General features: G+C 42.9%; 6 protein-coding genes and 2 long non-coding RNA genes across 11 annotated transcripts in view; 6 read left to right on the top strand and 2 right to left on the bottom strand.

Moving 5' to 3' along the window:
- NUP133 (nucleoporin 133) overlaps nucleotides 1-52072 on the top strand; it is a 279562-nt gene extending 227490 nt beyond the window's left edge. The window contains exons 19-26 of the mRNA XM_030196480.1: nucleotides 4564-4697; nucleotides 15919-16077; nucleotides 25939-26074; nucleotides 29133-29251; nucleotides 36552-36632; nucleotides 38521-38591; nucleotides 46227-46315; nucleotides 51836-52072. Coding sequence (XP_030052340.1) covers nucleotides 4564-4697; nucleotides 15919-16077; nucleotides 25939-26074; nucleotides 29133-29251; nucleotides 36552-36632; nucleotides 38521-38591; nucleotides 46227-46315; nucleotides 51836-51972 — 926 coding nt within the window. The 3' untranslated portion in view covers nucleotides 51973-52072. The remainder of the gene's footprint in view (nucleotides 1-4563; nucleotides 4698-15918; nucleotides 16078-25938; nucleotides 26075-29132; nucleotides 29252-36551; nucleotides 36633-38520; nucleotides 38592-46226; nucleotides 46316-51835) is intronic.
- LOC115465767 lies at nucleotides 48388-52670 on the bottom strand. Its single transcript, XR_003941456.1, has 3 exons — nucleotides 52560-52670; nucleotides 52301-52453; nucleotides 48388-48783 (listed from the first exon to the last, which is right to left on the bottom strand). It is a non-coding gene; the product is annotated as an uncharacterized LOC115465767 (long non-coding RNA).
- A 19017-nt stretch (nucleotides 52671-71687) lies between these two features.
- Nucleotides 71688-78293, top strand: ACTA1 (actin alpha 1, skeletal muscle). 2 transcript variants are annotated; one of them, XM_030196481.1, is made up of 7 exons: nucleotides 71688-71793; nucleotides 73396-73536; nucleotides 74906-75230; nucleotides 75794-75955; nucleotides 76869-77060; nucleotides 77188-77369; nucleotides 77819-78293. In XM_030196481.1, the coding sequence occupies exons 2-7, from the start codon at nucleotides 73408-73410 to the stop codon at nucleotides 77960-77962; spliced, it is 1134 nt and encodes a 377-aa protein (XP_030052341.1). In that variant the 5' UTR covers nucleotides 71688-71793; nucleotides 73396-73407; the 3' UTR covers nucleotides 77963-78293. The 2 variants fall into 2 exon arrangements, with proteins under 2 accessions (XP_030052341.1, XP_030052343.1); XM_030196483.1 differs by having other exon boundaries at nucleotides 71703-71793; nucleotides 73400-73536.
- A 52121-nt stretch (nucleotides 78294-130414) lies between these two features.
- CCSAP (centriole, cilia and spindle associated protein) lies at nucleotides 130415-148245 on the top strand. The gene is made up of 3 exons (XM_030196484.1): nucleotides 130415-130892; nucleotides 133391-133626; nucleotides 147652-148245. Exons 1-3 carry the CDS (start codon nucleotides 130559-130561, stop codon nucleotides 147826-147828), a joined length of 747 nt encoding a protein of 248 aa, XP_030052344.1. The 5' UTR covers nucleotides 130415-130558; the 3' UTR covers nucleotides 147829-148245.
- A 31841-nt stretch (nucleotides 148246-180086) lies between these two features.
- Nucleotides 180087-322925, bottom strand: RAB4A (RAB4A, member RAS oncogene family). 3 transcript variants are annotated; one of them, XR_003941457.1, is made up of 9 exons: nucleotides 322656-322925; nucleotides 298295-298375; nucleotides 276585-276699; nucleotides 245411-245473; nucleotides 243489-243643; nucleotides 234810-234905; nucleotides 212249-212381; nucleotides 210779-210985; nucleotides 180087-180676 (listed from the first exon to the last, which is right to left on the bottom strand). XR_003941457.1 is itself a non-coding variant. In XM_030196485.1 (8 exons), exons 1-7 carry the CDS (start codon nucleotides 322789-322791, stop codon nucleotides 212266-212268), a joined length of 762 nt encoding a protein of 253 aa, XP_030052345.1. In that variant the 5' UTR covers nucleotides 322792-322925; the 3' UTR covers nucleotides 180087-180676; nucleotides 212249-212265. The 3 variants fall into 3 exon arrangements, 2 of the variants coding, with proteins under 2 accessions (XP_030052345.1, XP_030052346.1); XM_030196485.1 differs by lacking the exon at nucleotides 210779-210985; XM_030196486.1 differs by lacking the exons at nucleotides 210779-210985; nucleotides 276585-276699.
- Nucleotides 322926-323069: 144 nt separating this feature from the next.
- Nucleotides 323070-415779, top strand: LOC115464853 (clusterin-like). Its single transcript, XM_030195212.1, has 5 exons — nucleotides 323070-323814; nucleotides 342361-342474; nucleotides 370283-370488; nucleotides 395051-395223; nucleotides 415523-415779. Exons 1-5 carry the CDS (start codon nucleotides 323496-323498, stop codon nucleotides 415563-415565), a joined length of 855 nt encoding a protein of 284 aa, XP_030051072.1. The 5' UTR covers nucleotides 323070-323495; the 3' UTR covers nucleotides 415566-415779.
- Nucleotides 415780-422260: 6481 nt separating this feature from the next.
- Nucleotides 422261-438145, top strand: LOC115464854. The gene is made up of 4 exons (XR_003941278.1): nucleotides 422261-422350; nucleotides 423046-423055; nucleotides 436103-436106; nucleotides 438135-438145. It is a non-coding gene; the product is annotated as an uncharacterized LOC115464854 (long non-coding RNA).
- Nucleotides 438146-474763: 36618 nt separating this feature from the next.
- On the top strand, nucleotides 474764-491422 carry RHOU (ras homolog family member U). The gene is made up of 3 exons (XM_030196487.1): nucleotides 474764-475202; nucleotides 484932-484990; nucleotides 488757-491422. The coding sequence occupies exons 1-3, from the start codon at nucleotides 474956-474958 to the stop codon at nucleotides 489210-489212; spliced, it is 762 nt and encodes a 253-aa protein (XP_030052347.1). The 5' UTR covers nucleotides 474764-474955; the 3' UTR covers nucleotides 489213-491422.
- Nucleotides 491423-576716: the final 85294 nt, after the last annotated feature.

Consider the following 576716-nt stretch of genomic DNA (forward strand, 5'->3'; position numbering starts at 1 on the left):
CCATTCCGCATCTAAACTCACTACCAGATAATTAGCCCCTGACATCCTGTCTTGCAACATCGCCAGTAGGAGCATACGGACGTTTACCACCGACTGTTGCCCCCGCACAAATCCCACCTGATCCTCAGGTACCAGCCGAAGAAGAAGAGGCACCAAACTATCTGCCAAAATCCGCGGCAACAGTTTTATATCTACATTGATCAATGAGATGGGTCTGTACGATTCTGGGTGTATGGGCTCCCTACCAGGTTTAGGTATTAGGCTAATGAGAGCGATGTTAGCATGAAGAGGAAATTTCCCTTCCTCCACCACTGTAGTGTAAAAATCTAAAAGGGGGCCCGTGATCTGGTCCCGTAGCATCTTGTAAAACTCTCCTGTAAACCCATCCAATCCAGGTGCAGAAAAAGTTTTAACGCCTTAATGGCCAGTTGCAATTCCTTTGCCTTTAAGGGCTGATTAAGAGTCTCTATCACCTCTTCTGGGAGCCTAGCCACACCCGAAGATACTTTGTGATATCCACTTCTATGTTCTTTTCCATCATACCCTCTGCGTATAATGCTGCAAAGTGCTGCCTAAAAATTTCCGCTTAAAAATTTCTGCTATCTCCAGTTTAGTAGACGTTTCCCTTCCCAGTACGCAATGCAGATATAAAGTGCGACTTTCGACTCTTTTGAACTATGCACGCCAACAGTCCCCCTGCTTTATCCCCATGTTTATAGAGGCAAAATTTATGATAAACAAGGACTTCATTGTTCTTTCATGCAGCAAACTATTCAAGGCCACCTTTGTCGCTGTAAGGGTATCATATAAGGAGGGTGTTGGATTCCTGACATAACGTCTATTAAGCACCCTGTGTAATGTGGCGATTTTGCCTACTAACATATGCAATTAAATCTCCCCGCAATACCACCTTAGCAGTGGACCAAAAACGTGTTGGGTCATCTGCATGTTGGCTGTTTGAAGCGGCAAACTCTTGCCATTTAACCTGCAAATATTCTACAAATTCCGGGAACGAATATAAATAAGTTGGAGTCTGTTGAAAATAAGGTACTGGCTCAAGATCTACCCAGACGGGCATGATCGGAGATTTCCTCCGGCTCTATGTTGGCCGCCAGAACCCCCGGAACCATACCCTGAGACAGAAATATGTAATTGAGACGAGATTGTGTCTGGTGCACTCTAGAAGTGTGTGTGAAATCCTTGACACCGGGTGCAACAATCACCATATATCTACCAGACCTAGTGCCAAGCTAAAAGATTCTAACACCGAGGGTCCTGCTGACCACCGGGTCCTCGTGGGGCCATATCGGGCCACACTACGTTCAAATACCAAATTCATGTCCCCTTCCAGGATCATCTGCAGATTTGAATGTTGTTGACAGCAAGAAACGAGTAAAACTGGGGAATACACTGCTACCAACAAAAGCTCTTTACCTTGTAAGTTGATTTGTAGGCCCACATATCTTCCCTCGCTGTCTTTAAACAGCAATTTAGTGTGGCATACCAAAGACTTGTGCAATAAGATTGCAACCCCTCCTCTGCGTCCTGATTCCTCTGAGCCATAAACCTCTTCCACCCACTGACATTTTAATTTCATGTGCTCCTCTGTGGATAACCTAGTTTCTTGAAGACAAGCTATATCAGCCTTATGCCTTCTCAAGGCCGACAAGATTTTCGTTGTTTTAATAGGAGAAGTAATCCCACAAACGTTCCAAGAGATTACATGAATAACAATGTTCTCTTTTGCTTGCCCCAGGGTGCCCAGCCTCCCCCCAGGGAAATCATCTCTCCCAGCGCATACCAGAAACCATTTGTGAACCTGAAAGCCATATATGTTATTACAGATGCAATCAACCTTATACATATAAAATATCTCCTTGCAGTGAATTTTACAATATCTCTTTTCCCCACCCCTCCCTCCCGTTCCCTTATACAGTTCCATCTCATTCCTGAAATGGAGATTCAAACCACGTTTAATGCTTGAGGCCCCGCGCCACGGAACATCACAACTCTAATACTAAACCAAACATATTGGAACATTACCAAAGCATATCTCACTCTTCACAGTGTTTGCAACGATCTTGGGATCTTGCCGGGTATTTGTGACCTGGATTGGCCACTGTTGGAAACAGGATGCTGAGCTCGATGGACCTTTGATCTTTCCCAGTATGGCAATACTTATGTACTTATTACTTGAACACATTCTGCTTATCTCAGTCACCTGCAGGACTACTCCGCAGCTCCTTGGCAAGTCTAGAGACAAAGTCCTGTGCCTTTTCCATGGTGTTGAAAATTTGCCAGCAGCCATTGTGTTGCACCTTGAGAACCGCAGGGTAAAGAAGTAGAAATTTGATATTTTTTCCATGTAGTTATCTGCATAATGGAGTAAATAGTTTGCTTCGTTCTTGCAAAGACACCGAGTAGTCTTGGAAAACTTTTATATGATTTCCCTCAAACTGTATTGTTCTCTTTTCAGTCGATATCCCCTCAAGATCTCTTCCTTATGCATGTAATTGTGGATCTTCACATGCGGGGTCTGGCGGCCATCTTGTACTCAGCCCATGCGATGTGCTCGTTCTAAACACATGGGACCCACTCAGTCCGACAGCGCAAACTCTTCAGCCAGCCAGCCCTCCAATCTGGACAGCAGATTTCTCTCTCCCAACGAATCTGGTAGGCCAACTATCTGAAAATTAGCCCATCATGAGCGGTTCTCCAGGTCATCCACTTTCGCGGACAGTTCCCTCACCGTGGTGTTCAATTTTTCCAGGGCCCCTGAAGTCAAGGGAGACGAATCCTCTAACACCGAAACTCACTGCTCTAATTCTCCCATTTGTCTAGTCATGTCCGCCTGAATGGTCTCAAAGTGCGAGATCTGGTCTGTTAAATGTGTGAATTTAGGTTCCAGTGCTTTCTCAATCGCTATCATCAGCTGAGATACTTGTTCGATTGAGAAGAATGGCCCTCCCGGCGCCATCTTCTCTTCTGTCCCGCTCTCGGCTGTGCACATTATTTTCTTTCTCTTTGTTCCTTTGCCTACCATTGTGCCAGGCTTAACTTCTATATATTTGTCCGTCTAGCAGGCACCTTTTTAGGAACATTCTGTTGATTTTGGTTTGTTATGCCTATTGGAGTGCCGGAGCCTCGGGGAGCATGAAACCTACGTCTCATCCTCTCACTGCATCATGTGATCCTCGCTTTTGTGCTTTTATTGGGAGTGACTTCCTGAATTCCTTTGTTTCCTTTTTTCACTCCCACCCTCTAGTTTAAATACTTAGAAACGCACTGTCTGAATTTCTCACCAAAGATCTTTTTCCCTGCCACAGAAAGATGTCACTCATCATTACAGTACAGCCGTTTGTTCTTCCTTATATTCCATCATCCTCCCATGCATCTGAACCTTCTGTTCTACACCAGGATTTGAGCCACTTACTGAACTTCTCTGTTTTTCCTAGTCTTTCCTTTCACTTTCCATAAGTAGGTGTTCAAGGAGAGCTGTTTCACCAGGATTGCATCCCTCTCAGCCAGCCAGGTTTCAGTAATCAAAACCAACCCAATCTTGTCTTCTGTAATTAGGTCATGCAAAAGTTCATCTGTGTGCTCAACGGATCAAAAATTCACTAAAGCAAACATTTTTCTCTAAATGACTACATAGTGTTCTGGAGTAAGTTTGAAACACGGTGAGTCAATGCAGTTCTTGACAAACATTTCCCACCCTTCTCACATCCGTACCATTATGAGATAAAGTACCAGGAGCACCAGAATAAAATGATCTTTCTTGTTCCCAAGCCCAAACATCATCTTTTTATTTGGAGCCCCCCCCCCCCCCCCCCCCAAATTCTTAATGTACTGCCACCTTCTTATTATGAACTGTATATAGGAGATTACCTCTTTAATCTCCTTAGACTAACCAGCGGAGATGGGTGGGTGCATATTAGATTCCATCAGGGACAAGTTAAATTTCTCTCCCCGTGCAACTCTCTAGTTCACTGTCCATAAAATCAGTAAGTGTTCAGAATTGGAGGAAGCAACAACAGCCATGAATATCTGAACAGTACCCAGAACCTAGAAGGAGCCCTTAAAAATGTGCCCTTTTGAAGGCCCTTTTTTAGGTGTACCATTGCAGGCATGGTGGATTGGATGTTGGGGGGGGGGGGGCGGAATATATTTTGCCTACTTTCGGTAAACCAGACTGGAAAAACACTGTTGGGAGTTGAAGACATGGTTCCAGCAGTACCGAAGATTATTCATTTGTAAAATAAAAGTTCTCCAGAAAACACATTTGATTAAAAAACAAACAAAACAACTTTTCTATTTGCAGATGTCTCTGTTGCTAGAAGGAGACAACTAACATGACATGGCATTATTTGCCTTAATATTTAAGTCATAAGGAATGTAGGCGATAAAACGTAGTGATGATCAAAGGTGCAGATGGGATGAAAACCTAGAGTGTAAGAATAGTGTATGTAACAGTTCTAGGATAGTTATCTTTCACATTCTATTCAAGTGTAATAATTTGACATGTATTTTGTAACTAACAAATTTCTCTTTTGATCTCTCTAGTTTCCCTTGGACAGTACCAGTGGGCTGCTGCTCTTGCTGAAAAATACTGTGATTTTGATATATTGGTACAGATGTGTGAACAGACAGATAACCAAGCTAAACTACAGCGCTATATGACACAATTTTCAGACCAGGTAATATTTTGTTTTTAATCCTGATGATCAGTCATAACGTTAAATTGTAATCTAAAATGTTATTTTCCAGCCTTCTCAATAGTTGTAACATATATTAATTCAGTTTTCCCATACAATCTGAAATATAGACCAGACCATTTGTGACCATGAAAAGAGAATATAGCTCTACAACAATGATTTCACAGTGTCCTGTTTAAACTACCAGAACTTATCACCATGTATGCTGTACTTGGCCTCCACCCAGGAATTTCGTGGAGTAGTAGCTGATTTTTCTCAGATACCCTCAAATCATCCAATCCAAATCTCCAAACAGTAACCCCCCCCCCCCCCCCGCCCCAGCAGAATTGTCTACAAAAAGAGGTAGAAAATACTGTACAGCATGTTACAGAATGGAGCAGCAGCCATATCAAATTAAACAGTTGCAATTGCTGCTGAACACAGCTGCTAGACTCCAGTGTAGGGCAAACAAATTTGATCACATCTCTGCTATATTTAAAGTGTTACATTGGTTACTTGTATGCTACTGATTTTAATTTTAAGATTTTGATACAAGCACATTGTGCCTTATATGAAGGCAATTCCTCATGCTTGTCTGCTTTATCACCTCACGTGCCAGGTTATTCTCTTTGATCACTTCATGAACAACACCTGATTATGCCTCCTCTTTTCTGAGCTCATCTTGAGTCCACTTGCCACTCTGCATTCTTCTTCCTTGCTCCTATGTTGTGGAATGCCCTCCCTGTTCCGCTTCACAAGAGCTATCTCTGAAGAAATCCACGCTTAAAAGTAATTTGTTCACTTTGGTTTTTCACACCTAAATCAGCTACAAACTGGTTTGGGCAGCATAAGCACTGGCAAGTCAGATACAAAGCATTAATAAAGAAGGCTAAAAGAGAATATGAAGAGAAACTTGCCGCAGAGGCTAAAACTCACAGTAACAACTTTTTCAGGTACATCAGAAGCAGAAAGCCTGCAAGGGAATCCGTGGGACTGTTGGATCACAAATGAGCAAAAGGGGCGCTCAGGGAGGACAAGACCATAGTGGAGAAACTGAATGAATTCTTTGCTTCTGTCTTTACAAAAGAAGGTGTAAGAGATCTGCCTGTACCAGAAATGGTTTTCAAGGGTGATGATGCGGAGGAACTGAAAGACATTTCTGTGAACTTGGAAGATGTACTGAGCCAAATTGACAAATTGAAAGAGTAGTAAATCACCTGGACTGGATGGCATATATCCAAGATTACTCAAAGAACTCAAGCATGAAACTGCTGATCTACTGTTAGCAATATGTAACTTATCATTAAAATCGTCTGTAGTATGATTTTTAAAAAGGGTTGTAGGCATGATCTGGGAAATTATAGACCATTAAGCCTGACGTTGGTGCGGGGCAAAACAGTGGAAACTATTATAAAGAATAAAATTACAGAACACGTAGACAAACATGGTTTAATGGGGTACAGTCAGGATGGGTTTAGCCGCGTAAAGTCTTGATTCACCAATTTGCTTCATTTCTTTGAAGGCGTGAATAAACATGTGGATAAAGGTGAGCCGGTTGATGTAGTGTATCTAGATTTTCACAAAGCTTTTGATAAAGTTCCTCATGAGAGACTCCTGAGAAAATTAAAGAGTCATGGGATAGGAGACAAGGTTCTGGTGTGGATTAGGAATTGGACAGAAAACAGAGGGTAGGGTTAAATGGTCATTTCTCTCAATGGAGGAGGGTGGAGTGCCACTGGGACCGGTACTGTTTAACATATTTATAAATGATATGGAAATCGGAACGAGTGAGGTGATCAAATTTGCAGATGATACAAAATTATTCAAGGTTGTTAGAACACGTACGGACTGTGAAATTTTGCAGGAAGACATTAGGGCATCCAAATGGCAGATGAAATTTAATGTGGACAAATGCAAGGTGATGCGTATTGGAAAGAATAATCCGAATCATGGTTACCAGATGCTAGAGTCCACCTTGGGGGTCTCAGCGCTCAAGAAAAAGATCTGGGTGTCATTGTAGATAGTACTCTGAAATCTTCTGCTCAGTGTGGGGCGGCAGCCAAAAAAGCAAACAGGATGCTAGGAATTATTAGGAAAGGGATGGTGAATAAGACTGAAAATACTATAATGCCCTTGTATCGCACCCATAGTGCGTCCACACCTTGAGTATTGCGTTCAATTCTGGTCGCCACATCTCAAAAAAGATATAGCGGAATTAGAAAAGGTTCAAAGAAGAGCGACGAAAATGATAAAGGGGCTGGAACTTCTCTCGTATGAGGAAACGCTAAAGAGGTTAGGGCTCTTGAGCTTGGAAAAGAGACGGATGAGGGGGAGATATGATTGAGGTCTACAAAATTCTGAGTAGTGTAGAACAAGTAGAAGTAAATTGATTTTTTACTAGTTCCAAAAGTACAAAGACTAGGGGACACTTGAAGTTACATGGAAATACTTTTAAAACAAATGGAAGGAAATATCTTTTTACTCAACGAATAGTTAAGCTTTGGTATGTTTTGCCGGAGTATGTGATAACTGCGGTTAGCGTATCTGGGTTTAAAAAATGTTTGGACAAATTCCTGGAGGAAGAGTCCATAGTCTGCTGTTGAGACAGACATGGAAAGCAACTGCTTGCCCTGGGATTTGTAGTATGAAATGTTGCCACGATTTGGGTTTCTGCCAGATACTTGTGACCTAGTTTGGCCACTGTTTGGAAAACAGAATACTAGGCTAGATGAATCATTGGTCTGACCCAGTATGGCTGCTCTTAGTTCTTATCCTGTGTGTGTCTAGGTTGTATGTTTTCTCTGTTTGTATGAATCTGTCCTATTTTTTTTTATGGATTATAGTCTTTCATTGTGACCTGTTTGTCAGAAAAGACGGTATAGTAAATTTTTCAAATAAATGTGAACATAGGGACCTGGTTCAGGTGAATTTCCAAATGAACTTACATATTATTCTTTGACAAATTGGTTATTCTCCCTTGATCTCAAAGGCTTATACACGTTTTCATCCACCCACTTCATAAAAATTTCTTCATTTTAACAGTAAATGGATTCCATTGTTTCGTTTGCGTTCACTAAAACCGAAACACATACTAGGAAATGTAGATGGAAAGCGATGACCACAAATGCTCGCAGTCTAAGCAATAAAGTTCATGACCTTCATGCCCTGATGTTGGAGGCAGACTTGGACATAGTTGCAATCACGGAGACATGGCTCAATGGTTCCCATGAATGGGATGCAAACGTACCAGGCTATAATCTTTTTAGGAAGGATAGAGAGGGGCGTAGAGGTGGAGGAGTAGCTCTGTATGTGAGAAATGATATCACAGCAACTGAAATGACAGGGAACTGGGGAAAGGAAGAAGCGATATGGATCACCTTAAAAAGAGAGGATAGAACCTCCGTCCACGTGGGTGTTGTCTACAGACCCCTGACACAATTGGAGGAACTAGATAAAGATCTGATCGCTGATATTCAAAAGTTGGGGAAGAAAAGAGAGGTGCTGTTGTTGGGAGATTTCAATCTGCCGGATGTAGATTGGAAGGTTCCGTCTGCGGAATCGGAAAGAAGTAGAGAGAGCGTGGATGCTTTTCAAAGTGCTTTGCTCAGACAAATGGTGACGGAACCCACGAGGGAGGGAGCGACACTAGATCTGGTACTCACAAATGGGGATAATGTGTTAAATGTCCGAGTGGGTGCTCACCTGGGCAGCAGTGACCATCAAACAGTTTGGTTTGATATGACGGCTGACGAGGGGGGTGGCCACTCAAAACTCAAAGTCCTGGATTTCAAGCATGCTGGCTTTAGTAAAATGGGGGAATACCTGAGGAAGGAGCTGATGGGAGGAAATACATGAAGTGGAAGGACAGTGGTCTAGGCTGAAAGAAGCTATAAATAGGGCCACAAACCTTTATGTAAGTAAAGTAAATAAAAGCAAGAGAAAAAGGAAACCGATATGGTTCTCCAAGCAAGTGGCTGAGAAAATAAAGGCTAAAGAGTTGGCATTCCAGAAATACAAAAAAACTCAAGAAAAGGAACACGAGGAGGAATACCGGATGAAACTGAAAGAAGCCAAGAGAGAGATACGTCTGGCGAAAGCGCAAACGGAAGAACAAATGGCTAGAAATGTAAGGAGGGGTGGCAAAATTTTCTTCAGGTATATTAGTGAAAGGAGAATGACTAAAAAGGGAATTGTGAGACTAAAAGATACTGCGAACCGCTATGTGGATAATGATGAAGAAAAAGCAAATTTGCTAAATAGATACTTCTGTTCTGTTTTCACAGAAGAAAATCCTGGAGAAGGACCGCGATGGACTGGGGAAAAAAAAAGTACAAATGAGATTGAAGTGGATAGAGCACCGTTCACGGAAGAGAGTGTATATGAACAACTTGAAAAGCTAAAGGTGGACAAAGCCATGGGACCGGATGGGATCCACCCTAGGATATTGAGGGAGCTCAGAGAGGTTTTGGCGGGTCCTCTTAAAGATTTGTTTAATATATCCTTGCAGACGGGAGAGGTTCTGAGGGATTGGAGAATGGCGGATGTGGTCCCTCTTCACAAAAGTGGTGATAGGGAAGAAGCTGGAAACCACAGGCCGGTAAGCCTCACTTCAGTAATTGGAAAAGTAATGGAGGCGATGCTGAAGGAAGGATAGTGAATTTCCTGGAAGCCAATAAGTTGCAAGATCCGAGACAACATGGTTTTACCAAAGGGAAATCGTGCCAAACGAATCTCATTGAATTCTTTGATTGGGTGACAGGAGAATTGAATCAGGGACGAGCTATGGACATAATCTACTTAGATTTCAGCAAAGCTTTTGACACGGTTCCCCACAGGAGGCTCTTAAATAAACTGGATGGGCTGAAGATAGGACCGGAAGTGGTGAACTGGTTGACGGACAGACGCCAGAGGGTGGTGGTGAATGGAATTCGCTCGGAGGAGCAAAAGGTGAGTAGTGGAGTGCCTCAAGGATTGGTGCTGGGGCCGATTCTGTTCAATATATTTGTGAGTGACATTGCCGAAGAGTTAGAAGGTAAAGTTTGTCTATTTGCGGATGATACTAAGATCTGTAACAGAGTGGACACCCCGGAGGGAGTGGAAAACATGAAAAAGGACCTACGGAAGCTAGAAGAATGGTCTAAGGTTTGGCAATTAAAATTCAATGCGAAGAAATGCAAAGTGATGCAGTTAGGGAGTAGAAATCCACGGGAGACGTATGTGTTAGGCGGGGAGAGTCTGATAGGTACGGATGGGGAGAGGGATCTTGGGGTGATAGTATCTGAGGATTTGAAGGCGAAGAAACAGTGTGACAAGGCGGTGGCCCTAGCTAGAAGGTTGTTAGGCTGTATAGAGAGAGGTGTGACCAGCAGAAGAAAAGGGGTGTTGATGCCCCTGTATAAGTCGTTGGTGAGGCCCCACCTGGAGTATTGTGTTCAGTTTTGGAGGTCGTATTTTGTTAAGGATGCAAAAAGAATTGAAGCGGTGCAAAGAAAAGCTACGAGAATGGTATGGGATTTGCGTTACAAGACATAGGAGAGACTTGCGGACCTGAACATGTATACTCTGGAGGAAAGGAGAAACAGGGGTGATATGATACAGACGTTCAACTATTTAAAAGGTATTAATCTGCAAACTAACCTTTTCCGGAGATGCGAAGGCAGAACGAGAGGACATGAAATGAGATTGAAGGGGGGCAGACTCAAGAAAAATGTCAGGAAGTATTTTTTCACGGAGAGAGTAGTGGATACTTGGAATGCCCTCTCGCGGGACGTGGTGGAAACGAAAACGGTAACGGAATTCAAACATGTGTGGGATAAACATAAAGGAATCCTGCTCAGAAAGAATGGATCCTAAAGAGCGTAGACGAGATTGGGTGGCAAAGCCGGTGGCGGGAGACGGAGATGGTGCTGGGCAGACTTATACGGTCTGTGCCAGAGCCGGTGGTTGGGAGGTGGGGATAGTGCTGGGCAGACTTATACGGTCTGTGCCCTGAAAAGGACAGGTACAAATCAAGGTAAGGTATACACAAACTCACATGTGCTACTTTTTATCTTGTTGGGCAGACTGGATGGACCGTGCAGGTCTTTTTCTGCCGTCATCTACTATGTTACTATGTTATGTTATGTTTGTTTTGAAATTTTAGTGGTATCGAGAGTCTTTAAAGAGTACCTAGCAGTTGTAACTTCCCACCTTTGAGGATTGTGAATCCTTAGTAACTAATCATTCTGGTAAGAAAAGACAAAAGGCTGTTTCCCCAAAAAAGGTCAAATAGTTTCTTCAAACAGGTTAGAATTGCTAGGCTTCCTCATAAACTACCAGAAACTAGCCCTACAAACTTCACAATTACAGTTTATCAAGACTGTAATAGAAAGGAAAAGCTTTTCTCCCAGTTCAAAGAACAGAGAGACTGATAAAAATCACAAGGGGGTTCATAAACAAGGAAGATTCCCTCATCCATTTTCTCATGGCATTATTACAGGGCAAGCAAAAAAACAGCACAAAGGGCCTTTAAAAACAAAAGGGAACACAGTTCTTTCATTAAAAAATCCTTTAATAGTGAACTTTGATTGAAGAAAGACCCGACATGGGCCGTATTTCGGTGCTACCACACCTGCGTCAGGGGTCACACCAATGACAAAGGTGGCTTCAACAGACTAATTTCAAAAGGCTGATGCTTTCCCAAATTTTGTGTGATATGTTCCTCTGAATGAAATGCAGTGCTAAGCTCGCACACAGCAGCAGCGTAATTTGTACTGCAGACCCAAACAGCCTAATAACTTACAGAGGGGGAGGATAAAATTGTTAAATAACAGACAAGGAAGAACCCTGAATAACTCCATGAAAAACATCAAAAGCTCTGATTGCTAGACACTACATGAAAACTCTTACCCGTAAGGTAGGAGCTGAACCATTTCAGAATCACACCACCAATGCCTATGGATTCAAGCAACAGTCTCATCAGTTTTAATCATCTCTACATGAAGATTGAAGTGTAACAATAAAATTGTATTGGAAGATTCCAAATCAAGAGAAACTAAACACGCAAAAAAGAGATGAAAAATATTTATATAATACTCCTGGAACATAACACAAAATAATATTTAAAAAAATAAAATTTCCTTTCCTTTGAGATTTGGGATTTTTTATTTTTTACAAAATTCAAATGTTCTTTACATAAAAATAATACTCCTCTACCCCCCTACCAATTCAGCTAGAAAACCTGGAGGGCAAAGTTGGTTTACAGGAATTAACCAGGTTTCAGTGATGTATATGGGACTCATTTTCAAAGCACTTAGACTTACAAAGTTCCATAGGTTATTATGTAACTTTATAAGTCTAAATGCTTTGAAAATATGCCTCGTATCATCATACCTACAATCCATGATTAAATCTAAGTGCTAGTTTTTTTTTTTTTTTTACTGATCTAGCATTCAATAATAGTAGGGATAAAGAGGTAAAATTCCTAACAGACTAATAATGCTCAAATTGAAGTTCTTTCAGATCCCTAACCTCTCTAAATGGGCAAAAAGTCAAAGATAAAGCGCCAGCAGTGACTGGAATAGAATATACAGCTATTCACAAACAACTAAAAACTTGCTGTAATCTATCTAAGGTCAGTCTAGGAACCACTTAAAATTTACCCAGTCTGCCTGAAGGCACGTACAAAGGAGCGCTCGTTTGTCATGCTCCTTCATCGGCGCAATGAGAAGGCACTCATCTCTGTGGTGTTGACCCCGGCTTAAATACTCTTAGCATACACCAGTAATGTCACTGGTAGAAGGAGCTTAAGCTGATCTGGGACCGGGACCAGACTGCAGTAATGTTGTTTGGGATAGTGCAGCTGCTATTGACAGGTTGCATGCAGTGATGTCGAAATTCCAGATAGGCATAAGATGGAAGAATAGGACATCTGAGGGAAAATCTCCTGCCTGGCTGGGGGAGTGCAGGGGTGGGATTCGTGGGCGAATGGGCGCCTCTTGTGGTTTGGCTAGGGATTGATACTTGTTGCATTTTCCCAGGACACTAACAGATTTCTCCAGGCTTCTTTTCACAAAGCAGAAGAAATACCTAAGCAACAGGAGGAAGAGACTGCAGATTTAAAAGCTCAGCTTTGTTCTCTGAAAGAAACGGTTGCATTCTTTAGGGAAGCATTGACACTTTGGAGCAGATTCAGCAATGGAGAAATTAGTTCTTACCTGCTAATTTTCTTTCCTTTAGTCTTAACAGATTAGTCCAAGACATGTGGTCATGTCCATCCACTAGCAGGAGGAGACAGAGGACTCAAACATGTCATGTCCTGCCCCAACAGGCAGTACACAGCCGAGGCAATCCAGCATCCTGATAACAAAGCAATAAGAAGATTTAAATAAAATAACATCAGAAAGGTCTTCCTCTCTGAACAGCAACTAGTAATGAAGTAACAGCAACTAACAAAACTTGAATAGCCATTCAAACAGAAAAGACTTTGCCACTACAACAGAACCTGTAAAACTGAACAGCATAATGACAGGGCAGATTTCTGGATTGATGTTTAGACTAAAGGAAAGAAACTTGCAGGTAAGAACGCATTTCTTCCTTGTCATGATCAACAGATCAGTCTAGGACTTGTGGGATGTACCAAAGCGATCCACAACTAAGGTGGGAACTGGAAGCTCCCACAAAGCGCTGAAGCTCCAAACTTTCTAGCAGCAACATTGAACCTATGGTGCTTGGAGAAGGTATGCAGAGAGGACCATGTTGTGGGCCTACAAATCTCATACAGAGGAACCACCCGAGATTCAGCCCAAGAGATCATAACTGTTCTAGTTGAGTGAGCCTGAAAGAGAGCAGACAGCTGCTTCCCTGATTAAATGTATGCAGGAGAAATGGCTTCCTTCATCCAGTGAGCTACAATAGGCTTGCCTGCAGTGAGACCTTGTATTCAAATATATTTCACACACATTTATTTTGGATAGCATGGAAACAAGAGTGGCTGGACAATCCTTGGTTTGTGTATAAGAATAACAACTTACTGAGATGCAGAGGCATACTTACTATATTTGACACCTGAGGTGGATTATTATTCAACTCCCCTGCTCTATTCGATAAAATTGAATGAAGAATAATAATGGCCAGAAAAGAAACAACAAACAGCTAGACCAACAGAAGATTTTTTTTTTCCAGGGAAGAGTATTTTATCACGGTCATTGTTTAGAATTGCTGGTGCATGGCATGCAGTGACGTTTACAATAGGAGATTCAATAAATAAGGCCAAATAGTTCCAACACCATAGAGCATCAATGCATCTATTGAGAAAACTGAACAAGTCAAATTACTTCAGATCATTAAATAGAAAATTCATGCTAACCGAATACCTAGTCCCATCACACAAAAAAAGCACAGATACCAAATGCAGAAAAGCTGACCATAAACTAGAAATAAAAATATGTAGATAGAAATTGAACTGAAACTTCAAGAAGGCAGCCTTGCATGTAGCACACCAGAGAAATAGAAAGAGTTGCGTTTACCCCATTGTTGTACAAAATATAAATAGTAAATATTGGGGATGGTGTTTTGTGGGGGGCAGTACAATCGGGGAAATGCCCTTGACCCTCTGGCCAAAGAGAGCCCCAAGCTTACCTGAACCTGAAGAACACACAGCTTGGTAGTGGGCTTTGGGTGTGATCTAACATCAGCTCTGACAGATGTACATTACAAAAACTGATATAGTCTAACCACTAAATAGAAAATAAAATTATTTTTCTACCTTTTGTTTGGTCATTGTATTTTAATTGTATTGATGTCAGGTTCTTGTTTCTCCTTTCCTCTGTCTTCTCTAAAATCTTGCCAGTATCTCCTGTTCATTGACATTTCTTCTTTCTCCATGTGCATCATCCATCTTTCCTCTATGCCCCTATCCTCCCCCATAGTCAGCATCTCTCTTCTGATTCATTTTCTCATCCCCATCTTCCCCTGTCCAGGATCATCATCTTTGTGTCCATATCCCTCCTCCTACGTGTAGTATTGGCTTCTGTATCCCTATCCCCTCATATCAAGTATCATTTCTCTATGGCTCTTTTTTTTTTTTTTTGTTACATTTGTACCCTGCGGTTTCCCACTCAAGGCAGGCTCAATGCGGCGGGCAATGGAGGGTTAAGTGACTGACTTGCCCAGAGTCACAAGGAGCTGCCTGTGCCGGGAATCGAACTCAGTTCCTCAGTTCCCCAGGACCAAAGTCCACCACCCTAACCACTAGGCCACTCCTCCACTTGTTCAGTAGTATCATCCTTGCTTCCCTAATCTGTCTCTTCCCACCCTCCCCCCATCCACCATATTTCTCTCCCTCTGTGGGTCCGGTATCTTTCCTCCTCCCCCCTCCATTCCCTACCCACCAATACCTCTCTGTCTCCCTTCCCTCTCCCTCCTGTCTAGGTCTAGCATCTCTCTTCTATTCCCTGCAGTCCAGAATGTCTGTCTCTTATTCTCCCCCATGGTCTGACATATCCCGCCTCTGGCATCTCTTCTATCCCTGTCCCCCACCCCACTACAGGTCCAGCATTTCTTCTGCCTTTTTGCCCGGATCCAGCACCTCTCTCACCTTCTCTCCTCCTACCTCCCTATCTCCTCCACAGGTGCAGTGCCTCTTCCTTCTGTCCCTTTCTGTGACTCCAATATCTCTCCTTCCCTTTCTTCCTTCCACAGCTCCGCTCCCTCTTCTGCTCCCACCCCCGGGTGCAGCGCCTTTCCCTTCTACTTACCTCTTGCGAGTCCATTCCTCTCTCTCTCTCTTCCTCCTCAGCCCCCCCCCCCCCCTCGGGTTATTCAATGCCCAGCTCTTCGCAGCAACTGTAGTGATGCTGCCTGAGTCGGTGGTGGAAATCTTCACTCTGCTGCATCCTGCCCCCCTCTGATGTAACTTCCTGTTTACACAGGGGTGGAATGTGGCCTAGGCGGCGTGTTATTGCTACTACTACCACAAAGGTTTGAATGACCTGGGAGAGAGGGGCTGAGGGAGGAAGAGAGAAAAGAGGTATGGACTCACAGGTGGCAGAATAGAGGCTGCACATCTGTGGGAGGTGGGCACGTAGATAATGTACCCCCTTATTGCCTGCACCCAGGGTGGACCACCCCACCCTTGGTATGCCAATATGACTATTATAATGCCATACTACAGAAACCAAGTAAAACCTTGAGAAAGTTGTTGCACTGTAATTACTTAATGTGTGTGTTATTGTGTGATTAATAGAACTTCTCAGACTTTCTGTTCCGATGGTACCTGGAGAAAGGGAAGCGAGGAAAGCTCTTATCCCAACCTGTCACACAGCATGGACAGCTGGCTAGTTTTCTGCAGGCTCACGAACAACTCAGCTGGCTACATGAAATCAATAGCCAAGATTTCGAAAAGGTAAGGTACTGAAGCTTATATTATCCAACTGAGTTCTGCATTTTTTTGTCTTAAGGTGTTCAGCTCCTGAGTGGCCAGAATCAGCACAGTTCCTTTGTATGGTGTACTTATTTAGCAGTTTCTATCTGCTAGTGGAGTTCCTTTTCTTTTCCTTTTTGAATTTTTTATACTGTTTGTAAACCTCTATGACCTGAAAATGATCTCATATCTAAAAGGATTTTGTTCACTACAATAGATCCAGATTCCCTCTTTTTCTTTCTTGTTAAAAGCTTGCTAACTCTATGCAGCCATAGTGACTATAGCTGCATAGAGAATTAGCAAGCTTTTAAATGCCCTTTTAAAAAAATTGTTTTCTGTTGTAGTGAATAACATCCTTTTAAATATTTTTAGATTTTTAAACCACTTATGACCTGCCTTAGCTCAGTAAAGATCTGCTCCTTTGCTTTTACCACACTGGATCTTGCAGATGTCTGCCCTATTGTTTTTTTAAACCACTATGATCTGCCTTAGCTCAGTAAACCATTTACTAAACATAATGGATGCTGCTGAGAGTAATAATGGTGACACTATAGATGTGTAAGGGATTTTGATCGCTGTGTAATGTGTAGTTAGGGAAATAAAATGAAGAAAGTCTTACTACCCAACTCTGCCTGTTAGTGCTTACAGTTTAAATCCACCCTGGACATTCCATTGTGGTTAAAGAAGGGATTGGGCATAATTAAAGCTTCAAACGTTTTCTTTTATTCAAGTGTTTGTTTCTGTCATCCCATCAAAACCATGTAATTGTGTCTGGGCAGTAGTTAACACCTCAGTTGCAGCTAATTAAAGCTAGAGCTTAGATCTCATAAAATTTAAAATAGACCTGTCTATGAAGCAATCTTTTCAGCTCAGATAAACCTTTTTCCTGCTCTTGTTTTCAATTACAAGTTGCTGCTCTTCAATTTCCCAGAGATCTTGTGGCCTAAAATAATGTGATAATTCTCCCCTTCCAAATTTCAGACTTGATTGTGCGCTAGGTCAGTTTCAGTGCATAACTTTCATATTTTGTTCTGTGCATAATTCTCCAGGGTATACCGTATTTTTCGGACTATAAGACGCACCGGACCATAAGACGCACCTAGGTTTTAGAGGAGGGAAATAGGAAAAAAAAAAATTTTGCTTTTTCCCTCCTCTAAAACCTAGGTGCTCCGGTGCGTCTTGTCCGAATCCCTCCCTCCGAGTTCGGGATCGCCCTCCCCCCGGCCCTGTCACCACTTCTCCCTACTCACGCGATCATCCCTGGTGGTCTAGTGACGTCGGGGTAGGAAAGAGCCCCGTCTTTCCTGCCCAGCGCGCTGCTCTCTATCCTCCTGTATGCATTGCTGCCTGACGGTCTCGGCGAGATTCAAAATGGCTGCCGAGAATTGAAGTCTCAGCGGCCATTTTGAATCTCGCCGAGACCGTCAGGCTGCATACAGGAGGATGGAGAGCCGGGGGGGAGGGCGATCCCGAACTCGGAGGGAGGGAGCGCGATCCCGAACTCGGAGGGAGGGAGGGAAATCTCTACCTTTGGACTATAAGACGCACCCCCCATTTTCCTCCCAAATTTGGGGGAAAAAAGTGCATCTTATAGTCCGAAAAATATGGTAATTTGTTAAACAGACATCAGTCAATGAAGTAGTAAAAACTTAGAATCCCAAAAATGCACACTAGAAGGAGCTGTTGCACCAAATATAATGCTTGCTTCATTTACCTGCTAGATTAACTTTTTCTGTCTGAATTGGAACTCTGAGCGTTCTGACTCAGGGGCACAGGCAGTGTGTAAGAATCGCTGCCACTTCTGGGGACCCATTCATGCGAGAATAAGAGTTGTGGATTAGTTTGGGGTAGGAAAAGAGAGATGCTGCATAGGGGGTGGCAAGAGATGGGGAATTGCTGGATGTGAAGAGGAGGGAGAATTGTTGGACAGGGTGGAGGGGGTGGGATGAGAGGGAGAATTGTTGGACATGGGGTAGGGGAGGAAAGAGGGAGAATTGTTATGGGGTGGAGGGGGAGGAAGGGAGAGATACAGCAATGGGGTGGAGGGGTGAGAATGGGGAAAAATCTTTCATATGGCGGTGGAGAGAGGGGCAATTGTTGGACATGTGGAGAGGGAAGAAGGGAGAGAATGCTGCATGGGGGAGGGGGAAGAGAGATTTTGGACCCAGGGTACAAGGGAGGGAGATAGAGAAATAGTGGACGTAGGAGAGAGGGAGAGATGTTGGATATGGAAGTAGAGAGGTAGGGGGAAGATACACAGGAGGTGGAGAGAGGGAGGTGTTGGATTCAGGAGCAGAAGGAAGTGATGGAGAGATGCCAGACAATGGGAGTGAGGGAAGAGAGGGAGAAATGCTAAACCATGGGGAAGAGAGCAGGAGGGAAGGGACAGGGAGATGTCAGGCTATGAGAGTGCGGAGGGGAGAAGGAGGGAGCTGCTGATGGGCCAGAAAAGTGGATGAAATTGTGCAACCATGTGGGAGAGGCCAGGAAGGGGATGAGGGGGTGGGAAGAAAATGAATGAGAGGATAGTGATTACAGATGGTAGAAATATGGTAATGGAGAGTAGATTAAAGATGGAAGGGAATGGAAGGCTGGGAAAGGTTTGAGATGGATAATGGGAGAGCTAATGGGTGACAGAAGATGGAAATTTGGTAGATGGCTGAAAAGTAAAAAGGAGGAGAATGGTGAGAGAGGGTGAAATTTGAGTTGACAGAGAGCAAAAAGAGGAAAGAGCTAAAAAGGAACGATCAATATGTCAAAGGCAGGTGTAGTGAGGAAATAGGAGAGAGGAGAAAAGACAAGTGGACAGCAGCCGCTTGAAGGAGAATTAGCAGACAGACAGGAAAGGAGATAAGAGAAACTGGAACCAACACGATGGAAAAATAAAATGTCCAGACCACAAAAGTAGAAATTTTTCTTTTTTTAATGCTTTAAATGGAACATGTTAGTTTTGGAAAATGTAAGAAGAAATCCGCCGGACGATGGAGAACTCAAAACACCCCACGGTAGATACAACAGTACAACAAAAAAAGTGGGAGAGTGACCAAGGAAGCCAAAGACAGGAAGATGTACATTAATAAGAAGGTTTATTTGAAGTATGAAGACTCGACACAACGTCATGTTTCGGCCGTTAGGCCTGCATCAGGAATCTATAAAAGTATATATAAATGATAAAAACAAGTCAAATGTAAAATAATAAACGTATACAGTACACACATATATGCATAATTACAAAGATATAATAAAGTATTTGTAAATATAAAAGTAAATAATTCCATATAAATGAATTAAAATACATATAAAACAAAATTTATATTTAGGGCATTGTGTCTATATCAGAGGATAGTAAATATATGTACAATAAAAATTAAGCACAGGTAAAATTCAAAGAACAATATATATATATATATATATATATATATACATATATAACACATACATATCTAAGAGTATGAGAACGATGATAAAATGTGTGTGAATGTATGTAGTGATGACATAACTATATTTAAATTTATTTATACTGAATATACTGGAAATAAACATCAATATAAAATACAATTTATTATAAACAGGACATATGGTTAAGGTCTACTAAAGTAAAAACAAATGATAAAAAACATGTATTAAAAACACTATTTCTAATTGAAATAATCAAAAATAAGTAGAAAAATATAGTCAAGGTGTGAGATAAATAAATTGAGTTTAAAAGAGTAATAAATGGCAAATTTAATGATATGGTGATGTGTGAGGCATTAGATGAATTAAAAACCAGTCTTAAAGATGAACCATGAATAAATGTGAAATGGAAGGACACTTAATGAAAACTGATGGTAGCTGATGTATTAAGTATTGAAGGGAACACTAACCTCTTGCACAGGGTGTTTCTGAAAAATTGTGAAGAGAAATCCTCAAAAGTAGCACAATAGTCTATTGGAGAGTGTTAAACATAAAATGAAAAAAATACATATTTAAAAACATATTTAAAAACATAAAATATAATTCAATATGAAATACAATACCAAAAGAAATGATTAAAAATGTATCAACCAAGTGACAGCGGAACAGCTGGAAACTTGTGTACAAAGGACCTATAAATTGACTGAAAATGCATGTTGGCAAGAAACGCAATATAGGTTTATACTACACCTTTACGTGTCACCACGCAGGGCCTATAAAGCGACACTAAGAGACAATGATGACTGTGCAAAGTGTGGTTTAGCAAATGCTCACCTAGGCCACATGTTTTGGTCATGCCAAAAGGTACATAAATTCTGGAAAGCCTTGGCAGAACAGGTGTCAGACATGTGGAAAGTAAAATGGCACCACTCCCCGAGACAATTTATTTCATAGATTTACAATACAAAGTCACAAACCGGCTGGCATGGAAACCTTTTTACAGAGGACAGTCTTAATGGGGAAAAAGGTGATCTTGCAAGTTTGGCTGTCTCCAGAAAGCCCAACGATAGCGCAGTGGAGAGCACTCATGATTCACATGTGTTCCCTAGAACGGAGAAGAATTGCGAACTTAGCTTCCAAAAAAGGAGATGATTACTGTCAGATATGGGCCCCATTTTGGGAGACTTTGACTGCAACGACAAAAAGTAGAATATTAAACTCTTGAAAGGGAAGGGAGGGATAGGGGAGGGGGGCAATAGGTCACGGGAAGGGAGGGGAAGGCGGGGTAGAGGGAGGGGAAAAGCGGGGGGAAGGGAAAAAAAGGAACTGTTTTGGTTGTGAGGAATGTTATTTAGACTGTATTCTACATGTTTGTTTTAAGTTTCCTTGTGTACCGATGTGAATAAACAAGATTTATAAGAAGAAAAAAAATGTATCAACCAAAAAAACAAAGACAACCCAAAAAAGGCGGGATGTGTAAAATGATTGTAAAAAGAAAAAAACATCAAAGTAGTAACAGAACTGATTACTTATAAAATCAAAGTCCATGTATGAATACAAATACATGTATAAAAAAATATATAGGAAAATACATGTAAAAAAGTATATATAGGTCTGTGGTAATACCTTCACAGAACCCTGATGAAATACCTTCTCAGAACACTGATGAAATTCCTACACTGAATCATGATAAAACGCTAAGATACTGTGCCAATAAAAATATATGCTTATCAGTCTGAATAGATTCACCTCTTGCCCAATAAAGTAACAGGAACATGGTATTGAAAGCTGCTGAAGTACTTTTTCAAGACCCTTCTTTAACATTTTTTGCATTGAAAAAAGATGATACATTGGAGATTTTGTCATCTATTTCTCATCAACAGACTCCTGAGGCAAGCCATAGGCCGAAACACGGTGGAAGTCTTTTTTATCAATAAATCTTTTTAGAAATATCAAGTATGTGTCTCTCATTTCTGGAGTCCATGGTCAATTTCCCACTTGTTTTCTGCTGCTGTTGTATCCTGTGGGATTTCATTTTGGTGGCTTTCTACTGAATGGGTGTGAAACATAGTACATAGTAACATAGCAAATGACGGCAGATAAAGATTTGTATGGTCCATCCAGTCTGCCCATCAAGGTAAACTCATTTTACATGGTATGTGATACTTTATATGTATACCCGAGTTTGATTTGTCCTTGCCATTCTCAGGGCACAGACCATAGAAGTCTGCCCAGCATTCTTCTTGTACTAAAAGTTCTGAAGCTAACATTGAAGTCCCTTAAAATTTACACTCAAGCCCATCCATTTCTATTCAGTCACGATTAGGGCATAGATCTTAGAAGTCTGCCCAGCACCAGTTTTGCTTCCCAATTACCGGCATTGCCACCCAATCTCCGCTAAGATTCTGTAGATCCATTCCTTCGAAACAGGATTCCTTTGTGTTTATCCCACACGTTTGAATTCCATTACCGTTTTCATCAATGCCTCCCGCGGGAGGGCATTCTATGTATCCACCACCCGGTGTGAAAAAATACTTCCTGACATTAGTCTGTCCCCCTTCAACCTCAATTCATGTCCTCTAGTTCTACCACCTTCCTGTCTCCGGAAAAGGTTTGTTTGCGATTAATACCTTTCAAATATTTGAACGTCTGTATGATGTCACCCCTGTTTCGCCTTTCCTCAAAGGTATACATGTTCAGGTCGGCAAGTCTGTCGTAACGGTTTGCAACGCAAATCCTATACCATTTTTGTAGCTTTTCTTTGCACCGCTTCCAGTCTTTTTACATCTTTAGCAAGATACGGCCTCCAAAACTGAACACAATACTTCAAGTGGGGCCTCCCCAACGACTTGTGGAGGGGCATCAACAGCTCCTTTCTTCTGCTGGTTATAACCCTCTCTATGTAACCTAGCATCCTTCTGGCCACAGCTGTCTCCTTGTTACATTGTTTCTTCACCTTCATATCCTCTGACACCAGCACCCCAAGGTCTCTCTCCTGAGTCGAGTTTACTAATCTATCCCCTCCTATTCGGTATCTCTCTTTTGGATTTCTGCACCCCCAAGTGCATCACTCTACACTTCTTGGCATTAAATTTAACTTCCAGACCCTCAACCATTCTTCTAATGTTTGGAGATTCCTTCTCATTATTTCTACTCCCTCCAGGGTATCCACTCTATTGGCTTTCTTTGTGTCATCCACAAAAAGGCAAATCTTTCCTTCCAACTCTTCAGCAATATCTCCCACAAATAAACAGTATAGGCCCCAGCACCGATCCCTGAGTAACTCCACTGCTTACCTTCCTTTCCTTCGAGCGGATTCCATTTACCACCACCCTCTGCCACCTGTCGTTAACCAGTTTCCTATCCAGTTCACCACTTTTGGTTCTAAGTTCAACCCTTTCAGCTTATTCATGAGTCTTCTGAAATCCAAGTAGATTACATCTAGCACACATCCTTCATCCAGTTCTTTGGTCACCCAGTCAAAGAAGTCAATAAGATTCGTTTGGCAGGATTTTCCTTTGGTAAAGCCATGTTGCCTCGGGTCCTGTAACCCGTTGGCTTCTAGAAAGTTAACTATCCTTTCTTCCAGCAGCGACTCCATTATTTTTCCTACCACCAACATGAGATTTACCTGTCTGTAGTTTCCCATTTCTTTCCTGTCTCCACTTTTGTGAAGAGGAACCACATCCGCTCATCTCCAATCCCGCAGAACCTCTCCTGTCTCTAAAGATCTATTAAATAAATCTTTAAGAGGTCCCACCAGGACCTCTCTGAGCTCCTTCTGTATCCTGGGATGTATCCCATCCAGCCCCTTAGTTTTGTCCACCTTCTGATTCTCAAGCCGTTTATAAACTCTTTTTTCCGTAGACGGCGCAGTATCCATGCCATTCTCAGATGTTCCCTCGGCAGCCGACCACTGTCCTTCTCCAGGATTTTCCTCCGTGAACACCGAAGAGAAGTAATTGTTTAGCATGATTGCTTTATCTTCATCACTCTCCACGTAGCCATTCTCATTATCTTTCAGTCTCGCAATTCTATTCCTATCTTTTCTCCTTTCTCCAATATATCTAAAAAAAGGTCTTGTCACATCTCTTTACATCTTCAGCCATTTTTTCTTCTGCTTGCACTTTCACTAGCCATATTTCCCTCTTCACTTCTTTGAGTTTAATCCAATAATCTTTTCCGTGATCCTCTCGTGTTCTTTTGTATTTCTTGAACAAAGCCTCTTTTGCTCTTATTTTTTTCAGCTACTTGTTTGGAGAACCATATAGGCTTCATGCTTCTCTTGTTTTTGTTTACTTTCCTTGCATAAAGATCAGTTGCCATATTTCTAGCAGCCTTTAAATAAGAATTGTGTAAGGAACACCATTTCTCTGAAGCGACAGCTCCATTCTTGTCACTGAGAAATAACCCAGCTTTCACACCAGGTATAGACGTCAAAGCTTTTTCCACTTTGCAGCGTAAGGGTATCAGTTACTTATTTCAAGTGTTAAGGGATGAAGGGAAAATAAAGACTTTCCAGCTGTTAGGGAGGAGTTCTCGGTTGATACTGATGCTTTTACTTATTTGCAACTTAAACACTACCTGGCTAGACTGAACATTGAGAAGAAGTACAAATAACGCTCACTACAGCGTTCACACTGTACTTTCAACTTCAAGTGCCACTATCCTATCACCATAAATACTTGCAGGAGATAACACCAATGATAGATTATGACAGATTAGATCGGGTCTGAAATGATAAGCTTCAAATTGATCTGCATGACGGACAGCTAAAATCTTGTTTAAAATGAGTTTGTGCATTCACGGAGAATATAACCCTATGGGAAATGCAATGTAAATTTGTCATGAGACTCTACATCTCTCCCAGGCGAGCTCGCAGGGCAATGCTGCAGACCATAGACAATTGTCCAGAATGTTAATAGAATAATGGAATGAGGGTGAGGCTAATGTGTTGCTTTCATTATACTCCATCTTGAATGATTTTTCAGAAAGGCAGGATATAAGCAAATATAAAGAGAGTGATCTAGGCTGTTCTTCCATGGTCCCAGCAGTCCAGACTGGTGGAGAGAATGGCATACAGGGTGCAAAGTAATAACTGGTTGCTATAAAATTGGTGCCATATTTGTGCACTGGATAGTCCAAAAGAAGCTCAGCGTCTAAAACTTTAATTCCAAAATGTTATATAGAGATGAATTTTTGACATAAACAGTTATTGACCTCAGCGGCGACTCATTTCATAAGAGCCAGAACATCTCTTTGCTCGCCTTGCCTACTTCACATGTCTAAAATGACTTTTAAATCAAATTCATTATTTTCATTTTTTGAATATTTTTATATACTTTTTAGGAAAATCCCATCTTAAATTCTTATCCCATATATCAAAAATATATATGATATATGAGGTAAGAATTTAAGATGGGATGTGAGCTCGTTTTAAAGTTTCTAAAAAGTATATAAAAATATTTACAAATGATAATAATGAATTTGATTTAAAAGTCATTTTGGACCTGAAGAGGCAAGGAGAGCTAAGAGATGTTCTGGCTCTTATGAAATGAGTCGCTGCTGAGGTCCATGACTGTTTGTCAAAAATTCATCTCTATATAACATCTTGGAATTAACGTTTTAGACGCTGGGCTTCTTTGGGACTATCTATTGCATAATTAGCCCCCGTCTGTTTGATGATATAAACATTTAAGTGTATCCTGTGAAGTTGATTTATCGTATATTTGTACACTGAGCATCATTCTTTAAAAACATGTGCAGAAACATGGGTATATTTAGGCACATCTACTTACACCAAGTATGTGACAAGTATAAATGGGCACACCGAAGTAACTTATAGTATTCTGTATATTGTATGCTTAAGTGAGAGACACTTCCATGGATATGCCTCATTACATTTGCACACAAGTTATTGTGTGTGTATATTATATATTATCTACCAATAACGATTCATTGTAAGCCACATTGAGCCTGCAAATATGTGGGATACAAATGCAATAAATAAATAAATATAATACTGCTGAACTTTCATCATAAACACGCATGTGCTAGTATTCTTTAACATATACGTACAAATGGCATCTAACTTTAGGTGCCTTGTTATAGAATGAGGGGGATAATGGCTTTAATTCTTGTTATGTTGGTTTTCTCCACCAGTCTGAACACTTTTTCCCCATTTTTCCCCTCAACTGAGATATTTATTTCAGTGTTTTAGAATTATTCTATGCAATGTGGCATGTTGCTCTTTGTTCAGTGTTTCAGTATTCACAGGTATGAAAGTTGTTCAACTGGGGAGGGCAGCTTTGCTGCCTGATGCTAGAGAGAAGCAGACAGGTCATGGGAGAAGTTCGAGCTTGGTATGTTGATCTTGACCTGAAATGGGGACTTGTGTGTAGAACTAATGTAGTAACAGTTGACAGAGACGAGCCTTTGTAATTTTAGGCCCACAGGACACTGCAGACTTTGGCAAGCATGGAGTCACGATACTTTGCCAAAAAGAAAACACTTCTTGGCCTGAGTAAATTAGCTGCATTAGCATCTGATATCCCAGAAGAATTATTGCAAGAACAAGTAAATGGTAAGAAAAAGAAAGTGAAAATACAATAGAGTGTATTTAGAGTAAGAAAGTATTTTATTGTCCATGATAGACACATTGGAGTACTTAAAAGGTATCAAAAGTTATAAGAAAATGAAACAAAAAGTACTGTTGGGGGATAAAAACTAATTTTAAATCAAATTATTAAATAGAATGGTAGTAAAGCTTTTCTTGTACTTCATAGAATTTGCAGGACCCTATTATGCAGATATCAAATCAGTAAGATTCTGCATAACAGAGAATATATCCATTCCTTGGCATCAGCTGCAGGCCAGTCCAGAAATTTGTGGGTTAATGTGTCCATCGACCAGCAGGTGGAGTTAGAGTTGTACTGTGCCATACGTGGAACGTGTGTAGCTTGAACAGTTTCATATTCAGTCTCCAGCAGCTCCTACACAGAATATTCTGAAGTGCCTAAACTGGTCAGTGACTGGTGTCAGTAGAGCAATGGGGAAGGATTTCTATTTCTTCAGTGCTGTTTTTCCTGGTTTAATACCTACTGGTGTCAGGACCCTTTCCTCCCACTACCACCTCCTCCTCTGAGTTTATCCTTTTCTGCCATTGTCTGTTCAACCAGGCCTTTAATGGAAGAAGTAACTAGCTTGCTAGTCTCACTCACATACACAAGGAGTGACACAGGCTGCACATACTGCAGCAGGACATGTTTATCCAGTCTTATCCTAGCTGAGATAACATTTAATCATCTGTCTGACCTCATGTGCAACTTTCTTAAATTAATCACCTTATTTTCTAACTCCTCTTACTCTCTTACTTACCTGTATGTTCCATCTTTGTTTATACCCTACGCTGTCTATTAAAATGTGGAGTGGAGGCGTGGCCTAGTGGTTAGAGCACCAGCCTTGCAATCCAGAGGTGGCCAGTTTAAATCCCGCTGCTGCTCCTTGTGATCTTGGGCAAGTCACTTAACCCTGCCTTTCACCACTGACCTCCAATTCTCAGAAGCAGGGCCTGTGCTAGCTCACTGCTGTGCAGCTGGGGTGGTTCTCAGGAGCAGCTGGGAGTCCTTGAGCAGAAGGTCAATGTGGGCTGCGCCAGGTAGTGCCTATGAGGAAGGATAGTTCTTCAGGAACCCTGTTCTGCCCTCCCTCACAGGCACCACCTGGCGCAGCGTCGTTGACCTTCCGCTCAAGGACTCCAGCTGCTTCCAAGAACCACCCCAGCTGCACAGCAGTGAGCAGGCATGGGTCCTGCTCCCTAGAATCGGAGGTCAGTGGAGAGGGGAAGAGGAGCCAGCTGGGGCAGTCCTCCTGCCACACAGTGTCCTAAGAGAACACAAATCAGGAGCAGATAAGAGGTGTGGGGGGAGATAAACACCCCTCCCCCTGCTCAGAAGATAGTTGTGCTGCAGTAGCAGGTAAGAGGTGTGGGAGCACAGCTACACATGCATTGGGGTGGGAGTAAATCCCCATCCGCTGAAGATGGTAGCTGTTTCGGCACTGGCAGAAGTATTGGGACATGTTCTGTGAGAGGAGTAATAATTTTGGCAGCATTCAGAATTCCAGTATGGTCAAAATTATTGTGGCCAATAGTTCCCAGTGCAGAAGTGCTGGTGCCAAAGCAGCAATGGCCAAAAGTCCTGCTTCGTGTCTAAACAAGCTGAAGCAGCTTCAAAGGCCACTATTACAAGGTGACAGATGGAGATTCTGTTCTACCTATCTATTGTCAGGAAAACCACTCCCAGAAGTCTTGAGGGCTTCTCTGTAAGAGAAGTAACTTCCTCCTGGGCAGAGCATGGTGCAGTTTTGCCTTTAGTTATTTACTGTATAAAGTAGCGACATTATTGTTACGTTTAGTATTTTTCCTCATCATTCAGTTCTGTGTTTGATGGCTGATATCTTTTCACTGTTCTTGTTGGCAGAAAAGGTTGTCTGTTGGTCTTTGTTACAGTTTATAGTTATTTTCACTGCTTTGACATTAAATACTGAATTTTCTGATATTAAATACTGAATTGTTGGAGCTGCACACATTCCATATATGACACAGTACAATTCTGTACTCCCTATCTCCACTTTCTGGTTGATGGACACGTTAACCTGCAAGTCCCTGAACAGGTCAGCTGCTACTAAAGGAAAGAAAATTAGCAGGTAAGACCTAATTTTTCCTTAAAATAACTACTGAGTGATTAGCCACCTACAGTATGACACAAGGTTTATGTAAAAACAACTTCAATTTTCACTGCTCTTCAGAGATATAAATGTGAAGAAAAACCCGTCATATTATGTAAATATTGCAAATTTCTGAAACAGTGCACGTTTAAGTTCTAAGGCATAAATATTATGCTCAACAAAAAAAAAACTTTTCACCTGTTTAAAGATGCATATTTCTAGTAGTGGTAGTACATGGCTTGATCTGATATGCACTTGGTATGCAGAGCTCACAGCAGCACATTTGTCTCTTCAGGTTGCTACTGTAATGTAATATGTATTGCAATTAATTTACACACCCTGATACTTTGTGTTAGATCAGTAAAAATTAAACTAACTCTATCAAGCCGTACCACTTCTACTGGAAATAACCAACATAACCCAGACCCAACACATTAATTATTGGAATATTGATATCGTAGGCCCCTATACTTCTGTTTACTTTTTTTAAAGATGAACATTTTCTCTTCTTATTTTTCTTACATTTTGCTGCTACTTTTTTTTTTTTGTTTTGTTTAGTTAATTTTTTGCGTAGATATATGTATATGTTTTTGAAAGATAACATGTGAATACTCTCTTTTATATATACACTTTACTAGGATGACTTTGTTAATCTGTGTTCTGGATCCTGGTATTTGTTTTCTTTCAAAGCAGTTATAAAATATTTTAAAGCAGCTTTGTTTTAGCTGAGTTTGCGCTTGTTATGCTTTTTGGGTTTTTTAAAATTATTATTCCTAAATATTTGGTTTTATTTTAAGTATGGAACGTATAACATAAAACTCACATCAGGTTTACTTCAGTGGTGATTTCTCCCCATTATCTTTGGGTATAGTCGGAGAAGTATTTCGGATGAATTTATTTAATTTCCATTCAAGATATAGCACTGCAGGAACGTTTTCTGATGCACCAAGAATACTTACCCAAGCCACTCCTGGAGGAGAAAGAACTGAACCTCAGTGTAATGCCTGTGTTAACTGCTTCCCAGCTCATCCAAGTATGTGTATGATTTTTTTTTTAAGCAGTGTATTCTTGAAGAGCATGTGTGAGATAAAATATTTGCATATGGCTAGGGAAAATGCAAATGTTATAATTGGTAATACATTGTTTAAATACAGATATAGAAAAGTAGCTTTTACATATTATCAGTTTATATATTAAAAAAATGTTTTTCAATCAGTTTAAGGCATTATAATCAACTTTTCTCAGATCATGTATATATATATATATATATATATATATATATATGTGTGTGTGTATGTATGTGTATACATATATATATATATATATACACACACATACACATATATACACATCTAGTCGATATTCATCCAATGGCAGTCGGCATTGTTTTAAAAATGCTCACTGTCGTGAGCAGAATTAGCCCTGGATGTTCAGTTCCGGGCCATGTTGGGCACTAGCACTAAATATCCAGGGCTAATTAAGACTGCAGTGGCTACCAGAGCTTATGCGGGTCCCAGCCAATATATAGCCAGGGCTTTCATAAGATAGGAGGGCCCCAGATGAATATCATCTGGGACCCACATAACATAAGAGGTGCCTCAGCCTGCCCAGACACACACCCCCCTTTACCTCAAGGCAGGATAGCCTAAACTCCATCATTGTCTGGCAAACCCCACTCCTGACCCTAGCGGCTACTTCTACAAAATGATTGCCACAACCTCTAACGGCAGCCTTGTGGTACTTTGAGGCCGGAAGGGAAAGGAGGTAACTGGAAACGTGCTGGCCTGTACCAGAAGCCGGCCAATACTCACTGCTGGTACTTGCATAGCTAATCGGGCAAATTTAGAACTGGTTTTTATGCAGGTGCTGGCACTGATAATGCCAGCACCTACAAAAACTCCCAGCCCGTAATACCTCTGTGTGGCCCAGCTTTAAAATGACTGTTTCTTGCCACTATTCACTGGGCCTACCCAGTTATGTTTAAAACTGTTTATTGATGACTCATAAGCCACAAATATACAAAAGAAAGAACATGTCGTAATATGCTACACATTACATTATCTAATCATTCATATAACTGTACAATAACATATCGTCATCCAGTTTTTGAACGTTAACCCCCCTCCCTCCTCCCTCTTCCCCCTTCCCCCCCTTCTCCCTCTCCGCCCCCCCCCCCCCCCCTGTTCTGTTCATACTTACTAGAACCCCAACAGGTTAACGCAAACCATAGACTTCATTTGCCAACATAGCAAAAATCTTCAGTCTCACTTAACAAACTGGCAATGCCATCTAAATGTTCTTCTCTCCTCTTTAACTAAAATTAGTTCCTTCCCTTGTTAGAAATTTCATTTCAACGAACCTCCCTCTAAATTCCTCCTTCCTCCCCCCTTCCCACCCACCCCCCCCCCCCCCCCCCCCATGTGAAAACAATAAAGAACTGCGTGTGTAGGTAAAACAAAACAAAATCATTCAATGGTCAAAAATTGAGTGGATAAGCTTCGCAAAGGTGAAGATATTACAAAGAATTCACCACCAGGCTTCTCCCCCGTGGGTGCGAAGATTGTATATAGGGTCCCCAAATGTTAAGGAACTCTTTCCTCCTCTTAGATGAATATCGTGCCCCACGCCTCTCGAATAGCATAAGCCCGTGAAATTTATTCCGCCAGTGCCAGTATTCTGGTGAAGAATCACTAACCCAAAGACTTAAGATAATGCGCTTGCCTACCAGACAGGCTTTACGGACCAATTGCCTAGCAGGACAAGTCTAATACAAAAAGATCGTATTTATCCAAAAGAACCCCGAGAGCGGTAAGCGGTATTCTGGAACCCAAAATAAGCATCAAATATTGTAAAATTGAGGTCCAAAATCTTTGCACCCAAGTACAGTCCCAAAGGGAATGAAAAAAAAGTGCTAGGCATGCGCTGGCATTTTGCACACAAGGGAGTCTCCACACCTCCCATTTTAAAAATTTGGTTAGATATGCCCTGTGCAAAATACGATACTGGCACTCCCTAAGGTCTGCATTAACTGTCAGTGTGGGTATCCGAGATGTCAATATAGTGAAGTCTAAAGAAAGATTAGGCCTAACCAAATCTCTGGCCCAGCGCAACCTAATAAATTCTTTATCTCGCTGAGCCTGAAGAGTAGCAAGTGCTTTGTGAAGGCCAGAGACAGACAACCTATCTCCCCTCACCAGCTTAAAAAATTGTCGCAGGCGATAACTATGTCGTGATTCCAGGGCCTCTGCATTCAGTGAGCGGACATAATGAGTCAGTTGATTATAAACAAAAATATTATTGATTTCTATACCAATCCCTAAAGCTCCCAAGCTCAGCAGCGCACCCCTATTAGTCAGAACGTGCTCCAACCGGGTAATACCCATTTGTGTCCAGCCACGGAAAGTACTATTTTTATTCCCAGGTGAAAACAACGGATTCTCTCCAATGGGGAGCAAATCGGATGTATGAGAGTCCAAACCCCAGAATCTTACCACATCCCTGCAGAGCATTCTCAATGGGTGCAACAATAAGCTAGCTCTAAAAGGAGGGGGAATAGCCAAGTGTAGTGCTTGTAATAGAAAACAGAAGTGGCAAGGAGCAAAGTAACTAATTTCCAACTTTCTCAGCGTATAATCTTGCCTATCAAAAAACCAATCCCCCAGATAGCGGAGTAGGCAGGCCCGATTATACCGTCTAAAATCCGGCAAGCCTAACCCACCCTCTCTCCATGAACCCATCATAAGTGGCAATGAGAGCTTGGACTTTTAACCACCCAACAGAAGCGTCCCAACAGTTTATATAGCAGATTCAAATCCTTCCTTAAAATATAAAACGGCATTAGCTGCATCACATAAAGCCATCGCGGGAATTCCACCATGTGAAAAACTGAATTCTTTTATTTTTTCAAGAAGTTACACTTGATTGGAAAGTGTTCATTTAGGAAATATTAATACAATAGAAGAAGAAAAAGAAAAATATATATACAAAGTATTTCAAAACACTCAAGTCTACATTATACTGGAGAGATATCCATTAAACAAGAGAATTTAGAAGAAATATATTCTTTTAAGGATATTTAACATCTAGGAGATATTTAGCAAGGTTAATATTATTTCATTCCTTCAACTTTCTTAGAAGCCACAAATGCTGTTAAGTGGGATGGATCCATGAAAACATATTTACAATCTTTATAAGATACTATACATTTGCAAGGAAACGGAAGATAAAATGTTCCGCCTAGTTGCAATACTTCAGGTTTCAAAATCAAAAATTGTTTGTGTTTCTTTTGTGTTTCTTTTGAGACATCTGGGAACAGAAGTATCTTTAAACCCAGAAATGGTTTGTCCTCGTGTTTGAAAAACATTTTGAACAACCATTGCTTGTCTGGCAATAAAGCCACCGTTGCTACTAACGTTGCGGCGGTTGCTTGTTCAGTTTCTGATGTCTCCTTTGGACATTACAAATCTCTTGATATTTGATGTTGCAATACTGGTTCTTGTACTTTTTGGGGTACATAATAAACCTGAGATAAAGGTGGTAAATTTACTTCAGGAATCTCTAAGATTTCTTTGAAATATCTTTTTAACATCTCCAACGGACTTACCAATTTGACTCTAGGAAAGTTTATAAATCTCAAGTTATATCTTCTCATATAATTATCATAAATTTCCATGTTGTTCCTCAAATTAGAAATACCCTTCATCATAACTGTTTGAACATTTCCCATATTCAAAACTTTTTCTTCTATCGTGTCAATCTTTTTGGAGCAAATTTTATTTCAGTTTCATTTTTATCAAGAGTTTTTTCAATCTTACTAACTGTTTGAGATAATAAATTAGTTTGCTGTATTTGATACTGAACCAGCTGAGCTACTAGGTCCCACAAAGAATCCAGAGTTATCTCTGGTGGTTTCTGCAATATCATGGAAATATTCAGTTGTTCTGTTTTCATTTCTTTACCTGTGGCTTCTTGACCCACGCCTTCTATCAACAGGCTGCTTTCTTCCGGGAATAGAAAACTTCTCCTTAACTCCCTCTCGGTCTGTTCTCCCTGGGCTTCTCTCGAGCTCACTCCAGATACGCCTCCTGGCGCCTGATCACTCGCTCCCTCAGTGGGAGAGCTCGTCCGCATGGGCTGTGGGGGAGGAACTCCCCCCCCCCCCCCCCACACTGTAACAACAACAAAAAAATGTTCTCAGAGAAACGTCCGTCTCATTATACTGAGGCTGAAGCCTTCATAGTAGGCCCTTAATGTCAAAGTTCTGTCCAGTGAGGAGAAACTCAATGCGGCTCCAAAGAACCGGTCACTCTGTTGGCAAACTGCAGTGCCTCATCAGCTGAAGTAAACACATGTAGCTTTCCTTCGTGCCAAATTTTCAGTCTCGCTGGGTAAAGTAAAGCAGACTGGTTCTTTTTGGTATACAAAAGATTACAGGCTCCCCTAAACTCCCTGCAGCATGCCGACACAGCCACAGAGAAATCCTGGAAGCAATAAATCTGATTAGTCTCGTATTGTAGGGGGCTCTCTCGACGTAAGGCCCTAAAGATCTCCTGCATATGGGCAAAATTCAGCAATTTAAAGATCACCAGCCGAAGACGCGAGTCCTGAGGCTTTACGGGGCCCAAACGATATGCGCGCTAAATGCGCAGCGCTCCTGCCGGGAGCTGCAATTTTAAAGCCTTAGGGAGCCCACTTTCCAAAAAGGCCAGCAGCTCCGACTCCTTAATTGTTTCTGAGAGCCCCATCATACGAATATTGCTCCAACGTGCCCGATTCTCTAAGTCCTCCAGCTTAGCTTCAATGTGATCTATTTTCTGTTGCATGGCTTGTTGCTTTGTAATTTGTTGTTGGACCTTATCCTCTGCATCAGAGAGGTGTTGTTGGTATGCCAAAAGGTCTGAACAGATTGTCCCCCATTTACCATAAATTCCTTCCAATTTATCAGTTATCTTTTGCAGCTTTCTATCTATTGAGGCTTCCAGCATGTGAGACACTTCCGCCGCGATTTCCGCGGCCCACGCAGAGCCTACCGATTGCAAGGATGAGGAATCTCCGTCGCCATTTTAGCTTCTCCTGCACGTACCTGAGTGCCATCTTTCTTTGGCTGTTTAGTCGACATTTCAGCCCGATCTGTACGCTAAAGCCTCAAACTGCACACTAACTCTGTCAGGGTCAAACACTGCAGACTGGGTAAAGAAAAACAAACAAAACTAACGCGGGAGTAGATGTTAGATTGGGGGAGCTCAGCTCAGCGACATCCACTCTCTAGCTCAGCATCACATGACCATCTGGCTCTACCCAGTTAAATGCCGCTGAATATTAGCAGTTAGCCAGTGCCAAGCAGTTTAATTTGCAGAAGCCTCTCCTGCCTGTTTAAATTACTTTAGGGCTCATTTTCAAAAGAGAAAAACATCCAAAAAGTGGCATAAATCTGCATTTGGATGTTTTTCTCATTAAAAAGTCCAAACTGGTATTTTCAAAATCAATTTATAGACTGTTTTCTATGAAGTCCATCAGAAGTGTGTTCAAATCACAAGGGGATGTGTCAGTGGCGTACCAAGGGGGGGGGGGGGGGGCGGTCCGCCCCGGGTGCACGCCGCTGGGGGGGTGCCGCACGCCTGTCGGCTCTTCGTTTTCATGCTCCCTTTGCCCTGGAACAGGTTACTTCCTGTTCTGGGGCAGAGGGAGCATGAAAACGAAGAGCCGGCAGGCGTGCGGCCCCCCCCCCCCCCCCCAGCGGCGTGCACCCGGGGGTGCGTCGCTCTGTTCCGGGGGGCGGGGGGCGCATCGGCGATCCGCCCCAGGTGTCAGCCCCCCTAGGAACGCCACTGGGGTGTGTTAAGGGCGGGATTTGGGTGTTCCTAACACTTGGATGTTTTTCATCTGTAATGGAAGAAAACAAAACCATCCACGACTAAAAAGAAGACATTCTGAGCTAGACCTTGTTTTATAACAGATAAGGTGCAAAAAGGTGCTCTAAATAAACAGATATGATCATTGGAGAGAATCAGGGATGACCTCTTCTTATTCCCCCAGTGGTCACTGACCCCCTCCCACCCCCCAAAAAAAAACGTACAAGCTAAATCTAAAATCCCTACATGTCCCTAAACCAATTTGACATTTTTATTCAGTTGTTTCAGTATACAGTAAGTGATAAAAATAGTACATTAAGCTGAGGAATTGCTATTTAGAAAATACAATATAAATAGACTTTTGTGGAAAGCCACCTTGCATTGAATCTTTATCAACAGCATGGCATTATGGCTTTAAACCTAGACACATTTTTTGTTATTAAAATATCTAATTTTTCACTATTGATAATGTTTTCAGTTAGTTACTCAGAGTGTGAGTTTTCCCTATTTTGAGTATTATAACGGTCTATTAATAGGATTACCTAAGCATTATCTTAAAGTTTTACAAACTGCCCAGAATACTACTGCTAGGGTTTTACCTTATATTGAAATCCCTCCATTGGTTGCTAGTTGATCAAAGAATTAACTTTAAACAATGAAATGTCTCCAATTACTGCTGAGAATTTAAGGATTTATCAACCAGCTTATTAGAGCCTTAGGCTCAGCCGATGGTAGTTTGTTGGAAGTTCCTTTTTTCTTCTCTATTACTGTAGATTGGAAGTGTACAGAGCATCATTCCTAAGTTGTGGAACACTTTACCAGTAAACATCCATAAAATGACAAGTCTGAATTCATTTAAGAAAGAACTTAAAAACCATCTTGTTTAAATAATCATATGGTATGGTGGAATGATTCTCAGCTCGATGGAGTAACTGTTGGTTGTGAAAGGAGAACAGTTTAATATGTCTATTTTTTAATGTGTTAACTGATTTTATTATGTGTCTTTTTTATGAGATTTTATTAGTTTCAAAGATATTAGAGACAACAATAGAGAAAGAATTGCAAAATAACACCTAATAATAGAACAAAGAAAAAGTGCCTGGAAGTTTTAAACAAAATACCAAATGCAAACAGTATTGCAATGAGAGTCCATATAAACAGTGATTGGAGACCATATTAGTTTTCTTAAGAACTGAGCCTTGGAGACTAGCCAATTGTAGTTCATATTTGTGATATAACAAAAACGATTACCACCAAAAATGGATCATTTTAAATTTTATTTTGTTTGTGAATTTATCTATTGTTTATTATAATTTTGTTTTATTGCAACCCACCAAGGATTTTAGATAGAGTGGGATATAAATTTAGAAAATAAATAAAAGAGTCACATCAGCAGCTGAGTGTATGATGGGCAGTCTTAAACCATTTTTCACTATATCAGTTGCAGTTCAGAAATAATTGTTGTTTCTTTTAATACTGTAGCTGTACATATGTGAGGAGAACAGAGGGGCTAATGAGCTGGATTTCAAGAAAGCTCTGGACTTACTGGACTATATTCACAAGGTAGGAAAAAATAACTTTTCAGCAGATAAAAATGCCAGTGGGATCATCTCAGGCTTGCAGCAACTCTTTTGGGACTTGTATGGAAGTGAAAGAAGGGGGAACTCTGTTCTCACATCCCAAAAATGTTTTATGAGCCTTCTGGTTCTGAACTCCTAAGGGAACTTTCTTAAACTTGTCATCCAGAATTGGTATTTCATATCACTTCCAAAATATACTGTTAAAAGTATTGTGCTGTACCAATACTAAGAAGAAATGGAATAAAAATGTATGTTACAAAATAAGTAGAAACTCATGTATGTTTTACTCAAAATATGATCAAAACTGAGAAAACTGGGAGGGTACTTTAAGGCTTATTTGGGTTTCTTTTTTAATTTTATGGACAAAGTCTCTTTATAACATTAGTACAAGTGTACTACTATTAGTTGTGCAAGTGTGTCATTGAGAAACACCCTCAGTACTACCTGCTGGCCAGCAGGGGCCTCCATAGTAATGGGGAATGGGTCTTATATTCCGCCTTTCTGTGGTTTTTCCAACTACATTCAAAACGGTTTACATATTTTATACAGGTACTTATTTGTACCTGGGACAATGGAGGGTTAAGTGGCTTGGCCAGAGTCACAAGGAGCTGCAGTGGGAATTCTATCTTGTCTCAGCTTTAGCACATCATCATAGCACCGTAAGGCCTGACTTGTATAGTTGAGATCTCCTGTCTTTTGGGGGAATCACACAGCACTGTATATCGAGCCATGGAGTTGTGTGCATAAACATGCATAAATGCCAGTATTCTGGCAATGCCGTATTCTGTAAAATGTCACCTAATACAATGGGCGTCTAATTTGAAGAGGGTGTAGCTTGCAGTTAGGGCTAGATTCTATATATGGCGCCGAAAAAACTCCCACTTAAGTGGTATTCTATAAACTGCACCTAAAGTTCAGCATGATTTATAGAACAAATGCTTAAGTGGACAGGTCGTGCATAAATGTAGGCACCACCATTTGCACCAACAAAAACATGGTGCAAAGGCCTGTGCCTAAATTTTATGCGCAGACCACCATTATTCTATAATTATAGGGTCCTTTTACTAAGCTGCGGTAAAAGCGGGCCTGTGCTAGCGTCATCACGTGTTTTTGACGAACGCTGATGCCCCCTTTTACCGCAGCGGGTAAAAGGCGGTCTTTTGTTCTCAAAAAGAAATGGCTGTGCTGTAAGTGAACCACTTGCTGCGTGGCCATTTTGGGGATGGGGGAGCACTTACCGCCACCCATTGAGGTGGCAGTAAGAGCTCCCATGCTAACCTGGCTATTTTGTAGCACCAGAAATGGTGCGTACTGGGGGTGGGAACTACCGCCGGGTTCCAGCAGTAGTTCCGTTTTGGTACACAGCAGGCCTGTTGCCGCACTCAAACTCTTTAGTAAAAGGGCCCCTATATGCGTAGCTCAAAACCACACCCCTGAAATGCCCATGATTGTCCCATTTCCATGCCCTCTTTTTCAGGCCGTGCGTAAATTTGGGGCACATATTCCATGCCTAACTTGATGCATATAATCTCCAATTAAATCTAATTAGTGCCAATTATTGACACTAATTGACTCTATTAAATTGAGTGAGCATATCAAGAGCACGCCTAAATTTGCACGTTCAGTTTTTGGCAACCTTTATAGAATCAGGGAGTTGGTGTGCAAATTACAGAATACTACAATTTACTTGCATTTTTTAACAATCTAGACGTGACCAATTTGTTCTACAGTCGTACCTAAAATAAACATGTGTATTTGCCCTGCTGTGCTAGTCTTTTATGAAAGAAAGTAGGTGCCTACTTTCCTTTATAGAATAGGCTCTACATAAGTTCCCCTTTAAAAAATTACCTTCATATTTTTTCCAACTGAAGGAGGAAGAAGAAGATGATTATGTAAATAAATTGAAGCTTGAAATCCTGTGCAAGGCACTGCAGAAAGACAGGTAAGTCCTATACATACAAACGGGAGAAGGGAATAATTTTCAAAACAGCATATGTGCTTTTTTTTTTTTACCTGTGGGAAGGGGTAGGGATGGACTGGGGAAGGGATAGTACTTACAGGGATTTAATTTTTAATGTTTATCCATTCCTACTCTAGCTGAGATAACATTTAATCACCTCTCTGACTTCATGTGCAACTCTCTTTAAGTTAGTGCCCTTATTTTGTAACTCCTCTTACTCTCTTACCTATCTATGAGTCCTGTTTACATGCTAAAACGTTTGGACGCCTACAGCACGTCTTATTAAACAGGGCCCTAAATGTTCCATCTTTGCTTATACCCCACGCTGTCTATTAAAATGTTTTATGTATTATGTTGACATAATTGTAAATAGTACACTGTGCCATACTTTGTCTTGTTATTTGAATATTTTACTTCTGTAATTTTCTATTGCTTATGTTTGATTTATTTCTACTGTACACCGCCTTGAGTGAATTCCTTCAAAAAAGTGGCAAGTGAATCCAAATAAATAAAAGTGCCCACATTTCTCTCACCAGCCAAAGAGAAACTTAGTGGAGTCTTTGCCTTTGAAAATATACTTGCAAGCCTTCAGGTATGGTGTAGCTGTGGGCATTTTTAAAAAATCATCCTTATGTGAGTGTGTGGAAGTAGTCGGTGTACTGGCAAGAGGCTAGCTGGAGCTCGTTTGTGACTCCTAGGAGCATCACCTGACTGAGACCTTGGGGACTACCTTGGTGATATCATCAGTTGTGGCCAGAGGTCTTTAAATTGGCTACCTCTCAATTCTTCTAAAAGGGCTTCAGAGCACCAACAGGGCTTTGAAGAATTAAGAGAGGATACTTTTTCATTGGTAGAGATTAAATCCAAAAATATTACAAAGTTAGTGTTAGCAATTATGGTTCCTGTGTATATAACACATTGTAGCAGGTCAGAAGTCAATAAGCAATTTACAACCCTCTCCCTCTCAAGAAGCTTCAGTAAGCTCAGCTGAGAAGTTCCCTCCTCCTCCTGTGGTCTCACCATCTCCTCTTCACCAACTGAGAATCTTGCCTCAGGGACTTTCACCACCCCGTCAGCCATGTCTGTTACCATGCCAAAAGTGGTTTCTTTTCCTAGTGTGGCTGTAGAAGTACAGGGGGTAGTGGCTGGGGCCAAGATTATTTCTTTGAAGGATATTTGGCAGGCCATAACTTGGATGGAGGGGATGTTCCAGGGAACAGTGATTCAACTTTATAATTTTACTCAGACACTCTGTTTGAATTTTAGATATGGACACTAAGTTTGCTTTGATTAAAAGACATGTGAGGCTTAGAACTGCAGGTTTCTTGCATACAGTCTGTATATACCTGAAATTGGTCTTTCTCTCTACATTTCAGGTTAGAAACTATGGAGACTATAGTTAAAATGTGTAAATTTTTTATATTTTCCATCTACTATTAGGAGAAATATTGCTCAGAAATTATTTTAGTAAAGTACTTAATATTTCTCCTTATGATACTTTACTTGTGGCTTACTGCTACTATATTCCTCCTGATCAGGTTTGATAGGAGGGTGGTGGCAAAGAGTGGAGTGGAGGAGAGGCCTAGTGGTTAGAGCACCGGTCTTGCAATCCAGAGGTGGCCGGTTCAAATCCCACTGCTGCTTCTTGTGATCTTGGGCAAGTCACTTAACCCTCCATTGCCTCAGTTACAAACTTAGATTGTGAGCCCTCCTGGGACAGAGAAGTACCCAGTGTACCTGAATGTAACTCACCTTGAGCTACTACTGAAAAAGGTGTGAGCAAAATCTAAATAAATAAATAAAGAGGGGCTTGATGTTTTGATTTCCAAGAAGAGTTTTGATCTGGCAGGGTTTTTGGAAAAACTCCAGAATAATATTCCAACCACAGCTACCCTCTTCATCTTCTCCTCTGAAAAGATAAAATATTAACAATTAAACTTATACCATTTTTTGGTAATAGAGTACACTGGTTTCCTGATATTGAACATCCAACATGAATACAAAGAAAAGCCTGAAACACTTGTTTTAGGGGCTACTTTCTTGAAATTCTCTTGAAAGTATTAGGTTATTTCCCTAATAATTGTTTTCAAGGTTCCTATAAAATTAGAGAACTTTATTGCTAAACCAAAACAAAAGGAGTAGCTGTCATTTGTGCTAAGTTTGCACTCTGTGGGGCAGTTTGAATAGGGCTGTTTAAGTGGGAGCTATAATCCTCCCTCCTTTTTTCTTTTGTTCCTTTTCCTTTCATTATATTTTTCACTCTCTCCCTTAGACATGTTTTTTGTTTTGTTTTTTTTATTATTTGTTTTCTTAAGATTATAATATGGAATGTGTTGTCCATTTTCCTTTTAATGTTATGAAATGTAAAATTTCATAAACACAGTTTATAGTGGAGTCTGTTCTTACATGGCCCCCTCTAACAACCTGGTATCAGTGAGGGCTGTAATTATGTGGGAATTATTTCTCTGATATATCTACTTACCATAATAAATATACAATTTGGAAATATGGGGCAAATAGGGTTTCTACCTCCTTACACCCCCACCCCAAGATACAGTGATAGAAAAGACAGAAAGGACAGAAACTATTTTCCTTTTAGAGGGATAGTCTTTATTCCAATATAGATGATAACAAAGCAATCAGGCGATAGAGCAATTAGACAAAAAAGCAATTGGGCAAAGTAATCAGGCAGGGTAATCAGACAAAGAAATTAGGTAAAGTAACAAATGGCAAAGAAATCAGGCCATAGCAATTTGTTACGAGAAGGAGAGAGAGACCACTGTGATAAAGAGTCATTCAGTTGATCATCTCACCCCTCTAACTATATAGAATACAACAGCCACTTATATACTCTTTTGCACAATGCATTGGTCAGCAATTCCTTCCCAAATCATACAACCTTGCAACTTCAGCTAATTTCTTTGTTACATCAGCCAATTCCTGTCTCACTTTATTGTTTACATAAAATGGAAAAACACTATCTGAATGTTATGGAATACAGAAGTCCAAGGTTTCTTTCACAGGAGATTATGGTGCTATTTCGTCACAGGAATTTCTCCAGGACCCAGGTCTTATCATAGTGTTATCTAAGTCCTCAACACTTCTTCATCCTCAAACCTTGTGAAGTAGTCTCAGTGGCACCGACTCTGTCAGAGAGGGTGGCATAGTGCTCTTAAGAGTCAGCAAATCAATTCAGTAGATTAAATGAAATATATACATTGCACATATAAAAGAGCCAATGCTGCTGCTAAAGTGTCTTGTTTGGTAATCTGAAATAAATGCACTCCACTTTCTTTAGTTTCACAGTGATGGTAGAAAACACCATACATTAATTTTAATATAGATTATAAAAAACATAGGTAAGAAGGTACAGATCATGATCTTGTTAACAGCATGTAGAGTGCAGCCCCTGTGCTGGAGGAGCATTATAGGCATTCCTCTTTATTCTGTACCCTAATGCCTAAATGTATATGTCGTTACACACTCAGGTTACGTATTTGCACAAAGTACTAAGTGGGGGGCTAAGCAGTATTCTATAATCTTAACGTGTAACTTGCACAGCGAGCAATTTCAAGGGGGCATTCGCATGGGTGAGGCATGGACATATCCCACAATTACGCACACATGCTATAGAATTGTCATTTACAAGCCAACGTGTAGTGTTATGCCTGACATAGCATAAGTGAGCATGCCTAAATATTGGCACATAAATGCCAAGTTATGTTATGACCCACCAACTCCCTCTAAGAAACTGATTACAAAACATCAAGAAATTACACAAAAATCCAATAAAATAACAAAAGCAAAAAAAAAAAAAAAAAAATTACATCCCTTATAAACTAAAATTACTCAAATATATAAGTTTTCAAAACTTTATGAAAAGAAGAATAACATTTCATAAGATGTAATTCAAAAGGAAGATTATTCCAGAGGCGGACTGCTAAAAACAAAAAGGAATGAGAAGAAGCCTTGAATCTAACAGACCTAATAGTAATGCTACTATTTTATAACCGAATATAGGTACTCGGACCCTGTTACAGAATTTACGCTTGTCGCACTGCATTTTACACTATATAAAATTATCCCCGTTGTGTATTTCAACCTTATAGATTTACACCCTTGGGCTGTCTTATATCTCTGTTGCCCCTATTCACACCTCTGTTGATTACTGTTGGTTGGAAGTCTACTTCTTTCCTCCATATCTCTAAACAGTACATTAAGTATGGGACATCCTGACAGTAGAAAAGTTGATTAGTCTGTGAACAATTTCCACAGGATTTGAGATTTGTTCTTACCCACAGCATCATCCTGGGACAGCAAAGCCCACTTCCTCTGTCGCTATTTTTTTCTGTATCTTGTCATGTCTTGCTTGCCTTTTTTTCTTGTTAAGCAGTTTGTCCTTTTTATGTTTTTTTAATGTTACTGCTTTTATGGTTTGTGTTATGCTTTTGAAATTTGGATGTATATATGTTTTATTATAGACAGTATGTATGCTGTGTATCTTACCATTTGTTGTACTCTATGGGACCTATTTACTAAACCAGTTTGTACTTAATGCAGGTTATAATGCATGTTAATTGTTTTCTGAACTCCATATTAACTTACAGATTAACTACTGTGTTAAACACCTAACACGAGAATTCATATTAAGGGGCGGAGAGTGTCATTAACACACATTAACTGCTAGCATAGCAAATAACACAAAATAGTTAACTAAACCACCAGAGGGAAATTAACTGCATTCTACAGTAGCAGGTAGTTAACTTGCAGTAGAGAATCTTTTCTTGGTGCTAGTACCATGGCTGCCTTCACCAAAGCACCAGAAATGTGCCTAGCGTTTACTCCATTGGTTTCTGCAGCTGTTAACATATGTTAACTGTAAAGTCTTAATGTGGTGTAGTAAATAGGCCCCCTGTGCACCGTATGTAGGCTCCTATGCTTGGCCTAATAAACAATAAATGTTTTCAGAAGCTATTATAGAAAGATGAAGTAGTAAGGAGAGGAGCATGATAGGACAAATAATTACTGAATACGATATCGATTAGTTTTTTTGCTCAGAATGAGACCGCTGTTCAAAGGGTTTAGGATCATAAACTTTAAGAGGTAGGCTTCTAAAATTGGCCTCTTTGAAAATGTATTAAGGCCTAGGGGTGTAGTTATCAGCACGGACTACCATTATTTTACTACTAACCCCAGTTATTAGTAACTAGGTTTCATTGCATAAAATGGGACCTGTCCAAAACAGCATGAGTTAATAGTAAAATAACACATCTTAAGAGTAGCCCATGTTAATAACGATGCCCCTTAGTGCTCCAAAACTTACGGTCCTGTTTCGCTAGTGTTTTTGGTGCACGCTAACCGTGTAGATGCCCATAATATTCCTATGGGCGTCTACACGGTTAGCGCACATTTGTAAACAGAGCCCTTAGGTTCCTAAACTGTGGATGACAGCAGGGATATATTTAGGATGAGGGAAAAAAGTTAGGAACTTAGCACTGATTTTCAGTGGTAGGACAAGATACAGGAAAAAAATAGCAACAGAGGACGAGAGCTTTGCTACCCCAGGATAATGCTGTAGGTAGAGAACAACACAGGGACAAAGTTTGTCCCCATCTCACCCTGTACCCCCAAGCTCTGACCCCATACGTGCTAACCTCGAACCTGACCCAACCCCACCCCTGCACATTTTTCAGTTTTATATATTATGTAAGACATTTTGTAGCCCTATAACCAATATAACCAAAGAAAAGCATTACATATATATTTTTAAATTTTAATCAAAATACTGTTGTGATTTGGCTCTTTAAAAATCTAGGCAAGTGAACGATAAGCCTAAATTTAGGAACATTACTTTTAACCTCCTAAATTTAGGTGATTTTCATCTGAAACTTTTAGATTCCTCAGTTTGGTTGAAAATAGGGGACAATTTTAGACACCTACCTTTAGCTTCCTAATTTAAAAGCTCAGCATTTTGGGGGATATCAGGCCCCAATTGTTTTTGTTTTTTAATTGCAGCTAATGCAAGTAATGCACACAAAAACAAAATCACATAACACCATCTCCATTTCAAATTAAACCAGTCTTTCCTGAGGTACAATCCAAAAGATTTGGTGGGGGGGGGGGGGGGGTTCTTAATATATTTTTAACAGTTCCCAAGCCCTCTGTATAGGTAAGCTCATACTTAATGTGTCATGTTTGTATACACCAAAAGCCTTATTCCTCCTTGCACCTTTCCAGTTAGACAAGAAAAACTTACTTGGTTTAGCTAGTAACAGATCTATTACCTGCTTTTTCAGTGCTGGAATTTCTTCATTAAGGGCCTCTTTTACCAAGCTGGGGTAAAAGGGGCCTTGCAGTAGCATCGGTGCATGGATTTGCTTCTCGTCGAGGCCCCTTTTACTGCTGCGGGTAAAAGATTTTTCAAAAAAGGAAACTGCTGTGTGGTAAGTGCACACTTACTGCACGGCCGTTTCTGGAGTGGGGGGAGAGCCCTCACCCTCTCCTGTGTAGGAGGCGGTAAGGGCTCCCACACTAATCCAACTTAAAATTAAAAATTATTTCCTATCGCACCAGAAATGGTGTACACTGGGGGCGGCACTACTGCCAGTTCATACGGTAGGTCGACAGTAGTGCCAGATTGGTGTGCAGCAATGCCATGGTAGCTCTACTGCTGCATTGTAAAAGGGCCCCTAAGGAAGGTAGGCCTCAAGGTCACAGCAAAGTGGGACAAACTGTTAATAGTTTTCTTCAGAGTCACATCTAAAGCCATATGCCTTCTGTCTGTCTTTTATGTTTTCTTTAAAGCAACATTAAAAAAAAAAAAAAACTACTAGCAGTAAACAGCCCTTTTTAATTCAGTCATATGGAGGATGAATAAATTGTGCTCTGTTCATATTTGGTGTGACTGGATAAGTCAACCTTTCTGGCAAATAATACTAATTAGGTTACAGTCCTAGTAAATTGGAAATATTTGTCTTGTTCCTCGCATGTGTAATCTAGGGTGTGTATTGTAGAATTGCCACTAGGATGCAGGAACAACTACCAGTTCTAGAAAAAACATTTGCAGAGACATGTATATATAGATAAATTGATAGAGATGTTAATAAAAGGAGTTTAGCATTTTTTACTAGTGAGATTTTTGTGATGTAAGGTGGCATCATGTAGAGAGGTTGACTGCCGTCAGGGAAGGGATATACCATGATGGGGTATGAGTAGGGGCATGGGGAAGCTAACTAGCAAATTCAGATATGTCAGGGGAGACTGGAGCTACAGCAGAGACATGCCTGGTCAGTGCCAGTGACTTCTTCCACTACATCTGCCGCGTCTCTGCAGGAGGGGGCTCTGGACAAATTGCAGTTCTGAGGGAGGAAAAGAGTCCATGAAGAGGGTTAGGGGATTTCAGGCCTAGGCTGGAATTTGTGAAAGAGCAGAAGATGCGAGGTCATGCCATCATTTATTGAATAGATTTTCTACTGTGTATGTGTGTGCAACATACACACACGGACAGTAGAATCTTTTTAATCTTCAAATTGGCAGTGACCTTCAGCCTTTTGTCTAAACTTTATTTTGGTTACTCTTACCACTAGATAAATTACATGCATTATATTTCCATTACAGCTGGGCCTCCTCAGATGGTGGAGATGATCCCATTGAAGCATCAGAAGATTCTGTATTTGTAAAAGTAATACAAAAGTTATTGAAGGAAGGCAAGTACCTGTGTATTTTGTCATTTATGTGTGTGTGTGACACAGATGCCTTTAGTGAGTGAAAATAAGGTGCCGATTGTCTACTGAATACAAATGAATTGCCAACTTTTTTAATTAAAACAAAAAAATAGGATTTTTCCTTAAGCGTATGTAGCTGATAGCAACCCTGAACCAATATTGTCTGTAGCGCCTCACATCTGTGTATGTGGGTCTTTATTCCTTTAAGAAATTTTAGACTTAACTCACTTGGAATTAGTAGGGGGAGGGGGAAATTCGTGTGCTATGTTCTGGTATACATGATGGTGTTTGAAATTCAAGATTGGTACCACAAATAAGCTAAGAACGGAACAGGAAGAGGCCTTGTTGCTGGCATCTAGCTGCATAAAAGGTACTTCAGTATACTATATTGTCGTGTTCCAGAAAAACACAATAGCATCTTGTTTGGTCTTATGGTTTTACTCTTGACCACCTACTTCTTCACTGTCGTCTGTCCCCTACCTCTTTCCCCTCTCTCCTGTCTACTCATGCTGCTGCTTCCATCTTTGTGGCAAATCCACAGCATCTTATCCCAGCCTTCTTCACTCCCTCAGTGGTACTACCTATGATCGCTTTACTCTGTCTTTTTCAGTTACTCTGTCTTCAGTCTCTTCCTTGCAGCACAGTGTACATAGTGCCTCTTCAGCATTGGTGGTACATAGCAAACAGCTACAGGACCAGACTGCACTTCTGTGTCTTCCACTGTTTGCTTTTTCACAGTCCAGCCCTGTGCAGTAAGGATAATAAGCAATTTGTTGTTCCTGGAGGCACCCCTACCTGCTCCCATAAATGTTTGCACTGTTTTATTGACACCACAGCAGTGTTACTTTCGTACTACTAGAGGGAAAGAGTGATGCCAGCTGTACACTGTGAGAGACCAGAGCCCTATAGATGCTGAGGTATCTCCAGAGACCCAAGGCAGGACTGCTGAGCAGTTCAAAGATTTATTAATTTTAAGTAGCAAATAGTTCCTGTCAGTCTTAGAAGAAAACCAGTATTTGCAGTGTTTTGAAATTGATGAAACAAATATTGTGGCAGTGAAGCCCTTCCTGCAGTTCTTTCTTGGTAAGGTAAGGATAAGTAGGGATACTGAACTAATACAAGGCTGCAAGGGAGGGCCTGAGTGATGATGTAAACAGCATTTCAGTTGAAAATGGGGGAAAAAAAAGCTTGTAGATAGTTGACTTTCATAATTATTGACAGTCTGCTTTAGTTAAGCTATTAGAAGACAAAGGTAGACACTAGGTTAGCTGGATTTGTCACCCTTTTTAAGGGAATGAATCAGTTAAAATAGCTTTTTTTTTGTCAGTGGTAATATTAGAACCAATGGGGAGAACTGAATGGTGGCCAACAGGATTGCTGTTTTCTCAGAACCTGCCAGTGATGACCAACAGCTAGTTAATCAACAAAAGAACTAAGAAATCAGTGAATTGAAAAACATTTCTCTGAGGAAGAGCTGATAAGAAGTGTTCATTCATTGTATTATGGCCATGTTAGCTGTTAATATGGCAATTAACGTGCTAACAGTTAATACAGTGCCTTATCAGTTAATGCAAGTAATCTCCATGTTAACCAGCTAACATGGAAGGGGAGGTGTTAAATGGACATGGACTGTGGCTTAGTTAATACAGAGGTGGTTGCCCTATGTTAAACTGTTAGTGTGGTAGATCATGCCAGACCAGTGAACACCATCTCAAAGAGATGTAACGTATTACATCACATTATCTGCCATTCAGTTAATGCACATTCAATAAAACTTTCTGTATTAACTGAATAGAAAACAGCTGGGAACACCCCAACAGTTAACACAGAGTGTTTGTAATCATGGTTTATTAATTTTGGTAATTTCTGTATGATATTTGCAAAAATCTTAGCACAGGTTAGTAAACGGGACCCTGTATGTTTTTACTGTTTTGTAAATCACTTTGGTTAACCCCATTGGAAAAGTGATGCACAAATGTAAGTAAATGAATAAGATCCATTTAAATCTTTCTTTGTTTGGAAGGAATGCGAATCTTTTCAGTGTACTCCCCAAGACCTTTTAAACAGGTACACCATTTAATTGACTGCTCAGCTAACTTAACAGAAAATGTTATAATACTGCACAGTACTTCCCCTCCACCCCCAAGTTGACACAGATTTCTGGGATGAACACTCTGCTTCCTTTGCACTGCGTTAATGTGACACTTTAGGGGTTAAACTGTGTATTGCATATATATAGAATCTGACAGGGCAAGAGAGCCTGCAGGAGCAGTGTTCCAAGAGGCAGGCTGAGAGAGCAGCTGGCCGTGACCTGACATACAACACCCGGCAATGGTTCTGTGTGTGCAGCAGAAATGCTCATTACTGAGCTGCTTTGTGTAGTGCCTTTTTATGAGATGCAGAACATTTCTTCTGATTTCACCAGCCTCTCTTGTGTGAAGTGTGACAACCTGAGAGTAAAAAATATAAGCAAAGGAATTCATTATTATGCACAGGAAGGATAAAAACAACTGCATGAAGGACCGCAGTCAACCAATTTCAATTATCCAGGAGTGGATTGATAAAAAATGTGATGACTCTTCTGTCCAGTTAGTCATTTCATATCATCTGGACACAACTGGCCCATCCAGTATAGGATTATCATCTGTCCCTTATGATATATGATATATAATAAATACTGTAGCAGTTAATGTGTACATGCAAGCATATGGCACAGTCACTAAGGCTACACAATCGTTCTTTTTTTTTTTTTTTTGAAAGGCAGATTGCTGTATTTTGATAAATGTGTGTTTCTGATCTGTACTAAATATTTAAAAAAAATATAAAAAGTCCAAAAAATTAATGAACATGGGTGAGAAAGTATGAAGTATAAATATAAAAGCTGAAGCATTTTAAATGTTGAAAGGTTCAGCATGGGTTCATGTGGGACCTGTGTCTGTAAGACCTTTGCCCCAAATCCTTACACTAAAATCAAAATTCATTAATAAATCAGTGCTTTTTAAATAGACAGATGAAAATTAAATTATTAATATTTAGTCATATTGATCTTGGTGAAAAGTTTGTGAAACCTTTTAAAAGACCAGCAAAAAATGCAGTACATTTCAGATTACAAAAATTCTCTCTACATATAAGTCAGGGAAATGGTATATATCTGAAGAAGATACCCATATCCCTGTAATTTGGAAAGCTCATTTATTACAACATAATTTTTGTCCATTCTATAATATTGCAGTAATGGTAATTATCGTTTTGGAAACTGTTCTATATGTTTCTTGCTGTTTTAATATTTGCTTTATCCCTACTGTACATGTCTAAGAGAAACCTAGGATTGAACAGTATGGGGGGGGGGGGGGGTCCGATATTAGCTCATAGCGTTATGCCCAGAAATTCAATGCCAGGTTGTATCCTCGCTTGGCATTGAATTTCTGGGTTTCTGGAGCTGGCTATACCATAGCCAGATAAGGGAAGTCTTTTACTAAGCCACGGTAGCATTTTTAGCTCATGGTAGAAATCAAGTGGTGGTAAACGCTGAGACACCCATAGGAATATAATGCTAGCTGATTTCTACCATGAGCTAAAAGTTCTACTACAGCTTAGTAAAAGACCCCCTAAGAGAAATATTCAGCATTTAACCAGCTGTGGGGGCACTGCATATAAAAATAAGGCTGACTTTTATGTGGTCCTATTTGTGCGATTACTTTGACCAGCGAGAAGTGCCCACTCCACCCCCAGAACTCTCCCAAAATAGCCGGTTTTGCTTTGCGCTAACTGGATATTTTCAATGGCACTAACCGGTTAAGTGCTGCGGAAAATGACCAATTAGCCCTGAACAAGCAATTTACCCATCCAACCAGAAAGGACTCCTCTGTCTTTTCTGAATTTAGCTAATTGTCTATGTAAGATTTTAATTTCACAAAAATATAAAAAAAAATAAATGTAGACCCTAGTTTCTATAAATATCTAACATATTAAAATCCTTACATTTTTTATCAGTCTCCTTCCTCATTGTCCTTGAGTTTCCAGCTTAATTAGAAATTGCTCCTACCCTGTACACTGCAGCACTTAAAAGAAAAGTCGTGAAGCTGAGGAATCGATGGTCTTAAGTCCCTCACCCCCATGTTTCACTCAGCCACTGTGGAAACATTCTTCTGGGGGTAGTTCACAAACAAGTCCCAAAGGTATTGAGTGGATCAAGAAACATGGCTGCTGAGCCTTACAACTCAAAGAACTAACAGCATACCGTAAATGCAACGTTATTCAGGTCTCTCAAGTGTAACTCCGAGTGTGTTCCACATACATATCTCCTCCATTCAAGACACTGGATTTATTAGGAGCATGATGCATTTTTACCTATTGAAATGGAGCAGTTCCATTTACATGTCTTACTACAAAAAGTAATCATTTGAATTGACTTCCACATTGTGGCAGATTTTTTTTTTTTTTTTTTTAGTAAAACAAAACCAATTAAAACTTTACAAGCCACATTAAGTCTTAAGGGGGCAATTTTCAAACTTGATGCAATCCCTGCAACATTTCAGAGAGAAGGGTGTGCAGGTTCTTTCTCTCTCTCAAAATTGCTTTTTGTGTACGTAGAATTTTAAAAGAGAATAACTTATATGCTATTCTCTTTTAAAATTCTATGCACACAAAAGATTGGAAAACGTACAAAGATTGGAAAATAAATCTCTGCACATTTTCTGATCTTGCCCAACATATGTCTATGGAAATACCTTCTACATTGTAGAATCCCACACATACTGTTAGGTGGATTGAGTAACAGCAATTTTAGGACAACCAGTTTTACCTAGTAACTGTTTACCCATGTAAGTGGCTTTGAAAATACTCCTGTGAATATGATCTGGGAGCCATAGGCACAGGTAATTCTGTAGACTGTTGCGTGAAGTGTCTTTCACTATTGACAGCAATCAACGTGAGCAAAAATGTTACAAATGGCCTTGTGCTATCAATTTTCAAAATATGTAAAAAGGTATAAAAATTAATAAGAGTTGCTTTACTTTTACTGGCCCATTGTCATGTAAAGTGTGAGTGATCAAAGTTTGATACATCACTCTACTTAGTGGTGGCAGGCAGGTTATGGAAGCATGGCTTGCAGTTCCTCAAGGGGGGTAGAAGGCATTTCTTTATAGCAGCACCTATTGTCTTTTATAATGTAATTGAGTTCAGGACACCAAAGACATTTTAAGGCAGTAGCAGGTTGCTGCGAATAAAGACCTATGTCTGTCAGCAAGGCAAAGCACAGTCTAGAGTAGGTCTTAACTGAGCTTGGAAACCCAGGAAAAGCTGGGAAATTTTTTTTTTTTTGGGGGGGGGGGGGGTATTTATCATCTCTGCTTTACAGCATTCCTGTTGTGACTGGTAGTTGTGAAAATGTTAAATAATGTGGAAACAAGTAGTTTTTCTTTTAATTATTTTGATGTCTCTTGCAAAACGTTAGAAAGTAAAGGCAAGCAATTCAGTAATGAAATTGTGCTTGTATTCTAGGAGTTCAGATGAGAGAATATTTGCCAGACGTGAAGCATCTGTTAGAAGCTGATGAACTTGGAAACCTGAAACACAATTCTTACTTTGAATTTGTGCTAAAAGCAATCTATGAACATTATGTTCAGGGACAAAATTAAACATTTTAAATACTGCACTGTAACAAGAGAGCATTGCTTGCCAAAAACTGAATCACTGCATGGATATTTCGTTTTGATTTTTTGTTTAGATTTTATAATAAAATTTATTACCATTTTTGTGGCTTTAGCATTCTTTTTTTTTTTAATATTACAGCTATTTCTTAACTGAATTGAAATTTGTGCTTAATTTAAAAAAATATATATATAGCATGCCACAGAGAAAACAAATCCTAAAAATTAATCTGACATCAGTTTTATAATTGATTATATTTTTAGAACACAAGTAGGCGTGAATGACAGAAAATAGTTAAGCTGCAAAATCTCTTACCTGTAGCTTCTTCTTTCTTGAGAGATGCCGTACATTAGCGTCAACATTCAATAACTCATTGATCCAATTGTGGTAGCAATAACATAATTTTTCAGAGACTAATGTATTGACTTCCGATTCTTTAGAAGCTTTAACTACATATCTAAAACAGAACTGAAAAAAAAAAGGCATTAATCAGCCTAAAGTCAAAGGGACAGTGCTTCTATTTTGCTGTAGATAGTTTAATGTGCACAGATGGGGTGAGGAGTTGCCTGCATACCCTTTATGCTTTTGTCTGGCTATATGCCTGCTAAATAACTTGATCCAACAGCTGAGAAGGTCAGAAGTTAAATTAGTTGAAGGGAATCCAGTTTCTAGATTAAAAGTACCACATCAGCCCCCCCGCCTCCACCCCCATCCCCCGCCCCTTTCCAGGGGAGCAGCTCTACTCTGAAAAGCTGAACATGTTTGGAAGAATAGACTTTATCTAGTGCTGTTCAAACTTATTATGGGAAGGAAGCTAGCAACCTTGAAAAGCTCACCAATGAATTAAACTTCATACTGCCCTGCCTAAATGAGAGAGGGCTGCTATAAATGAGAACACTGGTATTACTGAAAATCATCTTAAGAACTTGATCTTTACTTGCCAAATTAGGATTAAATTGAATGCACATTTGAAATTATAGTTAACTGTATTCTCTTCAATGAACATTTACAGCTGTACTTAAGTGACTGACAGTATATATAATAACCTTATGACTACTTTGATCTTTTTGGCTAACGTACTTTAAGCCAAGCACCAGCAATATGAATTGTTGCCATGTCAGGTCAAGATTGAATGGACCTAGATGAAGATGGATGTTAATTTTTCAAGCACTATTCATTTCTTAGAATATATCAACTGTGCTTGCCTTGTCTTTTATGTATCCAATGCCAGACATTATTTTAAGTTCTGGGATTTTAGGATTGATATGCTTAAGACTGGAATTAAAGAAACCTGATTTTTAGACTGCAGTGGGCATTCTTTCTATGGAACTGATGAAATAAATAGAATGCATAGCATAAAAGAGTTAACAATATTGCAGTACACTGAAAGAGTAAGGAAGTGCATTAAAATAACTTTGACATTAGAGGTAGAAGTAGTCTAGGTTAATCATTGAACTTAACTCATTCTCCAATCATACAGTGGGTAGGGAATTAGGGGGCCATTTTACTAAAGGTTTGTTACTGCGGGAGCCCTTACCGTCACCTCAATGGGTGGCAGTAAATGCTCCCGACCGAATGGCCACTCAGAATAATCTTACCACATAGTCATGTCTTTTTTTTTTTTAAGGAGCTTTTTACCCACTGCGGTAATAAGGGCCCTGATGCACAGCAAAAACGGCCCCCGCCGCTACCGTAGGCCCCTTTTTACCACAGCTTGGTAAAAGGACCCCTAGGTGATTGGATGGATGTTGAGCAAATGCACAGAATAGTAACTTGGATAGAGACGCTTAGCGGTAGTAGAGCATATTGCAGTTGAGTGTCGGTATGTCAACTTGGGGGTCCTGAATGTGGAGCTCTCAAACTCAGACTTCCTGAATGCAAAGGTCCTTATGTCTAGGGCTTACCAAGTTGAGGATCCTTGGTCTGTCAAAGGCTGTTTTTTTTTTTTTTTTACTTCCCTATACGTCCAGAGAAGTAAATAGAAGCTAAAGTTTACTTCACCTAAGGGATTAAGTAAAGTTTCAGCACTGAAATGGAAATATGTACTAATTTTTAATACACTTTGCTGCATTGGAAGTAATTTCCATACACAGCTTACTTTCATGCATTTATCATAGAAAATTATCTAAACGTTCCTGCTTAATGTAGATTTTTTTTTTTAGTACTAAATTCTGTCCTGCATAGGAAGTAATATTGGTGGACAGAAAATCTGTTCTATTGCTGAAGTGAACCACTGCACTAAGCATTATGTAGTTTATTACCTCGACTTATAACACTCGGATTGTGCAGGTTCGACAAAACATCCATTACCTGTATTGAAGACATTTGGCAGGCCCTAAACTCCTGTGAGCTTCTTGCTTTTGTGACAGTAGTAATGAGGAGTGGCAGTGAGGCTTCGCTGTTGGATTTCTCTAGTAAAATCCAACAGCGAAGCCTCACTGCCACCCCTCATTATAGGGAGGGGTAGAAAGCATTTCCTTCCATGGATGTGGGGAAGGTGAAGCTGGGTCGCTACTTTTCTATTCTTTCGCCTTTATCAGTACCTCCGCAGCCCAAGTTGCTTGGACAAGCAAGATAGTGGTAACGTTGAATGATTTCAGAAGATACCAAGTATTTTATCAGAAAAAATGTGTTAAAATCAAAGACAAAGTCTGTTGCATCTGAAGGGCAATAGTCAGAAACCAACACAAGTTAGAAGTAGCAGGTGGCCACTTCTGAGGATGACTGTCACCTCTGACTCAAACCATGAAAGAATAGCTTACTCCAGCTATGCAGAAAAACATGAGCGGTGCAGATATAAGTACGATGGTACCAGAGGAACCAAGTTCAGTGAACGGCATCAAAACTGAAATGTCCCTCTTTGAAAGCAGTGGGAAGCAGAGGATGAAAAGCCATGAATCCAACATTTTGGGCTACAGGTATTTTTCACACAAAGAGGGCAATTTCAAAAGCCATTTGTGATTGACTCTGGGGAAAAGTAGCAGATCCAAAACGTTGAGAATGGTCCATTTTTCATGTCATGGGTCCGTAAGCAGTCTGAAAAAGTTACATGTTTGAACTGTACTTTTTAATTTTTTCACATAAAAGGATGGGTTTGGAATGCTGTATTACAAATCGTTCTAACAGAATTCATTAAAACCTCATTTTTTGTTTCTGGTGACTTTATTTATTTATTTATTTGTTTGTTTGTTTGTTACATTTGTATCCCACATGTTCCCATATCTTTTCCCAGAGATGGTCACATTTCTGCCTGTGAAGCAGCAATTTGGGGTCCTTTTACTAAGCTGCGGGGGAAAGGGCCCTGCTGTAGCAACAGGGGCTGTTTTTCCTGCATGCCAAGGTCCTTTTTAACTCTGGGTAAAAAGCCCTTAAAAACAATGGCCATGCGGTAGAATTACTCTTACTGCGTGGCCATGCGGGAGGGAGCACTTAGCGCCACCCAAAGGGCTCCCGTGGTAACCCAGCAGTAACTGGGAAGTGTGTGATGATGCCTAATTACTGCCGGGTTAGCGCCATGCTATAAAATATTTAAAATATTTTCTGGCGCACACCACAGCTGGCTGCATTGGGCCGGTGGTAGTTCTGGGTTAGAGTGTGGTAAGTCCGCATTGGGCTTAGCGACATTCTAAAAGGGCCCCTTTATGTGCAAATATGCACTTATAAAATTGTAATCTTATGTTTCAACGTTTTTATTGAAGACAGCACAAACACAGCCATTTCTCCATTGAATATATAACAAACACAGGCTGTCCAATGAAGCTCATGAATGAGAAACCGTCATCAAACTTTTATATTTTATCCCCACCCCTTCCAGTTTACCTTTTAACATTTTTATTGAGAAACCAACAACTTGCAAAGTGTTCAACAATCTCTGCATGAATCAACTAAGAAAGAACAATGTAGGAATACATAGCATATAACACAGAGCCGAATAGCCATAGGCGGTCGGTGGCCCAACTGTTTGGGGAGGCTAAGGGGGCAGGGTTAGGGGTGGAGCAAGGGGTGGAGCTTAAATCCATAATTGTCTGATAACACAGAAAAATAAATAAAAATAAAAGTCACAATACCTTTTATTAAATTTAGATATTAGCTATGTATCATATGTCAAATAATAAAGTGGTTGCTCAAAGCATATACTAACCACAATCGCTCAACTGCAAAACACTATGCACAACTTTGTGCAAAAACACACTCTGAACCTTACTGTACCATAAATATTACACTGGGCAGAACCTAATCCACCAATATACCACCCATACGGAAAATGCAGACCGTCAACAATATTTATTTATTTATTTGTTTGTTACTTATATCCCACATTTTCCCACTCATGCAGGTGCAATGTGGCTTACAGAGAATTAAATAAGAGTACAAAGTTAAAAGCTTAGGCAAGCATAAAAGAAGCAAATAGGAGGGGAGAAACTAACAGTGTGAACTAGGCAGGGTAAGGGACAAGGGATGCATCAATCAACATGGTAAGTTGGGGGGTAAGTCTTAGCAAAGAGGAATGTCTTTAACAACTTAAAAAGGGCATGGTCCACTTGAGCTTTAAGGTGACGAGGTAACGTGTTCCAGTGTTTGGGACTCCAATAACGGAAGGACGAGGCGAAGATTTTCTTGTACTTGACACCCTTACAATTCGGAAAATGGAGGTGGAGATAGGACCGAGCAGCAGGGTTGGCATTTCTAGGCGGAAGGTCGATCAAGGGGAGCATGTAATCCGGGGCAGCCCCATAGATGATTTTATGTGTTAGGGAGCAGATCTTAAAAGCAGTGCGCTCCTGTACAGGCAGCCAATGAAGTTTAAAGCGCAGGGGTTCGGCGTGTGCAAAACGCCTTTCTCTAAGGATGAGCCTCGCCGCAGTGTTCTGAGCTGTTTGGAACGTTTTCAATAAGGAGGCCTGGCAACCCACATAAATACCACTACAAGGGATCATAATATGATACATGTAGAGCCACAAAACACCCTAATTCATGTTTAATGTGGGATAAAATGCCATAAATAAGTAAATATATATAAACTTTTAATGTTGAGCACCTAATTCTCAAAGTGGACATATTCCAAACACTATAATGAAAATAAAATGATCTTTTCTACCTTTGTTGTCTGGTGACTTTGTTTTTCTGATCATGTTGGCCCAGGGTCCGATTCTGCTGCTATCTGTCCTCTTAACTCAGTTTCCAGGGCTTCCTTTCCATTTATTTCTTTACTTTACGCCTTTCTTCTTCACTTCTTGCCCTACATCTAAGTAAAAGCTGGGTCCTCCACAGACTTGACTGTCCAGTGGATCCAGCTTCTGCCTATTTTCTTTCTCCATGTGCAGTTTTTCTCGCTTCCTTTTCTCTCATCTCATCTCCTTCCTCACTCTTCCCTCCCCTCCATCCATGTCCAGCAACCCTCCTCTCCCCTCCCCTCCATCCACCATGTCCAGCAACCCTCCTCTCCCCTCCTTCCATCCACCCGTGCCCAGCAACCCTCCTGTCCCCTCCATTCACCCATGTCCAGGTCGTCCATCATCTCTCCCGTCTGCCCTCAGCTCCCCTATAGCCCTCGTTTCCTTCCTGCCCTCGCCCTACCTTTAAATATTGTATTTTTCCTCGAGTTGTGGGCGGCGCTGGCATTGAAAGCAGCAACAGGCTCATCTCGGCTGCAGCCTTCCCTCGCATGTTTCCGGCCTCGTGGAAACAGGAAATATGTCAGAAGAGGGCGGAGGCATGTGAGGGAAGGCTGCAGCCGAGATGAGCCTGTTGCTGCTTTCAATGCCAGCGCCGCCCGCAACTTGAGGAAAAATACAATATTTAAAGGTAGGGCAGGAAAGAAACGAGGGCTATCGGGGAGCTAAGGGCAGACAGGAGAGATGATGGATGACCTGGCTGGGGGGCGGGGAAAAATAAAATATCAGACGGAACTCAGCCTTTTATTATCTCTGAACATTTTTTCCTTTTTCCTCAACAAAACACTTTAATAAAGAAATCAATTACAGTCTGATTTTTCCTTTGCTGACTTCCTAGGCAGAAAACAGTCAAGCTGCAAACAAATAAACACATCTTTTACTTTCATAATCAATTAAACATTTACAAGGAAATCTTAAGGAAAATTATGCTCCTATTGCTACTACTTTAGATTTCAACTAAAGAAAGGCCTTCCTATATATCTGGGTAGGTCTGGAAACATCAGGAAATAAAGAAACCACCTTGTCACAAATAAGGAGCTCTTCAGATTGAAAAGTAACCAGCAGTGTAGCTCGTTTGTTAATAACATCCTGAAAAGATTCAAGAAAATGAGAAACGTCTAAACTGTCTGGATAATTAAGTACATCCACCTTCCTTTCTTATTTCCTTCACTCCTTTAGGCAAATAATACAAATCGGTAATTATATAGAAATCAATATTAGAAAGTTGCAACACTTCTTTAAAGTACATCTTTAGCAGAGGCCCAAGGCAGGTGTACACCCAGATGTCTCATGAAGACCACTTTGCTGAGTTTCATATAGACTGCTCCTAGGCGTCTGAGGTGGAGTCTGAGGAGGGATCCCATGGCATGCCTTCTGACCCCTCTCTGCCCCAGGAAAAGAGAGAGTCTCCTCCATAGAAGCTCTCTTGTTAATTTTCTGAGGGAAATGGCTGAGGCTATCTCATTTAATTTGGAAATAAGAGGATGAGCCCAGGGCCAAGATGTTGAACAGCCTTGATTATGACTCGCCTCCTAAGGAGGCCATGACAGTGCCCATGCACAGCATCCTTAAGACTGCACAGAGACCCCTCTCACTATACAGCCTGTACCACAGAAGGCAAACTTTGTATGTAGAATCTCAAAGGCTCCTGGCTTCAATAAGTAGCAGCTTCTGCACCATTCTATGTTGGTCAAATGCATCCTCAAAAGAGCCAGAGGTTTGAGGACCCATTCCTCGGTGCCCTCAGGTTTAGGGATGCTCGTACTCTGGAGTCTTTTGGGAGGAAAGTGTTATCTCCTGCATCCAGTCTTACCAGCTCTACATGAGCCTCTACTTGAAGAACTTAGTGATGGAGTTTGCAGACACATTACCTCCAGAGTAGGCTGCAAAATTCCATCAGCTAGTATCCAAACAGAAGGAGTGTCTAAAGCACATATCCTGGGCAACTTAAGCTTTCAGTGTGGTATCCAGACTTTTAGATATTGGCATGTGGAGACTCGCATGGCTCTGTGTTTCAGACCTAGAACCAGCAGTTCAAGAAAAGTTGGCAGACATCCCTTGCCAAGGAGACAACTTTTTTGGTGACAATGCTTGACAGGGAACAAAAGAACTCTCCAAACATAATAAAACTGGATCAAAGTTAATGTGGAGAAGAAAAAAAAGGCAAATTGCATTTGAAAATGGGCCATGTCAAGAAAAATAAAGTCCCTTAAAACTGCCCTGATGCATTTCTTTGGGAGCGGCAGTTCCAGCAGCTGCAGTATAGAAACATATTTATTTATTGGAATTTATTAACTTCCTTTATGAAGAGATTCACCCATGGTGGTGTACAGTTTAGCATAAAATATAACATATTAAACTAGCACCTACTTCAGGCACTTAAAATTGCAGACTGATAAATAGCCCAACATTGCTGCCTCTAAAAAGTGGGGAAAGCACTCAGAGCATGTCTCATGGAATTATTTCCAAACCCTCTGCATCTTAATGTATCAGTGCTTTGTGTGTGTTGGCTATGTGCATCTGTGACCAGGACAGGTGAGAGGGAGGGATCATTTGAAAGGAGCAATTCCTTATTGGCTATGTTCCAGCGTAACAGTGTTTCTCATCTGAAGGGGAGCTGATAGAGGTATAGGGTGCCTGATCTTGGTCTCTTGTGCTGTGCAGTCTGGTATGCCACATAGGGGCCCTTTACTAAGATGTGGTAGGGCTGTGTTGGTAGTGTGCACCAGATTGGCACTACCGCCGGGTAGCACGGGCGCCCAACGATAATTCTGAAGTTGGTTCCCACGGTAGAAAATAATGTTCTATTGCGGGGGCCTTAGTGCTAGGTCAATGGATGGTGTTAAGGGCTCAGGCAATAAATAGCCACGCTCTACTTTTAATTTTAGAACAGAGCCATTTACTTCTCCATTGAAAAATGCCTTTTTTCCCCAGCCATGGTAAAAAAAAAAAAAACAATGGCCCAGCATGCACCAAAAACACATGCCCACACTACCGCAGGCCACTTTTTACTGCAGCTTAGTAAAAACATTTCATATTTGGGTAGGTTGGTCTTGAAGAGCTGGTAGGATTCCTCATAAATCTTTATAATGGCAGAACAATATTTGTATTCTGGGAAGCACCTTTTGTGGTCATTGAAGGAAGGGCAAAAATGGGTATTTTTACATTAATTTCAGCATTTGACGTTCCATATCTCAGTGCAGAACTATACACTACTCCAAAAGAGAGATTGGATTACTTTTTGAAGATTTGAGTGCTGCCATGAGCCTAGAGTGTCGCTTACCACTATCGGTGCACAATAAGAGTTGGAGACAACTCTAAAGTCTAAAATGATTTTATTAGCTGAACACAGAAGAGGGTGTCATATTGTATATACATAAAGTACTACATTTTCACAAATCACAGTAACTCCTACTAGTCTGCTCGATGTGCACTTGCTAGGTTGTTTGAGGCTAGCTATCCTCTGGGCTCCTCAGCCAAAGGACATCTGTCATGACATCTGAGCTATACCTAGAGAGCTCTGTATCAGTTGGCCTCATGATTTGATAGGTCCCCCTTAAAGATAAAGAGAAACTGTGCTCATTCTACAAGTGTAAAGTCTCCAGAACCGGACATTTCTTGAGAATTAGCACCTTGTACTCCAGCCTGATAGAGCAATTGGACTAAAACTGTACGGTTAGCTGAAATGTTAGGGAGCACCCACCTCTCTCTGTTGTAAAGAAAACAGAAAAAAAATGTAACAACATAGGCTCCTGTTCTTAAAAGCCTTTATCCTAGTCCAAGCTTTAGGAATTTAGGGCTAGGTTTACTAAGCAGCACTATGGGTGTGTTAGCATTTTTAATGCACACAAATGGTTTATGCGCATTAAACGCTAATGCACCCATAGAAATGTAATGGCGTTTAATGCACCTTAAATTTACGGGCACATTAAAAGCACTAACGCACCTTAGTAAGCATACTCCTTATTCTTTAATCAAGTCTATGTTGTCTAAATATGGTCTATAATTCTAAAACTACCCAGCATACATTTTGCAGTTTATTTATATCAGCAGAACACTGGGCATTAAAACAGATCTAGTGTGATGAATTTATCACACTACTTAATTTATGGTTGATTATTAGGGCACAGTCCTCAATCTGCATTACCCCAATTGCAAAGGAATCAAATACAAAACCTATTATGGATCTAACTTCTCCTTCCTAGGCAGCCAACTCTGGAATGCCCTCCCCAGATGTATCCATGACTACCTACCCTTTCAGAAAGCACTAAAAACCCATTTATTCAAGCAAGCCTATCCACATGACCCTGATTAATCTTATGAACCCATCTACCTATCACACACCCATATGATAACGACATTGATCCAGACTATATCTCCCACTTTGCTCTCCTCCATTACATATCCCTACCTACTCATCTCTTCTATTATTCTGGTATACTTAACATTTACCCTCTCTAACAATATTCTGTATTCCTATTACTATGTAAGCCGCATTGAACCTGCTTTGAGTGGGAAAGCGCGGTATACAAATGTAATAAATAACAGGATTCACTTGTTTGCAGTTTTGTTGAGAAATGTGTGATTTTCCTGAGAAATTAATCAATCAATATGTCACACTGTGGAGTCATCAGTTCAGTAAGGGGATCATATACTAATAGCACATGCTAACATATAATGCAATTATATGTGCTGTTAAATGTGTATATTTTTGGTACTGTTTCATGGTAGTCCAAATATTAGGTTTTAATTTGCTGTTCTCAGGTTTCTCATGTATTTGGTCATTTTTACTATTCTTATGCTGTTAAAATTGTAAGTTTTATGTTAAACTACTACTGTACAATGCCTTGGGTGAATCTTCATAAAAGTAGTTAATAAATCCCAATAAATAAATACATTAGCATACTCAAATAACATAGATATGATGCTAATACTTTTTTTTACAATACAGCTTACCATGTAACTGAGGGGCCAAGTACAGATACTGGGGACAAGTTGGGTGGTACAGAGTCAGTCAGGATAAATAAATGGGTGGCTAAACTCAAGGCAAGTTCCTTGTACAGTTAAGCTATAAGGAACTGGTCTAAGTTATAGTATGCGTAGCAAGCTAGAATGATTACCCTTTAAGGTTCTCAATAACTGCTTTACAAAGCCTGATTCTCTGCAGGCACAATTTTAAAAAAATTACCTTAAAATAGTAACATAGTAGATGACGGCAGAAAAAGACCTGCACGGTCCATCCAGTCTGCCCAACAAGATAACTCATATTTGCTACTTTTTGTGTATACCCTACTTTGATTTGTACCTGTGCTCTTCAGGGCACAGACCATATAAGTCTGCCCAGCACTATCCCCACCTCCCAACCACCGGCTCTGGCACAGACCGTATAAGTCTGCCCAGCACTACCCCCGCCTCCCAACCACCAGTCCCGCTTCCCACCACCGGCTCTGGCACAGACCATATAAGTCTAAGGAGATTGTTTTTTGACTTGGTGGTTTCCTTCTTTGTTTGAGCTTCCAGTTGAATGGGAATTGGACTGGGATTTATCACCTTGAACTATCATTCACAACTAGTCAGGAATTTCACTTCATTCTATATTTCCTATCAACTTAATTTAGTTCAGCCATTGCAGCAATGGCCCTTGGCTGAGGGGAGCAGGCAATCATAGATCCCAAATGTGGCCACTAGGTGTCACCATTTCTCATGATAACGGGGATTCCCTCCCCAAAGAGCTGTGAACACTGTCTCCATAGCATCCCCACCTGACTCAGGGAGAAGACTTGAGCTGTGGCATAGTGATACAATGCTACCTTTTATGTGGAGAAATTGAATGGCTTGAAGTTGGCTCCAGTAAGAAAAACCAAGGTTTACCCCTCTTGTTGGCCTACTGAACTTACAATGGAGCCTATACTGAGGTGGAAGCTCATAGTGGAGGGGAGGCGTGACCCAATGATCAGTGCAGCAGGCCTTGACCTGGCATCCTGGGTTCCATTCCCATTGCAGTTCCCCATGACCCTTGACAAGTCACCCAACCCTCTGTGCCCCAGACACAAAAACCAAGATTGTGAGCCTTCTAGGGACAGAAATAATACCTGCTTATAACGTGAGATTGTTCTCCACTTTGAACTTGATGGTTAAACAGAGTATAAATACCAGAATTAAATTAAAATAATGGAATATACAGTTTCACAATAAAATTTGGTATTAATGTTCTTGTCATGTAAAGAGAGTACTATGATGACTTGCATTCTTTAGAATAGAGGTTCCCAAACTGCTTTTAAACTCACAAAGGAGTCCCAGAAGACTAGCAGTGGAATCATAATATGCACCACAACACTGTTAACTTTACCAGAACTATGAAAAGCAGACACCCAGCAAAATACCAAAAAAGGGACTTGTCCGTAAGGTCTGTATATTTTTTGTGATGTCCATTAATCCTCTGCCATGGATCCCTGAAATTGTGAATGGAAGGTCAACCAAAGGAGCATGACCATGGAGTAAGGATATTCCAAGATATCATCTTACCATGTTACTCATAGTCAGCAGAATTTCTACTGCCTCACTTCTAACTTTAAGACTTCTATCCTGATTCTCCTACCCCTATTGTTACCAAAAATAATGAGATGCTGTGGAAGAGAACCAAAATGTGGCCCAGAGCAGGATCTGAAGCATCCTGACCCAATCTGTCCTCACCGAGCAGGAACCTGTATCTACTGCAGGAGCCACCAGGACCTCTAAAAGACCTACAGAACAATTTATCAAAAAGTAAATAACAATTGTTGCCTTTAGAAAAAAAAGGTACTGCTTTATTTTCTTTGTTGTTGTGGTGGGGGTGGGGGGAGGAAGGGTTCCTGTGACTCCAAAGCGGGGTTCGTGACCTGAGTCTTGGGACATATGCAGCCAGTTAGGGTTTTCAAGATACCCACAATCAATATGCACGAGAGATATTTACATGCACTGCCTCCACGCTATGCAAATCTCTCATATTGTGAACATCCTGAAAAGCTGACTGGCTGGGTCTGTCCTGAGGACTGAATTGAGAACCACTGCTCTAATGATGTTAATCCAGGGCTTCTCAACCCACTCCTCGAACCTCAAGCCAGTCTGGTTTTCAAGGTATCCACAATGAATGCATGAGAGATATTTGCATGCATTGTATCCATTGTATGGAAATATATCTCATGCATATACATTGTGGATATCTTGAAAACCAGATTGGGTTGGGGTTCCCCGAGGACTGGGTTGAGAAACCCTGTGTTAATCTATGAAACAACACATTATTTATGCACATTAAAACTCAGGGGTTTTTTTTGGGGGGGGAGGGGGGTTTGATATGCTGTGCCTTTATGGAGACATTTTACAATAGCACAATGGTTCTCAATCCTGTCCTTGGGGCACACCCAGCTGTAAAGGTTTAAAATATAAATTAACGCATGCGTCAACCTTTTCATACCTGATCACACAATTCTGGAATGCGCTGCCGCGCAACTTGAAAGCGATTTATGAACTAACTTCCGCAAACTACTAAAGACCCATCTCTTTAACAAGGTATACCACAAAGATCAACAAATGTGAACTCCTCCACATACATCCAGAATTGTCTTATAATATCTGCTTGTTATACTACTATCATGCTTTATCATTATAATGTTACCCAAGATCCTTCTGTAATACTAAATGTCTAGTTTCTTATATAATTCCACCATTCATGATGTATTGTAAGCCACATTGAGCCTGCAAAGAGGTGGGAAAATGTGGGATACAAATGCAATAAATAAATAAATACATTTGAGTTTTCAGTATATCCACACTGAATATGCATCAGTGGCGTAGCCACAGGTGGGTCTGGGTGGGCCAGGGCCCACCCACTTAGGGCTCAAGCCCACCCAACAGAAATACACATTTAGCAGTAGCTGGTGGGGAGTCCAAGCTCCACTAGCTGAAGTCTTTCCCCTGATGGTAACAAAAATGCTACTCTCCACGATACCAACACCTGTGCATTCTCTGTTTTTAGCACATGCCTGCTGCAGAGTGCTAAGGTAGAAAGAAGCAATTTCCCGCCAGCTCAGATATTTTGGTGGTGGTGTTGAGGGGAGAACACTTGGTGACCACCCACTTCTTGACTAGGCCCACCCAAAATCTGTTGTCTGGCTACGCCCCTGATATGCATGAGATTTGCATGCACTGTGTCCTCTGTATGCAGGTCTATCTCATGCATATTCATTGTGGGTAACCTGACAGGGCTAGGTACACCCCAAGGACAAGGCTGAGAAACCACTGTTCTAGGCAGCTATCAAGGAACTTGGGAAAAATCACCATGTGTACATTTAAAAACTTTAAAATCTACTTGTGTTGTTTAATATTTTATTATTTTATTTATTTATTTGCTGCATTTACATCCCATATTTTCCCACCTATTTGCAGGCTCAGTGTGGCTTACAATGTTCCTTCATGGCATTTGCCATTCCAGAGTAAAAGGGTACAGTTGATATTAAATAGAGTACATGGATTACATAATAGATTATGTGATTAATATAAGGATCATCATTACGGAGTAAAAGAGACAATTGGTATAACCTAAAGAATATTGATGACCTGGAAGATTAAATAGATAGATTAATAGTACGTCATTTCAGAGCATAGATGAGTATAGATGTATACTACAGAGAATATAGATGATCTACAAGAACTAAGCAATGAGCATAAGGAGAAAACATTTTGGATCGCAGTAAGAGGTGATGTATTACAGTTCCTGTTATGGGTCATTTGTTGAAGAGGTAGGTCTTCAGTGATTTGCGAAAATTGATTAGATTGTAAATTATTTTCAGGTCCATTGGTAATGTATTCCACAGCTGCGTGCTCATATATGAGAAGCTAGATGCATCTCTGAGGATATCTCTTTATAATACCGCTGACAGTATGCATGTTTTAAAAATACATTTACTTTTATCCACCCAGGACAATTTAGCTAGGTAACTGCTTAGACCAGGGGTTTTCAACCCAGTCCTCAGGACACACCTCGTCAGTCAGGTTTTCAGGATATCCCCAATGAATGCCACACAAGGTGGAGGAACACACTGTCCCTACGTGCGTTAGCAAGAAAGAGTCCAGGGAGTAGAGTAGGTAGGCTCTTCCAAAAGACCCAGGGAGATGTGGGTTAAAAGCTTTTCTTATGTTGTTTTGCCAACAGAAGCTACTAATGTCTTTACAGACTTTGGATCTGCTTTGTCCAAGTTGCATGTTACAGTCATCTACTTTGTACCACCAACATTACGAGACTCCTGAAAACTTAGCAGCTGTGTCAAGTCCATTGTGTTGTTCCAATAAAGATCATTCTTTTAACCCATGTCTCCTTGGGTCTTTTGGAAGAGCCTATCTACTCTACTCCCTGGACTCTTTCTTACCCCCAATGAATATACATGAGATAAATTTGCATGTGCTACCTCCAATCTATCTTTTGCATATTCAATATGGGTATCCTAGAAACCTGACTGACGAGGTGTGTCCTGAGGGTTGAGAGAGAACTCTTGGCTTAGACATATGATAAAATAATTTTGAAAATTGTATTCACCGTAAAAAAAAAGTAAGAAAAAAAATTAGCCTGTCAGTAAAAGCAGGTAAAAAATGATTGTCTAGTGTTGACAACCCTGCAAAATACAACAAAAGTAAAAGGGGTCGATAATCAAAGGGACATATCCGCATAGGAGCGGCTTCTACCCAGATAAGTGTTGGTGAGAGGAATATTCAGCAACACAAACTGGATAGGATAGTGTTGCTAAATATTTCTTCTGACCGCCTCGGCAATATCTGAATAATGCCAGGGTGGTCTTTAGGTGGAGCTTGGGAGGATCTGGTTGGTGCCAATATTCAGCACTTTTACCTGAGTAATTATCTGGATATATGAAGACAGATAAAAGCCTAAGGACCATCTTTCCAGATAGTGGCTGAATATCACCGCTATCTGGATACTGCCACCAGCTCACCAGTGTATCCGCATATTCAGCGATAACTGCTATCCAGATACTGTCACTGAATATTGATTTATTCATGACATTTATACCCCACATTAGCTTGCAATAGACTCAAGTTCAATGTGGCTTACAAACAAACAATAAAGTGAATAAAACATGATAATGTACAGAACATAATACAAATTACAATAAATTCAAGAAGCAGAGTCATCTGTATCAGCCAATGCTTAACCCCCCACCAAAAAACAAAACTGACTGCCATGAGCTCAGCATCGTGAGGAAAATAAATAAAAGTCCTAGTCACTCCTGATGTAATCAAAAGAATGCATTGTAGGTGGATATTCCTGGTGAATTTTCTCTCTGTTACCACCCATACGAATCAAGAGTCTTCTGAAATGCCATGCTGTGGAGTTACAAATCATTTGTGGGGAGGGAGGGTGAAATGTTTTTAAATTCTAGCCTCTCAGTCAGTTCCCTGCTTGGAAAGAGGTAACACTGTAAAAATGGTGATATTCCTTTTTTATTCATGGGCAAACATAGGATGTGCACAGCCCTTAGTCTTTACACATTTGCAAGCTTCCTGACTCTTTGATGACACAAAGTAAAAAAAAAAAAAAAGCTGAAATGGGTGCAGAAAGATCATTGGGGGTGGGGAGTAAACTGCACAGAATGCGAGTTATAACCCTAAATGATGGCATAGGCAAGGGGGAGGAAGAAACCTTGGTGTACTGGATAGTCTACGCTGGTCTTTATCTGCTGTCATTCACAATATTAGTATGTTAGATGGGATTAATTTTATATAAAGGCTGTACTAATGTCACTCTGAATTATTTTGGGGGGAGAGGGAGGAAGAAGAGCAGACTCTCACATTCACCCAAAGGCAATACAAAAGGCTGATTCTGTGGCACATCTCAGTACTGCCCATTGTATCCAGACTTGGCCCCAGGATTACTGCAGCCACAGGAGCCGGCTGTGTGGGTGCTTGAGCACCCCCAATATTGAGAAAATTCCTTGTATGTGTTCAGGAAGGAATTATTTCCATTGGGCTTAGCACCCCCAATAATTTTGAAAAGTTGGCTCCTATGACTGCAGCCACTGCACTTTTGATCCCTGGTGGCCAGTGGCACTTCCACCTCTCACATTCTACCCATCCCCCACACTAAGAAACCTTTCCCTCGCTATAAGTAGATTCATATCCCATTAGAAAAAAAATATCTCAGTATACCCAAGATATAAATAAACTACAGCAGTCCACAGTACATGGTAACTATCCAATTTATTCTGGAAACCCACTCCACTATGATATTAATCATAATCATCTCTCTCTCTCTCTCTTATATATATTTATATATATAAACAGATTTTGCACAGCTTTTTAGATATAAAGCTTAATCATCACAATGTTTGTTTTTTTCTTTAACCAGAGGAGGTATTTGACAAAGTGTTAAAATATGTGGCTTTTGCCCATTTTTCCTCAAGAGAAATGTTAACTGCAACTCATCTTTTGTGCACTTTCCAACTGGCATAATCGACCTTGACCTTATTTCTTTCCTTATAAATCACATGGATATGTTTAATTTTAATATCTAATATTGAGGCTCATTTTCAAAGCACTTAGACTCACAAAGTTCTATAGGTTACTGTTACTATGCAACTTTGTAAGTCTATGGGGGTCTTTTTACTAAGCTGCGGTAAAAAGTGGCCTGTGGTAGTGTGGGCAAATGTTTTTTTGGCACATGCTGGGCCATTTTTTACCGCAGCTGGGAAAAAAAGTCTTTTTAAATGGAGGCAGAAAATGGCCATGAACTAACATTAAAAGCACCCAGCTATATAGGAGTGGGAAGGGTAATGTTCAATGCATAATAGAGGGACATGTGTATTATTAGATAGGAGAACAATCCTTTGAAGGAGCACATTAAGAGGACCCACCAGTATTGTTGGGATAATACACTGAGTAAAACAAGAGTTATAAATATTGGAGTTTCATATAAAAGTTTATTGTTAATAGTTATGCATTGTACAGTAATTATACATGTACACATTATAGATATAGGAGTAGACAAGAAGGAAGGGATAGGGGAGAAAAGTTTGGAAAACATTGATGCTGACCTGAACATGTATATCCTGGAGGAAAGGAGGTTCCGGGGTGATATGATACAGATACAGGGGGGAACATGATTGAGGTCTACAAAATCCTGAGTGGAGTGGAACAGGTGGAGGTGAATTGTTTTTTCTCTCAAACAGTACAAAGACCAGGGGACACTCAACGAAATTGCATGGGAATACTTTTAAAACAAATAGGAGGAAATATTTTTTCTCTCAAATAAATAGTTAAGCTCTGGAACTTATTGCCAGAGGATGTGGTGATGGTGGGCGGTTAGTGGATTTCAAAAAAGATTTGGACAAGTTCCTGGAGGAAAAGTCCATAGCCTGTTATTGAGATAGACATGGGGATGCCATTGCTTGCCGTTGGATTGGTAGCGAGGAATGATGCTGCTGGTTGTGTTTCTGCCAGGTACTTGTGACCTGGATTGGCCACTGCTGGAGGCAGAATACTGGGCTGGATGGACCACTGGTCTGACCCAGTATGGCTGTTCTTATGCTCTTATTTACTAACAGCTTTTCTAGCATTTCTAGAGTTCTTGTTAGACTTCTCAAAATGCTGTATCATACAGAATCTAATTATTATTATTTTATATTTACTGTTTGTCTTCAATAGAGTAAGCTCTATGAAGCAGGGAGAATCTCTTATATGCATGTGTACAGCACTGCATACCTCTAGTAGCATTACACAAATGATTACAGTAGTCTCGATTATCCAACCTTCGTTGATCTGACCATACAGCATATCTGCCAAACCCCCGGTGACATCATCACATTTATTTCTATTAAAAATCTAAGTTTTAGAACCATTTCTGAAAATTGAGAACTCAATGGCTTTACTTATGTATTGTTTGAGGGAGTTTATGCAATGTTTTCCATATTATCTGATTTTTCAGTTATCCAACAAAGGGTCGGTCCTGTTTAAGTTGGATAATCAAGACTGTACTGTATTAAGAGTGGTAGTAGTAAATTGCTAATTTTTTTTAGCAAAAGGGGCTTCAGATATTTAATAGCTTTAAATTCCTTTTGGTAAAAACAAAAAAAAAAATCACAAAAAAGGGCCAGCGGTGTAGTAATTTCCACATATAGTCCACTAGATATGAAAGTTTATATAAATCCAACATGCAAAACAGTTCACTAAGGTTCTGTGAAAACAAGCAAGTGAAAAGGTTCCAAGGGCTCATCTTTGGGGAAAAAAATGATATCCCAATGAAAGAGAGGTAGTTATTTTTTGTGCAGCTCAGAGCCTCTCTCTGCTCAGCAGCAGGCATTTATAGGGGCCACCAGCTACCAGAATTCTCTGATGGACCAATAGAAGCCAAATCCAATAGAAATTAGCCTTCCCTGAACACACTCAAGGAGTTTGCTCAATACTGGGCAGGCCTCTGGTCCACCAGCACATAGGTGCCTGCTCTGTGGGTGCTTGAGCATTCCCAATATTGACAAGAAAAGGTAATTTGCAATGGGTTTAGCACTCCTCAATCATTCTGAAAAGTTGGCTCCTATGCACCAGTGAACTGAAGCGCTTGAAGGGTGTTAGGGTGGGGGAAAGCTGGCCTCATATTGCGGTAAGCCACAAACTAAAGAAATTCTAGTAAATATTAAAAGTAACTGAGCAATTATGGTCAGGAAGAGGGGATAAGGGGCAATTATATTTATTTTCAGAAAGTCCAAAGAGAGGAATGCGCGAGGCGGTTGACTCCCCTCACTTGCCCTTGGCACCTCCCCCTCTGGTTTCCTTTATTTATTAGGATTTATTAACCGCCTTTTTGAAGGAATTCACACAAGGTGCTGTACAGTAAGAATAGTTCAAACATGAGCAATAGGCAATTACAGCAGTAAAAATATTCAAATAACAATACAGAGTATGGCATGTAAGCTCTTTTGAGCAGGGACTGTCTTTATGTGCATGGTGTACAGCGCTGCCTATACAAGTGTGAAGTAACATTTCTAGAGCTACTAGGGTTACGCAGCGCTGTACAATTTAACAAAGAGAGACAGTCCCTGCTCAAAGAGCTTACAATCTAATAGTAGTAGTAGTATACTGCTTACAATGTCAACAACACAATACCTAATTGAACATTTTAATTGATAGTGGAGGGTAAAGCACGAGTTTAAAGAACGTTGCACTTGAGGTCAGAAAGAGGGGGAAGGGCCGGGGGATTGTTAGGGCGCTGCCGCTCCCCTCGCGCCACGACGCGTGCGCTGGCTATTTTGGCACGAGCTGCTGCCGGAGGCTTTCGGCTCGGCCGGTGCACGGCCCGGCCGGAGTGAGGGGGCTGTTATGCCCGGCAGACGCTCCTTATACGGCCCGGCCTCATTCACCCGGGCCCGGGGCCAGGCTGGCCATGTAAGGGCAGTCCGCGGCTACCGAACAGAGGCCGGGGGGCTCCTGCCCAACACCCAAATATGGCGCGAGCCGGGGAGACATTCCAGGAGGCCTGAGGGGCAGGGCGCGAGGCGGCATTAAAAGGGCGCGCGGGGCAGCAGTGCGGTCACGCTGGAGAGCGAGAGAAAGCATCTCTGCACTGCCTGAGCCGGAGCTGAAAGACCGACCAAGGTAAGGAGACGAGCCCCACGAATTAATGAATCGATCAGCTTAAGGATTTAATTCAAGCCTCTGAATTGGCAGCTCCAGTGTAATACAAATGGACTAATAGCCAAATAAAAAAAAGTTTATAATCAGTTTCTATTTCGATCTAAAAGTTTGCATTTGAATTTAAGATTGGCTGGCGGTGCAAAACTTTTCAATTAATATTTTACCCTCCCGAATTAATTGAAAAATTCAAGTGCAGATCGGGAATTTATGCATGATGGAGCAGTCACCTGTTTTTAGGAACAAGAAAATGAGAGAACATTCTACAGAAAGAAAATGTGAACAAAGCAAACCAAAAAGCTTAAATGGAAGTTTTAAAATGCAATGATGTCATAAGTTTTTTTTTCATCTTCAGCAGTATAAATAACTTTTGATAAGCTTATTGCTTCTTCGGGCTTTACAGATCTAGCAACACAAATGTAAAGGAAGTTGGTAGTGGAGTAGATGTCTGGATCTGATGGATATCAGCACAACTTTAGGGGCACTATGAGGGTCAAGAAGTCCCTTTTAACTTAAGATTTTAAGTTTAAGATTTCCTGAATCTTATTGGGTAATAATATAGGTAAAGAGTGCAGCCAGTGACAATAGGGAATCCTCCTACTATTTTATAATGCAAACACTTAGAAATAAGTTTCCCACTTATTGCAACAACTAAATATTGATAATTTTACAAGGGGTGTGCAGCACTGTACACACACATAGAAGAGAGTTCCTGTTCCATAGAGCTTACAGTCTAGACAACAGATATTGATAACATGGCTTCCTTAGTGGATCAGGAACCTTTGTTTTCTAAAGTCTAAGGGGAAAGAACTACCAAAGGGATGGAATGGGATTTGGAGTAAGATAGTTTGCTTCTGCTGGTTAAGTTTGGATTGTGGTCTACACCAGTGGTTTTAACTTCTTGGTCATTGAAGGCCATAAGCAGTTCAGGGGTCCTTGAGCTAGATTTGTATACAAACTATCTCATGTATATTAGTGAAATCCAAATAAATAAATAAATATGCAGCAGCTTTTGAAGACCATCAATAGATACCACTAATGTATGATTTAACCCAGAATGTGATCTACATTTGACTAATATGGAGAACTGGCATACAGGGTGAAAGGAGCATTTTCCCTAGGATATAGCCATTAATTCCTTACAAACCAAAAATTATGATCAATATATTAAGAATAAGGTCCATTATGACAGTTAAAAATAGGGGAGTCAAAAATAATATATTTTGTAATGTTTTATCCTTTATGTACCACCTAATGGATTAAAAAAATTATAGGGACATGACACCTTGGCAGAAAAATAGAACTTCCCTCTACTAATTTATGTGTGTTTTGCGGGTAGAATTTTCAGTAATTAGGACTGCTTTACAGTGGGGAAAGCACAGTAAGCAATATAAAAATAGATAAAAAAAATCCTGAGTGTAACATATGGACGATGTTAATTGTAAAATATGAGATCAGTTACACAAGCAGCTGTTCTTAACTGGATTTATGTGTGTTCATAAGGACAGTGCTACTCTAGCACTCTGGTAATGTGTGGCTGTTTCTTGTGTTCCCTTCATTTTTAAGAAAGCTACCATCATGTGTGATGATGAAGAAACCACCGCACTTGTGTGCGACAATGGCTCCGGGCTTGTGAAAGCTGGGTTCGCTGGTGATGATGCCCCAAGAGCAGTGTTCCCATCCATTGTTGGTCGCCCTCGCCACCAGGTACGTTGTGCCATACTCAAAAACACAGTGACATCAATGCAGTCACTGTTTGAGCTGGAGAATAGAAGTTATGTTTTGTATATGAAAATCCTCCCTTCAACCCCTGTATTTACATAGTTAACAGGTCAAATTGCTGGCCTGTTGATTTTCTAATAACTACCTCTGCTTGGTAATGTAGAGGAAGTTGAAAAAAAACATCCCTTCCTTAGCCCAAATAATATCTCATGTTGTGCACTTTTCACTGCACCAAACCCACTAATGCTGAGCCACAGTGGACTATGTCCATATTATATAGTCAATAGCTGAGATCTCCACAGTCAGGCCAGGCTATCTTGTCTTCTCATCTTATCCTTGTCTACCCATTGAATATCAAGGGCAAGAAGAAGGAATGCCTGTTAATCTAAACATTTCACATCTAAATTTTCATGATGTATTCTTTACATAATTGAATATATACTAATTGTTAAATAGACACAGTGGTGTGCTGGAGCGGGCTCTCACGGGCTCGCGAGAGCCATTTAAGTTTTTAAGAATTTTGGGAGCCGGTTGTTAAAGTAGGCCTCCCCATGGCTACTTTAACAACTGACTCCCAAAATGTGGGCTTGGGCCCCATCCTGAATTCTCTTTTACTTTGCTGGCAGTGATGCTGGCCCCACCAGCCAAGTAAATAGACTGCTGCTGCTCCCTGCTCCTTGTTTCTGACTCTGAGCATCAGGCTGGAACTTTTCATGCAAGCGCAAGAAGGTTCCATCATGCTGCTCAGAGCCAAAAACAAGCAGCAGAGAATGGTGGCAGTCCATTTATTAGCTGGTGGGGCTCGGCAAAGGTATGCCTAGCGTGCCTGCACAGGGGAGGGGAGAGAGAGGCATGTATTCCCCCCCCCCCCCCACCCCCAAATTTCAGGGCCAGCTATGCCCGGAGAGAGAGCCTGTTGTTAAAAATTTACCAGCACACCCCTGAATAGACAGATCGTGAAAAATTCTTTTGCCAGATTATGTATACATGATTTAAATTTAGTTCCTTATGCTACTCTATCGGATAGCTTCTATTATCCTAACTGTATGGCCAATATCACTGGTGTATTGCTTTGTTCCTAGGTGGTTCACAGCAATATATATGTAATATCCTTTACATTGCAACAAACATTATGGGGCTCATTTTCAAAGCACTTAGACTTACAAGTTTAAGTGCGTTGAAAATATGCCTCCACAACAGTATTTAAAACAATACATTTCTTATATTTGCTGTAAAACGATTCGGAATTCAGAATGTCCAGCCATTCCAGGTTTAGTCAGTGTCACCAATTTGTTAAAATGCTTTGGCGTTAACATCTGAAATCAAATTCTGATTTTCTGCCTTCATTCTACAGGGTGTCATGGTAGGTATGGGTCAAAAAGATTCCTATGTAGGTGATGAAGCTCAGAGCAAGAGAGGTATCCTGACCCTGAAATACCCCATTGAACATGGTATCATCACCAACTGGGATGATATGGAGAAGATCTGGCATCACACCTTCTACAATGAGCTCCGTGTGGCTCCTGAGGAGCACCCTACCCTGCTCACAGAGGCTCCTCTGAACCCTAAGGCTAACCGTGAGAAGATGACCCAGATCATGTTTGAGACCTTCAACGTCCCTGCCATGTATGTGGCCATTCAAGCTGTGCTGTCTCTGTATGCCTCTGGCCGTACCACCGGTAAGTGATAAGAACAGCTTGTCTGTACATAAGGCAAATACTATTATTGCTTTAATTTGAAAATAATCTGAAACCAAATCTGCACAACTATCTGAAAATGGAATTAAAACAAACCTATCATTTTACAATGTTTTCCATTTCTGGGAGTACCAGTTCTTAAACTACCTTTCTGGTTAAAACATAGAGGCGTATTTTCAAAGCACTAACTTACATGGAGGTGCATTTTCAAGCACTTAGACTTACAAAGGATAGGAACCAACGGAACTTTGTAAGTCTAAGTGCTTTGAAAATGAGCCCCATTGTGGCCTACATTCCGCAAAATTCTTGTGTTGTGTAAAATGTACATTTATGGGTTTTTTTTGGGGGGGGGAGGGGGTTCTCATTCTGCAGAAGTATTCTGCCTAGTTTGGGGGAATCGTTTATCCCTGCCTTGCAGATCTACTTCTGTGAATTATGTTTTGCTTGCCTCTGTTTTTCAGAGTAAGGGCCTGTGGAGTTATATCATTTGTGTATTCCTTCAAGATATTTATAATGAGGTCTCAGTTTGATGTTTCTGCCTGCAGGTATTGTTCTGGACTCTGGTGATGGTGTCACACACAATGTACCAATCTATGAAGGTTATGCTCTGCCACACGCCATCATGCGTTTGGACTTGGCTGGCCGTGACCTCACTGACTACCTGATGAAGATCCTGACAGAGCGTGGCTACTCTTTTGTAACCACTGGTGAGCTGCGACTTTGTGTCATAATATGGAGAAAAGGCCCCTAAAACTTAACTGAATACCAGTGTTAACTGGTGATCACTGACTTAGATTTTGAGTTGTCTTTTTAAAGAGGGCTTTTCTTAAACTGCATGTGCACTAGCAAAGGAGCTGACAGGAAACTCTGGAAAATTATTGCAAGAATCTTTTTATATTCATTCCTTGAAATTTCTTTGACAAAGCTAGAATTTCTCTGTCTTCTCAGAGCAAGTGTCCTTAGTTTCTGAAGGACAGGATGGACGGAGCCTGTTCCTTATACAATAGAAAGCTTTTCCCCAGTTCCACTCTAGCCCTGTTTTTCCTATCTAGAAATTTAGGTGGTTTACAGTATAAATAAAATCATAACAAGCATGGTATTAGAGAAAAATAAAAGAGGGTAAAATAACAGCTCACATATTGGAAAGGAAAGAGAATAGAACAGTGATCACTCTGCCACTGTGTCTGCCAGAGTAAACATTGCATTAAGAACAAAAAAAAAAAAAAAAACCCAAAAACATTCCAGATAAATTGTGGAAAAGTGCAGAAAACCCTAAGATTTGCACAGTTCTAAATTTTATTTTGTCATTCTTTCAGTAATACTTTGACAGTGAATCCAAATGGAAAAGGTTTTTAGTCTTTTTATTAAAACCCCCTGTACTGTCAGATTTTTTCAAGCAGCGCATAATGCAGTGAAAAGCACTTCTGCCTTTATTACCAGAGCACATTCTTAAGAGAACTGCTTGTGGCAGTCTAAAGGCCCTGCTCACCTTTCCTCCCATTCTGTGTCTGTGGTTGAAGTGTCTAAACAAGTGTGTTAATTTGTGTAGCTGTGGGCTTTGTCTTTAGTCCCAGTGTTCCCTTCTATAGCGCCTCAGAAACATTAATTCTCTCCTTACAGCTGAACGTGAGATTGTCCGTGACATCAAGGAGAAGCTATGCTATGTAGCTTTGGACTTTGAGAATGAAATGGCAACTGCTGCTTCCTCTTCTTCCCTGGAGAAGAGCTACGAGTTGCCTGATGGGCAAGTCATCACCATTGGCAATGAACGTTTCCGTTGTCCAGAGACCCTTTTCCAGCCTTCCTTCATTGGTGAGTGATCCTTCCCTTAAGAAGAAACTTTTTTTTTTATTTTTTTTATTTATTCTTGACAACCTCTGTTGGTGTTTTTACCAACGCTTGCCCATTTTCTTCATCTTCTTCTGTGTTTTGTTACCAGGTATGGAATCTGCTGGCATTCATGAAACAACTTACAACAGCATCATGAAATGTGATATTGACATCAGAAAGGACTTATATGCCAACAATGTCATGTCTGGAGGTACCACCATGTACCCCGGTATTGCTGACCGTATGCAGAAGGAGATCACTGCTCTTGCTCCCAGCACAATGAAGATCAAGGTATGTTTAAAGAGAATAATCCCTGCTTTCTAATTTGACACAGATATAGCAGTGGAATGTTTATTCCTGGCCGCTTTCAACAGGCATCAACTGAAACTTGTTTACTAAGGTGTTCTAGCGTTTTTAGCGCACGCTAACCGTATAGACACCCATAGGAATATTTTGGCATCTACACGATTAGCGCGTGCTAAAAACACTAGCACACTTCTAGTGCAGCTTAGTAAACAGGGTCCTTAGTCAGTCTTGCCACCAATGTATTGGTTACCAAAAAAAAAATTTTGATAAGAATGATGATTAATATATTGGTAGAAAAAATGATTTTGTTTTCTCAAAATATTTTCCGTACTTGTAAACTTAATAAAATACATAGTGCCTTTTGTTTTATTTCTGTTAAAATGTATAAATGTTAACTGTGAATTGTTCTAAATCCTCCTTTTCTCTCTTTTCAGATCATTGCCCCACCTGAGCGTAAGTACTCTGTCTGGATTGGTGGTTCTATCCTGGCCTCCTTGTCTACCTTCCAGCAGATGTGGATTACAAAACAAGAATATGATGAAGCTGGCCCATCTATTGTCCACCGTAAATGCTTCTAAACTTGTTTACATGAATACTGTGCTAAGAACCACTCTCAGGATGACAATGCTCTCAGCTGCATGCTGTTTGCCAGGTGTAGCAGCTGTGCAGCTGTCAATTTTGTAACGATTTCTGTTACCAAATGCTGCAACTTCCATGTGACTCAAGGTGTATGTAACATGTACATAAACTGTAATTTATTTAAACCCTGTTTTGTTATTTCTAAAAGACTGCCCACAGCAACCTTGTAATTTAAAAAAATGAATCAATGAAACCTGTCATTCTGTTCTACCCTACAAATATCAAATCCTGTCATGACTGAAAATACACTGAGTAAACATGTGAAAAAAACCCTCATTGTTTATCCATATTATTTGCTTTTTTTGTCTCTTTATCTTGTTTTATATTAAATGGAAAGAATCTGTGGACTGGTCTGGTGTCTCGGCAGCAGTGCCATGTGCACTGCCATGCAGAAAATCCAGTTTCAGTTCCCACTTTCTGCTGCCTAGGCTGGCTGGGGGTGAAGTGCTGCTGAAGCTATTCTTAATCCCCCCCCCCCCCCCCTGAAGTGGGCAAGGTAGAGGGACTGAGAGTCATCAATCAGTGATGAAACCTATTGGCTGGGATAGGTGTGTGTGTGTGGTGGGGGAGGGGGATCCCAGGGAGTTGTGAATGAAGACTTGTGATACAGTACTACTACTTAACATTTCTAGAGCGCTACTAGGGTTACGCAGCGCTGTACAATTTAACATTTCTAGAGCGCTACTAGGGTTACGCAGCGCTGTACAATTTAACAAAGAGAGACAGTCCCTGCTCAAAGAGCTTACAATCTAATAGACAAGTGAACGGTCGGTCCGATAGGGGCAGTCAAATTACCCAAATAAGCTCCAGCTCTGATTGAATTGGAAGTCCTACGGAGGATATGGATTTCTTACTTTATAGCCATCACATATCGATGTGCATTTTTATTCTTACTATTCTGGTTATTCTAAATACGCAGGTTTCTTAATTTCCCAGCAGAAGCTAACACATCGCATTCTGTCAAATCTAATGGTGCAAAAATGCCTAAACAGATTACCTGGGTGAAACCTTCACTCTCGGGTGCCGAGTCTGTGCACTTTTTCCCCTTAAGAAGTGAGATTTATTAAAACTCTTGCACAAACGAGTGGAGTGCCTCGCCAATTTTAAATCACCTCCACAGCTGAAATTGGTTACCTTCCCATTTCTTTTTTTGGTTCTGTTCATGAAGGATAGCAGAAAAACAGAAATAGCTATCCCCAATCCCCTCCAAAACTAAAACCATTAATAACTTTGCTGATTTGCCTGCAAAACCAAATAATGTCTAAAAGTTATTTAGAAGTTTATGAAACTGAGAAAACAATCCTTCTCACCTGTAGAACTGGATACCCTCAAGCCATGCCTGGCATCTTCAGATGTGAAGGGATCTGTGTGGTCTCAAAAGTTTGCTAATCTCTTTTGTTGGCTTTTTGAAAGAAGGAACATGTACAAAACACACACAAAATCATAGTCTGAGGTATGGAATATATTTTGTTCTGCGAGTCCTGAACAAGGTAACAGAAACTGAAAGTAGAATCAAATAACATAACTTTGTAGGAAGTGAGAGGACCATGGGGACGTGCTGATAGCACCACTCAATCGTTCTATTCAGTCACTTGCTGGAGAAATATGTGGTTCCAGAGGACTCTGGGTAGATGTAGTCCTTCAGCCACATGGTAGCAGAAAGGAGAAGGACAGTCACATTATGCAAAGGATAGATTCATAACAATCCGTTATTCCTGTAAGGGCCAAAGGTGGTGGGTCCCATTACTAGCATCCTAAACAAGTTGATAGCTTACTCAAGGTAGAGCAAAGACACAGGAGTCTGCACATAGCCACAGCATTTAAAAAGATTATCCAAAGGGAGAGATTGATTGAAGAGCAGTACTACTATAAATCACTTCTATAGCAGTACATAGATTCAAGGCTCTAACACAGATGACCCTAGTGGTTGTCCGCTGTCATTGTGGGTAACATTTTGTACATTGTTCTTAGCCAAATTGAAAAGAGGTGTTCCTGGGGCATCTTTAGATCTGGAAAGAAGAATGTGCATTTTTCAGATCTTCAGACATACTTTTCCAACAAAAGTATCCCTAGGTACAATTTTATTGTTTTGTAGTGACTTACTATATCGCCTTTAATGTTGCCATGTCAAAGAGGTGTACAGACTAAAATTTAGGTAGAAAGAATGTTATTATCTAATAGAAAAGTCGAAGATAGTGACAAGGCTAGAATAACATATACTCACTCATCAAAGGACAAACAAAGTAACAAAACAACAACGAGGGCTGTGATGACCAGACATACTTTACAGGGCTACCGAGAGACAGAGCCGGGCACAGGCCAGGACCGCCATGGCCACTTCCCCTGCCCCCTTCCCGCATCTGCTCCTCTCATGGTCTGTCACTCTCCTGCTCCTGTGTGTCAGGACCTGGGTGACTGCATTGACCCCGGCACAAAGGAGCAGGAGACAGACCGAGGGAGCAAAATCTTATAGTGCTGGGCCCCCCTTGGAGGCCGGACCTGGGGAATCTTGCCCCCCCCCTCTCAGCAGCCCTGATACTTTGTATTTGTGACATGTTTTAAAGGAAAAGTACATATGTGCATTTGCTTTGAGAACTGGTGCAAAAGGTAAGCATGAATGTTTGACTCAGTGTAGGGTCTGCTGACAGTTTGAAAACTGCATCCTCCGTTCATACAGGAGAATTACCTGGACTGATAAAACCTACAAGTGTTTCACTTATGTTCTTATCTTGTAGCTTAATAAAGATATTTGTCTACCCAGCTAATTTCATTGCTGACAGACTAACATGGTACTTCTTTTTTGCTTTTTGAAACATTTAGGGGGGGGAGTTCTATACACCGTTTAGTGCTGATTCCCTGGGCGCCATATTTACGCTTGCTGAAACCTGCTGTAAATCCTGGTGCCCAAGTTTGCCACACTGATCCATTATTCTATAACACTGCGCACAATTGAGATGCCCCTCCCATGGCCACATCCCCTTTTTGCTTTGCACACTACAAGATTTAAATGCTCAGCATTGTAGAATAGCGTGCAGACAGATGTGTATGCAAATCCTAACTGGTGACGTGTAACGTCATTAATTAGTTGTTAGCACCCAATTATTGCTGGTTAACAGCTCGTTAGCCAATTAAGTTGTGTGTGCATCTCAGGGGTGCACCCAAATTTAGGCACCATATATAGAATCCAGGTTAATGTTTAATACACTCAATTAAGCACCTTTCACTTAAGATTAAGGCAGCGAACAATAAAATAAATGTGGGAGATTAGGTGTGAGCTCCAGGAAGTCTTGTATATCTTCATACCATGACTTCTGGCTCTTGTGCAGTAGATTCTTGGAAGCTAAGTAATGGCATGTACAGAACTCCAAAGTCCTTAAATAAACTTGAGAAGCCTGATTCACAGACTGTTTTAGCCATATGATGCACTCTCTCAAAACTGACAGCACTTTACTGGTTAGCAGTAAATGTAAGTTCTCACACATCCCTGGCACATTGGGTCCTATTTAATCCAAAAGAAGAACAACAACAACAAAATCCATTGTTATCTACAGTGAATCACAACTCAAATCATTGGGGTTAAATAAAATAAATAAATGGAACATTCTGTAGAACAGGAGTGGGCAACCACAGTCCTCAAGGGACATAACATGTGGATTTTCAAGATTTCCACAATGAACATACATAACATTGATTTCCATTGTATGCAAATTGATCTTGTGTATATTTAAAGGGTCAGGCTAAAGGGTCACGGATTTGATATACCACCTTTCTATAGGTACAACCAAAGCAGTTTTTTTAAACATATATTATATGCAGGTACTTTTTATTTATTATGGAAATCTTGAAAACCTGACTGGATTGTGGCCACCCACCCCTGCTGTAGAATCTGAAGGACCTATTTACTCAACTGTGTAATGCAATAACAAATATACAAAATGAGACAAGACTGTAGTGATGACAATTATAAGCTCCTTTGAGCAGGGACTATCCTTCTTTGTTAAATTGTACAGCGCTGTGTAACCCTAGCAGCGCTTTAGAAATGTTAAATGGTAGTAGTAGTAGTAGTTAACTAATGTATAATCCTAAATGGAGGACAAAAGACCTCAGATGCCGACAGGACACGTTATATTTTAGTGTCTTGAAAATGACTCCAAATGTCTTTCAAAAACCTCCTAATACTTTTTAATTATTTTAAAATCTGTACGCTTTAGGATGAGCAAATTTATATCATATTGTTCAAGAGACAAAAACACTTATCTGAACCCGATGGTGGCCCTCCGTTTCATTTTGGCTGTTTTTTCAGGGGCTGTATCCTTAATATAATCATTGTTAATGCAGTCAAACAGAAAAAAAGCCACTGCTTTCAGGTGCAATGTTTAACTCCACTACATACCATCAATTCTATAAGTAGTGCTTTCCGATCACCGCAAGCATCTTCTTGCTCTAATGCGATAATAGATTGTCTCTTAAAGAATATGATATAAATTTGCTCAAGTTAAAGCACAGAGAATTTAAATGCATTCAAATGTAAAATAAGTTTTAAAAACTGATTGGAAGTTTTGACCTATGAAAGAAATTTGGAGCTAGTTTTAAGACACTAAAAGATATTTGTTGTAGCGATTAATTTTTGAGTTACAAGCATTTTCCTTGCTATTTTTGTGGATTTCCTATTACTAATGCAGATATTATTATTTTTATTACTACTATTGTAATAATATTTATGTCTTGCATATTGTTAGTCATCTAGGCGAGTTCCAATAAAAAGATAAAATACATGAGGTACATCACATACAATAGATAGCATGATAAACAGTATTAATGTGTGTTAAAGCATTAAACACTTTAGCAAATATATGGTGTCCAGAAAAAAACAGGACCCCCAACATTTTTCCAAATAACCCCCAAAACAAATGTACCATTATTAAAAGAATTATTACTATTATTGACAAGTGTTACTGCAAGATGCTGTAAAGATACTGTAAAGCGGCAGATGAAGTTCAATGTTGACAAGTGCAAAGTGATGCATGTGGGTAAGAGGAACCCGAATTACAGCTATGTCATGCAAGGTTCCGCGTTAGGCATTACGGACCTAGAAAGGGATCTGGGAGTCATCGTGGATAAGACATTAAAAACGTCTGCCCAGTGTGCTGCGGCGGCTATGAAAGCGCACAGAATGTTGAGTATTATTAGGAAAGGGATGGAAAACAAACACGAGGATGTTATAATGCTGTTGTATCGCTCCATGGTGCGACCGCACCTCGAGTATTGTGTCCAATTCTGGTCGCCACATCTCAAAAAAGATAAAAAGGAATTAGAAAAGGTGCAGAGAAGGGCGACGAAAATGATAAAGTGAATGGAACGACTTCCCTATGAGGAAAGGCTGAGAAGGTTAGGGCTCTTCAGCTTGGAGAAAAGGCAGCTGAGGGGTGATATGATAGAAGTCTACAAGATAATGAGCAGAGTAGAGTGGACAGATGTGAAGCATTTGTTTACACTTTCAAACAACAACAAAACCAGGGGACACAAGATGAAGCTAGAATATGGTAGATTTAAAACAAATAGGAGAAAGTTTTTCTTTACTCAGCGTGTAGTTAGACTCTGGAACTCGTTGCCAGAGAATGTAGTGACAGCGGCTGGCCTTACGGAATTTAAAGGGGGTTTGGACAGATTCCTGAGGGAAACGTCCATTGAACATTATTCATTTGGGGGGGGGGGGGGTTGCCGGGTTCTTTAAGCCTGGATTGGCCGCTGTCAGAGACAGGATGCTGGGCTTGATGGACCCTTGGTCTTTTCCCAGTGTGGCGGTGCTTATGCTTATGTATTTATGTACTTAAGACTGGATGATCCCTGTTTTCAAAATGACGTCATTCTGGAAGTGACCATTAAGATCCACCATAGCAAAATGATGTTTAGCAAAGAAGATAAAGTTGCAATTAAATTTTTGCCAGCAAAAACATTGGAGACCACAACAAATCCTGGCATACAAAAAAAAGTCTCCAGTTAAAATGCAAAGAAAATGCCAGAATTTTATTCATCAAAGTGAAAAAAACCCTCATCCACAGAAATTCAGATGGAAAATGGGATAATATTCAACACTTCCACAATGCAAAATGCAGCATCGGTTTTTAAAGTGCCTGTGATGTTTAAGATTCAAAACACAAGCAGGATATTCCCAGCTTTAAAAACGGATGCTGCATTTTGCATTGTGGAAGTGTTGACTATTATCCCATTTTCCCTGTGAATTTCTGTGGATGATTTTTTTTCCCATTTTGATGGATAAAATTCTGACATTTTCTTTGCATTTTATCTGGTGACTTTTTTGTATGCCTAGAAAACGTTTTTTGCAACAAACGAGACATGCAATGGAAAGTGTTTGCTAAGGGAGTTTCCTAATAAAGGTTGGACTAACACACTTTCAAGGGTCATACTAAGGAGCCCTTTTACTAATTGGAACTACCGCCCAGCTACCGCATGCCCCAGGTGGTAATTCCATTTTTGATGTGCATCCAAAACACAAGGTAGAAAATATTTTCTTCTTTCTACAGTGTGGTGCTTACCCGGCGGTAATTGGCAGTTTACACACGCTGACACTGCCCGGTTAGCATGCGAGACCTTACCGTTAAGTCAATGGGTGGTGGTAAGGTCTCAGGCCAAAAATGGACGCGTGCTGGTTTTAATTTTGCCGCACATCTATTTTTGGACACAAAAAAAGGCCTTTTTTCCAGGCGTGCTAAAAAATGGACCTGATGCGTTCAAAACACATGCCTACACCAGCACAGGCCACTTTTCAGAGTGCCTTAGTAAAAGGGCCCCTAAATGTTTAAACAATTGTAAAGTATTTTTGAAACTATGTAAAGGATCCTGTTTTTTTCCGGGCACCATGTAGTATTAGAGAATTACATTGTAGAAAAGTTACAGAATAAACAACAATAACTCAAGTATATGGTCACAGAAGATAAGACTTTATTATATTGACCAAAATAATAGCTACATGCTGCTAAGCATTGGAATCACACTGTTAGCTTCATTCTGATTGCATCGCAATATATATACAGTCCAGTCTCGATTATCTGACATAAACAGGACTGGCCTTTTGTTGGATGAGTGAAAAGTCGGATAATACAGAAAATAATGGTAACCCCTCGAACGATGCACAAAAAACATACTTTATGCACTAATAACAGGCGTATGGTACCTTTAATTAAAATATTGTTTATTAACACTAATCAGCAATGAAACAAAAAGAAAAAATTGTACAGCAGCAAATTTGAGCACAAATTGTGAGCAGGAAGTGTGGACAGAATGCTGTACAGGTACAGAATCAGACAAGAGAAACCATATTTATCGACTGCATATGTTTTGCCGCACTGATGTCAGGCTTACCGGTCTATAATTTCCCGGATCACCCCTAGAACCCTTTTTAAAAATCGGCATCACATTGGCCACCCTCCAATCTTCAGGTACTATGGATGATTTTAATGACAGATTACATATTAGTAACATCAGATCAGCAATTTCATGCTTGAGTTCTTTGAGTACCCTTGGATGTATGCCATCCGGTCCAGGTGATTTACTACTATTTAATTTGTCAATTTGGCTCAGTACATCTTCCAGGTTCACCAAGATTTCTTTCAGTTCCTCCGCATCATCACCCTTGAAAACCATTTTCGGTACAGGCATTTCTCTTACATCTTCTTCCATAAAGACAGAAGCAAAGAATTAATTGTTTCTCCGCTATGGACTTGTCCTCCCTGAGCGTCCCTTTTGCTCCTTTGTGATCTATCGGTCCCACAAATTTCCTCGTAGGTTTTCTGCTTCTGGTGTACCTTAAAAAAATTTTTACTGTAAGTTTTAGCTTCTGCACCAAGTTTCTCTTCATATTCTCTTTTAGCCTTCTTTATTAATGCATTGCATCTGACTTGCCAGTGCTTATGTTGCTTCTTATTTTCTTCATTTGGGTCCTTTTTCCATTCTTCAAAGAACAATCTTTTGGCTGTAATGGCCTCTTTTACTTCACCTTTTAACCACACTGGCTGATGTTTTCTCTTCTTTCCACCTTTGCAAATATGTGGAATGCATCTGGACTGGGCTTCCAAGATGGTATTTTTGAATAACGTCCATGCCTGATTTAGTGTCCTAACCTTTGCAGCCGATCCTTTTAGTTTATTTTTAACCATTTTCCTCATTTTATTATAGTTACCCTTTTGAAAATTAAATGCAGCTACAGTAGATTTCCTTTGCAGGTTCATCCCAGATAGTAGCTCAAATATGATCATGTTATGATCACTGTTTCCCAGGGGACCCAACACCACCATCTCTCACACTATGCCCTGCACGCCACCAAGGACCAGATCCAAAATGGCTCCCCCTCTTGTCGGTTCCTGGACCAGCTGCTCTAAGAAGCAGTTGTTTATTACATTTATTACATTGTCTGTTTAAATTACCATTGCTAATATTTAAAATCAGATATGGATTGGGTGCAAAGTACCTTCAAAACAGAATATTCTCCAATGTTCCTGCTCACCTCCTTAGATCATCACAAACATATTTGTTTGCTATCCTGTCAGCATCACAGGCACACCCAACCAGAACTAGAGATAGGGCATTATCGGTGACTGGGTCAATGCTCTCCTAGTGGATCTTAGATAGACTCATACTGTAGGTGAGGCAGTTTCGTCATGACTCAAAGATTTGTCATTTTAGGTAGAATTTGAATATTTATAGACTAGAGATTTATGCTACTGTATTTTATGATTATTTTGTATAATAATGCATTGATTTTATGTATATATTTATTTATTTTTGTTATAGACTGCTTTGTGTTGTTTGGAAAGCAGTTTATACATTATATAAAATAGAACTTCCTAGAGGCTGTGAGATAGGATAATGACCTTCCCTGCAATTTTGCTTTGGCACCACTCTTTAAAAACTTCTTATTCTGTAAGTACTTTATGCAGCTTTGTCCTGGATCATTATTAGTGAGAATTCTTAACAGAGAATAAGTCCACTATCCGTCTTTATGCTTTATATGGAAGTTGGGAACCTTACATCTTAATAGGAACTAAAGCTAATACACTCATCTTAGGTTCATTTTGGCCCAAACCTGTTTGCCCTCGGGGCCAACTGTGGTCCATCTGTTCTCCACCTCTCATCTCTGGTTTAGTTACTTCTTCATCTATTTGAAAGTACTCCTAGTGACATTTCTACATTCTCTGTGTACTAGTGGTGTGACTAAAAGATTTTTTTTTTAAATAAAAATACATTGTAATGGTAGTGATAGTAGCTGGAGATATGTGAGCCTGAGAAGCATTGGAGAAGAGTAGAAACCAAGAAAGGAGAAGAGCATGGCAGAAGATGTGGAGGGAAAGAAAAATGAAAATCAGAAAGCTAGGCTATTAAACAACTTTAGCTTCCATGAGTCTGAATATCAAGCACTGTTAGTTAATGATACAGCCAATCACCTTTGTAGCTAAAGGTCAGCCTTCAAACCATCTATTTCAAAGAGGATAAAAATGAGAAGCTTGTCAAGGAAATCCTGGAGTAGTGATAAATGAAAGGGGGAAGGAGAATGGATGGGACATTCACCCAAGGCCCAAGCCTAAAGAAGGCCCATTCAGCTCACTCATGTCTTATTACTGCAAGATGGGAATGGGAGTGAGAGGGGGAGGAGCCCATGGCCAGAGTACTACTTGAGGCCCAAGACACCCTTAATGCATTCTTTCAACAGCAACTGCTGCTTTAATAGCCCAGTAGAATCTGATATAGGCCTATATTAGCCAGGCTACCTCAAGCCTTAGCCTAGTGTACTGGACCACTGCAAATGGTACAAAAGCTTTTCATTGCCAAGAAGCACATACTGAAGACCAAAGTCAATACAGTTGGAAACTCAAGTCAGAGCACATTATGAAATCACTGAGCTGCCTTGTTCTTGGTTAGCACCTATACATCTCTGATCCCATAATTTAAAAATATAGGAACATGCCATGCCTCCTCTCTCTAAAAAAGGAAAGGAGACATTAAAATATCAGGTCTGGAAGGGTTGGGGGCCAGAGTATACTGTGATGACATGGAACAGTAGCGTAGCCAGAGTTTAATTTTTAGATGGGCCTGGAGGTGGACTGGGTGGGCACAGGCCTCACATTTCCACTCCACCCGCTACCGCCCACCGCCTGCCGCCGCCACCGCATTTCCTCTCCACCCGCTACCCCCCTCCCCCCGTGACAGCCCCCTGCACATGGTCAGTTCTGGTCATTTTTACTGACCTGAAGCGCGCCGTTCTCCCTCCAGCACTGGCGATTCCCATAGCCAGCCTTCTGCCAGTGCGCGTCCGTCATCGGAGCCTCTTCTCAGGCGCGTCCCGCCTACTCTGCACCTTCCTGTTTTCCGCAAAGGGTGGATGCAGGAAGTTGCAGAGTAGGCGGGACGTGCCTGGGAAGAGGCCCCAATGACGCGCTCTGGCAGAAGGCTGGCTATGGGAATCGCCGGTGTTGGAGGGAGAACGGCGTTCCAGGGCAGTAAAAGTGAGCAGACCACGCGGATGGGGAGAGAGGGCAGAAGAGGCTGGCCGGGCTTGGAGCAAAACTGACTTGGCCTGGGCCCGTCCAGGCCCACCCGTGGCTACGCCCCTGACATGGAAGATGCTTAAAGCTGCCCTACCATTGGTTGGCATTGAGCATTTTGAAAACTGCTATGCCATTGGTCATTAGCAATACTGCTGAGTAAATATTTGTACAAGAGAGAAGCACCATGAAATATTCATACAACTGCTTGTATTATTTTCTCTTATTAAACACTAGTTTGCATGCACTGGCTGTTGGGTGTTTTCTTAAGCTTTTGTTGGCAAACATAGTAATAAATTTATTTAGGGTCATGAATTTGATATACTGCCTTTCTGTGGTACAACCAAACATATACTATATGCAGGTACTTTTTCTGTCCTTAGTGGGCTCACCACCTAAGTTTTGTGCCTATGGCAATGGAGGGTTAAGTGATTTCCCAGGGTCACAGGTTGCTGCATCAGTGGGAATTAAACCCAGCCCTGCAGGTTCTCAGCCCACTGCACTAACCATTAGGCTCCTCCTCCACTCATATATTGCAACCTTGTACAAATATTCAGTGCAGTTCACAAATAAAAACGTATACAGTAAAAACAATCCAGTACAATAAAAGAGCTCAGCAACAACAGCCTTAAATTCCATTGCATTCAATTGTGGCCCAAGGTCCCATAACATAGCTTAAAAGTGCCAAAGTATATCCAGATATAGCAGTATAATCATACTTGTGGAAATAAATAACATTTCAAATTTTTCCAAAGAGTAAAAAGGCTGCTTTTAGATATCAATGCCAAAGGCAACTCATTCCATAAGCGTGGTGCTGCCATTCAGGGCTTCAAGATTCCCCCAGGCTCAGCCTCCAAGGGGGGGCCTGGTGCTGACGGTGACAGGCAGGTACATAGACAGAAGGTTGGAGTTTGACTATCATTTACTGAGCCAGCTCTTTCCCTTGGTCTGTCTCTCTCCTCCTCCTGTGTGCCAGGACCCAGGTTATTGTGTGAACGCAGTTCTGCCACCACAGACTTCTTCCTGCCGTGTCCTGCCTGCTCCTGTGTGAAGTACTTCCTGTTTCCACATAGTCGGGAGGGGACATAGCAAGAAAAAGGACCTGTGGTGGCAAAGCTGCGTTAAACGTGAATACCCGGGTTCGGCATACAGGAACATGAGAGAGACCAAGGGAGAGAGCAGACGCAGTATTTGACGGACAAACTGCAATTCTAATTTGTATTTGTCAATTGTAGACTTTGGGGGGGGGGGGTCATGAGGGGGGTGTCCCTGCTCCTGGCCCAGCTTTGTCTCTCGGTGGCCCTGCCGCCACGGTAAAGGTGCGCTGTGGCCAATTCTACAAACCTATCACAGATTTTGTAGGGACGTCCAGCAATTTTCCCTGACTTGATCTTAAAGGTCTCTTTTATAAATACCATCTGGTCCTCTCTCTCAAATAACAGGGGGGCAGTACTTTGATTTAAATGATAACACACTCTTCTAGGCAGGCATGCCATTGACGGGACCACAACAATTGTTCTGATACATACCAAGATTAGATATAATACAAAACAAATGCTGGTCTTTGAACTGACACTTGTGCTCACTATATTGAAGAGGCCCTTTGGCTACGATTCAACAGATCTAAAAAGAATCCAAAGCAAATATACTAATCTAATTAAAACTGTTATACATTTTTCAAAGCACTGACACAATGAACCCACAGTGAGTATTTTTTTTAGCTGCTGCCAGCGTTATCCCCACTGGCATTGAATATCAGGGTTTATGTGGCTGGCTCTCTCTTATGCGGTCGAGTGTGAAATTCAGCACTTAACTGCCTAAGCTACACCATGTAAAGATTGCACTGACTTTTACCAACTCCAATTTGGTCACTTAACTTAGGAGCTCCTTTACTAAACTGTGGTAAAAAGTGGCCTGTGGTAGTGTGGGTGTGTGTTTTGGGCGCGCCCTGGGCCATTTTTTACCACAGCTGAGAAAAGGCTTTTTTTTGTGGGGCGGAAAACAGTCATGCGCTAAAAATAAAAGTAACACGCAGCTATTTATTGCCTAAGCCCTTACTGCCACCCAATGACCTAGCGGTAAAGGCTCAAACGTTACTTGTGTGGTAATCGGTTCGCATGTGCTAACGTAGCTGTGCCTGCCAATTACCGTCGGGAATGCATTCTGCAGTAAAAATCAGAAAAATATCTTTTACCGCATGAAACAGCGCACGCCAAATTCAAAATTACCATATGCTACCTGTGCAGTAGTGTCGATTTGGCATACACTACCCACACAGTAGCCCTACTGCAGCTTAGTAAAATGGCTCCTTAGGTGGTTAAATGCTGATTATTGGCATTAAACCGCACAAAAGATAGTTGGCCACATAACCACAGACTCCACCCCCACCCCCACCCCCGGACCATCCACAAAATAGCATTTTAGCAGTCTGTGGTGATATTCAGAAGCACTAACCAGTTAAGTGAATCTTAGCAGATAGTCCCGCATTGGCCTCCTTTTACTAAGATGTGCTCACGTTTTTAGCGAGCGCTTAAAATGGGTGCATGCTAAATGTTAGAGAGCCCCTTGCATTCCTATGGGTGTCTCTAACATTTATTTAGATTTTGCTCACACCTTTTTCAGTAGTAGCTTAAGGTGAGTTACATTCAGGTACACTGGGTATTTCTCTGTCCCAGGAGGGCTCACAATCTAAGTTTGTACCTGAGGCAATGGAGGGTTAAGTGACTTGCCCAAGATCACAAGGAGCAGCAGTGGGATTTGAACTGGCCACCTCTGGATTGCAAGGCCACTCCTCCACTCCACATTTTAATAGACAGCGTAGGGTATAAACAAAGATGGAACATACAAGTAAGTAAGAGAGTAAGAGGAGTTAGAAAATAAGGGGATTAATTTAAGGAAGTTGCACATGAAGTCAGACAGATGATTAAATGTTATCTCAGCTAGGATAGGAGTGGATAAACATGTCCTGCTGCAATATGTGCAGCCTGTGTCACTTCTTGTGTGTGTGAGTGAGACTAGCAAGTTAGTTACTTCTTCCATTAAAGGCCTGGTTGAATAGCCAAGCTTTCACCTGCTTCCTGAAGTAGAGATCATCTTGTGTTAAGCGAAGCCTTTCAGAGAGTGCATTCTAGAGCATGGGGTCTACTCTGGAGAAGGCTTGCTTGTGGGTATCACGTCATGTAATGTCTTTTGGAGAGGGTGTGGTTAGGCATAACCCTTGGGCAGACCTTCGTGTCCTTGGAGGTGTGTAGAGGGTCACCCTGTTCTTCAAGTACTCGGGGCCATTTCCTTTAAGGGCCTTGAAGATCAGACAGAGTTTTAAATTTAGCCCTGTAACCATTTGGCAAACTAAGCAGTTGATTCAGGTGGCAAACTTCTTGAGGGTAGCAAGGAACAGCTATGGTCAAAGCAAAACAATTGATGCAGCCAGTCATACAGACACACAAAATTACAGCACATGCTTTTACATGCAGGAAACATATGCACTTTTTGAAAGAGTGAAATTAATCGATTTTTCACTCTTTCAAAAAGTACAAAGGCCAGGGGACACTCAATGAAATTTACATGGAAATACTTTTAAAACAAATAGGAGGAAATATTTTTTCACTCAAGCTCTGGAACTCGCTGCCAGGGGATGTGGTAACAGTGCTTAGCGTATCTGAGTTTTAAAAAAGTTCCTGGAGGAAAAGTCCATCATCTGTTATTGAGATAAACATAGGGGAAGCAACTGCTTGCCCTGGAATTAGTAGCATGGAATGTTGCTGTTAATTGGGTTTCTGCCAGGTACTTGTGACTGGATTGGCCACTGTTGGAAGCAAGATACAAAGATAGATGGACTATTGGTCTGACCCAGTATGGCTATTCTTATGTTCTTATATAAACTTATGATGTCCAATTATCTATTATTATTATAGAAGCATTCTGGAAGGAGTGAAGTATCAACATTTTGGTAGCGGGGGGGGGGGGGGGGGGGCAGACATTTAATTGGGGGGGGGGGGAGGGAGACATAAGGCTGAAAGCTTATTTGATTCAGCTAATAGTGGTGCTTGCCTAATCTTATTAATTCTGGGGTAATACTCAAAAGCAATTACCTGGCTAGATACTGATTTAAACAAATCAAAGGGTTGCTCATGTTCAATCAGGCTAAAAGTACAGATGTGAGGTTTCATAATGCTCATACATTTCACCGTATTAGGAGGACGAGTTTTTGACAGCATGCTTGAGCTGAGGAAAATAATATGTGCAGATTATATTTTCAAATCCACTCATGTTATTTTCCATTCAAAAAGCACTATGGAAAAGCAGGTTCAATTGCCAGTGAGAACTGTGTCTCAGTGGCAGTTTAAGTAAAGGTATGTGTATATTTTCATTTTCAGAGTACTTGCAGACTATGCATGTGGACTGGCTGTTTCGAAAAGTACCCCTTCTATGTCCTGCACTGAAAAACAAATACGTTTTTTTGGTATTCATGATATTTGTGGGGAAGGGGGGGGGGGATGTGTGCACTGTGTCTTTTGTATTTCTCCTCCACTCTTCTGTCCCTTTGAAGTCCAGTGTCCAAACTTGGGCAGTCTGCACCATGTTTCTGTTTCAGAAACATCATCCAAGCCTGCTTTTGCCATCAGGCCTCCAGTTCTGGCATTTTGTTACTTAGATTACGAGCAATGGTATATATAGCTTTCCAGATATTGCTCTTTCTCTTCTTACCTTCTGCTTGTTTATCTTCACAGCTACCCTTTTGATTGTCCCTGTCCTTTACAGATGTGGTTTTCCATTTTCCACCTTTGTGTGTTTCTCCGTGTACTACTTTTCACCTAGAGTTACTAACATGCCTAACACTGTTAATGCAAATTATTTCACCACAGGTCCCACTGTATGCAATGGGATCTAGTTACGAATAATACACATTAACGGTATGCGTTAACTGCATTAGTGCATGATAGAAACTCCAGCTGTTTGGGCTTAGCTTGTGCTTGGAGAACAGTGGAAACTTTTACAAAAAATCTTCCTTTGTAGAGGAGCCATTAGAGAACACCTGAATAGAGTGTTGACTTTGTTTCGGACAACAGGAAGTTAACCTGCTTTCAACAAGTTTATGAGGAAAATTTGGCATAAATAAAATGTATTTAATACAGTGCATGTGGCATTGACGTTGTACATGTAACTTCAACTAGTATTTGGAATTACTGGTTGAATGTTAGATCAAATGTTTTATACACTTCTCACTGACAGTTTAGCTGCTGACTGACATTGCTCTGTCCTTAAAGGATGCCTCCCTCTATTTTTACCACAGTGCCGTGCTATATCTGTCTTGGTAGATAAGCATTCCAAAGAGCTGAAGAGAGTCTAATGTCACTGTACAAGACAGAGAGAATAATGTAACAAGGGCACAATTCTTCAGTATAAAACACAATAAATCACAGCACTTTGGGCAAATGATTGAGCCTCAGTTCAGCATAGAAGAGGGGTGGGCAACGTTGGTTCTCAAGGGCCGCAGCCCAGTTGGGTTTTCAGGATTTCCCCAATGAATATGCATGAGATCTATTTGCATGGACTGCCTCCATTGTATGCAAACAGATCTCATGCATATTCATTGGGAAAATCCTGAAAACTGCGGCCCTTGAGGACCAAGGTTGCCCAACCCTGGTATAGAAGAAAATAAAATGAAGCAGTTCACTGTTTAAGTGAAGGTTTTCATGACAAATTTAAGCAGTGCATTTTTTTGTGCCGGTACGCACCAGTACGGCGTCCTGGCACCTTTTTTCCATTCTGCCTCCTGCAGAACGATCTCGGGGGCAGGTGGAGGCTGGGGCAAGTCACTGGACATGGAAGGGAGGGGGAGGGTAGGGGGCAAAGGAGAATCAGTGGACATGGAGGGGAGGGCAGAGGAGAATCGGTGAACATGGATGGGAGGCAATGATAGGGGCAAAGGGCAATCACTGGACATGGAGGGGAGAGAAGAGAGGAGAATCATTGGACATGGATGGGAGGAAAGGATAGGGGCAAAGGAGAAATGCTGAACATTGATGGGAGGGAAGGGCAGAGGGAATATCGCTGGACATGGATGGGATGGGAGGGCAGGGGAGAGAGGAGAGTTGCTGGACATGAATGGATGGAGGGGAGGGCAGGGGAAATGCTGGACATGGATGGAGGAGAGGATAGACAGGAAGGAGATGCACATGGATGGAGGGGCGGGGAGAGAGGATAAATGCTGGACATGGATGAGATGGGATGGGAGGGCAGGGGAGAGAGGAGAATCACTGGACATGGATGGGAGGGAAGAATAGGGGCAAAGGAGAATCGCTAGACATGGATGGGAGGGGAGGGCAGAGGAGAATTGCTGGACATGGATGGGAGGGCAGGGCAGGGGAGAGAGGAGAATCGCTGGACATGGATGGGAGGGAAGGATAGAGGCAAAGGAGAATCGCTGGACATGGATGGGAGGAGAGGCCAGAGGAGAATTGCTGGACATGGATGGGAGGAGAGGGCAGGGCAGGGGAGAGGAGAATCGCTGGACATGGATGGGAGGGAAGGATAGAGGCAAAGGAGAATCGCTGGACATGGATGGGAGGAGAGGCCAGAGGAGAATTGCTGGACATGGATGGGAGGGGAGGGCAGGGGAGAGAGGAGAATCGCTGGACATGGATGGGAGGGAAGGATAGAGGCAAAGGAGAATAGTTGGACATGGATGGGAGGAGAGGCCAGAGGAGAATTGCTAGACATGGATGGGAGAGGAGGGCAGGGGAGAGAGGAGAGTTCCTGGACATGGATAGATGGAGGGGAGGCAGGAAGAATGCTGGACATGGATGGAGGAGAGGGAAGATAGGAAGGAGATGCACATGGATGGAGGGGAGGGGAGAGAGGAGAAATGCTAGACATGGATGGAGTGAAGGGCAGGGAAGAGAAATGTTGGAGGGAAGGAAAGACAGAAGAAGGAGATGCACATGGATGGAGGGGAAGGGAGAGAGGAGAAACGCTGGACTTGGATGGAGGAGAGGGAAGACAGAGGAAGAGATGCACATGTACATAAGTACATAAGTACATAAGTACATAAGTAGTGCCATACTGGGAAAGACCAAAGGTCCATCTAGCCCAGCATCCTGTCACCGACAGTGGCCAATCCAGGTCAAGGGCACCTGGCACGCTCCCCAAACGTAAAAACATTCCAGACAAGTTATACCTAAAAATGCGGAATTTTTCCAAGTCCATTTAATAGCGGTCTATGGACTTGTCCTTTAGGAATCTATCTAACCCCTTTTTAAACTCCGTCAAGCTAACCGCCCGTACCACGTTCTCCGGCAATGAATTCCAGAGTCTAATTACACGTTGGGTGAAGAAAAATTTTCTCCGATTCGTTTTAAATTTACCACACTGTAGCTTCAACTCATGCCCTCTAGTCCTAGTATTTTTGGATAGCGTGAACAGTCGCTTCACATCCACCCGATCCATTCCACTCATTATTTTATACACTTCTATCATATCTCCCCTCAGCCGTCTCTTCTCCAAGCTGAAAAGCCCTAGCCTTCTCAGCCTCTCTTCATAGGAAAGTCGTCCCATCCCCACTATCATTTTCGTCGCCCTTCGCTGTACCTTTTCCAATTCTACTATATCTTTTTTGAGATACGGAGACCAGTACTGAACACAATACTCCAGGTGCGGTCGCACCATGGAGCGATACAACGGCATTATAACATCCGCACACCTGGACTCCATACCCTTCCTAATAACACCCAACATTCTATTCGCTTTCCTAGCCGCAGCAGCACACTGAGCAGAAGGTTTCAGCGTATCATCGACGACGACACCCAGATCCCTTTCTTGATCCGTAACTCCTAACGTGGAACCTTGCAAGACGTAGCTATAATTCGGGTTCCTCTTACCCACATGCATCACTTTGCACTTGTCAACATGGATTTAGGGGAGATGAGAAATTCTGGACATGGATGGAGGGGAGGGAAGAGAGAGGAAGTGAGATGAACATGGATAGAGGGGAGGAGAGAGGAGAAATGCTGGACATGGATAGATGAGAGGGAAGAGAGAGGAAGGACAGGAGATGCATATGGATGGAGGGGAGGGACGAATAGGAAGGAGATGCATACTGACGGAGATGAGGGAAAGGGAAAAGAGGAGAAAAACTGCACATGGATGGAGAAAATAGGCAAAAACTGGATCCACTCTATACCTCTTCCAGTCAAGTCTGCGGAGGATCCAGCTTTTACCTATGGATGTAAAACAAGAAATGAAGAAGAAAGGAGGAAATTAAAGAAATAAATGGAAAGGAATCCCTGGAAATGGAGTTAAGGGAACAGATAGAGAACAGCAGAATCAGAGACTGGGACCGACATGATCAGAAAAACAAAGTCATCAGACAACAAAGGTAGAAAAAATTCATTTTATTTTCATTTTAGTGTTTGGAATATGTCCAATTTGAGAATTTACATCTGCTGTCTTATTTTGCACTGGGTATACTGGAGCTGTAACGTGATCGTACAGAAAGTTATTTTTTTCTCCTATACTGGTATAATATTTTCAGTGATGCCTGTTTATATGCACCATGGTTGGTATAAGGGGTGTGGCTAACATGGGTGTGGTTATCATGGGGCAGAGCCATAGGTGGTGGCCCCGCCCATAATAAGTACTGGTACCTTTTTTCCTAAAAAAAAAAGCACTGCCTTTGCCTAACATCAGCAGGTTGCCATGGAAATGATTGATGTCACAAATACAGGATTAGGGCTTCAAGAAAATGAAGTATATAAAATGTAATGCTAAGGGCACTTATGAGCCAGAAAAGGCAAACAGAGAGCACAATGTGGATGGCTAGATATAGTTCTGAAATTAACAAATGCTTTAGATTTTGCTTTATTACTTTTTGTTCAGAACTGATCCAGGTATAGGTAGCAGTAGTGCAGAAATAAGTGATAGCAGGAATATATTTGTCACTGCTTGAGAAATCTTAGTAAAGCTGGGGAAGAAATAATGAGATTTCAGTTTGTAGAGGAAATGGTTTTCATCAGCTTTGTTTAGGTCTATGCTGTTTTAACCGTTTATACATTTATTTTGCACATATGAATGCATGATGCTTCACTAAAATGGATTGATTTACACAGAAAAAAAAAGGAAGGTCTTTATTTGTTCCTGAAAGTTATGTTAATGGACCTTTTTGTGCACTTTTTTCATCCATTCATTTTATAGCACTTTAGTGTTTTTAAATACTATCTATAGCAGAATTATGGACTTCTACATTTTTAGGTTCTTAATAAGGCAGGTCAGATTGTTAGTATTATACCCAGGCACTAAGATCAGCATTACTTATTGTGACTCCATCAAGATCTTCTGATATGTAGTTCTGTGTGGAACATCCTGTTTGTTATGTTTTATCAGTAAGAGATGTACTGGTATTCTAGGGACTGGTGTAATATTCTCAAAGATGCTTTTTACATGCTCTACAAGCTGTTTAGCCCATTAAAATGGGCAGCATTTTTTATTTGTGAAATGTAATTCCCTTATTGTTGTAATATTTTGTCTGTGTGTGTGTGTGTGTGTGTGAGAGAGAGAGAGAGAGAGAGAGAGAGAGAGACAGTGAGAGTGAGTTGAGAGAGAGAGTGTGAGTGTGTATCACCATCTCCTCCTGGTTCTCTTCTCTCCAGGTCCCTTCCCCTCCATGGGCACCATTTCTCCCCTTCCCGATCACAGTCTCCTCCTGTTTTCTCCTCTTTTCCCTTTACTTCCCCTCCATTGGGACCCCTGCCCTCCATGATCACAATTTCTCCCTTCCACTCCATGACCACAGTCTCCCTTGTTTTTTTCATCCCCTATTCTCAGCATCTGTCCCTTTCAAACATCTCTCTCTGCTCTCCTTCTACCAGTAATTTTTCCTGCTATCCTGAATCCCTTACCCCCTCCCTGTGGTCCCCTTTCTCTCTCTCTAAGTCCTGAACACTCACTCCTCCCCCCCCCCAGTCCACGTTCTCTCTCTCTCTTCTTATACCTGCTCCTCTCAGCCCTCCGACTTCATCTTTAGTGCTGCAGGCAGAAATCAGAGTGCTGACAGGAGCAAGTATAAGGAGAGAGAACCACTGCTGCTGCCTACAGCCTCTCCGGGCAGTCTGCAGTCTGCGCACACCTTGTTACTCCTCCGCTTCCGCTTTGACATGGGTTTCCCCTCTGCAGCCTCCCGCCTCCAGATGAGGGGAGGGGAAACAGGAGCCGGGTTAAGAAGTGCTCTCGCATGACAGACGGTGCGGGAGTGATCTGTGACGTGCCGCACATGCGCAGAACAGCTGCGCAGTTCTGCGCATGCGCGGCACATCGGTCACTCTTCATTTATATAGTAAGACTAGCCGTTAAGCCCGTAACAACGGGCGAGTTTTTTGTTTTCCTATGGCCTCCCCCCGTCCACCAACCCTGCTCTCTCCCCATGTCCAGCAACGCTCCTCTCCCCCTCACATCCGCTCCATCCACCCGTGTCCATCAACTGTTCTCTCCCCTATCCTCCATCCTCGGGCTCCCATCCATGTCCACCCATCTCCTAAGTGTACCGTGATTGTGACCTCCTCTGCCCTGCCGTCCCCTCCGCTGCCATTTCATCCCCCCCCCCACTGTGTCACCCCCCCTCTTTCCGCCGTCATCGTGTCCTCCTTCAGCTGCTTTCATTACCTCTCGTGATTCCTCCTGTCGTGTCGTCAGTTCTCCTCCATCGCTGCGTGTTTCCCTCTGTTCCGCTCCCTCCTTCCCTCCCTGCTCCCTCCTCCTCCGATTTCCATGCAAATGTCCAAGCCCTCCTCCCTATTGGACTGTACTGCTGGTGGAGGTGGAGCTTGGACTTCTGCATTCTCAACGTTCGGTCTCTACTGCGCATTTGCGGGTGAGTCGGTCACTTGTCATTTATATGTTTGATGGCTGGTAAAGGGGTGTGGCTGCCAAGGGGTGTGGCTACTGTGGGGGGGGGGCGGGGCTATACATGGGGTGGAGCATTTATAGTAGCCCCACCCCCCAAGTTGCCCTGTATGAGTTCCGGCACCTTTTTTCTTACAAAAAAAGCACTGCTATTTTTATTCACATTTTTTAGGGGTGGGAGGGGGTCATTGATCACTGGAGGAGTAAGTGTGTGTGTGTGTGTGGGGGGGGGGGGGGGGGGGGGATCATCCCTGAAACCTTCCAATGGTCATTTAGGTCACCTTTTTGTGTCTTATTCATTAGAAAACCAGGTTTAGACCGAAACAGTGAAATTTTCTCTCTAGACATTTCGGTTTTGTTCCATTATGGCTGTAAAATGTCCAAGTGTTAGGCACACCCTAATCCCATTTTCAAAACGCCCCCTCATGATTTGGATGCACTGCAGATACAATGCATAGAAACATCTCCAAAAAGGTTTCGCAAATAACAATTTGGACGTTTTGAGAAGAAATCCACACAAATGTTGCTTTATGACACTTTTTGGACATTTTTCTCTTTCGAAAATGAGCCCCATAGTATATCTAAACTCTCCAGTATATGACCCAGACTTACACAATCTTGGGAAGAAGAAATGAAGCACACATTTTAAAAAATGTATTTATTTATAAAAATTTATATCACACATTCCAAATATTCTCAGCAGTTTACAAGATATACATACATAAAATCTAAATACAATTCTTCACAACAACATAACATTACTGACCTAACTAAAATAAAATAACAAAAAACAAACAATCAAAATAAAATTCTCAGATAAACAGTAGCAATGGTTCTGGTCCAAACTGGTCACCCTTTTTCGTCCGCAAGTATCATTCAGTCACTATACTTCTTTCATCACTGAGCCATGTGGACACCTCAGTGAATGTCAGTGGCAGGTCTAGCCTCCAACAACGTTTGCTAGTCATGCAAAATTCAGCAAGGTACTTTCTTATTTTGATTGTTTGTTTTTTGTTATTTTATTTTAGTTAGGTCAATAATGTTATGTTGGTATGAAGAATTGTCTTATACAAGACTTTTGGGTACAAATATGGAAAATAATAACTTCAATTTTTCATATCTAATATCCAATGTCATTGAAGGTTATCTTCTTTGGCTCTTTGTTGCTGAACTCTGAATTGAATCAGACAGACTTGAAATTATTAAATATCCTCATAGCAATTGCTATAAAATCTGTTTTAATTAACTGAAAAGACAAATCACTTTTGAATGTTCACTTCTGGTGGCAATCAGTTTTACAAATTCACAATAAGCTTGGGACTTCTCAATTTGCATCTAAAGTGTGGTCTAGTCTAGATGAATACATGTCAAGAACTTAAGTTTATGTTATGCTCCATCTATAAAACCAATCTTATGTCATTTGTGGACAGTAGCTGTATTATGTGGTACCAATCTGTACTGACTTAGGGCCCTGTTTACTAAGCCATACTGTAGGCGTGCTAACGCTTTTAGTGTGCGCTAATGCTACAGACACCCATATGGGTGTCTCTAGCGTTAGTGCGCACTAAAAATGCTAGCACACCTTAGTAAACAGGGCCCTTAGAATTATGCCTATATGTGGTGGTTGTTGTTGTTATTATTATAATGTTAAGTACTATCCATTTTGCTGTATGTTTTATAGTTATATAGAAAATTGTGCAATAAAAAAAATACATGAAAAAAAGACATACCCTCACCAAATACAGAACAAGGGATCACAAATTAGAAATAAAAATATGTAGACAAAAGTTGAACTGGGAACTCCAAGAAGTTAAACAGCGTGTACTGCAACACTGGGGAAATAAAAAGGGAAATGCATTTCCTTTTCTAGTGAACCCAATACAAAGACTGCTATGTACATTTCCCAAAGCTATCATATTTCAGTGAATACATTCAAAATAAAATGCTTTTTTCTACCTTTGTTGTCTGGACATTTTATTTTTCCATCATGTTGGTTCCAGTTTTTCTTTTCTGCTTTCATGTCTGTCTTTGCTAATTCTTCTTCAAGAGACTGCTGTCCATTTGTCTTTTCTCCTCTCTCCTGTCTTGTTCCATTCCATTACTATACCTGCCTCTGATGTATTGGTCTTTCATTTTTAGCTCTTCTCTTTTTTCTTTACTGCCTCTCTGTTCACTCGAATTTCACCCTCTTTCTCACCCTTTTCCTTTTTTATACTTTTTACTACCCATCAAATTCTATCTCCTACTCTCACCCATTAGCTCTGCCATTCCCCAGCCTTCCATTCTCTTTCATCTTTAATCTGCTTCACATTTCCACATTTCTACCCCCTGTAATCAGTATCCTCCTCTCATTCATTCCGCTCCTCCCGGCCTCTCCCACATTCCTAGCATCTTACTCCTTTCACTCTTCTAGCTCAGCATCTGTTCCCTCTTTCTCCTCTCTCCATCCTCATAGCCTGATATCTCCCTGTCCCTTCCACGCCACCTCCCAGCATCTTCCTGTCCCTTTTCTCTTCCCTCCTGCCCCCTTCCCTTGTGGCCCAGCATTTCTCCCTCTCTCTTCCCTCCCTCCCATTGTCCAGGATCTCTACTTAAATCCCTTCTACCCCTGGCTCCATTTTCCTCTTTTCTCCCCTCCCCTCATACATCCTTCCATTGTCCAACATCTCTCTGTCCCCTCCACTGTCATGTACAACATTTCTCCCTCTCCATCCCCCCATGCAGCATCTCTCCCTCTGTCCACTCCACTGCTATATCCAACACTTCTTCCCTCCTCCCTCTCTCCCATTTTCCACCATTTCTCTCTTGAACCCTAGGTTCAACATCTCTCCCCCATGCAGCATCTCTCCCTCTATTCCTTCCACTGCTATGTCCAACATTTCTCCCTCTCTTTCCTCTCTCCCCCCTTGCAACATCTCTCCCTCTCTTGCCCCTCCATTCAGCATCTCTTCTCTCTTGCCCCTCTCCCCCCCTGCAGCATCTCTCCCTCTCTTGTCTCTCTCCCCCTCTGTGCAGCATTTTTCCCTCCCTCCCTGTGGAAAAATTCTCCCCTTCATCCCTCCTGTTGTCCAGCCTTTCCCTAGCATCTCCCCCGTCTACCTTAACAAACTTCACTCTTCAAAGGGAGAGCAGCAGCAGCAGTGATTCCTACATGCTGCTTGTGGCTGACCCCAAAGCCTTCTTTCTGCCACGTTCCACCCAGGCAGAAATAGGAGGTTGCGTCAGATGGGGGCTGGACAGGGAAGAGAGAAGGCTTCCAGGTCAGCCACAGGCAGCATGCAGGAATTGCTGCCTCTGCCATTGCCCTTTCGAAGAGAAAAGGTCATTAAGAGAGGGAGAGAGGGAGATGCAGGACCGCAGGAGCCAAGCTTGCTTCCCCCATGCTGGTTGTCAGGAGTTCACCACTGCTGGGTGGGCTTGAGCCCAATCTGGGTGGGCCCAGGCTCACCAGTGGCTATGCTCCTGCCTTGGCATCCCAAAATGCATGCACATGAGTCATGGGGTGACATGCTGGCACTGGCAGTTGTGAGGACCCCACATAATTTCCATGATTGTATCACAGCAGGATCCACCTAAAGATATGTCTCCCACCTCCTAGGCAGTATAGTGGCTGTATCATGGAGGGTCCTGCAGAGGTGGCTGGAAGACACGGATGGCAAAACAGGGTCTCTTGTTACCTCCTAGTCAGCTGTAGACCTCATAGCCATAGGGAACCAACCACACTCAGATCCCTGACAGCACCTGTAACTGTGTCACCATCTCTGGAAATAGATATTGGCATTCAACATCACAGCTAGTGACTGATCACCCCAGAACATCCAGCAACCTTGAGCCTTATCCTGCATGCTTGTGTGGATGCCAACCTCTCATGGGATAAATATGCATCACATATGTGGCTGCTGGCCTCCTTGCATGTCATCTCATAGGCCATACAAACCAATGATGTCCTCCAGCTACATACAAAACTCTACCTGCTTAGCGCTGCCCAAATGAACTACTATGCATGCCATGTAGGATGTGTCTGACTCATATGTGTAATTTGTTAACACACAGGTCACCCTCCAGCAGCAGCCCACCAGCAGGAGGAAGAGAATGATGATGAGGCTGTCCAGCCTCCAGTTGCCTAGACACCCCCACACCAGCCAGCCACTGCCTAGGCTACAGCTGACCACCCAGTCACTACCCAGCCACCCAGGAGGACATGCAGCAGGAGCTGGTGTTGGAGAATCCTGGCCTGTGGGAGGTTCTCCACACCTCACCCCAGGGGCCTAGGTCGCAGGAGGTAGAAAAGGAGGACGCAGACATTTAAGGCAACATGGCCCTGCTGGAGGGAGATGAAGGGGCAGAGGAAACACCAGGCAGCACCCCTTCTGCCCTTAGCAGCTGCGTCCTCTGCTGACACTGCAGCCATGCCTGAGGATGAGCACCCCCTGGCAGAAGTGCTAGCTCAGATCCTCCTTCATGTTACTGGCCAGTGCCATGACATGCAGCAGGGGTTTGCCACACTCCAGGCCAGTGGCGTACCTGGGGTATTTGACACCCGGGGTGGATGATTTTTTAACACTCCCTCCAAAATCCAGTATTATACATACTGAGAATACAAAACACAACAAATGCCATTCAGAACCTACAGAGCAATTCTACCATATCTTAAGCAGTAACTTCTACGAGTCACACAAGAGTGTACCTAGGAAAAGGCAGCATCTTAAACTTTGCAATGAGCAGTAGAACATCAAACATCTATTGTAAAACTAAACCAGCCAGAATAGTACAGATCATCGATCCTGCACAGTCAATGCCAACAGAAAACCATGTCTTTTTCACAGACACAGATACACCCTAATCCATTGAATAAGTAACTACAAACTGGTTTTAATCATTGTGAACGCTGAGACCTGCTAGTGAGCATTACCAGTATATCAAATTTAAAATAAAATATAAACTAACAATAGAAATATTTAGACAAAAATTAAACTGAACCCCAAGAAGGCAGAGTCTGCATACAATGCAACACCACAGAAACAGAAACAGTGATAGTGATGTATGTCCCCTAGTACTGTGCAAAATATAAAGATAGCAGATGTAAATTTGAAAAAAACTAGCAAATACCAATCCCCACTTTACAAATTAACAAATAGAAATAAAACAAATAAGGAAAACAAGACAATATAATTTTATTGGACTAATATATGTAGCATTCAGAGGCCAAAACCTCCTTCCTCAGGTCAATACAGTATACTGCTATTACTGACCTGAGGAAGGGGGTTTTGGTCTCTGAATGTTAGTCAAAATGTATTAAAATTAGTCCATAAAAAATGACCTTATTTCCATTTTCTATTTATAAACATGTATTAACACAGCTACAATAGTACTTTAACCTAAAGCAGAAAAAATAAAAAAATCTTTTATCTACATTTGCAGTCATTGGTTTCTGCTTTCTTCATCTTCTCCTCCCTTTCTCTGCCCCATCTTCCATCCACCGTCTGCCCTCTCCCGTCTTCCATGTCTGCCTTCTCTATCCTTTATACTGGATCCATTCGCCTCCCCCCCCAAATGCTGCTGCTTCTCCTCCCGCTTCAAACTATCATCAGAAAAAAAATAATAAACCAAGATCGCAGGGCCTTACCTACTCATGGCTGCTGACTGTGCTCCAGACCTGGAAGTGACGTCAAAGGGGCGGGATCGGCAGCCACGGGTAGCTTAGCAGTGGCGTAGCCAAGGGTGGGCTTGGGTGGGCCCACTTTGGGCTCAGGCCCACCCAGTAGCAGTACACCTATGATGTGGCTGGCAGGGATTCCCAAGCCCCACCAGCCAAAAACTCCCAACAACTGTCCCTCCTGCATACCTTGTAAATAGCAGATCTTCGCCTGCAGCGAGCAGCAGCTGATACATACTACTCACACCAGCCCCACAGCCTTCCCTCTGACGTATTCCTGCCTATGCGGAAACAGGAAGTTGTGTCAGTGGAAGGCTGTGGGGCCAACATGAGTGTATTAGTTACTGCTCACTGCCGGTGAAAATCTGCTATTTAAAAGATATGCGGGAGAGGGGGGATGTTTGAGAGACCATATAGCATGCAGGTGAGAGAAGGAGAGACCAAATCACCTATGGGATGGGGCGGGATTCTTCTGCCCATCCATCTTGGGCCCAGGCCCACCCAAAATTGGGTGTCTGGCTACGCCCTTGTTAGACCCTGCAATCTTCCTGCTTTTTCTTACCGCTACCGCTGCTAGTCTGCTGGATGAGAAGCAGCAGCAGCAGTGGCGGTGGTGACAGCTTGACAGGGCTGGAGGCTGCTGAAGGAAGGCACAGGACTGTCCATCCAGAAGAGTAAATAGCGGTGGCAGTCTGGCAGGGGTAGAGCAGAAGTAAGGTGCGGAACCAACCAGAAGAGAGGCAGGGACGACGGCCCAAACGGAAGGACTGGAGCAGCGGGAGCGGAGCACCCCCTGTTGATTTGCACCCGGGGCGGACCGCCCCACCCTTGGTATGCCACTGCTCCAGGCCACCCTCAACATCCTCATAGAGGAAATCAGGAGGCTGCAGGACTGAAGGAGGATCCCGCATCTCTGTATAAATAGTGTAAATGTTTTTATTGTTCTACCAAAATACAGTTTTGTTTCATACAAAGCTCTGCAGCTCCATTATTCTGAAATATGTGGTTATGCAATGGCATGCGATGCTGACAACAGCTGTGGTTAACACAGTAATAGCACATGCCTGGGAAAAGGAGACTACAGATGATGGGTGGAAGACAGAAGAACAATTTGTTCAACTGGGTCTCTGTGGTCACAATCACAGCAGCTACTCATCACCGACAGGTGCCCCTTCAGAAGCCTGGCAAATGGAGAATGCAATTAAACCAGAAGTGAGTATCATGGAGTCCTGGGCTGCAGCTTTTAAGCTGAAATTGAATAGGGAAAAAAACTAAGGTCTTAGTTATAACTAGTCCTTACTGTTGTAGATCTTTTAGTAGTGTTGCTATAATTCATGTTATGTATTCCCTGGAAGATAATTTGAGAATACTGGGAATAATAATTGATCGAAAGCTATCTTTTGAACAACAAGTATCAAACGTTGCAATTAAGATTTCTATGATTCTATGGAAGTTCAGGAGAATTGGAGGGTTTTCTATAGGAAGACATTTTGTATGCTGGTACAGACTGGTACTTGTGCAGGTTGATTATTGTAATTTATTTATTTATAACATTTGTATCCCACATTTTCCCACCTATTTGCAGGCTCAATGTGGCTTACATAGTTCTGTAAGTGGTGATTACCAGTTCCGGATAGGAGAAATACATAGTTGAGGTGCAGGGACAGATGAGGTGTATGCTGGATGCAAGCATTTAGTTTTGAAGAAGTTACAGACTGCACAGAATACTGCAGCTTGTTAAAGTTATAGGGTATTACATTATTATAAAGCAGCCCCTTTATTGCAGGCATTACATTGGCTTCCAATCAAAGCACATATAGCTTTTAAGCTATGTATTTTTATTTGAAAATGGCAGCTACAAATCAAGGTAAGGTATACACAAGAAGTAGCACATATGAGTTTATCTTGTTGGGCAGACTATGTACGTATGTTATCAAATATTTTATAGCTTAGCTCTGGGATATATACAGGGGCTAGTAACTCTTCCATTACAAAACGCTGTAATAGGCTCAAGAAATTATCTTATCCTTCACTATCCTAGGTGCAAGAATCTAGTTTATAAATCAGTTTACTCAGCTGGTTTTGCCTACCAAAGTACTTAGTGGGGGAATTATTTGCCTAAGGAATTAAGAAATATGGAAAATTATTTAACTTTTTAAAAAATTATTGAAAACATTTCTTTTTAGAAATTCTTTCTCTGAAGGATAGTAATTATGCTGTAAATGTTTCTTTTCTAGATACTTGATGTTTAAAGTTGGATCTTTTATATATATAGTTTTCTATTAATACTGTATGCTGTTCTTCATATGAAGTTAAATGTAAGTCATATTGAATATTGAAATGAAGTAAATTTTGGATAATATAGGATACAAATATCATTAAAATGAAAACAATAAAAAGAGAAATGAGCGTGCTACCCCCAGGTTCCCAGGCCAGTGTCCAACCCATTAGCTTAGGCCTCTTGTACAAAACTAAGGTGACAGGGAATGGCTGCTGTAGTACCGCAGCCAGCATTAGCATTAGGACTATGTGTCACCACCGCAGCATCTGACAAAGGTGTGAGGTAAATGGGAGCTACTATCAGGCATCCACTGTGGGTGGGTCTACAGTACATCACTACAGTCTCCCCTCCCAGTCTCCCTCTCCCAGGCCTCAGGGTTGGGTCCGACGATGGATGGTCCAGTGGGCATGCACAGCAGGAGGCCTCGAGACAAATGGAGACCCACTCGATGCCTCACTGCTCCCAGTGTCCTGAGGTCTCAAGGCAGCCATGCTTATTGATACTCCCGATGCCGGTGTGACACTCGACGTCAATGCCGATGCCTCCGACCTTGATGCAGATGCCGATGTTGAGGAACCAGACCTGGCTCTAAAAATCTTTTCATGTTGAGCTTCTCGGAAAACCTGGGTTCTCTTCTTCATATGAAGGCAGAGAACACAGTTAGCAGGTCTATGGTTGGGCCCAAGACACTGCAGACACCAAGAATGGTTGTCTTTTCCCGAGATGGTCTGGTTGCACAGGGTACAACGTTTGAAATCACTGGGAGTCTTTGTGGACATGGATGGAAAGACCGCGCTGGCCAAATCAAACAGGTTGATGATGCCGAAAAAAGTGGGCTGAATAGTCCTGTGAGGGTTCCAGCTGCCCCTCTTATGCCCATGCCCATTGTCAACACCCCATTCGAAAGAGTGGCGATGGGCTTCATGGGACTCTTAGAACATACCTCCCATGGCAACAAGTATATCCTGGTTATTTTGGATTACACCACTCGCTACCCAGAGGCCATTGCCCTGCATAATATAAAAAATTACTACAGTGGTCAATGCTCTGTGGGAAGTCATTCCCTTGGGGATTCATACTGAAATACTGACTGATCAAGGCACTGCCTTTTTGTCCAGAGACATGAAGCAAATGTTGAAGAAGTTTGTGGCCAAAGATGGGAAAAACTGGGATTCTCTACTCCCAGAGTACAACAGGATTTTCTCCATTTGAACTGTTATATAGATGGAGACCTAGAGGAATCCTGGATGTGATTCGGGAAGCTTGGGAGAGGCCCAGCACATCTCCATCTCCCTCCAATGACCCCCCTTCTGGTCCAGCACATCTCCATCTCCCTCTACTATTACTACTACTCATTTCTATAGTGCTACTAGACGTACGCAGCACTGTAGAAATATATAGAGGTACTTTCTCTGTCCCTAGGGGGCTCACAATCTAAGTTTTTCTACCTGGGGCAATGGAGGGTTAAGTGACTTGCCCAAGGTCAGAAGGAGGTGCAGTGGGAATTCAACCCAGGTAGCCAGGATCAGAGCCCGCTGCACTAACCATTAGGCCATCTCCCTCCTGGCCCAGCACATCTCCATCTTCCCGCAATGCCCCCCTTCCTCCTGGTCCAGCACATGTCTATCTCCCCACAATGCCCCCTCCTCCTGGTCCAGCACATGTCCATCTCCTCCAGCCCCCTCTCCAGCCCAGCACAAGTCCATCTCCCTCCAGACCCCTCCCCAGCCCTGCATACGTCCATCTCCCTCTAGCCCCCTCCTCAGCCCTGCACACATCCATCTCCTTCTAGTAGTCCCCCCCCTCAATGGGTACAACATATTTCTCCCTTCTCTTCCCCCCCAACGAGTCCTTGCTTCTCCTCACCTAAAATCCAGTGTCTCTCCCCCCTCCCTCCCAGATCCACTAAACTTGCTTCATTCCCTTCTCCAACGCTGGCTGTGATTAAAGATACACAGCTGTGGCTGGTGGAGCCTTCCCTCTGCCGGTCCCGCCTTGGCGCCTTCCGGTTGAGGTAACTTCCTGTTTCCATATGAGCAGGACCAAGGCAGCAAAGGTCAAAAGGAAAGGCTTTATTCTGTACCACAGGGAAAATAAACATGCCTGTTTCCTCACAGGCTCTTTTCTCTTAGTAAAGTCTGTCAAGCTCAGTCCAGTAGAAATACAGTCTTTCTGTTTCTCTCTGTACCCTTTCATAACATGCATAGTACTCTCTTCCAGGGCTAGCTTCCAGCCTAGCCCAACCCAGGGCCCATTAACACATTCCCCTGGGTTCTCTCTAAACATACAACCCAACAAGTATTTCCTGGCTGTAATTCAGGTGTCTCCTACCTTGGACATGCTTTGATTCTCTTGACAGACTCTTTCCTCCTTTACCTCTTCTCTGCCCCCCCCCCTCTATGAATTGACTTGAGGGCTTTTAGCTCCCTCCTGGCCTGAGCCCCTCCACTCTGGCTCAGCCTCTGCAGCCTTGCGCCACCTGTTGTCATGTGGCTGAACTGAGCCAACCTCAGCCTCCGCCTCGGCAGACTAGTGCCATCTGCCTAAAGAAGGCTGAACTTCATCAGTGAGGGAGTGTTTCTTGCCCCTACACTACTCACTCTCTCACACAGCTAAAAGGATGTTCAACAACTGCACTGACAGGAAATGGAATGGATTGTTCACTCTGATAAAAAGTTCCTTCAAATCAGGCCAGGTTGCAATATTACTGATGTCTTCTGACTGGATCTGCAGGTTTGATCAAGGGAATCTCTGAAACTCTTGACTTCTACACAGCAAAGAGTACTTTATCATCATCATGAGTGGAGGAGTAGCCTAGTGGTTAGTGCAGCGGACTTTGATCCTGGGGAACTGGATTCGACTCCCACTGCAGCTCCTTGTGACTATGGGCAAGTCACTTAACCCTCCATTGCCCCAGGTACAAAATAAGTACCTGTATATATGTAAACCACTTTGAATGTAGTTGCAAAATACCACAGAAAGGCAGTATATCAAGTCCCATTTCCCATTATTGTCATTATCATCTGCATTAGAAGTAGTGCTGTCAAATCCATCACTTGCATCTTCTGCTTTATCTTCATTATCTGACCAATTACAAAGAAGGCTCTCACAAAGTTGGAATCGTTGTCCGTTGTTGTTCTAACAATTTTTCATCTGATGGCAAACTCTGTTTGAATATCTTTGAGAATTGATGCAAAAACGTCAAATGTGTGAGAACCCTTCAGTCTTAAGGCCAGACAAGCAAACTTCCTCCCTAAAACTCTTATCAATCAAGTAGACAGTTACCCAGTGTAAAATTTCCCATGGCTGATGTGCAGTTTGTTGTGGTAGTTGTGTCTATTCACCAGGAACTGCTACCAGCTTCAGCTTCATCTCCACTTTAAAGTGATCCAACTCATCACTGTTCTGTTTGGCTGGAGACCAGAAACCAGTTCAACAAACACAAGCAACTCCACTGTTCCTATAGGCTAAACTCACTGAAACAGCAAACTTTAAGATGAGATGATCCACTGTTTTGCATGACAAGGTTTGCAATATCAAAATCCTATTCCCAGTTTTGCTGTTTCATTTGATTTACTGAGGAATCATCATTTACATCTGGCTTCCACTTTTGCTGTTTACTTTTAACTGCAAGTATCAGATGTAACGGAGTAAAAGCAGTAAAAATTGGTGAAACTATTTACTTCAGTAGAAGTAAAAGTAACAAATGTAATAATGTACTTCTTTACAAGTAAAAGTGACAAAGCTTTTACTTAAGTAGAGTAACTAGTTACATTTACCTAGTTACTATACAACATTGTTACCGATACAGAGGCACTATAATATTCTTGGTCTTATTTACTATCCCTATCCTAATAATTCCCAGCATTCTCTTTGCTTTTTTGGCCACCGCCGTACACTGGGAAAAAGATTTCAGCATATTGTTTCAATATTTTTTCTTGGGTGCTGACTCTTAAGGTGGACCCCAGCATCAAGTAACTATGATTTGGATTATTCTTCCCAATGTGCATCACTTTGCATTTGTCCACATTAAATTTCATCTGCCATTTGGATGCCCAGCCTTCCAATTTCCTAAGGTCTTCCTGCAATTTTTCACAGACCATATCCTGTGTTAGTTTTGCTGTCTGAGTGCACTGTGTGTGGTATTTAATTTTTAAGAATGTTTTTGGGAGGGGCGGGGCATGGGTGGGGAATGGGCAGAGAGTGGGGGTGGGAGTAGTAACGTCTACATGCCGTGTAACCCTTCTTCAATGATCTCCACAATGTAGTTAGTTGGTTGCCAAACAAACCAACAAATGCTTGTTTTTGTTTCATTTTTTTAATTTTCATAATTATCCTTATGATGCATTATGTAGTAGGACGAGCTGTCCTTCTACATACTTATTTTAGGAAACTGGTATTGCTGATGCTGTTCTGCAGTCTGATTGCAGCCTCAGAAGATATGTTGACAATCTGGCTGCACATGGAACAGCTGTTTTCATCCCTTAGCACTCATGGCTGCAAATAGGCATCCGGGGAAAAAAAAAACAGCCTAAAAAGAGAAAAAAATCCCCCCTTCCTCCTCCCACCATAGATACACAGGCCCTGAAAAGACATGCTAGAAATTACATAGAGTTTCTTAGTAAGATGATAGCATGACAGCACATCAAACAGAGCCATCTGCAGCATTGCTGGACTACTCCAGGGCTGGTGTTAGACAAGAAACTAGGAAAGCAGTTGAAGCTGGCCAAAATCGGCTTTCGATTATACCGATTTGGCCGGCTATCTCCCGATTTGTGTCGGAAGATGGCCAGCCTTCTCGTTCAAAAATAAGCAGGTTACTGACACACCTCGATCTTCTCACATTACACCGATTCTTAAATATTTTCACTGGTTGCCCGTTCAATGAAGAATTAATTTAAGTTTCTGATGTTGATTTTTAAAGCATTGAATAACAAGGTCCCTATCATTGTTGCCAGCTCTTTGAGAATCTATCGTCCCTCTCAAACCTTACATTCTACTGATAAATTACTGCTTGATATTCCTTCCTTTTATCACATCAGATTAATTGAATACCACTCTTCTATATTTTATGTTGAGGGGGTGAAACAATGAAATTACTTACAGTTTAATTTACGTAATATTACCTTGCTTTTTCAGTTTCACAAACAATTGAAAGCATATCTTTTTACTCAAGCTTTTGCTGCTATTTAGAGAGATGTTCAATGAGATGCTGATGTGAGCTGTTTTATTGCTACTTTTTGAGCTGATTGGAGTCCATTTGTTTGTTTTTCATGTATTGATTATATATTTATTCAATCATTTCTATACCACACAATCTGAAATTTCTCAGTGATATACAAAATTAACATGTATAACATTCAGATTACATACATAAAACTGTACTAAAAACTTAAAAACATTATAATACGAGAGTCACGTGTCGCTATGCCACGGAGCAGACGCTGAAAGACTAAGCTCCGTGCTCACCCCCCCTGAAAATCTGCAAACAGGGATCGAAAGAAAAATTTAAAAACAAGAATATAATTAAGAAGAATAAGAGAGTGTAGCCGCGGCGAATTGAATAGACAGCGATAAAGAAACAAGCCGGAATGGCGACAAAAACGGTCCGTAAGGAACGAGAGAAGCAGAAGTCGGTGTCAAACAAAATGGCCGACCCCGAAAGCCCTGGAGACCCGACGGCCGGATCAGCGTGGGTAGCTGAAATAGCGGCAGAGATTAAGGCGGCAGTGGAAGCGGCCTTGGACAGCAAGTTGCAGCAACTCTATGACCGCACGGAGGAAGCGCATGAAAGGCTAGATTCCATGAATTTAGAGCTGGATGCCGGCCTGCAACGCACCTCTGATTTGGAAGACCAGGTGGAAAACATGCGGTCGGAGCACAGCGCCATGGAGAAGAAAATAAAAGAGATGGAAGCTCACATCGACGATCTTGAAAACAGAAGTCGGCGAAATAATCTAAGACTAGTGGGACTTCCGGAGGGAATCTTGGACAAAGATTTAACGTTATTTCTGGAAGACTGGATACCCAATGAGCTACAATTAGAGAACAGCCTGACAAACTTTTGTGTAGAGAGAGCACATCGGATTGGGCCTCAGAGAAGCAGCATGACACGGCCAAGAGTAGTCATATTTAAAAGCATGAACTTTCGACATAAACACCGAATATTAACAGAGATTAGAAAAGGGCGGCAGCTGCAATACCAAGGACAAAAGATATTATGCTTCCAGGATTACTCACACCACGTGCAGCAGTCAAGGAAAATATTTTCGCCACTCTGCACAGAACTCTATAATAAAAAAATCAAGTTTGCACTGCTGTACCCAGCTAAACTCAAAGTTACAGAGAACGGCATAACAAAAATTTTTGATCGGGTGGCTGAAGCAAGAGAGTATCTGCAATCCCTGAATGTGTTACAGACAGAGGAGAACAGAACTGAAACTTGAACACTGGGACAGACGGACATGGACTAAAGACTGTATGAAAGAAGGGGTATGTTACAGTGGGATAGAGGTTAATCAGAGTGATGGGGGAGGGAAAAGGAGAATAAACACTTAAAATAAGACCGCTTCAAGGGGAAAGATAATGCTAAAAGAAAGCTACAGAAGCTTATTAATGAGGGGGGGTGGTGGTGATAAAAGGTGACTAGCCAAAAGGGAGGATGGCTTGGTGGGACAGTGAAGGGGGGAGGGAGGGGAGGGGGGGGTTGGTGGGAGATATCTGTGATACAAAGGGAAAGAATGGAAAAAGATATTATAAAACAGTATGCAGGCAGGATGTATGATAAGATAATAAGAGGAGCGGGACTACTGCGGCTGGGACAGTGGCCCGCACTTAAGAGAAGATATATCTTGTTAATACACAACACAGTAAGAGGGATTACATGAAGGGAATGATGATATACTCCTGGAATGTGGGAGGCATTGGATCGCCTATTAAGAGAAAGAAGATTCTGGGGGCTTTGAAAAAAAAAGGGGCATCTATAGCAATGCTACAAGAAACCCATTTAACATCACGGGAACATGAGAAACTTAGAAGTTGGTGGGTAGGCACATTGATAGAGGCCCCAGCAGTAGGGAAAAAAGCGGGAGTGGCGATATTGTTTCATAAAGGCTTGCAGGTTGACCAAGAATATATGTTTAGAGACCCTGAAGGAAGATATGTAATAACCAAAGTGAAAGTGGATGGAGAAAGGATGCTCTTGGTCAATATATATGCCCCCAATGTTTATAGCAAGAAATTTTATAGTACACTAATCACAAAAATACAACATATTAAAGCTCAAGAACCACATATCAGAATGGTAATAGGGGGAGATTTTAACACGGTGGCAGACCCGAAACTGGACAAAACACATACTTCGGGAAGTAAAATAGATAAGTCAATGAAAGGAATTCCCCTATTATGTAATACTTTAGAAGTAGTGGATATATGGCGCATATTACACCCAGATATTAGAGATTACACCCACCTGTCTAGGGCACATCAAACGCAGGCTAGGATAGACTATATATTAGTGAGTGAAGGGGAAGTCACAGGGATACAAGAGGCAGGAATAGATCCCACAATAATATCAGATCATGCACCAATCTTTATTACGATTCACACACAGAGGACTCGAAACCAACATTATAAATGGATATTTCCTATAGAGCTGTACTATGATAAGAACTTTCTAGAATACATCAGAGGGAAGTGGATGGACTATAAAATGTATAATGAAGCACACAGACAGGATCCAATATTATACTGGGAAGCAGCTAAAGCTGTACTTAGAGGAGACATAATAGCTTATAGTAGCCATAAGAGAAAAAGCAGAGATAAGGAAATACTAAGACTAGGGAAACAATTGATTCGATTAAGAAGGGAATATGGAAACACAAATCAAAGGGCAATAAGGGAACAGTTAATGGCCACGCAAATGCACCTAAATACGTTAATACATCAAAAAGCGCAAAAATCAGCGATATATTACCAATACCAATTATACAAATATGGAAATAAGCAAGGTAAAATGCTAGTAGGAATGATTAAGCGAAAGAAAGGCCCTCAGAAAATATTATCTTTGCAAAGTGCTACAGGGGGACTGATGCATAACGATGATAACATAAGACAAATATTTTCATCATATTATGACAAATTATATAATCCAGTTACAGAGGATCAGCTAGACCCGGGGCTATATCTATGTAACGTAGAACTGCCCCAGATAACAGAAGCCCAAAAGGCAATGATTAATAAACCCATAGAGCTAGACGAACTCACCAGTGTAATTAAAAGTAGTAGTTTACATAAAGCGCCGGGACCGGATGGGTATAGGGCAGAGTTTTATAAGCTGTTAGAGCCTGATATAGTCCAGCCCATTCAGAAATCATTACAACAGATGGTGGGAATGGAGGCATTAGCGACAACATTACAGATGGCGGATATAGTGGTATTCCCAAAACCAGGGAAAGATCCGGTAAAACCGGAATCATACCGGCCAATTTCGCTCATTAATTATGAGGCCAAGTTACTGGCTGGAATATATGCTAGAAGAATGGCAAGAATATTGCCGGATCTGATTGCATCGCCCCAGGTGGGATTCATAACAGGTAGACAAGTAGTGAAGAATATGAGGCAGATACTAGCTTCATTAGAATGGGTAAAATTGAAACAGCTGGATTCGCTACTGATCAGTTTCGACGCTGAAAAGGCGTTTGATAGAGTGGATTGGGGGTTTATGTTTAGTGTGTTAGGAGCGTATGGATTTGAAGGAACATTTGTGCAGGCTATTGCAGCATTGTATAAAGCACCACAAGCCAAAATATACGTTAATGGCAGTTACACTGCAGCGTTTGACATTGGCAGAGGGACGCGACAAGGCTGTCCATTGTCGCCCCTGCTGTTCGCTTTAACACTAGATCCGTTAATACGGACAATAATAGAAGATCCAGAAATCACGGGAGTATGTATGGGGAAACATGAATTTAAAATCTCGGCATTTGCCGACGATCTCTTAGTCCACTTAACTAACCCAGAAATAGCCTTACCGGTGCTACTAGACAGATTTAAAGAATATGGGTCTTTTTCAGGATTTAAATTAAACATGCAAAAATCAGAAAGCATGCCCACCAATGAAAATATTCCGAGTCGATGGAAAGGAGACTTTCCACTTCGTTGGACAGTGGGAGAATTTAAATACTTGGGAATTGTGCTAACGGCAGATCCGCAAAAATTATATAGGAAAAATATAGATAAATTGCTGCAACAAACAGAGCAAACTATGGAACGCTGGCAGGGATTACCTCTGACACTAAGTGGAAGGATTGGGCTATATGGCATGGTTGCTTTTCCGAGATGGCTGTATGTACTTCGACAACTCCCACTTATTATACTAAATACCGACATGAGAAGATTACGAAAATTGATTTCAAAATTTTGTTGGGGAGGGAAAAAACCTAAAGTACAATTGGAACACCTATATAGAGGGCTGAAATATGGTGGATTGGGGTTGCCAAATCTGAAAGAGTATAACTGGGCCTGTTTGATGAGACATATGGCTGATTGGACTCTGGGAACTGAAGACTATACTCCGTGGGAGCTAGAGAAAGAATTATTCAAACCATATCATCCGTATTATTTATTACACACAAATACAACAGGGATACCAAAACAGTGGAGGCGGCATATATTATTAGGTCCCATGAGGAGAGTGTGGCAGTACCTAGTACGGCTACTGGGGAAAAATCCGAGATACACGGATTTACTACCTTTAAGAGGAAATGCGGAATTTGGGCCCGGCCTAAGTTCAGACAGGTATGATACATGGGCCAAAAAAGGGTTGGTGGTTGTGGCAGATCTATTTCATGGAACAGGACAGCTAAGAACACAGGAGGAGATACAGGGGATAGTGGGGGTTAACAACATAGATTGGTACTCATATCTACAAGTGAAAGTCTATGTGACCAGGTTACTGAGGTTAGGATGTTCTAGGGGATTGATCCCACTATTGGAAAATTTACTGACACCTAGAGAACAACAAAGGGTGACAGTATCAGGACTCTATGAGATAATAGCAACAAAGACACGGCCAAAGAAGCTTGATATGATAGCGCAGAGATGGACGATTGATTTGGGAATACTGGTTACAGAAGAGAATCTCTTAGTACATATCAAAGAGATTAAAGATAATATACACAGTGCCAGACATAGGGAAACTCAATATAGAGTGATCATGAGAGCTTATTTTACACCGAAGCAGGCGTATTATGCGGGGCGGATACCAACGAGTGCTTGCCCTAAATGTGAGGTGGGGGAGGCGTCGTTCATACATATGTTATGGGAGTGTCATCTGGTGAAGCAGTTCTGGAATGTGATACAAAGATTTTGTGAACAAGTCTTACAGACACAGATTAGATTGACAGCTCGCCACTGTCTGTTAGGGTACAAAGGAAGCAGACATAATTTAAGAAATGCTGAACGCCAGTTTGTCTATAAAGCTAGTGTTATAGGGAAACAATGTATAATGCAATTATGGATACAGGAAGAAGCACCCTCATTCTGGCAATGGCGGAACAGCATGCACGCCCTAGCTACATGGGAAGCTAAAGATGCCAGAAACACGATAAAGCGTAAGAAAGAATATTGGGCAATATGGGAACCATATATACAATCCCTAGGGCATAAGGCTCGAAGTTTAATATTGAATACCATACAAATACAAAGTTAGATATTCTTAATGAAGGGAGGCAAGACGAAAGCTTATGGGTTAAGATAGAATCCAATGCTAACAGAATGTTATGGTTTAATAGTGATCTACTAGACATGAGTAGTTAATCACTCATCATACTGCATATGACATAAATGATACATATAGATGAGGAGATGGGGGGAGGGAGGGATGAATGGTATGTTATAATTGGATGGCGGTATAAAAAGTTGAATATTGGAAGTGTTAGTTAACTGAACTTTGTAGGATTGTTTAGAGATTACTATGGTAAGGTGGAATTGTATTAATGGAAAAGTCATCAATTAAAAAACTGTAGGAATAATAAGGGGGGGGATGGGGGGGGGAGAAAGGGGGGGGGGGGGGAAGGGGAAACTAGGAGACAGTTGGGGGGGGAAAAGTTGTTATAATATAGCAAAGATATGTTAATGGAGGTTGTTAAACTGAGGAACAATGTATTGAAGTATGTTATCTCTTGTAATGTTTCCAATAAAAAACGGTGAAATATAAATCTATGGGGGGGTTGAGGGAGGTGGGATGGGGGGAAAGGGGGGGGGGAAAAAAGAAAAAACTTTTGGAGACAATATCAACAAGTTGTGGTAAAAAAACATTTTATTTGACAAATTGGTTACAATGATTGTAAGAAAGTTTCGGTTGTGTCTTCAATAAAAACGTTGAAATATAAAAAAAACATTATAATACTTTCCTACATTTTGATCTTTAACCATTCTCGACTCCATATGCTTGTCCAAAGAGGTAGGTCTTCAACTCTTGTGATGTTGTGATCCACCTAGAGTTGCATTCACTCACAAATCAGCTTTAAACTATTTGATGCCTACACTTTGGAATTCTATTCCTCGTGGAGGGGCATTTTCGATATGACGTCTAAATCCGACTTTGGATGTTTTGCTGAAAAAGTCCAAAAATTAAGTAGTGAAGACCATTTTCAAACCAGAAAAATGTCTATCTTTTTTCTTTGAAAATGACCATTTCCTAGATGTTGTTATACTTAGTACATCCTTTTGGACCATTTTCCAAAAAAAAAAAAAAAAAAGCCTTCCAAATAAAAAATGCACAAAATCAAGCCATTGAGATGTAGGAGGAACCAACTTTCCTAGTAGACTGGCCACACAGGCATCCCAGCAGAGCAGTGGGGCACTCTAGAGGACTCTGCAATGGACTTCACATAAAAGATCCTAGGTATACATCTCACCATTACCCCTTATATTGTATGGTGAGTCCTTCAAAACCTATGAAAAACCTACTGTACCCAACTTTACACCACTACAATAGCCCTTATGTCTGCAAGTGCCACCTATATGTGGATACAGTAGGTTTTTGGTGGGTTTTGGGGTGCTGACACATTCCACCACCACAAGTGTAATAGTTAGAGTGAATTATGGGCCTGGGTCACCTTCTTTACAGTGCACTGCACCAACCATTAGGCTATTCTACGAACCTGCTTGCTGCTCTAATAGGACTGGCCATAACATCTTTGTGGGGAGGGAGGGGATCAGTGAAGGAGTAAAAGGGTGTCATTCTTTATCCCTGCAGTGGTCATCAGGTCATTTAGGGCACTTTTTTGTGGTTTATTCATTAATAAAACAGGTCTAGACCAAAACATCCAACTTATAGCCCTGGATGTTTTTGTTTTGTTCCATTATGGTAGAAAAACATCCAAATGTTAGGAATGCCCATATCCCACCCTGACATGCCCCCCTTGTTATCTGAATGCACTTCTGACAGACTTCATAGAAGAATGTCTAAAAATTGTTTTTGAAAATACTAATTTGGACATTTTTATGAGAAAAACATTCACATGCACATTTATACCATTTTGGGGTGTTTTTCTCATTTGAAAATGAGCCTTATGGTTTCTGGGTTAAGTGTATTTGTACCATACTTAATACTGGGGCTTCTGATTCTAGTGGGTCAATGTTCAGCAGGCGGGCAGTCAGTGTTTTTTTAAGAGCTGATCATTGCCAGCTAAATTAAACCTGGGGACCAGCACTGAATATTGTAACCACCAAAGCGCAGCTCTGGCGTACACTCACTTGTGAGGTTTAAACTCTTCATGCCATCTCTGCAATGAGGTGAAGCTTACCCAATGATTTTCACGTAACCGGTTGTCAATTCAGCAACTTCTCTTTATTTTTCTTTACTTCAAATGACAGACAAGATCATAGCAGAAGCAGTGCACAAACAGCTTATTAAAACATTAGTAAAAGAGGTCCGTTTCTGAGCAAATGAAACGGGCGCTAGCAAGGTTTTCGTCGGCAACACCCCCCGCCAACCCCTTCATTATTGTGGCATTGCTCCGCCCTCAATGTCATGACGTTTGACGCGAGGGCGGGGCCCGTAGCGATTTCCCACCTCCCCGCCTCCCTGCCTCCCTTCCTGCCAACCCCTTGGTTGTTCTGCCATTGCTCCGCCCTCGAGGGCGGGGCCCGTAGCAATTTCCCACCCCCACCCCCGCCACCCTGCCTCCCTCCCTGCCAACCCCTTGGTTGTTCTGCCATTGCTCCGCCCTCGAGGGCGGGGCCCATAGCAATTTCCCACCCCCACCCCCGCCACCCTGCCTCCCTCCCTGCCAACCCCTTCGTTGTTCTGCCATTGCTCCGCCCTCGAGGGCGAGGCCTGGAGCGATTTTCACCACCACGAACCTTCGAACCTTTTTGAAGGAAGTCAGGGCTTGGCTTCACTGACGTCACTGTCTTCAGAACGTTGAGGGTGAGTTTTATATATATAGATAAGAAAGAGAAAAGATTAGAAGTGGGAAGAGCTAGCAGTCACCTGGCTTCCCAAGTGCCTACCAGACTCTCCCCCAGGGGCTAAGGCGTTCTCTCATTTCGCCCATCTCTTCCCTTTTATCTGCCTATCTATTCTTTCCACTTATCATCTCCCACCATAGGAGCCAACTTTTCAAAATGATTGGGGGTGCTGAATGAATGCAACCCAATATTCTCCCTCTACTTGCCACCACCAAAAATAGTCTTAGACTACATTCACCTTTCTTTTGTTTTGGTTTTTTGGAGTTATTTTGTGAAATAGCTGCTTATCAACATTTTAGAAGCCGTTTAGCCATTTCCAGAACTTTAGCTTGCAAACCATTCCTTATTCCTGAGACATTACTGCACCATCAAAGCATTGCCCCCTGCATGTTTAAAATCCAAACCACACCTTGTTAAGACATCTTTAACAGTGTACACCAAACTCAGAACATTACCATACTATAATAGCACTAAGTGCCAGAGATCAGTTATGAAGGCAAAAAAACTGAACTAGAAACTTCATGAAGATAACTAAAATGAAAAACATCAGAGATGTGCATTTCCAAAAACTGACATATTCCAATTAATTAATTCAGAATAAACACAGTTTATATCTAATTGTTCAACCACCCTTAGAATTCACCTTTGGGTTTAAAAAGCAAAACCACGTGCATGCAAGGACTGGATAAATGAATTAAAACAAAGTTTAAAGTAAATGCCCTTAATATGTAACACTTGGTAACAATAATAATGGAATATTCACATAGCAGGCAGCCTGAGCCGACAGATTTATTTTCGAGTGAACATAATTCACTTTGTATGAACTTGGTGGCTAACAGTGTGCTGAACTGGACAATGTTGGCACATTTAGACTGCCTCTGGACAGAACTTCTGCAGGAAGGAAGCCCCTACTTCATTATTCAATATCTCTCTGTTAAATAGCAGTAATAAAAAAGGCAGGTGCATTTTTATAATAACTACTGCATTCCATAAAACAAAAAGGAGCAAGTTCCCAGTGCCATCTTTTAATTTTGATGTAGGCACAGGAAAAAAGGCGTTAAATGTTCCCAAGTCTCAACCTAATTAATGTTTTGTATTTTTTTTTTTAATTGTAGTTATAAACAGTAAGTCTGATTTGTAAGCACCTGATTCTCATAACATATCTGTTTTGGTGGCCCTTTACTAGGTGAAAACATCTCCCCTGCCCTGTGCACATCCGTATGCTGCAAAGTCGGCATGTTTGAAAAAATGAGTGAGATCAAATAAAAATGTTACCAACAATAAAGAACAACAATGTGGTTGGATATAGTGGCGGCTCATAGATTTGCTTGCTTTGACCGACAGATGCACGGAGAGAGAAAAGTAGAGTTACCTAATTGGCTTCAGCTTTTTAATGTTGTCTGTTCTGGCTCCCGTCCCTGTACCTCTGGTTCTGCCCTTCTTCAATTTTCCGGGCCACCGGCAGCGTCAGTGAGGTAAGCACACTACCTTCGGCAGTCCTGGAAGCTCTTCCTCTGTTACAGTGTCCCGCATATGCGGGACAGGAAATTGTAGCAGAGGGAAAGCTTCCAGGCTGTTGAAGGCAGTGTGTTTACCTCATTGACACTGCCGGTGGCCCGGAAAATCAAAGGACAGCAGTGCAGGGCAGGGAGTGGGACAGCGGTGCAGGGACCGGGAGGGCAGCCAGGCACTTTACGCCACTGCCCCAAATTATTGGGGGTGCTTGAGCACTCACAGAGTCGGCGCCTATGTCTCACATCCAGTCTTCATCCCTCCCATGTTCAGAATAATCTTTCCCTCTTTTTATCTTGTTTCTTTGTCCTGTCCAGCTACAGTTTTTTCTCTAAACATTCCAGTCATTTAGCTCCTGGTACCTTCCTTTATCTCCTTAAAATACAAGCTGAGGATGCTGTAGCAATATAGAGCTGATGTTAAAGAACATATCTCCATGCAGGCTTCTTTTAAGGCAACTCACATGTTTAAGTCCCTTGCCTGAAGAGCTTATAATGTCACCATTTTGCCATGCTCAAGTGCACTGAACTCCCATACATTCTCATCAGCACTGCTATACAGCTCACAAACTCTTATCCAAGATTCTTATCCTGAATCATGTATTTAATGTTTAAACTATGTGACAGACCTGCATAATCCCTCTGTTCGATTCTTAATTGTCTATCCAGGTCATTGGCCTGCACTGGCCTACCTTCCCGACAGTAACAATATCCAGGTTAGGGGTGGCAATTAGAAGTTATGTGGGCATGGCCAATATTCAGTTTTGTATCTGTATAGCTAACTGGCAAAATTAGGTCTGCCTTTTCTTTAGTCCAACTTGCCCTGTTAGTTATATGGACACTGGCAGTGAATATTGCTGGTGCCTATAGAACTCTGAACTCCACTTCCAGACTGCTCTGGCACTAATCTAAAAATTCTTTTAAATCAGTTGGTGTTGGTGTTGTGGCCAGCGGCCATTGTTGAGGTGGGAAGCATTTTCTATGAAGACTAGTAAAAAAGGCCCGTTTCTGTAGGCAAGGAAACGGGCCTTAGGCAGGCAATTCCCCCCCCCCCCGTGCTACGGCCCCCTCGAACCCCCCCTTCCGCGAACCTGTCGTTCCCCCCCCCGTGCCAGCGAAAACTGCCGCCACCGCCGCCGCCGTTGTTGTGCTACCTTCCCTTCCCGTAGGTTCCTCAATCATCTTCTTAGAAAGTTTAACTCCGTGCATCTGACGTCAGACGCACGGAGTTAAACTTTCTAAGAAGATGATTGAGGAACCCACCCGAAGGTAGTGCACAACAGCGGCGGGAGGGGGGTGGGTTTTCGGCGTTCCAGGGGGGGGATCGACAGGTTCGCGGGAGGGGGTGGGTTTCGAGGGGGCCATAGCGCGGGGGGGGGGGGTGACAGCTGATTCCGAGGCAGTAGGAGGAGTACTCCTCCCCTTGCCTTGGAATCAGCTGTGTTGATATCAGTGACGTCCGTGCGTGCCTGCCTCACAGACCACTTGCAGCCAGGGAGCCACGGTCCCAAGCATAGAACGTTGGAGGTGAGAATTATTATATAGGAAGCCAGGAACTGAGAAATTTGGTTCCAAATAAGGGAATATTGGGAGAAATCTTGACACCGTATCTATCTAAATGAGTGGCAAACATCATGATGAAGCAGTTGGAGAGATCTTAACAATGGGAAGAGTGAGTGTTGAAAGAGATATTGATTGAAGATTTCAAGATAGGTTTTTTTGTTGTTCTCTCTTTTTTTAAATTTGACTGTACCACTCAGGACGATAAGCTGATCTGTGTTGATTTTGGTCACTTGGGTTTTCTGAGCACAAACTATTTATATAAATAATTTTAAAAAATGTTTTGATATCTGAATTTCATATATATTGGTATGTTAACCTAAAAACCCAAATTCCCCATCAAAGCTTCTAATTTAACTATCTGCGCTTCAGATAAAAACTAAAAGGCATGGTTGTTTGCTGCAGGTTGGAGGTGAATTAGCTTTCTTCTCTCATATTTTAGCCACAGGATATTTTAAGTGTATGACTGCATTACTTGGCTAATTTTAGGATATTGTGTGCATGGTTTGCTAACAGGTGGGGAATTTGGGTGGGTGGATTGGCATGCTTTGAAGTACTGATGGATCTGTATCTGTTAATGTATTATTTACTATGGTCTATGATTTGCAATTTAAAGTATGGCTGATGAGATCTATGTCATCGATATTTGGATTTGCTCAGGTAACATCAGGAATTTCAAGTTCAATTTTATTTTGGTATACTATAAAATCATAGTAAGGATATCTAAGTGGTTTACAAGAGCAATAAAAAAGGGGTATATCAAGACAGAAAAACAACAAGAACTAGGGAAAGGACAGATAAACAAGCGGCCAGTACAAAAGGAGAAGATAATTACAATTTCATGAGGGGCAGCTGGGTAGATAAGGGACACTTTGAACTGAAACTTGTTTATGGATAACAGTGGGATACAAGAATGCATAAATAAAAAAATAAAAAAAAATAATAAGGGAGTACACTTCACGACTGACGTGCGAGGTAGGCCAAAACTGAAGTCAAGTAGATGGGAAGGCTTGGGTGAAAAAATGTGCCTTAAGAATGTCTTTAAAATTTTTGGATGAAGCTTCCATTCTGATGGAAAGAGGAAGGACCTTCTAAAGGGAAGGGGCAATGATGCTGAAACCAGGGGCGTAGCCAGACAACAGATTTTGGGTGGGCCTAGGCAAGAATTGAGTGGGCACAAAGTGTTCTTCCCCCCCCCCCCCCAAAAAAAAAAAAATTATCTCAGCTGGTGAGAAAATGCTTCTTTCCAACTTGGCAGCAGGCATGCACTGAAAACTGAGCATGCGCAGGTGCCGGTGTCATGGAGAGTAGCGTTTTCGTTACAATCAGGGGAAAATCTTCAGCTGGCGGAGCTTGGGATTCCCATCAGTTACCACTAAACATGTGCTACTGTTGGGTGGGCCTGAGCCATAAATCACCCAAGCCCACCCGTGGCTACGCCACTGGCTGAAACAGGTGTTTTGGAGGGAATGAAGTCAGGCAATGCTAAAAGAGGGAACAGTGAGTAAATGCTGTTGAGATTATTGAAGAGTTCAGGATGGTGTGTATGGGATAAGGAGATTTAAGAGGTGGGTCTGGTGGACAATGGTCAAGTTTTATAAAGGATCTGAAAGGGAGCCAATGGTCAGGTGAATCTTTGCATTTCAAATTTCCCTCCTTCTGTCCATATATATTTTGTCGAACCATTAAAAGAGAAAATCCATGCCAGCAGTTTTGTTAACCTCTACCTGGATATTGCTGATATTTGTATAAATGGCTTCCCTAAAGTTAATTGGTGTTATCCATTTATCTGTAGATAAATATATTCAACACAACTGGATAAATCAGATGAATATCGGCTCCTATTTTATGTAATTTTTAGGGCTGCATTTCTGAAGTAGGCTGTGAAAACTGTAAGGCTGTTTATAGCTCTTCTGCATGCTGTTTTTGACTCTTTAATTTGTAATTTTTCAGTTTATATTTTGTATTTCTTATCTTTGCATTACTTTTTGTTCTTTAATTTTTTTAGAGCTGCAATTTGATTAAAATTTGTAATCGCAATTGATTGTGTGATTAATTGCACAATTAACGGTATGCTATTTATTTAGGTTTGTTCCCACTACAGCGCCTTGTGATTCTGGGCAATGGAGAATTAAGGGCCCCTTTTACAAAGTGGCAGTACCTAAACCGCCGCTTTGCTGTGCGTCATTTCGGTACTTCTTCCGGTCCATCGCAGGAGTCAGTGGTAGTGCTGTCCCCAGCACATGCCATTTCCAGAGTGACCAGAAATATTCTTAATTTTTACCACAAGGGCTTACCCAGCGGTAATCAGGTAGAGCCGTGTGTTGCCTGGTTATCGCAGGAACCCTTACCACCCCCTAAATAAGAGACGGTAAGGGCTCCCCCAGCCGTGTCCTTTTAAAAAAAACCCCACTGTGGTAAAATGGGCCTTGACAAGGGGCAATTCCCACGCCAATGCTACCGCAGGGCCCCTTTTATCACAGCTTTGTAAAAGGGGCACTAACAGCGGCATAATCGAAAGAGACGGACGCCCATCTTCTGACACAAATCGGGAGATGGGCGTCCTTCTCTCATGGTTGCCCAAATCGGCATAATCGAAAGCCGATTTTGGGCGTCCTCAACTGTTTTCTATTGCGGGGACGACCAAAGTTCACGGGGCGTGTCGGCAGTGTACTAAAGGCGTGACGGGGGCATGGTTGAGAGATGGGCATCCTCGGCCGATAATGGAAAAAAGAAGGGTGTCCCTGATGAGCATTTGGCCGACTTTACTTGGTCCAATTTTTTTCACGACCAAGCCTTGAAAAGGTGCCCAAACTGACCAGATGACCACCAGAGGGAATGGGGATGACCCCTCCCCTTACTTACCCAGTGGTCACCAACCCCCTCCCACCCAAAAATTTTTGTAAAAAACATTTTTTTCCAGCCTCTATGCCAGCCTCAAATGTCATACCCAGCTCCATAACAGCAGTATCATGTCCCTGGAGCAGTTTTTAGTGGGTGCAGTGCACTTCAGGCAGGCGGACCCAGGCCCATCCCCCCTACCTGTTACACTTGTGGTGGTAAATGTGAGCCCTCCAAAACCTACCCGAAACCCACTGTACCCACATGTAGGTGCCCCACTTCACCCCTTAGGGCTATGGTAGTGGTGTACAGTTGTGGGGAGTGGGTTTTGAGGGGGGGGGTTGGGGGGCTCAGCACCAAAGGTAAGGGAGCTATGCACCTGGGAGCAATTTGTGAAGTCCACTGCAGTGCCCCCTAGGGTGCCCGGTTGGTGTCCTGGCATGTGAGGGGGACCAGTGCACTATGAATGCTGGCTCCTCCCACGACCAAAGGGCTTGCATTTGGTTGTTTTTGAGATGGGCGTCCTCGGTTTCCATTATCGGCGAAAACCGAGGTCGTCCATCTCTAAGGTCAACCATCTCAACATTTAGGTTGATCATCTCTTAGGTTGACCTAAATGTTGAGATTTGGGCGTCCCTGACTGTATTATCGAAATGAAAGATGGACGCCCATCTTGTTTCGATAATACGGGATGCCCCGCCCCTTTGCGGGGACGTCCTCAGAGATGGGCGCCCTTAGAGATGGCCGTCCCCGTTTGAGAATGCCCCTCTAAGTGACTTGCCCAGAGTCACAAGGAGCTGTAAAGGGAACAAAACTAAATAAATAACATATGTTTGATCGTGATTAAAATTTGAATTGAAATGCAGCCCTAGTAATTTTTATTGTCCTTTTATTATTATGCTTGTGTCCAGAATCTTATGTTGTAAACCACTTTGCTGGGGAGATAGTATAAAAATGTTTTAAAGAAATAATCAGGCTGATATTAAAAGGGATTTATTTGTTGGTCACTAGAGGGACAATTCGATCAAGGGCGTTAAAAATTAGATGTCAGAAATCTATGATATTCTATAATGGCATCTGGACACCCAGAATCAGTTATAGAATAGAGCGCAAATCAGCATTTAAGTACCAAAATTTAGGCACTGTAAAAGGTAGGTATAAATGTTAGCGTGTAAATGTTAACACTTATATGCACAACTTACAGTGTTCTATAGGTTTCACACTTGTGTGTGACCTGTCCATGCCCCACCCATGTACATGCCCCTAGCAGTTATGTGCTAAATCAAGGGCGGGACCAGAGTCTGAGAGACAGAAGGGAAGGCCAAAGGCGCGCCGAGCAAACAACACACTTTTCGCAGCCGCTGCCGATGCCGCCTTAACCCTGACCAGGTATGCCTTTTAAATTTCGGAGGAGGGGGTAGCCTTGATGCTCGGAGGGACAGCGGACGGGCGGCCTGGTGCTTGGTGGGAGGGAGGGCGGGTGGACCAGCGACAGCGCGTGCCCTCTCTGGCACGCCTGCCATAGGTTCGCCATCACTGTCATAGAGCATCAGCAAACTGTCAATGCTGCTTTCCCTTAGCCATCATTATTCACAGGATGCATCTCTATACATTATTTGATATCTCTCTTATAAACAATATTAAGTATATTATTATAATATATCACTGCAATCCACAAAACAAAATGAGCAAGTTCCCACAAACCATCTTTCTCTTTTGATCTAGGCAAAGGGGAAAAAAAGATTTTAAATGTAACATAGTAACATAGTACGTGACGGCAGAAAAAGACCTGTACGGTCCATCTAGTCTGCCCAACAAGATAAACTCATATGCGCTACTTTATATGTATACCTGACCTTGATTTGTATCTATCATTTTCAGTGCACAGACCGTAGAAGTCTGCCCAGTACTAGCCCCGCCTCCCAACCACTAGTGCTGTCACCCAATCTCCACTAAGCTTCTGAGATTAGTGGGTTTTACACTACTGTCCATTTTCTATAATGCTGTACGAGTACTCCACTCAGAACTGTACTGTTTAAACAGCTTATTCTCTATCCTTGGTCTTTTGGTAAAACACAATTGTTTTCTTTTTTTTTTAGAATACTTAATGCCATCTTTGCTGTTATTGCCATACATATGGAATTCTCTTCATTATTAGAGCAGAGAGGAACTATTTAAAGTTTTGCAAACTATTGAAAACATTTTTTGAACGCTATTATTAACTATTGTGGTATGTTGAACCCTTGTTTTAGGGGAAACAGCAATCAATAAGTATAACATTGACATGGCTGGGAGTGGAGTAAATTCAAGAAAGGGTGCCTAAAGTTCGGCACCCCAATACGATGCGCCAACACTGCAATTATGCACATAACTGATGTTCTAGAACACTATTTAGATGTGTAACTTTAGCTGGGATAAGTATGTGTGTTTAATTGATGTTATGCGCAGACGTGATTCTATAACCTGTGTGCACTAAGCCTGGGCACACTCCTGACCTGTCCACACCCCCTAGAAGTCATGCATGATACATTCTGCACACGCAACTTTGAGAAGGCTAAGGACAGTTGTGCGCAAAACTGCTAATTGTGACAAATTAGTGCCAATTAAAGCCATTTATGGGCTATTGCTCCTAGGTTTCAACCTAATTCATGTTTAATGCAAGGATCAAAAAACATGAAGTCCACACACACTAAGAGAAATGTATCAGTACACTCTCTTCTGAGTTCTCTTCCCCCGTATTCTCACCACACCTAAATCTCTACCCTCGTTATTGTTTTATCGCCCTATCAATTCCCCATTGTTACATTACATTGTTCTACTCCTCATACTATATTTCGACGTTGACTTTGTCTTCCCATAACTCTTCACTATGTAACCTATAATCGTAATGCAACAAATTGTACTTCCACCATTCACAATATATTGTAAGCCATACTGAGCCCGCAAAAAGGTGGGAAAATGTGGGACACAAATGCAATAAATAAATAAAAATAAATAAATCTAAATATCATTAATAAGTAAATAAATTAAATAGATAAAAACTCTAAATGTTGAACACGTGATTCTCATAACATGATGTCTGTTTTAGTGGCTCTTTAACAGGAGAAAAAAAAAAAGGCCCTATAGGCAGCCCCGCCAAATGACACACTGGTTACGATTTATAAGAAATTACTACTCTACTTATGAAAAGTTATTCCGTTATTATAATTCCTCTGTGTACATCCGTATGCTGCACAAGCCGGTATGTTTGAAAATATAAATGAGATTCAATAAAAATGCTACCGACAATAAAGAACGGCAACTGGGAATGCAGCTGCTCATAGTAGATTTGTTTGTTTTGGGTGTACTAGATGAACTTGGGCGGCCGGCGGGGAACGGAATACAGAGGTTAACCAAATTGGCTTCAACGTTTTGACGTCATCCCGGCTCCTGCGTTCTTCTACCTCTTCGGATGAAACCTCCTTTTTCGAAGCTTTGATGTCATACGTCATAAATGGGGGCGTGGTGGACGTCAAAGAGCGGAGTGGCCGACACGGCTGTGAGTGATTGGGTTACAGGTTTGGATTGTTCGTTGTAGTTTGAATGTACGCCCCCCCCCCCCCCCGGCCGAGTGCTGTGTCTTCATTTATCTGGCTTTTTACCTGGCGTTGCTCAGCCAACGGCGTGTCAACTAAGGAAAATAACGAATGAGCGTGGGACGGGGAGTCTATTGTCTTTTTCCGCTTTAGTTTGCCGTGGGCGAGCGAAGGATCATGCATTGCAAGACGTTCCGCAGTGAGTACATGAAGCGCTTCAAGGACCCACATTGGGATGCCCATTGGCAACGCTACCAGGAGCTGTTGTGTTACCGGCGCAGTCGGAGGCTTTGGGAACAGACGCATTGTCCCTGGGTCTGGGAGGGCTGGGAGGAACAGTCGGACTCCAGCAGCACTAACTCCATGCCCTGCAGCTACGGCTCTGAAGGGCTGCCAGAGCCCAACCATCTTTCAAGCGGCCCCCAGGCAGACACCGAGCAGCAGTACAACAAAGCCGCCATCATCGAAAATCCAAGAGAACCCGACCTTCCAGGGATCCCTCAGCCACTAGGTAATAAGCAGCTTAGTTGGAAAGTGCATGTAATTTGTGACCTGGCCTCATTGGAGGTAAGGCCGGTGATAAATAATGCACCTATATGATTAGGGAATGCCTCAAATGTTGAATTCAGTTTCTCTATGCCAGTGTTTTCTAACTGATGTGCTGTGGCAGTTCTGCCCAGGTGTGCGCAGACTTGAGCTGTTGCACAGGAACGGGGTGTGTGGGATTTCCTTGCAGGTCCATGGATGTGTATGTATGTTTTTATTGGTGTTGTTTATATGTTATATATTTTGATTTGTAGTGTATTTATTGACCCCTGATGCAGATGCTTTTTAGTGTCGAAACACGGCCTGTGTCGGGTCGTTATCATTGATATAATAAAGACTGTTGGACTCACGTCTCCAGTGGTGAATCGTCTTTGTTTAGTGTCTACTTTTGCCTTCTGTGTGTCTACGAGCCTCTCGGGCTCAGATGCTCAAAAGTCACCGTTAAATATCATCTGTATCTGTGATTGAACTTACCAATTTTGAAACAGCGATTGACACTCAAAGGAAATTGTAAGATGTGTGGGAAATTCTGCAGGCTGCTTAGTAGGGAAAGCGCCTTCTACACGCGTAGAACATTCTCGCGGTAAGTGTCGATGTTATGCACATGCCCGGGGGGAGAAAAGGCAACAACCGTGTGATAGGCATGTATCATATACGTCGATTTTAACAATGCTGTTACGTGCGAGACACATGCGTTTTTAATACTTCTGTTATGTGCAGAACACGCACATGGCACATTTAACATACATGTGCAGATATTATTAAAAGATGCAAACAGACTGCTCCACTGAGGTGTTGCCCTCTTGCAACGACAGCTCCAGACCTGCCAGAACACTTTGAACTTTAAAGGTAGCAGGCGTTCCTTTCTGTGCATTGCATGGAATACATAAGTACATAATGCCACACTAGGAAAAGACCAAGGGTCCATCGAGCCCAGCATCCTGTCCACGACAGCGACCAATCCAGGCCAAGGGCACCTGGCAAGCTTCCCAAACTCATTTTAATATTAATGAACTCATAATACACGTGCATAGGGTTTTCGATAGCTGCTTTTGCGAACGGTAAAAGTGACACAGAGCCCTTTGTGCATTAGAGGTTGAATAATGTGCGCACTAGACAGGCTACCATCAGTCTAAATGAAATATTGCAAGCATGGTAAGCTTTGAGAATTCACCCCTCGGTGACCATCTACCTATCCGGAGTTCTCCAAGATGTTCAAGTAACGCTGCCTCCGCCGATAATTCACAGCCGCACTTGCTTTCTGCATGGGATGAGGTTACCAAGGCTCAGGTCACTGACACACACGTGGGCTAGCATGTGTGGTGACCTCCAAGTGCAGACACCAGTATATACGGCTGGATTCAGCTACCTTGGCTCCAAATGCCACAAGAAGAATTACTAATTACCTTCAGTTCAGGAAAGATATAAAAACATCATTTCAAAACATTCCACAGACAAACACACAGGCAAGAAGAATTTATAACATCTACTTCCAGAACTGAAACTGTAAAACATAAATCTGTAAAACACTCATTTCCTTGTAAATATTTGCAAACCACATGAATTGTAGTCACCTAATCAGCAACTGTAATTGACACTGTGAACCAGTTATAAAACTGCTCCTAATTTTGTAAGCCACATTGAACCAAAACTCGTTTTGGATAATTGTGGGATATAAGAATGAGTGAATGAATCAATCAGGTGATGACCTCTGATGCTGCTAGCCTATTTGTTTCAGTGTGAGCCTTGCTAACCTCAGCCCGGGCAGACAGCACGTGTGGCTGCACTGAATTATTGAAGTGGGGACTTGGAGGACTTGCTTCTCAGTGCCAGTTAACCGTGGGAAGTCATGGTTTGTTTGTTTTTTTTAAAATTCATGCTGGTTCTACAAATTTACAGAGAAAAGAGCTTTTCTACCCAAATTAAGTAACTAAAATGTCAGGCCACAGTTTAGACCTGTGGGGAAACACCAGCATCAATTTCATATCAATTTGATTTTCTCGTAATACGAGTATTGTGTTGAAAATTGCTGGCTTATGAAATGATGGACTCAGATGGTATGAGCCTCTCGGGCTGAGATGCTCAAAAGTCACCGTTAAATATTGTCTGTATCTCTGATTGAACTTACCAATTTTGAAACAGCGATTGATACTCAAAGGAAATTGTAAGATGTGTGGAAATTCTGCAGGCTGCTTAGTAGGGAAAGCGCCTTCTACACGCGTAGAACATTCTCGCGGTGTGTCGATGTTATGCACATGCCCGGGGGGAAAAAAAGGCAACAACCGTGTCATAGGAATGTATCATCTATTGGATTCCCTTATATGTATTTGAACAGGTTATGTGTTGCCCAATAATTAAATTTCTGGTAACTATAGAAGCTGTAGACATGTTTGCAAACGTTTGATTATTTTAATTAGTTGATTATGAAACAGAAAAGTTAAACTATTTTAATATTTCCTTCAGAAAATGTAGTGAAAAGATATGATGAAGAAAAAGCTGAAGAACAAGCTAAAGTAAAGGAGAAAACTCGGAATGCCTTTCCAAGTGCAATTGGTCGAAAATCAATTAAAAACGTTCAAAAGAAGGGATTATCAAAAGAAATCAGATATCCATTTGCTTTGTATGCCTGTGGGGAGAAAATGAGGGACACAGCTAGCCAGAAAACTCACAATGTCTGTGCTCCTGCTTCAGCATGTGAAGTAAGTTTACTTGTTGACATTATACTATAGTGTTGATGCTATGGGCTTGATTAGATAAGACATTTTCTACAAAGAAAAAAGCTGCAGCGAAACAATAGAATAAGGGCTAAAGAGGCTGTGGTGTTGAGGAGGGTGTGGATTTTTATATTTTGCTTTTCAAACAAGACTGCTCAAAGATGATTAGAGCATAAAGGCAGTGGCGTTCCTAGGGGGGCTGACACCCGGGACGGATCGCCGATGCGCCCCGCCCCCCGGGTGCAGCGCCCCCCCCCCCCGGAACAGCGCGATGTCCCCCCCCCCGGCGAAAGAACCCCCCGGGTGCACACCACTGGGGGGGGGGGGGGTGCCGCGCGCCTGCCAGCTCTTCGCTTTCATGCTCCCTCTGCCCCGGAACAGGAAGTAACCTGTTCCGGGGCAAAGGGAGCATGAAAATGAAGAGCCGACGTGCACGGCACCCCCCCCAGCAGCGTGCACCCGGGGCGGACCGCCCCCACCCCCCTTGGTACGCCACTGCATAAAGGTTAGATTAAGGAGTAACAGACTTTTAAGAGGATGTAGGATAAGATTTCTCTGCATCCTCCCATTCGCCACTCCTCCCCCAGCACCTTCCAGCTCAAAATATACAGTCCATTCTCGTTATCCATGTGTTCGGTATTCATGGATTCACTTATTTATGCAAAATAAAGTGTAACCCATTTTCGCTATTCATGGGCATTTTTGCTTATTTGTGGCCATGCATAGTGTAATGCAAACGAAAATGTGTTCCCATGAGGAAGAAGATATTTATAGAGCTGTGTATGAGTACTGTTACACCAAAAGACTGTATAGACTGTACTTTTACAAACAAGTGTATAAAATGCACAGTATAAGTAAGCTGTTCTTTACAAAATGATGCGTTTATGGTATTAGGTAGCAAAAATGTACAGTGAACAGGGTCATAGAGGAACCTGACCCCCTTTTCCCATGGGATCAATGGTTCCATATTTGTGTTTTTGGTGTTCACACAATTTTCTTGGAACCTGATCCCAGCGAATAGCAAGAATGGACTATAATTGCTTTAGCTGATAAGGACCCCCAATGTCTATAAGCTGAAGAGTTTCCCCAAAGGAGTCTAGAACCCCCTTTTACCAAGTTTGGCAGGCAGCAGCAACGTCCCTGAGCCACTGATGTCGGCACCCCATGCATGCTTAATTGTTGGCTCAAGAATGCAGAGTTTGGTAGAAGGAAGTTATGGCCGCCTTTGGAGGAAGTCCTCAGCTGGCAATGCTTGGGGATCCTCACCAGCTAGAGCAAGGGTTAGGGCTGGTGTTATAAATGCTATGGCCCAGGTTAGGAACTAAAGGAGAGGGTCCCCTGGATCACCTCCCCTCCAATCACCCCATCTGGCAGTAGAATCACACCCTCACCAAATATAGAACAAGGGATCACAAATTTGAAATAAAAATACGTAGACAAAAATTGAACTGGGAACTCCAAGACTCAGCATGAACCGCAACACTTAAGAAAGAAAGAGGGGAAATGCATTTCCTTTTCTAGTGAACACAATACAAAGAGCATCTGCTGTGTACATCTCCCAAAAATAACATATTTCATTTAATAAATTAATAATAAAATGCACTTTTTCTACCTTTTATTTTTCCATCATGTAGGTTACAGCTTCTGCTTTCCTGTCTGTCCTCTGCTAAATTCTTTTTCAAGCGACTTCTGTCCAATTGTCTTTTCCTCTCTCCTGTCTTATTCAGTTCTCTCACTACACCTGTCCGACATATTGATCTTTCCTTTTTGGCTCTTCTCTTTTTTTTTTTTCTGCCTCTGCCCACACACATCAATGGCAGATGATGTTTAATGTGAGCAAGTGCAAGGTGATGCATGTGGGAAAAAAGAACCCAAATTATAGCTACGTCATGCAAGGTTCCACGTTAGGAGTTACAGACCAAGAAAGGGATCTGGGTGTCATCGTCGATAACACACTGAAACCTTCTGCTCAGTGTGCTGCTGCGGCTAAGAAAGCGAATAGAATGTTGGGTATTATCAGGAAAGGTATGGAAAACAGGTGTGAGGATGTTATAATGCCGTTGTATCGCTCCATGGTGCGACCGCATCTTGAGTATTGTGTTCAATTCTGGTCGCCGCATCTCAAGAAAGATATAGTAGAATTGGAAAAGGTGCAGCGAAGGGCGACTAAAATGATAGCGGGGATGGAACGACTTCCCTATGAAGAAAGACTAAGGAGGCTAGGGCTATACAGCTTGGAGAAGAGACGGCTGAGGGGAGACATGATAGAGGTATATAAAATAATGAGTGGAGTGGAACAGGTGGATGTGAAGCGTCTGTTCACGCTTTCCAAAAATACTAGGACTAGGGGGCATGCGATGAAACTACAGTGTAGTAAATTTAAAACAAATCGGAGAAAATTTTTCTTCACCCAACGTGTAATTAAACTCTGGAATTCGTTGCCGGAGAAAGTGGTGAAGGCGGTTAGCTTAGCAGAGTTTAAAAAGGGGTTGGACGGTTTCCTAAAGGACAAGTCCATAAACCGCTACTAAACGGACTTGGAAAACTCCAAAATTCCAGGAATAACATGTATAGAATGTTGTACGTTTGGGAAGCTTGCCAGGTGCCCTTGGCCTGGATTGGCCGCTGTCGTGGACAGGATGCTGGGCTCGATGGACCCTTGGTCTTTTCCCAGTATGGCATTACTTATGTACCCTCTTTCTCACCCTTCTCTTTACTTTCAGTTAAGTGTCAAATTTCCTTCTCCTTCTCTCACCCACTAGCTTTCCTACCAAAATATGAAGAGCCCAAGTCAACATCAGCCCAAGGGACTCTAGCTGAAAGAGCACGACTACTGGGGATTCACTTGTCCTCAGGCAAAAAGTTCCCCTGCTCAAGAGAATCCACCACTTGCTGGAGCCTCACTGTACCCTCAGTGAAACTCCAGAAGGATTCAAACAGAGGTTGCAGGCAAGAGGGAGCCCCAGTCTGTATCAGTTGACATTTGGTTGCCGCTGTTTCATGTCAAGTTGGGAAAGTTCTTGTCAATTGGGAAAGATGATCACAAATACCATGATTCCCCTCCCCCCCCCCCCAAAACACCCCTGAAGCTATTGGGCTGATACAGGGGCAGCCCTGTCACAATTTTCACAAAAAGCGTCTCTGGCAGTGCTGAGCCACTGTCTCTAGGAAACAGCATAGTAGTGTCTGCTGGGCATAGAATCCCCTGTGGGCCGGCTTGTCTTCCCCAGCCCTGGGCCTGGTCCCTATTCATTGGGACCTCCAGGCTTGCCTGTTGTCTCCTGACGCTTCTATCTGCCAAGAAAATGGGCTTTAGTTTCATTTTCTCTTGCTCTCCTTTGTTTACATAGTAATATAGCAAATGACCTGAACGGTCTATCAAGTCTGCCCAACAGTCATACTCATTATTGTCACTAGTAAAAAAGGCCCGTTTCTGACACAAGTGAAACGGGCACTAGCAAGTTTTTCCTCGGAGTGTGTATGTTTGAGAGAGAGAGAGAGAGAGTGTGTGTGTGAGAGATGGAGTGTGTGTGTCAGAGAGAGACAGAGTGTCTGTGTGTGTGAGACTGCGTGTGTGTGACAGAGAGATAGTGTGTCAGAAAGAGTGTATGTGAGAGACAGTGAGTGAGTGTGTGCCCCCACCCCCACCTCTTTGGTCTCAGGACCACCTCCCTCTCCCCTGCCCCCCCTCCAGCCACCCATGTCCAGCTGCCCTGAACAATTGTTGTACCATTGTCTCCAGTCCATATTAATTTTGCTTTTTAAAAACGGAGTGACTTGAAAAAAAATAGTCTTAAGTGTTCAATGTCTGAATCAGCAAAGATGTATAAGTAGAAAATGGGAACAGAAGGATTGGCAAAAATGAGAAAGCAAGCATTTTAGATACCGCTTTGCAAGCAGTACAATGTATGAAATAGGGAGAGGGCTTCACTGGAGCCACTTCTGGAAGCTCACTGCTTTTTTTCTTTGTTTTGTTTTGTTTACCGTTTATGAAGAGCAATTTGCAATTGTCTTGGCTTCATTGATTCAGGGACACCTGTGGATCAAGGGCAAATCAGGATGAGTAACACCACCGAACCTGTTTGAAATGAAAGCTGATAGAGAAGCAGACATTTCATTTTGTATTAAATTAGGTAGCTACAAAAAAAAAAAAAAAACATAAATGCGTTTTAACCTGAAACGCGGCACCGTAGACAGCCATCAGGCATTGGCTGTCGTCGCTGCAGCCGCTCCTCCTCAATACCATTTCAAACTGAACCCGTTGGTACGAGGCTATGGTGCTATTTCATTTTACTCAGAGACAAGATTTTATGAGCTCCATTGTCTGTCAGTATATTCTGTGCAACTACTGATCGACCCCTGATGAAGGCTTTTTTAAAAGCCGAAACACGGACCGTGTAGGGTCCCTAATAATGTTTTCCTGGAGCATCTCACCCCCTGTCTCGGATTGATCTCTTGAAGTTGTGTGTTTCCACTACTTTCTTCTTTTTTGTTGTACTTTTTGTGGAAACTTCGAACCCCTTTTGTGTCTGAGACCGTAGAGGTCCACCCAGCCCTATCCTTAGGTTCCAGCTACTGAAGTTCATGTTGGCCCACTCCAGCCTATCCAAATCTGTCTTGTCTTTTCCAGGACACAGATCATAAAAGTCTGCCCAGCACTGTCCTCATTTCCCAGATTACTGGCGTTTCCATCAAAGCCCTCTCCAGCCCATCCTAAACTGGACTGCCATATATAGGACTCAGACAGTACAAGCTTGCCCAGCACTGACCTTAGTTCTTCACAGCTGAAGTCACCATCTAAGCGCCACTCGACTTGCAAACACATTTTTTATACCATTCATTTTCTAATTAGAGATTCTTTGTGTTCATCTCATGCCTTTTTGAATTTGTCACTTTTATTTTTCCCTCCACCACCTCTCTTGGGAGGGCATTCCAGGCATCAACCACCCTTTGAAAGAATTTCCTGACATTACTCTAAGTCTACCAGCCCGCAACCTCAATTCATGTCCTCTAGTTTTACTGTTTTCCTTTCTCTGGAAAATATTTGTTTCTGTATTAATACCTTTTTCCTTAGCCTCCCTCCGGACCGGCCCAGAATGTGACTGATGGGTTGTGCACGCCTTCCAGCAGGTGGAGACTGAGAAAAAAGTGTGACTCCAGAGAGCCAATAAGAGCCCTTGCCAGACAGGGAAAGATCCAGTAATCTCAGTCTCCAGCAGGTGGAAGGTGGTGAGTCCTTCAGTCTCATTCCTTTTTTCTGGTCTATTTGTTCTATTTGTTCTTAGTGAGTCTTAGTATTTTCTATTTTCTGCTGAAAGGTTCAGATTATTACTGTGCATTTGAATTACAAAAAACCCCCCCCAAAAAACCCTGCTTGTTAGGGGCTGAGGTCCGTGGGGGTCTCTGCTTACCCCGGGGGTGCCACACTCGAGTATCCGAGTCCCTCCCCCCTAATCCTCCCTGAAGAATCAGCAGTTGGTGCCTATTTCTGCTGTTGTGATATAGCAGACTGTTGACAGGAGCAGTCTGACTGAGGTGAATTCCCTCCAGCTCTTAATATTAAGAACTGTGGAGGTAGGGAGAGGCAGCCGCTTGTAAAAGAGCAATAAAAAACGGAGCTTCAGCAACCCAGGCTTTGATCCTGTGATTTCTGACAGCCTGCTGTTTTTCTCCTTGAGCTTAAGCAAGCAGAGCAGCTCCGGTGTTTGTTTTAGCGAAGTAGCGGTTTTTACTTTCGTTTTTGCGCCGGAGTTTTATTTACCTGATCAGCTGTTCGCGATGTCGGAAAAGTTGCGGCGGTGTTCAGTTTGTCAGCGCCGGGGCCTCGCATCCAGTGTTGTCTAAATTTTGCATGGCGGTGGACATTTTGCAGGATCAGGGTGCAGGACCGTCTGTTTCGTCGGCGCCAGTAGCTCCGCCGTCGGGGGGGGGGGGTCCGATTCGAGTAGCGGTAAGGCAGTTGCGTCCCCTGCTCCCTCGTTGCCGGTTTTGGCGGGAACGTCCGCCATTTTGGATGTAGCCCGCTCTGATCTGTCTCGGGATCCCCTGGTCTCCCTGCCAGCTGCTCCAGCTACAGTACTGTCTCAGGGGACAGCTGGTTTCCCTCTTGCCTTTGTAGTTCAAATGTATCAGGCTTTTTTACTGCAGCAGTCTGCTCCTGCTGTACCTACAGTAAGGAGTTCTGTGGAGGCTCCTTCTGTACCTGTAAAACGTTTCAAGCCTTCTGGGCAGGCAGAGCAGAATGATTTCTTTGAGCCTGCCCTGGCAGAGGATTCTTGGTTGCCTGAGGAGGATTGGTCTGAGGAGTTTTCTAATACAGGTGATACAGAGGAATCCCTTCCTGTGGGGGAGGATCCCTCGGTGGTTAGAATCTTTCATAGGGATGACCTTCAGGAGCTTATTTCCCAGGTTTCTTCTACTCTCCGTTTTGAGGATGATGATAGTGCGGTGGCGGAGCCTAGGAAGGTGGACTTGTTGATCAAAGGAGTCCGCAGGTCTGGTAAATCGTTTCCCATGCATCAAGACATTAGGGATGTTGTCCAGGCTCCGTGGGAGCGTCCGGACTCTGGTTTTCGGCTTGCAAGGGCCATGAGCAGGCTTTACCCGGTTCCGGATTCCGATAAAGAGCTTTTGAGTTCCCCTGTAGTGGACGCAGTTGTCTCCGCGGTGACTAAGCGGAACACAGTGCCAGTAGATGGTGGCACAGCTCTGCGGGACCCTCAGGAGCGCCGGATTGAGACCCTCCTGAAGAAGGCTTTTGATGTTTCAGCTCTGGCGGTTCAGGCCGCTATTTGTGGTTCTCTGGTCGCAAGGGCGAGTTTTCGGTGGTCCGAGAGGATTTTAGACCGTTCTTCGGATGATCTTGCTGCTATTGATCATGATGTGGCTAAGCAGGAGATGGCTTCAGCTTTCTTGGCGGATGCTATGTATGATTTGCTGAGGGCCTCTTCAAAGTCTATGGCTTTCTCGGTGGCTGCTCGCCTTGTTCTGTGGCTGCGTGGTTGGTCAGCGGATGCGGCCTCAAAGTCTAAACTTAGTAAGTTTCCCTTTAAGGGTTCCTTTTTGTTTGGTCCGGAGTTAGATAAATTGGTAAGTAGTCTAGGAGAAGCTAAAGTTCCGCGGTTGCCGGAGGATCGCCCCAGAGGTTCGGGGCGCGGGCAGTTCTCAGCTCGTAGCAGAGGTCGTGATTTTTGTCGTTTTCGTTCTGTCAGAGGTTTTCAAGCTCCTCGGTCTAGATTCTTACAAAGAACTCAGTCCTTTCGGGGAGGTCGTCGAGGAGGTCGGGAGGCCGGGGGTTCTTTCTCCTCCGCCTCCAAGCCTCAGCAATGAAGGTGTGTGGGCCCAGCCTTTCCTTCAGATCGGCGCTTGGTTAGCGCAATTTCAAGAGAGGTGGGCCCAAATTACTTCGGACCAGTGAGTCTTAGAGGTGATTCGCGACGGGTACGCATTAGAGTTTGCTCGTCCCTTGTCAGATGCTTTCCTGCAATCCCCTTGTCGGTCTCGCGTCAAGGCCGCCATGGTCCGGCTTACTCTTCACAGGCTGCTGGATCTTCGAGCGATTTCTGTGGTACCAGCGGCGGAGAGGGGCCAGGGCCGGTATTCCATTTATTTTCTGGTGCCCAAAAAGGACGACTCCTTTCGTCCGATTTTAGATCTCAAGGCGGTCAATCGAGCTCTCAGAGTGCCCTCGTTTCAGATGGAGACTCTTCGGTTTGCTATTCTGGGGCATCATTTTCAATTTCGGGCTCTTCCCTTCGGGCTAGCGACCGCTCCCTGCACGTTTACCAAGGTCATGGTTGTTGTGGCGGCAGCTCTCAGAGCAGAAGGTATCTTGGTCCACCTTATTTAGACGACTGGTTTCGGGCAAAATCGGCCCAAGAGAGCGTTCAGGCGACGGCTCAGGTAGTCGAATTGTTGCAGCATCTAGGTTGGGTAGTCAATATGCAAAAAGAGTTGTCTTCAGCCTTCTCAGTCCTTAGAGTATCTGGGAGTCCTCTTCGATACGCAGCGGGGCCGTGTGTTTCTTCTGTCGGCCCGCGTACTGAAATTGCAGTCTCAGATTCGGCTTTTCTTGCAGAGGTCCAGCCCAGTGGCAAGGGATTACCTTCAGGTGCTGGGTCTGATGGCGGTGATGATAGAGACGGTTCCCTGGGCCAGGGCTCACATGAGGCCCCTGCAGAGGTCCCTCCTATCCAGGTGGTCATCCCAGACCGGGTTGCTTCTTCACAGGTTGCCACTGTCGTTGTCGGTGAGAGCCACTTTACGTTGGTGGCTTCGGGAGGCCAACTTGTCCAAAGGCATGCCTCTGGATCAGCCCGACTGGGTAGTGGTAACGACGGATGCCAGCCTTCACGGCTGGGGGGCTCATTGTCAGGGACAAGTGGCTCAAGGTCTTTGGTCCCTTCCGGAGTCCAAGTGTTCGATCAACTTGTTGGAGACCCGGGCTTATCCGTCTGGCGCTTCGGAGTTTTCTTCCACTACTCACCGGACGGGCGGTGAGAGTCATGTCGGACAATGCCACAGCGGTGTCATACATCAATCGCCAAGGAGGGACGTGGAGTCTCCCGTTGGAGCGGGAGGCGTCACTGCTCTTTCATTGGGCAGAGGTCAATCTGGTGGCTCTCTCCGCGGCTCATGTAGCAGGGGTGCTAAACGTTCAGGCGGATTTTCTCAGTCGTCACTTGCTCGATCCCGGAGAGTGGGCGCTCAGCGACGTGGCGTTTCGGCTGTTGGTAGATCGCTGGGGAGTCCCCAAAATGGATCTGTTGGCGTCCGCGACCAATGCAAAGTTGCCGCTGTTCTACAGTCGTCGCAGAGATCCCAAAGCGCTTGCAGTGGACGCTGTTCTTCAAGCCTGGCCGGACGGCCTGATGTATGCGTTTCCGCCTTGGCCTTTGATCGGGCGTCTGCTTCAGAAGGTAGAGAGTCACAAGGGTCGCCTAATTCTGGTGGCGCCGGATTGGCCCCGCAGGCCGTGGTATGCCGACCTTCAACGTCTTCTGGTCGATCTTCCCTTCAAGCTTCCGGTCACGCAAGATCTCTTGTCGCAGGGTCCGGTCGTTCATCCGGGTCGATTCTGTCTTACGGCATGGCTCTTGAGAGGGCTAGGTTGACTAAAAGAGGTCTTTCTGCTCCGGTCATTGCTACAATGCTGCGGTCTCGGCGGCGTTCCACTTCTCTGAGTTATGTGCGTACTTGGAGGGTTTTTGAGAGCTGGTGTACGGAGCATAGTCTGTCGCCTTTTCGGGCTTCGGTGCCGCAGTTGTTGGATTTTTTGCAGCAAGGATTTGACAAGGGGTTGGCCTTGTCTTCTCTTAAGGTACAGATTGCGGCTTTGACGTGTTTTCGTGGTCGTATCAAAGGGAAGTCGTTGGCCAGTCATCCGGATGTCGTGCGTTTTCTCAAGGGAGTTAATCTTCTTCGTCCTCCCACTTGGTGTTCGTTTCCTCCGTGGGATCTGAATGTGGTGCTTTCAGTTCTTATCAAGCCCCCTTTTGAGCCTTTGGCGTCCTGTACCTTAAAAGATTTGACTCTGAAGACCGTGTTTTTGGTGGCCGTTGCTTCAGCTAGGCGAGTTTCTGAGCTGCAGGCATTGTTGTGTAGGTCTCCGTTTTGGAGTTCTGTCCCGATCGCGTAGTTTTGAGACCGGTTCCATCTTTTCTTCCCAAGGTGGTATCTCGGTTTCATGTTTCTCAGCCGGTTGTCTTGCCTGTCTTGGGTTCCTTCTCCAGTGCGGAGGAACAGCGGAGATTGAAGTGTTTGGATGTCAAGCGAATCTTGAAGCACTATATTAAGTCTACAGAGGAATTTCGCAGATCGGATCGTTTGTTTCTTCTGATTGGAGGTGCGCGTAAGGGGCTGATGGCATCTAAGCCTACTATTTCTCGCTGGCTCAAGGAAATGATTGCTTCAGCCTATCTGCTTTCTGGGAAATCCGTTCCAGAGCACGTCAAGGCTCATTCGACGAGAGGTCAGGCAGCTTCGTGGGCGGAGCGTTGTCTGGTGCCTCCGGAGGACATTTGTAGAGCGGCAACCTGGTCGTCCTTGCATTCCTTTTCTAAGCACTACCGGTTGGACATTCTCAGTCGTCGATGGGTGGCTTTTGGAGAGCGCGTGTTGTCGGCGGGGCTGCTGGGGTCCCTCCCATAAGTGTACTGCTTTGTTACTTCCCATCAGTCACATTCTGGGCCGGTCCGGAGGGAGGCTAAGGAAGGATAAATTAGGCCTTACCTGCTAATTTGCTTTCCTTTACTCCCTCCGGACCGGCCCAGATCCCTCCCTTCAGATATTGGATTTGTTTTGTTCAAGGGTTCATTGGTTCGATGTTTGGTTGTTTGGAGCTGTGTTGCTAGTTGTAGCTCTCTAATATGAATAAATGAATGCTAAATAAGAAGGCACATAAAGTTGTGGAAACAATACTGTCCAAACTTTGGCTGTTTGTTTCAGGCACTCACCCTTGGTTGGCAAGGTGCCGGCGGCTGCTCAGGTTTTTTGGATGCACAGATTTTAGGTTTTTTTCTTTCTTCTGCTTACTCTATTACTGGATCTTTCCCTGTCTGGCAAGGGCTCTTATTGGCTCTCTGGAGTCACACTTTTTTCTCAGTCTCCACCTGCTGGAAGGCGTGCACAACCCATCAGTCACATTCTGGGCCGGTCCGGAGGGAGTAAAGGAAAGCAAATTAGCAGGTAAGGCCTAATTTATCCTTAAGTATTGAAACGTATTTAAACATCTGTATCCTATCTACCCTATCCCTCCTCTCCTCTTCCAGTTGCTTCTCATACATATTTTGGCGCAAGCCTCATACTATTTTTGTTGCCTTCCTCAGGACTGCTTCAAGTCTTTTTACATCCTTAGCAAGATACTGCCTCTAAAACTGAACACAGTGCTCCAGATGGCGCCTCACCAGCGACTTATACAGGGGCATGAATACCATTTTGTTTCTGCTGGTTATTCCTCTCTCTGTTCAGTCAAGCAGCCTACTGGCTACGGCCACTGCCTTGTCATGCTTTCAGACCCTCAGATACTATCACACCAATGTTCTTTGTTTGTGCATATCAGCCTCTCACCTCCTAGCACATAGAGCTCCCCTGGATTTCTGCTCCTACTCTGCACTTCTTTGCTTTGAATTTTAATTGCTAAACATTAGACTATTCTTTAAACTTTTTTGCAGATCCTTTCATGTTTTTCTGTCCCTCCGGTGTGTCCACTCTGTTACAAATCTTGGTATTTATTTATTTTATTTATTTACAGCATTTATATCCCACAATTTCCCACCCATATGTATCATCCACAGAAAGGCAAACCTTACCTTCTAACCCTTCAACAGTGTCGCTCACAAATATATGGAACAGAATCTGTCCTAGCACCAATCCTTGAGTCACTCCACTACTCGCCTTTCCTTCCTCTGTGTGAATTCGCGGCCTAGTGGTTAGGGTGGTGGACTTTGGTCCTGGGGAACTGAGGAAGTGAGTTTGATTCCCACTTCAGGCACAGGCAGCTCCTTGTGACTCTGGGCAAGTCACTTAACCCTCCATTGCCCATGTAAGCCGCATTGAGCCTGCCATGAGTGGGAAAGTGCGGGGTACAAATGTAACAAACAAAAAAATTCTAGTAACCACCAACCTCTGGAATCTGTCAACCAGTTCCTAATCCAGTTCACCACTTTTGTGTCCTACCTTCAGCCTGTGAAGTTTATTCGTGGGGAACTATGTCAAAGGCTTTGCTGAAATCTAAGTGGATTACATCTAGCGCACATCCTCAATTCAGTTCTCTGGTTGCCTGTCAATGAATTCAGTCAGATTCGTTTGGCTCAGTTTACCTTTGGTAAAACCATATGGCCTCGGATCTTGTAACCTATTGGATTCCAGGAAATCCACTATCCTTTCCTTCAGCAACACTTTCATTACTTTTCCAATAATTAAAGTGAGGCTTACCGGCCTGTAGTTTTCAGCTTCTGCTCTTCACCACTTTTGTGAGAAGGGACCGCATCCGCTCTTCTCCAATCCCATGGACCTTTCCCATCTCCAACAATTAAACAAATCTTTAAGAGGACTCACCAGAACCTCTCTCAGCTCCCTCAGTATCCTGGGATGGGTCCAGTTCCATGGCTTTGTCCACCTTTTTAAATTTTCAAGTTGTTCATAAACACTTTCTTCCTTAAATGGTGCTATATCCACTCCATTCTCATATGTACCTTTGCCAGCCAATCGTGATCCTTCTCCAGGATTTTCTTCTGTGAACATATAAGAGGAGTATTTGTTTAGCACGTTTGGTTTTTTTCTTATCACTCCACATAGTGGCTCACAGCATCTTTGTCTCACAATTCCATTATTAGCCTTCCTCCTTTCACTAATGCACTCGAAAAAATTTGTCTCCTCTTCTTACATTTCTAGCCATTTGTTGTTCTGGTTGCGCTTTCGCTGGACGTATCTCTTTTGGCTTCGTTCAGTTTCATCCGCTATTCCTCTGTGTTCCTCTTGAGTTTTTCTGTATTTCATGAATGCCAACTCTTGCCTTTATTTTCTCAGCCACTTGCTTGGAGAATCATATCTGTTTCCTTTTTCTCTTGCTTTTATTTACTTTCCTCACGTAAAGGTCAGTGGCCATGTTGATAGCTCCTTTCATCTTGGACCACTGTCTTTTCACTTCTTGTATGCCTTTCCATCCCATCAGCGTTCTTCAGGTACTCCCTCACTTTACTAAAGTCAGCATATTTGAAATCCAGGATTTTGATCTTTCAGTGGCTGCCCTTCACTTTAGATGTTAAACGAAACCACTTGATCAATACTGCTCAGGTGGGCATCCACTCAGACATTAGACACATTTTCCCCATTTGTGAGTACCAGATCAGCATCGCTCCTTCTCTTGTGGGTTCTGTCACCATTTGTCTGAGCAGAGCACTTTGAAAGGCATCCACAATCTCTCTACTGCTTTCTGATTCCACAGATGGAAGGTGGTGGGTTTTTTCCCCAACACATCTTTATTCCCTTAACTGCTAGGGCAATAAAACTGAATAGTCAATTGCAATTTTGTTGTTGCTGCAATAGGAGCCCAAAGTGGGAGGGGAGAAATGGAGACCCAAATCCCCTGCTGGCGAGGGTTCCACAGGGACCATCACCAGAGAGCTTCATCTGTGGACTAGAGCTTAGGGCTGTGGTGGAGCCTCCTTAGTGCTCAAATGGGATACGGGCCATAGTTTGAACTCTAGGAGACACTTGGCCCTCAGCTAAGTGGAATATAGGCTGTGGATTGTATCTGGGCCCATGCAAAGGACCTGCTGCACCATACCAGACCTACACTGTCTGATGGCAGTAGAAAAATAATGGAGAATTCCAGCTGCACCAGACCTTATACAGGTGATCTCACTGAAATAGTTACATATCTCTGCTGTTGGGGGTACTCAAAACCATTAGTCTAGACTGGTCTAGCAGGATGATGAGGAACAATAGCTTTTGTAGACTTTCTATGCAAGCAATTTTACTCAGTTTGTCGTTTGACTTCTATTAACTACTCATTTTAAAAGTTAAAATCCCTTATGCTCTATTAACTGCATAGTTAACATGGAGCTTAGGAAGTGTTCTCTACAGCTGGTATCGTCTGACCATATGATGATCGTAATGTAATCTGTTAAGCGATTAGCATATGAAAAATTACTTTATAAGGAACTCTCCAGGTTGTTGGTCAGTTACTACTGCTGCATATAGTGACTGGCATTAGTTTTCATCCAGTCATAAAACATATGGAAAGCATCATCCCCTGAATATGCAATTTAGAAATCATAGAATACTATGGTTCAGATTTAGCCTAATCAGAAATCCCAGCATAAGTGTTTGTATTGATTGATATGCTCTGCTTGTTATTAATAAAAAGATTACTCAAAAAAAAATTGAGTGCTTACTCATTCTTTATTGAACTCTGGAGCACATTGCTTTTGTTAGAATTTTGTTCTGCATTCAATCAAGAATTTGTTTTCACCAGTTGGTAAGATCTCTTTTTGTAATTGTTGATAGATTCATGAGTCTGCATTACGAGCAAAGAACAGAAGACAGAAAGAGAAAAGGAAGCAAATGCAGAAGCAACGAGCTCGCTCCGCAGACATGGAGCAATCTCAGACAAGAAAACCTTCCCCTGCAGATAATCCTTGGCTGACAGAATACATGAGATGCTATTCAGCAAGAGATCATTGAACTGGTATATACTGTGGTATCAGCTCAAAAGAAAATGATGATCTTGACTCTGGCTCTGGAAGAAGACTAATCTCATGGTTGAGATTGAGGATTTTTTTTTTTAAACATTTTCAACAGTTTCTTACACTTGTATATTTTTTAGGCTAAAGTATGATGTACAGCCATCAAAGGAGGATTAACTGCTACTTTTAACTTTAGGAGACACTTTGCATATGAGTACAGTCTAAGCAGCATAATGACAATATTGTAACATGCTTTGGCAATCATTGCTCTTGGCAACCTAAAGTTTTGTTACTGATAATTTGTGTTGTCCTTAATCATGTGATTGCTGTGTCTGATCTGTTTTGTACCGTACATGAGATCATTCTTCTCTAAAAATGTGAATATAGCAACATTAAAAGAGGTGCAGTAATAAGAGCCTATGTTGCACTGTTAGCCATGCTAGTAAAATTAGGTTTATCACATAATGAAGGAAATGGAAATTTTGAATGGGAACTGGATTTTCTACTCTTCTCCCATCCCTTGATGTATGAGTTAAGAAAGGGTGCTAATATGAGAGCTTCTTTGAATTCTTGCACTGGGATCCATTATAGTTGAAATGGTAGAATTTTGGATAATGCGATGCAAATCATATAAATTGCATACAGATGAGAATAGGATGTTTAATAGTTACAGGTTATTTTAATGTTACAGGTTATTTTAATATAAATCAATATAGGTGCTGTGACTTTTAAGAAACTGGTTTTATAGCATTTCTCTTCTTCTGTTTCAGTATTTCTACTCAAGAACATAAGAGCACTTAGCTGGGTCAGAGCAGTAGTCCATCTATCTCAGCATCCCATTTGACTGACAGTGGCCTCAGCGTTATTAGTAACACGAACAGACCTGCACCAGTTTGTGTGCTCCCAGTAGATTTAAGTATGGGGTGACCTGGCCTCCATCCAGTTCATAATATCTATTTATATCCTTATTTTCTAGACATGCATTCGGATCCATCTTGAACGCTGCTGTAACTTCTTGCGGTGACTACTTCCATGGCATTAAATGCCACAATTTAACTACAATCTGATTACATAAACTTTCTTGCATTTATCTTGAAACTGCTCACTTCGTTTCATTGAATGCGCCTGGCTTGTGATTTTTTTTTTTCCTATCCCCATTTATGATTTTGTAGATCACTGTTCCCCTTTGGTCTTTTTTTTTTTTTTTTTTTTTAACGTTAGGCTTTTTTAAACATTAGGGTTTTTTTTCCCCCTTTGAATATGGGGTCCCAGTCCTTTTATTATTAGTGTGATTGCTCTTTTTAAGGTCCACTGCTTTTTTTTTTTTGGTGGGATAACCAGAACTGCAAGCAACATTTGGGGTGCAGGTATACCAGAGTGCGCTGTATGTGATATCCTCAGATATGTGTGGATAATTTTCAGCATATGAACCATAGTAACTTCTAGGTCCATCTCTTGATAGGTTTCCTGAGTGCACCCTAGTAGTGTATACTGTTCAGTTTCTTTATTTCCCAGCATGCATTTCTTTTCAGTTGCCACTTGAATGCATGAGTTCTCAGTATTTTTAGATCTTCCTGCAGTTTCCATTTAAACTACTATATATAATTTGGTATTTTTGAATTTCACCACCTCAGCTCATCCCTCCTTTCCTCTAGATTGTTTTGAAAGGTGAAATTAGGCCTTACCTGATAATTTTCTTTCCTCTAGACCCTCCAGACCGGTCAAGACGCTTGGGTTATGCATGCCTACCGGCAGAGAGAGACTAAAAGCACTTGAATTTGAACACTGTATATGTGTCCTGTGCAGAACCGCAACCAGCCAGTATACCGATAGCCAAGCAGAGAAAGAAATAACTAAACACCATAGAACCCTCCACAAAATTACCCGTGCTTCCACAGACCGAGCGCAACAGCGCCCTGACCTGCACCAGTCTTCCACCAGAAATTAAGCCTGGTATCTTTTTGACCGGTATTGTACATACGCATAGTAGTAAACAGCCACAGCAAAACTCAGGCTCAAACACAAGAAACAAACACCATAATGAAAAACAGTCTAGAGGAAAGAAAATTAGCAGGTAAGGCCTAATTTCACCTTCCTCAGCAACCCTCCAGCCCAGTTAAGATGCTTGGGAAGTACCAAAGCAGTAAACCTCTAAGGGCGGTACCCCCGAAAACCAGAAGTCAAAACTGCTGCTCTAAAAGCAGCATCCTCTTTTGCTTGCACATTGCTTCTATAATGCTTCGCAAAGGAATGTAAAGAAGACCAGGAGGAATCCACCCCCTGAGTGGGAATGCACCTTAAGCACCAGCAGCACATTGTGACCCTTGAGCAAATAAGCTGAAGCAATCGCCTCCTTCAGCCACTGGACTAGCATTTTCTTGGAGGCGGCCGCCCCCTTCTTAGGCCCTCCTTACAGAACAAACAACCTATCCAAAGTACGAAAGTCCTATGTCCTCCTCAGATAATGACGCAAGACTCTTTTCATATTCATCTTCACTAAATGACGTTGAGTCGAATCCCCTGCTCTATGCCCTAGAACCGGCAAGTAGATCACCTGATTCACATGAAATCCAAACAACCTTGGGCAAAAAGGACGGAACTGGCTTCAGCAAAACCTTCTCCTTGGAAAAAGACAAAAAAGCAGCCCTATAGGACAATGCCTGCAACTCCGAAATCATTTGTGCCGAAGAAATGGCAATAAAATACACCGTCTTCAAGGTAAGATCTTTACAGATACTGGTCTCCAGCGGTTCAAAAGGGGCACCCACCAGAACCTCCAAGATGAGATTCAGATTTCATGAAGGGTCCAACGGATGCCGCGGGGGCCAAAGAAGCTTCACCCCTCGCAAAAAATGAACCACATCCGGAGAAGAAGCTAAGGACACCCCCTGAACCTTCCCTGGGAAACAAGCCAAGGCCGCAACGTGTACCTTCAGGGAGGACAGAGCTTAGACCCCTTGTTGAAACCATCCCTCTCTGCAATAGAAGGCCAGAAAGACCTCTCGACACCAACTCTCAAAAATGCGCCACATAGGCCAAGAGGTAGACTGCTTGTGTAACTGCAGGATATTATAACTTACTTTGCGAGAAAAACCTTTCTTCCTCAACTGGTCCCTCTCAAGAGCCAAGCTGTGTGAACAGAGACGGGTCGGGCATCACAATATGACCCTGATGCAACAAGAATGTCTCCTCCAAATGCAATGGATCCTGCACCGCCAGACATACCATGGATGATGGGGCCAGTTTGGAGCAACCAGAATCACTGGACCCGAGTGTAGCTCGTTCCGCTGAACCACCCGACCCACCAAGCGCCACTGTAGAAACACGTAAAGCAACGCCGGAGGAGGCCACTGAATGCATCGATCCCTTCAGACCGAGAATTCCTCCGCCAACTGAAGTAACGAGGCACCTGAGCATTGTTGGCTGTTGCCATGAGATCCACCTGAGGCAGACCCCATTTCAACACAATGCGGTGGAAGACCGAATGTCGAAGGGACCACTCGCCAGCATCTAGAGTGTGCCTGCTGCGAAAGTCTGCTTTTATATTGTTCACGCCGGCCACGTGTCCTGCAGAGAGATCCTGAAGATGAACTTCCAGTGCACTAACAATGCCATCTTCTCTGCAACTGTCCGGCTCTTCATGCCCCCCTGCCAATTGACGTAGGCCACGGCCGTGGTGTTGTTGGAGAGAACCCTTATGACTCGAAGTGGCTGGAAGGCCTCCAGAGCTAACCGAATCACTTGTGTCTCCAACCGATTGATGGACCAGCACGACTCCTCCATCGACAAACGACCCTGAACTACCTGGTTGAGACAATGAGCCCACCAGACTGGCATCCGTGGAGAGTATTATCCCCTCCAGAGGCATGCCCTTCTCTAGGTGCGGTATGTGAAGCCACAACTGCAGACTATGGCAGGGGACCCTCAATACAGGTAACAGCTCCTCCAAATCTTGCTTCTGCAGAGACCAGCGAATCAGAACAGCAAGCTGCAGCAGCCTCACTTCTAGCAATGCCGCCATCAGACCTAGCACCTACAGGTAGGATGAGGCCATGGGAGCCTTCTCTGACAGGAGCTGCTGAATCTGCCCTTGCAGGAGGCAAAAACACACGTCATTGCAGCATGTCGCAACGAACCCCCAGATATTCACGGGACTGTGATGGTAGAAAATGACTTTTGGCCAGGTTCACCAACCTGGTTGCTGTCTTGCTGTCCAACCGAGACTTCGCCCGAATCAACCAATAGTCGAGATAGGGGTGGACCAAGACGCCCTGCTTCCGAAGAGCGGCAGCCACAACCACCATGACCTTGGAAAAGGTCCATGGTGCTGTCAAGAGACTGAATGGCAGAGCACAGAATTGAAAATGTCTCCCTACGACAGCAAAGTGAAGGAAATGCTGATAAGCCAGGCAAATGGGAATGTGCAAATAAGTCTCCATCAAATCCAGGGAAGTGAGGAGCTCCCCTTGCCGAACTGCGACAATGACCAAGCGCAACGTCTCCATTTGAAAGGAGGGAACCTTCAGAGCCCCATTTACTCTTTTGAGGTCTAAAATGGGTTGAAAAGAGCCCTTTTTCTTGGGCACCACGAAAAAAATGGAATAACAGCCTGGCCCTGTTCCCCCCGGGGCACGGGTACTACTGCTCCTAGACGGACCAGACAAAGATGACTATAGTGAACCGCCCCCGCCTTGAGCCAAGAGTGCCATGGAGTTTTAAGATAAAAAAAAATCTGGCAGCAGACTGTCGAACTCCAGTGCATATCTGTCGTATACTACCTCGAGAACCCACTGAGTGTCTGACGTGATCTGCGTCCACCTCTGGTAAAACTGCTTCAACCGAGCTCCCACCTGCACCAGAGGCTGGACCCCCTCACCTTCATTGAGAGTTGCATGCCATTCTGGAAACTGCAGAGGTGGAGTCGCGCCCTCCACGGTGCGCCCCCCCCCCCCAGAAAGGACTGCGTTCGCTGAAAGAAGCAACCTGTGGGAGCTCCTCCAGACCTACCCAGCCTTTAACACTGAGCCTCAAAAAAGCCACACCTCAAAGCACCCTGGCCACCTGTTTTAGTCTAAACCTCCGGAAGCCAAAGAACCTTAGCTTCCCCAAGACCAACTCTTCTCCAAAGAGCTTAGAACCTTTCAAGGGAAGTGAACACAATTTGCGTATGCGACCCATCCCCAAAGCACCTGCTGGGCGGCAACTACCAGGGACTTATTCTTTGCTGATGCTCAAAGCAAGGTCTAAAGGGCATTGGCCAAGAACGAAGAGCCCATCTCTAACTTGGCCAACTCCTGCACGAAACAGACCTGTCAAAAACTGAATCATCCAGGAGTTTCTGTGCCCAGTAAAAGCAAGCACGAGCCACTAAGCCCTCTCACACGGACACTTGCAGCTCTAGAACCAATAGAATCTTTCCTTAAGCATAGTTTTGATTTAGCTTCCTATCCCGGGGGTTACGGAGCACCGCACCACCATCTATTGGAAGTGCTGTCTCTTTAGTCACTGTCGTTACCACCGTGTCCACAGTGGGAGGCTTTAGGGTATACCCTATCCTGAGGGGAGGGGGTAAACCCTAGCCATAGCACGAGTCACCTTACAAGGGGTATCAGGAGAAGTCCATTCTTGCAATACCATCTCCCTAAGATCCTTGTTCATAGGAAAGGACCATGGAGGACGCTGAATTCCCTTGACCAAAGGATCTACCTGCTTAGTATCCCCCGCGGGAAGCTCTCCAGGTTCAAACTTAGAAGACACCTGGTCTATTAACTCTGCCAGCTCATCCCTTTGCAAAATCCTGACCATAGAAGGGTCCTTCCTAGGCAGCAAAATATCCTTCTCCTGAGCCGAATCCAGTGGATCTTTCTCCTCAAGATCACTAAGAGCCACCTCCGAGCCCGGGAGAGAAACAGCTTCCAGCTCTTCAGCCCAGACCAGGTGAGGTCTTTTTGCCACCACCAGCCCAGCCCCCTCACTGGGAATATCAGCCTGGGTCGGCCCTGACTTCTAGGCCCAATATAGGGTCTAAACAAATTCAGGAGTGAACCCCATCCCTCCTTAGCACTCACCAGCCAAGGCGGGACCAGTCAAAATATGTTTCTGCAGCAACTGAGGCAGCCCTGCAGCGCAGGAAGAATCAAAGATGGCGGCAGTTCTTGCCAAATACGGGACTGCAGCCGAACCCATGTGTAGGATGGCCTCTGTCTCAGCTGTTCCTGTCACGTTGAACTCTGTGGTCAATTCAGGTGGTGCCACCAAAGACTACTTTGGCTGTCCACAGAACCGATACTGAGGTCCAGGCGCCTCAACACCCCGGTGTGCACAAGAGTGGCAGCGGAGAAACTTGGCTGCACACCTCACCGCGGTAATAACGGAAGGGAGGAAAGAGGCGATCTGGCTCTAACCAAAGAAACAAGCTCCCTCTAGCACAGAGTAAAAACACCCTGCTCTCCCGGACAGCAAAAAACCACCAGTACTCAGCCCAGTGCTTGTTCTCTCTACTTTTTACTGCTTGAGCCTTCTTGCTGAAGGCTGATCCAGGCACTCAAGGCTTCCGCATGAACACAGCAGCCGAGGCACACAGCTGTCCACTCTAGAGAGCAGAGAAGGGGGAGGTACCCAGCCACCCGCGTTTAACACCCCAAGAGGAAATGGGGCCCCACCAGACCCACACCCAGAAACACTAGCAGGGACCAGGCACAGGGTTGCTGTTCTTTTTTTTTTTCTTCTTTTTTTGTGACTCTGGGCAAGTCACTTAACCCTCCATTTCCCCTGGTACAAAATAATTACCGGAATATATGTAAACCGCTTTGAATGTAGTTGCAAGAACCTCAGAAAGGCGGTATCTCAAGTCCCATTCCCCCGTTCCCTTTGTTAACTCGAAAGAAGAAGAAAAGGAAAGACCCCCAAAACCAGACAGAGCACCAAAGTAACCTCTAGGGTCTATCAGACTGGTCAGACTGCACGTCTGCTCTCTGCTGGAAACTGAGAAATACTGGCTGGTTGGGGTTCTGCACAGGACAGATATACAGTGTTCAAATACAAGTGTTCTCAGTCTCCCTCTGCTGGTAGGTGTGCATAGCCCAAGCATCTTCACCGGTCTGGAGGGTTGCTGAGGAATAGATTACTGCCCCTCTCTTTTTAGAAGTGGCCATTCAGTCCTTCTAGGACTCCTTCCCTTTAGTTACTGAATCATGAATACACATTATTCCCTATTCCATAGCCTAATAGATTCCCAAGTAACGTATTTTTATAAGACTGAGGAGTTAACATCCTTCTTACTTTTAAATGTGTTATAACCAAGTACATATTTTTAAATCCATTTTGTTTGTTTATGTGGCCATAAGTTTACATCTAGTTAACTGCTTATTTATTGTGCAATTAATTCCACTTGTGCTTTGCTAACTCAATTCACAACTGTAATTGTGTAATAACTGTAATTCTTCAATAGCAAACATTATACTCCTACACAGTCTGTTATCTTATCTCTTTTATATATCTTTTTTTGTTTTTAAGGTAATTGATATCGCTTTGAGCAGAAGTAAAAAAAAAGCTAGCGACATAGCGGACTGAGGCAGTTCAAATGAAAAAGAATAGCTCCAGGGATCTGAAGTCATTTACCTTAAAAACAAAAAATAGAGATATATAAAAGAGATAACAGACTGTGTAGGAGTATAACATTTGCTATTGAAAAATTACAGTTATTTATTGTGCACAAATTTGAGTGTTAGAGATGCTGAACAATTATTTTTTTAAATTTTATTTTCATGTCAAGTGAAATAAATATAATTTTGTTGGAATATTGATTGTGGTAATTCATCATGCCAGGGCAGCACTGGATAACATTTACAGAAAGAGACATTTTGTTGAGATGATGGGAGGGGGAACCTATTTTGAAAAGGATTTTATCTATTCTGTCGACTTTATAGTCCCAAGTATGTATATCCATAGAAGGTGAAAGAAAAGTAACAACTTTTAAAACATGAAAGGAGGCCTTTGAAGGTGACAGATAAAGCACCTAATTAATGTGTGGGACTTCTTTCTATAGACCACTATGGAAGAAAATACTGGACAAATTTATGGAACATCAGTCACTGGCTATTTTAGCCTGAGGGTGAGGGTTCACTTCATCTGTAAGAAGAGCTAATAATCTAGTAGCAGGTTAAAAAAAAAAAAAAAAAAAAAAAAAAAAAAATTGGTTGATACTAGGAGTGGCCTAGTGGTTAGGGTGGTGGACTTTGGTACTGAGGACCTGAGTTCAATTCCCACTTCAGGCACAGGCAGCTCCTTGTGACTGGGCAAGTCACTTAATCCTCCATTGCTCCAGGTACAAATAAGTACCTGTATACAATATGTAAGCCACATTGAGCCTGCCATGAGTGGGAAAGCGCAGGGTACAAATGTAACAAAAATAAAATATACTGATTACTTTCTATTTCTCTGTGTATAATGGTGTGAAGCCCCACTTGGAGTTCAGTTTTGGAGGCCATATCTTTATGTCCTTAGCAAAAGACTTGAAGTGGTTCAGAAGAAAGTGATAAAAATGGTATGGGTTTTGTGCCACAAGACTTATGTGAAGAGACTTGAGGACCTGAAAATGTATACCCTGGAGACAGGATAATATGATATAGACATTTAAATATTTGAAAAGTATTGATCTACGAACAACCCTTTTCTAGAGATAGGAAGGTGGTATAACTAGACATGAATTGAGGTTGGGGGGGGAGGGGGTGCTGACTCTGGAATTATGTCAGGAAGTACTTTTTCACGGAGAGGGTGGGGCAGTAGATGGTCTCCCATGGGAGGTGATGGAGTTAAACAGTAACAGAATTCAAAAATGTGTGGGAAAGCATGGAATCAAACAAGCTTAGTGGTGATTAGATGGCAACACTAATAATTGAGAAGCAAAGCCAGTGTTGGGCAGATATCTATGGTCTGTGCCCTGAAAATGGCAGGACAAATCAAGATCACTTCATATGCTATGTTTATCTTGTTGGGCAGACCGGATGGACCGTACAGGTCTTTATCTGCAGTTATCTGCTATGTTTGTTATTGTGGAAAATTTAACACCAAGGTGCTGGCTTATATTAAGCCTCTCCAAACTGTACTAAAATTGTTTACCTTTCATCCTGTTAGCCCAGTCCAGGCTGATAGGATTAAGTTCCCTCATATCAGCAGAGAAAGTGATAACATGAGTATAAGGAATGGTGCAGCCAGGGGCTTGTCAGCATGCAATAACCGCATGCTTAGTTATTGTAAACAACGTGTGCCTAAAAGTGAATAATTGAAACAAGAAAAACATGCCTGAAAATTGGGACAAATTCATTTTAAACAGATGAACCAACTTGCTGGTCACTCTCATGAAAAACAAGTATCTGTAGCAGGTGCTCTTGTAAGATAGGATAAGAATCCTCACACATGGGTTTCATCAACAGATGAGTTCACACAGGAAGTTTGCTGCAGAGCTTTTGAGAAAGCCCTATGAAAGGTGAGGGGGAGGGAACATAGGGACAGGAATACAGAGAGGCAATGCTAGGCTGTGAGGTGGAACTCCTTCGTTGCAAGCTCTTACAATACAGCTCCTTCAGGAAGAGGGCAGGTTGTGAGGATTCATATGCTGCTATCCTCTGAGAACACCTGCCTCAGGTAAGTAACTTTTTTTTTTTTCTCGGAGGACAAGCTGGCCTTATCATCTCATAACTGGATGACATTTTACAGAGCCTGGTGCAGACACTGCTCAGCACTCTGCCTCTTTGAGGCCTTTGGCAGCATCCCACCATGCATGCACTTGTGCCTTACTGTCTGAAGTATGAGCACAGGTCCAGCAGTCCTCATTTTTCTGTGGGGAAGAGAGGTTTTGATTTTGGTCTCTCCGCAGTGTGTTCATTGTGGGGGGTTTCTTTTTACCATGATGCCTTCCCTGTGGAGTTTTTCACATCTTTTTCTTTATTATTATTTTTGGCAACCCTCTTCGCTGTGGGGTTTTTCCACATCTTTTTCTTTATGTTTTTTGGCTCCCTTTAGTGTTCCTAGTTATTTTTGTTCAGTTTTTTTTAAATCAAAATTTTAACATTTTCCATCTCAAAAGAAACAAAAGAAAAAGGTCACTACAAAGACATTTTCTAAAGAAAACCTAAACAAGGTTACAAAGAATTGTCTTCAAGCCCTAATCAAGAGAGAAAACTACCACTGTAATAGAATTAGAAAAAATAAAGTATTACAAAACAGTGTCATAATTATAACAGACTCCTTATCTAAACAATCATTTCTCATGACCTTTACTAAAATGCTCCAACTGTATAGAATTCCAGAAAATAAACTCTTTTCCCTGGTAGGTAATAATGCATTTACATGGAAATATCAAAAAACCATCCCAGGGCTACTACTCTTGACTTCAAGCTGAAGATGAGGAGTCCTAGAAACACCAGGAAATACATTAATCTTTGTACCACAAAAGCTCATATATATTTTTTAAAAGACATTTTTTAATATAAGTGACCAGCACCAACGAGGGTGAAAGTGAGGAGTGTTCCAAATGACTGAGGCAAACAAGGAGTAAGCGTCCAAGAGTTTATTTGACAAAATATACTGATATAACGACCCTACAGAGAAGTCTGATTGCCATGCTTTGCAGCACAATTTATTCCAGCACTTTTAGTTTTTTTCCTATTTAAAAACTCTGCCAAGCTGACTTTATTTGAACTGCTACAACCCCTGAGGAAGGCTTTTTGCCAAAACATGGCCCTTGTAGGGTCTTTATACCAGTATATTTTGGCAAATAAACTCTTGGACGCTCTTACTCCTTGTTTGCCTCGGTCATTTGGAAGCCTACTCACTTTCACCCTCATTGGTGCTGCTCGACTGTGTGAAATTTGTGAAGACCCCCAAGTGACACCACTTTCATTAGTAAATGTAACCAACAGGGTGGCTCTAGATGCAATTATATCTTGCTAATCTTCCAAAACAAACTGTAAGATCCACTTCAGATGCCACCAATTGATCCACCTCTTGCTGATTGACCTGGAGCTGCGTCTAAGAAGGCAAATAATAGCAATTCTTAGCAGGGTAATTTCAGAGTTACACAAACCCAGTATCTCCTTAAAATATGTTCTTTTTTAAACCCCACTAAGCTAACTGCCTTTACCACATTTTCTGGCAGCAAATTCTAGAGTTTAATTACACGTTGAGTGAAGAAACATTTTCTCACATTCATATTAAATTTACTACTTTGTAGCTTCATTGCATGTCCCCTAGACCTAGTATTTTGGGAAAGAGTAAAGAAACCATTTATTTATTTATTACATTTGTACCCCACATTTTCCCACCTATTTGCAGGTTCAATGTGGCTTACATAGTACCGTCAAAGGTGCTTGCCCAGTCGGTTAATAACAGATACAAGGTTGTAAAGTGATCGTATAAGTTATAATTGGAGGGTTAGAATGGATGAAGGTTACTTGTTGTCCAGTACGATTATAATCTTGTTTTGTTGCTGGATGGGAAGTTTACGTGGGGTCGTTTGGGTAGGCCGTTTTGAAGAGATTGGTTTTGAGAGATTTCCTGAACTTCAGGTGGTCGTGTATTGTTTTCACAGCTTTTGGGAGGCCGTTCCGTAGTTTTGCACTTATGTAGGAGAAGCGTAAGTTGTTTTGTATTTCAGTCCTTTGGAATTTGGGTAGTGTAGGTTTAGGTGGGATCTTATGCCTATGTTCCATTATTACATTCCTTAACGACACCTCAATTGTTTCGCTTAACCCTGCACAATGTAATCCATAACTATCTGTAACAAATTGTATTTCCAACATTCAACTCATATTGTAAGCCACACTGAACCCGCAAAAAGGTGGGAAAATGTGGGATACAAATGCAATAAATAAATAAATAAAATCTTGACGATTTGGTTTTGTTTCTTATTGGCAGATCTATAAGGTCTGTCATGTATCCTGGGACTATTCCGTGTATGATTTTGTGTACTAAGGTGCAAATTTTGAAGGTGATCCGTTCTTTGACTGGGAGCCAGTGCAACTTTTCTCGAAGGGGTTTGGCACTTTTGAAACGTGTTCTGTTGAATATCAGACTGGCTGCTGTATTTTGGGCTGTCTGGAGTTTTTTTTAATGAGTTGTTCTTTGCAACCCACATAAATTCCGTTACAATAATCTGTATGGCTTAGGACCATTGATTGTATTAGATATCGAAAGGTTGCTCTTGGGAAGAAAGGCTTTAATCGTTTGAGCTTCCACATTGAATAGAACATTTTCTTTGTTACCGAGTTTACTTGGTGTCACACTGGACTGCAAACTTACTCTCAAGAGCCAAGTATTTTCAAACTGTCTGATATGGGGAGGGTATGTCCAGGAGTAATTATGGTTGTGGGTTTGTATTTGTTATGTTGAGAGGAGATGAGGCAGTGTGTTTTTTCAGTGTTTAGTTTCAGTTGGAATGAGTTTGCCCAAGAATCCATGATGTTCAGGCCATCGTTGATTTCATTGGTTATTTCTGTCAGGTCATGTCTGAAGGGGATGTAGATTGTGATATCATCTGCGTAGATGAATGGGTTAAGGCCGCGATTGGATAAGGACTGTGCCAGTGGAATCATCATCATGTTGAAGAGTATTGGTGATAATGGTGATCCCTGTGGTACACCGCAAACTGCTTTCCACAGTGGTGATATATTTGAATTTGATTTTACTTGATAAGTTCTGGTGGTTAAAAAACCTTTGATCCAGTTGAATACAGTTCCTTCTATCCCAAAGTGGCTTAATAGTAATATGTTGTGATTTACCATGTCGAATGCGCTCGACATGTTGAACTGGAGGAGGAGTATGTGTTTGCCTACGGCTATCTCCTGCTTGAATTTGAACAAGGAGGGTGACTAGGACAGTTTCAGTGCTGTGGTGGGATCAGAATCCTGATTGTGAGTTATGTAAAATTAAAAACTTGTCCAGGTATTCCGTAAGCTGTTTAGTCACCAAGCTCTCCATGAGTTTTACTATTAATGGGACAGACGCAACTGGGCGGTAGTTGGTGAGATCGTTTGTGCTTTTCTTGATGTCTTTTGGTATTGGGGTGAGTAGGATGTTGCCATGTTCTTCAGGGAAGAGACCTTGTTGTAGGATGAAGTTTATGTGGGATGTAAGGTCTGCTATGAAGCGGTCAGGTACAGACTTGATTAGGTGACTGGGACATGTATCCAGTTTGCAGTGGGTCTTGGCGAACCTGTGAGTCGCTTGCATGATTGTTTCGGTGTTGAGATTAAATGTTGTCCATATCCGGTCAGCTGGGTATCCATCGGAGGCAGTAGCCATATCGTTGAAGTAGGTTTCAGTGTCAGTGTTGTGGTGAGGAAGTGTGCTGCATAGTTTTATTATTTTTTCGTTGAAGTAATTAGCTAGTTTGTCTACAGGTGGGGTGTCTGTGTTGGTTGTTGTAATAGGGGTGGTGTCTAGTAACTTGTTTACGAGTTGGAAATAGTTTCTTCATATCTTTGTAATCCGGTCCTAATTTGGTTTTGTAGTAGGACCTTTTGGTTTGTTTTGTTGCATATTTATATTTTCTATGTATTTGTTTCCATGCGTTGAATGTATGTTCATCTTTCATCTTTCTCCATGCTCGTTCAAGTTTTCTGGATTGTGTTTTGAGTTTTTTTAAATTCATTATTGAACCATGGTATAGTGTTCTGTCTTTTTGTTATTCTTGTTTTTAAGGGTGCTATTTCATTTAGTACGCTGTTGCAGCTGTCATCCCAGCGGTTTAGATACAGTATGGAATCAGTACATGTAGTCCATTTGTTGTTGTATATTTGTTGCCAGAATACTTGTGGATCGATTTGCCCTCTTGTAGTGTAAATTGTACGCTCTGGTATATGGTTTGAACTGTTCTTCCACCATTTTAAAGTTAGATTCAATTTATAATGATCGGTCCAAGGTGTTGCTGTCCATTTGATGTCTGTTATTAATAGGTTATTATCTGTGGACAGTTTATGTGATAGGAGGTCCAATGTGTGGCCCTTGATGTGGGTAGTTTGCATTTGGGGCCATGTAAGGTCCCAGAACTGTAGGAAGTCTTTACATTCACATGCATTAATGGCGTTGGGGTCTTCCAGGTGAAGGTTAATATCGCCTAGTAACAGTATGTTGTTTAAACAATTGTTTGATATGAAGTCCATGAAGATGGGTTGGCTTTCCTTCCAGTTGCCGGGTGGTCTATAGAACAGTACGCAGTTCAAGAGATCAGCTAGGGAGTTGTTATAGATTCTAAATGAGATGATTTCTAGTTGAGGTGTTATGGAGTTGGCAGTGGTTTCAATGGTGAATTGTTCTCGGTATATTAGTGCTATGCCTCCGCCTCTCTTTTCTGATCTGGTTCGGTGGGTGATTTTGTAACCTGGCGGGCATAGTTCAAAATTATGGGGTTGCTTTGGATATGGATCCATGTTTCATTGATAAAGATGAGGTCGAGGTTTTCTGAGGTGATCCAGTCTGATAAAGTTGTTTTTTTGTTAATTACGGACCTGGCATTGATGTAACCTATCTGGATGTTTTGGTATGGGATTTCTAGGTTTGGTGTTATGTGGATTTTTGTTAGTTGTCGTTCCGTGGGTGACGTATGTTTGTTATGGTCTTTCCTCCTATTTTGTTGGTGATGTCCATGTTTAAGTGGTTTACCTTTAGTGTGTTGAGTATTAGTTTGGTGAAGTGTGGACTGTTTGATCAGTCTTTGGTGATTTTGCAGTATGGGTATGGAGTGATGTTCTGTGGTTGGGCTGGATAGTGCTAGATGGGTCAGTGAAAGGGAGTATATTACCAGAAGTGTTTTGATGGTGTTCATTTTGTTGTCAATTTAGGAAAGAAAGGTTACTCACAGTCATATGGTTATGGAGCAGAATGAGCAGTAATTGGAGTGAATAGGGCAATTCAGGGCTGGGTGGTGGGAGAAAGCAGTGTTCAGGTGCAGGAAGCAAATATTCCTCCGGTAGTAGTGTTCTATCAGTGATTGATGAGGTGATTTAGAAGGCAGTGTTGATCAATCCCGTTTCCAGCTGATGGGACAATCGGGTGCTGGGAACGGTCGTTGAGGGCCCTACCCGGTGTGCCTGCTCACAGGACTCAGGCCACGTGTCCTTGTTGCGGTGGTCGGTGCGTGCAGTTCGGCTATCAATGGACCCACGTGTTCCTCGTGTCATTCCGGCAGCTGCTTTTCTGGTACAGTCAACCCAGCACGCACTATGCGCTTGGAACCTTCTCTCTGGTCGACCGGCAGTCCTCGAGGCGAGACGGGCAACCAAGTCCGATGGTCGGCACCGTGCTCCCAAGTAGGGAAGAACTGCAATCAGCTCCCGGAGATGTTCAGCGGCCCGTCCATGGGGGGATCGGCGGGATGGCTCGGGTCGTCTATTTCTCCGTCCGACCTCTGGTGCACCGCCACAGCAGTCTGCGTGTTCCGGTGGCTCCTAGGGCGGCGGCCAGAATTCAGGCACGGTAGTGAGTCGCTGGACCTCCAGTACAGGGAGGAAGCCGTGGCCTGCTCAGGGCGGCTCTCTATGACCCGGCCTATGACCTGCAACTCGACTGGGGAGGACGACCCAGGTCCTGCGATGCTCCAGGTGAGAACGTCGGCCGTCTATCCGGTTCGGCTATCAAGCCAATGGTCCATCTGGTGGTCATTCGGCCAGTATCCAGTTGATTTCCAACTTTTTCTGGCCAGGGTCTTCGGAGTTAACAGCTCCGTGACCTCTTAGTAGCAGTCTTCATATCATGTCTAGCAGTTCCACTCCACTCAGTATTTTATAAACCTCTATCATATCACCTCTAGCCATCTTTTCTCCAAGCTGAAGAGCCCTAGATGCTTCAGCCTTTCCTTATAGGGAAGTTGTCTCATCCCATTTATCATTTACGTTGCCCTTCTCTGTATCTTTTCTAATCCCACTATATCTTTTTTGAGATGTGGTGACCAGAATTACAGTATTCGAGGTGCAGTCGCACCATGGATCGATACAAAGGCATTATAACGTCCTCATTTTTGTTTTCCATTCCTTTCCTAATAATACCTAACATTCTATTTGTTTTCTTAGCTGCCGCAGCACACTGAGCAAGTTTCAACGTATCATCAACAATGACACAGAGATCCCTTTCTTGGTCGATGACTCCTAACATGGAACCTTGCATTACATAGCTATAGTTCGGGTTCCTCTTTCCCAAATGCATCACTTTGCAATTGCTCACATTAAATGCCATCTGTCATTTAGACGCCCAGTCTCCCAGTCTCGTAAGGTTCTTTTGTAATTTTTCACAATCCTCTTGTGATTTAACAACTTTGAATAACTTTGTGTAATCAGCAAATTTAATTACCTCACTAGTTACTCCCACCTCTAGATCATTCATAAATATGTTAAAAAGTAGCAGTCCCAGCACAGATCCCTGGGGAACCCCACTATCTACCCTTCTCCATTGATAATACTGACCATTTAACCCTGTTCTGTGTTTTCTATCCTTTAACCAGTTTTTAATCCACAATAGGACACTACCTATTATTATTAGGAAAGGAATGGAAAACAAAAATGAGGACATTATAATGCCTTTGTATCGATCCATGGTGTTACCGCACATCGAATATTGTGTTCAATTCTGGTCACCACATCGCAAAAAAGATATAGAGGAATTAGAAAAGGTACAGAGAAGGGTGACGGAAATGATAAAGGGGATGGGACAATCTCCCTATGAGGAAAGGCTGAAGCGTCTAGGGCACTTCAGCTTGGAGAAAATATGGCTGAGGGGAGATATGATAGAGGTCTATAAAATACTGAGTGGAGTGGAATGGGTAGACATAAATAGTTTGTTTACTCTTTCCCAAAATACTAGGACTAGGGGGCATGCAATGAAGCTACAAAGTAGTAAATTTAATACGAATCAGAGAAAATGTTTCTTTACTCAACGTGTAATTAAACTCTAGAATTTGTTGCCAGAAAATGTGGTAAAGGTGGTTAGTTTAGCGAGGTTTAAAAAAGGTTTGGATGGCTTTCTAAAGAAAAAGTCCATAGACCATTATTAAAATGGACTTGGGGAAAATCCACTGCTTATTTCTGGGATAAGCAGCACAAATGTTTTCTACTTTTTTGGAATCTTGCCAGGTATTTGTGACTTGGATTGGCCACTGTTGGAAACAGGATGCTGGGCTTGATGGACCTTTCTGTGTATGGCGACCATCAAGATGAGCACCCCAACTGACCATGGAGGCATCTGTGGTGAGAACTTTTTGATGAAGAAGGGACTGAAATGGGTCCCCAAGTGAGATTCTGGGGAACCAACCACCACTGTAGAAAGTGGTGTAACTGTGGAGTAAATCAAATATGGGCTGAAAGCAACTCTGTGGCTTAAAACCACTGAGAGAGCCCACTAAGGTATTCGGAAATGGAGCTGAGCCAAAGGTGTTATATGGACCATTGAAGGCATGTGGCCAAGTATGTGGAGCGTCTGACTAGCAGATACTTGGGTGGATCTGGAAATCTGAGCAGAGAGTTGAATTATGTTGTCTGCTCTTGGTTGAGGGAGGAAAGCTCGACCCTGAGTAGTGTCCAGGAGAGCCATGATGAACTGTAAGGTCTGAACTAGAACATTGTAAGGGGACTGAAATTTCACCCATTCCTGTCCATTACCAGTGGAATCTAACCCATACCCTCCTGTACCCGCTAAGATCCATTCCAGCCCCACAGTTCATCTCCATCCCCATCCATACCGGCAGAAGTCAATGCTATTATTTACTTACTTGCAGCTGCATTCCATTTCCTCCCAACCCCAACAGCCTTCCATGATTTTTTGAATAGTATTCACTATTCATCCAATGATTGTTTCAAGCCTCACTCTGGTGTTTCAAGCTGACTCTTTGGGCATGCCAAGCCTCATTCTGGCGCTCGTTACCTCTCCCCATGCAATCCAAGCCTCATTCTGGAGTCACTAGTGATTTTGACTACATTCCTGTAGCAATCCCATGGCAACTTCTTCCATCCCAGTAGGAATCCTGTGGATTCTGTGGGATTCCTAATCCCCATTGTCATGCAGCTCTCTAGTCTGAACAGGCTAAAGATGTAATTTGGGGTAATTTATCACAAAACCAAAGAGTTCCAGGAGATGTATGGTGGATAGAATTGAGGACTGTGCTGGCTCTCGGGATTAACTGGTCCTTGAGGTAGGGGAAGACATGTGTGCCCCACTTGTAGAGCACTGCAGATACCACTATCAGGCATTTTGTGAAGACTTGAGGAGCTGAAGCCAAGTTGAACAGCAAAACTTTGTATTGATAATGCAGAATCCCAAAGCAGTAGTGCAGGAACTGGATAATATGTAGCACTCAATGATTGGAGGTTATGAGTGGACACCTCTGTGAAAGAGGATTTCTGCCTCCTAGTGGTAGGTTGCTTGGCATGGACAACTAAGGAGGAGTAAAAAAAACTGGATTGTTTAGATTAAGGGGTCTGTGACTTCTGTCCCTGCTGCGGACATGAGCACTGGGGTGTAGTCAAATGAGGCGGAGGAGTATAATGACCCTTAGATGTATTATAATTAGAGTGTTGAAATCCTCCTGCAAATCTTCTAGAAGAGGCAGCAGGAGATTGTGGCCTGGTAAGGGTTACAACGCTGTCGGTATGATCTGGACGTGAGCCCTCCGCTTTTTTGTTTGCTTCTCCTGAAGACGACGTTAGAAATGCGGTCTTGCATTGGGGAGCAGAGGAGCATGTTTCTTTAACCCCCACTGTTGAACTGAGAGCTGCCTGATGCTGTTTATGCCATTGCTACAAGAGAACTGGAGAGGCTGATAGAATTAAGCAAACACAGTGTTTTCAGAGCAGTTTTGGATGAGGACAGCTTTATTATACATGTTCAGCGATTCATCACGTGGTTTGAGAAATTAATCAATTGTCCTCTATTCGATTAATAAGCACTTTTGATTTTGACTGTAGTTAATATGATTTTAGCCAGCAATTGTTGACAACAGAAGCTGGTCAATTATTCTGGAACTTTTCAACATTAAGGGTTTAGCCCAAGGGTAACAGTGGAAAGAGTGTGAATGTGGTGTGAACATTTGTATGTATTTATTTTGTGTATTGAATAAATAGTGTTTGGATATTATTTCAATGTATTCTAGAGTACTTATATTTAATATATATTAAATTTTAACTGCCAGACCCTCAACCATTCTTCTAACGTTTGGAGATCCCTTCCATTCTACTCCCTCCAGGGTATCCACTCTATTGACTATTTTTGTGTCATCCGCAAAAAGGCAAACCTTTCCTTCCAACCCTTCAGCAATATCTCCCACAAATATATTAAACAGAATAGGCCCCAACACCAACCCCTGAAGAACTCCACTGCTCACCTTCCTTTCCTCCAAGCGGATTCCATTTACCACCACCCTCTGAAACCTGTTGGTCAACCAGTTTTCTATCCAGTTCACCACTTCCGCTCCTAAGTTCAACCCTTTCAGCTTGTTCACAAATCTGTGGGGGACTATATCAAAGGCTTTGCTGAAACCCAAGTAGATTATATCTAAAGCGTGTCCTTCATCCAATTCTTCAATCTCGCAGAACCTCGCCCGTCTCCAAAGATCTATTAAATAAATCTTCTCCGTATCCTGGGATGTATCCCATCTGGTCCCATAGCTTTGTCCACCTTCAGATTCTCAAGCTGTTTATAAACTCTTTCTTCTGTAAACAGAGCAGTATCCACTCCATTCCCAGATGTTCCCTTGGCAGTTGATCATGGTCCTTCTCCAGGATTTTCATCCATGAACACCAAAGAGAAATAATTGTTTAGCACTTTCGCTTTATCTTTATCACTCTCCACATAGCTAGTCTCATTATCATTCAGTCTTGCAATTCCATTCCTATCTTTTCTCCTTTCTCCAAAATATCTGAAAAAGGTCGTCACCTCTCTTTACATCTTTAGTCATTTTTTTCTTCTGCTTGCGCTTTCGCTAGCCGTATTTCCCTCTTCGCTTTAATCAGATAATCTTTTCCATGATCCTCTTGTTGCGTTCTTTTGTATTTCTTGAACAAATCCTCTTTTGCTCTTATTTTTTCAGCTACTTATTTGGAGAGCCACATAGGCTTCCTGCTTTTCTTGTTTTTACTTTCCTTGCATAAAGATCAGTTGCCATATTTATAGCAGCCTCTAGCTTTAACCATTGATTTTCCACATCTCCTATGCCTTCCCACGCCAACAGCTCCTTCTTCAGGTATTCCCCCATTTTATCAAAATCAGTACGTCTGAAATCCAGTACTTTGAGTTTTGTGCATCCACACTCTGCCTTTGCCCTTATATCAAACCATATGGTGTGATGATCAATATTACATAGGTGGACACCCACATGGATACTGGAAACATTTCCTCCATTCATGAGCACTAGATCCAGCACTTTGACAGGCATCCAAAATCTCCCTACTTCTTTCCAATTCTGCAGATGGGACGTTCCAATCCACATCAAACTGAAATCTCCCAACAGTAGTACCTCCCCTTTCATACCAATCTTTTGAATGTCTTCTATCAGATCCTTGTCTAACTTCTCCATTTGTGCCAGAGGTCTGAACCCCTGTGTGGATACAGGTTCCGTCTTCTCTTTCCAGGATGATTCATAAAGCTTCTTCCTTTCCCCAAGTTCCCCATATTTCAGCCGTCTCTGATATTGTCTCTCACATATAGCGCCATTCCTCCACCTCTTTGGTCCTCTTTATCCTTCCTAAAAACATTATAGCCTGGTATGGTCACATCCCATTCATGGGAATTGTTGAACCACATCTCTGTAGTAGCAACAATATCCAAGTTTTCTTCAAACATCAGGGCTTGCAAGTCTTGAACCTTTTTACTTAGACTATGAGCATTTGTTCTCATTGCTCTCCATGTGCTTAGTGAGTTTAGGTGGTTTTCTATATTTATATAACCTTTCCCTCTGCCATCATGTTTATTCTGGGGGTGACTTTCAGAATTCCCTTGTTTCTTTTTGTCATCTCCACCCTCTAGTTTAAATGTCTAGAAACATACTGTCTGAATTTCTCCCCTTGGATCCTTTTTTCCATCACAGAAAGATGTAGCCCATCATTACAGTACAGCCTGTTATTTTTCCATGTATTACCCCAACCTTCTTCTTTACACCAAGACTCAAGCCACTTAACTGAATTTCACTGTTTTGCGTAGTCTTTCCTCTCCCTTCCCCCATGTAGGTATTACTTCAGCAACAGCCACAGTCCGAACCAAAGATTTCAGTCCCTCCCCAGTCGCTCTCTGTGCTGTAAACTTGCTATTGTTGGTCAGTTCATTTGTTCCCAGGTGAATTACATCACCAGTGTTTGAAGCCTTGTTCTCTTCTCAGATCACTTTCAGTATTTGGTCTGTACATCTTGTAGCTTAAGATCCTGGAAGATATTTCACTACGTTGGAACCCATGAACTGTGTTCCTAAGTTAATGCCTCTAATTTTTGTTAATTTGTCTGAGGGAAAAGTCCCTACAACAGCTTACAATCTCACCTATTTTACAGAAAGGAACTAGTAAAAGTAATTAATTTGCAGATTATCGAACAATTTCTAACATCCCACTGAAGAAGAAATAGCTTACAAAAGTGGTTCTGCATCAACTTTCCACCTACTTGCAGAACTATTGTTAGTAATATGTAATTTATCTTTAAAATCAAGTGTGGTTCCAGAAGACTGGAGGGTGGCCAATGTAACACCAATTTTTAAATAAGGTTCCAGAGGTGATCTGGGAAATTATAGACTGGTGAGCCTGACATCGGTGCCAGGCAAAATGGTAGAGACTATTATAAAGAACAAAATTACTGAGCATATTCAAATGCATGGACTAAAGAGACAAAGCCAACATGGATTTAGTCAAGGGAAATCTTGCCTCACCAATCTATTACATTTCTTTGAAGGAGTGAACAAACATGTGGATAAAGGTGAGCCGGTGAATACTATGCATCTGGGTTTTCAAAAGGCGCTTGACAAAGTACCTCATGAAAGACTCCAGAGGAAACTGGAAAGTCATGGGATAGGAGGTTGTGTCCTATTGTGGATTAAAAACTGGTTAAAAGATAGAAAACAGAGAGTAGGGTTAAATGGTCTTCTCAATGGAGAAGGGTAGATAGTGGGGTTCCTCAGGGTCTGTGCTGGGACCGCTGCTTTTTTTTTTTAATTATTATTTATTCTTTATTAATTTCTTCATATTTACAAGACAAACTTATAAATTGCAACACAGCATGGATTACATAGATCTGATTTTGAGTTATATAGTTGAAAATTGTCTGAATTATTGGTAAAATTGTCTGAATTATTGGTATGGGACTGCTGCTTTTTAACATATTTATAAATGATCTAGAGATGGGAGTCACTAGTGAGGTAATTAAATTTGCTGATTACACAAAGTTATTCAAAGTTGTTAAATCACAAGAGGATTGTGAAAAATTACAAGAGGACCTTACAAGTCTGGGCATATAAATGGCAAATGATGTTTAATGTGAGCAAGTGCAAAGTGGTGCATGTGGGAAAGAGGAACCCGAATTCTAGATAAGAAATGCAACGTTCCATGTTAGGAGTCACCAACCGGGAAAGGGATCTAGGCATCATTGTTGATGATAAGTTGAAACCCACTGCTCAGTGTGCGGTTGCGGCTAAGAATGAAAATAGAATGTTAGGTATTATTAGTAAAGGAATGGAAAACAAAAGTGAGGACGTTGTAATGCGTTTGTATCGATCCATGGTGCAACCGTACCTTGAATATTATGTTCAATTCTGGTCACCGCATCCCAAAAAAGATGTGGAAGGGGATAATCGAACGGGGATGCCCATCTCTAAGGACGGCCTGGCGAAGGGGCGGGGAAACCTGTATTATCAAAACAAAATGGGCATCCATCTTTTGTTTCGATAATACGGTTGGGGACACCCAAATCTCAACATTTAGGTCGACCTTAGAAATGGTTGTCCCCGGTTTTCGGCCATAATGGAAACTGAGGTTGCCCATCTCAAAAACGACCAAATCCAAGTCATTTGGTTGTGGGAGGAGCCAGCATTTGTAGTGCACTGGTCCCCCTCACATGCCAGGTCACCAACCGGGCACCCTAGGGGGCACTGCAGTGGACTAACTGATGTACTAACTAAATGGAAAAAGCCCTTCCCTTACCAATCCCTTAGCGATTCGGAAAGGAACGGGCATGCATGAAGGAAATTGCATGCAAATGAGCTGCTTGCTGTTAGCTCATTTGCACACGATTTCCTTCCTAAGGAGGGGAAGCCAGTACAGAGCAGCCAAGCATTATGCGTGGCTGCTCTGTGCATGCCAAAGACGGCTTCATACATGCAGACAAGTTGTGTGTATAATAGCTGTCTACAACCTTAAATAAATTGCTATCTACAACCTTAGAAAAGTAGAAGTCCAGGTGAAAACATCCAAGTGCTCGTCAGGGATGTCTTTTTTTTTTTTTTTAAAGAGTATGGGTGAAGGACATCTTTCGCTATGCCTCTGTCCAGTGCTTTTTTTGTAGAAAAAAAGGTGCCGGTACTCATTGTGGGCGGGGTCACCACACATGGCACCGCCCCTATTATAGCCACACCCACATTAGCCACACCCCTTATACCAGCCATAGCGCATATAAACAGACATCATTGAAAATATTATACTAGTATAGGAGAAAAAATAATGTGATTTTTTTTCATTATAAATAATTTCTGTAAGCTGTTACAGCTCCAGTATACCCAGTGCAAAATAAGACAAATTCCAAATACTAAAATGAAAATAAAATGATTTTTTTCTACCTTTGTTGTCTGGTGACTTTGTTTTTCTATCCATATTGGTCCCAGTCTCTGATTCTGCTGCTATCTGTTCTCTTAACTCCGTTTCCAGGGCTTCCTTTCCATTTATTTCTTTACTTTCCTCCTTTCTTCTTCTTTTGTTGCCCTGCATCCATAAGTAAAAGCTGGGTCCTCCTCCATGGAATTGACTGGAGGAGGTATAACATGGATCCAGCTTTTCCCTATTTTCTCCATCCATGTGCAGTTTTTCTCCTCTCTTCCCTTTCCCTCATCTCCATCCATGCGCATCTTCTTTTTTCTTTCCTCCCCTCCATTCATGTCCAGCACTTCTCTTCTCTCTTTCCCTCCATCCATGTCCAGCATTTCTCATCTCTCTTCCCTCCTCTGTATCCATATAAAGCAATAATTCTCTCTCCCCTCTCCTCCATCCAAGTCAGCATTTCTCCTCTCTCCTAGCCAACTCCTCCAGCCATCCATGTCCAGCAATTCTCCTCTATCTCCTGCTCTCCTCTCCATCCATTTCTAGCATTTCTCCTCTCTCCCCTCTCATCCATGTCCAGCAATTCTTTCTTCCCTGTCCTCCCCTCCCGGTCCAGCGATTCTCCTCTCTCCCCTCCATGTCCAGCAATTCTCTCTTCCCTGTCCTCCCCTCCCCGTCCAGCGATTCTCCTCTCTCCCCTCCATGTCCAGAAATTCTCTCTTCCCTGTCCTCCCCTCCCCGTCCAGCGATTCTCCTCTCTCCCCTCCATGTCCAGAAATTCTATCTTCCCTGCCCTCCCCTCCATGTCCAGCAATTATCTCATCCCTGCCCTCCCATCAATGTCCAGCAATTCTCTCTCCCCTGCCCTTCCCTCCCATCCCATGTCCAGCAATTCTCTCTCCCTTGCCCTTCCCTCCCATCCCATGTCCAGCAATTCTCTCTCCCCTGCCCTTCCCTCCCATGTCCAGCAATTCTCTCTCTCTTGCCCTTCCCTCCCATGTCCAGCAATTCTCTCTCCCCTGCCCTTCCCATGTCCAGCAATTCTCTCCCTTGCCCTTCCCTCCCATCCCATGTCCAGCAATTCTCTCCCCTGCCCTTCCCTCCCATTGATTTCCAGCAATTCTCTTTCCCCTGCCCTTCCCTCCCATCCCATGTCCAGCAATTCTCTCTCCCCTGCCCTTCCCATGTCCAGCAATTCTCTCTCCCTTGCCCTTCCCTCCCAGCCCATCCCATGTCCAGCAATTCTCTCTCCCCTGCCCTTCCCATGTCCAGCAATTCTCTCTCCCCTGCCCTTCCCTCCCATCCCATGTCCAGCAATTCTCTCTTCCCTGCCCTTCCCATGTCCAGCAATTCTCTCTCCTCTGCCCTTCCCTCCCATCCCATTGATTTCCAGCAATTCTCTCTCTCCTGCCCTTCCCTCCCATCCCATTGATTTCCAGCAATTCTCTCTCCCCTGCCCTTCCCTCCCATTGATTTCCAGCAATTCTCTCTCCCCTGCCCTCCCCTCCCATTACTTCCAGCGATTCTCCGCCTCTTTCCTGCCCTCCCATCGACGTGCAGCAATTTTTCCGTCCCTCCCCTGCCCTCACCTCTCCCATATCCAGCGATTCTTCGTCCCTCAGCGTCCTCCTTCACTGCCTGCCAGCCAGCGTCGGACTCAGAAGCGAACGGTGCAGGCAGCGATTGGCTGGCAGCGTCGTAGCTTCCCTCTGCATGTCCCGCCTACAACTTCCTGTTTACGCATAGGCGGGACTTGCAGAGGGAAGCTACGACGCTGCCAGCCAATCGCTGCCTGCACCGTTTGTTTCTGAGTCCGACTGGCTGGCAGGCAGTGAAGGAGGACGCTGAGGGACGAAGAATCGCTGGATATGAGAGAGGTGAGGGCAGGGGAGGGACGGAAAAATCGCTGCACGTCGATGGGAGGGCATGAGAGAGGCGGAGAATCGCTGGAAGTAATGGGAGGGGAGGGGAGGGGAGGAGGAGAAAAAGGTGCCGGTACGCCGTACCGTTGCGTACCGGCACAAAAAAAGCACTGCCTCTGTCCCTGCAACGGCAGTTGAGGATGTCCAAAATGTGATGTTTCTGTGAGAAGGATGTCCATGCCTGGATGTTTCTGTGAGGATGTCCATGCCTGCTATGCCTCTGACATCCGCTTTATTTATTTGGATTTTGGATCACAAGTAGCAGCAGTGGGATTTGAACCGGCCACCTCTGGATTGCAAGACCAGTGCGCTAACCAATAGGCCACTCCTCCACTCCACTCCTTTGATATTTGGCCGTCCCTGTGGGGGGGGGGGGGGGGGGGGGGGGAGGCAGTTCAGGATGTCCAAAATGTTTGAAAGAAGGACATCCACGTCTTCGCTATGCCTCCGCTGACACACACATACCTCCCCTCCCAGGGACCTGCATACTGCTGCGATGGACCTCAGTATGACATTTCAGGCTGGGGAAAAAAGTTTTTAAAGTTGTTTTTTTCAGGGTGGGAGAGGGTTAGTGACCACTGGGGGAGTCAGGGGAGGTCATCCCCAATTCCCTCCAGTGGTCATCTGGTTGGTTCGCGCACCTTTTTGAGGCTTGGTCGTGAAAAAAAATGGACTAAGTCGGCCAAATGATCGTCAGGGACGCCCTTCTTTTTTCCATTATCGCCCATCTGTTAAGCATGCCCTTGTCCCGCCTTCGGTACACTGCCGACATGCCCCCGGGAACTTTGGTCGTCCCTGCGATGGAAAGCAGTTGAAGACACCCAAAATCGGCTTTCAATTTGGGCGATCCTGAGAGAAGGACGCCCATCTCCCGATTTGTGTCGGAAGACGGCCCCTTCTCTTCTGAAAATGCCCGATAGTGGAATTAGAAAAGGTACAAAGAAGGACAATAAAAATGATAAAGGGGATTAGACAACTTCCCTATGAGGAAAGGCTGAAGTGCCTAGTGCTCTTCAGCTTGGAGAAAAGATGGCTGAGGGGAGATATGATAGAGGTCTATAAAATACTGAGTGGAATGGAACAGGTAGACATGAATAGTTTGCTTACTCTTTCCCAAAATACTAGGACTAGGGGACATGCAATGAAGCTACAAAGTAGGAAATTTAATATGAATCGGAGAAAATGTTTCTTCACTCAACGTGTAATTAAACTCTGGAATTTACTGCCAGAGAATCTAGTAAAAGCGGTTAGTTTAGCGGGATTAAAAAAAAAAGGGTTGGATGGCTTCCTAAAGGAAAAGTCCATAGACCATTATTAAAATGGACTTGGGGAAAATCCACTACTTATTTCTAGGATAAGCAGTAAATGTATTGTATAGTTCTGGGATTTTGCCAGGTACTTGTGACCTGGATTGGCAACTGTTGGAAACAAGATGCTGGGCTTGATGGACCTTCGGTCTGTCCCAGTACAGCAATACTTATTTACTTAAATGAGATTGCACACAGCTCAGTTTAGCACTTTTGGCTATGGTGAACAGCTTCAGCTCAAGGTAATATCAAGGCTTTAATGCCATTCTACTTCAGCTTAATTTATCTGCAGCGTTTAGTACCATTCACTGTGGCCTGTTACTTTTACAACTTAAAAATATGGGGTGAATAATTTAGAGTTGCAATGGTTCTCTTCCTGCTTGACTGATTAGAAGGTTATTCTCTGGGGTGATTCATTACCTGATTATTGATTTGTCAATTGTGGTGTTGCACAAAGATCTTTACTGTCTCCATTCTATTTAACCTTTATCCCCTCTACGTAAAATAATTGAAAATTTCAATATTTTATTTTTTAACTTTTTTTTCAATGATTTAGCTAGTCCAGATGTTTCCAAACCTGTTCTGTAGGACCTTTAGCCGGTTAGGATTTTCAGGATATTCACAATGAATATTCATAAAATAGATATGCATTCAATGGATTTTCATGGTAGCTATCTTGAAACCATGACTGACTTGATTATTCCAGGCCAGACTTGGGAACCTTTGAGCTAGCGATTTACATCTTGGCTGACCATGAATTTAAATAAATGCTTGAATGCTTATTGTTGACTAGTTAGACCACCATAAATTAATTTTAAATCAGTCTATATTAGCTGCAATTTGGCTGTCTGTTCAGCCATTATTGACCAGTGTTCCAAATGATGATGCATTGCTTGCTGAGTTTAGGAGTTCTACTTGATAATCAACAAGGTGATACATTCATGTTTTTACTACATGATACACTGGCCAACAGTATTTCTTACTTCATTGAACATGACCCTAGCAGCCCATGCTGTAAAAACCAGTAGCTTAGACTACTACTGTTTACATCAGGGTTTGCTCAAGTCTCAAACATCTTGCACTAATTCAACATACTGCTGCTAGATCACTTAACTAGGTTAAACCACAAAAACACAGTGTCCCTATTTTGTACAATCTTCATTGGCACCCTGTTGACACCATATTCAAATTGAAAGCCCTACATTTAACAAAGCACTTGAATGCCTCTGTATACAGTTGCTAGTTAAGGTCATCTGATTTTTAGAGCTCCTTCATTTATCAGAGATACTTTCAAGTTTATCCCGCTTACTTTAAAACAAAATTTAAAGCTTGGTTGATTACTCAATATTAGAGAATATAGAGAGAGGTTTACTTTTCAAAGCTGCTTAGATAATCTTTTAGAGATTGTTTACATTGCTATTTGTAGCTTGATGAACTGATTGATGTAAGCCACCTAATGCTTAGTGACTATGGTGGTATATTAAATAAATGGAATGGAATCCAAGAACACTGTAAAGCAACTTGACCATATGTTTTCTGCACTAGTTTCCATTGCTCACTAGTAACCTACGTTCATTAAATTTCTCTTGAAGAAGAAACTGACAGGCCTTCAGCCTTTTCCAGAATGATTTACATATGTTGAACCACTGGCAGAAAACTATGTTAGAGGTGAGCTTAACACTGAAAAACTTTCAAAATGGGCCATGGTAGGTGCATCTCTTCTAGAGGGGACAATGGAGTAAGTTCTCACCTTGGCTTTCTTGAGAATAGATCAACCACCACTGACTAGTGTGGTAGCTGATGTTCTCAAGTCCAGAAGCCTTCTTGATTCTGTACGAAGAAGACTGACCCTATGTACAGATGGAGATCTCCCATATTCCCATCTGTGCTTTCTTAAGGATGTTGTGCATGGGCATGGTCATACTTTCTGTGGTAGCGATGGTGGTGGGTCAGGGAATAGGAGGAAGACTGATGGATGTCCAATATTTCTGCCTTGGGTTCTTTTGCCTCTAACTAAAATGGAATTGTTTCAGTCACTTCCCTGACAAAATCAGTAAAGGAATGGTTTTCCAGTGAAGACTTCTCCTTTACTATATAATGAGGCATCCAAGGGGAGATCAGTGGATTCGTCCCGAACATGGAAGTGTTCTTTGCCTATCTATGAGCAGAACCCCAAGACTGCTCAGACTATCAGAAAAATGTTTGGCAGGAGAGGTGTGAGAATACACTATCAGATAAGGACTCCGAGTTTCCTCTGTCTTTTGCTGTCTAGATTTCAGTGCAGACTGGTGCCTTGATGAAGCTTCACCCCTCAATGCACTGGAAATGGACATCAGCATGGCATCATCATTGCAATACCTGCCAATAATGGCTGAACTGACAGTCACATTGCAACTGATTTAGACTGATTTAAAATTAATTTATGAACTAATCATTCAACAATAGCATTCAAGCACTTATTTAAATTCTCAATTGTTGATTTTTGGGATAATCCAGCCAGTTGTGGTTTCAGGTTATTATTTGTGAATATCCACTGCATGCATACCTATATTATGAATATTCAACATCAGTCTTGATCTGCCTGTCTAAAGACTACAAATGCCAATTCTACATGGTATGAAGGTGGTGAGGTAATATTGTCCTGGGTCACTTGAGGTATATCGGTATTTGGATTCCAGACACTTGGAGGCTGTTGCATTTCCCCAGATATCATAGAGGATTAGTCCCCCTCTGTGTAAATGCTAGGAAGGTGGAAAGGCAGGTTGCCAAAATCTCCTCACTCCTGGCATTATGTGTTGAAGAGGACTGATTTTCAATACTTGGTATTAGAATATCTTGATGCTGCTGCTGCTGCTGCTGCAGTGGAATCTTTTGCTTACATTTGGTAAAACTTTGACAGCTGGTCCTGATGGCCTGTACTGATGCTTGATCTTGAGGGGGGGGGGGGGGTAATATCAATTATTAGTGTATTGCCAGTATCTGCCAGTACTCCAGGGAGTTTAGGGTTTGATGCTTTTGATTCTGCTGCATTTGGGACAGATTTGGTCAAAATGAAGAACTTCTTCAGTTCCTGATGATTATGAAGACCTCTAGGCATCACCTTTTGACAGCTGGCACAGAGAAGGATAATGTGCATGGACCTCATAAACAACATATATCTTATCTTATGATGATTCTTATATCCTGCATCTTCCTTATTCAGGTTCTGTGCAGGAAAGAGAACTTTGACATTACCAAGTACAATATTAACATTATAATTAACAGTTACAGTATAGTCTCATAAAAGCAAAAGCACAACACACAACATAATTATAACAAGAATTTTCAAAATAAAAAGTCTTCAAAGTTTTCCTAAAAATACCATAATGATGCATCATTCTTAACTTGGATGGTAATGAATATATTACAACTGCTTGAAATAAAGATGATAAAAAAATGTCATAGCCTTAACCTTAGATACTGATGGAGAACATAACATCAATTGACTTTGGAAACAATTATCTATCTCCATTTGATAATAACTGAAGAGGCCAAATAAAGAGAAGCATGACCATATAAAATCTTAAACATAAACATACAAACTTTAAATTGCACTCTTGCCTCTGTTGGCAGCCAATTCAAACTAATAAACAATGGGGTAACTGTCATGTTTCCACACTGCAAAAATTAATCTAGTCACCATATTCTGAATTGTCAGCTGGTCTCTTAAAAATAACCTTGGATCATCCCCAAACAGACTACATTAGAGTAGGCTACTTGTGAAAGAACTGAGGACTGGACAATTAATCTAAAAATCTGACAATCAAAATATTTTTAAATTGCTCTTAACTTCCTTAGTAATATAAAGGAAGTTTTCATGACTTTAGTTACCTGAAGTTCCATAGATAACCAATATCTTGATGTACCACCTACACTTTTTGAAGCTGCTGAGAATCTTCAATTTCTGGGACATCAGGTTAAAATGACAAAGTGAAATCAAATGACAATGCTGAAAAAAAAGCCCAACTGATTCCACTTGATGCACCATTGCAGGCTGTGCTAAATTTTAAGAAAATTTAAAATCCAATTAAAAAAAAAAACCCTAACTAGTATCTTCACAGGCCTTATTGTGGACTGAAGAGCAAACAAAATCTTTGGGCTCAGTAGATAACGGAGGTAGATTTGCACAATATTGTCAACATATAGGGAGCTCCATATATGCGGTTGATAGTGCTAGAAAGCTCTATCAGTTTTGAGAGCTGTGTTTACATTTTCTGCAGTCTCTCTCTCTTATTTGTCCTCTGAGAATGGTAAGACCTTAGGGACCGATTTGGGGCCAATGATTGCAGAGTTCTGGAAGGGGAAAGGAGGACTGTCACTGCAAAGATTCAGCTATGTGAGATGGGTGTGGACGTAAAATAGGGAAAAAAACTCCCAGGAGTCGCAAATGGAAGTTTATGGCACTGGATTCTGTCTCTATTTACAAATTAACTGGAAGTCAAAAGAAACCAGAATAAATTCCCCCACGCCCCTCCCCACCACCAAAAAAATATCTAATTGGACTAAACATGGTCTTGATCGCTGAAGGGAATCTTGCAGGTGCAGGATACAGGGGAAAAAGAAGGAACAGCAGAAGTTTGGATAGAACTTGCTAGAAAAAATCAGGACCTTTCAGAACCTGTGTGTTGGGTAAGGCAATCCTGGCTCCAGGTTCAGAACTCTCGACTTCCTATTGACACAAGCCACAACTGGAGACAGAGCTTCTTGGCACTGAAGAATATATTTGCTTCTTTCACATCAAAGCTATGTGTTGATGTTTAATCAGAATAGCAACTGAATATTTGACTCCTGATGCAGGCACTCTTGGCCAAAACACGGCTGTGTCGTGTCTTGCTCCTCTAGTTGTTCTACTTATTAGGGAAAGGGAAATGGAACTTGATATACTGCCTTTCTGTGGTATTTTGCAACTACATTCAAAGCGGTTTACATATATACAGGTACTTATTTTGTACCTGGGGTAATGGAGGGTTAAGTGACTTGCCCACAGTCACAAGGAGCTGCAGTCCCCAGGATCAAAGTCTGCTGCACTAGGCTACTCCTCCGCTCCATTACTTAATGGAACTATGGATGTCCTCTTGTTTTATGGAGTTTAATGAATAAACTAATGTGATTTTTCTTTTGTACATCCTTTGGACTCTTTGGTCTTCCTTTTTGACCTCACTTCATTGCCATTTGAGTTCTATTTAATACCATATGACAGAACTGGGCAAAGGCAACTAAATAAAAATACTATTTTAAAAATTTATTTTAACATAGTAGTAAGTGTAAGTAAGCAAGCAGCTGTACTTTAAGAATGAATAATGTAAACACTCTTGCATGTGGAAACAAATGGAAATATGGAAGTTCTTTAGCAATCAATACCAGCAGCCTTGTATGTTATAAATACAACCATGTGCTATGAACATAAAACCATGATGATAGAAGTCCACTTCACAATTACATTTTAGTTCATATGATTTAAAAAAAAATATTGCATTGCTTTTAGTGCAACATTCTATAATACATAAGCATATCATGCTTTGGAAATGTACTCTTACAGTATATACATTATACACCAATGTTTAAACCAGAGTAAAGACAAAAATACATAATAGAAAATTTATACATACATGACTGTGAATGTCTATTATTAATGTTCACTAATTCAAAGACTTGCTTTTGCAATGTGCTGTACTGTGTAGACATTTCACCAAATCACACTGCAACACACTCTTCTTGAAAAGTGCTCCACTCCATTCTTCTGTAGTGGAAAGGAACTCCAGGGATGTTAAGCTTCACCTTTCATTTCCCAATCTTCAAATGCACAAACAGCTGGACAACAAAGAAACACATATATTCTTTTCTTAAACCAAAGTACACAAAATAGAATAAGATTCCTTCTTACTATTTATCTATGGACTGCAAGAAAGTTTCAAACATTATAAAGAGGGGCATAATTGAAAGGGACGCCCAAGTTTTGCTGAGAACGTCCTCGCAAAATGTCCCGGCGAAGGGACGTCCATCTTTCGTTTCAATAATACGGTCGGGGAGCCCAAATCTTGAAATTTAGGTCGTCCCTAGAGATGGTCGTCCCTAGACTTGGTCGTTTCTGATTTTCGGCAATAATGGAAACCAAGGGCGCCCATCTCAGAAATGACCAAATGCAAGCCCTTTGGTTGTGGAAGGAGCCAGCATTCGTTGTGCACTGGTCCCCCTGACATGCCAGGACACCAACCGGGCACCCTAGGGAGCACTACAGTGGACTTCATAAATTGCTCCCAGGTACATAGCTCCCTTACCTTGTGTGCTGAGCCCCCCAAAACCCACTACCCACAACTATACACCACTACCATAGCCCTTACAGGTGAAGGGGGCACCTAGATGTGTGTACAGTGAGTTTGTGGTGGGTTTTGGAGGGCTCACATTTACCACCACAAGTGTAACAGGTAGGGTGGGATGGGCCTGGGTCCGCCTGCCTGAAGTGCACTGCACCCACTAAAACTGCTCCAGGGACCTGCATACTGCTGCGATGGACCTGAGTATGACATTTGAGCCTGGCACAAAATATTTTTAAAGATGTTTTTTCAGGGTGGGAGGGGGTTAGTGACGACTGGGGGAGTAAGGGGAGGTGATCTCCGATTCTCTCCAGTGGTCATCTGGTCAGTTAGGGCACCTTTTTGTGGCTTGGTCGTAAGAAAAACAGGACCAGGTAAAGTTGTCCAAGTGCTCGTCAGGGACACCCTTTTATTTTCCATTATGGGTCGAGGACGCCCATGTGTTAGGCACGGACGGTTAAGTCCCGCCTTTGCTATGCCTCTGACACCCCCCTGTGAACTTTGGTTGTCCCCGCGACGGAAAGCAGTTGGGGATGCCCAAAATCGGCTTTCGATTATGCCGATTTGGGCGACCTTGTGAGAAGGACGCCCATCTTCCGATTTGTGTCGAAAGATGGGCGTCCTTCTCTTTTGAAAATGAGCCTGAAAGTGGACTAAATATATTCTCACATCAAAAAATGGAGGAAATGACCTCAGATGCCATACAGCCCTTAAACATCCCAATAGCAGCGGATAAACAGGGCACAGTATTTGGCAAATTTAATCATAGGTCAAAAAACTTCCATAAAATGTGCATAGATCATAAACATGTCTTCAAACGTGACAATCTAACATCATGAATAAATTCATCAAAAGCAAATTTTTCTTCAAACTGCACAGACATGCAAAGTGAAAAAAACTTCTTGCATTATGGACCATGGGGACTGATTTGGGTCCATGACTGCAGAGTTCTGGAAGGGGAAAGGAGGATGGTCACTGCAATGATTCAGCTAGGTGAGATGGGTGTGGAAATAAAATAGCGGAAAAAAGTCAGGAGTCGCAAATGAAGATTATGGTACTGGATCTAGTCTCTGTTTGAAGAAAATTTTGCTCTTAGTGAATTTAATCATGATGTTAGTTTGTCACATTTAAAGACACTATTATTGGGATGTTTAAGGGCCATTTGGCATCTGAGGTCTTTTTTTTCTCCATTTTTATAAATTGAATGAGTGAATCTATTTGGTCCACTTTATAGTTTTTGTTCCATTTTTGGGCTGAGTGGACTGTAAGTTAAAACATACACAGAAAATGATAGCAGATAAACCCCCGTTTACTAAGCCGCACTAGCAGCTGCCATGCACCAGTGCCAACACAACCCATTCTCATTGCTGCACGGCTTAGTTAACGGGGGAAAGACCGTATGGCCTATCCATTCTACTCATCCATACCAACCACTAAGCTCTACAACTCCTTCCTTTCCCTCAGAGAACCTTTGTGCTAAATATAGCGATATCATCCATATATGCCACAGCAATTAGTGGTTTTTAAGAACATAATCCAGACAACTTTGGCAGCTAGCAGAAGCCCTATTTAAAGCAAAGGGCATACAACGAAATTAGTCTAATGAAAGGCTACTGGCAAGGGAAATTTGCCAGTAACTGGTAAGATCTAAGGATGTGAGGTACAGCTTGCCCTAACCTGTCCAAAAGTTCATCCATTCTGGGCATAGGATAGGCATTGAAGCTAGATATAGCACTGACCTGATGGAAATCAACACAGAACCTTTGGGTTCCATCTGGCTTCCATACCAGTACAACTAGACTTGACCAGGGGCTTCTGGACTCCTCAATAATCCCAAACGGTTCCATCTCTCTCACCTGCCTGATGACCTCCTATCTTTTCACCTCGGGCAAACAATAGGGTCTTTGTGTCACTATTTTTCCCAGGGTTGTATGAATTTCATGAATGATGAGGTGCGTTTCAGCAGGGTCTGGGGTAAGAACGACTCCATAGGATTCTAGCAACTCCTCTAATTCTCCTCTTTGCTTGGGAGTAAGTTCTGCACTTAAATGGGGCTTGCTTTTACTATGCAGATCACTCATTTGGTGTCCCAAATCTTCTAACGCTTCCTCCTTTAACTGGGCAATCAAGGCTTTCCGTTCATATCATGGTTTAATAACATTGACATGATATGTTTGATTTACCCCGATTATTTGGTAATTCATAGGGGCAGGGACCCATCTGTCTTTTTATATCATGGGCCCCCTCCATTGTGAGGTTTACTTATGGGGGGACATGGGAATAAGAACTAAAACCTTATCTCATTTCTTAAGCTTCGAACCTGGGGCTTCCTGTCATATTAATACTTTTGATGCTCCTGTTCAGATTTTCCTAGGCTGATTTGGTCTCAACCAACTTCTTAAATTTCTCAAGACAGATCCTATTTGGGAATCCCTTCAGTTTCTACCCACTGTTGCTTTAAAATATCCAATATACCTCGGGGGTGGCATCCATACATGAGCTCAAAAGGGGATACACCTAAAGAAGCCTGAATATTCTCGTGGCATGTATACAAAACAAAGGGCAGGAGCCTATCCCAAGCTGCATAGTCTCCATTTAATCCCCTCTTTAACATAGCTTTCAGAGGTTTATTAAGTCTTTCTACAAGGCCATTGGTTTGCGGGTGATAGGCCAATGTTTTTATATGTTTAATGTTGAAGGCTTCCAACAACTGTTTTAATTGACCTGATAAGAAGTTGGTACCTTGCTCTATTAATACCTCCTTTAGGAATCCAATTTTGCAAAACAGCTTGACCAACTTGCCTGCTTTCACCTTGGCAGACATATTCCACAAGGGAACTGCCCATGGGAACCAGGTGGCCTGGACAATGATAGAAACATAATGGCAGATAAGGGCTCTATGGCCCATCCAGCCTGCCCATCCTCAGTAACCACTAATTCCTCCCTTTCCTAAGAGGAACCCATGTGTCTAAGTACATAAGTATTGCCACACTGGGACAGACCAAAGGTTCATCAAGCCCAGCATCCTGTTTCCAAAAGTGGCCAATCCAGGTCACAAATACCTGGCAAAATCCCCCCCAAAATTCAATACAGTTGTCTCACAATGTCCAGGAAAAAAGTAAATCCTCAAGGTGTTTTGAGTAGGGACCATATTATATCCATGGCCAATCTTGTTACAGGTTCTTTGATTATCTGCAGGGGAACCAACAAAACCTGCACTGAATGGGTAGTTGAAACAGCCTGACATAGAGGGCAGGAGACAAAATACCTTTGCATCTTCCAGAAAACCCCAGGCCAGTAAAACCATTCCTGTATTTGTCCTAGGAAATGTTGGACCCCCTTATGTCCTACCAAAGGATGATCCAGAGCTAGTTTCAATACCATGACTTTAAAAGTCCAGGGGACTACAAGTTGCCTCTATTCCATTGGACCAAGGCACACCTTGGTCCAAATGAAATCTAGGAAAAGCCTGCCCAATAGTACTTAGAGAGCCTGTTCATATGCCCCTTTTTAAAGCTGGGTCCTCTGGTGGATGGAGGTGGGCAGCCCCTTACAGAAGTAGAAATACTGGGGAAAGTGGGTGATTCCTGGGGTAACAGATTTGCTATAAGACAGGTGCGGCACTATATGGCCTCTCTCCCGGGAGAGCCTTTGAGAACCCGGATGGGGGATAGGGTAACAAATTTTTTTCACTCTTTGGGTGAAGGTGAACTTACGATATCCCTGCTCTATAAAACAATATCAGGATGGCGACCCCCCAGAGATTATAGGAATCTGAAGAGCGCATGGGAAAAAGAATTAGGGACTAGAGTAGTTTCATGGGACATTACTAAATCGACAGCAAGAATACCTTTGCTAGTAGCTGATGCTCGCTTAAGAGAATGTGCCTATCGTTGTATCCATAGGGGATATATAACTGCTGTCCAACTAGCTCACATGGGAGAGAACCGGAGACCAGTGTGTCTCAAATGCGGAAAAGACCCTGGCACAATGTTACACATGTTTTGGAGATGCCCCGCCTTGAAAAGATTTTGGACACAGGTCCGAAGTTTTTGGAAGGAGCGACTGGGGCTTCGGATTTTGGGGACAGCTGAGCAGTTGATCTTGGACATCCCGGGGGCCTTCAGAGGGCAGAATAAATTTGAAACAATATTGCTCAGAAAGATGAGTTTACTAGCCAGGAAATGTATCTTACAGTACTGGACAAGTAAAGATCCTCCAGCATATTGGCACTGGAGGAATCAACTACACCAGATGGCTTCTTGGGAGACTAGAGAATCCCGGCTCTCAAAGCACAAGAGAGTCACGTTCTTGGCTGTTTGGGGCCCTTATCTGAAAAGTCTAAGCCAGAGAGGTCGAAGTTTGCTCTTAAATGAAGGATAAAACCATAGACTACACTGAATAACTCCCAGGTCGAGAGGGGGGTGGGGGGAAGGGAGGGAGAGGGAGGGGAAGGATAAGTGGGATAAGAGCAATAAATAAAGGCTGTACCACAAAATGCATAAATGACATATGTTTATTAACGAATGGTTGTATAATTAGCTTGAGATATGTTAAGGGTTAACTGCAGAGCCTTGTGTGGCTGTGTTTATATTTGTTGCAAATCTAATAAAAACCGTTTAAATATATATAAAGCTGGGTCCTTTTTTCATTCTTGCAGAAAGGAAGGGCATTTCTTCACTACCTCCTCAGCAACCAGGGAATCTCCTCACCTAATTTCAACTTATCAAGGCATGTGCCCTTTCCCTTTTTTCTTTTCTCCTTAACAGCTTAGCATTCCTTTCTTTTCCAGGGCATCTTATCAATTTCCTGGAAGGGAAAAACTTGTGCCAATGACTCCTCATCCTGACCTTGACTTTCATCCCTTTTTAATTGGGCTCAAGTGGACACCAAACCCTCCAGTCCCACTAGACATTTCTCAAAACAAACCCAGTCCTCTCCAGAACTAGACCATTAAACCTAGGGAGAACTGACACTTGCATCCCATCCTTGAACCAGCACCTACACCTTATACACCGGATAAGCTGTCAAGGTTCCATGAATACACTTGATTTTTATGGTGCCCTGATATTTATTCGCTCCATCCCTTATGTGCAGTTTCAAATTTTCCCATAACTTCTGGGACATCATACATTGGTCTGCCCCTGAATCAAGTGACCTGAACTCCTACCTTCACTTCTTGGAAGAACCCCATTCTCCCCTGTTTTCTATTCCCCAAGAAGCCCTTTCTTTCGTTACAATCCTTCTTCATGTGAGACCCCTGAAAGCACGTAGGGCTAGGCTGATCGTTATATGCCCTCCCCTACCAAGGAACCTATTAGTTCTTTATCCTAGACTCCCCTAAAGAGGTCAAGTGAAATAAAGCACATACACATAAATTCCGGAGTCTCCTGAATCGCAGAGATTCTACAGGACTGGCTCTGATACACTTCAGCCCTCTTCTTTCTATTGGTAAGCAATCAAAGCCACAATCACATGTTATTAGCATCATATGGAAAACATTACTCATTAATCATTACCTTTCTTATGAAAGTTCAGAAGAATCATGGAAATTTGTGGTAATATCAGAATATGTCAGCAGTTGTCCATCCAGCATATTGGTAAAATTTTATCTTTCTATAATTCACGTCAAGTGTCTGGTCAGGCAACGGATCTTGAGTCACTTAATGCTGACAAAGCTATGATTTCCCAAAAGCAATGGGATCATGGACACGGCCTAGTTCCGTGTTCTTTATCATTTTGCTAACCTCAGCTGTTATGTGTTATGTCTAGCATCTATCTCAAGTTATTTCAACCTTAGCTCAATGTTAAGTAAATTATCATCATTTTAGTTGCTGTAAGCAGAATCATCTAGCTGCAAGTTTTCGTCTCCCTTGATTTAATTGTTACATTAAATTCCTGGGCAGCTCCTCATAATCATTTTCAACCCGGAGCCGGGGGGTCTCTATTCTCAGACAGACTTTCCAGACCATCACCCCTTTTCACACTGGTAGCAGCTAAGCTCTCCACATCCACTCTCCTGTACAAGGACATATATGCTACCAGGCACTCTTCCTTTACCCTGGACTGGGTTTTTTTTTTAAACCACCTGACCCCATTGGGAACAGGCTACTCTTGAGACAATGGGGCTAGTCTGTGCAAGTTGGGCTTCACAACAACTCTGCACAACTCTGCACAATGGATAACGTCTTTTACTAAACCGACACCTTGTTTAATTAATCTCCCTCTTACTTCCATGGGGACAGCAAAAAAAAAAAAAAAAATTATTCTAGGACTCTCTCTTCTACTATCTGGGCAGCAGTCTTCCTTTCTGGCTCGAGCCACTTATTAGCCAGATCTTTTAGGGCCCTGTTTACTAAACTGCTTTGTAGGTGCACTATCGGTTTTAGAAGCGCTAATGCTAGAGACACCCATATATGCTTATCTAATTTTTCATAATCCTCTTCTGATATAAACAACTTTAAACAACTTTGTGTTGTCAGCAAATTTAATTGCCTCACTAGTTACTTCCATCTCCAGATCATTTATAAATATTAAAAAGCAGCGGTCCCAGCACAGACCCCTGGGGAACCCCACTATCTACCCATCTCCATTGAGAATACTGACCATTTAACCCTACTTATCTTTTAACTAGTTTTTAATCCACAATAGAACATTATTTTCTAACCCATGACTCTCCAATTTCCACTTGAGTCTTTCATGAGGTACTTTGTCAAATGCCTTTTAAAAATCCAGATATACAATATCGACCAACTCACCTTTATCCACACGTTTGTTCACCCCTTCAAAGAAATGTAGATCGATGAGGCAAGATTTCCCTTCACTAAATCCATGTTGGCTTTGCCTCATTAATCCATGCTTTTGAATATGCTCAGTAATTTTGTTCTTTATAATGGTTTCTACAATTTTGGCCAGCACCAACGTCAGGCTCACTGTTCTATAATTTCCAGGATCACCTCTGGAACCTTTTTTTAAAAATTGGCATTGCATTGGCCATCCTCCATGCTTGATTTTAAAGATTACTAACAATAGTTCTGCAAGTTCATTCTTTAATTCTATCAGTACTTTGGGATGAATACCATCTAGTCAAGGCGATTTGCTACTCTTCAATTTGTCAAATTGCACTATTACATCTTCCAGGTTTACTGAGATTTCATTTAGTTTCTCCAACTTGTCAGCTCTGAATGGCACCGGTATCTCTCCCAAATCTTCCTCAGTGCAGACCGAAGCAAAGAATTCATTTAATTTCTCCGCTATGGCTTTGACTTCCCTGAGTGCCCCTTTTACCGCTCGGTCATCTAGCGGTCCAACTGATTCTTTTACCAGCTTCTTACTTCCAATATTTCTAAAAAGGTTTTTACTATGTGTTTTGCCTCCAACACAATCTTTTTTCAAAGTCTCTCTTTGCCTTCCTTATCAGTGCTTTGCATTTCACTTGCCATTACTTAAACTGTTTCATATTATTTTCAGTTGTATCCTTTTTCCATTTGCTGAAGGATTTTCTTTTACCTCTAATAGCTTCCTTCACCTCACTTTTTAACCATGCCAGCTGTCGTTTGGCCTTCCTTCTTCCTTTTTTAATACATGGAATATAACTGGCTTGGGCTTCCAGGATGGTATTTTTGAACAGCATCTATGCCTGATGTAAATTTTGACCTTTGCAGCTGCTCCTGTAAGTTTTTTTTTTCACCGTTCTTCTCATTTTCTTATAGTCTCCATTTTGAAAGTCAAATGCTAATGTATTGGATTTCTTGTGTGTACTTACTCCAGAACTGATATCAAATGTGATCATGTTATGATCATTGTTATCAAGTGGCCCCAACACCACTATCACCTGCATCAGATCATGTCCTCCACCAAGGACAAGGTCTAGAATTTTTCCTCCTCTTGCAGTCCTTGATTTCGTCAAGGAAGTTTACCTTCCTAACATGCCCTGATGTTACATTTACCCAGTCAATATTGGGGCAATTGAAATCACTCATTATTATTGGGTTTCTCAGTTTGTTAGCCTTCCTAATTTCTGATAACATTTCTACATTTGTCTGTTCATCCTGGCCAGGTGGACAGTAGTACACACCTATCACTATCCTTTTCCTCTTTACACATGGAATTTCAATTCATATGGATTCCAAGATGTGTTTTGTTTCCTGCAGAATTTTCAATCTATTTGATTCAAGGGCCTCCTTAACCTACAATGCTACCCCCTCCACCAATTCGATCCACCCTATCACTATGATATAATTTGTACCCTGGTATGACAGTGTCCCACTGGTTATCCTCCTTCCACCAGGTCTCAGAGATGCCTATTATATCTAATTTTTCATTTACTGCAATATATTCTAACTCTCCCATCTTATTTCTTAAGCTTCTGGCATTAGCATATAGACATTTCAAACTATGTTTGTTGTTCCTATTTATATCTTGCTCAGCAGCTGACAGTGATAACCTGCAATCTTAAAAATCTGTTTCTTTTTATTTAAAGACACCTGGTCTACTACGGTCTCCATTGCAACCTCACTATAGGGATACCCTATCTTCCCTGTTTTGGTGATATCTTTGAAAGATACCTTGTTCCGAACCATGCGCTTCTGAACGACGGGTCAGCCATCCCTCAGTTTCTAGTTTAAAAGCTGCTCTATCAGGGTCCTTCCTACTCACCTAATATAGTGTCTCTAAATGTTTTCCTATAGGAGTCTTTATTAAAGGAAAGAGAAAGGGAATGGGTCTTTCTGTGGTATTTTGCAACTACATTCAAAACGGTTTACATATTATATACAGATACTTATTTGTACCTGGGGCAATGGAGGGTTCAGTGATTTGCTCAGAGTCACAAGGAGCAGCAGTGGGAATCAAACCCAGATGCCCTGGATCAAAGTCCGCTGCATTAACCACTAAGCTACTCCTCTGCTCCTAAATGGTCCTTGATAGCAGCCTTGACTGCTGTACAGTTTGTAGCCTGGGCTGGAGGCATAGCCTGATATGCTGCTACTGCTTGTCCTCTTAATGTAGTTGCTAAACATACAGCCCATTGTTCTGGTGGCCAGCCGGTTGCTACTGCTACACACTCAAAAGTTCCTAAGAAATCATCATCACGCTTCTTTGCCATCTTATTCAAAGAGAAAGGTCCAAAACCTGACAGTCCTACCATAGCCATGGGGGATCTGTTACTCTGAGCTCACTGAAGGTTGATTCATAAGTTTTGTGGTAGCTTTCAAATGTTCATATAGCAACCCTCCTGTTGTGTTTGAAATTGGGAGGCCATCCCTTGGAACACCTCCTTGGGCTCCACTGCGACTGCAGAACCTAAACCCCCCCCCCCAAAAAAAAAAAAAAAAAAAACCTCACAACCAAGTGTGGCTCCTATTAGCCACACCCAGGGCAACTATTTCAGCTGGCTCTATGATGCACCCTCCTTAACTGCAACCATTAGACCTCTCACACTGTTAGCACTCGTGGAATTGCTGAAATTTGGTCATCTAAGAGAGAGAGTGTGTGTGGGGGGGGGGGGGGGGGGGGAGGGGGGGTGCCTTCCAGCCTCAGGATCACAACATGAAGATTCTTTTGATCCCATCCTTGTTGCCACTGTGGAACTGTGCAGGGGCGTGGTGCGGCGCAGTCTGAGTTACTTCAATGAGCTGCTTCGCCATTTCAGCAACCACAAAGCACCAATCCAACTCAGAATCCAGTCCGGGTTTTCCAGGTTTCTAAGCAGCTTGCAGCAACTACTTACTAGTCCACACAAAGATTCCTCCAAATCCAAGTTGAAAAAAAATGTATATCAGTTCCACAGTCTTAGAGGCTAGAAATACAGTCTTTGTGGGGGAGTAAAACCCCAACACTATGTCCTTTTCTCCTCTCTTTCTATGCAATGTCTTGCTTACCAAAACTCCAGGTCACAACACTGCAGCCCAACTCCCCTTGCCAGGATTGTAATTTGGAGTATCTGGCAGCCACTCACAGGGCTGCTTGTTATATATATCCAACTGACACAGTCACAGTTCAAGAATCTCACTTGGTAGTGACTTCCATCGGTTCCTCTGGGCATAGCTCCCATTCCTCTATCACTTACATGCTCTCTTACAACTCCTGCCCAGGAGTATTGCTAATAGCCTCCCTTTCATCTTCCCTGAAGACTTTTTCCCATGGTGCACTTAACTGTTCCAACCCTTTCCAGCCTCGCTGTGGCTCTAATGCATATTGTTTAGTAACTTAGGGGAACTGAGCATCCTCTGCACTCCTCCCCTATCCTGCAGACTCTCATTTGCCCTTAGGTGGCGTTACTGAGTGCTGCAAACCATTCTCACTCTGGGGTCAGGCCAGATCTTCCCTGTTCCTCTGGTTTAGCTTGATATGGAGGGCAACTATTACTACTACTTATTTCTATAGCGCTACAAGGCATACGCAGCGCTGTACACCATACACAAAAGACAGATATTCCTTGCCTGGGAAATACTTTGCCTCCCGAGAGCCCTACTCCTGATCACAACAGCATCCACTATCTCCTTCTCTTCTTAAGAGATTCCCCCCCCCCCCCCCCACAATGCTTTCATGAATTCATACACAGTCTTGTCTTCACTACCTCCAACGGGGGGATGTTCAACGTTAGTGCAACTTTAAGAATAGGATGCAATGGTACTGTGACTCCTTTCTTAGGAGGAAAGTCATAGTCCAGGACAGTTAACATTTCTGCACTGGGCTCTTCTTCCGTCTCTAATTCAAACGGGATGGCAGAAGCCATCTCCCTGATAAAACTGGTGAAGAGAGAACCTCAGGTGAAGATTCACATTTCTCTTGAGGTGGGGAGGAATCAGAAGGTACACTATAGACTCCTCCTCTGAGAAGTAATGAGGGACCTCTTCTGAGTCCCATGAATGGTCCCCATCCAGACTCCTTCACTGTACTTAGACTGGGCTGAGTCAGTCTATGCTTGACTCGGCTCAGTGGAACCACGTCCATGCCCCAAACTGCACCGAGATACAGCCCTATCCTCAGACTCCAGGGAAGCTTCCTCCCTTGACATCGAGAGCAATACTGTGTCTATGTCAACATCCTTTGAGGTGCCGGTGTCGAGGATCTCTGCACAGGGATGGATAGAGCTTCAGGAAAAATCTGGGGCTGATTTGCAGCTGGCATAAGCGCCCTTGATGCCTGAGCAGTTTGCAGCTGCAGCGTCTGCGCCAGCTACTCCCTGAACATGGCTTGGAACCACTCATCGAAGGTAGGCATCGGCAAAGGTGGGGACCTGCGAGAGAGGCAGCCTGAGAAGGCTGATAGCAGGGACCTGGCTGCCCAGAGACTTAACACCGCCATCTTTTCCAAAGATGAGGAGTGCTCCTCCAGGTGCCAGTGCTTCTTGGGTACTGGCAATGCCAATGCCTCAGTGCTCCAGGCACCATGCATTCATGAGGACCGACGCTTATGCTTCTTGGGCTTCCCCCGAAGCACCGCGGTCCTTCAGTGCCTACGAGGACATCAAACCCGTACGGTGTTGGGTCCGATGCTGATTAGTCCCAGAGACTACTCTCAGTACCCAATGCCAAGAGAGATGAAGACCTTTTTGATGCTGGTGCACTCTCACTGGAGGTTGAAGTCTTGGCAGCCATCGAGTTTAATGCTTCTGGTGCCGATGCACTAGTCTTAGAACCAAAAAGTCTCTCCTGTTGGATCTGCCACACTCTCTGTGTACTCAACTGCATTTTCAAACAGAGAGAACAAGAGCTAGGCAACTGATGCACCAAGAATGTGGGTCCGTCACGGAAATCACCCGATTACATTGGATGCACCTTTTGAAGCCACTGGGGGGAGGGCAGTGTCTTCTGGGACACTGAGAAAAGAATCAAAGCCAAATTAAACTCCTCAATTGTGACAGTAAAAAGGGGCAGCATTTACCATTGAGGTTGGTGCTCCGGTCTAAACGTGCCTAGCAACTTGCGAAAAAGAAAGGAAACTTTGTAAGAGCCAAAAGAGCTACTAAAATTAAAGGGAAACAAAATAAAATAAAGAAAAAATGAAAAATACTTGAAGGCACCAGAACATATGTGGTGAGACCCTGCTAGAAACTTCTAAGCTACTCTTGCTAGTCAGTGTCCGCACTGGGCTCTGCTGGATTATGTTACAACAGTCTGCTAGTCCTCGGAGAAGAGCTGTATCCAGATTATACAGCTGTCTGACCATATGGCATTCATGATTATCCTGAAGTGCTCAATACCTAGAAACACCATGGCACTATTTTAGTGGTGGAATCTTGTGCACAAAAGCAGAGTATTTCTGGCTCCTAGATACTACCTTCATAGGTGGCATTCCTTGATATGTGTGGGGACACAAGATTTCTGCTTACCTTGATAGGGTCATCCACAATAATTCCCAAACCTTCCATGTTGCAGCATGGTCCAGCTTCTGCCCACATGGGCGGAACATGCTCTCTCTTTGCCTCAGAGAAATTTCTCTCTCTCTCTCCTGGCTGCCATGTTGATACTCTCTAAAGAAAGAAGGACCACTAGAGGCTGTTGTGTAATACCAAACCATTACTATATTTGGATTTTAAAAAGAAAATTTAAAAGTCTTAGCAGGGGAGACCACATGATGCTTTGCACATTGCTCCGGGTCCCCCTGCTCTTCAACCCCCCAAAATGACCAAATATTCCACTGTATGCGACAGCTGCTTTACTAGAATCTCTCCACTGTGCATGGACAAATTCTTAGCGAACCCCGTGGAATTATGGCGGCGAAATGAGGAAAAAGACAAGGATAAGTTGAAGTGTGGTGAGGACAAGATGGCAGAGGTAGTGGTGGCGCCAGAACCCTAATTTTCCAAGGCCCCAGACTGTGCATCTTACCTTGGCGATGGTACAGGCGTTAGAGCCTCAGCTGGCGCAGATCTTTGGACAAATTACCAATGCAGAATTGCTACTTGCAGAGACTACTCACTGCATTGGAGAACTAAAGAAACGGGTTTCAGCGGTGGCGGATTCCTTTGCTACTACCGGTGCCCTTGATGGCTCTCTAAAAGCAACATGAACCAAAGCTTGAAGATCTCGAGAATAGATTGCGCCGCAGTAACTTGTGCTTCATTGGACTCCCTGAACCTTTGCCAGAACGTTTGGGAAAGCTTCTGGAAACTTGGCTGCAACGGGTGTTCCCGACTCCAGAGGACTTGGGCCATTAGCCTTGAATGTGCACACCGCCCGAAGCGTTGACAGGAGGGATATGTGCAGCCCTGTGTGGTTATAACCAAAGTATATAATTACTTACACTGAGTGGCAATCCTATGGGAGTTCAAAAACAAATGAGAAACGCTGGAGTATGAGGGCTTTAAAGCAAACATTTTTCAAGATTACTCACAAGCTTTATTGGAGCAAAGGCACCATTTTACACCTTCATATGCCCTTCTCAGTGAATACCCGACGTGGCCACATTTCGCCCTCAGGCTGCGTCAGGGGTACAAACTATCAAAAGTGTATATATCATATACACTAGTACTGAAATGAGAACAATTATTCCAAAAATCTAGTTCTACTTTTCTGCATATCAGTTCAGTTGGAAGTAGCAGAAAAGTGGAACTAGATTTTTGGAATAACTGTTCTCATCTCAGTACCAGTGTATATGATATACTTATATACACTTTTGATAGTTTGTACCCCTGACGCAGCCTGAGGGCGAAACGTGGCCACGTCGGGTATTATTCCAAATAAATGCATTTGATTCCACTGCTTTGTTGTTTTTTATCTACTGTTTTGTAAGCAGTTGTGTGCCTTTTTGTTTTTTTTGGCTTCTCAGTGAACATAAATCTCACTTTATGCTGCTTTACAAAGTGGTTTTAAAAAAACGCCTTCTGCTGCTTGACCAACTGGTGAAAAGGCTCGTACTGCTCTGGAGGGAGTGTGTCACAAGCGGGAGATGAGCACTGAAGCCTGGTACATCTTCCTTCCAAAAGAATCCAGGGTTCTAGATTCTCTTCCTGGGGGTGCCAAGACACAGTCCCCTGGAACTCCTGGCTCTTTTGAGAGCGGATTCCACCACCATGGAACTGTGAGACAACTGAGGCCTATCAAAACCAGATGTACCATGTATCCGATACTGGCTGTCAACCTTCTTGGGAATGACAGGGACAGACAGAGGGGACTCCCAGCTCCTGATGAGGAATTCATGGAGTACCTCGTGGAGAGGGACAGACACAGCCTCCTTAGGAGGAGATGTATAGTCCAGGACCTCAAGCATCCTGGCCCTGAGCTCAACCTCCACTTCCAAAGGAAATGGAATGGCCTCAGCCATTTCCTTTACTAAAGATGGAAATAAAAGGCTCTCCGGCGGAGACCTTCTCCTTTCAGGTGGAGGGGAGGTTCAGAGGGAGTCCTATAAGACTCATCTGAGGAAACATATCTGGGATCCTCCTCTGAATCTCATGAGTGCTCCTCTTTGGCGTCAGACAGTATTTCCCTATGGGATTGCCGAGACCAAACCTGCCTCTGTGCCAAGGAAACATGTCCTCGAGAGCGGCATTGACAAGTTGGTTCCCGCCTTGACTCTGGTGAAGCTTCCTCCACAGATGTTGAGGGAGTGCCGGCTTGGGTGACAATCGACACCAGGGCTGCAAGCGGTGGTAGAGGCCGCACCGCAGGCTGTGGACCAAGCGGGGCTGCAATGGGACGTAGGGTAGGTGCAAGCACCCCCGATTCTGATGCAACAAAAGGCCATCCAGCAGCTCAGCGCTCATCGAGGGCCAACACTGGGAAAAGCTGGGGTGCCAGCTGAGGTTGCAGAACCGCTGGGGACTTGGCTCCAAAAGTCCTCTCTCGCTGAGCCTCTTAGGAAACCTGGGTCCTCTTCTTCATGCGAAGACAGAGAACACAGTTAAACAGGGCTATGGTCAGGCCCTAGACACTGCAGACACCAAGAATGTGTCCTTTCCCAAGATAGTCTGATTGCACCGGGTACAGTGCTTGAAGCTACTGGGAATCTTCGTAGACATGGATGGAAAAATTTTGTTGGGTAAATTAAACGATTCGATGGTGCCTGAAAAAGGGCAAGGCATGGTAAAAAGAAAAGGGAAAGACCCGGCCGAAGTCAAGGCCTGAAAGCGGCCCAATGATGCCGGAAAAAATAATAAAACTTAAAACCCAGGCAAAACAATTCTAAGAAAAATAAAGGAAGGGAAAAGAATGTTCCAAAAAAAGAAGCCCAATAATAAAGACAGAAAAAATTGCTGAAAGGCACAAAAAACAGCTCTCTAGACCGAGCAAATGAGGGGAGGACAAGAAAAAACACCTTCTCCTTGCATGGAAAAAGAAAAACAGAGACCGCGTTCACGCAAAGGGTGGGAAGGCACTCGCGCAGCATGTGCTTCTCAAAGCTCTCTTATAGCTATGGCAAAATGCCGGATCGGGTGATGTGGATCAGCGTCACCCACTTATGAGACTTACAAGCCTGTTTGTCCTTGGAGAAACAGGGGACATTCCTTCTCGATCATGCTGCAGCTTCACACTGACTGTTCTCTGAATTGTTACTCTTACTGCTTTTGACTGTTCTGAATGTTTTTTTATTGCTTTTGCCATACTTAACAGTATTATAGTATTGCAGTTACTTACCTCTAGTACTGGTTCTGGCTGTATGAAGTATCTTGTTTAGTAGACTTGTGAGGTAGGGAGTTGGGGGGCTCCGTAGCACAACATGTTTGGATGTTGAATAGGGTGAAGGGAACGTTTTTTTTTTCTTCGGGGGAGGTATAATGTATCTGGGGGTGCAGCGGGATAGTAGGGAAATATTTGCACTATTTTGGAACTTATGGTTACCTGTGTTTCCTAAGCTTCTGGGGTGGATGCTGGGCGCCCTGGAGGTTCGTACTGATTCTTATTCTGATCACTTTCCTTGTGCTCTCTCATTAGGTATTGGGTAAATTAGGAGCAAACAGATTACTTTCCTGGAATGTAGGGGGTATAACATCAACTGTGAAGAGAGCAAAGATCCTGGCGGCCGATATTGCCGCCATCCTGAAACTCGGCCGTCAGACAAAGCATCTGGGTGTGGGCCAAATTTTCTATTCTACTGCAACTGGGCGTAGAGGTGAGGTAGCATTTTAATACATAAGAGCCTGCCCTGCACAGTATTTCTCTCCATATAGAGTGCCTGGGGGGGGGGGGGGGGGGGGGGGGGGGGGGGGGGGGGGTGGGGGGGGGGGGGGGGGGGGGGGGGGGGGGGCGCTTATTGTTTTTTTAAATATTAACTTGAAGGGCACTCAGTTTAAGTTATTAATAGTAATGTCCAAGATGCTAACTTTTATAGGTAGATTATCCGTCTCTGCACTTCCTACTTGATCCAGGCCCTGACAGTTGTGGGGGATTTAACTTAGGCCTAAATCCGAAACTTGATATGTCCTCTTGGTCTTGTGGGAGGTCCTTTGGGTAAGACAACCTTGTTCCATCTTTGTAACACTCTGAGATTGGTAGATCCCTACCATATATTTCATCCGGAAGAAAAACACTACACTCATTTGTCCTAGGTACACGAGACCATGTCTCACCTATATTACATTCTTACCATGGACAAATGTATTTCCTCTGTGCAATCTGCCCATATCAGGCCTTCAGAGATTCCTGATCATAATACAATTTAGGTCAATTTGGAAACAGATCCTTTTTACCACCAGAGGTTGGATTGGCGGTTTCCTGCATATTTGCTCCATAATGCCGACTTTCAAAAATATCTAGCTTCTAAGTGGGAGGATTATTGACCTTTAATGGACAGCATTTGGACAATCCTTCTCTTTTTTGGTCCACTGCTAAAGCTGTATTAAGAGGCCATATTATTGCCTATATGTGTGCCTGAAACAACCGTCTTGCCCAGAGTATCTTACAGCTTCAAATAGCAAATGCAAATATCAAGTGTGCATTGTGACAAGGCTACAGCCCAGAGGTACAAAATGAAACAACAAAATCCTGAACTACGTCTCCCAGAATGCATTGCCCGTCCCAGCAAGGGGAGCCCCAGGGATAGACAACTACTACTACTACTATTTAGCATTTCTATAGCGCTACAAGGCATACGCAGCGCTGCACAAACATAGAAGAAAGACAGTCCCTGCTCAAAGAGCTTACAATCTAATAGACAAAAAATAAATAAAGTAAGCAAATCAAATCAAGTAATGTGAACAGAAGGAAGAAGAGAGGAGGGTAGGTGAAGGCGAGTGGTTACAAGTGATTACGAGTCAAAAGCATGTTAAAGAGGTGGCTTTCAGTCTAGATTTAAAGGTGGCCAAGGATGGGGCAAGACGTAGGGGCTCAGGAAGTTTATTCCAGGTGTAGGGTGCAGCGAGACAGAAGGCGCGAAGTCTGGAGTTGGCAGCAGTGGAGAAGGGAACAGATAAGAAGGATTTATCCATGGAGCGGAGTGCACGGGAAGGGGTGTAGGGAAGGACGAGTGTGGAGAGATACTGGGGAGCAGCAGAGTGAGTACATTTATAGGTTAGTAGAAGAAGTTTGAACAGGATGCGAAAACGGATAGGGAGCCAGTGAAGGGTCTTGAGGAGAGGGGTAGTATGAGTAAAGCGACCCTGGCGGAAGATGAGACGGGCAGCAGAGTTTTGAACCAACTGGAGAGGGGAGAGGTGACTAAGTGGGAGGCCAGCAAAAAGACAGATTGCAGTAGTCTAACGAGAGGTGACAAGGGTGTGGATGAGGTTTTGGTAGAGTGCTCGGAAAGAAAGGGGCGGATTTTACGGATGTTGTAAAGAAAGAAACGACAGGTCTTGGCAATCTGCTGGATATGAGCAGAGAAGGAGAGAGAAGAGTCAAAGATGACCCCAAGGTTTCGAGCTGAGGAGACAGGGAGAAAGAGAGCCATCAACAGAAATAGAAAACGGGGGGAGGCGGGGAGGTGGTTTGGGGGGGAAAAATGAGAAGCTCGGTTTTGGTCATATTTAATTTCAGGTGGGGCGTTGAGACATCCAGACAGCAATGTCAGACAAGCATGCTGAAACTTTGGTTTGGATGCAAGGTGAGATATCAGGAGTAGAAAGGTAGATTTGGGAGTCATCAGCATAGAGATTGTAGGAAAAGCCATGGGATGAGATTAATGAACCAAGGGAAGAAGTGTAGATAGAAAAGAGGAGGGGACCAAGAACAGAACCCTGAGGTACGCCGACAGGCAGAGGGATAGAAGTAGAAGAGGATCCACCAGAGTGAACACTAAAGGTGCGGAGGGAGAGGTAGGAAGAGAACCAGGAAAGGACAGAGCCCTGGAATCCAAGTGAGGACAGGGTATCGAGAAGTATGCTGTGATCGACAGTGTCAAAGCAGCGGAAAGATCAAGAAGAATGAGGATGGAATATTGACCTCTGGATTTAGCCAGTAATAGGTCATTGGAGACTTTAGTAAGCGCAGTTTCGGTTGAGTGGAGAGGGCGAAAACCAGATTGTAGTGGGTCAAGAATAGCATATGAAGAGAGAAAATCAAGGCAGCGGCGGTGAACAGCACGCTCAAGTAATTTGGAGAGAAAAAGAAGGAGGGAGATGGGTCGGTAATTAGAGGGACAAGTAGGGTCGAGTGAAGGCTTCTTAAGGAGAGTGTGGACCACAGCATGTTTAAAGCAGCAGGGACAGTCGCAGTGGAAAGTGAGAGATTGAGAATATGACAGATAAAAGGAATAAGAGCAGGAGAGATGGCATTAAGAGGTGGGTGGGAATGGGATCAGAGGAACAGGTGGTACATTTTGAGGAAGAAAGGAGAAGTGTAGTTTCCTCAATAGTAACTTCAGGAAAGGAGGAAGGGAATGAGGGGAAGGAGAGAGAGGGGAACAGACTAGTGGAGGGAGAGGTGTGAGGTAGAGAAAGCAAGGTTTATCTTTTGAACCTTGTTGTGAAAGAATTCAGCAAGGTCTGAGGAGATAATGAGGGGGAGTTGGGGGAGGGGGCACCTTGAGGAGAGAGTTCAATGTGGTGAAGAGAAGTCGAGGATTAGAGCCAAGAGAGTTGGTCAGTTGGATATAATAATCCTGTTTGGCACGTAAAAGAGCAGATTGGAAGGAGTCAGCATGAATTTAAAGTGTAGAAATCAGCAAGGGCCCGAGATTTCCGCCAGAGGCGTTCGGCGGAGCGGGTACAGGAACGTAGGTAGCGGATATTAGAAGTCAGCCAACTCTGACCACAAGAGGGAGGGAGAAGGAAGAAGCCCAGTTCCCCTGGCTCCGCAATCAATACATCATGCCTCCCACCTGTAAGAGGGAAGGGTGGGGTGAGAAGCAGGAGGAGGAGGGGATGGATTGGGTGAGGAGGGGGTTAAAGAGGCGGAGCAAGAAGCAGAAAGCAGGATGGATGGGAGCTGGAGAGCCCTGAGGAAGGTAGCACCTAAAGGGGGAAAGCTATGTGTTTAAAAGTTTTGATTTAAAACTTGTTGTAAGGAAGAAGCCTGTTTTGATTTGAACTGTTTGCTGTGGGGGAAGGGAGAGGGCTGGAAGAGTTATAAGCCTGGTTCCCCAGCTTGCTCCTGTTTGTTGTGTAAGAACTGTGGGAGCTGAAACCCTGGTTGGACAGGAGGGAACAATCCTGCTGAAAGGCAGCACTGCTGGTGATACGTACTTTGAAAAGGAAGTAATTTCAAAGGGGACTATTGCAGCCCTCAAGAAAGGGCAGAGACTTTGGATTGCTGGGTGAGGGGCAGCACAACCCTGCCTGGGGCAGCCTAACCCAGGGCTGGACTGAAGCTTTTGTTTGTAACTTGGAAACAAAATAAAAAGAAAAGAATATTTGAAGGTATCTGCTGGTGGAAAATTTGTGGGGCTCGGATTAAGCCTGGGGAGGAGACTTCCTTCCTCCCCCTCCCCTACTGGCGCAGCGGTCCCGTTTACAGCATACACCCAATCCCCCACCCCAAGTTACCAGGGGAGGCCTTTTACTCCACTCGTTGCTCTGAACTCATTGATCTATGAGCGGACCACTCGTATGCTTCTTTATCTGAAGCACAGATTTCATGCCTATAGTAATAAGCTGGGGCATTTGCTGCTATGCTGGCCAAAGTGATGGGTAGAACTAATCATATGCTGGCCCTGAAGAAGGCTGATGGTATTTTGACTACAAAAGGGTCAGAAATTGCTGAGATACTGTTAGATTTTTTCACTAGGATGTATGCAGCTGGAGAGGATGGAGACTAAACCCAATTGGTCTCTGATTATTTGTCGCAATCAGGAATGCCTCATCTCTCAGAAGAGATGATCATAGAATGTTTATTAAAACATGATATACCGCCTAATACCAAAAGGAGGAACTAAGCGGTTTGGTTTACAATAAAATACAATGAAAATTAAAGAACTTCATTTTTGATTGGACAAAAAACAACCAAAGACCATTAATAAAAAATAAAAATAAAAGAATATTACACACTTCAAAGCTGAAAGCTACGTTCAAGGATTATATCGTCGACTGAAAATTGAAAAGAAATTAATCAAAGGCTTGTTGAAATGAGCTTTTAAAAGAACTTTAAACCTTTGAAATAACATTTCAGATCATAGAGTACCTGGTAAGCAGTTCCATAAAGAAGGAGCCAAACAGGAAAAAAACAGAGTGTCTAGTAGCCTCATAATTAATAAGCCTTGGATTAGGTATGACCAATTGATGTGAATCTATCCATCCTGTTTACTAAGTCATGCTAACTAACAGTTGCTGTATGCTAATGGCAACAGAGCCCATTAACGCTGAATGGGCTGTGTTGGCATTGCTGTGCGGATTAGAAAACAGGGGGTATGGCAAAACAGGGGACTTATGTCTGCGATTTATTATGTGGCTGTATGACATTTTCCCTCAGTGCATTTCTCTTGTTTAGCCAGCAGGTGGTGTCTGTTCTTTGCTTTAAAGCTGTTGCAGAGGTGACTGTTTTCCTTTGAGCTGAAGCCTTGAGTGAAATAATCTGCATTGTCATTGGCCAAATACCCCTCAGTGTTAGTGCTCTGGGCTCTGATTGGCCCTGAAGGTCAAAATCCAGCCATGGCTCTGAAGTTCAAAATCCTACCAGTATGTACTGAAAATCCTCAGTCTCAGAGAGGAAGAGTGAGGGTAAAGACCTCTGCACCGAGACCCTGTTCAAAAACCTGTGTGCAGTTACTTTCCTGAACTCCCCGGGTACTACTCAGTAGTAAAAAAATGTCTAGTAGTTTTACTGTTGATAACCAGTTATTTTACCTGTTATTGTTTGCTATTTTCAACTTTCATTCAGCGTTCACTGTTCCATTTTTCTGATAATAAACTACTAGTTTATTAGGTCTGCTGTCCTGGACTAAGAATCCTTGTGGTTTCTGTTTTGGTTTGTGGGTTTTTCTAGGAACTGTGAGACTCCTGGGATTTTAGCCCCAGTGTCCTTAGAAACCACCAGTGAGACTCGCCCAGAGGTGAGAGAAACCTAGTACGGTGGTGTGGAGTGTATGCCAGTGTAGAGCACATGCACAGGTGCAGGCGGGCCTGAGCAGTGCTGGGTTAGACCCTTTAGGTGGCCACAGGGTTAACCCCAGGAGGGTAAAAGGCGTTTCTTAACAGGTGGTCAGAGATCTAAGTTGATGAGGAGGAGTATAAGGAATGACCAGATTAGATAAGTACAAAGGAACATTAGACTAATACACCTTATGAACTAAAGTGAGAATTTTAAAGAGAAAATGAATTTGATGGGAAGCTTGCTTCACCTCACAGTGGAACGCAGATTTGGCACAGACTTGTAGGACCAATGTTTGAGAACCTGTTTGCTTTCTGTCTCCTGCATTACGTCAAATGTACTGTTATGGGAACAGAATTATAAATTTGTTCGACTATATGTTTTTCCTCATTGAGCTTTCAGGCCCACACTGTGTCTGCTCTAAGTGTTTGAAAGAGAGCTATGCTGGGCCAGATGTTTTGGCTCTTGCCCTGGCATTATGCTCTCCTAGAGAAATGGTATAGATTATATAATGCATATCTGGTATCGGCCCCTGCAGTGTGATCTGAAACTCTTGTTGGACAATGTGGCCAGGGGAAGCCGGCTTTTTATCGAGAGCCGTATTAATAGCAACCCCCCACCCCACACTATTCCTGCTTTAGTTATTGGATAACAACAAGCAAGAATACAGTGACATTCAGTAGCAAGATACATTCAAAACAAATCCCACCCAGTCTCACTTTGTGCAAAAGGGATAGTACCATAGAGCACAAGAAAACACCACTCAGAAGGGCAAATTAAGGTTGATACTTCGAGCCTGAGGTGTCAAAGATTGCCAAAACCACTCTCAAGTTCACTGAAAGCAAATATCACGGGGCGAACCAATATCATGAATGTCCAAGCACTGCATCTTTAGTGGAGAGATCTGCTGACTCCATAAAGCAAGTTCTTTTTGCCTTTATGGAGTCAGCAGATCTCTCCACTAAAGATGCAGTGCTTGGACATTCATGATATTGGTTCGCCCCGTGATATTTGCTTTCAGTGAACTTGAGAGTGGTTTGGCAATCTTTGACACCTCAGGCTCGAAGTATCAACCTTAATTTGCCCTTCTGAGTGGTGTTTTCTTGTGCTCTATGGTACTATCCCTTTTGCACAAAGTGAGACTGGGTGGGATTTGTTTTGAATGTATCTTGCTACTGAATGTCACTGTATTCTTGCTTGTTGTTTCCATTTTTCCTTAATAATAAAAATGATTTAAATATAAAAAGTCTTAGTAGATGAGGCAAAATATGATTGCATACTGGTGATTAGTTAAAGAGATAGGAAGCTCAGGGAAAACCATTGCTTATACCTGGGAAGGATCTACTCATTAGGGATTTCAGGGTGTCACGGTCGTGGGCCTGTGGGGTCACTGTAGGGGTGGAAGCGAAGCTGGTGATGTCATCAGTGCCGCGCCCTTCTTAAACTGGCCTCTGCGTGCACTCAGTGTTCTGGCAATAACTCCTGATTGAACTCAGGCCTATCTGAGCTCTGCTAGTTCTAGCTGTTGTTCCTTGTCAGGCCGTGGCATGAAGCATTGTTGCAGCTTTCTCCTTCCTGCTTTGTTTCAGTTTAGCCTGCTTCTAAGCCTTGAAGTCCTGAGAGCTTCTTGTACTTCAGCTGAGATTCCAGTCGTCTACAATGAGTCCTTGGTCGCTGGTTGCAGTGAGTAGGCTCTGTGCTGAGTTTTGGACTGTGTGTGCTGGGATGACATGGAGTGCTGTAGGTACTAGGGCCATGGCCGCGTCTCGAAGTATCTCTGGACGAGGTGGCTGTGCTCAGAGCGTAGAGGGATCCGCGTGGGCTGTTCCTACTACTACCATAAATCATTTCTATAGCGCTGGTTCCTGTTTGCTGCGCTGTGCGTGTCCTTTTGCCCTGGGAGCCTTGGCTCGGGCATTACTTGCTTAAACCTTGTGTGCCCTGGAAGAATTTGGCTCAGGCGCTTCAGAGATTGTTTTGACCTTTTGCCCTGGGAGTATTGGCTCGGGCACTGCTTGCTTAAACCTTGTTTGCCCTGGAAGCATTCTGCTCGGGTGCTCCAGAAACTGTTATTGACCTTCTGCCCTGGGAGCCTTGGCTCGGGCATTGCTTGCTTAAACTTGCTAGCCCTGGGAGCATTTGGCTCGAGTATCTCAGTGACTGTTTGTTTTTTGTGCCATTCCTTGCCTCCAGTGAACTGAGAGGTCCGCTTCAGTTCCCTACTCACGATGCGGGTCTACAAGAGACTATTTTATTTTCTTTTGCTTGGCTGCTGTTCCTCTCCTACTTCTGAGAGAACTTGCTGCGGGGATCCCGCAGCTTACATGAGAATCCTGACAGAATGAACCTTTATTTGACTGTCAGGGAGGGGTCTTACCATTTCCAGTTAAGTGCCCTTTGCTTTCCATTGTCCCACCGGGGCGGGCCTTTACTTAGCTTCTTGTGTTTGCTTTTCCAGTTTGGCAAGACTGTCCACCTACTTTTTCCATTATTGTATGCTGTACGTTTGTGCTTTGCTTTAGCTAGTTTTAGGATGTGCAGCTAGGCTGTTTATTGTTTTCTCCCTCTCTTGTTTTTCTGAGCCATTTGTTTGCCCTTTTCTTGTGTTCCTTTTGCTGCCAATAAAGCTACCTTAGTTCACCTCCATTCGCAATCCAGTCTAATTCTTTGGAATACTCTTGACTTGGATGGGACTCCGTCTACCCAGAGGTGGTAGAGTGATCCTCACCCAGCCATCTCTGGGCCAAGGACTCACAAATATCACAGAGAGTCTTCTAGTGACCCAGATTAACTACCATCACAAACAGGATGCTAGGCTCAGTAGACCTCTGATATGACCAAACATGGCATATCTTATGTTCTCAAACAGAGAGTTGGACTAAATAATGGTGTTGTCAATAGAGGCAGATTAATAGCAGAGTGCCCTTGGAACTGAATTGGACCAGTACTGCTTAACACATTTATTATTAATGATCTGGAAAAGGGAGCAATGAGAAATGACCAAATCTGCAAACACCAGAGAACTATTCAAGTACGAGCTGATTGAGCAAAAATGCTAGAGATCTTGTGAGACTGGAGAACTGTGCATTTAAAAGGCAGATAATATTTTGTGCATTACCGGCAACCAATGCAGTTTTGAGGCCCTTGGAGGTTGATACCTTTTATGACATCAACCCTGGATTTGATGGGTGAATAAGTACATAAGTATTGCCATACTGGGAAAGACCAAAGGTCCATCGAGCCCAGCATCCTGTTTCCAACAGTGGCCAATCCAGGTCACAAATATCCGGTAAGATCCCAAAATGTACAAAACATTTTATACTGCTTATCCAGAAATAGTGGATTTTCCCCAAGTCCATTTAATAACGGTCTATGGACTTTTCCTTAGGAAGCCAATCCAAATCTTTTTTAAACTCCGCTAAGCTAACCCGCCTTTACCACATTCTCTGGCAACAAATTCAGAGTTTAATTACGTGTTGAGTGAAGAAAAGTTTTCTGATTCGTTTTAAATTTACTACATTGTAGCTTCATTGCATGCCCCCTACTCCTAGTATTTTTGGAAAGCGTGAACAGAAGCTTCACATCTACCCGTTCAACTCCACTCATTATTTTATAGACCTCTATCATTTCTTACCTCAGCCGCCTTTTCTCAAAGCTGAAGAGCCCTAGCCGCTTTAGCCTTTCCTCATAGGGAAGTCGTCCCATCCCCTTTATCATTTCGTCACCCTTCTCTGCACCTTTTCTTATTTCACTATATCTTTTTTGAGATGCGGCGACCAGAATTGAACACAATATTCAAGATGCGGTCGCACCATGGAGCGATACAAAGGCATTATAACATCCTCATTTTGTTTTCCATTCCTTTCCTAATAATACCTAACTTCTATTTGCTTTCTTAGCCGCAGCAGCACATTGAGCAGAAGGTTTCAACGTATCATCAATGACGACACCTAGATCCCTTTCTTGGTCCGTGACTCCTAATGTGGAACCTTGCATGACGCAGCTATAATTCGGGTTCCTCTTTCCCACATGCATCACTTTGCACTTGCTCACATTAAACATCATCTGCCATTTAGACGCCCAGTCTCCCAGTCTCGTAAGGTCTGCTTGTAATTTTCACAATCCTCCCATGGTTTAATGACTTTGAATAACTTTGTGTCATCAGCAAATTAATACCTCACTAGTTACTCCCATCTCTAGGTCATTTATAAATAGGTTAAAAAGCAGCGGTCCCAGCACAGAGCCCTGGGTAACCCCACTAAACTACCCTTCTCCATTGAGAATACTGACCATTTAACCCTACTCTCTGTTTTCTATCTTTTAACCAGTTTTTAATCCACAATAGAACACTACCTACTATCCCATAACTCTCCAATTTCCTCTGGAGTCTTTCATGATTTACTTTGTCAAACGCCTTCTGAAAATCCAGATACACAATATCAATCAGCTCCCCTTTATCCACATGTTTGTTCACCCCTTCAAAGAAATGAATCACAAAGCCTCTCCGTATACTTGCCACTCGAAGACTCTTAGCTGTCCTCTGTTGGCTGATGGAACAGCTACAGATACCAGGCACGCACTGAGTTAACAAAATAACTGACATGGTGGTGGTATTGCACTGGGTGGACTTCTTGAAATTACAGGTCTTCTTTTACTTTATATCATTGGATGAAAAATAGCTGTGGCAAAATCAAATAATAAATCAAACATGATGCCTATTGCTGCTTGATGAAATAGTATTGGTGAAGGCTATGGCTATGCATAAAATAGAGCAAAAACTCAAAAAAATCCTACCTACTAAAAATATGCAGAAAAAAAGTTCACTTTTCCTGAAAGCTTCATAGAAAAAGAACTGACGTGGCCTCACATGAGAGCTCTGATATAGAAACTCCCATACATGATCAGTGGAACATTCTGGAAAGCACTTCAGCTTGGTTTAGATTCTCTAATTCAAAGCTCTCTCAGAAGACATCACTTCAGTGGTAAGGACTATCATTTTGCTTGTTCTTGAAAAATGTTGGTCTCCATATAAGGTGTCTCGACTGAGGAAAGGGATCTTAGAATCACTGTGATGTACTGAAATCAGCTTAGTGTGCAGGATTAAATAAAAATGGTAATAAAATGGCAGGAATTATTTGGAATCCACTACAGCAGTAGTTCTCAACTCAGTAGGTGGGCCATACCCAGCCAGTCAGGTTTTCAGGATATCAACAATGAAGATGCATGAGATAGATCTGCATACTAAAGAGGTAGTGCATGAAAATCTCTCTCATGCATCTTCATTGTGGATATCTTGAAAACTTAACTGGCTAGGTGTGCTTCCAGGACCCAGTTGAAAAGCATTGCACTAGTGAATAAAACGAACTATCATCGTGACACTCCATAGATTTATGTTGCTCACTGAATTTCAAGTAATATTCAAAACATTAACATTGGTATTTAGAATGTTTTAGGAAAACTGTTTATCTTGAAGAAAAATCAAGTATATATGAACCAGCCAGATCTTTGAGGTGGTCTCAAAGTTATGAATCTGATTCACAGTGGGTAAGGCTGAATATACTGGCACTCAAAGACAAGCGTTCCTTCCCTGTGGCCCCTAAATGATGGAATTCAATGCCAAAGATGTATGAAGACTATGCAAGTCATGGCTGTTTGAGAAAGTTTTTAAACTGGATGTAAACTAGGTACTTCAATAATAGGCAACTAGATGGACTGTACAGGTCTTTTTCTGCCATCATCTACTATGTTACTATGTTATGATAAGAGAATTTTAACTTATGACGCTTGTTATGTTGGTGTTTATCATTATATATTGTAATCATGTACACTGACTTGAGGTGATTCCTAAGTGTTTTAAATAAATATAGTCTTATTGCACCTTCATTATCATGTGCAGTTCTGGTTGTCACATCTCAAAGATATAGCACAACTTAAAAAAAAGTATTGAAAAGTAGAATACAAAGGCTAAACAAGTTAGGGCTTTCTAGCTTTTGAAGAGAATGAGAGGTGCTATGACAGATTTTTATAAAATTAAATGTGGTACAGAATGAATTAAAAAGGAATGGTTATAAACTTTCAAACTGTACTAGGATTAGGAGACTGCAAGAAACTAGATGATAGCAGATTTAAAACAAATTTAACACAGAATATTTTCAGTCAATGTACAATTAAGCTATGGAATTTGCTGCCAGAGAATGTGGTCAAGGCTTACAGGACAGCGGAGTAAAAAAAAAAAAAAAAGTTTTGGACTTGAGTGTGTCCACTCTTACCTCTGGCAGCAAGCTTAACTGCCCAAGGCAGGTAGGACATTAAGGTACCAAAATACAGAAACTCAACATAACTGAAATAAGATGTATTAGTAACAAAGTAAAATCATAAACACTGTTTGGGCCTAATTTATAGGCTTGTAGCAGAAGATGCAGACCACAATTAGTCCTAACTCCTTCTGCCACAAAGTTTTAACCAGGCCCTTATGTAAGGCACACACTGAATATATAACTGAATCTAAACTAGGGCTGCACTGAATATTTATATTCGATTCGGCCTCAAATACACTATTCATATTCGGCCGAATAGCGATTTAAATTCGAATACGAATAATCCGAGGCTCTACTGTGCTAAATCCTACTGAAATAAGAACTTCATCTCTAATTTCATGTTGCTTCTTTTATTATTCGTTATGTTAAAGTTCAATGCCCATTATTCGTATTTGGCCAAATAGTATTTTTCATTATTAGTATTTGGGCAAATAATAAAATATGCTATTCGGTACAGCTCTAATTCTAAACAAAAACTGAATATCCTTTATAATAAAAAGCACCTCCAACGTTCTGAAGCTGACTCCGTGAAAGTGAAGCCTTGAAGCATTCGTGCTCCTGCTGTATCCATCTCCTGAATTGACGTCACGTACTTCCAGGTTCGTCACAAACAGCAGTGACCAATCACTCGAAGGGAACGCTGCAGAGCTGCCAGTCCATGGACGCGATGTCACACGCATGAGGGTGTCATCGTCCCTTCCTTCGTCCCTCCCTCCCTTTCAGTTCCAGGCCCCTCCCTCCAAATTTTAAAAGTCATCTTCACTTACCAAGTCAGGTTTACAGCGGCCCGGCAGCAGCAGCGTTAAAAGGCGTGCAGGCTCAAGCCCTTCTCTCTCTCTCAGCTCTGGTCCGCCCTTGCGGAAACAGGAAATTAGGCGGGACCAGAGTTGAAAGAGAGAGAGAGAAGGGCCGAGCCTACACGCCTTTTACCAGTGTTGACAACTGTCATAACTCCGACTTCGTAAGTGAAAATGACTTCTAAAATTCATAACGAGGGGTGCTGGAACTGGAAGGAAGGGAGGGAGGGACGACGACCCTGGAACTGGGAGGGAGGGGGGGACCCTGAAAACTCAGAGAGAGGGACAGAGGGAGGGACCCTGAAACTCAGAGGGAGGAGGGAGAGAGGGGGGACCCTGAAACTCAGAGGGAGGGAGGGAGAGAGAGAGAGGGGGGGGGGACCCTGAAACTCGGAGGGAGGGAGAGGGGGGGACCCTGAAACTCGGAGGGAGACCCTGAAACTCGGAGGGAGACCCTGAAACTCAGATGGAGGGAGGGAGAGAGAGAGGGGGGACCCTGAAACTCGGAGGGAGAGAGAGAGGGGGGACCCTGAAACTCGGAGGGAAGGAGGGGGGGGACCCTGAAACTCGGAGGGAGGGGGACCCTGAAACTCAGAGGGAGGGAGGGAGCGGATGATCCTGGAACTCGGAGGGAGTGAGGGGATGACCCTGGAACTCGGAGGGAGGGAGGGGGAGGACGACCCTGGAACTCGGAGGGAGGGTGGGAGGGGGGAGATGACCCTGGAACTCGGAGGGAGGGAGGGGGGGCCCATGGCACACACTCTCATTCTCACACACAGTCTCTCTCTCACAGACACACTCGCACCCAGTCTCACTCTCTCTCTGTCACACACACACACTCGCACATTCACTCTCTCTCACACACAGTCACTCTCACACACACTCTCTCAAACATACACACTCCGAGGGAAACCTTGATAGCGCCCGTTTCATTTGTGTTAGAAACGGGCCTTTTTTACTAGTTAATAGATATTCTCTGGGTTACTAACTGATAACAGCATCTTTTAACTTTTGCGTTTCAGAGGGCATCTTTTCTAGTGGTTGCTGAGGTTAAAAGATAGGGATATTTTAGACTTACAGCTTACATTATTGTGGATATTAGGTCAGTTGCCAAAAAGGTTTGGTTTAAAATCTGCTTGGTGCAACAGTTACATCTTTCCTAAGTCACCAGAACTTTTCAACTGTGGTTCAAGCGGCAGCATTAAATCATCTCGACTACTGAAGTCCCAAGCAAGTCTAGGGTAAGTTGCAATGAGTTCAGAATTTTTCTTGTTGCATTGGCTTCCTACGGAGCAAAGGATTAGGTTTAAGATTATGTGCTTGGCTTTAAGCCTTTCGTAATACCGAGCCAAAGAAATGAAAATTAGCCCATTACTTCACTTCCAAGGGTACAACATTCAATACACTTTGCTAGTATCACAAGAATTTTGGTTATTTCTGGGGCAGTTCTTAGGATTTGAAAATGTCTGACCCAGTAAATTAAAAATTTTCCTCAAATCATCATCAGTTTTGGTAGCCACTGAATAAACTAGCTTTTTAATGCCTATATGAACAGCTAAGGGGCACAGCGAGATTAACAGGCTGGCTTTACACTTTTGAGTTGGAGGTAAAAGATTTTTATTTATGACATATGCAAACTATATTTTTTTAATTTTCATCATTAATGTCTTGGTATATCTTATGTTTATTATACTACTTTATTATAATTCACTCTGTACATTTTAATCATTGACATTAAATTAGCCTCTTTCCCAAAAGAGAGATAACTTATGGGCCAATGCTCAAAACCTAACACTGGTGCTAAAGGTGATTAGTGCTGGCGTTAGTGAGCGCAGAATGCTCAGAGACTAGCACAGGAGACAATGTACACACAAAAGAGCAAACAGCATGTAAATGTACTCAAACTCTGGGTTTGCCTGGTGCATGAGAACAAAAGCTGGGCTTATCACAAAACTCTTGTGCACATATGATTTGCATCTTTTTACAGTTGAGCATTGGGGAGCTATTTTTCAGTACTGCTCCAATGGTACTGATCAGATGCTGTTCCAGATAACGCCGAGTTCTGAGCATCAAACCATTAACATATAAGCTAATCTTGAAGGGCATCAATGTCGATAGACTTGGGGCAAAATATCTAAAGGACCTAACCCTAATAGTTGCCAGCCTTAACTCAGTGAAGGAAGATTTATTGAGAAGACCTAAGACAAAATGGCACAAGTCACATACTTATGCCCAATGTGACTCAATGACTTTAAGAGCTACAGTTCATACTATTCAAGACACAGTACTGGTGCAACTTCTTCAGTACTGGGTGACATGATCATAGGATGTTTCCTCGCAGAAGACTTTAGTATAAAGAATTGCAGTAATCCAATCAACTAATGAAAGCTAGCATTTCCTGTCGAGCAGAAGGTGGGAAGTAGCATGCTTGAATGTGGGTCTGTATAGGAAGGCCCTGCACCGATGCAGAAACAACACTGTAAATATTACTGTACTTCACAATATGAAAGAAACAAAGAATGTTGAATAAACTATGACTGTTACTTACCTTATATACTTTAGAATTTAGCAACCACACTCTTGAGTACTCTGGGCCTGTGCCCTACGGGGTGATCTCAGTTGTCTCAAGGCAGCATCTCCATACTGGATACCTGAGCCCATCCTTTCTGGGTCCAGTTCACCTTAAGAAAACACCAAAATTTCACATTCAATTAATATCTGAAATACTGGATAGAGCATACACCAAAACCATCATGAAAATATATTATGTAAAAATGTTTGCATGAATTTATACTTTCTTATATAAACTAAGAATTTGAACATGATAAGCTCCTTTTACTAAGCCACAGTAGTGTGTGGCAAATGCGACAAAGCCCTTAGGAACTGAATGGGCTTCATTATATTTGCTGTGCTGGGAATCACTACCATGGCTTAGTAAAAAGAGCCCTACTTTTGTAAAATATAAGACCCAATGTTACTTTTCCATAAATACATGGAAATAAGTGAATTAACTTATTATATTTCTGATTAACTTTCAAGAGCTATGCTTGCTTTTGTATTGTCATAGTAAAACAAAGGTTGACAAGTCCTAGGTACACCAACAAATTTTCTTCTACTGGCCAATTTTATTTATTTTATTTGTTTCATTTTGTACCCCACATTATCCCACCTATTTGCAGGCTCAATGTGGCTTACATAATACCGTAAAGGCGTTCGCCAGTCGGTTGATAACAAATACAAGGTTGTATTGTGGTCAGATGAGGTAGGTGTCAGGCACTGTGAAGGTAGAAGGGAATGAGGATTGTATATTAGCCAGTACGATCATTGGTTGTGCTGTGTTGCTGGATGTGGGGATTTACGTTGGATCAGTGGGGTATGCCTTTTTGAAGAGGTTGGTTTTTACTGGTTATGGATTGCTCTTACAGCTTTTGGGAGTCCATTCCATAGTTGTGCACTTACGTAGGAGAAGCTGGATGCATAAGTTGTTTGTATTTAAGTCCTTTGCAATTTGGGTAGTGTAAGTTTAGGTATGATCATGAAGATCTGATTCTGTTTCTGGTTGGTAGGTCTATGAGGTCTGTCATGTATTATTATTATTAGCATTTGTATCCCACATTTTCCCACCAATTCGCAGGCTTAATGTGGCTTACATTTGCCGTAATGGCGATTGTCATTTCCGGGTCACAGAATACAAAAGTCGCTGCATTAAGGTGCATACATATGTGGTAGAGAGGAATATATTATGGTAGTGCATATTAATTTCTGTGTGATAAATAGGAATGTAACATACATTGGGTCATCGACTGTAGAGAAGTTATTCAACATAAGGGTTAAAGTGACTCTATATTCAGCATAAGGGTTAAAGTGAAAGAGGTCAGTCAGTCAAGTGTTAAGAGTTCGGTTTTTCTAGTTCATGTGTAGTCTTTATTATTATGTATTGAGGATGAATATTATTGGTATGCCTTCTTGAATAGATCAGTTTTCAGTAGCCTTCGGAAGATAGTTAAATCTTGCATTGTTTTAATGGCCTTCAGTAGTGCGTTCCATAGTTGCGTGCAGATGTAGGAGAAACTAGTTGCGTATATGGATTTATTTTTTAATCCTTTGCAGTTGGGGTAGTGGAGATTAAGGAATGAGTATGCTGATCTTTTTGTGTTCCTAGTGGGCAGGTCTATAAGATCTGACATGTAGGCCGGTGCTTCCCCGTGAGCGATTTTGTGGACCAAGGTGCAGACTTTGAACGCAATACATTCTTCTAGTGGAAGCCAGTGCAGTTTTTCTCTTAGGGGTTTAGCACTTTCGTATTTCTTTTTTCCATATATGAGTCTGGCTGCTGTATTTTGAGCGGTTTGAAGCTTCTTGATGATTTGTTCTTTGCATCCGGCATAGATGGCATTTACAGTAATCTAGATGACTTAGTACCATTGATTGTACTAGGCTTCTGAATACTTCCCTTGGGAAGAAAGGTTTGATCCTTTTAAGTTTCCACATTGAGTAGAACATTTTCCTTGCTGTGTTTTTCACATGGTCTTCAAATGTAAGATTTCGGTCAATTGTGACTCCCAGAATTTTCAGGCTGTCTGAGACCGGCAGGGTGTAGTCTGGGGTGTTTATTGTATTTATCCTGAGACTATGCTGTAGATGATTTTGTGGACAAAGGTGCAGATTTTGAAGATGATCTGTTCTTTGATTGGGAGCCAGTGCAACTTTTCTCGGAGGGGCTTAGCACTATCGAAGCGTGATTTACCAAATATCAGCCTGGCAGCTGTGTTTTGGGCGGTCTGGAGTTTTTTTGTGAGTTATTCTTTACATCCCCATAGACTGCATTGCAGTAATCTGCATGGCTTAGGACCATTGATTGTATTAGATTTCGAAAGATTTCCCTCAGGAAGAAAGGTTTTATAGAATAGAATAGAATAGAACAGAACATTTTCTCTCTTATATTTATGTCAATATCCTGAAGGAGGAAGCTTAGCATTGTACTCTTCTGGAAGCAGTCCACATCTGGGGTCTCTCAATGAGAGAACATATCACTACCTACGTTCTGATCTATGGCCCATTCTTGAGGATCCATAAGATGAGGAGTCTATTTTTCCATTCTGGATCCCCAGGCTGTTAACAAGATTCAATGGGAGATGGCTCACTTCCAGATCTTTATGTCCTCCTTAGAAAAGATTGACTCCTCCTTACTTGTTGATATAGAGCATGGCAATTTGATTGCCTGTCTTCACTAGAATTCCTTTTCTTGACACCAGAGAGCTGAAGGCCACCCTATGTCCAAATCTGCCCCCAGTTGTAGGCAATTCATCTGGTATGTGCTCTCTAAACCATTTACCTTGTGTGTCGAAGGAAAGAATATGTGCTCCTCATACCCTCTTGAAAGTATCTGTGGGCAGGACTAGCTGGTGCTCAGATTGCTGGAAAAGAAGGTCCTGAGTGAGCAACAGGAAGGCATACCACCATTGTGGTGCTTTGATCATCCATTTTATGATGGACATGCATCTTGACAAACTGAGTGAGCTACCTCATCTGGAATTTGAGCATCCATTAGTAGCCGTAAAAGTGTAGATGTGGACCATTGTTACTATACATACCAGCAAAACTAGAAGTGATTGTGCCAATTAATTTTTCTCAACAGATAGCTAACCATTCCCATAAGGCCAGAACTCTGTGCTGTGGAAAGGAATCCTTTCCAAGTTGGATGTATAGCACAATGTTCAATTTCTTGAAATGGATTATGAAATTCAGAGACCTTAGAACTACTTTTCTAATAGCCAGCTTTGATTGGCAGGTGATTCAGGTTCCAGACATCCAGATAGGGGGAACACAAAAATCCCTTGCATTCTTAGGTGGACCACAACTACTGTAAGGTATTCTGTGAACATCTTCTAGAGTTGCTGCAAGGCCAAATGGCATGACTTTATATTGGAAATGTATTCCATTCAATGTGAATCTTAATTTCTTGTGACGAACCCTATTCCCTTTACCCCTTCTTTTCTTTCCTTACCCTGCTTTTGTTCTTGCTGCTGCCTAGCAAATGTTTGAATGATCTGGTGCGACTGGAGGTTCTTTTCTGTCCAAACATTGCAGTTCTTTTCTCTACTTTCATGTTTTTTTGGTCTAGGTTGTAAACTGCCCAGATCTGTGAGTCAGCTTGGGTGGTCTAGTAAGTTTTAATAAACTATAAAGTTTTCAGGACCAGTGAGAACTGCCAATCCTCAGGATCCTGCCCTGAGGTACAAGTATTAATTTATTGGGATTCCCAGGATATGCAATCTGTTGCCACTGGCCATGATTTGTAATATCCGTTTGTCCAAAAAACAAAGAGTTAAAGCAGTGTTGTATAGTAACTAAGTAAATATAACTAGTTACTGTACTTAAGTAAAAGTTTTGTTACTTTACTTGTAATGAAGCATGGATAAAGCATTACTTTTACTGAAGTAATAATTTTGCCAAATTTAGCTACTTTTACTCAGTTAAATCTGATGCTTGCAGTTAAAAGTAAAAGTGGAAGCAAGATGTAAATGATGATTCCTCAGTAGACCAAATGAAAAAAAGCAAAACTGTGGATCATCTCAACTTAAATTTTGCTGTTCAGCTATTATAACCTATAAGAACAGTGGAGTTGCCCGTGTTTGTTGAACTGGCTATTGGCCTCCAGCCAAACATAAGAGTAATAATTTGAATCATTTAGAAGCAGAGATGAAGCTGAAACTGGTTAGAATCCTTAGTGAACAGACACACGTCTCTATCACAACAGACTGCTGGTCATCTCATGGAAAATTTTACAATGGGGTGACTGTTCAATGGATTGATAGAGTCTTTGGAGAAGAAGTCTTCTTGTCTGGACTTAAGACTGAAGGATTCCCAAACATTTGATGTTCATGCATCAGTTCTCAAAGATGTTCAAACAAAGTTTGCCATCAGATGAAAAATTATTAGAACAACAGGTGATTCCAACTTTGTGAAAGCCTTTTTTGTAATTGGACAGCATGACGATGATAACGAAGATAAAGAAGAACTGTATGATACTGGGAGACTGGGCATCTAAATGGCAGATGATGTTTAATATGCGCAAGTGCAAAGTGATGCATGTGGGAAAGAGGAACCCGAATTATAGATACGTCATGCCAGGTTACACGTCAGGAGTACCAAGGAAGGGATCTAGGTTTCGTCATTGATGATACGTTGAAATCTGCTCAGTGTGCTGCGGCGGCTAAGAAAGCAAATAGAATGTTAGGTACTATTAGGAAAGGAATGGAAAACAAAATTGAGCACATTATAATGCCTCTGTGCGACCGCACCTCGAATATTGTGTTCAATTCTGGTCACCACATCTCAAAAAAGATATAGTGAAAATAGAAAAGGTGCAGAGAAGAGTGACTAAAATGATAAAGGGGATGGGACGACTTCCCTATGAGGAATGGCTAAAGTGGCTTGGGCTCTTCAGCTTGGAGAAAAGACAGCTGAGGGGAGATATGATAGAGTCTATAAAATGAGTGGAGTGGAATGGGTAGACATGAAGCATCTGTTTATGCTTTCCAAAAATACTAGGACTAGGGGGCATGCGATGAAGCTACAAAGTAGTAAATTTAAAATGAATCAGAGAGCATTTTTCTTCACTTAACGTGTAATTCAACTTTGGAATTAGTTGCCAGATCCAAGATGGCGTTTGGAGTAGATAGGCGTTTTCTGAGCTCTTGAGTCTCCGCAATTGTGCCAGACGTTTTGGAGTCTTTCCCCGTGCTGGATATAGGGAAAAGAAAAGGGAAAACCAGGGCTTTTTCCTCCTCGAGCTCTGGAGAACACCCTACCTTCGGTGTTCAAATGCTGGGAGAGCCGGCACCCGCCTCAATTGGTTCCACTGTTTCTCTGGCGGACCACAGCATAGACCCGGAAGCAGATTCGTGACGATGGAGACGCAGCATGGTGAGGCATCTGAAGTGGAGTTGGTTCCCCTGCTGTAAGAGGAGGATATGCAGGCTATTCAGTCTTCTTCCTCTCTTAACCAGGGAGCTGTTTCTTGTGGTAATGGAAGATTGAAGAAACCAGCTGTGGTGACCATGGAGTCCTTATGGGATGCAATTCAAGGTTTGAACTCTTCCCTTCTGCAGGTATTTAACTCCTTTAGGGGAGAGGTTTTGGAGATAAAACAATCCTATCAAGCTCTGCCTGGAAAAATTGATTTTCAAGTAAATAAAACTGATTCATTAGAAGGCGAAATTAAACAATTACAGAGCTTTGCCTCGACAGTCATCAGGGCGAGAGATATTCAAGCTCGTAAGCTTGATTATTTAGATAATCATGGAAGAAGGAACAATTTGAGATTTTTAAATTTTCCTAAATCACTGCTGATTCCTGCATTGGAAATGTTGAAAAAATATTTCTGTGAAATATTGGGATCCGGCTGAGTGCTTCCCGCACGTAGTCAGGGGTTTTCGAGATCTTCACCTGTGCATCCTCAACCTGAATTAAACATGACTGAATTCCTGGAAAGCTCTTTAGACGTTATAATGGAACAGACTACCCTTCTGGTGACTTTTGATTTAGAGCCAGATAGAAATAATATATTTCATTCTTATTTTCGTCATATAAATGCTATTTTTGGGGGGGTCTAAGGTTCAAGTTTTCCCGGACTTAGTCAGGGACACGCAAAAAAGAAGGCGAGAAGTTTTGGCTTTAAAACAAAGAATTCTCAACTTAGGTGGACTTTTCGTATTAAAATTTGCTTGCAGATGTTTAGTGTCTCTAAATTCGATTAATTTTTTCTTTGACCCAAAGAAATTGCAGGAATTTATTAATTCTAAGGAAGGTGAAATAGATGTTTCCTTGAATGCTCCCACTAGTTAATCTGCTGTTTAAATTGGCTGCGAGTGTTTATTGCTCTCCACTGCTACATTTGATGACGTATTTACTTTGCATTTCCTTGTATCTGGATCAAAATATTTGTGGACAAAGTTGATGGGTAATTTCCTATTAGGTTAATTTCTATTTTCTATTGTTTATTTTTATTGCTGATATTGCCAAGCATTTTTATGTTTGTTATATGAATGTAACATTAAAATCTATTTAAAAAAATAAAATAAATAAGGTTTGGACAGCTTCCTATAGGAAAAGTCCATAGACCATTATTAAATTGGACTTGGGGAAAATATTTCTGGGATAAGCAGCATAAAATGTTTTGTACTTTTTTTGGGATCTTGCCAGGTATTTGTGACCTGGACTGGCCACTGTTGGAAACAAGATGCTGGGCTTGATGGACCTTAGGTCTGTCCCAGTATGGCAATACTTATGTATTATGTAAGAAGATGCAAGTGATGAAGTAGTCAGCACTACTTCTAATGCAGATGATGATGATATTCTTTGCTATATGTAGTCAAGTGTTTCACACATTCCCTTGATCATAACCTGCAGACCCAGTCAAAAGACATCAGTAATACTGCAACCTGGCCTGATTTGAAGGAACTTTTTATCAGACTGAAGAATCCACTTTCCGCTAGTGCAGTTGAACCTTTTTAGCTGTTCTGGATTAATGACTCACAAGCACACTCGTATGATTGACAGTCATCTTCACTAAAAGCAAAGTGGATTGAATTGTAGAGCAATACAGTTGGAATAAAAACGTTGTTGCATTCATTGTAGTTGTGGTACTTTTACTTTTTACTCAAAAACTATTATATTAGGCAGTAACTTTTTTACTTTCACTTTTTTAATGTGTTCTTCACTGTACTTTTTTCTTTTACTTAAGTATTAAAATATACATTTATTTTTACTTAAGTACTTTGAACAACACTGAGTAAAAGCATGAGTTCTTACCTAAACATAATTTATTTTATTTATTACATTTTTACCCCGCTCTTTCCCACATAATAATAATAATAATAATAATAATAATGTACTCACAGTAACACTGATTTGTGGACAACCACCAGCAAGTGATGCCATATTGCATTGCATTGGCTTCCCATTAGAGAACGTGCTGCCTTCAAGGTTTGCACCTTGATTCACAGGATCATTTATGGTGAAGTTCCCAAATACATGTTTGATATGGTTGACTTACCATCTAGAAACAGATCCAGTTACTCCCGATCTTACTTAAATCTACACTATCCAGATTATATTGGCCTCAAATATAAATCTACATATGCCTCCAACTTTTCCTTCATAGGCACTCAATTGTGGAATGCTTTACCCAAATTAGTAAAAACAACGCAGAACTATCTAAATTTCAGAAAGTTACTGAAGTCAACCTTGTTCAAAAAGGCTTATTCTCCAGGCTCAACATAATTAAGATTAACTTATGGTTTCAAATAATTCATGGATACTAATACCTTATATTTTCCTTACTATCTTGTGCTTAAACTGATACCTAATTGTTTATAATCTTACTGTTATACTGTATAATTGTACTTTTTGTACGTAGCCCTACTACAATTTTGTGTAAGCCACATTGAGCCTACAACTAGTGGGAAAATGTGGGGTATAAATGTATTAAATAAATAAATAAAATATTTAAAGCTGATGTTTCCAGCTGTTACAGTTGATTGAGAGCTGTACCAAGGTCAACCATGAAAATAAAAATTAACCATAACAATCACTATAAAAACCCTTTTATTATAAAAAAGAAGCAAGACAGTCTTTTTGCATATTTATATTTACCAATAAATTATCTTCAGCACTACTATACAACTCCCTTATTGGATGAGAGGACTATTCGTACATCCCTACTTTTTTCCTGTTTGGACTTTCAGTTTAAGGTTGTTTTTCTTTTTTGGCTGTGTAGGAGGAGCAAGACACCTCCAGATGTCTCCCTGAAACAGGTATGTATTATTGATCAAATGGTGTGGGGGGAGGGGGATATGCTGCAGTACTTGAGGCTCTCTGGTCAAGGAACTCCCTGCCTGAGGTTTTTGGGCCAGGGGTGACCTGGATCAGATAGCCTTGGGGAGATGGGGTGAGGGTTGGAGAATCTGAGGCCTCTTGGGTCATTAGAGAATATTTGCAAGGTGAGAACAGGATCAGGGAATTTGGTGCCCACTGGAATTTAACATTTTTTTTTCTCTTTTTTCCTGTTTGTGCTTGAGTCAAAAGCTACTCACCGACAGGAAGTGAGACAAAAACGTTGGATGCAGCAAACTGCAGTAGATTACCATGGCATGGCACTTTTCTTTTTGTTGTTGTACATTAGTGTTTTGTAATTTGCATGCTATTAGTTTACTGCATTGGGAGTAAAAGATTTCTTTCAGTGCATGCATTAGGACACTGTGCACTGAAACTCATCTTACATTTTTAACATATATCTGATTAGATTGGCCTCAAAATATGCCCATTGATAATGAGTCTTGAATTCATGAATGTTTTTTTAAAACTATGGGGTAGATTTACTAATGCAAAACTATTGGTTTCTCTTACCTAACCCTGTAACAGTCTTTTCACTGTGGGTCAAAATATGTTTTGTTCCATACCTATACATGCTTTTACCTTGGCAAAGAGTGGACAAGTTTCAGATAGTCTATTACTCAGATAATTTTTTTTTTAATCTGCACTCCTGGGACTAGATATATAAAATTGCAGCTTACAACATAATGTTATACCCAACGCCTATTTTTCCATGATCACATACTAATGATAAATACTGAAATTAGAAGATGTTTGTTTCAATTTCTAGAAATCACTTCATAAACATATAAGCATATAAATAAGGAAAAAGATGCCCTAAATAGGCACAGAAACTTGGCTCAATCATCACATACCAAAAAAAAAAAGTGAAAATAAAAAGCCCATCATATAGAAATAGCATATGGTCAAGATGACGTGGAGGGCAAACATAAAGCAAATACACTCCAAAGACTTGATCTTACCCACAGAGTACATGTTTTGGCTCAAAGCTTGTTCAGCTAATGCTGGATGCTATGGACATCTAACTCTGAGGAAGCACTGCAGCAACTTCAGGTGGTCCATCAAGTATGTCCATGACACAAGTGCAGACTAGGTTTTGCTGAGGCTGGTTCCTCCAAGATCTGGATGTATAATGCTGGCTGCAGTGGTGTCAGCATTAGAGGAAGCAAAGGTTTTACCTTTACTGACAGGAAGGAAAGCACTGTGCAGTAACCCTCTCCAAGAACTGCTGAGGTGAGAACTGGAGTTGAATATTAGTCTGGCACTGTTGGAACTGTAGATGCAGGGTTATTGAGACTTAGTGCTCGTCTTGGATACATGTAGAAACCAGCTGTGGTCGATTTCAATTGACTCAGATGCCAAAAGAGCTTCCTGAATTTAAGACCAAGACTCACTGTGCTTGACGAGTCGTATATCATGTAAATTATGGGGGTAATAATTATGTTTTTTGAACCTAAACAGTTGTTGGATTTCTTATTGGCTCATTAGGGTGCTGCCACTTCTCTGGTTGTATCCCCTATGTAAATGGCACGAATACTTGCTGTTGGTGTTCTGTCCCTCTGTTTTCTAGTTTAAAAATCTGTTCTCTTTCTAGAAAAGACTTTTTTCTGTCTAGAATGTATTTCCTTTGACCTCCTTTAGATTTAGTGGACTAAAATGCGTTTATTTCTGTATGTTTTTTTTCTGATTTCCTGTTTTCAAGTGGATATTTGAATGTAAATTGTAAAATTTTGAATAAATATAAAATACAGATCACATAAAAAAGAAATACCTTGGCACTCACAGTGTAAATACATTATTTTTACATTATGACTATTTTATTATGACCCCTCCAGGATGGTAAAGATATAAATGCATTGAGTGAGCAGTTCAAAATCCTGAAAACTACATCTAAAGGGGCAAATGTCAAATTATAATACGAGAACATAAGCATTGTCATACGGGACAGACCGAAAGTTCCATCAAGCACAGCATCCTGTTCCCAACAGTGGCCAATCCGTTACAAGTACCTGGCAAGATCCCAGGACAGGAAAACAGATTTTATGCTGCTTATCCTAGAAATAAGCAGTGGATTTTGCCAAGTACATTTTAATAATGGCTTATGGACTTTTCCTTTAGGAAATTATCTAACCCTTTTAAAAACCCTGCTATGCTAACTGCTTCTATCACATTATCTGGCAACAAATTCCAGAGTTTAATTATATGTTGAGTGAAGAAATATTTTCTCCAGTTTGTTTTAAATTTACTACTTAGTAGCTTCGTTGCATGCCCCGCTACCCATTCCACTCAGTATTTTATAGACCTCTATCTTAACTCCCCCTCAGCTGTTTCTTCTCAAGCTGAAGAGCCCTAGCTGCTTTAGTCTTTCCTTATAGGGAAGCCGCCCCATCCCCTTTATCATTTTCATCACCCTTTTCTGTACTTTTCTAATATTTTTTTGAGACGCGGTGGCCAGAATTGAACACAGTATTCGAGGTGCACCACGGAGCCATACAAAGACATAAAACATTCTCATTTTTCAGTGTTCCATTCCTTTCCTAATAATTCCTAACATTCTATTTGCTTTCTCAGCCACTGCTGCACACTGAGCAAAGGGTTTCAACATATCAATGATGACACCTAGATCCTTTTTCTGGGTGGTAACTCCTAATGTGGAACTTTGCATCACATAGCTATAGATTGGGATCCTCAGTCCCACATGCATTATTTTGCATTTGCTCATATTAAGCGTCAACTGTTATTTGGAAGCCCATTCTCCCAGTTTTGTAAGGTTCTCAAGTTTTTAACAATCCTCATGCTATTTAACAACTTTGAATAACTTTGTGTCATCAGCAAATGTATTACCTCATTAGTCATTCCCATCTCTAGATCACTTATAAATACGTTAAAAATCAGTGGTCCCAGCACAGACCCCTGGGGAACCCCACTATCTACTCTTCTTCAATGAGAATACTGACCATTTAACCCTATTCTGTTTTCTATCTTTTAACCAGTTTTCAATCCACAATAGGACATTACTTCCCATCCCATGACTTTCTATTTTCCTCAGGGATCTTTCATGAGGTACTTTGTTAAATGCCTTTTGAAAATCCAGATACACAATATTTGTATTCAGTCTTATCTAAAGCACTTTCAATTTTGAAGAATATGTATAGATTGTTCAAGTGTTAGGTAAATATTCCCAAGGTGTGTCTGTACAAATTTATCATGAGATTAAAACAGATCCTACTAACAAAACATAGTCTATGTTTTATCATTAAAGACTTATTCAGGGGGAGCTGCTTTACCAACAAGACAATTACAGAAGGTAGTAAAAATATTTCCAAAACTCTGAGGGGCTCTTTTACTAAATCGCATTAAGTACATAACGTGTGGTTTACCGTGTGGTAAATGCTAGTATGTTTTACCTTATAATTTTCTTTTCTTTAGTCTTATCAAACTAGTACAGACCAATGGATAGTGTCCATCTACCAGCGGATGGAGACACAGAATTAAAATAGTTCAAGTGATTCGACCCTTAAGGATATTGTGCTGCATTGAATGTTCAGTATTTCAAATAGCCAAGCAATGGTGCTCAAAATTCACCTGGTGGCCAATATTGAAAGTTTGAGACCAAATGTCTCAATCTAGTCAGAACCTTACCAGCCATTGCAGCATATACTCTATTGGCATGCAGATATTTCACCGAGTCAGGAGACGAGAAATACAATAGGTTAGGAAACTTAAAAGTAGTATCAGTGATATCTGAAAAATGGAGTGGAGGAGTGGCTTTAGTTAGTGCAGTGGGTTAAGATCCTGGGGAACTGGGTTCAATTCCCACTACAGCTCCTTGTGACCCTGGGCAAGTCACTTAACCCTCCACTGCCCCAGGTACAAATAAACCTTAGATTCTGAGCCCATTTGGGACAGAAAAGTACCTGTAAATATGTGTAAACCGCTCTAACTGTATTTACAGAAAGGTGGTATATTAAGTGTGACAAACAAACAGACGGGGAGTTTTACAAATCTGTGCTAGTGTTTTTAGCTGGCAGTAAAACGAGCTAATAATGCTAGCGTGACTTTGTAAAAGCCTAAAAGAAAATTAATAAACCAGGGAGGGATTCTGCACTTGTCCGATGGAAAGAAAGTTATCAGGTAAGACATAACTTTTCCTTCCATAGCATCCTATCAGACCAGTCCAGATCAACGGGATGTAGCAAAGCAGTATCCCCAACATAAAGTGGGACTAAAAGATTAAAACTCTCAAAAGAGAGATAAATTGGAATAACCTTAGAGATCCTTCTCAGCAAAACCCAGCAGAAAGAACCAAGACCAATCAGGACGACTCTGGAAAGACAAAGGGTATGGAAGAGGCGAAGGAAACAAGCCGCATGATAAGTAGAACAGAAAATAGCACTGACAGATAATGGAAGAGATGCATAAAGCAAGAAACAAACCCAACTGGTGATTTTTCTTGAATGGGTCTTTGAAAGGAACAGCCTAAGATCAAAGCACAACTATGAAGGAAATATTGTACAATAAAAGTCATAGAGGAGTTGAATATGCAGAGAAGGGAATATAAGACATCAAATTCGATTACATCAGCCACATGGACACCTGAATGTGGAGTCCCACAGGGATCCCCCTTTCACCGACTATATTCAACCTAATGATGATACCCTTGGCCAAACTACTATCAAACCAAAACCTCAACCCATACATATACGCTGATGATGTAACGATCTACATCCCATTCAAACAAGACTTAAAAGAAATTTCCAACGACATCAACCAAAGTCTACATATCATGCACTCCTGGGCAGATGCATTTCAGTTGAAACTTAATGCAGAAAAAACCCAATGCCTAATACTCACCTCTCAACACAATACGAACACATTTACCACCATCAACACACCAAAACTAAATCTACCAATTTCGGAAACCCTAAAAATCCTCGGAGTTACCATCGATCGGCACCTAACACTTGAAAATCACGCGAAAAACACAACCAAAAAGATGTTCCATTCAATGTGGAAATTAAAAAGAGTAAGACCATTCTTCCCAAGGACCGTCTTCCGTAATCTGGTACAATCATTAGTACTCAGTCATCTAGACTACTGCAACTCACTCTACGCTGGCTGCAAAGAGCAAATACTAAAAAAAACTCCAAACAGCCCAGAACACGGCAGCCAGACTCATATTCGGAAAATCAAAATACGAAAGCGCAAAACCCCTACGAGAGAAGCTACACTGGCTCCCACTCAAAGAACGCATCACGTTCAAAGTAGGTACCCTAGTTCACAAAATCATCCATGGCGATGCCCCAGCCTACATGTCAGACCTGATAGACCTACCACCCAGGAATGCTAAAAAATCATCTTGCACATTCCTTAATCTCCATTTCCCCAACTGTAAAGGTCTAAAATACAAATTAATGAACGCATCAACCTTTTCCTATATGAGCACGCAATTCTGGAACGCGTTGCCACGCAACCTAAAAGCGATCTATGAACTGACCAACTTCCGAAAACAACTGAAGACCCATCTCTTTGATAAGATATACCACAGAGATCAACACATGTGAAACTCCCCACATATATCCAGAAATGTTTAAATAATGCCTTCTGTTATATTACTATCATGTATTCCATTACCATGCAACCCAAAATCCATCTGTAATACCAAATATCTATTCTCTTCTTACTTCCACTATCCATGATGTATTGTAAGCCACATTGAGCCTGCAAAGAGGTGAGAAAATGTGGGCTACAAATGCAATAAATAAAAAATAAATAAAATAAATAAGAAGAAAGCCATCAGGAACTGAAAAACTACTCTGCTTCCCTGTCTACATCTGTGACAACCAAGAAAATTCAGACACAAATTGAAGAATCACCCTTCATTGAGAATAAAGAAGGGAGATCAATGGGATCTTAAAAGAATGGCTATTGATTGACCTGGTGCCAAAGAATGTCCTATTCAAACATGAAAATCCAAATGCCATTATAACAGCAAGAAGAATAAGGGCCCTGAGACATGCCACGAAATATGAGACACTCCTTGACAGGATAACCAAGAATGGGAACCTACAATATCAGAGATTTCTTGACGTTGTGTAGCAGCGGTGGCTAATACCAGTGCTATTGTGTTAGGGGAAAGGGGGGATGGGATGGGATCTGAACTACCATCTTTCTGTAGTTACAATCAAAGTGGTTTACATATTATGTACAAGTACTTATTTTGTACCTGGGGCGATGGAGGGTTAAAGTGACTTGCCCAGTGTCACAAGGAGCTGCATTGAGAATCAAACTCAGCTCTCCAGGTTCTCAGGCTGCTGCACTAATCATTAGGCTACATTATATTACACCCTAAACTTTTATATCACTTCTACTTCCAGGTTCTGACTGGTTTACATAAAAGAAGCCAAAACATATTATTGGAAAGCTTAATGAGATACAAAGGTGCTAAAAAGGATAGTTTTTAAATTCTTCTTAAACAGGTTAAAATCCAACTGCAAATTAACACAGCTAAAAAACTATTAAATATTCAAACTCTCTCTATACCCCTAATAGAGGGCAAAAAAAAAATTACAGCAAACCTTCTAACTCTATTATTAGACTGAAATACAAAGTGGGTTATCAAATATGATGGACACACTCCATTCAAGGTCTTTTAAATCAAGCAAGAAAACAAACAATCCTGGCCTCTACAGGCAACCAATGGAAGTTAAAGAAAACAGGAGGAGATACTATCCCTCTTCTGCCGTGAAAAAAAAAAATCAGTCTTACTGTGGTATTCTGTATACTGTGAAGTTTACCAGGACACAGGGCAAATGATTTGCAAACTGCAAAAGGATGGCACGTAGGCTCAATGCCAGGAGGAAATTGAAAACCTACGACCTTGATGTCCTCTGAGATCTGACCAAGAACACCTTTTGGAGATTACAACAGTTAGAACATAAGAGTAGCCATACTGGGTCAGACCAATGGTCCATCTAGCCCAGTACCCCGTTTTCCAAACAGCGGCCAAGCAAGGTCACAAGTGCCTGGCAGAAACCCAATTAGCAGCAACATTCCATGCTACCAATCCCGGGGCAAGCAGGAAATGTCCCACTTAACTTTGTTTCTGAGAAGTGCTGGGAAAAGAGGACATGTCTCTGGTAAGTGAACATTATTTTGCTCTGTGCTTTGGGAACTTAAACATTGGGGTTTAAAGGAGGAATTGTAGGTAGGCAGAATAAAAATATAAAAAAGCAAACTTTATCAATTAGTCTCCATACTGTTTTCCCTCTTAACTTTGTACCTGCTTGAGGCTAAGTATAATCTACTATTTATATGTTTTTACTTGTTGATGGACTGCTATGAATGACAACAGACACGTAGGCAGGGTGGCTTGGACTCTTGTGCTGTGATGGCGGGAAGGTGGCATTATTAACCTTAGAACCTTGACTTCGGTCATGTGTAATGCACTAAGCACAATTCACATTATTTATAATCATAGTGTTTTAGAACAATTATATATAAATTAAGTTAAAGGTTTCTTTTGAATTGCTGGATTAAATTTTAATTGCCAGACCCTTGACCATTCTTCTAATTTTCAGAGATACCTTCTCATTGTTTCTACTCCCTAAAAGGTATCCACTCTATTGGCTATTTTCATGTCATCCACAAAAAGGCAAACCTTTCCTTCCAACCCTTCAGCAATATCTCCCACAAATATATTAAACAGAATAGGTCCCAGCACCAACCCCTGAGGAACTCCACTACTCACCTTCCTTTCCTCCGAGCGGATTCTATTTACCACCACCCTCTGCCACCTGTCGATCAACCAGTTTCCTATCCAGTTCACCACTTTCGGTCCTAAGTTCAACCCTATCAGCTTATTAATGAGTCTTCTTTGGGGGACCATATCAAAGGCTTTGCTGAATTCCAAGTAGATTACACCTAGCGCATGTCCTTCATCCAGTTGTTTGGTCACCCAGTCAAAGAAGTCAATAAGATTAGTTTGGCAGGATTTTCCTTTGGTAAATCCATGTTGCCTCGGGAGTTGTAACCCATTGGCTCCTAGAAAGTTAACTATCCTTTCTTTCAGCAGCTATTCCATTATTTTTCCTACCACTGTCGTGAGACTTTCCAGTCTGCAGTTTCCCACTTCTTCTCTGTCTCCACTTTTGTGAATAGGGACCACATTTGCTCATCTCCAATCCCTCGGATCCTCTCCCATCTCTAAAGATCTATTAAATAAATCTTTAAGAGGTCCTGCCAGGACCTGTCTGAGCTCCCTCAGTATCTTGGGATGTATCCCATCCAGCCCCATAGCTTTGTCCACCTTCAGATTCTCAAGCTGTTTATAAACTCTTTCTTCCGTAAACAGCGCAGTATCCACTCCATTCCCAGATGTTCCCTTGGTAGCCGACTGCGGTCCTTCTCCAGGATTTTCCTCCGTGAGCACCGAAGAGAAATAATTGTTTAGCACGTATGCTTTATCCTCATCACATAGCCATTCTCATTATCTTTCAGTCTTGCAATTCCATTCCTATCTTTTCTCCTTTCTCCAATATATCTGAAAATGGTCGTCACCTTTCTTTACATCTTTAGCCACTTTTTCTTCCACTCGCGCTTTCGCTAGCCATATTTCCCTCTTCGCTTCTTTGAGTTTAATCCGATAATCTTTTCTGTGATCCTCTCGTTGCGTTTTTTTGTATTTCTTGAACAAAGCCTCTTTTGCTCTTATTATTTCAGCTACTTGTTAGGAGAACCATATAGGCTTCCTGCTTCTCTTGTTCTTGTTTACTTTCCTTGCATAAAGATCAGTTGCCATATTTATAGCAGCCTTTAGCTTGGACCACTATTTTTCCACATTTCCTATGCCTTCCCACGCCAACAGCTCCTTCTTCAGGTATTCCCCCATTTTATCAAAATCAGTACATCTGAAATCCAGTACTTTGAGTTTTGTGCATCCGCACTCCACCTTTGCCCTTATATCAAACCATATGGTGTGATGGTCACTATTATATAAGTGGACACTAACCAACTATAGCACAATTAACATGGAACCATTTACTGCCTCCTAAATAGGAGGTGCTAAGTGCTTCCACACTAACTCCAAGTTAATGGAACTTTTAACAAGGGATCTGTAAAGACAAATACGTTGCATTATATTTACAGTTACTGCATGATAAAATCCCACATTAAAGCTGTGGAAACTACTACATTTTACCGTGGTTTAGTAGAACAGCCCATGAACATACCTTATCCTAAAAGCAATAAACTTACTAATATCAATACACACCATTTAAAAAAACTTTCAAAAAAATATAATACTGACTTTCAATTTAAGATATGCCACAAGGACAATACACCAACTACCACACTGCTACCCAGCAAAACAGTAGCAGGTTGCAATATTTACATATTCTCTAAATTTCAAAGTACTATTGGATAAAGACTCAAAGACCTTATCACATATGGTTCCATGGACTCCCGGATTCACCAGAGTATGCTGACTGCGAGATGGTCATACAAAAAAATCACATGCGCCCTACTCACGGAAATACAGATTAATAAAGAAGCCTCTGAGATCCAACTGGTGCGAGCTCATAGATCCCTGGGAGCCCAGAGGGTGAATAAACCGCAAGACCTAATTGCTTGCTTTAGTGATTTCAAACTGAAAGAGAAAATCATGCATGCCTCCCGGGTGACGTCAGACTTTAAATGGGATTCATATCGCATAGAATGTTACCAAGACCTGGCAGCAAACACTTTAAAGAGGAGGGCTGAGCTCAAGCCCTTCATACAATTTCTACACTCCGAGGGAATCCGATATAGATGGGGCCACCCCTTTGTGCTACGGTTCTATAAAGAGGGCAAATTACATCAAATACGCAAGCTGGAATAGGCGGCGGGGATCTTTCCAGAGGGATCAACCAACAAAGAAGATAGCTCTGCACGGCAGGTTGCAACACCAAAGATGGCTAAACCACGCTGGCAAAAGGTGACTTCAGAAAAGGGTCGCCTTCAGCGCCAACACTCTGATTCTTGCCTGAAAAGATCTGAAGATACAGTTAAGAAGTAAAGTAGCACAAAGACAGCTATGGTGATTCCTATATACAGGAACAATGGCTAAGGCTTGGAACTTTCAGGGCAGAGCTTAATAGATTGTCTAGCAAGGTATTTAACATGTTTGCATGTTAGGGCTATCAGCCATTTCAATGTTTCTTAAAACAGGTGGTATGTAAGCTAACATTACATTTCTATAATTGGGGTGGGGTCATTTCCTCTTAGGGCACCCTTAATGCTGTTCTTACAGGTGTGCCAAATGGTTGGGAGGGGATGGGGGAGATTTAAAAGTTGGGAGGGAGGTAGAAGACCTATTAGTAGGAAGGGACTGATGACCGGAAGCTGGAGTACACCTGTGCTTGTGGGCCACTGTCATGCAGCAGCTGTACGGAGAGGGAGCCCCATTATTCCTATAAGATGAGTACTTTAAATTGTTTGATCCTTAATGTCAAAGGGCTGAATTCACCGGCGAAATGCCAGCTTATGTTTAGAGAGATACAACGCTTAAAGGCGGATATCTCCTTTATACAAGGAACACACCTGCTCTCTGCCAGGGAGCATCTTTGCCATTGTGGTAGGCTCCCACATTATTTGCACCTAGCCGCACGGACAAAAAAAAAAGAAAGGAGTTTTGATTGCACTGTCTTGCATATATCCCTGGCAGACAAAACAAGTAATAAGGGATTGTGGGGGTAATTACTTGCTTCTGGTGGTGCAGGTGGGGGCAGAGACGTTGTCCTTATTAAATATCTATGCTCCCAATGAACACCAAGGTGACTTTTTTTTACAGAGCTCTCAGCAGTCATCTCTAAACATATAGAAGGTACCCCTGTTGATGGGAGGCGACTCTAACCTTACTTTACAGCCTGACTTGGACAACTCGGCTGGGGGAGTGCGATACTCTCAGTCAGAGCGGTCCCAACTATATAAATTTATGGGAAAATGGCAATTATTAGATCTATGGCGCCATGTGAATCCACAGACCCTGGGCTATACTTACTATTCGGCGGTACATGACACCCAATCACAAATAGATCTCTGGATGGGGCCCCCTAATGTACTGCCCAGTACTGGAGACAAACAAATTTACCCCAGAACATGGTCAGACCATGCGCCCGTTACGTTGGAGATGGAGGTGCTGTCCCCTACATCTCTCCCCAATGGCGTTTCAACGATGGGCTACTGGCAAACCCCTCGGTGGTCTCTCGTTTAGAGGCAGACATCAAAGAATACATATCCATTAATGACAACGGGGAGGTTTCCTCAGGGATACTGTGGGAGGGCCTTAAAGCAGTTATTAGGGGGAAGATAATAGCATTACAGATATACACCCGATGACAAGCGAGGGCTTGAACACAGAAAATACATGCGGAACTACTGACTCTTAATATGCAGGCCAATCAGCAGCCAGTTTCTCCCCACATTCAACATCGTATGCATGCACTCCAATTAGAGCTTCGGGAGCTGCAGCTGGCGGAGATAGCTCAACATCTACAACCTGTTAGACAAACATACTTTGAGTTTGGAAACAAGGCCTCGAGACTCCTAGCGCATAAATTGAAAAAATGATCCATTAATACCTATATCCATGCAATACAGGATAATGAAGGGAGGCAACACACAGAGCTAGAAGATATTAAGATAGTCTTTTAAAAATTTTATAACAAGCTATATAAGGCTAAGGAGTTATCGCAGACACAAGCAACCCAGGACTATCTCACACAGGCGGCACTACCGAGGCTATCCCAAGCAGAGGGGGATGCACGGTCGGCTCCAATCACGTTAGACGAGGTGGCATGGGCTATAAAGGACTTGCCTAATGGGAAAGCCCCAGGGTCAGATGGATTCACAAATAAATTCTATAAATGTTATAGCAAGTTAAAAGAGCCACTCCTGGTCCGAGTCTTCAATGAGATTGAGTTCCGAACAGAGTTACCCCACACTTGGCGACTGGCGAACTTTGTAGTCCTATTAAAACCAACCAGGAAAAGATCCACTGTGCTGTGGCTCTTACCATCTGATCTCATTACTGGGTTCAGATTATAAAATATTCACGAAACGTTTAGCTTGACGACTACAAAGGATGATGCCGAAACTAGTACATATCGACCAAGCGGGTTTTATAATGGGGATGGCAAACATTCGACAATATACGTAGAGCGCTCCATTTGATCCATGAGGCGGGAATCACACGGCAGCCTACATTAATGCTTTCCCTTGTCGCAGAGAAGGCACTTGATCGGGTTCATTGGCCTTTCATGTTCTCGATACTAGCTCATATGGGCTTCTTGGGACATTTTGTCTCGTGGCTCAGACTATTATATACACATCCATTAGCTTCTCTGCAGATCAATGGTACTAACTCGGATTCGATCCCGTTGGGGCGAGGAACCCAGCCGGGATGTGCGCTGTCTCTATTGCTGTTCGAACTGACCATGGAACTGCTGGCCTAGACTATCCGACAGCATCCGAATATACATTCTTCTTACACTGACTGATCCCCAGGACTCATTGCCACAGGTGGTACAGGGCCTACACAAATACGGACAGCTCTCAGGTGAATATGGACAAATCAGAGATAATGGGTCTTGGGTTGCTGAGTGGGGAGGTGGCCTCCCTACGACAGCAGTATCCTTTTAGGTGGGACGCTCGCTCCCTTCAATATCTGGTCATCAACCTCACGCCTAATTTATCAGATCTGTATAAGGCTAACTTCCCCTCCAAAATTCGGGAGTTATTCCTTGAGCTAGAGCGGTGGGAAGGGCTAGAACTCTCATGGTTGGGAAGAGTATCTGCCACAAAAATGATGATCTTACCAAAGATTTTATATCTGTTTCTGGCACTATCGCTACCACTGCCCAAACAATTTTTTTGCCACCTCAACCGAAAAGTTTTTGCCTACATATGGCAACATAAACTACCAAGAGCGCGAGCTGATATCCTGTTTCAATCTAAGAAAAGAGGGGGTATGGGAGTCTCAAATTTTGCCCTATACTTCCAAGCGGCACAATTGTGTGTGCTGGTGGAGTGGGGCGCTGACAGCACAAAACCTTGGCTTCAAATAGAAAAACACTTGATGGGAATAAGGCGTTTAGATTCCATATTGTGGGTACTCAGACGCCAACTTTTGGCTTATATTGGACAGGCCCCTCCAGCAGTATGCTTTCACTTACAAATCTGGTACGCCATATGACAGAGGTTCTTCCCAGGTAGGCTGTACTATAGACCTACTGGACAGAATTACTGAATATACTCACTCAAGTCACGGGAGCGCACTACCCCATGGAGGCGGAGACTTGCCTTCTACACTTTCGTCCTGTAAGAGTCCACCCGACAGTGCACCGCTTGGCTTCAGTATGGGTGGTGGCGGGGAAAATTACTTTGGCATCAGCTTGGAGGAGCCCTCTTCTGCCACCAGTGGTAAAGGTTATCTATAAAATGGACTATTTGTATCAAATGACTAAAATGACTGCTATTCGAGCTGAACACATTACACAATTTTATAAACCATGGGACAAATATGTTACATGGAGATTTCAAGATGGGATTGATCTGGACGCCCCCAGGCTGACAGTTACACCAATGTGATGGTCTGGCAGGCGGATATACTTCAGGGCTCATGAATGATGGTCATCAGTTGGATTACATGACTCATAAGCTGAGAGGGGAAGGGTGGGGAGGGACTTGATGACATTGTTAATATTCAGTTGTCATAATTGTATGATGTGTGATACCTATTTGAACTGAAAACTTTAATAAAAATAATTGGAAAAACAAAAAACCCCCAAAACGCCTAACAGAAATTTTTGAAGTGCTGTATGGTGTAAACAACAACAACAAAAAAAGGCCAGTGTTGACAATGATGGAGGTAGTAATCCTATCCATAAAAGTGAAGACAGAAAAAAATGAGAAGCAGTAGATTTGCTAGTAAGCAGGAAACCCCTTTGCATGACCAGAAATTTTTTCCACTAGAAAACCCTGAAAAAGGGGTCCAAGCTGGAATGAGGAAATTATATAATACACAAGTATATGGATTATTAGCCCTACAGTGTTAACAACAAATATAAAGCATTTTGCTGTCACAGCATTAAAGATGTTTTGGCCCAATACAGGCATTGCTAAACCCAATTTATATGTATGGCTGTAAAACTTTACAACTAAGTATCTTTTACCTGATTCAATTTTATTTAGTATTTTTCTGGCACACTGTACAAAAGCTTCTTCCACATTTTCTCCAGTTAGTGCACTTGTTTCCAAAAACATCAGCTCTATTAAAAACCAAAAAAATAAAATTAAGACTGATCCACTATTGAAATTTAAAAATCAATGCAAAGAAGCAATACAAAAAAAGTTCCACTATTGTGATCAATAAAAGCCTTGTTCTGCTCTATTACTTAGTTTAGTATAGTGAAGATACATACCTGTAGCAGGTATTCTCTGAGGACAGCAGGCTGACTGTTCTCACATGTGGGTCGATGTCCACGGCGGCCCAGGAATTGGAATATTTTGCAAGCAAAATAAAACAAAGTTTTCTAGAGAGATCCGTCGCGTGAGCAGCGCGGACCCTGCATGCACGAACGACTTCCTGCCCATCACGCGAGCGTGGCTCCTTAATCAAAAAGCATAAAACAAAGAAAGAACTCCTCCTCCTCCTCCAAAGGGGAGGAGGGCGGGTTTGTGAGAACAGCCTGCTGTCCTCAGAGAATACCTGCTACAGTTATGTATCTTCGCTTTCTCTGAGGACAAGCAGGCTGCTTGTTCTCACTTGTGGGGTATCCCTAGCACCCAGGCTCACTCAAAACAATGAACATTGGTCAATTGGGCCTCACAATGGCGAGGACATAACATATATTGACCTGAAACCAAAATCAACTAACAGAGTGCAGCCTGGAACAGAATGAAAATGGGTCTAGAGGGGTGGAGTTGGATTCTAAACCCCGAACAGATTCTGCAGCACTGCCTGCCCAAACTGACTGTCGCGTCGGGTATCTTGCTGAAGGCAGTAGTGAGATGTGAATGTGTGGACTGATGACCACGTTGCAGCTTTGTAAATCTCTTCAATGGAGGCCGACTTTAAGTGGGCCACTGACGCAGCCATGGCTCTAACATTATGAGCTGTGACATGACCCTGTAGAGTCAGCCCAGCTTGGGCATAAGTGAAGGAAATGCAGTCTGCTAGCCAATTAGAAATTGTGTGTTTTCCAATGGCAACTCCCCTCCTGTTGGGATCGAAACAAACAAACAACTGGGCGGACTGTCTGAAGGGCTGTGTCTGCTCCACGTAAAAGGCCAATGCTCTCTTGCAGTCCAAGGTATGCAAACTGCTTTCGCCAGGGCGGGTATGAGGACGGGGAAAGTAAGTTGGCAAGACAATTGACTGCTTGCAAAGTCTTCCGATTCCTGGGCCGCTGCGGACGTCGACCCACATGTGAGAACAAGCAGCCTGCTTGTCCTCAGAGAATAAGGATTACCACTGCAAGGTAACAGGTGTGGTCTTGCACACTGCGCTAGTGCCAACACAGCCCATTCACTTTGAATGGGCTGTCTTGACAATAAGACGCGGAACCTGCTGCAGCGGATTAGTAAACAGACCCCTAAGAGTACTAGGGGAGCACAACACAAAAATTTTAATTCGTATCACTGCTCACTTTATTTATTGGAACTTCATTTTCTTCAGGTTTATCTCCAATATTTTTCTGAGAGTGTCCCCATTTTTGGGAAGAATATATCCTCTTTTCCAATAATGTGCACATATGCATGCTATTTGGGCATGCAAACACTATCAGAAAAATATGCGCCCTAGTTTGGAAAGAGTGCACCCTCTTCTGAAAGTGGGTGTACTCTTTTGGAAGAGTGGACACTATTAATGACAAAAACACAATTAGTTTTTTGCCCCCCGTTTTTTCAGGCAGAAAATAACATGAAACATGTAGTTTCAAATAAACACACATGGTTTTTTACATTTGATATACTGTTTCTCTTATAAGGGCATCTTTAATCATTTCTCAGGTAAAAGCAGCATCTGTTTCTTGGACCTCCTTATTACAATCATGACCTCGGGGACTGGATACATCACAGGGGAATGAAATGATTGGCATTGCTCCCTTCTCTTCTGTGCCCACTCCAACAAAGGAGAGAGAAGCTGGGAATAAGTGGGATTCTTTGCGTTTTTCCTGCCTGCCTACTAAAGTACTATCTGTCTCTACTATCTTCCCCCTCTGCCCCCTCATTTTCAAAATAGAAAGAAGCAGAAAGCTAATCTGTTCCACTACTAAGAGGACAGAAAAGTTTCAGCCGTTTTCAATAATTTTTATGTTCTATTCCTATTTGTAAATAAGATTAGTTAATTATGGTGATTAAAGTAATTACTCTTTTCTAACCAATCCAGAAGAGATGGGGTCCTGGAAACCAGTTAAAGCTATGGAGGGTAAGTTTAATGAATTAAAAATTGCTGGCTTTGTGCTATGTTGACCCAGGCCCAGCATTGAAATGCCTATAAACTGCTTGGAATTAATAACAACCTACGAGCAGTGTAGGCAGAAAAACTGGGCAGAATAGAAGGGCCACATGGTTGTCTTCTACTCTCATGTGTTGTTTTACTGTGCAAACAGAGGTAGAATAATAGAAAAGAGAAAACGGGAAAACTGGGCTTTCTAAAAACAGCTGTTAAAATAGCAGCAGGCTGATTTTTCATTTAGTGATGAAAGAGTTTAGTTTATTTGCACTTGGTATACTGCCTTTCAAAACCAAATCAAAGTGGTTTACAGCTAAAACAACAGGAAACAGAAAAGAACTACAATAGAACTACAATAACTTACAGGAAAGTTAAAGAGAGAAGAAGGTAAAGTATAAAGGGAGCAGAGAGCCAGGATGTCTGCCGCACTGCCATCACAGCCCAAACACCATCCAAAGCCTTGGAAAAAAGATAGGTTGTAAAAGAAGCCTTGAACTAGGGATATGATAGCTTAGCTCTTTGGTCAGGTGGAAGGGGGTTCCAGAGAAAGGGACTAGTGAAAAAGAAAGCGGAGTGGTGAATGGACTCGAACAGAGAGGGGAGGGGTGGTTAAATGATTTCTGGTAGGTGAGTAAAGACAGCGCATGCAAGTCTGTAAGGAATGATCAGTGTCAACAGATAGAAATGAATACCAGTATGAAGGACTAAAATGGGTTATCGTCAGAATATTGTATTGTACTCGGAAAGAAACAGGGAGCCAGTGGTGCTGTTTTAATAGGGATGAAATATGATAGAAACAATGGGCACCTGAAAGAACATGGATGGTGGTATTTTGCAGTTTAAAGTAGGCTTCCTTTTCTAAAGTAGGCTGTGAAAACTGTAAGGCTGTTTAGAGCTATTCTGCATGCTGTTTTAGATTCTTTAATTTGTAATTTTTCAATTTGTATTTATCATCTTTTCATTACTTTTTATTCTTTAATTTTTAAAGCTGCATTTCAATTAAAATTTGTAATTGCGATTAAAGGTATGTTATTTATCCTCCCCCCCCCCCCTGCAGCTCCTTGTGACTCTGGGCAATGGAGGGTTAAGTGACCTGCCCAAAATCACAAGGAGCTGCAGTGGGGACCCCTCCCCCCCAAAAAAAACCCATACCTTTAATTTCGATTAAAATGTTAATTGAAATGCAGTCCTACTTTGAAGTTTTTTGAGAAGGGCAGGAAGACCAGCGTAGGAAATATTACAGTAGTAAGAAATATTACAGTAGTCAAGCTTGGATATGACCAGGGCATAGAGGAATGCTGCACAGGAATCTGCATCTGGAAAAGAACAGACAGAGCATATGGTGTGTAGGGACAGGAAACAAGAGTGTACAACAGCTGCAATCTGTGGTGAAAACGAAGAGTTTAGGATCACAAAATACCCCAACGTACTTAAAGGACTCTACTAAATGGAGTGTTACGAATTGAGAGGACAGCAAGGGGGTACGCTGAGCATCTGGTTATCCAAAGAGTGATTTGAAAGGGTTAAGGTCCAGACAATCAGAGGTGATTCAATGATCAACAGAATCAAGAACAGGTCTGTAGGTTGGAATGTAGGAGTTTTGGGTGGAAACCAAAAGGAATATTGTCTGCATATATGTAGAATCTAGTTCCTGTAGCCTGGATTAAATTGGCCAGGGGGAAAGAAGATGTTATAGAGGAGAGGGGATAGTATTGAACCTTGCAGGACACCACAGATTACAGAACGGAGTTCTGAACTGGTCAAAGAAGTGCGTACTGTATATTATTGACGATCCATAAGGAGAGAACCAAGAGAAGACTGAGCCAGAGATGTCCAGAGAGACTTGACATGAAAGAAGCAGTGAATGACTGACCAAATCAAATGTAGTAGTCAGATCCAGAGAGATTAGCAGTATGGCATTATCATGATTAAAAGCAGCACGGATGTCATTTAAGAGGAAGGAGATAACAATTTCAGTGGAGTGCCCATGACGGAAGTCAGATTGTGGCAGATGGAGAATGTTGGATGCCTCAACATGTTGAGTGAGTTGAGAGAAAACAATCTTTTCAGCAAGTTTAGTCAGGAAAGTGATATTAGAAATAGGTCTGCAATTCACGGAGTCAGTGGCGTCCAGTGATGTTTTTTTTTTTCAGGACTGGGCAGACCTGTGGCTTTTCAAGAAATAGGGACAGTACCAGGAGAGCGGTATTGTGAACCATACTAAGAAGCAGAGGCAGAAGCCCATGCTTAGATATATCCATCCAAGACGAGGAGTAAACTATCCAGTAGATTAGTCTTCCTAAGTGAAGTGTAAGCCTTGGTTGGAGCAGTTAAAGAGGGCAAACTGCATTATGACCAAGAGGAGTGAAGCACGGAATGCGAAGGAGAACTGGGGGACCAAAACATAGGAGATAAAGGAGGGGGTGAAGGAAGAGCATAGTTATACAGGGGATGGAGAAGGGTGGCTAGGGCATTTTCTATCTTGCGGTCAAGAAAAGAGCAAAATCGCTTGCGGACAATGAAGTACGGAGAGACATTGGGGGCCGAGAGAAGAGAGGAAGGACAATACCTGGAATAATGTTTGGAGTGATCTGGTGATTCATGAATTAGTGAAGAGTAGTATTTATGATGAGCAGACTAATTTAATCTATACCACACCCTATCAGCTTGATGCAACTATCACTTGGTCAGCTTTGGGGCTCATTTTCAAAGCACTTAGCTTTCCAAAGTTCCATAGGTTATCAATAGAAATCAAACAAAATAAAACATGGAAAAGAAAATAAGATGATACCTTTTTTATTGGACATAACTTAATACATTTCTTGATTAGCTTTCGAAGGTTGCCCTTCTTCCTCAGATCGGAAATAAGCAAATGTGCTAGCTGACAGTGTTTATAAGTGAAAACATTCAAGCATTACTGTGACAGTCTGACAGGGTGGGAGGAGGGGGGTGGGTAGGAAGTACTCATGGGGACATCAAAGCATATCATTGATATTCTAACAGGGTGGGTGTGGATAGGTGAGGGGAGGGTGATCAACAGAGACATACAGCTTTATGGTTTATAATGGGCTAGGAACCCCAGATCCTTGTCAAGTCCTTTCTGTTGGGTGTTAAAATATTCAATCATTCTGACTTCAAAGGTCTTACGTTCTTGTATGGTTTTAAAGTTACCTTTGAGGATTCTCACTGTGAAGTCACTGGTACAGTGTCCTGGTCCTGTAAAATGTTGACCAACAGGCGTGGGAACCCTGCTGGCACCAGTATTGTTCATATGATGTCTATGTAAATTGAATCTTGTCTTAAGCATCTGGCCTGTTTCTCCAATATAGCATCCTTCGTTACATTTTTTACGCTGAATGATATATACCACATTGGAAGATGAGCAAGTGAAAGATCCCTTTATGTTAAATATCTTTCCTTTGTGGATGACTTTGGGGTCCTGTGAATATTTTGGGCATAGTTTGCAACTGGATAATTACAGGGAAGTGTGCCCTTCTGTTCCTTTTCAGTCTGTGAAGGAAGTTTACTTCTGATTAGTTTGTGTTTTAAATTGGGGGGCTGTCGGAAGGCCAGTACTGGTGGGGATGGGAATATCTCTTTCAGTAATTCATCCTCCTGGCATATAGGTTGTAGATCTCTTATGATTTTCCTCAGTTTTTCCAGCTCTGGTTGTATGTCACTACAAGCGGGATTCTGTCTGTGGATTTGTTTCTTTTGTACTGTAGCAGATTCTCCCTGGGTGTTTTGATGGAGGAGGCAATATTCTTGGAGATTATTTTGGGGTTGTAGCCCTTCTGTTTGAAAGATTCAGTCAGGGTTTTAAGGTGTCTGTCTCTGTCCCCTGGGTCAAAGCAGATACGGTGGTATCTTGTGGCTTGGCTGTAAATGATGGATCTTTTTGTATGTGAAGGATGGAAGCTGGAGTTGTGGAGGTAGCTACATCTGTCTGTGGGTTTCTTGTATATAGATGTTTGTATACAGCCATCACTGATTGAGACCGTGGTGTCCAAAAGATTGACTTTTTCTGGGGAGTAGTCAATTTTGAATCTGATTGTAGGATGGTATGTATTGAATGCAGAATAAAATTGTTTCAGAGTTTCTTCACCCTCTGTCCAAATCATAAAAATGTCATCGATGTACCGGTAGTATTTTAGAGGTTTGGTCTGGTGTGTATTCAGAAATGTCTCTTCCAGCTCAGCCATAAAAAGGTTGGCATATTGGGGTGCTGTCCTGGTGCCCATCGCAGTGCCCATTATTTGCAGATAGATATAATTGTTAAAGTGGAAGTAGTTGTGAGTTAAAATGAATTTGATTAATTTTGTAATAGTTTCTGGTGAGTATTGATGGTCCAGTGTGGATTTTTTTAGGAGTCTTCCACATGCAGCTATGCCATCCGCATGTGGAATGTTGCTATATAGTGATTCTACATCCATCGTGACCAGAAGGGTGTTAGGTGGTAGTTGCTTGATATTTTTCAATTTATTCAGAAAGTCTGTGGTGTCTTGAATGAAGCTGTTAGTTTTGTGTACGAGAGGTTTCAGAATTCCCTCTATGAATCCAGATATTTCTTCCGTGAGTATGCCAATACCTGATATGATTGGTCTGCCAGGGTTTCCCGGTTTGTGGATCTTGGGTAGCATGTAAAATGTGCCGACGGAAGGTTGATTTGGTATGAGTTTCTTCAGGTGAGGTTGCGCTTGTGTAGGAAATGTTTTGATAAGGTCTTCCATAGAAACCTATGAAACTTTGGAAGGTTAAGTGCTTTGAAAATATGCCTCTATGTCACCTTGCACAATAGTCTCTCATTAAGTATTTATATTTAAGTTTTGTATTAGTCTATTTTTATTTTGTAAAGAAATGTGTACATGCCTATGTTCTCCACTTAGATTATTCTTGAGACGATTATGTGGAATACACATTTTGATAAACACATACACACAGAGGCTGAAAAAAGAATGATGTGGGTAAACAATGAAATAATACATGTGGGAAAACCCCAGGTTAAAGAATAATTCTTTTAAAGTGAGATAGATGTATACAGTTGATCTTTCTATCAACTATGACAGTGGTCTTCACTAATTTTTTAAATTGAGGCCGCTATGGCTGGCCTCTATGAATCCAAATGAGCTGAAGGGCCACCAAATATCTTCCCATGTGGGGCTGCAACTCTGCTGATCAGTGAGTGTCAATGACATCCATACCTTTCAGCCCCCCTTCAAATGTTTCATTGAGTGTGTCCTCAAGGAGGAGGGTGTTTCCAAATGCATTCTCCTCATTGAGAAATACCCTGTCCTTCAAGCATACGGTTCTTTTCCTCACAAGCTTGGGTACAGAGGCTAAGAGCAGACACAATAAGGGGAGGCAGGCATACCACAGGCGAAGCTATGGCCTATGCCAATCGGAGCAACTGTAGCACTAGCATCGGTTCCTGTGAAGCTGCATCTTTTCTGTGATGCTGCAGATAAACCAGCAAGCCAAAGGAAAAGGTGAGAGAGGCACGCGTAGCACTTATTCCAGTAGCCCTGAAAAAGGACCACCACAGCTGCTTCCTTCCATATTTAAAGGAAAGATTCATAGTTGATTTTATCTTGTTGCCACCGACTCCCTGAACCAGCCTAAAGAAAAGGAGAGAAGCCTCTTCAGCTTCTGGTCCACCTACCATCCATCACAATGGAGCTTATTAGTCCGTCCAAAGGAGAGAGCAAGACCTACTGTCACTGGTAAGGAGAAGGAAAGGGAATGCATTTGACCTTAAGGGGGATACTTCTGCTGGACAGAGAAGGGGAAGGAACCAAGGCAGACTTTGAAAGAGGGCAGTATGTAAGGCTATATGCATTGGGGAGGGGGAGGAAAGAGAAAGAACTAGGGCTATGTATGTGGGTGAGACGGGGAGAAAGAGGTTAAGGTGGAAGTTATATACATGAGGGAGGGGGGAATGAAATTGGGAAGCAGATTGTCTGCTGGAGGTACATAAGTAATGCCACACTGGGAAAAGACCAAGTGTCCATCGAGCCCAGCATCCTGTCCATGACATGATATACATTGATGATATACAGGATTGGGGGTCTTGCTGGGAGTTAGGAGACAGAACTGGGGGCAGATAAGGCTAAGGACTCGGGTAAGAGAACAGCAGTTGGAACGAGTGAGCTAGGGAGAATGGAGCTTTGAGAAGGAAAGAACTAGTGAATGCCACGCTTTATGGGGGAATTATGTGCAAAAAAAAAAAAAAAAAAAAAAAAAGACTACAAATAAAATATGCAAAAAAAATGTTGTGCAATGAAAAGATACCCATTGAGACTCCCTCACCTAGTTGAATACTATGGGGCTTCTCATTTGATTTATAAAATTAAATGGGTTGGGGGGGGGGTTAAAGGGGGAATCAGACAAGATTGCTTACCATTTTCTTGTGCAAATCTGGAGGCTTCCAAGAAAGTAACTTCCCGATCTGTATCCAAATCTTTTTTATTTCCACACAGTATTATCACAATATTTTGACTTGCCAACATCCTTGCATCTGTCAGCCAATTAGTAAGTGCATTATATGTTTCTCGACTGTAGAACACAAAATTCAAATAACTATTAATCATCTTATGTATTACCTTATCTCAATCCAACTTTGACAAGAAGCTCTTCTGGTATATAAAATGCTCTTAAAACAGCTTAAAATTTAATTTTTCAGGATTAAAAGTAAATAAATTATAGTATAAAGCAATATACATGGATAATTTGATTACAAGACCAGGGTATAAGTATTAACTATCTAAAAACACTGGAGTTTAACAAACACTGGAATTAGGCTCTGACAAGATGCATAAATGCTCATTTAACTGATGTTAATGCTGAATTTGTAATTTGATACAGTGTGTATTCATCATTTCATGTCAGAAAAATAAAATGTAAATGTCAGACCACAGTGAACATAGAAGATGGTTTAGAACCACAGATGAACAACTGGCATGAAAACAGGGAATGATATTTATATATTTTCACGTTAGTGCGAGTACAATCCTAAATTGTAAATCAAGAGCCTAAATGGCATATTTTATGCCCTTTTGATTTTCATTATTTTCCTGCAGTTGTGATATATATGTATCTATATATTTTTTGAAAATATAATACAGAATTCAAGAAGCTGCTTATAACTTTTAACAATTGCAACATCTATTATTAGCTTGCTGAGCAGGGCAACACTATTACTGTGAACCTGCATCACTTTAACACAGATCAAATAGGGGCAGATCTTAAATATTTTATTATTTATTTTTATTTATTTGTAACACTTATACCCCGCGCTTTCCCACTTATTAGCAGGCTGAATGCGGCTTACATAATATAGCAGGTTTATAAGATAACATAGAATGGATAACAGCTGTAATATAGTGTATAAAGACGTGGACAATTGGATGTAGGTAAGATGGGTACGGGAGGAGGGTGGAAAGGTAGGGAGTGGGAGAGGGTGAATATTGGGATAATGTATTGTTAATTAAGGAAGCATGCATAATGAGGGTTGGAAGAGGGATGAATTCAGAAAGGATTAAGTAGGGAAGCATATTTCAGGTTCTGTCTTATAGTCTGATCCGGGTAGCACGGATGGACTCCTAATTTAAGTCAAGTCATTTGTATAGGCTTGCTTGAAGAGGTAAGTTTTTAGCAGCTTCCGGAAGGGTAAGTGGTCATTGACTATACGAATAGATCTTGGCAAGGTGTTCCAGAGTTGGCTGCCTATGACGGAGAAGTTGGATGCAAAGTATGTTTTGTACTTAATTCCTTTACAGTTGGGAAGATGTAAATTTAGGTAAGTACGAGAAGATCTAGAGCTATTCCTGGTTGGAAGGTCAATCAGATTGTACATGTAGCTTGGGGATTCTCCGTAGATAATCTTATGAATCAGCGTGTGAACTTTGAAATTAATTTGTTCCACAATAGGGAGCCAATGAAGCTTTATACGGAGAGGTGCTGCACTCTCAAACCGCGACTTACCAAAAATAAGTCTGGCTGCCGTGTTTTGGGCGGATGTGGGAAGAAAATGCAAATGAAAATGTAAAAAACGTTTACAGTGGATTGATGACGATTACATACTCACCCTTATTTATGCAATGCTCAAAAGAAATTAGCCTAGTGGTTGAAGCATCCATATCTGATGGATCCAATAGTATACTTATAACCGTAATTCAAAGTATTTGCTGATAGGAGCTGGGCTTGTTATTTTTGTGGATTAAATACTGTGAACCACAGAAACTCACTAAAAAAAAGTATTATGTGTTTGATACTAAACAAGAAAATGATAGGACACCACAGTTGGACCTACATTTAAATTACCTGGTAATGTCATAAACAAGAAGAGCACCTGCAGCACCTCTGTAGTAACTTCTTGTCACAGACCTAGAAAAGAATTATTTTACATTAATAACAATCTAGATCAACCATACATTATAGTTGTTAGTTCTACACTTTGATATGTGGAGGCATAGTTTCAAAGCACTTAGACTTACAAAGTTCCATAATAACCTTTGTAAGTCTAAGTGCTTTGAAAATGAGCCTCATAGTAACCTATGGAACTTTGTAAGTTAAGTGCCTTGAAAATGAGACCCATAGTAATTTATCTTCATTCAACAAATTAGAACGCCTTTTTCTTTCTAGCTACATGAACTACTAAGTCACATGTTTCAATAATACAGATTACAGATCCTGTTTTTTCCACAAAGATGTGTGCTCTATATCAGACGCAATAAAGCTGCAAGTAACATTAAAAGCCCAGAAGTTTCTTATTTCACACCATATATTGCTCAAATCAGTTCTCAGTGGACCTCCAGAAACACCATCATGCTCCATTCCAAAAGACAATTATATTCATAAACATGATCATAATTACAAAAAATGAGTTAAGCAGAAAACAAGTTTCCAGAAATTAAAAACTGTATACTGTAAACCACTTTTCACTGTAATGTAGTAGCATAGCAAATGACAGCTGATAAAGGCATAGTCGGCTCAGTACAGATTTATCCTCTTGGTAACTGTACATATAATATATGACAGTCTCTGGGAAAAGGTGACTAAAATAGAAGATCCAAAATATTGAGAATGGACAATTTTTCATGTCATGGGTCCATAAGCAGTTTGAAAAAGTGACACATTTGAACTTCTGTAATTTTTATTTTTACATAAAAGGAAGGTGTTTGGACTATTGTATTACAAATTGTTTACTCTAACAGAATTCATTAAAACCTCCTTTTTGTTTATGGAGACTAAGTCACTTTTTCCCAGAGATGGTCATAAATGTCTAAACAAAATCCAATACCAGTTCCCCACTTTCCAATGCTCTGCACTTGTCCTTGAAACCGGATTTTAATTCAGATAAACAGGTATAGAAGATATACCCAACAACAAATCTACTCAGTGGCGTACCAAGGGGGGGGGGCGGTCCGCCCCGGGTGTCAGTGGGTGGGGGGGGGGGGGTGATCCGCTTTGCTCCCGCTGCTCCCACTTTACCTTTAAAAAAATGTTTTTGAAGCGTCGTTGCAGGCAGCGCCTTGCGTCTGCCCTGCTTGTTGTAAAAGTCTCTTCGCTTCGTCGGGCCTCATTATGTCTCGCCCTCCTCTGAGGTAATTTCCGCGAGGGCGGGACATAGTGAGGCCCGACGACGACGAAGCAGAGATTTACTTCTTTTACAACAAGCAGGGCAGACGCAAGGCGCTGCCTGCAACGATGCTTCAAAAAAATATTTTTTTTAAGGTAGGGTGGGAGCAGGAGAGTCGGGTCGGGGTGGGCTCCTCAGATGGGAGAGGGGTATTGTGGGGGTTCTCACATGGGGAGGGGAGGGGGTTTTCATATGGGAGAAGGGAACTGAGTGGGGAGGAGGTTCTCAGATGGGAGAGGGGTGTTGTGGGGGTTCTCAGATGGGAGAAGGGGACTGGAGTGGGGAGGGGGCTCTCAGATGGGAGAGGGGTGTTGTGGGGGTTCTCACATGGGGAGGGGAGGGGGTTTTCATATGGGAGAAGGGGACTGAGTGGGGAGGTGGTTCTCAGATGGGAGAGGGGTGTTGTGGGGGTTCTCATGGGAGAAGGGGACTGGAGTGGGGAGGGGGCTTTCATATGGGAGAAGGGGACTGAGTGGGGAGGGGGTTCTCAGATGGGAGAGGGGTGTTGTGGGGGTTCTCATATGGGAGAAGGGGACTGGAGTGGGGAGGGGGCTCTCAGATGGGAGAGGGGTGTTGTGGGGGTTCTCACATGGGGAGGGGAGGGGGTTTTCATATGGGAGAAGGGGACTGAGTGGGGAGGGAGTTCTCAGATGGGAGAGGGGTGCTGTGGGGGTTCTCATGTGGGAGAAGGGGACTGGAGTGGGGAGGGGGCTCTCAGATGGGAGAGGGGTGTTGTGGGGGTTCTCACATGGGGAGGGGAGGGGGTTTTCATATGGGAGAAGGGGACTGGGGTGGGGGTTTTCATATGGGAGGTGACTGGGGTTCTCAGATGGGAGAGGGGTGTTGTGGGGGTTCTCACATGGGGAGGGGGTTTTCATATGGGAGAATGGGACTGTGGGGAGGGGGTTCTCAGATGGGAGAGGGGTGTTGTGGGGGTTCTCACATGGGAGAAGGGGACTGGAGTGGGGAGGGGGCTCTCAGATGGGAGAGGGGTGTTGTGGGGGTTTCTCACATGGGGATGGGAGGGGGTTTTCATATGGGAGAAGGGGACTGGGGTGGGGAGGGGGTTTTCATATGGGAGAAGGGGACTGGGGTTCTCAGATGGGAGAGGGGTGTTGTGGGGGTTCTCACATGGGGGGAAGGGGTTTTTATATGGGAAAAGGGGACTGGGTGTGGAGGAGGTTCTCAGATGGGAGAGGGGTGTTGTGGGGGTTCTCACATGGGGAGGGGAGGGGGGTTCTCAGATGGGAGAGGGGTGTTGTGGGGATTCTTAGATGGGGAGGGGGGTTTCAGATGGGAGAAGGGGACTGGAGTGGGGAGGGGTTTCCAGATGGGAGAAGGGGACTGAGTGGGGAGGGGGTTCTCAGATGGGAGAGGGGTGTTCTGGGGATTCTCAAATGGGAGAAGGGGACTAGAACTGGGGTCTGAGAAGGGGTCATGACGGAAAATGGGGCATGCCTGGGTCAGGTGGGAGAATAGGTCGGGCTGAAAAGGGGGGCAAGGCATGTGGATGAAGGGGGCTGAAAGGCGGGTAGGTGGGATAAGGGGGCTAATACTGGGACTGGGGGCTGAAAGGCGGCAGGGGCTGAAATTGTGGGGACTGGGGGCTGAAAAAGAGACAGGGAGAAGTGGCTGGGGCTGAAGCTCAGGACTGGTGAGAGAAAAGGGCTGGGGTTGAAACTGGGGGATAAAAAGAGGACAGGGAGAACTGGCTGGGGGCTAAAGCTTGGGACTGGTGGGAGAAAAGGACTGGGGCTGAAACTGGGGACTGGTGGGATAATGGGGCTGGAACTGGGGGCTGAAAAAAGAGGCAGAGAGAGGGGACAGATCCTGGATGGAAGGGGGAGGAGAGGGAGGGCAGACCCTGGATGGATGGGAGAGGGGAGGGCAAATGATGGATTGAAGGGGCAGAGAGAAAGGGCAGACAGTGGATGGAAGGGATAGAAAGGGCAGACAATGAATGGAAGGGGAAGAGAGAGAGGGCAGACAGGGGCAGATGGTGGATGGAAGGGGCAGAGATAGAGGGCAGATGTAGATGAAAGGGGCAGGGAGCGAGGGCAGACATTGGATGGAGGGGACAGCAGAGAGGGCAGACACTGGATGGCAGAGAGAGAACAAAGACAGATGCTGGATGGAAGGAAGACAGTGAAAAGAAGATGAGGAAAGCAGAAACCAGAGACAACAAACTGTAAATAAAATATATATTTTTATTATTTTTTTTTGCTTTAGAATAAAGTAGTATTGTAGCTGTGTTAATGTTTATAATAGAACAAGTAAACAAGGTAATCTTTTTATTGGACTAATTTTAATACATTTTGGCTAACTTTCAGAGAACAAAACCCCCTTCCTCAAGTCCGGATAGGATATTGTAACAGCACTATACTGTATTGACCTGAGGAAGGATGTTTTGGCCTCTGAAAGCTAAATGTATTAGTCCAATAAAATGGTATTATTTTATTTTCTATATTTGTTTTATTTCTATTTGTTAATTTGTAAAGTGGTGATTGGTACTTGTTAGTTTTTTCAAATTTACATCTGCTGTCTTTATATTTTGCACAGTACTAGGGGATATTTTCTGTTTCTGTGGTGTTGCATTGTATGCAGAGTCTGGCATCTTGGGGGTTCAGTTTAATTTTTGTCTAAATAGAAAGGTTATTATTGCTTATTCTATAGTGGATTAGGGTGTATCTGTGTTTGTGAAAAAGACATGGCTTTCGGTTGGCATTGATTGTGTAAGATGGACGATCTGTGTTATTCTGCCTGGTTTCGTTTTACAGTAGGTGAATTGATGTTCTAGTGCTCACTGTAGTGTTTAACATGCTTTCCTTTTCCTTGTGTGACTTGTAGAAATTACTGCTTATGATATGCTAGAATTGCTCTATAGGTCCTGAGTGTTTTGTATTCTCGGCATGCCTAGTACTAGATTTTGGAGGGGGGGGGGTGTTAAAAAATGACCAGCCCCGGGTGTCAACTACCCTAGGTACGCCACTGAATCTACTACTACTTATTTCTAAAGTGCTACTAGACATACACAGTGCTACACACTATGTAAGAGAAAGTCCCTGCTCGACAGAGCTTACAATCTAATTAAGAAAGACAAAGAGGACAAATAAGGGACAAGAGAATTACTTAAGGTGGGAATGATAAAACAGACATGGGTACTGAACAAGTGGAGTTAGGAGTACCAGAGTACCTGAATGTAACTCACCTTGAGCTACTACTGAAAAAGGTATGAGCCAAATCTAAATAAAAAAAATAAATAAATAAAAAACCGCCTCAAAAAGGTGGGCTTTTAGCCTGGATTTGAAGATGGCCAGAGCTGGAACTTGATGTACTAATTCAGGAAGTCTATTCCAAGTGTATGATGCAGAAGTCTATTCCAAGTGTATGGTGCAGCAACAAAAAAAGGAAAGGAGTCTGGAGTTGGCAGTGGAGGAGAAGGGTACAGATAAGAGAGATTTACCCAATGAATGAGTTCCCAGGGAGTGTAGGGAGAGGTAAGAGTGGAGAGGTATTGAGGAGCTGCAGAGTGAATGCACTTGAAAGTCAGTAAGAGGGGTTTGAATTGTATGCGGAAACAGATAGGGAGCCAATGAAGTGACTTGAAGAGAGAGCCAATATGAGCATAGCAACACTGGCGGAATATAAGTTGTGCAGCAGAATTTTGAACAGATTGAAGGGGAGAGAGATGGCTTAGCAGGAGACCTGCAAGAAGCAAGTTGAAGTCTAAGCAAGAGGTGATAAAATAGAGAGTGTGTAAAGTAGAACAAGACGAGTCATGAAGGTAGCTGTGTAAGAAGCGGTGAGTAAGAAGCAGGCATGGACAATATTAGAAATATGTGGACTAAAAGTGAGTTGGGAATCAAAGGTTAGACCCAAGTTTCTTAAGGAAACTCGAAAGGCAAGATGCAGAGGGAAGAAACAAAATGAGGAAGAAGGGGCTCCCAGTGAGCCCCAGAGAAACAGACATGGTAGGATTCAGAACTAGGAGTTTTGAGGAGAGTCACAAATCAATTATATCCAGACCGACTGCCATCTGGACCAACTCTACCCCGTTTATATCTTTTTGAAGGTGCAGTCTCTAGTATTTCACATGGTATTCAAAATAGGCCTCACCAGACTTATACAAAGGCACCATCACCGCTTTTTTGCTGTTGGCACTCCTCTATGCACCTGAGCATCTTTCTGGCTTTGGCTGTCGCTTTTCTACCCATTTGGCCATATTAAGATTATCAGACATCACCACCACCAAACCCCACCTTTGTACACAGAAGTATTCCACCCCCTCTGCTATACCACTCCCTTGGGTTTTGCAGCCCAAGTGCATAACCCTGCATTGTTTAGCATTGAATCTTATGTTGCCAGTTCCTGGACCAGTCTTCAAAGTTTTGATAGATCTCTCCTCTTGCTACCTACACCCTCTGGGTTGTTTATCCTTTTAGAAAGTTTGGTATCATTTGCAAAGAGGCAAAATCTTAACAAACAGCCTTTCCGCAATATCGTTCACAAAGATGCTTAAAAAAAAAGCCGACCCATTAACTGATCCCTGAGGCACACCACTGATAAACATCCTTTTCACTGGAACACAATCCATTTACCACTACCCTCTATCTCTTTCTACTTAACCAGTTTATAACCCAGCCAGTCACTTTAGGGCCCATATCTAGTGCTCTCTAAATCCAACTGTTTGGTCACATAGTCAAAGAAATTAGTCATATTTGTCTGACAAGACCTACCTCTAGTAAAACCATGCTGCTTCAGGTCCTGCACTCCATTTGATTCTAGAAACCTCACAATCCTCTGCTTTAGAAGCATTTTCATTAATTTATTCACCAGAGGTCAGACTAACAGGCCTGTAAATCCCGACCTCCTCTTTACTTCTGGTTTTGTGGAAAGGAACCACATCTGCCCTTCTCCAGTCCTCTGGGACCACTCTAAACTCTAAAGAATCATTGAAAAGGTCAAGCTGCGGAGCAGAGGTGTGCATGGGGACATAAAATCGGTCTCTATTCCCATCCACTCCCTTTCAATTCTATTCCTTCCCCACCCCATCCCCCTCTACATTTTCTTTCCCATCCCCATACCCAACTTGCACTTAACTTGCACTTTGTTAAAAATGCAAAAAAAATCCATATTACTTATTAACATGTACTGCAAAAAAAAAAAAAATCATTTCAAACTATGTAAACATAATAAACCATCTACAGAGCCAGAACTCAGTTCCGTTCTGTTCCTCGATTGTTTATCCTGCAACTGAAAAAGGACATTCCGATGATATGCTGCTGGCAAGACAGCATGAAGCAGTCAACACTTGTCAGTTTGAGCCACACATGGAACTTCTGTTACCAGTAGGTAGAATGATGAGAAGAATTCCTTGTCCAAGCTAGATATATTTATAGCCACTTTGATCACCAAAGCCATTTCTGGTACTACAAACAAAAATCCACCTCTGATTCTTCTTGTTTTGGACATTTTGTTGGTGGTTCGGCAATTGGCTGCACCCCAACTACAGCATGATCTGCTGTCAGTGTTCACAGTCTGTTTAAGGCACTGCTCTGTGCTTTGATTGTTATCAGATCTAAATGATCCTTCAGCCTCGGATCCAACAATGTTGCTGCCAAGTGTGTCTCTAACTGTAAAATATCAATCCAGGTTATCTGCAAGATGATTCTTTAAGGATGCTATCACATGAATGTCTGAGCATTCAATTACCAAATGCCGTTTCAACTGGTATTTTGTTGGGATGACCAGATGTAGTGAAAGCTTGTATCTGTCAACATTTTTTTTTGTACCCCTGTCAAATGTTTCCAATGCCATAACAACTTATGCCAGTAAGGAGTCATCAATTGCACACAGTTTGGTAAGGAACTGCTTGTTTGCACTGGTTCAGTGGCAATTGTACACAGCTCCTCAATATTCTCTGCCACATATTTCAATGTCAGTAGAATGCTGTTCTACTGAACTGATACTCACTGCTCGAGCATTTTCTTTTGCTCACTTAGTAACAACCTCCTTGCACAATGTTAAAGACTCACTTACCTCACTAGGCAGGTCACTGGATCCACCTCCAGTTTTTGATGGCTAAAGTCCAAGAGACAGTATGAGATTGAGATTATGAACTGCACCAATTTATCCAGACTTCATCTTGAAATGCTGCTATCGTATCACCTGCATTATCAGTCACACTGATGAAACTAAGTTGGTGAATATTACACTCTGCCAAAATGCCTGAAACAAATTGATGAATATTCTCACCAGATTATCTATCAGTGGTCTCCCTCATTGCCAAAATTGCTGAACACATGCACATGTTTTCATCAAGATATGTTATTGATTTTTTTTAAGCTAAGGTGTTGGTGTTTGTGTAGCGCTGCGTACGCCTAGTAGCGCTATTATGTTTGTGCAGCGCTGCGTACGCCTAGTAGCGCTATAGAAATGCTAAATAGTAGTAGTAGTAGTGGTGTAAGTTTCTGAGTTGAGGTGTGCATAGGGATGTAATTTAGTCCCCCATTCACTTCAAATCCATCCCTTCCCATCCCCATTCACTTTTGATCCATTCCCTCCCATCCCCATGGCACCCTACGCCTGGAATAAACTTCTTGAGCCCCTATGTCTTGCCCCATCCTTGGCCACCTTTAAATCTAGACTGAAAGCCCACCTCTTTAACATTGCTTTTGACTCGTAACCACTCGCCTCCACCTACCCTCCTCTCCTCCTTCCTGTACACATTAATTGATTTGATTACTTTATTTTTGTCTATTAGATTGTAAGCTCTTTGAGCAGGGACTGTCTTTCTTCTATGTTTGTGCAGCGCTGCGTACGCCTAGTAGCGCTATAGAAATGCTAAATAGTAGTAGTAGTTTTTTTGTCATCACTGCCATGAGGATTTCCTGTGCTCCCCAGCCCTGTGCACATATCTACTGCAGAGCTGACAGAACTTCTCTGAGTTCCTTGAGTACCCTTGGATGTATTCCATCAGGCCCCATCGCTTTGTCTACTTTTAATTTAGACAACTCCTCATGAACATAGTTCAACTATTCTATATCTATGCTGATGATGTGCAACAACTCATATCCACTGAACCAGATCCACCCACAGATCTGAGTAAACTGACTGCCTACCTAACTGCAACTCAGAAATGGGCAAACAACAACAAACTATGCCTGAACCCAAATAAAACAGAAATTCTTTGGGTGCCAAACACATGTGGACAAATACCCAACTTCAAAATACCTTTTGAGAAGTATGAACTCCCCCTAAAATCACAGGTCAGGAATTTTGGGATACTGCTAGACTCATCACTCACTCTGATCCCACAAATTCAAACAACCTTCAAAAATTGTTTCTATCACATACAGCAGCTACGAAATCTCTCTCCAAATATTGAAAAGACGGGTCTGACCACAGTGGTCCACGCCATGATAACATCATGACTAGAATACTGCAATGCTCTATACACTGGCCAAGCCAGAAAGAGTTTGTATCAGCTCCAACTAATTCAGAATGCTGCAGCACGACTGACAGAAGGCTGCAAAGTGGCATGACCACATCACAACCTTCCTGTAAAAGTTACACTGGCTACCAGTATCTCACAGGGCTAAATTTAAAGTGTTTTAAATTTAGCCCTGTGAGGTACTGGTAGCCAGTGTAGCTGGTGAATCCTATGTTTGATTTTCAAAATCCTCAGACAAAATGGGCCAGAGTACTTAAAGAAGAAGATAGCCTTTTACACACCTTTCAGACCTCTAAGGTCCTCTCAAGGATAATCACTATCTGTACCCTCATCAAAAAATACCCACCAGTGAGCCTTCTCAGTAGTGCTGTCCAATTCAGTCAAAACTTTTTTCGATTCAGTACAATTCGATTTGTTCAAAACAATGTGGTTTTTTGATTCATTTTGATTCAATTTAACTAGATTGAAATACTGAGGCCCACATGCTAATATTATAACACAAAGGGTAAAAAAAAAACAAAACAGGCAGCAGCAATTGAACAAAGGCAAACTTTAATGTGAGCACGCCATGCTGTGTTACATCATGTGAAAAGTGAAGTTTGGTCAAGTCTTACATCTTCCAGTTTTTATTAAGAAAAATCATTTTGTCCACTTTGGTTAGCTTCAGACAACTGCGTCTTGCAGCTATAATTTGTCCAGCAGCAAAAAAAAATTCTTTGAGGGCACAGAGGTGGCTGGCGTACACAGAATCTTCTGTGCAAGCCAGTTCAATAGTGGCAATTTCATTTGACTTTGCTGCCAGAAACAAAAAACACCACCGCCAGTTTCCAAAGGATCTTCGTGTTTACAGCAAGTTCTGCACAGCATCTGATTCGAATATCACTGTCATAATCTGATTGTGATAGAAGTCTGGCTTTCTTAGCTGAAACATTTGTATATTCCACTGTTTCCCAAAAACTGTGTTTCTGTCGAGGGTGAGGCTTATCCACATCCTGTGTTCCAAACTCTGAATCTGGAACAGCTGGTAATGTCTGCGTGATCTCCATGGCTGTGCCAATGCTGACTGGTACATCAGTGGTTTGCATTTTTACGATCTCTTGAGCTGTAAATGCAGTGACATCTGGTACTTCACCATAGGTGGACTTGAATCTCGGATCCAGGTAGCTGCTTAATCTATATAAATTATCAAATAATATATCTTGAAATCTGTAGAGTAAACTTTTCTTCAGCTCTTCTTTCAAGCGAGAGATAACTTTCAGGTTTGCTGATTCTGTATCTTCATCATCGATTATCAACTTCCTTTCCTGCCTCTCCTGTATCGATTGGATTAATCAGGTGTTCAACCAGCGGATGAACAACAGACACAGTAACATACTGTTCTCCAGATGCAATTGTTGTGGCTTCCTCAAAAGCCTGCAAAACATCAACGAGTTTTTGGGCAAGATCATAGTCATGTTCGGCAGTGCACTTTTCTTATGATTTTATTGCTGCTGCTCAAAGCTAAACCAATGGCTTGCTTCAGTTCAACTGCACTTCACAACATAATGCAAGTACTATTCCAACATGTTTTCACATCACCAATCAGTTTCTTCACTGACATTCCCAGCCGCACCGACCACACTTTTTGAATCCGCTCGGGACCTTCGAGGACATCGACGGAAAAATCGCGTCGGCGAAGTCAAAATTGTCGATGGTGGCGGTGAAAAGCACACCCGAAAAAGAAGAAACGACCGTGCGGCCACAAGGCTGCGACGACGCGCCCTCGCGGCTAAAAACGAGGAAACTCCTTTTTTTTTTGTAGAAAAAAACACGCGAACGCATACTCTAAAAGAGAAAAACCGCGGCTAGGCCGCAATCCAGTTTCCGGGGCTGACTAAGAGAGAGACGGGAACACGTCTCTCTCCAGAACGGAATAGAAAAAAACTGAGCGGGAATGGTCACGCACAGGCGGGAAGACGGCCACGCATGCGCGGTGGGCGTGCCCTGCGTGCGGGACCGCCCGCGAAGTTTTCTTCCGGTTGCTGGGGGCTGCCATGGACGTTAACCCAGTCGTGAGAACAAGCAGCCTGCTTGTCCTCGGAGAACACGGAATTTATTGATGACATCAGTGATTGCTGGATGACACTGCAGCCCATCTTCCACACATAACTGCAGAGTGTGTCCGAAGCAGCAACTGTTAGCTGTACAGGTTTCCTTTTTGAATAAGTTTCCCTACTGCTTTTTTCATTGATGCAGAATTATCGGTAACAATTGAAAAACTTTGCCTTCTAGCTGCCATTTCTTCACTGCACTTTCCACGGCATCTGCTATATTTTCATCTGTATGTCTCTCTGGCACATACTGCATATCCAGCACAATATTCATTGCATGAAAGTCATCATCTATGCCATATGCAGTAATTGTGATATAAGCTGATATGGTTCTGCTGGTCCAGAGATCTGTGGTAATGCTTCAATATCTCAGACTTTGAAGCTGACTCAAAATGTAGATGGACAAATCATCATATTTTGCTTCAATCATTCTACCTAAAGTTTAACACCCGTTGAGAGACTGAGAATAGGCCAAAAAGCCTTCATCTGTAACAACACTAAATGGTTGCATATGTTTAACAATAAAATACATGAGGGCAAACTCAATTTTTTTCTTATCTGCTAGTGGAAGTAGCTTGTGGAAAAAGCACGAAACCCGGGCTTGAGAAGAGGCTGCTGATGCTTTAGGCTTTGTGGCCACAAAAGTGTTGGACGTCAACAGATTTGTTAGACGTATCTTCAGCTTGAAGATCAACAAATTTTGCTTTATGATGTCTTTCAACATGCTGCCAAAGATTACTGGTGCCACCACTATGTTTAACTTTGCAAAGCGTACATTTCACAAATTCTCCACTCTGTACGGTTTCATCATTCAGCTGTGCAAACACAGACCATATTAGTGACCTCTGACCAACAGGGCATGCTGATGCTGACCTTCATTTATTTTCTTTCTCCGTCAAATCCATTGTGTTCAATTTGTATGGTCGGAGAGCCACCTGAAATATGTTCAAAAACAGAATAATCCATTTGTGTTTCTAAAAGGTAAACTTCTACAAAACAGATGAAGATGTGATTCCATGTGCCCCTATTCCATTTAATTTCAATATATTCTATCATATGTATAACACCAGGCTTCCCAAGGCAGATTACAACAGTTAAGATGAACCCATAAGGAAACAGGATATCCTCACTGAAATCTGGTCATCTGTATTATATAGGAGAACAGTGAAGAAAAATGGGCACAAACTACAGAGTTTATAATTGCCTATCCAACTGAAATCTGGTCATTTCTCAATTCCACAATTGGTCTGCCAGGAGGACATTGAGCATTCTTGTGAATACAAAATAAATTTGTGGACATTTGTTTTTTTTTTTTTACACAAAAAAATTATTTTTTTCATTGTTCAAAAATGCTTTACCAACTATGTCTTATCCAACTGAAATCTGGCCATCTGTATTATATAGAAGAACAGTGAAGAAAAATGGGCACAACAAACTACAGAGTTTATAATTGTCTGTCCAACTGAAACAGCGGACCAACAATAAACAATGGCCATGTGGAAGCAGAAGCTAATAGGTTTGCTTGTTTGTTTTGAGCCTATGGCAATGATGGCTACTTACTTGCTTACAGTGGTAGACTTGATAGCCTCACGTCCACTCCTGTATTAAACCTACTTGCTTGGCAATGACGGCTGTGAGGGGACACTTCCAAATCTCAGAGTCCTTGTTTGGCTCAACTGCTGGTCCGCCCCCTGATGGCAGTTCCTGTTCCGGCTGAGACAGCGTGCGTGAGGGAAAAGGGAGCGATGCAGCGACAGCAGCTTGGTTGACAGCGGGAGGGAGGGAAGCAACGGCTTGGGTGACAGTGGGTGAGAGGGAGGGAGGTGTAGAAATCCTGAATTGGGATGCCCGATTCTTTTGCAAAACGAATCAATTCAAATTGATTCGTCCAAAACAAATCAACGAATCGATTCAAATCGTGAATTGGACAGCACTACTTCTCAGGAGTACTCCCAGAGAGGCTACATATAACTCAAGTCTACCTCTACTTCAGGAAGCGGGTGAAATCCTGGCTCTTCTCCCAAGCCTTTAATACATAGGGTGACTGACTATACACTCATCCTGCACATGGACTAGCTTGCTACACATACAGTAATTTAGATCAGTTCCTTATCTCCTTGATTAACTATACAAAGAATTTGCCTTGATTTTACTTAACCATCAAATTATCCCAACTGACTCTGTACCATGCATTTGTTCCCATCATATATCTGCTCTTGGTCCCTCAGCTATATGGTAAGACGAATTGTAGGAAATCTTTAGCATCATATCTATGTTAATTGAACATTCTAATGAATGTTTATTTGGTGCATCATCAGTATTATGCTAACATTGTATTATATCCCTGGTATTTGAATTTCAGTGATGTTAAATGTGTATATTTTTGATACTGTTTCACAGTAGTTCTATTATTTGGTTTCAATTTACTGTTTTCGAGTTTACCTCATTTATTGTATTTGCTCTGCCCCCATATTCATGGAGGCAGGGTAGACTGTGATGTGTATTTAATATGAGTATTATCTGTATTTAATTGCACGGTTTGTGTAATAGATAGAGTGAATGATACATACCTGTAGCAGGTGTTCTCCGAGGACAGCAGGCTGATTGTTCTCACAACTGGGTGACGTCCGCGGCAGCCCCCACCAACCGGAAGAAGCTTCGCGGGCGGTCCGCACGCAGGGCACGCCCACCGCGCATGCGCGGCCGTCTTCCCGCCCGTGCGTGACCGTTCCCGCTCAGTTGAATGACAAGCAAAAATGATGAAACGCAACTCCAAAGGGGAGGAGGGAGGGTAGGTGAGAACAATCAGCCTGCTGTCCTCGGAGAACACCTGCTACAGGTATGTATCATTCACTTTCTCCGAGGACAAGCAGGCTGCTTGTTCTCACGACTGGGGTATCCCTAGCTCTCAGGCTCACTCAAAACAAGAACCCAGGTCAATGGAACCTCGCAACGGCGAGGGTATAACAGAAATTGACCTACGAAGAACAACTAACTGAGAGTGCAGCCTGACCAGAATAAATTCGGGTCCTGGAGGGTGGAGTTGGATTTACACCCCAAACAGATTCTGCAGCACCGACTGCCCGAACCGACTGTCGTGTCGGGTATCCTGCTGGAGGCAGTAATGTGATGTGAATGTGTGGACAGATGACCACGTCGCAGCCTTGCAGATCTCTTCAATAGTGGCTGACTTCAAGTGGGCCACTGACGCTGCCATGGCTCTAACACTATGAGCCGTGACATGACCCTCAAGAGCCAGCCCAGCCTGGGCGTAAGTGAAGGAAATGCAATCTGCTAGCCAATTGGAGATGGTGCGTTTCCCGACAGCGACCCCTAGCCTGTTAGGGTCGAAAGAAACAAACAATTGGGCGGACTGTCTGTGGGGCTGTGTCCGCTCCAAGTAGAAGGCCAATGCTCTCTTGCAGTCCAATGTGTGCAACTGACGTTCAGCAGGGCGGGTATGCGGCCTGGGGAAGAATGTTGGCAAGACAATTGACTGGTTAAGATGGAACTCCGACACCACCTTCGGCAGGAACTTTGGGTGGGTGCGGAGCACTACTCTGTTGTGATGAAATTTGGTATATGGAGCATGAGCTACCAGGGCTTGAAGCTCACTGACCCTACGAGCTGAAGTAACTGCCACCAAGAAAATGACCTTCCAGGTCAAGTACTTCAGATGGCAGGTACTCAGTGGCTCAAAAGGAGGTTTCATCAGCTGGGTGAGGACGACGTTGAGATCCCATGACACTGCAGGAGGCTTGATAGGGGGCTTTGACAGAAGCAAGCCTCTCATGAATCGAACGACTAAAAGCTCTCCAGAGATGGCTTTACCTTCCACACGATAATGGTAAGCACTAATCGCACTAAGGTGATTCCTTACTGAGTTAGTCTTTAGGCCAGACTCTGATAAGTGCAGAAGGTATTCAAGCAGGTTCTGTGCAGGGCAAGAACGAGGTTCTAGGGCCCTGCTCTCACACCAAACGACAAACCTCCTCCACTTGAAAAAGTAACTCTTTTTAGTGGAATCCTTCCTAGAGGCAAGCAAGACACGGGAGACACCCTCAGACAGACCCAATGCAGTGAAGTCTACGCCCTCAACATCCAGGCCGTGAGAGCCAGGGACTGAAGGTTGGGGTGCAGCAACGCTCCGTCGTTCTGCGAAATGAGAGTCGGAAAACACTCCAATCTCCACGGTTCTTCTGAGGACAACTCCAGAAGAAGAGGGAACCAGATCTGACGGGGCCTAAAGGGCGCTATCAGAATCATGGTGCCGTGGTCTTGCTTGAGCTTCAGTAAGGTCTTCCCCACCAAAGGTATGGGAGGATAAGCATACAGGAGGCCGGTCCCCCAATGGAGGAGAAAGGCATCCGACGCCAGCCTGCCGTGTGCCTGTAGTCTGGAACAGAACAGAGGCAGCTTGTGGTTGGTCTGAGAGGCGAAAAGGTCCACCGAGGGAGTGCCCCACTCTCGGAAGATCTTGCGTACCACTCTGGAATGAAGCGACCACTCGTGCGGTTGCATGACTCTGCTCAGTCTGTCGGCCAGACTGTTGTTTACACCTGCCAGGTATGTGGCTTGGAGAAGCATGCCGAACCGGCAGGCCCAACGCCACATCCCGGCGGCTTCCTGACACAGGGGGCGAGATCCGGTGCCCCCCTGCTTGTTGGTGTAATACATTGCAACCTGATTGTCTGTCCGAATTTGGATAATTTGGCAGGACAGCCGATCTCTGAAAGCCTTCAGTGCGTTCCAGATCGCTTGGAGCTCCAGGAGGTTGATCTGCAGATCCTTTTCCTGGAGGGACCACAGACCCTGGGTGTGGAGCCCATCGACATGAGCTCCCCACCCCAGGCGAGATGCATCCGTCGTCAGCACTTTCGTGGGCTGCGGAATTTGGAATGGACGTCCCAGGGTCAAATTGGTCCGAATGGTCCACCAGAGCAGTGAAGTGCGGCAACTGGTGGAGAGGCGGATGACATCTTCTAGATTCCCGGTGGCTTGGAACCACTGGGAAGCTAGGGTCCATTGAGCAGATCTCATGTGGAGACGAGCCATGGGAGTCACATGAACTGTGGAGGCCATATGACCCAGAAGTCTCAACATCTGCCGAGCTGTGACCTGCTGAGACGCTCTGGTCTGCGAAGCCAGGGACAGGAGGTTGTTGGCCCTCGCTTCGGGAAGGAAGGCCTGAGCCGTCTGGGTATTCAGCAGAGCTCCTATGAATTCCAGAGACTGGGTTGGCTGGAGATGGGACTTTGGGTAATTTATCACAAACCCCAGCAGCTCCAGGAGTTGAGTAGTGCACTGCATGGACCGGAGGGCTCCTGCCTCCGAGGTGTTCTTGACCAGCCAATCTTCGAGATATGGGAACACGTGCACTCCCAGCTTGCGTAGATACGCCACCACCACCACGAGGCACTTTGTAAACACTCGTAGGGCAGAGGCGAGCCCAAAGGGCAGCACACAATACTGAAAGTGCCGTGCGCCCAGGTGGAATCTGAGATACTGTCTGTGAGCTGGCAGTATCGGGATGTGAGTGTATGCGTCCTTTAAATCCAGGGAACATAGCCAATCGTTTTTCTGCATCATTGGCAGAAGGGTGCCCAAGGAAAGCATCCTGAACTTTTCTTTGACCAGGAATTTGTTCAGGCCTCTCAGGTCTAGGATGGGACGCATCCCCCCTGTTTTCTTTTCCACAAGGAAGTACCTGGAATAGAATCCCTGCCCTTCCTGCCCGGGTGGTACGGGCTCGACCGCATTGGCGCTGAGAAGGGCGGAGAGTTCCTCTGCAAGTACCTGCTTGTGATGGGAGCTGAAGGATTGAGCTCCCGGAGGACAATTTGGTGGCAGGGAGGCCAAATTCAGGGCATATCCGCACCGCACTATTTGGAGAACCCACTTGGTCGGAGGTTATGAGAGGCCACCTTTGGTGAAAAAATTTTAACCTCCCCCCGACCGGCAGATCGTCCGGTACGGACACTTTGAGGGCGGCTATGTTCCCGTGGATCCAGTCAAAAGCCCGTCCCCGGCTTTTGCTGTGGAGGCGCAGGGGGCTGCTTGGGCGCACGCTGTTGACTAGAACGAGCGCGCTGGGGCTGTCCCTGTGCCTGACGAGGCCTTCGGGCCGGCTGGGTGTACCTACGCTTTGCAAAAGAATAGGGTGCAGCCTGCCGGGCCCGGGAAAAACGTCCACCTGCTGAGGTGGATGCTGAAGGCGCCCGGTGGGAGAGCCTGTCGAGGGCGGTTTCCCGCTGATGCAGTTGGTCCACCAGCTGCTCGACCTTCTCACCAAAAATATTATCCCCCCGGCAAGGGACGTCGGCCAGTCTCTGCTGGGTGCGGTTGTCCAGGTCAGAGGCACGCAGCCATGAGAGCCTGCGCATCACTATACCTTGGGCCGCAGCACGAGATGCCACGTCACAGGTGTCATAGATACCCCTGGACAGGAACTTTCTGCACGCCTTCAGCTGCCTGACCACCTTCTGATAAGGCCTGGACTGCTCCGGCGGGAGCTTATCGACCAGGTCCGCCAGTTGCTTCACATTGTTCCGCATGTGGATGCTCGTATAGAGCTGGTATGACTGGATGCGGGTCACGAGCATGGAGGATTGGTAGGCCTTCCTCCCAAACGAGTCCAGAGTGCGAGACTCCCGCCCCGGGGGCGCCGAGGCGGTATCCCTCGAACTCCGTGCCCTCTTGAGAGCAGAATCCACGACCGCCGAGTCATGGGGCAATTGGGGCCGCATTAACTCTGGGTCAGAGTGGATTCTGTACTGGGATTCCGCTTTCTTGGGGATGATGGGATTAGATAGCGGTCTCATCCAGTTCCGCAGCAGTGTCTCTTTGAGGACATTGTGCAACGGCACCGTGGAGGACTCTCTAGGTGGTGATGGATAGTCGAGGACCTCGAGCATCTCAGCCCTCGGCTCATCCACAGAGACCACGGGGAAGGGAATGCAGATAGACATATCCCTGACAAAAGAGGCAAAAGAGAGGCTCTCCGGGGGTGAGAGTTTCCTCTCCGGTGAAGGCGTGGGGTCAGAGGGGAGGCCCGCAGACTCCTCTGAGGAGAAATATCTGGGGTCCTCCTCTTCCCCCCACGAGGCCTCTTCCTCGGTATCGGACATAAGCTCATGTAGCTGAGTCCTTAACCGGGCCCGGCTCGACGTCGAGGCACCGAGGCCTCGGTGTCGTCGAGCGGTGGACTCCCGCGCCGGCGGGGACTCCACCTGCGTGGCGGTCGAGACCGGCGCCGCAAGCGGCGGCGGTGTCGACGGCCTCGGCACCGGGCTAGAGCTCGCTGGCGCCACAGTCAACAGCGCCGAGGGCGCAAGCACCCCCGGCGCCGGCACAGCCTGGCGCATCAGCCCTTCCAGGATCCCCGGAAGGATGGCTCGGAGGCACTCGTCCAGGCCCGCTGCCGGGAAAGACGGTGGGGCCGGTAGAGGTGTCGGTGCCAGAAGCTGCTCGGGTCCAGGAGACCGCACCGAAGTGCTGGGACCCTGACGCGGCGGTACCTCCACAACCGAAGGGGATCTCTCCTCTCGACGAGGACGCTTCGACGTCGACTCCTTGCCGGCACCGGAACCCTGGTGCATCGAGGGCGACCGATGACGGTGTTTTTTTTGATTTTTTCCGATCCCCGTCATCGGCGCCAGGTGGAGCAGAGGAGGAGGAGGTCGATCCCCCTCGGTCACGAGGAACCGGGTCCGACAGGGTTCGGTCCCGAGGGCCATGGGCCGAGGGAGTGACCGGGGCTGATTGCCCACGCGGCCTCTCACCCCTACCTTCACCGGAGGACCGGCGGGCCGACGGGACCTGTGCTCCTGGGGTCGATGCCATCGGTGCCGATTTCTCGGGCATCGATACCGGTACCGAAGAACCGGCCGTCGATACCGATGCCGTCGAGGTCGACGTCGAGGGGCCGGCGCAAGTTCCAAAAAGACGGTCCCGAAGAACTTGCCTCGCAACCTGAGTCCGTTTCCGGAGACCGAGACACAGAGAACACGACTTGATATTGTGCTCCGGCCCGAGGCACTGGAGGCACCAAGCGTGGGTGTCGGTCTGCGAGATCGGCCGGCCGCACCGACCACACTTTTTAAATCCACTCGGGACCTTCAAGGACACCGACGGAAAATCGCGTCGGCGAAGTTAAAGTCGTCGATGGTGGCGGTAATCACACCTCAAAAAAAGAAATCGACCGTGCGGCCACTAGTCCGCAACGCGACGCCCCCGCTAGAAACGAGGGAAAATGGGAGCGCGTGCTCCTTTTTTTTTTTTTTAAAAAAAGAAAGAAAAGTGGAGCGCGCGGCAACTAAATAAAATAAAATAAAGAAGTTCGCGTAAACGCGACGGTTTTTCCGGGGCTGAAACAGAGAGAGCGGCGAAGGCACGACTCTCTCCAGTCGCGGAAAAAAAGGAACTGGTGGGAACGGTCGCGCACGGGTGGGAAGACGGCCGCGCATGCGCGGTGGGCGTGCCCTGCGTGCGGACCGCCCGCGAAGCTTCTTCCGGTTGATGGGGGCTGACGCAGACGTCACCCAGTCGTGAGAACAAGCAGCCTGCTTGTCCTCGGAGAACACTGTGTACTGAGCTCCCCCCCCTCTATAGTTTGCAGTTTCTGTGATTGGCTCCTTGTGAGCTTTCCCTTCTGACTGTCAGCTCTGAACTAGGGCCAGCCCTCTTTCTTTGCCCCTGCAGGCTGGGTGTCAGAGGTTCAGTCTGTGCCTTGCATGGCATGTCTTAGCAGCTTGTCTGAGAGCTCAGCTTTCTTAGTTCCACTGTGGTTCTATCAAGGTTTCTTTTTACTCTCTCTCCTCTTTCTCCTCTCTCTCTCTCTCCTTTAGGTTCTTTCCTTAGAGCAAGTCACTTCCCAAGTCTTTTTAAACTAGAGGATGGGGTGACAAAAGGAAACAAGGGAATTCAGAAAGTCACCCCCAGAATAAACATGATGGCTGAGGGGAAAGTCATCTAAATATAGAAAACCACCTAAACTCACAAAGCACATGGAAAGAAATAAGCACAAATGCTCGTAGTCTTAAGTAAAAAGGTTCAAGACTTGCAAGCCCTGATGTTTGAAAAAAACTTGAATACTGTTGCTATTACAGAGACGTGGTTCATTTGACCATATCGGGCTATAATCTTTTTAGGAAGGAGAGAGAGGGCCAAAGAGGTGGAGGAGTGGAACTGTATGTGAGAGAATATTAGAGCGGCTGAAATGCGGGGAACCTGGGAAAGAAAGAAGCTTTATGGATCGTCCTGTAAAGAGAAGATAGAACCTGCATCCACAGGTTCTACAGACCTCCAGAACAAATGGGGAAGCTAGACAAGGCTCTGATAGAAGATATTCAAAAGAATGGTATGAAAGGGGAGGTGCTACTGTTGGGAGATTTCAACTTGTCTGATGTGGATTGGAACGTCCCGTCTGTAGAATCGGAAAGAAGTAATGAAATTACATCTGTCAAAGTGTCTTGCTCTGAAAAATGGTGATGGAACCCACGAGGGAAGGGTCAATGCTGGATCTAGTGCTCACGAATGGAGGAAGTGTTTCCAATATCTAGGTGGGTGTCCGTCTATGTAATAGTGATCATCACATGATATGGTCTGATATAACGGCAAAGGCGGACTGAGGACGCACAAAACTCAAAGTACTAGATTTCAGACATACTGACTTTGATAAAATGGGGGAATACCTGAGGAAGGAGCTGTTGGCATGGGAAGGAATAGGAGAAGTGGAAAATCAGTGGTCAAATCTAAAGGCTACTATAAATATGGCAACTGATCTTTAGGTGAGGAAAGTAAACAAAAACAAGAGAAACAGGAAGCCTATATGGTTCTCTGAACAAGTAGCTGAGAAAATAGGAGCAAAAGAGGCTTTGTTCAAGAAATAAAAAAGAACGCAATGAAAGGATCACAGAAAAGATTATCGGACTAAACTCAAAGAAGCGATGAAGGAAATATGGCTAGCGAGAGCAAAAGTGGAAGAAAAAATGGCTAAAGATGTAAAGAGAGGTGACAACACCTTTTTCAGATATATTGGAGAAAGGAGAAAAGAGAGGAATGAAACTGCAAGACTGAAAGATAATGAGAATAGGTATATGGAGAGTGATGAGACTAAAGCGAACGTGCTAAACAATTACTTCTCTTCTGTGTTCACGGAGGAAAAAAATGGAGAAGGCCAGCGGTCGGCTGCCGAAGGAATATCTAGGAATGGAGTGGACACTGCGCCGTTTACAGATGAAAGCGTTTATAAACAGCTTGAGAATCTGAAGGTGGACAAAGTTATGGGGCCAGATGGGATACATCCCAGGATACTGAGGGAGCACAGAGAGGTCCTGGCGGGACCTCTTAAAGATTTAATAGATCTTTAGAGAGGGGCGAGGTTCTGTGGGATTGGAGACAAGTGGATGTGGTCCCTCTTCACGAAAGTGGAGACAGGGAAGAAGTGGGAAACTACAGACCAGTAAGTCTCACATCGGTGATAGGAAAAATAATGAGTCGCTGCTGAAATAAAGGATAGTTAACTTTCTAGAAGTCAATGGGTTACAGGATGGCTTTACCAAAGGAAAATCCTGTCAAACGAATGTTATTGACTTCTTGGTGACCAAAGAACTGAATGAAGGATGCGTGCTAGATGTAATCTACTTGGATTTTAGCAAAGTCTTTGATACGGTGATTTCAGCAAAGCCTTTTATACAGTACCACACAGAAGACTCGTGAATAAACTGAGAGAGCTGAACTTAGGACCGAAAGTGGTGAACTGTATAGGAAACTGGCTGAACGACAGGTGGCAGAGGTTGGTGGTAAATGGAATCCACTAGGAGGAAAGGAAGGTGAGCAGTGGAGTTCCTCAGGGTGTCGGTGCTGGGGCTGATTATGTTTAATATATTTGTGAGAGATATTGCTGATGACACAAGGATAGCCAATAGAGTGGATATGCTGGAGGGAGTAGAAACAATGAGAAGGGATATCTCCAAATGTTAGAAGAATGGTCAAGGGTTTGGCAGTTAAAATTTAATCCTTGGTGGAGTTCAGTTCCTTCAATGGTAAGCCGGACTCTATAGATAAATTCTCCTGAAGACACCGACTAAAGGTGAAACATGAACCACGTTGGGAACACAAGAAGTAAAACTTCTACAATTTGAGACATCAGGATAACAAAATTTAATAGTCACAGTACTTGAATCACAAGGGGGAGTTACATAGTGATGCACTTGGGGTGCAGAAACCCAAAAGAGAGATACCGGATAGGAGGGGCGAGATTAGTAAGCTCAACTCAAGAGAGAGACCTTGGGGTGCTGGTGTCTGAGAATCTGAAGGTAAAGAAACAATGCAACAAGATGGAAGCCGTGGCCAAAAGGATTATAGGCTGCACAGAGAGGGTATAACCAGTAGAAGAAAGGAGGTGTTGATGCCCCTCTACAAGTCATTGGTGTGGCCCCACTTAGAGTACTGTGTTCAGTTTTAGAGGCTGTATCTTGCTAAAGATGTAAAGACTGAAAGCAGTGCAAAGAAAAGCTACAACAATGGTATGGGATTTGCGTTGCAAACCGTACAAGACTTGTCAACCTGAACACGTATACCTTGAAGGAAAGGAGAAACAGGGGTGACATGATACAGACGTTCAATTATTTGAAAGGTATTAATCCGCAAACAAACCTTTCCGGAGATGGGAAGGCTGTAGAACTAGAGGACATGAATTTAGACTGAAGGGGGGCAGATTCAGGAGTATTGTCAGGAAGTATTTTTTCACGAATACATGGAATGCCCTAACGCGGTAGGTGGTGGAGATGAAAACGGAAATGGGATAAACAAAGCAATTCTGTTTAGAAGGAATGGATCTATGGAATCTTAGTGGAGATTGGGTGGCAACACCGGTAACTGGGAAGCAAAACCAGTGCTGGGCAGACTTCTATGGTCTGTGCCCTAAATTTGATCATGACTAAATAGATATGGATGGGTAGGAGTGTAAATTTTAAGGGACTTACTACTACTACTACTACTTGACATTTCTAGAGCGCTACTAGGGTTACGCAGCGCTGTACAGTTTAACAGAGAAGGACAGTCCCTGCTCAAAGGAGCTTACAATCTAAAGGACGAAATGTCAAAGGAGCTTACAATCTAAAGGACGAAATGTCAAAGGAGCTTACAATCTAAAGGACAAAATGTCAAATTGGGGCAGTCTAGATTTCTGAATAGAGGTAAGTGGTTAGGTGCTGAATGCAATATTGAAGAGGTGGGCTTTGGGCAAGGATTTGAAGATGGGCAGGGAGGAGGCCTGGCGTATGGGCTCAGGGAGTTTATTCCAAGCATAGGGTGAGGCAAGGCAGAAAGGGCGAAGCCTGGAGTTGGCGGTGGTGGAGAAGGGTACTGAAAGGAGTGATTTGTCTTGAGAGCGGAGATTACGGGTAGGAACGTTAGGGGAGATGACGGTAGAAAGGTAGCTTCAGAACTTTTAGGACAAGAATAGTGCTGGACAGACTTCTACGATCTGTGCCCTGAGAATGGCAACGACAAATCAAACTTGGGTATACATATGAAGTATCACATACCATGTATAATGAGTTTATCTTGTTGGGCTGACTGGATGGACCGTACAGGTCTTTATCTGCCATCCTTTACTATGTTACTATGCTTTTCCCTTAGGTTGTTGTAAAAGGCATTTTCCCTTTGTTTCTCCCTGTTTGAGTTTACAGCTTTGCTGAGATCTGGCCTCTCCTTGCCTCTGGGGTGGCTGGGTAGAGACTCGATGTTGCAGTAGGCACAGTTTTTACAGGCAGATGAACTGGATTCTCTTTGTATATTGGGAGAATTGCAATAAAGACGATTTGCCTAAGAACCAAGAGTCTAGTGGTAAAGTTTTCTACTGGGGGAGGGAGAGATTTAACTGACTGTGAAGTCATACTGGTCAGTAACACTGAACAGTGTTTGGATGGACAGTAGCATTGGGCACTGACCTGGACAGTAACAGTATTTATGTTTATTCTTGGTTATTTTGCTATTGTTATGCTATTAACAAAATTGTAAGTTTTATGTTAAACTGTACCTCCTGTACACCACCCTTGGGTGAATCTCTTTATAAAGGTGGTTAATAAATCCCAATAAACAAATAAATAAAATAAATAACTACTAGTACTAATCATTTCTATATTACTACTAGACATAATATGTGATGTGGAGGGGCATTTTTGAAAGAAACTTCTGTTTGGATTTGGACGTCTTTGTAAAACGTCCAAATCCAGAGGCGGGGAAACCTGTATTTTCGAAAAAAGTTGGACGTCCATCTTTCGTTTCAAAACCGTCAAAGATGTCCAAATCCAAGAATGCCCAGTCTCTGACTTTCGGCCATTTTCGAATACAAAGACGTCCAAATGCAAGACGTCCAAAACAGAGGAGGAGTGGCTTAATGGTTAGTGCAGTGGGCTTTGATCCTGGCAACATGGGTTCAATTCCCACTGCTGCTCCTTGTTACTTTTGGCAAGTCAAATGCACAGGGCATTTTTGGATATGACATCTAAGTCTGAATTTGGACGTTTTTTGTAAAATGTCCAAAATCAGAACAGGAAAGGTCATTTTCTACAAAAAAAAGTCTATATTTTCCTTTTGAAAGTGCTGTTTGGAAAAATGTTTTGTGATTTGGGGGAGGAAGGGGAGGTGATCCACGAGTCCCTCCAGTGGTCATCTGATCATTTGGGGCACCTCTTGCGTGGAGTAGAGTAGCCTAGTGGTTAGTGCAGTAGACTTTGATCCTGGGGAAGTGGGTTCAATTCCCACTGCAGCTATTCGTTATAACAACAGGTCTAGCTCAAAATGTCTAAGTTTTAGTCTTGGACGTCTATTTTGTTCCATTATCGCTGAAAGACGTCCATGTCTTAGGAACGTCCAAGTCCCACCTTGAACACACCCCTGGCACGCCCCCATGAGATCTGAACGTCCTTCTGATGGACTGCAGTTGGAGACGTCCAAAATTGGGTTTCGATTATACCAATCTGGACGTCCATGGGAGATGGATGTCCATGTTCCGATTTATGTTGAAAGATGAACGTCCATCTCTTTCGAAAATGAGCCTGTTAGTGACTTCTTTGATTATCTTCCTAAATAAAACCAAATGATTGGGTGGCAGCACCAGTGGTTGGGAGGCAGGGCTAGTGCTTGGCAGACTTCTATGGTCTGTGCCCTGAAAATGGCAGGGACAAATCAAAGTCAGGTATAAAGTAGCACATAATCTGCGTAGGCCTAGATCTAAAGAAAAAATAAAACTAGATTAAGTTGATGAACAAGTTTTATAAAGAAATAGAGGGATAAAATAGACTAATCCCCTTCTATTAGTGGTAGAGAAACTAATCTAACAGTAAACCTGGTTATATATAACAATTAAAGAAAGAAAAAAACATTTTTACATAAATCAAGAAGAGCACCTGGCCAAAAAAAAGCAGACAGCTCAAAAGTAACTTCAAATAGCAATGATTTCATCTCAAGATAGGCTACAATTTGGTAGACAACTGAAGGAGATAGGTAGTGGACTAGTAAGACTATACAGAAGTGCCACCCTTGGGGTGGGTGGGCAGACAGGCCCTAAAGAACCAAAGATGTGTGTACTGTGTAGGTGAAACCAATCTCCAATACTGCATGTATTAAAACACCTTACCACACTTCTATAAGACCAGGTGACATCTGCAGCTACAGGTAGAGGAAATGGTGGGGGAGGGCTAGCACTAATGCTTTGAAAGAAATAAAATTAAGTAGAAGTGCCAATAAACATATCTAATTTGTACAAAGACCAGTACAGTACAATCAAATTTCAATCAGACATTTTGTAGATTTTAGGATAGTCTAAGCAATGCACAAGGTTCAGAGAATTAGAAAAGTTGGAATTTTTTTTTTTTGGGCTGAGGAAATAAAGAGCTAGGGGCTTCTTTTACAAAGCTGTGTCAGCCATTCCCACGCAGCAAATGAGAGGAAGACCACAGGAATTAAAATGGGTTTCCTCTCATTTGCTGCACCGGGAATTGGTACCTCAGCTTTGTACAATCAGCGCTGGGTGAACTAACTGTGTGGTCTGTTTGCTTTCTGGGCAGGAAGATCTCTGTTTGCTCTACACTTAGCACTAAGGGGGTCTTTTACAAAGGTGTGCTAGCGTTTTTAGTGTGCGCTAAACACTAGAGCCACCCACAGGACTATATTGGCATCTCTAGCATTTAGCGCACACTTATCTTTAGCGCGCGCTAAAAACGCTAGCGCACCTTTGGAAAAGGACTCCTTAGGAACTTTGCCTCACACAAAAGAGCTCTGAAACCTTTTGTCATTAATTTTGCACACTCTGCCATATGGGAAACCAATATGTTGGTGGGCAACACTCTGCTGGTCTTTATGCCTCTGTGTGTCTCTTAAACTGAGCCATGGGCCTAAGGTATCATGGTCTATATTCACTCATCAGTTGTCACTTCTGTGTGTGTCCTGGGACAAGGCTGGTGAGAAGGATTCTATGCTGACAGTAGCAGCATAATGGGATTTAATTTTCACTATTGAGGGATTCCACCTTGGAATGTCATTCCTGCAGTAAGCCTTCTTGTCAGCTTCTCTAGAAGCCTTACTTTTGAAAGTTGAGCAATTTCTCCAATGGCTTTTCTTGAATAGTGTTCTAAATGTGTGTCCCATGAAGTTTTTCTCCTTATCTTATTTGCCAATGCTTTTCCACCATCTGGACAGGGTTATGGGTGGTGGGGGACCTATAATGGAGAGGGTGACCTCAGACTTTCCCCTCTTGAACATCCTGATCTTTTATGCTTTACACAGCATTCTGCCACAGCGTTGGCAGTTAAAGACATCATGGTCAGGTCTGGATCATATACAGCAGATCATAATGCTATTTTTGACATTTTCCTGCCATACAAACTTACTGAATCTGGAGACCAGGTCTGCGATTAAAATAGCAGTATTCAAAAGAGTTTTGGACAAGTATCTGGAGGAAAAGTACACAGCTTTTAGCCTGATAGACTTACAGGACCATTGCTCATCCCTGGAAATGAGAATGAGAAACAAATCTACTCTTTGGGATCTGCAGGCCCTTGATCCAGAACGGTCACTGTCAAACAGGATGCTGAGCTTGACAGACCTTGATCTGACTCTGCATGGCATTTCTTGTGTTAACAGGGTAAAGCACTTGAAGAAAAGAACAGCTTGCCAATCAACAGTGATCAAATATGTCTTATACAGCTAGAAGGAAAAATGAATTCAGCTAAACATATCCTAGAAGCCAACATCTTACCATCAAAGAAATCACAACTTGAAATTTAAGAAAGTTCTTTTTACCCAGAAATGCCCATAACAGTAATTTATACAGATCCTTCCTCTTGTAGTTACCCTCCCTTGTTCTATTTCCTTTTAGCAAAAAGGACTATAATTAAGGGCATATTCTCTTGTACTCTCTTTTTGTGTACCGTATGTCATTTAAAAAAATTTTAAACTCATTTTATTGTAAACTGCCTAGATGAATATGCATGAGATAGATCTTTCATTGTGGATATACTGAAAACCTGCCTGGGTGTGCCCCGAGGACTGGGTTGAGAACCCCTGATCTAGAATATCATAAAGCAGTTAGGTATGCCAAGCGATCCTACTATTCTAATATCACTGCTTTCTCCAACAGACTGAAGAAACAGTTTCTCACTGACCTTACTCCTACTGCTACTCTATCTCCAACTCCCTCCTTCTGTCCTTTGCCCACTGATGATCTAACTTGTGCCTGGCAGTTCAAAATAACCTGACTTCTCTTTGCTGTTCCTCCTCTGCACTCAACCTTCTGTCTTCTCCTCCTTTCACCTCTGGTTCCTGATCCCTTTCAAAACATACTTGGCTGCTATCCTCTCTCCTGGGTAGACACTCACCATCTCCCCTGCTTGGACAAACTTGCCTCTATTTTGTGCCCCTCTCTTCAATTCCTGGATCTTTAGCCAGCGTTCCTTATTCTAAAGTTGGCCCTACTTCTTCCCTTAATTTTACCCCCCTCTTGAAAGATAGTCTGTGTCAGGACCACGGTCCCTCTTCTTAGGAACACACCACAGTCACTCCTATCCTTAAAAAGTCTAGGGCACCTCTAATTTCCACCCACTCTCAAATCTTCCTTTTCTTACCAAAATTCTGGAAAGAATTGTCCTTGACCAACCCAGTCCCTTTCAGGATAAATCACTCACCCTTCATCCTAGACAGTCTGTATTTTGCACTGGGCACAGCATCAAACCTCTTCTTACAGCTACGGTCAACAAAATCAGTAATTCCACTGGCCTGGTTTCCCTGCATTTTTTCAACTGCCTTCAATCTAGTTGACCACCCCACCCCCTCTTTCACCACCATTTGTGTGACCTTGGCATTCAGGGAGACTGTTCTAAAATGGTACACTTCCTACCTGATTGGTCAGTCCTACCGAGTCTCCAATGATTCTTCTCTCTCCGCAATCTATCCTCTCCCCTTTGGTGTCCCACAGGGCTCCCCTTCTGGCCTCTACCCTCTTCAATATTTTCCTGGCTCTTCTACTTATTCAATCTCTTGGCTAAGGTCCCTACTGTTATGCTGACAACATTCAAATTCTCTTCACTGTCAATTACTCATCCTCCTGTCTATAGACTGTGGTTAGTTGACTGGATGACAACTGTCTTTTTTTGGAACTCCTCAAAATGTGATGCAATCCATGTTCCACACCAATACTCTATAATTCTTTCTGAAAGGGTGGTAGATATGTGGAATGCCCTCATCCTCCTGTTTATAGGCTGTGGTTAGTTGACTGGATGACAACTGTCTTTTTTGGAACTCCTCAAAATGTGATATAATTCCTTCTGAAAGGGTGGTAGATACGTGGAATGCCCTACCGCTGGAGGTGGTGAAGATGAAAATGGTAATGGAATTCAAACATGCGTGGGATAAACACAAAGGAATCCTGTTTAGAAGGAATGGATCTATGTAATCTTAGTGGAGATTGGGTGGCAACGCCGGTAATTAAATTGGGAAGCAAAACCAGTGCTGGGCAGACTTCTACGTTCTACGCCCTGATTGTAACTGGATAGGGATGGGCTGGAATGCACATTTTTAAGGAGGTTTGACATTAGCTTCAGAACTTTTAGTAGAAGAACAGTGCTGGGCAGACCTCTATGGTCTGTGCCCTGAGAATGGCAAGGACAAATCAAACTCAGGTATACATATAACGTATCACATACCATGTATAATGAGTTTATCTTGTTGGGCAGACTGAATGGACCATTCAGGTTTTTATCTGCCGTCATTTACTATGTTCTGCTACGGTGGTTAGAAGCTCCACTGACTTTCACTTTGGACTTTGAAGCTCTCATTCCAGCCTCAATCTCTTTATTCATCCCCTCATTCTTCTTTGCTTTACATTTCATCCACCTGGTTAAACCATTCCCCCCACCCCCTGCCATCTTGACAAGTGGAAAAAATTAAAAAATTGTTCTCTCTCATCTTGACTATTATAATATTCCCTACAATGGTCTCCCCCTTATTTTCCTTAAGTACCTACAGTTTATTCATCCAATTGACTGCCACAGAACTCATTTACAATGCTTACCAGTAGGACCATGTTTCACCTCTCCTGAAAAAAGAATGGTTCCCATCTCGGTGCATTTCAAAATTCAAGATCCTTATGCTGGTGCACTGGGCACTCTTCACTGGTATCCTCCAATATCTAGCCTCCCTCTATCTCCAGTCACACTCTTTGCTCCTCTCAGGCTGTGCTGTTCTCTATACCACCTCTGTCTCGCTTTTCTCTGGATTTGCCCAGGGACACTGTCTTCTCCTACTTGGGCCATCCATGTGGAACTCTCCTCCTGCAGATCTTTATCTGGAGCTCTTCTTACTCAAACTCAAAAAAGTGGTCAAAGACATAGCTGTTCCAGTTTGTCATTGGGTAATTTCTTCATGCTGCCTTTATGGATCTGCTGACCTCACTATCCCATTTTCCTCTGCCTCCTCTCTCTCATCCAGTCTCTTCCCTTTTTCCTTCTCTCTCAGGTGCCTGCTCTCCCCTTTACCTATTTATATGTATGTTGTAAACCAGCGCGCTATGCCTTTGGATATTAAATGGCAATATATTAAACACCTGAAATAATTATTTTCTCTTTCTCCCAATGCTCTTTGTAATAAATGATTAAGTTTTCCATCTTTATATATCCTAAAAGTAACTCATTGCTATAGAAAAGTGGCAGCTGAAGGAATTGCTGATATAGTTTAAAATATCTGTGTCATTAAAGCAGCAATAATATATTTTTCAAAACATTGTTTTTCATGCTTTTTCTTTCTTTGTACCTTTGGTACTACACTTTTGGGTTATAAAATCTTCATTTTCTGAGCCCACTTTCTGCTCATCCTATGACTATATTTTATTGGTATGGGGCTCATCAAGATAAAATCTTCTCAGAAACTAAACACAAATGAGAACAGAATAGATGATACTTTAACACTTTTAACTGCTATCTGAATTATATAAACAAAGATTTCCAAGCTAGTTTAAAGACAAAATTTTGGGAACATTTTAGTGGTACTGACTGCACCATCCAGAAATTTTCCAGTAATCTAGTGCACTTTCTCCCAAAGTGTGCTGCAGCTGACGTATAGATGTGCAATGAAATTTTCCTACTGGCCAGTCAGATCCTGGTAGGGAGAATAATTAAAATAAGCCAGAGCTGTGGCAAGTTCTTTTGTTGCATTTCTCCTTGTCCCGACACCTATTAGCACTTTGCTGATGAAAAGCTGGTAGAGGAGAAAGCAAGAACAGCAGCTATCAGGACAAACAGGGCAGGTCTTGCATGATTACAGGTCCCTATGTGGCTTGAACTGAAGAAAGAAGTTGGTAGAGGAAGCAGCAGCAGCAGCAGAAGAAGAGAAGACCTACTCTACACATCTGAAGATTAGAGAACATGGAAGGATGAGATGGGGTAAGAAAGGACAGACAAATGCCTCAAGGAATGTATAAGGAAGATATGGTAATAGTGGGGGCGGGGAGAGAGGGAAAGAAAGGTAATAATGTCAGGAGTGTGGGAGAGAAGGAGATAAAAGGAAGGGGGGTTGTAGGTACGTAGGAAGGAGGGTGGGTGAAGAGAAAGGAAAAATAATTATGCCAAGGGATGGGGCAAAGGGAGCTGATAGTGTATCATCACACAAGAAAGGCAGGAAACCACTTATTTACCATACTTTTTATCCAATGACCATTTCTAAAGTGCAAGTTACAAAATACTCTGAAACTAGCTCTTTTTAATCTACAATGAATATGAAAGAGAATCAGAGAATGAAGACAAATAAAGGTACCTGAATCTTTCTTGTCCTGCTGTGTCCCAGATCTGTAGCTTTACATATTTACCACCTACATTTATTATTTTTGAGCCAAATTCCACTCCTATAGTGTGATTAGAATCATCTTTGACTACAACAAAAAATAAAAGCACAGGTTTTAATATTTTATAAGCTTATAGTCTTAAAAGCAGCTGATAAGAAGATTTTTTTTTTAAAGAATTGCATTCCCTTTTCAGCAATGCTCAATCCTGATTTTTTTTTTTTTTTGGGGGGGGGGGGGGGGGGGAAGGTCGACGGAGGAGCAAATGCTGGGATTCAGAAGCTTGTTACAATGAATTCCCATTCAAGTTCAACATAGCACCCACTGCTTTGATTCATTACCAACAAAGGCCAAGAAAAACAAAACACACATTCTGCTACACAATCTTATTCTAGAAAATAAAGGTTTGGTAATACACAAATTTTAGTTGAGGCTGGGCTGATACTTCTGTGACAGGGCTTTGTACTGCTATGCAGGAGGCTGAGGTTTAAGTCCCAAGCCTGGTTTCCACTATTCGAATCAAGGCTCATCAGCAACACCAAGGGTCAGAATAACTCTATAAGCCACATTGAGCCTGCAAAGAGGTGGGAAAATGTGGGATACAAATACAATAAAATAAATAAAATAAAATATAATATATTGAGCCTAGGCAAAGATACTTTTGTGAGCTCACCCCAATTTACTACTTTTCTCACTAACCCTCCCCCCTTCCATGTCACTTCTCCAAAAGTGGCAGGAAGAAATGCAAAGTCTAGTTGTGGGCATGGTAGTAGTAATAGCTTGTGACTGAACATGGGGACTACGCAGACATGTGCTTTGAATGGAGGAGCTTAATGGTTAGAGCTGGAGAGTTTCCAAGTTACCTAGTTCTAGGGGGGAGATTTTAGGCCAGTCCTGGACTTCTCACAGCCTCTGGTATGCTGAAGTGCTAATTTCAGAGTGGAATCAGGGACTACAGATATAACACTAATGTAAATTCAGAAACAGGACTGACCAAAAAGATCTCCCTCCTGGTTGAACTGGGTAACTTGGCAGCTCTGTAGCAGTGGCCTGAGAATCAGCATAACTGGGAAAGTCAATTTCACCTTCCATTACCCTCTGGTAAAATCAGAGATTCAAAGGGTGCACTGCTCCAAAGAGTGAGAACTATATGTAATGTTTCTGAGGTTTAAACGGGGCTGGCTCAATGGATTGTGGTGCCCTGAGCCAATTTTATATGGGCACCCCTCCACCACCAAAGCATCAGTGCCCACCCACATTGGCTCCCAACCAGCCAGTTCCCCCACTAACACTTACCCATATCAGCTGCCTTCCAGTCACTCCCCTCCTTTCCACACCCAAACTCACTCCAGGGGGCGACAGAGGCAGGTAGAATCCCCAGACACTCCTGCTCCAGTGGCTCCCTTCAAAATGGTTTCACCAACACCTAGCTGTAGTCTTCTGGTACTACTGCTAGGGAGTTCAAACTATATAAGGCAGCCACAGGAGTGAATGGGGACTGCTCCTTCCCATCACCCCTGGGACCTATATCCTCTCACTCTGTAGCTCTTCCATTTCCCATCTCACTCCTTTCCCAGTCTCATATTACCTTCTGTCTTTCATCTACTCCCCATTACCGCATTTCTGCCTTCTGCACGCACTGTTCTCCTCTCACCAGGGCCTCTCCCACATGGTTCCACCATTTCCCCTCCCTCTACTTTTGTAGCCTCTCTTTTCCTCCCCTCTCTCCTCCTACCATTGTAGCCTGACTTCTCTCTGTCCTTTGGCCTCCAGCCCCAGCATCTCCCTGTCCCATCTCTTTTCCATCCTGCCCCTCCCCACGATCCCAGCATCTCTACCTCGTCTTCCCTCCTTCCCTTTGTTCAGTATCTAATCTCTCTCTCACACTCAATCTTCTATCCCAGGTCCAACATCTGTGTCTTCCTCCCCCTGCCCCATTCCCGTTCAACATCTCTTCCTCTTTTCTCTCTTTCCTTCTCATGTCCCTCCCTCCCTTCCACCCCCAGGTCCAGCACTGCACACAGTCCATTCTTCCCTCCTTCACCTGGTCCATCGTTTCCCTCTCACCCACCCCAGCCTACAGTCCATCATTCCCACTTCTCTCATTCAATCTCCCTCCCTCTGCCAGATCCAGCATTCCTCCCTCTCTCAACCTCTCTCCACCCTCTGCCAGAGGTTCAACATTCCCTGTGTCTGTGAATTGGCTACTACATTGAATATCACCATGTGTATATAACTGATTGAAGAGTGGATTTTGACCCACTGACAAACTGAACCATGAAAAGAAAGTTTTTGTGGTTAGGTCGATTTGACGCACCTGAGTTTCCTCAGCATTTTTCTATCAGGGCAGACACTCATCTTCAAATCTTGTTCCAGGATTTTGGGGGTGGAAGTGGATAATCTTCTGACTTTTACCTCTCATGTAAAATCGTTAATCAAAAAATCTTTTTATATGCTGAAGAAATTGAGGGCAATTCGCAAGTATTTTGAGCCTGCGAAGTTTAGGCTACTAGTTCAGGCTTTAATTTTATCAATGATACAGTGGCGTAGCCAAGGGTGGGCTCGGGTGGGCCCAGGCCCACCCACTTTGGGCTCAGGCCCACCCAGTATCAGCACACCTATGGTGTGGCTGGAATGGATCCCCAAGTCCCACCAGCCGAAAACTCTCAACAACTGTCCCTCCTGCATACCTTTTAAATAGCAGATCTTTACTTGCAGTGAGCAGCGACTGATACATACTGCCTGCACTGGCCCCACAACCTTCCCTCTGATGTATTCCCGCCTATGCGGAAACAGGAAGTTACATCAGAGGGAAGGCTGTGGGGCCAACATGAGCATTGTGTATTAGTTGCTGCACGCTGTCGGTAAAAAGGTATGCAGGGAAGGGGGAATGTTTGAGAGACCATATGGCATGCAGGCGAGAGAGGGAGAGACCAAATCACTTGTGGGACAAGGCGGAGTTCTTCTGCCCACCCATCTTGGGCTCAGGCCCATCCAAAATTGGGTGTCTGGCTACTCCCCTGCAATGATATACTGTAATATTTTAATGTTGGATGTTCTAAAACTTTGATTAAACAATTTTAACATTCAGAACACAGCAGCATGGCTGATATATTCGGCCTGTAGGTTTGATTCAGCTACCCTGCTCTTAAAAGAATTGTGCTGGCTTCCTGTGGATGCCAGGGCACAGTTTAAGCTGTGTACTATTTTCTGTATCATTTTTAAAATTGTGAATGGTGATGTCCTATTATATTAATAGCAACTGGATTACATTATTACATAGAGGTTCTGTTTACACAACCCCAAATCAGTTATGTTTCCTTCTGTTAAGCAGATTAAATTGTAAAGATGATTTGATTCTTCACTTCACTATCAAGCTGTCTCTACACGGAATTTGTTGCTGCTACAAATTTGTGTACTTACTTGGAATTTCAAAAAGCTCTTAAAACTCTATGTACTACTTAAAAAGTTGATGGTGTTGGTGGTCTAAATGATTGTATTACAATGTTTATATAGATTAAGACTGGATATTAAGGGCCCTGTTTGCTAAACTGTGCTATAGGCGTGCTAGCATTTTAGCATATGCTAAAACTTAGTGTGTGCTAACACTAAAGACACCCATAGAAATATATGGATGTATCTAGTATTATCGTGTGCTAAAAATGCTAGTGTAACTTAGTAAACAGAGCCCTAAATTTGCTTAAGAATTATAAATTGGAGTATTGAATTTTTTTAGTTTAATATTTCAGGCTACACCAGCGCTGGGATATTTGGTTACATATGTTGTGGTTTCACCCACTTGAGATTCACTTCCTTTTCATTTAGTTTGGTTTATCCTAGAAATAAGCAGTGGATTTTCCTAAGTCCATCTTAATAATGGCTTATGAACTTTCATTTAGGAAATTATTTTATTTATTTTTGTTACATTTGTACCCCGCGCTTTTTCCCACTCATGGTAGGCTCAATGCGGCTTACATATTGTATACAGGTACTTATTTGTACCTGGGGAATGGGGTTAAGTGACTTGCCCAGAGTCACAAGGAGCTGCCTGTGCCTGAAGTGGGAATCAAACTCAGTTCCTCAGTTCCCCAGGACCAAAGTCCACCACCCTAACCACTAGGCCACTCCTCCACTCCAAAACCTTTTTTAAACCCGGCTAACTGCTTTTACCAGATTCTCTGATAATGAATTCCAGAATTTAAATTATACATTGTGAAGAGATATTTTCTCTGGTTTGTTTTAACTAAGCCTTTCGAGGGGATTTATACTCCCCTGTGGAAAAATAGGTCATATTTGTCCAATCAAAGACTCCACTCAAGATTCCTCCTCTTTATCTCAAAAATTCTGGAATCCTTTGTCCTTACACAACTGAAAAACTTTATTGAAAAAAACTTAACGCTTTTCATCCCAACCAGACTGGTTGTCATCAAAATACAGAAACTACACTCATGGGCATTTCTACATTTATCCAATATCACATAGATCATGACAGTTCAATTTCCTTCTATCCCTTGACCTCTCAGCCACACTTGATCTTGTTGACCACCCTCTTTTATTATGTAGGCTACAATATAGTCTCTCCAATATGGCTTTTGAACAGTTTTGTTCCTATTTAACAGACCAGATGTATATAGTACATTGGTAGGATACTCTCATAAGAACATAATAGCAGCCATACTGGGTAAGACCAAAGGTTCATCTAGCCCAGTATCCTTTTTCCAACAGTGGCCAATTCAGGTCACAAGTACCTGGCAGAAACCCAAATAGTAGCAACATTCCATGCTACCAATCCCAGGGCAAGCAGTGGCTTACCCATGTCTGTCTCAATAGCAGACTATAGACTTTCCTCCAGATATACTATAGACTTTAGACTTTTAAACCCAGATATACTACTTACTGCTGTTACTATCCTCTGGCAAATAGTTCCAGAGCTTAACTATTCTCAGCCTTTAACAACAACCTGTGGGGTACCACAGGAATCTATCTTGGCCCCTGTTCTTTTCAATATTTTCCTGGCCCTCCTGCTTACTCATTCAATCACTTGACCTGACACCATTCATGTATGCAGATGACATTCAAATTCTCACCCCTCTAGAGACCTTTGACCTAAATCAAGGTGTCTGACCTTAACACAACTTTCCAGAATAGCAGACTGGTTAAGTTCCAACTTAATGAAAATCAACCTGAATAAATCCTAAGCAGTCATCATCTCAGAACAAGGAGACACTACCCTTTCAACACCCAGGTTCCCGTGGTGCCCTTTGTTAGGATTCTAGGGGGTGTAATTGACTATTCTTATTTTCAACCTCAGATTTCAACTGTAATTGGCTGATGTTTCTTCAGGTTAAAGACGATCTGCTCAGTTTATCATTTGTTACCTAAATCTACTCTCAAGACCCTTGTTCACTCCTTAGTGCTTAGCATGCCCGATTACTGCAACACCCTATATAAGGGTTTAAACAGATATATGGCACTTACAGCTCATACAGAACACTGCCATCAAGCTAATATTTGAGGAAATACAATCACATAATCCCCCCTCCTAAAAGCTGCACACTGGCTCTTCATCACCCACAGGATTGCCTACAATTTCAAATCTTCTATTTCTATCAAAGGTTATTAAAAATATAGTCTTTGCACAACTCCAGTCCCACTCAGAACATGCTCTTACCCTACATCCCATCTGTCAGGCTTTAAGCCAGGATTCAGCACAGAAACAATACTGGCCACTTTACTAAGTAAAATATAAAGTAAGCTCGACAATGGCTTTGTTGCCCCTGCAGTATCCTTAGACTTGTCAGCAGCCTCACTGGGACCTGGATCAAGAGAGGTGAGGAGCATTATCTTTATTTATTTATTACCTTTGTATCCCACATTTTCCCACCTATTTGTAGGCTCAATGTGGCTTACATAGTACCGGAGAGGCGTTTGCACACTCCGGTGTAAAAAAATACAAAGTGATATTGTGGTTAAAGTTCATGCTTATGAATGTCTTCCCAAAACGTTTGATGTTTTATTTTTATCTTAATCCTCTAAGACAGAAGGGTGGTCTAGCAACATTAAATGCTTCTAGACTACAGTTAACTGAACTTCTTTCCTTGTCAATGTACACCGAAGCATTAGAAGTTCATATGAACTCTTCACCCTCACTTGTGTTTTATTTGCTTTACTGTCCTCCTTCCCTACCCCAGGTTAACTGGGATTCCTGTCTTCAAGCTATCATGGATGCTACCGTTCATTTTCCTTGGCAATTTCAATATCCATGTCGATTCCACGCAATCTTTTTGTGATAGACATTTTCTTTTCTTTGACTTAAATGTCACCCAATGGATCCCCTTTTCTACCCACCAAAATGGACATACCCTTGACCTATTCCTCTCCCCCACGGATGCAATTTTCAAATCAGTCATTCTTTTTAACCCAAGAAATGTGCAACTCGAATTCATTAGTGGAAGAGTGGCCTAGTGGTGAGGGTGGTGGACTTTGGTCCTGGGGAACTGAGGAACCGAGTTCGATTCCCACTTCAGGCACAGGCAGCTCCTTGTGACTCTGGGCAAGTCACTTAACCCTCCATTGCCCCAGGTACAAATAAGTACCTGTATACAATATGTAAGCCGCATTGAGCCTGCCATGAGTGGGAAAGCGCGAGGTACAAATGTAACAAAAATAAAATTAGGCATTGCGCTACTTTATCTCCCCTTCTTTGTGAACTCCCTTCTCCTTCCAATCCATGCTGAACAATCTTTTAAAACTTTCAAACTTTTATTGAATGCATGGCTCTTCAAAAAGGCCTTTTCTCTAGATTAGGTTGGACTGGCTGTTCCATCTTACCCTGTGGTTTGTTTCTATCTCCTTTCCTGCCCCCCTTCCCTTCGGACTCACTAGTTTGTGTGAACTGGTACGATTGTGTATCTTTACGACTATTTTGTGTTCTATATTTTAATTGTAAACTGCTGTGATCTCCCAGTTAGGTATGGCAGTATAGCAAGTACAAATAAACCATAAACCATTAACCATACACTTCTCTTACAATGGTTCAGTGCCACTGATAGACACAATACTCCAATAGTTTTCCTCATTCTTACAAGATTGCACATTACAGGTTTCAATACCACACGCACAATCATAAATCTATTCTGTATCATTAGGGATCCCACAAGGATCCATATTTCCCCCTATTCTTTTTAATCTGTTCTCAAGTCCTCTTGCTTTACTAATTCAATCCTTAGGTATGCTGATGACATCTTTCTGATCCATTACACTATTGCAAATCCTTCTGAAATTTCCCCCCTTCAATCTTGTGTAGATAATGCTGCATCGTGGCTGAAAGATCATCATCTGGTCCTAAATTCACAAAAGACCACTGCCTGTTGGATATCTGGCACCCCTCCCAAGCTTATACCTACATTATTTGGTCTACCTGTGCAACCAGTAGATCAATTTAAGTATCTTGGCATTATTCTTGACTCGAGATTAAGCTTCTCTCCACAAATCTCATCAGTTTAGAGATCCCGTTTTTATGCACTTTGCAAGATCAGGTCTGTCTGGAGCTATTTGGAATTAACTTCCTTACATACATTATTTCACGCATTCATTAGTTCCTGTCATGTAGTTTATGCAGGAATACAGCTATAGTTAGTTCATTTATAGCTCGTCATTTCCCATTAATATAGTTCATAGTAGATTGCAATAAGATTCTAGAGTAGTCTAGGAATTTACATAGTAATAATACAAAAAATAATTTAACCTTAAAAACAATTTAACATACTAATAAGGAAAAACAAAAGGCAACCATGAATCAGATTATTTCTCTCTCACATTGATCTGAAACAATAATGTTTTCAGACCTTTCTTAAAGATTGTATAGTTGGTAATTTTCTAAGATTGACTGGTAGAAATTTCCAAAATTTTGCAGCTTGAAAAGCAAACAATTAAAAAGCTTCTTTGAGGTGATACCTTTGGGACTTGGAAAACCAAATAAAAGACAAGTTCCGAAAATTATATAGATGGTTCGTTAATGTATAACATACAAGATTAATCACACAAAGTGGAGCTCATCCAAATGTGATTTTCCATAACAAACAGCCCAACTTAAAAGATATCCTCACATCAACAGGTAACCAATGAGTCTTAATAAAATAAGGAGTAATTCTGTTTTATGTAAAAAGAAGATTAAACGTAGAGCTACATTTTAAACTGTTTGAATTTTTCTTACTAGATGTTTACTAAGAATCAATGCCTGCACCACAATTTGAATCAAATCTACAGTTAGATATTTACGAATTGCTATTAATTTTCTCATCATATAGAAGACACTCCTTACTATGGAATTAATATGGTGTACCATAGACAATTATCGAATTTAACACCCAAATTTTATGAGTTTATTGAGCACAAAATGATTCCCATCCATCAGCAAATTTGATCTTCTTTGTTCTGTTTTGCCCCTACTAATAAAAAATGTAGTCTTTTCCTTATTTAATTTCAAGTGGTGAAACAATATCCAATTAGCAATAGTAGAAAAATGAGAGACCTATCAGATAAAATATGGAACATGGTAGGGAAAGAATAAAGTAATATCATCAGCATAAATGAAGCTTGTATAACCCTCTTTCTCTAAAGTATAGCCTAGAGAGGACATGAGAACATTAAACATGACCGGTGATAACGGTGAACCCTGGGGCACTTCCAAAGTTGGAGACTAGGATTCAGATATTTCTCCCTAAAACCCTACACAGTAAGACCGATAGGCCAAGAAACCTTTAAGCCAAGATAAAACACTACCTGATACACCATATCTTATATAAAATAAAAAGCACCTACAATGTTCTGAAGCTGACCCCGTGGCACTTAAACCTTGAGCCCATTCGTGCTCTCCGTGTGATGAAATGACGTCGGCACTTCCTGGTACATCACCAGCGATACTAACCAACCACAAGAAAGCAACACGATCCACAGGAATCACACTCGCTCTCATAGCCCCGCCCTCGGAGCACAGCTAACGCGACGTCAAGAGAAGGAAACAAACACAGGAATCGCACTCGCTCTCATAGCCCCGCCCTCGGAGCCCAGCTAACGCGACGTCAAGAGAAGGGACAAACCACAGGAATCGCACTCGCTCTCATAGCCCTGCCCTCAGAGCCCTCCCGCCCTCGGAGCCCAGCTGATCTGAACAGCCAGCTGGCTAAGTTCCTCGTGCCCTGTTCCGCCCTCCCGCCCCTTGCGCTGTGTCCTGCCCCTCCCTCCCCAGGATCGCCACCATTCCCCCCCCCATTGTCGCCACCGCTGAAAACAAGAGCCAGAGCTGGTATAGTTCAGAGGGGCAGAGATCACACCTCTATGTGGAAAGTGCATGCTTCTGAACAACAGGGTTTTTAACGAAACACAGATGCAGACAGGCACTTTGCACTGCAATTCAGAACTATGCTTACAGCACAGAACAGTACTACAGGCTCCTATAAAAAGCAAACTCAACTCACACTGTCACACTGGATTCTAGCATTGTATCTACCTTCAAACTGCATTTCAGAAAGAGCAGGAAAGATCCCATAGTGGGGGAGACGAGATCAGAGGAAACCTTGAAAGAGCACAGCAGCTCAGAGGACAGTAGAAGACGCAGAGCAGACGGCAAAAGGCTACGACATCGTACTACAAAGCAGACATACAGGATACCTGAAGTAGAGAAATAGTCACAGAAGCAACAGAGAAGATAATAGAACCTTGGGACAGAAATAAATAAACACACAAATGCCTGAAAGAGAGAAGACATCGGAAGGGAGAAACCACAGAGCAGAGGGCAGAAAAGATTCACCAGGCAGCAGTCTCACAGAGAGTCTGTGTAACGCACACATACTCTCACACTCTGTCTCAACCACACTCTCAATCTCACACACACACTCGCACCCACACTCACTCCCTCTATGTCACACACACACACACTCGCACATTCACTCTCACACAGTCACTCTCACACACTCTGAGTAACTTTGTGTCAGAAACGGGCCTGATTTACTAATTTATCAAGAATTTCCAATAGTATTCCATAATCGACCAGATCAAAAGCACTGGATAAATCTAGTTGCATAATAAGGACATCTTGACCTTTACATAGATATTTCCTCATATGATCTAACAATGAAATTAAAAGGGTCTCAGTGCTTTAATCAGTATGAAAGCCTGACTGTGAAGTATGTAACAAATTAAACTTATCCAGTTGTGAGCTGTTTTGTTACCAAGGCCTCCATTATCTTTACAAAATAGGGAACAGGCCCCACCGGCCTATAATTGGCCGAGTCACCCTTTGAAGCTGCTAGATTTTTTACAATAGGTATAAAAATAATAAATTACCAGTATCAAAATGTGCCTCAATCCAATGAAGTAAAGATTTCTTAAACACTGTAGGCATGGATTTCATCATATATGTTTGACAACTGTCCAACTAACAGTGAGATCTAACAAATTTCGCACACGTAGTATCTAACTCATCCATGGTTACCATATGAAACTTACTCCAGTCAATCTACTAAACAACCCTCTTCAGATATTAAATTAGGGAAAAAACTGTCTATGTAATTATTATGTAATTGTAGAGATTCATAAAGTGATTTAATCTTTATCTTAAAATACTGAGCTAACTGATTAGAAGTGGGTAACATATCTCTGGAAGTTTCAGCTATATGAATTGTAATTATTAAAGAAATAAATGTCTGAAATAACTTATCAGTATGGATAATATCTCCTCTAGCTATATCTGTAAAATATTTCCTTTTTGTATTTACTATAGCTTTCTCATATACAGTCATAGCACTCCTTCACTTCGATCTATTTAAATTAATCCCTTCTCCATAATCTCTCCAAAGCCCTACAATTCTGTTTTAGGTCCATTAACTCTGATATAAAACCATTTATTGCCCGACTGTTGGATTTTTTTTTCACAAAGAGAGGCTATTTTATCTAATACTATTATGTTTATTCCAATCATTTACCCAAGCAATCTGATCTTCCTTTATTGGAGGAACTAGAAATTTATATCATTCCAAAAAAGAGATAGATCACAGTTTGGAATGCAAAATTTTATCATTGAGTTATGTCTAAAATTTCTCTCTCTATCTCGTGAAGCTTTCAGCCAATGTATGGTAAAGGATGCCTGAAAGTGGTCAGACCAAATAATCTGATTCCATTCTACATCAGAGAGAGTAATGTCCTTTGTATACCAATAGGAATAAGCCAAAAGATCTAACTGGTAGCCTTTCTCATGAGCTGATGAATATATAGGCAACACAAAATCTAATCTTTCCAAAAATGTTTTTAACTCAATCACATTTATATTATTCACTAAATGTAAATTTGTATCCCCTAATAATATATTATAAGATGAATTTAGCACCGCCTTACCAACAAACTCATAAAAATCGGAAGACCATAGGTGACAAAGAATGCTCTATCACTGATCTCACCTATAATTAACAACAGAATAAAGTAACACCAAACTTATCCATTTTAAACTCCATACGATATTTCTTCCCAAGGATAACATAATTATAATGGTGTGTATTAGTGCCATACTTCAGGTGCCATGATAAGGCACGCGCCTTCGACTTGCGCCAGTAGTTTAAATCCCAGCGTGCCTTATGTCAAGCGGAAATGGGTGGAGCCTAACTCCCACGCCAAAAGCCAACTGATGATTAAAAAGGTTCAGCGGAGTATGCTCCCATGCATGCCTGGAGTTTCAGTGAAAGTCTTTGGTAGTAGGCAAGTAAAAGGAACTGTAGTGTGATTCAGCAGCTAATGACAGGTAAAGATAGTAAAAGGCACTGATAGACTCCCTAAATTTAGAATCTCTAAGTTTGAACTTAAAAGAATCCCAACTCTTCAGAACACTGTGGCGTGTATACAATATAATGCAAAATGAAGAGACCACATCATCCCCCTCTTCAGAAAACTTAAAATGGGCTTCCCATAGGGTCATGGATTCAATTTATAAGTCTGACCCTGACTTTTAAAGCCCTTCATACCAGTCCACCAGACTATCTAGCCAGATTATCAATTCCTTACTCTCTTGCTTGATCACTTCATTTAATAAACGATCATAGACTTATTCTCCCCAATCTGTCCCAAGCTTATTGGGAATCCACAAGAAAAAGTGCATTTTACTTTCTGGCCCCCTTCCTGTGGAACAATTTACCTCTTTAAGATCAGAAACTACATTTAGTAACTTTAAAACTGGTCTGAAAACCCATCTTTTTTCTTTAGTCATTAACTGATCTTCCTAACTTGCAGAGAATTTTTGCAGCCAGTTAGCCTGATTATTTATTTTTAAAAAAATTTTAAACTGCTACATTAGAGCAGCAAGATGATTAATCTTACCGATTTTATTTTGTCTCTCCTTCTCTTTACTTTTGTGTGACTGGTGGATCCTTTCCTGTATTTTATGGAGTTCTTTCTTACTTTTAATTTTTGTTCATCGCTCTGATTTGCTTTTTAAAAAAGGCGATTTTATAAAATCACAACAAACACTTAAAATTTGCCAATCTAACCTCCCACTTTTCTCAGCCTATCATTTGATCCTACTAGACATCACCTTGGTCACCACAACCAATACAGACATCCCATCTGCAGACAACCTTGCTAAATACTTCAATGAAAAAATTGCAAACCTAAGTAACACACTACCTGAGGACAACACCGATATCGAAAAGTTCATCACTGGCTTGGACCCAACCCCTGGTGAATACCCAGCGGACCGAACCTGGTCAAACTTCGCTTTCCTCACTGCGGAAACAGTCACCCAGGCGATTAATAGGCTCTCCAACTCTCACTGTAAATTGGATACCTGCCCCAGCTACCTAATAAAATCCGCCCCCCACCGCTTCATAGCAGACGTTACATCCCACTTAAACTACATGTTTCAACAAGGTCTCTTCCCTAAAGAAAATGGCAACATCCTACTCACCCCAATACCAAAAGATCCCAAGAAAAAATCAAACAAAATCACTAACTACCGCCCAGTAGCATCAATCCCACTGGTGGTCAAACTGATGGAAAGCATGGTAACCAAACAACTTACAGATTATATAAAAAAAAATTCACAATATTACATGAATCACAATCAGGATTTCGCCCCCTCCATAGCACTGAAACAGTACTAATTACCCTCCTAGCCAAATTGAAGCAGGAAATAGCAACAGGCAAAAGCATACTTCTCGACATGTCCAGTGCGTTCGACATGGTAAACCACAAAAAACCACTAAAACTCCTAGATTACTTCGGGATTGGCGGAAACATACTTAGTTGAATTAAGGTTTCCCTAATCACTAGAACATATCAAGTGAAATCAAGCTAAAAAATATCACCACTGTGGAAAGCAGAATGCGGACTACCTCAAGGATCACCACTATCACCGATCCTTTTCAACCTAATGATGACCCCCACTAGCCAAATCCTTATCCAACCAAGGCCTTAACCCTTTCATCTATGCAGACGATGTCACAATATACATTCCTTACAAACGTGATCTGACAGAAATCACCAACGAAATCAAGCTCAGCTTGAATATCATGGACTCATGGGCAAATGCATTTCAACTAAAACTCAATGCAGAAAAAACACACAGTCTCATCCTCTCATCCCAATACAATACGAACAAACCCACAAACAAACACCCCAGATTATACCCTCCCTATCTCAGACAGCCTGAAAATTCTCGGCGTTACAATCGACCGTAACCTCACACTACAGAACCAAGTGAAATCTACAACAAAGAAAATGTTCCACTCAATGTGGAAACTCAAACATGTGAAACCATTCTTCCCGAGGGAAACATTTCGCAACTTGATACTATCAATGGTACTAAGTCATGTAGACTACTGCAACGGAATTTATGCGGGATGCAAAGAACAAATTATAAAGAAACTTCAGACCGTTCAAAACACGGCAGCCAGGCTTATATTTGGAAAAACACGATTCGAAAGCGCCAAACCCCTCCGAGAAAAACTGCACTGGCTCCCAATCAAAGAACGTATTGCTTTCAAACTCTGCACCCTAGTTCATAAAATTATCTACAGCGAAGCCCCGGGATACATGACAGACCTCATTGACCTACCAACCAGAAACACAACAGGATCAACACAAACATACCTAAATCTCCACTACCCAAGCTGCAAAGGACTCAAATACAAATCAACCTATGCATCCAGCTTTTCCTACATAAGCACACAACTATGGAACGCATTACCAAAAGCCGTGAAAACAACTTATGATCACCTAAACTTCCGGAAATCATTAAAAACTAACCTGTTCAAAAAGGCATACCGTACCGACCCAACTTAAATGCCTGTACCCTGCAACACAATGAAACCAAAGCTCGTAGTGGACATATAATAACTCTTCCGCTCTACGATTCCCTAATGTGTCTTACACACAAACCTTATTCTACCACAACATTACTGTATTTGTTCATACCGGAATTGGCAAATGCCTTTACGGTACTATGCAAGCCACATTGCACCTGCAAATAGGTGGGAAAATGTGGGATACAAATGTAACAAATACATAAATATTGTCCTGCATGGGACCCTCAGGCCTTCTCAACAGAACCGCTTAGTAATTCCAACTTTTTGGCAAATCTGATGTTTCCACACGTGATTCTGTTTCAGGCCCTAGTCTCTGGAATGCCCTTACATTGGATCTTAGCTTAGAGAAATCCTTCGACAAGATTAAAAAGGAAATACACATTCACTTATTTGCAGAAACTTTTGAATAACCCTTCCAATTAATTTAGCTCTTTAGGAGTCCACTAGTCTGGTGGCTCGGCACCTGGCGCAGTCTGCAGCAGGTAGCAAATAATATGAATTCTCTTTCTTTTACCTATCCTTTTACCTATGCTGTCAAATAACTGTAGTTCCAATTTCTATACTCATTTCTTCTACTTATGTACTACTTTCCTTAATCATAGAATTGTTGTAAGCCGCTCAGATGGCAGGGTACTAAATGCTAAATAAACTTTTTAGACGTTTTACGTTACCACATTTTGAGACATTGTCATTGATGCGCTACGCTGTTTTTGAATGCCTTTAGGACACATTGGTCAGGGGGCGAAGATATGGTGATTTTAGTACTTGGTCAAAATAGCCCTGACAAAATAGCTCCAAACATAATAGTCCTTGACATAACAGCCACTGTCAAAATGGCCTGCCCACAATATAACCCTTGACAAGTTAGCCCCCTGACAAAAGGGCCTGATCAGGCTGCCCAGAATATGGGACTACATTTTTTTCCTAATAATCTTATCTTGCCAAGCAGGATAAGGTTGGTAAGACTATGAAAATTATGACAATACTGTTTTGTTTTTTTTAATTATAATGTTGATGGAAGAATAGTTTCTTTAAATAGCAGAATAGATCATAAATACGAGTTTGTAGCTATAGAATTTTATTTATATATGCTTTATGCAATTGAATGCTGGTAGAAGTCTTTATCAGTGAAGATTTCAGTTGTAATGTATTATATTTTTTGTGATGTGTTTTTTTTTTTCTTAGGGGGCTGTTTTGTTAAGGGGGCTGTTTTGTGAAGGGGGCTATTTTGTCAAGGGTTGTTTTATGGGTGGGGCCATTTTGTCAAGGGCTATTTTGTTAGGGTGTGAAATGTCAAGGGTTATTTTGTTACAAGGCTGTTTTGTCAGGTCTATTATGACTGGGTGCCAGTGATTTTACATTAGGCTTCTATGTTTAGTCCTGTAGAATATATCACAGGCTCTAGATGTTGCCTAAAACATCTATATGCTGACATCCACAACTTTTCTAAAATGGCACTGAATATGGCTGCACTTAACACTATGTTGGGTTTTATGCTAACTGCAAAAGTGCAAGCACAAGGTTTATCCTCTAACTGAAGTGTTCAGTCCACACCCATTCTCTGTTCATTATCCACCTCTATCATAGCATATGCTGTCATGACACTGTGGTAACATTTACTGTGCTTGTGTGGTAACAGTATGTGCTAATTTGCATGTTAACTGCTTAACGCACTAAAATATCCTTATGGTAAAATTCAGTAATACCTGTTAACTTCGTATAGTCTAAACAAGTGAGATTGTGTCCCTTTCCTACTAGAAGATGAAGGTAGAGAACTGAGTTTTCCAGTGTCATCATCGGGATATAGGCTGGTGCCCCCTGGAATTTTCCACTATGCCATTGTCAAAGCAGCCTAAGGTCCTGGTAGCTAAACCCCAACTACTACTGCAGCAAAATTAAGGTAACCAATTAACCTAAACACTAAACTATGTAGAAGCACTGAGAGTAAAGCAATTCAGTGAATCCAGACCTCAGATTGGTGTGGCTGGACTCTAGGAAAAAAAAATTAACAGGAATGACTAAATTTCACCTTCACCATCGTTCAAGCCCCACCAGTCTGAACAAGTGGAATGTACCTAAGCAGGAGCTCACAAATCTCTCTTGTCGTCCCCCTTCTCCTCCACTGCTAACTTCAGGCTTCATTCCTTTTCCCTCGCGGCACCTTATGCCTGGAATAGACTTCCTGAGCCTATACGTTTAGCTCCATCTCTACCTGTTTTCAAGTCTATGCTGAAAACCCACCTTTTCACCACTGCTTTTGTCTCCTAACCACTACTCAATTACCTCCCCTTGTTCCTTCTCACCCAGTACTTCTCTCGCCCTTAATTGTCTTGTCTGTCTGTATATTTTTTAGATTGTAAGCTCTATTGAGCAGGGACTGTCTGTGTCAGGTGTTCAGTGCTGCATGCGTCTGCTAGCGCTATACAAATAATAATAATAATTGCTGACCAGTGTGCAGATCCACGATCTGTCGATCAAAAGATTCAAGTGTAGCAGAGTGCTCCTCAATATGGGTCTCCGCCTCCTCTAAACGGCCGCCCAACTCTCGGATCTCCCCGCGAAGATCCGCACCCAGTACAGCCAAATCAGCCCGGACCGCCTTCCGATCCGAGCGAATCTCCTGAAGCCAATCTTTCAGATCAGTGAAGAGCTGCATATCCTGTCCTCTGGGCCCCTCTTCAGAAACAAACAGATCCTTCAGTGAAGATTCCCCAGACAAGGGCCCTCCAGTTCCTGGTGCTGTTCTTGCTGCGTCGTCGCCCCGCCACTGAAAGCGTAGCGGGAGAAATCCACCGACTTTCATTTCGCACTCAATGTCGACTGTGGTGATAATTACAAAGCACAGCCAAGGGGGATCGTGGCTCTCTGCAGTCTGAACACTGCTGGCCGGCCCGCCTCCTTTGATACAACTTCCTCTTTCAGAGTAAGCAGGGCTAGTTGGAAGGAAGCAGCCGCAGCGTGGAGAGAGCTGTTAGCTTTGTAATTATCACTGGGGGCTGGCATTAGTGGCAGCTGGAAGAAAGCTTTTGTATGCTGGGTGGTGAGCTTAGGGAGGGGGGAGAGGGGAAGGCAGCAGGCGAGCAAAGTTGTATACCGTGCGTCTATGCTGTACACTGGCATGGGGGGGACTGGGTCCCCGAGACCCCCCATAGCTACGTCCCTGGATCACAGAGATGCTGAATGGTAAGAGCAACAGTCTGGCACTTTAGAGCAGAGTCACGGGAACAGGCAATGAAGCCATTCAGCACCAGAAGGGCAAACTCCAGGGAGTACCCCCCTCCTGACCACCTCCAGAACCCACTGATTTGAGAAGATGTGGACCTACTTGCTGTGGAAGAGACACAGCCTGCCTTTCATCAGAAACGAGTGGCCCAGAGCACCCTCATTGGGCAGGCCAAGTGGCTGCACTCCTGAGGGCCCGACTTGCCTCAAAAAGGACTCCTACTTGAAGGACCTACTCTACCCCCCCCCCCACCCCCGCCTGGGCCAAAAGGCACTGAGCAGACCTAAAGCGGCCCGCCCCCTTGAGACCAAGGATTGCTGTACACGCTTGCTGCAGTTCAGGGAGACAGAGAGCCATGCCTCCCCCATATTCTTCACCAACTTCTCCAAGTCATCACTAAACAGCAAGCTCGCTTAAAGGGCAGCTGACTCAATAGCTTCTTGAAAGCTGCAGCCACACCCATGAAGAAGCCACCACCAATTCCGAATCCCGACGCTGCCACTGAGGGGAAGCCACACGGACCAGATCATAGAGGAGGTCCGCCCAAAAAGGCTGTCCTGAACTCCAGGTGAGAAATCTCCTGGGACTCCAGCAACCGCTGGAACCAATGCAGTATGGGGCAATGCAACCCACCACAAACAACAGCCTGTATGATGGGGGCCCCTACTTAAAAGGCCAGGCAGAGCTGCTGTTCCACATTCTTTTCATGGAGATCTCTAAGGGCTTAGCCCCCTTGGATTGGAACAGCAGTCACCTTTGTGACTGCTGTAACCAGAGTGTCCACCTTCAGGAAGGCCCAACACGTCTCAATGCTTTGGGGCCACAAGGGGTCCGTTGCAGGAGGATTGAGCATAGGACCCCATGACCTCGTCTAAGAGACGAGAAAACTACTCATGATGAAACAGCTGGAACCCATAGGACTGCTCTTCCCCAGCCTCCCAACAGGGAGAGTCAGGAACCAGAGCCTATGGGAGATGGGGAGCCCAAAAGGACCTCCAAGTTCTCCTCCACTCCCTCCAATGAACCTGGACCAACTAGAACAACCAGATCCATTCTACAGTGCTTAGACCCCAAAAAGGTGCCCCCACTGTTCTCCTTGTTAAAACACCCCTCCCCCCCACCAAGAGGGTGAGGGTTGGGGCTAGGTCCAGGTCCCAGTCTCAAGAGGGAACCTGTACAGGGCCTGTTTAAAAATTTTGGAGTAGTAGAAATTAGCTACTGTTGGGGTTGGAAGGGTAGAAGGTGGTGAGGAGGGTTATTATAGCTGCTCACTGTTATTATTGTTTTCTATTTGTAATTTATACACAACTAGTAAGAAAGGCCCGTTTCTGAGGCCAATGAAACGGGCGCTAGCAAGGCGCTTTCATTCCCATCCCCTTCCCCTTGTTGCTGGACTTACCCTCCGTGCTTCAGGGTGGTCGTGGGCGGCCCGCCCCACGACGTAGAGAGTGGCTGGCTGGCTCCCTTGCTGCCTGTGACCTACAGCCTGCCTGGCTCACTCCCTCCGTTCGTCCTCGCGTAGTAGATCGATGTATGCCCCGCCCTCGCGTCAAACGTGATGACGTTGAGGGCAGAGCGATGCGATTGGTCAAGTGTCATAGCTCCGCCCTCGACGTCATCACGTTTGACGCGAGGGCGGGGCAAAAAGTAATGGGGCTAAATTCCGATCTCTGGCACCTCACAAACCGGAAGTTGCAGCTTCATTAGAACGTTGAGGTAGCAAATTATGTGCGGAAGGGGCGTGGCTGTGGGTGGGTCTATCAGTGAGAGTGAATGGTGTATGAGTGACAGTGAGTGGTGAGTGGTGACAGCCTAAGTGCAGGGCTCCAGGGTTTCCCTGCCACAGAGTGAGCTTCAGAATGTTTGAGGTGAGAATTATTAATATAGATAGTTGCACAGCATATTGTTCCTTTTTATACTTTAATAAAAAGATTTTAATATAAAATCATAATTGTTCGAGGCTTCTGCAGATGAGGACGGAGCGGGGATGGGGACAGAACTTGCGGGGACGGGGTGGGGAGAGACAGGTCCTGCGGGGACAGGGCGGGGACTTGTCATTCTCTACTCAGAAGGAAAACAGACCTAAAGACTCAACTTGCCAGTAGGGGCTTGCAATGGACTGGCACCTGAAGAAAGTCCGTAGGCCATTCAGGGCTCCCGAGGGGAAGGCCATTCTGAACTCAACTGAGGGAAGATCCACTGACCAATGCCCCGGCTGGCCGTGGACTGCTATTACCTCAGCACTGCAGCCTGTAGACTGCGACCTACAGAGTCAGGCTTTTTCTTCAATCCTGCTGCACCAGTCTGACCTCCACCATCTGCTGAAATACTGAAGTGTCCAGGCTGCAGCACTCCTTATCGCAGCGATGTCACCAGAATATTCAAATTTCTGTGCCTCTCATCTGCTGGTAGGGGGACACAACCCATTGGTTTGGACTGATCTAGCAGGATAAGGAACGTTGTTTAACCTTTCAATACACTAAAACAAGAGGACATTTAATGAAACCAATGACCATCAGATTTAAAGCAAATTGTAGAAAGCCTTTTTTCAGAGTGACTAATTAAGCTATGGAATCAAAAGTGACTTCCATAAGGTTCAAAAGAAGTTTGGACAAGTTCACGGAAGAAAAGCCTATAAATTATATTAGGCAGGTGGACTTGGGAGAGACATTGCTCATTCCCAGAAGTGAGCTATGAGAAACAGATCTACCAGGTATCTGAGACCCAGAATGAAAGTTCCTCATGACAGACTCCTGAGAAAATTAGGGAGACATTGGATAGGAGGCAATGTTCTGGTGTGGATTAGGAATTGGTTATTGGACAGAAAACAGAGGATAGGGTTAAATGGTAATTTCTCTCAATGGAGAAGTGTGAACAGTGGATTGCAGCAGGGATCAGTACTGGAACCGGTGCTATTTAACATATTTATAAATGATCTGGAAATCTGAACAAGTGAAGTGATTAAATCTGCAGATAACACAAAACTATTCAAGGTTGTTACAACACGTGCGGACTGTGAAATATTGGAAAGAATAATCTGAATCATAGTTATCTTGGGGGTCAGCACCCAAGAAAAAGATATAACTATCGTCGTAGATAATATGCTGAAAACTTCTGCTTAATGTGCAGCGGTGGCCAAAAAAAGCAAACAGGATGCTAGGAATTATTAGGAAAGGGATGGTGAATAAGACTGAAAATACTATAATGCCTCTGTATTGCTCCATTGTGCAATCTTACGTCGAGTACTGCGTTCAGTTCTGGTCGCTGTATCTCAAAAAACATATAGCGGAATTAGAAAAGGTTCAAAGAAGAGCGACCAAAATGATAAAGGGGATGGAACTCCTCTCATATGAAGAAAAGATAAAGAGGTTAGGGCTCTTCAGCTTGGAAAAGAGACGGATGAGGGGATATATGATTGAGGTCTACAAAATCCTGAGTGGTGTAGAATGATTTTTTCACTCATTCCGAAAGTACAAAGACTAGGGGACACTCAAGGAAGTTACACGGAAATACTTGTAAAACAAATAGGAGGAAATATTTTTTCACTCAACGGATAGTTAAGCTCTGGAACTCTTAGCGTATCTGGGTTTAAAAAAGGTTTGGACAAGTTCCTGGAAGAAAAGTACATAGTCTGCTATTGAGACAGACATCGGGAAGCAACTGCTTGCCTTGGGATTGGTAGTATGGAGTGAGCCTGCAAATAGGTGGGAAAATGTGGGATACAAATGCTACAAAATAAATAAATAAATAAATTTCCAGGATTTGGGTTTCTGCCAAGTACTTCTGACTTGGCCACTGTTGGAAACAGGATATTGGGCTAGATGGACCACTGGTCTGACCCAGTATGGCTACTCTTATGTTCTTTTGACCACAGTCAAGAGATAGAATGCTGGGCTTAATAGATCTTGGTTCAACTCAGTATGGCTTTTCTTATGTTAATTAATTTTTAAAAACATAATAACCAGATATTTATATTGATCACATATTCAAGCAAAACATACATAGACTGACACGCTGATCAATACAAGAGAATCTGTGTAATCTATTGTAATGATTGCTCAAATTAAATACAGAAAACATACTTACAATTAAATATAGAAAACATACTTACATTTCCTCTCAATAAATTGGTGAAGCAAGCAAGACTTTCCAGTTCCAGCATTTCCAATGACTAAAAACTTAAAAAGGAAATCTGAAAATCAGAAAACACAATATGTACAATGAAAAGTACAGCTCGCAAAAAAGAACTTACATCAAATTTCTAACACATTTTAAGTAGAAAGGTGTGGTAGCCGTGTTAGTCCACTTTTAAAGGTAATCAATAGAAATAAAACAAAATAAAACATGGAAAAGAAAATAAGATGATACCTTTTTTCTTGTATTTCCAATAAAAAGGTATCATATTTTCTTTTCCATGGTTTATTTTGTTTTATTTCTATTGATTAACATATATTAGAGTTAGCCATGGTGAGGACTCAAAGATTTTTTTGTCTCAGGGTTGGGGGGGGGGGGGGGGGGGGGGGGGAACAGGGGGAAGAAACAGAACTGCTAAGAAACTGTATCTGCTTATCTGTAACAGATGTTCTCCAAGGACAGCAAGGTAGGTAGCCAAGCAACTGGGTGACATCACCACCACCAAAGGGAACATTTCTAAGCATGCACAGAATTCCTGCTAAGATGCCCAAGAGACCCCTCATAGTCTTAGAGAAATTTACGTGTACTTTTTACCGTTCCTTGAATCATGCTAGACCAGTTCATACCAGTGGGTTGAGTCCCTTCGCAACCAGTAAATAGAGGTAGTAATTTTGAACAGTTTCAATGATATCACCAGTATACAGGATAAATGAGCTTTACTCCAAAGACAGAAAGCTAAATAAGAGTAAGCACAAGAACAAGCCCATTCAAGTTGGAAAAACCTACCAGGAGAATAGGAAACAATCCTTCATTTTTGGGAATGCAAAACACGACAAGGGACATAAATCAGTACTTCCCTTTGCAAGTAACCAGGGTAAGTCCCATGAAAAATTTAAAAGCCAAAACTAATAAATTAAAAAATACATTGTTTCTCTATAGACAACCAATGTAAAGAGGTAATGATCAGAGAAATATGCTCGTGGAACTCTGTATTTGTCAAAAGCCACACTGCAGCATTTTGCATATAATGTAGTCTCTTAATAATTTTACTTGGTAACCCCTGTAACAAAGCATTACAATAATCCATATGAGATATGACATAAGCATCAAGTAATCGTGCCATTGTCTAAACATTTCCAACAGTCATCTACAATATCCATCAATACAGTTTCAGTATTGTGATATTTTCTAAATATCTTACCCTGAAAACAAGCAAAGGCAGCTATCTGAACTTTTATGGAAGTTAGGGATAGGATGTGTTCCAGGCCTGGTTGTAAGAAGACCAGGATAGTGGACAACTGTGTTTGCTAAAGAGAGTGTTCAAAGAGCCTCCACACATGCACATAAGCCAGAGAAGTGGACCGCTTATGGGTCCTAAGCAGAGTCCCAATAACCTGTGCTGAGTAACCCTTATTCTTTAAACGGCACTTTTCAAAAACCAAGCTGTAAGTGAAAAGGGAGCTGGGTCTTCCATCAAGATGGGACCCTGCCTCAGGACCTCCCTCCCCCCCACCTTATAGAAGTGGAAATGGAGGACCCACCAGGAGGCACCTGAAGTCTGCATATCATAGGTGACATGGCCAGTACAGAGCCTCCAGAATAGCCAAAAAGGGGTGCTGGTTGTCCTATTGTGGATTAAAAACTGGTTGAAGGATAGGAAACAGAGAGTGGGGGTTAAATGGGCAGTATTCACAATGGAGAAGGGTAGTTAGTGGGGTTCCTCAGGGGTCTGTGCTAGGACCGCTGCTTTTTAATATATTGATAAATGATTTAGAGATGAGAGTAACTAGCGAGGTAATTAAATTTGCTGATGACACAAAGTTATTCAAAGTCATTAACTCGCGACAGGATTGTGTAAAATTACAGAAGGACCTTACGAGACTGGGTGGCTAGATGGCAGATGACGTTTAATGTGAACAAGTGCAAGGTGATGCATGTGGGGAAAAAAGAACCCGAATTATAGCTACGTCGTGCAAGGTTCCACGTTAGGAGTTACGGACCAAGAAAGGGATCTGGGTGTCGTTGTCGTCGATAATACACTGAAACCTTCTGCTCAGTGTGCTGCTGCGGCTCGGAAAGCGAATAGAATGTTGGGTATTATTAGGAAAGGTATGGAAAACAGGTGTGAGGATGTTATAATGCCGTTGTATCGCTCCATGGTGCGACCGCACCTTGAGTACTGTCTTCAATTCTGGTCGCCGCATCTCAAGAAACATATAGTGGAATTGGAAAAGGTGCAGCGAAGGGCGACAAATGATAGCGGGGATGGGACGACTTCCCTATGAAGAAAGATTAAGGAGGCTAGGGCGTTTCAGCTTGGAGAAGAGACGGCTGAGGGGAGACATGATAGAGGTATATAAAATAATGAGTGGAGTGGAACAGGTGGATGTGAAGCGTTTGTTCACGCTTTGCAAAAATACTAGGACTAGGGGGCATGCGATAAAACTACAGTGTAGTAAATTTAAAACAAATCGGAGAAAAGTTTTCTTCACCCAACATGTAATTAAACTCTGGAATTCGTTGCCGGAGAACGTGGTGAAGGCGGTTAGCTGGGTTAGATGGTTTCCTAAAGGACAAGTCCATAAACTGCTGCTAAATGGACTTGGGAAAAATCCACAATTCCGGGAATAACATGTATAGAATGTTTGTACGTTTGGGAAGCTTGCCAGGTGCCCTTGACCTGGATTGGCCGCTGTCGTGGACAGGATGCTGGGCTCGATGGACCCTTGGTCTTTTCCCAGTGTGGCATTACTTGTGTACTTATGGTTATCCTCCAGGGCATTCTGCCTGTCATGGGGAAAACACATATATGGGCTCCTGTTGCACCAAAGCGTCAATTCATGATGCTCCAGCCTCCCCTTCTGAGGCTTAAGAACAGCTCACACTTTGCATTTCTCTTCGACACTGTCAGATTGCAGTAAGAAACCCTCCAGCTATCCACTAGGAAATGGAAGAGTTTTCAACTCAGCTCCCACTGTTGCGGATCCAGTGAACCGTAGCTTAAAAGTCTGTTTTTGTATGTTGTCTGAGCTGGTGATACGAGTCACTGAGAGCAACAGACTGCTTTCCAACCAATGGCACAGCCAATCCACTTCCAGTGCTACCCATACACACCTGGTTCCTCCCTGCTTGTTGAAGTCCAACAATGCCGTACCATCACCCAGACTGCCTTTCCCACCAGAAAGGGGAAGAAATATCTGAGAAACCAGTTGAATGGCCCTAATCTCTAACAGACTGATGGGTTATGCTGCCTCCTGCAAAGATCACTTACCCTACATCACCATCCCCTCACAATGGACTCTCCAGCCCAGGAGAGGGTCCAGGGAACTCCGATTCAGGTGGTTCAGCCTGTCCCACAATGACAGTGACTTTTGTTGGGAGTGTGAAAGGGAAGAAGGACCTTAAAGTCCTAGGCCTTGAGGAGGGGGGGAGGGACAGTGAGAAAGCAATGTAGAGGCATCATATGATCCCTGGCCCATGGTACCACCTCAGTAGATGCTGCCATCAATCCCAGAAATTGAAGGCTGTCCTTGGAGCTTGCAGATCCTCTCCTGTGGAAGAACATGCACCTTCTGGTGCTGAATCAGACACCCAGATATTCCAAATTCAGTGAAGGCACCAACTAAGACCTGGGTTAGTTCACTACACAGCCAAGATGCTCTAGGGAGTGCAATGACTGAGGCCATGACTGCCCTAGATTTTAGCTAATTTGAGTGCACTTGGAAGTGATTATCTAGATTAATGAAAAGTGAATGCAGGAGATTAGAAAGGGAATAGTGGAAATCTAGGAATTCTGCTGAAGAGCTTGGAAACTTCACTGTAAGTCATAAAAGCAGGAAATTAAAAATACCTAAAAACTTATTTTAGTTTAATTGGCTCTCCTTACTTTGATCAAAAGATTTGTTTAGACTAGTTAATGATCTTAAATCATCTACAGATTTGATATCATCTTTAATCCAACCAAATGCTACTGACCTTGCTATTTCTCAGAAAAGGTTTCACAGTTAAGGCAGTCTTTAGTCTGTGGTCAATCAACTCAGACACTTTATCAGAAACTTTTCACAGATGATATGGATACTGTTTCTACTGATAGATTATGGCCATCTTTTAGGGAGGTAACCTCCTAGGAGACAGAACGTCTCCTTTGCAAGCTCTCCAGTGGGCAGATGATCGAAAGCCCCGCGCTGTTCCAAACTGCGCTCTAAAAATAGCGCTGAAGAGCACTGGGCTTTACCGCCCCTATGATCAGACATAATAGCATGCAAATTTAAGCATGCTATTCTCTCTCATCATAGGGTAGAAGTGCAAGAGGATTGTAATCCTCCCACACTTTCTTGACAGGTTCACCTGTCAAATACAGGGGCTGGAGATCCATGGGACCACCAGACCCCAACTACTACCACCCCAAGCAAAGCGAAACGGGGGCTGGAAGTCCGGTGGACACCCGGTCCCCCAGGCTTCCCCGACATCCCCTCAGATGTCCCTGGTGGCCATGGGTCATTCCACCCCACCAGGTGGTGTAGCGGCCCTTCATCACCCCCCTACCTTCATTGGAGGAGGGAGGTGGCTTCCCTTCTCCATCGGCGCCACCTCGAAAATGGCGGTGCCCAGTCCAGTGCATCCTGGGATATGTTGGGCGGGGCTTCACACCATATAAGGGAATCAGGGCTGGGCACCGCCAATTTTGAGGCAGCGCTGATAGAAGAGGAGGGAGAACACCTCCCTCCAACGAAGGTAGGGAGGTGGGGAATTGACCCACGACCCACCAGGGACATCTGAAGGGATGCTGGGGCAGGATTGGGGGTCCTGGAGACCCACTGGATCTCCAGCCCCCCCCCCCCCCAAACCTGTGTCACTGGGAGGGGGGGGTCGGGGTTCCTGCCGGGGGGGGGGGGGGCTACTACATTGGGGGAAAGGGGGCCTGCTAGAATGCAAATGCATGCTGGACACAGCTCACCATTCCTCCTCAATGGTCTGCAAACCCTAACACCAGCTCCTGGCGTAGGGTTTGCTGCGGCCAGCGTGCCAATCTTTGGCACGCTGATCATTGAGGAGGAATAGGTTTAGGATGCATTTACATGCTACTTACACTAAGAGCTCTGTTTTGCATGTAAGCTGCGTTCAGAGCCTGTGAACACGTTGTTTCATGCGCTTGGGGGCTCTGATCATGGGGCGGTAACAAATGCAGGTGCTAGTATGACGCTATCAGCCTCTAGCGCCTGCGTTTGCTTCTGGTCATCAGCCCATAGGTCTTCTTGTATTTTGGAATGTTGTCCATCTTCCTAGTTGTGTAAACCTCCTCAATAAATTATAAATAGGCTTGTGCATTTTGTAAATTGTTTTGGATGTTGGTCACTTTTCCCTATCTGTAGGTGAAATAATTTTGACACATATTCCTAAAGGTGCCACTTTGGACTTATTATTAACTAGTAGTTTTAGAACAGTAGCTAGTATTCTGTTAATGAACAGACTAATAAACTTAATAGTTAATACACAACTGCCTGAATTTGTGAAGGATTGTGTTTTACACTGGTCACAAGTTGGTTTTAGAAAGCTACATAGCACACAGAAAGTCTCTTACTAATGTCAAATTCTGATGTGATGAGAGTACTACTACTATTATCATTTCTATACTGAGTTATAGTAATTAAATTATACTTTTGTAATTCAATATATCTCCTGCTTTTGACTCAGTCGATCACTCTGTTTTGTTAGTAAAATTAAGCAAACTGGGTATGAGTGGGAACTACTTGACTGGTTTTCTACGTTTTTCACTTATAGGCAATACAAAGTGAAGAAAAATGGTGTATCATCTCATTCATGGATGCCATCATGTGGGGGTTCCTCAGGGCTCATCAAGTTCTCCTACATTGTTCAATAGTTTTATAAGCTCTCTAGGTCAAATCAAATTAGAAGATGATGAAATTCTACTTTCTTATGCAGATGAGATAGTTACCTCGGTTCCTAACCTTTGTAGTTTGGATCAAACATTTCAGAAAATTATATACTGTGTTAAAAAAACAGAACTTTGGGCAAAACCATTCTTTGTGAAAAAAAAACAACTAAAACTAAAGTCTTATGGTGAAAAAAACAACTAAAACTAAAGTCTTATGGTTCAGTAACCACCAAGAGACAATACCAAATAAGATTTTAATTGGGGGTAAATCAATACCTTTCAGTTGATTATATTACCAGGGATTTATTTATCATTTTAGATTCATCTTTATCAGTGGTACCCACACGTGAATAGTTTGTATAAAAAAAGTCTTTTATAGACTTAAACAACTTAGGACCATTCATCAATGTTTTAAGGAGGTCCATTTTTGTCTTTAAGTCCAGAGTTTAATTTTAGCACAATTGCGACTATTGCAAATCGGTATATACTGGAATTTAGTTAAAATTGATAAGAAACCTGAACTCTTGCAGAAGATGCCTGACAAAGTGACCCTGGACTCACTATGGCTTTTAATATCCAACTTGTGTAAGACTCTTTTTCCTCAGGCTCATGCCCTTTCACAGAAGATTAATTAGACAGAAGCTAAAGTAGATATCTGAAGCTGAGGTGAAGGTTTTAATGGACCATATGGAATCCATGGAAAAGGATGTTAATGACTCACAAAATCTATGCTAGTGAAGGATGTTATTAACTTAAGATCTAAATGCAAAGCTTTGGAAAATTTTGCCGGGAGTAATAATCTTCACTTTCCTCGTTTGAACACAGTTCTTCCCAGAGAAATGCTGAAATACTTGGAGATTTGGGGCATTTCTGAGGATAGGCTTCCTCAATTTTCACTGGTATATTATATACCTGGAAAAATGGAGTGGCAACCTCAGACAGATTTGGATATTTCTGCAGTGTTGGAATCTTTTTTATTGGTTTCAGTTGCTTTGGCCCCTGATAAATTGCGGTTAATGAGGATGTACTTTAAAAATAAAGAAAATATATATGTAACAGACTGTATAGGGAGGGGAGGGGGGAGGGAGAAAATGTGAAAATACTGTTGTTTGGGACAGAGGTTATACCTGTTTGACAGTGATATCTTTATTATATGTTTAATGACCAGCTGTCAGGTTCTCAGGTTCAGAGCCCGCGGGGCCGGGCTCTGGAGCAAACGTGAGCCCTTGGGCTGCTGATGAGGAGCGACAGCAGCAGGCAAAACCCACCAACCAACACTGGGTAAGCACACCGGCAGGGACTGCAGGCACTGCCCAGCGAACCGGAACACATGGACTGGAATCCCCCGGACTGGAGGACACAGGACTGGAACACACACCGGACCGGAACACACTGGACTGGAGCACACCAGACTGGAACACCCTGGACTGGTCCCCCGGACTGGAGGACACAGGACCGGAACACGGGACTGGAGCACACTGGACTGGTCCAACAGCTTCACCTGTACTCAGCTACTAAGCCCCCCAAGAGTTGAGCTCCTGGGTTCGAGTAGCCAACAGGACTTATTGGATACCGGATGACATAGGGACCAGGACTGGAAACAGAAGTGCTCCTAACCCTAAACTGATCTACGTGCTCCCAAGCCCTAAACCAGCAGGAGTGTTCCTAACCGTAAACTGACAAAAGGACTTCCTAAGCCCTATACTAAACAGGAGCTCCTAATCCCTGCTCAAGAAAGGGACTTCCTCAGCCCTAGACTAACAGAGCAGGGAACTAAACACAAAGCTAACACAGGTGCTACTAAGCACCAAGCTACAAGCAGAGCTTTACACTAATAAGCTAAACACAGAACTAACCAGCTACCTAAGCACTGCTCTAGCAAGCTAGATACAACTAACAAGGTGCTTCCTAAGCACTACTCTGGCAAGCAACCAGAAGAGCTCCTAGCACTAAAAGGGAAGACAGGGGAGCCACAAGGAAAAAACAGCGAAGCTAACACATAAGCCAAAAGTGATTCTAAATCACCAAACACCAACAGCAAAGACTGCAATGCTCCTAATAGCACAAACACCAGAAGTACTTCTAACAGCAAACTCTGCAGTGTTCCTAACAACACCAAACCCTGAAGTACTTCTATCAACAACAGAGCTTCCAAAGCCCTACACACAGCAATGCTACCAAAACCAAGAGGGAACAGAAGGGAACCAAAAGGGAAAAGCAGGAAAGCTAAACACACAGTCACCAGTGCACACTGCACTAACTCTAACCTGGTCCTTAACAAAAGCAAGCAGGGAAACTAGACACAAAGTCATAAGTGCACACTGCACCACCCTACCTAAAGCAAACACCACTGTTGCAAAGGCCCTGAAGGAAACAACACCACTTCCTTATCAAGGCCCTCCCTGATGATGTCACACTCCCTAGACCTAGGCAAAAGCACACTGACCCAGAGAGGCCCAACCCACACCAATGCAAAACCGTGAAACACTTGAAGCCAGTACACCCAAAGAGAGTTAGAGCAACTCAGACTACACCCACAGCTGCAGTGAAGAGACAATTAGCCCCATGCTGCTGGAAGCTGCCAGCACAGAGAGACAGAGCCAGCTCAGAAAGGAAAGAGAAAAGAAACAGAAGCCAGCTAAGAAGCTGACCCTCAGGAAAGAGGTAAGTTTGAGAGGGGTTCAGACCCCAATCATAACACCAGCATGTTGGAATTAGTCATTCATCAATAAAAATGTTAAAACATAAAAATAAAGAAAAGCTGGTTTGGGGGTTATAAAATACTATTTTTTCCTAATGTTGCTAGGAGATACCCAACGTCATTGTAGGCAATTTTTGTTATTGAAGCCAGGAGTTCTTCAAGTTGGAGCTACTTTGCTTGCAATATCCCTGTAAATGCATCATTAGATACAAGCCCACTAAATATGTGCTCTTTCAGCCCATCTTTCAGTTTTTCTGGCTCCTAAAAGCGTGGCAAGAGAGTAAATAATCATATTATGCTTTTTTTTTTTTTTTTAAATATCATTTTTATTAACATGTCATCCAGTATACAGATTGATTGCCATTTCACACTGGCAGCAAGAAAATCAACATTATGCATAACATGCAACCATCTCAACAAACAGTTATATAACAGCCGGTTTTTCCTTTTTGAGTTTTTATTCCCCCTCCCCCCCCCCCCCCAACTATACCTATCTATCCTTCCCGTAGCTCCCCTTATAAGTTCAGGATTCTACTTCGGGCCACTGGGGTGAGTGTATCCCAGAAAGGAGCCCATGTTTTGCAGAAAACAGTTCCTTTGTTTGGACGCCAAATCCTTAATGCCTCTTTTTTCCAATAAACACATTTGCATTAATGCTGCTCTCCATTGAGCCACTGTAGGCGCTTCCTCACTTCTCCATAACAGCAGAATTGATCTTTTTCCCATAAGCAGCGCGCGCTGAAGGAATGCCCTCATCCTTGCCGGCAGGCGGTTACCTTCTGGGAATTGTTCAAATGGGTGCCCTGGAGAGATTCTCCAGACCACACTCCAATATCGTGAAATCTGCGAGGCCACCGCTATCCAGAATTGTTTCACCAAAGGGCAGGACCAGAACATATGCCCCAGGCGGGCCCCCAAAGTCTTACATTTGTCAGAGGCACTATTACTCCTCAGCGTTGCCTTCCATGCTCTATGAGGTGAAATATGAAGTCTCAACAAGAATTTCATTTGTATTTCCTGCCATGACACATTTTCAGTAATTTTTACGATCAGCTGCCACTGTTCTTTCAGTTGATCAGATGTTAGTGTGATACCCAGATCTGCACTCCACTGCTGTGATACTGATGAGAAATCAAAACTATTTGCAAAGTCTCTAAGAGTAGCATGGAAATAGCGCAGTGGCACTCGCAGTTTAGCCTCCAGTCCCAGCAAATCATTAAATTTGTCCAGAACTTCTGCTGTCAAGTATTGTTGAGGCAATGATTTAATGTAATGGCACAGCTAATAATAGGCAAAAGCATCTCTGTGTGTCAGATGAAATTCAGAGCAAATCTCGTCCAAAGATTTAATCTCACCTTTTTCTGTTAACACATGAAACAGGTAATGTATACCCTGGGCCGCCCACCTTTGGAAGGTCACTGAGGAACTACCTACAGGGAAGTCTGGGTTGCCCCTAATAGGCAACAGCGGTGAAATCGCTCTATTTAGGGAGAGAAATCTAGTCACCCATCTCCAAGTTTGCTTTAAAGGCCCTACAATATATCTTGCGGGCCCCAGCTTAATCTTACACCCTCTTCCACCCCCCAACCAACTCGCAAAATGGGTAGAGCCAAACAGTTGTAGTTCCGATGAGGTGCATGAGAAAAGGAGGTTTCGCGAAACTAGTCAGACAGGTGCCTCAAACAGCCAGATATGGAAATCAGCCACAGGTTTAATAGACCCAACCCTCCTTTTAATCTATGGAGTTGCACTCTTGTTATACTCATTCGAGGTCGTTTCCCCTGCCAGAGAAACCAATTTATTCTTTTATGTAACCATCGTTCATCCACAGGTGACAAATACAAGAGCAGCATCTGGAACGCGTATACCCACATTGGGAAAAGTAGCATGTTAAACAACGCCACTCATCCCAAAAGAGACAGTGGGAGACCTTGCCACCCCCTCAATGTATCAGTTGTCTTTGCTTTCAATGGGTCTATGTTCAAGTGATATAGAGTCGCCAGATCCATAGGAATTTTAACCCCTAGGTAAGTAATATGGTCAGTAGTCCATTTTAAGGAGAAGGCATCCCCCCACTGCTCCATCATCTCCAAACCACTGGGCAACGCCTCCGATTTCTGCAAATTAAGCCTGAAACCAGAATAGAAGCAAAATTCATCCACTACCGACAGCAGGTGCGTCAGTGAGGTCCTAGGCGATGTGAGCGTTAACAGAAGGTCGTCCGCGTATGCCAAACTCTTCACCGGGTGCGAAGGAAGATTCACTCCCACAATATCCGGGGTCCTTCATAATAGTCCGCAGCAACGGTTCCAAATATAAAAGGAATAGCAGCGGGGAAAGCGGGCAACCTTGCCTAGTTCCTATTTGTACAGCGAATGGGTGGGGGGGGGGGGGGGGGAATCATCGAATTAACCAGCAACCGTGCCGTGGGACCCGTATACATTGCCCTAACCGCCTGATAAAACCAGCCTCCCACCCCCACATATCTCAATACATCAAACAAATAAACCCAGTGGACCTTATCAAACACCTTTTCAGCGTCTAAACTTGCCAAGAGTAACGGTGCTCCTGCTGTCTGACAGTGTGCTACCGATAACAATAATTTCTGGACATTTAATGTGGAGTGCCAGCCCATCACAAACCTGGCTTGTGGATCATCGATTAGAGCTGGCAAGTAAGCGCTAGCCTTTCTGCCAGTGCTCTAGCCAATATCTTAATATCCACATTTAATAACGAAATGGGTCTATATGAGGTAACCTGATTTCTTGGCTTCCCTGGCTTGGGGATCAAAGTTATTAATGCTGAATTAACCTGCTGAGGGAAGGAACCATATAGTACCGCCTCTTCATAAAATTCGATTAAGGGACCACAGAACTTAGGTGGTAACATCTTATAATACTCACTGGAGAGCCCATCGGGCCCCGGCGCTGAGCCCTGCGGGAGAGCCTTTATCACCTTTTGGATTTACCGTCTTGAGAGCGGTTGAGATAAAATTTCTTGAGCCATCGGGGACAATTTAGGGAGACCCGCGTCTTCTAAATAATCAATTACCGAGGGTCCCCCCCCCCCCCCCCCGCGTAGAGCTTAGTAAAATAGTCATGAAATATTTGAGTTATGCCCTCAGGAGTGTTTACTCTCCTCCCATCCCTACCCAACAACTCCGGGATCAACCGACTCGCCGTGTGCTGCCGTGCAATATTTGCCAATAATTTCCCGGACTTATTTCCAAACTTCTGAAAGTTCAGTTTCTGATATAGTAAATGTTTTTTTCTGCACTCATGTATAACTGTATTTAGTGCCGCCAATATAGCAGACATGATGTCATAATTTTGCTGTGTGGGGTGCTGTATATGCAAGCGTTTTGCTTTTCTATATTCCCGTTCCAAGTGCAGTATGGCTGCTGACTGTTGTTTCGCCCGTGCACAGACATAAGCAATGATCTCCCCTCGTAATACTGCTTTAGACGCCTCCCATAGTGTGGTGGATGATATATCAGGACTCTCATTCTCTGTTATGTATTGGTCCCAAAGTTGGGCTAAATGCTCCCGAAACTGTCATCTTTATAAAGGTAGGCGGGGAACCTCCATAAGCGCCCCTGTCCTCCCCGATCCCCAACCTCTAGATCTAACCAGACCAATGCATGGTCCGAAACTGCTATTAGATCTATACCAGCCCCTTGTGCCTTAAAAAACCATGCTTGAGATATTAATACATAATCAATCCTAGACCAGGTTTTGTGTGCTTTAGAAAGGTGTGTATAGTCTCGCGAGGTAAGATTTAGGATACGCCAAACATCTAACAAGTTTAAGGTCTGACACATATGTGGTAAACCTCTTTGCCCGCCCGATTCTCTGCTGGTTGGTCTACCTGTCCTGTCCACATCTGGGTCCATTACCCAGTTAAAATCTCCACCCCACACCCATGGCGCGTCTGCGTAGCGGAATGCTAATGCCATTAATTCCTCAAAGAAACGTGGGGAATAATCATTCGGACCATACACCGCACATAAATAGAAGGATTGCCTGTGGAGCGTAATATACAGTAACAGGAGCCTCCCATCTTTATCTTTATGAACCAATTTAGTCTGGCAAGGTAAGCCCTTTTTAATCAGAATAGCAACCCCCCTGCGGCCACCTCCGGCTGATGAGTAAAAGCACTCACCCATCCACTGCCTACACAGTTTCTCATGCTCCTTATTGGACAACTTCGTTTCCTGAAGGCATGCTATGTCCGCTTTATGACGCTTCAGTTGTGTCGATATTTTTGTTCTTTTCACAGGGGATGAAATCCCAGATACATTCCATGAAACAACACGCTTTATTATTTTACTCACTATACAACCCCAAACAACTATACATCATCGCTATTAAACTATTTACCCCCTTGGAGCCCAGCCCATCTCCTTGGGGCTTCCCTGTGCTCTTGTTCTTTCTCAGCCTCTTAGCTCCCATGTGCCATAGTAGTAAACCTTGCATCCACCTGTGCTCAAACCTCCCCCAACCATATACTATTTTCTTTGTCATAACCACCCACCCTCTGTACCCCCCTTTATCCCATTACTCTCTCCCTTTCCCTCTATAAGACCCCTGCCCCCCTTACTACCCCCCCCCACTCCCCTGAAACATCATGCACACTCCCAAACTAATGGGTTGAGTCACTAGCAATGCAAGAGGCCCTCCACCCCCCACAAGACACTATAATGTATTCAGTTATCCCCACATTTAACAAACATAATGCAACTCTCTGCTTTAAACTCTGAAACTCTAATTAGTACCTTGCAGAGAGATCACTCTCCACTGTCCACATTGTTCTTATTATTAGTTCCACCACATTTCTCCAGCTCCGTGACTAGACTCACCACGTCAGCCACCTTCTCAAAGGTCTTCCATTTTCCATCGTGCTTAATCTTTAATAGCGCTGGGTATATAAGCATAAAATTTGCCTGCACTGCATGCAAACGGTGGCAAAGCGGTGTAAACTGCTTCCTCCGCTCCTGTAGCTGCGCCGAAAAATCTTGAAAGATGCGGATCAGGTGTCCTTCAAACTTCGTTTCGTTTCTCTTTAATCTGTATCCGCATAAAATCTCTACCTTATGCAGGTAGTTGTGTATTTTCAGGATTACTACTCGGGGGCTCGCGCGGCCATCTTGTTTCCTCCCCACGCGGTGCACTCTCTCCAAGCAGAGAGGCCCCGCATGATCCGACGTAGCGAATTCTGATTTCAGCCAGCGCTCTACCACCGATCCCAGGACCGAGTCACTCACAGATTCTGGGAAACCAACCAGGCGAAGGTTCCCTCGACGGGACCTGCTCTCGAGGTCGTCTAGTTTCTCGGTAAGCCCCTCAATCGTTCTTGTTAACTGTTGAAGCTGGGAGGTTATGGGGGGAGCGGCGTCTTCAAGTCCGGACACCTGATGCTCCAGCTCTCCAGTCCGATGCGTGGTCTCTGCCAAAAGCATCTCAAATTGTGAGAATTGCGCTGAAAGGCGATCCAGTTTTGTCTCCAGCGCCCTTTCTACTACCTCTGCGATCTGAAGCAACTGTTCTGAAGAAATATTTTGCCTTTCCGGCGCCTTCTGTTGTTCCGCGCCATCTTCTCCCCCTTTGGGCTTTTCCTTCTCCCGCTTCGGGCCCTTACTAGCCATTTTCTTCCCAGATGTCTCTATATATTTGTCCATCATTTGGTAAGAGACAGGCACAAACCGTATTTCCAAAAGTGTGGAGTTATAAACGATTGTTTTTTCTCCTGGAGGGCTTCAGGGCCTCAGAGAGCCGAGAGAAACACGTCTCACTCCCTCTACTGCATCACGTGACTCCATCATATTATGCTCTTTATGATATTGGATTATCCTGTCTCTAACGTCTTAGTTGCCAATTTTCCTAAACAAGTTCTTTGTATTTCTCCATTGTAAGTCTTGGATCCAGTACTGGGGACTTGAGTGATGAATATTTCTTGCTTTATTACTGTAATATTTTTTATTTCATGATTGGGAAAAAGTCACTTTTCTGAACAAGTGGATACTTGGTATAAATGTAACATGTAAAATGTAATAAATAAATAAAAGTTGTTAAGCAAATAATCTGGAACAACAGAGACTTCTGCTAGTAAACTGCAAGTTTTTCTGTATTTTTTAATGACAAATGTGCATAGACTACAGACTCACATACACTCACCCAGGAAATAAATACAACAGACACCTTTGTTATGATGCCAGAATCAACAGCTGCACAGCTTCTGGTTACTGGTAGATTATATTTATGTTCCTCCTTTGCACAAGGATCTGGACTGCAGAGACTTGCGGCCATCTCTCTACAGTGCACAAAGTTGAAATAATCAGAGTAAAAAGGTCAAAGAGAAAAAAAAGCTTCAAAAGCACCAGTGTATAATGCAGTTATACTTTTGCTCTGCCCAATCCAAAATGGGGCAGAGCCTGGACAGGGCAAACCAATGAAAACATGTATACGACAAAGCAGTGCATGTCAGATAAAAACAGATGTGAGGCCAAAGGTAAGGCCTTGAATACCTAGAGAGAAGCCTCTGAAAAGCCCAATTCACAGCCTTTCCAATGACAAAAAAAGCAGGTCTGTTCCATTCCGCATCAGAAAAAATTCAACTTCTTCAAAATCAAGACCATAAGATTAATTTTTCGAATGAAAAAGTGTGATCATAATTCCCCAGTATTTAAGAAGCTTCACTTGATGCCAGTATCTGCTTGAACTGTATTTAAGATGTCTTGTTTATTTTTAAAATTATTAATGGAGAGGTCCCCATGTAGTTGTTAGATTTAATAATTTCTGTTTCATCGTGTACAAAAACTTTTCAATATAAGGATTGTTTCATTATGAGCTTCCCTTCATGTAAGAGTGTTTCCTTTAAAAAAATGATTGAGGTTCTTTTCCCTTATCAGGCAGCTCAATATTGGAATATGATTCTGTTGTATGTTAAACAACACACGCTTTGTTTCTCAAGTATTTGAAATCATTTTAAGAAATATTTAAAGTTATGAGGGAAATATCTGTAAATTTGGATTTTGTTTTTATTATGTTATACTGCTATTTACTACTACTACTTATAATTTCTATAGCGCTACAAGGCATACGCAGCGCTGTACACCATGCACAAAAAGACAGTACCTGCTCAAAGAGCTTACAATCTAGATAAGACAGGCAGACAGACAGAACAATTAAGGGTAAGGGAATAAAGAGGCGAGGACTAAAAGGACAGGCAGGGCAAGTGAGCAGTGGTTAGGAGTCAAAAGCAGTGGTAAAGAGGTGGGCTTTAAGTTTGGACTTGAAAACAGCCAAAGAGGAGACTAGACGTACAGGCTCGGGAAGTTTATTCCAGGCGTGAGGTGCAGCAAGATAAAAGGAACGGAGTCTGGAATTAGCAATAGAGGAGAAGGGGACAGATAAGAGAGGTTTATCAACAGAATGGAGTACCCGAGGGGGGGGGGGCGTATTTGATTGATTTTCTTTTTCTTGATTTCTTACCTTGTTAGTTAGTTGCTTTGAACCTGATTTGGGGATTAGGCAGTTAAGTACTGAGAATGGGTGGACCCAGATCCCTTTTCTGCGGAGAAAAAACGCCGCTGCCACCACCACCGTGGCTTTGGAAAAAGTTTCATGTTGCTGTTGCCAGACTGAAGGGCAGTGCCCTAAACTGAAAGTGATTACCCAACACACAAAATCGCAGAAAGCATTAGTGTGGCTCACCAATGGGGATGTGCAGGTAACACTTCTATCAGATCTATGAGGATGACAAACTTTGCCTACCCTGGCTAGTCTGATGACCGAGCTCAAGGTTTCCATCTTGAATTGAAGGACCCACAGGATAAAATGGAGGGAGCCTCCCTTCTTCTCTGGCACCACACAGAAGATGGAGTACCAGTCCAAACCCCTCTTGGCTCCACCACTTCTAGACGTAGCGAGCGCTACAGGGTGACCCACAACTGGATACTAAGAAGGCATCTGAAAAGCAGTCCTGCCAACTCCAGGGTGTAATCTTAAGAATATAAGAATAGCCATACTGGGTCAGACCAGTAGTCTGTACTAACAGTGGCCACAACCTAGGTCACAAGTACCTGGCAGAAACCCAATTAGAGGCAACATTCCAGGCTACCAATCCCAAGGAAAACCCCATTGGTTGTGCTTTATTTTTGGTCTCTGCAGGTGCCTGAGGAAATGGGGTGGAGGGGAAGATCTCTTCTGACAGGGGCCCTCCAGGGACCTGTGCCAGACAGCCTGGTGAGCTACAGTCTATGGCTAAAGGAATGGAAAACAGAAATGAGGATGTTATAATGCCTTTGTATCACTCCATGGTGCAACCGCACCTCGAATATTGTGTTCAATTCTGGTTGCCGTATCTCAAAAAAGATATAGTGGAATTAGAAAAGGTACAGAGAAAGGGGACAAAAATGATAAAGGGGGTGGGACAACTTCCCTATGAGAAAGGCTAAAGCGGCTAGGGCTCTTCAGCTTGGAGAAAAGGCGGCTGAGGGGAGATATGATAGAGGTCTATAAAATAATGAGAAGAGTTGAACGGGTAGATGTGAAGCATCTGTTTATGCTTTCCAAAAATACTAGGACTAGGGGGCATGCGATGAAGCTACAATGTAGTAAATTTAAAACGAATCGGAGAAAATTTCTTTTCACTCAATATGTAATTAAACTGTGGAATTAGTTGCCACAGAATGTGGTAAAGGCGGTTAGCTTAGCGGAGTTTAAAAAAGGTTTGGACGGCTTCCTAAAGAAAAAGCCCATAGACCATTATTAAATGGACTTGGGGAAAATCCACTATTTCTGGGATAAGCAGTATAGAATGTTTTGTACTTTTTTGGGATCTTGCCAGGTATTTGTGACCTGGATTGGCCACTGTTGGAAACAGGATGCTGGGTTGATGGACTTCTGGTCTTTCCCAGTATGGCAATACTTATGTACTTGTGTACTAAAGCTCAGGGTAGGAGGCTGCAAGCACACACTACTCTACTGTGAAAACACCATAATCTGAATCCCAGGAGTACAGGGTCCACAGATTAGCCTACCTAGCACCAGCCCAACCTCATGATATACTGGAGGTAGAAAAATACAGAAGGATTTCAGCATGCATAAGCCCTTACCAGTAATGTCACTGGAACAGTTTCAGAATCTTTACCTCCACCAGTTGGTTAGGAAGGGACACAACCCAGTCATACGGTCTAGTCGTGCTGGAATGTTTCCGGGCTCGAAGAAAGTGGTAGTGACTGAATGAGCATAGCCCTTCTTCCTCAGTCTCGCCTTTTCAAGAGCTAAGCTATAAGACCAAAGCGGGTCTTATGTGCACCAGTCCCTGATGAAGAAGTCTGGGCAAAATCAGAAGCCGCAGAGGAGGCTCCAAAAAAAAAAATAAAAAAAAGCAAACTAAATCCGCATTTTTATAACTTCCATTTTCTAATTAGAGATTCTCTGTGTTCATCCCACGCCTTTTTGAATTTCATGACCATTTGTCTCTGCCACCTCCTTAATGGAGACTTTCCGCATCTGTGCTGTTAAAGCGAGGAGGAGGAGGCAGCAGTACTCAAAGAACTTGGTACTCAGTAGGTGAGAGGCTGGCCCTTACAGCATATACTTCACGGGAACCCCGTAGGAACTGCTTCCGTCCCTGCGGGAACCCTGTGAACCCAGTTCCTGTGTAGGTCTTTATTCTGTTTAGAAACAGACTCCTTTAGTTTTTCATGAGTTCAAATTGTCTGTGCAGTGTTTATTTTTGCTAAATAAGGAAGGAAGCAGCTTAGTGGAGTGGAGGAGTAGCCTAGTGGTTAGTGCAGCGGACTTTGATCCTGGGAACTGGGTTCAATTCCCACTGAAGCTCCTTGTGACTGTGGGCAAGTCACTTAACCCTCCATTGGCCCAGCATTGAATATTTGAGAATAACGCCAGTGGCAGCTAAACCACTGGCTGAATTATCCACCCTGAAATGAAACTTTTTGAGGAAAAAAAATGGTAAAATGTAAGTGCAGTACTTCCTCTCCAGTTTGCTGTGCCGTGGTTTCAGTTGTACTATGGAGCTTTTCAATATTCTCTGAAGGAATTACATAAATAAATGAGAATTGAAATAGGGAAGAGCGCCACTATTCTGCAAAATCACTTAAAAACTGTAGCATAATTCTGACCCCCCCCCCCCCCCCCCCAAATGTAGGATGAGGGCAGTTCCCCAGTTTGCCATTCCCTAAAGTCATCACCACCTGACCTCCTTGCTGGTCCTTTCTTCCCTTTTTTCTCTGCAGCCTTCAATTTCTCCTCACCCTCTGCTACCTCACCTTTGATATTTCATCTCCGTCTTCCACCAGGATGCTGGAATGAACTCTGTTTTCACCGTAGTTGGCAGAAAAATTGAGCAGACCAAAAACAGATGACAAAAGTTCAGAAGATAATCCAAAAAGGTTTATTAGCAACAGCAAGAAAGGGGTAAAAACTGTGCCTGACTTGAAGGGATTTAATGACAGACCTATACTTGAAAGGGACAGACATTTTCACCAGGCTCAGTTCAAGTGGGGTTTTTTAAAACCTATCTGGTACTATAGGCCTCTGATGCAACCCTCATAAAGCAAAACATGGCCAGCTTGGGCACAGTTTTTATTCCTTTGCTGCTGTTGCTAATAAACCTTTTTAAATCATCTTCTGGACTTTTGTCATCTGTTTTCTGTCTGCTCACCTTTTTCTACTGGTTGTAAACTGCCTGTCTGCCTGCTTTCTGGGTTTACTGAATTTGGTGCATAAAAGTCCCAAGGCGGTTAGACAGAGAAGTGCAATGGCTATGGTGGAAGACAGCAACAGAGCAGCTAGGGAGAAGATATGAAGAAAAGAGCAATACAGTGTTGGGTATAAGAATGATGCAGCACCCAGTGTCAAGGTAAAAAGAGAAGCACAATTACACAAAAGCGATGTTGGAAGTAAAGAAGTAAAATATCAGATATAGATAAGCGTGCTTGTGGAAATCTAGTGGGATAAAAGATGAGGTGGGGAAGAGTCCTGTAGAAAAAAGTGCCTAAGGAGAGGAAGAAGGGACATCTTTAACTCAAACAAAGTTGGTCCATACTGGTGGATTTTTAACACCAGAAACCAACATCCTACAAGGATGCGATCAGCTCATAAATTGTTACTAAGTGTTTTTTTTTCTTTTTTGTCAGATCAGTCTTAAGACCTATATATCGGCAATTTGGGGGGTTATGGGTGCAGTGTTGTGGAATTCTATACCACTGGAGTTGAGAAATATCACTTCTTATTTATATTTTAGTTAAAGTTAAAGCTTTTAAATTAGTTCATTTTTGTGGGATTCTTTACAGTTTTATTTTTAGCATAATTATGAATCAGTAGTAAAGATGGTGTGATCATTAGGTTTTATGTTTTATATATTTTGTTTTGAGTGTGTAATGCTGTCGGATATAATTTTTTAAAATAAAGATTACCTACTATTCTGGCAATTATTGAAGACCTGGCTGAATCAACTGGCCTTTGGTTAAAACTATAATGGAAGCTATGATGTATCCAATACAGCACTTCAGTATCGTTGGGCATCAGAATAAGTCAGATATGTGTAATGTGTTAGTTGACAGAACAGTGTGAGCAAACTGTCTTCTGGCAGAGAGGGGCTTAAGGGTGACTACCATGTGGAATTCTTCAATAATGCGTTTGTAAATGGCCTCAAGCTTTCCTTGTGGCAGAGGTTATATACTGTACAAATAGAAACATGTATACTGATTTTAAACTAATATGTATGAAGGCAAAAATATAGAAAACAGCAGGATGGGAATCCTATAATCCTCATCCCAACTCTACAGCTGTTCAGTAAGGATGATGATAGGCTTTTCAACTCCATGGTTTTTGGGTTGGTTCCCACATCCAAAGAAAATGTATATGCAAGTGTAAAACTCATACACTGATGGAAAAGTTCTTTACTAATAACACTACAAAAGGTTTAGTGACAAAGCTTTATAAGCTACAGAAGAGTGGGAAAGGGGATGGGATCTGATATACTACTGCCTGTGGTTACAATCAAAGTGGTTTATATATTATATGCACTTATTTTGTATCTGAGGGAATGGGGGGTTAATTAAGTGACTTGACCAGAGTCACAAGGAACTGCACAGTTCCCCTGGTTCACAGGCCACTGCACTAACCACTAGGCTACTCCTAGAATGGATGGTGACAAAAATCAAGGTTTTATGATTGAGTAAAAGATCACAGTAATTCAGCCTCAATGGGATCCTATAAAAAGGTTGTGAGGTTCTCCATGTCTACCATTAGTAGAAAATAATGTAGATTATAGATGGTAAGTTACATCAAATGCCGCATAGTTTCCTTGAAAATCTCAGGTAACGGTTAAAGGCAATTTTGGCAGCGTACTACATACCTCATGGGGCTGCCCAATGGTTATGCAGTTTTGATGGGAGATGCAGATCTCTCTATATAAAAGGCAAAACCAACGTTCTATGAAGCCTCCAGCCGGAAGTGTGAAGGGGCGAGATATCCGGTTTCCCTATGAGTGTCTGCCCCGCCCTCTCTGTAACACAGTCAGTGAAGGAAAACAGCAGAGCACGAAATCAAATCGCTGGCTCTGTAACAGTGAAGGACTCAGAGGGGGGAGGGGAGAGAGGCCAGAGGGCAGGGACACACACACTCCCACATGCACACAGAAGAAAACATTGCTAGCCCCCGTTTCATTTGCATCAGAAACGGGGCTTTTTTACTAGTAGTCTAATAATGCTCAATGAAGTTCAAGCACCATGTTCCCATGGAACTCAAAATTGCACTCTGGCAATCAAGATTTTCCTGCCCCAAATGAACTCTGCTGCAAACCATGCAACTCTCATGGAGTTTGAAAGAAAAAATTTTGTAGGTGAATGCGATTATCCAGGGAGGGGATAAATGGGGGGGGGGGGGGGGGGAGAGAACATTCCCAGCCAGGAGAGTATTTACAGCTACTTTTAGAAAACATAGTAACACAGTAACATAGTAGATGACGGCAGAAAAAGACCTGCACGGTCCATCCAGTCTGCCCAACAAGATAAACTCATACGTGCTACTTTTTATGTATACCTTACCTTGATTTGTACCTGTTCTTTTCAGAGCACAGACCGTATAAGTCTGCCCAGCACTATCCCTGCCTCCCAACCACCTGCCCCGCCTACCACCACCGGTTCTGGCACAGACCGTATAAGTCTGCCCAGCACCATCCCCACCTCCCAACCACCAGTCCCGTCTCCCACCACCGGCTCTGGCACAGACCGTATAAGTCTGTCTAGCAACATCCCCGCCTCCCGCCACCCAATCTCTTTCAACCCCTCTTCCTGATCAATCAAACCCAGCTACAAACCTGTTCTATCTATATTTAAGTTTCCCCAGGAACTTTTCTAAGGTTTTGCAGTTTGAATGCACAGCTATTTTTGATTCAAGCATGAGTTTGGTAAATGTGAGATATATTCTCCATTTTAAAGTTGTTTTTTTTTTAAGTTGTCTATTCATGTGTCGTTTATATACACAAGACAGTTGAAAGTTTGGTTGCCTACCATACAATTTTCAATCTTGTTACAACTCAACCCTTTTGTGCCCTGTTTACTAAGGTGCGCTAGTGCTTTTAGCATGCGCTAATGCTTATTGCATGGCTTAGTAAACAGGGCCCTTTATGTCTTACAGGACAATCTATTCAGTTACTGTTGAATAAAATACTAAGAGTGATAGTCTGGAAAATCTGTCTGAGAATAGACCCCCGGGTCTGGGTTGAAAATGATTATGATTAATGTAACAATTAAATCAGGGGAGACAAAAAGCCTGCAGATAAGTGATTCTGCTTACTGCAACTGCTGAATAATTTACTGGAAATTGAGCTAATGTTGAAATAATTTGAGATAGATGCTAGACATAACATATATTTCTAAGCTAGCAGAATGATAAAAAATTAGGCCGTGTCCATGAGCCCATTGCTTTTGGGAAATCATAGCTTTGTCAGCATTAAGTGACTTGATGTGAATTAGAAAGATAAAATATAGGTAAGCTTGTTACTAATATGCCGGATGGACAACTGCTGACATATTCTGATATTACAACAATTTTCCATGATTCTGTTAAACTTTCATAAGAAAGGTAATAATTAGTGAGTAATGTTTTCCATGTGATGCTGATAACATGTGATTCCTGAATCTAATGATGTCGTCATTTTGATTGCTTACCAATAAAAAGAAGAGGGTTGAAGTGTATCTTTGAGCCAGCCCTATAGGATCTCTGCGGTTCAAGAGACTCAGGAGTTGGCTCCGCATTGGCCTCTGCTTTTTATATATATACTTTGTGTATGTGCTCTTTATTTCAATTTGCTTTATTTCAATTTAACTTGACCTCTTCAGTGGAATTTAGGATAAAGAACCAATAGGTTCCTTGGTGGGGGAGGACATATAAAGATCAGCCTAACCCTTCACGCTTTCAAGAGAACAGAAAAATCTAAATAAGTATATTTAGGAAAAAAAAGTGGGATAGGATAAAAGAGATACATTTGAATACCTCCAAGGCATGAAAGCACAGCAGGCTCTGCAGGCCTCTTTCAATTGAAAAAGAGGGTCTGGAAATATGTCATAGGATGAGGCTGAAAGGAGATAAATCTATAGAAAAAGTGTTGAATGTGAAATAGCCTCCCAGTGAAAATGAAAACAATATTTGCATCCAAGAAAGCATAGGACAAGCACTGCTTGTCAAGCAGAGAGGGTCACAAATGGGAAGGGACTGTAGAATTAGTAAAGTGGATAGACTATATGGCCTTCATGTACTCATTTTTCTCCGTTTTTGAATTTTCTGCGCTCATCTAGCAAATCTGTCATCGCCCATCCAAGTCAAGACTTATTTCTCTGTGACAGAATGATGCTGTAAACCAGAGCGCCATTAACTGGCCATAGTACATTAACCATTTCCTCGTCTCCTTTCGACTCTGCTTCATTAGCTAATATAGCTAAGTACTTAATATTCATTAGACACGTGCATACTGCAGCGTTAGCCTTTCGAGCACAAACTAGTACACAAATCAGTGGTTTGCGACCAAGTCCAACAAAATAAAACATGGAAAAGAAAATAAGATGACACCTTTTTTATTGGACATAACTTAATACATTTCTTGATTAGCTTTCGAAGGTTGCCCTTCTTCCTCAGATCGGAAATAAGCAAATGTGGTAGCAGATATAGTATATATAAGAGAAACATCAAAGCATTACTTTGACAGTCTCACAGAGTGGGAGGGTCCAAAATTTGACTCCCGCCGCCACCACCATCGTCGTCATAAAATACTAACATTAAAAATACAGGCGTCCAAACATAATAAAGAAGCCAAATCAAACATCAACGGTATTTCTGAATCGCTATAATTTAGAGGCGCAATGACACCTGAAAAGAAGAGAAAAACCTAGTCACAGCGCACCAGCAACCTTTCAGGCGCATAAACCATCACTATTACTTGTGCTTTAGAAATAAACAGAAAGCATGGGGACCGAACCGGAGGAGGGTTCCTTCCACCACCAAGCGCTTGGCGATTTCAACATGCCGACCTCCAGGTGTAATACATAAACAGCAGGGGAAAGACAGCTCCGCGGCACGCCCTTCTACCTTTCACTTCAGCTTTACATTTTAACCACATTTGCAGCGCTTTTCCACCACAATGTCCCCTTCCCCAAGGCAACCCCACAATAACAACCGAGGGAAGAAGAGACACATAATAGCAGCCCCGTACCGTACGTTTCTGACATGGCAGTCTGCGACATATTTTGTTTCCTCTTGAACGTGCTTCCGTTTTCCACTCGTATGGAACTGAACCTGAGGGTTTTGCACAAGCGGGGGTAAAAAAAAAAAAAAAAAAAAAAGACCATAAAATGAATAGGGGAAGGAACTATAGCTAGAAATTAAAAAAACAAGAAAGAAAGGAACCGAGAGAACAGAACAACGAAATGCAATAGCTCCAACTACCAGCTGTTCAGGGAGAACTCTACCACGCAAGCGCGAGGAAGCGCGCTACTGCTCTCGCGGCATAGTAAGGTGGGAGGGGGAGGGGGCAGGGCGGGGAAGACATTATTGCGCAGGTCCACCGTAGTGACGCATCAAAACAAAGCACACGTGGGGCAGCCGCGAGGTCCTCTTGTGGCTGTAGTGTAGTAGGTAGATGGTAATGCGCAGGAACTGTATATAGTAGGGCGCTGTTGGTCCGGAGGCTGGACGAGCACGTGGGTGGAGGGGGTTAGGGTGCGATGAGCTCTGTGGTGCCTGTGCTTTAGGCGCTTTAGGTTGTCGTGGTCTAGAGTCACTGAGCTGCGGAAATGAAGATTGCAGAGAAATCAGGAAAAGCCAGCTCCGCGTTCGTTGTCAGATGTTCTGCGCTCATTTTTAAAATGGTGTTCTAGACTTGTATTGTACAGCGTTTGACATTTGTGTTAAGTTTGCAGATTTCCTGGACTTCTACTACTGTTGCTGCCGACCCTCCCCCCTTCTCCATATGGGTGAGGGGCGAGAGAATAGACTCTGACAGAAGAACGCAAGCAGCGCAGAGAGTGCTTTGGTTATAAAGAGCAACGGCGTTATGGAGTGCGATATTAATAACATCTTTAAAGACAGTATGAAAGCCTGCGAAGAAATGATGTCTTTTTGCAACCCTTGTTTTATGAAGTGCTTTCAAGAAGCTATGAAGGCGCCAGCTTCTAGTCAAAATCGCCAGGACCCTGTAGAGATGAAGGTTGTAAGAAAGGACAAGCAGGACTTACAAGGACCCTGCCACGATCTGTTTGAATCTTGCCATAAGATGGTGGAGGGAATAAATCAGATGGTAGAAAACGCAGGATCATGTCAGAAGTCCCAAGATTCATCCCCGCGTCCGTCCTTAAAATCAGATGCGATCCAAGGTAAGAAAGCGTGGGGAATGTGTATTAAATAATATAGTAACATAGTAAATGACGCAGATAAAGACCTGTATGGTCCATCCAGTCTGCCCAACAAGATAAACTCATTTATATGGTATGTGATACTTTATATGTATACCCGAGTTTGATTTGTCCTTGCCTTTCTCAGGGCACAGACCCTACAAGTCTGCCCAGTACTGTTCTTGTACTAAGTTCTGAAGCTGACATCAAAGCCCCTTAAAATTTACACTCCAGCCCATCCCTATCTATTCAGTCACTATCAGGGCGTAGACCGTAGAAGTCTGCCCAGAGTCCGTTTTGTTTCCAATTACCGGTGTCGCCACTCAATCCCCGCTAAGATTTCATGGAACCATTCCTTCTAAATAGGATTCCATTGTGTTTATCCAGTGCATGTTTGAATTCCATTACCATTTTCATCTCCTCCACCTCCCGCGGGAGGGCATTCCACATAGCCACCACCCTCTCTGTGGAAAAATACTTCCTGACATTAGTCCTGAGTCTGCCCCCCTTCAACCTCAATTCATGTCCTCTAGTTCTACTGACTTCCCGTCTCCGGAAAAGGTTCGTGTGCGGATTAATACCTTTCAAATATTTGAACGTCTCTATCATATCACCCCTGTTTCTCCTTTCCTCCAGGGTATACATGTTCAGGTCAGCAAGTCTCTCATCGTACCGTTTGCAACGCAAATCCCATACCATTTTCGTAGCTTTTCTTTGCACCGCTTCCAGTGTTTTTACATCTTTAGCAAGATACGACCTCCAAAACTGAACACAATACTCCAAGTGGGGCCTCACCAACCACTTGTAGAGGGGCATCAACACCTCCTTTCTTCTGCTGGTTATGCCCCTCTCTACGCAGCCTAACATCCTTCTGGCCACGGCCGTCGCATTGTTTCTTCACCTTCAGATCCTCCGACACCAACACCCCAAGGTCTCTCTTGAGTCGAGCTTACTAATCTCTCCCCTCCTATCCAGTATCTCTCTTTTGGTTGTCCGCACCCCAAGTGCATCACTCTCTATACTTCTAGGCATTAAATTTTAACTTTTTATTATATGTAATTTCACAAAATTCCAATACAGGAAAGTAGTCATGAAATAAACAATAACTACATAAAGAAATTAAAAAAAAATACTTTGTAATGTTTATCATGGAAAAAAGTACTTACGATTCATTTGTAAATACTCTGAGGGAAAGAAAAGGTAAGGGTTTCTTCTTGATATACTAATAAAATAGTTAATCCAAAGAAAAACAGACCTCTATATATTTAACCCACGGGTACTGTTAGATTGATACTAACAGCTCCTGCATTCTGGTCAGAGAGTATATTTTAAGCCCCGGGAAGCACAGAAAATGCTGGTGGTTGTGGATTGATTAGAACTAGTCTTAATAACTGACTGTGAATAATTGCTTCGTAACAGGAATTGGACAACAGGTAGAATTATGGCAGCGTTGTTGGGAGACAAAAACTACATGGTCTCCTGGGCGTTAATTTAGTAGAAGCATATCTTATCCTGTAACCAAAGTGGTCAGTGCAGTGGGCTGTAAACCAGGGGACCCAGATTCAAATCCCACTCCAACTCTCTTCCTTTTTTTTTTTACCTTTAAATTGTGAGCTCTCCAGAAACAGAGATATTACCTACTGTACCTAAATATTAAAGACACCTTCAAGCCATGAGGGAAGAGTCAGATACAGTAGGGATTTCCCTGTCTCTAGTGGACTCGCCATTTAAAATAACAGAGTTGCAGTAGAATATGAACCTGGGTGCCCTGTTTACCCCATCGCAACTCGCCCAATTAACGGAGGCGGTCAAAACGGCATTGGCGCCCCAGTACACCCAGATCTCCGAGCAATTGGCAGCGGTAGAAACACTACTGACAGATACGACCAGGAGGACGGGGGACCTGGAAGGCTGCATAGTAGCGACAGAAGAAGTGGAGCACGCGCTGCAGGGGTGAGTACAGGAACTGGAAAAACTGGCTGCTGCCCAGGCCCAGCAACTGGATGACCTGGAAAACAGGTCGAGGAGATCAAACCTGAGGATAGTGGGGATCCCTAAGACAGTGCCCGACAACTTACTTCAAACACAGTTAGAGCGCTGGTTAAAAGAAGAATTTGCATTGTCGGACAGTGCAGGGCCCCTATGTTTGGAGCGAGCCCATCGGCTGGGCCGCAAGGGAGCTGGAGGTGGCTGAACGAGAGTAGTCATCACAAAAGTTCACAACTTCGTACATAAAACCAAAATCCTACGGGGAGCACGGCAGAAGTGGGACACACTATCTTTTGATGGAACAAAAGTCAAAATTTTCCAGGACTATTCAGTAGCGCTGCAGGAACGCCGACGCGCTTTTGGGCCAGTTTGTACAAGCCTAGCAACACAGAACAGAAGATTCATGCTTGTCTACCCAGCGCAACTTAGGGTGTTGCAAAACGGAATCTGGAAAACTTTCCAGACCCCGTAAGAAGCACGAGATGGTCTCCAAGAGCAACTGAACTCTGAAGATACCACCACCCGAACCCAGATCAATGGGGACTTGAGGTATAGGTTTGAGTATATTGCCACAGGGGGATAAAACCAGAATTTGAGGGGTTATATTGATTAGTATAAGGTATGGAATCAGAGGGGGAAGGCACCCAGGACTGCATTAGGTTGGGAATAAGAGACCGGATAACACAAGGGAAGTGTGAGCTGGGGGAGGGGAGCCATCACTGCAGGTCTTACACCACAGGGTGGATAGGGTGGATGAAGGGTCAAGGGAGAGAAAAATGGGGAAGGTGGGGGGGTACAGAGGGAGAGAGGGCAGAGGGAGAGAGGACAGGAGAGGAGGGGACAGGGGGGAGTAGGGAGGGAGGGATGGCTATCGCAGGAACAATCCGCAGCTCTGGACCAACAGACACAGGCGGGAGGAGAGTGGAGGCAATCTTGGCAAGGGAGGGTAGAAGCAATACATTTGAACATCAAGGGAGAGTCCCACGACATCTGAGCAGAACAAGATTCAGGGCAACCACCGATAAGGGTAGGCTAGTAGGGAGGCGGGCGAGGCTGGGCGCCCGAGTCCCAAGCACACAAAGTGAGAATTGTATATTAACCATGGCAAATATTATACTGTGATGGCTAAGATGATCCGCTTTATTTCTTGGAACGTAGGGGGCATAGCAACGCCAGTCAAAAGATTGAAAATATTACAGCACTGCAGAGGCATAGGGCAGATGTGGCCTGCCTCCAGGAAACCAGGCTCTCGGAGGAGGAACACTGTAAGTTGAAAAGAGCATGGGTGGGGGGGGGTCTTTTCCGCTTCGCCCGATGGCAGGTTGCAGGGAGTAGCAATACTAATAAGGAAAGGAATAGCAGCTAAGGCAAAATTACTTCAGGCGGACCCCCAGGGAAGATATGTGCTAATACATCTATGGCTTCAGAATAGAGAGTTCCTGGTGGTCTCTTTGTACGGGCCCAACGCTTACACGCCAACTTTTTTCCAGTCTATAATAAAGCAGTGTGCCCCATACACTTCCCTGAAACTGTTGGTGTGTGGAGACTTTAACTTAGTGGCGGACCCAGGGATAGACACTACTAATCCAAGAGAAGCGCCACGGGGGGGGGGGGGGGGAGTAGAAAGCGGGCACTCCCGGCGTTCATGCGCGCCCTGAACCTGGTGGACACCTGGAGGGCACTGCACCCAGAAACAAAAGATTACACACACTTATCTAGGGCGCATGGCACCAGCTCCAGGATAGATTACATACTCATAGACAGCTCTGCCTTCTCCTGGGTGCGAGACACTGGAATAGGCCCCACAGAAATATCGGACCACGCGATAGTATGGATGGAGATAGAAGCCCCAGAGTATTATCAGCATAAAGGGGGATGGAGATACCCGGGGTACTTACATGGGGACAAGGAGTTCACGCACTACCTCAATACCAAGTGGGGGGACTACGAACGGTTTAATAAGTAACACATGAATAACCCTAAATTGTATTGGATGGCCTCCAAAGCGGTCGTTAGGGGGGACATAATTGCCTTTGTGCAAGCTCGTAAGAAAAAGCAGGCAAAGGCAATTTTTACATCTGGAGGCCCATCTCAGGAAGTCTAAAAGAATTTACACAAAAAATCCGACGCCAACAAACAAAGAACAGTATTTAGTGGCCCAAGTCACCCTTAATACTCTAATTCATAGACAAACTATAAGATCCCTAACATATTATAAGTGTAGGTTACAGTGCTTTGCCAACAAGGCGTTCGCCCTGCTGGCGAGATTGCTGAAGACAGAGACGCCAGGGCGGGTGATTACTGCAATACAGGACCACAATGGTGTGACAAAAAATGAAAGCGAGGACATAGGGCAGATATTCTATAACTATTTTAGTTCACTCTATGGGGGCTCGTTGAGAAGGGATATGGGAGCCTCAGCGGGATACCTAGAACAAGCAGGCTTCTCTAAACTCCAGCCACAACAGATAGACATGTTAAATAGACCCATTAAAGGGAAGGAACTACAAGACACGATAAAAGCATTGGCCATGAATTCGGCACCCAGGCCTGACGGTTTCATGGGAGAATACTATAAGGCCCTACCGAAAGCAGGCTTGGAGGCGTTTGGGAAATATCTAGAACAAGTAATTGAGGACAGGGAATTCCCCCTGTATGCAAATGACGCCCTGATTACGTTGATACCTAAGCCCGGTAGGGAGGGAACGCAACCAGGTTCTTATCGGCCGATCTCCTTGATAAATTTAGACGTAAAAATCCTGGCCCGCATACTTGCCACTCGACTGGGGCATTGCTCCCTGACCTAATAGGAGAAGAACAAGTGGGCTTTGTGAGGAACCGACAAGCAGGGAATAATGTTAGACGCCTACTGTTAGCAATGGCAAAAGTCAGCAAGACCAGGAGCCAGCTCTGATACTTAGCTTGGATGCCGAAAAGGCGTTCGATAAGGTGGACTGGGGATACCTGTTTGGGCTGTTAACCTATATGGGAATTCAGGGATGGTATGGAGATGCTAAAATATAATGTGACTCTAAAACTCAAATTTATAAAGATATGTGCTCAGCAGGTGGAGAAAAACCCTCAAAAACCTGGGACTAGCAGTCGCAGGTTTTGGAGCGGAGTTACTGTTGTTATAAGTAACACACGCCCAAGTTCTATCATCGGGTGAAAAAAACTCCACTTCAACAATTGTCCTAAACGACTGTGTTTTTAAATAACAGCGTCGTTTTAATGAAACACTGTCTTAAATAACTGTGTTTTTAAATTACAGCGTTAATGGTTAAAGAAAATGAATTAAACACTCTCTTATCTTAATATCCCAATGGGGGCCACTGCCGTTTCACTCTTTCAACAGAGCTTCCTCAGGGGTAGAGTGTAGGGCGCAATGCTAGCGCAGTGCTGTAATTCTGTAAAAGAAAAAGTATTTACTTAAACAGACGAGGACTTTAGGTTATATAAAAGCGCACAAGAACAGAAACATTTGGTACAGCTTACAGCTAAACGGAGCGCCAGCTTTAGCAAAATGGCGTCTCAGCGTCATCATTCTGTCATATGACATTTATAGGAGTCAAACTCAATTGGCTTATGCTAATTTAGTAAAAAACGTGCCAATCTATTGAGTTATTGAGGCCGTTAGGTTCTAATGAATTTAGATCAAAATCCACTGAGCCTCTCTTCTCTGTAGTGCCAATTTGCGGTCACCTCCTCTCTTAAATGCATTGATTCTGTCAATTGCATGACATTGAAGATCTTCAAATCTATGGTTGTTATCCATACAATGTTGCACCAGAGGCTCCTTAAGGACTTGTCTGCGAATGTTAGAGCGATGTTCAAGTAATCTTACTTTTAACATTCTGGTGGTCATCCCAACGTATGATTTATTGCAAGGACAGCTGATCACATAAACAACATAGTCTGATAGACAATTAGTGAAATTTCGAAGAACATGATGTTTATTAGTCTTTGGAATGTATATCTGTTTGGTTTGTTTAGTAATCGAACAGATGGGGCAGAGGCCACATTTGAAGTGGCCCTTCAATCGTGTAGTGTCTTTTCTACTCGCAGGTCTAAGGTCTGCCGGACTGATAATTTCTTTAATATTGCTGCATCTAGCATAAGCAATTCGTAAACTGGTGTTGCTAAAAGAAGGCATGGATTTTACAATGTCCCATCTGTTTTTAATTAATTTGGATAAAACAGGGCTGTCTTCATTATATTGCATGACCATAGTGCATGTTTCTGCATCATCTGTGTTTGGAATGGTGACCAATTTATCACGAAGGTCTATAAGAAAAATACTGACAGAAACACATTCCTCCACTATTCGAGCTGCCATCCAACACATTTAAAAAACAGTCTACCTTTCTCTCAAATGTTAAGATTACGACGCATTTGCACTGATCTCACCACTTTTAAACTACAAGCAAAAATATTAATGAATGACCTAACCGATAGAGGTTATTCTAAATTTATACTTCAAAAAGCGTATAAGAGAGCGAAATTTAACAGCAGAGATTTGCTTTTGACCTCTACCATTCCAAACACAGATGATGCAGAAACATGCACTATGGTCATGCAATATAATGAAGACAGCCCTGTTTTATCCAAATTAATTAAAAACAGATGGGACATTGTAAAATCCATGCCTTCTTTTAGCAACACCAGTTTACGAATTGCTTATGCTAGATGCAGCAATATTAAAGAAATTATCAGTCCGGCAGACCTTAGACCTGCGAGTAGAAAAGACACTACACAATTGAAGGGCCACTTCAAATGTGGCCTCTGCCCCATCTGTTCGATTACTAAACAAACCAAACAGATATACATTCCAAAGACTAATAAACATCATGTTCTTCGAAATTTCACTAATTGTCTATCAGACTATGTTGTTTATGTGATCAGCTGTCCTTGCAATAAATCATACGTTGGGATGACCACCAGAATGTTAAAAGTAAGATTACTTGAACATCGCTCTAACATTCGCAGACAAGTCCTTAAGGAGCCTCTGGTGCAACATTGTATGGATAACAACCATAGATTTGAAGATCTTCAATGTCATGCAATTGACAGAATCAATGCATTTAAGAGAGGAGGTGACCGCAAATTGGCACTACAGAGAAGAGAGGCTCAGTGGATTTTTGATCTAAATTCATTAGAACCTAACGGCCTCAATAACTCAATAGATTGGCACATTTTTTACTAAATTAGCATAAGCCAATTGAGTTTGACTCCTATAAATGTCATATGACAGAATGATGACGCTGAGACGCCATTTTGCTAAAGCTGGCGCTCCGTTTAGCTGTAAGCTGTACCAAATGTTTCTGTTCTTGTGCGCTTTTATATAACCTAAAGTCCTCGTCTGTTTAAGTAAATACTTTTTCTTTTACAGAATTACAGCACTGCGCTAGCATTGCGCCCTACACTCTACCCCTGAGGAAGCTCTGTTGAAAGAGTGAAACGGCAGTGGCCCCCGTTGGGATATTAAGATAAGAGAGTGTTTAATTCATTTTCTTTAACCATTAACGCTGTAATTTAAAAACACAGTTATTTAAGACAGTGTTTCATTAAAACGACGCTGTTATTTAAAAACACAGTCGTTTAGGACAATACTTTGTTGAAGTGGAGTTTTTTTCACCCGATAATAGAACTTGGGCGTGTGTTACTTATAACAACAGTAACTCCGCTCCAAAACCTGCGACTGCTAGTCCCAGGTTTTTGAGGGTTTTTCTCCACCTGCTGAGCACATATCTTTATAAATTTGAGTTTTAGAGTCACATTATATTTTAGTATTACCTTACGAATCACAGACTCTAAACAATACTGCAATTAGTTTTTTCATGGTATGGAGATGCATTGAGGGCAATGTACAATAACCCTCGGGCAGCTGTTTTAGTAAATGGAGTAAGGGGACCCCCTTTTGGAATTCGGCAGGGATGCCCGCTCTCACCCCTCCTCTTTGTCCTAGCAATGGAGCCCCTACTACATGTTTTGCGGACGGATAGGGGGGTGAGAGGGGTACCTTTGGCGGGAGTTACAGTTAAGGCTCTGGCGTTTGCTGACGACCTCCTTGTAATAACTCAGCAGCCTGAACAGGCAATACCTAGGATATTAGAGGTGGTACAGGAGTTTGGGGCCCTCTCGGGGTACATATTGAACATTCAAAAATCTAGGGCTTTGGAGGTGCTACAGGGGGACACTCTCCGGCAGAAGCTGACATTGCCCATAGAGTGGGAGGCAGAGGCAATAAAGTATCTGGGTGTGATAATCCCCCGAGAGCTCCCACAACTGTATGATCGGAATGTGAGAAAGTTGCTGACCACCACAAAGCTAAATCTGCAAATGTGGCAAGGATTCCCTCTATCGCTCATGGGCCGGATAGCCCTCTACAACATGGTGACAGTACCCAGATGGCTCTATGTATTTCAGACTTTGCCTCTATACCTGACCAAGGCAGATGAAAAGCGGCTAAATAAGATCTTGCAGACCTTGTGGGCACAGAAAAAAACAAGAATAGCCTTGACTACCCTCCACCTGTCGAGGGAATTTGGAGGCTTAGGACTGTTGAATCTACGTGACATGACGATTGCAAGTGGAATGAGGCACTTGAATGACTGGCTAAGGCGCACACAATATTTTACTCCTTTTCACCTTGAGCTACAAGAAGTGGGCCAGAGACATATTAGCTATTTGCTGCATAAGACGAGCAAAGAAGAAACTAGCTTGTTGGTGGCAGCGCAAATTTTGCCTATGGCGCAGGCAGTGTGGCGCTGGCTTTGCTGACACCACAAATTCCGGACCAGTACAACTCCATACCTCCCAATCTGGGGCAACCCGGAATTTCCGCCTGGACAGCAACATGCAGCTTTTATACGCTGGAGGGACAAAGGGTTGGAGTACATCTTTCAGGCAGTCGATGAGGATGGAAAGATTAAATCATGGGACCAACTTAAAACTCAGTTCTCGCTCAGCTCATCAGATTGGTTTCATTACTTTCACCTGCAACATTACAGCATTAGCCTCCCACAAGAAACATTGACAGAAGATGTGCAAGAAGATCTGGGGTCGGTGCTTTCACTGGGAGCCCAGCAAAAAGTCCCATTGAAGTATTATCACAGACATCTAAAGGACATGGCAAAAGAGCCACATTTTGAGACATTATCGAAATTGTGGAGTTGGGGACGGACATTGCCGCAACATTGATCCGGGAACACTTAATTGGCTATCGTAAGAGTACGGACCAAACGAATTACTGGGAGATGCAGTTTAACAAATTCATACTGAGAGCGTATATCCCCCCCAGACGTGCATTCCACATGGGCCTTTCGCCGGATGGAGCATGCCCCAAGTGTAAAGCAGAAGGAGCAACACTAGGGCACATGTTCTGGGGCTGCCCGCGAGTCGGAGCATATTGGAAGGCATTGACTCGGCGGATGGCAGTCATGTGGGGCATACAGTGGCAAGCAGAAGCAACGTTATTGTTCGGCCACCCAAGGCTGTCTGGAGGCTTACCAAGAGGATGCCGGACATTTGTATCCAGAGCGATCATGGTTGCTAAGAAAGTAATCTTGCTCATGTGGTTGTCGGTGGAGAGCCCTACGGTTTCCCAATGGAGAGGGCAGATGATCAACCTGCTGCACACGGAGCGAACCAGCTTGAGGTCCCAAGGGCCGCTAATCACAAAAAAGTTTTGGAACTGTTGGACTCTGTTTTGGCTGACCCTGACACCCCAGGCCAGAGGACAAATAATGACTATGTGATTTAAGAACTGTAGCAGAGCAGAAAAATAAAAGAGCTGCGGACTACAACTGTGATAGAGGGGGGTAAGGGTGGGGAGGAGGGGGAAGGGGAGGGAGGGAGGGAAAAAATGTAAAAAGGTGTTGGAGAAGAAAGCGGTAGCAGGTCAGTCTGGCGATAAAAGGAAGACATTATATTGCCACCTTTTGACTTGCACTGTGTTTAGCTATATAAGACACTGCTGAGACTTATGTTGGACAAATAAGTTGTTTGTATTGGTCTAAATTAGTTAAATAAGATGCTAGAGTATTTGCTGAACAAGTATTTTTTGAAGTTTTCCAATAAAAAACTATTGAAAATAAAATAAAATAACGCCAACAAAACAAAAAAATATTGAAAAAGAGACTGTTCCAAAACTTGTCCACAATGGAACCAAACTATTCAACAACTAATACCAACTATAATGAAAAGAAAATCGGAAGCACTGAATCAGGACTTTATTATAGGTAATTAGGGGGGGGTCTTTTACTAAAGCTTAGCTCAAGTTTTCTGCAGCATGGCCCATTTTATTCCTATGGACCCTGCTGCAGATAATGCGAGCTAAGCTTTAGTAAAAGACCCCCTAAGTCTCTTATGGACCATCCCATTTCTGGTCTCAACCCAAGTCACCACTTTTTCAATCATCTATTCCTCTTATAAACTCATTTTAAATAGTACAATTTATTTTAATAAAACTGTCCTTTATAAAAATATTATAGGTGATCAGAAAAACAGCACTTAGCTTTAATACATGTGAACAGCCGTCCATGCATGCGATATCTTGACTCGACGCTCACACCTCCGCTTTTATAAAGTTTATGCATGAGGAAGTGGCATATGCAAATGTATATTGAGAGTTGTGCATTTGGCGTTATTTTATAAAGGGTATAATTTGTGTAAACATATCCCATTATGCAGAGAAGTATGCATCTTATAAAAGGGCCATGTTTTGGGTCTAAAAGGACATATTTGGGGCAGGACACATATGTAGGAGCATACTATATGCTTTGAAATATAAAGATGTGCTTCCATCTTGAAAAATGGATGTCTTCTTCTGTACCTGCTAAAAAAATGCCTAAAGTTGGTGCCTATTGTCTTCTGGACCCTGGTGCATGGAAGTGATCAGTGCTGGAGATCTGCTTGAGAGTTTTTGTCATTATTCCTCATTGTACTTCTTTGTCCTCTGTCTTGTCTTACCCTCCTTTGATTTCACATACGCTTACCTTCTGCTCTGCTCTCTGTCCCTCATAAGAACTGCCATTTTGCCCAGTCTCTGTCTCTCACAGGAGCCTCCTGCAATTTCTTATGTGCTTATGTGCTTTAAGATCCTTCAATAATTTTGTGCCATTCTAAAAATGTGATCTCATCATTTATCATTCCCATTTCCAGATTGTTTATAATTAAGTTAAAAAGCATTGGTCCCAGTACAAATCCCTGGGGTATTCCACTATTCACCTTTCTCCACCACTTCCTCTTTCTTTCTTTTGTCTTGCCCTCTCTGCTTACTTGGTTTTTTTTTTCTCTCTCTACCCTTTTTTTCCTGTGGTTGGCTGTCTGTGTGGATGTGGTAGTATTGCAGGTGATGGGTGTGGTGTTACTTGCAGTGGGGTTTTTTTTTTTTTGCATGCTTTGGCTTAGAGGAAGGAAAGACAACAGAAGGGGAGGAGGAAGAGCTCCTCTTTACAGAGCGACTGTAGGCCCAGCACATAGCCCTTGATTTATCTGAGAAACAATGCTTGTACAGGTTTATGTTTAACAAGACCATTCTCCACTATGTTACTAGTTAGAGCAGGGATTCTCAAACCTGTTCTGGGGGAACATTGTTGATTAATAAGCCACCCTGAGAAAAGAATAAAGTTTGCCCCCAAGAAGCTTGGTGTGGCCCCAAGAATAGGGTTACCACATGGCTCCAGAAAAAGGAGGACAGATTGAGCCTGTCTGGGTTTTACTTCCATTGCTTTCAATGGAAGCAAAACCCGGACTGGATCAATGTGTCCTCCTTTTTCTAGAGCCAAATGGTAACCCTACGGGCCAAGAAATGTCTGGAGGCTTCTGGTGGCAAGGAAGGCAAGAACTGTGGCTCCCTCCAAAATGTGGACTGCTGTAGCTGAAACTCTAACTCAGTGATTCCCAAGCCAGTTCAGGTTTTCAGGATATCCACAAACAATGAATATGCATGAGATAGATTTGCATACCAAAGAGGGGCAGTGTGTGCAAATTGATCTCATGAGCATTCGTTATGGATGCCCTGAAAATCTGACTGGCTGGGGTTCCCCCAGAACAGGTTTGGGAATCACTGAGTTAGAGTCTCAGCTACAACAGTCCACCTCTTAGAGGGAACCACTGTTCTTGCCTTCCTTGCCATTAGAAGCCTCCAGACACTTCTTGGGGCCACACCAGGCATAAGTCAGTCACTTCACTAAGCTCTTTAGGGCAAACTCCGAGGGGGTGAACTTTATTCTCTTTTTGGGGTGGCATATTGGTCAACAGGGCCAGTCCTAGGGTCTCTGGTGCCCCCCCTGCAGACTATCAGTTGGCGCCCCCCCCCCCCCCCCCGTGGGGCCATTACCTGGCTTAAAGAACTTGATTGAGAAGATTCTTCTTCTGTTCTACTCTGCTGAGCGAGTCCCGACTGGTGGCGTGGCCCGTGGACGGCAGGGGTGGATTAGGAGTGCACTAGCCAGTGCAGGAAAGGGCAGGGGCAGAAGCTTAGGCAGTGAGTCAGGCAGTCAGCTGGGAGCCTCAGCGTCTGGGACGGAGGAGCGAGCCGGCCGGAGGAGGACACGAGCCATGAGACGTTTAGGCAGTTAGGGTACTCACTTGCTGCAACCGCAAGGCGCACACGCAGGGTGCCGCAGGGGGGGGAGGCGTCGTCTCATGATGTCGAGAGTGGAGGAGCCGCTGGCCAGGCTGAAAGGAGACGAGCAGCACCGCAGAGGTGTAAAGCGTGCGCGCGCCACCGCGTGTAGCATTACGGCAGGAACTGGAAGCAGGAAGGCCATCGAACAGCTGGGCGGACCGCGGGAGCCGGCGCCCTTGAAGGCAGGCGCCCTCCTGCGGTGCTTACCCCGCTTACTGGGTGGGACCAGCCCTGTTGGTCAACAATGGCATTTTTAGGATTAGCCATTTGTTTAGCGAATTTTGTAGTGGTTGGTTCTGTGCCATGTTATACTGATTTTACAGCCTTGATTCTTGTAATTTGGGACGCTACCCACTAAGATCAGGTATGTTGTATACCCTCATTCGCAAGGCCCCCCAAAAAACTTCCAGTACTATACTAATAGTTTTGATAAACTGTAGGTCTCTTAAATAAAAAACGTCCTTTATTAGAGATGACATTGTTTCTTCGGGTTGCCATCTCCTTTGCCTTACTGAGGCATGGCTCAAGGAAAGCTAGGAGAGTTACCTTTATCAGTGCCTTCCTCCAAAATAAGCTGTCCTTTCCCGTTCTCACTTTTCTAGACGGGGGGGGGGGGGGGGGGGGCTTGCTATAATTTATTCAACTTCTATCTGGGTGGAGAAAATATTGCATACCTTACCTAATCAGAAAGTGCAGATGGTTAAAATCTTTGCTTCAAATCCACTAAACCTCTTATTGTTTTACTGTCCACTTTCACTTAGAATTCCTGTTATCAAGTACTTGCCAGTTTGGCAATTTATTATTCTGATTTATTGGCCCTAAGCGGTTTTTAATCACCATGTAAATATTATATCCCATCTCAGAATTATTTACTTTTTATCTTTCTTTCTGATCTTCATCAGTGGGGTTTTTTTTTCCCACCCAGTAGGCAGATCTACTTTGAACCTTGTTCTGTTTCATCTTCCATTGTTCTTAGGGGTCCTTTCATTAAACAGTGGTAGGGCTAATGTGCGAGTAGCGTGCACTAAATTGGCGCTACCGCTGGGGTAACGTGGGCGCACAGCAGTAATTCTGAAGTTGGCATATGCTGTTTCCCGCGGTAGAAAATCATTTTCTATTTTCTACCATGGGTGGGGGGGGGGGGGGGCATTCCCAGCGGTAATTGGCAGCATGGCCACATTGGCTCGCGCTGCATGATTACCGAGCGAGTAGGTCAGTGGGTGGTGGTAAAGGCTCAGGCAGTAAATAGCTGCACGCTACTTTTAATTTTATTGCACATCCATTTACTGCCCCCTTAGGAAAAGGCCTTTTCTCCCTGATGCAGTAAAAAATGGCCTAGCTTGTGCCCCGCCTCTACCCCCCGCCGCTGCCGGCCCCGTCGCTCCCCCCCCCCCCCCCCCCACCGCTGCAGTCCCCGGTCTCACCTGCCTGGCTCCTCGGCTCCAGGCCCCCTTCATTCAAAGCGGCAGTCGCAGATCGCGTCTCTTCTGGCCTTCCCTCCCTGTGTCCTGCCCTCGTCTGATGTAACTTCTGGTTTCTGCGAGGGCGGGACACAGGGAGGGAAGGCCAGAAGAGACATGATCTGCGACTGCCGCTTTGAATGAAGGGGGCCCGGAGCCGAGGAGGCAGGCAGGTGAGACCGGGGACTGCAGCGCTGGCGGCCTGACCCCGGCGCTGGGCCCACCTTGGAGGCCCGGGCCCAGGGAAGTTTTCCCCCCCTGCCCCCCCCCCCCCCCCTCTCGGCGGCCCTGGCCAGTTTCATGCATCCACACTACAGCAGGACACTTTTTACCACAGCTTTGTAAAAGGGCCCCTTAGTTCTTTTTCCCTGGACTGATCATTATTTGATGTAGTTTTCTTTAACTACTGTACATCTAAATGCTGCACTTCAGCATGTAACTTACAGTATTCTGTAAGTTATCAATGTAAATATTGGACAGCCTATGCACCTCTCTTTGTGAACGCCTATACTTTTGCACTAACTGTAATCTGAACACCTCTCTTAAGGTGGCAGTAAGTGATGTTCCACTATCAGTAGATGTGATAGCAAGCACATGGTATCAACCTGTGTACAAGCTGTCACAACCAGCTAGACCACACCCAAGTCATGCCAAGTTCCCAACCCTACCCATGTTAAGCAGCTAGCACAGGTTTGGTGGTGGTAGATAGAATGGGTCCATGCTAATGTCTAATACACAATACAACCTGCGTTGGCTGCTTAACATAGCTTAGTAAAATAACCCCCAAATCTGTCCAGATAGCGCCAGCACAGTCACTGCTTAATATGTGTATACAGCACTGTTGCTTATATGTATTGTGGTGCTGAATACGCATATTAAATGCTGGCATTCCACGTGATAGCACTAGCTGAAAATAGACCCCTTCTTTAATTTATACACATTTTCAGAAGTATAAACATAAGAATTGTCATACTAGGACAGACCGAAGGTCCATCAAACCCACTATTCTGTTTCCAACAGTGGCCAAACCAGGTCACAAATACCTGGCAAGATCCCAGAACAGTAAAACAGATTTTATGCTGCTTATCCTAGAATATGCAGTGGATTTTCCGAAGTCCATTTTAATAATATCTTATGGACTTTTCTTTTAGGAAATTATCCAAACCTTTTTTAAACCCTGCTAAGCTAACTGCTTTTACCACATTCTCTGGCAATGAATTCCAGAGTAATTACTCATTGAGTGAAGAAATATTTTCTCCGTTTTTTTTAAATTTACTACTTAGCAGCTTCTTTTCACGCCCCCTCATCCTAGTATTTTTGGAAAGAGTAAACAAGTGTTCCTTGTCATCAAGCAGATGAATCCATTACGAGTGGGTTGTGTCCATCAACCAGCAGGGGAAGATAGAGAGCACTAAAAAACCATAGTGCCTCATGGCCAGCTAGCTCCATCTGCCTCTTCAGTATTCTCTATCTCCCCAGCAGGGTGGTTGCAGCTTGTTCAAGCTCCTTCAGAAAATCTGCCTGGGGTGGCTCCTGTGCTTTTGCCAGTTGTAGCAGGGGTGTTGTAGCTGATGGTGCCCACTTTAAAGGCAAATAGGTTAGCCCTTTCCCTGCCTTACCCGGCCCCCGATGTGGAAGTAGACAAATAGGCAAGCCCTGTCCCTGTCTTTGCCCACGCTGTGGATGCAGGCACATAGGTTCGAACTTTCCCTGCCTTTCCCACGCTACTGATCCTCCGGAGTTGGAAATTTGCCTCTTTCACTGTTGCCTCAAACTTTCCTCACAGCGTTAAAAAAAAAAAAGTCGTGTAGTGCTTTGGCGCTGCGATCCCAGAAAAGAGGTTTTCTTCTGTGCAGTGTGACCGGAGCTTGGAGACTCGGTCTGGTGAGGTAAGAGCATTTTGTAGCTCCTCCAGGGAGGGTCTGCGTTCGGGACGATTTTGGTGCGAATCTGCCGTTTTGAATTTCCGCCATTTTCGGCGATGGCTGCTGAGAAAGTTAAGCGCTGTTCCGTTTGTGGCAAGGGCAAATCTGCAGCGGGGCTCTGTAAGGTGTGCTTTTCAGACGGTAGAGCCGGCCCGAGCATGGCGAGCGATGTTCCTTCCCGCTCCGTGGAGCTGGCAGCGGCCGCCATTTTGGAACACCATGGTGCGACCCCCGCTGAGGCGGAGGGGTTTGAGCCTGGAGGGGCACATCGTGTAGAGGCTAATAAAAGAGCTGTTTCCCCCGGACTGGAACCGGGAGGCCAGGGTGAGCCATTTTCCCCTGAATTTGTTTTATTGCTGCATAATGCATACATGTTAAAAAGAGCTCTTCCGCAGGGGTCTCCTGCGGCCCTGCTTTCTGTATCCCCTCCAGTGGAGTCTGGCCTTGGATTACCATCAGGCGCATTTTCCCCTGACAGATGGCCGCAAGACAAGCGCAGAAGGGTGGATTCCCCTTCAGAGAGTGGCCCCTAGGGTGCCCGGTTGGTGCCTTGGCATGTGAGGGGGACCAGTGCACTACGAATCCTGGCCCCTCCCACGACCCAAAGCCTTGGATTTGGTCGTTTTTGAGCTGGGACGCTTCGGTTTCGATTATCGCTGAATAACGAAAACGCCCAGCTCAAACAAACGACCAAATCTCAAAAACGCCCACATCCAATACATTTGCCTGGCACAAACCATATTTTCGAGACTAAAGATAAACGTCCATATTTTTCGAAAATACAATTCGGCCCACCCCTTCACGACCCGTTCTCGGAGATGGACTTTCTTACACATGGGCGTTTGCGTTCGATTATGCCCCTCCACGTGATTCATGTTACTTTTATGTTCAGTTTTTCCTGTAGATATGTTCCCTCATTGGGAGAAGTTGGAAAACAGTCTTCAGGATTTCTGTTCAGTTACAGGAGGATGAGTTCATTCCCTCCAGGAGGATGAGTTCATTCCCTCCTTTGAATTATAGCTCCAGTTTTGGGGCGTTCATCCGCTGTGAGGAAAGTTCATGTTATTATGCTTTGTGGTGTAACACTGTTTTGGAAGCTTCAAATACTGAAGAGGCAGATGGAGCTAGCTGGCCATGAGGCACTATGGTTTTTCAGTGCTCTTTATCTCCCCCTGCTGGTTGATGGACACAACCCACTCGTAATGGATTCATCTGCTATGACTAAAGGAAAGAAAATTACCAAGGTAAGAACCTAATTTTCCCATTCACATCTACTTGTTCCACTCCACTCATTATTTTATATACCTCTATCATAGCTGCCTCTTCTCCATGCTAAAGAGCCCTAGCCATTTCAGCCTTTCCTCATAGGGAAGTCGTCCCATCCCGTTTATCATTTGTGTCGCCCTTCTCTGTACCTTTTCTAATTCCATTATATCTTTTTTGAGATGCGGTGACCAGAACTGAAGGCAAATTTTAAGAAGAATGTGTAAAAAGGTGTAAACCCTGCTCAGTCCAGGCCAAGTTAATTCATGTATAAGTAGTTTATGCTTAAGTATCCACACGTTGGGCAGACGGTTCAATATTAGCCCATTTTCACAGGTACAGCATTGTTTATGTGTGGAATTGCTTTAGAAAATTATCTTTCTTATGTTTAGGATTTTGCCTTAGGGACAGGTTTAGTAAGCCACGTCTTACGGAGAGTAGGCATTAGTAAAAGCATAAAGAAATGCTCTGAGCCTTAGTGTTCAGAAATGGTGGGGTCGATATTCAAAGTGATTTAACCAGACAGAAATTACTCTTGGCTGGTTAAATTGCCTGTTTGGGGCTAACTGCTAATTTTCAGTAGCACTTAAGTACATAAGTGTTGCCATACTGGGACAGACAGAAGGTCCATCATCCTTTTTCCAACATGGCCAATCCAGGTTACAAGTACCTGGCAAGATCCCAAAACAGTACAATATATTTTATGCTGCTTATCCTAGAAATATGTAGTAGATTTTCCCCAAGTCCATCTTAATAATGGCTTATGGACTTTTCTTTTAGGAAGCTATCCAAACCTTTTTTTAAACCCTGCTAAGCTAACTGCTTTTACCACATTTTCTGGCAACGAATTCCATAGTTTAATTACACATTGAGTGAAGATAATAAGTTAACTGATAAGTGCTGCTGAAAATAACTAGTTAACGCCGAACTGAAAACCAGCTATTTTGGGGGCGTTCAAGGGGTGGAGTCAGCACTTGGCTGGTTAAGTGCCGATTTTCAGCACTTAACTGGCCAGATTAGCCACATAAACTGGCTGGTTAAATGCTGAATATCGCATTTAATTGACTACGTGTTAACTGGCTCTGGAAATTCAGTCATGGTGCCTGGACATGATCTGGCATCAAATTTCCGGGTTTAATGCTGGCAGCAGTCAGCAAAATGCTGATCGCAGCCAGCTGAACATCAAGTTTTGGTGTTTTCATACTTTTTGGAGAAGAAACTTACATGTTGACTGGTTTTTTTAATGATGTATTGCCAGAAAAAGGAAATAATGCAGAAAATCAGATGATGTGTTGTTGCGTGGAATTATGTCAGACTGACATCCCGAAACGGAGAGAGAGATATGACAAACACAAAGAGATCCAGTCTGGAGGTGAGTGGCAGATGCAGAATGTTGTCAGCTTTTATTGAAGAAGTAGATGCTCCCATAAACCAAGCCTTCCAGCTCATACCCTCACCTCTGTTTATAATTAGTCTGCATGTGATGCTTTCATTTCAAGGCTAACAAGTCACACTCATCCACTATATCCATAGGCGGTCGGTGGCCCAACTGTTTGGGGAGGCTAAAGGGGCGGGGTTAGGGGTGGGGCCAGGGGTGGGGCTTACATCCATAATTGTCTGACAACACAGAAAAAAAATAAGTAAAAATAAGTCACAATTAATACCTTGTATTACATTTAGATATTAAATATGTATCATATGTCAAAGAATAAAGTGGTTGCTCAAAGCATGTACTAACCACAATTGCTCAACTGTAAAACACTATGCACAAATTTATGCAAAAACACACTCAGAACCTTACTGTACCATAACACTGGGCAGACCCTAATAAACCAATATACTACCCATAAGGAAAATGCAGACCGTCAACAATATGAAACAAGGGATCATAATATCACAATTCTCATGCAGAGCCACAAAACACCCTTTTAGAGTGGATAGTGTTCACAATGAGCTCCTTTTATGAACGACTATATGTAGATCCTTCAAGAGGTAGTGTGTCATGATTTAGGCTCTAAAACCCTTTCTGATGTTTTGGTGCCACCTCAGTAAGGCCAATACACAATCTCTCCACTGCAAAACACTATACACAAACTTGTGCAAAAACACACTCATAACCTTAGCAAACCATAACAGCACTAATTCCAAGGACAGGAAGAGCTACAACCTTATGCGTGGAAAGGCAGCACTGCAATTACACTGGGCTCTAAAACACTAGTACACAACCTAGTGAAACAAAAAAAAACCCCCAAAATGGGCTGTAAATACTACACACTAGTAGAATACTGCACCTTGATTACACATGAAAACCACATGACACAGCAGATATGAAGGCAAAACTGGAAAGTTACCTCAAGAAGTCAGACTTAGCATGGAGCAATACTAGAAAAATTGAAACTTACATGCAAAATATCACAGATGCACATTTCCAAAAGCTGGCATATTCCAGTTAATAAATTCTGAATAAAATACTTTTTTCTACCTTTGTTGTCTGATCATTTAGTTTTTCTATTCGCTTTGGTCCCAGTGTCTTCTGTTTTATGCAGTGTCTTCTTTCCATTTGATATTTTTTCTCTCACCATGTCCACCATCCTCCTGTGTCCTTATGCGTCCTGTCTACCATCTGTAGCCCTGTCCCTATCCTTCAGTATCCCAATCCAGCTCTTAAATTCAACAGTTTCCCCTCCATCCATATCCAGCATTTCTCCTCACTCCCCTCCATCCATGTGCATATACTTCCCTCCCCTCCATCCATGTCCAGTACCTTCCCTCTTTCTCTCCTACCATTCCATCCAGTGTCATCCCTCTTTCTCTCTCCATCCTTCCGTCCATTGTCTTCCTCTATCTCTCCTTCCTTCTAGACAGTTCTCTCTCGACCCTTTTCCATTCAGCATGTCCTCTCTCACCCCATCCTTCCAGTGTCTTTCCTCTTTCCCTCCCTACCAGTTTCTTCCCTCCTTCCAGCATTTTTCCTCTTCCTCCCTCCTTTCATCCAGCCAGCATTTCTCTGTCTGACAGCTAGGGTCTCCCCTAGTTTCTCCCCAGCAGCTTCTCTCTCTTTCTCCTGCCCATGTCCCCTCTTTCTCTCCCCATCTCTTTTTGGCTCTCCGCTGCTTTTTTCCATGTCCCTGGCTCTCCCCTGCTCTTTTCCATGGCCCCTCTTTCTCTCCCCATCTCTTTCTGGCTCTCCCCTGCTTTTTTCCATGTCCCTGGCTCTCCCCTGCTCTTTTCCATGGCCCCTCTTTCTTTCCCTATTGCTCTCTGGCTCTCCCTTGCTCTCCTTCTCTCTCCTCCTACAGTTTCCACACGTTCTCTTCTCTCCCTCCGGCCCGGGCTTATTTACAGCAGCGCTGACAGAAGAAGAAAAAGAAGCGCGGGGCCGCAGCAGCATTCAGACATGCGCTGTCGGCTCTGCCGGTCCTCTGCCCCTGGAACGGGAAATTGACGTCACGGGGCAGAGACCGGCAGAGCCGACCGCGCATGTCTGAACGCTGCTGCGGCCCTGCGCTTCTTTTTCTTCTTATGTTATGCTGGCTCCGAGAGAAGCGGCTGCCGCTGCGCTGCTCAATAGAAGCGGCGACAGCAGAAGATTTCGTCATCGGGAGTCTCGGGGTACATTTGGAGAGGGAGGCAGGTGGGGCCGTCGCAAAGCTCACAGCTGGGCTGGGGAGGCTTAGCCTCCCCAAGCCTCTTATACGGGGCGCCTATGACTATATCATTTGTCTTCTTGGACCTTAATAAATATTGTAGCTGTACTCTTGGGAGAGTTCTATGCAGAAAAAATGTATCCCCCTGATATTTAGCTAGCTGACTGTGGCTGGTTAAATTAGCCCCAGATAGTCAGTGCTGGGCCATGTCCAGGCACTGGCATTGAATTTCCAGGGCTATGCCAGCATATGCTGTCCACTGGCTCTTAAAGACCCCCGGCCAATTTTCAGCCGGGATCTGCAAAAGACACTTATGTGGGTCCCAACTGAATATTGGCCAGGACCCACATAATTTGATATCAGGTTACCTCTTATAGAAGCTGGCTTTCTTGGGGTGGGGGGGGGGGGGGCAAGGTGACCGTTTTTAGTGAGAATTTAGGTCACTTTTTTGGACCCTTTTTTTTCACGAACAAGTCCCAAAAAAGTGCCCTAAATGACCAGATGACCACCGGAGGGAATTGGGGATGACCACCCCTGACTCCCCCAGTGGTCACTAACCCCCTCCCAAAAAAACTTTAACAAGTTTTTTTTCCAGCCTGTATGCCAGCCTCAAATGCCATACCCAGCTCCATCACAGCAGTATGCAGGTCCCTGGAGCAGTTGTTAGTGGGTGCAGTGGACGTCAGCCAGGTGGACCCAGGCCCATCCCCCCCTACCTGTTACACTTGTAGTGGTAAATGGGGGCCCTCCAAACCGCCCCCAAAACCCACTTTACCCACATCCAGGTGCCCCCCTTTAGCCATAAGGGCTATGGTAATGGTGTAGAATTGTGGGCAGTGGGATTTGGGGGGGATTTGACCAAAAGGAAGGGAGCTATGGACTTGAGAGGTATTTTACTTTTTTTTAACTTGTTACAAGTGCCCCCTAGGGTGCCCGGTTGGTGTCCTGGCATGTGAGGGGGACCAGTGCACTACGAATCCTGGCCCCTCCCACGACCCAACTCCTTGGATTTGTTCGTTTTTGAGATGGTCGGCTTCGTTTTCCATTATAGCTGAAAAACGAAACCGCCCAGCTCAAATCCGCACATATCCGATGCATTTGCCCGGCACAAACCGTATTATCGAAAAAAAAGATGGGCGCCCATTTTTTTTGAAAATATGGTCTGTCCCGCCCCTTCACATACCCGTTCTCGGACATAGACGCCCATGGAGATGGGCGTTCGCGTTCGATTATGCCCCTCCACGTGTGTCACTTTCTTAGTAAGGAGGCCATCTTGGGACCTACTAGAGAGATGGTTAAATCTATATGGCACTTTGTTTTATGGCAGTTCATGTTTGAAATGGTCTTTTGGTTGTGATTTGCCTTTTGAAGGGTTATTTTACCTTTTAGAAGGCTTTGAAGACTTGTTTTCCTAATACTATTATGGATATTGGGGCGGGGGTCAATATTTGTTTATTTGTTTATTGTTAATTCCTGATAATTGTATAAGTTCCATTCCATTTGTCACCTCGCCCTGAATCTCATATGAGAGAGTTGGTGAGTTAAAAATCCTTTATAACATAACATAATATAATATAACAAACCTTGAAAATCTTCATCCATTTCATTCCTTTTGAGACTAACCTGTGATTGTTGCTGTAAAGTCACCTAATAATTATGGACTTGTAAATAATGAATGAAATGGGTGTTAGGAATTTTCTGCTTACACTTTAGTTATGCAAAATCTGGAAAGCCATCATCAATTAAAAGGAGGATATCGCCCAGAACCCCACAGCCTGCCTCTTTTCAAAGGGAAAGGCATGAATGTCCCAAACCCAGTGCAAACTGGGGATTCCCTGTCAAGGCCAAGAATGGGGAAATTTGGGGGGAAACCCCCCAGGATCTAAGCCAGTATGTTCAAGCCTTCTGAAGCGGTCGTACTAAAGAATGCAATGGGAGGATGGAGCAGAGTCATTCCATCCAAGCCATCCTCTACCATTGAACCAGACTCCTGGGGGAGATAATCAGTATCTTTGTTATATAGTTCCCGGATCCATCGAAGTAACACCACCATATTGTACAGCCGCAAATCTGGGTGGCCTAGTCCTTCTCGGAGTTTTTCCAATGTCAACTTAAAATAACTCAATCGTAGATTTCTTCATTTCCAGATAATATCACTCTTTTATATATCCTGTCCTCTTTGCCTAATATCCAAAAAGGGACCATCTGCAGGGGGTAAAGTAATTTGGAGAGGGCAACCATTTCAAAAAGGGCTGTTCACCCTAATAGTGAGAGAGGTAAGTCCTTCCATTTATCACAGAGTTGTTTTAATACTATCCAGTTTAGAACAAATGGTCATATGATACATTTCCTTAGGATCAAGATACTTCAGATTACCACTAGCACTTTTCAATAATAAAGGTGAGGAAGGTGGTGGACCAGCTCCCCCTATGTATAAAATTTCTGACTTATCTAAATTAATCTTTAATCTAGAAAAATATCCGTGGCATGTAGCGGTCTGGATGTTCTAAAAACAATAACGTATTCTCTGCTCTCTACCTCACAAAAGGATATTCCTCGCTCCTACATCTTCTCTCAGCTTAATGGCGAAAGGCTCCAATGTTAATATAAATAAGAGAGGGGATAATGGGTATTCTTGTCTCGTCCCTTGCCCAATCTCAAAGGAAGGAGAGAGCTGACCATTAACAACAAGCCGTAGTTCTGGTTTCGCATACAGCAGTTGTATCCACCTACAGAAAGCATCTCCTATATAGTAATGTCCTAAAGTCCAATGTAAGTAGTCTCAGTCTACATGATCAAAGGCCTTTTCAGCATCAAGGCTTACTAAGGAACTCTGACCCCTGTCTGTTTGCCACAGTGCTGCCGCTGCTCTGATAGTATCATCCTACTACAAAGCCTGTTTGTTCTGGATGTACCAGGGAGGGGAGATAGGCATTTAACAGTGGCGTACCAAGGGGGGGGGGTGGTGGGGGCAGTCCACCCTGGGTGCACGCCGCTGGGGGAGGGGGTGCCGCGCGCCGGTCAGCTTCGTTCGTTTCCATGCTCCCTCTGCCCTGGAACAGGAAGTAACCTGTTCCGGGGCAGAGGGAGCATGGAAATGAACGAAGCTGACCGGCGCGCAGCACCCCCCCCCCCCCCCCCAGCGGCGTGCACCGGGGGGGGGGGGGTGTCCTTTCGCCAGGGTGGGGTCGCGCTGCACCGGGGGGCAGGGCGCATCGGCGATCCGCCCCGGGTGTCAGCCCCCCTAGGAACGCCACTGGCATTTAATCTAGAAACTAACACCAAAGTGAGAATCTTGAGAATCTGTGTGTTTAAGGGAACTAGGTTGGTACAATTCAACTTTTTCAGGATCGCAACCAGGTTTGGGAAGCACAATCACATGCGCTACATTTTGGTGACATCATAGCTGACCCTCTGCCAAGATGGCATGATACATTCTCTACAAGGGTTCCACCACTAAATCTGCCATAACATTATAAAACTCTCCACCAAAGCAATCACGGCATGGAGTCTTAGCTGTTTTAATTTCTTGATAGCTAGTCTAATTTAATAGACACCAAGGGGTTCATCCAAACCACGGGCCTGGTCTTCCATGAGTATAGGGAGCCTCTATTCCTATATATAAGTTTTTGTAAATGTAAAAGCTTGAATGATTTCCTCATATATAGATGTGGCCCCCCGAGATGTTTTAAGCTTTGTGATATATTTAGTTCACTTATGGGGCTTGACTAGATTAGCCAGCAGTCGCCTTGTACATTACCCCATTTATTTAGTTTATACTTATACAGAAAAATACCCATTTTTGCTCTTGAGTCCAGTAATTGATTTGAGTCTTAATGCAAAAAAACTCTCTTTTTGCTGAGTTCCAGCCATTCTCCTCATGTGTCTGTGTTGTGTTAACCTGAGTTGTTCTACTAGACATAAAAGTTCTTTGTCCCGTTTTTTTCCTTTGTCCACTAACATAATTAATACTCTATATACACCTAGGTTTAATCTCTAAAATAACTGAAATTTAATAGATACTTATATCAAACCAAACAGTTATAATGCAAATTCTCCTTTATTTTCCAAATGTTTTTAATTCAATTAACAAATTCTTAAATACCCCAGATCATTCAACCGTATTCACACAAACACACTTCCATATACCTATTCTTACTAATACATGAATAACTAACTACCATAAAATTTGCACTCAGAAAATCGCGAAGTATAAAAGAGACGAGATGGATTACACCAAGGGGTTTATCTACCCTTGGTGTGATCGGAATAGGAAATCTAGAAGGAACTGTAGAAATAAACAGGTTACATTCCTGAACTCCTCTAGTGACTCTTCAGGGGATGAAAATAGGTTGGGTGTGCAAGTAGAACCAGTGGAGCGGAGTGGAGTGGTGAATCAGGCCCCTCAAACTTTTTTGGGGTCAGGAAGTGCTCGACCGCAGGAAGGGGTGGGGGGGTCCAGTAACTTGTCCGAAGCGGCACACCATGAAGACATATCAATAGTATTTAACTTGTCACATAAGTGTCTAACTGCAGTACAGCATCAAGTGTTATCATTAGGATTGTCCTTCGTCCCCACTCAGAGCTATGATGCCTTTAATATCAGGTCATCATTGTATAAATTCTTTCGCAAAATGAGATTACGTTTGTTTTTTTGCAGCGGAGGAAATGAAAGCTCTGAAGGGGATCAGGGCACTTTTTTCCAAAAATATAGGGTTCCGTCAGTGTGGGTTCCCCCGGGTCCAGTTGACCCTATTATAGCCACTTTTCAACACTGGGTATTGAGGGAGCTAAAGAATATCGAGGTTAGGCAGGGTAGAGGCTCTTTAAGGTCAAATTTGAGCAGAGAACAAAGAGAAGCTATGGAACAGTTACAGAACGATACTACTATTGTAATTAATAGGGCAGATAAGGGGGGCGGGGTGGTGGTGTAGGATTTGCATGATTACATTTTGGAAGCTCGGAGGCAGTTGTCGGATGAATCCTGTTATGTTCATTTAGATCATGACCCCACATTGCAATATCAGGAGGTGGTTTTTGAAGTATTATCAGAAGCTAATAAGGGTGGAGTTATATCAGCTCGAGAGTTCAAATTTCTATTTGCACAGTTCCCGTTGGTACCCATAATTTATTTTTTTGCCTAAGGTACACAAAAACCTCCACCGCCCCCAGGACGCCCTATAGTTTCCAGTAAAGGTTCTCTGTTTGAACCCCTCTCCCAATTTCTCGATTTTCACCTGAGACCCTGCTTGGAGAATATTCAATCATATGTTCGAGACTCACTTGTTACGATTATTAGAGGAATTTTCAGAACAATCACAGGGTGATATAACTCTCGTGACACTGGATGTGGTCTCGTTATATACGAATATTCCCCAAAATGCTGCAGTACAGATGATAGAGCGGGCGTTGAATACTTTACAGTTGTCATAAATGCGTATAGCCCTGTTGAACAGATTGGCTCAGATGGTGATCCTTCAAACTTTTTTCAAATTTGGGGAGCAATGCTATTTACAAGTAAAGGGAGTTGCCATGGGGGCTACAGTAGCCCCCACAGTTGCGTGTATATATGGCGATGTATGAGGAAAACTTTGTGTATACATCTCCCCATTTTTATAAAGTTGTAGGATGGCTGCGGTATATTGTCGATGTTTTGCTGATTTGGCAAGGGGAGAAGGATCAATTGATGGAATTTTTGTTATATTTAAATCATCAGGATGAAAATATCAAATTTGAACACCATATAGGTGATAATACGGTCAATTTTCTGGATGTACAGATCAAGTTTGACCAAGGAGGTTTTGTTACTCAGTCTTTCCGTAAAACCACCGATCGCAATTCATTGTTACATTACCGCAGCCATCATCCTTTAAGGCTGAAGAACAGTATCCCCATGGGGCAATTTCTCCATATTAGAAGATTATGTTCCTCACGGGCCACTTACGAGCAACAAGCGAGAGGGATGGCTGACTGTTTTAGACAGCGAGTTTATCCTTCAAATGTAATATCTAAAGCAGCTAAATGGGCATTCAATGCCCAAAGAGAATGGTTGTCTATTTCTAGGATAAAACAACGACAACCTCGCAGATTAACATGTGTGCTACCATATACCACAGGCAGCATGGCAATTGAAAAATTGATCAAACGATTATGGCCCATTTTAGCAGTATATGAAGCGTTTAAGGAATGTCCCCGTTTTACATATACACGGGGAAGGAATATAGGAGAAATTTTCTCCCAGTATAAGACCATGGAGGGAAGGCACGTGGAAGAGGTGCAAGCAGGACACACGATTTGTGGAAATTGTGTGTACTGTAGGTATGCATTCCAGACTGCTATGGTAGAGATCCCACATTCAAAGGGGCGTATGTTTAAATTGCAATCTAGAACAGACTGTAATACTGCTCAGTGTGTATATGGAATTAGTTGTCCATGCGGATTGTGGTATGTGGGGCACACTATCAGGAAAGTTAAGAACAGAATTGCTCAACATCTAAGTAATATTCGCCTGGGCAAGCAAGAGGTGCTCCGTTGGTAACGCACTGGAGCACGGCAGGGCATGTGCTTCAGGATTTACGGTTTGTTGTGCTGCATCAGGCTCGCAAGAGCAGTAGAGGGAGTAATGTGCCTTTAAGGCTTCTACGCTGGGAGCAGCGTATTATTTTTCAGTGGAACACGATCAAGCCCACCGGCTTAAACAGGGAAGTGGAATGGTTGCCTGTTTAGAAGAGGGGGCGTGGTTTTAGGACTTCAAATCAGAGAGAAGTGCGAGTACCCACACGCATGCGCTGGCGTTTGAACGCTGGAGTGTGAGAATTATTCAAAAGTGAGTAAACATATTTTAAAGGTTATATAGAAAAGTAGGTTGTTTAAGAGAGACCCGTGGGATCTATAACGTGCTTCATTATTTATATGTTTGTGTAGGAACCCGACTCCTGACGACGCGTTAGCAGCGAAACACAGGCTGTGTAGAGTCTGGGTCAGAAGCATGGCGAACTGAATATATGTAATTTTGTTTAACTACTGCTAACCATCTGCACTAAAGATGTGTAAGGACTTTGATATAATCATGAATCCAAAGATTTAAGGACTTGAAAAGTACTCTCTGCATAAAAGACGTCTCTAACGAAAGTGAATGACAATTCTGGATCATAAAGGATATGTATAGATTCAGATTACAAGAGAGAAGTTTCGCGATATTTAAGGCGGTTATTTAAAAGAATTGTCTGCTTACCACAGTACAGCTGAGGGTGGTAAGCTGTTCAGATGTGTTTTATGGTAGTTAGTTATTAATGTATTAGTAAGAATAGGTATATGGAAGTGTGTTTGTGTGAATATGGTTGAATGATCTGGGGTATTTAAGAATTTGTTAATTGAATTAAAAACATTTGGAAAATAAAGGAGAATTTGCATTATAACTGTTTGGTTTGATATAGCTAACATAATTAATGATATGTCCCCTCGTGACTACCTTAGCTGCCTCCCACAGTGAAATGGCTCCTGTTTGTCCATCATCATGAACCTGATATCCTTCTAGGAGAGTGAGGCACATAACAGTGTAAATTTATGGTGTCGCTCTTGCAGGGACACGAGTAGTCCTGAAAGATCTTGACTGGCTCTCTCTCGCATACTGTAAAGTATCCCGTTTCTGTCAGTATCCTCGGAGGATCTCCACCTTATGCACATAGTTGTGCACTTTAAGAATCACTACTCAGTCATGTATAGTAGGGAAGAAATGTATTCTTAATCATTGGGTGTCGGATATGCCTCCCTCATATTGATACTGGAGGAATAAGCTTCACCAACTCATGCTATGGGAATCCAGGGAAGCGCGAGTTTCGCCAAAGAGACAGGAGAGGTTCCTGGCAATCTGGATGCCGCATCTCAATAAAGTATCCCCAAAAGCTCGCAGCCAAATCCTGAATAGGTTGCCATGGGGCAGTAAAGGGGGCAGGGAGTAGTTTGGTATGAGCAAGCATGCAGAATTAAAAGATGGATGAATAAAGCAAGAGAGGGGGGAGGGGTCTGTAGAAGAGATGAGTAAGGGAGGCTGGGTGGGGGGAGGAGGGTGGTTTAAGTGTTATTGAGGTACATGGAGTAATGTTGTATATGATTATGGCTGCTGTCATACCAGAGTATTGTTTCAGAATATGGGGAAGTGGGGAGATAATGGTTAAATAAACTAATTGATGGCGCAATGTCAGCTTAGTTAATGTACAGATTCTGTTTTTCTAGTCCAAAAGACTGTATATGAAACGTTTGTAATCATCCTATATAATAAAACTCACCTCCAAAGTTCTAATGCTTGGGACCGTGGCTCCCTCAGCACGGAGGTGGTCTGCTAGGCAGCATCGAACTCAATGATGTCAACAAACACAGCTGAACGCAGGAACTGGCTGCTGGCACGTGCAAAAAAAAAAGAAAAAAAAAAGGCACCAGACCCGCAGTAACAAAAAAAAAAAAACCAAAAGGGTGAAGAGAGAACCTCCGGGCAACTCAGCAGGGGACCTCCACCACACTGCAAGCTGCAGGAAGCTGAATCGCCCTCCAGTCCTGCACTAACCAAAAAAAAAAAAAAAAGTGAACACACAGGCTCCGGCACCTCAGCAAGCAGCAGGAAGCTGAACAGCCCTCTGGACCCGCACTAACAAAACAAAAACAAAGGTGAAGACACAGCCTTGGGCGCATCAGCAGGGGACGTGGACTATAACTCAAGCTGCATGAAGCCTAGCAGACGACCAACTTTCCTAACAGCAGGTACACTTATGGGAGAGAAAGGGCAGGGAAAAAAAAGAGCACAATCACAAGATTAAAAAAAAAAAGAAAAGGAACTGAAAAACCAAAGGAGGGTGGGGGGAACTACCCTGCACCTCAGACAGAAGGAAGGGGTCATACACACACACACACAACACAGTCTTTCACTCTTTGTGTGACACACACTCTCAAACACACACACTCTCTGTCTGACACACACACATGTTCTCTCTCACATGCAGGGAGGGGGGGAGGAAAAGAGAGGGGCCTGGAACTTCAAGGGGAGACAGACAAAAACACATGGAGAGGGGGGAGAGAACAGAATGAGAGGGAAAGGGGAGAGGACAAATGTTACACATGGATGGATGGAGGGCATGTTCAAAAGAGCACAATCGCAGGATTAAAACAAGGAAAAGTTACTGAAAATACAAACACATGGGGGGGAGGGGACGACCCTGCAACACGGACAGAAGGAAGGGGTCATGCACACACACAAATACACACACACAGAGACAGACACACTCTCACACACACACACTCATACATACACATACACTCACACTCAGACTCACTGCTCGCCCCTGTGGTCCCAGAACTTCAAACACAAAAGGTGGGGGTAACTGCACATCGGATAGAATGAGGGGGTCATGCACACACGCAGACACATACTCTGGCACACTGTAGCTCTGTGTCACACACACACACACACTCTTTTCCACTCTCTGTGTCTCACTGTGACACACACACTCAAACACACACACTTTACTAACAACTCTACAGATACCAAAAAAAAAAAAAACCCATTGCTAGCGCCCGTTTCCTTACAAACAGAAACGGGCCTTTTTTACTAGTGTTCTATAACTGACACCATCAATAAAAAATTGTGAAAGTTAAGAATCACTACTCAGGGCCTCTGTCTTCCATCTTACACACGCCTGATTCAATGTGCTCATTCAAGGCAGAGTGGGCCCATGTTGTCGGACAGCGCAAACTCAGAAGAAATCCAACGCTCCAGCTCTTTAGATAATGATCTCTCCGCAATAGTTTCCGGCAGACTAACAATCTGCAAATTACTTTGGTAGGACCTGTTTTGCAAGTCATCAAATTTCTCTGACTGCTCCCGCAGCTGTTTTTCTAAGACGGTAAGTGCTGTTTCAGTGAGGGGGGGGAGGGGGGGCATCCTCCAATGTGGAGCTCTCCTGCTCTTCAAGTGGTGTCCGCCAAGATCGCTTCCATACTGGAAAGCTGTTGATAGCTGAACAAATTTGGGTTCCAGGGCTTGACCCACCGCATGGTAAGTTGCTGCACCTGCTGAGCGGTGAAAACAGGTTCCAGGAGCTGGATGTCCTCCATCTTGTTGTCAGCCGCTCGTGATTTTTCTCTTGCTGTTTGCTGCCCTTTACCGGTCATCTCACCTCCTGAAAGGCACAAGATTTTGTCCATGAGATTTTGGCTCACAGTTGGATTTATTTGTGCCTCACTTCATGAGGTAATTTCAGAAGTAGCAATGCGAAAAGAGCATGCCTCTTCTATCCTCTCACTGCATCATGTGATCCTACAATTATTCCCCAGTCTAATATTTATAACACTGTCTTTTCATAGGTGAGTCAGGGCTGTTATGGTTTTTGATAATTTGTTTCCTGTATAGGCTTTGAGTGTCTTTTTGCAGAGTTTTGTGTTATTTTGCAAAGCATCTAGCCTGTTTGAAAGCGGGTTCGGGGGCAAGGGCTGGCTTTGGCAACCCTTATCATCCAAAATAAAAATGTTCAGAACTAGTGGTCTCCGCATCCTATAGAGTCACCATACAAAAACTTATCTGCTTGAAACAAAGTGTCTGGCAAGTATAAGAAGCATGTGCTGTTCATGAGGATATAATCACAATCTGAATATTTTTTGTATCGTGAGTTCTAAGAGGGATAGGTCCAGTTGCTGGTGAATATAAAGTTTTTAATATAGAGCTAGACGTTTGGGGGTTATGTAGAAATTCTGTCCAGTTCTGTAGAGAATCCAGACCACTCTCACACAGAAGAATTTGTTGAATAATGCTATCAATTATAATGCTAATTTAAAAGTGTGGGGGGGGAGAGGGTATGATATGCAAAAATACCTTTTCGACTTGCCCCCTCTTATACCTATCTTGCCCCCTGGTTCCACCCCAAATATTTTTGTCTAGGGACACCACTGGCTGCCGCCACTGCCGGGAACCATGAAAAGACTACCTTTAAGATAGACTTGGGGGGGGGGGGGTGCAGATACCAAACCCTGTGGGGGGGGGGGAAAGGGAGTGAGCTGAAGACCTGCAAGCAAAACTGGAGAAGCTATCTGTGGAAGCTATGGCCAAGATGGTGATCTCCAGCAGCCACAACACTAGCTTGGTGCTGCTCACCACCAAGTTTCGACGCTCGTGGGGGTGGAGGGGAGGGAGGCAGAGGTTCTGGACAATGAGAGGGGGGAGAGAGAGAGATAATGGACCTGGAGAAGTAGAGAGGGGAGAAAGGGAGAGATGTATCTGGGGGTGGGTGGGAGGGAGATTGGGAGAGATGTATCTGGGGGTGGTTGGGAGGGAGATTATCAGTCCTTTAGGGAAGAGATGGGGGATGAGATTTGATATACCACCTTTCTGTGGTTACAATCAAAGCGGTTTACATATTATTTACAGGTACTTATTTTGTACCTGGGACAGTGGAAGGTTAAATGACTAGCTCAGAGTTGCAAGGAGCTGCAGTGGAAAATAAATAAATATAATATCTTTAATCGTGCAATTAATCGCAATTAAAAATGTTAATCAAAATGCAGCCTTAATTATTGATATTCTTGGATATCAAAAGGTTTCTGTAAAATGGGTTCCTCACATGCTGACTGCAGAAATGAAAGTTTCAAGTCTTTAATTCTGTCAGCAATTGTTGTCCCAATACGAGAATGAAGGTGAGGAATTTCTTCACAAGATTGTGACAGCCAGTGAAAATGGCTCATTATGAGCCAGAAACAAAATCATGGAGTATCATCACAAAGGTTCACCTGCGAAGAAAAAATTTGAAATACAGCCTTCTGCAGGAAAGATCATGGCTATGTTTATGTATATTAAAAGACGATATACCACCTTATCTGCATGTTATTAAGATTGTTTGTTTTGTCTGGTTTTATATTGTGTGTGTGTTTTTATTTGTAACCCGCTTAGTTGATAGGCGGGCTATAAATCAATAAATCAAATCAAAGCAGTTTACAAAATTAAAAATAATATTAAAAACTTACAATTTTAATTCAAAATTTACAAAGCATAAAAAAGCATAAAACATCTGTTGACAAAAACAGGAAAATGCAAACCAAAAAACGGCTACAACAACAACTTTAAAAAAAAGTGAGGCTGTCATCCCCCATTAATTACAGACTTCATGTGGGATAAGCACTCACTAACTACCTTGACTTCTTGTAAAATAATCAGTTCTTTTAATTGGGCAGGATAAAAAAAATATTCTCTTGTGGCAGTGTGGTTCAAAGCTGGCTGTAGGACCTCACACAAATGTGGCACACAAACACACAGGTTGCAGGTAGAAAGGCAAAATACTTCTATTTATGTACATACAATGAGACTAATCAGCCCTGTTTCCTCACAGGACTGGTACTTGAAATAGGTGATACCTTCCTTTTTCACAACCACAGTTCCAGTAGCCAAGGGATAATTAGCCTACCTCTGCAGTCTTCAGTTACCCACTTGTGATCACACAACCCTGGAATCCCTTGAGGCACAGACTTAAGACTTCTTATCACACAAGAATGCAAGGGTCTGAGCTAGGGCCATTCCTCTTCCCTGGAACTCCCCTCAGGTACTGCAGCCAAGCTAGAACCTCTAGAGAGGATCCTTGCTTGGGGCTGCTCCTGGAAACTTCTTACCTTGGGGTCTCTCTCTCTCTACTCTGCCTCAGGGCATTTAACCACCAACCTGTCTGAGCTCCACTCCTCTGATTCAGTCTCTGGCTCAGTAGGCTAGCACCACCTGCTGTAAGATGGTTTAACTGCAACATAAACGAGAGAGTGTTCTTAGGGACACCTGCCACTATACCACTCCCTCCCACACATCTCCCAGTACTTTTAATTAAACATTTCCTATAGACCTTGTTTTCTAAAGCATTTTCTCAAAGGGTATTTGGTAAGCTGAAAAAGGCCTTAGATGTTAATTATAGAATTCATGCGGCGATGTCCAGGTTTCCCCCATTTCCTGATGCTCTTGAGAAGACAGTAGTTAAATTGCGATCATTTTTTGATGACACTGCTTTGTGGCTTAGGGAAAATAAGTTAGCACTGAATGTGGAGAAAGTAAAGATTCTGGAGGTGGGTAGAGTAATGGGACATGGCCTGCCAGCGCAAATAGTTGTGGGTGAGAATTAGAAAAGGTACCGAGAAGGGCGACAAAAATAATAAAGGTGATGGGACGACTTCCCTATGAGGAAAGGCTAAAGCGGCTAGGGCTCTTCAGCTTGGAGAAAAGACGGCTGAGGGGAGATATGATAGAGGTCTATAAAATGAGGAGTGGAACGGGTAGACGTGAATCGCTTGTTTATTCTTTCCAAAAATACTAGGATTAGGGGGCACGCAAAGAAGCTAGAAAGTAGTAAAAAAAATGAATCTGAGAAAATATTTCTTCACTCAACTTGTAATTAAACTCTGGAATTAATTACCAGAGAATGTAGTAAAGTCAGTTAGCTTAGCAGGGTTTAAAAAAAGGTTTGGATGACCATTATTAAAATGGACTTGGGGAAAATCCATTGGTTATTTCTAGAGTAAGCATTATAAAATGTATTGTACTGTTCTGGGATCTTGCCAGGTACTTGTGACCTAGATTGGCCACTGTTAGAAACAGGATGCTGGGCTTGATAGACCTTCAGTCTGGCCCAGTAAGGCAATACTTATGTACTTATGTATGAGTTGTAAATCAGATTAGAAGTCTTGAGATAATTATAAACTCTGCTCTGTCATTTCAACCTCAAATTCGAGCAGTGACCTCCTGATTCACGTTTAAGTTACATTTAGTTAGTAGATTAAAGAATGTGATCCTTCAGAGCATTAAGACAATCAGACAATCCTGCAAAGCAAGGTACTGTCAAAACTTAACTACTGCAATTCACTGTATCATGGATTAACATCCTCTAGTTTGCATGCATTACAGGTGATTTGAAATGCTGCTGCTTGGCTACTTATAGGAGCTCAGCAAAATCATGGGTACAGGGAGTAGAATCAGATACAAAGTTTGATCAGAAAATTAGGTGAGGCTAAGACTTTTAGGGGCCGTTTTTCTAAGCTGCGGAAAAGAGGCCCTGCGCTAGGGGCGGTGGCCATTTTTGCTGCGCACCAGGGCCCCTTTTATTGCAGCGGGTGAAAATATCCAAAAATAAAATGGCTATGCGGTGCTGGGGGAGATTCCAAGATGGCGCTGGAGAGCGGACGCACATCGTGAGCGCTCCTGAACCTTCAAGTTTGGGTTGGTAGTTTGGTGCGTCCCCAAGATATGGGGAAAAGAAAGGGAAAAATCGGTACCCCAGCCTCCTCGGGACCGATTGGGAACCACCCCGCACGCCAACCTACCTTGGAGCAATATGGAGTTCGGATGTTGGGTGTCCCAACGAATACCTCAGGGGAAATCAGGCAGATAGCCGTGAACAGCAGCACGGAGGGAGGACCCCGCCGTAACCCGGAAGCAATGGTGCCTTGGATAGCGAACGCTTGGAGACGTCTGGAGTGGGCTTGGTTGTCCAGGCGCTCGGAGGAGGCTCCCTCACTGAACTTTTTGCTAGAGAAATATCGGATGGGGCTATGAGGGCTACCTCAACGCCTACACTGCCCAGAGAAAGAGCTCCCAGGGGAGATTGCGGTTCAGTAAGACCTGCTATAGTCACTTTAGACGCTCTCTGGGATGCTATAGAAGGGGTGAACTCATCCTTTTGTAAAATTTCTGAATCTCTTCGCGGAGAACTATTAGAACTTAAGAATAATTTTCAACTATGTCCTATAAAGTTGAAGAACAAAGAATGACTTTAAAAGATTAGAATTTGAGATGAAATCATCTAAGGAAGTAATAACTACATTGATCAAGGAGAAGAATGTGACTGCTAAGAAAATGGAATCTCTTGAAAATTAACTCAGGAGAAATAACTTAAGATTTCTTAATTTTTCTGTATCTACATTTATCTCCCCGGTGGAATTATTAAAGAAATACTTTTTCAGAAATTTTGGGAATTGCAATAGATAACTCTCCGCCGGTTGCGAAAGCTTATTATATAAAAAGAAATTTGAGATTAAATGATCAAAGGCCTAGTGAGGCTTTAAATGTTACTGAATTTCTAGAAACATCAGTTGAACTTGAACGAGCAACTTTACTTGTTTCTTTCACTTTTGAATTGGACAAAATTAATGTTTTGCGTTTATACTTCCGACATATGAATGAAGTGTTTATGGGATCGAAGATAAACGTATTTCCAGATTTGTCTAAAGAAACACAGTCGAGGAGGAAGGAGCTCTTGGCATTTAAACCAAGAGTGGTAGCCCTAGGGGTGACCTTCTTTGTTAAATTTCCTAGTAAATCTAATATAATAAAACGCACCCTCAACGTTCTGAGGACAACGTTCTGAAGCCATCTGACGTCACTCCCAGGCTGAAGGGTTCGTGGATTCATGGTGTGAAGCCTTCAAGCCAGCCAGCCGTCTCTGCCCCGCCCTCGCGTCAAACGTCATGACGTCAAGGGCGGAAAAAAAACCAAACAATTCCGGCAGCGCAGCGTCAGGGAAGGAGGCGGTGCTCCCGACGTCTCTAGCCTTCCCTTCGCTGTGTTCCGCCTTCTTCTGACGTCAAGGATGACGTCAGAAGAAGGCGGAACACAGCGAAGGGAAGGCTAGACGTTGGGAACGCCGCCTCCTTCCCTGACGCTTCGCTGCCGGAACCGCCAAGGAGGTAAATTTAAAAAGAAGAAAAAAAAAAAAAAGGAAGTTGGGGGGAGAGAAGAGGGTGGCCAGTAAAGCTGAACAATGGGAGCGGGAGGGCAGGGGAGAAACGACAGCATGGATGCGAAGGGGGGGGGGTGGAAAGAGGGCGGGCCAGGCTGGGACATGGGAGAGAGAGGAGCATGGATGCGAGGGGAGTCATGGAAGGGAGAGAGGGGACTTGCTGGAAAAGGTTGAATGGAGGCGGCAGGGGACAGAGGAGCATGGATGGGCATGGATTGGGAGGGCAGGGCTAAGGGAGAGAGGGGAATTGCTGGAAAGGGATGAATGGAGGGGGCAGGGGACAGAGGAGCATGGATGGGCATGGATTGGGAGGGCAGGGCTCAGGGAGAGAGGGGAATTGCTGGATAGGGATGAATGGAGGGGACAGATGGGCATGGATGGATATGGATTGCAGGGCAGGGCTCAGGGAGAGAGGGGAATTGCTGGATAGGGATGAATGGAGGGGGCAGGTGACAGAGGAGCATGGATGGGCATGGATTGGGAGGGCAGGGCTCAGGGAGAGGGGAATTGCTGGATAGGGATGAATGGAGGGGACAGATGGGCATGGATGGATATGGATTGCAGGGCAGGGCTCAGGGAGAGAGGGGAATTGCTGGATAGGGATGAATGGAGGGGACAGGTGACAGAGGAGCATGGATGGGCATGGATTGGGAGGGCAGGGCTCAGGGAGAGAGGGGAATTGCTGGAAAAGGATGAATGGAGGGGCAGGGGAAAGATGGGCATGGATTGGGAGGGCAGGGCTCACACTCTCTCTCTCATTTACAATGTCTTTCTGACTCTCACTCTCACACACTCTTTCTCACACTGTATCACATTCACTCTCTATGTGCCACACAGTCACTCACACACTCGCTTGGTCTCATACACTCACTCTCACAGAGAATCTGTGTCTCACACACACTCTCTCTCTCGCCCACACACACACACTCTCTCTCACACTGTGTCTCACATACACACTTGCACACACTCTCATTCTCACACACACTCTCTCTCACAAACACACTCACACCCAGACTCACTCTCTCTCCCAAACATACACACTCCGAGGAAAACCTTGCTAGCGCCCGTTTCATTTGTGTCAGAAACGGGCCTTTTTTTACTAGTGTTTAATATGTTATGAAACTAATCATTTTCTTTTTACCGACCCCAAGAAACTTCAAGAATTTGTAGTAAGTAAAGAAAGTATGAGAAGCCCATCTGGTGTAGTAAACCTGAACAATGCTGCTGTCTGATTGTATTGTTGGTATACCCTCCGCTCTAATAACAGATTGTAATTGCTATATTTATTTTATTTTTTTTTCTTTTATATCTTGGATCTCCATGTTGTGGACAAAAGCAGTTTGGAAAATGTCCTTCTATGTATTATTTCTTATTGTATAATTCTCAGATATTCTGATAACTAACTTTGCTTATGAATGTTATAAAAGATAATCAATAAAGAAAAATTTAAATGAAATGGCTATACGGTAAGTTCGCACTTGCCTCGTGGCCATTTCAGGGAAGCACTTACCACCACCCACTGAGGTTGCAGTAAGGGCTTCCGTGCTAACCGGGCAGTGAGCAACGCTGCCCGATTACTGCCGGGTAACCCCCTGTTGAAAATATTTTTTCAATATTTCCGCTAGCGCCAGAAATGGCGCACAGTGGGGGCACAACTACTGCCGGCACCCATGTTGGGTCAGCGGCAGTTCCAGTTTGCCACATGGGCCCGTTAGAGAAAAATTAAAATGTCATTTTTTTAAGGGAGCATTTGGGAGAATATGAGGCATATTTTCAAAGCACTTTGGGAGGCTAAGTTCCATAGGTTTCTATGGAACTTTGGGAGGCTAAGTGCTTTGAAAATGAGCCTCTATGCCTGTTATATCTTTCTTCTGTTGCTGTTGGCTTCATGAACATCATTTGATACTGAATCCAGGCAAGACTATAGCATGCTGGATCATTGGACATTCATCATACCCCATGGGACCATTAAATCTTTTGCAGGCACAAATTCATCCAATACAATCTTTTCATTATCTTGATATAATTTTGGATTATCAACTTTAATTTACTTCTCTCAGGTTTTTTTATTATTATAATAAAGCAATTAAAGACAGGAGCTACTTTGACGATGCTATGCTATGCTACATTGTGGAGAGTTGCACGGGGACAGAAATTTTAACCATCCCTGCCTGTCCCTGCTGGAATCTTACCCATCCCCACCCATCCCCGGAAGAATTTAATGGTACATAAAAGAAAAGTCCAGTCAGCTATCTCAGTCTCTCTCTGGAATTGAGCCATAGCACTGCAGGCAAGGAAGGAACAGACATTGGAACTTGGAACACTTTCACATGTAAGATTTGTCTCTGATTCACTGGCACTGTGTGCTGAGAGGTCGCCACATGCATATGCCAGTAGGTCACATGACATCTGATGCTCGTGCCTGTGTCAGAGCTGAGGTCTGCATAAAAGCCCGGGAGCAAAGAGGACTAATAGTAACATAGTAAGTGACGGCAAATAAAGACCTAAACGGTCCATCCAGTCTGCCCAATAGTCACACTCTATCAATTTATGATTTAAAATCAACGAGTGTGATATTATATACTTGACTATGGTCTTTATTTGGTGTTTCTGGGACATAAACCATAGAAGTCTATCCGTCCCTATACTAGTGGAGGAGTAGCCTAGTGGTTAGTGCAGCGGAATTTGATCCTGGGGAACTGGGTTCAATTCCCACTGCAGCTCCTTGTGACTGTGGGCAAATCACTTAAGCCTCTATTGCCCCAGGTACAAAAATAAGTACCTGTATATATGTAAACCGCTTTGAATGTAGTTGCAAAATACCACAGAAAGGCAGTTTATCAAGTCCCAGTACCCGGTCAAAAGAAACCAGACAAAGTTCCAAACCAAAAAAGTTCCCGACATAAAAGTCCCAGACAAAATAATAGACTCCTGACAAAAGGGCTTGATGAAATAGATTTATTTTTGAATGGTATGAATTTCAAGGGGTAAATTACTGAGAAAGTCCACGGCTTGTCACTTGAAAGTCCTGGCACCTGCCTATGGCTTGACTTCACTATCCACACTTGGTATCTAGTGAGAATCATAAATGTGCTTGAAAACATAATCCACCTTGATTAACAGTCTATTTTGTCTTGGGTTCCTTTTGTTGTGGGGTTTTTTTGGGACGGTTTTTTTGTCATGGTCTGTTTTGTTTGTAGTCTGTTTTGTCGGGTTTCTTTTGCTACAGTCTATTATAACGGGGTGCCATCGAGTCCCATTTCCCTTTCCCTTTCCCTTATGTTCCAACTGCTGGAGTTGCTGTCGAAGCCCACTCCAGTCTAGTCGTCTTCTCTTTTGTGGGACACAGACCGTAAAAGTCTGTCCAGCACTGTCCTCATGTTCCAGTCACTGAAGGTGCTGTCTTAGCCCTTTCCAGCCCATCATAAACCAGATATATGAGACACAGACCATATAAGTGTGCCTGGTATCGGCCCTAGTTCATCACAACCAGAGTTGCCATCTAAGTGTAGTAACTGGAGTATTGTGTTCAGTTTTGGAGGCCGTATCTTGCTAAGGATGTAAAAAGAATTGAAACGGTGCAAAGAAAAGCTACAAGAATGGTATGGAATTTGCGTTACAAGACGTATGAGGAGAGACTTGCTGACCTGAACATGTATACCCTGGAGGAAAGGAGAAACGGGTGATATGATACAGACGTTCAAATATTTGAAAGGTATTAATCAGCAAACTAATCTTTTCCGGAGATGGGAAGGCGGTAGAACTAGAGGACATGAAATGAGATTGAAGGGGGGCAGACTCAAGAAAAATGTCAGGAAGTATTTTTTCACAGAGAGAATGGTGGATACTTGGAATGCCCTCCCGCGGGAAGTGGTAGAGATGAAAACAGTAACGGAATTCAAACGTGTGGAATAAACATAAAGGAATCCTGTTCAGAAGGAATGGATCCTCAGAAGCTTAGCCGAGATTGGGTGGCAGAGCCGGTGGTGGGAGGCAGGGCTGGTGGTTGGGAGGCAGGGCTAGTGCTGGGCAGACTTCTTCGGTCTATGCCCTGAAAATGGCAGATACAAATCAAGGTAAGGTATACACAAAAAGTAGCACATATGAGTTTACGTTGTTGGGCAGACTGGATGGACCGTGCAGGTCTTTTTCTGCCGTCATCTACTATGTTACTATGTAAGTGCCACTCGACACATCCATACATATGCAGCCATTTAAGGTTAGGTTTTTTATAACTTGTATATTCTAATTAGAGATCCTCTGTGTTCATCCCATGCCTTTTTGAATTCCGTCATCATTTGTGTCCCTACCACTTCCTTAATGGAAGACTTTCCATATTTGTGCTGTTAAAGCAAGGAGGAGGAGGAGACAGCACTCAAAGAACTTGGTACTCGGTAGATGAGAGGCTGGCACAGGTGCAGCTTACACTTCCACGGGAACCCTGCAGGAATTGTTTCCATCCCCACGGGAATCCTGCAGGAACTGCTTCCATCCCTGCAGAAACCCTTCAGAATTGCTTCCATCCCCGCGGGAACCCTGCAAACCCCATTCCCGTGTAGGTCTCTACTACACAGTTCTTCTATTCCACAATACCAAATAGAGTTCAATGCAGACTGATCCATGCAATTTTGATTTCTAAATTGGATTACTGCAATATAGTTTATTGTGGTTCTTCTCAATCTTTCTTGGGGCCTCTTTTATCAAGCCACACTAGCGGTTCCCGCACCAGGGAGTGCTAGTGCGGTTTGATAAAAGAGGCCCTTAGAGACTTCAAGTCCTTCAAACCACAGCCATTTGACTATTGTGTGGTGCTGCTAGATATGAGCATGTTTCTCTTTTGCTATTCTGCTATCATTTGGTTACCAATAAAATTTAGGATACAATTTAAATTATTGATCTCTCATTTTGTGCTGTTCATATAGATACCCCTCAATACTTGGAATCTCTCACTGTTCCATATTCTCCTGCATATGTTCTCCATTCCCTAAATGATCACAGATTGGTCCTCCTTGGGCCCAGATTAGCCACATGTGAATCTACTAGGCATTGTGCCACTATTTTCATGGCACCTACCACCTGCAGTTTATTATCATATGTGGCACCTAATTCTAATTTACATCAAAAATTCACTATAGGGACTCACTTTAAATTCCAAAATTACTTATTCACAGTACTTTATTAGCATAATCAATAAAACAATACAAAATTCCAAAATCTTACATTTCTACAAGACCATTCAAGTGATATAAATCTTTTATTTTTCCTTAAAGATATTTATACATCTGGTTCATATTCAACTGCATGATATACTTCTTTTGATATTGTATGATCTCATATCCTTAATAATCATGCCTAGACTGTACCCTAATATTTATCAGCAGTTCCAATATCTTAAGAATGTTCTTCAGGTTCACTTGAGGTTTTGAGAATAAATTAAAAATCAAAGTAGAATACTTTGCTGTTTCCAATGACTGTGATATCTCCAATAATCAATACATCGCCAATCGATGACTGCTGATTAAGTTCCACAAAATCTATCTAATATCTTCTATTTCAGTCAGTCGGACAGAATTCTTCAGTAGTTATTCATTAACTCTCAAACGGGTTAAACACACGGTTTGGATAATTATGCATGTAACTTTGTTAAGTGAATAAACATAAGAAGCGGCTCAAGACCTTCCTTTTCGGTAGAGCATATGCCGTGAGCCTTCCTGGTGTTACATCCTTCTGAACCACGCAGCCTTATCGACAACTTGTCACCTTCCGCTCTCTCCCTCTCCCTCCTGCTGTTCCTCTTTCCCTTCTCTGACACTATTTGCTGTATTTTGTATTAATGTTGTTTACTAGACTATTGTACGCCACATTGAGCCTGCCCATGGGTGGGAATAATGTGGGATATAAATGCCATAAATAAATAAATAAATTGTATAGAGCACCAGGGCAGAGAACATTTAAAAGCTAATTTGTGCAGCATTTTGAAATATGTGATAGGAATGAGTGGCATATCGTAAGGACCTGTGGGGATACACTGGTCTATAGTGGTGGGACAAACCACGAATATAAAAGTAGGACTAGATTTACTTGTATGTTATTACCACAGGTCCCATTTTATACAGTGGGGTCTAGTTACTATAAGGTGCATTAGTAGTATTACTATCAGTAGCACACATTAGTAAATCTAGCCCTTAGTTCTTCATTCAGAAATGTTGATCTAAATGAGAAGTAAAAAAAAACCTATTAGAGAGAGAGACTTTGAAAGCCACCTACCTGTGTAAATACCAGTTTTCATAGCTCAAGTAGCTTGGCGGAAAAGTTTCTAAGAGCAGCTGAAAATATGCACATTTCTGCATCATGCATACTTTTAGTCATGGGTAAAAAGAGGCATTCTCCCACATGTGTTTAGAATGGGAGAGAATAGCTTTCATATATTTGATTTTCAAATGTCCTGCACTATTTTGCCCTCAGCTTTTCCTTCCCAGAGACTTAATCCTCCAAATTCTATAAATGATGCACAAAATTAAGTAAGTGCACAATTAGCCATGCAGTTATAGATTACGACCAGTTACACATGTAACATAATTAATTGGCAATTTATTAGTGATAAATAACAATTGCTATTAACAAGCACTGATTGGCGCTAATTTGACGTTTCACGCAACTTACACCCTTAATCTATAAATAGCACGCCTCTTGTGCGCAAATAGGGGATGTTAATATGGGAGGAGCATGGGCATGTCGTGAGCATTCTGACTATTCTTGTGTGCACTTTATAGAATCGTTGCATTTATTTTATTTTTATTACATTTGTACCCTGCGCTTTCCCACTCATAGCAGGCTCAATGCGGCTTACATATTATATACAGGTACTTATTTGTACCTGGGGCAATGGAGGGTTAAGTGACTTGCCCAGAGTCACAAGGAGCTGCCTCTGCCTGTGCCTGAAGTGGGAATCGAACCCAGTTCCCCAGGACCAAAGTCCACCACTCTAACCACTAGGCCACTCCTCCTAACTGCCACATTTAGGCACCACAATTTAAGTCAGCCATAAACATGGCATAAGTGGTTGCGCTTAAATTTTTTCCATAACTGCGGTCTTATGCTAGTATTCTATAAGAGATTCAGTGCACAACAGATATTCAATGCCGGGCCATATCCAGCGACTGGCATTGAATATCCGGGTGTATTTTGGCCACTAAACAGTTAACCAGCTATGCCGATATTCAGTGCTAATTGGTTAACGTTTTAGCGGCCAAAGATAGGCCTGCTGTTTAAGCAGCCTATTTTGATCGCTCAACATAGCCGGTTAGGCGCTGAATTTCCATACCTAACGCAGCTTATGTCCTAATTGCTTATCTCCCGCTGAATATTTGCACGTTAGGGAAGGGAAATGGGACTTGATATACCGCCTTTCTGAGGTTTTTGCAACTACACCACCCTAGTGGTTAGGGTGGTGGACTTTGGTCCTGAGGAACTGAGTTCGATTCCCAGCACAGGCAGCTCCTTGTGACTCTGGGCAAGTCACTTAACCCTCCATTGCCCGCCGCATTGAGCCTGCCATGAGTGGGAAAGTGTGGGATACAAATGTAACAAAAAAACAAAAAAAACCATTCAAAGTGGTTTACATATATTCAGGTGCTTATTTTGTACCAGGGGCAATGGAGGGTTAAATGACTTGCCCAGAGTCACAAGGAGCTGCAGTGGGAATCGAACTCTGTTCCCCAGGATCAAAGTCCACTGCACTAACCAGTAGGCTACTCCTCCACATTAGGCGCATAAACCCTATATAACGGGCCAGGAGCCATTCCTGGCCAGTTAAATAGTTGTGAATATCGGAGAGGAAGTAGGCACACTGTTTGTATGAGAAAAAAAACATGAGAGGCAAAAGATCTGCTATGCAAGCACAGCAGAAAAAAACAGCAGGCCAACACACATGGAAAGAAGTAGCAAAGACTTTTAATTCTACCAGAAATAAGTGTTTCTGGTAGAATTTAAAGTGCTTATTACTACTTTCCACTTGTATTGGTCTGCTGTTTGTTCTACCACCCTTTATATGTACATAGCGAATTTTCAAAGAGGAACCACCAATTTGAAAATTAGCATAAAGGGGGTAATTTTATAACAGGGTGCCTCCATTTAGGCACCCAGAGACCACACATTTGGAGCCTATTCTATACAGAACTAAGGCGCTTAGGGAGCCCCACTTGTGTATTGCCCATCTTCTGCCCTTGTGTATGCTCCCTTGCAAATACCCTCAATGTAAGTAAGCAGGTATTTGCAGCATAGTGCTTAGGCAGAATATTGGCATTTACATGCATATATAGCATTTAAAAAAAAACAGTTGTACAAAACACTGATCCTTGTCACCTCTAAACATGCTTACATTACATTTCATATATAGCATTTTTTATTTACATATGTACCCCCGATTCTATAAATAGCAACTAAAGTTATGCATGCAAATATGAAATATGAAAGCACCAAACCTTTTAGAGAAAAATTACATTGGCTCCCATTAAAAGATCGAATTGCATTCAAAATCTGCACGTTAACTCATAAAATCATTCATGGAGAGGCCCCATCATATATGCCAGACCTAATTGACTTACCAACACGAAATACCAAAAGTTCATCATGTACTTTCCTAAACCTCCACTACCCCAGTTGCAGAGGTCTTAAATACAAATCAATAAATGCATCTAGCTTTGCCTACCTCTGCACACAATTATGGAATAAACTACCGAATACTATAAAAACTACGCACGACTTGACAACCTTCCGGAAGTTACTGAAGACGTTCCTGCTCAAAGAGACTTACAAAAAGAGTCCTCCTTAATGACTTGTTTCCTAATCTATACCAGAACTAACCAATATGGATCCCTTCTGATTTGATTATTTTATCATATTATCATTATTGAACATTACACTGTTTCCTACTCTCACTTGTATGTTATGTATTATCATTTTATTTACCCTACCTACCTGTTATTCTTGTACATTAATTGTAACAATATGCTGAACCTCTTACTCTGCCATTGCTATATAATGTAAGCCACATTGAGCCTGCAAATAGGTGGGAAAATGTGGGATACAAATGCAGCAAATAAAATAAAATTAAAAACTCGGTGTGCGTAGCCAAGTTGTTCATGCAACTTAATTGCTTAACAAGCTCATCTGCGCTGATAATTGGCCACTAACAAGCAATTATTGGCACTAATTAGAATTTACACGTGCAGCTTTCAAAGCATATTCTGTAAAGTGATGGGCTTAATTTCTAATGTGTGGATCACAAAAGGGGCTGTGGCCATGGTAGGGGCCTGGGTGGGTCATGAGCGTTTCTAAAAATTATGAACAATGTTATAGAATATGCCCAATCCATGCCTAAGTTAGGCACGGGCATTTGCATCAGGTTTTAGTTGGTGTAAATGGTTGCGCCTAAATTTTAGTCGTGGGGACAGGCGCTACACGTATTCTATAAATCATGCCTAACTTTAGGCGAGGTTTATAAATAGCGCTAAGCATGGGTTTTTTGGCACCACTTTTTTTTAGGCACCATTTGTAGAATGTAGGCCTGCCTTTAAAGTACATGTTCTAGAAGTGCCCGCCTGCTTTATAAGTGCACAGGTTAGTTGTCCCCTGTAAATCGTGAAAGAAAAGCTGTTTCATTCCATATTAATCTGGGCAGACAGGCTGGGTTGGTTGTTTGTGCTGTATTATGTTATGTCCTATGTTGCTTTAATTCCACTGAATTCTCTTCTCTAATCCCCAAAAAACCACTCTGGGAAAGGTTCGAGAGGTCTCCAGGAGCAGTTTGATGAATCCATGAGGCTGGCAGAGAAACTCACAAATCAGTGTGAAGATCTGCTGCAGAGACTCCAGAAAGAGATGTCAGCTACCGCCAACCTCTTGGAGCAGCTCAGTGAACAGATAGGGAGCATGTCCAGTCCTGAAAAAAAGGAAGAAACCAACGATGAAGTATTCCAAATGACCACCGTAAGTCCACCCAGGGTGTTTTTTTCTCTCTAATCAACTTATTCTGCAGATTCTGCTGCACATATTCTCTAATGCTGTCCTTATTGCTTTCCTGCTTGAACCGTGTCTACGTTCTCCATTCACATCAGTACTAAGTTCTTGTCTTTACTTTCAAATGCATTCATAGTCTAGTTCCTCCATCCTTTCTGGCTTCCATTTCAGTCCCTCTGGTTTTCATATCTAAGTGGTTTACAGGGAAAATGTACAATAAAACTGTTCAAAATTAAAGCATAGAATAGTGTAGGGGTAATATACTTCTGATCTGTACAACTCATAACTACCTGCTAGTCATCATGGTGAAACAGGGGATTAATTAATATTTGAGGAAGAGACTTTTCTCAAAGAAAATAGTGGTGGGTCAAAAGCAAACCTGAAGAATCGTGTCTTCAGAGTGACTTTGAACTGTGAATAAGAAGTCTTGTATCTAATATTGGATGGTATTTGTTCCAGAGGGTTGGGGCCACAACACGGAAAGCAGTACAACACAAAGTTTCTCTTCTTGCTTATTTCCTATGGAACAGGCTTCTGCTAGATACCCCAGGCTAGGGTTACCATATTTTGTCCCCCAAAAAGGAGGACACATGCCCCGCCCCACCACACCTGCCCCGCCCCTGTCACCCCTGCCCCCTTTCACGCCCTTGCTCCACCCCCTGTCACATTTTCCCTTCCCCCTGTCACACACCCTGTCACCCCCCCTCCCCTTACCTTACTACTGCTCTGGTGGTCTAGTGACCAGGGCAGGAAAGAGCCCCCTCTTTCTTACCTGGAGCGCTGCCCTGCATGCATCCTTCCTGTTGGTGAACTCGGCGCCGATTCAAAATGGCTGCCGAGAGTTGAAGTCTCGCGAGGTCACTTCAACTCTCAGCGGCCATTTTGAATCGGCGCCGAGATCACCAACAGGAAGAATGCATGCTCTTTTCTGGCCCGAAGGCGGAAGAGGTGACTAGACCACTAGGGCAGTAGTAAGTAAGGGGAGGGGAGGCTAGCAATCTGCCCGTTTGTCCGGATGTCTTTGCCTTATGTGAACTGGCAGTGCACTGCTTAGTGTCGGAGGTGGAGGCTTGTTTTGAGTTACATCGAGGGACTTTTGATCATTAAAGGAGCAGCAAGTTCAAGCTAAGTGACTCTGTAGAGTTGTTTGGGTCATTTTTGCTTTGTACACTTTACTTCCTGATCTTATGTACGGTCCTTCCTGATTTGACACTGTTTGCAGTAAGCTTACTTGTGGGGGTTTAGGAACTTGCTATATTTACAGGAGGCCAAAAGGCTGAACCCTCATTAGGCCAAGTGGTCTCTCTCTTTTTCTCCCGCTTTGATTTTCGCTGACCTGCTGCCCAGCAGAGAAAAATGCCCAAGCTGATGCCCTCTCCAGGTTCTTTGATTGTCTAGGGACTGTCTCTCTCTGTGTCAGGTGTTCAGCGCTGCATGCATCTGGTAGCGCTTTACAAATAATAATAATAATAATCTCCAAACCATCATTGACCCTGCAAGGATTCTTGCTGTCTCCCAGATCATAGTACCACCAGGGAAAACTCTTGTTCCAAAATGATCACGGAGGAAGGTCTTGTGGTGGGCAAACTTGCTGGGCACCTGGAAATAAAGGAAACCCTTCCACTGATACCACATCAATATTGGTGGCCTCAAACATCTCACAATGTGCAAAACTATGACAAGTCCTGTGTCAACTGTGCCAGAAATAAGCTCTTGCACGCTCACCCTTGGGGTCTGCTCCAGTCTCTTCCAGTTCCTGAACAGCTGCGGTCAGACATTGCTGTGGATTTCATTACGAACCTTCCCACTTTTCAGGAGTTCACTACCATCTGGGTAGTGGTGGACCACTTCTCTAAAAAGGTGCATTTCGTCCTTATGAGCTCCTTACCCTCCGCTGCCACCTTAACCCATTTCTATGTTAAAGAAGTCTTCCACTTCCATGGACTATCTGAACACATCGTCAACAACCGTGGGGTCCAGTTCACCTTTCACTTTTGGCGGCAGTTATGTGAAAATTTTGGCATCCAATTTGATTTCTCCTTGACATATCCGAGTCCCACAGCCAGACAGAAAGGGTAAATCAGATCCTCAAAAGTTTCCTTCGGGCCTACGTCAGTGAACGCCAGGATGACTGGGCGCCTCTACTTCCCTAGGCTGAATTCTCTTATAACAATCACATTAATGAATCTACAAGATCTTTCTCCTTCAGTGTGGTGCATGGACAACATCCCCAGATTCCTGTACCAGTCTGTCTGTCTTCTACCACTCCAGCAGTTCAACAGGCAGACGGGAACATCCAGGGAACTTGGGACCAGACCCAGCATCCGCTTACTAAAGCCTCATCTTCCACAAGAAACAGGTCGGTCGCAAACGACAACCAGCTCCAATATTTCACCCCGGGGAGAAGGTGTGAGCTCCAAATACCTCAAGCTTAAGGTGCCATCCCAGAAGTTTTCACCCAGGTTCATTGGGCCCTTTCGGTACTGCATCAGCTGGACCCAGTCACTTATTGGCTATGGCTTCCCCCCTCTACGCGCATTTAAAATGCCTTCCACATGTCTTTACTTAAGCCAGTCGTTGGAAGACTCATCTTGGGAACCTCCACCATCCGCACCAACGGTGGCAGCTGATTCGGAATTTGATGTACAAGGTATTTTGGACGCTAAGAGGATTAGGGAAAGACTACACTATTTTCTGCTTGGAAGAGCAATGGACCTGAGGATAATAAATGGGGACCTGCTGTCAGTGTTCATGCCCCTACATTTATTAATTTTCATCGCCTTTATCCCCTCAATCCCTAGCACAAGAGTCCAGGGAGGGAGCTTAGGTGAAGGGTTGCTGTCACAACTCTTAACTGTTTTCAGAAGTCTTCCATGGTCTCCAGCAGTCTTCCATGCCTGAAGAATCTGTTCTATTTACTGGAACTCTGCACTTCCTTTCTATAGCCCTGCAAGATGGTGCTGATTGATGACATCACATCCTGCCTAGGTATTTAAGAAAGTGCCCTATACTCAACCAGTGCCTTGGCAACAGGCTTCCTGGAGTCTTGCAGACTTCAGTGTGCATTGCCTTGTTCCAGTGTTCCTGCCTTGCCTTGCTCCGGCATTTCTGCCAGCCTGTTCCTGCCCAGCCTTGTTCCAGTATACCTGCCTACCTGTCCTGGACTTTGTCAAGCAATTGTGTCAGCAGCCATCAGTGGGGAACTGTGCTGCGCTTGCACCACACGGGTGAAGCCAACTTCGCTATGGCCCAAGGGTTCATTCTTCTCGAATCATGACACCTAGGATCTCCTTCTAGAGGGAAGCACCATGACAAGCTGTCACTGGGTACAGGAAGCGTCCCATGCTCATGGGCAGAAGACATCACTCTGAAAGTGGGTCCTGATCACAGGAGACCAGCACAGAGGGCCATTAAAATTCTAAGTGGAATCACACAATGCCAAAGTCCTATTCATCTTCAGCCTCATGCCTCTTGATGTGCATATTGATATGGCTGGCACCCCCTATTGTGATCCACAAGATGGGTCAGGAAATTGGGATAAAAGGAGGATAAGAAATAACCCCTTTGTGTCCCCAGGAGAACCCCAAATGATAAAGAGATAAAGAAACAAAGGCTGAGATATATCCTTACCTGAAATTGTACAATTCAGTTCCAGAAAAGAAAGTATGGGGGAAGGGGTAGCTGGAAGCAGAATGTGAGGGATAAACCCAGCAAACAGTCTGGAAAGGAAGTTTTGGAATTCATTGCCAGAAAATGTGGTAAAAGCAGTTAGCTTAGCAGGGTTTTAAAAATAGTTTAGATAATTTCCTAAAAGAAAAGTCCATAAGCCATTATTAAGATGAACTTGGGAAAATCCACTCCGTTCACTGGGTAAATCTCTTTTATCTGCACCCTTCTCCTCCACTGCTAACTCCAGACTCAGTTCCTTTTATCTTGCTGCACCATATGCCTGGAATACACTTCCTGAGCCAGTACGTCAAGCTCCATCTCTGGCCGTCTTCAAATCTATGCTAAAAGCCCACCTTTTTTATGCTGCTTTTAACTCCTAACCCTTATTCACTTGTTCAGAACCCTTATTTTATCATCCTCACTTTAATATTCCTTATTTTCTTGTTTGTCCTAATTAGATTGTAAGCTCTGTCGAGCAGGGACTGTCTCTTCATGTTCAAGTGTACAGCGCTGCGTACGTCTAGTAGCGCTTTAGAAATGATAAGTAGTAATATTAGTAATATCCTAGGATAAGCAGCATAAAATGTATTGTACTGTTTTGGGATCTTGCCAGGTACTTGTGACCTGGATTGGCCACTGTTGGAAACAGGATACTGGGCTTGATAGACCTTTGGTCTGTCCCAGTATTGCAAAGCTTATGTTCTTATGGGAAATGTAGTGCAGAACCCTGTTTCTTCCCAGATGGAAAAGCTACTACTGTAATCATTCTGGTAGATCCAGGAAAGTGGTGTGGCTGGAAACATTTCAGCAAGGCAAACAGACAAGTATATGAAGAAGTTACGGAAGAAGATAGAAGAGCACACATAGGCTGAAAACCTCATGATGAACAGGTTGTTGAAGTAAAGCCAGAGAGGTGTAAAGGCAAGGCTAGTAGGCCAAGGGAAAGTGCTTAGAACAGTGGTTCCCAAACTTTTTCAGTTCACGGCACCCTTCGTGTCCGACCAATTTTTCACGGCACCCCCCAACCTCCACCCCTCTGGCCACATAGGTCTCCACCCCCCCGCCCCCCGCCCCCCCCCCCCCCCCCCCCCCCCCCCCCCCCCCACCCCCCCCCCCCCCCCCCCCCCCCAGTCACACAGGTCTCCATCTTTTTATCTGCACAAATCTATCACTGCTAGGTTGTCCCTATAGCCAGCCCCTCCAAATAACACACTGATTACAATTTATAACAAATTACTATTCTACTTATGAAAAGTCATTCCATTATTATACTTCCTCTTTGTACATGTGTATGCTGCACAGACCAACATGTTTAAAAATATAAGTGAGATTAAATAAAAAAAATACCAACAAAAAAGAATGACAACTTGGATGCAGCATGTCATAGGTTTATGCATCTTTCCTGTCTTCCCTCCCCTCCATCCATGTCCAGCATTTCTGCCCTCCCCTCCATCCATCCATGTCCAACAACTCTCCTCTCTCCCCTGCCCTTCCCTCCATCCATCCATCCATGTCCAGCAACTCCTCTCTCCCCTGCCCTTCATCCATCCCAACTCTCCTCTCTCCTCTGCCCCTCCATCCAACCATATCCAGCAACTCTTCTCTCTCCCTTGCCCTCTATCCATCCCAACTCTCCTCTCTCCTCTGCCCTTCCCTCCATCCATCCATGTCCAGCAACTCCTCCTCTCTCCCCTGCCCTCTTCTCCATCCATCCATGTCCAGCAGCAACTCTCCTCTCTCCCCTGCCCTCCCCACCATCCATCCATATCTAGCAATTCTCCTTTCTCCCCTGCCCTCTCCTCCATCCATATCCATCAATTCTCTCCTTCCCCCCTCCATCCATCTACGTCCAGTAATTCTCCTCTCTCCCCTGCCCTCCCCACCATGTCTAGCGATTTCTCCTCTCCCCTTCCCTCCTTTCCCCTCCATGTCCAGCGATTCTCCTTTACCCCTATCCTCCCCTCCCATCCATGTCCAGTGATTTCTCCTCTCTCCCCTGGCCTCCTCTCCCATCCATATCCAATGATTCTCCTTTGGCCTCTTCCTCCCCTTCCATCCCATCCATGTCCAGTGACTCGCCCCAGCCCCCACCTGCCCCTTTTCAGCCTCCGAGTTCCAGTTCAAACCCAAGCCCCAACTGCCCGCCCTCTTCTCCCGCAAATCCCCCTTTTATTTCTGCCACCCTGCGTTTTTAAAATTTTTTATTTTACCTCAAAATCAAAGCGGCGGCGGCGGCAGCAGTGAAAGCAGCAGGCTCGCCTTGAGCCTTCCCTTCCCTCTTAGTGTCCCGCCTCCCTCTGATATAATTTCCTGTTTCCGTGAGGGCGGGACACTGAGAGGGAAGGGAAAGCCTGGAGCCTGCTTCTTTCGCCGCTGCTTTGATTTTGAGATAAAATAAAAGATTTAAACACATGGCAGGAACGAAAAGAGGGCTGTGGGGGAGCTGAGGGCGGGCAGCTAGGGCTGGAACTGTGACGGCAGCAAGCATGGCTTGTGGTGCCCCCTGCCATGCTTACTGGGTTGTGCCGGCCCCAATTTGCTGCGGTGCACAGTTTAGGAAACACTGGCTTAGAAGGAAAAGTCTTTTAAAATGTAAATGGTTACTGCAGCCCAGAAAGAGAGCCTAGAGAGAAAGGAAGGCTTAGTCTGGGATGGTTTGCCTACAGCTGGAAGGTAAAAAGGAAACCTGTCTAGGAAAATGGAAGTGAGTCTCTGTCACTGGGGAATTCCCCCAGGAACAGAAAGACTAAAGGAAGCAAAGTCTTTGTGGAGTTATGAATCCCAGTAAAGCTAGACAAGGGTATGGGTTTAAGTGCAGCAGGGGTTTTCTCACATTGTGAGAGAATAAATAAGTGCTGGGAAATAGAGGCAGCACCAGTTATAGAAAGGGAAGTGGGGAGGAAGAAATGTCCTTCTGTAGTGCTATGGAAACAGAGGGAAGCAGCATTGGCAGGTTGCAACCTGCAATGGATGTCTGTAACTGGTAATCCAGGGAGGGACAGTAAGCCTAAAAAAACTGAATTAGAAATCCCCAAAAAGGGATAATATAGGCTTTATGTCCTACTATCTGGAAAGAAAGCAGAAGTGGCTATTGTTTGATTAACTTTCTGCTCTGTAAATGTTTCTGTTGCTGTGATTGGATTCCAGGGGTTAAAGGAGGCTTGTTTGTTAAAATGTGCTTTTTGTTAGAACCACAGTAATAGAGAAGCTTTTTTGTGAATTCCTGGGAAGTGTGGTTATTTAGAAAAGCCTCCCATAGGGCTAGGTTATGCTAAGTTCAGGTAGAGTGTGCATAGCAGGAAGGCAGCAGTTCTCTCACTGTATCAGCCGTACCTAAGTGAGACTCCCTCAAGACCTGCACTCTCCATCCAAGCATACGTCGAGACTGCGCAAGCACTAGGACGACCTGTAATGGTGACACTATGGTGCAGATGTGAGTGGAACAGGACCAGTGCCATCAATGATGAGGATCACATCAAAGAGCCATGAGTTGGCACCAGTGGCACGCCAGAAGTCCTCAAAATTCTCCAGAGCATGGAGGATCAGTGCACCACAAGATTTTGTGACAAGATACTCCCCTTGGTGAGAACTGTCCTCAGCCTTGGTGTAGTCAGAAACCCAGGTCTGCTGCAACCACATCCTCCAGTTCATCAGGAACATTTTTCAGAACACATCTCCTTTATGCTCAGAGGAATCTTTCAGGGCTTATGATCGCATCCTGTTATCCAAGGGAGACTGTCTCTTTACAGAAGTGACTGCGGATGATCTCCATCCTTCTGAGCCAAGAATCCTATCCACAGTGTCAGACTCCTGCTCCTCTCCGGGCTGTCTGCGCTCTAGTTGCACCTCTCCGTGCTGTCTACAATCAGCCGCACCTCTCCGTGCTGTCTGTACTCCAGCTGCACCACTGTCAGACTCCGGCTCCTCTCCGGGCTGTCTGCTCTCTAGTTGCACCTCTCCATGCTGTCTACCATCCAGCCGCACCTCTCCGTGCTGTCTGCAATCCTTGCAAGTTATGCAAACCTCCCTCAGGCTTACACAGTTGTGTTCTCTCCAGCCAGTAGCCCACCCCCTAGTTCAACCCCTACCGGCTACTGGCACGTATCTGTTTCCTGGTGGAGTCCCCCTCCTCATAGACTAGCCGCCTAGGTTCTTTCCAGTCCGGCTATTAAGTCCCCGACCAGGCCTCTGGCCCGGGACCTGTTCCTGGCACAGGCCCCTTTCTTTAGAGTCTCTATTCAGAATCAAATGCTTATCACACAGTTCAGCTTTTCTCAAGCACCACTATAAAGTTCCAAAGTTTCCCCTACGGTATGAATTCCTCTAGGTTTAGCACTGCATACTGGCTACACCTAGAGACCCACCTCCCTCATTTGTCAGCACTAACTCCTGACAACCACCCACTGGGTTAAAGAATTCATACCTTTTGTTATCCAGTACACACAGCCCTCTTTCTCCTCTCCTCATGGCCCTGAGCAAATGCTGAGATATCCATTTCTTCTGTTTCCCCTCCCCCTTCCCCCCCTTGCCAATCCATCTGTTCCACCACTCCCTTCTCCCACAGGTGTTCCTCATCCCCTCCCTCTGACTTCATCTCCCAATCAACCTCCTCCCCCTTCCCCCTCTGAGAGGACTTCTCCTCCCACTCCTGCTTCCTGCTCAGCTCGGGCTTCTGGGACTTGTAGTTCTTATAGTCCCACTCTTTCTTCTTTTGATCCCTGGCGGGCACAGATAGCCCTTTCCTCCACCACCCCTCCGGTTTGCCACCCCCTTTCTCACAACAGATATTAAACTGTCCTTCCGACTCGCCGAGTGAGAAACTTTCAACAATGTTAAGGATGCCTGGTCATGGGATTCTCACCTTTGTGGCCAGAGGATGAAGTCTCAGTGTACTACCCGCCATTTCCATCTCCATCCATGCCTAGGAATAACTTCCTTTCTGAGACCTTAATTACAAGTTTATCCAGAAGGCAGTCTCTATTCTGCCCCTCCCTCGTCCACCTGCTAGACATGTCATGCAATACTTTAGTGGACCCTGTTCACAGATGACAATACATTTTGTCTCATAGCCTGCTCTGCTGTAGACTGGTGACCGAAGCTTGTTACAATGTACAGGGTCCAAACCTGTCCTGGATTTGGCCAAGTCCAGCACCTACACCAGTTGATGGTGGAGGAATCAGCTGTATGGCAAGCCAAGCATTCCAAAAACAAACGCCGGCATGGAAACTGGTAAGGATACTGCAAGCAAGAAATCTAACAGGGTGTGATGATCAGCACAGAGATTGTTACCCATCTTTATATGGCATGAGCGAGTGTCTGTCAAAGCTGCAACCCTGTACCAGGTCACTACTATACTAAGAAAAGGAAATGTTTTTTGGGGACCTGGATGGCACAGTCAAAACTAGGAAGCAGCTGGTTCACTCCTCCTATAAGGCTTTTGATATGTCTTCCAGGACCTCAGCAATTATAACTGGCTCCAGAAAACTGTCCTGCCTATGTGTACATAGGCTGTCAGAGGCCATACATTTATTTATTTATTTATTTATTTATTTATTGCACTTGTATCCCACATTTTCCCACCTATTTGCAGGCTCAATGTGGCTTACAGAGTCCTGTTATGGCATCGTCATTACAGGGTATAATATACAGTTGGTGTTACAAAGAGATCAAGGATGACAAAAAAGAACTAAGCAGACAATTTTAGAATGAAGATATTCAGAATAAGGATGAGGTGGTGTTATATTATAGTTAAGCTATAGGTTCTGATGGTAGGCCGTGTTGAAGAGATGGGTTTTCAGAGATTTGCGAAAGTTAGTTATTTCGTTGTTTTCAAGTTAGTTGGTAGTGCATTCCACCGCTGCGTGCTCATGTAGGCAAATCTGGTCGCATGTGTTAGTTTGTATTTTAATCCTTTACAGCTGGGGAAGTGTAGATTAAGAAATGTGTGGGCAGATCTTTTAGCGTTTCTGGGTGGGAGGTCCATGAGATCTAGCATGTAGGTCGGGACATCTCCGTAAATGATTTTATGAACAATCGTACAGATCTTGAACGCGATACGTTCTTTGAGTGGGAGCCAGTGTAATTTCTCTCTTAGGGGTTTTGCACTTTCCTATTTTGTTTTTCCAAATATGAGTCTGGCTGCGGTGTTCTGGGCTGTTTGAAGTTTCTTGATGGTCTGTTCTTTACATCCAGCGTAGAGGGCATTACAGTAATCCAAGTGGCTTAGTACCATTGACTGTACCAAGTTATGAAAAATGTCTCTGGGGAAGAAAGGTTTTACTCTTTTGAGTTTCCACATGGAGTGGAACATCTTCTTAGTTGTATTCTTCACGTGGTTTTCGAGTGTGAGATTTTGATCAATGGTGACTCCAAGAATTTTCAGAGTATTTGAAACAGGAATGGAAACTTTTGATGTGTTTATGGTGGTGAATTTACTTGTGTTATGTTGTGAGGTGAGTGTAAGACATTGTGTTTTTTCTGCGTTGGCATTGGCAAATGTTCCCTACATTTGAGACAGCCTGTTTGGGAGCAAAGTCAAAAATAGTACAGCACATCAAGGATCACTACCGGACACTGCAAACTTCCTCAGTTACTACAGGGAAACTCACATCATCCACAAGAAAGCAATCCTCCACTTATCAAAGATCTTCCTGTGCCACCAGGATCTATCAGAGGCAGAGACCTCAGCAGCTGCAACTGTAAGAGACACGGCAGCCCAGTCAATGGAACAGAACAATCAGAAACTACAGGTACCAGAACAACCCAAAACCACCCCTGGATTTTGAGATCATACAGCACAACTGGTCCTTTGTCTCAAGTCAGGGATAGAGCTCTTCTTTCAAGGATGCCTGGACGACAGTAATCACAGATGAGTGGATGCTGTGAGTACTAATTAAGAGCTACAGGCTTCTTTTCCATAATTTTCCAAGGGGTTGTCATTTTCTGCCCCTAAAGAAGTGGGGAATTCCAGGAAGACCTCTTCTAAGATGAAGTAGATTTCTTCCAGTTAAGTTTCTGAGAAGGATACTTATAAAAGCTACTACTTTAGGTATTCTGAAAAAATTGGGAGGTTTACAAGCCATCTTGGACTAAAGATTCTGAGCCAATTTCTTCAGAAAGAAAAGTTCAAGATGAACATGCATCAGACTATCTTCCCCTGATAGATTCTGCTACTAGATGCAAGAGATTGGTTATGCTCACTTGACCTAAAGGCTGTTTATGCCCACATTCCCATTCATTTCACTCAAAGAAGGCACCTGAGATTTGCAGTAAATAGAATTCACATTTCGAACAAGGTCCTACCTTTCAGATCTCAGAAGCTCAAAGAGTATTCACAATTATGGGGTGACTAGTAAAAGAGGCCCGTTTCTGAGCAAATGAAACGGGCGCTAGCAAGGTTTTCATCGGCAACACCCCCCCCCCCCCCGCCAACCCCTTCGTTGTTGTGGCATTGCTGCGCCCTCAACGTCATGACGTTTGACGCGAGGGCGGGGCCCGTAGCGATTTCCCACCTCCCTGCCTCCCTCCCTGCCAACCCCTTGGTTGTTCTGCCATTGCTCCGCCCTCGAGGGCGGGGCCCGTAGCGATTTCCCACTCCCCCGCCTCCCTGCCTCCCTCCCTGCCAACCCCTTCGTTGTTCTGCCATTGCTCCGCCCTCGAGGGCGGGGCCCGGAGCGATTTTGGTGGCTTCACCACCATGAACCTTCAAACCTTTTTGAAGGAAGTCAGGGCTTGGCTTCACTGACGTCACTGTCTTCAGAACGTTGAGGGTGAGTTTTATATATATAGATGTGAGGGTGTGAGTAGAGTAAATACAGTTCCCCTTAAGAGAACTCCCTCACCGAGTCGCATTGAAGGAATGTTAGCTAAACTGCTGAGTCAGGACAGTGGGGCTCAGGCAGAGAGCAGGTTAAAATCCCAAGTTTGGGAACAGAACAGAGGCCCAGAACAGGGAGAGTGAGTTCTCCAAGAGAGATTCCAAGCCAAGGCAGCAGTGTTTGAGGATATGTCTAGTGCAGGAGAAAGGGGGGCCTCTGGGAGAGTTTCTAGCCTGTGGTTGCAGTATTTAAAGCCAGATCAAAATAGGAGGATTACCCAGCCTGTGACTGCAGTATTTGAAGACGGGTCAAGGTGGGAAGATTATGGAGTACAAGTGAAGTACTGAAGTTGGACCTACTAGGGGCGGTCACTGTGAGTGTTAATGAAGTGAGTTAATAAAGCTGGACTTCAGGGAACATGAGAGAGTAAAGTTCCTTTTTGTGTGAAATGGAGTGCCATTTGAATCCTGCCTGTGTTTGCATACCACAGATCTATGTGGTATCTTTGAATTCATAATAAAGACTTTTTCTCCTGGTTTGCACTTTCTGCTGCTTGTATCTGTGAAGGCAACAAAAAAAGAAGAAAACCACCCTACAAGGTAACAAGTCCAAAAAATGGAAGTGTGTGTGTTGGGGGTGGGGGAACAAATGTATATCCAGCACAAGGTTTAAAAACAAATTCAATAATCAGATTCTTCTATTTCTTCAAAGATAAAAACACAAATTTATTGTTCAGACTCGACGTAGATCTGCATTTTGGTGCAAGAATGACTGCTTCAGGAGTCAACAAATCTATAATCATAAGCAACAAAAATAAAAAAATAAATACAAGTAAAAATTCAAAATGATGTACAAACTGCATGTGAATATACATAAATATGTATACAAAAAACAAAGTATATATAATATATATATATATATATATATATATATATATATATATATATATACAGTGGTGGAAATAAGTATTTGATCCCTTGCTGATTTTGTAAGTTTGCCCACTGACAAAGACATGAGCAGCCCATAATTGAAGGGTAGGTTATTGGTAACAGTGAGAGATAGCACATCACAAATTAAATCCGGAAAATCACATTGTGGAAAGTATATGAATTTATTTGCATTCTGCAGAGGGAAATAAGTATTTGATCCCCCACCAACCAGTAAGAGATCTGGCCCCTACAGACCAGGTAGATGCTCCAAATCAACTCGTTACCTGCATGACAGACAGCTGTCGGCAATGGTCACCTGTATGAAAGACACCTGTCCACAGACTCAGTGAATCAGTCAGACTCTAACCTCTACAAAATGGCCAAGAGCAAGGAGCTGTCTAAGGATGTCATGGACAAGATCATACACCTGCACAAGGCTGGAATGGGCTACAAAACCATCAGTAAGACGCTGGGCGAGAAGGAGACAACTGTTGGTGCCATAGTAAGAAAATGGAAGAAGTACAAAATGACTGTCAATCGACAAAGATCTGGGGCTCCACGCAAAATCTCACCTCGTGGGTATCCTTGATCATGAGGAAGGTTAGAAATCAGCCTACAACTACAAGGGGGGAACTTGTCAATGATCTCAAGGCAGCTGGGACCACTATCACCACGAAAACCATTGGTAACACATTACGACATAACGGATTGCAATCCTGCAGTGCCCGCAAGGTCCCCCTGCTCCGGAAGGCACATGTGACGGCCCGTCTGAAGTTTGCCAGTGAACACCTGGATGATGCCGAGAGTGATTGGGAGAAGGTGCTGTGGTCAGATGAGACAAAAATTGAGCTCTTTGGCATGAACTCAACTCGCCGTGTTTGGAGGAAGAGAAATGCTGCCTATGACCCAAAGAACACCGTCCCCACTGTCAAGCATGGAGGTGGAAATGTTATGTTTTGGGGGTGTTTCTCTGCTAAGGGCACAGGACTACTTCACCGCATCAATGGGAGAATGGATGGGGCCATGTACCGTACAATTCTGAGTGACAACCTCCTTCCCTCCGCCAGGGCCTTAAAAATGGGTCGTGGCTGGGTCTTCCAGCACGACAATGACCCAAAACATACAGCCAAGGCAACAAGGAGTGGCTCAGGAAGAAGCACATTAGGGTCATGGAGTGGCCTAGCCAGTCACCAGACCTTAATCCCATTGAAAACTTATGGAGGGAGCTGAAGCTGCGAGTTGCCAAGCGACAGCCCAGAACTCTTAATGATTTAGAGATGATCTGCAAAGAGGAGTGGACCAAAATTCCTCCTGACATGTGTGCAAACCTCATCATCAACTACAGAAGACGTCTGACCGCTGTGCTTGCCAACAAGGGTTTTGCCACCAAGTATTAGGTCTTCTTTGCCAGAGGGATTAAATACTTATTTCCCTCTGCAGAATGCAAATAAATTCATATACTTTCCACAATGTGATTTTCCGGATTTAATTTGTGATGTGCTATCTCTCACTGTTACCAATAACCTACCCTTCAATTATGGGCTGCTCATGTCTTTGTCAGTGGGCAAACTTACAAAATCAGCAAGGGATCAAATACTTATTTCCACCACTGTATATATATAAAACAAGTAATCAATGAATGAAATAAACAAATGAGACGCACCAACCAATAAACACACCTAATAAAAAAAGGGGGGAAGGAATATATGGAAGGAGGGGATATATAACAAAAGTAAGACTGAACATGCCAATAATTAAAACATGTTATGAAAAGAAAGCAAATCAAAAACAAATGTGCAATAGAAAACAATAAAAATGTATATGCATATATATTAGTGTGAAACCTACCAGTAATGATGAATATGATTACCAATGGCCATGGCCTCATGTATACAATATGCAAATGTGCAAAAATGCAAGTGTAGACTAAATTAATATATAAAAAGGCTTTTTAATACAATGCAGCAATAAGAGCAGTGTGTGAAAACTTATACCAACAAAGTGTAAATACAGTGCTAATAAGAATATGGATTGTAAATTTTTTTAATGTATATGTAATGTATGGAAAAATGCAATATTGACAATAACTGAAATGTCGCTAAAAGATAACCAAAAATTTCTAATAATAAATGTACTATATGGTCATCAATAAAACACGAAGAAAGAACCAAGTATAACAAAAACACTTGTGCAAGAAACGAGAAAGGTGTCGTGCTACTAAAAAAATGATAAACACGTTCTATAGTTACATAAATAAAGTGGGAAAAAGTGATAGAAATGCACTATGTGAATACGGTGTACAATAATGTAGTGGAAAAGAGTGTGATGTATTCAAAAGAATGAAACAATATATGCATAATTAAACATTGTAACAGGAACGAATGCTATGATGACAAAAGAACAAAATGAGAAAAAGGTACTGTAGGATCTGTACCTGATGCGACAGTTACAGTACAAAGGGAAAACATACAACCATTTAGTCCATGAAGAGTTAAAAATGGAAACAAAACCTCACAAATTTAAGCAAAATGAACAATGTTGAAGAAAAATCAAAATACATATAAATTAATAGCTACTACATCCATCCTGTGAAGCAAAATTTGTGATGCATACCGTATATACTCAACTATAAGCTGACATTGTTGGGCCCCCAAAAAAGCCCCAAAATCGGGGTCTCAGCATATAGTTGAGTCAGTTTGTAAATACAGACATGCCCCCCCCTTGAAACTGCAAGACTTCTCCAACTTCATGCACCGTGCAGGGGAAGACAATGATTTTGACAGTGTGCTGAAGAAGAAAAAAAAAATCTGCTTTAGAGGTAAACAAGGGGGGAGAGGGAGAGAAAGTGGGTAAAGGCTGGGGAGAGGGGTGTGTGATAGAAAGTGGGAGATAGGCTGGGGAGGCAGGCATGAGAGAAAGTGGGTGGAGGAGGGCATGTTGTCCTCATAAAGTGTTTATCAACACTTTACCACCCTCACCCCAGCTTATACTCTAGTTAACAATTTTCCCCTTTTTCTGTGGAAAACTTAACTCGGCTTACACTCAAATAAGCTTATATTTGACTATCTACGGTAATTGTAACAACATGAAAAGAGGAGAAAAAGAAGAAAAAGTGAAAAATAAGAAAACACAGCAAAGTTAAATGATGGTATTACCTAAATGATTTGCAATATTATAATGGAATCATTAGGAAATTTCTCTGGTTCCAGGACACTGTGTCTTGCATTGCGTCAACTGCATTTGTTGCGCAAAGATGGAGATTTGGGTCTGCCAGACCTTCAAACATATAATATTGCCTGTCATATGTGCTATCTCAGGGATTGGTTCTTTGATTCTTCTGATTTTTGTGATGTTACTTTTGAATGCACACTGGGAGAGCCCCTGGCAATGTCTTATCTAGCCCATGCCAGACCTGGTAAGCTGCCTAAATCTTTGGCATATAACCCATTGATTAAGCCTGTGAGGTGGGCATGGGCCTCTTTTCGGAGGAGATTTGGTTTGCATTCTCTGTATCAATAAATATTTTATTTTATGTGCAAATACAGACAACCGTATAAACCATCACCAATAAAGAAACAATACATAGGTCCATCTCTGTCTGTTAATAACATGATACCCAAACCCCCTGCATCCAACCACTCACGATGAGCCCCACAACCCACCTCCCCAAAACAAAAAGAACAAGAACAATCACCTGCACAGTACCCCATTGTTCCTTCAAGGCACCCCACTAAAGAAATCCCATCCCCCTTCCCTCATCCCTCCCATCTAAACCTAACAACGCTAAAACCCCATACCCAGACCCCCCCTCCACCTCAAATCATACATGGAGTCACTCTATCCTAGTCTCCCTTATGAGGTAGATAGTTATTACAGGCTGTCAATCTTTTCATATATAACAAGGAGTGAAGACGTTGGATGCAATCTTCCAAGGAAGGTGGTATGATACTCTTCCAGCAGGAGGCAATCAAACATTTAGCCACTGCTAAGCCCCAATGTAACAGTATACCCTCTCACCAGATAGAATGATCATTGTACAATCCTAGTAAGCATGCTGCAGGAGTACAAGGCAGAGAAGCCCTGAAACCCTTCGCTAAAGCTTGCATGATCTTCATCCAAAACGGGGATATCAGAGCATGCCCCCACCAAATACAAAGGAAAGTCTCCACCCCATTCATACAGCACCAACAAACATCTGAGACAGTAGGAAACATCCTCTTTAAATGATCAGGAGTGTAATACCACCGTGTAAACACTTTGAACCAGAACACAGACTGAGGCCTTCTGCACCTCTGTACACATGGAGGGGCATAATCGAACGGGGCGCCCACGTTTTCTGAGGACGTCCTCACAGGACGTCCCCGCGAAGGGGCTGGGAAACTCGTATTATCGAAACAAAATGGGCATCCATCTTTCCTGTCAATAATACGGTCGGGGACGCCCAAATCTCAGCATTTAGGTCGACCTTAGAGATGGTCGTCCTTCGAGATGGTCATCCCCGATTTTCGGCAATAATGGAAACCGAGGACGCCCATCTCAGAAATGACCAAATCCAAGCCATTTGGTCGTGGGAGGAGCCAGCATTTGTAGTGCACTGGTCCCCCTCACATGCCAGGACACCAACCGGGCAACCTAGGAGGCACTGTAGTGGATTTCAGAAAAAGCTCCCAGGTGCATAGCTCCCTTACCTTGTGTGCTGTGCCCCTCAACCCCCCCCCCCCCAAAACCCACTCCCCACAACTGTACAGCACTACCATAGCCCTAATGGGTGAAGGGGGGCACTTAGATGTGGGTACAGTGGGTTTGTGGTAGGTTTTGGAAGGCTCACTTTTATCACCACAAGTGTAACAGGTAGGGGGGGATGGGCCTGGATCCGCCTGCCTGAAGTGCACTGCAGTATCCCCTAAAACTGCTCCTGAGACCTGCATACTGCTGTCATGGAGCTGGGTACGATATTTGAGGCTGGCATAGAGGCTGGAAAAAATATTTTTAAAAAATCTTTTTTTTTAGGGTGGAAGGGTTAGTGACCACTGGGGGAGTAGGTAGAGGTCATTCCCGATTCCCTTCGGTGGTCATCTGGTCAGTTCAAGCACCTTTTGAGGCTTGGTCATAAGAAAAAAATGGACCAAGTAAAGTCACCCAAGTGCTCGTCAGGGACGCCCTTCTTTTTTCCATTATCGGTCAAGGATGCCCTTGTGTTACGCACGCCCTAGTCCCACCTTCGCTACGCTTCCGACATGCCCCCGTGAACTTTGATGGTCCCCGCAACGGAAGGCAGTTGAGGACGCCCAAAATCGGCTTTCAATGATGCCAATTTGGGCGATCCTGGGAGAAGGATGCCCATCTCCCGATTTGTGTCGAAAGATGGGCGCCCTTCTCTTTCGAAAATAAGCCTGATGGCATCCCACTCCTGAGTCGAAAAACTACAATGTGGATCCGCTTCCCAGTTCAGCATAAATTAATGCTTAGAAAAATCCCACTCTGTTACATATTTATATAGGGGATGAGGAGCCTTTCTTAAAAGTATCCATAAATTCTCCACATATTCTGTCCCACGAGAGTCCTTCCGCAGCCAGCCCCGCTCACCAATCTAATGGTACAGTTGCATATAAGGTAAAAAAAAAATCCCCCAGCGGCAATGCATATTTATCTCATAATATCGCAAAGGGAATCATACACCTTCCCACCAGTACATCACAAAAATTAACCAAACCCAGCTTTTCCCACCAAGCAAAAGCCCAACCCTCGCAACCTTCTCAAAAATCGGGCACCTACCTCATTGCAGCCAAAGAGGAAACTCTATGCATCCAACCCCATTATTTACAGGCTTCCCCCCAAATCTCAAACAGATGATGTACAAAAGGTTCAGTATCCCCTATAGAGACCAACCCAACTTCTGTGGTGTCCACAAAAAGGAGCACAACCTAGTGGTCCAGAAAATACGACTGCTCCAGTTGCACAGCCGATTTATCCTTTCCCACTTCCCAGTCCAACACCAAATGCAACTGTGCTGCCATATAGTACCAGTCCAAATTAGGGATTGCTCTACCTCTGTGAGCCAGGGCCCCCCATAATACCTGTTGAGACAACTGCGGATGTTTTCTATCCCAAATAAAATGTATTAAAAGAGATTGCATCCAGTGAAGAAGCTTTCAAAGGATAGGTATTGAAAGAGACTGGAATAAAAAGAGCAACCTTGGCAAAATATAAATCTTTACCACCGTAATGGGACCCCATCAAAAAAGCCATAATCCTATCCACCGACTTAAATCCTGATGAATGCGAATTAGAATCTTATCATAATTTAAGGCATATAACCGTCGGAGGTCGTGTGGTGCCTGAACCCCCAGATAGTGAAGATTATGCGCTGCCCAGTGAAAAGGAAAAGCTTTGCATAAACAATCCTCATCGAGATACTCAATAGCACACTCTTATCCATATTAATCTTCAGTCCCACTATCTTCTCGTATTTCCTAAACACCTGTATAATTATTTGGAGGGTCACCATGGGTCTTGGACGTATAAAAGCACATCATTGGCAAAAAGAGCAATATGATGATCAACCTCCCCCACCCGTATACCCCTAATATCTGGATGCAACCAGACCTGAATTGCTAAGGGTTTCATGTAAAGTGCAAATAAAAGAGGCGAGAGGGGGCACCCTTGTCACATCCCCCGACAAAAAGAAAAGAAAGGAGTTTTAGAACAATTTATACGAAAACAAGCCATAGGGTTCATATAGAACGCCTCTCTCCAAGCACAAAAATTCATTCCTAGTCCCATACGGTCCATCATTGCTTGCAGAAAAGTCCAGCTATCAAAGGCCTTCTCTGCATCAAGATCAAATGAAGAGATATTCAGATATTATCCCCCACCTGCCTCTTTGGTATGAACCCCCATTGATCAGCATGGACAAGCTTCGGAAGAATCATAGCTAGCCTATTCGCGAGAACCTTAGCTATAATTTTAGCGTCAACATTCAGAAGTGAAATGGGCCGATAGGTGCCACAAGTCGAGGGTTCCTTTCCTGGCTTTGGTAGAACCGTGATCCCTGCCTCAGCTATAGAGGGTGATAACCTACTCCCCTCCAAAACCCCATTACCCGCTCGCACAAGCAACTGTCTTACTTCCCCTACAAACATCTTATAAAAACTGCCCGAATCCCATCTAGTCTCAGAGCCTTCCCATTATTCAGTTGGCGGATAACCTCTTCTACTTTCACCAACCTAATAGGTTCCCCAAGATATTCCCACTCAGCAGCAGAAAGACAAGGTAGGGGGATGAAAGCCAAGTACTGCGCTGCGTTCGATAGAGCTCTCGATTGTGTAGAATACGTTGGATATCCAAATCTGTATGACACCAAACCCCTCCATGGCCCCTTATCTTTTGTATGTTAGTGTGTGCCCTCCTGGAGCCAGCATTGCACTGGATTTGTTGGCAAACTCAAAGAATTGGAGTTAGTACAGTAAAAATCCACTTCCCCATCTGAAGTCTTACAAAACCTGTGGATCAGACGAACGTTTATGTTGATGTTCTAGAACTATGAGATGGGTGTGCAGCCATAAGGAAAGTTCACCCCACTCCTTCTTCTTCCGGGCCCCCCACTGGATAAATACCCCTCTCACCACAGCCTTCAAGACATCCCAAAGCATAGCATCACTAACCTCCCCATTGTCATTAAAGCGTAAAAAAATCCAGTATAGCCGATTGTACTGCTTGGGAAACCCGATCATCACCCAGCAAACATTCATTAAGTCTTCAAAATCCCTTGCTTCTATGTCCACCCAACCCCTGCACTGGAGTGTGATCCGAAATCTGAATAGGCTCGATCGCCGCTCCAATAAGTCTCCACATTGTGGTGGGCCCATAACCCATCAATATGTGTATACGTTTGGGAAGCATAAGCTTGCTGCATCCCATGTAATAAGTGCCAACAATCCACAACCTCCAGTCCTTTAAAGAACTCCAGCAGGGCCCTCCTATTCTGTTTACTATAGCATTCATCCCCCGAAGAATGATCCAGCCTTACAACTGGGGCTACATTAAAATCCCCCCTTATAATAACTGTACCCTGAACAAACCCTTGGAGTTTCCCCAAGGGTGTCCAAAAAAAATAAGGAATTCGGTGCACATAAATTGACTGACCCTGTTGTAAACCCCTCAAAGCTAAACAGTGTCCATTAGAATCTTTAAATACCTGTTGCAGATGAAAACTGAAACTCTGCTTAATTAAGGTGGCTACTCCTCCTGTGTTTTTACCCCCCCCCCCCCCACCCACCCAATGCACCGCCCATTCAAAAAGAGAAGAAGATGAAAATCTGATAGGTAGCTGTAAACTAAAAAGGAGAACAGTGAGAGGGTGAAATTTGAGTTGACAGCAAGGCAGAAAGAAGAAAAAAGAGAGGAAAGCGCTAAAAATAAGAACAGTCAATATGTCAGAAGCAGGTGTAGTGAAGGTAAAAAAGACAAATGGACAGCAGCTGCTTGAAAGAGAATTAGAAGATGACAGGAAAGCAGAAAAGAAACTGCAGACAACATGATGGAAAAATACAATGTCCAGACCACAAGGTAGAAAAAAAGCAATGTATTTTGAATGTTTTAAATGGAATATGTTGGCTTTGGGAAATCTACATAGCAAATGTGTTTGTATCGTGTTCAGGAGAAAGGAAATGCATTTCTATTTTTATTTCTCCAGTGTTGCAGTACATGCTAAGTTTAACTTTTTGGGATTCTGCGTTCAATTTTTGTCTAAATATTTTTATTTCTGATATGTGATCCCCTGTTCTGTATTTGGTAAGGGTCTGTTGGTGTGACAGTAATGGCAGGTGGGGAAATCGGAGGGAAGGCAGAGAGGAGAGGGGATCAGGGAGGGAGCCCTAGCATGTCTAACACCAATTCTGACCCTAGCTGTATAGCTGGTAGGGATCCTAAGCCTCCCCAGCTGAGGACTTCCTCCAAAGACGACCAGAACTTCCTTCTACCAAGCTCTGCAGTTGGTGACAGCATGCTTGAGTCACCGACAGCTAAGCACGCATAGGGTACTGGCATCAGTGGCTTACGGATGTTGCTGCTGCCTGCCAAGTTTGGTAAAAGGGAGTTCTGGCCACCTTCAGAGAAAGTCTTCAGCTGACAGAGCTTGAGGATTTTTATTAGCTAATGTATTTATATTTTTTCGGCAGGGCAGAGAAAATATTGTGCCCACCCACTTTGGGCTCAGGCCCATCCAAAATTAGCTGTCTGGCTACGCCACTGGTTAAAAATACGTACTTATACAGTGTTATTACACACAAATAATAAACCTTGCTTTTCTCAGTTACAAAATACTAATCTATCACTGAGCAATGCCAGCAGGGAGAGCTAGAACTAAATAGGAAAAGGAAGGGAACTCCATAAATAAATAGGACAGTAAAAACTGAGTGAGTTAGAAACAGAGACCGTGGAGGCTGAGCAGACAACAAAGAATAAAAGGCTGATAGACCAGATGTGCCACGGCATCCAGATGACCCCATCAGCAAGTAGACCCTAGAGAGAATCATCAACAGCTAAAGAAAATAAATGGGTCTTAAGGAGACAGAAAGGAGGATAGGACAGTTCCAATGTGAGGTCTGGAGGGAGAGAGTTCCTCAATAAAGGAGCAAGATTAAAAAAAAAAGGCTGACTGCTGAGTAGATTGTAATTTGGTACAGTGAACAGGGAGGGCAGAGAGTCTAGACTCAAAGGCTGAATGGAGAACCCGCGTAGAACAGTGGGAGTAATAAGACCTGCGAGGTAGGGAGGGGAACCTGAATGAAGAGCCTTAAATGCAATAATGACGATTTTATGAAGGATCTGTGATTTGATGGGAAGCCAGTGGTGCTTCCTCAGAAGGGGAGTGACACGGTCAAATCATCTCGCATGAGAAAGGATATAGACAGCAGTATTTTGGACTGTTTGAAGTTTCTTAAGGGAGACAGCTGGAAGACCCGCATAGATGAGATTACAATAGTGAAGTTTAGAGGCAACCAGAGCGTAAAGAAGAGCGGCACAGCTTTCGTAGAGGCAGAGAGAGAAAATGAGATGAAAAGAGGAGCCCAGGATCATAGAAATTTCTTGCAGTGTACCAGGAAGGGCATTTTCCCTTAAATGTATATTTCTATTCCCTGTTATGTTTGGGATTGATATTCAGCTGTGATGCTCAACATTTCATTGACCGCTGCTGGAGTTATTAAAAGAAATTCAATACCGGGCCATGTCTGGGCTCTGACATTTAATTTCCAGGTTCATGGAGCCCGTTAACAAGAGATGGCTAAGTGCAATATTCAGCAATTAACCGGCTATGGGTTAGTGCATAAAAATAAGACTGACTTTTATGTGGTCCTAATTATGCAGTTTCCTTGGCCAGTTAAGTGCTGACTCTGCTCCCAGAATGCTCCCAAGTTTAACTATCCAGGAGCCGTGTTTGGCTGGTTAAATCACTTTGAATATTAACCCCTTTGTGTTCTGTGAACTGTCACAACTACAATTTTTTTATCAATTCCAAAAAAGTCACATCTTAACCAGGATATATAGATAATGTCACAGGATTATTGCATCTTGAGTTGCTTTTCTGCTTATTGAAAAAAAAAACCTCTTTTCCTTAGTATCTTCTGGGATTTCTGATTCCTCCTTCCCTTCTTTATGGTGGACTATTCTAGTATGCTGGCGACACAAAAAGCAGAACAAACAAGAAATCTATATGAAGATGAGTATATTCAACCAACAGTGCTCGATACAGGCCGTGTTTCGCCCAAACATGGGATACCTCAGGGGCAAATTATGTTGAGAACTGGATACCTCTTCACATATGTGTTGTGATTCATATGACTGTGACTCATATGACTGCAATCATATGACAAGGGAATCCATTGCTGTTTTAGAAATGATGCTGGAGGATTCACGGAGCCATTGTGTAGATTCCCATGTCATATGATTGCAGTCATATGAGTCACAGTCATATCAGTCACCACATATGTAAAGAGGTATCCAGTTCTCAACATAATTTGCCCCTGAGGCAGCCCATGTGTGGGCAAAACACGGCCTGTGTCAGGCATTGTTGGTTGAATAAACTTGTCTTTATATAGATTTCTTGGTCTGTTCTGCTTTTTGTGTCGCTGTCTTGGATTTTGCAGATAGACTGCCCTATTGTTTTCTTGGACCTATTGTAGTGTGCTTACTTTTTCTGTGGCTTTTTTGTTTTATATTTGTACATGTTTTATTTTTCTTGGCAATTTCCATTATGATAATTTAGAAATGCAAATAAAAGAAGAAAACAAATACTGATATACTTTAATACGGCAATTAAGAACTGCACCTGTCAGACTGCCTTACCATCTCTTCTCCTTTCTTGATTAGACACACAGAAAGCCAACAGACATATGCAAATTGTACTCCGCTTCTAATGACGTTGATAGGGAGCTGGGGATGGCCTCAGATTGTTGGTGTGCCCCTAATAGAGCATTTTTAGAAGTACAGTGGGGCCTGGACTAAAGTACTCCGTGGGCTGGATGTAGCCTACCAGCTGTAGTTTGCCCACCTCTGTGTATTCTTCTTTTCTGTTACTCCCGGTTTTCTTTTTGTACAACAATTTTCTTCTGTTGTTTCTATAAAGCATAAGATTAGAGCAGTGATTTGGGGGTTTCTTTTTCTATATTGTATGCTCCTTTCAGCTTCTAGTTCAAATGAAACTAGGGCTGAAATCTGGTAACTATCGGCCTTCATTTGCAAATTTCCATGGATTCTCCTCCCCCCCCCCCCCCCCCCCCCCCCCCCGCATTTCATATTCCCTTCTGACTACTAACTGCAATGACAGTCTTTGCATGGGGGACCATGCACTGGGGCTCTTTTCCTAATCCTATAGTCAAGAGCTCTATATGTGGTTACAAGATGTACAATAACTTTGACTCCCTTTCTCTCTCCCAGGGGCCGTCAGTGCTGTCTCTGTGTCATCCCTAGCCCCCAGCCAATCCAGGATATAGAAACCCCAGGTCTTGTCGCATGGCAGTGTGCAGTATTAGCATTGGGCTGGCTTACTGTTGAATTTTTTTGTCGGGGTAACGACTCAGTAGATCTTTACTGTATTCTTTTTCCTCTTGTTATTAGGTACTTGCCAGCGCTAAGACAGGCAAGCGTTCATCTGACACCTCTCTGACCATGCAAGTCTTTGATTCCAATCCTAACACCTACTCAGGTCCTGGAGACACGTCATGGGAGGATTCCAAGTACTCAAAGCCACAAGCACAGCGTACTTCAAACTGCTGCAGGAAAAGAACCATGTAAGTTCCAGCACTGGATTTTTCAATACTAATCTGGGTGATAATCTCCTGTAAATCTTGGTTGTTCAGAACAGGAAAGCTGAAATTACATTACATTAACTACTGCGCTGGGGGATTTTCTCACATCTGATAACATCTATTGGTAGTAGTTCTGTTCGTCATGTTAAACACATGTTTAGCTACACTAGATGGTATTGGCAGATTAACAGTGGTCTGGGTCCCTGGGCATTAAGGGTCATGGGCCCCTAACCACCCATCTGACATATATTACTGGCTATTACTGGTTAAGAGAGAATGGTCCCCATACTGCTGTGGGCCCTCAGGCACTGCCTTATTGAAAGACTGGGCAGTCCACCCCTGCTTGAAATGGGGCTTTACCTACTCCTTAATTTAGGAACTCATCATCCTAACATCAGGTAGCCAATGAATCTGCAGCACTGGGCAAGAGATGCTTGCTTTGGAAGCAGGACTGTGGAGTCAGTACACCAAATCTTTGACTCTGACTCCTACTATGTATAGCAAATCTAAGAGAAATTTTATTAATTACAGATAATTAATTTTATGTACAAAATTAGGACTAATACACCACAACATATATTTATTTGAAGTTTGAACAAAGAACCTGAACAAAATAAAGCTGTCAAAAATATCCAATACACTGTTACATACGTAATATTTTTGATTTGTAAGTAATTCAAAATAAGAAACAAGCAAAAATGAATAACATACAGAAAAGCTGGTATTCAAGGAAAAACTCAATCACTTATAAGTAACAAAGGGCTCCTTTTGTAAAGCCGCAGTAGTGATTACCACACGCCAAATGCGACAAATCCCATAGGAATTGAGTGGGCTTTATCGCATTTGGTGTGCCGCTAATCGCTAGTTCAGCTTTGTAAAAGGAGCCTAAAGTAATTTACATCTTCATGATAGCTATCAAAATTTTACATTAGTGTAATATATCCATCTCAAGTCCACAAATTGGGGAGTCCAGTAGCACTCATGAGAAATATTTAAATGAATCTTTGAAGAATTTGATCTCAGAAAAAGAATTGCCTCGGTCTGATCCTCCTTCATGGATGCCCTCAAATCTGATCTAATTATTTTCAGAGCAGAGAACAACCTCTCAACACTAACACTATGTCTAAAACGCAAGTATTGGTGCTGGCTGGTTCAATTACCACAGATATACCTGAATCCTTTGTTCTTGATGGGCTTGAGATTAAGATAGTGCAGAAGATGCACACACTGGGTGTCATTCTTAACACTTCCTTACGTAAAAGATCAGGAAAAAAAACTGGTTGGTACAGTCTTCATGAAATTGAAATTGATTAGGCGCCTAAGGGATTTTCTTTCAGTGGAGGATTTTAGGTTAGTCTTGCAAAGTATTAATATGCCATCATTTGATTACTTTGGAGTGTCTAAAAGAACCTTGAGAGCCCTACGGGTAGCACAGAATGCTGCAGCTCAGATTATGTATGGTCTGAGTCATTTTGATCCTATTTCTCCAGCATTGATGAAGTTTCATTGGCTGCCGATAGAGTTTCGCATCTAGTATAAATTGTTATTGTTAGTGTTTAAAATAGTAACTGACTCTATGCCATCTGTTATTTCAGCCAGCGAGATCTGGTAGATCTGATATACCATCGTTTGGAGTGGTGTGTTTAGAGAAATATAGAAATTCAATTTTTTATATAATGGGACCTACTTTATGGACCAAATAACCACCATCATTGAGAATGATCAGATCTTTGAATTAATTTAAAAGAATGCTAAAAACTTATCTTATTCAGTGTTCCTTTTTTGACTGTTAAGATGCTGAGTGGGAATGAAAATAGCCGTTTGGCTATCTTGAAACCTAAAGGGTTTTGAACAGGAGATGAGATACCTATTATGTGATGATCAATGTGTTTTTATGTAAAGAATTTGAATGTTATTTTGTAGAGGAGTGTGGTAGCCGTGTTAGTCCACTCTTAAGGTTATCAATAGAAATCAAACAAAATAAAACATGGAAAAGAAAATAAGATGATACCTTTTTTATTGGACATAACTTAATACATTTCTTGATTAGCTTTCGAAGGTTGCCCTTCTTCCTCAGATCGGAAATAAGCAAATGTGCTAGCTGACAGTGTATATAAGTGAAAACATTCAAGCATTACTATGACAGTCTGACAGGGTGGGAGGAGGGGGGTGGGTAGGAAGTATGCTATTTATGTTATTTTGTACACCGCTTAAAATGGTAGATTTTGCGGTATGAAAGTTTTTAAAATAAATAACTTGGGTCACTGGTAAAGCAGTAACTATCAGAGCAACATCTCTAACAATTTCACAATAAAAAGTAATGGCTTTTTTGCACTGTTAATTTTGATGAACGATCACATTTTTCAACTTCTTTTAGTGCAAGTGAGAAAAGTTGAAATTTACTCAATTTGTTCTCTCTGTGTTTGCAGGAATCCTTTCCTGTGCAGAGGTACTTTGCACACTCTTTCTGAGCCAGATATTAAAATCAATTTTATGCTCAGTTGATGTTAGTGCTGGAGTGTCTTCAGCCTCCTCAGCTTCTTCCTCCTGACATTCCTGCAACCCATTTATTCTAAGTACGACCTCACACAAAACACCTTTCTCTTTAGTCAGCTGTTTGAGGTCTACAAAATCCTGAGTGGTGTGGAGTGGGTGGAGATGAATCAATTTTTCACTCATTCAAAAAGTACAAAGACCAGGGGACCCTCAATGAAATTGCATGGAAATACTTTTAAAACAAATAGGAGGAAATATTTTTTCACTCAAAAAATAGTTAAGCTCTAGAACTTGTTGCCAGAGGATATGGTAACGGCTGTTAGCGTATCTGGGTTTAAAAAAAGGTTTGGACAAGTTCCTGAAGGAAAAGTCCATAGTCTATAATTGAAATGAACATGGGGGAAGCCACTGCTTGCCCTGGGATTGGTAGCATGGAATGTTGCTACTAATTGGGTTTCTGCCAGGTACTTGTGACCTGGATTGGCCACTATTGGAAGTAGGACACTGGGTGAGATGGACCATTGGTCTGACCCAGTATGGCTGTTCTTTTGTTCTTATCCAGAAAAATTTGATGCATTGGGTCTACATAAACAGCTGCCAAAAGAATCTTATTTTCTAATAATTGTACCTCTCTTCGTTTCATTGAAGCAGAAATGTTTATATTTATTCCACACTTGAAATACCGCCTTTCTGTGCAGAGTAGTTTTACATATACTATTTTTTTGCATCTGCCATCTGCAGTTAATCCTCCTTTTTGGGTCAGGTGAAACATCAGGTTCTTCCACTCCTTCAAGAATATATCTGGAGTTAAATCCTGAGCTTATAATTTTTCAGTCACTGTAAATGGGTGACGAAGCAACTCTTCCAATTCTGTCACCTGTATCCACCGACTTTCACTTAGCATCACTTGAGAGTTGGCCACGTCCACAAGAAAGGGTTGCAGATCAAGCAAGCACTGAATTATTAAGTAGGTACTGCCCCAGTGAGTAACTTGATCAATACTTGCCCCTTTTCTGGCTCGTCTCTTCAAAATGGAATCAACTGGCAGCAATAACTACTTTCCTTACCTTGCCAATCAGAGCAGCAGCACAACCTTCTTGCAGACTGTCTCTTATTGCCAACTGCAGTGTGTGCACAACACAACACGTGGTGAATTCGGGAGGGTTTTGAAGCATCTACAAACAAGATCATCTACAAGATCATCATTTTATTGTTGTTTTATAGCAACTTCAGCTTGTTCCTCAGTTGCAGGAGTGTGCTCCTCAATTTGCTCTTCTAGCTATGGTCACTTTCATTGCCTGCATGCATTAGTTTAATTGTATTTAGGATGTTTGAAGCATTGTAGTTACAATACATAGAACTTGTTTTTTTTTAAGTTCATAATCTTGCAGAACCTTTTCTACTAAGAACTGGAGAAACTTGCTGGTGTGATGAGCTTCTGTGTCTTTTACTGCCATTGTCTTGGTAACTGTTTTATTCTTCTTGCAAACAAATCGTACATTGATGGCAAAGCAGTTTACTCTGTGTAGTGTGCAGGCATCCATTTTAAGTTCTTCCTTTTGGTTAAGGCAGCGTTTCCCAAACTGTGTGCTATGGCACCCTGGTGTGCCACGGAAAACTCACAGGGGTACAAAGACCCTCAATGAAATTGTATGGAAATACTTTTAAAACAAATAGAAGGAAATATTTTTTCACTCAGAAAATAGTTAAGCTCTAGAACTCATTGCCGGAGGATGTGGTAACGGAGGTTAGCGTATCGGGGTTTAAAAAAGGTTTGGACAAGTTCCTGGAGGAAATGTCCATAGTCTGTAATTGAGATGGACATGGGGGAAGCCACTGCTTGCCCTGGGATTGGTAGCATGGAATGTTGCTACTAATTGGGTTTCTGCCAGGTAAGCGCACGCTGATTAGACTCCTACTCCTGTGTGCTGGGTTATCGTGTTAACACCTTAACTCTGCTCTGCTGCTGGCCACAGGTTGGGTCCTTCTTCCTGTCATAGCACACAGGAGCAGGAGACAGACCGAGAGAGCACAACAGAGGCAGCAGCTGAACAAGCCGGCATCAGACAGCAGTGAGTACAAGGCAGCTCATTCTATGCACTAGGGATTAAATATTTACCCCCTATGAAAACTTTTTTTCCCCAGAATACCTTTGGGGGGGAGGTGCCGCAAAAAATTACATAGGCACTAAGGTTGCCGCAAACTGAAAAGTTTTGGGAACTGCTGGGTTAAGGGCTTCTTCACACACCATTTTTGTAACACTGTCTCTTTCCAGAGAAACACCAAAGGCCCTGTTTACAAAGGCGCGCTATTGTTTTTAGCATGCACTAAAGATTAGCGCACGCTAAACATGTAGATACCCATAATAATCCTATGGGCACCTACACAGCACACACTAAAATCACTAGCACGCCTTTGTAAACAGGGCCCTAAGTTTGCTGGCCATTTCTCCATTCAGATCTATAAAAGCTGGTCGTGAAAATAATGAGAGAGGCACACTATCCTGTACAACAACTTATACTTTCTAATTCTTCCTACTTTCTTACCCATCTATATGTTACAACTTTGCCTTACCCTTCACTACCAATTATAATGTTCTATTACGTATTGTGTTGACATTGCAAGTAGTATACTGTGCCATACTTTGTATTGCTTTCGAATATTTTTACTTCTGTAATTGCCTGTTGCTCATGTTTGATCTATTCTTACTGTACACCGCCTTGAGTGAACTCCTTCAAAAAGGCGGTAAATAAATCCTAATAAATAAATAAATATGATATGTTTTTTGAATGTATCTGCCATCATTGTTACAGTAACTTTGTCACTGACAAAATATCTTGTAACTAATGTCTGCAAAGTTTTCTGGTTCTTTACTTGGCTGTAAGTACTGGACATTGGTTCCTTGCTTTTGCTGTCATCTTTCTCGCTCACAGATTTGAATACTTCGGGATGAAAATGATGTAAAAGTCTTTAGAGTCTGGAAGCTCTTTTAGCAGCATTTTTATCACTGCCTGAATATATGGCATCACAGCATTTGTCTTCATCTGGGTCCTGTGGCATTACACTGGCACACAAAATATTTTCCATATTGAGCCATCAAGCAGTCAGAGAGTGTGTCACATCGGGTTGGTGCATTCCTTTTGATTAATGGCCCTGGAGAAAGTGAATTGATATTAGGCTTTAACAGGACAAAAAATATCCTATATAATAATTTGCACCTCCAATGTTCCATATCTGGCTGCCTGGGTTCGTAACATCTCCTGACGTCAGTCAGCCTCCAGCTGTCACGCTTCACACGAAACATTGGATAGTGAGCCCTTGGGCTACTGCTGAGGGCGGCAGTGGCAGGAGGAACACCCACCGGAACAGAAGCCACAGCAGGGAGCAGGAAGACAGTCCACAAACCCAGCAGAACCGGGGCCAGGCAAACAAAGTCAAGGTCCAGCTCAAGGCACGGGTTCCAAGGCAGGCGGCAAACAAAGTCAAAGTCCAGGTCCAGGCAAAGGTTCAAAGGCAGGCGGCAAGCAAAGTCCAAGTCCAGGTCCAGGTCCAGGCAAAGGTTCAAAGGCAGAAACTGAAAGTAGCATGGAAAGCACAGCAACAAACAACCACAGAAGACACACCTCTGAGGACCTCTGTTGCAAGGCAAACTAGAAACACTTCCAGGTGGTAAATAAAGGCCAACAGCCAGGGAGTTCACCAGGTACGTAAACAGCTGAGTTCCAAAAAGTCTCAAGACCAACTGGCAGGCTAGAAAATCCGGACCGGACCGGCATGACTTCTGGAACAGGAAAAACCATCAACAGACAGTCCGTTGCGACCACCAGGTCTGACCACCAGGGGGCGAGATGAATGAGTACATGATACCGGGGCAGAGTCATAACACCAGCGTTCAATTCCCCCTCACTGTCCTGTCCTCGCATCAAGACGTAATGATGTCAGAGGGCAGAACAGTGACAGGGAAGGGAACGCTGGAGGCGAGCTGACGTCAGGAGGGATATTACGAACGGAACGGAAGCCTGCGCCAGCCAGCCAGCCAGAGAATGTTCAGGTACAAATCGAGGGGAGTAGAAAATCGTGGACATCGAGGGGAGGGAGGAAGGGGAGGGCAGGGCAGAGGAGAATTGATGGACATGGATGGGATGGGAGGACAGTAGAGGAGAGAATCGCGGGACACAGATGGGGGGGGGGCAGGGAAGAGGAGAATCACTGGACATGGAGGGGAGAGAAGAATTGCTGGACATGGAGGGGAGGGGAGGGCAGGGGAGAGAGAAAAAAAAGCTTACATGACAGCCTTCCTAGGGCCCGTTTCATTGTTGAGGAAACGGGCATAGTTCCACTAGTATATGTATAAAATGATACATTTAACCATATATTATAAATGTTATAAGTTTTTATTTTGAAGATGGAGTCGGAGTTGGTACATTTTTACTGACTCTGACAGCGACTCCACCCAAAATCGTTTCTGACTCCAACTCCACAGCCGCCTTTGGAAGGCCATTTTTCATACTCGCATGCAAAAGTAGGAAATTCCCACCCAATGTAGGAGACTTGGCAGTGGCATGCTCCTCGCATGGGCGCCACTTTGCAGCAGTGGCACAAGCCAGAGGTGCATATTTCTTCCTGGCCTCATGTTGAGGGAGTGATTGGTATAGCGGCAGGTTTCTCTAAGAACACCCCTTCACTGAGGTTGCAGTTTGGCCACCTTATGGCAGTTGACATTAACCTGCCATGTCAGAGGAGTAGGGCTTAGGCTGGGAGGCGGTTAAGGCCCTGGAGCAGCGTGGATCAGAGAGGCCCTGAGGGAGGAGGTCTCCAGGAGGAACCCGACAAGGATCCTCCCAGGGAGTTCTGGCTTCGCTGCAGTACCTGAGGAAAGTTCCAGGGAAGCAGAGTGGCCCTAGCTCAGACCTTTGCATTCTTGTGTGATGAGAAGTCCTGTCTATGCCTCCAGTGGATTCCAGGGTTGTGTGATCACAAATGAGGTACTGAAGATTGCCAAGTTGGCTAATTATCCCTCAGCTATTGGGACTGGTTACGATAAAGGAAGTTATTGCATATCGAAGAGTGTAGCCAAGCCAGAGGCAGGCAACTGGAATTAGGACTTTGTTTGAAACACTTGAATTGGACGTACCAATCCTATGAGGAAATAGGGCTGATTATTCTCCTTGGTTGTACATAAATAAAAGTATTTTGTCTTTTACCTACGGTCTTTGTGTGAGTCTGCCACATTGTGTGAGGTCCTGCAGCCAGCCGCTAGCCACGCTATCACACCTCATTTCAGCTACCCTGTCTCACCCTTCTGACTTCTTCCTGGAGTCCAATGGGAGAGTGACACTGCTTTTGTGCCTGGTTCATGCTACACCCTGTCCTATCCTGTTCCCGCTTTCTGTACCTGGGAGCCAGAAGTCCATACACAGACTGGAGTTATCGCTTTACTCTTCCTCCCTATAAAACCAGCATACCAGCCAACGGTAGAAATACATTTTAACACAGTGCTTGTTTCCAAGATAAAATCAGACTGTTAAGCAGCAGAGTAGTTAATAATACCTTGACATATACTGAAGCAGAACAGGAACCGGGGAAGAGGCAGAGGGGCCAGATGCAGGAAGGGTGGAAAAAGACACAAGAATCAGGAAGGTAGAGACTGGAAATATGGGAAGGTAGGAAAGGGGCAGAGTAGCCAGGTGCTGGAGAAGGTTCAAAAGGGAAAGAGGGGCATGTGCTAGAAATAGGGAGGCAGTCAAAAGACGAACTTTTCTAGGGAAGAGAGGATCTGCAAAGGGGCAGAAACTGAGGAAAGTGGGGAAAAAGGTAAGGGCTGGAGAAGGGAAAAAGAAGCAATAATAATAATGGCAAAACTTATTACCCACACTAATCTTGCAGTTCAGAGCAGTTTACATAGTAAGATACTGGCCAATTCCCAGGAATTACAATAATAAGAACATGTAAAAATAAAAATAGTTTCTATCTCACATTTCTATGGCGCTACTAGACGTACACAGCGCTGTACACTTGAGTCCACTTAGCATACTGAACATTTTGTTGAATAGTCAATGTATCCTAATCTTCAACTATATCATGAATATTATACTGTATTCAGTACATACTTCCTAAATAAAAATGTTTTAATATTATGATGCAATACTAAATAAGAGCCAGATAATCTAATTATAAATGAAATTTCTTTTCCAAACCTAGCTGCTTGGAAGAAAAGCAAATATTCAAAGATTTTCAACCTTTTTATACCTCTAGGAGTGGGGAAAAAGAAAAAAAATTATCATGCCTCTTCCTAGAGTCCCATAAAATGTCCATGAAAGTAAAACGGGACCATACCATTTAGGGTATTTATAAAGAAAACACGTTAATTTAAACATAATTCTGGCACCAACTTGTAACCAGTGCAGCTAGTATTGAGACAAACAATCAAATTTCGTTAATGAAAAAAAATTAGATGAAGTGTTGTGTTTTGAATATATGATTTTACAGTAGTCCAATTGACTCAGAATAATGGACTACACCAATACTTTAAACTGATCCTCCCAAAAGTACATAAGTACATAAGTACATAAGTAGTGCCATACTGGGAAAGACCAAAGGTCCATCTAGCCCAGCATCCTGTCACCGACAGTGGCCAATCCAGGTCAAGGGCACCTGGCACGCTCCCCAAACGTAAAAACATTCCAGACAAGTTATACCTAAAAATGAGGAATTTTTCCAGTCCATTTAATAGCGGTCTATGGACTTGTCCTTTAGGAATCTATCTAACCCCTTTTTAAACTCCGTCAAGCTAACCGCCCATACCACGTTCTCCGGCAATGAATTCCAGAGTCTAATTACACGTTGGGTGAAGAAAAATTTTCTCAGATTCGTTTTAAATTTACCACACTGTAGCTTCAACTCATGCCCTCTAGTCCTAGTATTTTTGGATAGCGTGAACAGTCGCTTCACATCCACCCGATCCATTCCACTCATTATTTTATACACTTCTATCATATCTCCCCTCAGCCGTCTCTTCTCCAAGCTGAAAAGCCCTAGCCTTCTCAGCCTCTCTTCATAGGAAAGTCGTCCCATCCCCACTATCATTTTCGTCGCCCTTCGCTGTACCTTTTCCAATTCTACTATATCTTTTTTGAGATACGGAGACCAGTACTGAACACAATACTCCAGGTGCGGTCGCACCATGGAGCGATACAACGGCATTATAACATCCGCACACCTGGACTCCATACCCTTCTTAATAACACCCAACATTCTATTCGCTTTCCTAGCCGCAGCAGCACACTGAGCAGAAGGTTTCAGCGTATCATCGACGACGACACCCAGATCCCTTTCTTGATCCGTAACTCCTAACGCGGAACCTTGCAAGACGTAGCTATAATTCGGGTTCCTCTTACCCACATGCATCACTTTGCACTTGTCAACATTGAACTTCATCTGCCACTTGCACGCCCATTCTCCCAGTCTCGCAAGGTCCTCCTGTAATCGTTCACATTCCTCCTGCGACTTGACGACCCTGAATAATTTTGTGTCATCGGCGAATTTAATTACCTCACTAGTTATTCCCATCTCTAGGTCATTTATAAATACATTAAAAAGCAACGGACCCAGCACAGACCCCTGCGGGACCCCACTAACTACCCTCCTCCACTGAGAATACTGGCCACGCAATCCTACTCTCTGCTTCCTATCTTTCAACCAGTTCTTAATCCATAATAATACCCTACCTCCGATTCCATGACTCTGCAATTTCTTCAGGAGTCTTTCGTGCGGCACTTTGTCAAACGCCTTCTGAAAATCCAGATATACAATATCAACCGGCTCCCCATTGTCCACATGTTTGCTTACCCCCTCAAAAAAATGCATTAGATTGGTGAGGCAAGACTTCCCTTCACTAAATCCGTGCTGACTTTGTCTCATCAGTCCATGTTTTTGTATATGCTCTGCAATTTTATTCTTAATAATAGCCTCCACCATCTTGCCCGGCACCGACGTCAGACTCACCGGTCTATAATTTCCCGGATCTCCTCTGGAACCTTTCTTAAAAATCGGAGTAACATTGGCTACCCTCCAGTCTTCCGGTATTACACTCGATTTTAGGGACAGATTGCATATTTCTAACAGTAGCTCCGCAAGTTCATTTTTTAGTTCTATTAATACTCTGGGATGAATACCATCAGGTCCCGGTGATTTACTACTCTTCAGCTTGCTGAACTGACCCATTACATCCTCCAAGGTTACAGAGAATTTGTTTAGTTTCTCCGACTCCCCCGCTTCAAATATTCTTTCCGGCACCGGTGTCCCCCCCAAATCCTCCTCGGTGAAGACCGAAGCAAAGAATTCATTTAATTTCTCCGCTACGGCTTTGTCCTCCTTGATCGCCCCTTTAACACCATTTTCGTCCAGCGGCCCAACCGACTCTTTGGCCGGTTTCCTGCTTTTAATGTATCTAAAAAAGTTTTTACTATGTATTTTTGCTTCCAACGCTAATTTCTTCTCAAAGTCCTTTTTTGCCCTCCTTATCTCCGCTTTGCATTTGGCTTGGCATTCCTTATGATCTATCCTGTTACTTTCAGTTGGTTCTCTTCTCCACTTTCTGAAGGATTGTTTTTTGGCTCTAATGATTTCCTTTATCTTACTGTTTAGCCACGCCGGCTGACGTTTAGTCTTTTTTCCCTTTTTCCTAATACGTGGAATATATTTGTCCTGAACCTCCAGGATGGTGTTTTTAAACAGCATCCACGCCTGATGCAAGTTTTTTACTCTGCGAGCTGCTCCTTTCAGTCTTTTTTTCACCATTTTTCTCATTTTGTCGTAATCACCTTTTCTATATTTGCGTATTTGTCTTAATTTCCTAAAAAGTAAAAATGGGGATGAATGCTGGGAAAGAGGGTGAGAAGGAGAGGCAAAGATGGCATGCTCTGGCCCTGGAGCCCATGCAGCTGGTGTACTGAGTTAAAACAAAGGCTGATGAGTGGGAAGGAGTAGGGAGGAGGATGCAAGATGTGGGACTTAAGGTAGCAGCAGCAGCATGGATAGAAGAGGATGGAGTGAACAGGTGAAGGAAGAGAAGATAAAGCAACAGAGGGGTGGGGAAGCACAAGAAAGAGAGAGTGAAAGAGGATCAATGAGTGGTGGGGAGGAGAAGATAAATGAAGGAGAGGGAGGTAGGAAAAGATAAGATAGAGAGAGAAGAGTTGAGGCTGCGAGATGGAGGAAACAAAGTAAGGTATGAGGGGGTATGTCGTGAGTGAGTTCCTCTGTGACTGAAAGAGATCATGTATGCGTGGCTTAGGTGGTGAGTGTCCTTGTATATTCTCTGGGGAAGGTGGTATCTGCGTGTGTGAGTTGCCCTTGATGGCAGGGCCAGTGGTAAACATGCTGAGGCCCAGGGCAGAAACTTGGGAGAAAATTGCAAAGCCCATCAATAGGCTGCATCTCCTTCAACGAGGCTGGTTTGAGGCTCCCTGTAGCCTGGGGGCCCAGCGCAGTTGCCCAGTTTGCACCGCCCTAATGCCAGCCCCCTTGCAGGGTAGGGTGAATGAATCAAGTCAGTTGCTCCTACTATTGCTTCACCCTCCACTGTCCCAGTTATGAACTTACAGGCTGATTCCTCAGTGTACTATCCCATTACCACGTACTGTTATAAATAGGCTCCATTAGAAATTATGAGAGCCATAGTAAATAACACACATTATCGTGGTAGTTCACTTTAGTGAATCAGCCTCTAAGCACTCTAAGCCAGGGATCTACCAGCTGTACCTGAATTTGTAACTTACCTAGAGTTTGGAAATGAAAAGGCAGGTAATTAGCTTGAAAATCTAAATCCAAATCTATAATACTCGGGGCCGCCGAGGGGGGCAGAGGGGGCAAAATTCCCCAGGCCCGGGCCTCCAAGGGGGACCCAGCACTGGGGTCTCTCTCTCTCTGCTGCTCCTGACGGGACCCGGGTGATTGCGTCCCAACAGAAGCAGGAAAGAGAAAACTTCGGCAGCGGGACCCCCTTGGAGGCTGGGGAGGACCCGGAGGAGCAGCAGATACAGCAGACAGAAGAGATCTTCTTCAAAGTCGACTGCCGCATTGCCTTCCAAGTGGCTGCCTTTCCCCTCAGGTGTGCATGCTTGGTTTTTGGAACCGAGCATGCGCGACCTGAGATAAAAAGCAGGGGCAGGCTAGGCGGCAGAACTGTAAAGAAGATCGCTGGAGTGGAGCAGAAGACTCTTCTGCTGGTGGGGCCTTGGGATCTCTGCCAGCCAAGGTATTTCCAGTTGCATTGGGTGGCAGTGATCCGGGGGGGGGGGGGGGGGGGGAACGTGGGCCCGGTGGCAGTGGCCATGCCCCGGCTCGGTCTCTTGGCGGCCCTGATAATACTAGATGTAATAGCCTAAGGCAATATATCAAATAAAATTGAAACTGGAAAAAATATGCAAGAAAAAAGAAACATTGGAAAATTAATTGATCAGGAGAACCATGGGCTAAGATTTAAAAGTCACCTTAAAAATATGGGATTTTAGACTGGATTTGAATAAGGCCAGGAAAGGGAACAAACCATGGTGACTCAGGAAGTCCATGCTAAGAGTAGGGTACAAAGTGGAAAGCACAAAGAAGTTGGTCATGGTAGTGGTGGGGCAGAAGATGGGCGGGGGAAGGCATATTCTGAAAACTTCCCTCATAAAAAGTGCTTCCTCTTGGTAATTCTGACACTGGTCACACTGCATAATTGCCTTTCCAGTGGGGTTAAAGAGCACTTGCTGAGAAAAGTTATTAGAGCTGCATGTATTCAAGCAATAGATGGATCCCATTTTGACTGATCTGTTGATCTGCTATCCTTTCTTCTGCTGGTTATGCCCCCGTCTACACAGCCTAGCATCCTTCTGTCCACGGCCGTCGCCTTGTCGCATTGTTTCTTCACCTTCAGATCTTCCTACACCAGCACCCCAAGGTCTCTCTCCTGAGTCGAGCTTACTAATCTCTCCCCGCCTATCCGGTATCTCTCTTTTGTTTCTGCACCCCAAGTGCATCACTCTACACTTCTTGGCATTGAATTTTAACTAATTATACTACCACAGGGGGGAAAAAAACCTATAACCGGAGTACAGGCATTATCAAAGTACAAATCATTGAAGTACTCCTTACAAATGTGTAATTCTTTTAAAAATGTTATTATGTATACATGTGCCCATTTATTCTTACCACCCCAAAAGTTACCCCAGAACTCCTTTCATACTAGCCCAACAGATGCTCACAATCACTCACTATTTCAATATACACTCATTCAATCACACCATTTGCAATAATCCAGCAGTGTTACAAATTGTCAATATGTTCAAAGTCCAGAATCCAATCAGATATAATCACTTGGATCAATTTAGAGCCAAACAAGACTCTATAAACTGTGTCTCAAAACACACCGTTATCCATGTCCTCTGTATAGCGATGTCCATAATACTTCAAATATGACAAACTTAATCCACTTTAAGACCCTGGTCAAGACTTGACCAGAAATTTTCACCAACAGAGCAGCTAGAAGTTGTTAAATTTGACTTAAGTAGATTGAAACAAATTTGAGCAACCTTGTTAGCAAAACAATCAGCTAGTTCTTGAGAAGAAGGGCACACATACTGAGAATTATCAGCAGTAGTGATAGATGTTAAATTTTTTTACCTAGGAAAACAACTTCTTACTGTCAAGGATATACCTACCCACCAAACCGTTGTAATAGTTCCGTTTAGCTTCAGCCACTTTTAATTTGGAATGCTTAAAAGCAAGTTTCCAATTAGGTTTATCAGCAACGACTTTTTCTCCACTGTTTTTCAAGATGACAACAGCCTTGTTTTAACTTGGATAATTCATCAGAAAATCAGTGAGCCTTTCTAACTACTTTAACCTTTTTTAATAGTAACAGGAGCGATTTTGTCCATAACAGAAGTTGCAGTAGTATCCCAAAAGGATTTCAGTGACTCCTGATTAGAAGACCAAGAGGTCAGAGAAACCCTCGACTCAGACCAAAAGCTGGAATCATTAACAACACTTCCCCTACTAGGCACTAGTTTGAAAGATTTATTCTTAGATGAACTAGATAAACATATATCAATAGTAAAATCTAATTGAAAATGGTCAGACCATGGTACAGGTCTCCACCTAAATGATCTTATTGTACTAGAAGGATAAGCTGCAAGAAAATCCAAAGCATGGCCTCATTCATGAGTTATACCTTTAGCAAAAAGAGTTAACTCACTAGCATCCAAAAGTGATTTAAAATTACAAACATCAGTATCTAGATGCAGATTTAAATCTCCCAAAATAGCTATCCTGGAAAATTGAGATACAGTAGCTGAGATGATTTCCAGTAAAATAGACTCAGCCTTAATCCAAGATCCAGGAGGACGGTATAAAAGAAGTAAGCCAATTGGGCCAGATCCACTTAAATCATCACAGAATTTACATAGCATAAATTCCAGTTCAGGAAACACACTTGAACTCACTAATGAAGCATAAAAAAAAATTAAAAATTAAGGCCAACCCTCTCCCTCTCTTCTGTTGTATTGGAGAGTGAAGTGAATCATAACCAGGAGGATATAAATGAGGTAGTACCAGGCTATCAGCTTCTGTGAGCCAAGTCTCTGAAACACAAAAATCCTAAATCTAAAGATTCCAAAGGATCCCTTAGCAACAAAACTTTGTTCCCAACGGATCTTGCATTAACATAGATTTCTGGTACAGGAGTTAAACAATCCTTATACTTAAAAGCAGAATCACATTTTACCAATTCTGAAAGAAAGTGAGTTTTAGGTTGCTGGAATTGATTAGGTGTGAATTGTATAAAATTGGCCCTTAAATACCTTCCATTATCAACAATCACCTCAATATTTTACAGTTAATCTAACAAATATCTAACATTAATATGCCTTCTAGCCCAAGTTTTCCTAAAAGTATTATACAAAGCAGGAATTTGGCCTTGTTCAATTACATCTGATAAATTCCCACTAAAAATGTCCAAAAAGGCTAAATATATCATATAAAGTTCCATGTTAAAATAAACTAAACATCTAAAAAAGCAAGGCCAGAAGATAACTTGTACCCTACTAAGGTGCAACACGCTATATAGCAAATGTTACAAAATAAATAAATCCTTTTTAGAATGTATTATTTAATAAAATGGTTGTTCAAATTCTGTGCCACAGTAACACATATTTTTGTATGCAGCCTTTTATGTATACTGCCCCATTTTAGGCAGGTCGTAGAAGTAAGAATTGAGACGTGCAACTCGGAACATCTTAAGTTTCACCAGTATTTTAGACCAGAATCTGTATAGAGCCTGTTGTAAAATGCAGGAGTAATGGATGTTTATGCACCAGATGCATGCAGATTAAACATCCATTTTAGAAAAATAAACATATAACGTTGATGGGTTCAAAGCCAGCAAATAATCAGTTATGTTGGCACATGATTGGTTATCTTTGAGACCTTACACAATTATGTTTCTGTTATCCTGACATTGTCACAGTGACCACTTTCTTTTGCGAGTTTGACATGTGGGGGAGGGAGAGGGGGAGAGAGCAAAACCACTGGGGGATTAAGGGGAGTGCTGCTCAATACCAGCTATATATCAAATCCTAAACGTGCTTTGTAGCAGGTGTGACTGCAGCTCTTTGTGACTCTGGGCAAGTCACTTAGGGGCCCGCTTACCAAGCCGCATAAGCGTCTACACGCGCCCAACGCGCGCCAAACTGGAGTTACTGCCCAGCTACCGCATAGCTCTTTAAGTAATTTCATTTTTGGCACACGTCCGAAAAATATTTATATTTTTGGACGCGCGTATCAGGTGCACGCCAAGTGGCATTTGGGGCGCGTAGGTCATTACCGCCCGGTTACAGCGTGAGACTTTACTGCTAGGTCAATGGCTGGCGGTAAGGTCTAAGACCCAAAATGGAAGTGCAGCAATTTTCATTTTGTCTCACGTCCATTTTCAGCAACATTTTGTTTTTAATTTATTTATTTAAATTTTTATCATTTACAAGTTACACTTATAAAACTGAAAATCGGCAAATAATACATTTACATATTGGTTTTACAAAGAAAAGGAAAAAGCACTAAAGCTTTCTTAAGCCTTCTCAGACCACAGTACATAACGAGGGGGCGAAGAACACATAATAGGAGTATATTTAGAAAGTATACACGAAAAAAACTTTGCAAATGGCCTGACCTTAACCTGACTATTTTAAACTCCGTCTATAATATGCAGCCTATTTAATAATTTTCTTAGCTTCTATAAATGATTTCAAATGGCTTGGGTCAAGGAAAACATATTTGTTACCCTGATATTTCACACAGCATTTACAGGGATATGCCAGTAGAAATGAGGCTCCCATAGCCCTAACCTCCTCTCTAAAAGCCAAAAAGGCTTTACGTCGTTCTTGAGTAGTCTTTACGACATCTGGAAATACCCAAATCTTTTGTCCACAAAAAGTTTTTGAAGAATTTTTGAAGTATACTTTCATCAAAGAATTTAAATCCTGTTCGAAGACAAAAGAGATGAGCAAAGTCCGTCGTTCCTTAACCTCCGATAATGAATCGTCTAGAAGCTCTGAAATATTCAAAGTATCAATTTCTTGAGAAACTCTGTTATCAGTTGATTTTGAAACAGGAAGATAGTACAATTTATTGACCGGTGGGATTGCAGCTTGTGGATATTTAAGAATTTCAACCAGGTATTTTTTGAAAAAGTCAAGAGCCAATATCCCTCTGGCCAGCGGAAAATTTAACATTCTTAAATTCAGTCTCCTATTGAAGTTTTCAAATTGTTCTATTTTGCGAGCAGTCATAATTTTATCTTTAATCAACATCTCCGTAGTAGATTTTAAAGTTTGATGTTCAGCTTGAATTTGTGTTACTCGAGTCAACATATCTTGCTTTACATCTTCAAGGGCTAAGGTTAGAGAGTCTACTTTATTTACCAGTATAGTAGTTTCCTGTGATACTTTTGTGACTGTAGCCGTTAAATTTTGTAATATAGTCCAAATAGACTGCAAAGTTACCTCCCTGGGAGCTTCCACGTCTGCTTCCATGATTGTATCGCCTGTGTTCCGAGGTGAGAAGCTGCTGATCAAGGCTAAACCGCTACCGACTTCCGGTGCTGTTAGTCGTATCTCATCTCGAGAAGACGCAGGGCAGGGAGGTATAGCAGATTCCGGCGGAGAGAGTGAAATCTCATTCCCAAGCGAGGCAGTCGCTCCTCCGGCAGCCTGAACAGCGGGACTCAACGCTCCAGTATTAGTCCGGGGGTCGGAAGCATAGCGAAAAATCGTCTGTTGGATTGGCGACGAGGTTCTTGCCGGCGGCAGCACAGCCTTCACCATGGCCTTTCTTTTAGAATGCGGCATTAGGTTTCTTGAGGTAAATAATTGCAAAACGAAAGGCTCCAATCCTCACAACGCTCTCGCCCGCACTCCGACTCAGGTCGCCATCTTGACTCCGCCCCCTCTTCGGCAACATTTTTAAAAAGGCATTTTTTTTTTTGTAGGTGCTCTGAAAAATAATTCTGCGCACGCCCAAAACACACATCTGCACTACCACAGGCCATTTTTCAGTGCAGTTTAGTAAAAGGACCCCTTAACCCTCCATTGCCCCAGGTACAAAAACTTAGGGGGCCTGTGCTAGCATCAGCGGCTGTTTTTGCCATGCACCAGGGCCCCTTGTACTGCAGCTTAGTAAAAAGACCAAAAAAAAAAAGAAATGGCCATGAAGTAAGTTCGCACTTGCCACGCGGCTATTTCTAGGGGAGTATTTACCACCACCCGATGAAGTGGCGATAAGGGCTTCCAGGCTAACCTGGCAGTAACTGGGCACAGGAAATGGCGCACACTGGGGGGTGAAACTACCACTGGTACCCATGTTGGGCTGTCTGTAGTTCCAGGTTGCTGCGCGGCAAACCTTTAGTAAAAGGGTCCCTTAGATTGTGAGCTCACTAGGGACAGAGAAAGTGCCTGAATGCAATATGTAAACTGCTTTGATTGTACCAGTAAAAGGCAGTATATAAAATCTAATAATAAGATAATATATGCCAAACTGAGTTCCAGTTTGCTTGGATCAAACACATGCGGGTTGAGTTTTTTTTTTCCCTGTAATCTGCTTCCATGTAATGGCAGTAAAAACAGTTCCAAATCAGATCAATAAATGAAACTTACCTCTCCACACCAGAAATCTCAGCTGAAACCCAGGCCAAAGTATCAGCCTGCCTGTCTGACATTACTGCCTGGATGTCTCAGTGCCATCTGAAACTAAACATGACCAAGACCGAGCCTAGTGGTTAGGGTGGTGGACTTTGGTCCTGGGGAACTGAGGAACTGAGTTCGATTCCCACTTCAGGCACAGGCAGCTCCTTGTGACTCTGGGCAAGTCACTTAACCCTCCGTTGCCCCATGTAAGCCGCATTGAGCCTGCCATGAGTGGGAAAGCGCGGGGTACAAATATAACTAAAATAAATAAAAATAAATCTTTCCCCCTAAACCAACCTCTCCTCCTCCCCCATTCTCTATTTCTGTGGATAACACTCTCATCCTTCCTGTCTCATCAGCTTGCAACCTTGGGGTCATCTTCGACTCCTCTCTCTCCTTCTCTGCACATATTCAACAGACTGCTAAAACCTGTCGTTTCTTTCTCTATAATATCAGCAGAATTCGCCCTTTCCTTTCTGAGCACACTACCAGAACCCTCATCCACACTCTTACCATCTCTCGCTTAGACTATTGCAACTTGCTTCTCACAGGTCTCCCACTTAGCCATCTCGCTCCTCTTCAATCTGTTCAAAATTCTGCTGCACGACTAATATTCCGCCAGGGTCGTTATGCTCATATTAGCCCTCTCCTCAAGTTACTTCACTGGCTTCCTATCCGTTTCCGCATACAGTTCAAACTCCTCTTATTGACCTATAAGTGCATTCACTCTGCAGCTCCTCAGTACCACTGCACTCTCATCTCTCTCTACATTCCTCCCCGGGAACTCCATTCACTGGATAAATCTCTCTTATCTGCACCCTTCTCCTCCACCGCTAACTCCAGACTCCGTTCCTTTTATCTTGCTGCACCATATGCCAGGAATAGACTTCCTGAGCCGGTACGTCAAGCTCCATCTCTGGCCGTCTTCAAATCTAAGCTAAAAGCCCACCTTTTTGATGCTGCTTTTAACTTCTAGCCCTTATTCACTTGTTCAGAACCCTTATTTTATCATCCTTACTTTAATATTCCCTTATCTCTTGTTTGTCCTGTTTGTCTGTCCTAATTAGATTGTAAGCTCTGTTGAGCAGGGACTGTCTCTTCATGTTCAAGTGTACAGCACTGCATATGTCTAGTAGCGCTACAGAAATGATAAGTAGTAGTAGTAGTAAAGAGGGAGAATAAATAAACTTTTTCTAATGTCACCGAAGGAAGATTGAGGCTGAGGATAATGTTCTTTGGAGGCTCTTTGAAAACAACTTTACATTTCTGACACAGTGTGGCAAATGATGTGGAAAACAAGCATCTGTAGTTTTATCTTACATGCTGTAGCCTAACTTTCATTCCTATGGGATGATACACGAATAACAATCTTTCCTTCTCATACTGTACTGGTAGATTTTTAACTGTAAGAATCTGTCTGTCTGAAGATGAATATAAATAGAGACCTCATAAAAGCTAATTTGCTCAAAAATCATGAGTTGATTGAAAACAAAGTCTTCTCTCATCCCTACTGCATAAAATTTCTTTTTACATTTTGTTTTTTTGTTTGTTTGTTTTTGTTTCTACAGAGTTGCTGGATGCCAAAGTGTAGACCGTGGCTGGAAACATTAAAGCTTCTGCAACACCATTCCACTAATTCACACTGCTGAGCTCTTGCAGAATTGTTGATGAAGCAGAGACATAGTCCCGACAGCTGCTGAAACCCATGTCTGCAGTAACATAGAGAATGCAATATTAGCTTCACTCTGCTGCTTTAGTGTTAGGGACCAAACTAAGTGAAAAAATAGACCATCGACCCATCTCAAAATGTGCCATTTGTTGTGTATTTTTTGTGAGTGTATAATACTTTGTTTTTAAGGAGCTTGTCAAGCTCTCCTCTATGATCTCAGTTTAGACCTACTAGCTTCTCAGCATTTATCCCAAGACATTTTTGGAAGTCTGTCTTTCTTACTAAGTAGAGTTCTACTTTCTAAAATACCTGGGAATTCAAGAGGACATTTTGCCTAGATTCACAGGAAATATGGGATCAGTTGCCAGATACAAAGGATAATTTTATAACTGAGCGCAGGTGTGAATACTGTGCAATGTGTATTGTACATATACTTATCTCTGGGTAGGTGCAAGCCAATTTTCAAGATAAATAGGGCTGGATTCAGTAAGTGGCACTCAAAATTCAGCACCCAAAAAAATTGGCACTAAACCAATTCTAAAAAGGGCACACAACCTTTACAGAACCACGCTTAGCACCGATTCCCAAAACTAATTTTAGGTGCCAGACTTGCACCTGCTGAAACCTGGTGTAAATGCTGGTGCACAAGTTAGGCACGCTGAGACGTGTAATTCCGTGTGCAGCTTTTTGGAATGTCCCTGACACGCCCATGCCACATTCCCTTTTGAGTTATGTTAAAATAAAAGTCCATAAGCCATTATTAAGATAGACTTGGGAAAATCTGCTACATATTTCTGGGACAGGCAGCGTAAAATCTGTTTTCTCTGAGGACAAGCAGGCTCATATTTTCACAATTGGGTAATGCGACTCTGCATTGCCCGGTCCGGAGCTTGTATCAAGCTTTTCACAGAGCTCTTTTGGAGTGAGAGCCACATTCCAGTGTGCCTTCCCACCTGCCATGCAAACGCAGGAGCAACAGTTTTCTTTTTTTTCCGCGGTGAGGAGAAGACACAGTTTCTTAAACTCTCTCCTCACAGCTGCCGGTTTGGTTCTTAACAGAGTTTGTTTTTGTGCCTTTTTGGTTTTCTTTTCTTCACTTATGTGCCTCGTTCGGGTTCTTTTTCTTCCCTTTTGATTTTTTTTTCTCTGTTTCTTTATTTTCCTCATTTTTTTACTGCAGCTCCGTAGGCCGCATTTAGGCCTGAGCTCCAATAGGGTTTTTCTCTGTTATTTCAAATCTTCTCTTTTTCCGTCGGGAGCCACTTTTGGTATGACTACAAACCCCTTATAACTATGTTCTGGGTCTTCAGATTCAAGTCAGAATCCAGTTAGTCACAGTTGCTCACAGGGAACTCTGTTTGGCGTGTCCGAGGCCTCAACTTCGATGTCGGCATCGATATCTGTGGTGTCAGCTTCAGTGTTGGTTGTTGCATTGACACCTGCCTAGTTGTTGGCCGCTATGCGAGTACCTGAGCCCGACACTTTTTGGCACTGGCCGGGAGCATGAGGTTTCACTTTGTCTTTGTCAGTGCCAAGGACTCGATCCAGAGCACTGCTATTGGTGCAGAGGGAAAGTATGGAGCATCGACATCAATACTGAGAACCGTGGGCATCAAGGATAGCTGGTGTAGAGGATTTACATTGGTACCAGGGATCTTTGTCCACACAGGCAGCAAGGATCGGCTTCAGTTTCCTTCATTGCCTTTGAGGCACTTCAGCGTTGTCCTTGAGGGGCTTTGATGGCAAGAGACCTTCAAAGTGCATCGGCAATGGTGCTTGCGCTAGCCATGCTTCTCCACTAAGCTTGTATGGTCCTTAGACTGAGGTGAGGCTTTGCTGCTTCAGTCTACAATGTGGCTCCAATTGTTTTCATGTTGCTCTGAGCTGGTTTTCTTCATGAGGAATCAACGTCGAAGGTGCTTCCTTCCACGCCTCTTCATCTCAGCCTTGATCCTGGGACATCGGCGTCGCAGGTGCTTGTGCCTACCACGCTGTTTGTATCGACTGCTCTCTTCCAGAGCATCAGCGTTGACAGTGCTTGTGCCTGACATGCCTCTTGACATCTAATCCTAGGACATCAGCATCGAGGGCGTTTGCACCTACCATGCTGTTTCTATCAATCCTGCTCTCCCAGAGTGTCGGTGTCAACAGTGCTTGCACTTGACATGCCTCTTGTCATCCGACCTCAATCCGTGCCACGCCTTTTCTATTGGCCCCGCATGGTCCTCATCCTGCGGTGGTGTCACATGCAGCACTCCCGCCCATGTCAATCAATGCCAGTGCAAGCAGTTTTCTTTTTATGCAACTCGAGCTGGAGCCCTATTCTCATTGCCCCTTTCAAGGTCTTGCTTCTTCTCAGTTGAGGAAGACTGAGTCTCAGCCTACCCATGAGAGGTTCCTGACTGACACCGGTGAAGGGTGTATGGAAGTGAGATGAGCATTCCTGACACTTCTTAGAGAGGGAGTCCTTTGGAACTCCATCCGCACCCACCTTCCCTCCACAAATGTTGTCTCCCTTGATGAGCCTGTTTTTTCCCTACTTTCTCAGGGACAAGGTGATCATCTTTTCAGGAAGTGGAGGATTGTTTTTTCCTTTTTGAGTTCCTGGGCTATGAGTCTCCTCCTAGGAGATCTGTACTAGTCCTGGTCCATCAGCTGTTCCATGATGTTCTTGTGAGAGGTTTCAAAGTCCTTCTGTGGCCCGCTCCCTCACATAGCTATGGTCTCTGTGCACCAGTTTCAGAACTCTCCTGGTTTTCCTGGGCTCTACTTCCTCTTCTCTTCATGGGAGTTGGATACACACTCACGAGATTACGACTTCTAAGAGCTATCCTTCAGCGCCCAAAAGCTGGAACACTTTTCCCTGCCCTTCTCCAGACTTCAGTCTTGCTACCTCTCCATGAGTGTATTCTATGTATCTTTGTTCCACGCTCACTTTGGCAGTTTCTTTCCCATTGGAGCTGGCCGAGTCACTTCATCAGTTGGATGTGCAACAGACAGTGTGTCACCACCACATGGTCAGGTGCCATGTCTTGGCTACAGTTTCCAGCAGGTCTACTTTCACTATGGCCGTATGGTCCTTGGTGACTGTGTCTGTCTGATTTTGTGTGTTCAGCGGAGGCTTATGGCTGCCGTGCCAGAGAGAGAACCCTTTTAGAACACCTTTTAGAACATGGTTGGAAGGGGTCACTGCCCTCATCAACAACTGCACAGCTGCTGATGGTTTCTTTTCTTAAGCATCCTACTCCCCATGGTTCTGGACAGTCATTAGCTCTACTCACTGCACTGGCTGGATATTTATCCATGGGCAGTCTCTTTCATTTTGACTGGGGATATTCTACCTCCTGTACCACATATTGCCATTTGGCTTCAACTTCACCATGTGTCTCATGTTCTTTGTAGTTCCTTTGTGCTTTCCGTGAGTCCATTTCTTTGCCCGTTTGGGTTCGTGCACAGCACGTCGATGACCGATGCTCAGGAGTCCATGTGGAGCACTTTTCGGGTGCTGGACTTGGAATTTGTGTTTCACTACCCCCAGCTCCATCTGTTCCCTTCTCCCACTTCAATATCATTGGGCTCCTGCTAGATACTCACCAAACTGGGGCATCTCTTCCCCTATTGTCACGCTTCTTACGAAACACTGGGTCTGTGAGCCCCTGGGTCACCGCCGAGGAGCGGCAGGGGCAGGAGAATCACCCAAACAGGAGACAAGGCAGAACACAGACAGACAGGTACACCCTGGAGCGGCTGGGCTGGAACAAAAGCAAAAGCAACAAGTAGAAGATTAGTCCACGAAACCAGCAGAGTCTACTGGCAGGCAGCAAAGCAGCAAGGAAACCAGGAACCACACAGAGTCAGTAGGCTGGCAGCAATCAACAGGAACCCAGGAATAAAGCAGGGTCTTGGGCAGGCAGCAATCAGAAGAATAATCCAGGAAACAAGCAGAGTCTTGGGCCGGTAGCAGACAGTAGAACAATCCAGGAAACGGTAGAGTCTTGGGCAGGCAGCAGTCAAAAGGGCAAACCAGGAAACAAGCAGAGTCTAGCAGGAACAGAAAGTAGCAAGGAAAGCACAGCAACAAACACTCACAGAAGAACACTCCTCTGAGGACCTCTGATGCAAGGCAAACTAGAAAGCTTCCAGGTGGTTAATAAAGGCAACATACAAGGGAATTCACCAGGTGCGGGTACTGCTTAGTTCCAAAAAAGTCCCAAAACAGTCTGGGAGGCTGGAAGATCCGGACCGGAATACCTTCTGGAACATGGGAAACAGCAAGCAGTCAGTCCACAGCAGCCACCAGGTCTAACCACCAGGGGGTGAGGTGAATGAGAGCATGAAACATGGGCACAATCGTAACACCTATGGGATACAGATACTCTGGTCCCTCTTGCCCAGCAGGGCACTGGGCCCGTCGGTGGCTCCACCCTTCGCAACTGTTTAGGTTGTTGATTACATGGCCTCCACTGCCCATTCAGCACCCATGCCTCTTTTTCACATGTGATCTCCTAGTGGATTCTAGCTTCTTCGTGATGTCCGACTGTGGAGACCCTGGAAGAAGTCCTTCACATGTCCCCATGGTTCATTTGCTTTCTGTTTGGGAGCACGTTTGCCCCATTAGTCCCTAGGACTGTTCTTCTGGGCCCCCGAGTTCACGTATTTCTATGGTACCTACCGTTCACCTAGACTGCAGAGCTCCCTTGTCAGGCTTCCCCACTCTAATTGTTCCGTCAACACGGAGACAACTGTTTCTGGGACTCTGGACAACCTGACACGCTCACAATGATTGCAACTATTCAGCTACTCTCTTCTCGTTCCCACGTTCGATGCACTGGCTTTACCCTCTGTGTCAGGGGACCATACAAATGTGGCAGAGGGTGGTCAGCTGCTCCTTCAGGCCAACTTTTGGATGGGTATTTCCAACAGTCTGGCCTTTTGACTGTACTAGGTCGAATAGCTGCAAAATAGGTCTCTTCCTAGAGATTTTCCTTCCAGGTTCTCCTTTTTCTGGAACATCCTTGTGATAACTCTTATGGTTACTCAAGTACATAGCCCCATCCTTCCATTTTGTTCAATGTCCAGGTCCATAACAGACTACCATCATTACATTTCCCCTTCCTTAGGAGACCAATCTTTTTGTCTCCTGTCATCTCTCTGTTGGGGCAGGTAGTACTGAAGAACCAACATTCTGATGCAGATTGAAATTCCTCTTGTTCTGGAATTCTCTTTCCAGGTACCATGGTCTATAGGGTATTCTCCGACCCTCATCCCGCATATCGGTGGGGAACGGGTCTCTTCTGCATCCCGTTCTACAGTCTCTGGCCTGCACGGACTGGATGATTGAGGTTTTCGCATTAGCTTCCTGCCATTTTTTCTCAAACTCTCTGCAGTCTTTCTGGCTTTTCAGAAAGTTGGGAATAGGTTTGCCGTCTGGTAGGCATACCTTCTACATCTTTCTGAGTTTAGTCTACGTTGACTCGGTGGAGATGCATCTTTATTTCCTCAGTGATCTCATCTTTGTATAAAGGCTTCTGAGACTTCAGCATCAGTATCCCCATTTCATAAGTGCTTCCTTAAGCTGCTTGTTTTCCTGTCGAGGGGAATTCTTTACCTCAACCTATTTGTTTCTGATGGTTGTTACATAGGTTTGTCAGGCCTATGGCCCTGTGAGCATCTTTCATTGCAATGGAGTGATTCCCTACCTTGGGTTGTATCAGGGTTCAGTCTTCATTAGTTGCTTCCCTTGCCTCCATCCTTCACGCAGTCTCATGCATGGCAAGCACGAACTCCACTCATTGCACTGCAAGCGAGCACTGGCCTATCCTAGATATGGTCTCAGCCCCACAGGTTTACTTCTTAATCTTTAATTCCTTCCTTCCTACAGGAGGTGACTCGCCGTCAGGGATTGCTGATGTTTGTTTAGCTACCGCCTTATTTTTCTTTTCCTTCTTTCCAAACTGGGCTACCCAGGATAATACTCTTCAGACTTGCTGTGTCAACGCTATGACTTATCGTTCGCTTTTATTAGGAAGCTTAGTTGGGCTGTTGTGTTCTCTTCATTCCATACATTTATGTCGCGTTCCTGCTCTGGGTAGCATGCCTGTGGCAGCATTTTCATCATGGATTTGAAGGAATAGCAATGCACTTATACTTTCGATCTAGAATTCAACTCCACCTGCCTAAACATGTTTTTATTCTTTCCCAGGCTTCACTTCCGACGATTTGCTTACCAATTTCTCTCTGGTCTGACCTTGCCATTGTAAGGTGCAAGTCTTCATTGATAGCTGCTCCTAGTGAACCTGGCAGCTAAGGATTCCCTAATTATGAGAATATTAGCCTGCTTGTCCTTGGAGAAAGCGAAGATACTTACCTGTAGCAGGTATTCTCCGAGGACAGCAGGCTGTATATTCTCACGTACCCTCCCTCCTCTCCTTGGAGCCATCTTCTATGCTATAGTATTGTACTGTTGCTCCTGCTTTTGCGCGGTGGGTAGGAACTCGAATATGTGCACTGGAGCGTGTCTCGCTCTCTGGACCGGCAACACGGTCTCACTCTACTCAATTGTGAGACTATATAGCCTGCTGCCCTCAGAGAATACCTGATACAGGTAAGTATATTCACTTTACTGTTCTGGGATCTTGCCAGGTACTTGAGACCTGGATTGGCCACTGTTGAAAACAGGATACTGGGCTTGATGGACCTTTGATCTGTATCGGTATGGCAACACTTAGTTTCTTACGTTCATTAGTAGAGTTATGTGTCATACCTTATAGAATAACGTTAGCACACAGTACCTACCATTTGCTCACTGCAGTGTGCATTCCATACCCAGTCTCTGGCTGGTCCCCACCCATCTTGCACTAAGCAGTTAAAAGTGGGACTTATACAGCCATGGCTGTTTTAACACATGCTAGACATTAGCAAGGGCTAATGCTTACACTTAACATGTGCTAAAACCTGTGCTCACTATCAATATATCTGACATCTCAGACACATTTTCAAAGTATCTACGAAAATGTAACTTACAAAAAAAAATTATACAAGGCAATGCTCTATTTGTGCATAAGGCCTTGTTTTGTCTGCAGAAATGGCTTTTAAAATTGCCATCCATAGAGGACAATTTTTAAAAGCTGTTTCCACGTGTGAAAGGGTTATTTGAAAGTTGTGGCACATAAAAATAGGATTGCTGTTCTACAGTGTCCACACTTTTATCCTCATTCAGCCAAGGCGGTCTTAGAGAGAGGGCTAGAGCAGAGAGCACTACAATGTGTGTAGTTCTGTATTTTCAAAACTGTGCATTCTTAAATCAGAAAACATATCCACAGAAAAAGGAGTTAGATGTGTTCAATGTTAATTTTTCTTCAGGCAGTTTTCAAGGTGAAAGTACTTTCACTTTGAAGACTAGTGGAAAAACCATGGATAAAGGGTACCCATGGTTTTTGGAACAATCAGACATTTTGGAAATTGCCCTCAAAATGGGTAATAGTGTTGTCTAGGATCGGTATCTACAGAAGCCCTAGTTAAATAGAATCAGGGTGATGAATTCTTTTGTTTTAACTGCTACATCCACTTTAAAACATTTGGGGCCCTGTTTACTAAGCTGCGTTATAGGCGCGTTAGCATTTTTAATGCGCATTAACCATGTATGTTCATTAACAGTGTAGGCACCTACATTATCCTTGTAGGCGCCTACACAGCACGTGCGCTAATTGTAGGCACGTTAAAAACGCTAACGCGCCTTAGTAAACAGGGCCCTAAGTGATATATTGTTAAGATTTTTCCAATTAAAAAAAGACTTTAAATGTACAAATCATTAGAAATGAGAAATGAACAAACTTGAAACCAGTAATCAAAGTATGATGGATAGAAGAGGGTAAGCAGCCTGGATAAATAAAGAATGGGGGAAAAGTGTATCTTGGTATGGGCAAGAACGGGATAGAAGAGCAGACCAGAGGGAAACAGCAACAGAAACCAAACGTGAAGCAATAAACAGTGAAGTGAGCTTTAAATGGAGCAACAAACCAGAGACACGGATTAGAGGAAGCAATCTTTATTGAAGGATCTCACACAGCCTATGTTTTGGCAAACATCTGCCTCAGGGATCTATATACATAAAAATACAATAATATCAATTACTTAAAAGAATACAAAACAAATGTATAATTTTATAAGATTAAAACAAATATTGATAAAATAATGTGACATCAAAGCCGCAGTAGTGATTCTCGGTGCAGCAAATGCAAATGGACTTCGTTGCATTTGCAATGCAGGAATTACTACTGCATCTTTGTAAAAGGAGCCCAAAATGAGACATAAAAAACAAAGTTGTCCATGACTGTAAAACAGCGCTTCAAATGCAAATTCAACAGTCACGATATTACATCTTTCAATGGATTGTAAAGGAAAATGATAACATCAGTCAAAATATTGTATCAACCCATCATTAAAAAATGTGCAAAAATAATAGTTCCGTTTTATAGAAGCTAGCAAGTGCACAGAAAGTCTGGTGACAGTTGGCAGAGCGGGTTTTCCACCAAATCCTTTCCGCCTTTTGAAGTTGGCGACGGAGGGTAAACAACCTATGATGGAACCAAGGGTTTCTATGCTTTGAGGTTGCAGCTTGGCCATAGCCAAGGGAGGAAGAATCTAATTTTGAGATTGGGAGGGGGGGGGGGATCAATTAGGAATGGAGTAAACTGAGACTGCAAGAAGTATTCCAACAGAGGCAGGCTTCCTCAAAGGGGAGAGAGAAGAGTGTCTGGAAAAAGTGTGAAAAGGGAAACAAATGTTTCAGGGTCATGATAACAAAATCATCTAGGAGTAGGGAATTGGGTCGGTTTATGAGGTCAAAGGTAGGGACCAGTTAGGAAAGTATTAAAAAAGTGATCAGTCCAAGGCAATGCTAAGGATCGAGGCTTTGAGATGGTAAAAGAAGTTGTTTTTGGCAGTATAATTAGGTCTAGTGTGTGACCTGCTGAATGTGTGGGAATATGAACTGAGTAAGCTCAAGATCATCAATGAATGTGAGAAAAGAAGTGGCTCCAGAAGCTAACGGATTATCAACATGCACATTAAAGTCCCCTGTGTCAATGAGATCCGAAAAATCAGGTAATAGCTTCCATGAGGGTTTGTAAAAGGAATTCCCAATCCCATTGCAAAATAGGGGAGTAACAAATTTAAAAAGTAGCTGTAATGGGAGATGACACTTTTACTAATAGTATTTCCTTATAGGGGAAGGCAGCATTAGAAATCTCACTGGAGACAAAAGATGTGGGTAGGCAGCGTGCAAGACCGCCTCCTCTTCTGGACTGACATGGCTGTGATAGTATAGCCATGAGGCAAACTTTGGTAGAGATATTTTACAGTGTGACACAAAGGTGTATTTCCTCTACTTTTGTTTGCGTACTTGACCACCTCTATGTGAGGAACTCCTTAGAGGCATGGTGAAATGTGTCTCAGTATGTTGGCAATAGATAAGTGTGTGTGTGTCTGTGTATTGGGGGGGGGGGGGTGATGTGTAATAAGGTGTGGTTTATGGACTGTGTTTGTATGTGAATGCAGGATGTGGATGTGTCTATGTTGGGAGAATGTTTAGCCACAGGCTAGGACTACTCAGGAACAGTCTCTGCACCTCTCTCATGGCTGACACTGAAGACATGAGTTATACAGGAGACATTCCCCATATTCTCTTCACTAGTAACTATTTCCCCTTCTAGAACAAAGTGCATTCATTCAGGCGGTTGCCCCTGACCCCCTCCCTCTCTTCAGGCAAGTCAATCCCTGTCCCATGACAACATTTTCCCAGCCACAGGCTAGGACTGCTCAAAAGTAGTCTCTGCACCCTTCACATGGCTGACCCTGACCTCCTCTCTCTCCATATATGGTCAGTCCCATGACAGCCTTTCCCCAGTGAGGACTGGACACCAATTCTTTCCCCTCTCACTAACAAGGCACTGCATTCACTTCAGGGTCCTCCTCCTCTGGGCTGGGTAGCCTGTTTACTCCTTACAGATGGTTGTGAAAAAGGTCTCTCCTGCCCATTGGGCAGGTTGCTCTTCTCCTCTGTCCCCCTTTCCCAGATCACAGCAGGCATCTTCCCCCCCCCCCCCCCCCCCCCCACCCCGAGAGAAACGCCCCCACCCATTTACAAGCCTTGCTTTGGCTCTCAGGGTTACCGAGTCAGGAGCATAGGCTGGATCTAAGTCCCGGAATATCTCTTAAGGACTGACTCCTCGATAAATAGTCTACTGTCAAAAGTTTTTCCAGCCTTTGACAGTAGACTATTTATCGATCACTTGGTGAAATAACAGGATATGCTGTTTTGTGCTGCTTATGCTGTTTTTTTTGTAAAGAAAATTCCTTTTATGCTTGTCCTGATATGCAATGTGCGACCGTTCTTATTTAAGAAAGATACAGACTAGCCCCTGATGCAGCCCTATTGTTGGGCGAAACACAGCCTGTGTCGGGCAACTATCTTACATACGGTATCTTCAATAAAGTTTTTTTGGATATTATACTGATCTGCTAGTTTGTTTTCCATGCCCTAGTGGGAGAGAAATGTGCCTTATGAATCATGGTTATGATTTTTTTGCCCGTGGATGAATAATAAGTTATCCACAATCTCAGGATTCAGAATAACATCTAAAGACGACTCCTTATGCTGTTCCCAATTCATAAAACATTAAACACATACAGTTTGTAAGCCCAGATGAGAGCTCTTGGGGAACAGAGCCCAGCCCTGCATATTTCAATTCCCTTCATTTTAGTATTCAGCAGAGAAGTTTAAAAGTCCTTGTGGGAAGATGAGCAAGTAAAACACATCTTATTCCAACTGATTAAGCAGCTTTCCTACCTTGTTTAGAAAGATTAAAAAATATCTTTAGAAATGTGAGGTGAGGTGTGTGATAGGAGTGTACTTCTGTCCGCCTTGCCAGGATGAACAGACAGATGCAGAAATGTTAAAGGAAATTAGGGATGCAAACAAACTGGGCAACACAATAATAATGGGTGATTTCAATTACCCTGGTATTGACTGGGTAAATGTAACATCAGGGCAAGCTAGGAAGGTAAAATTCCTTGATGAAATCAAGGACTGCTTTATGGAGCAGCTGGTACAGGAGCCGACAAGAGAAGGAAAAATTCTAGACCTAGTCCTCAATGGAGCACATGATCTGGTGCGGGAGGTATAGCTGCTGGGGCCGCTTGATAACAGTGATCATAATGTGATTGGATTTGATATTACATAGGAATTAAAATACATTTGCGTTTAACTTAAAAAAAGGAGACTATGATAAAATGAGAAGAATGGTGAAAAACACCCAGAGGGAATGTGTTAACGTGGAAAAATCTATTGTAAACTAATTTATTTTATCAGGGGAACGAGGTTTTTTACCATTCCCATAGGGCAGTAATGACTTTTAAGTTCTGCATCCGCTGTAATTGTTTACATTTTGCCATCACCGTGGTTACCCGTATGTCATCCCTCTGTCATTCTCTATCCCCAACCCCACAAATGGCCCTGATAGTCCAGTTGGGACCCCCCCTCCCCACGCACCTTTAAAAGTTGGGATGCAAGAGTAAATGCCCACTCATTCCTGGCTCCACACTGCCATCTTGAAAAATGGCAATGCTTCACTTTGCATGATGCATCCTGCCAAATAAAACTGATATCAAATGGTGCTTCATCATTTTTCAAGATGGCATGAGTTGAGGTGCCACTATTTTTCAAGATGGCATGGAGACAGGACCAAACAGGCATTGCTCCTGCCTCTAAAGGTTTAAAGATGCATGGGGGTAGGGGGGTGCTAGCAAGCTCTGCAGAGAATGGTGGCTTGAAACTAGTACTCCGGAGGAGAACTGAAAAAGAATCAAAATCATCTGTTTTCATTAATTAATTAATTTCTCTGTTTTTGATGGGAAAGACATCAGAGAACATGACATCGAATAAACCAAGCAAAAGAAAATCATTGGAACCTACCTCACCACAAAAACCATTGCCTAATAAGGTGGAAGACAGAACCATCCGTGATTTACTTGCTGACACCAAGCTTGATACCTCTGAGATCTGGCAAGACTTAGCCTCGCTTGGTGAAGACATTGCCCAAGTTAAAATGAGAATAGATTCGCTTGAAACCAAAATGGTGGTTGTGCAAGAAAATATTTTATCTTTGCAGCGTCAATCCAAGAAAATCACGCAACTGAAGTCTTACCTAATTGAAGTTAATAACCACACACAGAGGAATAACTTTCAGATCCTGGGGTTACAGGAGGACTGCAAGGGCCGAGACACCATCAATTTCCTGGAGGACCTTCTCCCTTCTGTGTTGAACCTGAAATTCCAGAGGGATCTGGAAATTGAACGGGCTCAAGTGCCCTCGCAGCCACTATCAAACAGCAAATACTCGCACCCCATAGTTATTAAAATGCTGCACTGCAATCAAGTTCTTGAAATTATGCAAAAGTATTGTTCCAATAAGATATGAAAGAAACACCTTACTTTTTGTTCTGGATTTGAGCCAGTAGTTGGTAAAACTTCATAAGCAACCTCTAGCTTTTAGACCTCAGCTTAAAGCACTTGGAGCAAAATATGGTATGCTCTACCCCAGATTGTTTCCATATTATTTTTAATAACAAGACCAAAGATTTAATTAATCTCAGTGAACTGGCAGAGTATATCAAGGAGCTTCAGCCCACTAAAATTGATAGTGTGAGTCTCCACATGCATGCCCCTGTATGTGCCATCTTTGCTTGCTCTTCTGTATATCTTTGGATATCAGACTCTGTTGATATTTGACCTTAATCACTGTTTGTGTATGTTCATTCACAATTATATTAATACGTAGGTTGCACTTACCTTCCTTATAAGATGATATAAATTTACAAATACATATCCTCCACCCTAGTATTTGAGCACTTACTGTAGTCTTGTTTTCTCCCATCGATTGTTCTACTGTTTGAAATGTTTGTGTGTAGTTTTAAACTTAATGTTTTATGCCTGACTTGCTCTAATATATTTTTTTATTTATACTCCGCAAATTACATCTGCTACTGTTACGATTGCCTTCAGTACAATTCTGTTGTGTTATGTATTAGTATCTGTGCTGAGAGGTGCCTGTACACTCATAGTATATCTTATAACATAGTGCTGACTTGCTTTTCTCTGAATGTGAAAGGCATTCATAATGCTGTGAAACGTACTAAGATCATCAATTATGCTAACAAATTTAAACCTGACATACTGTTTATCCAGGAAACTCATCTTGTCTGTTTTATTTATTGTAAGCCACATTGAACTCGAGTATGTTCAGGATAATATGGGGTATAAATGTCAAAATAAATGAATAAATAAATCTATCCTCCAGTGAATCCTTGAAACTATACACTATATTCTCCTGCCGATGGAAAAAAAACTGGAGTGGCTTTATTAATAAAGAAAAGACCTGATATCAAACTCATTTCACACACTACAGATAACCATGGTTGCTAGATTAAGGCTTGTCTGGAGGTAAACACCATGTGTATGATAGTTTTCAACTTATATGTCCCTATTATAGACGACCCTTCTTTGATGAGATAGCTGATACACTAACATCAGATTGGTCTTTACCCATTATATTAGGGTGTGATTTTAACTTAGTACTCAACCCTGATTTAAATCACAACTCTGCAGTGATGTGTAGGAAATCCAGGGCTTGGCATAGACTGCAAAAACTTATTTACCACCTAAAATTGGTTGATCCCTGGAGGTTATTATACCACAATGACAGAGACTATACTTTTGTCTATTCCTATTCCAGAATAGATTTCTTTTTATTAAGCCATAGTTTAACTTTTTACAAGTGGCAGAAATTCACAATATAGTGGCCTCTGACCATGCAGCCATATCCATGCAGCTTTACAATATCTGCAAAACAAAAAAAAAATCCAATTCTTAGAGACTGAACACCACCTTACTTAATGACCCAGACTTTATAAAATTAATTAATGACTCCATTGTTGAATATTTCAATTACAATAAGCCTTGTGATACATCCTGGCCTTGTGTTTGGGATGCTTTTAAAGCTTTTATCCGGGGTATAACTATGTCCTACTTTGCTAAGAAAAATAAAATGCTTAGGAAGGATCTAGCTGATTTAGAGACTTGTCGGTGCCTACAGATACAACCCTTTTTGGGGTGTTTTTGGGTAGGGTTACCATATGGCTCCAGAAAAAGGAGGACGGATTGAGCCAGCCGGGTTTTACTTCCATTGCTTTCCATTGAAAGCAATGGAAGTAAAACCCAGCTGACTCAATTACTTCCATTGAAAGCAACTGCTTTCCATTGAAAGCAATGGAAGTAAAACCCGGCTGGCTCAATCCGTCCTCCTTTTTCTGGAGCCATATGGTAACCCTATTTTTGGGGTACCTGACAGCACAAATTCTAACAGGAATAGGTCTCTGGTAATAGCCTTACTGAGTGAAGTGTCAGAAGCAAATGTGTTCCCTCTTACCCTTAGATCCAAGCTCACTACACCCTAAATAATAGAAAGAATTAACTCCACAACCAAGTATTATAAGAATAGAGTGTGCATTTATTTACAGTAGTAGCAAAGATAATGTTCAAAGAAAGCAAGAATAAAGGCACAGGGCGTCTTATCATAGAAATCCTTAACTAGACTCCTAAGTATGAGTCACAATGAACCCACATCATTTATACAAAAGTACATGGCACACATACAACCTGATGCAGATTTCTAGCCGGTGGCAGTGTGTTCCTCAGATGTTCAATCAGCTTCAGCGCAGTCTACTCCTTGGGTGGAATGTCAACAGAGCAGCCCTTTTGCCTCAGATAAGAGCTCCTTTTTATACAGAGATCATGGGCTGCAGTTGTGCTAATGACACACATTTTGGCCTTGGGGTTGATGCACACATAAAACTGTTATTTTATTTATTATTACATTTGTACCCCGCGCTTTCCCACTCAAAGCAGGTTCAATGCGGCTTACATAATAATAAGGATTACAGAGTATTTATAGAGACAATGTAAGATATTTATAGCAAAATAATAAAAGAGATAGTTGGGTAGAGATGGGTGAGGGGAGTAGGAGAGGTATGAGTAAGGGGTATTTGAGCATTGGAGGTGGGGTAGAGGGGATGGGACAAGGGATAAGCATAGGGAGATTTGGTGGGTGATGTAGTCTGGGTCATTGTCCCCATTATTATAACTTCAGGGGCCCCAACATTGTCTCGCTGGCTCCACACTGATGGGGTCACCTTGACAAGAAGCCAGGGTTTCATAAACAATGTACAGTTTGCCAGCCACAGCATCTCTCCAGCTGCATGGGAGACTCCAAGAGTCCTCGGCTGTTCTGGCCATGACGATGCTGATAACAACCTTGTTCTAGCACATCTGGACCCTTGCCAGCAGTCTTTGTCTGTAAACAAGGTCGCAGCTTCAGCAAATAACAGGCTTTAGCAACAAAAGTTGTAATAACCCTGAGTCTACATCTTACGGTCAGGTTGCTAATACTGGATAGTGCCATGTATTATAATCCCATATATCTTTGCTATATAGGAACACATATAGTGCTTCATAGTGCTTGTTTTGCTCCTACATTCCGTCCTCTGTCCCCCCCCCCCCCCCCCTTTCAAGGGTTCAGCTCTAAGGATAAAACACTAGCTAAACAATAGTACTTTACTCAAATTGCAACAAATGTCCTTACAATGTTTCATTAAGCATGTTAGACTATATTCATACATCTAAGCTTAATAAATGGGTAATAGGCAACATTGGAATCAAGTTTCAAACAATAGCTTAAAATAATAATAAGCATACAGGTATGAAAAGGTATAATACTTGAATATATAATTAGGCAATAAAGCAAAGCATATTAAATTGCATGCAATAATGTTCCATCAGAAAATGATGTGGTTAAGTGACTTCAAAATGCGTAGGCAAATGTCCATAAAAGTCAGATGACTTGTAAGTTCATGGAAGAAAAGTAATTTTGTAGCAAAGCATTGCGACAACTGAGTGATGAACCACAGCATTGAAGGTAGTGTTTAATACACTACTTTAGTGACCTTTAATGTCCACAGCATGGACCGTGGTGTATGGTTGTGCAAACAGTCCATAGGAAACCCAGTCCATTGCATGCAGTCCTTAACATGCTGGGCATTACACTTAAAACGTACAACCAGAAATAACCAACGCTGTAACAAAAGTTGTGTGTGGCATACAACACACTTCTTTGAGTGGGTTAAAAAGTCCATGCCACAGTAACTGCAAACACTCATGCTTATAAGCCTGTGACAATGCATGTAGTTTATAGTTCATGGAGAAAAAGTATACTACATGAACTAATATTGCAATAAACACATAAAAGGAAGTGATAATGTCTGTCATATAGCAGTACAGGTGCAATAAAATATCAAGAGTGTATGAGTATTGCAAGCAAAGCCATTAACAATACTAAGTGTAGGAAAAATCTATTCATGGAAAAAAAAACCCTACAGAGTTTATTTGCACTAGAATGACAATAAACATCATTGGAATTCCTATAAACCTTGAATTATTCAGTATGGCCTCTGTATTTCTAGTATTCATGCTGTATTGGCTGGCCTGGGATCTCAGTTTCTGGGTGTATTTTCTTTCTCTTTCTCTTTCCTATATTATGATGTATTTCTATTCCTACTATGTTTTTAAAATTGTAAACTGCTCTGAAGAGTGCTCTAAGGGCAGTATATCAAATTTATTAAACTTAAACTTGTATGTAGTAAATTAACCAAACAAAACAAAATGCCAAACAAAATGAAAGTGACACACAAAATAATAATACTTGGTCTACCTTATAAGATATAGATACTTCACTATACTAGGTGTATATGTGCTATAAGTATAACCATAGCAATGGAGAAAACCTTATCTCTTATCATATCAAATAACAATAATATAGTAGCCAAGCATAAATGTATCACTTAGAATATATAACATTGTCAGTGAAATAACACAATCAGTGTGAAATTCAGTGGCGTAGCCACGTGGGGCCACGAGCGCCTGGGCCCCCATAGATTTGGCCTTGGACCCCCCTGCCGATGACCCTCTCGACTCCCCCTCCCGCTGCCAACCCACCATCGCCTACCTTTGCTGGCGGGGGACCCCGACCCCCGCCAGCCGAGGTCCTCTTCTTTCCGCGCAAGGCTTCGTTCTGTTTCTGACGTCCTGCACGTTGTACGTGAAGGATGTCAGAAACAGTCAGAACGAAGCCTTGTGCGGAAAGAAGAGGACATCGGCTGGCGGGGGTCGGGGTCCCCCGCCAGCAAAGGTAGGCGACAGCGGTGGGGGAAGGTTGGCGGCGGGAGGGGGGGGGAGTCAAAGTTGGTGTTGGTGGTGTTGGTGGTGGCAGCGGTGGGGGGTTAGCAATGGTGGGGGGAGGGGGTTGGCAGCGCCGGGAGGGGGCTAAAATGTGCCCCTTCACCTCGGGCTCTGGACCCCCCTCCTGCCGAAGTCTGGCTACGCCCTTGGTGAAATTATGTAATTCTTGATATAAATGCTGAAACAAGTGTTGGTGGAACAGCACAGAGAGGATCCAAAGTACAGAACAAAGTTCAAACAGCGGAAAGAAGCACTAGAATTCTTCAAAAATGAGACACAATTTGTTTAACCGTGTAACTTGAACATCAATTCTTTCATAAATAACCCAACACGGGCCATGTTTCAGCGCACACCGCCTGTATCAGGGGTCAATAAAGTTATGGTTTCTAAGGAGCAGCGGAGCTTTGTCCTTTTGAGATGACAAATTGGATGATTGTCCCGCTTAGTGCAAATAAAATACGATTGGTAGCTTAGCGGAATAGAGGCAAAACGGCCCCTTTATACATTATTTTATTTATTTATTTATTGCACTTGAATCCCACATTTTCCCACCTATTTGCAGGCTCAATGTGGCTTACAAATACCTGTAATGGCAACGCCATTTCAGGTTACAGAAATACAATTGGTGTTAAAAAAGATGACAAGAATAGTAATCTTAACATATTGATCTGATCAAACAGTTGAAGAAAAAAAGACATTCATAGGGACGCGTAGTGGTGTATTGTAGTTAGTTAAGGATTTTTGTGGTATGCTTTGGTGAAGATTTGCGGAAGTTGGTTATTTCACTGATTGTTTTTAGGTGTTTTGGGAGTGCATTCCACAACTGCGTGCTCATGTAGGAAAAGCTGGATGCGTGTGTCAGTTTGTATTTTAATCCTTTGCAGCTGGGGAAGTTCAGATGAAGATAGGTACAAGCATGTATGACGGGGCGTCTCCGTAAATGATTTTATGGACTAACGTGCAGATTTTGAACGTGATACGTTCTTTAAGAGGGAGCCAGTGTAGTTTCTTTCTTAAGGGTTTTGCACTTTCGTATTTTGTTTTTCCAAATATGAGTCTAGCTGCGGTGGTTTGGGTGGTTTGAAGCTTCTTGATAAGTTGTTCTTTACATCAAGCGTAGAGTGCATTGCAGTAGTCCAAGTGACTTAGTACCATCGATTGTACCAGGTTTTGAAAAATGGCTCTTGGGAAGAAAGTTTTTACTCTTTTGAGTTTCCACATGGAGTGGAACATTTTCTTGGTTGTATTTTTCACGTGGTTTTCAAGAGTGAGATGTCGATCTATGGTAACTCCTAGAATTTTGAACGAGTTAGAGACGGGGAGGGAAAAGTTTGAGGTGGTTATGGTGGGGAAGCTGTTTGTGTTATGTTGTGAGGTAAGTATAAGGCATTGTGTTTTTTCTGCGTTGAGTTTCAGCTGAAATGCATCCGCCCAGGAGTGCATGGTTTGAAAGCTTTGGTTGATCTCGTTAGTGACTTCTTTTAGATCGTGTTTGAACGGGATGTAGATCGTAACATCATCTGCATATATGTATGGATTGAGGTTTTGATTATCTAGCAGCTTGGCTAGAGGAGTCATCATTAGGTTAAAGAGGGATGGTGAGAGGGGTGATCCTTGGGGAACACCACATTCAGGTGACCATGGGGCTGATGTCGTCGCTTTAGCTGTTACTTGGTAAGATCTAGTTGTCAAGAATCCTCTAAACCAGTTAAGAACGTTTCCTCCAATTCCAAAGTATTTCAGAATGTGTAGAAGTATTCTATGGTTGACCATGTCGAAGGCACTGGACATGTCAAATTGTAGAAGAAGTATGTTATTGCCCATTGCAATTGTTTGTTTGAACTTATTTATTAGAGTTACCAGTACTGTTTCGGTGTTGTAGTTCGATCTGAATCCTGATTGAGATTTATGCAGATTGAGTGTTTGTTTAGGTAGTTAGTGAGTTGTTTCGTCACTATGCCTTCCATGAGTTTGGTTGTCAGCAGGATCGATGCTACTGGACGATGGTTAGGTCATTGGTAGATTTCTTTGCATCTTTAGGTAGGGGAGTAAGTAGGATGTTTCCTTTATCTTTAGGGAAGAGACCCTGTTGTAGCATGTGATTCAGGTGTCTCATGAGGTCTGTTTTGAATTGTTGGGGGGAAGATCTTATGAGATTGCTGGGGCAGGCGTCTAATTTGCATTGTGATTGGCATAATTTTTGAGCATTCGAGAAGTATTGTCGATTGATAGTGTGTCAAAGTTAGTCCATGCTCGGTCAGCTGGGTATTCCCCAGGTGTTGGATCTAGGCATTCAAGGAGGTTTTCGTAGTCAGTTGGGTTGGTCGGTAACGTGAGTCATAGCTTTATAATTTTCTCTTTGAAGTATTTCGTTAGGTTGTCTGCTGATGGACTATCTTCGTTGTTAGAGGTGATCGGAGTGGTATTCAGTAGTTTGTTTACAAGTTGGAAGAGTTTGTGTGTATCTTTGTAGCCCGGTCCGATTTTGGTTTTATAATGAGCTCTGTTGGTTTTTCTGATGGCGTATTTGTATTTTCTTAGTAGTTGCTTTCAGTCGTTAAATGCAGATTCGTCTCTTTTCTTAATCCATGCCTGCTCCGATCTTCTGACTCGTGTTTTAAGTTCTTTAAGTTCTTCATTGAACCATGGTATTGAGTTTTTTCTATGTGTAGTTCTGGTTTGAAGTGGTGCTATGTGGTCTAGTATGGTTCTGCATCTATTGTCCCAATCCTGTAGAAATTGGGTTCAATCTGTAGATGCTGTCCATTCGTTATTATAAAGTTGTTGCCAAAATGTTGGGTCAATTTTGCCTCTCGTGGTGTATGTTAATTGTTCTTGTTTATGTTGAGAATTTGTTTTCTCTTGCCAGTAGAGGGAAATGTTTGCTTTGTAGTGGTCAGACCATGGTATGGCTGTCCATTTTATGTCTTTTAGTGTGATATTGAGTTCAGGTGAGAATTTGTGTGTAATGATGTCTAGTGCATGTCCTTTAGTGTGGGTGGGTTGCATGTTTGGCCAGTTGAGTTCCCAGAGTTGGAGGAAGTCCTTGCATTCGGTTACGTTTGTTAGGTTGGTGTTCTCAAGGTGGAGGTTGATGTCTCCTGGTATCAGAAGGTTTTGGGCAGAGAGACAAGTATTCGATATGAAATCCATGAAATGTGTTTGGCAGTCTTGCCAGTTGCCTGGTGGTCTGTAGAACAGGATGAGATTTAGGTGGTCTTGTAGGGTTGGGTGATTGACTCTAACTGAGGCGATTTCGAGTTGGGGAAGTAGTGATTCAGCTGTTATTGTGATGGTGAATTGGGATTTATATAGTATAGCTATGCATCCTCCTCTTTTTCCATTCCTTGTCCAGTGGGAGATTTTGTATCCTGGGGGGCATAACTCTAAGATTATGGGGTCTTTAAGGTCATGGATCCATGTTTCACTTATAAATAGGAAATTGAGGTTGTCTGCAGTGATCCAGTCTGTTATTATAGTAGTTTTGTTGACTGCAGATCTGGCGTTTATATATCCCATTTGTATTAGTTGGTGGGGTTCAGTTGGGGTCGAGGTTGTAATGATTTTTATTAGTTGTCTATCCTCTTGATATTTAGGTTTGTTTTGTCCTTTCTTGTCTTTCTGTTGGTTGTTTCCATGGGAGGTGGGTTTTTCATACCATTTTTTAATCTTTTGGGTCGGTGAGTTATTTATGGTATGTGTGCAAGGTGTTTTTATTGTAGGTACATTATTGTCTGTGAGAGGAGTTGTCAGTGCGTGGTGGATTAGGGAAAGGCAGTAGATTATTAGGAGTAGTTTATTCGTGTTCATGTTGTCGTAATATGTTGTCGTAGTATCTGTTAGTGTTCAGTCATGTACTATTATGATATGAAAAACACTCAAAGTAAATTAAACCTTTCTACTGCTTAATACTTACCTCATATATGTGACCTAACAAAACATACACACACAAAAAAACCTTTAGGAAAAATAAAGTGTAGATATCATTGGTAAAAGCATATAAATGTATAAAAAATGTCTGTATAATAGCTAAAAAAGTCAGGTGTAAAAGCGTTTATGTACCTAACTAAACCTGTCATGATAATAGGTATATATGAGTAATGTAGAAAGGAAACTGGTACCTTGTGTACTCCTTTGCTTATGAAGTATGTATGTACATACATCATTTAGGATAATAAATCTGCTTCCAAAGTTCTGAAATGCATGCACATAATTTTGAAATGGAATTGGAGTTTGAAGTTCAAAAGGTGTACCACTTTTTTTTTAACATAAGCATTTATATTATTGCTTTTAGACCTCAAGGTATAAATATAATGAGTCATGACTTGATTTTTTTGTTGGTGAAATCATAAGACCAAAAGTAATGTGCAAGGCAAATGATGCTATGGCCACAAGCAAAAGCAAAAATTAAACCATGCTTTATTTCTTTGCTATAGCATTATAAAACCAGTGATTACATACTCATGGCAAATGAAAATTAAAATGGAAAAAGGGGGTGCCCATTGGCACAAATGATTTTGTGTTTGCAGTTGTCAGGATCCATGACCCAAAGTAACAAGCAGGAAACAGACCTGTGCATAGGCGGTCGGGGCGGGGCGGGGTTAGGGGTGGGACCAGAGGTGGGGCTTACATCCATAATTGTCTGACAACAGAAAAAAATAAGTAAAAATAAGTCACAATTAATACCTTTTATTAAATTTAGATATTAAATATGTATCATATGTCAAAGAATAAAGTGGTTGCTCAAAGCTTGTACTAACCACAATTGCTCAACTGCAAAACACTATGCACAAATTTGTGCAAAAACACACTCATAAACCTTACTGTACCATAACACTGGGCAGACCCTAATAAACCAATATACCACCCATACGGAAAATGCAGACCGTCAACAATATAAAACAAGGGATCATAATATCACAATTCTCATGTAGAGCCACAAAACACCCTTTTAGGGTGGAAAGTGTTCACAATGAGCTCCTTTTATGAACGACTATATGTAGATCCTTCAAGAGGTAGTGTGTCATGATTTAGGCTCTAAAACCCTTTCTGATGATTTGGTGCCACCTCAGTAAGGCCAATACACAATCTCTCCACTGCAAAACACTATACACAAACTTGTGCAAAAACACACTCATATAACCTTACCAAACCATAACAGTACTAATTCCAAGGACAGGACGAGCTAAACCTTATGCGTGGAAAGGCAGCACTGTAGTTACACGGGGCTCTAAAACTCCAGTACACAACCTAGTGAAACAAAAAAAAAAACAACCCAAAAAGGGCTGAAAATACTACACGCTAGCAGAATACTGCACCTTGATCACACATGAAAAACACATGACACAACAGATATGAAGGCAAAATACTGAACTGGAAAGTTACCTCAAGAAGTCAGACTCAGCATGCAGCAATACTAGAAAAATTGAAATTTACATGCAAAACATCACAGATGCACATTTCCAAAAGCTGACATATTCCAGTTAATAAATTCTGAATAAAATACTTTTTTCTACCTTTGTTGTCTGATCATTTAGTTTTTCTATTCGCTTTGGTCCCAGTGTTTTCTGTTTTATGCAGTGTCTTCTTTCCATTTGATATTTTTTCTCTCACCATGTCCACCATCCTCCTGTGTCCTTATGCGTCCTGTCTACCATCTGTAGCCCTGTCCCTATCCTTCAGTATCCCGATCCAGCTCTTATATTCAACAGTTTCCCCTCCATCCATATCCAGCATTTCTCCTCACTCCCCTCCATCCATGTGCATATACTTCCCTCCCCTCCATCCATGTCCAGCACCTTCCCTCTTTCTCTCCTACCATGCCATCCAGTGTTATCCCTCTTTCTCTCTCCATCCTTCCACCCATTATCCTCTCCCAATCCTTCCGTCCATTGTCTTCCTCTATCTCCCCTTCCTTCTAGACAGTTCTCTCTTGACCCTTTTCATTCAGCATGTCCTCTCTCACCCCATCCTTCCAGTGTCTTTCCTCTTTCCCTCCCTACCAGTTTCTTCCCTCCTTCCAGCATTTTTCCTCTTTCTCCCTCCTTTCATCCAGCCAGCATTTCTCAGTCTGACAGCTAGGGTCTCCCCCAGTTTCTCCCCAGCAGCTTCTCTCTCTCTCTCCTGCCCATGGCCCCTCTTTCTCTCCCATCTCTTTCTGGCTCTCCCTTGCTTTTTTTTCCATGTCCCTGGCTCTCCCCTGTTCTTTTCCATGGCCCCTCTTTCTCTCCCCATCTCTTTCTGGCTCTCCCCTGCTTTTTTTCCATGTCCCTGGCTCTCTCCCCTGCTCTTTTCCATGGCCCCTCTTTCTCTCCCCATCTCTTTCTGGCTCTCCCCTGCTTTTTTTTCCATGTCCCTGGCTCTCTCCCCTGCTCTTTTCCATGGCCCCTCTTTCTCTCCCCATCTCTTTCTGGCTCTCCCTTGCTTTTTTCCATGTCCCTGGCTCTCCCCTGCTTTTTTCCATGTCCCTGGCTCTCCCCTGCTCGTTTCCATGGCCCCTCTTTCTCTCCCCATCTCTTTCTGGCTCTCCCCTGCTTTTTTCCATGTCCCTGGTTCTGCCCTGCTTTTTTCCATGTCCCCTCTTTCTCTCCCTATTGCTCTCTGGCTCTCCACTGCACTGGCCATGTCCCCTGGCTCTCCCCTCCTACCGTTTCCAGCCAGTGGCCACGTTCTCTTTTCTCCCTCCGGCCCGGGCCTCTTTAGCTGACAGAAGAAGAAAAAGAAGCGCGGGGCCGCAGCAGCATTCAGACATGCGCTGTCGGCTCTGCCGGTCCTCTGCCCCCGGAATGGGAAATTGACGTCACGGGACAGAGACCGGCAGAGCCGACAGCGCATGTCTGAACGCTGCTGCGGCCCCGCGCTTCTTTTTCTTCTTATGCTGGCTCCGAGAGAAGCGGCGGCAGCGGATCAGCTGCATAGATGTCGTTCCTGGCTGCCGCTGCGCTGCTCAATAGAAGCGGCGGCAGCAGAAGATTTTGTGAGGAGTCTCGGCAGGGCCGCGGGGAAGGTCAGAGCTGGGCTGGGGAGGCTTAGCCTCCCCAAGCCTCTTATATGGGGTGCCTATGGACCTGTGTCTAAATTTGTGGTAAATACATGCCTTAATACAGCGATATTTTGTGAAACTGAGGCCTGAGTCGGTGTATTTGGAACCCATGACACTTCTTTACCTATACCTGCATGCTTAAAAGTTAAGTTCAACTTGTTATTATTAGTTCTTTTGATATGGATCCCCTCCTTTTTTGATTTTATGGATTCTTTTAGTATCCTTTACCTTTCGAAACACAAGGGTTTTTCTGTCTGTGATGAGAACCCCCTCCGATGTTAGAAGAGCACTACGGCTCTCAATGTGAAGCCTGGTATATATATAGGCTGGAGGTTGGGGAATTCTGAGGCTTTTCCCTTGTTGTATTTTCAAAATTAGAACACATACACTCCACAGAATCTTTAGTGGGATAGATTCAAGTACTTTTTTCTGTGCCACAGCTATTTTGAGAGCTTTTTTCTTTTTTTGATTACTTGGTAGGATCCATGACACAAACATACCTTTGCATGAAAGGTCAAAATGTTGCTTCAAAAATGGTTCAGCAACCAGCTAGACAGTATATACGTAACAAACTGCTGAGGACAGTATTGTTGTCCCTGGTTGTTTGACAACAATACTGTCCTCAGCAGTATAACACCAGAAGTATTTGCAGGTATTACTTGATTAGTCATGGGACCACCCAGAGGTTAGTGTTAGACGTGACACTCTAACATTAAAGAGAATTAATAAATTAGTAATGTACTTTTTCACCCCATTCCCCCCTTTTCCGTGGTTCTTCATTCTTCTTGAAGACCTGGAGAGGCAGAACTGAAAGTTTGGCTTTCCTGGAAAACATAAATACAACAATTATTCATCAGGACCAAAGTTTTCCTCACTTTCTCACTCAGGATGACAGTAAACTTCCTAGGATGATACAGCCTGAGCTGATTAATATGGACCCGCTTCAGTGTACCTTCCTCATCACCGGCCTTCCTAATGCAGAGTTGATAGGCTACAGGTGATGCCATATCAATAATTTGGCAGGAGCTTTCCAGCTAGGTAAAAATTTATGGGATTTAACCCTTTCTCTTTCAAAATTATAACAGAAGGCCTTGTCATCAATTTTATATTCCTTTGCAGTAGTTCTTAGATCATAATAGGCCTTTTGCTCTCGGGCTGCCTTCAAGATTCCTTTGTGCAAAGGAATAGGCTGCCCGTAAATGTTGATGTAGATGGGTGATGTACTCATATGCAGTGGTGGTGCTAGTGATGTTAACATCCTGTGTTCAATATAGCAGGCAGATGGGCAGAGTCATTTCCCTACCTGGTACCATTTCAAAGGGTGACCATCCTGTGGAACGGTGAGGTATGGACCTTATAGCCATTAACACCAACAGTAACTTCATATCCCAATCTTTACCAGAAGTGGAGTATGTCAAAACAACAGTTTTGTTTAATCTTTGTACCTGACCTGAGGATTGAATATGATAAGCAATATGGTACCTATTTTCGACACCTAGGATTTTCTAAATGTGAATCACCTTACCTGTGAAATGGGATCCCTGGTCAGAGTCTACTCGCATAGGTAGGCCCCACTGACTAAACATGTGGTCAATGAGAAGAGTAGCTGTAATTTCGGTGATGCAGTTGGGAGCAGGTAAACACTCAAGCCACTTGGTGAATATACATACAACAGTAAGCATCTATTGGTTGCCATGGGTGGACCGAACTACAGGTCTTATTCAGTCAATTTGTATGTCAGACCAGGGCATGGTTATGCCCCTACTTCTGAGGGGAGCCCAGTGGGGAGCTACAGAGGGCTGAAACCTACAGCAGGTCAAACAGCCACAGGTATAGATTTTCACATCTTGATACATATGCGGCCAATAGTCCACTTGTCTCAATGCTTCGTAGATAACCCAGGACCAATAGTCCACTTGTCTCAAGGCTTTGTAGGTAACCCTATCTCCCCAATGTCCAGCACAAGGCTCATCGTGTGCATGTTGTAGCATTAGCCTTCAATAAAATCGAGGGACCACCCATTAATGGATTCCTCCATGGCTCAGATGCACCAGCAGTCCTTTGTTCATTTGGAAAATTCCTCGGGTGGCATACAATACTCAAGTCCTCATCGTTTTCAGTGTCTACTTGAGTGATAGGATTCTTTTCAGGGTCTTAGATTTAGGCGCAGAACCTTCCAATGATGGGGAGCTCCTGTTGTGCTGTGATTAAATCAAATGAGGGTTCTTCAGAGAACCAGTGCAGCACTGGATTATTTGCAAAAAATTTAGCCTTCTGTCATGTGATAACTGCAACAGGGGTGGATACCAGCTATTTACATGTCAAGGGTTCCCCTGATAAAGCACCTTCAGCTAGCTGCACGGCCACAAGAGTGGCCATGATTTCCGTATACTAGTTGATTTTAAGGGGCATTTTCAATAGAATGTCTAAATCAGAATTTGGACGTTTTACAAAAATGGCCAAATTCTGAACAGGAAGGAAGGTCATTTTCAAAAAAGATAGATGTCTATTTTTTGTGTTCAAAAATGCTATGGACGTCTTTTTTTTTTTTTGGTCCATTTTCAAACAAAAGATGTCCAAATGCAAGATGTCCAAAACAGAGGAGGAGTGGCTTAATGCAGTGGGCTTTGATCCTGGCAACATGGGTTCAATTCCCACTGCTGCTCCTTGTTACTTTGGGCAAGTCAAATGCACAAGGGGCATTTTTGGATATGACATCTAAGTCTGAATTTGGACATTTTTTGTAAAATGTCCAAAATCAGAACAGGAAAGGTTATTTTCAACAAAAAAAAGTCTCTCTTTTCCTTTTGAAAATGCTGTTTGGAAAAATGTTTTGTGATTTGGATGTTTTATTTTTTGGTCCATTTTCAAACAAATACATCCAAATGCAAAATGTACAAAATACACAAGAAAATCCACAATTAAATGAAACCATTCACATGTTCTAAGTGTGGTAAAAGCTTTGGTTGTAATGTAAATCTCAAAATGCATCAGAAAGTCCACATGGGAGAGAAACCATTTGCATGTATAGAGTCTGGTAAAAGCTTTGGTCAGAAGGTAAACCTCACAATGCACCAGAGAATACACACAGGAGTGAAACTATTTACATGTCCTGAGTGTGGTAAAAGCTTTGGTTGGAAAGAAAGCCTCACATGGCATCAGAGAATTCACACAGGGATGAAATCATTTACATGCACTGAGGAAGTAAAAGCTTCAGTTGCATTGGGACAGGTAATTAGGGAATGTACACTCTTGCTATGAAGTAGGGAAAAATAGCACTCTGGTATTTAGATATATGTAACGAGACATCCTTTTCTACTACTACTACTACTTATCATTTCTATAGCGCTACTAGACGCACGCAGCGCTGTATTTCATCTATAGAAGCCTGGGCCCACCTGTCTGCAGTGCACTGCATCAGTACTAAACTATTCCAGGGACCTGCATGCTATTCTAATGGACCTGAGTATAACATCTGAGGCTGGCAAGTAATATTTTTAATCACATTTTTTGGGGTGGAAGGGGGATAGTGACCGCTGGGGAGTAATGGGAGGTGATCCCCGATTCCCTCCAGTGGTCATCTGGTCATTGGGGCACCTCTTGTGTGGAGTAGAGGAGTAACCTAGTGGTTAATACAGCAGACCTTGATCCTGGGGAAGTGGGCTCAATTCCCATTGCAGCTATACATTATAAAAACAGGTCTAGCTCAAAACGTGGATGTTTTTGTTTTCTTCCATTATGGCTGAAAGATGTTTAAGTCTTGGGAACATCCAAGTCCCACCTTGAACACTCCCCTTGAGATTTAAACATTCTTCTGATGGACTTCAGAGAAAGACGTCTAAAAGGAGGTTTCGAAAATACTGATTTGGACGTCTTTGTGAGATAAATGTCCAAATGCAGGCTTATGTCACTTTTTGGACGTTTTTCTGTTTTGAAAATTAGCCTGTTTATGTCCCAGTTGGAATTTAAGTTGTTCTTCAGGGTCCATGGTATCCCAAACCACAGCAACTCCGGCCACTACTTCCTTATCACTGTCTCTCCAAAAGGCACATCCATCCACTTACATCTGAGGGGCTTGTCCACTGTTCTTCTCACCACACAACAAATGGCAGCAAGTGGTGTGGAGACACATCTACCATGACAATGGGAGAGGCAATGGATAATTCCCTCTGGGTTAGGATCTTGTATAGCACAGTCATGTAGCACAGCTAGACCCTGTGCTACTGTGCTCGTGTGCCTATGAGTATGCTTTACCTTCATGAGCCAGCCTTGTAACGCCAATGTCCAGGGTATAATTTGATTGTTGGTAACCTGGCCAGTCTTGAGATGTTCACTACCTAGGAAATTCAAGATTTGATGACTGGTCTCCACAACCAGTTCTTCTCCTTGGACATAACTACGAAAATGTTGCAGGGCCCATACAACTGTCAATAGTACCTTTTCACAGTCACTATATTTCCTTTCAACTTCAGACAGGGCTTTGCTGGCATAGGCTACCACCCGACAATCCGCATATTTTTGGTAAAACACAGCGCTCATGCAGTTACAGGTGAACCCTAACTCAAGGTAAAACTCCTTGCCTCGATGAGGGTAGGCTAAGTATGGGGCATGACCTAAGATATCTTTCAACTCTGGGCCCCATGCCCAGGGCTCACCTTTTTTTAATAGCTTGAGTAATGGTCATGTAATTGCTGCATATTGATCCACAAACTGCCAGGAATAGTTGCATATCCCCTAGGAAAGACTATAGTTCATAAACATTTATAGGCATCTTTAATTGCTGTAATGCTTCAATTCTTTTCTTCTGCGGATGGAGTACCTCTGCAGATATCTCATACCCAAGGTAACTAAGCAAACTGTGAGACCACTGTCCTTTTGCAAGGGATAATTTAGCACCTGCACCCTTTAACTGTTGAAAGATGTGCTCAGTCTCCAAGAGATGATCCAAGAGAGTTCCACTTTTTATCAAGATGTCATCTACTTACACTAAAGTGCCCCTAGCCTCAGAATCTGGAAGCACCTTGTGTAGAAAAATGTTCCCACTGGGGAATTGAGATATCCAAAAGGCATTCTATTCCAGGTGTATTGTTTATTACCAAAATTAATCACAAGGATGCACGGGTATGGTCCAAAAGCCTGAAGTTAAGTCTAGGCTGGTGAAGAATTTGGAATGGCTTATGGTGGCAAGATTCTGGTCTAACAGGGCCTTTGGCCACTGTGACAGTGGTATCCGCTTGTTCAGCTGACGATAGTCCACAGCAAGTCTCCAAGTGTTGTTTTTCTTCAAAATGGGTCATATGGATGAATTATAGGTGCTGTTGCCCTGCCGGATGATGTCTCGCGCTTCTAAGGTGTTTAGAATCTCGTGCACAGACTCATAAGAATGAAATAGGATTTTATACAGGCACACAAAGATGGGCTTACTGTTGGACTCGGCTGGAACACGCTGACATGGAGGTTGGTTAATCCACAATTTATTTATTTATTGCATTTGTATCATATGAATCCACAGCAAAAAGATCCTATTACTTGTAGATCAGGTTCTTAAGCTGTTGTCTTTCTTCATCAGTGGTACAGGCATCAGCCTGGGTGACTTGTTACATAGGAACATAAGTGTTGCCATGCTAGGACAGACCAAAGGTCTATCAAGCCCAATATCCTGTTTCTAACAGTGGCCAATCCAGGTCACAAGTATCTGGCAAGATCCCAAAAATGTACAAAACATTTTATACTGCTTATCCCAGAAATAGTGGATTTTCCCCAAGTTCATTTAATAATGGTCTATAGACTTTTCCTTTAGGAAGCCGTCCAAACCTTTTTTAAACTCCGTTAAGCCAACCGCCTTTACCACATTCTCTGGCAACGAATTCCAGAGTTTAATTACACGTTGCGTGATGAAAACTTTTCTCCGATTTGTTTTAAATTTACTACATTGTAGCTTCATCGCATGCACCCTAGTCCTAGTATTTTTGGAAAGCGTGAACAGACGCTTCACATCTATCCGTTCAACTCCACTCATTATTTTATAGACCTCTATCATATCTCCCCTCAGCCGCCTTTTCTCCAAGCTGAAGAGCCCTAGCCGCTTTAGCCTTTCCTCATAGGGAAGTCATCCTATCCCCTTTATCATTTTCGTTGCCCTTCTCTGCACCTTTTCTAATTCCACTATATCTTTTTTGAGATGCGGCGACCAGAATTGAACACAATATTCGAGGTGCGGTCGCACCATGGAGCGATACAAAGGCATTATTTTTTTTATTTATTTATTTGTTTATTAATTTCAATATAATTAACAAGCATAACTTGTTTATGAAATACAGCTAAAGAGATTGTGCCATATAATTAATTAAACAAAGGAAATATTTAGCTTCCTCAGACCACAATTCAAAAATGGAGGAACAAAAGAATAGAGAAGATTACAAAGTGGAAATAAATATTAAGGAAATATTCGCTGCATACTCCCAATCAAAATTACTTATTAGATGTTATTTAAGTTGCTTTAAATCTAAAAAAGATTTTAACTGATCTGGTGAATAGAAAACATACTTATTTAAACCCAACTTAACATTACGTTTGCATGGATAGGCAAGAAAAAAAGAACCCCCTATCTCCAATGTCCTTTTTCTCATTGCCAGGAAAAGTTTTCTTTTTTGCTGGGTTTGCTTTGTAACGTCCGGGTATATCCATATCCTTTCTCCTCCAAAAGGTGTAGTGGAATTTTTGAAGTAGTTTCTCATAATGGCATTCAAGTCCTGCTCAAATACCAGAGAAACTATGAGGGTCGCTCTGTCAGTACATTTATCTAAAGTTTGTTCTAATAGAGCAGATATGTCCAAATTGCCATTTGTTTGCGGCAAATTCTGTTTTTCCCCAGTCTTCTCCATAGGATTCCCAATATAATAAATTTTATTTACTGGCGGCAAACTTTCAAGGGGAAACTTTAAAATCTCATTTAGATAAATTCTAAAGAGATCAGAAGGAGAATTTCCTAGGAGTTTTGGGAAATTAAGCAATCGTAAATTTAGTCTTCTATTGTAGTTCTCAATCTGTTCAATTCTGCGCCGAACATCTCCACTATCTCTTATTGCTGCATTCTTAAATTCATGTAGCAAATCTACTTCTTTCTGGATATTCGTAATCTTTGTTGAGGTTTCTGTTTTAACTTGCTCTATCGTAACTTTCAATTCCTCAAATTTTTTATTCATGGCATGAACTTCCCCAGACGTTTTTAACAACGTTTCATTCATTCTACTCAACATAGTCCAAATCAAATTTAAATTTACCTCCGGTTTTCCTCCCGAGATAATCTTCTCAGGACTCGGCAGCAAATATTGCAGCTCAGGTCCCTCAACTGGCGCCTCTCCAACCACACTTCCGGTGGTGTATGGGGTCGCCCCAAGGGCTGCTGACGCTGCCGGACACGGAGGGAGCAACTGCGATGGAGGAGACAGGGAGGTTTCATCAACCGGTGGAGACTCCGCTTCTCCGGTGCGTTCCACTACGGTATTACCTTCCCTTGATACTTGGGAGAGTGATAACAAAAATCGATCCAAACTTAGTTGGGTTGGTGTTGAGGTAGCGGAGGGTAAGGGATCCTTCTTCACCACCCCTTTTCTCTTTGTATGCGGCATTTTAGAAGAGGGAAATTGCTTTGCCCAAGTAAGTTGGAACGCTGTTACAACAGCTCTATGCAGCGGCAGCCATCTTGTTCCTCCACAAAGGCATTATAACATCCTCATTTTTGTTTTCCATTCCTTTCCTAATAATACCTAATATTCTATTTGCTTTCTTAGCCGCAGCAGCACACTGAGCAGAAGGTTTCAACGTATCATCAACGACGACACCTGGATCCCTTTCTTGGTCCGTGACTCCTAACGTAGAACCTTGCATGACATAGCTATAATTCAGGTTCCTCTTTCCCACATGCATCACTTTGCACTTGCTCACATTAAACGTCATCTGCCATTTAGACGCCCAGTCTCACAGTCTCGTAAGGTCCTCCTGTAATTTTTCACAGTCCTCCCGCGATTTAACGACTTTGAATAGCTTTGTGTCATCAGCAAATTTAATTACCTCACTAGTTACTCCCATCTCTAGGTCATTTATAAATATGTTAAAAAGCAGCGGTCCGAGCACAGACCCCTGGGGTACCCCACTAACTACCCTTCTCCATTGAGAATACTGACCATTTATCTTTTAACCAGTTTTTAATCCACAATAGGACACTACCTCCTATCCCATGACCTTCCAATTTCCTCTGGAGTCTTTCATGAGGTACTTTGTCAAACGCCTTCTGAAAATCTTACCTGGGCACTGGGGCCTCCTTGTTCACATTACCACTCAGCCTTTCTATATAAGTGTTTAAATACTTGGTTGTATATTTGAGAATTTACAGATAAATAGAAGAAAAAAAAAGAAAATGTACAATTTGAAACATCAGACTTAGGGGGTCTTTTACTAAGGCGCGCTGGCATTTTTAGCACGCACTAAAAATAGGCGCACGCTAAATGCTAGAGACGCCCATAGGAATACATTGGCGTCTCTAGCGTTTAGCACGTGCCTATTTTTAGTGCGCACTAAAAACGCCAGCACGCCTTAGTAAAAGACCCCCTTAGACTTTCATACCTGATACAAAAAAAAAAAAAACAACAACCCAGGGTGAACAGAATGGAATGCCTCCCTCCACTCCCCACATAGTCATGCACACATGTTCTCCACACCCTCAGTTAAGCATAACCAACTACCCACCTATCCCAGTCATGTGCACATTCAAACCCATATGTAGCTTTCTAGCCTACACACACATGCAACTCAGCCATCATGCCACACACGCCCATCCAATCCCACTGCATCAACAGACACCCATTACCAATCGAGCCCCCCACCAGCTATGAAATCCCAGACCATATCTGCTGTGGGTGACATGAACAGGAAGTGGGGAGGGGAGTGAATAGGAGATTGTGTGTACATCCCACCAACTAGATTTCCAACTACGTAATAATGAGCTTTTCTAACAGGTTAGTATAAATTTATCCATGAGCTTAATAAACAAAGTGCGTGAACTGGTCTGGAAAAGCGGACACTCAGAGGTCAAGCAGAACTAATTACAATTTTCTTAAATGGAGAATTAAGTTGCTGGGGAGGGGGGAGGGTAGGATGAACAGGGCAAATGAATGACGTGCCACTGCTCTATTCCGTGTGCAGCTGCTATTGTTTCATTCCAGTTTTTTTGTTTTGTTTTGTTTCCTTATTATATTTTATTCTTTTTGCCCTTCAATGCATGCTGGCCTTATCTTTCATGGTTGACATTCACATTGAGAGGTTCTGTGCAGTGCAGCTCAGCAGTGTGTATATGACTTGAGTTTCTAATGGCATGATTGTGTAAGACAGAAAGGAAAAGAAACAAAGCCAGCACTGACGTCTTTAGAGCTGATGTATTTAGTCTGCTATGGTACAGCTCGTTAGCTTGAAAAACAAAGCTGTAAATCCACCAGCTGATACTAGTGCAGTTCAGAAATTTGATCTGGTTGTTGCTTTGTTAGTTGATTTGGAGACCTTAAGGGGGTGGGGGGGGGGGGGGGGGGGGGGTGATGGAACAACTGATTGGAAAAAGGTCTCTGGTTTTCTTAAGGAGAAAAATTTCTTGTCAACAGAGAGAGATCAGTGTTGCCTATATTTTCCTTCTGAAGTAAGTGGGAATAGCTGCTTCAAAACTGAATAAGGCAAATTGTTAATCTTTTGATTTTTTTAATGCTTAATAATTCACCTTTAAATTCTTCAGAACAATCACCGAATCTGCAGGTTATTTAATTCAAACCTCATTAAGTTTCCGCAGCATAGTACAATACCTTACAGACACCACAAACGTGTCTATCTCTCTCTGCTCAGACTTCCCAGCATTTCTCCACCAAAAACAATTAAACAAACAAAAATAAACAAAAAACAAACATGTACCCCTGGCTTAAATATTCAAAACTTATTTGCAGAATTATGCTACCAAAATCTATTCTAAGGAGTCTGTGTGTGTGTGTACAGAGGGGAAAGGGAATGGATATACCTTTCTGTGGGTTTTTTTTGCAACTACATTCAAAGCAGTTTACATAGTATATACAGGTACTTATTTGTACCTGGGGCAATGGAGGGTTAAGTGACTTGCTCAGTGTCACAAGGAGCTGCAATGGGAATCAAATCCAGTTCCCCAAGATCAACATCAGCTGTATTAACCACTAGGCTACTCTTCCACTCAAGGCTTGTGCCTTTTTCAATAGTAGCTCAGGTGAGTTACATTCAGAAGTAGTAAGTACTTTCCTATCCCTGGAGGGTTTAAAGCCTAAGAGGTCCTTTTCCTAAAACACGTTAAAATCTGGGCTTATTGCATTTAATGTGGCAGTTTCTTGTGCACTAAGCCTAGATTTAACACAGCAGTATTTAGGCCTTTTTAAATAATTTTTTTGCACATCCTGTGCTAATTTTTCCATTAATGTGTGGGTCTTACAAAAAATTTAAATGAGAGCACTTACTGTCTCCTATTTAGGCGGTACTAAGTGCTCCCACGTTAAATCTGCATTATCCAGTTAGTGTTCCCTAATGTGAACGCGTTACCTAGAAAATGCTTCCACACCCATTCCCCACCCACGACATGCCCCCTCCCCAAAATAATTGTAGAATTATAAATAATAAGCAATTAGCATTTTATGGTAAGCTTTTAGTCACGCATTAGGGCTTAATAAAGGGGCCCTACATTTGTGCCTGAGACAATGGACAGTTAAGTGGCTTGCCCAAAATCACAAGGAGCCGGTAGCGTACCAAGGTCGAGTCATTGGGAGCGGTCCACTCCGGCTGCAGGCAGCAAGGGGTGCACAGAGCAGTCACGCAACTGTTGACTCCGTCGGTCCCCTGTCCTCTCTGATGATACTTCCTGTTCCAGGGCAAGGGACCAGCAGAGCCATCAGCCACGTGGCTGCTCTGTGTACCCACTTGCTAGGAAGAAGGGTAGTGGCGGTGATACGCTTTAGGGAATAGGGGTGATGTGCCTTGGGGAGGTGATGTGCCCCTGGGGGTGGGGGGGGGGGGGGTTGCAGTGGTGACCCGCCCTGGGTGGCAAGCAAGCTAGATATGCCACTGCAAGGAGTCATAGTGGGAGTTGGGCTTCCCTGGTTCTCAGTCCACTGCTGTAATCATTAGCCTGCTCCTCCACTCCTAAATCTGTTAGACTTTCTTTTATGGTTTACTTTCTCCATATATGAGTCCACATTAAAGGCTCCTTTTTGCTAAGCTGTGGTAGTGATTCCTGTACAGCAAATATGACAAAGCTCATAGGAATTGAATGGGTTTTGTCGCATTTGCTGCACTGGGAATCACTACCATGGCTTAGTAAAAGGAGCCCTAAGTGTTTCTTGTTTAGGAAAGATTTTCTTCTAAATTCTCTTCTTTTGCCTGGTACTTTTCAAGCATGGCTTCCTTCTCTGAAGAAAACTCCTCTGAGTTTTCTTCTTGAGTTACAATTTAGCTGTAAGCTGAATCACTCAGGCAGAATCAAGCATAAAATATGCATAGCTCAAAGCACCAACTCTACTGACAGGAGATGGAAAACCACAACTGCAGGCAATTACTCTAATCATTTCTATAGTACCACTAGATGTATGCAGCGCTGTACACATTATATACAGGTAATTTCTCTGTCCCTAGAGGGCTCACAATCTAAGCTTTTATTTCTGGGACAATGGAGGGTTAAGTGACTTGCGCAAGGTCACAAGGAACGTCAGTGGGAATTGAACCCAGATTGGCAGGATCAAAGCCTGCTGCACTAACTATTAGGCCACTCCTCCACTGTGGCATTGGTAACACCTGGAAAAAAAGTGGTCTGTATTATAACCTTTACATTCAGTTCCCTTTTTTCATACAAAGATTTATAATACAACACAAATTGTTCTAGTATTTGATCTTCCTGTTCATATTTAGTCCACTCAACATCCTTAATGGTAGAAACCACTTAGGGGGTCGAACAAAGTTCACCAGGAGTTTCTCTATCTTCCCACCACTTCTGTTTAAGTTATACCTCTGATAATGCAGCAGGCAAGAGAGTAATCCAGATGCAGGTGAAAGTCAGTAGGCAGGCGGCAGGCAAGAGAGTAATCCAGGTACAGGCGAAAGTCAGTAGGCAGGCGGCAGGCAAGAGAGTAATCCAGGTACAGGCGAAAGTCAGTAGGCAGGCGGCAGGCAGAAGAGTAATCCAGGTACAGGCAAAGTCAGCAACGAGGGACCAGTAGATAAGAAGCCGACTACTGAGTTAGAAACACCTACCAAAGTAGAAGCCGAAGCATGGAGTCCAGGGAGAGCTCAGCTGATAAAGTGCTGGCGTCTGACATCAGCAGGGAGAAGGGGCACAGCCATAGGACAAGAGCAGGGGAAGGAGGAGCCGGAAGACCCATAGGAGAGAAGCAAGGGAAGCCAGGCAGAGGAAGAGCAGACCCAGGTGGGTGGAAGCAAAGCAATCAAGGAGCCTGGAAGCCAGGCAGACAGAGAGAGCAGAAACAGGTGCATGGAAGCAAAGAAATTAAGGAGCCTGCAACCACCGCTCTCTGAACAAACCCAGAGAGGACTACACACACATGGCTCAGGCAGTGCCAGTCAAGTGTGCGTGTTGACGGGACCCCGCGCAGCCCAAGGACGCTGCTTGTGTTGAGGTAGGGGACATGACACAGCTATCCTGTTGTGCTGTTTTAAGGCCCATTTGAGGAGCATTAGCCAGACCATTTGTGAGATAAATGCAGAAAATTATGCCATCAGGTACATAGAGGCTTTGGGCCTGTCAGAACTTGGTACCGGGAATAAACAGATGGGGATGACGGTTGGCCCCTTAGAAGCAGCTAAACCAAGCTAATGATACAGCTAGTAATAATGATGGCTTAACCTGATCACATGCAACCAGTGTTACATGTTTGCTCCCTTCTGGATATCCCATGTTGACACATAATGAATAATCTAACTTACATACCGCTTGTCAAACTAATTGATTGTGACATGTGCCATGCCCACTTCCAAGTTCTCAGCCAATCAGAATTGAGGATCTGCCCAAGCCACACTCACTCTGTCCAAGCCATACCCAGTTCCCACCACCCCTCTTTTGATGGCATCACCAGATGTGATGTCATAGTGTCGCCCAAGCCCTACTCCTTTTACATATACCTGCCCCTAACTGCATCTTTAAGCATAGACTCACTCCCAAACCCACCCCTTTTTGTATAGCCCCACCCCTTTAAGTGATATCACAGGTAACAACATACCTCTTCCCAGGCCATGACCCTTTTTCAAGATGGCAGCCAGTAGTGAATGCCTCATGCCACTTTCTGTTTCACCCTACTTGCCGCCATCTTGGATGGATCATGTGATGGAAAGTGATGTCGATCATTACATCACTTGTCAGCAGTGCTTTCTGTTCCTGCCACCTTGCGAAGCATTTAAATCTTGATTTCGTCAAGGAATTTTACCTCCCTAGCATGCCCTGATGTTACATTTACCCAGTCAATATTGGGGTAATTGAAATCACCCATTATTATTGTGTTGCCTAGTTTGTTAGCGTCCCTAATTTCCTTTAACATTTCTACATCCATCTGTTCATCCTGGCCAGGTGGACGGTAGTACACTCCCATCACTATCCTTTTCCCCTTTACACATGGAATTTCAATCCATAAGGGTTCCAAGATGTGTTTTGTTTCCTGCAGTAAACCATCAGTCATCCCACAGTCAGATCAGTCCCTTACCTTTCTCAGCAGCCATCTCCCGCCAAAGCAACTCATACAAGCCGGGGTTCTCTTAGTGGAAGTGGTGAACTTTAGACTTGAGGCCCTCCAAATCTCAGCAGATACCAAATTGTCTGTGGAGATAAAGCAGCACGGATTTCACTTTGTGTACAGAATCCTGTGAAGCCTGTCTGCCTCCTTGACCACTATTCTCACCACCTCCCATCCATGTTTGTCTGGTCCACACTACCCAAGCTGAATCCTACATTCTTGCGGCAATCACATTTATCGGTCATCCCTTATATATACTACTCACCATCTCAATGCTGTACAGAAGGCTTGTGGCCGTGTCTGGGGTGCTTGTGGCTAATACGCACATTGCAGCACACTCTCATCCCTAGTTTGTACCCTTTCTATCTGTGTATTTATGACTGCTTATGGCAGTCTTGAAGGGTTAGGGTGTTCTTTCTGCACAGAGGCAGGCCCACATGTTTGGTATCCACACCGGCTTTTCTGGCCATGCACAACACATTAGGTCATTAACAAAGATGCCTGGCCAGACATACAACTGGGGCGGCAACAGTGGTGGGACAACAGCTGTTAGCTGATTGCATGCCGGTTCCTGTAATCCCATCCCGGGATGCGAGTACATTCCTAAACATGCACACAACGGTCCCAATATTACAAAGGTGCTGGGTTTCCACATTTTGTCACCTAAGTTAGCCTTCTACATTTGGGCCCTAATATCAGGCTGATTTGGGAGCCTAATGTTTCAGCTGCATTAACATCATGATCATTTACGATTAGAGGTAATGCTCAGACATTACCACCTGCCATTTGCAAGCCAACATTTCTGAGCCAAATTGTGAACATCTTTGCTAAGTTCCTAACTTCTTTTCCTTGCCCTATCTCCACCCCTGTTGTCACTCACTGTTTAAGCTCCTCAATTTTAGAGTAGGGATTTATTTCATCCAAAGTTTATGCACTCAGGCCTAGCAAATTTTCTAAAAGGCCAATTTATGAGCATATCCGTGAAAATTAGGAGTAAAAACCTCTTGAATATTGTGTCCACCATGCCTTACCCAACTTGGGCATTGTGCGGCCTATCTCTTACCTTTTCAGCCTGCTCTGGAAATGCCTGCATAGGTTCCTTGATGTTTCCAGGCCAGGGGTATAGTTCTCCCCCTCCCTCATGCTGGAAGTCTAGCCTACAATGCTGCAGGGCTTCTGCCATGCTGAAGTTAGGCAGCTTTGTTTTGCTGGCATGTTGTCTGTGGTACAAATCTCCAAGCCACAGAAGGCACTAGCAGGAAGGCAAGTGGGTTCTACAGTGTCCCACACATAACCAGATATAAGGGCTCATATACCCGGTTTATGCATGTAACCGGTTACCATGGCCCAGACATGGCCAGCTGGCGTGCACCATGTACCCAGGAATAATGGCAATTGCACCAGGAGACATGGGAAATCAAACTTGGGCACCACACCAACAGCATCCATGTAGAGGGGTGCGGAAGTCCTTGCATACCTCTTTACTTGCCCCAGTTTGGGCCTGTTGGCCATGTGGGATCAAAAAGTGGGGTTGTCGTCTTTTTCATGGTTCATTGCTGTCCCATGTGCTGTTCAGAGTTGACCGGGCATCATATTGCCATGTAGTCTCTCATTTTCAAAGCTAAGCAGGTTACAGGGTGGTGAGTCCGATATTCGATATATAACGGTTAGGTTTATTTATGCAGCTATGTTTTCAGACAAGAATACTGAGAGAAATAACCAGGTAAGTTCTGACTCTTAAAATGCAGGCCTAAATATAGGCGGTCATTTGTAACTGGTTTATTGCAGCACTCACTGTGTTTCTGAATATTGGCCGTACAGTTGGGTTTTTTTTTGCCTTTTTAAACACAGTCAAAATAAGAAGCAGAACACACATTGACTTTTTCCTCATAAATAACTGATCAGGACAGCTGCTGAACCCCTGCTGCCCCAGATGTTCTCTTTAGCAGGTCACACTTGTTTATATTTGGTTGAAACTGGGACAAGCTATTTTGTTGCAGGACTACTTTCAACATTGAGTAGGTGGTCTTGTAAAAAGAAAATAGACCTTTAGACCTCCCTTGCTCTTGCTGTTTTATTTATGTTTATTTTACTTATGTAGTTGAAGCCAGATAGGCTTTTTGTGACCTGTTATCTCAAGGCAGAGAAGTTCTGTGTGTGTGCTCTGTGTTTCAGGGCCCAGCTTTTGAGGAATAATTTTGACATCACTACATGTAGGATAAATGCCAACTTTGACTTGGCCAGCCTCCTAGATGGGAAAAGATAACTAGTACACTACCATCTGGTACAAATTTAAGAATCTGGGAGTCGTTGACAATGCACTGAGATCATGTGCATCCACACTGCTGTCTTTTTCATGCTTCAACTTGACAACTAGTTTCTATAGTAAAAAGATTTCTATTACTTTGCAGCCAGCTGGACTTACTCAAATTTTGTTTTGTACTATGTTACATGAAAAGGTACAGCTCATGAGCAACAGATACATTTAAGAAAAAGAATAAAAATGCTTTTTTTTTTTAAACAAACATACAGTGAAAATTCACAAGTAATCCACTTGTTTCATTAATTAGGGTGAATGATTAAGATAAATATTCTAATTGTTTCTTAATTCTAATAGGAGGGCAGCCTCATTTTAGACAGGTTGTAGAAGTCAGAATTGAGACATGTAGATCAGTGTGTCTCAAGTTTCATGAGCATTTTAGAATAGAATCAGTCAATGTAGAGCCTGTTTTAAAATACAGGAAAATAGATATTTATGCACTAGGCAAGTACAGCATTAACATCCATTTTAGCAAAATAACAATAGAAAATAGGGACGAGTTCCTGGCACATACCTATTTATCTTTGTGACTTTACAAACATAACCTTGAATTATCCTGATGCTGTCACAAAAACCAGTTTCCCTTGGCAGTTAGGCATTTGAAGGGGGGGGGGGGCACTGAGGGATTAAGGGGGGCAACTTCCCCAAATCCATCCAGTGGACTACTGCTCAATTACATCTGTTTACCAATCCTAAATGTGCTTGGTAGCAGGTGTAACTCTTGACACTGACTTTTTAGGACATCAATGTTTAGTCCCCTTCTGAAATAGATAAAAAGAAAAACAAAAAAGGCAACAGTCTTCTTACTACATAAAAGTCTGTTATAAAAAGTAGACCGATACACATATATAAAAACAAAGAAATAATTTATTCAAACCAAGATAAAAGCAGTACCCGACGTGGCCACGTTTCGCCCTCAGGCTGCGTCAGGTTTAAAACTACAAATAAAAACATAAAAATAGTGATAACATCATCTCAAGTTATGTGGCCTAGTGGTTAGGGTGGTGGACTTTGGTCCTGGGGAACTGAGGAACTGAGTTTGATTCCCACTTCAGGCACAGGCAGCTCCTTGTGACTCTGGGCAAGTCACTTAACCCTCCATTGCCCCATGTAAGCCGCATTGAGCCTGCCATGAGTGGGAAAGCGCGGGGTACAAATGTAACAAAAAAAATATATATAAAAGTCATAACAGCAAATGGTAAAATAAAGTACAATAAATGCATTACACATTCAAAATAAAATGGAGGAAGAGATAAGACAAGCCACTTTCCAAACATATAAAAGTGTATAAAACGTTGGATGGATTTAATCAAATCCAATAATGTATCAATACATACCTAAAAATCAGGGGTGATCAACATACCCCTTCAAAAAAAGCCTAAAACAAAATTAAAAAGATATACATTAATCCCATCTTGATCAGCCCATGTATCACAAACTCTACATCTCACCAGTCAGCTCAATTAAAATTCTCATCATATCAACAATTGACTATATTTCATGGTGTAAAGCATTCAATTACTCACTGTTATAAATCTTCTACAAATAGATGACCTAGAATCCTAAAACTTTATCAGCCTTTACTATAACATCATCAAAAGACATGGCTGCATAAATGAAACTAACTTTCAAAAGACCATAACTCATTCTATAGTAAATATACTTATACATCTGCTTTACTCCATGCTGCCATCTTCCATAACATCACATAGATTAAAGCTGACTACTTGTCAGCAGACACTGCTCTGGATCAAAATGCAACAGCAATACTATCTGTGCTGTGGCTTCCCATTTAAAAAAAAAAAAAAAAAAGAGAAACACTCTATTTCTCCCTCAATCACCAAACAAGCTCATTCTTACTACATATACTTGTACATCTACTTTACTCCATGCTACCATCTCACAAACATCACATAGATTCAAGCTAGCTACTTACTGTGCTTGTTAACAGACACTGCTCTGGATCAAAGTGCAACAGCATTACCATCTGTGCTGTGGATTGATATTTTAAAACCTCATATCCAGGTCAAAGGTCATTACTTACTAAAAAAACGTCAAAAACTAATACCTTCACATCATTCAATTCTCAACACATACCTATTGCATACATAGTGACAAAAAGAATAATCTATCTTAATAAACAAACTTTTAATCACTGCCAAACTATTAAGATAGATTATTCTTTTTGTCACTATGTATGCAATAGGTATGGAGTATATATATGTACATAACTTGAGATGATGTTATCACTATTTTTATGTTTTTATTTGTAGTTTTACCCCTGACGCAGCCTGAGGGCTAAACGTGGCCACGTCGGGTACTGCTTTTATCTTGGTTTGAATAAATTATTTCTTTGTTTTTATATATGTGTATCGGTCTACTTTTTATAACAGACCCTTCTGAAATAGGAAATAAATGTGTATTTACCTGCCACACCCTTGTCCTACCCAAAACATGCCAGACCACATCCCCTTGCCATTTTCATGCACTTGGGTTTGAGACATGCATATCCTACCATTGTAATATGGGAACTTAGACATTTATGGAATACATTGTCAGAGCATGTAGTAAAAGCAGTTAGCTTAGCGGGGTTTAAAAAAGGGTTGGGTAGCTTCCTAAAGGACCATTATTAAAATGGACTTGGGGAAAATCCACTGCTTATATCTAGAATAATCTGCATAAAGTGTATTGTACTGTTTTGGGGTCTTGCCAGGTACTTTTGACCAAGATTGGCCACTGTTGGAAACAGGATGCTGGGCTTGATGGACTTTCGGTCTGTCCTAGTATGGCAATACTTATGTACTTATGATTACTGCAGCAGTGTATTGTAGAATAAAACCTGTTGGCTGGTTTGTGTGATTAATCTTGCAAATAAAATTGTAATTGTGCAGCCTATTCTGCATTGGCTAATAAGCCTGCACAAAGCCCACTACAGTAGTTGATCCTTGATGTAATGACTGCATGAACAACTGTCAAAAGCTCTTACTTTGACAAAAACCAAGAAAGATGCCACAAAAGCTGAACATGAAAAAGTAGATTAAACTACTGAAGAGACTTGCTTGTCCACCCTCAAACAATAATCATTTGTGTCGTCAGTGTAATGGTTGATTCACTACAGGTAATTATAACCTATTTATCTCAATCAGTACCAAACAAGAGGGCTTTCTTCCCTACAAAACCTTAGCTTTTTATAAGATTCAGTTCAAGCTTGAAAACCTTCAACCATTAATGGATATTAGACCTACATTTATTTTCCGAGCAGTAGCTTCCCTTTTCTGACCTAATAGGCAAACAAAATAAATGTGTGGCCTAGTGGTTAGGGTGATAGACTTTGGTCCTGAGGAACTGAGTTTGATTCCCACTTCAGGCAAAGGCAGCTCCTTGTGACTCTGGGCAAGTCACTTAACCCTCCATTGCCCCAGGTACAAATAAGCACCTGTATACAATATGTAAGCCGCATTGAGCCTGCCATGAGTGGGAAAGCATGGGGTACAAATGTAACATAAATATATAAAAGCAGCTGAATATTAAATTCCAGATCAATTGTTTCAACAAACAAATGGAAAAACAAAACAAAAAAACCAGGAGCCACCACATTTAAGAGGCCAAGAAGGGAGGCATTAGCATTTGACATCACTTGCTGGGTTGTGTTCTTCAAAAAGAATCAAACCAAGGAAGGAACTGCCTTCTTATATAAACACAGTGCAGTTGTTCTTCTAAAGTACAATGATCTATTGTATCAAAAGCAGCTGTGAGATCCATTGCCCTTACCCAATGTCTTATACAAAGTGTTTAACAATGCCTAATTGGGCAGAATGCAAATCAGTATGTACAGAACCATCATATTCTGCTCTTTCAGTTTCTCTAAAAAAAAAAAAAGGAGTATCAGAAATCAATTAGAAAGAATCTATACTTGGGAAAGGGACTTAATATACTGCCTTTCTGTGGTTACAATCAAAGCATTTCACATATTATATATAGGTATTTATTTTGTAACTGGGGCAATGAAGGGTTAAGAAACCTGCCCAGAGTCACAAATTGAACCTGGTTCCCCTGGTTCACAGGTCACTGCACTAACCATTAGGCTGCTCCTCCACTTAGAGATTACTTTTTGAGAAAAGGCTAGCTAACTACCTCTTTCTGAAGAAGGTATAATAATTGTACACTCTAAAAAACTGGAAGGTGAATATCACTTCACTAGTACGTAAGTATTGCCATACTGGGAGAGATCAACATCTCAGCTCTCTTTCCCTTTTAAGTCCAGTAGCTCCACTTTCTCCCCCTTTCATTCAGCAGCAACTCTTTCATAACCTCCTTCCTTCTAATTTCTCCTCACTTTCTAACCCTCTTCCATTCTTGATCTCCCCACTCTCTCTCCCTCAGAATCAGCAGTAGCAGCAGCGGTAAAAAATAGAATAGAGGCATGGAGTCACTTCCTGTATGTTAGTTTTGTTGGTCCTGTCCCCTCCAAAACACAAAGTCTATGTCAGAGCGGCCGAGAACAGCAGAGCCCTCAGCAAAGTGCATACAGGAAGTGATTCTGTGTTTTAAAAGGCAGCGGTGACAGTGGCAGCAGCAATTCCCATAAGCTGCCCCAGGTGCCAGGTGACAGTGAAGGTGGAGCTGGGGCGGCAGCTCATTCCTCGCCTCAGGCACAGATCAGGGGCCATGGAAGCCATCATGGCAGTCCCCTTCACCTGTTGGTAGAAAGTATTTTGAAAAAACAGAAATAATTGTTCATGAGTGTGAACATGGCTAGTGTGAGAATCAGTTAGTTTGGAATATGTGCATTTTGCAATGTCTGAGAGTTTCTTCAATAATCCTAAGAGCTTCTAGTTGGTTGAATATTAGTATAAAGTGTGTTAATAATATCAAGAGTCACCATAAGCATGTGTGTATCAGATCTCCATCAAAATCTTGTATCATAGTGATCCAAGGAATCTCGGATGTACGATGGGATCAAAGGAACATAATGTCTGACAAAAAAGTCTATGAATACTGACAATGGTTCCAAAATACAGCCATTTCCAGAGATGATGGGCCTACCTAGTGGCTTAGTGATGGACTTGTAAATCTTGGGTAATACGTAGATGGTTGGAATAACTGGATTGGATACCTGAAGAAATTGGCATTCCTTAGAAATCCAGCTTTTGAGGCAATACTGATGACGGCTGTGATGTCTTTCTGTAATTATGGAGTCAGATCTTTTTGCAGAGGGATGTAATATCTTCTTTCACTGAGTTGTTTCTCTTTTTCTATGATGTAATCAGTGTGATTAAGGATTACAATGCCTCCCCCCTTGTCAGCTGGCTTGATGACTATCACAAAATTCCTAGCCACCCATGGCCACTTAAGAGGATCTATCCCCAGCACAGCTCAGGTTCACCTGCACCTGCCACTTGTACTCTACACTAGCCATGGCCAGTCTTAGCAGTTGCGGGGCCCTGTGTAGACCAATTTGCTGGAAACTGGAAACAGGAAATTGCATCAGAGAAAAGCAGCACAGTGCATGCTGAGAGAGAAGGGGAAGGCTTAAAGGCTAGAGGCGAGCCTGCTTTTTTGCTGCCGCGACTTTTTAAACACAGGAAGGCTGGAAGGAAAGCAGCTGAGGATCAATGGCAGGGAGCGACAGGAAGTGCTGTGGGGCCCCTGGAGGCGCGAGGTCCTATGCGACCGCTCCTGTCACCCCTGCCTAAGACCGGCCCTGACACTAGCACCCTCCTCCCACCAATTGGGTCCCAACCGCCTCTGCTCTCACATTATCCCCAGCGATTTCTATGTTATTGGGGCCACACTCCCAGTGGTCCTACAGTTTCTAGGAAGCACTTACAGACCCAACACATAAACCACCAGGATTCTTAGTCAGTCCAGACAAGCAGAAGCAATAAACTAAAAATGCTTATTGTCATGAAAAATTAGAACAATGAACAGAAAAGGTGCAATCAGCAAACAGTAACAAGTAACTGAAATATGGATCAATTATAACACTATCTAAACATTTGTTTACTATCTAAATAGTACCTGGAGAGATCAGAACATATAGCTGCTCACAGGTTATCAAATATAACTGTTCACAGGCCTCAGCAAAGAGATCCTTCTCTCTTTTCTCCCTGGCTAAGTGGAGAAAAAGCCAGTACATCCTAGATAAATTTTGAGCTCCTGGGTCAATGCCCAGAACAAGTTTTAAAAGTAGCTGGCCACATCACTGCAGGTTACCTCTTATCTGTATTAACTAAAGAAGGAACAGTCAGTTCTTTGTAACAGCTTTAACCATAAACATGCACCACCTGCTGGCCAAACTAGAGAAATACACTTCAAGAAATAATACACTGTTTTGTCACAATGACTATCTCTGGATTCTTGGCTAATTAGTTGATTACTGCCTGTTCATTTCTTGTCAGGTTGTAAAAATGTGGTTTCCTCTTTCCTTCGATCCTCTCCAAATCTCATTCCATACAAAACTTAAATGCCTGGATCAGAGGGGTCAATTGGTCCAGGAGGTAACCAGATAGAGGGATTCTTAACCACATAAATGTCTAAATAGAGCATTCTTGGAGAAAGACTGTATGATTTGTAGTTTCTTGGAGAATTTGAAGAGATCCACCCTAGTCTGGAAAGCATTTGTGACACTTTTATGACGTGGCAGATGTGGGCTTACCGCTCGCTAAAAGGGAAGTACTGCTGGGCTACCATAGCAGCCTGGCGGTAGTTTCCTCCCCCAGTGCTGCAAGAATATTTCAATTTTTGTAGCACCAGTGTGTACCTAGCGATAATCGACACTGTCCGGTTACCGCCCTCAATGGGTGGCGATAAGTGCTGTCCCCTGAAATGGCCACACAACAAGTGCTTCACTTGCCGCACGGCCATTTCTTTAAAAAAAAGAAAGACCTTCTACCCGCTGTAGTAAAAGGGGTTCTCAGCACGTATCAAAAATACACGCCGATGCCAGCGCAGGCCCCCTTTTGCCGCAGCTTCGTAAAAGGACCCCTCTATTTGGCTGTTGGGACAAAGGAGAGGCCTTTTGTAGCACAGTGAATTCTGTCTCAGTCCAGATAATGTTAGAAACGGGAATGTTCATCTCCAACTGTCCAGGCTTTGTCCTCTGTTCAACGGTGGATGAAATCAGTTCATGCCCCTGCCTCCTCTTCTTCCTCTGTCTCTGAATGGATATGTCTTGCGTTTGGAAGTATTTGGGGGAGGGGGGGGGTTGATTCTGGAAGCATGGTGCTATTTCCCAATTCTTCTGCTAGATTCTTTCTAAAAAAAGTGGGGTGAGGGTGAGACACAGCAGGATCTTGTGGCAGGCTCTGGTGAAATAACTAAAGCTGGTGAGTTGATAGGGCTACTGAGAGGTGTTGTGCATAAATTGTCCGATTCATTTCTGACTCACAGCTCTGTTCAATATGGGCTGGGTCCTTCATGGTGCAAAAATTCAAGAGCAGGGCTATCCTTAACAGCACATCACAATGGGCTACATAAAGGCCAAAGTAAAAGATTGAGAAGTCCTACTTTGTACAAAAGAAGAGAGACCCACACCAGACATTGAGTGCACATTTGAGATTCTCCCATCTAACAAGCCAGATCCAACGTAAGACATCACTGGCACATTTTGGAAGGACATAGCTGTTTTATGTTTTAACGGTTTTTATTGATGAATCAAAAAGTACAAATCCACCTCATCACAACGATTTCAGTACAATATTGCAACACTCACGGTAGTAACACAGCAAATATACACCACTGCTTACAGTCATCCAACTTTTTAACATTTTTACCCCCCCCCCCCAACTATACTTTATATTCATGTTTCAACAGTTCTTATTAATGATATTATACAGATAACAATTATCATCGATGTTGTAATAGAACACCCCCCTCCCCCCCCTACCAGCATTCTAAAACAGTCTACTTTGAACTCATATGTTCCCCAAACCCATATCAAACTCCTACCACTCTCAAACTTTAGTAAGGAACAGAATGTTACCAAAACTTAGAACAGTAAACCAAACAGTGAAATCCTTCCCTCCCCCCCCCTACCCCCTCCCCTTGTTGAGAGATATCCATACTTCCAACTTCTTACCACAAAAGATGGTCTGACTTCAATATATATTTAAAGTGAGTTCACCACTAAACTCCGTCCCTTAGGAGACAGGCTATGAATATATGGTCCCCAAACATCCAAGAACCGCCTCCGCCGCCCAGGGGAGCTGCCCACACCTCTCCTCTCAAACAACATAAACTCATGTAGCTTGTTGCGCCAATGCCAGAAGTCCGGAGGGGTCTCCGCCACCCACTGGCTCATTATTAGCCTCTTACCAATCAAAAAGGCCTTCCGAACCAATTGACGGGCCGAGCCCCCCTGCAAAAGAAAAACTTCATATTTGTCTAACAAAATTCCCATCGGAGAGCACATGATTCTCGAGTCCAAAAGATCCGCCAGATATGGAGCAATGGAGTCCCAAAAATGTCTCACTTTATAGCAGCTCCACAAACAATAAAAAAGAGATCCCGGAGCTCTCCCACATTTCCCACATAAGGGCGTAGAAACCCCCCCCCATCTTGAATATCTGAGCCTTCGTTAAATAGGCCCTATGAAGAATGCGATATTGGCACTCTCTAAGCCCTGCACTCCCCGCCAAACTCCGTATCCTGGCCGTCAAAACATCGAACTCTAAAGTAATATGTGGTCTCTCCAAATCTCCTGCCCACCTCTGTCGAATATACTCCCGATCCTTGGGCTTCAAAAACTTCCCTAACACTTTGTGCAACCCAGAAATAGTAAGACGTTCACTCTCTACCGAATGGAAAAACTGCCTCAAAAGACGACAGTGCCCAGAGCCCAGGGCCTCTGTATCTAATGAATCCACATAGTGTTTTAACTGGGCATGGGCAAAAGCACCTCCCATATCATACCCTAGCCCCAGTGCTCCCAGGTTCAACATGTAACCTTGCCGGTTCAACACATGCTCCAACCGAGTTATCCCATGTCACGCCCAGATCCGAAAAACCGCATTCTCCAAACCCGGCCGAAACAGCAAGTTGCCTTGAATAGGCAGAAGATCCGAGGTGCATCGACTCAGGTCAAACATCCGCATCATATCTCTCCAGAGCGTCTGCAGAGGGAGCACTAGTATACTGGAACGCAAATCAGGAGGAAGTGACTTGCTGGGAGCCTGCAAAAGAAAGTGGAAATGACACGGCGCATAGTATTGGCTTTCCAACCTCCTCCAAGTGTAATCATCTCGCGCCAAAAACCAATCGCCAAGATAACGCAGGAGACAAGCCCAATTATACCTCCTCAAATCCGGGAGCCCCAGGCCTCCTTCTCTCCATGTCCCCTGCAGCATGTGTAACGGTAATTTTGCCTTCTTACCTCCCCAACAGAAACGCCTTATCTCCTTTGTCAACAGATTCAAATCCCTTGTTTTCAAATAAAGGGGCAGCATATGTAATAGGTATAACCACCTAGGGAACTCCACCATTCTGAATAACTGAATCCGCCCACTAAGAGACGGTGGCAAAGACTGCCAAGCACGCAGTCTCTCCGTTGTGGCTCTTAACAATTTAGAAACATTCAGGCTATACAATTCTGAGACTTTCATCGAGATATGTAGACCGAGGTATTTAAAAGATCCCGGTGCCCATCGAAGAGGGAATTCCTCGCCCCACGCCTGCCTTAGGTCCTCCATCGAGGACAATGCCAATGATTTACTGTAATTGAGACGGAACCCCGCAAAATCCCCAAACTCCGTAAATAGTTCCAAGAGAGCCGGTAGGGAAGAGCGCGGCTCCGTAAGATGTACAAGCAAGTCGTCTGCGAAAGCAGAGAGCAAGAACTCGGAATCTCCTATCTGTACACCCTTAATCTCCGGGTGCTGTATCATTTCACGGAGAAGAGGATCCAAGGAGAGAATGAACAAAAGGGGAGACAAGGGGCACCCCTGCCTCGTCCCTCTATAAATCCGGAAGGATCTCGAACGTTCTCCATTTACCCACACATAGGCCTTCGGCTCCGAATATAAAACCTTGATAGCCTCTAGAAAAAAACCCTCAAAACCGTAAGAGCGTAAAACAGCAAACAAATATGACCAACTGACCCGGTCAAACGCCTTTTCCGCGTCAAAACTAACTAAAAGCGATGGTAGGCGTTTCCGGGCTACAGCTTCCAGAGAGGCCAATAGAGATCGAACATTTTTCACTGCCGTCCTCCCCCTCACAAAACCCACCTGGGACTCCTCAACAAGGGGTGGCAAGACTAAGGCTAAGCGATTGGCTAAGATTTTAGCATATAATTTCGCGTCCACATTGATTAGAGAAATGGGTCTGTAAGATTCAGGTTCCACCACGCTCTTCCCCTCTTTAGGTATCACAACAATTTGAGCCTCCTGAAATGTACCAGGGAGCGCCCGCGTGGACACCATTGAGTTGAACAAAGTCAACAAAGGCCCCTGAACCTGATCAAAAAACTGCTTATAAAATTCTACTCTATAACCATCAGGTCCAGGAGCTTTGTGAGAAGCACTCTGTTGTAAGGCCAACATCAGTTCCTCCTCAGAAAATGGTGCATTCAAACCCTCCCTCTGCCGATCAGAGAGGCTAGGTAAAACCAAGTTGTCCAAATACAGAGTACTATCTAACACTACATCCTGATCCGAGGCATATAACGCCTCATAGAACTTACCAAAAGTATCCGCAATATCCCCAGCCTCTTTCATCATCCTCCCATCCCTGGCCTTTAACTGTGAAACCCGATTGACCCCCTCCTTCCTACGAACCATCCTAGCCAACATGCTTCCTGCCCTATTACCATATTGAAACAACCGGTATTTATAATAGAGCTGAGTCTTGGTCGCCCGTTGATGCAATAGCTCGTTCAATTCTTTTTGCGCCTCCAACAGCGCCACTCTACGTGTAACTGTTGGCGAATACCCGTATGTTCTCCGCAGCCTCTGGACCAAGCCTCCCAGACGAACAATTTCCTTATCCCTCATTCTCCTATGTGTTGTGTAGGAAATAATATCTCCTCGTAACACAGCCTTTGCTGTTTCCCAAAACAGGGCCGGTTGATCTGCATGAGCTCCATTGTGATAAACATAGTCCCCCCATCTATCTAACAGGTGTTTATGAAATCTCGGGTCTCTTACCATCTCCAAGGGGTATCTCCACATCCAGTTACCCCGGCCCTTCAACCGACCCGTCAACGTCAGCCATATCAAAGCGTGGTCAGAGACTGCGTAGGGACCAATCTCCGCCCTTTGTACCTGAGAGAGTAAGGAATGTGAGACAAACAAATAATCCAGGTGGGACTGAGAACCATGTGCTCGTGAAAGATGGGTGTAGTCCCTCTCAGACGAATGTAACATCCGCCATATATCTACTAGTGCCAGGGCTTTACATAGGGAGGTCAGCGCTTTACGACTCCCCCCCGGACTCTGGCAACCTGGGGTGGAACGATCCATAAGAGGGTCACATACCAAGTTGAAGTCTCCACCCACCATCAACTCCCCTTCTGCATACGGAGACAGCCTTTTAATCAGATCCTGAAAAAATTTTTTATTAAACACATTAGGGGCATAGACATTGCAAAAGACCAAAGGGCGGCCATTAATCTCCACCTTAGTTAAAACCCACCTACCCTCCGGGTCGGCCCAGACGGAGCTGATCCGAAGCGGGATGCTCTTCCGAAACAGAATCAGCACCCCTGCCTTCCGACCCACCGCCGGGGCTTCCACTAAAGATCCCACCCACCCTCTTTTAAATTTAGCATGTTCTCCAGAGGAGAGATGTGTCTCCTGGAGCAAGGCCACGTCGGCCCTCTGCCTCTGTAACTCCTGCAAAACTTTAGTTCGTTTAATAGGGGAGGAAACCCCCCCCACATTCCACGAAACTATTTTAAGTGAACTCATAAGTCCAGTAATCATGCATTTGAATAACAATGTTAATTTCACCAAAAAGCAAGAGAGAAGGCCCCCCAGCCCTTAGGCCCTCCCCCCTTAACCATCCCTTCCAGGTACTATCCCTCCCTGTTCCTTCCAGATATCTCCACAACCCCTCCCACCCCCCCCCCCCCCCCAACCCCTCGTCTATCCCCTGTATAACCCTTCATGGCTCCTTAATAAGGAAGCCCAATCACTCGAGCTCCCCCCTTACCTATGTATACCCCATTGTCAGTCACACTTCCCATGTCCCCATTATCATCCAATCCATATATGGCTCATGTACACAGGTCTTAATCCCTCGGTTTCTCCCTCACCCCAGAATTATCCTCTGACTACCCATATAATCCCCAACTGTTTAAAAGAACAAAACAATCATTTATCAAGTCCCCATCTTGAAGGCCCTGAAAAACAATACACATAGCAACACATTATATCGCATAGTGCACCAAGGTCTCTTCAAGTACATTCTTAGGAACGCCAAGCTCCAGACAAACATCAGGCAGCAAAATCATGCAGTCCCGTTAAATTTCAAAAGTTTTTGTCTACCAGACCGGGTCGCTCATGCTGGTCCCTCAGCTCTCACAGCCTGCTGCGCAAACTTCGACGCCTCCTCCACCGTGTTGAAGAACTGCTGGGACCCTCTATACCAAACCTTCAGCCGGGCAGGATAAAGTAGAGCGAATTGAATCTTTTTCGTGAACAACAGTTGGCACACATCTCGATATGTCCTCCGCTGCTGAGACACCGCCGTGGAATAATCTTGAAAACAACGCACCACAGAGTTCTCATATTTCAGCTGCTCCACTTTCCTGAGCGCACGAAATATCTCCTGTTTGTGTGCAAAATTAAGCACTTTAACGATCACCACTCTGGGCCTCTGATCCTCTTTTCTCAGGGGGCCCAGCCTGTGGGCGCGTTCTATTCGCAGCGGACCCATTGCCAATGTCAAGTGAAGCGCGGTGGGAAGCCAGGATTCCAGAACAGATCTCAGGTCAGCTTCTTTGATAGTTTCCGGAAGACCTATCATCCTGATATTGCTCCTCCGCGCTCTATTTTCGAGATCTTCCAATTTAGCCTCTAGGCGTTCCACTTTTTGTTTCAGGGTTTTATCCGAGTGTTCCTGCCGCTGCACGAAGTCTTCTACATCGGATAGCTGCTGCTTGTACTGAGCAAACTCCGTCTGAATGCCGCCCAACTTATCATCTATCCCCTGCAGTTGTTCTGTAATCCGTTGCAATTTTAAATCTACGGAAGCCTCCAGCATCAAGGATACCTCTGCTGCTACCTCTGCAGCCCATGCGGAGCTCACCGTCGGAGGACTCCCGCGCCTTGCGTCCGCCATCTTGGATTCGAGGATCCGGCTTCTCGTTCCCTCCTTCTTCCCCGATTTCGCTGCCATCCGCCTGTTTTGTTCACGTTCCGTCAGCGCCAATGTTAGCTTGTTATCTCCCCTGTATTCTGGGTGAATCGCCGATTTCGCCGACGTGTTTTACCGCTATAATAGCTCAGGCAAGGAGGGAGCTCTGCACGACGACAGCCACCTTCTAGCCGTGCATCACGTGATCCTGGACATAGCTGTTTTAAAGACAAACATTTAGTCATCGCCTACACTCTAAAAAAGGAACCTCAAAGAAATACTCGTTCCCTCCTGCCTTCCTGATTTTCCACCAGAACATCAAGAAGAAACTCCAACAGGACATCACAAATGTGGCTTTTGCAGTGTGTGGCCACATGAATTGGAACTCTCCCCCTTCCAAAATCCTAGCACTGGGCATGAATACCAGCTTCACCAAACATCAGACTGCAATTCTGTAAATGTCATCTACATCATACAGTGCCCGTGTCCCAGTGGCGTAGCCACAGGTAGGCCTGGGTGGGCCGGGGCCCACCCACTTAGGTTTCAGGCCCACCCAACAGTAGCACATGTTTAGTGGTAGCTGGTAGGGATCTCAAGCTTGCCAGCTGAAGCCTTCTCCCTGATGGTAACGAAAACGCTACTCTCCAAGATACCGGCACTTGTGCATGCTCAGTTTTCAGTCCATGCCTGCTGCAGACTACCAAGGTGGAGAGAAGCATTTTCCCACCGGCTGAGATATTTTTTTTTGGCATGGGGGGGGGGGGGGGGGGGAGAACATTTGGTGCCCACCCACTTCTTGCCTAGGCCCACCCAAAATCTGCTGTCTGGCTATGCCCTTGCCGTGTCCCCTTGTGTTCATAGAGAAAATGAAGAGGATAATCAAGACATGGATAATAGAATGGAACAGCCCTCTCAATAGAAATGTGGAATCTGCACCTCTGGTATCACACTGGAGCACAGCAGGACACTCTATAGGCGACCTGAAGTTCTTTGTTTTCAAAATCCTGAAAGGTAACTAGTGAAGAAAAATCACTGACCAAATGCTGCTACACGAAGAACAAAGGCTTATTTTCCAACTGCAAACATTAGCACTTCATGGCCTAAACATAAATATAGACTATAGACCTTCTATTTAACACCAAAAGTGGAGATTGGATCTTGTTTTAAAACATTAAACATACCTTTCCCCAACACAGGTTTTCTTTGTGAATGTCTTTGAGCAGTTTATATATTCTTACAGAATCTTCACTGGAGATTTAGATAATAAGCTTCTTACACACATTTTCATCCATATCAAATATATTGTATTCCAACATAGGCCTTTTTAAAGCCTTTTTTACCACTTTTTATAGTCTAAGTATCCACCTGATCTGCAGGTTATTAGATAAGAAGGTCCTTTCCTTCAATAACTTACAATGTTTTAATGTTCATAATTTTTTTACAGTTTGTACCACGTGTGAGCTTTTTTTTTAAATATAGATCTTTAAATACTTTTCAAATACACAAGTACCATGAAAGCCATGTCAACTTGTGAACACTTTATAAGAGAGGATACAAAAGGATGACTTTTAATATTCAGATGGTTTTTAAAGTCCTGGATTGGCTGATTCACATTAGATATTAGTTGACTCTGTTCAAGAGACCTTTTTTTTTTGCAGCCCTCCCTCTTTTTTTAAACATTGGTTTTTATTTCACAATATATCATTAAGACGTCCTTACAGTTTAGTAGGGTTGTTTTACATAAGAAGTCATATACTTTTTTTATTTTATTGTACAGTGTGTAGATAATCGTGTGCACCAATTAGAAATATGCAACATTTTATACAATAGATATGCATTACTATTGCAGTCTCTGCTCTCATTTCAACTTCACTGTGTTTTTTTTTACATATTTCTCATATTCACCACTTTGTCACATCACTCACTCATTTTTGAATCATCCCTTGCACACCACAGCATTTTGCTATGGATATCAGTTCCGTTCTCTCAGCTCTTCAACTATCTGATTGGGAATCACTTTTCATAATGTTCTTAATTTCACTGCCACTACACTGTACAAAGCCCTGCTTTCAATTTTTTTACTGCTACACTTTGTCACCACGGGCTTGTTCATGCCCTGTTAGCTTGTTTTCATCATCCAGACTTTTGAAGATATAGTTGTATCTCCTCTATTATCAGCTTGTTTTTTTTTAACAGCGTTCATGTTACATTGCTTACTGTTTGCCTAACCAACACAAGCTACATATGAGTACCAATGTACTCCTAGACACAGTATTCTAAGGTCAGTGCATTCAGTCAAAGATATTGGTTTAAATTAGCTTTTAAATCAGCTGTTGTAGCCATAAAATTGATAATTCCCTTAATTAGGAGACACTATTACTGTCACCGGAGCTTTTCTTATTTAATCAATATCAATCGTTCTCCAGAGAATTGTATTTGTATATATAAAATATTCAACTTTATTTAACTACAATTTAAATACAATACACGCCTTAAAATCAATCATTCATCATTACTCATGCACCCCGCTATAACATCTACAGTCTTCATTCACTTTCACCATCATATCGTGACCTGTACTGCATGGGACTATTATTGCTTCATTTCAGTAATTAATACAAGGTGATTTTGCAATTTCTTCTTAATCACAATGTCTATTGTCAAAGTTCATTGGTTCAAACATTCCCTTAAACTGTGAATAGTTTTTCAAAAAAGCAAATATAGATATGGAGGTACTGTCCTCGATATGCTGTTCAAACGCTTCAATAGTCTCTTACTGCCATATGTTTATTTCACCGATGACCCTCTTGTCTTTAATTCAATGATAAGAGTATTCCAGTTTCATCTGATAATGGCACACTCCTAGTCCTCACAGAGACCACAGGAATAAATGTCAGCTCCTAGTGACACTTATTTTTTTTGTCATCCCGACTATATCTTCCACATGATATTTCAAATACAGAAGTAAAATATAAAGTATGAAACTGTTACCTGAGTTGGTGGAGGAGGTGAGTTGGTGCCTCACAAGGACGAGGTCAGAACCAATCTGCCAAACAGAGCGTACTGATGCATCGTCAATGCAACAGTGCTTTGTAAAGGTATGCATGGTTGTCCAAGTTGCAGCTCGGCAGATATCCATTGGAGAAGCACGCTGAAGGAGTGCTGAAGAAGTTTTGTCCTCTGCAGATATATGGTAATAGCTCGAACACAATCAAGAGTGTGTAACAATCTGTCATGATCCGAGTTGTGAGGAGGGGGATGAAATGCAGGCAGTACAATGGTCTGATTAAAGTGGAAGGGCAACACAACCTTAGGTAAAAATTTGGGGTGTGTCCTTAACAAAACCTTATCATGTAGGACTTGTAGGTATGGAGAATAATGCACCAATGCACCTCCGGGCAGAGGTTATGGCAATCAGAAATAAAGTCTTCCATGAGAGATATTTAAAATCAGCTGTCTGCAATGGCTCAAATGGTGAACTCATGATATTATGTAAAATAAGATTGAGATCCCATGTAGTTACTGGAGTCTTTATTGGAGGCCTAGAATGTAGTAAGCCCTTCATAAATCTCTTGGTTGCTGGGTGACGAATAAGAGTGGTCTCATCAACTGGATCATGTAACACAGATAAGGCCACTAAATGCACCTTGACTGATGGACATGATAAATCTGCATCGGAAAGATGCAATAAATAGTCAAGAATAGTAGAAATAGAACAACTAGAGGGATGGTGGAAATTCCTTGTGCACCATAGCTCAAAATGTTGTCATTTAGAAGCATATGAACGTCTGGTCGATTCTTTATGTGCTGCCTGAAGTATTTGTAGAACTTGTGACGAAAATAGTTTAGAGTTGGTTGCATTTTTTGAATGAGCCATGCTGTAAGTTTCAGGGAACGAAGGTTTGGATGATGAAGTGTGCCCTTGTTCTGAGTAATTAGATCTGGCAGTATGGGTAAAGTGATTGGTGCGTCCTGTAATAGAGACAGAAATATTGGAAACCACAACTGTCTTGGCCAGTAAGGAGCAAACAGGATCATGCGAGCTGAGTCTATGATCACTTTTTGCAACGTCTTCACTATGAGAGGAATGGGAGGATAGGCATATATCAGTCCCTAGTCCCATTTGATGAGGAATGTATCGGACTCTACCCTGGTGCGACTGGGCCACTTTGAGCATCCCCACTTCTGGAATAGCTGTTGAGTACTTATGGTCTTCAAAGACCATTCATGCAGCTTTAACTTGCGGCTGAGTGAATCTGCTAGGCAATTTAAATGTCCTGGGAGGTAAGTGGCTATTATGGCTGATCCCATCTTTAGAACGAAATACCAGAGTTGGATCGCTTCTTGACATAAGGTACGGGATCCGATTCCCCCTTGTTTGTTGACATAATACACTGTCACTTGATTGTAAGTCTGGATCTGAATATTTTGTCTGTGAAGGAGATGAGTGAATGGTAGCACTGACAGGCGAATTGCTCTGAGCTCCAGAAAAGTGATACTGCAGATCTTCTCTTCCTGCGACCAGAGCCCTTGAGTTGATTGATTCTGACAATGTGCACCCCAGCCCTTCTTGGAGGCATCTGTTGTTACTAGCGGGGGGAGATTCCGGCCCAAGGGAGGGAGAGATGATGAACTCCGCAGGGGGGGGGGGCACTGGAGGTAATGTGATTGAAGGGGGGGGGGGGGCACCACCAAAGCAAGTTGGCTCAGGGTGCCACTATCCCTTGAGCCAGCCCTGGCTTCACATGTGAAAAAAAGCTTTAAAACTTCTTCCAGTGAGGGCAATTTCCAAAAGCTATCCACTTAGATAGCCATTTATCCCAGTTCAATTGGCTGTTTAAAAATTGCCCACCCTCCCTTGCAGGTAAAAGTGGGTGTGAATGCGTGCAGGCTCTTGAGTTTGTGCGGCTATTCCTCTGCTTTAATCAGTACACCTGATCATTGTTGGCCCATGCCACCATCCTATGTTACTACAGAACTTAGGGGGGGGGGGGGGGTCTTTTATTAAACGTTAGTTCGAGTTATCTACCACAGGATCCATTTTATTCCTACTGGAATCTGGACCTGCTGCAGATAATATGCACGGATCTTTATTAAAAGCCCCCCTAAGTTTAGCTCCATTTTACATCGATCGGCCTCAGTAGGCGCACATTCGCAGACGAGCCTTAAGCTTTTAAAAAATAGCGCATAACGATACCAGCGTGAAAGGCGAAACAACCAACCAATCGGAGAGCAGGGATAGCTCGAATGCCCTGGCTTCTTTCTCTCCGGCAGCGGCTTCTTTCTCTAGCGGTTGTCCATTGGTTGGTGCAGTCCTGGAAAATGATGTGACTGTACAGAACGGGGCGTGGCTACCTTTCGTTCTCTTCTCGCTCCATTGTAGAGGGGGAGGGGCGAGGGCAGGCAGGGATGCTAATTAGTTTTGACTTGTGTGAGCCTCAGCTTGGCGCGCACGTAGCTCTCGGATTTTTTCATTGCTGGGACGAGCTGCAGGGGAAGAGAGGAGATACCGGCTTTTTCGTTTCGGGCGGATGCCGCCGCAGGGGCTGGAAGCGGAACACATCAGCAAACCCGGGGCCGGCGGCGTCGAGGCAGTGCCGCCGGTGCCCCCGCGCAGAGTCCGCAGGCGGGCGGTTGGGGCCTCGCCGGGGCGCGAGCGCAGGGTTAAGTGTGTGCTGGTGGGAGATGGCGCCGTGGGCAAGACCAGTCTGGTGGTGAGTTACACTACCAACGGATACCCGACCGAGTATGTGCCCACCGCCTTCGACAACTTCTCGGGTACGTATCACGGTAATGTCTCTGTTCACAAAGACCCCCCCCCCACCCTTCAGGTTCTGCTATGAGAAACCTCCTGTATAGTCACTTAATTACCTGCGCGCTATTTCGATAGTGATATGCGTGTGTAAGTACAGCTTTGCCCAAAATCTGCATAAAAGCCTATATATCATTTACACTTTGAAAGATATTATTTAAATAGTGGGTAAACAAATTATCCATATACTGTACCTGTATTGTATGTGGTCACTGGGCTGCTTAATATTCATCTCTAGTGTATCTAATATTGATACCAGTCCAGTGATCTGTCGGGTTGATCAAAAGGTAATAGTAAGTCCATTCTCTTCCTGAACACATACATTCTTAAGGTACTATGTTTGATATTCTGAGAAACTTAGATTTACAGGTGCCTACTCACGATTTGGGTTTTGGTTCCTGTTTAATAGTTGTGGGTGTTGTTCAAGGGAGTGCCCTGGGGAACTGTCACACTCCCCCCCCCCCCCAACCCCCCAAAAAAGAGAAAAAATACTGGCCTGATGTATCAAAACATAAGCATTGTTCTTTAAAAACAAAACAAAACCCCAAACCCCAGTGTAAGACATTCTGTGCAGACTGGAACTTTGTAGTTCAGATCATGCAAGTTTGATCTAATGCATGGAAGTATGTATGAAGTGAAATTAAATAGTAGCTTTCCAAGAATTTATGTTCCACCGTTAACCACCAAGCTCAGTAGAGCACAATACATAACAAATATCAAGTCAGGATATAAAATAATGACAAAAAAACTAAACGCACCGCATAGCAAATAAGTCATAGAAAGATCTACAACCAAGACAAATTATCCCCCCCAACAATCTAACAACGTACAAATAGTAAATAGATACAGAAGTTATCAACAGTACTCAACAATCCAGTGTACTCCCCCCCCCCCCCCATACAATCCAATGTATCAGCAAAACAAGTTTTAATCAGCCTCCTAAATAGGCGGTAGGCTAGTAGGTAGTGAATTCTGTTTCTGAACCACATTAAAACTGGATAGTCTATCCAGCATTCTTTATAGCAGTATTTCTTTAAAGAGAAAAATGCCAATTTACTATTACTTGACTATAATTTCCTATCACAGTGTTGTTTCTACTTTCTGCGGTATATGTGCAGGTATTGCTCTGTGTAAAATCTTAAAAACATAACAAAGTGATTACAAAATTACCCTTTTTTGAACTGGCAACCAGTACAAAAGACCATAAAACTAGCCAGACCAATCGTCCATCTAGCCCAGTATCCTGCTTCCAGCAGTGACCAATCCAGGTAACAAGTACCTGGTAGAAACCCAATTAGTAGCACCATTCCATGCTACCAAACCCAGGGCACGCAGTGGCTTCCCCCATGATCATCTCAATAACAAGACTATGGACTTTTTTTCCAGGAACTTGTCCAAACCTTTTTTTAAAACCCAGATATGCTAACCGCTGTTACTACATCCTCCAGCAACGAGCTCCAGAGCTTAACTTTTCTTTGATAGGGTTAACAAAAGTTTTAACTTTATTGGTAAATGCCAAAAGGAGGAGAGTCTAACTATGAGGTTACTTAGATAAGCATAACAAAAGAAATCTACAAATATAGGAAGATGACTGGATTAAAATTGCAGTTCAATCATTTTTTTGAACTTCACACTTACATTTGAATTAGAGAGCTCCATCTGAAAATAAAGTGACACCCTAAGTGAAACATTTTCCCATAGACATTAGATTAAAAAAGAATCGCAGGTTTCCTGAATTTTAGGATTGTTCATGTTGGAGCCATCCAGTGACCCAGTTGTGAAGTTTTACTTGTCGGCAGGTGGATGAGCTGGATTCAGTGCCTGGGCAAGGGACCCTACTCTGGGCAGCCTGAGTGAGGATGCTGGAAAAGCAACATTCTGAGCCCCCCCCCCCTTCCGGCAAAGGGAATCTTGACCATTGCTCAATAGTAACACCTGTGTTTGTATTCTAAAGGAAACCGTGAGTTTTGGTCTTTGGTTAATGACAGTTGCTGAGATAGTTGGGCTGAAATAGTAGGTGTATTTATCTCCCCTGGCCACCCTTAAACATTTGGACTACCTGTCACTTCTGAAGCTGTTATCCACCCAGAAGAGGTAACCCAGTGATGATGCATCAGCTGGTAGTCCCTGCATAGTTGCTTGCTTTGACTGTTGGGAAGTCTGCCCCTGGATATGAAATTTTATATTCTAACTGTATTGACATCATTCTGACAGATGTTTTAAGCAATGTGGAAAAGATTTCATAACATGAAAATGTTCTTGGGAATAAAAATCAAATACATTTTATAATAAAAGGAAAAAAAACAATAGATATGCAATTTATAAATAATTAGAAAATAATGCAAAAAAAGTACAAAAATGCGAATATACACGTTGTCAGAGAATACGGTTGTGAATGAAAGCTTATGGCACTCTAGCCTTAGGTCACTTTCAGTTAGGAGACTGGAAGCCCACCTATTCCCCTCTCCCTCACAAAAAGATTGTAAGTATTAAGTGATCTCCATTCTTTGCTGTATGACTGTTCTGTTATGATCTTGGGTTTGTCTGGATGACACTTCGTGGAGTATGCTCACAAGATTAACTTCCGTGTTTTCCAGGATCCATAGCCTCTAATCTAGAGAATAAAAAGTTTCCATTAATACTGTTTTAAGAGTTACAAACTTGCCAATATAAAAAGCTAAATTCCCACTTTCCATTCTGATTTTAATATAATAATTGTGAAATAAATGATCCAGTGGGAGATGCACAAAGCTTACAGTGCTTGCAACGTTTGTTTAGACTGATTGTAGCCAGTCTAAAGCAAGTGTAATTTAAAGTTTAATATATAAAGGGTTCTGCATCCCTTTTACTAGTGCTGTCCAATTCACAATTTGAATCGATTCGTCGATTCGTTTTGGATGAATCGATTTGAATCAATTCGTTTTGGGAAAAAAATCAGGAGTCCCGATTCGGGATTTCCCTCCCTCCCCGCTGTCACATAAGCCGCTGTCGCTGCTTCCCTCCCTTTTTCCCTCATGTTGACACCCAAGCCACTGCAGCTGCTGAGGGAAGTAGCAGCATTGACAAGAAGATAAACTAACCATAGCAGGGGGCCCAAGGTCTCTATTGTTGGCACAGGGCAGACAAGGAAATCTCTCTATTGGCGCGCAGCTGGAATAGGAACTGACATAAGGGGGCGGGACAAGCAGCCGAGCCAAGCAAGGATGTTTAATGGACAGGAGTGGAAGTGAGCCTATCTAGTACACTGTAAGCAAGGAAGACAATTTGGTTAATTGCTGTTTCCACTCCCCGCACAGCTGTCATTGCCATACACTCAAAACAAAGCAAGCAAACCTATGAGTTGCTTCTTCCACGTTCTTTATTGTTGGTCCATCTGTAACGAGTCTAAAGCTGTTTCAGTTGGATAGGCAGTGCCTTTAAAGGTGGAGGAGAAAATAAATAACAATTGAATATCACTAAAACATCTTAAAAAATTATCGTAGCTGATAGAAACAGCAATTAAACTCTGTAGTTTGTGCCCATTTTTCTTTACTGTTCTATACAATACAGATGGCCAGATTTCAGTGATGGGTTCATCTTAATTGTTTTTGTAATCTGCCTTGGGAAGCCTGGTGTTATAAAGATGATAGAATATATTGAAATTAAATGGAAATAGAATTAAACTCTCCTTTCATTAGGGCACATGGAATCACATCTTCATCTGTTTTGTAGACGTTTACCTTTTAGATACAGAAATAGATTATTCTGTTTTGAACATGTTTCAGTGGCAAGTAACCCATTGGTTTAGCTTTGAACAGCAGCATTAAAATCACAAAGAAAGGTGCACCTGCCGAACGTGATTATGATCTTGCCCAAAAACCGGTTGATGTTTTGCAGGCTTTTGTGGAAGCCACAACAATTGCATCTTGAGAACAGTATGTTTCTGTGTATGCCAGCCACCTCAGAATTTTTCTGCTGCTGGACAAATTATAGCTGCAAGCCGCAGTTGTCTGAAGCCAGCCAAAGTGGACAAAATTATTTGTCTTAATAAAAACTGGAAAATGTAGGACTTGACCAAACTTCACTTTTCACATGTAGCACTGTGTGGCGTGCTCACACACACTAAAGTTTGCCTTTGTTCAATTGCTGCTGCCTGGATTGATTGTTTTTTTACCTTGTGTGTTATAATATTAGCATGTGGGCGTCACTATTTCAATCAAGTTAAATCAAATCGAAAAAACAATTTTTTTGAAACGATTGAATCATACCGAATTGAAAAACTTTTGACTGATTCGGACAGCACTACCTTTTACCATTCCCCATAGCAACTGCTGATAACCTTGTGCAAACAAGCTCATCTGTATTAAAATGAGCATTCTGCACAATACACAGACATTTCCGTACACATTTAACATGCAAAATTTAACTACAGCTCTGGAGTTGTCGTTTTGCACAGTACCCCTAGTGGACCCCTCTCCTGACCACCTCTAACCTTAAAATTCCTTGGTAGTCCAGTCCAATACCCCAAAACCTTTAAAACCTCCCTGGTGGTCCAGGGGACACCTCCCACAACCTCATTGAACAAAATAAATCTGAAATCCCTGGTGGTCCAGTGGACACCCTCCCAACCCCCCCCCCCCCTACAACAACTTTGCAGTGGTCTAGTGGCCCAACCCCCCCTCCCCTCCCATATCTCTGGTAAATATTGGTGGCAGGGCAATGCCTACTCTCTCCTGCTTCTGGGCCCGCTCTTCCCAAAACAGTGGCAGCGTCCAGCCCTTGTCTGGTGCTTCCTGAGATGCACCAGACTTGCTGGGTGCCACCTTTTTGAGAAGGGTGGGCCCTGAGGCAGGGAGTAAGCGGTGTTCTTCCTGCCTCTAGTGTTTACCAGAGGTATGGTGAGGGGGGGTCGGGTAGGGCCGGGCCACTCACCTAGAACACCAGGGAGTTGAATGGGGGAGGGGACGAGAGGGGGTCCACTGGACCACCAAGGATTTTGTGGAAGGGGAGGGGACACTGGACACCGGACCACCACGGGGTTTTTGAGTTCTGTGGGGGGGCTCGAGAGGGTCCCCCCTCTCGAGGCCCTCCCTCTGCACAACTGGTTGTATTTTACAGCTTACCAGTTGGAAGCAGCGACTGATGCAAAAAGGGGATGGCTGTTTGCTACTTGGTAAGCTTACCTGCGGCTGCTGTGTTTAATAGTGACCTCCTTTGCATCGACCCCCCCACCCCCAGTTCACTCAGAGTTTGACAGCTCCTTTGTGCAATTGCTCACCAAAGTAAATTTGGGGTACTAATTATGTCAGACCACGGTGTGTGTGCCACACATACAGCATGAATAGACTTGAGAAATGAAACTTTATAGTGCCCAATTGTTCTAAAAATGCGCAGCCTTTATTCCTTAAGATTTCTACCCTGCTAATCTTTAAAATTCTCACATGATTTTATGTGACAGTATAATTTGCTTTTAATTATGTGCACGTATCAGTGCCCATCACTATTTATTGGTATTTATTAACTGCCTTTATAAAGAGTTCACCCAAGGCGGTATACAGTAGGTACAGTTTAATATCAAACTTACAATTTTGTTAACGGCATAACAATAGTAAAATGTACAAGTAGAAACATAAATACAATTTTTTTTTTGTTACATTTGTACCCCGCGTTTTTCCCACTCATGGCAGGCGCAATGCGGCTTACATGGGGCAATGGAGGGTTAAGTGACTTGCCCAGAGTCACAATGAAAGAGGAAAACTTGAAAACAGCAAATTGAAACCTAATAAGACTACCATGAAACAGGATCAAAAATATACACATTTAACAGCACTGAAATTCAAATAGAGATATAGTATGATACAACCATAATAGTGATGGGATATCTAATAAGCACACAGAACATTCAAATAACATTGCTATGATACTAATGCTTTTCTATAGTACAGCTTACCATATAGCTGAGGGGCCAAGTACAGATATATAGATGATGTCACGAAATACCTAGCCACCTGCCTGGGGTTACCCTGCGGCTACTTAGAGGGTCTATCCCCAGCACAGCTCAGGTCCGCCTAAACCTACCACTTGTGCTCTACACTAGCACCCTCCAACCACCGACTGGGTCACAACCACCTCTGGGCGAGTCTCTCAGAATATTCCCAGTGATCCACACTCCAAGTGGTCCCACGGTTCCCAGAAAGCACTCAGACCCAACACACAAACCACCAGTATTCTGTATCAGTCCAGACAGACAGAGGCAATAAACAATTATTTATTGTCTTAAAAATTGATCAATGAACAAAAAATGTGCAATCAGCAAACAATAATGGGTAACTGAAATATGGATCAATTTTAACAGTAACTAAACATTTGTATACTGTCTAAACAGTACCTGGGAAGAACAGGATATATAACTGTTCACAGAGCCTCAGCAAAGAGATCTGTCTTTTTTTTTTTTCTCCCTGGCTAAGACTGGAGGCAAAACCAACACACTTGAAAGGAAATGAGCTTCTGGGCCAATCAGAGCTTAGTCAGCAAGATTGAAAAGTATACTGCTGCTTGCTTCCTGTTTGGGTTAAAGAAAAAGAAAATTCAGTTCCCTTTAACAGCTTTACCGCAAAGAAACACCACCTGCTGGCCAAATAGGAGAAATACACTTCAGGACATAATTAAAGCAGGAAAATAATACATTTTACAGGCTTAAAACACTGTTCCTTCACAGATGGGGACAAGATGGGTGGTACAGAGTCAGGATAAATGGGTGGTTAAACTAAAGGCAAGTTCTTTGTACAATTAAACAAGATGTAAGGAACTGATCTAAGTTACAGTATGGAGCTCATTTTCAAAGCACTTAGGCTTACAAAGGTCCATAGTTTACTGTGTAACTTTGTAAGTTTAAATGCTTTGAAAATATGCCTCAATGTGTAGCAAGCTACTCCAGGTGAAGAATGGGTGTATAGTCAGTCACTCTATGTATTAAAGGCTTGGGAGAAGAGCCGGGCTTTGACCTGCTTCCTGAAGTAGAAGTAGTCTCAAGTTATATGTAGCCCCTCTGGGAGTAAATTCCAGAGCATGGGGGCTACTCATGAGAAGGTTCGCTGTGGGTATCAGATCGTACAGTTTCTTTTGATGAGGGGACAGATAGTGATGATCCTTGAGAGGATCGTAAGTCTCAAAGGTGTGTAAAGGGCTAACTTATTCTTTAAGTACTAATTTTGTCTGAATGTCCTTGCAAATCAAACATAGTTTTAAATTTAGCCCTGTAAGGTACTGGTAGCCAGTGTAGTTTTTGCAGGAAGGATGTGATGTCACACCATTTGCAGCCTTCTATCAGTTGTGCTGCAGCATTCTTAAGTAGTTGGAGCTGATACAAACGCTGTTTGGTTTGACCAATGTACAGGGCATTACAATAGTCTAGTTGTGCTGTTATCATTATTATTATGTAATCCTATCAATGTCTGTTGCTCGTCCATTGTTCCATCGTTCTGCTCCATTGTTTTATTCCCCTTAGCGATACATAGACTTTGTTTTAACGTAACTCCTCACATGTAACCATAATCGAGTTGTAACAAATTGTATTTCCATCAACACAATGTATTGTAAGCCACATTGAACCCGCAAACAGGTGGGAAAATGTGGGATACAAATGCAATAAATAAAATAAATAAATCATGGCATGGACCACTGTGGTCAGATTTGTCTTTCCAATATATGAATAGAGATTTCATAGCTGCCACAATTTTTAAACGTTGTTTGAATTTGCAGGATCAGAGTGAGTGATGAGTCTAGCATTATTCCAAGAGTCTTGACCTGTGATTTTAGGGGGAGTTCATACTTCCCAAAAGGTATTTTGAAGTCTGGTATTTGTCCACTTGTGTTAGGTACCCAAAAAATCTCTGGCAGAGTTGTTTGTTGTTTGCCTATTTCTGAGTTGTGGTTAGGCAGGCAGACAGTTTACTCAGAGCTGTGGGTAGATCTGGTTCAATGGGCCCAAGTAGCTACACATACTCAGCATAGATGTAAAATTTTGGTCCATCGACCGAAGCAGCTCAGCCAGAGGCTTGAGGTAGATATTAAATAAAATGGGAGACAGTATGGATCCTTGTGGCACTCCACAGTTTAGTGCACAAGGTAATGGTGTGCTGTTGCTGAACAGAATTGATTGACAAATAGCATTTGAATCATGTAAGTACTGTGCCACTGATTCATGTAAGTATTGTTTCTGCCAGTCTTGTAAGCATGATATTATGATCCACAGTGTCTAAGGCGACTGAGAAATCCAGCAACACTGGTATTGAGGCAGATTCCCTGTCATGATTTCTGTGCAGATCAGTTATACAAAGATGTTGACATATAACAGATTTGTTCCTTCAAAGGAGTATCATTGACAGATCTGTAGCAATTATTCAAAGCCTTGAATAAACTTACGTTTGAAAGACTTCCTCAAAAAAGTAGTTTTAACTCCTTTTCTGAATATCATTAAGGGTCTGTCTTACAAAATTGCGTTAAATACCTAGGCCCAGATGCTAAAAACCTAACACCAGCACTAAAGGCTGGATTACTTCTCTATAAGGCAGTTTTCTATCGTCCAGATCTATTTCTTCTTCAGTGCTGCCTGAGTGTGTCGGGGGGGGGGGGGGGGGGGTGTAGGGGACCGGGGGTATAGTGGACTGTCGCTGGGGGTGGGTGGGTGTTGGTCGCCCACTAGGCCACCAGGGACCTTTTACAAGGGGAGTTAGTGGGGGGGCTGGAGACCCACCAGATCTCCAGCCCTTCTTGAACCTGGGGGGGGGGGGGGGGAGTGGACCAGAGGTCCACCGGACATCCAGCCCCCATTTTGCTTTGCTCGGGGCAGGGGTAGTTGGAGTCTGGTGGTCCCATGGATCTCCAGCTCCTGTGTTTGACGGGTCTGGGCTTTTGACAGCCCAGACCTATCAAACAAGTGCGGGAAGATTGTGCTGAGGCACACTTCTCCTGCACTTCTACCCCATAATGAGATAATTGCGTGCTTAAATTTGCATGTCATTATCTCTGATCATAGGTCTAATAACGACCTGCGCTGTTCCAGTGCTATTTTTAGAGCACTGTTTGGAACAGCGCAGGGCTTTTGATCATCTGCCTGTCATTGTACTTACTGGCTACCTGGCGTTTAAGCTTGTGGCAAGCCCAAGTCAGAATTTGCTGGGGAGGAGTGTGGTAAGGCTAAGGAGAGCAGATAATGCTTTGGCTGGGCTTTTTTTGCCTGCCATTTTTAAGAGGTATTTCCACTAGTGCTGTTTTGTAAAATTGTTTTTGTTTGAAAATTTTGTGGATGTAAACTTTAAAATGCAGGAAAAGTTGCTTGCTGTTTGGAAAAACACTATACAGAGGTTTTTTTTTTCCTTTTTCCTCCACAGTGGTTCAGACTAATGATTTCTTTTATTGTGCTGGGGAATCAAATTATCCAAAGAGAAACAGAAGATAACTGGTGGAGACTCTTGCAGTTATATTTCTCTCTCTACCATTAGAAGCACATTTAATTTGCTGCTTTGCTACTCAATTACAAAGAAGTGAATTTGAATACGATAGTCTGGATGTTAGTGACAGATCTGCCCATTAAATCTGAATTACTTGGAGGAAAGATGTAGAGGAAGACACTCTTCCCCCCACCCCCCCATACACACAGAAAATCCTAAAAGCAAAAGTATTAACCTATTTCTTTTTTCCTCCTCTTACCAAAGCTGTGGTATCTGTTGATGGCAAGCCGGTGAGACTACAACTTTGTGACACAGCTGGGCAGGTTAGTGAGATGGTTCTTCATATTTGTATGATACTGTAATAACAAAGAGCATCAGTTATTTTTAATGAACACCAAAGTTGTTTTTTATGTATGAAATGCTCAGGTCCTTGCAGAAATAGGCACCCTTGTACTTTTTCACGTTCAGTATAAAAATGAATTAAAGTAGGAGTTTGTTCACTGACTTACATAGCATACTCTACACTTTCTATGTGAAAAATACAATTGTATAAATATTCAAAAAGTAATTAAGAATTGGAAATCATTGATTTGCACAAGTTTTTCACACTCGTGTAGCAATAATAGCCATGATTCACTTAGGATAACAGGAAAAAACAAAAGAACAATCCTCCACAGATCTCTATCAGGAAAAGCAAAAGCAGTTGAAATAACAGAAGTCACAATTTCCACATCCAAGGTGCCAAAAATCAATCCTTTATTGAAGGTTTATGCTAGACTTGACATGGGCCGTAACCCTGCATCAGGGGTCTGAAGGTATAGTAAGTACAGAGGTGTTCTTTGATGATGGATGTTTTCACGTACTGATGACAAGATATTTTTTAGCGGTTTGGTCATGCCGTTACTGTGTCTCCCCGGCACTTACGTTTGATCATTCTGTAGTGTGGTTTTAACACGGTTACAGCAAGCAGGAATATCAGTATTGCATACCTGTAGATTCCTGAGTCAGGCTGTAAAACAGTCCATGTCAAGTCTAGCGTAAACCTTCAATAAAGGGTTGATTTTTGGCACCTTGGATGTGAAAATTTTGTTGCCTCCACTGTTTTTGCGTTCACTTAGGATAACTGCATAGGAAGATAGTACAGTCTTAGTCTGTTCTTGGCAGAATAGATCAAGCTCTTTCAAGTTCGCTGGAGATAACTTGACTTCAGTAAGACATTTCTATTGATTTTTCTAACTAGATTCAGGTCTGGAATTTGGCTTACTCAAGGGTATTTTGCTTCTCTCATACTAAGCCACTCCACTGTTGCTTTTGCTTTGCTCTTTGGATTGTTCTCCCCAGTCCCAAGATATGACACATGGGAACAAAGTCTCTTTCAGGATCTGCTTGCACTTTGTACTTTTAACATTTTCCTCAGTCTGTTTCACTCTGCTGCAAAATATTCCCACAACATAATACTGCCAACACCATTCTTTACTGTAGGGATAATGTTTTCAGGTGTTTGAGCTGTGCTTTATGGGACACATTACTTTAGCATTGAGACCAGAGTTCCACTTGCATGTCAGGGCCACAAAATCTTTCCTCAACACTGAGTGTGTCCTCCCTTAAGTGTTTGTTTGCAAATACTATGCAGTACGTCATATGTCTACTCAGCAGTGGATTTTTTTCTTGCCACCCTCTTATATAGCGTTTATGGCATAAACTTGAAATTGTTGCAGCCTTTCCTAGTCTTAGCCAGAGATCTTTTAAGTGAACCTAGGCCTGAATAGTTTCTTTAACCATGCCTCCTGACTTTGTAGAGAGAGCCTGACTGTTGGCATATTAGAACAGATTCATATCCATCTAATTTCCACTTTTGAATAACTTTTATCCCAGAGTTCTCAGGAGCTCTCTTTCGGCATACTTACAGCTTTGTTTCAAATTTATTTTATACAGCAAAGAGCTTGATTCTTCATTCAGGACTGATGAAATCAGATCAGATTCTGTGACAGGACACACATGGGCTATATTTAACTTGTGGGCATTTAAGGCCATTTTGTGAAAATGGAGTTAATTTGTGTTTGCTATGACAAAAGGAGTAAAGACTTGTGCAATTAAGGTCTTTTGTTTTTTTTTATTCTTACTTTGCACTTAACATGAGCAAATCATAAAAATATTCAGAAAGTGAATGTCTAATTTACAAAATGGAATTCAAAATGTATTGGTAGAATGTGAAACCTACAGGAGTGTGAAGACTTGCAAGGCATCCTACATTTGTTACAAATTTTTTTTCTCATTGATATAAAAAAGCATTCCAGAGCTGTTGAAAACACCAGCCATTTTTGTTCCATCACTTGTTCCAATTTTACATTCCATATTTTATCAAATGTATTGTCAGAAGATTTTTTTTAATTTTAGGAGCCACATATCCCACCTTTCTGCAGTGGGTTTCTGTGTCCACATAACTCCAGCTCTATTCTGCAAAATTCCTAAGGCCCATAAGTGGTCAATAATTAGAGGGTGTGTAATTGTGCTCCAATAAAGTTTTGATGTTAGCATTTATTGGCTCACAGAACAGAGGCTAGTCCTAATTGCAAACCAGATTTTGTATGGGATTTTATCAGGTAATGACGTAACTTGTATTTCAACAAAATCAAGAATAAATTTTCCATCCTGTCACAAGACAGTTCATGGGTTCATGGATGAATGCATAATCTCAAAAGGATACAAAAAGTGAGACGTTATCTTGTAAGCAAACCTTGCTGGAAAAGAAGTCTTTTTGTTGCAGAGTTGTTGCAGGAACCTAAAGAAAGTCTTACCTTGGATGTGTTTGAAGTCCAGGGAGGTGCAGATTAGGAGAAGCAGAAGAGCAGAGAGTGGACTGAGAATGTTCCAGGGTTTTATAATTTCTTGTTGTACCAGAGGCTGACGTCAAGTGGGGTGTATTTGATCCAATGAAAACTCAGGGGTAGGTTCTCTTCTGGTTTTTGAAAATGGAGCAGAGTAGCTGGTCACATGTTTAATGGCATCATAAGAGTTCCTGGCTGGCCATCTGTTGGTAGATACACCTCAGAAGGTATTTGATAGGATTAAAAGAGTCATTGTCATTGTAAGTTTCATCCAATCTTTTTGATTGCTGTCAATCTGCAGACTTTTGTTCTTTGGAGATATGGTGATTGATTTTTTTTTTTAAGTATCCACCTGGCTAGCCTTTGTTACAGACCAGTTTTTCTGATACTAATCCAAGACGTCTTTGCAAATATATATATTTTATATATATTTGTATTGGATTCCAGCAAAATCAATAACTCTGAAAATTCCTCATATGCTACAGTATCCAATGACCTAAAGAAGGCTTAACACTGAAGGGCTTCTGTCAGCAATCTGGCATCTCTTTTTGCCTCTCGACCCCCTCCCCCCGGTACCTTTTTAAGTTATTTCCTTACACAGGTCTCTGGCAGCCAGCGATAATTTGCCTGCGATGCTCGTGCTGACCCAACAGCCTTCTGTCTGCGTCCCACCTAAGCAGAAACAGGAAGTTGCATCAGAAGGCTGTTAGGTCAGCATGAGCACTGCAGGCGGATTTCTGCTGGCTAGCGGAGACCTGTGCAATGAAATATAACTTTTAAAAGGTACATAGAATGGGGATGGGGAGTTGAAAGTCAAAAGGAGATGCTGGATTGCTGGCTTGGGAGGGGTAGGAGGAAGTAGGGATGTGCAGCAATCTGCGGTAAATACTTTTGCTTTGTTTTACTGCAGGGAAAAATGATTTTTACTGTTCCTATGGGGTGGTAAACAGAGTTTTTCTTCAGCATCTGCAGTAATACCTTCAAAATGTTTACATTTACTGCGGATTACTGTGCTTCCCCATCCCCATGTCTTTCTCTATCCACAAGTCTGGACTGATCCTGTGGGACTAAAGGAAAGAAAATTTAGCAGGTAAGGACTAATTTTTTTCCTTGGATAGGTTATAAATGAGAGCTGTTTAATGAAAATAGAAGACAGATGAAAACGTAATGCAAACTAACAGTTGACATGTTTTAGAGCATATGACAGCCACTTGGTTTTCCTAATCACTTTGGTCCTATTCTGTCTCTCTCTTTTGTGTAGGATGAATTTGACAAGTTGAGGCCCCTATGCTACACCAATGCGAACGTCTTCCTACTTTGTTTTAGTGTTGTGAACCCTTCTTCATTTCAGAACATTGGTGAGAAATGGGTCCCTGAAATACGGAGACACTGCCCTGAGGCCCCCATTATTCTGGTTGGTACTCAGTCGGACCTTCGGGAGGATGTCAACATCCTCATAGAACTAAGCAAGTGCAGGGAGAAGCCAATTGCTGAGGAAGCCACCAGGTTGTGCGTCGAGGAAATGAAAGCTATGACCTACATTGAATGTTCTGCCTTGACTCAAAAAAACCTCAAGGAGGTTTTTGATGCAGCCATTATGGCTGGCATTCAGTATGCAGATGCACAACAGCATCCAAAGAAGTCAAAGAGCAGAACTCCTGATAAAGTAAAAAATATCTCCAAGTCCTGGTGGAAGAAATACTGCTGTTTTGTGTAGTACAGCAGTGAGATTTCAAGATGACTGTTACAGGGAAAACTCAACTAAGAGCTATATTAGTTTAATCCTCTTTGTTCTGCACAGGTTTGTAAATGTAAAGAGGAATATGTGTATAAACATGCTGCTATTGGAAGTCTTATTCCTTTTTCCCCATCCTAAGTGCCTGTATGTAATGTGACGAGCACTTGTGGACCAGTGTAATAAAGCACGCTGTGTATTGCAGGCCCAGCGTACTGTGCAGCAACACGTTATAATGCTTGGCTGTTATGGGGAAGTATGCTGTGACACGCCGAAGGCATTTTCTCTTTTCTCTCATATTTCTCAGCAGTCTTGCTCACCTCTACCCTGGGTAATAAAGTTGTACTTTTCACAGCTTTCATTTGCTGCTTCCAAAGGGCTTTGCATCATCGGCTACTGCCCCTCTTGTGCCATCAGTCATGTGGAAGGGCAGGCTGTTGAATGTAAGAAATGCCAGAGGTTTAAACTTTGTACTGTTCCCTTAAGTGCAAACTTATTATCTTTTTAACTGAAGTAAGTGAAATAATCCACTTTCATATGTCTATAGGTTTCCACAGATTACTTTTTGATCTACTTTCCAAATGGGGGAAATATGTGTATCCATGCATATGTGTGTATCTCTTCTTTTCCTTTCCCATATCTGCCCTCTGACTAGTGTGTTTGGTGTCCTATCCACACCAAATGTTTAGGATAAAGGTAGGTTGTCCTAGAGGATTCTGAAAAGGCATTGTGTTTGGGACAGATAAGATAGTCATGCACACATCTCAGAAAACAGACTTTATTAGTTTTGTGTGGAATTTGTATGGAGTGGGGGTGTGGTTCCTTTCAGACTGATGCAGTGTTATAGTACACATTATATGAACGAGACTGTGAAATAAATGACTTGTCTTGGTATTTTTTAGCACGGTGTGTACAGTTGTTCAAGGGCCCCCTTTCCTGGGAGAATTGTCTGGCAAAGGACACTTAATTCCCTAAAAATTCTATGTCCTGCCCTTCATCGTGCACTTGTTAGTTTTGGTTTAACAGCAAACCATAGCAAGCCTGATTTGAGGCAGTTAGCCTTGGTGCATTACCGAATAATTTCCAAATGCATTGGTGAGAGGAACTAGCAAATCAGAAATTAAAGGGATGTGATCTTTACAAACTTTCTCAGCTCTCTTTTCTACTTAAGGGAGAGGCACATATTTTGATATCAATTACAAAACCTTCCTGAGGATACTGTGTGAAGAGTAGGCTGAAATCATGTACTGAAGTGCCATTGGATATTTTTTTTTTCCACACCCCAAGCTCGGCATCAGATGTTAAATGGGGGATATTCAGACACTGAGAGATAGAAACTAATATTGAGTGTCTAAACTATGTAAAGTTGCTGTTCTAGGTGTTTAAGTAGGTACTAATTGCCCTGGCATGTACATGCATAAAAGTAGGAACTCGGGAAAACATACTGCATACTTCCTTGTGATATATGAATAAGGATTTGTTGGGGTAGAGAATGAGTGGAGCCGATTCTTACTGGCACATACATGCACAGATTAGACCTGCTGCAGTTCAGTTGGAGAGACTATTTCATAAAGGCACACAGATACATATTACATCTATAAAATAGGAACAATATGTCTTGTCTGCCTAGACATCCTGTTACAAAACTATTTGCATAAAAATGGAACTTAATGCTGTATTTAAAAACTCAGGCTCTTCCAGCAGTCAATTATATGCAGATTCAGTTGATCACTTTAGTATTAGAAATGAATTCAGTATGGCAATTGTTACGCTCCTATTCATTGTTCAGGATCATGGTGTGAACCTGTTCTCACTGTTTGTGTATTAATTCAGTAGTTGTGGTTTTCATGATCATGTTTACATGCAACAAAGATTATAAGAATAGTGGTCTCTAAATTTATCAGGCTCTCCTTTTTGAGATTTTTCATGGCTGTAATTTTATTTTCCAGTAGTTTTGTCCTAAAAAATACCACCTGTCTTGTACTGTCTACATAAAGTTTTTAAAGTTGCAACCCCAAATAGTGAGTTACCTTTGTATTGATGTGTGCATTTAAAATTAGAAGCCATAATAATATAATCAAGGGTTATTTGAGAAAAAAAGAAAAAACTCTGTGTGTGGTACAGGTGCTATTCCTTGGCACTTTTTTTAGTAGAATCTGTATTTGTGCAGCTTGAGGAATCAGCAGCATGTAAAACATGCATAGTAACATAGTAGATGACGGCAGAAAAAGACCTGCACGGTCCATCCAGTCTGCCCAACAAGATAACTCATATTTGCTGCTTTTTGTGTATACCCTACTTTGATTTATACCTGTGCTCTTCAGGGCACAGAACGTATAAGTCTGCCCAGCACTATCCCCGCCTCCCTACCACCAGCCCCACCTCCCAACCACTGGCTCTGGCACAGGCACAGACCGTATAAGTCTGCCCAGCACTATCCTCACCTCCCCACCACCAGCTCTGGCACAGACCGTACAAGTCTGTCCAGCACTATCCCCGCCTCCCAGCCACCAGTCCCGCTTCCCACCACCGGCTCTGGCACAGACCGTATGTCTGCCCCGCCTCCCGATCTTGACTAAGCTCCTGAGGATCCATTCCTTCGGCACAGGATTCCTTTATACTTATCCCACGCGTGTTTGAATTCTGTTACCGTTTTCATTTCCACCACCACCCGCGGGAGGGCATTCCAAGCATCCACTACTCTCTCCGTGAAAAAAATACTTCCTGACATTTTTCTTGAGTCTGCCCCCCTTCAATCTCATTTCATGTCCTCTTGTTCTACCACCTTCCCATCTCCGGGAAGGTGGTAGAACAAGAGGACATGAAATGAGATTGAAGGGGGGCAGACTCAAGAAAAATGTCAGGAAGTATTTTTTCACGGAGAGAGTAGCGGATGCTTGGAATGCCCTCCCGCGGGAGGTGGTGGAAATGAAAATGGTAACAGAATTCAAACACGTGTGGGATAAGCATAAAGGAATCCTGTACCGAAGGAATGGATCCTCAGGAACTTAGTCAAGATTGGGAGGCGGGGCTGGTGGTTGGGAGGCGGGGATAGTTCTGGACAGACTTGTACGGTCTGTGCCAGAGCCGGTAGTTGGGAGGCAGGGCTGGTGGTGGGGAGGTGAGGATAGTGCTGGGCAGACTTATACGGTCTGTGCCTGTGCCAGAGCCGGTGGTTGGGAGGTGGGGCTGGTGGTCGGGAGGCAGGGATAGTGCTGGGCAGACTTATACGGAAAATTCAAACAGGCGAGAGGAGGGGAGTGAGTCAAGAGGCAATGATGATTTTTATGCAATAAACACTGTTTGCACCAGGGTTGATGTTTGGTTAAACCTTATTTTCAGCTAAACACCTAATTTTACAATGTATAAACAATGTGGCCATTTAATGTTTGTCATATACATAACTACCACCAATGCAATAATAAAATTGTAAAATGCTAGCATTGAGAAAATAGCTTGAAATAACCTTTTTTAAGTTTGATTGTGTATATCAAAAATATACTGTAGATATTTTTAAAAATTCTTAAGTATTCACTAACTGTAGCTTTCAGAATGGGAGTAAATACCTTATCAGCAAATGCCTAAAAAAAAAAAAGACTTTCCTGCTTGAAATTTGTGCCATTTTCCAATAGCATAACACATTGCCCTTTGTATTACTATCTTATTTTCAAACAATAATTTATATTGAGTGCAAACCTTTGGCACTTGAGATCTATCAGGTTTGGCCATGCATTGTCCCAAGTGTCTGTCTTCCATTTTGAATTTGGGAGATGTTTGGTATGTTGATGCAAATAAGTAGAGATGGAAGAGAACATAATGTAAGAATCATGCTGAGTCAGACAAGATCTATTGAGCCTAGCATCATGTCTCTGACAGTAGTCAGTCATGGTCACAAGTACCTGGCAGATCTTAAAACCTAGATCATCCCTGCAAATGAGGTAGCAGAAAGAACAATGGCTTTCCATAGTCTGCTTTGCTGATGTTTCCTTTATTAAAACCCAGACTACTCCAGGTGCATGGGTTGTGCTCTCTTGCCAGCAGTGAAGCCAGAACAGGTATGGAGTCTTTCCCTTTATAAAGCATGGTGCAGGAAGCTGATGTTCAGTTTCTCTATCTCCAGCAGATGTAGACACATGTCCTTTGTAGTGTTGGAGGGTCTAATCCTCTGTCTAGATCTGGGTAACTAGCTGATTGTTGGCAGGAGGGAAAGGTCACTAGCCACTATTGGACTTTGCTTATAAACTCTTAGCAAGATACCTGGAGGAGTTTTTCTTCTCTTTTGCTGTCTGGATTTGCTTCTACCCCTTTCCCTTTGAGGGATGTTTTTTTTTAAATATATAACACCCACAAGAAGCTGTCCAGTGTTACTGGTAGCATTAGGCTTGACTGTGAAGAGTTCAACAGGGCTAAAGCAGATTGGGCATCCTGAGGAGCCAGGCATTTAGTTCTATGGAGTGCAGCAGCCTGATAGGTAGCAGGGAGCTCCTGCATTCCACCTCAAGAACTGGTGAAGTGTTTGAGAAAAGAATGACATCCTTCTTATCTTCCCTACATCCCATTCCATCCCAATCTCAGCCATCTCCAGTCCTGTTTATCTGCCATATCCTGTTGATTGTCATCACATGGGCTGGTTCTCACTGTGTTGGATGGTCACATATTGGATCACAGTTTTTTTTTTTTTTTTTTTTACAATCCTTCTCTTGTCCAGTACTCCCTTTCCTATGGTAGACTGATTCTGATATCTTGGAGGTTTTTTTTTCCCTGAAACACTGTACCTCAGTGAGGTTTTCTTGCTTTCTGTCACTTATGTGCAATTTTCAAACTACTCAGCTTCCATGCAGTACACACTGGTTCATGCCTTTGTCATCTCCGAATTGGAGTACAACAATTCTGCTTATGCTGTTTTGACTGCTTTCCAGCTAAAAGCCCGTGGCCAGATTTCTCTGCAAAGCTCATAAGTTCCCCTTTGCTGACTGGCCTACACTGGCTTCTAGTGAAATTCTGTTCTTGGTTTAAAATTCTCAGTCTCTCCTTTCAAGCCCTTCACATAGGTTCTCCCTCATATCTTGCTTTGGCTGTCCTGCTCTGCACCCCTACTCCTTTCATTTGCTTGATGGTCATCGGCTGGTTCTTCCTTCCGCCCAAACAGGCACATTATGAATCTGCCAGGCATACATCTTTCTTTTTCTTAACTCCCAAGGTTTAGAGCAACCTTCTTTCTGCTTTGAGATCTGAACTTTCCACGTTATAAATCCCTGTCGAAAACTCATTTTTCCCCCCTTGCTTTGGGCCCACCATGGTAGGTTGTGGCTGTAGACATCAATGACCTGGGCAGCAACCTTAGGCGTCCTTTTACAAAGGCGCACTAACGTTTATAGCGTGCACTAATGATTAGTGTGCACTAAATGCTGGAGACACCCATAGGAATATATAGACTGCTCTAGCATTTAGTGTGTGCTTATTTTTAGCACTTGCTAAAAATGCTAGTGTGTCTTTGTAAAAGGACCACTTAAATTATTTAATTTTTTTCTTGGTGTCTATAGCTGTAATCGATTCAGTTGTCCTGAATGACTGGTTATTTTCCTATTATAGGCATTCCTTTCTATATTTTGTCATTAGTCTTTTGTAAACTGCCTTGTTCTGTGATGTAGTAAAGGTGGTATATTGAATTTTGATAAACATAAATTAGACCTTGGGGAGTGTTTGCAGCTGGAGGTAATTGATACAGACAGGTAGTCATAGCAATTTTGTTGGATTTCACAAAGCACTGCACCCAAGGTGGCAGTCACCAGGGCAGCTCTCATCAGTGCAGCCCTTTCTGTGATAGTACAGCAGATGGAGCTGTCCATGAGAGGGGAGGTATTTTGAACTAAAATTTGACTTGGGTGCTAGGTTTGCAGAGATGGGCTTGGTGAGCCTGGCTACTTTCTCACAAGGAATGCTATGTGTCTTATTAGCTCAGAAAATGCAGCCACTTCTAGCTTCCTCACTTCCAAGGACAAGCCATGTATCACCTCTTGGGCCAAACTTACACGTTGTGCCTTCATTAACCTCTTAGCTCTAGCTCTGGAGGGGGTCTTGATGGTGATGGGAACCGCAAAAAAAAAAAAAAATCAAATGATGTGGAAGTTAGGCAATCGCCTAAGTAATAACAACTTACCTGGTTTTGACTTACTTATACATATACATGTATCCTAGTTTCTAAGTGGCGTGGCGGAGTGGCCTACTGGTTAGAGCACCGGTCTTGCAATCCAGAGGAGGCCGGTTCAAATCCCACTGCTGCTCCTTGTGATCTTGGTTGGGCAAGTCATTTAACCCTCCATTGCCTCAGGTACAAACTTAAATTGTGAGCCCTCCTGGCACAGAGAAATGTCCAGCGTACCTGATTGTAACTCACCTTGAGCTACTACTGAAAAAGGTTGAGCAAAATCCAAATAAATAAATAAATAAATAATGTTATTAGTGCAGTAGCCTAGTTTAGCTGGTGCCCAGGCAATTGCTTAGGCATGGCATTGTGTTCCTGTGTATTATATTATTTTAGTTAACATTAGTATAATAGTAAATGGTATACTTTTTGTTAAAATTTGAACTGCATTCTGAGCTAAGTCAGAATAAAGCTAGATTCCTCACATTCCTAGAGACCCCAGCCTGAAAGCAGTTTTTCCCTATGTAGTCAGGGGTTTCCCTGTTGGCTGATAGCCAGCCTGGGATGGTCAGAGCTGAGGTAAATCCTTCAGTGCCTTTAATTTGGTGCCTCTTTTTCCCTGACTCTCTGCCTTCTTGTTAATGCACTAACATCTTTTTGTCTAGACTACTGACCTTTCTTCTTACACAAAAGAAACTCTACAGCTAGGCAGAGCTCTGAAGACAAACGGGAAAGATTGTTGGATTTGCTGTTCTTATATGTTCCTTTAATCCTTGGTTCCTGGCAGCTGAGCTTACACCACATCTTGTATGCTGAGATTCACCAATTTTCCAGTGTTTAAATAAAAGTTATTACCTATATTAACTGTCTGAGTGTTATGTGCACATGTCTCAGGGAAACCTAAAGAACTGTAATTGCCTTGGAGGGGTAGTATAGACTGCAAGCAGTGAAGCACTTACAGCAGGCTGCCTCACCACCCGGATTGGGCAGGCTAGGCTGTAGCTGAGAGCTTGTAGTAGAGGCTGTCTAGCTGGCAGGATGTAGGGACTGTGAATTAGTTGTGCACAGATTTCACACTATAGTGACTGCCTAGGGGCTTGCGTCAAATGGTGCTAAGTGGGGTTCCCTGACGATGTCCTGCAGATAATGCAATTGTGCATGCTACCGTAATATAATTTTGTAGTGGATCGTGTTATAGAGTGTGAATTACTGTTTACATTTGCATTGATATTTGTAGAGATGTTTGATTTTAAATTAGGCACAAGGCAGCAGAGTAGAAAGAAACAAAGGCTACCAGTGAGTTCTGCTCTGGGCCATGGACTCCAGTAGCTGAATCTGTAGGGCAATGGGCCAGTCCTATATCCCAGCCGGAGTTTGATGCTGCAGTCACACCTGTATATGTAAAGCAGGCACTAGAATCTTTAGATCTCCAGAAATGTGGAAAGGCAGAACGCAGTACAGCTGGAGAAATAAACTAGCTTTTTCTCACTGCACTCTGTAGATTATATGATGCTGTTGCAGAACAAGCAACTAAGATTAAGGAGCTTGAAACTGAGATTCTGTCAAGTGAAGTAAATGTGCTTTCTAAGAAGTTTTGGACCAGGCATTGCAACATTCACAAGACTTAGAAAATAAATGAATCACCCTCACTTGCCGCATTATAAACACAGGGCGTAAGCGGAGGAGGGGAGAGAAGTATAAGCAAGTGAGGGCTGTGCATATTAGAGCTATTCAAAACACACAAGGGTGGAAGAATGCCAAATCCAAGGAATGACCAGTCTTGAAGACACGGTAGTCAGAGCACCAAAATAAAGTTTATTGGGACCCTACACGGTCCGTGTTTTGGCTACAAAGCCTTCATCAGGGGTCTAAAACATAAAATCAAATTGTTTAAGAACATAAAAACATAAAAATGAAAAACTTTTCATCTAAATTTTACCATATATAGGTTATGAAACGTGACATATATAGATAAAATTATAAATACAGAATTCAGAAAAACTTTAAAAGATACAAATCATTCATAAAAAAGCAAATCAATCATAATAAAAATGGAAATAAAACAGTATAATGTGTTGCACAGAATGTATAATGAATTACATAAACATGCATTGTTATGTAGTAATATGTAATGGAATAAACGTGTGTGTGTGTATATATATATATACCTTTTATACACATTTATGTATATACATACGTATATAAACACATTTGCATTAACTACAACATATAGACATCCTTACCACACAAGGTCTGTATATAAAATTAGAATTAGATGACAATTAAAAATGCATATATGTGTATATATATAACCTCATGTATAAATGTATATACTCAGCAATCTCAGACAAACACCAGAATTATTTGTAAACAGCGTCATAAAATTACATACCATCAGCTTGATGTATACAAATTGGCTTCTTGGTTTCTCAAAATGAAGAAGTGGCCAATGACTCTTAAACCATATGGCCACATTAAGTAAAGTACACAAGTAAATGAAAACTGGCAGATAGATTTCATTGAACCTCTGCCACAAGACAATAAAACGCGATATGGGATCATTGCAATAGTTCCAGTGGTCATTTGTGACCAGAAAAGCACCACCACAGAAGCCCTGTTGATCATGATGCATGGGGTACAAAGAGAAATTCACCCTGACAATAGAAGTCACTTCAGGCAGACCATGCAACAGTGGGCTGCTGAGCTCGAAGTCAGCTGGATTTTCCATATTGCCTACCATCCCAGGACTTCAGGACTGATTGAGTACATAAACAGACTGAATATACCTTCTTGTACTCTGAAAGGCTGGGTCAGAACAATCCCACAAGTGGTACCCAGTCTGAAAAATCACCCACTTGGGGGAGCCACACCTTGTTTTAAATACATGGGTCTACTGTCCTCAGAGCCTGAAGTCAAGGCTCTGGAGGTAGAGGTAATGCCCGGTTGTAGCAGACCACCTCTCGGAAAGTAATGCCCGGTTGTGGCAGACCACCTCTCGGAAAGTAATGCCCGATTGTGGCAGACCACCTCTCTTGGAAAGTACTGATTGGTTGTGCTATGTTGCCAAAGAAACTACACTAGATCAGGGGCAGCAGGGGGACCGGTCTAGGGATAGTTTCATGCAATATCAATGCATACACCTACCAGGTGGGGAAAAATGAACAAACAGATGCACACCACATTAGAGATTTGGTACAGAACACTTTAGGACGGGCAAGTGTTTACATTGAGATAGGAAGATTTGTTGAACACTGAAACACTTGTGCATAGTTGCAGTGAGAGATTCTGTTCCAGAGGAAGATGTTGAGGGAGGAAAGGTAACAGTGTATAGCAGAGAGAAAAAAAAGGAATGGGGAGAAATCAGTGCTGTGGGAGAAGTGAATACTTATTTGATGATTTGTCAGATACTGCTGTTTATGTTTCTGCCCACAGGTCGTAACTCTCCCGTGAAAGATAAAGGCCTTCCTCCAAGCCTGCAGTTTGAGCCTCCTGATAAGCAGCACCATGACAACATGAACTGGCAAAACCCTCCACAAGTTGTACAGTGCCACTGCATAAGTGATCAACCAAACAAAGGCTCTGCGTGCACATATTCTCTAAAAGCAGGGGAGTGGGTCAGGGACTGAGTTAAAAGACTAGTACCATGACTTTATACACGTGTATGTTACTTGACCTGGAATTTGTTACAAATGATGTATAATGTTATTTGAAGTACCCTCAGGGGAGCAGCGATGGTGCAAGCCTAACCAGACATTTCGGCACTATTGCAGCAGATAGCCAAATTTCCAAGAGGTGGAATGATGGGAACCACAAAAAATGAAACTATGCAGAAGTTAGGCAGTAGCCTAAGTAATAACAAATTACCTGCTTTTGACTTGCATATACATATATCCTAGTTTGTAATGTTATTAGTGCAGTAGCCTAGTTTATCTGGTGCCCAGGCAGTTGCCAAGGCATGGCATTGTGTTCCTGTGTATTGTATTATTTTAGCTAACATTAGTATAATAGTAAACTGCATACTTTGTTAAAACCTGAACTTCATTCTGAGCTAAGTCAAGAGTAAATGCCAGATTCCTCACATTGCTAGAGCTCCCACCTTGAAAGCAGTTGTTCCCTACATGGTCAGGGATTTTCTTATTGGCTGATAGCCTGGGATGGTCAGAGCTGAGGTGTATCCTTGAGTGCCTTTGTCTAAGTTGGTGCCCCTTTCCCCCTGACTATCTGCCTTCTCATTTTATTGCACTAACATCTCTTTGTTGGGACTAATGAACTTTTTATTAAAAATGTAACTTTTACTTCAAGCATACTATTCATATAGTGCAGTTTTGGAAGTTATGACAGCAACACCTTATGTTTTGGATTATGTTAGTTGTTATATTTCTGTTAATTGATAATGTTTTGCTTTACATTGGTATGTTTGTTTTTATGGAAACAACCTAGTTTAGAGGCGGGTTAGAAGTGTTTAAATAAATAATGCAAAAAGAAGCTCTGCAGCTAGGAAGAGGGTGGTGTCAGGTGCATTTGATGTTGCTTCCCCTCTTCTGAACCCATCCAGTTTGCCTTCGGAGAAGTTACCTGTGGCTTATTTTCAGAGGGAAGTCTCGTATTTAAGAAATGAATCAATAATTCACAGAGAAAAGGATTGCCTATAGTTGCCAGGTTGGCACTGATGTTCGTTTCTTCAGTTCTACTGCCTTGTGGTGATGCATACTAAATGCTATGAGGGTTGTACTCTGGTATAGCTGACGGCAATTTAGTTCTCTATCTCCACCTGCTGGTAGATGGATTCAACCCACTGGTTTCTGGATTCATCTGCTGCGACTAAAGGAAAGAAAATTATCAGGTAAGGCATAATTTTACCATTGAACACAAAAATGCAATCAATTAGTTGAGCATCAATTGAAAATTCTTGGAGTCACCATCGACCGGCACCTAACACTTGAGAATCACACGAAACTCACGACCAAAAAGATGTTCCACTCAATGTGGAAATTAAAAAAAGTAAAACCATTCTTCCCAAGAACCGTTTTTCGGAATCTGGTACAATCATTAGTACTCAGTCACCTAGACTACTGCAACTCACTCTACGCTGGCTCAAAGAGCAAATACTCAAAAATCTTCAGACAGCCCAGAACACAGCAGCCAGACTCATATTTGGAAAACCAAAATACGAAAGTGCAAAGCCCCTACGAGAGAAACTACACTGGTTACCACTCAAAGAACGCATCACGTTCAAAGTATGTACCCTAGTACATAAGATCATCCACGGCGAGGCCCCAGCTTACATGTCTGACCTGATTGACCTACCACCCAGGAATGCCAAAAAATCATCTCGCACATTCCTTAATCTTCATTTCCCTACTACTACTATTTAGCATTTCTATAGTGCTACAAAGCATACGCAGCGCTGCACAAACATAGAAGAAAGACAGTCCCTGCTCAAAGAGCTTACAATCTAATAGACAAAAAATAAATAAAGTAAGCAAATCAAATCAATTAATGTGAATGGGAAGAAAGAGAGGAGGGTAGGTGGAGGCGAGTGGTTACAAGTGGTTATGAGTCAAAAGCAATGTTAAAGAGGTGGGCTTTCAGTCTATATTTAAAGGTGGCCAAGGATGGGGCAAGACGTAGGGGCTCAGGAAGTTTATTCCAGGCGTAGGGTGCAGCGAGACAGAAGGCGCGAAGTCTGGAGTTGGCAGTAGTGGAGAAGGGAACAGATAAGAAGGATTTATCCATGGAGCGGACTGCAAGGGAAGGGGTGTAGGGATGGACGAGTGTGGAGAGATACTGGGGAGCAGCAGAGTGAGTACATTTATAGGTTAGTAGAAGAAGTTTGAACAGGATGCGAAAACGGATAGGGAGCCAGTGAAGGGTCTTGAGGAGAGGGGTAGTATGAGTAAAGCGACCCTGGCGGAAGATGAGATGGGCAGCAGAGTTTTGAACCGACTGGAGAGGGGAGAGGTGACTAAGTGGGAGGCCAGCAAGAAGCAGATTGCAGTAGTCTAAACGAGAGGTGACAAGGGTGTGGATGAGGGTTTTGGTAGAGTGCTCGGGAAGAAAGGGGCGGATTTTACGGATGTTGTAAAGAAAGAAACGACAGGTCTTGGCAATCTGCTGGATATGAGCAGAGAAGGAGAGAGAAGAGTCAAAGATGACCCCAAGGTTTCGAGCTGAGGAGACAGGGAGAATGAGAGAGCCATCAACAGAAATAGAAAACGGGGGGAGCGGGGAGGTGGGTTTGGGGGGGAAAATGAGAAGCTCGGTTTTGGTCATATTTAATTTCAGGTGGCGTTGAGACATCCAGACAGCAATGTCAGACAAGCACGCTGAAACTTTGGTTTGGATGCAAGGTGAGATATCAGGGGTAGAAAGGTAGATTTGGGAGTCATCAGCATAGAGATGGTAGGAAAAGCCATGAGATGAGATTAATGAACCAAGGGAAGAAGTGTAGATAGAAAAGAGGAGGGGACCAAGAACAGAACCCTGAGGTACGCCGACAGGCAGAGGGATAGAAGTAGAAGAGGATCCACCAGAGTGAACACTAAAGGTGCGGAGGGAGAGGTAGGAAGAGAACCAGGAAAGGACAGAGCCCTGGAATCCAAGTGAGGACAGGGTATCGAGAAGTATGCTGTGATCGACAGTGTCAAAAGCAGCGGAAAGATCAAGAAGAATGAGAATGGAATATTGACCTCTGGATTTAGCCTAAAATATAGGCCTAAAATATAAACTAATGCACGCATCAACCTTTTCCTATATGAGCACGCAATTCTGGAACGCATTGCCACGTAACCTAAAAGCGACCTATGAACTGACCAACTTCCGCAAACTGCTGAAGACCCATCTTTTCGACAAGACATACCACAAAGACCAAAACAAGTGAAATCCCAACATATATCTAGCAAGCAATGTTAAGAACGCCATACATTATATCATTATCATGTTTTCTATTACCATGCAACCCAAAACACTTCTGTAACACTAAATGTCAACTCTCATTTCCACTATCCACGATATATTGTAAGCCACATTGAGCCTGCAAAGAGGTGGGATAATGTGGGATACAAATGTAATAAATAAAATAAATAAATAAATTGAAGCAAATGATAAATTTGATGATTACAGACTTTTAGCGCAAAACCTACCACCTCTTGGAGAGGTGGAGATATAGATAATATTTTATTAAGATTAGAACAATGCTTTATTTTTAAATTTGATACTTTAACTCCTAGGGGGCTGAATAAAAAGATTGACTTGTTTATTCCAAATGTTTCTATTTTTATTTTGCTTATTTTTCAATTTGTTTGTTTTTTTTAGTTTTATAATTTGGATTCAAATGTTATGGTTTTTTTTCTTTTATTTTGCAATTCATATTTATTATTATGCAGGGTCATGCTTTTTTATATGTGTGTTTTATTCAAGTTTTAAGTCACTACTTAGATTTTTTTTTTACATTATTGACTTTTTTTATAATCTTATATGCTTTAGATGAACTATTTTCTTTATTTTCACTATTCAGAGTTTTCCCTGTTCTGACGAGTTTGATGTCATTGACATGCATATGCGTTCAAGCTTGGAACGCATACATCTTTGGTTTTATTGAGACATTTTTATATTTTTAAAGCAGTGATTTTTGGTGCAAAACGTTTTACTTGATAGCCACTTACCTGATAAGTATTTTATGTAAATTGGATTGAGTTTTAAGAAAAATTTCAAACTGAGCCTTTTTTGCTCTGCATATGAGATTGCTTTTATTTGTGCTTCTTTGTAAAGAATGTTTGCTAACTGGTGTTGCTATTTGTATATTTGAAGTACTGATGGTAAACTGCATTTTAAAATTAATTCTTGTTATCAGGACTGTCTGTTTTAAAGTTATATTTTTGTATTATATTGATTATGATTTTTTTCTTTAACTTGTAGGATTTATCCTCCTCATGATTTTATGTCTCTTTGGAATAGTTATTTGTGAATCATTGCTCTCTTTTTAGTACCGTTAAAAAAATTTATTATTTGATTTCTTATGATTTGAAGTTTTATATATGTTGTTTATTATAATGGTTGAAAAATTTTCTTCTTATTGAGTATTATAACTATGAATGATTATTATTGTTATGCTGTGCTGTATTTGATATATATTGCTGAGCCTGTTATGTAATTTCTTGAAGAATTCTTCAGTGTTCTTGACTGTAACCCACACTGAGCTAGTTGGTAGTTGCGGGGTATAAAACTGTAGTAGTAATAATAATAATCATCATAATAATGTTTTTAGCTATCCCTGATGCATCCCTCTCCAGGGCGAAACGTGGTCCATGTTGGGCAATTCTTTGTGAGATCACCATTGCTGAATAAAAACTTTTGAACACCAATACGTGTGTTCTGCTTTCTAATTCCTAGTTATGCTCAGCAAACATAACTTTAAAAAGTATGCAGTTTTCCCATGCAGGAATCACTGATTAGAAATCTAGGTTTGACCCAGCTGAGTCCATAATTTAATACTTCTTCATGTGATCTGTTGGATCTTGAAAACTTCAGACATCAGGAGTGAAAGAATATGTTGGGCTACAGACTTAGCAACTAATTTGTTTTTGTGGCACTGTGGAAGAGAGGAAGAGGCTGCTAGGGGAGGCCACTGACCTCCCTTTAAGTGCTCCTGCCTAGTCTTGTAAAATAAAAGTTGGCATTAAAGTTCACATACTTGAGTTTGGAGCTAGATACAGCACCAGAAGAGAGTATGTGTTTGCTGAAAATCTGGTTCACTTTAGCTCCCTATTGACTTAGTATTAGATCAACTGCTAATGTATAATGAGTAACGATTGATAGTCATTTATCATTTGAAAACCATGCTAAACTCATCAACAAAAAGATGTTTCACATAATGTGGATTTTGAAACGAGTGAAATCATATCTTCCCTTGGACACCTTCCGGAACCTAGTACAATCCACTGTACTCACACACGCAGATTACTGTAAGTGTTTTTTTTAGGTTGTGTCCCTAATTTTGAAAAAGCTCCAGACTTCCCAAAACACGGTAGCCAGACTTATTTTTGGCAAGTCAAGATTTGATAGCACAACACCTCTTTGAGAGAAGCTTCACTGGCTCCCCATCAGAGAAAGAATTAACTTTAAAGTCCACACAATGATTTATAAGATATTACATGGAGAAGCCCCCCACCTACATGAATCACCTTATCAACCTCCCAACCAGGAACAGTTTGACGTCTTCCCATACTTACCTTAATCTACACCTCCCCAACTGCAAAGGTATTAAGTACAAATCCTTCTACGCATCCAATTTTTCATTTTCAGGTAACCAGCTTTGGAATGCTCTACCAAGACCTATCCGTACCATTAACGGCTTTTTGCCCTTCAGAAAAGCATTGAAGACCCATCTCTTCAAGATAGCCTACCCTAAGGATTCAACCTAACCAAAGCTTGCCCACATGATTCTTATTGACGATTATTTATACATTGACTATGTTTCCCATTATCCTTATTGCTACCCCATATCCATTCCTCTCTATCTTCCTACGCCTACCTCCCAACGCTCATTTCCTTCTGCACCCAATTCCTCCTATGTTCAATTTACTTATCCGTTAACCCCATTAATATTGCATTTACTACAAACTGTATATTCTTCTTACGACTTTGTAATTTTTTATATTGTTACTATGTAAGCCGCATTGAGCCTGCCATGTGTGGGAAAGTGTGGGGTACAAATGTAATAAATAAATGTAACTGTATTTCAGATTGTGTGCTTCACATGTAATGTGCATTAGTAACAGTTTGTTTTTCTTGTATTGCTTTATTTCTCCCTGTTTTTCTATAAACAAAGTTGCTTGCCTCATTTCTAGAGGAAATGATAAAAGCCTTTTTCTACCTTAACCTGAATCCTGCCCATTCCGATTCTATTGTTAGGTGGTATTGCCAGCTGCTATGAAGGCACTTCTTGAAATTGTTTCAAACCTTATGACTAGGGGGATCGTATGTATGAAAAAAAAAATCCATAATAGTTTTTCAAGGTATAACTGAAGGAGAGCATAGAAAACATTAAGGGGGATGAGTTATCAATGTAGACTACTGTGAAGACATGTTATTTTACTGTTAATGTCAAAACAGCAACCAACAGGTCAGAGTAAGAACCCCCCCCCCCCCCATGTATAATCCAAAAACCAGTATAAGAGAGTAGGGGTGGACCAAAAAATCTCATCAGCCGATGGTAAGTTGAAGTAACTTTATTATTCAGCACCAAATGTGTATATGACCCATTCTCCAAGTCAGTGACTGTACCTTGCTACACTACAAATATGTTGTCAATATACTATTTGTGTAGTCTAATATTATTAGAAAGACAGTGGTCTGTCAGACATAAATCTTCAAACTGTGCTACATAAAGATTTGCAATTTCAGGAGCCATATCAGATAAAATTTCGGTTTTAGAACCTCTCTCAACATCTGTGGACCTTTTTTTTTAAGCCTTTTATATCCAAAGTGTATGTTAGAGACTCTAGACAAATCATTAATATTCTTGATGAATTTGAGAGTGATCTAACGGATACATTGTTGGTGACCTTAGACATAGAGTCTCTATATATGACTGTTCCTCAGTTAGAAGCCCTCTTGATCATCAACTCCCATTTACAGCAGTGCTCCACCAATTTATGTATTCCCAATTGGTTTATTTTAAATTTAGTGTCTTTGGCTATGACTAAGAATTATTTTGCATTTCAAACATTTTTTTATCAACAAATCAAAGGAGTAGCAATAGGAACAGCCATGGCTCCTGACATTGCGAATCATTATGTAGCACATTTTGAAGATTTATATCTGACAGACCACTGTCTTTCTAATAATATTAGACTATACAAACAGTATATTGATGACATATTTACAGTGTGGCAAGGTACAGTCACTGACTTGGAGAATGGGTCATATACACATTTGGTGCTAAATAAAGCTACTTCAACTTACCATCGACTGATGATTTTTTTGGTCCACTCCTACTCTCTTATACTGCTTTATTTTACTGTTAACCCCAGTTATTAGTAATTTAGGTCTCATATAAAATAGGATCTGTGCTAAAATAGGCCAAATTAGTGGTAAAATAACATGACTTAATGGTAGCCCACGCTGACAAGTACACCCCTAAGACAGGGAAGAGGATGCAACATGCTGGAAATGTTTTGTTTACTGTAGTGTGTCCAGATAACTCAAGAATACATCACAATGTGCTCATGTAATATCAACCTTCAGAGGCTTCTATATTGTGCAAATATATAAACAAGTTGAAGAACCTTTTAACCAAATAACTGAATCAGAAAAATGTGATTTAGTTTTAATATCTTTTAACACATAAGTCATTAAACTTTTTTTTATCCTGTAGAAAATAGTAATTTTGAATGCTAAAAAGTACATTTGTTTCTTATATAGTGACCACAAACACAGGCATTATATAAGTTCCTTGGTTCTGGTTTTTTTTTCTGGCCAAAGAATGAACATATGGATACGTCTCTCCTGTTATGGGTAATCATGGAGCTCTTTGATCTCCATCCGGTCTCTATAAGCAAACCTCCAGGTGCTTGAGGTCAAACACAAATCTTTTCTGGCTTCATTTTAGCAATTTCCATGGAGACAGTTTCATTTAATGCTTTTGGCTTTAAAATTTGACCCTTTTAGAAAATCAAATGAACAAAAACAGGTCAACGCCAAACCCATCTATTTTTTCTAAATAATTTAGGAAATATGCCCATACTGTGAACCTAGCTCAGAAGCACTGAAATGTTTTCTGTTCATGTTTATAAACTCTGGATGAAAGTTTATTCTTAGATAGACAAAACCCTTTACATGTGAGCAGTCTTTTCCCAAACTTATGATTGTGAAATTGATATTCATACCAACACTCACACAAAACCATCTGCAATCACTGATTCTCACTGCAGTAGAAAAGGAAATAGCCCACAAGCTGAAAAAGAAAGCTAAAGAAAACATAAACAGGATTGCAAAACCTTCTAGTGAGCTGAGCTCACTTCTGCTTCAGTAAATGACTAATTGCTTCTCAGACTTTACATATGAGTGTGCTAGTATGTGGTAACAAAATATATAGACAGAGAACCACAGAAGGAAAAAATATTCCACGGGTGGAATAAACGAGGACAAAACAAAAGTGGAGCACACAATCCAATGGTGGAACCAGAAAGGACTTTGGTAGTTCTGAACTTGGTGCGCACCAAAACCCCACAGTACAGAATATTTTTTCCATTTTCTATCACGTAGCGCTTACCCAACGGTAAATGGCAGTGGACAGACACTGCATGCCTACTGCTGGGGTAGCCTGTGGGATCTTAACTGCTAAGTCAATGGGTGGCGGTAAGGTCTCAGGCTGAAAATGGATGTGCGCTGTTTTTTTTATTTTGCTGCATGTCCATTTTCTGGCCCCTTAATAAAGGCCCTTTTTCCAGGACGCGGCAAAAAACTGGCCTGGTGATCACCCAAAAGATGCACTCACACTGCCGCAGGCCACTTTTTGCCGCGGCTTAGTAAAAGGGGCCCTTTATTACCAGTGTCGATAATATCTGCAAGACAACCCGACACAGCTGTGTTTCGGCACATGTAGTGCCTGTGTCAGGGATCAAACATTCACTGTAATGTCGATGCTGATTAAATGCAAGAGTGAACACCGGCTGAGAATCCTCAGTCCACAGACGGATATCAGCTCTGTCAGTTTTAGAAAATCAGTGCAAATGCAAATCAAAAGTGCTGTATCTAAGTGTCCCGTTCCGGGCCCTTACCTGGCGCCCCGCGAATCGGAGCGGGGGGCTGGGGCGTCCGGGGAGCGCGGGCCGACGGGGGAAGGTTGCCCCGAGGATCGCCGCGACGGCTGGTTGCCCCGAGGCCGGCGACCCAGGGGAACTAGCGCCGGTCTCGGGGAAAGGGATCTGCCGGACAAGATGGCGGCACCGGCGTCAGCGTCCTCCTCGCTGTGGCAGGACCAGCGAGGAGGCTCCGCCCACTTGCGCCGGATTGGCGCATCGTCAGAGGAACTCCGCCCATTGGACAGAGGGACCAATCCGGTCCCCGTTACCGGCTGGGGCGGAGAGGATTGGTCCAGCGGTTCCCCAGCCAGAACAAGCGGGGGATTTAAACGGAAGCACGGAGGGGAACCGATGCTTCCGTTTCCTTGTTCGAAGCCCTCGAGCTAGCGGTTTCCAAGACGGTGTTCGTGCCTCGTGTCTGCCAGCCGTCCTGCTAGCTCCTTCCAAGACTGTGTTTGGATCTCAAGCCTGCTAGCCGTCCTGCTAGCCATTTCCAAGACTGTGTTTTGTTCTCAAGTCTGCTAGCCGTCCTGCTAGCCATTTCCAAGACTGTGTTTTGTTCTCAAGTCTGCTAGCCGTCCTGCTAGCCATTTCCAAGACTGTGTTTTGTTCGCAAGTCTGCTAGCCGTCCTGCTAGCCATTTCCAAGACTGTGTTTTGTTCTCAAGTCTGCTAGCCGTCCTGCTAGCCATCTCCAAGACTGTGTTTTGTTCTCAAGTCTGCTAGCCGTCCTGCTAGCCATTTCCAAGGCTGTGTTGTGTTCTCAAGTCTGCTAGCCGTCCTGCTAGCCCCTCCCAAGACCGTGTTTTGTTCTCACGCCGGCTAGCCGTCCTGCTAGCTATTTCCAAGACTGCGTTTGTCCCTCAAGCCAGCTAGCCGCCCCGCTAGCTGTTTCCAAGACTGTGTTTGTTCCTCATGACTGCTAGCCGTCCTGCTAGCTAGTTCCAAGACTGCGTTTGTTCCTGTTGTCATCGAACCGTCCGCTTAAGCCACGTTACCAAAGACTCTGTACCCACAGCCAGCCAGGCCAGCCGTCGCCCCGTGGTTCCAGCAGTCCTGCTGGCCACCCGCAGCTGAGGGCTCAACCCTCGGTGAACGGCGGTCGCCGCAGGTGAAGATTCGGGGTGCGCGGTTATTTCCTGGGCCTCATAGAGCTCGGGAGAACTCGAGAGCTCACCTCCACCCGAGTGACCTCAGGGCCATAAGTACATAAGTACATAAGTACATAAGTAGTGCCATACTGGGAAAGACCAAAGGTCCATCTAGCCCAGCATCCTGTCACCGACAGTGGCCAATCCAGGTCAAGGGCACCTGGCACGCTCCCCAAACGTAAAAACATTCCAGACAAGTTATACCTAAAAATGAGGAATTTTTCCAGTCCATTTAATAGCGGTCTATGGACTTGTCCTTTAGGAATCTATCTAACCCCTTTTTAAACTCCGTCAAGCTAACCGCCCGTACCACGTTCTCCGGCAATGAATTCCAGAGTCTAATTACACGTTGGGTGAAGAAAAATTTTCTCCGATTCGTTTTAAATTTACCACACTGTAGCTTCAACTCATGCCCTCTAGTCCTAGTATTTTTGGATAGCGTGAACAGTCGCTTCACATCCACCCGATCCATTCCACTCATTATTTTATACACTTCTATCATATCTCCCCTCAGCCGTCTCTTCTCCAAGCTGAAAAGCCCTAGCCTTCTCAGCCTCTCTTCATAGGAAAGTCGTCCCATCCCCACTATCATTTTCGTCGCCCTTCGCTGTACCTTTTCCAATTCTACTATATCTTTTTTGAGATACGGAGACCAGTACTGAACACAATACTCCAGGTGCGGTCGCACCATGGAGCGATACAACGGCATTATAACATCCGCACACCTGGACTCCATACCCTTCCTAATAACACCCAACATTCTATTCGCTTTCCTAGCCGCAGCAGCACACTGAGCAGAAGGTTTCAGCGTATCATCGACGACGACACCCAGATCCCTTTCTTGATCCGTAACTCCTAACGCGGAACCTTGCAAGACGTAGCTATAATTCGGGTTCCTCTTACCCACATGCATCACTTTGCACTTGTCAACATTGAACTTCATCTGCCACTTGCACGCCCATTCTCCCAGTCTCGCAAGGTCCTCCTGTAATCGTTCACATTCCTCCTGCGACTTGACGACCCTGAATAATTTTGTGTCATCGGCGAATTTAATTACCTCACTAGTTATTCCCATCTCTAGGTCATTTATAAATACATTAAAAAGCAACGGACCCAGCACAGACCCCTGCGGGACCCCACTAACTACCCTCCTCCACTGAGAATACTGGCCACGCAATCCTACTCTCTGCTTCCTATCTTTCAACCAGTTCTTAATCCATAATAATACCCTACCTCCGATTCCATGACTCTGCAATTTCTTCAGGAGTCTTTCGTGCGGCACTTTGTCAAACGCCTTCTGAAAATCCAGATATACAATATCAACCGGCTCCCCATTGTCCACATGTTTGCTTACCCCCTCAAAAAAATGCATTAGATTGGTGAGGCAAGACTTCCCTTCACTAAATCCGTGCTGACTTTGTCTCATCAGTCCATGTTTTTGTATATGCTCTGCAATTTTATTCTTAATAATAGCCTCCACCATCTTGCCCGGCACCGACGTCAGACTCACCGGTCTATAATTTCCCGGATCTCCTCTGGAACCTTTCTTAAAAATCGGAGTAACATTGGCTACCCTCCAGTCTTCCGGTATTACACTCGATTTTAGGGACAGATTGCATATTTCTAACAGTAGCTCCGCAAGTTCATTTTTTAGTTCTATTAATACTCTGGGATGAATACCATCAGGTCCCGGTGATTTACTACTCTTCAGCTTGCTGAACTGACCCATTACATCCTCCAAGGTTACAGAGAATTTGTTTAGTTTCTCCGACTCCCCCGCTTCAAATATTCTTTCCGGCACCGGTGTCCCCCCCAAATCCTCCTCGGTGAAGACCGAAGCAAAGAATTCATTTAATTTCTCCGCTACGGCTTTGTCCTCCTTGATCGCCCCTTTAACACCATTTTCGTCCAGCGGCCCAACCGACTCTTTGGCCGGTTTCCTGCTTTTAATGTATCTAAAAAAGTTTTTACTATGTATTTTTGCTTCCAACGCTAATTTCTTCTCAAAGTCCTTTTTTGCCCTCCTTATCTCCGCTTTGCATTTGGCTTGGCATTCCTTATGATCTATCCTGTTACTTTCAGTTGGTTCTCTTCTCCACTTTCTGAAGGATTGTTTTTTGGCTCTAATGATTTCCTTTATCTTACTGTTTAGCCACGCCGGCTGACGTTTAGTCTTTTTTCCCTTTTTTCTAATACGTGGAATATATTTGTCCTGAACCTCCAGGATGGTGTTTTTAAACAGCATCCACGCCTGATGCAAGTTTTTTACTCTGCGAGCTGCTCCTTTCAGTCTTTTTTTCACCATTTTTCTCATTTTGTCGTAATCACCTTTTCTATAGTTAAACGCTAGCGTACTTGATTTCCTAGTTTCACTTCCTTCAATGCCAATATCAAAACCGATCATACTATGATCACTGTTATCAAGCGGCCCTCGTATCGTTACCCCCTGCACTAGATCATGAGCACCACTAAGGACTAAGTCTAGTATTTTTCCTTCTCTTGTCGGCTCCTGAACTAGCTGTTCCATGAAGCTGTCCTTGATTTCATCAAGAAATCTTATGTCCCTTGCGTGTACAGATGTTACATTAACCCAGTCTATATGCGGGTAATTGAAATCCCCCATTATTATTGTGTTGCCCAGTTTGTTTGCGTCCCTGATTTCCTTTAACATTTCCGCATCCGTCTGTTCGTCCTGGCCAGGCGGACGGTAGTACACTCCTATCACTATCCTTTTCCCCTTTGCACATGGAATTTCAATCCACAGTGATTCCAAGGAGTGTTTTGCTTCCTGCAGAATTTTCAATCTATTTGATTCAAGGCTCTCGTTAATATACAATGCTACCCCTCCACCAATCCGATTCACCCTATCACTACGATATAATTTGTACCCCGGTATGACAGTGTCCCACTGGTTATCCTCCTTCCACCAGGTCTCAGAGATGCCTATTATATCTAATTTTTCATTTAGTGCAATATATTCTAACTCCCCCATCTTATTTCTTAGGCTCCTGGCATTCGCATATAGACATTTCAAACTATGTTTGTTGTTCCTAAGTACATCATGCTTAGTACTTGACAGTATTAATTGGCAATCTTTTGTCTGATTTTTGTTATTTAAAGATACCCGATCTACTACAATCTCTTTTGCAACCTCACTATCAGGATACTCTATCTTCCCTGTTATGGTGATATCTTTGAAAGATACCTTATCCCGAACCATGCTCTTTTGAGCGACTGTCGGCCTTCCCCCCATTTCTAGTTTAAAAGCTGCTCTATCTCCTTCTTAAACGCCGATGCCAGCAGCCTGGTCCCACTCTGGTTAAGATGGAGCCCATCCTTTCGAAATAGGCTCCCCCTTCCCCAGAATGTTGCCCAGTTCCTAACAAATCTAAAGCCCTCCTCCCTGCACCATCGTCTCATCCACGCATTGAGACTCTGGAGCTCTGCCTGTCTCTTGGGCCCTGCGCGTGGCACAGGTAGCATTTCAGAAAATGCTACCCTGGAGGATCTGGATTTCAGCTTTCTACCTAAGAGCCTAAATTTTGCTTCCAGAACCTCTCTCCCACATTTTCCTATGTCATTGGTACCCACATGTACCAAGACAGCGGAATCCTCCCCAGCACTATCTAGAATCCTATCTAGGTGACACGTGAGGTCCGCCACCTTCGCACCAGGCAGGCAAGTCACCAGGCGATCCTCACGTCCACCAGCCACCCAGCTATCTATATGCCTAATGATCGAATCACCAAGTACAACAGCTGTCCTAACCTTTCCCTCCCGGGCAACAGAAAACGGAAGCCATGAGCTCACCGACGCACCCTGATCTACGGGACCTGGCTAAGGTTCTCCAGCAGCAACAGGAACAGCTTAATGCCCTGTCGGGGGCTCTCCAGAATGTATGTTCGCAACTATCCACGCTTCAGGTACAGAACCAGGCCGCTGCGGTCCAAGAGGCCGCAGCCGCTCCCCGTATGGGAGGGTTCCGCGTGGGACCTCGGTTCCCTGAGCCGGCACGATACGATGGGAACCCGGGAGGTTGTCGAGGGTTTCTCCATCAGTGTAATCTGGCCTTCCGGATGCAACCGGAGGCTTTTGCTTCGGATCAAAGTAAGGTAGGCTACATTATGGGCCTTTGTGAAGATAAGGCCCGGGATTGGGTGGTCCCTCTGGACGAACAACATGATCCCATTTTGGAGGATTATAGCGAATTTCAGCGCCGGTTCCGGATGGTGTTTGACATTCCAGGAAGACCCTCCTCTGTGGCATCGGAGCTGCTCCGAATTCATCAGGGAGAGGGTACTGTGGCCGACTATGCCATCCGGTTCCGGACCTTAGCCGCGGAGCTGCGTTGGAATCCGGAGTCCTTGACGGCCATTTTTATGGAGGGATTACACGAACGGATCAAGGATGAATTAGCCGGACGGGAGATCCCCGGATCCTTGGATGCCCTCATCTCACTCTGTATCCGGGTGGACACTCGATTCCAGGAGCGAGCCAGAGACCGGGCGGAGCGGCAGAAGTGGATACGAGGGTCCTCCAAGACGAGCAAAGGACCGGCCCCTCGTCAGGTGAACCGGGACGCTACGGAGCCCGGAGAGGAGCCCATGGTAATGGGTCGGCAACGGCTGACTCCCGCCGAACGACAGCAACGACAGTCTAAGGGACTGTGCTTCTATTGTGGGCAGGCTGGGCATTTCCTCCGGACGTGTTCCATCCGGCCGGGAAATGCGCTCCCCAAGGCACCCTGAGGGGAGGGTTCTTGGGGCACTCCGCTCCCCTACCAGACACCTTGCTCATCTTACCAGTGACCTTACAGTGGCAGGAGGCCACGGTCCAGACCCGAGCCCTGGTGGACTCGGGGTCGGGGGGAAATTTTATTGGGCTCGAACTGCTACAGCAAATGGGCTGGCCCACGCTCCCCCGGAGACCTATGCTCCGAATAACTTCTATCCAGGGAACTACCCTTCCTCAGCCGGTCACTGAGATTACTCCTATGTTGGGTCTGCAAGTGGGGGAGGGTCATCGGGAGGAGGCTGAATTCTTGGTATTGTCTCGGACCATCCACCCGGTGGTTCTGGGATTGCCATGGTTACGATACCACAACCCGGTTATTGACTGGACCGGGAGAAAGATTCAAGCGTGGGGCAATTCCTGTCAAGAGTCTTGTTGTAAGGGTCGGGCTGGCAGCTGTCCGGCCTTAAATATGTTGCCCGAGGAAGGACCAAGTGAACTGGGCTCCCTGCCTAGGGACTATAGAGATTTTTCTGATGTGTTTAGTCCCAAGGAGGCGGAGGTATTACCCCCGCACAGGTCTTTTGACTGTGCTATTAATCTGAAGACAGATACGGTACCGCCACGGGGCCGCCCGTACAAACTGTCTCGAGGAGAGGTCAAGGCTATGCGAGAGTATATCCATGAGAATCTACGGAAAGGGTTCATTCAGCCGTCTACTTCCCCAGCCGGGGCGGGGTTCTTTTTTGTTACCAAGAAGGATGGAACCCTGAGACCCTGTATTGACTATCGGGGATTAAATGCCATCACCGTGAAGGATCGGTTCCCGTTACCACTCATTCCCGAGCTCTTGGACAGACTGCAAGGAGCCCAGATCTTCACGAAGTTAGATTTGCGGGGAGCCTACAATCTAGTACGAATCCGGGCAGGGGATGAATGGAAGACGGCCTTCAATACCCATGAGGGGCATTTTGAATATCGGGTAATGCCATTCGGTCTTTGTAATGCCCCTGCGGTGTTTCAACGGCTTATCAATTGTGTATTAGAAGAATTACTCAATTCCACAGTGATTGTATATCTGGACGACATCTTAATTTACTCTAAGGACCCCAAGGAGCACCCGGGCCATGTACGCGCAGTGCTGTACCGCCTACGGCAAGCCCATCTATTTGCGAAGCTGAGTAAGTGCGCCTTCCATCAGCGGTCTTTACCATTTTTGGGGCATATCTTGCTTCCAGGGGGGTTACGGATGGAACCAGACAAGCTCCAAGCCATTCGAGAATGGCCTCAGCCGAAGAGCCTGAAGGCCTTACAACGATTCCTGGGCTTCGCCAATTATTATCGCCAATTTATCCCCCAGTATTCTCGCTTGACAACCCCGCTGACGGCGCTCACCGGTAAGGACGCAAGGGTCAGGGATTGGCCGCCAGAAGCGCAAACGGCTTTTTGTCAAATCAAGGAGGCCTTTGAGTCCGCGTCTATTCTGCTGATTCCCGACCCTGAGAAGCCTTTCACGGTAGAGGTGGACGCATCCGCTCTAGGGGCCGGCGCGGTCATTTCTCAGATCAACCCCGAAGGTCGGCGCCAACCATGCTCCTTCTTTTCACGTAAATTCTCGCCAGCCGAGCGAAATTATACGGTTGGGGATAGGGAACTCTTGGCCCTGAAATTAGCACTGCAAGAATGGAGACATTTACTGGAAGGAGCGGAACACCGGTTCACGGTCATCACTGATCATAAGAACCTCCTATACCTCCAAGAGGCTCAGCGACTGAATCCCCGACAGGCCCGGTGGTCATTATTCTTTGCTAGGTTCCATTTTCAACTAGTGTTCCGGGCGGCCTCCCAGAATACCCCGGCAGATGCACTCTCCCGGGCCTTTGAAGTACCAGAAGAGACGAAGGAGACTCATCCTATGTTGGACCCTGCGTGTCTCAGTGCAGCCACCGGGGAGGTTGCCCAAGTCCCGAGATTCGTGGCGGCCACGGATCGGAAGAGGGTTCTGCAATGGGGACACTCGTCTAGGTGGGCCGGGCACTTTGGGTATCATAAGACACTCCGGTTCATCGCGAGACAGTATCGATGGCCACAGATGAGACAAGATATCCTCCAATTTGTTACCTCGTGCCCGGTATGTGCCCGAACCAAGCCAGTAGGAGGACCCCCCGTGGGAGACCTACAACCTATGCCCATACCGACCAGCCCCTGGTCGGAGATATCCATGGACTTTATCACTGATTTACCTCGTTCCCAGGGCCATACTGTGATCTGGGTAGTGATAGATCGGTTCTCGAAAATGGCTCATTTTGTTCCCTTCACTACCATTCCGACGGCCGCCTCGTTAGCTCAAGCATTCATTCATCACATCTTTCGACTACATGGACTGCCCACTCGGATCATCAGTGACCGGGGGCCCCAATTTACCTCCCGCTTTTGGAGAGCTTTATGCAAGGCCTTGGGGGTGGAGAATCATTTTTCATCCGCTTACCATCCTCAAACCAATGGCATGGTTGAGAGGATAAACCAAACGCTGAAAGGGTTTTTAAGAGCCTTTGTCAACCAACGACAGGATAACTGGGCTTCTCTACTTTCATGGGCCGAGTTCGCTTATAACCAAAGTGACCACTCATCCTCAGGACAGTCCCCGTTCTTCTTGGTATATGGCCGACATCCACGGCTTCCAGGGCCGTTCCCGACTACCGCCATGATCCCGGCTGGGGACCAAGTTGTAGCCGACCTACAAGAGGTCTGGAGGATGACTAGGGAGCAATTACAGAAGACCGCGACCAAGGACAAGCGATTTGCTGACCGCCATCGGCGGCCCGCCCCCGTGCTCCAACCAGGACAGAAAGTATGGCTAAGCACGAAACATCTGAGACTCCGAGGATCTTCCCGAAGACTGGGACAGCGATACGTGGGACCCTATGCCATCCAAGAACGAATTGGGGCAGTAACTTATCGATTGCGGTTACCCGCCACTCTACGAGTACATAATGCTTTCCATATCTCGCTACTGAAGAGGTTTCGGGAATCCAGGTGGCACCCGCCGCCAGCCCCGGAGAGGGATCTCCAGGTGGCGCCAGACCCGGAGTTTGAGGTAGAAGAGATCCTCGATTCCAAGTGGCGGCGGGGAAGACTGTATTATTTACTATCCTGGAGATCGTTTGGTCCCGAAGATAATTCCTGGGAGCTCGTGTCTAATGTTCATGCTCCAGAACTGGTCAAAGCCTTCCACGCCCAATATCCGTCCAAACCCGGGCCCCGGAGGAGGGGGTCTTCCGGGGAGGGTACTGTCCCGTTCCGGGCCCTTACCTGGCGCCCCGCGAATCGGAGCGGGGGGCTGGGGCGTCCGGGGAGCGCGGGCCGACGGGGGAAGGTTGCCCCGAGGATCGCCGCGACGGCTGGTTGCCCCGAGGCCGGCGACCCAGGGGAACTAGCGCCGGTCTCGGGGAAAGGGATCCGCCGGACAAGATGGCGGCACCGGCGTCAGCGTCCTCCTCGCTGTGGCAGGACCAGCGAGGAGGCTCCGCCCACTTGCGCCGGATTGGCGCATCGTCAGAGGAACTCCGCCCATTGGACAGAGGGACCAATCCGGTCCCCGTTACCGGCTGGGGCGGAGAGGATTGGTCCAGCGGTTCCCCAGCCAGAACAAGCGGGGGATTTAAACGGAAGCACGGAGGGGAACCGATGCTTCCGTTTCCTTGTTCGAAGCCCTCGAGCTAGCGGTTTCCAAGACGGTGTTCGTGCCTCGTGTCTGCCAGCCGTCCTGCTAGCTCCTTCCAAGACTGTGTTTGGATCTCAAGCCTGCTAGCCGTCCTGCTAGCCATTTCCAAGACTGTGTTTTGTTCTCAAGTCTGCTAGCCGTCCTGCTAGCCATTTCCAAGACTGTGTTTTGTTCGCAAGTCTGCTAGCCGTCCTGCTAGCCATTTCCAAGACTGTGTTTTGTTCTCAAGTCTGCTAGCCGTCCTGCTAGCCATCTCCAAGACTGTGTTTTGTTCTCAAGTCTGCTAGCCGTCCTGCTAGCCATTTCCAAGGCTGTGTTGTGTTCTCAAGTCTGCTAGCCGTCCTGCTAGCCCCTCCCAAGACCGTGTTTTGTTCTCACGCCGGCTAGCCGTCCTGCTAGCTATTTCCAAGACTGCGTTTGTCCCTCAAGCCAGCTAGCCGCCCCGCTAGCTGTTTCCAAGACTGTGTTTGTTCCTCATGACTGCTAGCCGTCCTGCTAGCTAGTTCCAAGACTGCGTTTGTTCCTGTTGTCATCGAACCGTCCGCTTAAGCCACGTTACCAAAGACTCTGTACCCACAGCCAGCCAGGCCAGCCGTCGCCCCGTGGTTCCAGCAGTCCTGCTGGCCGCCCGCAGCTGAGGGCTCAACCCTCGGTGAACGGCGGTCGCCGCAGGTGAAGATTCGGGGTGCGCGGTTATTTCCTGGGCCTCATAGAGCTCGGGAGAACTCGAGAGCTCACCTCCACCCGAGTGACCTCAGGGCCGCGACACTAAGTCACAGAATACCATTCATGGTTTCAATAAGGATACAGCTCGGTTGAGTCATCTTGCAGGTATTATTGATGTTGGATGGGTGAATGATTTTTTGGGGGGGCATGATCCTTATTGCCCAGGTACCCAGGTTACTGTCACTTCGTCCCTGGTTAGGTGCACTGCACTCTTTGTCTCTTCAGGTTCGGTGGCTTGGGTAGCCAGAGACTCTTTCCTCTTACTAGATTTACTTGGGGAAGAAAGTGTCAAGCCCCTTCCCCTTGTAATAAATCTGCAAGAGCCAAGAAAACTAGAACCAGCTGGGCCTGGCATTTACACCAACAGGCGTTTCAGTTGTTTCCTTTCAAAGGGTGTCTCTTCCTACCGCTGTCAGGATAGCCATTATCTCAGTATGTAGATTGTTCTTACAACCAATGGTTACAGCAAGCAAATCATACATCAAAGATACTACTCACTTTTTAAAGATCAAGAAAGATATACCAGCTCAAGATTCTCCATTCTTTATGGCAACCTTTGATGTGACATTTTATATACATCCTTGCCCCAACAAGAATGTTCACAAATACTGATGGAATGTTTAGATCTAAGGCCTAGACCACACCAAGTTCCTACATCTTTTTTATTATCCATAGCTAATATAGCATTAACAAAAATACATTTTTTTTATTGAAAAACAAACTTTTCCTACAAAAGAAGGGTGTGGCCATGGGAGCAACATTTGCTCCCTCAGTGGCTGGTCTATATATGACAGGAAAATATTACTAAAATCATAATTAATTTTTCATATACATTTTTTTATTCCCAAACAAATCATATATTAAACTTATCAAAATACCTTATTTTTACTATATAAATGCACAATCCCTAACAATATTGTAAGGTGAATTTCATATTGGGATCACATTGATTTAACCATGAATGAAAGTCTAGAAGACTTTTTTCTCTTCCCGTCCATAGCACAAAAATGTCATCGATATACCTATGCCAGGCATATAGATTGTGGACCAACAGTTATTGTAAACCCATTCTCAAAATGGGTCATAAATAGACCATCAACAATACCTCCTCAGGAATCTAACAATCAAAATTTACCCCAATTGAAACTCAAATACAGAACAGGAAAATATTACTAAAAATCATAATTAAATTTTCATATACATTTTTTATTTTTATTCACAAACAAATCATATATTAAACTTATCAAAATACCTTATTTTTACTATACAAATGCACAACATTCCCTAACAAAATTATCTAAAACTTATCTTCACATCCATCCATTCATTACCCTTATAAGTTCACTAAAAATACTCCTCCGGAATTGGAAACAATCCGTGATAGAGACTTTTCTTCTTAATGAATCACCAGTCCATCTGGCAAATCACATCCAGTTCCGCAATCAGAACTCTAAACTCTAAACATGCGGTTGGACTGACTGATCCTTCTAGCTATGGTATGCCAAATACATTTGTATTATTCGAGTTGTGACTGACAGCTCCTGAAGACACCAACTGAGTGAAACACAAATTCTGTGTCGGGCTGGACAATCTTTTGGAGAAATAGGAGTGTTTGACTCTAAATCTGTTTGGAAATTATGGAATACGGGAAGATTTCCGTGGTTAAAATTGGAAACTATGAGATGGGCAGAACCGGATGTGGTTCGCCAGATGGTCTTGGGTATTCATTAAGAAGAAAAGTCTCTCTCACGGACCGTTTCCAATTCCGGAGGAGTTTTTTTTTTTAGTGAACTCTGACCACACATGGGAAGGGACAGCTCTGCAGCCTACAGCCCTAGCCAACTAATTCCATATAGTTCTAGTGGTAGAGACACCTGATTACCCTAATCAGGACAGTCTATAAGCAGATGTCTAGGAGCAGAAACAGTAATCAGAAGCAGCTTAAGCTCTGCACTATACTTGGGTCAGTGGGAATGAGGAATTTGCTGCATCACTCAGAACTTGGCAGTGGAAGAGAAGTTGAGCTTATTGTGCAATTCTAGCTGGGCATCCAAGATATTTCAATCTTATACTTAAGATAACTTACTGGAACATAACTTACTAAATCACCTCGCCAACTCGCCCAGCAACGACGTCTAATTTCTTTAACGTTTTTATTTATCCACCTAAACCTCTTCTTCTTTCTCTATTTAACACTTTTACATCACTAATCATATCTAATATCCTTGAATGGCAAAACCATAACAAGACTATGTAAGCCACATTGAGCCTGCAAATGGGTGGGAAAATGTGGGATACAAATGCAATAAATAAATAAATCTTCCAGAGGCTGAGGGAAATATTGGAACCACTTACATCCACCAGCACCTCCATCCAGAACCAGCTTCTCTTACTTGCTTCAGAGCCTCAACCTACTAGCTTCTAACTGATACACTATTTTGGAAGAGAGTATTTACATATTCTTACCAAAAGGGATATCTGTTAGGAGATTAAGGACTTGGCAAAGGCTACAGGCAAATTATTTACAAAGAAACTGCCGCTGCTAACATTATTGTCCCACTATCTGATAAAAAGAGACTACTAGTTCAGAACTCATTTACTGGACTGGTCTGGCTTATTCAGATGGGGGATTACCTCAAGGAATTGCTGTCTGGATGGAAACATCTGGAAGAAGTTAGAAAGCAGTGGGTAAAACTGAAAGCAACTATTGTTAGGGCAACACACCTTTTTGTAAAGGAAATAAAAGTAAGAAGAAAAGGAGGCCGCTTTGGTTCTTAAAAGTAGTAGCTGAAAACAGGGGCGTAGCTACGTGGGGCCACGGGGGCATGGGCCCCCATAGATTTGGCTCTGCCCCCTCTGCCGCCAACCCCTTTGACACCCTCCCGCCGCCAACCCTCCCCCGCCGCCACCACTGTCGGGTACCTTTGCTGTCGGGGGTCTCCAACCCCCGCCAGCTGAAGTCCTCTTCTCCGGTGCAGCCACGTTGCTGATTTTCTCCTGCGTGGCTGCGTTGCTGATCTGCAAGGGCAGGCTTCTGTTTCTGTGAGTCTGACGTCCTGCAGATCAGCAATGCGGCCGTGCTGGAGAAGAGGACTTTGGCTGGCAGGGGTTGGGGACCCCCGCCAGCAAAGGTACCTGACGGCGGCGGGGGGGGGGGGGGGGGGGGGGGGAAGAGGGGGTCGAAAGGGGTGGCGGCGGGGCCCAAAAGGTTTATCCAGCTAACTCCTGAATATAACTGGGTAAATCTGAATATCAAATCTAATATTTATATTATTAGTAATTAGGATTTATTTACCGTCTTTTTGAAGGAATTCACTCAAGGCAGTGTACAGTAAGAATTGATCAAACATGAGCAATAGGCAATTACAGCAGTAAAATATTCAAATAAGAATACAAAGTATGGCGTGGAGGGGCATAATCGAACAAAAACGTCTATCTCCATGGGCGTTTATCTCCGAGAACGGGTCCGTGAAGGGGCGGACCGAACCGTATTTTTGCAAAAAATAGACGTCCATGTTTTATTCGACAATTTGTGAGCTGGGCGTTTTTGTTTTTCAGCGATAATGGAAAATGAAAGCGCCTAGCTCAAAAACGAATAAATCCAAGGCATTTGTTCATGGGAGGGGCCAGGATTCGTAGTGCACTGGTCCCCCTCACATGCCAGGACACCAACCGGGCACCCTAGGGGGCACTTTTACAAAAAAAAAAAAAAACAAGTTAAAGAGCTCCCAGGTGCATAGCACCCTTCCCTTGTGTGTTGAGCCCCCCAAGTCCCCCTCAAAACCCACTGCCCACAAGTCTACACCATTACTATAGCCCTAAGGGGTGAAGGGGGGCACCTACATGTGGGTACAGTGGGTTTGGGGGGGTTGGATGACTAAGCATTAAGCAGCACAATTGTAACAGGTAGGGGGGGATGGTCCTGGGTCCACCTGCCTGAAGTCCACTGCACCCCCTAACAACTGCTCCAGGGACCTGCATACTGCTGCCAGGGAGGTGGGTGTGACATTTCAGGGTGAAAATAAAAAGTTGTGAAACATCATTTTTTTGTGGTGGGAGGCGGTTAGTGACCACTGGGGGAGTCAGGGGAGGTCATCCCCGATTCCCTCTGGTGGTAATCTGGTCATTTAGGGCACTTTTTGGGGCCTTATTTGTGACAAAACAGGGTCCAGGAAAAGTGCCCTAAATTCTAGCTAAAAATGCATACTTTTTTTCCATTATCGGCGAAAGGCGCCCATCTCTGTTCGGGTGATAACCAAGCCCCAGTCCCGCCTTCACCACGCCTCTGACGCGCCCCGTGAACTTTGTACGCTTCCGCGATGGAGTGCAGTTGAAAACGTCCAAGTTCGGCTTTCGATTATACCGCGTTATTCGTTTTTGTGAGATAAACGTCCATCTCCCAATTTAGGTCGGAACTTGGGCGTTTTTCTCGTTCGATTATAAGCAGGATAGTATACTACTTAACAATGTCAACACAATACGTAATAGAACATTTTAATTGACAGTGAAGGATATAAGCAAAGATGGAACATGTAGATAGGTAAGAGAATAAGAAGAGTTAGAAAGTAAGGTGACTAATTTAAAAAAAGTTGCACTTGAGGTCTGATGGAGTTAAAGTTCAAGTTTAGTATTTTAATATTCAGGGCCTGATGCACTAAATGGTTTTTCCATTCTTTGTTTCTGGAGAAAATGTTTATTAAGTTCCTAGCCCTTTCAGTTCTAAGGATCAGATCTTACAAAGGAAGAACAGTTTTAATAAAGTTAATGCAATACTGCCATCTAGGGACCTTCTTTAACAAGTTCCTAAGGTGGTGTTCAGGTGCTCAGCAAATATTGATTAGAATACTAGCAGGGGAGTCCTATGAACGATGCTGGGCCATGTGCACAGACTCATTGTGAGGCCTCATTTGTGTAAGTTAGTAAGGAAGAAATGCAGGGCAGAAAAGTGGAGCTATGTGTGAAAAACACAGTCACTCAATGATAGGTCTGGCCCTAGATGCAAATGTGATTTTTGTAATCCAAAAAAAATCTCAGAACCCAATTCAGGGAAAAACAGATAACCAAGAAATAGATTTCCTGTGTATGAAAGTATGGCAACTATTTTATAAACTGCTATTTTTATTTTTTCTTATTTGTGAGAGTCCTCAGTGTACTGTATTCCTTCCCCCAATGTGGACGCTGTTTCTACAGGTTACAAGAGCTGTACAATGAATAAGTCTCAGTCAAAGGCCCTCTTACATAGCTAACACACTATCAACAGATTTCTCACAATATATATTGATCTAGTGAAATGTGCTTAAGGCTAGATTCTATATATGGTGTCTGAAACTTCCATGTGGAAAAAAAATACGCCTGTAAAGTACTCCTAAATTTTATAGAATAGGCTTTAATTTCCATTTGGAATATAGAATAATACCGAGCACCTCTCCGTGTTTTTCTTGGTGTAAATTCTGATGCCTAAATTAGGCGCAGAGTGGGTGTATTATATAACAACGTATATAAGAAACGCCTATGCCCCACCCATGACCACACCCCCTTTTCAACTATGTGACTTAGAATTTAGGTGCACCACGTTACAGAATACGCTTAGTGAGTTGTGCACAGAAATCTTAATACCAATTAGTGCTAATTGCTTGTTAATATCCAATTAGCGCTGATTAGCTAGTTAACCAATTAAGGTACGCGCATTGTTATTGAATACACTTCAATTTCCACATGGAAATTAAGGCGCCATATATAGAATCCTGGGGTTAGTGTCTATAAACAAACACACAAACAGTGGATCCAAAAAAGAGTCCTCTCACAGTTGGTGTCTTCCCAAACAAGGTCTTTATTCAAATCAATAAAAACAACCTGACACATAATGTGTTTCGGCTGTAAAGGCCTGCGTCAGGGGTCTATAAAATAAACACAATAATAACCATAAATAGAAACAAATGAAAAAAAAATGTGTGCATACATCTCATAAAAACGTATATATGAAAACATATACATATAAACATAAACATTTTATACACAAAATAAAATATAGATTACTTAAAAATGATGAATAATAAACTAAAATATAAAATATGGCAATGTATTGCAAGGAACATACCTATTGATCTTTGATGCAAAATAACTTGTAAAGCAGTTGACTCACAGCCAAATGTCTGCTAACAGAGATATCTAGAACAAATGTATGAATAAATCAGTACATCATATCCAAAGAATGGATGTAGTTACATATATTATGTATGTGAAAAGGATAAAAATAGAATACAGGAAACACAATGCCACACATACGTGGATATCACATGTAAAATGCGGGATGCAGAAACACCAACCTACCACATATACACTCTACATACATAAGATCATTAAGAAGAACCCAACTAATTTTGTCACATATGGAACTTAAGTAGTATAGATAGAGATTTCAAAACAACTCCAAATGAAGTGTAGATAAGTATACAAAAGTGTATCGAAAATCAATGAAAAATAAAAAAAAAATGAAAAAAAAAATGAATGAAAAAATAAGAGATGATTAAAAATGATACGTAAACACATAATGCATAAAAGGGGGGGGGGGAAGGTCAAAAGAAATCAAAACCTTTTATATCTAGCACGAAGCAATAGAACATTTAATGTGTTAAAAATGCATGGTTTGAAAAAAAAAGGAGGGGTAAGATCAAGGGTAAGGGAAACCTAATGAGATCAAACACTCGTAGTATGATCAAAATACACCGTATATTTTCATTTGGTCAGCCACATATAGTAAGACACAACGGAGGTACATCTTAAGAACAAAACAAGGAAAGTGTAATGGTTTAAAACTCTAGTGCAACATAGCATTGTTTTATAAATATCGTGATTGCCTGAATAAAAACGGGGGAATACGTAGAGCACCGACGTCATGATTAGATATTGAAAAAACTGACATTGCTTGATTGGCGCCTATATGGTAAAACGTAACAGCACAAGAAATAAAATGTATCAATAAAACCAGTATAGCAATATGAAGTGCTGTAGATTAAGAAACAACGTGCATCTTGGGTTAAAATGAAAACGCTACAAAAATGTAAAACAGAAGATAAGCGTGATACAGACTAAGGCAAAAAAAGTTCAATCACTCGGAAGAATCTTAAAAAATAAAAATAGGAAACTAACCAACGCCATACCTCGTGCAGTGCGCTGCTACGACTAATCCTGTCAAACACAAAGTGCCGGTTTGAAAAATCAACCGAGAAAGCAAAGATGCTGCCATCCAGGAAATAAATGACGGAACTGGAAATGATGTCACGTACGTAAAACGCGACGTGAATAGACAAAAAATGAAACCCAAGAATAAAATAAGGTATCGGTGCGATATATAAATACTGATAAAAACCTAATCAAAAGGGTATGGTGCGTGTATAACTGCTGAACATATTAAAACAGAACAAAATGAAGAATAAAAAATGGACATAACACGATGTGAAGTCATGAGCAAATATGAAAAAACACACATGCACTAATCTTTAAAACCACATAAAATGGTGGTATAGTGCCTAATGTATTGTGAAGATAATGCTTATATAGAAGTGTATTGACCAAAATTTTTTTTTTGAAAAATAAAAACCAAATAAACGAATGAACATTATGAATACTAAATAAAATATTGTTATCAGAAAAATTATTTAATGAACAAAAAATTAAATAATAATAAAATCAAAATCAGAATAAAAATAATAATGAAAATGTAAATAGAGAAATATATAAGAAAAATATATGGATATATATAAAATCAAACTGTGATCTGGACAATCAGAGATGAAAAATGAATAATCAATATAAATACTGATGCAAATATCAAAAATCTATATAAAAAATCCTGAAAAGAGAAAATGAGAGACAAAAGAAAAAAAGAGAAAAAAATCATAAAATTAATAACAAAAAGGTAAAAACCATATATATATATATATATAAACAAAAAAATATATATATTAAAAAAGGTACTAGTTACCAAACGAAAGAAAAAATAAATATACTTCCAAAAATGAACTGAAATCCATATCTGTATTGAGTCAATGCGGTGTGACTGTATCTAATGTATATATGGTTCTTTGTTCGTCTCTCAAAAGTTTAACATTAATGTTACCACCACGCCATGATATATGTATTCTTTTAAATACAAAGAATTTCAGATCTTCTATAGTATGGTTTTTTTTAGCCCAATGTAATACTAACGGGGCACTCTCCACACGTCTGGCCAGACAACTCCTATGTTCTATTATCCTAGTTTTTATAGCTCTCTTGGTTTTTCCCACATATAATAATTCACAAGGACATATTATGATATAAATTACTCCCACAGTGCTGCAATCCGAAAAATGTCTAAGCATATAATTTTTATTATTTCTCTTACTATAAAATGAAGTTATTCTTAGTGAGTGTTTAGGTCATATACCATGCGGCAGGTGTTCTGTCTGCAAACACTCACCGAGGGCGCCCATCTCAAAAACGAACAACTCCAAGGCATTTGGTCGTGGGAGGGGCCAGGATTCATAGTGCACTGGTCCCCCTGACCTGCCAGGACACCAACCAGGCACCGTAGGGGCCACTGCAGTGGACTTCACAAATTGCTCCCAGGTACATAGCTCCCTTACCTTCGGTGCTGAGTCCCCCAAACCCCCCCAAACCCCACTCCCCACAACTATACACCACTACCATAGCCCTAAGGGGTGAAGGGGGACACCCACATGTGGGTACAGTGGGTTTCTGGTGGGTTTTGAAGGGCTCCCATTTTCCACAACAAGTGTAACAGGTAAGGGGGGATGGGCCTGGGTCCGCCTGGCTGAGGTGTACTGCACCCACTAAAACTGCTCCAGGGACCTGCATACTGCTGCGATGGACCGGAGTATGATATTTGAGGGTGGCATAGAGGCTGGCAAAAAAGTTTTTAAAGTTGTTTTTTTTTAGGGTGGGATGGGGTTAGTGACCACTGGGGGAGTCAGGGGAGGTCATCCCCGATTCCCTCCAGTGGTCATCTGGGCAGTTCGGGAACTTTTTTGTGACTTGGACCTAAAAAAAGGGAACAAATAAAGCGGACCAAATTTTCGCCAGGGACACCCTTCTTTTTTCCATCTCTCCTCGGCCGATAAATACACCCCAGTCCCGCCTTCGCTACGCCTCCAACATGCCCCCGTGAACTTTGGTCGTCCTCATGACAGACTGCAGTTGGGGGCGCCCAAAATCGGCTTTCGATTATACCGATTTGGGCACTCGCGGGAGAAGGACGCCCATCTTGAGATGGGCGTCCTTCTCTTTTGAAAATAAGCTGGATAGTCTACCTGCCATGAATCCTGTTTGATCAGGGTGGATAATTCGTGGTAGAATCTTTTGTAATCTAGTAGCTGTGAGTTTTGCAAAACTTTTTGCATCCACATTTATTAAAGATAGTAGTCTGTAATTTTGTTTAAAAAGTGGGTCTTTATTAGGTTTTAACAATACAATAATGGAAGCCTTGGTGAAAGAACCTTTAATGTTGCCTGTCAATAGTAAATATTCAAAGTAGGCAAGAAGTTGAGGTTCCAGTAGTGATTTAAATGTTTGATAAAATTCAAGTGGTAGACCTTCAGGTCCAGAAGACTTTTTCATAGCCATATTATTTATTTGTAGCATATGTATCCCACATTTTCCCACCAATTTGCAGGCTCAATGTGGCTCAATGTCATATGACATCATTGATTTCAGAAATGTCCAGCATTTGTATTAGTAAATCATTGTGACCATAGGATGAGATAAGATTCTCATAAACTGAGTAGAATTCACACTGTCATTCAATTCAGACATATATGTTTGTAATATGATTGGAAATTGGCAGCAATTTCTTTTGTATTCATAATCAATGATCCCGTAGAGTCTCGTAATACAGGAATATTGTTCTTTTCTTGTTTTATCTTTAGATATTCAGCATGCTCATGACCACTTCTATTGTTATTTGCATAGTAGGATGCCGATCCTTAGCTACATCACAAAGGTCATTATTGTATATAAATCTTAACTTCTGCAATTGTTCCAATATAGAGTGATTTGTAGGCATTAGTTTATGCTGATCTTTCAAATGTTTGATCTCATTTTCCAAATTTGTGATCTTTTACTTTAATAATTTGTTTTTGTTGGCAGTATAGGAAATCAATATGCCCCTAATAAATGCCTTAAAGGAATCCCAAACAATGGGCCAAGATGTGTCTTCAGGTTTATTGAGTTCAAATAATTTCTTTATGGAGTCACTCATATTTTTTGCAGTAATCAGGATCATTTAGTAGAGATGTATTTAATCTCCAAGTAGTAGATTTTAGTTGTGGATTTAAAGCTAAGTGATACAGCTGCATGATCTGACACTAAAATACCATGTATTTCAGTGGATTTTACATGTTTGACCAAAGAATGGCTGATTAGAATAAGATGAATGAGAATTAGAGGGAAGGCTCCGATGCCAGCCACAGCAGCATATCTTAATCGCAGCCGACATCAGAGAAGGGGATGACGCAACTTTAGCGAATCTGGGAGGGAGGGACAGATGCTGGATTTCAGGTGGGGAAAAGGAGAGAGAGAGGGACATGCCGAGGCCAGCGTGGGGCCCCTGGGAGTGCAAGACCCTGTGCAACCACTCCTGTCCCCCTTGCCTGACTGACCCTGGTGATGGTTGTCTCTGCAAAGCACTGGTAGGCTGATTTACACCTTTTTCAGTAATGAATATTGTTGTATTTGATGCTTTTGTTGAATTTTCTGCCGGAGCTGATGTTTCAAGTGGCCATCTGGTTCAGTGCTCGCTAGTGCCCCTCCAATATTCCAACATCATACTAAGTTGAAAACATTGTAACATACTAACTGCTAACCTTATAGAAAGCCATTTTGCAACAAGTCGCCTATCTTGGGAGGTCAAGAAGGCATCTATTTTTAACCTATTTTATAAAGGCAGATAAGCACTTATGTGCCTTTATACAATTGCTCCAGAAAAGCTGTAGCAATCATGAACATAATGAAGCCACGGACATTTATACTTGCTCAGAAGCTGGTATAAATATGCACACATTTTGTAAAGGCGCATAAAATCATGACTCTACCCTAATTTTGACCCCAAACATGCCTACACTAGAATCACATAAAATATGCATGTTTCTATCACCACATGTATTTTTATGCAGGATAATTTTATAAGAGGCATTCCTTATCATTCTGCTAGAACAGTCCAGATTAACAAGTTACACTGTCCTACCAGCAGATGGAGGCAGAGAACATCGATTTTCCAGTAATATCTTTATAGTATAAGGAGTAATCTAGCCCTAGAGCTTGTTGGTATTCTCTTTCTCCAGCAGATGTTGCAGTTTTGACACAGCAGGGTTTATTTGTTTTGGCTAGGCCTGATGCCTGAGCGCACAGTTTGCTGCCTGTCATCCCAAGATTGTGTCTGACCATACCTGTGGGGGAGGTGTCTTAGGAATTTGTCTGTGAGCCTTTTCCCTGATTGAGTGGGAAGCATGCTCATTAGTCCTAGGGCCATCTCAGGGCCTCTGCCAGAAGGGGTAAATAGATTCTAGACAGTGTGGGAGTCTCCTCTTTATTCCCCACCCCTTTTTAATTCCCCTCTCCACCTGGCCTTATTCTGCCTGTCTCTGTGGGAATAAAGTAATACAAAATAAGAAAATAGTTTAGCACAATATTTCATCATTGGCAATTGTGCAGATGGAATCCTAGAGGAGCCTCAGGTTTCGTGGCGAAACAAGAGATTCTAGACAGTGGAGGTCAGTGTCATGAAAGCAGAGGGGGGAAGGTCCCAAGATGCCAAATCATGACAGCAAAGTTATCTGATACCCTAGGCAAGCCTTCCATGTGAAAGGTTTTACATATGGAAAACCTTTCTAAAATTACCTTCTTGTGGCATAATTTAATAAATGTCCTGAATGTGAACTTTACCAGATTTTCAAAGTGCAAATATGTACTTTTGCTTTGAAAATTACCCCAAGAAAATTTTGCCTATATGTTTATTCCTGCTTTTCAGGGTACATAATTATTTTGAAATAGGTGCATACTTTTGAAATTTCAAATGTATGTGTCTAAGTAAAAACTCCCACCCTTATGAATGCCTGCTGAAACTGTGGGTAAAGTTATGTGCATACAGGAAACTTTAAACGCACATAGGGAGTGCAGCTTTGTAAAAAAATGCTTTACCTGCAGAAATGGTTTTAAAAAGTTACCGCTCCTAGGACTTACTTTCTTGCTTGCAGAGTATTCTAGTGAAATATCTGTATTCATCTCTACAAAAAACGTGAATAGATTATTTTTCCATCTCTCACAGCTGTTATTTCTATTCCCAAATCCCAAGACCAACCATAGAATCTTTTACAAATTTTTCAGTTTCCTATTTGTTTAAGGAATTTGTACGTAAGCTTTTGTTTAGAATACAGTGAATCCAATCCACTGTAGAGATAATTCATTCTACTGTCTTTGTTGGAAGGGCTGAGGTGCTCTTGGGTGGAAGTATCTAAACTACCCAGAAATTCTGGGAAAAGGTACAGAAATTAATTAGAAACATTACCGGAAAGCACTGACAGCTTTCTCTACAAATTTTTCTGCTTAAGCTTTTGCCAGATATTTCCTCACTAGTCTCTAACCGTAAATTAATAAAGCACATTTTGGCCATTTCCACAATAGTGTTGGCAGTGGTCTAGAACAAAAGTATAGCTCCTAGTAAAACTAAATTATGTGCAGGATATGAGAAACTGCAACCCTAGCATAAAGGATTGCAATGTCATATGAATGCTACGATAAACTTTTGACAGTGTGGCTAGCACTCTTTAGGCTTACCGATGCCTCTCCAAATTTGGATTTACTCTCCTCTCCTCTCACATTTTCACTTTCAAAACCCTCTAACTCTGTCAAAATCTGTGCTATATTGAGAAGACAGGGTGATACAACGACCATCTAATAGTTTGAGTCTTTGGAATCTACTGGATATAGTCTCTGACTACCATGCTTTTAGAATTTATGGGATCAATATTCAAAGTGAATTAACTAGGTACAACAGGTTCTTATCTAGTAACTGACCAGGCCCTGAGGGAATATTCAGCATGCCGGATTACCCAGATAGTCCCCTCGAACTGCTAAAGCCTAAATTGGCCATTGTTGGGGCAGAATTGGGGTGCAGTCAGCATATAGATAAGCATCAATTCAGCTAACTTGGAAATAGGACTGTATAATAATAGTCCTACTGATGTCTGGTTTAACTCATCTAATTAAGGGCTGAATATTGGCATTTATTTGGTTATGTGCCGGCCAGCCTCACATACTCAGATACATAATACTGGTACCTGGACAAGGCCCAGCTTTGAATATCTTGGCATAACTTCAGTGGCAGCAGTCAGAATAAAAAAAAAAAACCAACCCTGACTGCCTCTGGTTGAATGTTACCCGTATATAACATATTGTGTAGTCTGGCATAGCTGCCTTTTTTAAATGTTATGATTTTATAAAGGGAGTGGCTGTGCTGACATGCAGTGTGCTGTACACAGGGCTGTAGAAAGCTATGTGCGGCTGGTGCATCTGCACAGGGTGCAAGAGAAGCCATCCATTGGGTTTCCTTGTGTTGACATCACCACAGTGGGCGGGGCAGGTGCACACTGCATCAGTTGGGGGCCTGTTGTAGAGGGCAAATTTGGTACTTGCAATGTGTCTGACTGTACATTATTGGGACCTAATCAGTGAAAATCAAAACTTTATCTGTTTAACTTTTTAACCAGGAAATGAAAAAAAAAAAAACCCCTATCTGGTTAAGTCAAGCTGCTGAAATTCGCTGTACTAAGGTTAATTGATATAAAATTTAGCTGGTTGGAGGCTGGGTAATTGAAAAGTTAAGATTTATCCAGTTAATATTTGAAGATAACTTGATAAATCCTTTGAATATCAACACTCATTGGGTCTGATTTTTAAAACAGCACATCTATGTGAGAAAACCAAAAAGGCAGACGTGCATGCTCCAAAGCTGGAGGAAATGGATAGGGCAGTGGGCTGAGAACCAGAGGAGCTCAGTTCAAATCCTACTGCAGTTTCTTGTAATCTTGGGCAATTCACTTAACTTTCTGTCGACTCAGGTTCACATGTAGATCATGAGTCCTCCAGGGACAAAAAAATATCTACTGTACCTGAATGTACACTGCTTCAATAGCCTTTATGCTTGCAGGCAATATATAAGAAATAAAATAAGTGTGTGTGTGTGTGTGTATATATATATATATATATATATATATATATATATATATATATATATCCACTTTTGGAGTCTGACGTTGCTGCACGTTGTACGTGCAGGACGTCAGACTCACAGAAACAGAGTCTGTGAGTCTGACGTCCTGCACATACAACGTGCAGCGACGTCAGACTCTGAAAGTGGATTGAGGTAGCAGCGCCAGCTTCTTTGAACAGCACGGAGTGACGGAGCCTAGGACGAAGAAGAACTTAAAAGCGGCAGGAGGAAGCAGACCTCAGCTGGCGGGGGTTGGGGTCCCCCACCAGCAAAGGTAGGTGATGGCAGCAGGGGGGTCAGCAATGGTGGCCGGGGGGGGGGGGGGGGGTCAGAAATGGCAGTGGCGGCGGAGGGGGGGCTATAATGTGCCCCCTCACTCTGGCTCCGGCCCCCGCTACCGCTGACTTTCAGATACGCCCCTGATCCAAATGCTACTTTATGCCATTTTTGAGACATTTTTCTCTTTTGAAGCTCCCAAATCTCCAAAAAGCCTTCTTTCCTAATGCACACAGACTATCAAAGAGTCCTCTAATGGCAGGCTTAAATATTATTGGTTAATATGAGATAGTCATTCTAAAGTCAAAAGGCAAAACAGAGCTGGGAGGCCGTTCTTAATTATAACAAAATTCTCATTTGTTGGATTCTCCAAAAATGTACAAGTATATAGAAAAGAAGAGATAGGAAAACAATGAGGCAAACAGTCCATAAGAACAAAGTGAAATCATTGAAAAACATTTCAAAAAGCTTCAAAGAATTTATAACACTTGTGGGCTCATTTTCAAAAGAGAAGGACTCCCATCTTTCGACATAAATCAGAAGGTGGACGTCCTTCTCTCAGAAATGTCCAAATCGGTAGAATTGAAAGCCGATTTTGGACGTCCCCAACTGCACTCCGTTGCAGGGACGACCAAAGTTTAAGGAGGCATGTCGGAGGCGTAACGAAGGCAGGACTTGGTGGACGTCCTTGACCCATAATGGAAAAAAAGAAGGATGTCCCTGATGAACACTTGGACGTTTTCACCCGGACCTGTTTTTCTTATGACTGGCGAAATCCAGTGGCGGGGAAACCCGTATTTTCAAAACAGGATGCATGTCTATCTTTCGTTTCGAAAATACCTCAGAGACATCCAAATCCTTAAATTTGGTCGTCCCTAGACATGGACGTTTCAATTTTCGAAACCAAAGACGTCCATGTCATAAATGTCCTAATGCAAGCCATTTGGTTGTGGGAGGAGCCAGCATTTGTAGTGCACTGGTCCCCCTGACATGCCAGGACACCAACCGGGCATCCTAGGGGGCACTGCAGTGGACTTCATAAATTTCTCCCAGGTAAATAGCTCCCTTACCTTGTCTGCTGAGCCCCCCAAAACCCCACTACCCACAACTGTACACCACTACCATAGCCCTTACGGGTGAAGGGGGGCACCCATATATGGGTACAGTGGGTTTGTGGTGGGTTTTTGAGAGCTTGCTGTTCTCTCCACAAATGTAACAGGTAGGGGGGTATGGGCCTGGGTCTGCCTGTCTGAAGTGCACTGCAGTACCCACTAAAACTGCTCCAGGGACCTGTATGCGCTGTCATGGACCCGAGTATGACATCTGAGGCTGGCATAGAGGCTGGCACGACATATTTTTGAAGATGTTTTTGAGGGTGGGAGGGGGTTAGTGACCACTGGGGGAGTAACGGGAGGTCATCCCCGATTCTCTCCAGTGGTCATCTGGTCATCTCGGGCACCTTTTTGTGCCTTAGTCGTAAGAAAAACAGGTCCGGGTGAAAATATCCAAGTGTTCGTCAGGGACTTCCTTGTTTTTTTCGATTATGGGTCAAGGATGTCCAAGTGTTAGGCACGCCCAAGTCCCGCCTTCGCTACGTCTCCGACACGCACCCTTGAACTTTGGCTGTCCTTGCGACAGAGTGCAGTTGGAGACGCGTTAAATCGGGTTTTGATTATACCGATTTGGACGTCCCTGGGAGAAGTACGTCCATCTTCTGATTTATGTTGAAAGATGGACGTCCTTCTCTTTCGAAAATGAGCCCCAAAGGGTGGTGACTATTTAAAGAAGTAAATGCATATAATAAAAGAGCAAGTTATGGAGGTCGAGGCATTACTTTTCATTTAACATCATATTTCACCTTCAATAATAACATCCATTCACAGATTATGAAAATTGCTATGGCACTAGAATGGTACCACAGTATGCCGAATTGGAGAAGACATTCTTGAATAGATACCACAACAAACTTTTAGGATATTACTTGCACACAGATGATATCTTCATCATTTGGACTGAAGGAGAAGAGAACTTTAAACTTTTCTATAACTCCTTCAATTCATCCCATTTCACAACCAAACTCAAAATGGACTACTCCCTTAAAAGTATCTGCTTTCTAGGTATTACAGTTTCAGTCTGCGATGGTCACTTATATACATCAGCATACAGAAAACCAACTTTCTTATTCTTTCCAAAAATACTAGGACTAGGGGGCATGCAATGAAACTACAAAGTAGTAAATTTAAAACAAATCGGAGAAAATATTTTTTCACTTAGTGTATAATTAAACTTTGGAATTCGTTGCTAGAGAATGTGGTTAAAGCAGTTAGCTTAGTGGGGTTTAAAAATGTTTGGATAACTTTCTAAAGGAAAATAGTCCATGAGTCATTATTAAGATGGACGGGGAAAATCTACTGCTTATTTCTAGGATAAGCAGCATAAAATGTATTGTACTGTTTTGGGATCTTGCCAGGCACTTGTGACCTAGATTGGCCACTGTTGGAAACAGTATGCTGGGCTTGATGGACCTTCGGTCTGTCCTAGTATGGCAGTACTTATGTATGTACTTATGGGTGGGTTCTGAGGCTTTTTCTTCCATTTATTTATATACCACAACCCCTCCTGTGTTGCAAGGACCTAAACACATGTCCAGAATAACTAATTCAAAGGGAGTACAACATAGACCATAGTCATGCAAGCTCACCAGAAAACGTCTAATTAAAAGTGCTTGCTGATTGTCCTATAAAATTCATAATAAGGATCACAGAAATTACTTGCCCTTAAATATATAAATATAGGGGTCGATATGCAAAGTGATTTAAATGGTCAGAAATGGCTCCTGGTGGTTTAATTGCTTGTCCGGGGCTAAATGGTCATATCGAGCGACACAGCACTTAACTGGATGCTGCTGCTGAAAATGTCCAATCAGTGCCTAAGTTGAAGCTGGCTACTTTGTGGGTGTTACAGTGGTGGTTAAGTGCAGATATTCAATTCTTAACCAGCTAGGATAACCACATAAATAGAACCACATAAAACACAGTCATCTTTATGTGGTTCATTGTAGCTGGTTAAGTGCTGAATATTGCATTTAACCAGCTATGTTATAGGCTGGATATGGCCCGGCATTGAATATCCAGGAAACCAGATGCTAAAGACAAGGCTCAATTTACTTAAACATTCCAATGCCAACCAGGATGCCACTCTGTGGGACAGCACTTTACAAAACCAGAACACTGCATCAATGATTTTATGGTGAGATTACTAAAAGGAAATTTGAAGACAATCCAGGACCGTAAGACCTTTGAAGTCAAAATGATAAAATATTTTATCAATAGAAATCAAACAAAATAAAACATGGAAAAGAAAATAAGATGATACCTTTTTTATTGGACATAACTTAATACATTTCTTGATTAGCTTTCGAAGGTTGCCCTTCTTCCTCAGATCGGAAATAAGCAAATGAGGTAGCAGATAGTATATATGAGAGAAACATCAAAGCATTACTTTGACTGTCTGACAGAGTGGGAGGGTGGGGGTATGCATGGGGACATCAAAGCATTTCATTGATATTCTAACAGAATGGGTGTTGGTAGGTGAGAGGAGGGTAATAAACAGAGAAATAAACAGAGAAATACAGCTTTATGTTTTATAATGAGTTAGAAAATCCAGATCCTTATTAAGTCCTGTTGTTGGGTGTCAAAATATTCAATCATTTTTATTTCAAAAGTCTTACGTTCCTGTATTGTTTTAAAATTACCTTTCAGTATTCTTACAGTGAAATCACTGGTGCAGTGTTCTGGTCTTGTGAAGGGTTGGCCCACAGGGGTGGGGGCCTGACTGGCACCGGCTATTTTCATGTGATGTCTGTGTAGATTGAATCTTGTCTTAAGCATCTGGCCTGTTTCTCCAATATAGCATCCTTCGTTACATTTCTTACACTGAATGACATATACCACATTGGAAGATGAGCATGTAAAATAGTCCTTTATGTTGAATATTTTTCCTTTGTGAATGACTGTGGGGTCTTGTGAAATGTTTTGGCATAGTTTGCAGCTGGCTGTGTTACATGGGAACGTGCCCTTTTCTTTTTCCCTCTGTGTTGGAAGTTTACTTCTGATCAGCTTGTGTTTTAAATTTGGTGGCTGTCGGAAGGCCAGCACTGGTGGGGATGGGAATATCTCTTTCAGTAATTCATCTTCCTGAAGTAGTGGCTGTAGGTCTTTTATGATTTTCCTCAGTTTCTCCAGCTCTGGGTTGTATGTCACTACAAGGGGAATTCTGTCGTTGGCTTTTTTTTCTTTGTACTGTAGCAGATTTTCCCTGGGTGTTTTGAGGGAGGAGGCAATATTCTTGGAGATTATTTTGGGGTTGTAGCCTTTCTGTTTGAAGGATGCAGTCAGGGTTTCAAGGTGTCTGTCTCTATCCTCTGGGTCCAGGAATAAAGACAACTGTAGTCAGCAAAATGCTGAACATCGACCCCCAAAAGTACAAAAGTGCCTTAGAAAGGAAAGAACCTCAATAGATACATTGCTTAATACCCAGAAAACACCACACTAAAATCCCAAGGCCATTAAAAACCAGTTACAACTGAAAAAAAAAGAGTATAAGCCACTATTAAGCATAAGAACATAATCCTATATAATAAAACGCACCTCCAACATTTTGAAGCTGACTGCATGGCTGAGGCATTCCTGCTCTCTGTATCCATCTCCTGAATTGACATCACGTACTTCCGGGTTCGTCACAAGCAGAAATGACCAACCACACGAGGTTTCTCGGCTTCAGAATGTTGGAGGTGCATTCTATTAAATAGGATTGGTCAGTTCCTTGAAACATAGCCAGAGCTCAGCATCCTGCACAGTAACGCTCAGACACCAGAGGGAGGGGGGGGGCTGACACCAGAGAGGGGGGGGAGGTATCTCTGTCACACACACACGCTCTCTCTCACACAGTCAATGCCTTTCTCTCTCTCACTCTCACACACTCTATGTCTCACACTGTATCACATTCACTCTCTATGTGTCACACAGTCACACACACTCTCTTGGTCTCATACACTCAGTCTCACAGAGAGTCTATGTCTCACACACACACTCTCTCTCTCACACAGTCAATGTCTTTCTCTTTCTCACTCTCACACACTCTATGTCTCACACTGTATCACATTCACTATGTGTCACACAGTCACTCACACACTCTCTTGGTCTCATACACTCAGTCTCATAGAGAGTCTGTGTCTCACACACACTCTCTGTCTCTCGCACACACTGTATCTGAGTGAAACACACTCTCTCTCACACTGTGTCTCACATAAGCACTTGCACACACTCTCATTCTCACACACACACACTCTCTCTCACAGACACACTTGCACCCAGACTCACTCTCTCTCTCTCACACACACTGTATCTGTGTGAAACACACACTCTCTCTCTCACACTGTCTCACATACGCACTTGCACACACTCTCATTCTCACACACACACTCTCTCTCTCACAGACACACTTGCACCCAGACTCTCTCTCACACACACACTTGCAAATTCACTCTCTCTCTCACACACACACAGTCACTCTCACATACACTCTCTCAAACATACACACTCTGAGGAAAACCTTGCTAGCGCCCGTTTCATTTGTGTCAGAAACGGGCCTTTTTTACTAGTAATATAAAAAAATCTATGCTAGATCAGACTGGGATCCATTGATCCTAGCATCCTGTCTCCACCAGTAGCCATTTAGGCCACAAGTACCCAGCACATCCCAAAAACTAGGGGCTGATATTAAAAGTAATTAACTGGCTAGGAGAGGCTATTGGCCTGTTAAAACGCTTGTGTGGGGCTATTCGATCATAGTCAGTAGCACTTGACTGGATAATATAGCTGAATATCAGCACAAACATCTAAAGCCATAGCTGGCTATTTCGTGAGAAGTCTTGGCGGCGGGGGGGGGGGGGGGGGTGTTTGCTGGCTGATCTGCAAGGCTTCATTCTGTTTCTATGAGTCTGAAGTCAGGACGTCAGACTCAGAAACAGAATGAAGGAAGAAGAGGACCTCGGTTGGCAAGGGTTGGGATCCCCCGCCAGCAAAGGTAGCCAACAGCGGCGACGGGGGCAGGTTGGCAGCGGGAGGGGAGGTCGAGAGGGTCGTCGGCAGGGGGGGGGGGGTCAAAGTTGGTGGTGGTGGGGGGGGGCCTAAAATATGTCCCTCACCTCGGGCTCTGGACCCCCCTCCTGCCGAAGTCTGGCTACGCCCCTGCTAAGGACTGCCATGCTACCCCATGCTAATCGGGCAGCATGCGGTAATGTACTCATGCTACCTGATTAGCACAGGGCATACCTACTATCTTCCTATAGACACGCCTCCTGTGCCAAAAAATAAAAACTATGTTTTAGTGCAGAAATGGCACTCGCTGACGGGGACGCTATTGTGGGATGCCTCAGTGCATCCTCTTACTGCACAGCAAAAAGTGCTGCCAAAGTAGCCTAATGGTTAGTGCAGCAGGCTTTCAGCCTGGTGACCTGAGTTTGATTCCCACTGCAGTTCCTCGTGACCTTAGGCAAGTCACTTAGAGGCCCTTTTACTAAGCCGCATAAGCATCTATGTGCGCCTGTGTGCCAAAATGGAGTTACTGCCCGACTACCACGTGGTTCTTGCGGTAATTTCATTTTTGGCACGCGTCTGATATGCACATCTGAAAAATAATTTTTTTTATTTTCGGGTGCATGTCACGGACGCGTGCCAAGTGGCATTTGGCGCACGTAGGTCATTACTGCCCAGATTCTTTACTGCTAGGTCAATGGCTGGCGGTAAGGTCTCAGACCCAAAATGGACACGAGGCAATTTTGATTTTGCTGCATATCTGTTTTCGGCAAAAAAAAGCATTTTTTGTAGGTGCGCTGAAAAATAATTCTGCGCACACTCAAAACACGTGTCTACACTACCGCAGACCATTTTTCAGCACACCTTAGTAAAAGGACCCCTTAATCCTCCATTGGCCCAGGTACAAAAACTGTGAGCCCTCTAGTGACAGAGAAAGTACCTGCGTACGTCTCTCTGACCTCATGTGCAACTTCCTTTAAATTAGTCACCCTACTCTTTAACTCTTCTTATTCTCTTATCTATTTATATGTTCCATCTTTGCTTATACCCTATACTGTCAATTAAAATGTTCTATTACGTATTGCGTTGACATTGTAAGTAGTATACGAAGCCATACTTTAGATTGTTATTTGAATATTTTTACTGCTGTAATTGCCTATTGCTCATGTTTGATTTATTCTTACTGTACACCACCTTGAGTGAATTCCTTCAAAAAGGCAGTAAATAAATCCAAATAAATAAATAAATACATAGTAGTGCTATAGAAATGATTAATAGTAGTAAAAGGGCCCCTTAACCAGATAAGGGATAGTTGGCTGCACAAACCCAGCTATTCAGTTCTGGTACCTGGACATGGCCCAGCATTGAATATCCAGGTGAAACACCGCTGGTGGCCAAAAAAATGCCGACAGCCACTTGTTGAATATTTACCCCTAAATCCGTTTCTCATAGTTATTTTTCAGAGATGAGCAATAGCTCTCCCAGGTCTACTTAGCTAATAATTTTCATGGCCTTCTCCAATAGGAACTTGTCCAAACCTCTTTTGGATCTTGCTGTTTTGATTGCCTTGACCGCATTCACTGGGAACAGATACCACAGTTTAATTATGCACCACATGGGAAAGAAAGCTGTGATTTGTTTTGAATCTGATACTCATGCATGGTTCGCTTGTTTTTGTATTGTTTCAAAGGTTACACAACCATTCTTTATTTACTGTTCCACGCTACTCATGATTATATAAACTTCTTTCATATCTCTTCTTCTCCAAGGAGAAGGAAACAGTCAGAGATCCAAATTCACTTAAAAATAAAACAAGAACAGCTCTGAAACTGTGGTAGATTAGAATTAACATCTCCAACATGTGTTTCAGGGGTGTTCTAAGGAGAGATCGTGAAGAAAGTGTGTTTTAAGCCTGTAAAATGTATTAGATATTTTCCTGTTTTAATTATGTCCTGAAGTGTATTTCTCCTATTTGGCCAGCAGGTGGTGTTTGTTTGCTGTAAAGCTGTTATAGGGAATGTTCTTTTTCTTTAACACAAGCAGGAAGCAAGCAACAGTATACTTAAAAAAAAAAAACTTGTTGACTGGGCTCTGATTGGCCTGGAGTTTGAAAAAATTATCTAGTAGTGCTGGTTGTTGCTTCAGTTTCAGCCCGGGCGAAGAGAGAAGGAGAGATATCTCTTTGCTGAGCCTTGGTGAATTATATGTCCTAATCTTCCCAAGTACTGTTTAGACAGTATGCATATGTTTAGTTAGCATTATAATTGATCCATATTTCAGTTACCTGTTATTGTCTGCTATTTGTACTATTTTGTTCCACTGTTCAATATTTTTAAAAGAATAAACATATTTATTTGTTCGCCCTGCTTGTCTGGACTGTTAAAGAATCCTGGTGGCTTGTATGTTGGGTCTGTGGGTGCTTTCTGGGAACTGTGGGACCACTGGGAGTGTGGCCCCAGTAACCTAGAAATCACTAGGGATAATTTGAGAGCAAGAGACTCACCCAGAGGCGGTTGTGACCCAGCAGTGGGAGGAGGGTGCTAGTGTAGAGCATGTGGCAGGTGCAGGCTAACCTGAGCTGTGCTGGGGTACACCCTCTAAGTGTCCATGGGGTAACCCCAGGCAGGTGGCTAGGCGTTTCGTGACAGAGATCAAAGTGGTGCCAGTCCCCTCAAACATACTGGGCTGCTTCTTTTTTGGATGGCTGGTGGGGATGAGCAGACACCAGAGAAATAAATTCTACTGTGGGGGAGCAGAAACAATAGCTCCTACTGCCTCAGTCTCATCTAAAAATGTTAAGCTTCTTCTTTTCAAGGTAGCCTCGTGATAGCATCAGCATCAGGCGTAGTTAGTGGTCAGTGCTTCAGGAAAGGGCTAGCAGATAATAAGGACAGTAAGGAAAAGACACTCCACTGGGGTGGCAGACAGGGGAGGGGAATATTGCTTAACCTTTAGACTAGATGAGACACTGGCAGTGACATCACAGGCTGGAGATTTTGGTGCCCTTTATCACCTGACATCCTCAGCCATTGCCTCACTTGGTCCAATGGTTAAGCTGGCCCTAAAGAGAGGTCTGATTCTTCTATGAGGACATCAACAATTATCATAGAGAAGAAAATGTATTATTATTCCTCTCGGTCCTTCAAAGCTTAAGTATTGGTGCAGTTTCTCTTCCCCTTTCCGGGTTCTTCACTCTGCCCCAGCAAATAGCTCCATAAGAACATAAGCATTGCCATACTGAGACAGACCAAAGGTCCGTTAAGCCCAGTATCCTGTTTCCAACAGTTGCCAAACTGTACTTGGCAAGATCCCAAGTAAAACACAAGAATGGAGGTGATCAAGCACCAGGATGATCCAAGTTGATAATGAAGACATTCTTTATTCGTAGCTGTACAAATGCACATTTCTTCAATTGTATACACATGCATTTCTGCCGTTTACTTTTCTATACTTATATCATGAATATGCGGTACCACACTGTGTTTTAATGAGATGTCAGCCTTGTTCCCATCTAATTGAGAGAACACCATCAACGGAGTGGTTGTGCTCTGTCTCTTTTTTTGCTGTAAATGCTGATCTACTGCTACTGTTTTAAACAGTATGTCAGACCAGTTATTGGTTTACACATTTGTTGCAAACATACTCCACATCAGTAGACTGATCTTTGCAAAGTAACATATGTGCGTCTACAGCAGCTTTGTATTATTATTGTAGCTGAATGTATTTCATTGGTGTCATTGCACTGGAAATCATTTACTCTATATTATTTCCTCTGACGCACTTTTGAGTGCAGATCACTCTCATAACATATGTCTTTCAATAATTATATATACTGTTGGAGTATTGCGATTTTGTACATTTATGACAGACAAGATTCTCCTCCGCAGTAATAGCATGTGTCCAGCTCTTTATGGTTTCTTCTTGCTTTAAAAGGTTGTTAGCAGGATCTTTGTGATGTATCAGTACAATGTACTCTTATGTAATTCTCTGTAAGCCACATTGCGCCTGCATGTGTGGGAAAATGTGGGATATAAGTAACAAATAAATAAATAAATAAATAAATAAATGTGATGCATAGGTTCCCTTTTTTTTTCACCCAGCCTTATCTGTATATTTTGGTCCTCTCGGGTATTTTCCTTGTTTGGTTGTACATCCATTATATAATAATTTTTCTAGATGGTCATTCATTGCATCATTTCTTTGGCTTCCTACGCATGGTCTGCTACGCAGGCATGAATTGTCTATAACTTTTTTATTTCTTCTTCATGCACTGTATTGGCTCAGGGTTTGACAATCAAATCATATCACACATATTGTGAGAAGCACTTGCTTCACATTCACTTTCTTTCCAGATGGTTCTACACCTTAACTTCTGTTCACTCCTCTCTCTATATCTTTCTTTTAGTCACAATCCAAAAGATGGTAGGGGCCGATATTGAGACCACAGGAGGGAGCCTGGCAAACTCCCATGGTCCGTGATGAGCCTGGATATTCAATGCCGGACCGTTTCCGGTGACTGGCATTGAATATCCGGGTTTATTGTGGCCAGTTTAAATTTAACTGACCAAACCAATATTCAGCACTGACTGGTTAAGTTTAAACCGGTCAAAGATAGGTCTGCTATTTCAGCAGCCTAATTTGGACACCAAACTTAGGTGGTGATGCGCTGAATATCGCCAGATAGCTGGTTATATTGCGCGATATAACTGGCTGGCCACAATTTCGGAAATAACATGTATAGAATGCTTGTACGTTTCGGAAGCTGCCAGGTGCCCTTGACCTGGATTGGCCGCTGTCGGGGACAGGATGCTGGGCTTGATGGGCCTTTGGTCTTTTCCCAGCACGGCATTACTTATGTACTTATGGCCACTAACCGGGAATATTCAGTGGGGGATAACCAGCTATCCCCCGCTGAATATTGCTGAATAATCAGTTAAGTACCATTTAACCGTCCAGGAGCCACTCCTGGCCAGTTAAATGGTTTTGAATATCAGGGGATAGCGTTTTTTTCTCTCTGTTTCATAACTTTTAAATAATTGTTATATATTTTTTTGTTTTGTCTTGTTTTTTTGTTTTGCTCTGTTTTTCATATGCATTTTATGTATTTAGTGTTCTTTATGAAGTTGCTTATTCTTGTTTTTGTATTTATTTATAAGAGGACTCCTGAGGAAGGCTGGGAACCCAAAACACGGCTTGTGTTAAGTTTAGATTTTCTGGGACTGTGTTTGTGTCTAGTTTTGCTCAGGACTGTGTATTTGTACAGCTACGAATAAAAAATGTCTTCATTATCAACTTGGATCATCCTGCTGCTTGATCACCTTCACTCTTGTGTTTTTCTGCTGTGTGTCTGTGGAAGTTATGTTTTCATTTTTTTGCCTGAAGATCCCAAGTATAACAGATTTTATGCTGCTCACCTAGAAATAAGCAATGGACTTTTCCAAGTCCATATTAAAAATGGCTTATGGACTTTTCTTTTAGGAAATTTTCTAAACCATTTTTAAACCTTGCTAAACTAATTGCTTTTACCACAAATTCCAGAGTAAATGCTGTGTGAAGAAATATTTTCTTTGATTTATTTATTGTACAGTAATTTGTTTTAAATTTACTACTTAGTAGCTTCATTGCATGTCCCCAGACCCCTACTCCTTGTATTTTTGGAAAGAGCAATCAAGTGATTCACATCTACTCAATCCACTCAGTATTTTATATACCTCTATCATATCTCCCCTCAGCCCTCTCCAAGTTGAAAAGTCCTAGTCTTTTTAGCTTTTCCTCATGGGGACATTGTCCCATCCCCTTTATCATTTGTGTTGTCCTTCACTGTACCTTTTCTAATTGTGGTATATCTTCTTTGAGATGCAGTGACCAGAATTGCACACAATATTCAAGGTGCGGTCACACCATGGAGTAATACAAAGGCATTATAATATTCTCAGTTTTGTTTTTCATTCCTTTCCTAATAATTCCTAACATTCTATTTGCTTTCTTAGCTGCTGCTGCTACACACTGAGGGTTTCAATGATGACACCTAGATCCCTTTTCTGGACAGTGGCTCCTAATTTGGGACATTGCATCATGTAGTTATAGTTTGGGTTTCTCTTTCCTACATGCATTATTTTGCTCTTGCTCACATTAAATGTCATCTGCCATTTGGATGCTCAGTCTACCAGTCTCGTGAGGTCCTCTTGCAATTTTTCACAATCCTCTTCTGATTTAACAATTTTGAATAACTTTCTGTCATCAGCAAATTTAATCCCCTCACTCATTATTCCCATTTTTAAATCAGCAGTGGTCCGAGCACAGACCCCCTGGGGAATCCCACTCAGTGGCGTAGCCAGACAGCCAGTTTTGGGTGGGCCTGAGCCCAAAGTGGGTGGGCACAAACTTTTCTCTGCCCCACCCAACCCCCACCTCAAAATATAAATACTTTAGCTAATGAGGATCCCTAAGCTCTTTCAGCTGAAGACTTTCTCTGAAGGTGGCTAGAACTCTCTTTTATCAAGCTTGGCAGGCAGCAGCAATGACTCTAAGCCACTGATGCCAGCACCCTACAAAAGCTTAGTTGTCGATGGCTCAAGGATGTTGTTGCCAATGCAGAGCTTGGTAGAAGGGAGTTCTGGCCGTATTTGGAAGAGGACCTTAGCTGGGGATTCTTGGGGATCCTCACCAGCTATACAACAAGGGTAAGGAATGATGATAGACCTACTTAGGCCCAGGCCAGAAAACAAAGGAGGGCCCCCCCTCCTCAATTCCCTCTCCTCTCTGCCTCCCCTCTGATTTTCCACATGCCATTACTATCACACCCTCACCAAATATAGAACAAGGGATCAGAAATTAGAAATAAAAATACTTAGACAATTTTTTAATGGGAACCCCAAGAAGTTAAACTTAGCATTACTGCAACACTGGAGACATAAAACAGAAATGCATTTCCTTTTCTACTGAACACAATACAAAGACATTTGCTATGCACATTTCCAAAAGCTAAAGTATTCCATTTAAAACATTCACAATAAAATGCTTTGTTTCTACCTTTGATGTCTGGGCATTTTATTTTTCCATCTTGCTGGTTCCATTTTCTCTTTTCTGCTTTCCTGTCTGCTAATTCTTCTTCAAGAAGCTGCAGTCCATTTGTCTTTTCTCCTCTCTCCTATCTGTTTCCTCACTACTCCTGCCTCTGACATATTGGCATTCTTTTTTAGCTCTTTTCTGCCTCTCTCTCACCCTATCTCCTCCTTTTTACTTCTCAACTATCAAATTTCCATCTTCTTCTTTCACCCACTAGCTCTCCCATTCCCCATCTCACTCCTTCCCCAGCCCTACAATCTCTTTCATGTTTAATCTACTCCCCATTACCATATTTCAACCCTCTGTAATCACTATCCTCTCATTCATTTCCTTGCCACCCCTCCTGGCCTCTCCCACAGGGTTCCACCATTCCCATCATCTTCCACCCTCCACCCTTGTAGCCAGCATCTGATCCTTCTTCTTCCCCTCCCCACCCTACCCTTGTAGCCTGACATGTGAACCCTCCTAAACCCACCCAAAACCCACTGTACCCACATCTAGGTGCCCCTCTTCATCCCTAAGGGCTATGGTAGTGGTGTACAGTTGTGGGGAGTGGATTTTGGGGGGCTCAGCACCGAGCTATGCACCTGGGAGCAATTTGTGAAGTCCACTACAGTGCCCCCTAGGTTGCCCGGTTGGTGTCCTGGCATGTGAGGGGGACCAGTGCAGGACCAGTGCACTACGAATGCTAGCTCCTCCCACGACCAAATGCCTTGGATTTGGTTGTTTTTCAGATGGGCGTCCTCGGTTTCCATTATCGGCGAAATCTGAGGTTGCCCATCTCTAAGGTCGACCATTTCAACATTTAGGTCGACCATCTCTAAGGTCGAAATGAAAGATGGACGCCCATCTTGTTTTGATAATACGGGATGCCCCGCCCATTTGCGGGGACGTCCTCAGAGATGGGCGTCCTTAGAGATGGTTGTCCCCGTTCGATTATGCCCCTCCACGTGTTTTTGCCTCCATGGCAGTCTTCTTTTCTAAGTCTCTCTTTGCCTTTCTTATCAGCGCTTTGCATTTGATTTGCCATTCCTAATGCTGTTTTCTATTATCTTCAGTCAGTGCTTTATTCCATTTTCTGAAGGATGTTCTTTTAGCTGTAATAGACTCCTTCACCTCACTTTTTAACCATGCCAGCTGTCATTTGGCCTTCCGCCCTTTTGAACATGTAGAATATATCTAGTCTGGGCTTCCAGGATGGTATTTTTGAACAAAATCTTCATCTGATGTAAATTTTTGATCTTTGCATCCATTCCTCAAATTTATTTTTACCATTTTCCTCATTTTATCACAGTCTCCTTTTTGAAAGTTAAATGCTAACAATAACACATAACAACTTCAACAACATAGGGCTGAAGTACCCAAATTACAGAGAGCCATAACATATAATAGCACAGCATAACTTTTACAAAGTTCAGTGTTACAAACCAAGGGAGCCAATAAGAAAAAGTCCAGACAATTTTAAAAGAAACCATTTGTATGACTAAATCTCAGTTTTATGTGGTAAGTGGCTTTTAAAATGACTCTATAAGGTCATTTTGAAACTGCCTACATAAGTGAAAAGTATGAATGCACTTTTCATTTACTTTGAAAATTATCCCAGGAAAAATGGCTAGAAATGTAAGGAGGGGAGACAAAAACTTCTTCAGGTATATTAGTGACAGGAGAAAGACTATAAAGGGAATTGTGAGACTAAAAGATACAACAAAACGCTATGTAGAAAATGATGAAGAAAAAGCCAATTTGCTAAATAGATACTTTTGTTCTGTTTTCACTGAAGAAAACCCTGGGGAAGGATCGAGAGGGACTGGCAAAAGTACACCTGAGAATGAGGTGGATAGAGCGCCGTTCACAGAAGAGAGTGTGTATCAACAACTTGGAAAGCTAAAGGTGGACAAAGCCATGGGGCCGGACGGGATCCACCCCAGAATACTGAGGGAGCTCAGAGAGGTTCTGGCGGGTCCTCTTAAAGACTTGTTTAATAAATCCTTGGAGACGGGAGAGGTTCCGAGGGATTGGAGAACGGCGGAGGTGGTCCCTCTTCACAAAAGTGGGGATAGGGAAGAAGCTGGAAACTACAGGCCGGTAAGCCTCACTTCGGTTATTAGAAAAGTAATGGAAGCCATGCTGAAGGAAAGGATAGTGAATTTCCTGGAAGCCAATAAGTTGCAAGATCCGAGACAACATGGTTTCACCAAAGGGAAATCGTGCCAAACGAATCTCATTGAATTCTTTGACTGGGTGACAGGAGAATTAAATCAAGGACGTGCTATGGACGTCATCTACTTAGATTTCAGCAAGGCTTTTGACACGGTTCCCCACAGGAGGCTCTTAAATAAACTAGATGGCCTGAAGATAGGACCCGAAGTGGTGAACTGGATTAGGAACTGGTTGACGGACAGACACCAGAGGGTGGTGGTGAATGGAGTTCGCTCGGAGGAGGGAAAGGTGAGTAGTGGAGTGCCTCAGGGATCGGTGCTGGGGCCGATTCTGTTCAATATATTTGTGAGTGACATTGCCGAAGGGTTACAAAGTAAAGTTTGCCTTTTTGCGGATGACACCAAGATTTCCAACAGAGTGGACACCCCGGAGGGAGTGGAAAACATGAAAAAAGATCTGAAGAAGCTAGAAGAATGGTCTAACGTTTGGCAATTAAAATTCAATGCGAAGAAATGCAAAGTGATGCACTTAGGGAGTAGAAATCCAAGGGAGACGTACTGTATGTGTTAGGCGGGGAGAGTCTGATAGGCACGGACGGGGAGAAGGATCTTGGGGTGATAGTATCTGAGGACCTGAAGGCGACGAAACAGTGTGACAAGGCGGTGGCTGTAGCTAGAAGATTGCTAGGCTGTATAGAGAGAGGAGTGACCAGCAGAAGAAAAGAGGTTTTAATGCCCCTGTATAAGAAGTAGGTGAGGCCCCACCTGGAGTATTGTGTTCAGTTTTGGAGGCCGTATCTTGCAAAGGATGTTAAAAAAATGGAAGCGGTGCAAAGAAAAGCTACGAGGATGGTATGGGATTTACGTTCCAAGACGTATGAAGAGAGGCTTGCTGACCTGAACATGTACACCCTGGAGGAAAGGAGGAACAGGGGTGATATGATACAGACGTTCAAATATTTGAAAGGTATTAATCCGCAAACAAATCTTTTCCAGAGAGGGGAAGGCGGTAGAACGAGAGGACATGAAATGAGATTGAAGGGGGGCAGACTCAGGAAAGATGTCAGGAAGTATTTTTTCACGGAGAGGGTGGTAGACGCTTGGAATGCCCTCCCGCGGGAGGTGGTGGAGATGAAAACGGTAACGGAGTTCAAACATGCGTGGGATATGCATAGAGGAATCCTGTGCAGAAGGAATGGATCCTCAGAAGCTTAGCTGAAATTGGGTGGCGGAGCAGGTGGGGGGAAGAAGGGGTGGTGGTTGGGAGGCGAGGATAGGGGAGGGCAGACTTATACGGTCTGTACCAGAGCCAGTGATGGGAGGCGGGACTGGTGGTTGGGAGGCGGGAAATACTGCTGGGCAGACTTATATGGTCTGTGCCCTGAAAAGGACAGGTACAAATTCAAGGTAAGGTATACACATATGAGTTTGTCTTGGGCAGACTGGATGGACCATGCAGGTCTTTTTCTGCCGTCATCTACTATGTTACTATATGTCTGCACACATTTAACTACTAACTTGTGCAGATCACTATTCTGAGTTAAAATATGTACTTACTTTTCAAAATAGGAAAATATCTGCTCCTGACTCGAGAAAACCACAGAAGAAGAGCATCTTCTACCTCCTCAGCTTTTCCTGCCCGTTTTCGTTTCCGTTGTGGAGTAGAGGAGTGGACTAGTGGTTAGGGTGGTGAACTTTGGTCCTGGGGAACTGAGGAACTGAGTTCAATTCCCACTTCAGGCACAGGCAGCTCCTTGTGACTCTGGGCAAGTCACTTAACCCTCCATTGCCCCATGTAAGCCGCATTAAGCCTGCCATGAGTGGGAAAGCGCGGGGTACAAATGTAACAAAAATAAATAAATAAATGCCAAAGTATGCACACAAATGAAAATTCCTAAGAGTAACTACAAGAAAAGGAATGCAAGTTAAGCATTTGAATGTGAAAACAGCATCCCTACACAACAAAACAAATGAAAAAAATCAATGTGGAACTGTTGCCAACATGTAACAATATGGGAAAACCAGACCACATAGGAAAATACAAACTAGCACATATTAAAACAAACAAGCTGCCAGAGAATGGAATGCAAAAAGAAATATGCTTATAAAAGAGAAGCAGATTGTGCTCTATTCAAAGAAATTGGATGACAAATGGAGTTTTGTACTGCGTTTTGAGAGTAAAGGGGATGACTGTGTTATATGATCATTAAACCAAAATTTTAAGATGAAAGACAACTTATGCAGGAACAGAGAGGCCAATGCTAAAATCTCTGGTGCTGTACAAAACAGTGCTGGAAAATACCACCCACAGGGACCCTTTTACTAAGCCGCGGTAGGCTGCACGTGCCTATATGAGACTACCACCAGGCCAGCGTACCCTCCTGGCAGTAATTTCAGATTTGGTACGCATCCATAATGCATGGATGAATTATTTATGTTCTCCTACGCAGATCAGCACTTGGCATGCGCTGACCAATCACCACATGTGTAGCCTTTACTGTTAGATCAATGAGTGGTGTTAAGGGCTCAGGCCGGTTTTGGACGTGCGCTGGTTTCGTTTTTACCGCAGACCCTTTTCCTGTCCCATTAAAAAAACAACATTTTTTGTAGATGCAGTAAGGTGTGTGCCCAATACATGCGCCTACACTACCGCAGGCCACTTTTTACCGTGGCTTAGTAAAAGGACCCCACACGGCACTGCAAAAGAACTTCCCAATACTCAATGCTAATGGCATGCAAATTTTACATGTGCTGTTAGCCCGCTGAGCATTGGAATGTAAGGAGGGTGGAACGTGCCCAGCAGCCCCAGTGCCTATAATGAGTGAGTCACCCTGTTTTTATGGTTTTTTTGCTGCAATAGCTGGGAGTTATTTTTTAGCGTAAGAAAGTGTGCTTACCTTTGCTTGTAGAATTTTGAAATTGCAAACATCAAGCATGCTAGTGAAACTCAGTCCGTGGATCACATGACGCTCCTCTGCCAATATCTTTCCAGAACCTGAGATGAGTGCAAGGTAAGCGTCTCAGCTTTCTTGCCTCTTGGTTTAATGGAAACACATCTGATCGGTATGGAAGAAAATGTGCAATCACTGGGGGGGGGGGGGGGGGGGGTGATGAGGGAAGGGAGACTGAAGTTTTTCCTGTTCTTCCCTCTGTTTCTCGGTCTCTTCAGACACCTAATGCCAGCTCCAAGCTGGCATAAGGTGGTAAGGGCACCCTTGTTCAAGGCGCTCCTCTTTGAGCATTGGAGGGAATAGGAAATGGCCTAATTTAAATGCTATTAACATTTATTTATTTATTTCAGTACCCTTCTCCACCACCGCCAACTCCAGGCTCCGCCCTTTCTGCCTCGCCTCACCCCACGCGTGGAACAAACTCCCCGAGCCCATACGCCAGGCCCCCTCCCTGCCCATCTTCAAATCACTACTTAAAGCCCACCTCTTCAATGTCGCCTTCGGCACCTAACCACTACACCTCTACCCAGGAAATCTAGACTGCCCCAACTTGACATTTCATTCTTTAGATTGTAAGCTCCTTTGAGCAGGGACTGTCCTTCTTTGTTTAATTTGTACAGCGCTGCGTAACCCTAGTAGCGCTCTAGAAATGTTAAGTAGTAGTAGTAGTAGTAGTATTTACCGCCTTTTTGAAGGAATTCACTCAAGGCAGTGTACAGTAAGAATAGATCAAACATGAGCAATAGGCAATTAGAGCAGTAAAAATATTCGAACAACAATACAAAGTATGGCATGGTATACTACTTGCAATGACAACACAATATGTACTAGAACATTATAATTGGTAGTGAAGGGTAAGGCAAAGTTGTAACATATAGATGAGTAAGAAAGTAGGAAGAATTAGAAAGTAAGGTAATTGATTTGAAGAAAGTTGCACGTGAGGTCAGAGAGATGGTTAAATATTATCTCAGCTAGGGTAGGAGTGGATAAACATGTCCCACTGCAGTATGTGCAGCCCAAATCAATCCTTGTGCGTGTGAGTGAGACTAACAAGTTAGTTACTTCTTCCATTAAAGGCTTGGTTGAAGAGTCAAGCTTTCACCTGCTTCCTGAAGCAGAGGTAGTCTTGTGTTAAGCGGAGCCTTTCAGGCAATGCTTTCCAGAGTGTGGGGGCTTCTCCGGAGAAGGCTCACTTGCTATTTGTGCTATCTTTTGGCACGCTCATTGTTCCCCGTGCTAGAGTCCTCTGAGCATTCTGCACTAGCAAATGTGGATGCTAGTCTGGCATTAACGGTCTCTAGCGCCCACATTTGCTTCTGAGCATCAGAGCCAGAGGTGGAGCTACCTTCTCAGTCAAAGAGATAAAAATAAAGGACCTGGTGTTTAGTGGCACTCATCCAGATATTCTGTAGGAGCCACTACTAAGTGCTGCTCACCAGGGCCATACCCAGATTTTCAGTGGCATTATGTGGCATTTCACTGACCACACCCAGAGTATTTGGGTAGTGCTAGGGCGGACTCAGCATGGAGTCAGAGTGGAGCTGGAAATTATCCAGGTACCGCAGATAATCAGTAGGTAAGTTAGGATAGCAAAATGCCCAGTGGGAACTGGATTATCTCTGGCTCCACCTTGACTCCATCCCTGGACTGCCCTGGCACTACCCGTATAGTGTGAATATGGTCAGTGAAAATTTTCTGTGGCATCCAGATAATCCAATAAAATAACAATTTTTAAAATGTTTGTGAAAAAGGTGCTCTGTCAATCCACCCTCCCCGCTTTGGAGGCTGTGTGGCCCGGGGGCGTGTCAAGATGGAGGCCTGAGCACGTTTGCTAGTTGGTCTGAGCTGTTTCCTGGTATTTCTTCTTTCAGTTTCATTGCCTAATGCCAAAAGGAAGGGGACGGTGAAGGACCAACTGCCGCTGGCCAGAACTTCTTCCCCGATCCAGCAGACGCTAGACCTTTATGTGGCAAGCACCCCACTTAATACAGGAACGCTGAACGGAGGAGCAACGGCGGGACTGAAACATCCTTATCTTTTCCGGAGCTTAATCCATTGCCATGCCCTGCGTACTTTAGGGGTATAGAGGAAGGCCCAGCTGAATCGGGAACCGGTGGCAGCAAGGCCTTGGTTGGCAGCGGATTACCCCAAACCGCAGAGGAAACGAGCTTGGAGCCTGAAGCTCCCGTGGTGGCTACATTACAGTCTAATTGGAGAGCAATTCAAGAATTAACAACCGCAGTTACCAAATCCGCTCAAGATACCTCTCTTCTCGTGAGCAAAGTAGATACTTTAACTTTATCGTTAGAGAAAGTTAAACAAGATTCAGTGAATCAAGCCTTACAGACACAATCAGAGGTTAAAAATTTGAAATCTATTACAGACGTATTGGAAAAAAAACCACCCTCCCCACTTTGGAGAAGTAGAAACCACCATTGATGCACCAGAATCTGGCAGAGATATCCAAAAGCACTCACTCATTACAACAAAGTTCATTAATATTATAATGTACTTATCTGATATAAAAAGATCTTTTCATGCCAGCTGGGCTTAAAGACTCCTGTAGATGTATCACTGCTATAAGTGTCCCACGATCACAATAAATGCTTTCTCATGTTATTTTTAATTCCACTACCCGTGTGTGTGTGTGTGTGTTGGGGGGGGGGGGGGGGGCAAATTTCTGCAAAATGGTGCATTAACTCTCTCCAGTACTTCAAACCAAATGTCCAATGATCAATTATTCAAAATCAAGTCCATAAAATAATGAGTCCAAAGTCACTGAAAAACTCTCTACTCTAATTTCCTTAGCTCACGGTTGATTGAATATCATTCTTATTCTTTAGATCTTTTTATAACAGATAAGTACATTATAATATTAATGAACTTTGTTGTAATGAGTGAGTGCTTTTGGATACCTCTGCCAGATTCTGGTGCAATGAGTGTGGGTTCTACTTCTCCTTAGCGGGAAGGGTGGATTGAGTGAGCACCTTTTTCACTATTTTTTAAAAAATTGTTATTTTATCGAATACATACATAAAGTGTTCCCATTTTGTAATTTGTGATAACAGGACTATTTATATTAAAAAAACTTTCCCCCCAAAATAGTTATATTGATTATCCGGATAATGCCACAGAAATTCTGGGTATGGTTCAAGTAGCATTTATCCTGCTGGAGCCGCTACTGTCTGAAAGATGCCATTGAATATTGAGCCCTATATTTTTCTCTGACGAAAAAGGGCAACCTTTGAAAGCTAATCAAGAAATGTATTAAGTTATGTCCAATAAAAAAGGTATCATCTTATTTTCTTTTCCATGTTTTATTTTGTTTTATTTCTATTGATTACCTTTAAAAGTGGACTAACACGGCTACCACACCTCTCTCTTTACAGTAACTGAGAAGTTAACACCCATCCTTTTCTCTTTCTGGTAGTGTGTATTGTTTCCCGGGTCTATTGTCTTGAAAAAATCCTCCAGAGACTTCCTAATATTACACTTCCCTAAATGTAATAAAATCAAATATAAAACCATCCATCATGCTGGATTTTCATACCAAAGTACAACCAAATGGAACTCTTTACCCAAGCAACTCTGTGAAATTGAAGACTATCGCTCATTTCGAAAACAGTTGAAAACCCATTTGATGAAATCAATCACCAACAATTGCCTAGATGGCAGCAACTCCTGAAGCCTAGTAAAATGCTAACATTTTCCTTGGGTTATTTTCCTAATTGTGGTTAAATGGAAGACTAAAACACAGGTATTCTCCTTGGAGCCCACTGTCTTACCTCTAAGTGGATTTATGGATAGCTTTGTGCAGCAACCAGGGGAATGTGAAACAGGCTCTGTTATTTGCCCATCAGCAGAGGCTTCAGGCTCGGAGATCTCACTGAGTCCAGAGTTGAGGTTTCCCTTGCTGGAGTCACAAATTGAGGGGGTCTTTAAGCTTTTAGTAAAAACCCTGAAAAGTTTTCAGCCTTTCTTTTGACCCGTCCTGACCCCTTTGATGCAGCTTTAGGTTTCTGCAAATGTGGGACAGGTCATAGGGAAGGCTCTGGAGCAGACTGCAGGCAGTGTGTCAATCACTGCTACTGCTGGCAAAATCTAAAGACAAAGACAGACAAATTTTAAGATAAATGGGGGGATTGAGAGAGGGGAGAGATGATGATTCATGTGGACAGGAGGGAGGGGGGAGCAGAGGGAGAGATGCTTCTGGACAAAGATTAACAGCAGTGGCTAAGAAATTCAGGAAGGAGAATGCCCCCTCTTGCCCCCTAGGAGCACAACACCCTGTGCAGACACCTCTGAGAGAGGGGATGGGAGATACCAAACCTGCGAGCAGAGGGGCCCACCAAACTGGTCTGCACAGGGCCCCACAAGTGCTAAGGCCAGCTCTGTGTGGTGGAGATACCATAAAATGTACCAGGGGGCCCATATTTCTGCCACACCAAATGAAGATCCACAGTGATGGTCAGTTTTTTTAAATTTATATGTATATTTTTAAAATTAATATCATATTTTGTAACAATTTTATTTCATAGTTAAGTGTGCATTTTGATGTTTTCATGTTCTTTTATATTTATAATAATCTTATATAATACAATATAATTTTTTCAATCATGATACGGAGAACCTTGGAAAGGTGCTGAAGAAGGATTCCAAGAGAAAACAGGCAGCCAATAGCTGTCTCTCCCCTCTCAATCCGATAAAACAGCAAGGCAGATGGTTTGCAAGATTCAACATGGGTAGTAAAGAAGAGCAGACTGTATATAATTGCAGACTTTATTCACTGCTTAAGCTCCTGGGGCCACTTCAGCAGAGAGTGGTTACCAATTGGTGTAAGAATCCAAGCTTCACCACACTGGTAAAAACAGTATCTCTGACCTGAGCTTCCAAGTAGTGACTCACTATTTGGAAGCTCTGATCAGAGATACTGTCATATGTTTGAGTTCCTCTCCTTCTTGGTTGATATTTTATTTGCTATTTGTAAACCACTTTGACTCCTGTCTGGAGAAGTGGTATATCAATCTCTCCCTACATTCCTCCCCGGGAACTCCGTTCACTGGGTAAATCTCTCTTATCTGCACTCTTCTCCTCCACCGCTAACTCCAGACTCCATTCCTTTTATCTTGCTGCACCATATGCCTGGAATAGACTTCCTGAGCCGGTACGTCAAGCTCCATCTCTGGCCGTCTTCAAATCTAAGCTAAAAGCCCACCTTTTTGATGCTGCTTTTAACTCCTAACTCTTATTCACTTGTTCAGAACCCTTATTTTATCATCCTCACCTTAATATTCCCTTATCTCTTGTTTGTTCTGTCTGTCTGTCCTAATTAGATTGTAAGCTCTGTCGAGCAGGGACTGTCTCTTCATGTTCAAGTGCACAGCGCTGCGTACGTCTAGTAGCGCTATAGAAATGATAAGTAGTAGTAGTAATTAAACATAAATATAAAATGAAAACCAATGTGCAAAGATAATTTTATTTTAAAGCATATTTGGATCCGCTGCTTCAGGATTATCTTGTGACTTTATATCTGAAAGAAAAGAAAACAGTTTGATTACTTCTCTTGGTACTGGTGTTACATGAGCTATGTGGCTAGTCTTTTCATTATACTTGGGGTAGGGGGAGGGAGGAAGGGGAGAAAGGAAGATCTTGTCATTTTCATCAGCTACCTCTCAAACCATGTCACACATGTATTTATTTATTTATTTGTTACATTTGTACCCCACATTTTCCCACCTATTTGCAGGCTCAATGTAGCTTACATAGTACCGTAAAGGCGTTCGCCAAGTCCGGTAGAGAACAAATACAAGGTTGTATTGTGGTCGAATAAGGTCAGTGTGTTTCAGGAACCATGAGGATACCACCGTATAGTAGGTATCTATGAACTACGCAGTAGGAAGATTACGTCTAATGAGAAAAATAGGACTGAGATGCCATCTTCTTCATCTCCCTGTGAACTTAGGCAAGTCACTTAACCCTCCATTGGCCTAGGTACAAAAAACTTAGATTGCGAGCCCTCTAGGGACACAGAAAGTATCTGCATATAATCTGTACATCTAGTAGCGCTATAGAAACGATTATTATTATTAGTAGTAGTATATGCTATATTGGAACAGTCATTTTCTGAGAAACCTAATAAAGCAACTCTTCCAGTATCGTTTGTCTTCCCTCAAGATGTCAGTATGATTATGAAGTTGTATTTTCATTATTCACAGGTTTTGTTTATGGGTCACAAAGTTTGGGTATTCCCAGATGTTACTAAAGAGACTCGATTGCATAGGAAATTATTTCTGTCATACTGCCAAGAGACACACACACTTGGTGCTACGTTTGTACTTCATTACTCTTGTAAATGTGTAGTTAATTATTCTAAAACTTGATATGTTTTCTTTGACCCTGAACACTTGAATGTTTTTCTGCAAAGTAAGAGAACCACCATGGCAATAGTCTCTGAGGAGTGTCTTGGAGCATTAAGTAAATAGAAGCCATGACATGTTAAGCCTTTTTTTCCTGTTTAAGAACTCCCTCCCTAATGTGATCTTGATTCATATCTCTGCCCCTCTTAATATTGGGGTCTTTAAAAAAAGTATGGATTATTCCGGAAGTCTGTGCAAAGAAATTTCAAAATTATGTGTACAAAATTTGCAAATTCTGCACAGTTTATTTGTAATTGTTTGAGAAGAATTCTATTATAAAGGCTGGCATATCCCCCAGGTATGAAATACCCCCCCCAAACGCAGTTTCCCATGCACTTTCATGTAGACCTCCGTGCATTCCCATTGTGCACACACATCTCATCCACCTTTTTCCAGCCCCCCTCCCTACACTCCAGCCACCATTTTTTCCAGCCCCCCCACCCTGCACCATACTCCATACACTTTTTCCAGAACCCCCATCCCCTCCTGCAACTCACTAGTCCAGTGCGCTATGAGGAGGAGCTGCAGAGTTGCACAATGGCCTGCTTTTTATTCCTCTGAGTCCTGGGCCCAACTGTTCCTTTGAGCCGCGTGAGCCTCCGTACAGCCATATGGCTTTAAGGAACTGCCAGGGACCAAGACAACAGAGAAGGAAGCAGCCCGACTTGTGGCTGTGTAGCATCTCCTCATACTGCACTGGACTGGTGAGTGCATAAGGAGGATGGGAGTCACTTTCCAGCTGCCGATCTGTGCCACTCTGCGCTGCAAAGGCAAAATACACTGCATTCTGTATGGGAAAGACAGAATTCCGTGCAGTCTGCAGAGCTGGGGAATTCTGCACAAATTCTGCATTGCACAGTAGTGCAAAATTCCACCGTAATAGATATCCTATATTGAAAATTTCTTATGGAGGTATTTCCTGTAAGTTTTGCCCTGGATATTACTATATTATTTCTGATTAATGTATATCCTTATGTATATTGTTAGCAATTGTAATAAATGATAAAATTTTAATAAAAGGAAAAAAAATGATACTGTGGCACATTGCTCCTTAGTGAGCTTCCTTCAGGCACCTCTGTAGGATTTAGCCCAAGAGGTTTTCAACGTAGTCCTCGGAGGTCTCAGGATATCCTGAAAACCCTGGCTGGCTGGGTGTGCCCTGAGGGCTGAGTTAAAAACCCCTGATCTAGCCACAGCACTTTATGCAAATCTAAAAATATTCCTGTTCTTAGGGGAAGATTAAGGCATGGGTACCTTAAGCCATGAAGATCCATTCACCTCACTGATTACTGTGCACAGAACTTGAGATATTCCAGTTCGGGTCTGCTACTAATTCCTTTGAAATTAGGATTTGTTGAATATTAAGTCATAAAAAGCCAAATATCAACAGATATTTGACAGTCTCCAGCAAAATAACACAAGGATATATACAAACATATTCTTCAAACTAAAAAAAGAGAAAAGGGGTCAGCTTAAGAAGCAGAATGACTGATCTACTCTTTCTGTTCCAAGCTTACCCCCTTCCTTGAAATGTCCTGCAGACTGATTGGAAGAGATTGCTTGGAGTAGTCCTGCAGCTCTGGCTCTGGAGTTTGATAAGAAGTAGCAGAATTATTATATTCCAGGCAGTTACTTCAGAAATTAAACTCTGTGGGTACACCAAATATCAACCACTAAAAGCTATGTGTCAAAGCAAATTGAGGGCCTCAAAAAACATTAAAGTGGGTCCAAAAACGCATCCTTAATGAGAGAATGGGAAGGAGTTAATCAGACCAGTGGTGTACCAAGGGCGAGGTGGTGGGGGCGGTCTGCCCCGGGTGTCAGCAGGTGGGGGAGGGTGCTTTGCTCCCACCCAAAGGCCGCTGGCACCACAGTCTCCACCTGCCTACCCTCCACTCCGTTGACAGACAACAGCCTTCCCGTCACCCCGCCTTCAAAAAAATCTGTGAAGCGGCGGCACAGCACCCCGCGCCTGCCTGCAAAGGAAGCAAACTGCCTGTATGACATAGCAGGATAGCAGGGAATAGGGGTACAATATGTAGTTAGTCATACCTGCCTGAATGCAGCTCTGTGTGCCCCATGCATCCTCTCTATGCAACGTCTCCCTCCCCTACATATCATATGCAAGATTACTCCCTTTCTCACGCCTCCACCCCTTTGCTGCATCTCTCCCTTCCTCCACCATGCATCTTCTTCCCCTCCCCACACTGTGCAGCATCTTTCCATCATCCCTCCCCATGCAGCATCTGTCCCCATCTTCCCTCCCCCGTGCAGCATCTTTCCCCCCATTTTCCCTCACCCCTGTGTAGAATCTTTCCTCCCATTTTCCCTCATTCCTGTGTAGCATCTTTCGCCATTCCCTTCTCTTTCCTATCCCACCCACAACTTTCCTTCTTGTGCTTCTATGGGTTGCCGGCAGCACCAGCAATTTCCATATGCTGCCTGCCACTCAACGACCTCCTTGCAGCCACTAAACGCTAACCCAGAAGCCTCTCCTCTGCTGCTTCTTGACTGGACAGAAACCAGAAGTTGTGGCAGAGGAGAGGCTTAGTGACTGCAAGGAAGTTGTTGAGTGGCAGGCAGTGTGTGGGAATCGCTGCGCGCCTGCAACCAGTGGAAGCTACTTGCAAGACATCACTGCTGGGTTGACCCAGGCCCACCCAGGCCCACCCATGGCTACGCCCCTGGAAAATCGATCAGAGAGTATGTAGGGACACAGAGGGGAAATGCTGGAAAAGTGGTGGGAGGAAGGATAGGAACACAGAGAGGAGATGATAGAAGGACAGATGGGGACTCAGAGAGAATATGGATGGTAGACATGGAGAGAGAAGAAATGTCAAATGGACAAGAGACCCTGCAAAGACAGGAAAAAACAGAGAAAAGCCAGACATCAGGACCAAAGTGAATAGAAAAATAAAATGCTCAGATAACAAAGGTAGAAAAAATATTTGATTCTGAAATTATTAATTGGAATGTCAGCTTTTGGAAGTGCATATCTCTAATATCTTGCATTTCAGTTTCTATTTCTCTGTGTTTCATAAATATGCAGAGTCTGACTTCTTGAGGTTTCCAGTTCAGTTTTTTTGCTTTCATATCTCTCTTACTGATCTGTGTTCACTTGTTTCATATTTATTGAGGGTATCATGTGTGCAGCTGGGATGTGGTATTCTGCTAGCATGTAGTTTCTGTGTAGAAATCTTATAGTAGTACTGTAAGTTCTCTTTTCTCACTAATGGTATATTAGTATTTTAGGGCCTGGTGTAATATTTACAGTGCTATTTTATCACACATAAGGTTTCTCTTTGAGTCCTGGAAGTTAGTACCTTAATGGAATGATAAGAGTCCAACTCTTTTTTCATAGGCGGTCGGTGACTCAGATGTTGGGAGGCTAGGGCGGAGTGGGGTGGGGTGGGGATAGAGCAGGATGGGAGGGGCTAGGGCAGGGTGGGAATGTGATAGAATGTGGCATGGCAAGTTTCAATCCTTGGGGTGGCAACACCTGTGTCAGCATTTCTGAACATAGCAAGGAAGGACCCCTTCACTATGTCCTACTGCCCTTGTCCCTCCCCCCATATCTCTGTTAATAATTGTAACATGCAAGCTAAATACACTCGAGAATTATCTGCCCCCAAAATATTGCCTCATCTCTCCTGCGCTCAAAATCCAGCATCACCCCTGTCTCTTTCCCCTCCCACCATCGTCCAGTCTCTTTCCTCCAACCCTCTATCAAGTACTACCTCATTTCATTTCCCCTTACCCTACCATCCAGCAAAACCTCATCTTTCTCTGTGTCCTCCGTCCCAAAATCAACCAGCACCATTACCATCCCCTCCAATATTCAGTCCTTCACCGTCACCTCTGCCGGACTACTACTCAACAAGAAATACCTTCGCCTCCATGCATCCCACCCGTTTCCTCACTTGCTCACTCTGCCTGCCGGGTGCTGACTCTCCAACTTCATAGTTCCAAATAATGAGAAACCGCGGGACCATAGCTCTCCGTGCGCCACTAGCAGCTCAGTAGGTTTCACGCACCCCTCTATGATGTAACTTCCTGTATTGGAGGGCGGGATCAAGAGCTGCTGCAACTGGCGCTTAGAGAGATATGGTCCCGCGGTTTCACATTGTTTGCAGATACAAAGTTGAAGAGTCCGCAGCTGGCAGGCAGAGTGAGCAAGTGAGTGAGCGGGTGGAACATATGGAGGGGAAAGTTGTGATTTATTGCTGCCTTTCAAGGAGAGCAAGTGGCCACAGGGAGGGGAAGGTAGTGGTTGGTGCTGGGGAGGCTTAGCCTTCTAGTTGTTGGAACACTTGTCCAGATTTAATGATACAGATGGATTCTGGACATTTATATTTCAACATATTTTGCATATTTGGATCTAATGATGCCTGAAGACTTTTGATAGTAGTTCTGTAAGTGTGGAATAATTTATTTCTATAAAGACCATTCTTCCTTTGGCTTGGGAGATGTATAGTCTTGGCATACACTGTTTCTTGTAAATGACCTTGTGGGCATAGAGGAGTTTTCATAGTAATATAGTAACAGAATAAATGATGGCAGAAAAAGACCTGTATAGGCCATTCAGTCTGCCTAACAAGGCAGCCAGAGCTGTACCCGCCACCCCATGCAGGTTAAATTTCTTCATGATTCAACACTGGCATCATAAACAGGTCAATCATCAATTCACCACAATGCCAACCACATATAGGTAGTAATATGTGATGGCTAGCATTGTGGTGAAATGACTACCCTGTTTTTGATGCCAGTGTAAACTACATAGAGTGCCTGGTATGGCTCTGGCTGTCTCGTTGGGCAGAGTAGATGGACTGTGCAGATCTTTATCTGCCATAACTTACTATGTTACTATGAAAACTCCTCCATGCCCATGAGGTAATTTATAAGAATCAGTGTATGCCAAGACTGTATATTCCCCAAGCCAAAGAAAAAATGAGCCTCATAGAAATAGATTATACCTATAGAGCTACTATCATAACTCTTCAGACTTACTTAATAACATCATCCGATCCAAATATGCAAATGGTGTTGCTTACTGTTGTTTGCCATTTGCTTCCTACTCTTTGTAGACTCTCTCTTTCCTTTTCTGTTGACTTTCTTTCTTTTCCTATTATTTGATTGTCATTCATTTCCATTCTGATTATTTTTTATTCTTGTAAACTGCTTTGATTGTGCTGTTCTCAAAGGCAGTATAACAAATACCAATAAACATAAATATAAATATAAAAGTAATCATCCAGAATCCGACTCCATTATTAAACTTGGACAAGTATTTTGATGGCTGGAAGGAACAAGTGAGAATCCATCAGTATACATAGGGAAGGAAGCAACAGAATTTGCAAAAGAGAAAGAGCTCATTTATACATCCAGTTTTACAAAATCTTTAAGAGGCCAATCCACAATTCCAAAGCTATATGACAGTCCAGGAATTTTTAGCTGATTAATGGCGTGTATCTTATTCTGTGATGTTAATGTACTCTTCAATGTCAATTTTAGTCTCCTGTAATATTCCTTACTGATCTTTTCATGATTTATGCTTGATTGTTGTTCTTTCCTCCACTCCTAGATATTTATGTACACCTTCCTGTTCAAGTTCCTTTATCTCAGAGTCATCGGTGAGAGGGATGCTTTCAGATTTGTTCAGTGCTCCTCTAAGGAAAGCTGTCTTAGCATATTTGTCCAGACTAAAAGTCATCTCGCTGTCATCTGAGAAGTATCAGGAAGGCGCTGGTCCCCAGGGCAGAGTCCTCACTACCTGTGTCTGCTGGAGCTCTGTCACTTGATATAGGATAGGCAAAATTTTCTCCAAAAACAAGTCAGTAAGCGCTGGAGAAGCACTGAAAGTTCAATAGGATGGAACATCTCAGTTGTCTCTACACTGTTCTTATACAGTCTATTCTTGAGATACTTAGGGGTTCTTTTACCAAAGGAAAGAGAAAGACCTAAGGGTGGAGAAATTAATGATTGAGCTCTTCGCATATTTGGAAATAGATAAATATGCAGGGTTCCAGGAGAAGGAAAGATTATCCAAGTTGAATTTATAAATAAGAGGACTAAAGCAGTATTCTGTATAAAGGGACAATCTATTGATATCAGAGAAATTAATGAAATACAATACCATGCAACAAATTATTGCCTGGAGAATAGGTTATATGATCATATGAACTCCAATAGAATCATGGCAATAGAGCAGAAGGGCAATAAGAAGGATACACATGGAACCAAAAACCTGGAATTGGCAGACATGCCAAGTCACATGTACTAGGTGTGTGGCACATGTATTTGGGCCCCCTTCCTCTGCTTGGCTGCCACACAGTGGGCAGGGCAAGACCGCTAGAGGGTGAGTTGCAAAGGGCATGTTTCCATGTCAGGACACTCCTGCACAGTTTTTCACTACATGGAGTTGTTCTTTCCTTCTCCTGAAACTCAGCATATTTATTTATTTCCAAATATGCTAAGAGCTCAATCATTAGTTTCTTCACCCCTAGGTCTTTCCCCTGCCTTTCTTGTTCCTCTTCAGTTGACATCTTAGCTTATCCTTCATTTATCTCACTTCTGTTGTTCTGGGTCTTGTCTCTCTATCGCTATCTCACCCTTCCTTCCTTCCTTCTAGTATTTCCATCTGAGCCTCCCTCTTTCTCTCCTATCATCAACCTTTGTCCTGATTTTCTTTTATGGACCCCTTCTTTCTCTTTCTGCATCTACTTGTGCTCTTTTCTGGATCCCCTTCTTTGTCCTGTGCATCACCCTTTCTTCTGATGCTTCTTTTCAAACCCTTTCTTCCTTTCACCGTACCAATTTTTCTTCTGAGACTACTGTTTCATTTTCTGCAAACACCTTTTCTCTGATGCTTCTGCTTTGGTCTCCTCCTTCTCACTCCATTTCTTTTTCTACAGAAGCACTCAATTGTGTTAAGATGTTATCACTCACATACTTCTTTTTTCTTTGATCTTTAAAATTATGGATCTTAAATTACATAAGTTGCTTTTTACAGCTTTTCTTGTGGCAATATTCCTCTTTCCTCCAGTTTTTGGCAAAATCTCTTGGCATACCCTTTCGTTTAAATACAGGGTTGGCAGCTTAAAGGTAACAGTACTTTATCTTCTCTTTATCTACAGGAGCCCACTTAACTGTAGTTAATCCTCTTAACTTTTTCATTAACTTCTGTGGCTTATCTGCTCCTGCAGAGGGTCCATTAACAAGTCCATCCAGAGACAGATCACAAGTTTGTGGGCCCCTGGGTCAGCTTGGGCCCCCTTCCCCTTTCTGACCACAACTGCCAAGTACATAGTTTTACTACCCTTCACACATGGAATACAACTGTGCAAGTGTTTTAAATTTATACAAGTACAAGTATACATATAACATCAAGTTGTGTTTTAAAGTTTCAACAAATATGAGTATAACTTCAATGATCTAACTCACTGGCTGCTGTACATATAATTAGTAATTGCTGTCTAACAGATTAATGGGAGATCTATTGCTCATGTAGACATAAGGACAACAGTAAAACATCTTCACAGAGGCTTTCACCTTGCTTTTCTCTGTGAAAACTCATCCACCACATCATCAAAGTCTAACTATTTAGTAAGTTCACTTTCAATTGACATGAAAATGAATTCAGTCGCTTCTGTTTCATTCTTGTACACAGCTAATTTTTATTCATCCCATACAAGAGAATGACCGTCTCCCCCACAATTTGTTATTGGTAAGGTTAAAATCAGTTTCAGAGCTATATAGACATTAGGGAAAGTAGATTGCAACCCATATTTCAGCAAAGTATCCATCAGTTTCTGTGGCAGCATTCTGCCATCTGACTCCTATCCACGACACCAGGCGACAAATGTTCTCAGCTGAATCAGCTCATTACCCAGGCTACTGTCCAGGTCAGATGGACATGTGTCTGAAAGGCACTTGGCCTTGTGGATGATCAAAGGAGCAGGCTCTGCCTCTGTAGTGAAAAGTTCGCCAAATAGTGTCCACACCCAGCAACACAGCACAACCAATGATCGTACTGGACAATATGCAATCTTCATTCCCTTCGACCTTCATGGTGCCTGACACACACCTACCTCATTTGACCACAATACAACCTTGTATTTGTTATCAACCGACTGGAAAACGCCTTTACGGTACTATGTAAGCCACATTGAGCCTGCAAATAGGTGGGAAAATGTGGGGTACAACTGTAACAAATAAATATATAAATAAGCATCAAGACACGCCTGAAACTGTTGATTAAATTGTCAATAGCCACATTAAATGTCTCTATCTGAAATGTTCTCCTGCCTTCGAGAGTAAAGTCTGAATCTTCATTAAAGGCTTGCATTTCATCATCAGTTTCATCAGCAAAAGGTTTGTATTTCTGTCTCCGCTGAATGTCCTTTTTGTAGGATTGACTAATACCAGGCACATCTAGAGCTTCACATACATAGGTTTGAACACATTTCTTTGCTTATCCTTGCTTATCCAGGAAAGTCAGCAGTGACTTGAGTGCTCCAACACCCATGGCAAGATCAGCGTCGCTTTTCTGCAGTACAGTGGATGTTACATTGAATTGAGCTAGAATGGTGTTCCAGAATTTTGCCATGAAAGTCATTTCTAGGGTGGCTAGTTGTCCACAGAGTTCATCAGCTTCTCCCTGTGTGTCGCGCTTTTCAACTACATCTTCTGAAATAGCCTGCAACACCAACTTTATATTGTTATAGTTATTCCAAAGGACTTTGGCAGAATCTGCCCGAGTGCTCCATCGTATGGTTGACAGAGATTTTAACGTAAAAGTGACAGGCAAATTGGCATTTGCAAACTCTCTGTTCTAATGCTAGGTGGAAAAAGACGCAAATGCATAGAGAACTTGCAGCAGGTCAGAGTAGTTATGAGCTACTGTGTTGCATGAAACAATACAGTTCACAGCAACTAAGTTCAATGAATGCGCAGCACAAAGGACATAATGGATCAAAAGGATTCTCTCTCTTGAGGTGTGCGTGCAAGCCATTGTGACTTCCAAACATATTACTGGCATTATTGTATGTCTGGCCATAGCAGATCTGTAGATCTATCCCCAAATTTTTTACCATCAACTTTACACAGTCTGCCAAACTTTCACTGGTGTGGTTGTAGATTGGCTGGAATGCTACAAGTTGTTCTACAGTGTTACTGTTGTTATTCATAAATCTGAAAACAAATGTTAACTGATCAACATGAGTCAAGTCAGGTGTTGAGTCAACAATCATGGAAAAATACTTTGCCTCTTGCAGCTCTTCCTTTATCTTCTGTTGTGTTTTTTCATCCATAAACTCAATGAATTCTTCACAGATGGTTGATGACAGAAATGAAACACTGCCGCAGTCCTGCTGGCCATATTTCTTGATGTGCTCTTACTCGTTAGGACATTCCACTCTTAGCATCTTGTAACAGAGGGAATGGAAAGTGAAATTGACTTGCCCCACTCAGCCTGCTGCTCCAGAGCTGTCAAGTTACCCAGATTCAGGAGGGAGAATTTTTACTAGTCCAGTTTTTGAACTTTTATCCCAATCTAGTGGAGGAGTGGCCTAGTAGTTAGAGCACCAGTGTTGCAATCTAGAGGTGGACGGTTCAAATCCCACTGCTGCTCCTTGTGATCTTGGGCAAGTCACTTAACCCTCCATTGCCTCAGTTACAAACTTAGATTATGAGCCCTCCTGGGACAGAGAAATATCCAGAGTACCTGAATGTAACTCACCTTGAGCTACTACTGAAGAAGGTGTGAGCAAAATCTAAATAAATAAAATAAAATACTTATAGTCCCATAATGTACCAGAATAGGGTTGTCAGAAATCCAGAAATGGCTCAGAATTTCCTTCCTGGAACTGGGTAGCTCACTCACAAACTATTAATGCTATCATACTCACTACTAGGCTCTGCACTTTTTCTCTGCTACTTCTGGAGAGGTGAAATGAAGTGAGGGGGGAGGGCAGTGGTCAGAAAAGAAGTAAACCTAGGGAAGGACCTGATGTGACAAAATTTTAACAAAAACGACATAAATGACATAAGCGGAAGTAGGTTTCATTGCATAGAGTACAAAACATATATATAGGTAGATGGAAGAAATGAAAATATTTTACTTGGTCAAGTTACTGTTATAGAGTAATGACACAAGCATTAATACATGGTAAATGTCAGAGTTTCAACAGAGTTTATAAGTAGATTTATCACGTTCCTGAAAAACACAACCACCAAACTGTACAGGTAGGCTGCTGCGCAAAGCCCACCTTGATAATGAAAAGGGCTCCCCCCCAGATATTTCGGCTCCTGGATCTGAACCAGGAGGCCTGTGTGGGGATCCATTTCTGATTCCACCAAGGCCTTTATCTACAAAAGGGATGTTATCATCACCTGCAGTATCTGCACCATATTTACCACTGTCTGTAGCCCTAGTGCTTAAGCTATAGGTAGGCACCTTTTCATCCTGGGCAATGTGTAGCTAGTATGTATTCTTCCATTTCTTTGCAATCACACTTTAACTGTAGTGTTGCTTTGATGAGATTTGGAATTAGGTTACCATGTAAAGATACTCTACAAGACTTGAAGAGAAAACTATTTTCTCTTCATCAGAGATGCACAGCAATCTATCAGCTGCGGAATATTTTGTTCTGCTTCCTTTTGGCCCAAATTTCTGGTGTGCAGGGCTGGATCAAAGGATAATGGCACCCTGAGCCAACTTGCTTTGGTGGCACCTCCCCATCACATCACTTCTAGCACTCCCTCCCTCCCTCCTCCTTCCCCTTCCCCCCTCTGCGGGTATAGCATCTCTCCCTCCCTTGGGCCAGCTCCAGTCTCTCCTTCCCCCTCCTCTGTCCTCCTCCCTGCATAGCAGTACTGCTCCCTCACCTCTCTCATTCCCCCACATTGGTTGCTGGGGACAGCAACAGCATAACAAGCTGAATTTAACCAGCCTCGAGTCTTCCCTCTGCCACATCCTTCCCACAGGAAATTGCATCAGAGAAGGCAGGACATAGCAGAGGGAAGAGCCAGAGACTGGCCAAAAGCAGCCCTGTAATACTGGCACTGATGGATCATTTTACACTGCAAAACTTTGTAGGTTCTGCCTTTTTATGTTTGTGTCCCATTCCAGTTAGTTATATACATTCTTTCTTTACCTTAAAACCTATAGGATGTTTAATTCAGTTGACCTGGGTGAAGTATTTACTCTAGCTTCTGGTCATTAGACCTGGGATCTCTTCAAGTCTCCAGAAAAGTCCCTAGATCAGGGATGCAGGAGTTCAAGCCTTCCATGCCACAAACAGACCAGGTTTTTAGGGGCTAATTCTATTCAACATATTTGTGAGTGACATTGCCGAAAGGCTAGAAGGGAAAGTTTGCCTTTTTGAAGATGCCTCAAAGATTTGTAATAGAGTGGACACCTTGGAGGTGCCCCTCCACGCTGCCTTGCTGGCCTCTGCAGAAGGATTTGACTGCACTTAGGAGTCATGAATTTGATATATCATCTTTCTGTGGGTACAACCAAAGTGGTTTACATACACATTACAGTGTTCACACAGATAATTGACAATTGAATATGGGACAAGTTGCGTATATACTTTTTGAAAAAATGTTTTTTTTGTTGGATACTGCAGATTTTAGTAAAGCTAGAGACAGTTTTGTGTTCCTTTGTAAACAGGGCCCTAAGTCTTTTGTACCCTAGGAGGGGCATAATCGAACATTGCTGACGAAATAGATCACCGGCGACCTATTTTGGCGGCGGCGCAACAGCTGGCTGGAACCGTATTATCGAAAAAGATGGCTGGCCATCTTTTTTTTCGATAATACGGTTTAGCCCGGCCAAATGCCCGAGTTCGCCGGGTTTGAGATCGCCGGTTTTGTTTTTCAGCGATAATGGAAAAAAAATGCTGGCCATCTCAAACCCGGCAAAATCCAAAGCATTTGGTCATGGGAGGAGCCAGCATTCGTAGTGCACTGGTCCCCCTGACATGCCAGGACACCAACCGGGCACCCTAGGGGGCACTTCTAAAAATGTTAAAAAAATACACAAATAGCTCCCAGGTGCATAGCTCCCTTACCTTGTGTGCTGAGCCCCCCAAATCCCCCCCAAACCCACTCCCCACAACTTTACATCATTACCATAGTCCTTATGGGTGAAGGGGGGCATCTACATGTGGGTACAGTGAGTTTTGGGGGGGTCTGGAGGGCTCAACACTTAACACCACAAGTGTAACAGGTAGGGAGGGGGTGGACCTGGGTCTGCCTGCCTGAAGTGCACTGCACCCATTAAAAACTGCTCCAGGGACTTGCATACTGATGTCAGGGAGCTGGGATGACATTTGAGGCTGGCATACAGGCTAGTAAGAAAATGTTTTTATTATTATTGTTTTAGTGTGGGAGGGGGTTGGTGACCACTGGGGGAGTATGGGGAGGTCATCCCCCATTCTGTCCGGTGGTCATCTCATGAGTTGGTGCACCTTTTTGAGGCTTGGTCGTGAAAATAAAAGGACCAAGTAAACCCGGCGAAATACTGCTTAACGCCGCTTTTTTTTCCCCCATTATCCGTGAAAGCCAGTCATCTGATAGCCACGCCCATGCCTGCCCATGCCCCGCCTTCGCTATGCCGCCGACACGCCCCCTTGAACTTTCGCCAGTGCGGCGATGGTGTCAAAAAAGCCGCTTTTGATTATACCGATTTCGCCGCTTTTGAGAGATCGCCGGCCATCTCCTGATTTATGTCGGAAGATGGCCAGCGATCACTTTAGAAAATAAGCCTGTAGTCAGGCTTATTTTCGAAAGAGAAGGGCGCCCATCTTTCGACACAAATCGGGAGATGGTGTCCTTCTCCCAGGGTCGCCCAAATCGGCATAATCGAAAGCCAATTTTGGGCATCCTCAACTGCTTTCCGTTGCGGGGACGACCAAAGTTCATGGGGGCATGTCGGAAGTGTAGTAGGGAGTGCTTAACACATGGGCGTCCTCGGCCGATAATGGAAAAAAGAAGGACGTCCCTGATGAGCACTTGGCAGACTTTACTTGGTCCATTTTTTCTTGCGACCAAGCCTCAAAAAGGTGCCTGAACTGACCAGATGGCCATGAGAGGGAATCGGGGATGACCTCCCCTTACTCCCCCAGTGGTCACTAACCCCCTCCCAACCTCAAAAAAAACTTTTAAAATATTTTTTGCCAGCCTCTATCCCAGCCTCAAATATCATACCCAGCTCCCTGACAGCAGTATGCAGGTCCCTGGAGCAGTTTTAGTGGGTGCAGTGCACTTCAGGCAGGTGGACCCAGGCCCATCCCTGTTACACTTGTGGTGGTAAATGTGAGCCCTTCAAAGCACACCACAAATCCACTGTACCCACATGTAGGTGCCCCCCTTCACCGCTTAGGGCTATGGTAGTGTTGAACAGTTGTGGGTAGTGGGTTTTGGGGGGCTCAGCACACATAGAGGGGCATAATCGAACACATACGCCTATCTCCATGGGCGTCTATGTCCGATCACGGGTACGTGACGAGGTGGGACAGACCATATTTTCGAAAAAATGGATGTTTTTCAGCTGGGCGTTTGTTTTTTTTAGTGATAATGGAAACTAAAAATGCCCAGCTCAAAAACGTCCTAATCCGAGCCATTTGGTCATGGAAGGGGCCACGATTCGTAGTACACTCGCCCCCCTGACATACCAGGACACCAACTGGGCACCCTAGAGGTCAGTGCGGTGGACTTCAGACAACGCTCCTACATGCATAGCTCCCTTACCACGGGTGCTGAGCCCCCAACCCCCCTCCCCCAAAACCCACTACCCACAAATGTACAACACTACCATAGCTCTTAGGGGTGAAGGGGGCACCTACATGTGGGTACAGTGGGTTTTGGAGGCCTCCCATTTACCAGCACAAGTGTTACAGGTAGGGGGGGATGGGCCTTGGTCCAGCTGGCTGAAGTGCACTGCGGTACCCACTAAAAGTGCTCCAGGGACCTGCATACACGCAGGCCCCTAGGACTTGTTGCTGCTATATAACATTGGCACACCAGTTGACACCTGAAGACTAATCTCTCTGAAAACGTCCTTTATTGGAATAAGCACGCTTACTCACAGTTAACTGCAGATCAGAGGTTGTGCCCCACTGGCAACGAGTCTCCCTGGTACTGAGATGAGCAGTAGGTCCGAGCTGGCAGAATGGTGTACAATGCCCTCTTTCAGCCACATTCAAGGTAAGAACTAAGTTTTGTAACGTGGCTAACATGTGAAAGGGATCTAAAACTGGCTTACAAAAATGGCCACTACCTCATGGACTACCAGAAACAAAACAGGGCACACTCTGACCCAGTAAGCAGGGGGAAAAGCACCATGGGAGTAGAGCCTACCAACTACCAACATCGTGAGCATTTGCCACAAGCTACTGGAATCACGGAGCCCAATACCCTACACCCACCACAATGCATTGCTGATGTGACTCTGCAGTGCGCATAACAGAAAAGGTGTCACACTCACCCGAGACCCACATCAGAACCAAGGAAAGGCTGTCACAGGATAGAACACATTCTGCTGTCATGGAGGTGGGTACGGAATTTGAGGCTGGCATACAGGCTAGAAAAAAAGTTTTTAAAGTGGGGTCTTTTTGGTGGGAGGGGGTTAGTGTCCACTGGGGGAGTCCGGGGAGGTCATCTGGTCAGTTGGGGCACTTTTTTGGGACCTGTTCATGAAAAAAAAGGGTCTAAAAAAAGTGACCCAAAATCGCGGTAAAAACGCCTTTTTTTTCGATTATCAGCTAAAGACGCCCATCTCTCCTCAGTCGATAACCACGCCCCAGTTTCGCCTTCACCACGCCTCCAACACGCCCCCGTCAACTTTACCCGTTTCCACGACAGATTGCAGTTGGAAACGCCCAAAATCAGCTTTCGATTATACCGATTTGGGCGCCCAAGGGAGAAAGACGCCCATCTCCCGATTTGGGTCGCAATGTAGGCGTTTTTCTCTTTCGATTATAAGCAGGATGGTAAGGGAGCTATGCACCTGGGAGCAATTTCTGAAGTCCACTGCAGTGCCCCCTAGGGTGTCCTGGCATGTCAGGGGGAACAGTGCACTCCGAATGCTGGCTCCTCCCATGACCAAATGGCTTGGATTTGGTCGTTTCTGAGATGGGCGTCCTCGGTTTCCATTATCACTGAAAATCGGGGATGACCATCTCTAAGGACAACCATCTCTAAGGTCAACCTAAATGTTGAGATTTGGGCGTCCCCGATCGTATTATCAAAACAAAAGATGGACGCCCATCTTGTTTTGATAATATGGGTTTCCCCACCCCTTCGTGAGGACATCCTGTGAGGACACTCTCAGGAAAACTTGGGCGCCCCGCTTGATTATGCCCCTCAGTGTGGTAGATACCCTCCCACAGGAGGTGGTGGAGCTGCAAATGGTAGCGGAATTCAAAAATGTGTGGGATAAACACAAATGAATCCTGTTTAGAAGGAATGGATCCAAAGAAGCTTAGCAAAAATTAGGTAGCAACACTGCTAACTGGGAAACAAAGCCAGTAACATAGTAGATGACGGCAGAAAAAGACCTTAAAGATAAACTCATATGTGCTACTTTTTTTGTATACCTTTCCTTGATTTGTATCTGCCATTTTCAGGGCACAGACCGTAGAAATCTTGCCAGCACTAGCGCCGCTTCCCACCACCGGCTCTGCCACCCAATCTCGGCTAAGCTTCTGAGGATCCATTCCTTCTGAACAGTACTGGGCAGACTTCTGTGGTCTGTGCCCTGATCGTGGCTGAATAGACTTGGATGGGCTGGAGTGGAGCTTTTCAGGGGTTTCAACGACAACTTCAGAAATTTTAGAACAAGGACAGTACCGGGCAGACTTCTATGGTCTGTGCCCTAAAAATGGCAAGGACAAATCAAGATCAGGTATACATATGAAGTATCACATATCTTATGTAATGAGATTATGTTGTAGGGCAGACTGGATGGACCACAGAGGTCTATATCTGCCGTCATCTACTATGTTACTATCAGGCTCATTTTCGAAAGAGTGGACGTCCATCTTTCGACATAAATTGGAACATGGACATCCATCTCCCAGAAATGTCCAAATCAGTATAATTGAAACCCGATTTTGGATGTCTCCAACTGCAGTCCGTCATAAGGATGTCCAAATTTCAAGGGGGCATGCTGGAGGCGTGGTGAAGGTGGGACTTTCGCATGCCTAACACTTGCACATCTTTGAGCCATAATCGAAAAAAGCAGGGACGTCCTAAAGTAAAACTTGGACGTTTTCACCTGGACGTGGTTTTTTTTTACAAATAAGGCACAAAAAGGTGCCCGAAATGACCAGATGACCACCGAAGGGAATCAGGGATGACCTCCCATTACTCCCCTAGTGGTCACTAACCCCCTCCCACCCTCAAAAAACATCTTTAGAAATATTTTGTGTCAACCTCAGATGTCATACTCAGGTCCATGACAGTGCATGCCGGTCCCTGGAGCAGTTTTAGTGGGTGCAGTGCACTTCAGACAGGTGGACCCAGGCCCATACCCCCCCTACCTGTTACATTTGTGGAGGAAACAGCAAGCCCTCCAAAACCCACCACAAACCCACTGTACCTACATCTAGGTGCCCCTTTCATCCGTAAGAGCTATGGTAGTGGTGTACAGTTGGGGGTAGTGGGGTTGGGGGGCTCAGCACACACGGAAGGGAGCTATGTATCTGGGAGCAATTTATGAAGGTCACTGCAGTGCCCCCTAGGGTGCTCGGCTAGTGTCCTGGCATGTCAGGGGGATCAGTGCATTACAAATGTTGGCTCCTCCCACATCCATATGGCTTGCATTTGGATGCTTTTGACATGGACGTCTTTGTTTTCGAAAATCGACGAAAGTCAAAGACATCCATGTCTAACGACATCCATCTCTAAGGACGTCCAAATCCAAGGATGTCTTTGGTATTTTCAAAACAAAAGATGGACGTCCATCTTTTTTGAAAATACAGTTTTCCCCAACCCCGGATTTGGACGTTTTACAAAGACATCCAAATCCCAACTTGGACGTTTCTTTCAAAAATGCCCCTCTATTTAACTCACAAGGAATGATGGGGATTGGAACTAGCTAGTCTGAGGTTATTTGATATGGCCTGCCAGATGCAGTCGATGTAGGACTGAATGGTGGGATGGGGATGGGGGTACTGGACATTTAGGGATTGTTAAATGAGATGGTAACACCCATGTATCAGGGGAGGGGTACCAGGGAGGGCGCAAGTCCCCTCTTGTGCATCGCAATATACTGCTGTTAGCAGCAAGGATGATGTGGAAGCTGCTCAGGAAGATCTGAGGCTGAGTGCTGAGGTTTCAATCTCCCTTCCCTTTGTGGGGAATACATATTTTTTTTAAATTTATTTATTTATAATTTCAAACAATAATATATAAGTTAACCTTGCTTTAGGTAATACAGAGACATAAGTCATATTGAATCAAGTAAATAATTACAGGGAAAAAAAAAAACGAATCTCCCTTTCTTAGACCACAACTATAAGGAAGGGGGTCAGAAAATTTGAGGAGAAATTTAACACAATCATACTTTATAGAAATTAAGACCTAGACCTAACCACAGGCATATTAACACTATCTTGAACCCTAATCATGGAAAGTCATTTAGCAAGCTTCTTTAATTCAACAAAACTTCTCAATTGTTCAGGCTCAAAAAAAGTATACTTATTTTCCTGATACTTTATAAGACATTTACAAGGATAAGCCAGCAAAAAACTGGCTCCTAGCTTTTTAACATCCTCTCTCAATAACAAAAACTTCCGCCTCTTTTCTTGGGTGGACTTTATCACATCTGGATAGATCCATACTCGAGCACCATAAAATAATTTTTGAGAGTTCTTAAAGAATAGTTTCATAATTGAATTAACATCGGGCTCAAAAATAAAAGATACCAATAAAGTAGCATGAGATTGGATCTCAGTCAACGATTTCTCAAGAAATGCTGTCAGATCCTGTAATCCTGAAGGTTGTAAATCCTGTTGAACCTTGGTTCTCTGCTGCTCCTCATTTTTTCGTGGAATTGGGAGATAGTATATTTTATTAATCGGAGGAATACAATCAGAGGAGTAGTGGAGAACTTCAATTAGATATTTTTTAAATAAGTGGGGAATACATATTTTGCAAACCAGATATATTCTAGCAGTGCAGAGATCAAACATTCACCATAACGTTTTTCAAAATACATTTTTCAAAATGGAAGGAAAAAGCCTCAGAATCTGCTCATGGCATTGCCAACGTATATGCCACCAAATGGCAGGTCAGTTTACTTCACAGACATAAGAAAAACTTCCAGAAGAACTATTTTTTTTTCTAAAAACTTTTCTATGCTCAATATATAGAAAACATTTTAGCAAAAATAACAAAATAACAGCACTTATCTAAGTGTCAGAATAACCATGGTCCCATTGACAGTGGCCAGTGCTTCACTTTGTGCTGCATCACTGAAGCGTGTGAATGCTGTTTAAAACCTGGTCCATTCCAGAAAAAAAGTAAAGAAGATTCACAGAATTTTCCACAAGTTCAAGGAGATCTGAATGTTTCAGACATTCTGGAAACATCTTTGATATCAGTAACAGAGAGACAAACATTGCTTATATCATTTATTTTTCAGCAGGATCAAGAAGCTGTGAGAAGAATGGCTTTAAAAAATCTACAAACACCATTTTACGGGGGAAATATTTGGGTCTTTCCCGATGTTACCAAGCAAACCCAAAAGAGGAGAAAAGAATTTCTTGCATTAAGATCAGCAGCGATAGCCCTGGGTGCTACATTTAATTTAAATTACCCCTGTAAATGTAGCATAAAATATTTGGGAGTTAAATATGTTTTTTTCCTACCTGACCATTTAAAACAATTTATTGATCAAAAAAAATTGTGAAACTTGTTGGACTCACGGTTAAGATCTATGGTTAAAAGAAATGTATTAATT

This window comes from Microcaecilia unicolor, chromosome 3 (assembly GCF_901765095.1).
Source record: "Microcaecilia unicolor chromosome 3, aMicUni1.1, whole genome shotgun sequence".
Taxonomy (NCBI): Eukaryota; Metazoa; Chordata; class Amphibia; order Gymnophiona; family Siphonopidae; genus Microcaecilia; species Microcaecilia unicolor.

Bases quoted from the DNA above. Each gene is read 5' to 3' on its own strand.
- LOC115464853 (XM_030195212.1), top strand. From the start codon at position 323,496: ATGGAGTGCGATATTAATAACATCTTTAAAGACAGTATGAAAGCCTGC. The intron at 323,815-342,360 runs GTAAGAAAGCGT...ATGTATTGCCAG, and splicing joins AAAATCAGATGCGATCCAAG to AAAAAGGAAATAATGCAGAA. The intron at 370,489-395,050 runs GTAAGTCCACCC...TCTTGTTATTAG, and splicing joins AAGTATTCCAAATGACCACC to GTACTTGCCAGCGCTAAGAC.
- ACTA1 (XM_030196481.1), top strand. From the start codon at position 73,408: ATGTGTGATGATGAAGAAACCACCGCACTTGTGTGCGACAATGGCTCC. The intron at 75,231-75,793 runs GTAAGTGATAAG...TTCTGCCTGCAG, and splicing joins TGCCTCTGGCCGTACCACCG to GTATTGTTCTGGACTCTGGT. The intron at 77,061-77,187 runs GTGAGTGATCCT...TTTTGTTACCAG, and splicing joins TTTCCAGCCTTCCTTCATTG to GTATGGAATCTGCTGGCATT.
- RHOU (XM_030196487.1), top strand. From the start codon at position 474,956: ATGCCGCCGCAGGGGCTGGAAGCGGAACACATCAGCAAACCCGGGGCC. The intron at 475,203-484,931 runs GTACGTATCACG...CTCTTACCAAAG, and splicing joins CGCCTTCGACAACTTCTCGG to CTGTGGTATCTGTTGATGGC. The intron at 484,991-488,756 runs GTTAGTGAGATG...TCTTTTGTGTAG, and splicing joins TTTGTGACACAGCTGGGCAG to GATGAATTTGACAAGTTGAG.
- CCSAP (XM_030196484.1), top strand. From the start codon at position 130,559: ATGCATTGCAAGACGTTCCGCAGTGAGTACATGAAGCGCTTCAAGGAC. The intron at 130,893-133,390 runs GTAATAAGCAGC...TATTTCCTTCAG, and splicing joins AGGGATCCCTCAGCCACTAG to AAAATGTAGTGAAAAGATAT. The intron at 133,627-147,651 runs GTAAGTTTACTT...AATTGTTGATAG, and splicing joins CTCCTGCTTCAGCATGTGAA to ATTCATGAGTCTGCATTACG.
- RAB4A (XM_030196485.1), bottom strand. From the start codon at position 322,791: ATGGTCTTTTTTTTTTTTTTTTTTTTTTACCCCCGCTTGTGCAAAACC. The intron at 298,376-322,655 runs GTACGGGGCTGC...TCTGATTTTCAG, and splicing joins TGCCATGTCAGAAACGTACG to ATTTCCTTTTTAAGTTTTTA. The intron at 212,382-234,809 runs GTAAAAGATACT...TGTTTTCTTAAG, and splicing joins ACTAAATAAAATTGAATCAG to GTGAACTGGACCCAGAAAGG.